Source organism: Hemitrygon akajei, chromosome 4, assembly GCF_048418815.1.
Source record: "Hemitrygon akajei chromosome 4, sHemAka1.3, whole genome shotgun sequence".
Lineage (NCBI taxonomy): Eukaryota > Metazoa > Chordata > Chondrichthyes > Myliobatiformes > Dasyatidae > Hemitrygon > Hemitrygon akajei.
Genome location: NC_133127.1, coordinates 34,632,466 through 35,149,726, shown reverse-complemented (window position 1 = coordinate 35,149,726; position 517,261 = coordinate 34,632,466). Strand labels below are relative to the sequence as shown.

The 517,261-nt window shown below is 42.4% G+C and overlaps 8 protein-coding genes across 12 annotated transcripts; 4 read left to right on the top strand and 4 right to left on the bottom strand.

Annotated features, from left to right (window-relative positions):
- Nucleotides 1–10,139: 10,139 nt before the first annotated feature.
- haus1 (HAUS augmin-like complex, subunit 1) lies at nt 10,140–53,425 on the bottom strand. Its single transcript, XM_073042294.1, has 9 exons — nt 53,313–53,425; nt 39,466–39,640; nt 38,677–38,812; nt 32,509–32,637; nt 25,766–25,889; nt 20,160–20,225; nt 19,499–19,570; nt 19,012–19,059; nt 10,140–10,569 (listed from the first exon to the last, which is right to left on the bottom strand). The coding sequence occupies exons 1-9, from the start codon at nt 53,331–53,333 to the stop codon at nt 10,492–10,494; spliced, it is 849 nt and encodes a 282-aa protein (XP_072898395.1). The 5' UTR covers nt 53,334–53,425; the 3' UTR covers nt 10,140–10,491.
- A 14,419-nt stretch (nt 53,426–67,844) lies between these two features.
- Nucleotides 67,845–90,154, bottom strand: LOC140726218 (tetraspanin-36-like). Its single transcript, XM_073042292.1, is given in 8 exon segments — nt 67,845–68,872; nt 69,392–69,475; nt 71,345–71,491; nt 74,055–74,150; nt 75,145–75,219; nt 82,156–82,278; nt 82,280–82,348; nt 89,895–90,154. Coding segments are annotated over 8 exon segments (744 nt in total). The 5' UTR covers nt 89,955–90,154; the 3' UTR covers nt 67,845–68,782.
- Nucleotides 90,155–100,761: 10,607 nt separating this feature from the next.
- Nucleotides 100,762–117,987, top strand: atp5fa1 (ATP synthase F1 subunit alpha). Its single transcript, XM_073042291.1, has 12 exons — nt 100,762–100,927; nt 102,105–102,183; nt 102,898–103,067; nt 106,018–106,191; nt 106,724–106,890; nt 107,683–107,831; nt 112,470–112,621; nt 114,836–115,060; nt 115,499–115,606; nt 116,360–116,504; nt 117,329–117,479; nt 117,762–117,987. Exons 1-12 carry the CDS (start codon nt 100,868–100,870, stop codon nt 117,841–117,843), a joined length of 1,662 nt encoding a protein of 553 aa, XP_072898392.1. The 5' UTR covers nt 100,762–100,867; the 3' UTR covers nt 117,844–117,987.
- Nucleotides 117,988–196,067: 78,080 nt separating this feature from the next.
- Nucleotides 196,068–340,185, top strand: pstpip2 (proline-serine-threonine phosphatase interacting protein 2). The gene is made up of 15 exons (XM_073042290.1): nt 196,068–196,335; nt 239,148–239,248; nt 256,864–256,938; nt 259,939–259,973; nt 262,960–263,066; nt 276,593–276,655; nt 279,434–279,532; nt 281,230–281,275; nt 298,083–298,162; nt 308,223–308,321; nt 309,178–309,274; nt 318,697–318,772; nt 329,617–329,651; nt 330,537–330,599; nt 337,848–340,185. The coding sequence occupies exons 1-14, from the start codon at nt 196,303–196,305 to the stop codon at nt 330,593–330,595; spliced, it is 1,005 nt and encodes a 334-aa protein (XP_072898391.1). The 5' UTR covers nt 196,068–196,302; the 3' UTR covers nt 330,596–330,599; nt 337,848–340,185.
- A 3,004-nt stretch (nt 340,186–343,189) lies between these two features.
- On the bottom strand, nt 343,190–361,201 carry nicol1 (NELL2 interacting cell ontogeny regulator 1). Of its 4 annotated transcripts, none has more exons than XM_073042287.1 (4): nt 360,982–361,201; nt 360,386–360,502; nt 346,670–346,758; nt 343,190–344,098 (listed from the first exon to the last, which is right to left on the bottom strand). In XM_073042287.1, the coding sequence occupies exons 1-4, from the start codon at nt 361,199–361,201 to the stop codon at nt 344,033–344,035; spliced, it is 492 nt and encodes a 163-aa protein (XP_072898388.1). In that variant the 3' UTR covers nt 343,190–344,032. The 4 variants fall into 4 exon arrangements, with proteins under 4 accessions (XP_072898388.1, XP_072898389.1, XP_072898390.1 ...); XM_073042288.1 differs by having other exon boundaries at nt 360,988–361,201; XM_073042289.1 differs by having other exon boundaries at nt 361,000–361,201.
- Nucleotides 361,202–361,220: 19 nt separating this feature from the next.
- On the top strand, nt 361,221–407,187 carry nelfa (negative elongation factor complex member A). Its single transcript, XM_073042284.1, has 11 exons — nt 361,221–361,430; nt 381,522–381,693; nt 382,202–382,363; nt 385,396–385,485; nt 386,007–386,134; nt 388,613–388,682; nt 396,307–396,395; nt 396,880–396,991; nt 397,772–398,073; nt 400,598–400,697; nt 406,229–407,187. Exons 1-11 carry the CDS (start codon nt 361,221–361,223, stop codon nt 406,411–406,413), a joined length of 1,620 nt encoding a protein of 539 aa, XP_072898385.1. The 3' UTR covers nt 406,414–407,187.
- Nucleotides 407,188–409,642: 2,455 nt separating this feature from the next.
- On the bottom strand, nt 409,643–420,143 carry ino80b (INO80 complex subunit B). Its single transcript, XM_073042285.1, has 5 exons — nt 420,035–420,143; nt 418,692–418,881; nt 416,490–416,596; nt 415,760–415,932; nt 409,643–411,406 (listed from the first exon to the last, which is right to left on the bottom strand). Exons 1-5 carry the CDS (start codon nt 420,066–420,068, stop codon nt 410,948–410,950), a joined length of 963 nt encoding a protein of 320 aa, XP_072898386.1. The 5' UTR covers nt 420,069–420,143; the 3' UTR covers nt 409,643–410,947.
- Nucleotides 420,144–433,826: 13,683 nt separating this feature from the next.
- LOC140726211 (uncharacterized) lies at nt 433,827–513,238 on the top strand. Of its 2 annotated transcripts, XM_073042282.1 has the most exons (9): nt 433,827–434,056; nt 475,938–476,162; nt 485,958–486,093; nt 491,111–491,199; nt 492,771–492,831; nt 500,007–500,095; nt 503,551–503,663; nt 509,958–510,114; nt 511,470–513,238. In XM_073042282.1, the coding sequence occupies exons 1-9, from the start codon at nt 434,014–434,016 to the stop codon at nt 511,634–511,636; spliced, it is 1,080 nt and encodes a 359-aa protein (XP_072898383.1). In that variant the 5' UTR covers nt 433,827–434,013; the 3' UTR covers nt 511,637–513,238. The 2 variants fall into 2 exon arrangements, with proteins under 2 accessions (XP_072898383.1, XP_072898384.1); XM_073042283.1 differs by lacking the exon at nt 509,958–510,114 and having other exon boundaries at nt 511,470–511,630.
- The last annotated feature ends 4,023 nt before the right edge of the window (nt 513,239–517,261 follow it).

Here is a 517,261-nt window from a genome sequence, read left to right as displayed (position 1 = left end):
CCACATCTGCAATGTAGTATCCTAATCCCTAAACTCAGTGCCTTGACTATTGAAGGCCAGCATATCAAGTACCTTTTCACTACCCTAGCCTCCTGTGACACTGCTTTTAGTGAACTATGTACTTGTCCTCCAAGTCCCTCCAGTCCACCACTCTCAGTGCCTAACCATTCACTGTACAAGACCTAATGAAAGGTCTCAACCCAAAACATCGACTGTTTATTCATTTCCATTGGTACTACCTGAACTGCCAAGTTTGCACGTGTTACTCTGGATTTCCAGCATCTGCAGAATTGCTCTGCACAAGTCCATCCCTGGTTTGAGTACCCAAAATGCAACACTTCGCACTTATCCAAATCGAAAGACATTTGCCAATCTCAGAATACCTGTTAAAATTTAGAATTTACTTACAATCTTACATGCATCCCACAACATGAGAGAGTAAAAATCTTTGCATTATGACTCTGTTGCAATGTGCAGACATGTGAATTTAGAAGTCTAATGGCTTGTAGTAAGAAGCTGTCCCGAAGCCAGTTGGTTGTTGCTTTAATGCTGCGGTGCTATTTGCCAGACGGAAGTGGCTGAAACAGTTTATGGTTGGGGTAACTGGTGTCCCCGATGATCTTCAGGCCTTCTTACCACACCTACTGCTATAAATGTCCTCAATGGAAGGCAGTTCACATCCACTGATATGCTGGGCTGTCTGTACCACTCTCTGAGGTGCCCAGTGATTAAGGCTGGTGCAGTTCCTGTACCAGGCAGTGATTCAGCCAGTCAGGATGCTTTCAGTGGTGCCCCTGAGGAAGGTCCTGAGGATCTGGGGGCCCAGGACAAACTTTTGCAGTCACCTGAGGTGGAAGAGATGCTATTGTGCTTCTTTTTTGTCACAAAGCCAGTGTGTACAGTCCAGGCAAGATCATCGGTGATGTGTATACCGAGGTACTTGAAACTACTCACCCTCTCAACTGCAGACCTATTGGTGTTAATCGGGTTGAGCTTGTCTCCGTTCCTCCTGTAATCCACAATCAGCTCTTTGGTTTTTGGACATTGAGGAAGGGGTTATCTTGGCACCACTGTGTCGGGGACTTAACCTCTCCTCTATAGGCTGTCTCGTCACTGCTAGAAATAAGGCCAATCAAAGTCATGTCATCTGCGAATTTCATCAGCAGATTGGAGCTGTGTGTGGCAGCACAGTTGTGGGTGTAAAGGGAGTAGAGGAGGGGACTCAACCCTGGGGGGGGGGCACCTGTGTTGAGAGTCAGTGAGGCAGAGGTGAGGGAGCCCATCCTTACCACCTATCGGTGATCTGACAGGAAGTCTAGGATCCAACTACACAAGGCAGGGTGCAAGCCAAAGTCTCTGAGCTTCCTGTCAAGTCTGGAGGGAATTATGGTGTTGAATGCTGAACTGCAGTCCAGGAACAGCATTTTAACATATGCATCTCTCTTCTCCAGGTGAGTGAGGACCATGTGTAGTGATATGGCTATGGCAACATCAGTAGGCCGGATCCATCAGCAGACAAATTGTAGGGGGTCCAGTGTGGGCGGTAGCATGCTGCAGATGTAGTCTTTAACCAGCCTCTCAAAACATCTGCTTATAATTGAGGTGAGTGCGACAGGACACCAATCGTTCAGGCATGCTACCTTGGTTTTCTTAGGTACAGCGACAATGATGGACGATTTGAAACAGAAGGGCACTACACACTGGGAGAGGGAGAGATTAAAAATGTTCAAGATCTTCTTGTAATTTTTGCTGCTGCCTGATCGACTATGCTCCTGGGATTGTTATTTCCTTTTGTTCAAGATTTATCTTATGTAAATTACAGAGATCTCATTCCAGGGATAACATTACACCACCAAAAGAGGACCATATTCATCATAAGGTTTCAAACTTATTAGCATCAATGCTCAGATTCATGATGGTGTTACAAAATACTGTACAGTGCTGTATTATTCATTTATGCATTAATCCTGCTGACACCTGCAGTTCCTATTTCACATTGGAAAGAAATATCATAGGTGGTGATCTGTGGATCACACCTCCTTTCTTTTTACTTCAAAATACCATAACTAACCCAAACAAATAGATAGATATGTATACACTTAATATTTTCCAGCTATTTGATAAGTTATAGCCATTAATTAGAAGCAACTAAGGGAAAACATTTCCAAAATTTATATCAACAGACAATCATATGTTTTAGGAGATTGATTCTTTAACCTACATTTGGGTCAGGTAAAGTAACAAATACTAAGAACACTAATATGTCTAAAATAATTACTCAATTACAACAGTAGTCTCCTTTGCCTAACAGAGCATAGAAACAGGTCACTCAGCCCAACGTGTCCACGGCAACCAGAATGCCCCATCCAAGCTAGTCCGATTTGCCAGCATTTGGGCCTTAACCTTCTAAACCTTTTCGATCCATGTACCAATCTAACTGATAATGTAGTAACTTAAAGTTCTCTCCACTCTACCATTTTACCATATTGTAATGTTTGTATTTTACCACTGTAGTTCATTGGGGAGAATATAATACAAAAACTTAATTATGAAAGAGAATGATTCATCTATTTATTACACTAGTTGATTAAGGACAGTCAAACTATCAAAATTATTACTTTGATTATAATGGAAGTGTAATACAAAGTTATTCAATTGATGCTATAAATTCTGACAAAGTTCAAAATAAGTATATTATCGAAGTACAAAAATGCCATCATATACAACCTAGAGATTCACTTTCTTACAGGCAATCACAGTAAATACAAGAAACACAATAGAATCAATGAAATATCACACTCAACAGGACAAACGACAACCAATGTGCAAAAAAATACAACAAACTGTGCAAATGCAAAAATGAAAGACATGAAAAAAATAACAAGAAATAATAAGCAATAAATATCGAGAACATGAGATGAAGGGACCTTGAAGGTGAGTCTGTTGGTTGTGAGAACAGTTCAGTGATTGGCTGGGTGAAGTTATCCCCTCTGGTTCAAGAGCCTGATGGTTGAGGGATAACAACTGTTCCCTAACCTGGTGATGCAGGTCCTGAGGCTCCTGTACCTCCTTCTGATGGCAGCAGCAAAAAGAGAGCATGGCCTGGATGGTCGGGGTCCTTGAAGATGGATGCTGCTTTCCTGCAAAATCACTCAGTGTAGATGTGCTCAATGGTGGGGAGGGCTTTACCCATGATGGACTGGGCCTCCAGTTGCACAAAGAGTTATTGAGGCCCAGAACTTGAAGCTTATTGATTAGTTTTGAGCGGAGGATAGTATTGAATACTGAGCCGTAGTCAATGGAAGAGCATCCTGATGTATGCATCCCTGCTGTCCACATGTTCCAAGATAGAGTGAAAAGCCAATGAAATGACATCTGTTGTGGACCTGTTGTGATGGTAGGCAAACTGGAGTGGATTCAAGTCACTTCTCAGGCAGGAGTTGATGTGTTTTGTCACCAAGCTCCCAAAGCACTCCATCACTGTGGATATAAGTGCCACTGAATGATAGTTATTGAGGCAGGTTACCATGTTCTTCTTAGGTACCAGCACAATTGAAGCCTGCTTGAAGCAGGTGGGTACCTCAGACTGCAAAGTGAGAGGTTAAACATCTCAGTGAGCACTCCAGCCAGTTGATCAGCACAGGTCTTTAGTACTCGGCCACATACCCTGTCTAGGCCGGATGCTTTCCATGGGTTCACCCTCCTGAAGGATGGTCACGCATCAGCCTCAGAGACTCAAATCACAGGGTCTTCAGGGGCTGTGGGAGTTCATAAAGGTGCCTCAATGTTTTGATGGTCAAGACAGGCATAAAATTCATCTGGGAGTGAAGCCTTGTTGTCACCAATTTTGCTCGGTTTCACTTTGTAGGAGGTAATAGCATTCAAGTCCTGCCACAGCTGTCGAGCATCCTTCAGTGACTCAAGTTTGATCAGGAATTGCCACTTCACACAAGATGGATTTCCGGAGATCGTACTGAGACTTCTTGTATTTAACGTGATCACCTGACCTAAAAGCTACTGATCTGGCTCTCAGCAGATTACAGATCTCATGATTCATCCAGGGCGTCTGATGAGGGAAGACTGAATGATTTTGTGGGGACAGACTCGTCTACGCCTATTTTCATAAAGTCCGTGACAAATCCTCTGATTAGTCCTTGAACATCGCCCAGTGTACCAACTCAAAGCAGTAACCATAATTGTTAGTTACTCTAAATTTAAAATCTTAAAAGTCATATCTAACATGCTAAGCCAGCTGACCTAAGCTAAGGCTAATTATAATAGTCTCTAGGGTAGAGGAATAATAGATATTTCCCCCCAATTTTTAGATAACAATTGTTGTTGGAGGATCATACATGAAATCAGCATCTGACTTGGTTGAGATCCTTTCTCCATTTTAAAGAAAAAATACTATAACCTCTAAGGTTAGAGACGGAATTGGATGCACGTCAGCTCCAGCAGGCCATTACTTCATACAAAGAGAAACCTAACATCATGAATGGCTGTTTGCTTAACTCCCAGATGAGCTCATTGCCTTTTATACACACTTTGAAAGGGAGGATAAAACTACACCTGTGTGAATCCCTGCAGCATCTGATGCTTCTGTGATCCCTGCCTCAGAACATCTTTCAAGAAGCTGAACCCTTGCGAGGAGTCAAGCCATGATGATGTACCTGATAGGGTATTGAGAATGTGCCAACCACCTAGCTGGAGTATTCAAGGACATCTTCAATTTCTCACTGCTGCTATTGGAGGTTCCCATCTGCTTCAAAAGGGCGACAATCATACCAGTGGCCAAGAAGAACAGGGTGAGCCTCCTCAATGACTATTGCCCAGTGGCACTCACAGCTACTGAGATGAAGTGCTTTGAGAAGTTGGCCATGGCTGGAATTAATCCCTGCCTAAGCAAGGACCTGGACTCACTGCAATTTGTGTACACCAGAATAGGTCTACAACAGATCTCACTGATCCTCCACTAAGCCTTGAATCACTGGACAATAGTAATACCTAAATCAGTCTGCTGTTTATAGATTGGTGCTCAGCATTCAACACAATCATGCCCTCAATACCAATCAACAAGCTCCAAAACGTGGACCTCTGTAACCTCTTCTGCAACTGCATCCTTGAATTCCTCTCCAGGAGACCACAATCTGTGCAGGTCAGAAATAACATCTCCTCCTCACTGACTATCAACACTGGAGCACCTCAAGGATGTGTGCTTAGCTCACTGTTCTACTCTCTCTACACCCACAATTGTGTGGGTAGGCACAGCTCAAACACCATCTATAGATTTTCCAACTACACAACTATTGCTGGCAGAATTTCAGATGGTGATGAAGAGGCGTACAGGAGTGAGATAGGTCAGCTGGTTAAGTGATGTTGCAACAATAACCTTGCACTCAACGCCAGTAAGACCAAGGAATTGATTGTGGACTTCAGGAAAAAGTTGTTGAGGAATCACACACCAGTCCTCATCAAGGGATCAGCAGTGGAAAGGGTGAGCAGTTTCAAGTTCCTAAGTGTCAATGTCTCTGAAGTCCTAACCTGGACACACCATATTGATGTGATTACAAGGCATGACAGTAGCTGTATTTCATTAGGAATCTGAGGAGAATTAGTATATTAGAATATAGAACATAGAACAGTACAGCACAGTACAGGCCCTTCGGCCCACAATGTTGTGCCGACCCTCAAACCCTGCCTCCCATATAACCCCCTACCTTAAATTCCTCCATATACCTGTCTAGTAGTCTCTTAAACTTCACTACTGTATCTGCTTCCACCACTGACTCAGGCAATGCATTCCACGCACCAACCACTCTGAGTGAAAAACCTTCCTCTAATATCTCCCTTGAACTTCCCTCCCCTTACCTTAAAGCCATGTCCTCTTGTACTGAGCAGTGGCGCCCTGGGGAAGAGGCGCTGGCTGTCCACTCTGTCTATTCCTCTTAATATCTTGTACACCTCTATCATGTCTCCTCTCGTCCTCCTCTCCAAAGAGTAAAGCCCTAGCTCCCTTAATGTCTGATCATAATCCATACTCTCTAAACCAGGCAGCATCCTGGTAAATCTCCTCTGTACCCTTTCCAATGCTTCCACATCCTTCCTATGCTGAGGCGACCAGAACTGGACACAGTACTCCAAATGTGGCCTAACTAGAGTTTTATAGAGCTAGATAGATAGATAAATACTTTATTCATCCCCATGGGGAAATTCAACATTTTTTTCCAATGTCCCATACACTTATTGTAGCAAAACTAATTACATACAATACTTAACTCAGTAAAAATATGATATGCATCTAAAATCACCCTCTCAAAAAGCATTAATAATAGCTTTTAAAAAGTTCTTAAGTAGTTTACTTAAATACATTGAGTCCTAACCCCGGCACTTTAACATATCTTACTCCTGGCGGTTGAATTGTAAAGCTGAATGGCATTGGGGAGTATTGACCTCTTCATCCTGTCTGAGGAGCATTGCATCGATAGCAACCTGCCGCTGATGCTGCTTCTCTGTCTCTGGATGGTGCTATGTAGAGGATGTTCAGGGTTTTCCATAATTGACCGTAGCCTACTCAGCGCCCTTCGCTCTGCTACCGATGTTATACTCTCCAGTACTTTGCCCACGACAGAGCCCGCCTTCCTTACCAGCTTATTAAGATGTGAGGCGTCCCTCTTCTTAATGCTGCCTCCCCAACACGCCACCACAAAGAAGAGGGCGCTCTCCACAACTGACCTATAGAACATCTTCAGCATCTCACTACAAACATTGAATGACGCCAACCTTCTAAGGAAGTACAGTTGACTCTGTGCCTTCCTGCACAAGGCATCTGTGTTGGCAGTCCAGTCTAGCTTCTCATCTAACTGTACTCCCAGATACTTGTAGGTCTTAACCTGCTCCACACATTCTCCATTAATGATCACTGGCTCCATATGAGGCCTAGATCTCCAAAAGTCCACCACCAACTCCTTGGTCTTGGTGATATTGAGACGCAGGTAGTTTGAGTTGCACCATATCACAAAGTCCTGTATCAGTTTCCTATACTCCTCCTCCTGTCCATTCCTGACACACCCCACTATGGCCGTGTCATCAGCGAACTTCTGCACATGGCAGGACTCCGAGTTATATTGGAAGTCTGATGTGTACAGGGTGAACAGGACCGGAGACAGCACGGTCCCCTGCGGCGCTCCTGTGCTGCTGACCACCGTGTCAGACCTACAGTCTCCCAACCGCACATACTGAGGTCTATCTGTCAAGTAGTCCACTATCCAATCCACCATGTGAGAGTCTACTCCCATCTCTGTTAGTTTGTGCCTTAAGATCTTGGGCTGGATGGTGTTAAAGGCACTAGAGAAGTCCAGGTATGTAATCCTCACAGCACCACTGACCCCATCCAGGTGAGAGAGGGAATTGTGCAGCAAATACGTGATAGCATCCTCCACTTCCACCTTCTCCTTATACGCAAACTGAAGAGGATCCTGGGCGTGCCTGGTTTGTGGCCTCAGATTCTGTATTATCAGCCGCTCCATGGTCTTCATCACGTGTGACGTCAAGGCAACAGGTCTGAAGTCATTCAACTCCTTTGGTTGTGGTTTCTTCGGTACCGGGACAATACAGGATGTTTTCCACTGTCTGGGTACTCTTCTCTGCTCTAGGCTCATGTTGAAGATGCGCTGTAGTGGTTCTCCCAGCTCAGTCGCACAGGCCCTCAGTAATCGTGGGGATACTCCATCCGGTCCAGCCGCCTTGCTGGTACAGCTGCATCATTACATCGCGTCTCTTAAACTCTATCCCTCGACTTATGAAAGCTAACACCCCATAAGCTTTCTTAACTACCCTATCTACCTGTGAGGCAACTTTCAGGGATCTGTGGACATGTACCCCCAGATCCCTCTGCTCCTCCACACTACCAAGTATCCTGCCATTTACTTTATACTCTGCCTTGGAGTTTGTCCTTCCAAAGTGTACCACCTCACACTTCTCCGGGTTGAACTCCATCTGCCACTTCTCAGCCCACTTCTGCATCCTATCAATGTCTCTCTGCAATCTTTGACAATCTTCTACACTATCTACAACACCACCAACCTTTGTGTCGTCTGCAAACTTGCCAACCCACTCTTCTAACCCCACATCCAGGTCGTTAATAAAAATCACAAAAAGTAGAGGTCCCAGAACAGATCCTTGTGGGACACCACTAGTCACAACCCTCCAATCTGAATGTACTCCCTCCACCACGACCCTCTGCCTTCTGCAGGCAAGCCAATTCTGAATCCACCTGGCCAAACTTCCCTGGATCCCATGCCTTCTGACTTTCTGAATACGCCTACCATGTGGAACCTTGTCAAGTGTCTTACTTAAATCCATGTAGATCACATCCACTGCACTACCCTCATCTATATGCCTGGTCACCTCCTCAAAGAACTCTATCAGGCTTGTTAGGCATGATCTTCCCTTCACAAAACCATGCTGACTGTCCCTGATCAGATCATGATTCTCTAAATGCCCATAGATCCTATCTCTAAGAATCTTTTCCAACAGCTTTCCCACCACAGATGTAAGGCTCACTGGTCTATAATTACCTGTACTATCCCTACTACCTTTTTTGAACAAGGGGACAACATTCGCCTCCCTCCAATCCTCCGGTACCATTCCCGTGGACAACGAGGACATAAAGATCCTAGCCAGAGGTTCAGCAGTCACTTCCCTCGCCTTGTGGAGCAGCTTGGGGAATATTCCATCAGGCCCCGGGGACTTATCCGTCCTAATGTATTTTAACAACTCCAACACCTCCTCTCCCTTAATATCAACATGCTCCAGAACATCAACCTCACTCATATTGTCCTCACCGTCATCAAGTTCCCTCTCATTGGTGAATACCAAAGAGAAGTATTCATTGAGGACCTTGCTCACTTCCACAGCCTCCAGGCACATCTGGCACTTTTATCTCTAATCGGTCCTACCTTCACTCCTGTCATCCTTTTGTTCTTCACATAATTGAAGAATGCCTTGGGGTTTTCCTTTACCCTACTCGCCAAGGTCTTCTCATGCCCCCTTCTTGCTCTTCTCAGCCCCTTCTTAAGCTCCTTTCTTGTTACTCTATATTCCTCAATAGACCCATCTGATCCTTGCTTCCTAAACCTCATGTATGCTGTCTTCTTCCACCTGACTAGATTTTCCACTTCACTTGTCACCCATGGTTCCTTCACCCTACCATTCTTTATCTTCCTCACCAGGACAAATTTATCCATAACATCCTGCAAGAGATCCTTAAACATCAACCTGATGTCCATAGTATATTTCCCCGCAAAAACATCATCCCAATTCACACCCGCAAGTTCTAGCCTTATAGCCTCATAATTTGCTCTTCCCCAATTAAAAATTTTCCTATCTTCTCTGATTCTATCCTTTTCCATGATAATGCTAAAGGTCAGGGAGTGGTGATCACTGTCCCCCAGATGCTCACCCACTGACAGATCTGTGACCTGACCCAGTTTGTTACTTAATACTAGATCTAGTATGGCATTCCCCCTAGTCGGTCTGTCAACATACTGTGACAAGAATCCATCCTGGACAAACTTAACAAACTCTGCCCCATCTAAACCCTTGGAACTAATCAAGTGCCAATCAATATTAGGGAAGTTAAAGTCACCCATGATAACAACCCTGTTATTTTTGCACCTTTCCAAAATCTGCCTCCCAATCTGCTCCTCGGTATGTCTCCAAAGACACTCGCACAATTTCTACAGATGTACCATGAAGAGCATAACGTTTGGTATTGGGGAGGGGCACAGCACAGGACCAGAAAAAGCTGCAGAGAGTTGTAAATTCAGCCATCTCCATCACAAGGACCCCCATCACCTAGGACAGGCTCTCTTCTCATTGCTACCATCAAGGAAGAGGTACAGGGGCCTGAAGACATACACTCAACATTTCAGGAACAGCTTCTTCCCCCTCTGCTATCAGCTTTCTATTATTATGTATCTGATTCTGAAGAAAAAACACTCAGTACTAATTCATAAATGATACATAGCGACCACAGCATTAAAGGAAAGCTAAGAGGAAAAAGGAGATAGGAATATGGGGAAGGAAAATATACTCTAATTAGAAACTCAGAAATGAGAAATACTCTTGACACAAAAATGTTCAGTTTTTGGAATTTTATTAGGTTCAGCAACATTTAACTACCGATTTAACATGGTACAAACTCATTACACAAACTTTATAACACTAACTACATAGACTATATTGCTGGTTGACATTTTTTTTCACAGAAGAAGCTTACCATACTTAAATGTCACCTTACATAACATCCACTCACAAAAAGCCTTGTTAACGTTCAAATAAACCTCATTAGTCTAAAATGACAAATTTGTCAGAACCTTCAGTCAACATTGTAGACCCCACAGTTCTCTTGTCAAAGGCGTAGGCACATAGAAAGTTTGTAGTCAAGGATACTTAATGTTTGAAGGATTTCATTTATTGCCAGTTGACAGTTCATTTGAGTAAATTGTTTTCAGGCACCAAGCTCCACATACCCTCCATCTTCTCAGAAAGAAGCTGTTCAAATTTTTTCTATAAGAGATTGCAACTTATTAAAATATATAAATTATTAACATGAATTTTAAAATGTTATTTTTTAACTATGAAGTTAGGACATACAGTTAAATAAGCACAGCTAGAGGAGGCATTCTGTAGCCACATTCATACAGCTACTAATGACAGGTTAACAACGAATTCCCTCCCATCTAAATATTGTATTATACTGCAAAAGTTAGAGTCATCAAGTAGTTTTCCCCAGCTTCCAACAAAGTTAGGTTTGTTTGTTATGCATTTTACAGAATGCCAGCTCAGTATTTATTATGCATTTTTAATTGTCCTCAAGGTGTTGGTGGTGAATTACCTTCTTAAACTACTGGAGTCAATCTGGTGAAGGTACTCCTAGTGTTCTAGGCTAGAGAGTTCTAGGATTTAAACCCAGCAACAATAAATAAACAGTAATGTTCTCCATGTCAAAATGGGTGTGTGATTAGGAGAGGAATCTCCTGTTTGTGGTGTTCCCATACACTTCCTGCCTTGTGTGAAGGTGTTGATGGTGTAGCCTAGATGAGTAACTACAGTGTATTTTGTGGAGGGCACAAACTGCAGCCACAGTACAATATTTGAGGAAAGCACAAATTAACGTTCCAATAGTAATAAGCAAATACTTTACTTGACAATTACAGAACAAATCTAATTGTACATACACAAAAACAGAAGCACATTAACAAGAATTTAGTCTCACTGGTGTTTGTTCCAGAAATTCTACTTACCAGCAGTCAATGACTATTACTATTTCCTTCTCAATCATGTTCTTAACTGGATCCCCTAAAAATAGCACTCATACCACTTGTCTTAACTACTCCACGTGGTAGGAATTTTAGGCTGACACTTGAATGGAGCAGTTAAAAGATGCTGCAAAAAGTGAGCAGCTTCAAATTCCTGGGTGTCAACATCTGTGAGAATCTGTCCTGGGATCAACATATGGAAGCAATCACGAAGAAGGCACACAGGTGGTTGTACGCCTTTAAGAGTTTGAAGAAAGTTGGTATTTCACCCAAGTCTCTTGGGCATTTCTATAGATGTATAGTGGAGGGCATTCTAACTTGTTGCATCACAGTCTAGTATGGAGGCTCCAATGCACAACATCGCAAACGGCTGTAGAGAGTTGTAGACCCAGCCTGCTCTACTACGGACACAACCCTCCCCATCATCAAGGTCATCTTCAAGAGACTGTATACCAAGGTGGCATCCATCATTAAGGAGCCTCACCATCCAGAACATGACCTATTCTTGTTCCTACCATTATGGAAGAGGGTACAGGAGCCTGATGACCCACATGCAATAGCTTAGTGAGCAGTTTTTTCCCCTCCATCATCAGACATCTGAACATCCCACAGACCATAAACAAAACCTCATTCTACCTTCACTTCTGCACTATTTATTTTGTAATTTATAGTAATTTTATGTTCACACTATACTGCTGCCGCAAAACAAATTTGACATCATAAAAGACAGTGATGAAAAGAAACACGATTCTGATTCTCTACAAGGTTGCAGTATTTTTATGGGTAGGGAGATTAATCTCTCTGTCCTAAGCAATATTCATCCTTTGCTTGATGTTACCAAATTCATCATGTTGCATTGTATGAGAGCCTGCAGTGTGCATATTTTCTATGTATCCTACATTACAACAGTGCCTACACTTCAAAAGCACTTGCTTAGCTGTAAAGCAGTTTGGGATGTCCTAGTAGGGACATAGAAGGCAACAAATAAAACTTTTCATTTAACCTAGTTGCATCTGCCTACACCTCTCACTGCCTCAGTAAAGCAGCTAACATAATCAAAGGCCCCACCCAACCCAGACATTCTCATTTCACCCCCTCCCATTAGGCAAAAGATCTGAAAACCTGAAAGCATCACCAGACTCAAGGACAGCTTTGATTCCACTACCGTAAGACTGGTGAAGAGTTTCCAATTATGATTACATGGACTCTTGACCGCACAATCTACTGTGTTACGATCTTACTTGTACACTGCACTGTCTTTGTCACCATAATACTTGTTCTTCATTCTGTTAGTGTTTTACTTTGTACTACTACCACAAAGCATTTTTGTCATGAATCAACCGTTTGAACAGTATGTAGAACAAGTTTTTCAATATTCTTCAGTACATGTTACAGTAACAGACCAATTTATTACTTTCTAGGAGGAAATCCTAGCAGATCTGCATGAAGATGCAATTTCTGACATTATCTTTGAACAGAATAGCTCTAAGTTTATTATTCTGGACTCGCCCAACCATGGGAAATATAGCCTCCTAATGTGTAACCTAAAAATATAACCTCAAATATATTCACAGAAGTACCAGTTTATATTTAAGCTCGTAAAATACAAGTTTTTGGTAACTTTTACGCTTTATTCTGCATTGTTATTGTTTTACCTTTTTCCATCTCAGTTCACTATGTAATGATTTGATCTGTAAAAACAGTGTGCAAGATAAGGTTTTCACTGTATCTTGGTATGTGTGACAATAATAAACCAATACATGTACATTTACAGTACTTCCTAAATTTAAACCCAGTTATCAACATTGTGAGCAAATAAGATACTTGCAGAGCTAAGACAAAGTGCTAGGTTTGGTCTGATCAGCACAAGCATAGTGTGCTAAATGACTTGCACCTTCATTGCAAACCTTCTGTGATAAGCAAAACTGAAGATTTTGCTTACATACACGGGTGGAGGCTGTGCTGAACTAAAACTGGCTAAGATGCAGAAAGTAGATGCTAATGGTAAGCTGTTGTTTTCAAACCAGAGCAAATTATTCACTCAAACACGAGGAAATCTGCAGATGCTGGAAATTCAAGCTACACACACAAAAATGCTGATGGAACGCAGCAGGCCAGGCAGCATCTATAGGAAGAAGCACTGTCGACTTTTCGGGCCAAGACCCTTCGTCAGGGCTAACTGAAAGAAAAGATAGTAAAAGATTTGAAAGTAGGAGGGGGAGGGGGAAATCTGAAATGATAGGAGAAGACGGGGGCGAGGGGTGAAGCTAAGAGCTGGAAAGGTGATTGGCAAAAGGGATACACAGCTGGAGAAGGGAAAAGATCATGGGACAGGAGTCCTAGGGTGAAAGAAAGGGGGAGGGGAGCACCAGAGAGAGATGGAGAATAGGCAACGAGTGATGGCCAGAGGGAGAGAAAAAAAGAGGGGGGGAATAAATAAATCAGGAATGGGGTAAGAAGCGGAGGAGGGGCATTAACAGAAGTTAGAGAAATCAATGTTCATGCCATCAGGTTGGCGGCTACCCAGAAGGAATATAAGGTGTTATTCCTCCAACCTGAGTATGGCTTCATCTTGACAGTAGAGGAGGCCATAGATAGACATATCAGAATGGGAATGGGACATCGAATTAAAATGTGTGGCCACTGGGAGATCCTGCTCTCTCTGGCGGACAGAGTGTAGGTGTTCAGTGAAATGCTCTCCCAGTCTGCGTCAGGTCTCACCAATATATAAAAGGCTGCACCGGACGCAGTACACCACACCAGCCGATTATTCACTGGTGATTTCCCAAGATCCAATAATAGACTACTGCATTTGAATATGGACATTAGCCCTCAGGATGTTGGAATTGCTCTGCAAAGAGCAGCATAAAGTTAAAGTTTATATTTCACGGAGATGTGTGAGGTCAGGAGAGTGTTGACAGAATAAACAAGTGTTGACTGTTTCTAGCAGTAAAATGGTTGATCATTAAGAGCACAGGTTTATAACTGGATCAAAGAACTAGAGGCATTATGACGGAGAACAAAAACAAATACAAATACACACAAGTTGTTGAGGTTTAAAATGCATCAAAGCTGAAAGCTAGATTTCTATTTATTAAATGCCTTTCACAGCTTCAGGATATCCCAAAGCACTTTACAGTCATTGAAGGACCTTTGAGGCTTAGTCCAACAAAGGAAAAATGACAGCAAATTTACATAGCTCCCAGAGACATCAAGATGAAATGCCAAGATAATCCATTTACATTGATTTAGTTGGGAGGGATAAAAGCTGTTCAATTACTAGGGTTAATGCTCCTACTCCTCTTCAAAAATTCCTTAGGATCTCTAATAAAGGGTGGTGAAAGCAAGTTCAACAGTAATGTTAAGAAAACAGGATAAATACTTACAGGGGAGAAAAACATCTATATATGGGGAAAAACGATATTGAAATAACCGAAGAGCTCTTTTAAATGGGCTGAATGCCTCATACACTTCACGATTCAATTAAATACCTGAGAATAGCTTAACTCCCTTTCTATTCCAAGCATGCATTCTCATTTTTTGTTATACATGGTTGTGAGCTTCAATCAAATGGCCATTACTTCTCTCTTTACCCCAGAGAGTAGACCTAACCATTAAATTTGATCTCTTCAAAATTTTTTGAATAGCATATTTGATTTTTCCTGCCCTAGGGCAAATTTAAAACCTCCCCTACAATAACAAAAACAACTTCCTTTGGTTTGCTGACACAGGCTCAGAAGCATTATAAATAGTTCAAGAGAATGCCTTGCAATTTAACATGTCAATATGCCATAGGCCATTGTCCTTTCTAATATCACAATCAAACTTAGAGCCATTCAATGTACTTTTGTAAATTTCTCACAAACATGACAATCAACACTGGTGCACCTCAGGGGTGTGTACTTAGCCCACTGCCCTACTCACGCTATACCCATGACTGCGTTAAGGCGTAGTTCAAGTACCATCTATAAATTTGCTGATGATGCAACATTGTTGTCAGAACCTCAGATGGAGATGAAAGTGAGTACAGGAAACACATATACCAACTAGTGGAGTGGTGTCGCAGCAACAACCTGACACTCAACGTACAACGAAAGAGCTGATTGTGGACTTCAGGAAGGGTAAGACAAAGGAACACATTCCAATCCTCATAGAGGGATCAGAAGTGGAGAGTGAGCAGCTTCAAGTTCCTGGGTGTCAGGATCTTTGAGGATCTAACCTGGTCCCAACATATCGATGCAGCAATAAAGAAGGCCAAGATAGCATCCTGGGTACTAGCCTACAAAGTACCCAGGACATCTTCAAGGAGCGGTCTCTCAGAATGCAGCGTCCATTATTAAGGACCCCCAGCACCCAGGGCATGCCCTTTTCTCTCTGTAGGAGGTACAGAAGTCTGAAGGCACACACTCAGCGATTCAGAAACAGCTTCTTCCCTTCTGCCATCCAATTCCTAAATGGACATTGAACCCATGAACACTACCTCACTTTTTTAACATATATGGTTTCTGCTTTTCAATGATTTTTAATCTATACTGTGCTAATATACTGTAATTGATTTACTTACTTATGTATTTGTCCTCTACATTATGTATTGCATTGAACTGCTAAGTTGACAATTTTCACGTCACATACCGGTGATAATAAACCTGATTTTTCACATCTCCAGATCAGGAATTCTGGGTGATGTTGCAATAGCTCTTCTTCAGAATCAGAATTCCCATAAAAGTCAGTTTTTTTAATCATAGTCAGAAAGGAAACTGAAATTGAGACACCTTGAGACGAAGAGTCCATATAAACTTCAGTGGAATCTAAATGAAAAGGAACCTATTGAAAGCAATTTGCTTTATAATATCAAGGAAGACGACAAGCAAAGGAACTAATACTAAAAGGCAATGTACAGCACAGGCTCACCAGAAATCAGCAGTGAGATCATTGTCTCAGCCCAGATCACCAGCAGGTTTGCTCGCCACAGCGTCTGATCAACAACTGAATGTCAATCTTGGAAAGCAATTGAAGTTCCCTGATCTCACTGCATCATCATCCCTGAGGCCTGACATTGTCGTTCTGTCAGAAACCTTGAATAATTAACAGTTGTAGAGAAGAGCAGATTGAGGAGGTGTTTGAATGTAAGAAAACCAAATACCAAGAGCTGGTAGAGCAGTGCCAGAGACAGGGATGGAGGGCAGGATGCGAGCCGGTAGAGGTGGGTTGTAGAGGTTTTGCTGGCAGCTCGCTCTGCAGAACCTACTCTCTCCTTGTCATTATGGAGACTGCAAAGAAAGGCACCATGAGACCCGTCACAGAGGCTGCAGAGTGAACCTCCAGATGGCTAAGGATCAAGAGATGTGACCTGTGCTGGGACACAAGACAGAGCCTGATCAACCATGGCTGGGTCACCCGAGCGAGAATGTCTGATGTTGAAAGACCCAAAACACCGGATGACCTTAGGATTACATCACTGATGATGTGAGCCCAGCACATCCTAGGATGTATCTCAGCACCATTTTCCGATTAACCTGCATGCTGAGTTTACCCATTTTAACAAAGAAGAGTGGGTCAGAAGTGTGCCCAGAATGATGGATATAGTCAATCATTTTTTTTTTTTAAATTGTAAAATAAAACTCACACTGTTCTGTATAGCTTTATGGAGATGAACTGGAAAATATCAGTTTCCATTTATTCAAGCTAGCAGGAGGTGGAAATGTGGCAAGTCCACCATTTAGTGCTTGTTTATAACCAGTCTTTAAAAACAGTTCAGGTTGCTATCTTGAACTACTACAGTTCTTTCAGTGAAGATGCTCCCATAGGACTGTTGAAAAGGGAGTTCTACAATTTACAAGAATGAAGAACTGGAGACAGACTTCCAATTCAGGATGGGAAATGACTTTAGAGGGGATTTGCAGGAAACAGCTTTCCCACAGCCTCCACTTTGATTCCTCCATGAGCCATCTTGTGGCTTTCAGGCTTTAGCCAGTTCAGTTCCTGAGCAATTCTTGGTTTGACTTGATCCTTTGAGGCTTCATGGAGTACACCCCCTTTTCTATGCCACTACGCCAACACAGTGCTCTCACAGTTGCTGGTTCAGGACATTACCAGTGACTTTAACAGGGGAGCCTACAAAATGGCTGAAAGGTATAGGAATTAAAGGCTGTCAATAGAGTCAAAGAGACACCCGTCCTAAATTGGACCTAATTGTAGACAGATGTGATAACCTTGCTGTGTGTAATTGGTTTACTCTCTCTTTATTGTCTAAATTCAGTGACTAGATCAGTGGTGGGTGGTCTGTCCAATTGTACTCTTAATATGTGTTGACATGGAGATTAAGTGTTTTGGCAGACACCAAGGTACAGAAGAGTTAACTATACTGATGAGTTTTGACATCCACCTTTTCACCAGATTTATTAAGAATGATAGGTTACCTTTCAAAAATGATACCATTGAATCAGATAGGCTTTTACAACCTGGTCATTATAGTCACAATAAAATTGTTGACAAGAAATTAATTTTCCAAAACTGACAAAAAAGAAACTGTTTTTGAATGGAAGGAAACAATTTTTTAAACGGTTTGTCAATAACGAATTACTGACATCCCCATTGTACATGTGATCACAAGCTCAAGTCAATCAAACATATTAACTGCCTTTTTCTCAGGAAATATGCTTGACGATTTTAGGATGCAGCAGATTTAAAAGCCTGGAGTGAGAAAAATAAGAAAGAGGACACAAGAAGGTGCAAGAAAGCAGAGCAGTTAGTAGAGCAACTTCAAAGAGATGCAGGTTCAACCTGCCCTCTGGTTCCTGGTTCCCTCCCTCCCATATCCCAAAGACATGGACTGGAAGATTAATGAGTAAATTGATCTGGTGTGTAGGAAAGTGGTAAATTCTGGGTTGTGGTGGGGGAGAAGATGAAATGTGGGAGAATAAGAAATGTTGATCAACGTAAGATTAGCATCAATGTGTGGTGCTGACCCAATGGGTCAAATACACCTTATCTCCATGCTTTATCTATCTACAACTCTAAGAGGGTGTGCACATAGCACTAAAATTCTTGTACTTCTGCAGCAAAGATTCTGGAATTCAGAATCTGCTCAATTGAGCGAAACAATTTCTAAATGAAAATACATTCAGTAAAAACATTGTCCAAAAGGTAAAATTTGCTGGAAATACGAAATTAAGAAGATAATATTTAGTGAATGCAGTATCTGTAACCCATGTATCTCTTGTCCTTACAAAGGAAGGGTATTGAAAGGGGACCACAGTATCACAGAAAAAGTCTTTTTGGAGTGCTGAGAGGATGGGAATGCCAGATTATCGTTTCATTGGGCATTCTCAATATCAAGACTTAACATTGAATTCAACATTTCTGGATCGTTAACAGTGGTCCAGACTTTTCAGATAGCAACTATTGGCAATGATTCTCATATATCACCTTTCTTTATTTGTCACAACACAACTTTACTTTGTCAAGAGTCAGCTTTTCTAATATTTAATCTCCTACTTGCTATTCTATAATAGACCTTGTTTGTTTCCTCCTTGCTTCTCTCTTAAATTATGTTACATTTATAACTTTTATTTCTGATGGAAGTTCAATACCCTGTGGTATTGTTTCCTGTCCATGAATGCTGCCTGAACTGCTGAATATTTTCCAGAATTCATTTTTAATTTAAGTTTTAGTTTTGTTGACCACTTACCAGCTCCAGTTTAGTTTCCTCAATTTTCACTTTGGCAGCATAAAGATTCTGAAAAATACAGATTCAACAAGCCCCCCCCCCCCCCAACCGAACAAAAAAAGGTTAGTAACAAGCATTAGAACTCAGATTTCAGTAAATAGTACAAAATATCAACTTTACTCCTCCTTCCCTTTCTTCAATTGTCCACTCTCCTCTCCTCCTTCTTTCTTCGCTTTCTCCCATTGTTCACTCTCCTCTCCTATCAGATTCTTTCTTCTCCAGCCCTCTACCTTTCCCACCCACCTGGCTTCACCTATCACCTTCTAGTGGGCCTCTTTCCCTTCCTCCCACCCTTTTTATTCTGGCATCTCCCCATTTCCCTACTAGTCCTGAAGAAGGGTCTTGGCCTAACTCTTTTCCATAGATGTTGCCTGACCTCTAGAATTAGTGTGTGTTGCTTTTTATTCCTAATCTTGCTTGTGAAAACAAATATAACCAAAGTACTTACAGGTGTCAAATCTTGGTAGGATTTCAGTTTTTCATTTAAAGATGCTACTTCCTGGTTGACATTTTTCAGCTTCTATAAAGTAAACACACTGAATAATCAGTCTCAAAGACTTCCACTCTATATCAGTTCTGTAAGCTTCTTCTACATTACAGACTTGCTTCCAATCAAAAACTGGGACAGAAGCTAATTTGATGCTTGCAGACTTGTACTTCATGGATATTCAGCACATTCAGTTCCACATTGGTCTCAATCATCTCATGTGTTACAGGCTTACAAAAAAAAGGTTAAACAACCACTCAGATTCTCAGTTCTTTATCATTTAGCTGGAATATAGGCCCCGATCACTGGCAGCCTTCATCCCAACTTAATGCTTAGGGCATTGGGTGACAAGACAGGCTCCTTAGTTCACTACACTGAAGAACTCTTTCCTAACATGCCATAATACAGTGGTGAAATTACGTTAAAAATAATTACATCTCACTTAGAGATTTCTTTCTGTGCCATTAAATACAAGACAAATTGAGTGCTAGAAAGTAGAATTAATTTAGACAGGTATTTGTCAGTTGATATGGTGAGCCAATGAGCCTTTTCTGGGCTGGATTACTTCACAACTTTAAAATCTACACAGGTCATATTGAATTATTGACATTCCTATACCCACCTCAGAGAGTTCCACCAGTGATCGATGATCTAAACTTGAGTCAAATCCAACCTTCTTCAGCTCGTTCTGTTAAAAGAAAAAAATAATTATCCAATGCTACATAAAGTAAGTTCGACACAAAATAAGTTCTATATCAAGAACAAAAACACAAAAATAACAGGAGTGGGAATAGGTGATGAGTTAAACAATACTCTAAAGTGAAATTTCATGATTGTTGACTGGAACATTTCAGTACTTACTTCTCCAAATGGAATACTCCATTTAATCTTACAATAACCTTGTGTTTCCTGTCAGTGAATACATTGTTAAGAACATAAATGATCTATTGCATAATAATATAATTATATTGAACAATTACCTATAGTACCTATTCCTATTTTTTGAAAAGCAATATAGCATTCATGGATGACTGTCCACTGACATTAATGAATCTACTGAGCTCACAATAACTTCCAGCTAGTCTGTAGTATCAGTGATTAATTTTCCATGCAGCTGACTGATTTCACTCTTTTTTAGAAGCATAGTATAGATTTACAGCAGAGCAAATCATTTTGACACTCAGAATCGTTGTTCAAACGAGTAGTCTCTTCTACTCCACCACCAGACTACACAACTAACCACTGTCTACAACTTCACCTATGGTATTAAAATGGTTGTACACAGCAGATGAAGTTCAGTATGGGAAAATGTAAAGTGATATGCATTGCCAAAAAGCCAACAGGTTATAATAACCAACTGTAAACTCCCCAAATCAGCCACAGGAACAACACTGCTGTTGAGAAAGGAATATAGTAAAAATTTAGTAAAATAGTTCCAAAGATGGCATTTACATGGATGGATTGAAAAAGCTCGAGTGACTCTCCTTAGGACAGAGGAAATTTGACCTGAGTTTTCTCCTAACTTCATTTACAGGATGTGTACATTAAAAATAGCAATTTAGTAAATGTACTGTTCACCCCCAATTTCTCAGGATCCTCTGGTGAACCACAGAAATTTGTATGGTAAGGTAAGCCCACTATGCTTTTCAGTTGGCTATTCCAAAAATTCCTGAAACTTGAAGGGCAGCAAGGTAGCATTGTGGTTAATATGAAGTTTTTTACTGAGCCAGTGATCATAAAATTGAAATTCCCACCAATATAAGGAGTTTGTACATTCTTCCCATGACCACATGTATTTCCTGTGCATGTTCGGGCTTTCTCCTACTTCCCAAAGATATACGAGTTAGGGTTAAAGTTAGAAAGTTGTGGGCATGCTATGTTGGCACTGGAAGCATGGTGATACTTTCACGCTGTCCCCAACCTCGCACTGCATCAGTCGTTGACGCAAACAACTCATTTCAATGTATGTTTCAATGTGCATGTGATAAATCAAGCAAATCTAATCTTAAAATTTAGACCCAGCATCAAAAGGAGTAATGATAATATATCCCAGTCAAAATGGTAACTGATTTGGAGGAAAATTGATCCCAAGCATCTACCGTCTCAGTCCTTCTTGGAGATGGACATCAGAATATGTGAGGTGCTGCTGAAGAAGTACAACGCACCTTGTGGATCGTAAACACAAAAGCTATGGCTCACTGGTAGATGCTAAAATGGCAGATCATGTTGCTTTGACTGCATTATGGCATATTTGGAGAATAGTGTGCGATTCTGGTTGCCCCAATATAGGATGGATGTGGAGACTTTAGAAAGGATGTGGAAGAGACTTACTAGGATGCTGTCTGAATGAGAAGGGTATAAGGAGAAGTTGGACAAATTTGGGTTGTTTGTAACATGAAGCATCAGAGGCCAAGGGGAGACCTGACAGAAATCTATAAAACTATGAGAGGCATAGATGGGATAGACAATCAGAATCTTTTTCCCAGTGTAGAAATATCAAGAACTCTATATGCAATTAAGTTAAGAAGGGGAAAGCTTAAGGAGATGTGCAGGGCAAGGCCTTTTAATGTAGAGAGTAGTAGGTGCTTGGAGTGGGCTGCTCAGGGTATTGGAAACAGAAGGATGGGTTCCAGAGGTTGTTAAATACATGAATGTGGAACAAGTGAAAAGATATGGATCATGTAAGACAAAAGAGATTTAGTTGAATTCAGCATGATGTGGACTGAATAGTCTGTCCCTGTGCTGTACTGTTCTATGACTGGAAAACATTGGGCTACTTGATGATGGTTGTACTTGAATTCATTCAGAGAAACTAGCAGCATTCCAACACTTTCCTGATTTATGCTTTTCAGGTAGTAATTTGACTTTAACAAATCAAGTCACTATTCACACCTTGCAGAACAGGCAGCCTCTGACCTTTAGTAGCTACAGTACTCCAGTCTCTAATGTAGCCAGTTGTTTCTTGTGACATCCAGGCTACTAAGAGTAGTGGTAAGGCCACCGAATGTCAAAGGGAAGTGAGCTGGTTCTCTCCTGTTGAGCATTTCTGTAGCAGTTACTTGCAATTTATCACCACAAGCCTGGATGTTGTCCAAGTTCCGATGGAAGCTGGAAAGGGAAAGCTTCATACGCAAAATGCTGGGGTTTCATTATCTGAGATGGTGTAAGTGGAACCAACAAAAGAGAAATCAACAAAATCATGATCTCATGAGAAGGTCCAGAAGGGGCAATGATAAAGCTGTGTTGGGAAGAAGACTCTTCAATACAATACGATACTGAGTAACAATGATTTCCTGAGCTTAAATGATTGGCTTCAAACATTAATTATCAGCATTTTTTCATCTTGATCAACAATCAACTTTGATCCTGATGTAGGGTTGCAACCTGAAACATTGACAAATTCTTTCCTCCCACAGAAGCTGCAAGACCCACTGAGATCTTCCACACATTGATTGTTGCTCCAGATTTCATCATCTGGCGTAGTCTCCTATGTCTCAGTTGTCTTTCTTCATGGAGAGTTTTCCTACTAATGTTTCCATCATCCCCTTATGAAGGATCATTAATCTAAAGCATTACTTCTCCTTCAAAACATGCTGTCTTGCCTCCTGTTTACTGCATTTTCCTTGATACACGAGGAATTCCATTACATTCTGAGGTATTTAGCTATACCAGTGTTTTTTTTAATTTTATTTTTATTTTTATTAGTTTTTCAAAACATTTTACAAAATTAAAAACCCCAAATCCCAATGAGGAGCATTAATACAGAGCAAGGTTAAGCATACAATATCAATATGCTACAGAGGAAGAGAATTTAACAAAAAAGCACCTAAATTAAAGACAAGTGAGCTTAGTGTCCTCCCCAAGCCCCACAACACAAGAAAAAAAAACAACTCCAGACCAACCACCACACAGTATAGAGAGTATAAGTCCGGACAGTCAAACTCCCAGACTGTGAATACGCTTAGCAACAGAGGATAATAATGCCTACTACCAGAAAAGAAAGGGAGCTGAAAGCAAGGGACCGAAAAGAAAAAAAAAACCCTAGTCAAGAGGAAGGTTATGAAAGTACTCGATAAAACGCCCCCAGATCTTATGGAACTTTAAATCCGAATTGAGAACTGAATAATGAACGAATATGAGTTTCTTGGAGGAAAGCAATGTCAGCTTTGAGTTGTTTAATATGTGAGAATACCTTCCTCCTTTTAACAGGGTGGTTCAGTCCCTTTACATTCCAGCTCACAAATTTAAGTGCACTAGCCATTATCAATTACTAATGCATAAAAGGCAGCAGGCATATAAAAAATCAAGCGGTACAATAGCAGTCTGGGAGCAGAGATGTAAACATAGATTCGTAAGGTCAAAATATAAACATGTCCTAACCAATAAAGAAATGTTGGAACTGGAAAATCCATCCCACCCACACAACCCAAAACTAGACAGCTACCAAAACAAGTAGCTAGCTCTACCAAAGAAATTAACCCAAATACAACTTCCAGATCTGTGTCATTGACAGCAGTTCCGTATAAATGCTATAACAAACAGTAACTAGTTTATGCACTAGGAAACATAACTACAGATTAGAACACCTTCTGCCGAGATATACAACTTAATACAGAGAAAATCAGAGGAAAACCAACTATACCAGTGTTTTACAGGCAATCAACATAACCTCTTTGCTTTTATGTGTGTGCTCTATTTGTGAAATCCAGAATCACATATTTACTTGCCTTGCCTGTAACAGTCTGGATGGAAGCCAATGATCTATTCCTAGTACAGGTTGAGCACCCCTTAACCAAAAATTCCAAAATCCAAAATAATCCGAAATTTGAAATGTTCTTGAGTGCTAACATGACATCACAAAGGGAAAATTCCTCAAGGCACTGGGAAAGCTCCTAGGCAATGCACAGGTCTCTGCACATCAAAGACAGTTCTGAGAAGTGACTTCATTTATGTAATGACAGAAGTTAATGAAAAATAGAAAAAACACTGCATAAAGCAAAAAATAAAAATCTCAATCATGTATCGTCAATGTCAGAATGAACATTTGCCACTTAACGGTATGCTGATCATGAAACATGCAAAGATCTATCACAACAGACTAAAAATTGATGGCATTTGTGAATATTCAGCAGGATGGTTGCACAAATTTAGGAAAAGGAACGGCTCTAAATATTTAAAAATAAAGTATCTGCTGATCACGAAGTAGGAGAAAAATTCACTGAGTTTGCAAAAACTGTCGCTGATGAAAATCTAACACCAGAACAAGTCTACAACGCTGATTGTTTTTACACCTTACGTAAAACCTAAAAAGTAGTAAAATACAAATACAGTGAACTGTAACTTTTTAATCAAAATGCAGCATCAAGGGTGGAGACCGAAGCCTGCCATTGTTTGCTGTTGTTCAACAGCTGACTTTGGAATTCTCCCGATGCTGCTTTTGTTACCCTGCACACATTATATTTTAATTATATTAATGGTTGGTAATAATTTTTACTGTTAAGTACATATGTGCAATAAACAAGCGCAAGACAAAGACTGCTTACTGGTAGCACTTGAATTCAGGTTCAGAAAAGATGGCGATCACAAGCTTTCTCATTATATATTCCAAAATTTTAAAAAATCTGAGATCTGAAACCCTTCCAGCCCCAAGCATTTCAGATAAGGGGTACTGGTGATTCTAATCTCAGCCAACTAATGGAAATACACAACAATTATATAACTCAAAACAGTTAGGATGCCAATATCTCTCACACCCTAGAGACTCGATAGAGCACCGCTGGCAGACGTAGAAATAGGTAACGACAGGCTTGGCAAAATCCCAGGTTACTTTAGAGACAGTTGGTTGTCCATTTGTCTATTGGAAAAGGCAACAGAACCTTGCTTCAAGCCCTGCTGCAGCACAACATCCACACAGTTACACCATCTCATGGTTCCATTTTCAGAAGTTAGGACTGAGAGCCCTGGATGAATTCTGCCCAACCTAATGCTAGCGCTTTCTGTGTACCACAAAGGTTTTTATTTCACTTGGAATGAAAATCAAACTCAAACTAAATTGATTCTGCATTTAGTTTAAGACAAATTCTTTGATCTTGGTAATGGAGCATGATTAACAACCTAATCCAAAGTTAAATTTTGGGCCTCCCAAGTTTCAGGAATTTTCTTAATGCATATAAAACCAATCCTGGTGATGCAGATTCAAGCAATCACCCTTAAACCTACGGCACTGACCTCTAAATTTTGGCTCAATTGGCTCCATTCTTTCATCTTTTTTATGAAGACGTCCATATTCTGTTTTCTATTCTCTGCTTTTGCCTTCGCTTCTATGACATCATCATCTGTCTTCAACAAATCCCTTAAAATGAGAAAATTCAAAGCCGTCAGGCAGGGTGGCATCAGTGAAAGTCAACTATTTACTCTAGGGTAATCATTGAGTACTTTGTTCAGCTATAGCCACAGGTGCTATCCAAAGAATGTGACCTAACCACAGAGTCCCTAAACCAATTCTGATCATTCAGCATGAAATATCCTTCTTCCTGTCATTATCATGGTCTCTTTCTGCAAGACAACAAGCAGAGGGAGTGACAGGATAGTGAGAGAAAGATTAGGTTCCCTTAGGGACCAAAGAGGTGATCTGTGTGTGGAGTCAGGGGTTGTGTCAGGTCCCAAATCAATACTCATCTGAATTGACCAAGGAGGACGACATGGGAGATGGGAGATAGTGAGTTCACGGAAAAGTATGTGGATAAACTAGAAAAGCATTAAGAAGTTGGAGGTATGAGATGTTAAAGGGTGCATGAAGGTTGAGAAATCCCCAGGACTGCTAAGATCTATTTCAGTTTGCTATGTGATGCATGAGAAGAGACAGTTTAGGCCCAGCAAAGACTTTGGCATCTTTGTTAGCTACAGATGAGATGTCAGAAATCTGGGCAACAGTTTATGTTGTTCCTTTATTTAAAAAGGCCAGCAGCAATAAACTGGGCAACTACAGGTTTGCCTCACATCAGTGGCAAGGAAATTATTGGAGAAAATCCCAAGTGACAGATTTATGTGCACTTGGGATCTGGTCAGTTTCTTATTTGAGGTGGTAACTAGGAAAATGACATTGGCAGTATAGAATTTACTAAGGCACATGGCAAGATTCTGTGTGGTAGGTTGTTCCAGAAGGTTAAGGCACATGAGATACAAAACGATTTGGCTAATGGGTTTGGTGAAAGGAAACATAGGGTGGTGGTGAAAATATGCTTTTACCGGCACTATGATCAGTGATGTACCACAGAGATCAGTGCTGGGACATTTTCCTTTTATGATACATATCAATAACTTGGATGTAGAGGATATGATAAGTTACTTGTCAAGTGGCAAAAGGAAGCTGGTCTAGAGGTATAGCAGGTGGAAAGTTGGAAGAGTGGTGATAGATGGAATCTAATCCTGACATGTACAAGGTGATGCATTTTGGGATGTCAGAGGGATAGTATATACACCAGAAATGGTAGGCCACTAAGGAATGTTAATGAACAGAGGGAACTTGGGCCTCGTGTCCCTAGTTCCCCAATAGGGTGGTGAAGGTGTCATATGGCATACTTGCCTTCATGGGGTAGCACATAAAAATACCATTTGGAATATTATGTCGCAACATTACAAAACAGTAATTACACTGCACTTGGAGTATTGTGGAAAGAGTGAGCAATTTCAAATTCCTGGGTGTCAATATCTCTGAGGATAAACCTGGACCCAGCATATTAATGCAGCTACAAAGAAAGCATGACAGCAGCTAGATTTCATTAGGAGTTTGAGGAGATTGTTGTTGCCACATTGGGGTGAACTGACAGAAGAATATAAAATTATAAGAGGCAAGGATAGGGTAGATAGTCAGAATCACTTCCCCACTCTTCAAAAAGCAGAGTGCATAGCTACGGTGAAAGGAAGAAGCTTTAAAGAAGATTTGACGGAAATATTCTGTTTTTAGCGCACACACACTGTTCCTCACTACCAGATGTGGAGTCAGATACAATCGAAAAGTTTAAGAGATATTTCAATAAGTATAGAAGGATATGGAACTTGTGAAGGAAAATGGGATTAGTGCAGTTGGGCAAAAAATACACTCTGTAACTCCATATGGTAAACTTGTGCAATTGTGTCCTTAACTTAATTACAAAGCTTACTTACACAGGATGTGCTTCACTTTATAAACCAGAAGCCAATGTCTTCAGAAAGCTGTAGTCTATTTGCTTAGATATCATCTGTGCTCTTTCTGCAGGTTCAGAGATGGAAGCTGAACTGCTTCCTGAGACAGAGTCTAGAGTTTCTAAGGGTTTCCAGCACAGTGCTTCAGGTGCCAGTTATATCTGGGAGTCAACAAGGTGACTTCATTGATCATCCTGCACAGCCTGTTTCAGTGGAATTCCATTCCTCACTATCCAATTAGCACCGAAGAACCTCCTGTGATCATTCCTCTTCCTTCCACTCATATGCCTTCAGGGATCTCACAAATCAAAAATCGGTCTTCTACATTCTCCCTCTCTGGCAAATATTGAAACCTTCACAAAGTGAACCTCACTGAGATTAATGTATCCAACTACAGCTCTCTCTAAACTGCTACCATTTTGGTACATCTATCTTTGGTGCTAGCCATTGCCTCATCTCAGCAACTGCATTAATCCACATCTGTTATCTCCACATCCAATTATATAACAGCTCCCCTCCTGAACCTTCTAATTCCTATAAAGTCAAGCACATCCAAAACTTTACCTCCTTAAGTACATCACCTATCAACCCATTAACTTGTAACCTGTTCTCTGACTTCCAGTTGAACGTCATTTCAATTTCAAAATTCACATCCTTTGTTTTCAACTGGCATGGTGGCCTCAATCTCCCTCATTCCCATCACCTTCTTTAGTTCAAGAGAGACCCTGATTGGCCACGAGTTCGGGAAATTCTTCCTCCTATATTTAAACCACCAGTGTTGGTAGGTAGGTGGGTAGGTGGATGAGTAGGTAGGTGGGTGGATGGATCGGTACGTGGATGGTTAAGTAGGTGGGTGAGTGGGTAAGGAGGCGGGTAGATAGGTAGGTAAGTAGGTGGATGAGTGGGTAGGTGGATGGTAGGTGAATAGGTAGGAAAGAAGGAAATGGAACATTCGCACACATAACACGGTTTGTTGTGATGTAACACTGCAATTGTTATGGATACAGTAACTCTGCGGATGGATGACTGTGATCTGATTGACACTGCCACAAGAGGCTATCGGTTCCTGGGAAAGAGGCACCACTCCTTCTAGTGGCAAGGCACTATCATCACAGAAATGCAATCTCAATCACTGAATCAGAATCAGCGGTAGTATTACTAACATACTGTATGACGTGAAATTTGGTCCTTTTTGGCACCAGTACAGAGCAATACATAAATATTACTATAAGTTTCAATAAGAATATTAAAAACAAATCAATAATGCTTCTAATTGAGTGCAAGTTTTTAGTTGCAAAAGCATTTAGCCAATCTATCCCACTCCTGGACGCCTCCTCATCACCATCTGAGATTCTGTCAACAGTTATGTCATCGGTGAATTTATAATTGACATTTGAGCTGTGCCTAGCCGCACAGTCATGAGTGTAGAAAGCTAAGGACACATCCTTGACGTGCGCCTGTGTTGATCGTTAGTGACGAGATGTTATTTCTGATTTTCACTGACACAATGAGGAAATCAAGGATCTATTTGCAGAGGGAGGTACAGGGACACAGGTTTGAAGCTTGTTAATTAGAACTGAGGAGATGATGCTGTTGAACGCTAAACTGTAATCAATAAACCGCAGCCTGACATAGGTATTACGGTTGTGCTGGTGGTCTGATGTCTCTTAATTCTAGACTCTTCATGCAGGAGGAAACAGACCTTCAGTATCTCTTTCATACAACCATGATTTTGATTTGATTAAATTTAACATTCCAGTTTCAACCTTAACCACATATGATCTTTTTGCCACAGTAGAAGCTTTACACTGATGATAGGCCATTTACCCAAAACATTAACTGTTGTCTTCAACTACAGTATAACTATTTGATTGTGAAGTGCTTTAGAGCTTAACAGCACTAGGGCAAGTGTACTCTGCAATACTCCAAAATTACTGTTGCTAAATCAGCAGCTAATGATCTAGTTTATTAGGAAATAAGTTTACAGTTACTAAATAAGTCATATTCAATGACTCTGAATCTCAAACCTCCACTGCCTGTATCTATACCTAGGGAGCGGTGTCTCAGAAAGGCAGCGTCCATTATTAAGGACCTCCAGCACCCAGGGCATGCTCCTTTTCTCACTGTTACCATCAGGTAGGAGATAAAAAGCCTGAAGGCAAACACTCAGCAATTCAGGAACAGCTTCTTCCCCTCTGCCATTTGATTCCTAAATTCCTAAATGGACATTGAATCTTTGGACTTTGTTTTAAAATATACAGTAATTCTGTTTTTGCACTTTTTATAAAATCTATTCAACATACGTAATTGATTTACTTGTTTATTTATTATTATTAATTTTTTTTCTCTCTGCTAGATTATGTATTGCATTGAACTGCTGCTGCTAAGTTAACAAATTTCACGTCACATGCCGGTGATAATAAACCTGATTCTGACTCTGATTCTGATTCATGGGGAAAGCTTTGGGAATAGATTCTGAGGGAAAAATCCGAAGCTGGAGTCCCTACATTGAGTTCAGTGCTGACTGGCAACTCCCATGGCGCTGCTGGTGCCAAACTGTATTGGTCTCTACCATTCCTTTGAGTTCATCTGATGCATAGAGAGGGGAGCTTGCTCTCCGTATCATACTGCCCAGGGCTGCGTATCTAAGACAGCTAGGAAGCAACATCCATTGTCAACTCTGACCAACAGTGCATTACTTGTATTTTTAGGACTATATTCTCCAATTTACAATGATCTCTCTCTCTTTTAATCTTTTTATTAGTATTAAAAATATTATGAACAAAATACAATTAAAATATTAATAATGGATTACAAACATATAAACTCCCATTACACATGAAGGAATACATAAACAATGAATACAGTATAAGTAAGCTTTCCCAAAACATAAACCATATAGTATATATATGAACAAGGTAAGTCTAGATATTCCATAATATATAATATAAAAAAAGAGAAAAAATAAATAAATCTATATATGAAAGTTAACTAATCTACTAATCTAATATCTAAGAAAAAAAAACAAAAAAGGAAGAAAAAACTAAAAAAAAACTAAAAAAAAAAGAGAAGAAAAAAAAAGGGCTGTTCATAATATCTCACAAGCATACATAAACATCAATGTCGTCAACTCCGATCCTCTCAACATACATACGATTAAAGCTGAAAAAACCAATAAGCCTGGCACAGGGCCATTACATCATATGAAAATATTGAATAAATGGTCTCTGTATCTTTTCAAATTTAATAGAAGTATCAAATACAGCACTTCTAATTTTTTCTAAATTTAGACATAACATAGTTTGAGAAAGCCAATGAAATACCGTGGGAGGATTAATTTCCTTCCAATTCAACAAAATAGATCTTCTAGCCATCAAAGTGAGAAAAGCAATCATTCGACAGGCGGAAGGAGATAAGTGAAGTGAGCCCATCATCGGTAAACCAAAAATTGCGGTAATAGGATGGGGTTGTAAATCAATGTTCAGTACCGCCGAAATAATATCAAAAATATCTTTCCAATATTTTTCCAAAATCGGACATGACCAAAACATATGAGTTAAAGACGCGATTTCTGATTGACATCTGTCACAAATAGGGTTTATATGAGAATAAAAATGAGCTAATTTATCCTTGGACATATGGGCCCTATGCACAACCTTAAATTGTATTAATGAATGTTTGGCACATATAGATGATGTGTTAACTAATTGAAGAATTCTATCCCAATTCTCAATAGGAATAATAAGATTAAGCTCTCTTTCCCAATCATTTTTGGTCTTATCAAAGGGCACTGAACGTATCTTCATAATTATATTATAAAGTTTTGATATAAGCCCTTTTTGAAAAGGGTTTAATTCAAACAAACTCTCCAAAATATCTGAAGACACAAAATTTGGGAATGAAGGAAGTACCGTACTTAAAAAATGCCTAACCTGTAAGTATCTAAAAAAATGAAATCTAGGCAAATTATATTTATTTGCTAATTGCTCAAAAGACATAAAACAGTTGTCCAAAAATAAGTCAGAAAATCTTAATAATCCCTTAGTTTTCCAAGCCAAAAAAGCTTGATCTATAATTGAGGGGTGGAAAAAACAATTAGATACAATAGGACTATTTAACACAAATTGAGTCAACCCGAAAAATTTCCGAAATTGAAACCATATACGTAAGGTATATTTAACTATCGGGTTGTCGATTCGATTCGGCAATTTAGAAAGAGCAAAAGGGAGAGATGTCCCTAAAATAGAACCCAGAGCATAAGCAGATACCGATTTAGTTTCCAAACTCACCCAATGAGGGCCAAAAGGACCATCCCATTCTTTCAACCAACATATCAAATATCTAATATTAACTGCCCAATAGTAAAATCTGAAATTGGGTAATGCCAACCCACCATCCTTCCTTGTCTTCTGTAAGTATATTTTACCTAACCTGGGATTTTTATTCTGCCATATATATGAGGAAATTTTTGAATCAACATTAGTAAAAAAGGATTTCGGAATAAAAATTGGTACCGCTTGAAAAATATATAAAAATTTAGGTAAAAACAATGTTCAATCAGGTCAAATCTATTTTTCGTGATGCAGAATTTGTGCAACAATTTTCCACTATTCAATCCATTCTTACATCTTTAAAAAAACAGTAGTTTTGCTTACAAATTTATACTGCAAAAGTATAGTTTTAACTGATATATCTTGCTAAATATCTAACTAGTTATAAAGGTGCTGCATAAAGCTAAAGGTGGGGAACGGCAACAGAAATAAACAAAGAAGCTACTTGACACTCACGTTTGTAAAGACTTTTCCAGCATGATGATTTCAGTCAGCTTTTTCGACAGTTCACTAATAAGATCTCTCTGGCGTCTGTTCTCAGCTTCTAAACGATCAGATGTCAAGTCGTTTATTGCAAGCACAAAGCTAAAAAAAAAGAAGAAAATGTCATACAACAGCAAAGCAATGCAAACAGAAAACTCTGAGTCAGATCAATGTTTGTCATGTGTACCCTGCTGGAACTGAGTACACACGTAGACGGAATCAGAGATGGGTCAGATCGATTAATTGCTAAAACTCAACATCAAACAGCTTGCCAGCATTCAATATTAAATGGATAACTTTTTCAAAAAGTAAACACAGGCTCAATGGGCTGAATGGTCTTTGTCTGAGCTGTACAATTCTCTGGTTCCAGTTTGCACAGCACTGGAATGCCAGTAGAACCATCTCTTTCCAATAGGTGGCATTTCAACTTACATTGAGGAAAAAATATCAGACTTGGTTTCACGTGTCTTTTCCTGCCTTCTATTCAACTAGAAATCTTTGAAGAACTTAAGAGTTAAGTTCCAATATACTGTTATATTTAATCTGTGCTTTACCCTGGGTATGTACAGCCACTAAGTTCTACATGCACATTTCTGACAAATTGACACACATTTCCTTCCTCCTGTTATAACTGTCAGTCTACCCCAGCACATTGAGTGTTTCTCAGAAAGCCAATATCTTTGCATCACCAGGTTTATTACAGCATCAGAGTGCAACGTGGCTAGGATGTCTCTGACTCCCTATCAGTACAAAGGTAAAAAAAAATACATACACTGAAAGATTACGTCTGAATGGCTTTATAATTAGAGGTTAAATAAGATCACAGATCAAAAAAGCTGACTATGTCTCTCTTTCCACCGATGCTGCCTGACCTGCTGGGTGCATTCAACTTTGTTTTGTTTTATTACGATTAGAGGCTAGGGTTATCAGATCTTTAAGTAAAGATATATATTTTAAAAAACAGGTTTAGACAGGAGAAACATTTAGGAATACTATTACTGAAAACCCAGTTATTAATTCTGTAAAAATGGTATGAGGGAACAAAAGTAAAAATATTAATTTTGATAGAATGATTACAAAGGAAATAACTTTAAAATGATGAACAACCAATACATGTCTGAAAACTGAGGTGACAGGGTTTACACATGTTTATTATATTCAAAGTGGAGATTGATGAACTTTTTTGATTAATGGAGATTTATTCACCAATGACCCTGCTATTGTTGAACAAATCACGTGGCATTAAGTCAGATCTGGATGAGTGGTGCCTCTACAACAACTTCCTACTCAAGGTCAGCAAAACTAAAGAGCTGATTGTTGACTTCAGGAAGGAGAAAGAGAGGGAACATGTGCCAGACCACATAAGGGGATTGGCAGTGGAGAGACTCAGCAGTTTCAAATCCCTAGGCGTTAATATACCAGATGCATTGCCTGGGCGGCACATAGATGAAATCAGTAGGAAAGTGCACCAGCGTCTTTACAATTTTCAGAGGTTAAAGAAGTTCGGCTTGTCACTGAACACTCTAACAAACTACTACAGATGTACAACAATGTATCCTGAATGGTTGCATCGTGGCAATTCAAATAGGCAGGAATGTAAAAAGTTGCAGAGTAGTAGACTTTGTCCAATACGCACTTACATCCCTCCCACTACAGAAGATGCTACCTCAAGAAGACAAAATCTATCAAAGATCCCCACCATCTGGGTCACCATCAGGCAGGACCTACAGAAGCCTGAAGTCTCACACCACCAAGTTCAAGAACAATTATTTTGCTTAGGAACACTATGACCACTCTGATCACTTTGCACTAAAATGGACATTGTAATTGTAATGTGAAGCCCCATCACAAGGTGGCACTTTAACTATCTTAAAGTGCATGGAATAAATTTAAACTATTTCTCCACTGCCACTGTAAGTCACTCAGCACATGACACTAGCACCACCAAGCATACAAGATCACGAGCATTCATTCAAGGGCGGTCTATTGCAGCTAACATTTTCTGGTGCTCTTACGCCATAATAATGTATGAAATTATTCACATTGTTCCTCCACAACATTTGCACAGGCCTCAGAATCAGAATCCGGTAACATCACTGGCATATGTCATGGAATTTGTTACCTTTGCAGCAGCAGTACAATGCAATACATAATAATAGAGAAAAAACATGAATTACAGTAAATACTTAAAATAACATGAAATAAATAAATAAAAACCGTGAACCAAATGGCCTGTAATACCGTATCATTCTATGAAAGGGGAACAAATTGTGAACAGGTGTGATATGGCACAGTAGCATTGTGGTTAGAATCGGAATTAGGTTTATTATCACCAGCATGTGATGTGAAATTTGTTAACTTAGCAGCAGCAGTTCAATGCAATACAAAATCTAGCAGAGAGAAAAAAAATTAATAATAATAAATAAACAAGTAAATCAATTGTGTATGTTGAATAGATTCAAAAAAACATGCAAAAACAGAAATACTGTATTTTTTTTTTAAGTGAGGTGGTGCCCAAAGATTCAATGTCCATTTAGGATTCGGATGATAGAGGGGAAGAAGCTGTTCCTGAATCGCTGAGTGTGTGCCTTCAGGCTTCTGTACCTCCTACCTGATGGTAACAGTGAGAAAAGGGCATGCCCTGGGTGCTGGAAGTCCTTAATCATGGACGCTGCCTTTCTGAGACACTGCTCCTTGAAGATGTCCTGGGTACTTTGTAGGCTAGTGCTCAAGATGGAGCTGAGTAGATTTACAACTTTCTGCAGCTTCTTTTGGTCCTGTGCAGTAGCCCCCCCATACCAGACAGTGATGCAGCCTATCAGAATGCTCTCCACAGTACACCTATAGAAGTTTTTGAGTGTATTTGTTGACATGTCAAATCCCTTCAATCTCCTAATCAAGTACAGCTGCTGTCTTGCCTTCTTTATAACTACATTGATATGTTGGGACCAGGTTAGGTTCTCAGACATCTTGACACCCAGGAACTTGAAGCTGCTCACTCTTTCCAGTTCTGATCCCTCTATGAGGATTGGTATGTGCTCCTTCACCTAATCCTTCCTGAAGTCCACAATCAGCTCTTTCGTCTTACGGACGTTGAGTGCCAGGTTGTTGCTGCGGCACCACTCCACTAGTTGGCATATCTCACTCTGTACGCCCTCTCATCACCACCTGAGATTCTACCAACAATGGTTGTATCGTCTGCACACTTATAGATGGTATTTGAGCTATGTATATACAGAGAGTAGAGCAGTGGGCTAAGCACACACTGCTGAGGTGCGCCAGTGTTGATAGTCATCGAGGAGGATATGTTATCACCAATCTGCACAGATTGTGGTCTTCCAGTTAGGAAGTCAAGGATCCAATTGCAGATGGAGATACAGAGGCCCAGCCTCTGCAACTTCTCAATCAGGATTGTGGGAATGATGGTATTAAATGCTGAGCTATAATCGATGAACAGCATCCTGACGTAGGTGTTTGTGTTGTCCAGATGGTCTAAAGCCGTGTGGAGAGCCATTGAGATTGCATCTGCCATTGACCTATTGTGGCAATAGGCAAATTGCAATGGGTCCAGATCCTTGCTGAGGCAGGAGTTCAGTCTAGTCACGACCAACCTCTCAAAGCTATTCATCACTGCCAACATTTCTACCAGGCAATAGTCATTAAGGCAGCTCACATTATTCTTCTCAGGCACAGGTATAATTGTTGCCTTTTTGAAGCAAATGAGAACTTCCGCCCATAGCATTGAGAGGTTGAAAATGTCCTTGAATACTCCTGCTAGTTGGTTGGCACAGGTTTTCAGAGCCTTACCAAGTACCCCATCAGGACCTTCCTCCTTGCAAGGGTTCACTCTCTTTAAAGTCAAGTCTAACATTGGCCTCTGAGACAGACATCACAGGGTCATCAGGTGCAGCAGGGATCTTCACAGCTGTAGTTGTGTTCTCCCTTTCAAAGCGTGCATAGAAGGCATTGAGTTCGTCTGGTAGTGAAGCCACGCTGCCATTCGTGCTATTGGGTTTCGCTCTGTAGGAAGTAATGTCTTGCAGACCCTGCCAGAGTCACGGTGCATCTGATGTCGCCTCCAACCTCGTTTGAAGTTTTCTCTTCACCCATGAAATAGTCCTCTGCAAATCATACCTAGTTTTCTGGTACAGGCCAATAGTGTTACAATAGCTTGTAACACTACGACAAACCCAGCGATCACCAATTGGGTTCAATTTCCGTCACTGCCTGTACATTCTCCCTGTGACCACGTGGGTTTCCTCCCACAGTATGTTTAGGATTAGTGAGTTGCGGGCATGCTTTGCTGGCACCAGATACACGGTTACTATTGAGGCTACACAGCACAATTTCCCTGATCTGATGCAAATGACGCATTTCACCGTATGTTTCAACGTATATGTGATAAATAGAGCTTATCTCTTGATATACACAAACTCAATTTTTAAATTTTCAATTCGCTTGGTGAGTTTTCAGAGTGCCACAGAGAAATATTCCAGGAAGGGCACAGCTTACTTTGTCTATATCATGAATGTTTATTTGTGGATTTTTTAAAAATTAATTTAATTATAATTTCTAAATCCTACTTAAGTATGTTTTCCTTCAGAAGGCACAGGACAGAAGATGATATAATTTTAGTTGAGATGCCAACAAACTATTGAAGGAGCTCAAAGATTCAAAGTACATTTATTATCAAAGTATGTACCGGTATATAGTATACAACCTTGAGATTAATCTTGCAGGCTGCTACAAAACAAAGAACCTGTTTAAAGAAATAAAATAACACAATGCACCTTCAAACACCCAATATGTAAGAAGGTACAGGCATACATTGGTGACTCTCTGCAGGCTACAGAAAATTATATCAGTTTTACTCTTAAATTGTACTTTAAAAAGAACAAATTGCGCCAACAAGACTTACAAATGACACACACAGAACATGAAACCGAAGAGTCACTGAAAGTGAGACCTCAGCCACAAAGCACGTTCAGCACAGAGCTGTGTGGAGCTGGTCCAGGAGCCCAACGGCTGCTTCCAAACCTTGCAACATGGGACCCAAGACTCCTGCACCTTTCTCCAGCAGCGGCAAGAGGGAGAACGGTCAAACGCAAGCAGACAGTGCTGAATACTGTTGGATCTTGTAAGTTTAACAGCATCACAGCAAGAGGTCAATGCTTCAGAGTAAGTGAAAGTCACGGCTGAGGGAAAAGGAAAAATTAAAAAGACTTTCAAAAGTAATGATGTAGGCAGCATTGAAGTGTGGAATGGAGAAAATCAGTACCTGTTACAGTCACAATTACCAGGCACTAATGAAGACAAAATGGGCTTGACATCACCTACTATTCGAACTCTGATAGAAGAGTGGTTATTAAGAAACAACACAAGGCAGCTTGCAAGAAAAGGAAGCCCGGGATTTTGTATTTAAAATTAATAATCAGATCAACCCATTCAAGCAACTGTATTAAGCTGTGGATATGACTAACAACTATTACAAAATGATGTGTAAATTCAGTGGCCACTTTATTAGGTACACCCTGTACCTAACTGAGTGGATGTTCATGGTCTTCTGCTGCTGTAGCCCATCAGCTTCACAGTTCAATGGGTTGTGCATTCAGAGATGCTCTTCTGCACATCACTGTCGTAACACATGATTATCTGAATTACTGTTGCCTTCTTGTCAGCCAGTCTTGCCCTTCTCCTCATTAACAAGGCATTTTTGCCCACTGAACTGCCACTCACTGGATGTTTTTTTGTTTTTCACACCAGGAGATCAGCAATTTCTGAGATACTCAAACCACCCTGTCTGGCACAAATGATCACTCCACAGTCAAAGTCATATACATCACATTTTCCCATTCTGATGTTTGGTTTGAACAATAACTGAACTCAATGCCGTTATGCATTGAGTTGCTGCCATATGATTGGCTGATTAGATATTTGCGTTAACAAGCTGGTGTACAGGTGTACCTAATAAATAGGCCACTGAGTGTGATTCTGAGTTCTTGGATAAAATAATAATAATAAATATAATAATAATAATAATAGCATGCATAGGGGCGGGAGACAAAGAGCACTTACTTTTAGTTTAATTTTAAATTAAGTTCAGTGAAACATTCTTACTGTTTATCTACATCAGATGATTACCTGGTTTGGGAAGTATCTTTCAAGTTCAAAGCAAGGCTGCTGTCCACCAGTGTTTTCAGGCAGCTAGACCCAGTACTGGACAGGCTAGAGGTGGACAGGCCAACACTGTCCATAATGAAATCCTGTACGTAGTCAGCTGAATAGATGGAGAAAAATAATTTACAAATATCATATTTTCAAGTCAAGTTAAAATTGGCATTAGCCTGGACCCAAACGCTGGCATTCCATTCTACATCCAAGGTTTGAATCACGAGTTACCCGCCTGTCACGGCTCCAAGCAAGAGCCTAAACTTTCTTTAAAATAACTCACGAGTTTTGCCCATCAGGATAGAGAATTAATTCTAATCAATCTAATTGTGGGCAGTATTGTTGGCAATGAGAAGTTTCTCTCCATTTCCACCATGCTAAAAAAATGCTACAGCAAAAATACAAAAGCTGCTACTTACCCACTACTTTAGACAACAGAGTATGATTAAAGAGTTAGGCTTCATCATTTTTCTTTGCGAATTCACTGAACAACTGACAATTTTATAGGAAGAGTGAAAGTGTTAGAGCAAAGGACTCTAAACTCATTCCAAAAAAATAACTTACAAGAATGCACATACTCTGTAGATTCTAAAGCTAAGGAAGATAAAATACAGAACAGAAAACCATTGTAATCTTACTGAGCACCCCACAGGATGGAATCTCCATGATATGATCATTAGGTGGTACTACTGCGAAACTCTATCACTCACAAATTCTGAATTTAACAATATACAGTTGAACAATACTTGGCAAATAACTCACCATCAGACTTGTATTCTTCAGTTTTTTGCTTCAGGTCCTCAATCAGTTGTGTAACATCACAATCTCGAGTTTCATTCCATTCCATAAGTTGGCAGAGAATATCCATGGTCCATGGATTTTCTTCAAAGGAAGGAACTTGCTGGTCTCCAAACATCTTGGATAACCACATGGAAACCTGCAATGAAACACAAACTGGATCAGAATATCCATTCATAATGATCCCTAATTTCTCCAATGAACACCAGCAATCAATGTCTTATACACTGCTACTGTCAGTGGAACAGTTTATAAAAGAACACAAAGCAACTAGTACTACAAAGCTTAACATGTCATTATTGTTGGCCAAATCAAGCAATTTAATTGATTCAGAGCTGTCTCATGCTCCTTTCTATCCAAAACAGATTCTCTCAGTCTGCCTCTTTGCATCAACCAAAATTAGGTTAATTGGATCTGCAGATTTGTACATAAGAAAATGTCAGTCAATAAAATGTCTACTCTATCAAACCTGATCCATATAGGCAACTTATAGACTGATAAACTTCATCAGCAGTGCACAATATATAGTCCAGAGCTACATGGCTTACCTGCACCACTGTGAGGTCTTTTGTCCTCTCAGTCTAGTCTCTATCCTAGCATTAACAAACAGTTGTCTAGCTGAAAGAAAAACTGAGGGGCTTCACTTGGCTGGTGGCATGAGGGGCCATCCCCATCAGAGCCTTCCCGGACAGATAACATATCACCCCTAATGTACGCTGCCTGCGCAAAAGGGCTGAGGTGGGGAAAAGGCCAGCCACCTCTTTGCACATAGTGGATTTGCTAAGAGGATGTGGGAAAAGATGCAAACGGCTGTGCCTGGTTCTTTCCCAGCATCTGAGTATCAGGGGACTCTTTGATCGATTGGCTGTTTCCAAGGCGACAAGCAAAGGAAGGCCCACCATTCCACAAAAAAAAAAGAAACAGTGATATAGGCACCTGAAAGCAGAGGTCCAGTTAGTTAGTTAATTGACTGCTGTAAACTTTTCCCTCTCTGTGTAGATGAGCGCTATTATATGGGGAAAATGGGGATAATATTTTTTAAAAAGGATAAGTGTAGGGTTAATGTGGGTAAACACGAGGAAATCTGCAGATGCTGGAAATTCAAACAACACACACAAAATGCTGGTGGAACACAGCAGGCCAGGCAGCATCTATAAGGAGAAGCGCTGTCGACATTTCGGGCCGAGACCCTTCGTCCTAACAAGAGAGGATAACTACACTCATTCTATTTCTGGTGTTCCCACAAACAATGGTTTTAATGACTCTTTATCTTGTTATTTCGTGTTGTTGTTATTTATTGCTATTTACTTATATTTGTATTTGCACAGTTTGTTGTTCGTTGATCCTGTTTACAGTTACTCTTGTATATATTTGCTAAGTATGCTTGCAGGAAACAGAATCTCCAGGTTGTACGTGGTATGTACTCTGACGATAAATTTTACTTTGAACTTTGCTGTGTTCTTTAAGTTTTGCTCTGGACGTCTTTGCTAACCACAAAGTTAACGCTCTGGAGGCTAAACACCAATCAGAACTAAGTGGCTGATTAGTTTTGCCATTAGCCTCTGCAAACATTCATTCCCTTCACTACCAGTGCAAGGGCTGCAGCCTGCATCCTCTACAAATGCACAGTCATTAATTAAAATGGGACGATTTGAAACATGAAAGAAAACTTACAACATCAATAACATTTAGTTTTTCGAGAAGAAGAGAAATTTACGAATGAAAAACAAGTGAGGATCTCTTACAGTCAAAATCTGGGACAGGAGTAGGAGCAGAGTTCAAAAAGCTGAAGGCGTCAGACTATGAAGAGAAAGCAGAAATGGATGCTCCTGGATAGGAGACCAAGGAGGGAATGTGAGTGGATGATAGGCAAACAGAACCAAGTGAGGAAGAGGAATAAAACTGGGTAATGGAAGGGGTGCTGGGGATTAGAAAAAGTAGGGGAGTGGATCAGAAAAAGAAAGAAGGAACATTGTTACCTGAATTCAGAAAATTCAACATTCATACCATTGGGTTTCAGACTACCCAGGAAAAATGTGATGTGTCCTTCTTCGGGCATCTAGCATCGGCCTAGCGGTGGAAATGGCTAAGGGTGGTATGGAGGTGAAATGCATGCAACCAGTTGATCAAAATGGCCATTGAGAATAAAGCCAGCTGCCCTGCAAAACAGTCGCTCCTACAGATTTCCAATTCAGTTAACCAACAGCCCGTCTGCTTCTTTGTCCCTCCGACCCATCCCAAATTCTCTCATCCAACTCAGCCAACCAACTGGCTGGAGTGTTCTAGGACATCTTCAACCTCTCATTGCTGCTATCGAAAGTTCCCATTTGCTTCAAAAGAACATCGATCACGCTGGTGCCAAATTACAGAAGGGTATGCTACCTCAACAACTATCACCCAGTACCACTCTCATCTACTGTGATGAAGTGCTTTGAGAGGTTAATATTGACTAAAAGTAACTGCTTGCTGTCTGAGCCAGTACCTAGACCCTCTGCAATTTGCCTATCGCCTCAATAGCTCTACAGAAGACACAATTCTCACTGGCTTTGGAGCACCTGAACAACAGCAATACATACATAATTCATCAATTACAGCTCAGTGTTCAACATCGTCATTTTGTCAGTTCTAATCAACAAGCTTCCAAACCTGGGCCTCTGTACTTCCCTCTACGACTGGATCCTTGACTTCCTCATTGGGAGACCACAGTAAGTGCAGATCAGAAATAACAAAACATCTTCACTGACAATCAGCACAGGCGCATGCAAAGGGTGCACACTTAGCCCACTGCTCTACTCTCTCTACAGAAATTGGCTAGGCACAGTGCAAATTCCATCTATAAATTTACTGATGACACCACCATTATTAGCAGAACCTTAGATGAGGAGCCATACAGGAGCAAGATGGGTTGGCTGGTTGAGTGGAGTCGCAACAACCTTGCACTCAACGCCAGTAAGACCAAGGATTGATTATAGACTTCAAGAAGGGGAAGTTGGGAGAACACACACCATTCTTCAATGAGGGGGCAGTGGTGGAAAGGGTAAGCAGCTTCAATTTCTGCACGTCAACATCTCAGAACGTCTATCCTGCAATGATGCAATCACAAAGTAGGCATGCCAGCAGCTCAACTTCATTAGAAGTTTGATATTTGATACTGTATGTCTCCAAAGACTCTAGCAAATTTCTACATGTTGAATGTTTGGTGGAGAGGTTCCTGAAGGTTGTCATAGCCAGAGATGGTAGTGGAGATAAGCTCACACTACTTATTAAGTGCTCCCAACAGTGTCTCAAATAGCCTCTGACAACCAAGTCCAGCTCCTGACCTTCATACGTGGCTTAGCTACGAAGTCCAGCTGAACCATTTCTACTGACAGGAGAAGGGGAAGGGGCAGGTTACTGGCACCTTAAAACCGGTCACTTCAGGCAGATGGGGCTCGTCAGCTGTGGTTGGCATCTCATCTAGAAGTGTTACGATACGGCAACAATGAATATAGAATTGAGACAGGTTTTTTTATAAACAAATAAAACATTTATTTTAACTCAGCTCAACAACAAATGAAAAGTAAACAAATAACTAACTTAACCGGAAGTTAACTGCTATACGGCAACTCGAACAGATCTTAAAGCGATAAATGCGAAAGTCCAAATGATTTATACAGTCAATTAGGAGAGACTTTCCTGAAGTAACAAATTGCTCAACGATGTGACGTTACTGCTGATCCCAGCCGAAATATGCCTTGCCCGAAGGATTTACAACGAAGGAAATAAAAACAGCTTAAAGAACTGAACTTTTCCTTGGCGAATAACGCTGCACCCAACCCCTTCTGCCTTTACACAAGACAGGGGTTATCTCGGATGCAGGTTGCTAATTCCTTGAACGAAGATTAAATAAGGCCGATCCTGTATTACTGCTGACAACACCAACTTTCCTCGATCCTTCAGGTTTCCTGTACTTCAGTAAGTTCTTCACTCTCTGACTGGACTAAACTGGCAGCGTTGTGGCGAAACTGCCAGCAATAACCTTTGAGACTTAAGATAGAAAGTAAAACTCCACTTTAAAACAAAACTGCGTCATGAGATGAATATGCAGCACAACGGAGTAACTGACGAATTAAACAATGAACTAACCTGTGTCACAGCAAGGCTTTCCCGTTTTATACCTGTTGGAACAGGCCATCACATGACCTCTCACTGGCGGGAAAATTACATCATGTGACCTCACACTGACAGGAAATTACATCACCTCACCATCACAAGACCATTACACCATGCTCACCAGATACTCAATTACATCATGGTCATAAGACAGTCACAAGATACCCACGTAACCCAAGATACCCATGTAACACCTCCCTCCAAAAGAAAAATTTTTTGATCTGACATGAGCAAAATTTTAACAATTAACTATTTACAAAAAAAATACAAATGTATAAAATTTACAACATTCACAGTATACAGAGTATTATCATATAGCACCTTACAAATTACTATACAGGAGGAATGTTACAAATGTTAAAATATCACTCCATAAAAAAATTACATTGTACATTCAACACCTAGATAGACAACCAGCAATCACATTATCTTTGCCTTTAATATGAGTTATCAAAATATTATACTCTTGTAACATTAAACTCCAGTTTAGTAACCTTCTATTTTTGTTTCTCATCTTACTCAGAAACACTAACAGATTATGATCGGTATAAACTGAGTGGCTTTTGAGTTGTACCAACATACACATCAAAATGTTGTAAAGCCAAAACAAGAGATAATAATTCCCTTTCTATAGTCGAATAGTTTCTTTGATGCTCATTAAATTCCTTAGAAAAGCAAGCTACTGGATGATCAACCTCGTCACCTTCATTCCTTTGCAGTAATACTGCTCCTGCGGCCTCATCGCTAGCATCTACAGCTAATGAAAAAGGTTTTTCAGGGTCTCTGCTCTGCTATCATCTCCTTCCAAGACAGAGAAAAATCTTCAGGGTCAGACTTACTCCAAAAATCTTGTTCAAACAATGAAAGTAAGAAAGTTTCTGACACCCACGGAGTATATAACAGAAGGAAAACTCTGATCTCAAACCTCTGCTGCCACTCATGGGGAAGGTTTTGACATAAACCTTGAGGAAAAATTCGGAACTGGAGTCCTTAAGGCAGTCCTACATTGAGTTCAACACTGACTGACAACTCCTGTGATGTCGCTGGTGCTAAACTATATCAGTCTCTGCCATTCCTTTGGATTCATCAGCTGTGTGGAGAGGGCGAGCTTGCACAGCTCGCTCTCCATATCGTACTGCCCTGGCTAGCACGCTGGGGCAACACAATAGTATAGTGGTTAGCACAACACTTTATAATACCAGTGGCCAGGATCAATTCCCGCTGCTACCTGTGAGAAGTTTGTATGTTCTCTCCGTGACCACATGGGTTTCCTCTGGGGACTATTGTTTCCTCCCACGGTCCAAAGACATACCGGTTGATAGGTTAATTGGTCACCGCAAATTGTCACATGATTAGGCTAGGATTAAATCAGGGTTTTGCTGGCTGGCGCAGTTCAAAGTGCCTGAAGGGCCTATTCCATGCTGCATCTCAATAAATAAATAAAGTGTCATGTAGACGGATAGATGCACCATCCATTGTCAAGAAAGGGCCTTGGGGGAGAGCATTCTGACAGTTTGCATCACTGCCTGGCCTGAAGGCTTTAATGCATAGGTTTGAAAGAGGCTACAGAGGGCTGTAGATTCAGCCAGATCCAATACAGGTTCGACCCTCCACCCTATTGGTGGCATCACCAAAAGGCGGTGCCTCAGGAAGGTATCATTCATCATTAAGGACCCTCACCATCCAGAAACTCTCTTCCTCTCATGAGAGAGGAGGTACAGGAGCCTGAAGACCAACACTTGATGTTTTAAGTAGCAGCTTCTTCTCCTCAGCCATCAGGTTTCTGAATGGCCCATGAACTATGAACACTACCTCACTGTTCCTCAATATTTATTTTTTATTTTTGTGATTTCCAGCAGTTTGTATGTCCTGCCCTGTACTGCTTTTACATTGAACAAACTTCACTACATGCAGCAGCAATAGTAAACATGACTCTGATCCCCCTCTCTCCCCCCTTTTTCCAACCACACACCCCAAACCCTCGACAAACACAAATGCCTTGCCAACAGCCTCTATCCCAGCAATGGCATTCAGTAGATCATACCACCAAAGCAAAAGACTACAAAGATATCCACATCCTCCATGCCAAAAAGAACACTGCTGGACTGACCACTGCCTAATAGAACATAGAAATTTACTGCACATTACAGGCCCTTCATCCCACAATGTTGTGCTGACCATGTAACCTACTCTAGAAACTGCTTAGAATTTCCCGACTGCATAGCCCTCTATTTTTCTAAACTCCATATACCTAAGAGGGTCTTAAAAGACCCTATTGTATCCACTTCCACCTCTGCTGCCAGCAGTGATTCCACGCACCTACCACTCTCTGTGTGAAAAACTTACCCCTGACATCTCCTCTGTCCCTATTTCCAAGCACCTTAAAACCATGCCCCTCATGTTAGCCATTTCTGCCCTGGGAAAAAGCCTCTGCCTATCCACATAATCGATGACCCTCATCACCTTATACACCTCTATCAGGTCATCTCTCATTCTCTGTCGCTCCAAAGAGAAAAGGCCTAGTACACTCAACCTATTCTCATAAGGTACGCCCTCCAATCCAGGCAACATCCTTGTAGATTTCCTCTGCACTCTCTCTGTAGTATCCACATCCTTCCTGTAGTGAGGTGATCAGAACTGAACACAGTACTCCAAGTGAGGTCTGACCAAGGTCTTATATAGCTGTAACATTACTTCATGGCTCTCGAACTCAATCCCATGGTTGATGAATGCCAACATACCATATGCCTTCTTAGCAGCTTTGAGTGTCTTATTGACATGGATCCCAAGATCTCTCAGATCCTCCACGCTGCCATGAGTCTTCCCATTTATATTATATTCTGTCTTCAAATTTGAGCTACTAAAATGAACCATTTCACACTTATCTGGGTCGAAGTCCATCTACCACTTCTCAGCCCAGTTCTGCATCCTATCAATGTCCCGCTGTAACCTCTGCCAACCATCCAGACTATCCACAACACCCCCAACCTTTGTGTCATCAGCAAACTTACTAACCCACCCTTCTACTTCTTCATCCAGGTCATTTATAAAGATCACAAAGAGGAGGGGTCCCAGAACAGATCTTGAGGAACAAATCTCTGCTCCATTATCTTCATCTCCTTCTCCCTAAAACCTGAGTGTTAACACAAGTCTTAGTGTAAGAGAATGAATGTTGAAGTCTGGATGAACCCAACAAAGGCTTCACCCTCATCTCCCTTTCTTATCAGATTCCTTAATCTACAACCCTTTGTCATCTACAATAATCATCTCCCAGCCTCTGGCACCATCTCCATCTGCCTCTATCTGTCAACCTCAAGTTCAAGTTTATTGTCAATCAACCACATAATCTATTATTAAAGATGAGGTTTCAGGGCACTTGGAGACTAATGATAAAATAAGTCAAAGTCGGCATGAAGGGAAATCTTGCCTGACAAATTTGTTAGAGTTCTTTGAGGAAGTAACAAGCAGGGTGGAGAAATGAGAGGCAGTGGATGTCACTTACTTTGACTGTTAGAAGGTATTTAATAAGGCTGCTTAACAAGACAAAATCCCATGGCATTACAGGAAAGAGGCAGGAGGAGGCAAGTAGGAATAAAAGGAGCCTTTTCTGGTTGGCTGCCAGTGACTAATGGTGTTCCTCAGGGGTCAGTAATGGGTCTGCTACTTTTCACATTGGTTGCTAATGATTTGGATAATTGATGGCTTTACGGCAAAGTTTGCAGATGATACAAAGGCTACATCCACACTAGACCGGATAAATCCGTAACCGAAGCTTTTTCTCTTCGTTTTTGACTCTCCGTCCACACTGAAACGGCATTTTCCTCCCCCAAAAATGGAGCTTTTCTAAAACGCTCTCCAGAATGCGTAAATCTGAAAACACAGGTTGGGCAGTGTAGTGTGTATGGGGTAACCGGAGCTTTTTAAAAATGCTGTCATGACATGCCAGAACAGATGCAGCAGATACCAACCCATTTGATCTTTCCCTGCTCCAGCAAAGCTCAAGGAACAGCATCGCATCTTCTACAGCCATCACTGAACTGAACAATTTTAGATAACTAGACATCGCAATTTGCATATAAAAACAATGTTCTTTTTTTTTCTTCTTTTCGGTCCCTTGCTTTCAGCTCCCTTTTTTTTCTGGTAGCAGGCATTATTATCCTCTGTTGCTAAGTGTAATCACAGTCTGGGAGTTTGACTGTCCGGTCTTATACTCTTTATACTGTGTGGTGGTTGGTCTGGAGTTGTTGTTGTTTTTTTCTTGTGTTGTGGGGCTTGGGGAGGACACTAAGCTCACTTGTCTTTAATTTAGGTGCTTTTTTGTTAAATTCTCTTCCTTTGTAGCATATTGTTATTGTATGCTTAATCTTGCACTGTATTAATGCTCCTCATTGGGATTTGGGGTTTTTAATTTTGTAAAATGTTTTGAAAAACTAATAAAAAATTTTAAAAAAAACAAAAAAAAACAATGTTGTCATCTTGAAATGTTAACTCAGTTTTCCTGCTCATAAATACTGCCCAACTTGATATGGTTTTTCACTACTCCCCTTTCTTTGTATTCCTCAAAGACATTGTTGAAAACTTCTGTTCGGTTGTAGGTACTCTAGTTTTTGACCACTGGAAATAGCACAACGCTGTCTCGGAAACGGAAATAGTATACCGCTTCTTCACTTGTTTTCTATAGCTGTGTCCTGCACATGCCCAGTAGGAGGAGATTCACCCAAATACCTATTTTAATGTGGACGGAGGTATTTTCAAAAACGCCTGGTGTGGACGCCTATCGTTTTTACGCAAAACCGGTGTTTTCAAATTAATCCGGTCTAGTGTGGACATAGCCAAAGATAGGTGGGGTGGTAGGTAGTGCTGAGGAAGCAATGTGATTGCAGCAGGACTTAGACAAATTGGAAGAATGGGCAAAAAAGTGGCAGATGGAATACAATGTATGATAATGCATTTTGGTAAAAGGAACAATAATGCAGACTATTATCTAAATGAGGAGAAGGTTCAAACATCAGAGGTGCAGAGAGACTTAGGAGCTCTTGTACAAGGCTCCCAGCAGATTAATTTACAGGTTGAGTCTGTGGTAAAGAAGGCAAATGCAATGTTGGCATTTATTTCAAGGGGAATAGAATATAAAAGCAAAGAGACAATGCTAAGACTTTATAAGACACTAGCCAGGCCGCACTTGGAGCATTGTCTAGTTCTAGGCCCCATATCTCAGAAAGGCTGTGTTGTTATTGGAGACAGTCCAGAGGAGGTTCACGAGGATGATTCCGGCAATGAAGGGGTTAACATGTGCGCAGCCTTTGGCAGCTTTAGGCCTGCACTCACTGGAATTCAGAAGAATGCAGGGGGGATCTCATTGAAACCTACCGGATGTTGTAAGGACTAGATAAGGTGGATGTGGAGAGGATGTTTCCTATGGTGGAGGTATCCAGAACTAGAAGGCACAACCTTAAAATTGAGGGGTCACGCTTTAGAACAGAAGTAAGGAGGAATTATTTTAGCCAGAGAATAGCAAGTCTGTGGAATGCTCTGCCATAGACTGCAGTGGAGGCCAAGTCTGTGTGCATATTTAAGGCAGAAGTTGATCATTTCCTGATCGGTCAGGACATCAAAGGACATGACGAGAAGGCGGAAGTATGGGGTTAAGTGAGATCTAGGATCAGTTATGATGGAATGGCAGAACAGATGTGAAGGGCTGAATGGCCTGATTCTGCTCCTGAGTCTTATGGTCTTATGCTACACATGTATACCACCAAATGAAACAATGTTCCTCTGGACCAAGGTGTACCACACAGTACATATAACTCACACACATAACACAAAGTAATGTTACCACAAATAAATTAACAATTAATAAGGTGTATGTACAATGCAAGTTAAAAAGTAAACAATATAACACTACTGGCGCTTCATATGTGATGCAACCTGGCTGGTGGCAGGGAGTTCTGTAGTCTCACAGCCTGGGGGAAGAAATGGTTTCCCATCCTATCGGTTCTTCACCTAATGCTATGGTATCTCCTAGATGACGGTAGGGGCTCAAAGAGATTGTTGGTGGGACAGGAGGGATCACTTCCAATGCAAAGGTCCCTGCATACGCAGTGCATCTGATAATTATCTCTAATGGGTGGAAGAGAGGGCCCAATATTCCACTCAAAATTCCTCACAATCCTCTGATGCCTTGCAATTCCCGTACCAGGTGGTGATGGAGCTGGTCAGGAAACTATCAAAGGTACTTCTGTAAAATATGGTTAAAATGGGGCCGGCAGGGTGGTTTCTCACTCACTTCAATTATGTCACCTTCTCAACTGCATCTTGCCAGCTCCTCTCCCACTCTCCCCCTCATCTTTTCCTTCTGGCAACCTCCAGGATCTCAACCTGAACTGTCTATTTTTCTCCTCAGATGATGCCTGATCCACGGGGTTCCTCCAGATTTTTTTTTGCTCCAGGTAGTAGTATGTAGTCTTTGGTGTTCCCAACAAAGGCTGATCTTCACAAACAGCACTTTCCAGGCAACCTCACTGCACATCCCAGGATGGCTGCCGTTCAGCAGGTACAGTGGCTAAGTTAACGGATGAGCAGTCAACATTCTGAACTAGTGATCATATGAATAATGTTTCTAATGGGGAAATAAATTACAAAGAATACATACAGTGTTTACCTACATAAAGACATAAATGAATTGATGAATGGAAGTTCCGATACAGTAAAGTTAACCTAAAAACAACCAGACTGATGTAAAAACTCATCTAGTTCATCTAAGTCTTTCAAGAAAATCTGCCATCCTTATCCAGTCTGGTCTAGTGCAATTGTGCAGATGAATCCTGGATTTGCAGACCCCAGTCAATTCTGATTGGCAACAACATCTCCTCCACAATCTCTATCAGCACAGGTGCACCAGGGGACTGTGTGCTTAGCCCCCTGTTCTACTTGCTTTAGAGCAATGACTGTGTGGCTAAGTACAGCTCCAACAGCAGGTTCAAGTTCTGGGCTCTGTCAAAAGTGGTGGTCGATCAGCATATAAGAGGGAGATTGAAAACTTGGCTGAGTGGTGTAATAACAACAACTTCTCACTCAATGTCAGCAAGACCAAGGATCAAGAGGTGGAGAGCGTCACTAACTTTAAATTCCTAGGTGTTACTATTTCACAGGCCTGTCCTGGACCTATCTTATCAATGTAATTGCAAATAAAGCATAACAGCACCTCTGCTTCCTCAGGAGTCTGCGGAGATTTATCACGTCGTCAAAAATCTTGACAAACTTCTATAGGTGTGTGGTTGAAAGTGTGCTGACTGGCTGCATATGGCCTGGTATGGAACACCAATGTCTTTGAGCAGAAAATCCTACAAAAAGTAGTGGATTTGGCCCAGTAATTCCGGCTAAAGCCCTCCCAACCATTGAGCACATCTACATGAAACACTGCCAGAGAAAACCAGCATCCATCATCAAAGATCCTCACCACCCAGGCCATGCTCTTTTCTCCCTGCTGCCATCAGGCAGAAGGTACAAGAGCCTCAGGACTCACACCACCATCTTCAAGAACAATTACTACCCATCAACCATCAGGTTCTTGAACAAAAGTGGACTGTGATGTTATCACGTGTCAGAACGTGATTGGACGGAGTTCATAGCATGCGCAGAAATGACAGAATGATCTAGAAGCGTGGCAGTGTTAAAACGTGGTTGCTTTTTGCTGTTAAATGAAAGTTCTAGTTATGTTCTTCCAGAATATGGTTTGTTCTTAGTAACCCACGGCACATATAAAGAACACAACATGGTGTCAGAAGTTGGTCTGGAAGAATAATTCGTTTCACTAACACGGGAGAAGCAAAGATAATCGGGGGGAAAAAGAGCGTGAACTGTTTCGTTGCTTGCTAACAGCTTTAAAAATGGAAGTTTTGCAACCCCCATTGATGCTTCAGCTGACTGGAAACGTAGCAGAAAACTGGAAAAGATTTAAACAGCGTTTTGAAATGTATCTATCGGAGATCAGAGGAGATGAAAAATTACCCAGAGTCTAGACTGACACCAACTTGTCTATTAGTGCCTGTTGTCTTGTTTATTATTTATTGTAACGCCTGCACTGTTTTGTGTACTTTATGCAGTCCTGGGTAGGTCTGTAGTCTAGTGTAGTTTTTTCCGGTATTGTTTTTATGTAGTTCAGTGTAGTTTTTGTACTGTTTCATGTAGCACCATGGTCCTGAAAAACGTTGTCTCGTTTTTACTGTTTACTGTACCAGCAGTTATGGTCGAAACGACAATAATAAGTGACTTGACTTAACTGCATCTCCCAATGTATGCAGCTAATCCTTAATCGTCTCATCGATTTAAGGATGTAAAACACACTCAGTGGCCTCTTTATTAGGTAACCTGCTTCTTAATACAAATATCTACTCAGCCAATCATGTGGCAGCAACTCAATGCATAAAATCATGCAGACATGGTCAAGAGGTTCAGTTGACCAAACATCAGAATGGAGAAGAAGTGTGATCTAAGTGACTGACCATGGAATGATTGTTCATGCCAGATGGGGTCATTTGAGGGTCTCAGAGAATGGTGCACAAGACAAACACATCCAGTGAGCAGCAATTCTGTGGGTGAAAACAACTTATTAATGGGAGAGGTTAGAGGGGAATGGCCAGACCGGTTCAAGTTGACAGCAAGCTAACAGTATTCAAATAGCCGTGATTACCTACAAAGGCGTGCAGAAGAGTATCTTTGAATGCACAATACCTCGAATTGTAGAGTAACGCAATTGGTGCAAACGCACATAATTCACATCCACCAACATTGAGCAGAAGAGGCTGGTCTGACGTAATTATGTGGAGTTCTGTAACCGCATTTCGAGTTCAGTGTTTGGAGTAAAATAAATGAGTTGTTATGGTTTCCCTTAAACATAAAAAGCCTCACGTCGCTTTACAGCAACTTGACGTGGATGGGCTACAGCAGCAGAAGACCATGAATGTATATTCAGTGGCCACTTTATTAGGTACAGGAGGTACTCAACAAAGCATCTACTGAGTGAATAGATGTACAGCATTGACCACATTCCATAAAAAAGGATTTCTGCTGATTCAATGCCCAGAATTTGTCAGCCACCTGAAAGAATGCTTCAGTAATCTTTCTCTTGTAATATAAAGTTCTCACTTTATAACTTTAGCCATATTTTACTATCAAGTCAATTTAAATCCTTAGGTCGAATGGCTACCATCTTCAAATTAATTCATTGCACTTAACAGTATTTTGAATTGTTAGAGCAGCGCAGGAATTTTGTATTCATTTACACTATTCATTGTCTATTCCTCAGTGTCCAAGACTGTTTTAAACTCAAGACTGACTTTTTAAAAGTTCTTCAGCTGGTGTAAAAATGTTTTTAAAATTGCTAGATACACAGAAGTATAATCGAGTTGAAATTCAGTTTCTCTTTCCCCACTGACACGGCCCTTCCGTTTCTCAGTTTGACGGTGACTGGAAAGTTGAGCAATCAATCAGGATACACTACAAATTTAAGCAATCATTATCAACTAAAAGCCAACCGCTAGGCCGGACTTCCGCTTCCTCGTTATTTAACGTTAAAAACGGCGCTGAAAATAGTTATATAAAATCGAATGTCAATTATACGGTCTGATTTTATAAATATCCAGATTCTGGAAAAGTACCTTGGCGCTTTTGGAATCCATCCCACTGTAAATGTATAAATTTAGGAGAAAAATCGCAGAGCTTTTCCCGCCATCGTTTTGAGGCTGGTTACCAAAGTTCCTTGTCTCCGCCCACTCTGTGACGTCAGTCAGCTCTATCTATTTCTGTTTTTCATGTGACGGGATGTAACGCAAAGTGTTAGAGGAAGAGCCGTTTTCCTTTCAAACTACTGCTACAGTGGTTTCCCAGCTCTTTCAAAGGTCCAATTTCACAGAGAATCCGATCAGAATTAATTATCAGCGATAATATTTTCTGCAAACGCGAACAAACTCGTGAAATGCCTGCTGTTAAAACTGGTGGTTAATATCAATGCAATCCCAGGCCTTGGTTAGATCACCAGTTTGTGTTTGATTGGACCTGTAAACATCAATTTCTAATGTCATCAATTGTAGGTCGTTATCCTTCGCACTTTTCCAAGTCGTCTTCATCTAGGTGAGGTAAAACTAGTCTTGGCTCAACTAACTCTGTATTTTAATTTTTTACTGACTGAGCAATCTCTATACTGCAGATGCCAGCATGTTACGATAAAGGTCATATGATGTATACTTGGTTTATACATTTTTACGAGAACAGACCACGAGGCCACTCTGTGGTTGGGCTTTACAGTATTAGCTTTGACTCCTTTTCTCTGCTAGTTCCTTATAGTTCTCAATTCTTTGGTCTTTCAAGTATTCATCAGTCTGCACATTAAGTATATGATATAATTTTCCTCCATCACTCGAAGGATGCCAGATACATTCTGAGAGAAGAAATTTCTACAAACCTTAGTCTTAAAACGACCAAGCCTTTATTTTGTAAATGTGTGCCTTTGTTCATGAATTGTTAATGTCACGTTCATCTTATTTCCTATGCTAAGCCACCATAGCAACTTGTATTTTGATTCTCCTAAGACTATATTCTGCATTCTGTTAACACTTTTTTCCTGCTTCCCCATTGTCCTGATGTGAGGAATTTTCTGTATGGATAGCATACAAAACAAAGTTTTTTCACTGTACCTCAGAACATGACAAATAATAAACCATTCTTGTAAACTCCAATGAATACAGAACCCAAATTATCCAGCTTCTCTTGAGAGGCCAACCCTCTCATCTCAGGAATTAATTTGCTGAGTCTTCCTCTGGACTGCTTCCAGTGCTGCTATGTTTATTTTTAAGGAGAGTAAAACTGCATAGCTGTGCTGCGCTGCACCATACCCTGCAGAACTGGAAAAAGATTTACACTCCAGACCTCTTCACAGTGAAGTTGGCCTTATGAACTACTTGTTACCTGCCAACATTTTGTGATACGTACTTGCACTAGAGCCCTTCTGAGCTTCATTCATTTGCCATCTTTCTCCTTTTTTATAATAATCACCCTTTTGATTCCACCTATCGAAGTGCATGACCTCACACTGAGCCCCATTTGCCAGGTTTATATCTAGCCATGCAATGCGGGCACCAGAAGCCACCGTGACACATGCAGACTTCCCCAGCACATCCTCACACTGCTGGTCTCGATGCAAAACGACACAGTTCATTGGATCTTTCAATGTACATGTGACAAATAAAGTTAATCTCCCCACCTATCAATTTCTATTGCAGAATCACAAGATCCTCGTCACAACATGACTTAATCCTAAACTCATTTTACCCATATATATTGATGAAAATAAAAATGACTCAAGATTGCTTAATGTCATTCCCAGTACCAAGTGTACAGGAAAACAAAATAATTGTTACTCTGGATCCAATGCAGCACAAAACAAAAATAGGATAAAGAACAGAATAATAAAAAACTATGAATTTTAAATACATAAGCAGCTTATGTACATAGATCGATTGTATCAAGTCAAGTCAAGTCACTTTTATTGTCATTTTGACCATAACTGCTGCTACAGTACATTGCAAGAATGAGACAACGTTTTTCAGGACCATGGTGTTACATGACACAGTACAAAAACTAGACTGAACTACGTAATTTTAAAAAACAACACAGAGAAAGCGACACTAGACTACAGACCTACACAGGACTACATAAAGTGCACAAAAACAGTGCAGGCATTACAATAAATAATAAACAGGACAATAGGGCAAGGTGTCAGTCCAGGCTTCGGGTATTGAGGAGTCTGATAGCTTGGGGGAAGAAACTGTTACATAAAGTGACGCTAGGCACAGGAGTGCCTGTACATACTGTAAGGTGACTCAATATGATAATTTCCTGTGACTCAGTATCACAGGAAATGATAAATTAGTACAGTAGTACAGTGGGAAGAGGTGTTGGTCAGCCTTACTTTTCAGGGAAAGTAACAGCTTTTGATTCTGGTGGTCCTGGCATGGATGCTACATAGCCTCCTTCCTGATGAGAGCGAGAGTCCATTAGTAGGGTGGATGGAATCCTTCACAATGACCTTTCTGTATACATTGTCCTTGATGGCTCTGCAGATGCAGGGAAACTGAAATAAAACATACAGTGGGAGGAACATTTATCACTCTTTGAAAGAGAATGTTACTGCTCTGTGACTCTTCATTAGAAATGGGAATGTGAGAAAGTGGCAGAATGTTAGAACAAAGGCAATTTCTCTGATAAGCAAAGTGGCAGATTAAACAGGCAATTAAAATCATATTAGGTTTATTTGTCTGTATAATGTGTTGTGAATGATGAATCTGCAAGACATGCCAGTGAGCCAAATTATTTGCAAAAAAAAGTAAGAAAAAAACTAAGTTAAAATGATACATAAAGACATAAGAAATAGGAGCAGTAGGCCTTCTGACCTGTTGAGCCTGCTCCACCATTCAATAAGATCATGGCTGATCTGGCCATGGACTCATCTCCATCTGCCTACCTTTTCCCCATAACCCTTAATTCCTCTGCTATGCAAAAATCAATCCAACCTTGTCTTAAATATATCTACTGAGGTAGCCTCTACTGTTTCATTGGGCAGAGAATTCCACAGATTCACCACTCTCCTCATTTCCATCCTAAATCTACTCTCCCCCCCCCCCGAGTCTTGAGGCTATGTCCCCTAGTTCTAATCTCACCTACCAGTGAAAACAACTTTCCTGCCTCTAACTTCTCTATCCCTTTCATAATTTGATATGTTTCTATAAAATCTCCTCTCATTCTTCTGAATTCCAGCAAGTACAGACCCAGGCAACTCAATCTCTCCTCGAAGTCTAACCCCCTCATCTCTGGAATCAACCTGGTCAACCTTCTTTGCACTGTCTTCAAAGCCAGTAGATCCTTCCTCAAGTAAGGAGACCAGAACTGGATGTAGTACTCCAGGTGCGGCCTCACCAGTACCCTGTACAGTTGCACCATAACCTTCCTGCTCTTAAATTCAGTCCCTTTAGTAATGAAGGCCAACATTCCATTTGCCTTCTTGATAGCCTACTGCACCTGCAAACCAACCTTTTGTGATTCATGCATAAGCACTCCCTAGTCCCTCTGCACAGCAGCATGCTGCAATTTTTTACCATTTAAATAATAATCTACTTTCATTTTTCTTTCCAAAATGGATGACTTTGCATTTACCAACATTACACTCCATCTGCCAGACCCTTGCCCCCTCACTTAACCTATCTATATCTCTGCAGACTCTCTATATCTTCTGCACAATTTATTTTCCCACTCAATTTAGTGTCATCAGCAAACTTAGATACACTACACTTGGTCCCCTCTTCCAGGTCGTTAATGTATATTGTGGACAGTTGTGGGCCCAGCACTGACCCCTGCGACACACTGCTCACCATGGATTGCCAACCAGAGTAACACCCATGTATCCCAACTCTCTGCTTTCTATTAGTTAACCAATCCTCTATCCATGCTAGTACATCACTCCCAACTCTATGCACCCTTATCTAACGGATAAGTCTTTTATGTGGCACCTTATCGAACGCCTTCTGGAAATCCAAGTAAATAATATCCTTCTGTTCACCTCTATCCACTGTGTTCATTATATCCTCAAAGAACTCCAGTAAGTTTGTCAAACAGGACCTGCCTTTGTCGAATTCATGCTGCATCTGCCTGATGGATCCATTTCTTTCCAGGTGTCTTGCTATTTCTTCTTTAATGATAACTGCAAGCATTTTCCCAACTACAGATGTTAAACTAACTGGCTTATAGTAACCTGCCTTTTGCCTACACTATTTTTTAAATTGTAGTGTGACATTCACCTTCTTCCAATCCGCTGGGACCTGCTCAGAGGCAAGAGAATCATCACCAAAGCTTCTACTATAACTTCTGCCATTTCTTTCAGTACCCTGAGTTGCATTCCATCAGGACCAGGGGACTTAGCTATCTTGAGGCCCACAAGTTTTCTCAGTACTACCTCTTTAGTGAAAGCTATTCTATCAAGGTCCTCACCTCCCATTGCATTCATTACATCTCGCTTTGGCATGTAAGATGTGTCCTCCACTGTGAAGACCGACACAAAATAGTCATTCAAAGCCTTGGCCATTTCCTCATTACCCAAAATTAAATTCCCCTTCTTGTCCTCCAAGGAACCTATGTTCACTTTAGCTACTCTTTTCTGCTTTATATAATTATAAAAACTTTTACTATCCAGTCTTATATTTTGCGCTAGTTTATTTTGTGCTCACTTGGTGGTACTTTGTTGCTTTTTAAAATTTCCATTTCTTCCAGTTTCCCATCACTTTTGGTGACTTTATTTGTACAAGCTTTTAGTTTGATGCCTTCTTTTATTTCCTTAGCTATCCAAGGTTGGCTCTCCACTATTCCTCAACTGTCCCATCATATGGCCCGTGTTGCCAGTCTACACTAGCCTAATCCTCCCTCAGACCATTGTAGTCTCCATTGTTTAGGCATAATACGCTGGTTATAGATTGAACTATTGCACCCTCCATTTGTACGGTATGAGAAACTCAATCATACTGTGATCACTCCTTCCAATAGCATCCCTAACTACAAGATCACTAATTTTACCTGTCTCATTGCGCAGGAACAGATCCAAGATAGCACATTCCCTTGTAGGTTCAGTAACGTGCTGTTCAAGAAAGCTATCATGGCTGCATTCTGCTAAGTCTTCCTCAAGACTGCCTCGACCAACTTGATTCACCCAGTCTACGTGAAAGTTAAAGACCCTGATAACTGCTGCTTCATTCTTACCTGCCTCAGATATTTCTCTGTTTGTTGCCTGTGCCACTGTCATGTTATTATTCAGTGGCTGATAGACAACTCCCACCAGTGATTTGTTCCCTTTACTATTCCTAATCTCTACCCAGATGGATTCAACATTCTGCTCCTTAGATCTCATATCATCTCTCACTATCGCCCTGATCTCATCCTTAATTAAAAGTGCTACCGCACCTCCCTTCCTGCCTATCCTTCTATATTACCCAATATCCTTGGATATTTAATTTAATTCCCAACCTTCTTCACCCTGTAATGGCCACTAAATCATATCTCTTTGTACTGATTTGTGCCACAAGTTCACTAACATTGTTTAAAATACTACAGGCATTCAAAATAAAGTACCTTTATACTCATTGTGCTTTTAAAATCTTGTAATCTTTTACTCTTCTGAACTTGACTTTTATTAACTCCACTCTTACTTTTCTCTTTTGCTTTTTCTTTATCCACACTTTTCTTTTTTACTTTATCCATACTTCTCCATCTGCTGAACGCAACTCCCTACTATTTAGTTTAAAACCCTATCCACAGCCCTAGTTATGTGATCTGCTAGGATCCAGGTCCCATCAACGGTTCAAGTCGAGCCTGTCCCATTGGTACAGCTCAGCCCTTCCCCAGTACTGGTGCCAATTTCCCATGAATTCAAACTCACTTCTCCCCCACCAATCCTTGAGCCAGGCATTTAACTCTCTAGTCTTCTTGACCCTATGGTAACTTGCACGTGGCTCATGTAGTAATCTAGAGATTATTACTTTTTGGTTCTGCTTTTTAATTTAGTCCTTAGCTGCTCAAATCCCCTCAGCAGAACCTCCTTCCTCATTCTACCTATGTTGTTAGTAGCGACATGGTCCACAACAAATGGATCTTTCCCCTCCCACTGCAAATTCCACTGCAGGTCAGATAAGATGTCCCAAACCAGACAGGCAACATAGCCTTTGGGGCACTCTATCCTTGCAACAGAGAACCCTGTCTATTCCTGTGACTATACTATCCCCAGTTACCACTAAATTTCTCTTCTTTCCCCCCTCTTGAATGGCTCCCTGATCTACAGTCCCACAATTAGGTTTTGAATTGCTGATGGAATGCAGCAGGCCAGGCAGCATTTATAGAAAGAAGCACTGTCAACCTTTCGGGCCGAGACCCTTTGTCAGGACTAACTGGGATCCCTTCAACTTTTCAATCATATTTTGACCCAGACCCACTATTATAGCCATATATCCTTCCTTGGAATGTGTCTTCATTGCCAACTGACTCCAGTTGGCTTCAGGATTCATTTTCGAGCTTCTCAATTTGGACCTTCTGAGGATCCCAATTAGTCCTGATGAAGGGTCTCGGCCCAAAACGTCGACAGTGCTTCTTCCTATAGATGCTGCCTGGCCTGCTGCGTTCCACCAGCAATTTGTGTGTGTTGCTTGAATTTCCAGCATCTGCAGATTTCCTCGTGTTAGGTTTTGAATGATGGTTTGCAAAACTCTTACGAACAGAAAGACTGAGTTATCTAAAGTTGGAGAATTTGATATTGAGTACTGCATTTTGCAACATTCTTGGGCAGAAAAGTTATTGGGAGGTATTCTAAGGGATCGGATATATAAGCATTTGGATAGACAGGGACTGATTAAGGATAGTCAACATGGTTTCATACATGGTAGGCGATGTCTAACCAATCTTATACAGTTTTGCAAGGAATTTACCAGAATAGCAGATGGAGGCAAGGCAATGGATGTTGTCTACATGGACCTTAATAAGGCATTTGACAAGGTCCCGCATGGGAGGCTGGGCAAGAAGGTTCAGTCGCTGGGCATCAGGATGAGGTAGTAAATTGGATTAAATATTGGCTTTGTGGAAGAAGGCAGAGAGTGGTAGTAGAGGGGTGCCTTTCTGACTGGAGGCCTGTGACTAGTGGTGTGCAGCAGGGATTGGTGCTGGGTCCTTTGTTTCTCATCTATATCAGTGATCTGGATGATAATGTGGTTAACTGGATCAGCAAATTTGCGGTTGTCACCAAGATTGGGTGTATGGCTATCATGGCTTGCTGAGGATCTGCATCAGCTGGGAAATGGGCTGAAAAATGGCAGATAGAATTTAATGCAGACAACTGTGAGGTTTAGCATTTCAGTAGGACCATCCAAGGTAAGTATTACACTGTGAGGGGTGTGGTAGAACTAAGGGATCTGGGAATACAGGTTCATAATTCATTGAAAGTGGTGTTACAGGTAGATAGGCTGTAAAGAAAGCTTTTAGCACATTGGTCTTCATAAATTAATGTATTGACTTCAGAAGATGAGATGTTATGTTGAAGTTGTATAAGACATTGGTGAGGCCTAATTTGGAGTATTGCATGCAGTTTTGTCATCTTCCTACAGGAAAGATGTAAACAAGGCTGAAAGAATGCAAAGAAAATTCACAAGGATGTTGCTGGGTCTGGAGACCTGAGTTATAAGGAAAGAAAGATTGAATATGTTTGGACTGTATTCTTTACAACGTAGAAGATTGAGAGGAGATTTGATAGTGGTATACAAGATTATGAGGGGTACAGATATGCAAGCAGGCTTTTTCCTCCACTGTGGTTAGGTGGGACTATAACTAGAGGTCATGGGCTAAGGGTGGAAGGTGAAATGTTTAAGGGGAACATGAGTGGAAACTTCTTCACTCAGAGGGTGGTGAGAGTGTGGAATGAGCTGCCAGCACAAGAGGTGGATGCGAGCTCGACTTCAACATTTAAGAGAAGTTGGGATAGGTACATGGGTAGTGGGGATATGGGGGGGCCATGGTCCCAGTGCAGGTCAATGGGTGTAGGCAGATTAAATGGTTTCAGAATGGACTAGATAGGCGGAAGGGCCTGTTTCTGTGCTGTACCTCTCTATGACTCTATGAGAAGATAAGTCAAGCCAAGTCAAGTCAAGTCAAGTCAAATCACTTTTATTGTCATTTTGACCATAACTGCTGGTACAGTGCATAGTAAAAATGAGACAACGTTTTTCGGGACCATGCTGTTACATGACACAGTACAAAAAACTAGACTGAACTACGTAATTAAAAAAACAACACAGAGAAAGCTACACTAGACTACAGACCTACACAGGACTGCATGAAGTGCACAAAAACAGTGCAGGCATTTACAATAAATAATAAATAGGACAGTAGGGCAAGGTGTCAGTCCAGGCTTCAGGTATTGAGGAGTCTGATAGCTTCGGGGAAGAAACTGTTACATAGTCTGGTCGTGAGAGCCCGAATGCTTCAGAGCCTTTTCCCAGACGGCAGGAGGGAGAAGAGATTGTATGAGGGGTTCATGGGGTCCTTCATAATGCTGTTTCCATTGCGGATGCAGCGTGTAGTGTAAATGTCTGTGATGGCAGGAAGAGAGACCCTGATGATCTTCTCAACTGACCTCACTATCCGCTGCAGGGCCTTGCGATCCGAGATGGTGCAATTTTCGAACCAGGCAGTGATGCAGCTGTTCAGGATACTGTCAATACAACCCCTGTAGAATGTGATGAGGATGGGGGGTGGGAGATGGACTTTCCTCAGCCTTCGCAAAAAGTAGAGACGCTGCTGGGCTTTCTTTGCTATGGAGCTGGTGTTGAAGGACCAGGTGAGATTCTCCGTCAGGTGAACACCAAGAAATTTGGTGCTCTTTACAATTTCTACCGAGGAGCCGTCTATGTTCAGCGGGGAGTGGTTGCTCCGTGCCCTCCTGAAGTCAACAACCATCTCTTTTGTTTTGTTCACATTAAGAGACAGGTTGTTGGCTCTGCACCTGTCCGTTAGCCACTGCACCTCCTCTCTGTAAGCTGACTCATCGTTCTTGTTGATGAGACCCACCACAGTCGTGTCATCGGCGAACTTGATGATATGGTTCGAGCTGTGTGTTGCAGCACAGTCGTGGGTCAGCAGAGTGAACAGCAGTGGACTGAGCACGCAACCCTGGGGAGTCCCCGTGCTCAGTGTGATGGTGTTGGAGATGCTGCTCCCGATCCGGACTGACTGAGGTCTCCCAGTCAGGAAGTCTAGGATCCAGTTGCAGAGGGAGGTGTTCAGGCCCGGTAGGCTCAGCTTTTTAATCAGTTTCTGAGGGATGATTGTGTTGAATGCTGAACTGAAGTCTATGAACAGCATCCAAACGTATGTGTCTTTTTTGTCCAGGTGGAGGGTGGTGGCAATGGTGTCATCTGTTGAGCAGTTGGGACGGTACACTAACTCTTGACTCGGAGAGATCAGTGTGGGAGTGGGATAGAGAACTAAGGTGGGAGGCAAAAGAAACCTCAGGTACTCTACAAAACAATTGCCCAGTCAGTGTAGGGGAAGCAAGTTTATTATCACTTACATATGCTGTGAAATTAGACACTTCGTGGCAGCAGTACAGTGCAATATATTAAAAAATACGATCAGTTACAATAAAAAATATAAACAGTATAAGTATTGTAAAAAGAGAACAAAATCGTGGGGTAATGCTCATGGGATCATTGTCCAGTCAGAAATTAGGTGTGGCAGAAACTGTACTTAAAACATTAAGTGTGTACTTCATTCCTGGTGGTAATAATGAGATGAGGGCATGTCCTGGGTGGTGGGGGTCTTTCCGAGGCATCACCTCTGGAAATGCTGGTGCCCATGAAGGAACTGGCTGAGTTTACAACCCACTGCTGCTTCATCCAATCCTGTGCATTGGTGCCTCCATACCAGATGGTGATGCAACCAGACAGAAAGCTCTCTATGAGACATCTGTAGACATTTGCTGGAGTCCGTGGTGACGTATTCTCAAACTGCTAATAAAATATAGCTGCTGGTATGCTTTCTTCATAATTACATCAATTGGGCCCAGGATAGGTCCTCAGAGAAGTTGACACCCAGGAACTTGAAACTGCTCACCCTTACCACTGCTGACCTCTCTATCTGGAGTGCGCTCTCCTGACTCCCTCTTCCTGAAGTCATTCTTGAAGACTATTTGCAGTATTCAAGACTGGAAGAAGTGCAATTGAATCGTTGCTTCGGCCGAAGTGATGGCACGGGTCCACGGATGGTGGTGGCGGGTGGAAGGTCAGGTGCTACAGTTCCTGCGGTTACATGGGGGAAGTGCCAGTGTGGGAGATGAAGATGGAAGAATAGGCCAGGAATGGCAAAGAGAGTGATCACTTCAGAATACTGGAAGTCGGGGGCGGGGGAGAAGACATATCTGGTGGAAGTCTTGCCGGCAGAAGTTGATTCATTGCAGGTCGCAGCTGGTGGGGTGGAAGGTGAAGATAGGGAAAAGATTTGTTGTTTTTCTCTGCAGGATAAAGGTGAGATCAGAGGGTAGCAAAACAGATGAAATGTGGTCACGGTTCTGACCACTATGGTAAAAGGGAAGCCGCAATTCAGGAAGAACAGTTTGTTTTCCTCGAATATAAGCCTCACCAGTTCCTCTCCAAAAATACACTCATTTGTATGGTTAGACCCAGCCTTTCATTGAACAATTTTCTGTTCTTCTCTACTCACCCCTGGTTGGAGTATTGTGTGTAGTTCCGACTGCTTCACTTTAGGAAGAAAGTGATTGCACTGAAGAGAGTTGAGAGGGGATTCACCAGGATATTGCCTGAATTGACTTTAGCTATGGGGAAAGATTGGAGACTCAGACTCAGAATCAGGTTTATGATTACAGATAAATGTTACGGCATTCGTTATTCTAAGGCAACAGTTTGGTGAAGGACATAAAAATAACTATAAGTCACAGAGTAAATAACTGTATATTGTAAAGGACAAATAAGAAGGCAGTGTTCATGGACCATTCAGAAATCCATGTTGATTGTCAGGGAGGAGGAGATTTTACTACCGATCTACACTAAAGAGTAGCCTGATAGCAGAATTTAAAACTATAAAAGGTAGTCAGAATCTTTAAAATTTTATTTAGTGATGCAGCACAGAGTAGGCCTTTCTGTCCCTTCCAGCTATGCCATCCCAGCAAGCCATTATAAACCCGATTAACCCTAACCTAATCATGGGACAATATACAATGACCAATTAACCTACCCTGTGGGAGGAAACCAGAGGAACCAGAGAAAACCTATTCCACAGGGAGGGGGTACAGAGATTCCTCACAGAACGGTGCTGGAATTGAACTCTGAACTCCAAACTCCAGAATGCCGAGGGTCACACTAACTGCTGTGCTATCGTGGCGCTCCTGGTGTGAAATATCAAAAACAAGAGGACATTGGTTTAAGATGAGGAGGAGGGAAATTTAAAGCTGATCTGAGGGGTAAGATTCCCCCTCCCACTCAGAGAGTGATTGATATCAGCAATGCATTGTCAGGGGGGTGGAATCAGATACAATTCCACTTTGTTCAGTACAGGAGTAGAAGCCAGTGTGATATTCTGCTGCTGCAGCCCATCCAATTCCAAGTTTTTACGTGTTGTGCACTCAGAGATGCTATTCTGCCCACCAGTGTTGTAATGCGTGGTTACTGGAGTTACTGTCACTTTCCTGTCAGCTTGAACCAGTCTGACCATTCTCCTCTGACCTCTCATGGCATTATAGTCCACAGAACTACCACTAATTGCATGGTTTTTTTAAAAAAACACCATTCCCTGTAAACTCTGGAGAATGTTGTGTATGAAAATCCCAAGATCAGCAGTTTCTGAGATACTCAAACCACAGTCTGGCATCAACAATCAATCCATGGTCAAAGTCACTTGGATCACATTTTGTCCACATTCTCGTTTGGTCTGAACAACAACTAAATCTCTTGACCATATCTGCAAGCTTTTATACATCGAGTAGCTGCCACATGATTGGCTAATTAGATACTTGCAGTAACAAGCAGGTGTACCTAATAAAGAGGTCACAGTGTAAGTTTAGAGGCATTTAGACACTTAATTAGGCAAAGCATAGAACAAAATGCTGGAGGAACTCTGTGTCCAGTAGCATCTATGAAGGAAATGGATAGTCAACATAGAGTTGAGTCCGAGGCCTGTCATGTGGACTGTCATAGAGGGAGATGACCAATAATAAAAAGGGGAAGGGAAGGGAGGGAGCAAGACCTGGCAGACAATATGTAGATTCATGTTAAGAGGGGTGAAGGCAGAGGGAGGAGAGAGTTGTAAAATAACAGAAGCAGGGAGATAAGAGCTTCTGATTTCAGCATCTTGTATCGGTCTCCAAGACACAGAAAAACTAGAGTCCTCATGAGTCAAATGGGTTTATTATAGACTGAAAAGTCAACATAGATGTGATAGGTCAAAGAGACTTCAAGTTTATACCCTTCATTTTGAAGTTTAAAATGTCATCCCTTTTCATGTTCATTTTCTAGGTAAAAACCCAAGTTCATCTTGTGATAATTATATTTACTCTTCAGAGATTGTGACAAAGCCAATTATTGCTGAAACTAATTTTGTTGCCTATTACACCTTGTAAATTCTGTTGAATTAACACAATGAGAGATCACAAATGAGACCACATCCTATTTGTAGGAATAGTTTCTCCAACACTTCTCAGTTCACAGGTCCCTGTGCTGGGATAGAAAGCCATTATTTTTTTCAATTTGAGGTACTTAATGAGTACTTTGCTTCAGTATTCACTACAGAAAAGGATCTTGGCAATTGTAGGGATAACTTACAGTGGACTGAAAAGCTTGAGCATGTAGATATTAAGGAAGAGGATGTGCTGGAGCTTTTGGAAAGCATCAAGTTGGACAAGTCACTGGGACCAGACAAGATGTACCCCAGGCTACTGTGGGAGGTGAGGGAGGAGATTGCTGAGCCTCTGGCAATGATCTTTGCATCATCAATGGGGACAGGAGAGGTTCCAAAGGATTGGAGAGTTATGGATATTGTTCCCTTATTCAAGGGAGGGTGTAGAGATAAACCCACAAAATTATAGACCAGCAAATCTTACTTCAGTGGTTGGTAAATTGATGAAAAATATCCTGAGAGGGAGGATTTATGAACATTTGGAGAGGCATAATATTAGGAATAGCCAGCATGGCTTTCTCAAAGGCAGCTCATGCCTTATGAGCCTGATTGAATTTTGAGGATGTGACCAAACACATTGATGAGGTAGAACAGTAGATGTATATGAATTTCAGCAAGGCATTTTATAAGGTACCCCATGCCAGGCTTACTGAGAAAGGAGGCATGGGATCCAAAGGGACATTGCTTTGTGGATCCAATTCATGTTTCATCTCAATTCGCAGCCAATTTAACCCTGTATCTGCAATGGGCATGTCATGTTAATCTAACAGCATTGAATGCATTATTTTGTACAGCAAATTTAACAAAATTGTCAAGCCAATCAAGTTTGCTCTTCTTAACAACAGCAATCCTTCATACATAGCTTGAAGGAATGGAACAAAGGCTAGAGTTCCACTTGGAGTCTTCTGTATCAATGTTGAGTTTGTAAAATTACCATTTCCTCTTTATTTGGAACACCATCTCTTACCCAGTGTAGAGTGGACCTCATCTGCTGATAATTCAGTCATACCTGATGCACTCAATTCATACAAAATTTGACCGACTCCAAACCTCCATCTAAAAGTGATTAATATCTGCAATTTATTGGTAATGACTATCTTAATGCAATCTGCAAAAAAAAGGGTAGATGTAACTTGCAACTATTGAAATGTAGTTCCTGTCTTGTTTAAATGAGGTGAAAGAATCATGGAAAAATCTGCACATTTCTAAATGTCTTGCACTTGGATTACAACTTTCCCCACTTTCAAGATACATTTTAATGCATTTAACACCCAAATTGTTGGGTGCATTTAAGGCAGAGATTGATAGGTTCTTGATTGAATTTGGCAAAGATTACAAGGCCAGGAACTGGGGTTGGGAAGGAGATATTAAAAAAGGATCAGCCATGATTGAATGGTGGAGCAGACTCGATGGGCCAGATGGCCTAATTCTGCTCCAAGGTCTATGGTCTTAATCACCAGCATCCAGAAATTAAGTTGCCAAGGAAGATAACTGGCAATTAATGGATACAATCATTTAAAGTTTCCAAATTCCATTACACTCTACAGGGCCATTTCCAGGACAAGCCAGTGATGCATGAGAAATTCCACCTTTTAAGTTCTGGAAATAACTACAAACTAACACTAGCCAAAACCAGTGAAAGCTTCAGACTGGACTAGAGGATTTTTATCTATGTAAACAACTTGAAAAATAACATTCCAAGTCAGATTCTTTTAAGGCTACTTATGAAATGGTGCATGGCAGACACTTCAGCCCACGTTATCAGCTCTGAACATGCCAAATCAAATCTCTCCTGGCTGTACATCATTGATATCTTGAAGTCAATTAAATGTCACTATCATATTTAACTTACCACGCACTTTTCCAGCAATGTTTTAGACAAGCTGAATGTTACCAAAAAAATTCCAAAGAAAAGTTCAACAAAATTAGATCTTATGCAAAGAATGCATTTATTTTTTTAATTAACAAGTTGCATTTTACATGTCCATGTGAGCATTAAAACCAGGCAGAAAGCCAAGTCTCCCAGCAACAGATTTACAGCCAGGACTGATAATTAAACACTAACTCCAGAAATTGAGATTAAAAATAAGACTAGAAAAAATTTAGTCACCAGGATCAATGCGGGAGGGGGAAGAAAGAAGAAATCAAAAATAATGATTCTCTGAAGATGAGAGAGATACACAAGTACTTTAATTAAGATTCCAAACCCAAATATACTTGTAGACAAATCAGATTGACCAATTTAGCTACAAAAATTAGAAACAGTTTTGTCTTTCATCAAGTGCAATGATTTACCCTTCACCCATCAGTAGTTAATTGCCCACATACTTGCTGATTAGTGCACAGTTTAATCACAGCAATGTGGATATATCTGGATATTTGACAAAAAAAAACAGAAGAATAGGCAAACAAGTGCAGGTGGTCACAGTAGTCTTAAAACAGTAAATACAAAAAACAAACAGAATTCCTTGGATTAGGGTCCTTTTTGAACCAAACACCATTCCCCCCCCAAAAAAAAAATTAGATAGAAGCAAAATGAAGAGTAAAAACATCTGGCCAGTGGTTAAATTCAGAGGTTTACCACCCCCCCCAGATGCCTTCCTTTTCTAATGCAATTTCTCCCCCACCGTTTCACTTTGCTTGCAATATTACTGCTTCCAACAGCAAACAAGCACAAAGATGAGACGTGAAATAAATCACATTCGGCACTGAATTTGGTGTCAAATTAGCTGCAAATAGTTTAAAGAAAATGCTTTGTACCAATTCTCATTTTACTTAAGGCCAGAACTAAACTGGTGCATCTAGACATTCTTCTGCTTGCTAGGTGCAGTACTTCACAAGTCTTTTTGGCTTGGTTTTTCCTTTATGCATATGTTCCACTGGATGGGATTGGCTGGTAGCCTGTATCGCGTCGTCTGCAGGCGAGCACGCAGATGCTGATCATGCCGAAAAACTGGAATGGGAAGAAAACGGTGATTTAATATACTTCTGTAAAAGTTGAATCTTGTTTACCAGTATGCACAGGCCAGGATTAGAACAACTCTCCAGCGAGTCCAGGAGTTGCAAATCGCATGCACATTGGAGCTACAGCTTTACTGCTCCAAAGAATGACACTTGTGTGGAGTTTGCAGGCACTCCTTGTAGCTACACAAGACTTCCTCCTGATCCTAAAGAGGCATTGGTTATGATCATCTATAGTATATGGCTAAGTGGTAGAATGTGGGAAGAGTTCAGGAACATAGAAAACAAGTTGAATAAACTGCAGGGAAAATTTAGAGTGTGAGAAATGCAATTGCATCAAATCAGCTGGACTCGTGGGGCAAAATGGCGAAAGTCTTTGAGAAGCATAATGAATATTCTGATTTGACCAATACTGGATCCTCAGGAATTATGCATTTGTGCTTACAAGTCCATTTTACAATTCTAGGTTTCTCTTTAGAATACCACTGTAGGTTAATTTTTAAAAAATCACCTGAATAATGGCGAAAATTAGGATGATCAGCACAGCATAGCCCAGAATAGCTTCCAAACCCTGCTCCAACTTGGACTCACATCCCTAGGGGAAAAATGAAGACTTTTAATAAACCCAAAGAAGGAAAGTGTGTTTTTTTTTAAAATATAAAAACATGCCACCTAACTGAAAAAAATGCCTTATTCCTGCTAGGTCACCTCCAACTTTAGAATGTCTCAAGCCTCAGTTATTTATTTGAACACATCCCATATTTCCTTCTGATGTCCTCAATGCCTGTCCTCCAATGGAACACCATTAATATTTGGCACAATGAACCACTTAATAGCACAAAGATCCCTCACAAAGAAGTTCCCCTATTCCTGTTAACCACCTGCCAGTCCATTCACTTTAAAAACATTTCCCGAATCTCACAATACCAACCTTAGTCTTCTGGAGAGGTTTCTATCTTTTAAATTTGTACACTGATAAAATAATGTTATTAGGCAGTCCTGTCAAATCAAAATAGCTAATGCATACTAAAGCTAACTTACTGAAAGACCTCAAAACATATCCACTTTTAAGTGTGCAGAACTTATCCCCCCCCCCCCCCCCCACCCAGAATTACCGAGAATAGTGTTGGGAATTTAGTTCCAATTTTAGATTTCTAGTATTTGTGGATTAATTTTACATTTAACTCTAGTAACAGATTGCTCTGGGCCTACCTAAAATCTTTGCATTAGATGATCCCTCCCATTCAAGGTTAAAGTGGTAGCAGTGGGCTGTGAAGAGTATGAAGGTTCTAGGGCCAGACACTTGGTCTCTGGATAAGGACAACGATCACCAAATGGGGAAACTTAGACTTTCTATAATTTTACATATATAAAAACACTACTAAAAATGGTATGTAATTGGTATAGTTTTAGTGTTCAGAGACACACAGGTGTCATCAAATCACTGATCATACAAGTACAGCATGCAACTGGAAAGGCAAATACCCTGTTACAAAATCTGAGTACAAAAGATATCTTGCTCCAGTTATCAAGACCTGGTAAGCCCACATCAGGTGGTGTGAACAGATCTGAGCTCCCCATTTTAAGCAAATTGTTCCTAAGTAGAGGAAATGAAGGAAAGGCTCATCAGATGAATTCACGGAGAGGCCGGGCATCCTACAAGATCAGGTATACTGGGCCTATGCTTGAGACAGAGGCAAACTTCAGTGAACACTTGACTGATCAGAGTAGACAAGGAATGTGGTTGCCTCAAAGGGTTAATCAGAACCAGTGATCAGTCATTTAAGACAGATAAGATTTTCCAGATAGGAGAAGTCAGTTCTATGGGGCAAGTATAGGAAGGCGTTGCTAAAATTAAAGACAAGCTGTGATATTATCAAATGCTGTAGCAAGCACGAGGATGAAAAGACACAGCTTACTGACTCCATTTCTCATTAATGTTCTGGTAGTTTACCCATAGGCACAAGGCATGGAAATAGACTTCCCACTGAGAGGGAGACAAGACCCTTCAATGATAAATGGGCACTCTGGTTCCAAAATAACTCAGCTAGTTAAGGTGGTTTTCCCCAATAGCACACTTTCACACCAATGTTACATCTGGCAATGACAGCAAGGCACCTCGTGATAATACTCAGATGTGTTACTTGCAACTAGAAAGGGTTGGGGAAGTCATTGATTGCAATACTATTGTTTGAAAATAAAATCAGGACAATGGACAGCAAAGGAAAAGCAGGATTTCATAAGGCAGTTGATTCTTCAAATTGGGCAGATTCAAATTACATGGCTTTTTTTTTTAAAAAGTCTTATCTGCTTTGATTGAAATCAGGTTTTAAACTGTTCTTAAACCCTCCAAAACCATTTCACTCATTCTATTTAAAGAGAAAACCATAAACACATTTGTATGCTCAAACTGTTGCTACCAGTCCTGCTGGGAGGAAGTTGATGCTAGAAGTTTGCAACCTACTGCAGTATTGAGTAGCTCGAGGTCACTCAGGCTGCCTGTGCAGTTAGAAAATCCGGACTTGCAGCAGCTGAGGGGTACAGAGTGGTTCTTTTTGAACCATGCAGTATGTTCCCAGTAGGTATAGTTCCAAATTCCACAGCAATGCATCTGAAGGACAAACACATTAAAACCATTAGGAACAATTTTATTCTTAGTGCATTCAGAGTCAGAGGGCAAATATTTCAAAATTTAAACAGCAGATTCCAGTTAATTGAGCCATCGGTTAATCTGAGGAGCTGCCTACTTGGGACAATTCTTAAAGAACGAAAACCAATTGTGAAAATAGCCATGATTCCCTTTGTTTATCTGAGGCACCATGCCACTTAACTGGGGCAGGAGACTGTTGCAAAACATTTTCTAACTCAGTTGCATCCATATCATGGGGCCAATAGATACCACACCATGCTGAGAGTGAACTGTTTTTAAAATAGCATCCATTTTTATTCAAAAAGGTGTGATTTGTGTCACTGAGCAGTTCAATTCAGAACTATCTTGTTCACTGTGGTTTCAAGCACTCAGACTTTGAGATGCCAGAAATGGCTGGAACTGAAAATTAAACTATCACTTCAAGCTAGGAATAAAGAATTAAGATATTGACAATCATCTTAAATTCCTTCAGTCCCCACCAGACATTCAGCTCTCACCTGTGGCTCCAAGTAGCTCTTTGCATGTGACAGAGGCCACACCCTGGAATACTGCCTTGATGGGCAGACTAAACCAGGTGAGGGCAACAGCAGGTCTCGTACCTCAGTGAGGTAGGGACATACCTGTCCTGGCAAAAGAGGTTGAGAATAGCAGTGGAGTGCTATGACAGGGGTGTTGGACAGGTGGCAGACGAGGACCAGGGTGGGGTTGGCAGATGCACCAAGCCCTGAGACACCAGGCAAGGTCACTTGATTCCAAAAATTTAGTGATCGTTACAGAATGTCCCTCTGGTGCTGCCCTCCCCCACCCCACTATGATTTACCCTCTCCCTGCCCCCTTCCAGTCCACTGTAGAGACCCATATCAGGATCAGCTTTGTCACTCACGATTGATTTTTTTCCTGCAGCAGTATAGTGCAACACAAAATTACTACAGAACCATGCAAAAGTCTAGGCTCCCTAGCTATATACATGTACCCAAGACTTTAGTACAAAAGGCACGACGAGGCACACAAGCAGTCAGGGTTATCCACTGCAACCAGAGAAGACCCAGCTGTGTCATCTATTTGTACCACTGGGCCCAGACTGAGGTGGAGAGTGGACCTGCCTGTGTAATGGCTTTTCTGCTTCCAACTCACCCACACGGGCTTCCTGTCATCGTTGGATACCACTGGTAGTGTTCCGAGTAGTTCTGCATTTCATTTAAATGCATCATTTGTTACTCAGTTAAATGGTAGTTCGTCTTTTTGCCTTTTTAACTAGTTCCATGCAACTTCAGCTAACTGGGGCAACCACTTAATTGGGCCAAAATGTCCTGATCCTAATTAACCAGAATTCAGTGTACCTGCACTCAATAGCAATGACTCTTGCATGTGAATACTTCAGCCAAGCCCAATTCCAATGGCCTGATCACACTGACAGTAGGCCAGGTGTTCAGACTGCTAGCTAGCTGCAGTGCCTATATTCCACATTTCTAGCATTGCTGATACAAAGTACCTGACACCCTGTGGATCAGATGATAATGCACACAGACTTTCCTGCTGATCAATTCCAGTCTGCCTCAAATTAATGTATCCATACCCTCAGCTTCATGGTCAGTTATCCATCAAAAAGGAGCCAATTGCCATCAAGAATATTATGTTTTAATTTGCATGTTAAATTGATCCTAAACAAATTGCATTTGGCTAGTTGATTTCAAACTAATTGTTTCTTCATGATCAGACATTTAGATATACAGTGCCAAACTATCAGAGGCCTTCAGTACAGTCCACAGGCAGGACCCCAGGCACTCTGGTTTCTACACCTTCTGAAAAGGCTGCAGTGGCAAGAACAAGCAGGAACACAAGGGCAATGTGACCACACATTTTGACGCGAACAGACAGAAAAGGACAAATAGAACTTGCCTCTGCCACATTTGCTCAAAACACTGGCTACATGATTGTAGAGGTTGTTGGAAAAAAAAGTTGCAAACCTCTCCCTCTTGCGCCCCACAAGCTTTATTCCACTCTTCAATCAAACTAAAGATACAGCAGACATCAGATTATATCCAAGTCAACATTTGTCAAGCGTCTTCAAGAAATGCTTAACTTGGTCATCCTAGTTACTGTGAGTAACCTGGAAGGCATCAGTTCACAGAGGGGAATCTTGAATGCTTAAACAAAACAAACCTTTTGTAGATCCCTGGCAATGTTAACTTCACAGATCAGCAAGTTATTGCTGTGCCTGCATCTGTCCCCAAAGCAGGATTAGAACTCACTAGAAAAACTCAATCTAATGCTGCACATTGTCCTTCGAAGGGTAATGTTTGAGTTTCCATTGTGCACATGTTTGAACTTCAAACATTTGCTGTGGATAACTCAGTCTTTGTAGCAGACAGGGGTAGATTGCACAAAATGAAAGGCATCAAACAAATGGCCAAGGTTACTTTTTTGGATTCAAGAGGGTTCAGGGCAAAATTACTGTAGTCAAAAAAACTTGTATTGTGAGTTGGGGGTCATCTATATTTTTAGTTGTAGAATTCCACATTACCTGCATCTGCAATGTGTCCACGGTCCTGCTTTCTACATTTTTCCCATCATACTTTCCAAAGGTGAGAGACATGGACTTCTGCACACCTTCATGGACCTGCAAGAAGAAAGTCAATTAATCTCCCATCTCCAGTGGGGGAGGAGGGGTGCAAGCTGAATCACCCCGTTCTTTCCATATACAAGTAACTGGAGCACAGGAAGTCTTTTACTGTGCTATTATTCCATGTGGACCTCCTTGGGAAATTAAAGTGACTGAATGGTTGACACAAGGCATTTTATATTCTTGGCAGAATACATTTTGTACTTATAAGTACAACAGTTGAATTACTTCAATTTTCTTCTGTGCCCATGACTACTCATTACACAAATCCTTTGTTACTATTGCAAGACTGCCCTTTAAATGCACAGAACATTAGCAGCTTGCATTTGACCATCAAACCCATTTCATTTCAGAGGCATCACCTGCCACCTTAGCATTATCCCCATAGTCATCCGCTAGTTTCATACTCTGGTTAGGGGAAAAACATCCTGCTAATCCCTACAACAGTTTTTAAAGCTCCTATTCTCCTAAATATTGAGAATACAGACCTACTCTGCTTAATTTTCACTTGTATAATAAACCCGCACTGCCCTTCTTCCAAGTATAACCTCGAGTGAAAACTATATACACCATACCCCAGGTGCAGAATCACCAAGGCCCTATAAAATTGCAATGCAAAAATCAGTCAAGACCAGTGTTCCATTTGCCAAATTATGTACTGCACTCACAGGTTGGCTGTGAGTTGTGTACAAAGGTGCATTTCTGTCATTTCTAATAAACCTGCTCATTCCTCCCAACTCCTGACCAAATCTGCCAGTTTCCCACCTACCTAGCTCATGTCTTCAATTTCAACTTGGTTTGCATTAAGTTTGAAAAACTAATTGACCCAAAAAAATTGATACAGAAATTGTCACCTCCACTCCTTACCCCTAACAAATCCCAGTGTTCACTGCAGTATTCCACCAGTTCTGGACATCAGGCAACATTTATGCTTCATAACCGAAGAGTTTTCATTTGACAGTGATTTGGTTACATTTGCTCTTAATTGTACCTGTCTCCTGTAGATCAATCCAAGGACAAAGACCGACAGCTCTGCAGCGAAGATGACCAGGAGGATGAACAGGAACTAAGAAGAATAACCACAGGTTAGTAGTCTTCATTACAGCTTTTGCTCAGCACTTCCAAACAAGTATCCGTGCTAAAGGTAGGGAGAAAGGCACCTCTCTGAAGTACATTTTGGCAAATTAATTGATAATCTAAAAAGCCTGAACCTCAGTTAGCTACCTCTTGAACGGCAAGGCATTACAACCCAACATTTGCAAGTGGCCACGAGCAACAGGCAATAGAACTGGAGTTACTATGGCAAAGTTTTATCTACTTTTTTGGCACTTCCACAGGGAATAGCTATAAAGAGGGTTGCAAACAGATTTTTTTTTTCTTTAAAAACCACATGGAATGAGCTGTCTGCTCAGTAATCATAGTGAACAAGCCTATTCGTTAAAAGTAAAACACAAGATCTTGACTCATGAAGTTCACAAGACAGATGCAAGACATTAAGGAATGCCATAACTTCTCTTTTTACAAGGATCAGCAAAACTGCTTCAGTTGGCAAAGTCCTGACTCTCAAGATATTCAGAAACAAATGAGACTAGTTAAGTGTAAATGCAAATTCCTCCCTATACATCTGTTAAGAACTAGTTATTTTAGAACTATGTGCCAAGATTTTTTAAAAAAACAGGCTTTCCTGATTATGCAATCAGTGAACAGTCAGCAATTATGTGAACAGTCAGCAAGCTCATTAGACTCCAGTCCTCGGACCAGAATAGTAATCTGTGCCAAGAACCAGTTCTCGTCCTCAATGTGCAGAAGAGCACGAGGCCTGCTAAGTCATCAGTTATTCTATATTGTTTTAGACCTTGTTTTGTTAATCCTTTAGAAGAGCGTGGGACTGTTCCATTGTTTTAGACTTGGTGCTGTGCACATTTTGGAATGTTCCTTCCCCCACATTGATCCGAATCTTCAACCGACATACAATTCCCTTACAACAGCAAAGCAAGCCCACCCTAAAGAGTGTTGTGGCTCCAACATAAAGTATTGGAAATTAAATTTTCCCACCAAGCCTATTGGAGTGAGTGATTGTTAAAACAAAAAAAAACAGCAGGGCCAGATGACCAGTAGCTCAAAGCAAGTTCAAAGTAAATTAAAATAATCATGTTTCACTATATACTGCTTTGAGATTCATTATCCTGCAGGCATTTAAACAGAAAATAAAAAATGGGATTTACAAAAAGACCTATACATGAACAGAGTGACAAACAACCAATATGCAAAAGGCAACAATTTGTGCAAATACAAAAAGTTGTAGAATCAGTTCAGGAAAGTGGTGAGTGAAGTTATCCTCGCTGGTTCAGGACCCTGTTTCTTGTAGGGTAATAACTATCCCTGAACCAGGGACCCCAAGGCTCTGTACCTCCTATGCAATGGCCTGGATGGTGGTGGGGGGTGGGGGGGAGGTCTTTAATGATGGAATGATGGATGCTGCTCTCTTATGGTAGCACTCCATGTAAATATGCTCAATGGTGGGGAGGGCTTTACCTGTGATGGGCTGTGTCCACCACTTTCTGTAGTCTTTTCTGTTCCTGGGCGTTGGTGTTTCCATACCAGGCTGTGATGCAACTAGTTAGGATGCTGTCTGCTGTGCATCTTTTGAAGTTTGTCAATGATTTTTGGTGAGATATCAAATCCACACAAACTAAGAAAGTAGAGGCATCTCCGCACCATTGCGATGGCATTTATGTACTGGTCCCAGGAAAGATTCTAATATGATAATGCCAAAGGAATTTAAAGCTACTGACTGTCTCTACCTCTAATCATTCCCCCCCACCCCCCCAATAAGATCTGGCTCATTGTCCTCCGGTTTCTTCCTCCTCTTGTTGATAATCAGATCTTCGGTTTTGCTGATGTTGTGGTCAATGAGCAAGTTCTCATTAGTATTAGATGGCAAGAATCTGAGAACTCCTTGCCCAAAAAACAAGCCATGAAATAAAATAATCCCCTACTATCTGCATGGTTAGATGTTTCTGAGGGGAGAAGGGCCAGGGAGGAAAAACTCTAGGAGTGACCCAAAAGCCATCAGGACCCCCACCAGCCAGGCCATACTCTTCACATCATGAAGACCCTGGAGAGACTTGTTCTAGAGCAGCTCCGGCCTATGGTTAGGCCACACTTAGACCCCCTCCAGTTCACCTACCAGCCCCGACTAGGAGTTGAGGATGCCATCGTCTACCTGCTGAACTGTGTCTATGTCCACCTGGACAAGCCGGCGAGCACTGTGAGGGTCATGTTTTTGACTTCTCCAGTGCGTTCAACATCATCCACCCTGCTCTGCTGGGTGAGAAGCTGACAGTGATGCAGGTGGATGCTTCCCTGGTGTCATGGATTATTGATTACCTGACTGGCAGACACAGTACATGCAACACTGTGTGTCAGACAAAGTGGTCAGCAGCACTGGGGCTCCACAGGGGACTGTCCTGTCTCCCTTTCTCTTCACCATCTGCACCTCGGACTTCAACTACTGCAGAGTCTTGCCATCTTCAGAAGATTTCTGATGACTCTGCCATAGTTGGATGCATCAGCAAGGGAGATGAGGCAGAGTACAGGGCTACGATGGGAAACTGTCACATTGTGTGAGGAGAATCATCTGCAGCTTAATGTGAAAAAGACGAAGGAGCTGGTAGTGGACCTGAGGAGGGCTAAGGCACCAGTGACCCCTGTTTCCATCCAAGGGGTCAGTGTGGACATGGTGGAGGATTACAAATACCTGGGGATACGAATGGACAATAAACTGGACTGATCAAAGAACACTGAGGCTGTCTACAGGAAGGGTCAGAGCTGTCTCTATTTCCTGAGGAGACTGAGGTCCTTTAACATCTGCCGGACGATGCTGAGGATGTTCTACGAGTCTGTGGTGGCCAGTGCTATCATGTTTGCTGTTGTGTGCTGGGGCAGCAGGCTGAGGGTAGCAGACACCAACAGAATCAACAAACTCATTTGTAAGGCCATTGATGTTGTGGGGGTGGAACTGGACTCTCTGACGGTGGTGTCTGAAAAGAGGATGCTGTCCAAGTTGCATGCCATCTTGGACAATGACTCCCATCCACTCCATAATGTACTGGTTAGGCACAGGAGTACATTCAGCAAAAGACTCATTCCACCGAGATGTAACACTGAGTGTCATAGGAAGTCATTCCTGCCTGTGGCCATCAAACTTTACAACTCCTCCCTCAGAGTGTCAGACACCCTGAGCCAATAGGCTGGTCCTGGACTTATTTCCACTTGGAATAATTTACTTATTATTTAGTTATTTATGGTTTTATATTGCTATATTTCTACACTATTCTTGGTTGGTGCGACTGTAATGAAACCCAATTTCCCCTCGGGATCAATAAAGTATGTCTGTCTGTCTCACTGGTGCCATTAGGAATAAGGTACAGCAGCCTTGGGACTCAGACCATCAGGTTCAGAATGTTATTATCCCCACATCCATCAGGCTCTTGAACCAAAGGGGATCATTCCACTTGCCCCTCAACCAATGTACTCACTTCCAAGGACATCATGCTCAGTATTTATTATGGCTATTTTCTTTTTGTATTTGCGCAGTTTGTCATTTTCCCCACACTGGTTGTACACACAAGTTGGTGCGGTCTTTCAAGGATTCTGTTACGGTTATTATTCCACTATGGATTTACTGCAAGGTGATAAAACTCACAGTTGTATATGTACTTTGATAAATTGTTTCAATCTTTAAAAGCCAGTTAGGGGAAGTCATCCTGTATGAATTCAATTCATCTTTAACATTTAAGTCTAGAATGCACTAATGTTTAGTCATGCCAAGTTTCCAAATCACCCATCTCCATATTTGGTACTTTGAGCTGTCCAGTCCAAGGGACAAATACTGAACATTTTCTTCACTTAAATGATGAATTTATCATAAATGAAACAGATTCAGTGTTAAGAAAGAAAAGCTTTCTTCATTTTCCACTATGTCACATTTAAGAAACTTAAACCACTTCTTCCCAGATAGTGACCATTTCTGCTTTAGATCAGGACACAAGAGACCACAGATACAAAATCTGGAGGTGGGGTGGGGGGGAAGAAAACGCCCAGTTCAGTTTCTCTACCCCAACCACACTCAGTCCCAAGTTGAGGCTTTCTGCTCTTGGACTTTTGAAAACTCCTGTCAGGATAAGTACCATCTTCTCTGCCATAGCTGATGATGCACACCCTCCCCCAGGACAGACAGTTCCCAGACCTCACTTCCGCATCCAAAATTTGCCACTTGTGCCATCTCCAATAGATTCCAGCACCTGCATCTTCCCTCAACCACCTTTCTGCAGGGTCCACTGTGAGTGCCTGGTCCACTCATTCCTCCTGACCTACATCCCTTAAAACAGGAGATCTAACACTCATCCTTACACCCTCCTCCCTCACCACTTGCAGCCTGGTCAATTGCATTCAGTGCCTTCTCTATACGGGCAAGAACAAGTGCAAAGGCAGCAACCATTTTGCAGAGCACCTGAACTCTTATCTAAACGTTCTGGTTGTACATTGTTGCAGCTAACATTGCAACCTGCCTTCTCTCCTGCTACAGTGGGGTCAAACACAAAACAAGAACATCTCATTCTTGCCTGGCTCAAGTTCATCCAGCATTGTGTATTCCTTAGATATGCAGCATCTACAGATTTTCTTGTGTTTGTAATCTCATATTCCATTCAGATAGCCTACATCCCAAGGTACAAATATAACATAATCTTTTCACACTACCAGTCCAAAGTTCACTTCTTTAATCCCTCCTGCCCTTTGCTATCAAGGCCCACTTTCCCATCGCCCACATATACCTGGCTTATTCTTTTCCACCACTTCCTCATGCACCGAAGAATCTGGTTGTACCTTTCATCTAATGTTTAAAATTTATAGGCCTCTTTTCCATCAGTGTCAAACACAAAAGAAATAGATTCAAGTTGATACAAGGAATGTTAGTACAAGATTTAATCATTTTTAAATGTGTCATTGTATTAACAATCTGAAGATGTGCTGGGGAAGCTCATAACTGCTGCCACACATTCTGCCGCCAACACAACATGTTGACAACATTCAGAACAAAACAGCCAACATTCAACAAAACAAACCACTTTCCAACACTGCCCAAACTCCAGGACAGGCCACTGATCTCCAGACAGCAGCTCCAGACTTTGGGCTACAAGTGTGGGGGGGGGGGGGGGGGAATTGCTGCTCCCTCACCTCTGGATCCTTCCCCCAATTCTACATTTACTGCCCCTGACCCCCCACTCCCTTTATCCTTGACTCTACTCCTAATCTGACCCCCAAGTTCCCATACTGTCCCTAAACACCATCCCCATGAACCAAACCCCCCTCCCCACCAAGTCTGAGGAACACAATGTTGGAGAAACCCAGGTTCAGGCAGCATCCGCAGAGATGAACAAACAATTGACGTTTCAGGCTGAGACACTTTCTCAGGACTGGAAAGGAGGAAAGACACCAGAATAGAGAAGTGGGGGGGGGGGGGGGGGGGGAGAGAAAGAAAATGATAGCTAGAAGGTGATTGAAACCAGACATGTGAGAAAGGTAAAGGACTGAGAGGTAGGAATCTGATGAGAGGAAAGTGGACCATAGGAGAAGGGGAAGGTGGAGGGGCATAGGGGGAGGGTGACAGACAATTGAGGAGAGATAAGAGGCCAGAGTGGAAAATGGTGGGGGGGGGGGGGGGGAAAGAGAGGGGAAAAGGGAATTATCATCATACTAGAAGGAGAAGTTGATATTCATGCCATGTTGGTGGCTACCCAGACACAATACAAGGCATTGTTTCTCCACCTTGAGGGTGGCCTCATCATGGCACAAGAGCTGGCCGTAGACTGACATATGGAAATGGGAATCAGAATTAAAATGTTAGGACACTTTTGGCAGATGGAGTGGAGGTGCTCAACAAAGCATCCCCCAATTTACAATGGGTCTCAATGTTGACTAGGCCTCAATGGGAGCACCAGACTCCATTGCCTCACCTGAAAGGATTATTTGGGGCCCTGAATGGAGGCGAGGGAGAAAATTTGAGGCATTTTGTTTTTAAAAGATGAGTGATATTAGAATACAGAGGTACTGGAATATGCTGGCAGGGAAGTGGAGGAGGCAGATACAACATTCAGAAGGCATTTAGTCAAACAAAGGAGGGATTACAGACCATGTACAGTTTAAATTGGCATCATGATTAGCACAGACATCGAGAGATGCTCCACAGCCAACACTCTTCCGCTGGACTGGAGTGTAAAATAGTTATTTTTCTTGGAGTTTAACTTTTCGTATGCTTGTATTTTTACATGATCTATGTACATGTAATTGTTCAGTGATGTTTCCAATACTTGTGGTATAGCTGATTCTGTGTTTTACTAGAAAATTCTTAAGTTTCTGCAGCAGGTATCATACTAGAGTACTTGAATCCAGCTATCCAATAGGTTAATCTATCCCTGGAATGTCTTGGTTTTGCCTAGCTCAAAATAGTTTAAGTATAGGACAACCACAACTTTTGTTCTTACTACACTTTAGTAAGTGATTAATTTTTATGCCTCATTTTTGACTTCTGAAGAACCTTTGGATCACAAAAATCAACACATCCCTCTCCTTTCTATCATACTGACCATCTTCCTCCCCACCCCACCCCCATACTGACGCAAGGTCTCAATTGAAAACATTGACTATTCCTTCCAGTTTTTTGTTTTTGTTTTTTTTAATACAAACTTGACTAATAATTTGGTACTTAGTGACAGATTCCCCCCCCCCCCCGCCCCCCCCCCCCGACATTACAACCGGAATCTTTTCCATCCCACCCTGGGAAGACTTGTTAAACATCTCAACCACACAGTGATCTGAGTATTATTTTGTCATTTTCCTGGTAACCAGTTTGCCAAATTTAGAAGTCAGTAGCTGACCACGCTCCAAGAAACTGTTAAAACCAGTTAAACCTCAGACTAGTTAGTAAACTCCTACTCACCAATCCCAGTCCACAGCGAGACTCCTTCAGGGTGGCACAACATCCGATGATTCCAATCAAAAACATCACAAGTGCTATGGCAATTATCACAATAGCTGGGAGCACAGTGTATTGATCCTTAAAAAAGTGGGGCATAGTCTTTGTAGGTTGATAACAAGGTGGCTCCTATGTAAGTGAGCACACCTCCGGCAGCCTGTAAGAGAAGAACACCCACAATCAAACCCAGTCATGAGAAGGTAGAATACTTTGGTTTATTGCTCAGGTACTGAGAGTGAATCCAATAGTGCTGCTAGAGCAGCATTCCCATAACTGCCAGTAAATTTAGGGATGGAATACAAGTGAAGCAATTAAAGTTAATAGTTTGATTAAAGTGGACTTTGAAATTGAATTGCAGCAGCAGAAGTTGAAAAGTTTAATGATAAAAAGGCAGCAGAGCAGTCAGCACAACACTTTTAGTGCTTGTGACCTGGGTTCAATTTTGCTGCAGTATGGAGTTTGTGATCACATAGGTTTCCTCAAACTGTCTAAAGACACGCGTGTTTGGAGGTTAATTGGGGTCACATGGGCTCGTTGGGCTAGAAGGGCCTGTAACTGTGCTGTACCACTAAACAAAAAAAGTCTGCTGCTACAAATGCAATCTGGTGCCGGATGATGAAAAGTAGGCTGGCAAGGCGACAAGCGAGCCTACAAATTGGTTTCTGAAGTGGCCAGTGATACCAGAGGCTAAATCTAATCAAAAGTTGAAGTAGCCTGAAGATCCACTAGGAGAAAATGAAGTCAAAATAATACACAACAGATTAAGGGTGTAGTAAATAGAACTGGAATTACAACAGAGCAAATGAAGCTAGTCTTTAAACTTTCTAAGCCCATCACCCTACTGGGGGCATAGGCTGCTGGAATCACCTCTGTTCTGGGCCAGTCCATCAAGTTGTCTCCAGGCATTCCCCAGCTTCAAAAGATCCTTCCTCTCCTAGGGCTCCAGTAGCTCCAAGCTTTTTTTTTAAGAGAGCAATCCACTTAACCAGCCCTCTCCTTCTGCAGCCAGGCTGGGCCCGTCCATGGCAGAGTTAAAGCTAGTTTGCTGTGATCATTAACTACAAACCAAAATTCCTCCTCCCAACCAACCCTGCCCCCCCTCAAAAGTAGTGAGGCTTTCAGATGCTTTTTGTAGCCTGAGTTGGAATGCTGATGACAGCCATTTTCACTTTCTACAAACAATACCACAACCATTCTCTTACCAAGTCCCAAATTGTGCAATAGCCAAAACATTTTACTCAGTATTGAATCCTTCATGCTCTGCTTCCAAATGGTCACAGATTTATGAACTGACCAGCTTTCTAGATTAGCATAGCAAATGTGTAGCTGCAGCAAGTGTGGCACGTGAAGACGCGTCATAGGTACAATATCAAGTGTACAAAAAAACATCAAGTTTTATATATCAAGAAAGATTCTTAGATGCTGGAAACCCAGAGCAACACACAAAATGCTGGCGGAACCCAGCTGGTGGTCAAGCAGCATCCACCATTAGGAATAAACAGGTGACATGTCGATTGTTTATTCATTTCCATAAATGCTCTCCAACCTGCTGAGCTCCTCCAGTGTTTGGTGTGTGTTTCAACTTTTCTTTTTAAAAGTATATGCAAGGCTAATATTAGGCAGCCAATTGATCCCTGGGGATCATGGGTTTCTGCATCCGGTGGACTTTCTTCTCTACAGAGGAAGCCTGGCAGGAAGAATTGAAGAACTGGCTGTTGCCCACGCAGTGGGTTCCCCCTCTCCATGTCATTGATGTGGTCCAAGGGAAGGGCAAGCACTGATACAGCTTGGCACCAGTGTCGTCGCAGGGGTTGCCAGAGTGAAGTCGTAAACATCAAACTGCCTGAGGGACCCTGGCTCCAGACGTCTTCCTCAGGTTTTTACTCCTGAAACCTTTCCCATGGGTGGGTACGGCTGCAAGGCAGCAGAGATTTAATATTAAAGTGTTCCTTCTCCCAGGCAGGCTGCCCCAGCTACCCGACTAAATATTGCACTATTTGTTATCTGAAGTTATACAATTTCAGCACTGGGTATCACAACTTGAAGGCTGCAGTCTTGGCCCACCTTGGGTGATGCGAGAGGCTCCCTGATGTTGTTAATGTAAGCTTGACGTATTATTGTAGTGCACCTTTTCGACTGCATGACCTGCATTAACTATATTAGTTCTGCTTACAGGAGTTTAGAAAACAACGTAATTGCATGGTGTGGTGTTGAAACATTATTGAAACACCCAATATGACAAGAATGATTGGCACAAGCTACTGCATTCACCGCACAACTAGTGGAAAGTTGGGTGAGGTGATGTGGTTTGGGGGGGGGGGGGGTAAAACAAAGACTAGGAAAAGAATAGATAACCAAGCTTAAGTTGACCAAAAAAATTCCATCACCGACGAGGATACCACAAGGTATTTTAAAAAAACAGTCCATATGGGGAATACCCACACCAATCCTCAAACACCACTGTTTGTAGGCCATACCAATTGGAAGAATGAGGGGGATCTCATTGAAGCCTTTCAAAAATTGAGGGTCCTAGATAGAGTAGGTGTGGTGTGAGTCTAGGGTAAGAGGGCACAGCCTCAGAATACAACAGAGCAGAAGAGGAGGAATTTCTTTAGCCAGAGGGTGGTGAATCAATGAAATTCATTGTGGAGACCAAGTCGTTGGGTATATTTAAAGTATAGGTTGATAGGTTCTGATTAGCAAGGGCACCAAAGGTTACAGGGGGAAGGCAGGAAAATGGGGTTGACAGGGATAACAAATCAGCTATGACAAAATGGTGGGGCAGACTTGATGGGCTAAATGGCCTAATTCTGCTCTAGGTCTTTATGGCCTTGGCAACCAAGTGTCAAGTTGTTTGGCAATTCCGGCCAACTTGTCTGGGAAATGCATAAAGGACTAAAGAATCAAATGTCCGACTGTTGAATTACAGACAGTTGCAGAGAGGTTTAGAACAAACAAGTGTCCCCAACAGATCAGTTGGCATCTGAAGGATAGAGTTACTACCACAGGCTGAAAGCTTTTCAATCAAAACTGATTTATTCTGAAAACTGAATTTAAACTGCTTCCAATAAAATATCCTCTGAAGTCCTGGGAGCTGTTCAATCATCATATGGGCTCTGAACACATGAAACTGCTGGAATTGGGCAAGAGTACAAAGCAACTGGAAGAACAACGTCACCCTTTCAGGCTGAGCTGAAGTATCTGCAAAGTAGTCACCTGATAACTGTACCCCCACTCCCCCTCAAACCAAGATGGACAAAAATCGTACCATGGGGTAGAGTACACCATCGGTACACTTAGTGGGTCAGACTCACCATGTTCTTGCAAATTACCAACCACTGGAATCGACTTGTCAGCTAATCCTGAAAAACACCCTAGTCTCATGTACAACTGCATAATTTGCTTTTACAAACCAATTTTGCTAATTATGGCACATTGAATAGCTCTGAATGAAGCACCACTTCCAATTTGCAGAGGCATCACAGTTCAGCTACGGTATGACTGCCTCCAAGGAAAAGCAAGATTACTCGTTTGACAGACTAAATGGTTTCTGGCCATAACTGTGTGATTACAACAATGTCTCTGTTGAAAGTATTTGTCAGCCATGAAGTTACAATTCTTCTTCCTTGGCTCAGTTATAACACCCAGTTAACTAATATTCTATAAAATTATTGAGTACCATTGTCCCTTTAGTTGGAACTGGTCTAGCATTGACTGCCTCATCTTTTCCTGTCACTCCCTTTTGGCCACTTCTATATCAGCCAATTCTATAGTAATTGCACAATCAACTCAATCCAATTGCATTTGGGCATTTATCATGTCATTTTCCTCCTGTCATTGTGACCATTACAAACAAAGATCAACAACCAAGCTGTAGTCAAGTGCATGCAATTTGCATAGTCAAACACATGCTAGAGAAGCTCAAGCAAGTATATCTCATTGGTCAGTGCCCCATCTGGAGAAGTGTTTGCTTTTGGTATTATTCATTTCCTCTTACAAGAAAAGCCTTGAATAATAAACCACAACACAAGTGCGAAACCCAACTGCTATAATGTTGTATTCTTCAACCCCTTGAGGTGCAGTCAAAATTCTTGAATTCCACACTAGTTTTAACAAGATTATGCTATCAAGACATCTTAATAAACTATTAGTTAAGCAAGTTCAGCTATTACAATCATGTGCCATTACCAAAATTCCTGGCTGAAAGAACAATGTTGATTCACCTTTTGAAAGCTAGTTCTGAAATACCTTTAGACTGGGCCTGCAGTAACTGTGACAGGTGTACTGTTATCTTTAAACTAACAGTCTAATCTTGTGTTAGTCACCTCCCTAACTTTGTTCTAGTATGAAGGAAAGTCATGAGCATCTCTGGATAGTTTAATACTTCAGAACCCTGCCAGGAATGTGGTCCAGTTTAAGCATTCTTAGACAAGTTCAAAGTGGCAATGCCAAGACAGTGAAGACATACAAAGCAAGCTTGCAATACGTTAGTGTATAGAATAAAATTTGAGATTTTTGTAACTTGACAAAACATTCATTAGAATGTACCAGTATTGTGTGCAGTTCTGGTCAAAATTATAGGAAGAATGCTATCTAATGATGGGATAGAAACAGAAAATCTACAGCACAATACAGGCCCGTCAGCCCACAAAGTTGTGCCAAACGTGTCCCTACCTCAGAAATTACTAGGCTTACCCATAGCCCTCTATTTTTCTAAATTCCATGTACCTGTCCAAAAGTCCCTTGAAAGACCCTATCATATCCGCCTCCACCACTGTTGCCAGCAGCCCATTCCACGCACTCACCACTCTCTGCATAAAAAACATACCCCTGACATGTCCCCTATACCTCCTCCCCAGCACCTTAAACCTGTGTTGTGGGATTTAATAGGATAGATTGGGCTTGTTTTCTCTGGTGTGACAATGGCAGCAGAGGGGTGATCCCAGAGGTGCATCAAATTGTACAGGATATAAAAGGTATGAATCAGCATCCTGTCCCAACCCCATGGTAATAGTATCTAAATCTAGGAATTTGAAGGGGAAGTTCTCTTAAGGGATGTGGTTGATAACTGGAATTCACTGCTAGTGGGGATGAAGTCAAACAATGTTAGCGTGATTTAAATTAGAGAAAGCACAGCTGGGTCCAGACATGCTGTAAGGAAATACAATTAGTGTAAATGAGGAAAAACAAGCACTGACACGAGCTGAAGAACCTGCCTCTTGTCCGTACAAGTCCAATGCACTAGAAGGTAGAGGCTTCAGAACAGCACTGTCAGGCCCCTGCAAGTTTCAAGTTGCTGCTGAGAGCCTGATCAATTCTAAATATGTACTGCTGTCATAAAAACCACTCCAGCAAATTGGACAGCACTCTAATAATTGAATTCTAGAGATTCCCATTTAACACTACCTGCAAACCAAAGGAAAAAAAAACACTTCAAATTCGTGTTAGGATAACTTTCCACAAATCTTTGAAGGACAAGGCAATCTGCAAACTAACTCAACCTCAGTATATGTAAACAACACACACAAAATGCTGGTGGAACACAGCAGGCTAGGCAGCATCTATAGGGAGAAGCGCTGTCGACGTTTCGGGCCGAGACCCTTTGTCAGGACTAACTGAAAGGAAAGATAGTAAGAGATTTGAAAGTAGGAGGGGGGAGGGGGAAATGCAAAATGATAGAAGACTAGAGGGGGTGGGGTGAAGCTGAGAGCCAGAAAGGTGTTTCTCTGAACACCTATGCTCCATCCGCCAGAGAAAGCAGGATCTCCCAGTGGCCACACATTTTAATTACACATCTCATTCCCATTCTGATATGTCTATCCTTGGCCTCCTCTACTGTCAAGATGAAGCCTCACTCAGGTTGGAGGAACAACACCTTATATACCGGCTGGGTAGCCTCCAACCTGATGGCATGAACATTGACTTCTCTAACTTCCGTTAATGCCCCTCCTCCCCTTCTTACCCCATCCCTGACATATTTAGTTTTTTCCCCCCTCTCTGCCCATCACGCTGCCTGTTCTCCATCTCCCTCTGGTGCTCCCCTCCCTAGGCCTCCCGTCCCATGATCCTTTCCCTTCTCCAGCTCCGTATCCCTTTTGCCAATCACCTTCCTGGCTCTCAGCTTCACCCCACCCCCTTCGGTCTTCTATCATTTTGCATTTCCCCCTCCCCCTCCTATTTTCAAATCTCTTACCATCTTTCCTTTAGGTTAGTCCTGACAAAGGGTCTCAGCCCAAAATGTCAACAGTGCTTCTCCCTATAGATGCTGCCTGGCCTGCTGTGTTCCACCAGCATTTTGTGTGTGTTGCTTGAATTTCCAACATCTGCAGATTTCCTCGAGTTTGCCTCAGTATATGTAATTTCTCCAAGTTAAAACTAGACCATTGTAGAAAGAAAGTTTGTTGGTCTGCATTATGCAGATTGCACACTGTAAGCCACCCATTTACTGGCGCTATACTAATTAAGGCAAGAGAATATGCATTGCTCTTGGAAGCAGGCTTCAGGGTGTTTTAACAGCTCTGGGTAAAGTCAGGGAGTTACATGGTCTGTTTGCTGATCCAAGTTCGCAGTCCTATGTTCCCACCACGTGTTGTTTCAGTCTCTTTCCTTTTCGTTACACACCGATCACTGGCAAGACCAGCATTTCTTAGTTCACCACCTAAGCGAAGGTACGCCCAGACTCATGCAGAGAGCTCCAAGATTCAGTGACAAAGAAACACATGGTGATTTTTTAAAAAATTCTACACAGGGTAAGTGGCTCCAACAAAAGAACGCCACTTTTCTTTGATAAACGATTAGTAAGTTTCAGGTGACAGTTCGACCCTGTTCTTTCACACCTTTGTCCTCCAGTCAATTCCAACAGGTTTAACATCAACCGCAAAGAAAGTCATTTCAATATATGGGGGGGGGGGGGGGGGGTCATCCAGTCACCACAACCACTAAAAACACTGCATTAAAATGCTTTGCATCTATACGACTCTTAGCAGCGTTACATTCTCCAATCTAGAGATCACAGCATGTTGCTTAACTGCAGAAGCAATTCCCTGTTCTCTCTCCTTAAACGGCAAGGAGAGATTTATCACATTCGAAACTAGAAGAACAATTCCGGAGAATAAAAGGTTCAAGACTGAGAACTGCTTTCAAGTAGTCGTGGAAAACGAGTTGTTTAAAGATCCCACCCCAAAGCCATACTACGCAGTTCGAGCAGAGCAAATCCAGAACAGCGGTGGGATTGGAATCTGCACTCCCCAGGAAGTGACCACGGTATTTTGTTTCAAAACTGATTTCAAATATCTTACATTACAAAACCATGGATTAACAAAATTTTACTTTAAGAACAGTGAGGCATGGCGTAGAAGTTTTTTTTAAGGGCGGGGGTGGGGAGGGGAGGATAGGGCGATTCCGAACCACTGTAGGCCTGAAGTCTACAGTAGGTTTTGCTTTGCAATTCAGTGTACAGTGTCGTTACAAAGTTACGCTGAAAATGCAATAAAAGTAGAAACAGGAGCAAATTTCGTGAGCCTTAAGCAGGCTGTAACGCCGTTTCGTGCGGAAGCAATGCCGTTAAAGAAAACAGAAACCATCTTATCAGCCAGTTGTTATAACCTCTTAAGCCTTACGAGCATTAATGCGAAATGGACCAGCAGCACCAGTAATGTTAACACAAAGACATTTTAAAGTTCAAGCTCACTGCAGACACTTACCCAAAAAATAAGGCTGATGAAAAGGAGAACGGATTTGGAGATTACCGCACCACAGTCCATGGTCTCTACAGATAACTCGGCGAAAGCAGTACCTAGTACTGAAACATTAACACAGCTCCTACTATCGCTATTACCCACCCTTTATTCCACTTCCTCTTTAGCTCACATCACATTTGATGACAGAAATTGCATCTGACTAATTATCCCGACTTGATCGAGAGCAAACTACATTCCGGGGTCCTAGCGCTCCCCTCTGGAAAGCTGACGTCAGAGCCAATGATTTTCATCGCTTTTCTTTCGCTCCCTCCGATTTAAAAAAAACTATCTTAAGCTTTGAGTTTTAGTTCGATAAACACGTTACTCAATGACAGACTACACAAATAGTTTCTCTTGAAGACCAAACCCTTCTTATTAAAACTCCCTGTCACACCGCGAGATATTGTCACTCCATTGGGGTGAGAAAAATGTCTTGTGTCCGAACTTATTTTGGCTTCGATAACTATCTTCTTGTTGGAACATTGAGTATCTCCAAATTAAATTATATGAGCAGATTCTTAGTTTACTTGTTATCCACTCGAGCCGTGCGCTCTTCTCGCTGCTGCCACCAGGTAGAAGGTACAGGAGCCTCAAGACTCCGGGTTCAAGAACAGTTACTACCCCTTAACCATCAAGCCCTTGAACAAAAGGGGATAACTATACACATTTAAGGACTCTTTTATCTTGCTATTTCACGCTCGATATTTATTGCTATTTATTTATATCTGCATTTTCATAGTTTGTTGTCCATATATCCTGTTTACAGTTATTGTTCTATAGATTCACTAGGCATGCACGCAGAAAAAGAATCTCAGGGTCGCACGTGTATGTAATATGTACTCTGATAATAAATTTTATTTTGAACTTTTGCACTTTGATTCAGTCACCATACTACTGACGGTCAATAAGAATGAAGAAATAAGCCACATTTATCTGTTTCAACCTGCAGCGGCTAAATTGAAATGTCCTAAAAGAATAAAAAAAAGTTGGACTTTCTGGGCTTATGTGATCAATTACTGTAGTAGGTGGTTTCTGGCAGACCATTGGAGGAGATTCAAAGTAATTTAACCATTTTATTCCAACAATATAAGCCATGGATTTATTTCACGACACAAGACACTACAGCTGCTGGAATTCTGAGCAAAGTGTCAGTGTTTTCAGACAAGACCTGCATTAGGACATTTTATTTCGATTTCGATTCGAATTTACCTAAGATGAGATACAATTACAAATGTTTTTTGCACAAAGCCAAGCTGTTTAAAGATGTTTTTTTTTAAACATGTCTGTTTGCTGACGGTAGACACAAAATAACAACCTCTCCTATGAGTTTTCTGAAGCTCTGCCTCTAAAGTTACACCCTTTGAGAGTTAAAGTCCAACTCCAGGAACAGGAACTCAAATGTATAAAGCAAATGTTCAGATTCAGGTTTATTGTCAGCAACGTACTATTTGCCGTAAAATTTGTTGTTTTGCAAAAACAGTACTGTACAACTCGGGCAGGTGGGGCTTGTCAGCCTTGGACAGCAGCCCACCTCGGAGAAGGAAAACTCTATTTAAAGCTCCGCTGCCTTGCGGCCGTGCACACCCATGGGAAAGGCTTCGGGAGTAAACCCCGAGGAAGAAATGTGGAGCCGGGATCTCTAAGGAAGTTTGATGTTGTTTACAACTTCACTCTAGCAACCTTTGTGACGACACGGGTGCCAAGCTGTATCGGAGTTTGCCCTTCCCCTGGACTACATCAGTGATGTGGAGAAGGGTGATCCAGCTGCAGGGGCAACAGCCGGTTCTTCACATCTTCCCCCCCAGGCTTGTGCTCTGGAGAAGACAGAGTCCACCAGAGGCTCAAACCCATGATCCCCTGGGATCCACAGCTGCCTACAGACATAAAGAATACAGTACTATAAATTATAATTAGAAATATTTATAAAGAATTAAATAAGTGGTGCAGAAAGAGAGCAAGAATAGCGAGGTGGTGTGCATGGGTTCATTTCTCCATTCAGAAATTTGATGGCAGAGACTAGTGCCCAGGATGGAGGTTTCTGAGTTTACAACCTTCTGAAACTTTTTCTGATCATAAGACCAACAGACCTTATGGGATAGGAGTAGAATTAGGCCATTTGGCTCATTGACTCTGCTCTGTCATTTCATCTTTGCTGTTCCATTTTCCCACTCAACCCCATTCTCCTTTTCTCCCTGTAATCTTTCACACCCTGACTAATCCAGAATTTATTAACCTCCGCCTTGAATACACCAAATGGTCTGGCCTCCACAGCCACTTGTGACAACAAATTCGACAGATTCACCACCCTCTGGCTGAAGAAATTCCTCCTCATCTCCATTCTAAATGGATGTTCCTTTATTCTGAGGCTGTGTCCTCTGCTCTTAGCCTCCCACACTAAAGGAAACATCCTCTCTGCATCCTTTCTAACTAGATCTTTCAACACATATGTTTCAATGAGATTGAAACTTCTAAATTCTTCTTTATCCTTCTAAATTCTTCATCCTTCTAAATTCGAGTGAGTAAAGGCCCACAGCCATCAAAACACTCCTCATACAATAACTCTTCTTCCATTTCTGGAATCATTCTGACGAACCTCCTCTGAACTCTCCCCAATGCTAACACGTTCTTATTTGGGTCAGGGGCCCAAAACTGCTCACAATACTCCAATTGACACCTCACCAGTGCCTTATAAGCCCTTAGCATTACATCCTTGCTTTTATATTCTAGTCCTCTCGAAATGAATGCTAACATTGCATTTGCTTTCCTCACCACCAACTGAACCTGCAAGATAACCTTTAGGGAATCCCTTTGCACCTTGGATTTTTGAATTTTCTGCCCGATTAGAAAATAGTCTATGCTTTTGTTCTTTCTACCAAAGTGCCTGATCGTACACTTCCCAACACGGTATTCCATCTCCCATTTCTTTGCCCATTCTCCTAATCTGTCTAAATCCATCTGCAGCCTCTCTGCTTCCTCAATGCTACCTGTCCCTCAACCTATCTTCATATCAATCACAAACTTGGCCAGAAAGCCATCAATTCTGTCATCCAAATCTTTGACATGTAACATTAAAAGAAGCAGTCCCAACACCAATCCCTTCGGAACATCACAAGTCACTGTTGGTATTTCACTGTTGCTTTATGCTTGCTAAGGACTTCATGTTATAAGGGAGCGTTGGGGGCGGACCCAAGTGCAGGACACAGGCATGGGGACTTGAGACGGAGGCAGACTTGGCCATGACTGCAACACGAAGCTTTGACTGGACTTGCAACTCGGAACCAGGAACCTGGACTTGCAACTCGGAACCAGGAACCTGGACTTGCAACTCGGAACCAGGACTTGGATTTGACTTGAAACTTGGACTGGACTTGGACATGGAAAGACAAAACAATGACAATCCATTCAAGTAACGGCAAACGGCTCGCCTACTGAGCTGGATATGAGACGACAAAACAACGACAGTCCATTGGAGTCTCGGCTCGGAGAAGCTCAACGGCAGAATTCGCACCTTTGCCTTGGAGCGGCAGCAAACGGCTGGCAACTCAGCTGGACACGAAGATGACCGAATCCACAAAGCAACCCCGGGCACCGGAGCCGCTTAGAGCCCACAATGAACGGGGACCCAAATCTGGCATAACTTCACCTGCTCAGGCGACGGTCCAGCACCGAGTAGCTGTAAACCGGAACAATTACACTGCAGGTTCCAATGAGGATCAGGTGCCTTAATCAAGGCACCTGCTGGAACACGGGGAAAAGGAAATAACTGGAATGAGGAGTCCACGGACCGGACCGTGACACTTCCAGCAACAATTAAACAGAATCAGCATCAGGTTTAATATCACAGGTGTAGGTCGTGAAATTTGTTGTTTTGCGGCAGCAGTATGTTGCAATAGATAACAATAAAAATTATGATTTACAGTAACTATGTATATATAATTACATTATATGTTAAAAAAGAGAGGGGAAAATCATTGAGATAGTGTTCATGGGTTCATAGTCCATTCAGAAATCTGATAGCAGAAGGGAAGAAGCTGTTCCTGAAATATTGAGTACATGTCTTCAGGCTCCTCCTTAATGGTAGCAATGAGAAAAGCACATTCACTGGGTGATGGGGTCCTTAGTGATGGTTGCCACTTTTTTAAGGCATCACCTTTTGAAGGTGTCCTGGATGCTGGGAGGCTAGTGCCATGATGGAGCTGACTGAGTTTGCAACTTCCTGCAGCTTCTTTCTGATCCTGTGCAGTGTCCCCTCCATACCAGACGATGATGCTGCCGGTTAGAATGCTCTCCATGGTACTACTGTAGAAATTTGCGAGAGTCTTTGATGTCATACCAAGTCCCCTCAAACTCCTAATGAAATATAGCTGCTGTTATGCACCAATATGTTAGACCCAGGATAGATTCTCACAGATGCTGACATCAAGGAACTTGAAATTGCTCACCATTTCCACTTCTGATCCCTTAGTGAAGATTGGTGTGTGTTCCCTCGAATTCCCCTTCCTGAAGTCCACAATCAATTCCTTGGTCTTGCTGACGTCCAAGCGGTGTTTCCATGTCAAGTCAAGTTTATTTGTCATTCAACCATACACATGAATACAGCCAAATGTAACAGCACTCCCCGGGCCAAGGTGCAAAACACAGTCATACACAGCATGTGGCACATATAATTACATTAACAGTAAAATACAGTCTCGAAAACATAGCACAGCCCAAGCCTCTAAGTGTCAGTGTCATGGCCTGTAGATTGATGGTGCATGGGATGTTGTCAGGGAGCCACATTTCTGTAAGAACTAGAATGCAAAAGTCCTCATTATGTGCTGGTGCAGCCACGGACAAACTGTGCTGGCTGCCCTAGATATTAAAGTTGGAGGCTTAAGAGTCAAAGTAGTTCAGGCTTATATTGCAATGTATATTGTAGACGATAGGCGCTGCAGCCATTGTGTTGCTATGGAACTTAATGAATGTTTAGAGTGGTGGATGGGATCCCAGATGTCATGGAAAAACATCATCGATGAAGGAAATGAACATGGTTGAGCAGGGATTATAGACTTCCATCAATCACAACCATTTTCCTTTGTGCTACAGATAACTCCAACCACTGACGTGTTTTCCCTTCCCAACAAAAAAGACCCATGGCATTAAATTGCAGTAGAAAAATAGACGGGTTATACCCAGGAGCCTGGACAATATTTAATCTTTAATTAGCATCTCAGAAACAGATTGTCTTGCTATACTTGTATTAGACTCAGAGTTGTCCAGCACAGAAACTGGCCCTTTGGCCTACCCCAGCCATACCAACATTTCTGCCCATGTACACTAATCCCATTTGCCCACATTAGGACCATATGCATTACCTGGTTTACTTAACTGTCCATCAAAATGTCTCTTGAACATAGTGATTATATCTGATTCCACCACCTCACTCCAGGACATTATAGATTCAACCAATCTTTGTAAAACAAAATGTGCTCCTCGGATCCCCTTTAAACCTCCTTCCTCTCATCTTACATCTCTGCCCTCTTGTTTCTGATACCCCTACCACAGGAAAAAAGATTTTGACTAACTATCCTATCTATGCCTCCCATAAACATATACACGTGCTACTATCCTGAGCTCATGTAAGCATGGTATGAATGCAGTGAATTTATTTTCAGGTCTGGGCATTTACACAATCCAACAACACACAAATGATCAGGATTCTGGAATCGAATTTCACATTCTCTCATGGCGGGTTTTGATGTCTGGGTTTTTAATTCAGTCCCGCAGCCATGACCTAATTTTGCAAAGACTCTTTTCTTTCCCTCAAAGTTCTTCTTTCTCTTTTCCCAGAAAGAAGTATTTCAATGTGCTTCAGTCATCTTTAGTCCCTTATGTTTATAACAATATAATGAATAATTTGATTCCTTAAGGTTGCTATAGCCGGGGGTGGGGGGTGGTAGTGGGGTTAAGCTCCCTTTATCTACTAAATGCTCCCAATAGAGTGTGTTTCAAATAACACCCAAGTCCGGCTCCTGGCCTTCATGTGTGGCTTAGCTAATAGCCTGGTGGAACCATTTCTGCCTACAAGGGACAAAAGCGAGTTAGTGGCGCCCTAAAACCAGTTGCTTTGGGCAGATGGGGCTCGTCAGCTAGGAGGAGGAAAACTCCAGTGACAAACCTCTGCTGCCTTGCAGCTGTACCCACTCGTGGGGGAGGCTGTGGGAGTAAACCCAGAGGAAAAATCTGGAGGTGAAGTCCCTAGGACAGTCCTATGTTGAGCTGAACTCTAACTGGCAACTCCTGCGACGCCGCTGGTACCTAGGCATTTAGTTTGGAGTGCTTACTAACATTTGCTGCCATGCTTGAAGTTAATAGCAGTTTCCATAGCAAGTCAACTTTCACTGCCACGTCTGGCATTACATATACTGGTTAGCAATTGATCCAAATTCCAGAGAATCACTACATGAGAATGTTATCTCTCCATCAACATTGAAAACACCACTGTGATTTTCATGCACCACCAGAACTATTTAGTTGGTATCAGGGAGCAACTGGACAGGGGAAATTTACACTATTGACCAGTATTATGATTTTTGTTCTGAGTCCAATTGACTCTGTCTGCAGATTATTGTGGAACCTACCTAAGAATCCCAAATACTATCAGCACAGTGTACCAGATACCCAGTAGAACGCTATCTGGAGTTTATAAACAATAGGTTATCAATAATAATTGTTGTTTTAAAGCTGTTACTCCTGGGCTGCAAGATAGAGAGACAATGCCAGAAGATATCTATGACAGGCCCTTCAATATACAATGAACAACCTGTTTGAGCATCTCACAGCTCAGGTGCCGTCAATCTGCGCACTTTGAAAAATTTGACAGCTGGAGGTTAAGGACCCACATTATAGGCAGGATGTTTGAGAACAGGTCTGGAAAGGTGAAACACTCCAAAGAAATCAATTAAGATTTATGACTGTTGGACACTTTTCTAGGAGGGAAATGTGGCCTGACGGATCTCATGATGTAAACGTCAGTGTTTTTTTCACTGTAAAATTTTTACATCTATTTTAGATACAATCATGCCTCTGTGAAGGTCCTTAGAGTCTATTGTAGCAAGTGGTGATGAGAATGGAAACAAACACACTGGAACACAAATATGGAATTAAAACAATTGCTGTCAGAAGGCATCAGACTCAATCAGATTATTGTGAAAAAAGTGTAAACAGACTCAAAATTTTAACAGGAACAGTTACAAGTGCAGTCAACTCTTAGATTTCTTAACATACCAATTTTTCTCAGCAGGATTACCTTGTTTTAAGGTAAGATTTGAGTGTCCATACAATTATCTGTTCGGAATGTTAGATTCTAATTTCTTATAAATCACTTCCTATGTAGTTCAAAAGTTTAAGATCAAGTTGACTTGTCAATCAACCACACACAAGTACACAGCTAAATGAAACAGTATTCCTTCAGGACCACAGTGCGAAACACAGAACGTAAAGTCACGCACAGCACATGTAGTTACCATAGCACAGACAGTCACATACAACACATATTATTACCATAGCACGTATAGTCACAACAGCACATATAATTATGATAGCACATACAGTAACAAAATAATATTGGCACAGGGAAATCAGTTAACACGAGAAGTTAGCAACTCAAGCACATGGAATCCCAAGGAGACACAAAAGAGTGTAGGTGCTGGAATCTGTAGCAACAAACAATCCGCTGGAAGACCTCAGGGGACTGAGCAGCATCTGTGGGGAGAAAGGACCTGTTGACATTTCAGGTTAAAACTGGAAATGTCGAGAATTCCTTTCTTCCCATGGATGCTGACTGCTGAGTTCCTCCTGCCGATTGCTTGTTGCTCCAGATTCCAGCATCTGTAATCACCTCTATTTCCATTACTTTAGCCGTGTGAAGTGCAGGTACTTCTTTGTCTCTTACAAAGCCAAGTAGAGGCTTCCAACAGAAGGCTGGACATGAGCCCCAATCTCCCTTCACATTCCCATTCCTCCAGTTGATATCCTCCTGTCACCAACCATTAAATTAATAGATGAAATTAAAACCTTTAAACCAAGTTGTTTACTGACTCCCACCACAAATGCGAAAGACTTTTTTTTACAATATTTATATTCAGAAGAAAAAACAAGATGTACAGAGTGCAACACATAGATACATCTCAACATAAATTGTGTACATTCATATATTGTAATAAAATTGATCAAAATGTTATAGCATATCACATAAAGGTATACCACTCTGTAATCAAAAATTTAAAGATAGGTCATACATCATAAAAGAAATTTTTTATATAAAAAAGTCAACCCCCTACCAACTACCAAAGAAAAAAGCTGATGGATGATAATGGATAATTAGAAAAAAAACATATTCCCTTAAGAAGAGAAGATAGAAATATACATAAAAGTCTGTGCACTGTTAAACTTTATAAATTTGTTAAAGTAATTTAGGAAAGGTCCCCAGATATCATAAAAAGATTGTTTCGAATTTAAGACTGAGGTGAAAGACTAATGAATATTTCAATGTCCACTTGTGTTTATCCTTTTATAAATATTCTGAAATATTCTTAAGTTTAATAGGCATATTGCACAATCAACATTTAATAGTGAACCACATATTAAAGCAAATGACAAACCTCGGGCAAACATGTAGATTCTAAGGACTGTTGCAAAGGAGAAGATGGGGATAGTAGAGCAGGGAAAGGGTTTCTGTTTGGTTCTTGGGTGAAAGGATGAGTGCCGACAATGGAGGCAGTAAATATGGGAATAATTAATATGGTCATCACCCTGGACATCTTCTCCTTTGGCTCCTCCCATTTTTTTCAGACTCAAGGAGTAGCCATGAGCCCCAGCTATGCCTGCCTATTCATCGACTATGTAGAACAATCCATGTTCTAAGCCTTCCCTGGTAATGTTCCCTAGCTCTTCTTGCGCTGCATTGACAACTGCATTGGTGCTGTTTTCTTCCCCCATGCTGACCTCATGAATTTCATCAACTTTGCTTCCAACTTCCACCCTGTCCTTAAATTCACTTGGTCTATTTCTGACACTTCTCTCTTTCTATCTCTGGAGAAGAACTGTCGATTGACATCTTTTATAAATCGATTGATTCCCACAGCTATTCTGACAATATCTTTTCCCACCCTGTCTCCTGTCAAAAATGTTATTCCCCTTTTCTCCACTGCATCTGTTCCCAATTGAGACTTTTCTTTCCAGGGCATCAGAGATGTCTTCCTTCTTCAAAGAACAGGCTATCTCTTCCTCTGTCAGTCCATGGCCTCTACTTGTGCCATGATGAAGCCACCCTCAGGGTGGAGGAGCAACACCTTATATTCCCTATGGGTAGCCTCCAACCTGATGGCGTGAACATAGATCTTTCCCTTTCTCCGATGGTCCACTTTCCTCTATCAGGCTACTTCATCTCCAGCCCTTTACCTTTTCCACCCACTTGGCTTCACTTTTCACCGGCTGGCTATCCTTCTTCCCCTCCCCCACCTTTTTATTCCGGCGTCTTCCCCCTTCCTTCTCAGTCCTATAGAAGTGTTTCAGCCTGAAACGTCGACTGTTTATTCATTTCCATTAGTTCCTCTGGCATTTTGTGCGTATTACATAGGAGTAATTAAGTTTCTGGAAGATTTCAGAAGTTCAAAGTAAATTTATTATCAAAGTACATATATGTCACTATTTGCTACCTTGAGATTCATTTTCTCACAGGCTGTCGTGGGTAAATAAAGAAATGCAGTAGATTTTACAAAAGGCTGACAACCAACCAATGTGCAAAAGACAAATTGTGCAAATAAATAGAGATCATGAGTCCTTGAAAGTGAATCTGTAGGTTGTAGAATTGGTTCAGTGTGGTGGTGAGTGAAGCTATCCATACAGGTGTCAGGAGTCTGGTGGTTGTAAGATAGATAGATAGATAGATAGATACTTTATTCATCCCCATGGGGAAATTCAACTTTTTTCCAATGTCCCATACACTTGTTGTAGCAAAACTGATTACATACAATACTTAACTCAGTAAAAAAAATATGATATGCATCTAAATCACTATCTCAAAAAGCATTAATAATAGCTTTTAAAAAGTTCTTAAGTCCTGGCGGTAGAATTGTAAAGCCTAATGGCATTGGGGAGTATTGACCTCTTCATCCTGTCTGAGGAGCATTGCAATTACTATTACTATTACTGAAAGGTAATTACTATTACTGAATCTGGTGGTCTGGGAGTCTCCTGCCCGATTATAGTAACCAGTTGAGAGCCTGTATGTTGGAGGTGTTTGGTGATGAATGTTGCTTTCTTGCGTCAGCGGATTGAACATCTGCGGGAGGAAATGAATGTCGAGGTTTTGGTTCGGGGCCATGCATCAGTCCCAAACATCGACAACTCTTCCCCCCGCCCTCAGATTCTGCTCAACCCAGTGAGTTGCCCCAACAGGTTGTTCGTTATTGTAAAAGAGACCTTTGTTTGGACACTGAATGTGATGGCAGAGATAATAGAAACCCTTGCGGGGACCTATTTACCTCTGGAGAGTCACGAATGGAAACAGTTTAACAGACCCAGCAGATTATCAACTAAAACACACTGCAGCCCGGCGGGGTGAGCTCTCACTATCACATGGGATGCCATAAGGAACGGAAACAACGGAATTGGCGCAAGAACGTTGTACTTTCTGGAACTCAGTAGCCATCGTTTTTCCTGCCCTTTGCAGCATCTGGAATCCTTGCCGGGAGGGTTACTGATTCGTGAGCCCTCTCTACCGGAAGTCCGCAGCGAGCGCCTTCTACTTCCGGGGCGGCAGGCGGAGCCTCGCTCTGCACCGCTGACCTCTTCCTTCAGCAGCCGGCAGGGCGGCCATTTGCAGAGCCACTCTGTGGAGGAGGCACGTCCAGGGCAGCACACCGTCTCACCGCTCCGACACCCGAATCCCGATCATGTTGTCGGCCCGCCTGACAGCCGCACTCGCGCGGTCCCTGGCCAGGCAGCGATCTCAGGTAAGTGTCCTGAGTGCCGAGTCGCAGGTGTGGGTAAGGGCGGGTGAAGTGAGCTACAGCTAGGCGGCCATTTTGCACGGGGCCTGCGGTGGCTTCGTGCACAAAGTGGGTTAGCGGTGGCAGTGGAGCCCGTCCTCGAGTCCTCCCTTCCACTGGGTTTGTACCCACTGCATGAGGACGTGGTCTTTGCAGTTGTGCGAATTAAATATGTTTAGATTTCTGATAGCCTGAGGGATGTTGATAGGCCTCGCCCTGCTGAAGGTCAGGTCCCCCTTTTCTCCTTTTCGGTCAAACCTTCATTGCTTTGCAATATGAATGTTCAGTCTACATATCTTTATATTTGGTAATTGCTTCTTCATGGTTTTTAAAATTAATATATGCACACCCATGAATTTTATTGCATTCACTGATTTTGTTGTGAACATTGAATTTGACCTACCTGGATAAAAATATTTCAATGATGAATTGATTTAGCAAAGTGCTATACGCTCTGTTGTTAATATCTATTTTTTGTACAAAACTACATTGGTTAATCAGCTATTGTTTGCACATTCAATTGAAGAAAATAAATTGTTGTGATGGGGTAATGATCTGATGTTTCATAGCTGTGTTAACCGTATGACAACTTCCCACAAACATCTAGTATATATTTTGAATAAAATGTGTAATTTCTCAATGATGGTTGCTTCTAAAGCTCCTGAAGGTCAGAGTAGGTTGTTATTAGCTGTCTGTCCTAATGGATCTGGAACTGGAATAATTTATTAATCTTTTGTATCTCGGTTTATAAAACAAATAACATTAATTGGGTTAAGTTATATTTGCCTTGTTATTGGATGTACAAGTCATATAAGAAACGCAGTCACTTCTCTTCTGATTAAGGGTGGATACTCAACCCAGTGATTCTGTCATAAATTTTAAAATAAGTTAGTTTATTTTAAGAAGCACGGAGTGACCTTGGTGTCTTTGGTACCAGTATAATCACCATTGATGCCAAAGTTCAAAGCTTACATTTACCAACAGTTATAAGTGTGAGACAATCTAAATTTTGAATATAACAGCAATGCATTAGAAATACTGCAGCTAAACCAGTTTGAGATTTGCATCTGCACTTTGCAGAATGTATTAATCTCTGAATGTTTGGACAAAATTGATTTATTTTAAGTCTTGTTCTTTTCAGGTGGCAAGACATGTCTTTCCAGCAGGATTTGTAGCCACTAAAAATCTTCACACTTCAAGGACGTGCCTTCAAAAGACTGGTCAGTCTTTGTTAAATATGTTTTCAATCAGGTGTTTGGAGGTGAATGTGAAAGAAGCCAGCTAGTGTCAGGAGCAAGCATTTTCTTTTTTGATATTTCCAGTTTGCTTTTTGGCTATTGTTCATATAATGGTTAACTTTCTATATCAAAACTATGATACCAAGCTATATTCCAATCTGAAATATATTTTTGGTTCAATAAAAATTGGCTGAGAAATTGCTTTCTGGTTTGGCTAGGCACAAAGTGAATTAATTCCAGGATTGGGCTGCAGTGAGCTATGCATTGGTGTACCAGTAGTTAATGTAATTTCTTAATGCTGTCTAATTATACTAATATAATTTTTTAAATTATCCTTGCTTTGGTTAGATTAGAGCTTATGGTGGGGTTTGTTTGTAAATGTTTACTTGCATTGGTTGTGGTTTGCACACCAGTCTTCTGTGTATCATGCACTAGAATGCCTAGATGCATCTGTATTTCAGAGCTCTGAGGTATCTTGCGTTTAGTTAATATGCTGCTTTTGTATGACTGAGTAACCCTGTGCATTAAAGAGCATTCCCCAGCCTTTCTCAGTCACCCCCTGCCTCAATTAAGCAACTGGTTCACTCTATCTTTCTTGCCTTAAAACTTTGACATTTTATGCAATAGAAACAGTTTCATAGTCTCTTATTCTCATTCCTCATAATTTTAATTTTACACCCTTTTTACTTGTCATAGGTACTGCAGAGGTTTCTTCCATCTTGGAGGAACGTATCTTAGGAGCTGATACCTCTGCTGACCTGGAAGAGACTGGTCGTGTGCTCTCAATTGGTGATGGCATCGCTCGTGTGTATGGTCTGCGAAATGTGCAGGCTGAAGAAATGGTGGAATTCTCCTCTGGTCTGAAGGTAACTGAATAATGAGATGGACTGGAGGAAAACCATATTTCCTTGCATCCTTGAATTCAGCTTTGCATTTATTTGGAAATTCTAAATTGTTGTGAATTTTATTCCATCACAAGGAAGTATAGAACCATAGAATACTACAGCACAGAAAGCAGGCGATTTGGCCCTTCTAGTCTCTGCCAAATCTTTATTCTGCTAGTCCCATTGACCTGCACCCAGTCCAAAACCCTCGAGACCTCTCCCAACCATGTATCCAGGATCATTAATCCTGAGATTAATATTCTTGCAGGCATACTCAATAAATGCATAGAAAAATAACCATAACAGATCATTGAAAGACTCACTGTCACGTACCCCGTGACTGGGTTACCAAACCAGCAGAAATGGAATAATATGTTGCAGTCTTGCGGTACTGTAACTAAAAGTGTTTATCAGTAAACTAAGTATACAGTACTATAAAATGCAAATATATATAAAACAGGTTAACAATGATATATACAGAAGTGTGGAAATAGGAATCAAAACCAAGCTCTATCGAAGTCTAGGGGTAAATGAATAGTCTTATGATGGTGCAGAGTTCAGTTCAGTTAGTTTAAGCCGAGGTAGTTGCTGTTGTACCGTTGGGGGGGGGGGGGAGAGGGAGAGAGAGCAAGAGGTGATGCAGTTGCAGGTAAACCTTCTGTTGTCTTCTTGTCCTGTTGTGGTCACTGACTGACCCCTCTGTACCAGACCAGACCGTTCTTCAGTGGTGAGCTTGTCACCCAGGCGAGGGTGGACACACACAAGCCCCCACTGGTCTGCCTTCACACAGTGAGAGCCTCTAGTCGATTCCCCTGAATCGATACTCCACACCCCCACCTTCACGTAGGTGCACAATGCTCCTTCAGTGTCCTGTGGCGTGTCTCAGCAAGAATCTTACAAGCAGGCAAAAGTGTCTTGGAGCAAACGTAAATAATCAGTCATGGAGCCATAACTTTAAATCTCTCTCTCTCTCTCTCTCTCTCTCTCTCTCTCTCTCCCTCTCCCTCTCCCCCTCTCTCTCCCCCTCCCCCTCTCTCTCCCTCTCCCCCTCTCTCTCCCTCTCCCCCTCTCTCTCCCTCTCCCCCTCTCTCTCCCTCTCCCCCTCTCTCTCCCTCTCCCCCTCTCTCTCCCTCTCCCCCTCTCTCTCCCTCTCCCCCTCTCTCTCCCTCTCCCCTCTCTCTCCCTCTCCCCCTCTCTCTCCCTCTCCCCCTCTCTCTCCCTCTCCCCCTCTCTCTCCCTCTCCCCCTCTCTCTCCCTCTCCCCCTCTCTCTCCCTCTCCCCCTCTCTCTCTCCCTCTCCCCCCTCTCTCTCCCTCTCCCCCTCTCTCTCCCTCTCCCCCTCTCTCTCCCTCTCCCCCTCTCTCTCCCTCTCCCCCTCTCTCTCCCTCTCCCCCTCTCTCTCCCTCTCCCCCTCTCTCTCCCTCTCCCCCTCTCTCTCCCTCTCCCCCTCTCTCTCCCTCTCCCCCTCTCTCTCCCTCTCCCCCTCTCTCTCCCTCTCCCCCTCTCTCTCCCTCTCCCCCTCTCTCTCCCTCTCCCCCTCTCTCTCCCTCTCCCCCTCTCTCTCCCTCTCCCCCTCTCTCTCCCTCTCCCCCTCTCTCTCCCTCTCCCCCTCTCTCTCCCTCTCCCCCTCTCTCTCCCTCTCCCCTCTCTCTCCCTCTCCCCTCTCTCTCCCTCTCCCCCTCTCTCTCCCTCTCCCCCTCTCCTCCCTCTCTCCCTCTCCCCCTCTCCTCCTCTCCCTCTCCCCCTCTCTCTCCCTCTCCCCCTCTCTCTCCCTCTCCCCCTCTCTCTCCCTCTCCCCCTCTCTCTCCCTCTCCCCCTCTCTCTCCCTCTCCCCCTCTCTCTCCCTCTCCCCCTCTCTCTCCCTCTCCCCCTCTCTCTCCCTCTCCCCCTCTCTCTCCCTCTCCCCCTCTCTCTCCCTCTCCCCCTCTCTCTCCCTCTCCCCCTCTCTCTCCCTCTCCCCCTCTCTCTCCCTCTCCCCCTCCCCCTCCCCCTCCCCCTCTCCCTCTCTCTCTCATATTAGCAGCACAACCAGTGTCCAAAAGCCAGTATTATTCTCCTGCCATTTTGAAGTGGTTGTCCACAGAAAATATGAACCCTAGGGGTACCATACAGCACCAACTTGAAAAATACAAAAAGAAATAAATAATAATAACAACAATTAAGCAATAAATATTAAGAACATGAGAAGATGAGTTCTTGAAAGCAAATCCATTGGTTATGAGAACTTTTCAATGATGGGGCCAGTGAAAATGAGTGGCTGTTCCCTGTGGTTCAAGAGTTTAATGTTTGAGGGGCAATAACTGCTCCTGAACCTAAAATTATCCCTCTAATAATTCTATAAAGAAGTGTATCACAAAATCAAACAAGTGTTTCATATTGAGTTCCTCTGGTTCACGAAAACAGGAATGGTCACTTTATCTGGTCTTCACTTAAATGACCTGATATTTTGGAGAAAAATATTAATCCTTTTCTGTAACTGATGTGGTCCCCTTCCATTTTGTAGATCCTTGTGCTATAAATTCATGTTTTATTCCCTGAAGATGCTGAATTAGATAACTAAAGTCAGGATTGTGCTAGTATCACCTGGCCAGTATAATTCAGCCAGGTTTTTGTTGCTGTGACAAGCATGTGAATGGGTGGTGAACAAAGGTGAGATTTGGCTTAGCTTCAGTAATCTCACTTTTGAACTAGGTTGAGAAATGGTACTTGATCTAGAAGTGCAGAGGGTATGTTGATCTACATCATCAAAAGAGGCTTTTTTGGGTGGGGAGGATCTGTGCTTATAGTTTGTGGTGTTCCTTGTGCATTTTGTCTTAAGCAGGTTGAGTGTCTCAAACTATTTCCAAGTGCATTTTGTATAGATTCCAAGCCATATGAACAAGTGAAGAGTTTGTACTGTTTTTTTCCCTGATTTTATGTTTTCATCACTTTAGGGAATGTCTTTGAATTTGGAACCTGACAATGTCGGTGTTGTAGTGTTTGGCAATGACAAGCTGATTAAGGAAGGTGACATTGTAAAGAGAACTGGTGCCATTGTGGATGTTCCAGTAGGAGAGGAACTACTTGGACGTGTTGTTGATGCCCTGGGAAATGTCATTGATGGAAAGGTAAAGAGCTTTGTAAAAATACCATGATATGATATCTATTAAGGTTACTTCTAGTTCCTTGCACTCATCTGTTAATAGTACTACCTTTATTGTAATTAAAGATTAAATGCTTTGTCTTCATTTTTGCTATTTAATTTTTTTGCTGAGTTATGTTACTTTCATGAGCATAGAAACAGGATATTCAGTCATCTGGTCAGTTCTGGCATTTGTGCTGTAAATGAGCTATTTGAGCTCCATTTTTCCAATGGCCTTGGAGCGGTTACTTCATTGTTAGGATACCTTTGCAAGTCTCTGACTTATGACTTGTGCTTACAACATTTTGATCTGGTACTATAAGCCTTTCTCGCTTGATGAACAAGCTGCCCTGTAGCAGCCTTGTGTGCATTCTGGTATTGAAATCTGTTTTTCAAAAGAATAAAAGCATCTCAGTTGGAAAAGCAGAACTTGTTGGAGTGTTCAAAACATCCTGTTTGATTTGTTTTGCTGTAGAAGCTTGAATGTTCAAATTTTGATATTTGTTTTTCTGAAACAGGGTGCACTTGGAGCTAAGCAACGTAGGCGTGTGGGATTGAAAGCTCCTGGTATTATCCCCAGGATCTCTGTGCGTGAGCCTATGCAGACTGGTATTAAGGCTGTGGATAGTCTGGTGCCCATTGGCCGTGGTCAGCGTGAGCTTATCATTGGTGATAGACAGACTGGGTAAGAACCAAATATTGTATTCAAATGCAAAGATCTGCATTGAAACTATCCCTATTGGCACTTCACCAAGGTGCTCTGTGGTCAAAGGTCATCTTGAAGTGTAGTCACTGTTGCAATATAAGAAACATGGCAGCCTGTAGGTTCTCCAAACAACAATATGATAATGACTTATTTACTCCATGTATCTACGTATCTTAGTCGTGTCACTATGTCTAGTTACTTATTAAAATTAGTGCTATGGGATCTATGAAATCCACTTGAAATGATGGATCTGGCTTGAATTTTAAGACTTTTGAAAAGACAGCAGCTCCAGCTGTGTAATAGTCTATTACTTCATTGGATTGTGAATAATCTTTGTGTGCAAGGGTCTGGACTAGGACTTGAGCTGCAGCTTTGTGATCAGTGGCTGACTTGTTAATTTTAAATTTATGGTTTTATAAATTACATCCAAAAACCGTGAGAGCTTGTTAGCTGTCTTAAACAGTATTTTAGTTGTTGCTCCAGTAGAGAGAACGCACACTTTTCATGCCTCCTGCTGTTACTGGTTCTGTTGGCAATCCGCCACCATGTTCTTGTGACCCAGTTTGGACAACGCTCATGTGAACTTACCACTTGTATCGAACTGGAGTAACCAGATGTTCATGAGTAGTCACCTGTCTTCTGGTTCCTCTTTTTAATTTTGTCTTTCTAGCTTGTGAATATAAAGGTCGCATGATAGTATTTCCTATTTTTCATTTTATGGCTCAGCTGTTCACAATTTTGTTGTGACTAATGTATTGATTTGCTTTTTAGCAAAACTGGTATTGCTATTGACACCATCATCAACCAAAAGAGATTCAATGATGGAACTGATGAGAAGAAGAAACTGTACTGCATCTATGTTGCTATTGGTCAGAAGAGATCCACTGTGGCTCAGCTCGTCAAGAGATTGACTGATGCTGGTAGGTTCCTTTGCCAAAATAACCTAAAGCAATTTAGCTGTGAATTATCTCATCCAACTTCTGTATTAAAGTCTTGGTGATTATGATAATATTTCTCCTTGGAGCTGGAATTGGTGCATTAGCCCTGATATTTACAAAATCAATATTTATCTGAAGTCTAAATGAGATGTATGCTCTGATCCCTACAGGTGTTTCTCTAAGGTTTACCACTTTTTTTGCTCACTATAACTGATGTCATACAGATTTCGTTCAGTGTTATAGAGTTAGACAGAAAAAGCAAATTAGCCGCCTGGGTGGGGACTCCATCTGAACGCTGTAATATCAGCATTGAATTTTTAAGACTTGCAGTCAATCCAAATTATGTTTGTGTATCTACTACTGCCTGTCTTAACCAGGATGCATGTTCCTGGGGTGACATGGTGGTGTGGTGGTTAGCATAATACTTAACAGTATCAACATCCCTGGTTCAATTCCCACTGCTGCCTGTAAGGAGTTTGTACACTCTCTCCGTGACTGTGTGGATTTCCTCTGGATGCTCCGGATTCCTCCCACAGAAGGAAAATGTATCAGTTGGTAGGTTAATTGGTTATAGCAAATTGTTAGGCTAGGGTTAAATCGGGTGTTGCTGGGCAGCACAACTCGAAGGGCCAGAAAGGCCTACACTGTGCTGTATCTCAATAAGTAAACAAAATTCCAACTATTAAGTCAAAAAATTCATTTATTTCTTTGATTCATGCTGTTTCCATTGACTCCAGGAATCCAGTGAGGTATTCAGACTAGAATATCAGCAGCTGCCTAGCCCAGCTTTGTGGTAGCAGTGTTTGCACTTACAAATAGAGAAAGCTTGGAGAGAGTGCTCGAGGTGATCGAGAAGGGATGCGCTTAGACCAGTGGTTTAATGCAAGGAGTATTATGAACAAAGCTTAGAGCATAGATCAGTACTTGGAGCCATGATGCGGCCATTACAGGGACTTGGATGGCTCAGGCAGAAATAGTTAATTCGAGTGCCAGGCTTTAGATGTTTCAGAAACAACAGGGAGGGAGGCCAAAGCTGGGGGCGTGGCACTGTTGATCAGAGATAGTGTCACGGCTGAAGAAAAGGAGGAAGACGTGGGTTGTCTATGGAGTCTCTGTGGGTAGAAGTTAGGAATAGGAAAGGGTCAATAACTACGGCATGTTTTTTATAGACCACCTAAGTGTAATAGGGACGTTGAGGACTAGCTAGGGAGACAGATTCTAGGGGAAAGGTGTAATAATAACAAGGTTGTCGTGGTGGGAGATTTTAATTTCCCATATATCGATTGGCATGTCCCTAGAGTGAGGGGTTTAGATGGGGTAGAGTTTGTTAGGTGTGTTCAGGAAGGGAGAGACTGTACTTGAACTGGATTGGGAAATGAACCTGGTCAGGTGTCAGGTCTCTCAGTGGGAGAGCATTTTAGAGACAGTGATCACAATTCTATCTCCTTCATAGCGTTGGAGAGGGATAGGAACTGACAAATTAGGAAAGCATTTAAATGGAGTAAAGGGCTATCGATATGCCTATCAGGCAGCAACTTGAAAGCATAAATTGGAAACAGACGTTCTCGGAAATGTACGGAAGAAATGTGGCAAATGTTCAGGGGATATTTGCGTGGAGTTCTGTAGAGGTATGTTCCAATGAGTCAAGGAAAGGATGGTAGGGTACAGGAACCGTGGTGTACAAAGGCTGCTGTAAATCTAGTCAAGGAAAGAAGAGCTTACGAAAGGTTCAAAAAATTAGGTAATGATAGAGAGCTAGAAGATTATAAGGCTAGCAGGAAGGAGCTCAAGAAAGAAATTAGGAGAGCCAAAAGGGTCCATTAGAAGTCCTTGGTGGACAGGATTAAAGAAAACCCCAAGGCATTCTACAGATATGTGAAGAGCAAGACGATAAGACGTGAGAGAATAGGACCAATGAAGTGTGACAGTGGAAAATTGTGTATGGAACCAGAGGAGATAGCAGAGGTACTTAATGAGTACTTTGCTTCAGTATTCATTATGGAAAAGGATCTTGGCAATTGTAGGGATGACTTACAGCGGACTGAAAAGCTTGAGAATGTAGATATTAAGAAAGAGGATGTACAAGAGCTTTTGGAAAGCATCAAGTTGGATAAGTCACTGGAACCAGATGAGATGTACCCCAGGCTAATGTGGGAGGCGAGGGAGGAGAATGCTGAGCCTCTGGCGATGATCTTTGCATCATCAATGGCGATGGGAGAGGTTCAGGAGAATTGGAGGGTTGTTGATGTGTTCCATTATTCAAGAAAGGGAGTAGAGATAGCCCAGGAAATTATAGACCAGTGAGTCTTACTTCAGTTGATGGAAAAGATCCTTTGAGAGGGAAGATTTATGAACATTTGAAGAGGCATAATATGATTAGGAATGGCCAGCATGGCTTTGTCAAAGGCAGGTGGTGCCTTATGAGCCTGATTGAATTTTTTTTGAGGATGTGACTAAACACATTGATGAAGGTGGAGCAACAGATGTAGTGTATAGGGATTTCAGCAAGTCATTTGACAAGGCACCCTGTGCAAGGCTTATTAAGAAAATAAGGAGGTATGGGATCCAAGGGGACCTTGCTTTGTGGATCCAGAATTGGCTTGCCCACAGAAGGCAAAAGAGTGGTTGTAGACCTGCATGGCGGTCGGTCACCAGTAGTGTGCCTCGGGGATCTGTTCAGGGACCCCTACTCTTTGAAATTTTTATAAATGACCTGGATGAAGAAGTGGAGGGATGGGTTAGTAAGTTTGCTGATGACACAAAGGTTGGAGGTGTTGTGGATAGTGCGCAGGGCTGTCAGAGGTTACAGCAGGACATTGATAGGATGGAAGACTGGGCTGAGAAATGGCAGATGGAGTTCAACCCAGGTAAGTGTAAAGTGGTTCATTTTGGTAGGTCAAATATGATGGCAGAATATACTATTAATGGTAAGACTCTTGGCAATGTGGAGGATCAGAGGGACCTTGGAGTCCGAGTCCATAGGACACTCAAAGCTGCTATTTAGGTTGACTCTGTGGTTAAGAAGGCATATGGTGCATTGGCCTTTGTTAACCGTGGGATTGAGTTCAAGAGCTAAGAGGTAATGTTGTGGCTATATGGGACTCTGGTCAGACCCCCTTTGGAGTACTGTGCTCAGTTCTGGTCGCCTCACTGTAGGAAGGATGTGGAAACCATAGAAAGGGTGCAGAGATGATTTACAAGAATGTTGCCTGGACTGGGGGAGCATGCCTTATGAGAATAGGTTGAGTGAACTTGGCCTTTTTTCCTTGGAGCAATGTGAGGATGAGAGATGACCTGACAGAGGTGTATAAGATGATGAGAGGCATTGATCATGTGGATAGTCAGAGGCTTTTTCCCAGGGCTGAAATGGCTAGCATGAGAGGGCACAGTTTTAAGGTGTTTGGAAGTAGGTACAGAGGAGATAAGTAGGGTTCAGTTTTTTTTAATGCAGAGTGGTAAGTGTGTGGAATGGATTGCACGTGATGGTGGTGGAGGTGTATACGATAGGGGCTTTTAAGAGACTCCTGGACAGGTATATGAAGCTCAGAAAAATAGAGGGCTATGGGTAACCCTAGGTAATTTCTCAGATAAGGACACATTTGGCACAGCTTTGTGGGTCAAAGGGCCTGTATTGTGCTGTAGTTTTCTGTTTTTTTACTTTTCTGGTGTAGGTAGTTGACCTTAATTACAGAGTAAGTAGGGTTCTATTTTTCAGGTTGCTGACAAGACCATACTTTAAATACCTTTAAGGGGGAGGGGATGCTATAGCGACTTTGGAAGCAATTTAGTTTTGCAAGCTTAAATCCTACAATGAAAAGTTTTTTTCAACAAGGCAAGAGTAAGAAGGTTGGGCATGTGCATTTTGGCATTCAAAAGAATGAAGGATGATCTTAATCAAATTCCAAGGGAATGTGATGCGGTGAGCATAAAATTAGGGTGCCATGGTAGTAGCATAGTGGTTAGTGCAATGCTATCACAGCTCATTGTGTTGGAGTTCAGAGTTCAGTTCTGACGCCATCTGTAAGGAGTTTTATGTTCTCTCTGTGACCCCATAGGTATTCTCCAGATGTTTTGATTTCCTCCCATAGTTCAAAGACTCTCTGATTACTAGGTTGGTAATTGTAAATTGTCCTGTGAAGGCTGGATGGCATGGCTCATTGGCAGGAAGGGCCTGTTCTGCTGTGTATCTCTAAATATATATAATGTTTTCCCTTGTGGGGAAACTTATAGCTAAGTGTAAGGTTCAAAATACAGGGTGACTAGTTTGGATGAGATAAGAAGGAATATCTTCTGGGAATCATAAATAGTGAGAGTTCTGTACCCCATAGAGCTGTAGGGGCTGAGTTATTGAATGTATACGAGGATGGCAGATGGGTAATGGTGAACCTGACAGTAACGCGAAGTTGAGGCCAAGCTCAAATAGGGCATGAATGAGTGGCAGAGCATTCTCAAAAGTGGTTTGACTCAATTTTAATTGGATAGTTGTCACTAGATATTCTCAAAATCCAATGGAAAGTGGTAGCAAATGATCATTCAAAAGCAGGCGGGGAAACAGCATAACATCTTTATTCACTATAGTTGAAGTTGCTGTGTACTCTACTTGTTTGACTTGTTTTCCAGATGCAATGAAGTATACCATCGTGGTCTCTGCCACAGCCTCTGATGCTGCTCCACTTCAGTATTTGGCTCCATATTCTGGCTGCTCAATGGGAGAGTACTTCAGAGACAATGGCAAGCATGCACTGATCATCTATGATGACTTGTCTAAACAGGTCAGTACTTTTTCCAATAGATTAGCTCCAGCCATTAGTTTAGGTTCCTGGTCTTAGGCCAACAGCTGTTAGTTTCTGTGGGTGTTATCATTTGTAACTATTTCATTGTAGTACCCTGGGAGAGAATGAAGTAACCTGGACAGAATTTTTCCTAAGACTCCTCACTCCAAGTTTGAGAGAACAGGCTGAGGTTAGCCGTTGCTACACTAGTTGGATGCACCTTTTGCTTTGCTTGGCTTCTGAATATTGATAACTGGAACCATTTTCTTGGAAGTTCTAATTTCAAAGTACATTTTATTATCAAAACATATATACAGTATACAACCTTAAGATTCATCTTCTTGGAAGGTAACAACAAAAAGAACCCACACAACAAAACCATCAAACGCCCAGTGTGTGAAAAGGAAGCAAACAAATAACATTAGCTGCAGAAAGTGAGTCCACAGCCACTGAGCTGTTCAGGCAAGTAAAGCTGGTGCAGGAGCCTGATGGTCGCAGGCCACAGCTGCAGAGACAGTTCAGTGCTGAAGCACCCAGATCAAACTGTGCAGAAATGTAAACAAAAACACAAGCCAAATGAACTGTAGTCACTGAAAGTGAATCCATGGCCGTGGAGCACATTCAGTGCTGAGGCAAGTGAAGCCTGTCCAGTAATCTGATGGCTGCAGGGCAGCAGTTGTTTCTAAACCGGGCTGCATGGGACCCAAGACTCTTGGATTTTCCACATTCCGGCAGCAGTGAGAAGAGGCTGGCTAAACATAGGCAAACAATACTTATAGTATTGGTCGACACTTTAATCCATGCAAAGTAATGGAGCTGATGACAGGTTTTTGTTCTGCCATTAGGAACTGATGCAGCTACGCCATAGCTGCACTCCAGTCTCATCCACACCAAATCCCCCAGGAGACTGCAGAAATGCCAGGTCATTTAGTTTGCTCATATGAGGAATTTACAGGCTGCAACTGATTGTAGATCAGAAGTATTTTTAGAAGAAGCAGAGTATCAAGTATCTAGTACTTTTGTGAGCAGTCTGTGGGATGTCACCATTGGTCAGTGGTGCCATCTTGCCAATTGGAGTTTTATAGGCTGAAGTGGAATGTTGCTCTGATTTTCAAGATTTTTGTTGGATCTTCAAACCAGACAAAATATAGTTTGCCCAAAGTCACTGAAGCAATATGTGGTATTCTTTTAGCACTGAACAGGAGAAAACTTTGATTACATAACTATTTCTTGAGATTTGACTTCTAAGATCTTTTTAAAATGGAATATCTTGAAAGTGAACACAGAATAACTCTATTTTGTTGAATGCATACTTAAAATGAGCAGATTCAGTTTTGTTTATCATATGTACAATGAAACATATAGTGAAATGAGTCATTTGTGTTAACTAACATACCTGAGCTTGTACTGTGGGCAAGCTGTGTGTCTACAATCCAGCATTAATATAGTATGCCGATGATGATTGGCAGTAACTTAGTTCTGAACACAATAGTCTGTGGGCTGAATTAAGGGTAGTTCATATGTTCAATAGGTACATTTAATGTCAGAGAAATGTATAGAATATACATCCTGAAAATCTTTTTCTTCACAAACATTCACGAAAATAGAGGAGTGCCCCCAAAAAATGAATGACAGTTAAACGTTAGAACCCCCAAAGGCCCCCCAACTCCCCCCCCCACACATAAGCAGCAGCAAAGCAACAAGCCCCTCCCCACCAGCAAAAAAGCATCTGCACCCCCTGACCGAGCACTCAAGCATGCAGCAAAGCATCAATAAAGACACAGACTTGCAGTACCCCAAAGATACTTATTCACCTGGTATTCGACATACCACAGGCTCCCTCTCTCTCCCTAATAAGGAAAAAGCTGTTTCACAGCTGATTTATGGTGTTAAATGTTTGTTGTGTCGCCTTTTCCGAGCTCTGTGCCCAAAGAACTTGGGTTGCTGCTTTCAATCTTCCATGTACTACACAGGCAGTAGCACCGGCCTTGGATCCACCCACCTCCAGCGCCATGCCTTCAGAGGAAGTTACTGAAGTTGAATGTAACTTCACTCCTTTCCTCCTGCAGTAGCCCGTGCTTTTTGTGAATAACTTGCAATGTAACATTTAATTAAGTATTTAAAACGAAAGGATCCATGGAATTTATTGCACACCATAAACAACTGAAACTTGTAACAACCATTGCCAGTGTCTCACTGTCAACCTTTTTGCAGGCTGTTGCCTACCGCCAGATGTCCTTGCTTCTGCGCCGTCCACCAGGGCGGGAGGCCTATCCCGGTGATGTATTCTATCTGCACTCCCGTTTGCTGGAGAGAGCAGCCAAGATGAATGATAACTTTGGTGGTGGCTCCCTTACAGCTCTTCCAGTAATTGAGACTCAGGCCGGTGATGTGTCTGCTTACATTCCAACCAATGTCATCTCCATCACAGACGGTCAGGTGGGTTGTAAAAGTGAAAATTGTCCTGCACTTGTTTTGAATATCAAATTGAAAAGTGAATTTTTGAAGTACTAATGTTTGCAGGAAGGGAAATGAATGTTAAGTGTATTTATGGCAATACCTGATTTACACCCCCCCCACAACCAATTTCAGGAATGAGGGCTGGTTGTTCTCATAAAGATAATCATTTATGGTCAATTGGTTATAAGATAAGCCTTCTGAATACATTTTTCTTAAAGACTAATGACTAGTATTGATTGATGGTCATTTTCATTGAATAATTAAGTGATGTATTCAGTATTTTTGCATTGGGTTTGTAAACTTAATGTCACTGCAACACTAGATTTCTTGTACAGCCTTATAAACATTCCTTATTTCTATGACTGGAATCACACTCGTAGTGTTAGATCTTGATTTATGTACTTGTATACTTTATAGATATTCTTGGAAACTGAACTGTTCTACAAGGGCATCCGCCCAGCCATTAATGTGGGTCTGTCTGTATCCCGTGTAGGATCTGCTGCCCAGACCAAAGCCATGAAACAGGTATTCATTGGGTTGTTCTTATCTACATCTTTTTGATTACTGCTTGATAATTAACTAAAAGAATTGACATGGGAATTTGATTCTTTATAATTTCAATTCAATTTATTGGGCATTTTTGCTATATGGGAGGATTGAGTCTTTTAAACTTTGGAACTAAATAACAACACAAAGTAATGAGGCAAACATTAATTCCAATGGAAAGTTCTTATGATATGTTCATCTTGCAGGTCTAAGCAGACCCTATCAAAAGCGTTCGGGTCAGACATTTGACAAACTTTATAAGTGGGCTACTAGATTTGGCAGGGGAGCTCATCTAATTTGATAGGGGAAGAAGAAGGACAATTAAATCTCTGTCTGGAGTCCCTACCAGAAGTTTACATATCATTCAGTATGATTTAGATCCATCTGGACTATTTTTTTTTATCCAGTAGGCCAATCTGATGCTAAAAACACATTTCTGGGGGAACTTGGTGCCTAAGCAGCAATGCCTTGCTTATTCCTCCTGCAGTTTGTGTTTTGCTTCAGGTTTGAGCATCTGTAGACTCGCATCTCCACCCTGCTGAGGTGATGGGCAGTGTTCCAAATAGAGCAGGATGTTGTGGAACCACTGTCAACATTAATCATTGTGACACCTAATCAGTGCTACCGCTTGTCCAGCTGCTGCTTAGCCCCAGATCTGCCTTCATTTTCAAATATCCCTGAATATTGAGGGAGTCTGCATTACCTTCTAACTCTTGATCTAACTGACCACAGGTGGCTGGTACCATGAAGCTGGAGTTGGCCCAATTCCGTGAAGTGGCAGCTTTTGCCCAGTTTGGTTCTGATTTAGACGCTGCTACTCAACAGCTGCTGAACCGCGGTGTTCGTTTGACAGAGTTGCTCAAACAAGGACAGTATGGTGAGTGAGTCTTATCCCTGGGTTGTTATTCAGAGAAGCTTGAAATTGCCTAACTGATCACTTTTTTCACCATATTGCTTAGTTGTTTTGCCATTTTTATTGATGCAAAGTGCACTGACCCAATTTATGCCAGCTATTCTCCCTCTGCACTCAGTCGTAAAACAGGGTCTGAAAAATCAAACATTAGTATGTCTCCACAAATACTGCCATCAATAAAAACTCAAGCACCAATGCTGTTTGTAGTAACGACGATTGTAATGATTCCAGGAATGAAAGAGTTACCATATGAGGAATGTCTGGCAGCTCTTGGACTGTATTCCCTGAAGTTCAGGAGCATGAGGGAGGATCTCATAAAAACAATCTGAATGTTAAAAGGCTTTAACAGATTAGATATGGCAAAGTTATTTCCCATGGTAGGAGATTCTAGGACAAGAGGGCATGACTTCAGGATTGGAGGAAGTCCATTTAAAACAGAGATGTGGAGAAATTACTTTAGTCAGAGGGTGGTAAATCTGTGGAATTTGTTGCCACAGGTGGCTGTGGAGGCCAAGTCATTGGGTGTATTTAAGGCAGAGATAGATAGGTTTTTGATTAGCCAGGGCATCAAAGGGTATGGGGAGAAGGCAGGGGTGTGGGGATGACTGGAAGAATTGGATCAGCCCATGGTTGAATGGCAGAGCAGACTCGATGGGCCGAATGGCCTACTCTATCTTATGGTCTAATAGTGCAGTCCTACTGCAGTTCATAAATGTTATGGAGATGTTGGGGGTTCAGTTGGAGCATGTGTGCCAGCTTATGCTGTAATTTTTGTGTTTTCCATCCAGTTCCCATGGCTATTGAGGAACAAGTTGCAGTTATTTATGCTGGAGTCAGGGGTCACCTGGATAAAATGGAACCCAGCAAGATCACAAAGTTTGAACCAGCTTTCTTAGCCCATGTGAAAAGTCAGCACCAAGATGTCTTGGGAACAATCAGGCAAGTGTATCATTGCAACAGATTTCTCAACAACCCTCTCCCCTTACAAAAAAAAACCAATCTTTTTTCATGTACTAGACTTAAATTTACAAATCTGTACTGCTTTTTATGTGTGAAATTTGCCTATTGGAACGAAGTTTTGTGAGTTGACTATTTTAACACACCCCTGGATAATTACAAATGATGATGATTTTTAATTGTGCTTTGTCGGTTCAGTTGTTCTTGGACTACTTTGCAGTTCTTTGAGGATAGTTTCTGAAGTACTGTTTTTTTTTATTAAAGGGCTGAAGGGCACATCAATAACGAAATAGAAGCCAAGCTGAAGAAAATAGTAGTAGATTTCTTGTCCACCTTTGAGGCATAAACTTTGTCTCCATCTGCTGATTTGTCATGTTAATGTGTTGCTGACTGCTCTGATTACTCCACGAACTAAAGGAAAGCGGTTCATGCTCTTGTGTAATATGTACAGATGGTTTTCTCTTCAGAGAATAAAATATTCCATTAACAATTTTGTTTAATCTTTTTACTTGCACATGAATACAAGTTGAAGAATGTTGATGTGCATAAGAACAATTTGGTCAGGAATAATAGCTGTTAACAATAAATTTTAAATGGGGAAATATTGATTCTGACGGGTTGAAACTATTGCATTTCACACTTTGCAGAGTTCATTTGTGAATATAAAATAAAATTCTGAGACAGCTACAATTTTAAGTGCATAATTTGTTATTACCTTGTTTGGCATCCCAGAAACAAAAGGCCCAATGAAACCACTAAAGTATTATCTCAACAATGAATATTGTGGATGATTTGTAACTTAACAGACAATAACATTGGCTGTAGGTTGGGGATTGTGATGTACAGAGACCTGAGTATCCTGAAAGCAAATAGTTAAAGGTTCAAGAATGAAACGATTGTTACTCTGGAACCATGCAACATTAAAAATAAGCAACAAGCATAACGCAATTTAAAAAGCATAATTATAAAAGTAATCCTATAAAATATACAAGCAACTGAATGTGGTTGTTATATTCATAGGACCTTGTAAAGATTGTACAGTACTAAAGTGAAGCTCGGTGTAGGAGTATCTACATATGGTGACCGATAGGAAATGATAATGACAAGGGGACTTGGCAAGAAAAACTCGGTAGCAGCAGAGTATATGAAAGCACTGTAGGAGTATGACTCAATGTGGCATGTAAGCATAAAGTTGCAGTGCATAAGAAGATGAAGGATGCTGTGCAGAGGTGTGCATGTGGTGGTGCTGACAACACGGAGAAGTAACTAGATTTGAGTCTGGTGCACCTGGTGTGGATGCCGCCTAGCTTTTTCCTGATGGAAGTGGGAAAAACAGTCTGAGCAGGGTGGGATCCTTCACAATATTGCTGATCTTTGTATATTTGTCCTTGATGGTGAGTAGGCCGATGTCTGATGTTTGTCAGATGTGTTACGAAAACCCCGTAACCAGGTAACTTACCAACAAAGATAGATGGATCAGCTGAGTCGGATGCTACTATTTTCAACCGTTTTATTCAACAAGGGCACAAACGTATGGTTAATACAAAACATTCAGATCATCAAAACTCAATCTAAAACACCGGTGTAATAATAATCATTCAAAACACAAGCTCGATCGTCGTCTAGGGGTAATGTAGATTTTATATCGTTCACTGGATGATCTAAAAGTCTTTTAGATCACGGCAGTTTCACTTAGTTGCCGGCGGAAGTGTCGCATTGGTGCACTTTTAGTTAGAAAGACAGAGAACATGAAGCATTTACCCGACAGGTTTTCCAACCTGTAGGAGGTAGTCGGAAGTCTCGTTGGGGGAATGGACTCTCATCTGTGGCTTCCCCTGTAGCTAGGCTGTCTTCCGTGGTGAAGTCGCCAATCCCAGGCAAGGGAAGGACGCACACGAACCCCACCACCGGCTGTAGCTATTAAAACGCTGTCGCAGGATTTCTAGCGTTTCTCCTTCGTGTGTTTCCTTGGTGCATCTGAGGGTCCTCCCCTCAGACCCGCCTTTATACTTCTTCACGGGATCGCAGGTGTCAATCAAGTTGCAGGTAATGCGATCTCTCTCTCAACCAGCCCACTTTGCCCGAGGGCTTTTCAGGTGGTCTCCATGAGACAATAGTCAAAGTCACTTTTATTCTGCTTCTTGGGAGAACGTGGTCTTTCGCACGTCTCTCTCTCTTGGGTCAGTTGACCCCCCTTAACTAGAGTTCTTGCGATTTTCACAAAGGAGGGGGCCAACGGCATAACAGATGTAACTACCACAAATGGTCCTTGTGGCAAGTACAAGAGGAATTATTTCTCATTACAATTATACAGGATCTTGATGAGGCCACTGGTGCAGTGTTGTGAGTTTTATCCTGTTAACCTAAAAAGCAATCTACAAGAGTGCAGCAAAAGCTTCATCAATCTGATTTCAGTGATGGCAACACTCATGAGGATAAATTGGGTTGACTTGAGTCTATATTAACTCAAGTTCAAAAGAATCAGTGGAGGATTTTATTAAAGTGTCCCAAGAACAAAATGTAAAGCCCAGCTGGATACACGGAATTATTTTCTGCAGCAAGGATGCCTTGAACAAAAGTCATGATCTCGGGACACAGTAAGATTTAGTACTGACACGGGACCTTTCTTCACTCTAATGATGGTGAACCTTTGAAACTACCAGCCTCCTAAAAGTGCTGAATCAGGTTTATTATTAACAAGCGGAGTGAAATTTGTTCTTTAGCAGTGGTACTGTGTAAAAGCATAGATCTATAATATTTCAAAAATAGTTCAAAATAAAAGGAATAATGAAGTGTTAATGGACTGTTTGTAAATTTGATGGTGAAATGGATGAAATTGTATTGGTCTTCAGGCTTCTATACTCCCTAATGGTAATAAATAAGGGCATGTCCTGGATGGTGAGTGCCAATGATGGATGCCACCTTGATGCACCATCTCTTGAAGATGTCCTCTAGTAGGGAGGATTGTGTCCCTGTTAAGCTGGCTGACTGTAACCTACAGCCTCTTGTGATCATGTGTATGGAGGCTTCATACTAAGCTGTGTGACAGAATCAGTCAGAGCGCTCTCCACATTACGTCTATGGAAATTGGTGATTTACAAAATCTGCTCCAACTCCTAATGAAGTAGAGTAGCTGGTGTGTCTTTGTGACCACATCAATATATTGGGCCCAGGATATATCCTGTTGGATATTGATGCTCAGGAATGTTCTTTCCATTGCTGAGGACTGGGGTGTTTTCTCCCAACTCCCCCTTCCTGAAGTCCACAATAATTTCCTTGATCTTGCTGATGCCAAGAGCAAAGTTGTTGTTATGATACTTGTTACGGATTCGGGCAACAATAAATATTTGAGTTAGGCAGGGGTTTTTATAACAAATAACACGTTTATTAAACACTGAAAACAAACCCCCCAAAAGTAAACAAATCACTAACGTAACCGGAAATCAGCTGCTGTGCGGCAGCCTAATCAGTTCTTAAAGCAATGAAGCTTAAAACAGTTCTTAACGCGATGTTGCAAAAACAGTTCTTCAAAGTAGTATTGCCAAGAGTTCAAAATGCTCACAGTCCATTTAAGGGAGAGACTTTTTAAGACGATTTAAATTCTCTTTCAAGTTGTGTTGCTTCGGTTCCCAAATCGAACTTTCCCCACGAAGAATTTACGTAACGAAACAAAACGGCTTAAAGGCACTGACCTTTCCTTTACAACACTGTTCTCAATCCTTTCTGATATTTCACAGGGATTAATACGAGAACAGTCAACAAATTCCTTCCGAATAAGGATCAAACAAGGTCGAACCTGTTTCACCGTTGAAATCGATTCTCCTTGATCTTTAACTCCCGAACTCCGATCTTCACTCTCCACTGATTCTCAACTAGCAGTATTGTAGAGAAACTGCTGGCAATGACCTTTTAAACTTTAGGCATTAGAAAAAACTTCATCTTTCAACTAAACTGCGTCATAACATTAAATCACGCAGTAGCATGAAGTCAACATGGCAAATCCAGCCACGAACTGCCCCTCCTCACAGGGAGGGGTCCTCCTTTTATACCCTGTAAAAAAAAAAACTGTCACATGACCTCTACTGGCAGGAAAATGGCGTCACTCCACCATCACAAGACCATTACCTCAAGTCCAGTATAGCTTCAACCCCAGTCACGTGACAAGGGTACCACTGTCACGTGTCACGAGTACGTAACACTTCCCTCCAAAAAAACATTTTTGGTCTGACAAGAACAAAAATTTCAAAAATTATTTACAAGAAAAACAAATGTATAAATTATACAACATACACAATATACAATACCATCATATAACATCTTACAACTCACAATACAGCAGGAGTGTTACAATTGTAAAAAAAAACACTCCAAAAAAAAATTACATTGTACATTCAACATCAAGGTAGACAATCAGCAACCACATTATCTTTACCTTTAATGTGAGTTATCACAATATTGTACTCTTGTAACATCAAACTCCAATTTAATAATCTTCTGTTTAACGGATTATGATCAGTGTAAACAATAAGTGGTTTTTGAGTTGTACCAACATATACCTCAAAATATTCCAAAGCTAAAACAAGAGATAACAATTCTTTCTCTATTGTCGAATAGTTTCTTTGATGCTTATCAAATTTCTTAGAAAAGTAAGCTACTGGATCTGGAGTTTTTATCACGTAATCCACATCATTGATTTTAGACACAATTTCATAGGGACAATGAAATCTAGCTTGTAAAGGATTCATTTGCACTGGGAAAAGAACCAACACCTTATCTCCAGGCTTAAACATCCTCATCCTAGCTTCTTTATCATACCAAGTTTTCATTTTCTCCTGAGCCAATTTTAAATTTTCCTTGGCTAAGCTACAAGCTTTATGTAACCTGTCCTTAAATTTCAAAACATAGTCCAACAAATTAGTGTGTATTTCCTTACTAATCCACTGTTCTTTTAATAAAGCTAAAGGTCCTCTAACTCTATGCCCAAACACAAGTTCAAATGGACTAAAACCTAAAGATTTCTGTACCGATTCCCTTACTGCAAATAAAAGTAAGTTTATATCCTCATCCCAGTCATTCTCATTTTCCACACAATATGTCCTAATCATATTCTTGAGGGTAGAATGAAACCTCTCTAAGGCACCTTGCGATTCCGGATGGTATGCAGATGAAGTGATTTGCTTAGCTCCCAATTTATAAACTATCTGTTGAAACAATCCAGACATAAAATTACTGCCTTGATCAGTTTGTATTTCCTTAGGTAATCCAAAATAAGTAAAGAATTTTATAAGAGCTTTTGTCACAGTTTTAGCTTTTATATTCCTAAGTGGTACTGCCTCTGGAAACCTAGACGAAGTACACATGATAGTCAACAAATACTGATAACCAGTTTTTGTCTTTGGTAATGGACCAACACAATCTACAATAACTTTAGAAAACGGTTCACCAAATGCTGGAATAGGCTGTAATGGAGCTACTGGTGTAACTTGATATGGTTTACCCACAATTTGACAAGTATGGCACGTTTTACAAAACATCGCCACATGTTTTCTTAGACCAGGCCAGTAAAAATGTTTTAAAATCTTGTCCACAGTTTTCCTTACCCCTTGATGTCCACCTAAAGGCACACTATGAGCTAAAGTCAAAATCTCATTTCGATAAACTTTAGGGACAACTACCTGATAAACAATATTCCATTCCTCACTTGCAGGAATTGTAGGTGACCTCCACTTCCTCATCAACACTCCTTTTTCCAAGTAATATCATACTGGCACCTTCTCAATTTCACTATCTAGTAAAGCTTGTTCTCTTAATTTTATAATCTCAGGGTCTCTATTCTGCTCTACTATCATCTCCTTCCAAGACAGAGATAAATCTTCATAGTCAGACTTACTCCAAGAATCTTGTTCAAACAACGAAGGTAAGAAAGTCTCTGACACATCCTCAAAACTCGAATCCTGAGTTGAACAGTCATGAGTAACAACCTCATTCTGCGCATCAATCTTTTTAGCTATTGCTCTAGTCACAACACAGGAAGAATCTGTGTTAGAATTCATCTCTGGTTCCTCTAACTCCATTGTCAAATGCACTTCAGGAAAAACTTGTCCACCTGCCAAGTCATTACCTAACAATAAAGAAATACCCTTCACAGGTAAGCTATGCTGTAATCCTACTTTAACAAATCCTGTAACTAACCCTGACTTTAAATTTACTTTATGTAAATGTACAGGCATAAAATCACTCCCAACACCTCTTATATAATTTACCTCACCAGTATCACTCTCTTCATTAAACTTCAATACACTGTCTAACATCAGTGATTGAGAAGCTCCAGTATCCCTAAGGATTTTTATTGGCACCAGAGTAGATTCTTCTTTCAAGGATACAAACCCTTCAGTTATAAAATGTTCATATCCCTTTTTAACTTGGTCAGACTCTAACAAAACCTCATTTGTGTTTACCAAACCCTGTAATTTTACAGGTGCTTCAGTATGTTGCACACAAGCATCTGGAACTGCTTCCTTCTCTTTTTCAATCTGAAACAGTTAGCTATTACATGGCCAGGTTTCTTACAATAGTTACAAATAAGACCAAACTGTCTTTCCTTCACAGGTTTACCTTCCTCCTTACCTTTCTCATTAACTTCTGATTTAATTTCTGATTTACCTTGAGTCTCCGTGTTATTTTTCCTCTTAAAAATTCTGCCCTGAGGAAATTTATTCTTATGGATTAAAACATACTCATCAGCTAATCTAGCATAGTCCTGCAATTTATCAGTATCCCTCTCATTTAAGTAGGTCCTTACTTCAACAGGAATGCTTCTTTAAAATTCCTCCATTAAAATCAGCTCTTTCAATGTACCGTAGTCCTCATTTACATTTTTAGAAGAAACCCATCTCTCAAAACACATAGCTTTATCATAGGCAAATTCCACATAAGTCTTTTCTACAGACTTCTTCAAACTTCTGAATCTTCCTCTATACGCTTCTGGGACTAATTTGTATGACTTTAAAATATGCATTTTCACAATATCATAATCAAGTGCTTGTGCGGCAGTTAAAGCTGTGTAAACTTGTTGTGCTTTGCCTTTAATTACACTCTGTAACAACACTGACCATTTATCTTTCGGCCACTCTGACATCCGAGCAATCGTTTCAAAATGTTGGAAATATCTTTCCACCTCTGTTTCACTAAATGGAGGGACCAATTTAATTTCTTGACTAGCAACAAATGGCTTTTTAGAACCAGAAGACTGATTCCCAGACCTTAATTCCGTCATTGCATATTCAAATTCCCTTTTTTTCTGATCAGCTTCTAACCTACAACGCTCCAATTCTGCTTTACTTTGTTCTAACTTCATTTGTTCGATTTGCAACTGCATCTCCAGATTACTTATTGGAAACGACTCTAAAGTTGATTCATCAAAAACACCCGAATCCACATAGTGTGATGCGATTTTTCTCTGTATTACAGCCTTTGATGTAGTCTTCAAAATACCTTTAAGTTGCAATCTACTAGCTATCTCAGACACCTCAGTTTTTTTTGCCTTCACTAGCAACTCCGCGCCTGGCGAAACCAGAAACTCATCAATATTCATTGTTGCCGAATACCACTCACAAGCCAATCAAACAAAAGAATCGAGTATTCCCTGTTTCCAAAACACCGACTCAAAATTTAACAAGCATTTAAACTCAAATGATCCAATCCCGGATGAGCCCCCATATTTATGTTACGGATTCAGGCAACAATAAATATTTGAGTTAGGCAGGGGTTTTTATAACAAATAACACGTTTATTAAACACTGAAAACAAACCCCCCAAAAGTAAATCTCTAACATAACCGGAAATCAGCTGCTGTGCGGCAGCTTAAACAGTTCTTAAAGCAATGTTGCAAAAACAGTTCTTCAAAGTAGTACTGCTAAAGTTCAAAATGCTCACAGTCCATTTAAGGGAGAGACTTTTTAAGACGATTTAAATTCTCTTTTCCGTTGTGTTGCTTCGGTTCCCAAGATCGAACTTTTTCCCACGAAGAATTTACGAAACAAAACGGCTTAAAGGCACTGATCTTTCCTTTACAGAACTATTCCCAATCCTTTCTGCTATTTCGCAGGGATTAACACGAGAACAGTCAACGAATTCCTTCCAAATAATGATTAAACAAGGTCGAACCTGTTTCACCGTCAAAATCGATTCTCCTCGATCTTTAACTCCTGAACTCCGATCTTCACTCTCCACTGATTCTCAACTAGCAGTATTGTAGAGAAACTGCTGGCAATGACCTTTTAAACTTTAGGCATTAGATAAAACTTCATCTTTCAACTAAACTGCGTCATAACATTAAATCACGCAGTGGCATGAAGTCAACATGGCAAATCCAGCCACGAACTGCCCCTCCTCACAGGGAGGGGTCCTCCTTTTATACCCTGTAAAAAAAAACCTGTCACATGACCTCTACTGGCGGGAAAATGGCGTCACTCCACCATCACAAGACCATTACCTCGTCCAGTATAGCTTCAACCCCAGTCACGTGACAAGGGTACCACTGTCACGTGTCACGAGCACGTAACACACTACTCAACTAGCCAATCTGTTGCACTGCTATTAGTCACCACGTTTCCACCTGAGCTATCAACAATAGCAGTCTCATTGGTGTTTGAGTTGTACTTAGCCATGTAGTTGTGAATGTTGAGAGAAGCCAAGTGCCATCCTTGAGGTCCATTGTGCTGGAGGCAAAGATTAGATGTTATTACTGATCTGCGCTGACTATATAGTCCTCCAATAAGGAAGTAGAGGATCCATTTGCAGGGGAGGTACGGAGGAGTCCTGGGGTTTGAAGCTTCACCAAAAATACTGAGGAATTGATAAAACAGCATCTTGCAAATAGGTGGTTCAAATCAGAGTGGAAACCAGTGAGATGGCATTGTGGTAGACCTGTTGTAGCTGGAGGACACATTCAAGGAGGTGGTAGGTTTTTTGAGATAGATACCACAAAATACATACATAGGGAGAGAGCAGTTACACGGTACTGAAGTACAGATTGGCTACAATGGTGTTGAATCATGGGACTAGTGCGAAAGGCTGAATGATCTGTTTTTTTCATAGAATTATAGCTGCTCTAGTTGTGGTAAGAAGCATTGCAGATTACAATATCAACTTCATTACAAAGGATGATCAAATTTCTTGAGGAAAGGCAGGTGTTTTACAGTAGTTTGCTAAGCATGGCATGTTTACAGCACCAGCGATCACTGACTGGGGTTTGATTTCTGTTGCTGTTAGTAAGGAGTCTGTACGCTTGCCCTGTGACTTTTTTTCTGGTGCTTCAGTTTTCTCCCATATTCCAAAGATGCACGGTTAGGGTTAAAGTTGCAGAAATACTATGCTGGCGCTGGAAGCGTGATGGCACCTGCGTGATCCTCAGACTGCACTGGTCGTTCACGCAAACAATGCATTTCACAGTGTGCTTCGGCATTGACAAATAGCTAAATCTCTCGTGGATGGGTGGTGTGGAAGATCTGGCTACTGGAAATTCCTTTTTTTTATTGGTTTTTTAATGCATTTTCTACAACACTACAGATAAGAAAAAACCCCAAACCAAAATAAAAAAATTAATACAGTGCAAAAATAAACATACAATAATAATATAATACAAAAAAGATTATTGAGAAAGCACCCAAATTGAAGTCATGTAAAGTTAGTATCCTCCCCAAGCCCCACAACAAAAAAACTCCAGACCAACCACAACACAATATAGAGAATATAAATCAGGACATTCAAACCCCCAAAACTGTAAATACACTTGAAAACAGAAGATAATAATGCCTACTACCAAAAAAAAGAGCTGAAAGTAAGGTACTGAAAAAAAACCTTAATTAAGAGGAAGGTTATGAAAGTACTCAATAAAAGGTCCCCAGACCTTATGAAACTTTATATCCAAATTAAGAATTGAATAATGAATTTTTTCAAGCCATTGAGCATGCGTGGGCGGGGCAACATCTCTCCATCTAAGGAGGATTAAACGTCTAGCCAGGAGAGAAGCAAAAGATAATATTCAACACTTAGTTGAACTCAAACGTATATCTGTCTCACCCAAAAAACCAAACAGAGCAATTAAAGGGTTAGGTTCTAAGTGGTGATTCAGAATACAGGATAAAGTTATAAAAACATCTTTCCAAAATTTCTCTAAGCCAGGACAGGACCAATACATATGAATAAGAGAAGCCTGGCCCCTTTTGCATTTATCACAAAGAGGACTAATATTAGGGCAAAATCGAGATAGTTTAGATTTAGACATATGGGCTCTATGAACAATCTTAAGCTGTAAAAGGCAATGGCAAGCACAAAGAGAGGTTGAATTAACCGATTTGAGAATCGAGTCCCAAATCTCATCAGATAAAGAGATATTTAAATCATGCTCCCAAGCCATTCTAATTTTATCCACAGGGGCACGCCGTAAGAATGCTAATTTATCATGAATAAATGATATTAAACCTTTACCCAGTGGATTAATAGAAAGAAAGAAATCCATAACATTTTTCTCGGGCATTTCAGGGAAGTTAGGAATTAAAGGATTAATAAAGTGTCTAATTTGGAGATATCTAAAAAAATGGGCATTAGGCAGATTGAACTTAGCAGAGAGCTGTTGAAAAGATGCGAAGCGATTATCAATAAAAAGATCTTCAAAATGTCTAATGCCCTTCCTATACCAATCATAGAATGTTGAATCATACATAGTAGGTAAAAAATGGTGATTATGTAAGATAGGACTAGAAAGGGAAAAACCATAAAAACCATAAAATTTCCTAAACTGAGCCCATATTCGCAAAGTGTGTCTAACAAGAGGATTAACAATTAGTCTAGACAAACTACTAGGGAGTACAGAGCCAAGAAGTGCAGAAATAGATAAATCTTTAGTGGAACTCAACTCCATTGCCACCTAATTAGGGCACTCGGGTTGGCTATGAAAAAAAGACCAAAAGGTAGTACAACGTATGTTAGCTGCCCAGTAATATAAACGAAAGTTAGGTAAGGCCATGCCACCCTCTTTTTTTAGATTTTTGAAGATAAACTTTATTAATTCTAGAACGCTTATTCTTCCACAGATATGACAAAATAATAGAGTCTAAGGAATCAAAAAAGGTTTTAGGAATAAAAATTGGGATTGATTGAAATAAATATAAAAATTTAGGGAGAACATACATTTTAACAACATTAATATGACCTACCAAGGACATAGATAGAGGTGACCATTGTGACAGACTCTGTTTTGTAGTATATAAAAGATTGGCAAAATTTTCACGAAAAAGATCTTTAAACTTCCTTGTAACTGTAATCCCAAGATAAGTAAATTGATTATGAACTACCTTAAAAGGGATGTCACGAAATGCTAATTCTTGTGCTTCTTGGAAATTCCTAAGGATGAGGTATGTACTGATTCTAGTTGGCTGAAAACATTAACACAACATTTTAAAGTAGAGCTTGTTAAATGGGAACTCCAGCAGAAAATAGGTTTCAGAATTGGGGTGCTTAGTGTACCAAACCAAGGGTTGGTCTTCCAGTTTGATGCTGCATGGTTAAAATGGTATTGGCAGGAGTGTTATGACCACAGAAATAGCTTGCTTTATTTGAATATCCTTTAGTTATGTATTCATACAGGTAGTCCCCAAGTTACAAATGTCGGACTTACAGACATTTTGCCATTTTAAGTCAGATCGTGACACTGTCCGCCATTTTAAGTTGTTGTCGTTGACACCGTTGAGTGTGTAACTTTGTATTTGGCTTAAATTTTTCTTGGCAAGATTCACCCTGACCTTGCACACCCCCCCGTTCTGGGTTGGCTGGTGGCACAGTGAGATCAGCATCGGGCTGGAGAATGGAGGTTCCCAAGTTCAATCCAGTGAGACTGCTTCTGTGCCGGGTTGATGTCGATCCAGTGACTCCCGTACCATCCGGGCTGGGTTGATGTCTAGCTTGACCTTGTAAAAAACACTGACACCTGGAGTCTAAATTTCCACGCGGAATATTGTGGAGGATCAAATACCCAAAAAGCACAGCCCCCATTTGTCCCAATTAACCTGTCTCAGTGTTTTGGAGTTTAGGACCCGGGGAATTCAGTGCAGTGGTCCTTAGGACCCAGTGGACCTTGGGAGCTGGCGCAGCTCGGGACCCACCGCCTGCAGAGTTTCTGTTCCATTGACGGGAAGCGATCGCAATTGAAAATAAAGTGGAAATAATAAAGCGTTTGGAAAGAGGTGAAACGCCATTGATCATTGGAAAAGTGTTAGGCTACAGTCGGTCAACAATCGGAACAATTTTAAAGGATAAAGTGAGAATAATAGAGCATGTGAAGGCCCTGCCCCGATGAAAGCTGCAATTATTACTAAGCAACGCAGTGGTTTAATTATTGAAATACATACGTTTCTTAAGTGTTTTTTATGCATAGAAAGGTAAAGTATATACTATATACTAAGACAAACGTTTGACTAACTGAAGCTAAATAATACCGGATGTACTTGTTCCGACTTGCGTACAAATCCAACTTATAGATGGACTCAGGAACAGCACTCGTTCGTAACCTGGGGACTGCCTGTACAACAAAAGTTTTACTTATTTGGGGAAGTTAACTTAAGAAACATTTCCCCTGTCATGTGAAAACATACTTGGCTCTAGAGTACTGTAGACTTGACGCATAAAGTTCCTCTTTGCTCTACAATCAGATAGTGCAATGTTCTGTACATTTGAAACAATCTAGCCCACTCTCACCAAGAAAGTGACAGGATGAAATATCTTGCTGAATATTTGTTTTCAGTTGAATGTCAGTTACTGCTTAATTTCTTTTTTTTTTCTTACCTCAAACAATATAAAATAGTGTCTTTATTTAGGAGCATGGGCTTTTAACTGCAATATCAGGTATGAAGTCAGAAGATCTGGCGTTGCTTGTTGGAATATTTATCCTTCCTATAATCCTTCCATGAAAGAATGAATTTGTAGCAGTGAGGAAAAGCAGGGCGAGTTTGAGCCGTTGCTTGTTCACTGTACTGAGTGTTGATAATTGTCTATTGAGCAAGATTTGAGGGTAAAGTAGCTGAAAATAATAAATCATTGTATTCTACTGTAGACAAATGACGACCTTCTATGTATGCTGGGCATAATAAGATATGGTTTCCTTTCCTGTAATGAAAACAAAATGCTGGAACCACGTGGCATGTTAGGTAAAAGATAATTAAAAATTCAGGTCAGTATCCTTGGAAGAGAGGAAGAGTGGTTCAGCAGGTATTGCTGTTGCAGGAATCTACATAGATGCAAGATTCAGTCGCCTCTGATCTGGGCGGACGTTTACGTGCCGGGCAGCACCTGATTAATTAGCTTGTTTATTTCGCTTTTTTCTTAAAGATGTGCTGGGTGCGTTCTGACTACCACTGCACCCCTGCATGCTCCGTGGCCTGGTATCGGTCCACGGCCTGGAGGTTGGGGACCACTGCCTTAAGAGGCAAACAAGGATTTGTAACTGAATTTTGTGGTATCCTGTGAAATACCAAAGAGAATAATTAATTAGAACATTGAGCAGTATAGTGCAGGAGCAGAAGCTTCAGCCCATGGTAGACATTTCAGCCCTGGGGAAAAGCCTCTGACTATTCACATGATCAATGCCTCTCATTATCTTGTACACCTCTATCAGGACTTATTCCCTTTGCTTTTACCATGAGCCTGCTCGTGGGACTAAACGTAATCAACACATGGTATACAATGCAGATAGAGAGCAGATGCATGGCTCCTGCAGACAGTGTTGGAACTGAACTCCAGACTCCGACCTCCTGAGCTGTAACGCGAACTGCTGTATTGTCATGGCACCCCTCAAATTTAACATCAGGAAATCGTTGAAAGGCGGTGGGGGGGGGGGGGGGGGGGTGGGGAGGTGGAAAAAAAAGATATTATTTATAAAAAAAAGGAAATCGTTGAATATTTAACAACTTTTTCACAGTTCCAAAAGAAATTATGTTCGAATTACAATTTCAGATCAAATGAGAGACCAGATCTGTATCAACCCTTTATGAGAAAGTGATTCACTGATTTTGCCTTTGTCTTAAGTGGATACTTCAGAGGTAACATATACAGTTTATAAAGAACTTAATAGACAAGAGGATGAGTGAATCTAATGTACTAAATGTAAAGACGTCTATGAACTGGGTCTATCATATGGCATAGAACATAGAATAGTACAGCACAGTACAGGCCCTTCAGCCCACAATGTTGTGCCAACTTTCATATATCTAACTGAAGGCCATTTTGTCCATAGAGCTTTTGCTAACTCTCAGGCCCTGCCTGTGAGTCCTATCCCTCACTGATTTACCTATAACCTATTTGTTTTTGAGAGAGGAAAAAGGTTAAAACAATAATATGATTAAGGTTGAACTTGAAATAACATAAAACTCTGACAGAATCTAAACGTAGTAAGTACACAAGGAAAGTTAATGGAATCAATACACATGGGTGAGCTGAGGGAAACACCACGAGCTGTTTGTTAACACCACCGTGTTTTGATATATTTTTTATATCAGATGCTGCAGTCAGTTGAGGGTCTTTTGCCATCAATAAAAGATCCCGTTGATAACCCTGTCTCTGATAATATGCCTAGATAAGCAGTAGCAATATAGATGGTATAAATACTGTGCAAGTCAGAGGCATTACTGCAATACTATTGTCTCTGGTATGTTGGTTTGAAAAAGTGGCAATAGTTTGGATTATTGATTTCATATAACAATGATTTGCAGGGTCATTTCAGAAGCAAAGAAGATAGAGACAGCAGATAAAGAAGCATTTGTGTTTTAATGACAATCTGACCAGTTCCTTTTACTGGTTATTGGATTATCAGTCTAGCGGTTAAGACAAATACAAACACATGCCATAACACTTGGTCACCAGCAGAGGGTGATGTTGTATTAACTTTAGTTTTCCCGACTCCCCACTTTATCAACCTGATTTGAATTTAAAATATTTAGGGCAGAGGGGAAAGGGAACAATATATTCCATTTAATAGGAAGTGAAGCACAAATTATTTATTTACCTGTAGTTATCAGCGATTATTGAGAAGGTTAAGATTAGATGAAATGTATACTCCTCTTTCCCTGATTCCCAGAGCTATATTGGAAATTAATCTATATATTATCAGAATTAAAGGAAGTTGAATGGAAAATATTATTGATGGTGTGCGAGGATTATAATTAGTCTTGACTGTTTTGTCCCAATTATCTTTAAAACACAGATTAGTTTTGTCTCACAATTGAAATCAATACAAAATGTGCCCATGTTTACTCAAATCTTGAAGTTTAATAGAATCCTGAAGTATACACTCAATGGCTACTTTATTAGGCAGGTCCTGTACCTTAATAAAGTGGCCAGTGAATGTAGGCTCATGGTCGTCTGTTGCTGTAGCCTATCCACTTCAAGGTTTGACATGTACGTTCAGAGATACTCTTCTGCACCCCACTGTTAATCATTAGAGTTAGTGTCACTTTCCTGTAGGGTTGAACCAGTCTGACCATTCTTTTCTGACCTCTCTCATTAACAAGGCATCTTCACCCACAGAACAGTCACTCAACGGACATTTTTTTGTTCTGCGTGAAAATCCCAGGAGGTCAGGAGTCCTGTACTCAGTTCTGGTCACCTCACTACAGGAAGGATGTGGAAGCCACGGAAAGCGTGCAGAGGAGATTTACAAGGATGTTGCCTGGATTGGGGAGCATGCCTTATGAAAACAGGTTGAGTGAACTCGGCCTTTTCCCCTTGGAGCGACGGAGGATGAGAGGTGACCTGATAGAGGTGTACAAGATAATGAGAGGCATTGATCGTGTGAATAGTCAGAGGCTTTTCCCCAGGGCTGAAATGGCTAACACGAGAGGGCACAGGTTTAAGGTGCTTGGAAGTTGGTACAGAGGAGATGACAAGATTTTGAAGCCACTCCATCTGGCACAAACAATCAATCCATGGTCAAAGTCAATTCAACCACATTTATTCCCCATTCTGATGTTTAGTCTGAACAACAACTGAACCTTTTGACCATGTCTGCATGCTTTTATGCATTGAGTGGCTGTCACATTATATATTTGCACTAACAAATAGGTGTATGTGTGTACCTAATAAAATGGCCATGAGTGTAATTTCTGAGACCTCTACTATTTTCTGTCAAATTCAGGATGCTAACATTTCTCTCATCAAAGTTTTAAGCATATTCTTCGTGAGGATCAGAGGGATCTTGGGGTCCGAGTCCATAGGACACTTAAAGCTGCTGCGCAGGTTGACTCTGTGGTTAAGAAAGCATTGGCCTTCAATCGTGGGATTGAGGAGCGGAGAGGTAATGTTGCAGCTATATAGGGCCCTGGTCAGACCCCACTTGGAGTACTGTGCTCAGTTCTGGTCGCCTCACTACAGGAAGGATGTGGAAACCATAGAAAGGGTGCAGAGGAGTTTACAAGGCTGTTGCCAGGATTGGGGAGCATGACTTATGAGAATAGGTTGAGTGAACTTTGTCTTTTGTCTTGTGTTCTTTCTCATTTAGCTTTGCATAATTTATGTTCAATTTATGATTTTTTTTGTGAATGTTGTGTACTTGTGACACTGCTGTAAGTTTTCCATTGCACTCTGCATACATGTACTTGTACATAGGGCAGTAAACGTGACTTTGACACCAACACTTCCTTCTCAGGTTCTGACAGTATTAGATGGCCCAAAGTGAGAATTCTTCATGCCTGTTTGGATTGAATTCAACCTGTCACTGTTCCACCAACTTTTCAACTGATTTCAGAATCAGAATCACATTTATTATCACTGGCACGTGTCATGAAATTTGTTAACGTAACAGTAGCAGTTCAATGCAATAAGTAACATAGGAAAAGAAGAAAAGAGAGAAATAAAGTAAGTAAATCATTACAGTATACAATCGGCCCTCCTTATCCGCGGATTCCGCATGCGCGAATTCAACCAACCGCGGATCGCGAAAACCCAGAAGTGCTCTTCCAGCACTTGTTGTTCGATCATGTACAGAATTTTTATTTCTTGTCATTATTCCCGAAACAATGCAGTATAACAACCATTTTACATAGCACTTACATTGTATTAGGTATTATAAGTAATCCAGAGATATTTTTTTTTTGTAATTTATTTTTATTGAAGTTCCTCATCAAACAAATATTTCCATACGATGTATTTCAGACATTGTACATATATATCATATAATCATATATATAATTGTTCCAGCTTATGATTAACAGATGCTGTTATCTTCTCCATTTTGTAAATGTCCATTGTAATTTCCATCCATGTATTTAAAGTTGGGCTCCCCTGTGATAACCATTTCCTAGTAAGAGTCTTTTTACCAGCCACCAACAGTATATTCATTAAACATTTATCTCTTTTCAACCATTCTTGAGGTGTATATCCAAAATATGTGGTCTTACTCTCTAAGGGTATTTCATATTTAAATATGTCTTGTAGGGCATTGTGTATCCCCCTCCAATAGTCTTTGATAACAGGGCAGTCCCAAAAAAAAATGATAATGATTTGCATTTTGATTTCCACAATTTCTCCAGCAAACAGGGAGGTTACTATCATAGTGGGATTTCTGAGAGGGTGTAATAAAATATCTTATCAAGTTTTTCCATCCAAACTCCCTCCATTTCTGTGAACTGGTACACTTCCATTGATATCTCCATATTATTGTCCATTCTTCCTCAGATATAATTATCCCTCCTTCCTTCTCCCATTTTGTTTTAATGTATGAAGTCGAATGTGTTTTAAGACTTGACAACCCCTTATACATGCTTGAAATGATTCTACTACCATTATCTGAATTATATGCTTTTCTAAAGAGCTCTATCAAGCATGTATTTGCCTTGGTTACATTTTTAAGCGTCTTATTAACATATTGTCACATCTGTAAATACCGATAAAAATCTTGTTTTTCTAATAAGTGTTTCTCTTTAAGCATTTCAAAACTGAACAGTGTTCCTTCTTTCATTATGTTGCAAAGAACTGTTATTCCTTTAGCTGTCCAGTCCTTAAAACTAACATCCAATTTATTTGGTGTAAAATCTGAGTCATATGCACACCATTTAAGAATTGCAATATCTCCCTCTAGATTATATTCTTTTATAGTAGTTTTCCATACTTTAAAAGTCAATTTCACCCATGGGTTATCATTAGTATTTATGCACCTTTGCAGGTTGTTATCAGCCAAAATTGCTTGTATGGGGATGGGAAGTACCTGCTCCTCAATGTTTTTCCATTGAGCGTCATATGATGGGTTGCACCAACATCACAGCTCTCAACTGTGCTGCAAAAAATCTAGAGATCATTTAAAGTATATGGGAGGATGTGCGTGGGTTATCGTGCATCGGGATGGAAAAAAATCGGAAGTTCTCTTACTAAGTAAGTCGGAACAGGTACATCTGGTATTATTTAACATCAGTCAAATGTTTGTCTTAGTACATAGTATATATTTTACTTTTCCATGCATATTAAACACTTAAGAGTGTATGTTTCAGTGCCGGGCTCGGGAACGGAAGTTCTCGGGACTCGGGACAGATCGCTCCCTAGTGCACTCTCCACCGTGCCGGGTTGATGTGGAGGATCAAAAACCCAATAATTAAACCACTGCGTTGCTTAGTAATAATTATAGCTTTCATCGGGGCAGAGCCTTTCTCACTTTATCCTTTAAAATTGTTCCGATCGTTGACCGACATAGCCTAACGCTTTTCCAATGACCGACGGCGTTTCACCTCTTTCCGATCGCTTTATTATTTCCACTTTCTTTTCAATCGTGATCGTGATTATTTTCAAGAACAGAAACACTGTGCATTCAGAGCTCTGGCGCTGGGTCCTAATGTCCACCGGATTGAGACAGGTTGAATAAGGGACTTAAGCATCCGCGAATTTTGGAATCCGCGAGGGGTCCCGGAACCAATCCCCTGCGGATAAGGAGGGCCAACTGTACTTATATTGAATAGATTAAAAATAGTGCAAAAAACAGAAATAATATATATTTAAAAAGTGAGGTAGTGTTCATGGGTTCAATGTCCATTTAGGAATCGGATGGCAGAGGGGAAGAAGCTGTTCCTGAATCCCTGAGGGTGTACTTTCAGACTTCTGTACCTCCTACCTGATGGTAACAGTGAGAAAAGGGCATGCCCTGGGTGTTGGAGGTCCTTAATAATGGACACCACCCCTTGAAGGTATCCTGTGTACTTTGTAGGCTATTACCCACGATGGAGCCAACTAAATTCACAACCCTCTGCAACTTCTTTTGGTCCTGTGCAGTAGTCCCTCCATACCAGACAGTGATGCAGCCTGTCAGAATGCTCTCCACGGTACATCTATAGAGGTTTTTGAGCGTATTTGCTGACATGCCAAATCTCTTCAAACTCCTAATGAAGTATAGCCGCTGTCTTGCCTTCTTTATAACTACATCGATATGTTGGGACCAGGTTAGATCCTCGGAGATCTTGACACCTGGGAACTTGAAACTATTCGCTCTCCACTTCTGATCCCTCTGTGAGGATTGGTATATGTTACTTTGTCTTACCCTTCCTGAAGTCCACAATCAGCTCTTTCGTCTTACTGACGTTGAGTGCCAGGTTGTTGCTGCGGCACCACTCCACTAGTTGGCATATCTCACTCTGTACGCCCTCTCGTCACCACCTGAGGTTCTACTAACAATGGTTTTATCATAAACAAATTTATAGATGGTATTTCAGCTATGCCTAGTCACTTTCTGTTTTCAGGTAATTATCCTTGCTATGTATAACTCAACTAATCTTTCTGTCATCAGCCAATTTATCAGATTACAGACGTTCTCATCCAAGTCACAGCACGAGACCCAGGACCAGCCTGCTCAGTACACCACACGTTATGGATTCCAGTCAGAAAGACAAAGCCCCACCTCTGCTCTCTGCCTCCTATCACCATGCTGTTTAATGAATCAGGTTGCTTCATGCCCTAACATTCTGTCCTGGCCTACCATGTTGAAAAAAACTGCTAAACTCCATGGGACTACATCTTCTGCCTTTTCTTCATCAGTTTGCTCCTCAGAAAACTCAGTCAGAATTTTGTGACAGGATTCCCCATCCACAAAACTGTGCTGACTGCCATAAATCAGTCCTTGCCTTTCCAGGTGACCATAATTCCAATCCCTAACGATTTTCCCCAGGAGTTTCTGTAGACCTAAGACTCACTGCCCTTCCTGAATATGGGAAGAACATTAGTGGACTTCCAGTCTTCCTGTAACTCGTGTGTAGCTAAATATTATGGGAAAATCTGTTTCTCAGCAACCTCCTCCCTTGTTATCCGTAACACCCTTCAACTTACTATTACAGCTCAGGGTGTCAGAGTTCAGAGTTCAATTCTAGTGTCATCTGTAAGGGGTCCTGCCTGTGGAAAGTGTGGGTTTTCTCCAAGTGCTCCAGTTTCCTCCCACGTACTGGCTAGTAGGTTAATTGATCATTGTGAGTTGTTCTGTGATTGGGGTGGGGTTAAATAGGGGATTACTTGGTGGTGTGGCTCAGAGGTCTGGAAGGGCCTATTTCCATTCTGTCTCTAAGTAAATAAATCACTTCCATCAGGCTCTGGGAATTTGTCCTCCTTAAGATTCATCAACATTCTTAACACTTCTTTCCTGATATACACACGTCCCAAACAATGTGAGTGTCACCTCTCCTAATCCTCTACCCTCGCCATCTTCTCCCTAGTGAATACCAACTGAAGTTTTCATTCGAGACTCCATACACGTGGGCTGGATCCCCACAGATTTCCCTTTTGGTCCCAGAAGGCACCTGTTCTTTCCTCTCACGTCCAATGTATTTGAAAAAGGTTTTGGAATTTGCTTTACTTGTGTAGGTCAGGGTCATTTCTAGTTCTCTCTGCCCTCCTGACTGCTTTACATCATACACCTTAACGGGCTCACCTGATAACAATTTCCTGTAACTGAATTACCACTTCCTTCTTATACCTCACCAGGCTCTCAATTTCTTTCGTTAACCAAGGTTCCCTAATTTTGCCATCTTTGCCTCTTACCCGTACAGGAACATGATCACTCTGAGCTCTTACTGTTCTGATTTTTTTTAAAGCTTCCCACGTTCAAATGTTGTTTTTCCCTGAAGTAGCATCTCCACATTTACGTTTGGCCAGGTCCCTCCCTTCTCATACTATTGAAGACCATAATTCAGGATCCATCTTTATCTTTGTCTGTGACTACCTTAAAGAATGCAAATCTCTGTTTGCAAAGGGTTCCTTCACTAACACCTCCACCGTTTGATTTCCTTAAAAAAAGGTCATTCATCTCCCTCCGTAATAGGACTCTCTACGTTAGGGATTCCCAGCCTGGGGTCTCCGGACCTCTTGCCTAATGGTATTGGTCCATGGCATAAAAAAGATTGGGAACCTCTGCTCTACATTCCACTTTAAAATCCCTCCTAGATAGATAGATAGATAGATAGATACTTTATTCATCCCCATGGGGAAATTCAACTTTTTTTTCCAATGTCCCATACACTTGCTGTAGCAAAACTAATTACATACAATACTTAACTCAGTAAAAAAAATATGATATGCATCTAAATCACCATCTCAAAAAGCATTAATAGCTTTAAAAAGTCCTTAAGTCCTGGAGGTAGAATTGTAAAGCCTAATGGCATTGGGGAGTATTGACCTCTTCATCCTGTCTGAGGAGCATTGCATCGATAGTAACCTGTCACTGAAACTGCTTCTCTGTCTCTGGATGGTGCTATGTAGAGGATGTTCAGAGTTATCCATAATTGACCATAGCCTACTCAGCGCCCTTCGTTCAGCTACCGATGTTAAACTCTCCAGTCCTTTGCCCACAACAGAGCCTGCCTTCCTTACCAGCTTATCAAGACGTGAGGCGTCTCTCTTCTTAATGCTTCCTCCCCAACACGCCACCACAAAGAAGAGGGCGCTCTCCACAACTGACCTATAGAACATCTTCAGCATCTCACTACAGACATTGAATGACGCCAGCCTTCTTAGGAAGTACATTCGACTCTGTGCCTTCCTGCACAAGGCATCTGTGTTGGCAGTCCAGTCAAGCTTCTCGTCTAACTGTACTCCCAGATACTTGTAGGTCTTAACCTGCTCCACACGTTCTCCATTAATGATCACTGGCTCCATATGGGGCCTAGATCTCCTAAAGTACACCACCATCTCCTTGGTCTTGGTGATATTGAGACGCAGGTAGTTTGAGTTGCACCATATCACAAAGTCCTGTATCAGTTTCCTATACTCCTCCTCCTGTCCATTCCTGACACACCCCACTATGGCTGTGTCATCAGCGAACTTCTGCACATGGCAGGACTCTGAGTTATATTGGAAGTCTGATGTGTACAGGGTGAACAGGACCGGAGAGAGTACGGTTCCCTGCGGCGCCCCTGTGCTGCTGACCACCGTGTCAGACCTACAGTCTCCCAACCGCACATACTGAGGTCTATCTGTCAAGTAGTCCACTATCCAATCCACCATGTAAGAGTCTACTCCCATCTCCGTTAGTTTGTGATTCATTCCCTGGATGCATTCAGGGTAAAACAGCAAAATACAGACCTTCCAGCCCAGTGAGTCCATGCCAACCACAGTGGCCACCAAGCTAGTTCCAACTTCCTGCATTCGGACTGCTCCACAGATCCATGTGACTCTACTGTACCTGCCTCAACCACTTCCAGATGGAGCTCATTCCACATACTCACATCCCTCTAGGTGAAAAAGTTGCCCCACAGGTCCCTTTGAGCTCGATCCTGTCTCACCTTAAATCTATGCTCCCTAGTCTTGATCTCCCCTACCTTGGGGAAAAGACTATTTCGGCCCTCCTTACCTATCCTCTCATAATTTCAAACATTTCTATAAGTTGTAGGCAGCCGTCGATCCCAGGGAATCATGGGTTTGTGCCTCTAGTGGACTCTGTCCTCTCTACAGAGTAAACCTGGGTGGGGAGATTTGGAGAACAGGCCGTTACCCATACAGCGGGTCTCCCCTCTCCACATCACTGATGTTGTCCAAGGGAAGGGCAAGTGCCGATACAGCTTGGCACCGGTGTCGTCACAGAGGTCGTAAACAAGATCAAACTGTCTTAGGGACCCCGATTCCAGATTTCTTCCTCAGGCTTTAATCCCGAAGCCTTTCCCATGGGTGGGTATGGCCACAAGGCAGCGGAGGTTTAAAATCAGAGTTTCCCTTCTCCTGGGCGGGCTGCCACCTGTGCCTGACGAGTCCCACCTGCCCGAAGCAACTGGTTTTGAGGTGCCAGTGGTCCGCCTTTGCCCCTTCCGTTGTCAGTAGAAACGTGAAGGCCAAGTGTTGGACTTGGTTGGCAGAAGCTGTTGGAGACGCTCACCATTTGGAGCACTTTATAGGTAGTGGGAGCTACCACCCTGGCTATGACAATCTTAGGAACCATTTCTATAAGGATGACCCTCATTGTCCCACAGGATAAAGACCGAAGCTGGCCAACCTCTCCCCATAACTCAGGCCCTCTACTACTGACAACATCCTCATCAATTTTTTCTGCACACTTTCCAGTTTAACTATACGTTTCCTATGACAGGCTGAACAAAACTGTACACAGTCATCCAAGCAATGCCTCACTGATCACATACATCTGCAACATAAGGTCCCACCTCCTGTACTCAGTGCTCTAAATGAAGGCCAGTGTACTGAATGTCACCACCCTTTCTACCTGTGACAATGCTTTAAAGCTGGGATGGCTGGCCTATGGTGCATGCACCAAAAGTGGCGTGTTGGATGATTAGAAGTGGCGCATTGCACCCCAGTGATAATAATAAAACAGTAAGCCTACTCATGCAAAAAGAATTAACCAAAAACCGATCTGTAGAAAAAAAATCTATAACAGGAATTCAAGTAGCTTAGAGCTAGAAGTGGGTTTTACTGAGAATAAACCTAAAACTTTGCAATTATTTTTAGCAATTTTATTATTTTGTGCACATCTTTTGGCAAATGTAATCATCTTTCACATTAATCTGTCATTTTTGTATTTTTTTTATTGAAGTTCATCATCAAACATTTCTATAAGATGTATTTCAGACATTGTACATATATATCATATAATCATATATATCACAAATCTCCACAAAGTATTTATCTGAGGTATACACTTATAGAAAAGAGTGAAAAGAAAAAACAAGCAAAAGGAAAGAACTATGTACAAGTAGGGAGTGATCTTTTTTTTTACAACAGATTCATTGATTTGTGAGAATAAAATCAGGGCTATGAGGCATTATGTAGTTAAACCATTTTTCCCAGTATGAATCAAATTGTTCCAGCTTATGGTTAACAGAAGCTGTTATCTTCCCCATTTTGTAAATCTCCATTGTAATTTCCATCCATGTATTTAAAGTTGGGCTCTCCTGTGATAACCATTTCCTAGTAAGAGTCTTTTTACCAGCCACCAACAGTATATTCATTAAATATTTATCTCTTTTCAACCATTCTGGAGGTATATATCCAAAATATATGGTCTTACTCTCTAAGGGTATTTCATATTTAAAGATGTCTTGTAGGGCATTGTGTATCCCCCTCCAATAGTTTTTGATAACAGGGCAGTCCCAAAAAAAATGATAATGATTTGCATTTTGATTTCCACAATTTCTCCAGCAAACAGGGAGGTTACTATCATAATGGGATTTCTGAGAGGGTGTAATAAAATATCTTATAAAATTTTTCCATCCAAGCTCCCTCCATTTCCATGAACTGGTACACTTCCATTGATACTTCCATATTACTGTTCATTCTTCCTCAGATATAATTATCCTTCCTTCTCCCATTTTGTTTTAATGTTTGAAGTCGAGTGTGTTTTAAGATTTGGCAAACCCTTATACACATTTGAAATTATTCTACTACTGTTATCTGAATTATATGCTTTTCTAAATAGCTCTATCAAGCACGTACTTGCCTTGGTTACATTTTTAACCCTCCTATTAACATACTGTCACATTTGCAAATACCAATAAAAGTCTTGTTTTTCTAGTAAGTGTTTCTCTTTAAGCATTTCAAAACTGAACAGTGTTCCTTCTTTCATTATATTGCAAAGAACTGTTACTCCTTTAGCTGTCCAGTCCTTAAATCTAGCATCCAGTTTATTCAGCGTAAAATCCGAGTCATATGCACACCATTTATGACTTGCAATATCTCCCTCTAATTTATATTCTTTTATAATAGTTTTCCATATTTTAAGAGTCCATTTCACCCATGGGTTATCAATAGTATTTATGTACCTTTGCAGGTTGTTATCAGCCAAAATTGCCTGTATGGGGATGGAAAGTATCCTCTCCAATATTTTTCCATTGAGCGTCATATGATGGGTTGCACCAACATATCACAGCTCTCAACTGTGCTGCAAAATAATAATCTCTTAGAGAAGGTAGGCCCCATCCTCCCTTTTCCTTGGCCAATTGCAAAGTTTTGAGACGAACTCTAGACCTTTTACCTTGCCAAATATATCTTGATAACATCTTGTTCCTTTCATTGAATTGATTTTGATTAATCTCTATTGGTAGGGTCTGAAAGAGATATAACAGTCTGGGTAGTATATTTATTTTAATAGACTCAATCCTTGAACTGAGACTGAAAAAAGGAATTAGGTTCCATCTTGTTATATCTTCCTTAATTTTTTTATATATAGGCGGATAATTACATTCTGATAATTTTGCCAAATGTTTTGGCATAATGATGCCCAAATATTTGAAAGACTCTGTTTGCTATGCCCAGGGATATCTACTTTCTACTTCTTTTGGTGGGCTATAGTAATATGAAAGTAATTGGGTTTTATCTATGTTGATGTTGTATCCTGATAATTGACCATATTGTTCAAAGGATTGCATCAATTTAGGTAAAGAGTATGTTGGTTGCCCTAGCTATATCAAAATGTCATCAGCGTAACAGGCCAATTTATGCTCTGTCCCTTTAATAGTAATTCCCCTGATATCTTCATTTTGTCTGATGTATTGAGCTAATGGTTCCAGATATAACGCGAAGAGTAGCGGTGACCATGCACAACCCTGTCTCGTGCCCCTTTCTAGGGTAAGACTATTTGATAAATATCCATTGATTTTAATCCTAGTGGTAGGATTGTCATATAGTGTCTGTATAGTTTTAATAATTGTGTCATGTAAACCAAATCTATGTAAAACTCTGTAAAGAAAATTCTAATTAACCGAATCAGATGCCTTTTCAGCATCCACGCTTATCACTATTGCTTCGATTTTTTTTGTATATGATCTATAATGTGAAGTGTTCACATTAATCTGTTTTCAATTTTAAAAAATGTTCAATGAGTCAAACTAGGAAAGAAGGACTTCTGTTCTGTAGTCGTTCCATAACTGTTCAATACACGTTTGATACTTGTTTGATCCTGAGGCGCCAGGCGTCTGCACCAGCGGTGCGTCGCAGATTTTTGCCAGTCAGTTTACAATTGACACTCATGCGCTACGGAGTTGTGCTTTGTTTGTCCTTTGCGAACATTTGCAGTTTTGTACTTTTTCGAAAATTAAGCCTTGTTTTTACATTCAGTAACCCATCACAGTGCAAAAGAAAAGCAGAAAGTGATGGTAAGCGTGAATTCAATGAACCGTGGGAAAATGAGTTCTTATTTGTCACGGGTCCATCAGGAAAACCATTGTGCATTGTTTGTGAAAACACTTTCTCACATAATAGAAGACATGATCTTAATAGACACTATAAAACACAACATTAGACTGAAATAGAAGGATAACTGAAGCTAGTGCTTGGGTCTGAATTATGGAAAGAATATGTGATTAAGAAAAAGGAAGAAATCAAAAGAAGACAAAATATGTTTGTTAAAAGTCTCATTAAGGTAAGTAATGTTTATCTTGTTCTTATATTAAATCAATATATCATGTAAAAATGCTAAATATGTCTATATTAACATATTTTTACAAGAATTGAATGGGGGTACAAGAGTTGTATGGCGCATCTGAACTCGTGTGTGAACAAGAATTGACGCATGGAATGTAAAAGGTTGTCCACCCCTGCTTTAAAGGAACTATACACTTGTATTTCTAAGTTCTCTGTTCCAGGAGACTCCCCAGTGCCCTGCTGATCATTTTACAAGTCCTACATTGGCTTGATATTCCAAAATGTATCACTTCCTACTGAATCCATCAGCCCACTTCCCTCACTGTAACTTACAACCTGCTTCACAATCAATAACACCTCCTAGTTACTGATGAGAGCCCTAATAGTGATGTATCTGACGCGAGGTTATAGACCACTGATAATGAAATACAAATACAAAATGCTGGAAATATTCAGCGGGACGGGTAGTATCACTGAAGAGAGAAACAGAATTAATAGAACTTCACAGTAACTGCTGGTTGAACATTTTTCATTTTTAAATACTGCGTCTGCAGTATTGCATAAGTTTCAACTTATGTTCAAAGTTCATAATTTAAACCTTCTATTTTGAAGACCACAAGATTGCTTTCAGTACTCACTCTGCAATGTTATTTCTTTGGAGAATAATGTCAAAGAAGATGCCTAAAGTTTTTTCAGATTTATAAAGAGAGGCGAGAGTGGATATTGGACGGCTGGAAAATGACACTGGAGAGGTCGTAATAAAGAAATGGCAGAGGAGCTTAATAAGTACGTATTTTGCATCAGCCTTCACTGTGGAAGACACCAGAAATTAGAGGGTCAGGGGGCACAGGTGAGTGTAGTTGCTATTTCTAAAGAACAGGTGCTTGGGAAACTGAAATATCTGAAGGTAGGTAAGTCAGTTGAACCAGATGGTGTACATCCCAGGGGTCTGAAAGAGGTGTCTGAAGAGATTGTGCAGGCATCAGTAATGATCTTTCAAGGAGCACTAGATTCTAGATGGTTCCGGAGGATTGGAAAATTGCAAATGTTACTCCACTGTTTAAAAAGGGAGGGGGCAAAAGAATTATAGGTCAGTTAGCCTGATTTCAGAAGTTGGGAAGATGTTGGAATCCATTATTAAGGATGAGGTTTCAAGGTGCTTGAAGGCATATGATAAAATAGACCAAAGTCATCAAGGTTTCCTTAAGGAGAAATCTTGCCTGACAAACCTATGGAATTCTTGAAGAAATATCAGGCAGAGGAAAGTCAGTGGATTTTAAGGAGACATTTGACAAGGTGCTGCACATGAGGCTGCTAAACAAGATAAAACCCCAAGATAAAACAGGAAAGATACCTGTATGGATAGAAGATCGTCTGACTAGCAGGAGGCAAAGAATAGGAATAAAGGGGGATTTCTCTGGTTAGCTGCCAGTGACTAGTGGCATTCTGCAGAGTTTAGTGTTAGGATTGCTTCTTTTCAGTGATTTGCATGATGGAATTGATGGCTTTATGGCCAAGTTTGTGGACAATAAGAAGATAGGTGGGCAGGTAGGTAGTTTTGAGGAAATAGAAAGGCTACAGAAGGACAGACAGATTAGGTGAATGGGCAGGTGGAATATCGTTTGGAAGTGAATACTCACGCACTTTCATAGAAGGAATAAAGGCTATTTTTCTAAATGGGGAGAAAATTCAGAAATCACAGGTGCAAAAGGACTTGGGAGCCTTTATGCAGGATTCCCTAAAGGTTAACTTGCAGGTTGAGTCGGTGGTGAGGAAAGCAAGTGCAATGTTTGCATACATTTCAGAAGAACTGGAATACAAAAGCAAGGTAATGCTGAGGCATTGGTCAGACCACACAAAGTATTGTGAGCAATTTTGGATCCCTCATCAATGAAAAGATGTGCTGGCATTGAAGAGGTTCCAGAGGAGATTCACAAGAATGATTCTAGAAATGAAAGATTTAATGTATGAAGAACGTTTGATGGCTCTGGGTCTGTACTCACTGAAGTTTAGAAGAATGAGCAGGAGATCTTATTGAAGCCTATCAAATATTGAAAGACTTAGGTAGAATGGATATGGAGAGGATGTTGCCTATAGCAGGGGAGTCCAGGACCAGAGGATACAACCTCAGAATAGAGAGTCGTCCCTGCAGAACAGAGGTGAGGAGGAATTTCTTTAGCCAGAGAGTGGTGTATCTGTAGACTTCATTGCCACAGATTGCTGTGGAGATCAAGTCATTGGGTATATTTCAGAATCAGAATCAGGTTTAATATCACTGGCATACGTCATGAAATTTGTTAACTTATTGGCAGCAGTACAGTGCAGTACATTATAGTATAGAAATAAATCAATCACAGCAAGTATGTATATGCGTATTAAATAGTTAAATTAAAAATAGTGCAAAAACAGAAATAATAAAAAGTGGGGTAGTGTTCATGGGTTCAATGTCCATTTAGGAATCGGATGGCAGAGGGGAAGAAGCTGTTCCTCAATCTCTGAGTGAGTGCTTTCAGGCTTCTGTATCTCCTACCTGACGGTAACAGTGTGAAGAGGACATGTCCTGGGTGCTGGGGGTCCTTAATGATTGACAATGCCTTTCTGAGACACTGCTCCTTGAAGATGTCTTGGATACTACAGAGATTAGTACCCAGGATGGAGATGACTAACTTTACAACTTTCTGTAGCTTCTTTTGATCCTGTGCAGTAACCAACCCCCCCCCACCCCCCATACCTGTCAGTAATGTAACCTGTCAGAAAGCTGTGCATGGTACATCAGTAGAAGTTTTCGAGTGTTTTAGGTGACAAACCAAACCTCCTCAAACTCCTGATGAAATATAGCTGCTGTCTTGCCTTCTTTATAGCTGCATCGATATGTTAGGATCAGGTTAGATCCTCAGAGATCTTGACACCCAGGAAACTGTAATTGCTTACTGTCTCCACTTCTGATCTCTCTATGAGGATTGGTTTGTGTTCCCTCATCTTATCCTTTCTGAAGTCCAAAAACAGCTCTTTAGTCTTACTGACACTGAGTGCCAGGTTGTCACTGCGACACCACTCCACTAGTTGGTATATTTCGCTCCTGTATGCCCTCTCGTTTCCATCTGAAATTATATCAATAATGGATCCAATTGCAGAGAGAGGAGCAGAAGCACAGGTTCCATTCCTTATTGATCAGGATTGTGGGAATGATGGTGTAAAACACTGAGCTACAGTCAACAAACTGCATCCTGACATAGGTGTTAATATTGTCCCGTTGATCTGAGGACATGTGAAAGGCCGTTGAGATTGCGTCTGCCATTGGCCTATTGTGGCGACAGGCAAATTGGGTCCAGATCTTTGCTGAGGCAGGAGTTGATTCTAGCCATGACCAACCTGTCAAAGCTTAAAGTGGAGGTTGATATGTTCTTGATTAGTTAGGGCATCAAAGGTTATGGGGTGAAGGCAGGAAAATGGTGTTGATAGGGGTAATAAATAAGCCATGATGGGATAGCAGAGTAGACTTGATGGACCAAATGGCCTAATACTTTCCTTTGTCTGATGGTCTTATAAGAGATGTAAGAGTACACTTAAGAAGGAAATTTGGAAGGCATAAAAGGGACATGAGGTATCTTTGTTGAATATCTTTGTCAGATACCTCATGACCCCTTTTCGGGACTCCAAATCAAAAACAGGATTATTATTAGCAACAGAAAATCTGCAGATGCTGGAAATCCAGACAACACACACAAAACCCTAGAGTTCCTCCAGCATTTTGTGTGTGTTGTCAGGATGATGAGAAGTCTGTTGCTTTGCAGCCCCAGTGCAGTGGAAAGACATAAAATAACCAAAAATTGCAAGAATAAATAATCAGTGCAGAAAGAGGGAATGACAAGGTAGTGAACAGAGGTAAATGGACCGTTCAGAAATCCAACCTGATGGTGGAGGAGAAGAAGCTGTTTCTAAGTTGTTGAGTGTGGGTCTTTGTGTTTCTGTGCCTCCTCCCTGATGGCAAGATGAGAAGAGGTCAGGCCCCAGATAGTGAGGGGTGCAACCTTCTTGAGGCACTGCCTCTTGAAGATGTCCTCGATGATGGGGAGGGTTGTGCTAGTGTTGGAGCTTGTTGAGTCTGCAACCCACTGCAGCTTGTTGTGATCCTGTGCATTGGCATCCCAATAGGAGGTATCGATGCCACGAGTCAGAATACGCTCCAGGGGCCATCTATAGAAATTTATAGAGTCTTTGATGACACACTGAATCTCCTCAATCTCTTAATGAAATAATTTACACAAAGTATATTAAGAGCAAAAGGGTAACCCAGGAGAGGAAAGGCCTTCTTAAGAAGTTGCAGATGTAGTTGTAGATGTGCGGGACGGTGGGAGCTGTGCAAAGTTTTAATTATTTGTCAGTTATATCTAGTCTGGAGAAGTCCATGGAAGCTGGAGATCACAGGGAAAAGAAAAGCGGTTGAAACCAATCACTATTTTGAAAGAGAAGGTACTGGTGGTCTTGAAGCACAAAAAGTGGATAAATCCTTGGGGTCTGACCAAGTGTATCCAAGGGTATTGTGGGGGTCAGTGAAATATATTGCTGTAGCCCTGGCAGAAATTTTGTATCTTTCTTACAGATAAACATTGAATCAAGTCACAGAGTCAAGAGCAATACTGCATGGTCCTAACATAGAGTCCATGGTGAAGACGGTGGACAGCCAGCTAGTCCTAATTTCCTGATTTTGGTCCGTATCCCTCTATGTCCCACTCATCTATGAACCTATCCAAATGCTTCTTAAACAACATTGTACCTGCCTCAAACTCTTCCTCCGGCAGCTCATTCCATATTGTCATCGCCCCGCATGAAAAGTTTGCCCCTTAGATTCTTTTCAGGTCTTTCCCTCTCATTATAAATCTTTCCCCTTCATGATTTTAAACATTTCTGTAAGGTGGACCTGCATTCTGCTACATTCCCCAAACAGTCCTTCCAGGTGAGGCCACACTTCACCTTATATTGCGTCTGGGTAGCCTCCAACCTAATGGTACGAACATTGTTTTCTCAAACTTCCGGTAATGCCCCCCCCCCTTCACCATTCCCCATCCCCTTTTCCCTCTCTAACCTTATCTCTTTGCCTGCTCATCACCTCCCTCTGGTGCTCCTCCCCCTTTTCTTTCTTCCACGGCCTTCTGTCCTCTCCTGTCAGATTCCCCCTTCTCCAGCCCTGTATCTCTTTCACCAATCAACTTCCCAGCTTCATCCCTCCCCCCCGTTCACCTATCACCTTGTGTTTCTCTCTCTCTCCTCCCACCACCTTTTAAATCTACTCCTGGTCTGTTTTTGTCCAGTCCTGCTGAAGGGTTTTGGCCCAAAATGTCAAATGTACTCTTTTCCATCAATGCTGCCTGGCCTCCAGCATTTTGTATGTTGCTTGAATTTGCAGCATCTGCAGATTTTCTGCTGTTTGTCCAGGCAATAAAGACCTAGTGTGGCCAAACCCTGCCTATAACTCAGGCCATCTGGTGGGGGGGACATTCTCCTGGATCTTTTCTGCACTCTTTCCAGCTTAGAGAGAAACAGAATTAATATTTGAGTTTGATAACCTCCATCATAACTTCACAGAATCTGCCTAACCTGTTGAACTTCCACCTTCGGATTCAAAATACTGCAAATGCTGAAAAATGGTTTTATGTCAATTATTTTCGTCCCTAATGTTCAAAGTCCATCATAGAAACCTTGTTGTTTGAAGACAGCAATATCGCTTTCACTACTCACTCTATGTCATTCTTTCGGACAATTCTTTTTCTGGCAAATTATCTTGGGATTGTGATAACTTTTGAGCTCACCGCAGAGTTGCAATTAAGACCAAAGAGACACTGGAGAAAACAGATGAAACGGCTGAACAGGTCTAAAGAAGCTGTGTCCGAACAATGGTCTTCAAGGAAGTATCTGAAAGTGTTAATTTGACACAGGTGCCAAAAACAAGTGACTGTAGAGCAGGGATGTCAAACTCATTTGAGGTCACGGGCCGTATTGGGCGAAATGCGACTTCATGCGGGCCCGATCAGCTGTGCACGCGCGTGTGCTCCCACAGCTTTCGTGGCCTTTGTTTTTTCAACCTGTCTCGGTCTCTGTTTCACTTTACGAGTTACGTTTCTTATGAAGAAGATTGCCTAGCAAGCATTATTTTTATGATTGGTATTAACTTACAGTTGTAGGCCACAAGAAAGCTGTGATGAGAGTGAGAGAAAAAAACAATGCTATTTTGGCTAAGGTTGTTTTGGGAGCCACACCCTTTCCATTAATAAACCATTTGAAATCGAACATTAGCAGACACAAATGTAGACCTGACGAAACAAATTGTAAATGTAGCCTACACAACTGCACCTAATTTTTATTAACCTGCTTCCAGCAATCAAACTCAGACAATGAACACAGTTAGCCTCTGATTTTTATTGAAATGATCACATTTACAATAATAGAATAGTCAGAAAATGAATGAATGACAATATTATGACACTCAATATTTCATAACGCATTTTGCTTACATGTCGCAGGGCATCGAACAGTGTCGCTGATTTTTCACTTGCTGCTTCCAGACACCTGACATCTCTTGGCGTTAACCAGCCTGTCGACATCAGGGACCAGTTTCTGGGCAGTTGTGATTTTCATAATGTCATTTAGATGTCTGTGTGTCAGCTGCGAGCGCAGTTTGGATTTGTCAGTGTTCATTATGGAGAACGCCTGCTCACAGAGATATCTTGTCCCGATCGTGCAAAGGATCTTTGAGGCAAAGTCTGTCATACTTGGGGTACATCGGCCGCAGGTATTGATAGAATGAGTCCAGAACCACAGACTCACATTTATATTTCAAAGCCGAGTTACACTGAATTTTAATTAGTTCCATTTGGAGTTCCTCCGGCACATCTCATGCTGCTTTGGGACAGCAAACGGCGAGCAAAATAGTGAGAATTCCTTCTCGAGCTGAGTGAAGACTTGGAAATGATTCAGAAACTCACTTTTCAGCTGTGATATTTTGTCCTTGTACCTGTCCATGTTGTCATTATTCCCATGAGTGACATGCACGGACTGCAAAGAGGGTAAATGAGCCGTGCTGATACATAATAAATGGTCGTGAATATACTTTCTTTCCCCCCAAATCATCCTACGGGCCGGACTGGACCCCTTCGCGGGCCAGATGAGACCCCCCTCGGCCCGAGAGTTTGACACCCCTGCTGCAGAACAAGTATACAATCATTCAGCCATTTGACAGACTACAGGAAGTAAAAGAAGCCCCAGGGAAGGCTGCCACACTTTATTGCGCAACATAAAACAGATGAGCTTCTGAATTACAGAAACTGTCTTTGGTTCCTTTACTCTACATAGTTCCATTCGTTTTAGTTCCAACTACATGCTTCTCTGTTTTGTAATTATAATTTGCAATTTCAGATTCCAACAGTTAACATTTCTATCAAGTGTCTACAACAGCTCACATGGTTACGGGTTTCAAATAAGAAAACGTCTAAGGGTTTATACAGTGAGCATTTCTTGCTTCTGTTACTTCCTTCTCATTGTTCAAGTAAATTCTCCACAACATTTGCAAGCAAAAGAAAATCTGCAGATGCTGGAAATCTGAGCAACACACACAAAATGCTAGAGGAACTCAGCAGGCCAGGCAGCATCTATGGGAAACAGTGCAGTCGACTTATCCTGTTGAAGGGTTTCGGCCTGGAACATCGACTGTACTCTTTTCCATAGATGCTGCCTGGCCTGCTGAGCTCCTCCAGCATTTTGTGTGTCTCTACAGCATTCGCTGGTGACATTTTATAAAATACAACCAGGACAAACTCTCATCGTATTAAAACCTCACATACCATCATAACTAAAGGGTACGACAGATCAGTTGATCCATCAAACGAAACAAAAAAGTGATGAAAAAAAATTGCCAAGTCATCGAATTTACAGAACGACAACAGGTTCTTTGGGCCACTGGCCCATACCGACCACAGCATCCTTCCTCTTCATCTCAATTACCCATCTTTGGCTCACAACATTCTAACTCTCTCCAACTGTCAGTGACAAATTCTGAAAAACAAGGAATGACTGAATATTGTCAAAAGTCTATGACATCACCATGCAAGGATGGCCAGCTCAGGTTAATCCTGTGCTTCCAGAGTTCTCAGTGAGATGTGACCAACTGTACGTATGTCAAAGAACCCTGATGTGTAGATCTCGTGTTGTGGTTCCCTCGGAACTGCAACCCGAGTTTTAGAGAATCTGCATGAAGGACACCTGCCAAGATGAAGAATCTCACCTGGAGTTACGTGAGATGGCTGGGGATAGATACACAGATTGAAGACTTGACCAAAAGCTGTTTGGGGTACCACAAAGTTCAAAATGCACCCCTACAGGCAGCTTCACACCTGTGGGAGTGGCCGTTGTCACCATGGCAAAGAGCGTGTATTGACTTTGCTGGGCCATTCGTGGACTCCATGTTTCTGATTGCTGTGGCTGCTCCTTCGAAGTGACCGGAGATCATAACAATGGAGTCAATCACCTCAGAAAAGACTGTTTCCGCTCTGAGGAATATCTTCTCCAGAAAAAGCTTACCTGAGCAAACTGTGACAATGGAGTACAATACACGTCAGAATAATTCATCTATTCATGAAGAAAAGTGGTAACTTACCCACGTGCATTGATTTGTTGCTCTCTGCAAAGTGAATATGTGTGAACTTCCCCTCCAAGGACGTGCCTTTATTTGATATGTAGTTGTACAGCCACAGCGATCATCAAGGGATTCACTCATTCCTGACCCCCTAAACCCAAAGTAAGCTTCTGTCTTTTTCATTAACAGGACATCAATATCTTTCATCAGCCAAGGTTCCATAAACTTGCTAGATTTAGTCTTCCCCCTAATAAAAACATACTGCTCCTGGACACCTGCTATCACACTCTTAAAAGCCTCCCACTCATTCCTTTCATTCATTTCCTTTCCCTTCAAGCCATTCATTCCTTTCCCTTTAACCAGGCTCACCCAATCAACCTCTCTTCGATCCTGTCTAGTTAGAACATAGAACATAGGAATCTACAGCACATTACAGGCCCTTCGGCCCACAATGTTGTGCCGACTACATAACCTACTCTAGAAACTGCCTAGAATTTCCCTCTATTTTTCTAAGCTCCATTACCTATCTAAGAGGCTCTTAAAACACCCTATTGTATCTGTTTCCGCCACCACTGCTGACAGTGCCTTCCACGCACCCACCACGCTCTGTGTGTGAAAAACTTACCCCTCACATCCCCTCGGCACCTATTTCCAAGCACCTTAAAACTACGCCCCCTCATCCTAGCCATTTCAGCCCTGGGAAAAAAACTCCAGTTATCCACACAATCAATGCCCCTCAGCATCTTATACACCTCTATCCTGTCATCTCTCATCGTCCGCCGCTCCAAGGAGAAAAGGCTGAGCTCACCTCTCGGCTCTTGAACTCAGTCCTGCGGTTGATGAAGGCCAACACACCATACTCCTCCTTAACAACACTGTCAACCTGCACAGCAGCTTTGAGTGTCCTATAGACACAGATCCCAAGATCTCTCAGATCCTTCACACTGCCAAGAGTCTTACCATTAATACCTCTGACAACCCTCCAGACTATCCACAATACCCCAACCTCTGTGTCATCAGCAAACGTGCTAACCCACCCTTCTACTTCTTCATCCAGGTCATTTATAAAAATCACAAAGAGGAGGGGTCCCAGAACAGATCTTGAGGAACACCACTGGCCTCCATGCAGAACACGAAACATCTAATGTTTTACTATGATTTCTATCAGCTGAATCTGAAATAAAAATGCCTAAAAATATTGAGAGAGGGAGGTAACTGCCTCAGCACAAATCACAGCATGAAGAAAGGAGTTACTGAGGTTCAAAGGAACGGTTGTCGTCGAAAAAGAGCAGGTTAGAAATCATCTGGTGGAGTAAGTAACCAGAACGAGGGGTGGGAAGGCCAGGCTGTCACTTGTGGGGACCCGGCTGATTTCACGGGGGGAGCAGTAAGTGAAGGTGTATTAACCTCACAATCCATGGGCTAACCTCATTATGGCCTGCACCTCATTGTCTGCATTACCTGTAACACTTTATTCTGAATTCCATTATTATTTCCCTTTACACTGTTGTAATGAATTGATCTGTTTGCAAAACAAGCTTCTCGCCGTATCCCAGCACACATGACAATAATAATGAACCAACTTATTAAAGCCTACCTACAGCAACTCTCCCAGCACTGAGGGTGGTGAGTTTGTGGAACAGGCTGTAGAGGCAGGTACAATTGCAATATTTAATGGACATTTAGACAGTTTACATGGATAGGAAAGATTTTGAAGGATTTGAGCAGGTAGGCAACTTGGTCAGCATTAATTGGATTGAGTGGCCTGTTTCTGTGCTGTGATTCTACAACTCCCTCTCTTACCCCACAAGTCTTAACAAATACTGAGACTCAAGATTTCAATTGTTCAAGTTAATATCAGAGAATGTATACAGGGTACAGCCTCGAGCCTGATTTCACTTCATGTTCCATTCACAATTGAGTGACCCATCTGAACACCCATCAGTGTAATCCTCCCTCTCGTTCCACTCTGATCTCTCTGCCTTTCATCCCCCGCACTGTCCCAACAAAGTAAATTTATTATCAAAGTACATATACATCACCATACACAGCCCTGAGATTCATTTTCTTGCAGGCATTCTCTGCAAGTACAAAGAATCACAACAGAATCAATGAAAGACCGCGCACAACAAGACGGACAAACACCGATGTGCAAATGACAACAAGACATGCAAATACAAAAAGAAAATAGTAATAATAATTAGTAAGCAGTAAATGTTGAGAATGTGAGATGAAGAGTCCTTGAAAGTGAGTCTATAGTTGTAGGAGCAGTTTAGTGATTGGCTGAATGAAGTTTGTTTATTTATTGAGATGCAGTGTGAAATACACCCCTCTGGCCCTTCGAGCCATGCCAGCCGGCAATCCCCCTATTTAATCCTGGCCTAATCACAGGATAATTTACAATGACAAATTAACCTACCAACTGGTATGTCTTTGGAATGTGGAAGGAAACCGGAGCACCTGGAGGAAACCCACGTGGTCACAGGGAGACAATAGGTGTGGGAGTAGGCCATTTGGCCCTTCGAGCCAACACCGCCATTCGATGTGATCATGGCTGATCATCCACAATCAGTACCCTGTTCCTGCCTTTTCCCCATATCCCTTGACTCCGATATCTTTAAGAGCTCTATCTAACTCTTTCTTGAAAGCATCCAGAGAATTGGCCTCCACTGCCCTCTGAGGCAGAGCATTCCATAGATCCACAACTCTCTGGGTGAAAAAGTTTTTCCTTAACTCTGTTCTAAATGGCCTACCACTTATTCTTAAACTGTGGTCTCTGGTCTGGACTCACCCAAAATCGGGAACATGTTTCCTGCCTCTAGCGTGTCCAATCACTTAATAATCTTATATGTTTCAATCAGATCCCCTCTCATCCTTCTAAAGTCCAGTGTATACAAGCCCAGTCGCTCCAATCTTTCAACATATGACAGTCCCGCCATCCCAGGAATCAACCTCAGGAACCTACGCTGCACTCCCTCAATAGCAAGAATGTCCTTTCTTAAATTTGGAGACCAAAACTGCACACAATACTCCAGGTGTGGTCTCACCAGGGCCCTGTACAACTGCAGAAGGACCTCTTTGCTCCTATACTCAACTCCCCTTGTTATGAAGTCCAACATGCCATAAGCTTTCTTCACTGCCTGCTGTACCTGCATGCTTACTTTCAGTGACTGATGAACAAGGACACCTAAATCTCGTTGTACTTCCCCTTTTCCTAACTTGACACCATTCAGATAGTAATCTGCCTTCCTGTTCTTGCCACCAAAGTGGATAACCTCACATTTATCCACATTAAGGTGCATCTGCCCACTCAGCCAACCTGTCCAAGTCACCCTGCATTCTCCTAACATTCTCCTCATATTTCACACTGCCACCCAGCTTTGTGTCATCTGCAAATTTGCTAATGTTGCTTTTAATCCCTTCATCTAAATCATACAAATGAGAGCATACAAACTCCGTACAGGCAGCGGCGAGTTATTCCCTCTGGTTCAAGAGTCTGATGGTTGAGGGTTCCTGAACCTGGCAGTGTGGGTGTTAAGGCTCCTGTACCCCATTCCCGATGGCAGTAGCAAGAAGAGAGCATGTCCTGGACGGTGGGTGTCCCTGATGATGGATGCTGCTTTCCTGCGACAGTGCTCCGTGTAGATGTGTGCAATGGTGCAAAGTGCCTTTCCTGTGATGGACTGGGTTGTACTTACTACTTTTGTAGATTTTTCTGTTCAAGGGCAGTGGTGTTTCCATACCAGGCCATGAAGCCACCTGTCAGTACACTATCCATAGTGCATTTGGAGAAGTTCATCAAAGTTCTAGATGATATGTTGTATCTTTGCAAACTTCCAAGAGTTCCTTTGTAATGACAGTTACATGGGAGACCCAGGACAGATTCTTGGAAATGATGACAATGAGGAATTTCAAGTTTTAGATCCTCTTTACCTCTGATTCAGTGATGAGAAATGACTCTTGGACCTCCAGTTTCCTTCTCCTGTAGTCAATAATCAGCTCTTTGGTCTTGCTGACATTGAGTGAGAGGTTGTTGCTGTGGAACCACTTAGTCAGATTTTCAGTCTCCCTCCTATATGCTGTTTTGTCACCACCTATGATTTGGCCAACAACAGAAGTGTCACCAGCAAACTTAAATATGGCAGTGGAGCTGTGCTTAGCCACACAGTCATAAATGTAAAGCAAGTAGAGCAGGGGCCTAAGCTCACAGCCCTGTGGTGCACGTGTGCTGATGGAGGTTCTGGAGAAGATGTTGTTGCCAATCCAAATTGACTGGAGTCTGCAAGTGAGGAAATCGAGTCTAATTACACGAGGAGGTATTGAGGTATAGAATCTATATGGTATGCTAACCTTTGTCAGTCAAGGTGTTGAGTTCAAAAGTCAGAAAGTTTAGTTGCAGCTTGACAAAACTTTGGTTAGGCCCATCTGTAGTACTACATTCAGTTCCAGTCATCCCATTACAGGAAGGACATGGAAGCTATGCAGAAGGTGTAAAAGAGGTTTACCAGGAACCTGCCTGGATTAGGATTATGTGCAATAATAACAGATTAGACAGATTAAGGTTGGGTTTTTTTTTCCGGAGTGGCTGGAACTGAGGGGAGACCAGACAGAAACTTAAAAATTTATGAGAGGCTTTAGACAGACCTCAGGGTCCAAATGTCTATCACTAGAAGGCATTCATTTAAGGTACGGGGGTTGGAGAATGTTAAGAGGAGATGTGTGGGGCAGTTGTTGTTTTTTTTACAGAGTATGTGGTGGGTGCCAATTTATAGATTTAAATGGATTTACTCATCTGAGTTTTAGTCCAGGGGTCTAAACTGGGAGCAAAGTTATCACGTGAGGTAAGGTAACTTCTGAAAAGATGCTTATGGACGTGCAGAGGCTGGAAACTTCAGGTAGGCAACTGCAGCCAGAACACATGGTGAAGGGCGAAGCATCAGGAAGAAACAGCAGGGACCATAAAAATCGCAGGCAGCAAGATGATCAGCTGGGAAAGGAAATGATCCACGTGTGGAAAAGAGCTTGTGTGACATGAGTTGCAATATCATTTCTACAGAGCGTGGTGAAGATGACATTAGAAGGTCATGGTGTGAATGAACTAAGCTATATAGTAACAGAGATGGAGACCATCAACTTGTTAGCCCATAACTCCAAATTCAATTCCTTATTTCATACTTCTGGACTCCTCCAAGAGTCTTCTCTTAACTTTCTCTGATTCAATCTGAATCACCCACTTTCTCCAGTCTCCCCAAGATAGGTTCTATCTTATTAAATCTGTTCTGTGTCCTCTAGTAGGATTTAGTGCCCTTCCTAAAAACACAATGGATCTGGCTAGCCTTTTCTAAGTGTAGAGCATAACTTGCTTGTGCTTATAAAACAAAGCAATTAGGTTATGCATTACATCTGGAAAAGATTGACTAGGCCCATTTCTGCCTCTTCTTATAAAGAAATGATCCCATATCCCATGGAGTCACAGAAACAGGCCTGTTCGCCCATCTAGACAATATTGTTTACATGGGGGGGACGTCACATGATGACGTAGGATCGAGACGCTGGAACCCAGCTCTCCCGTAAAAAGTTAATAAATTAATGTTTAAATGAAGAAAAGTTAGGCAATACTTTCTAAAAGTTACTTATAAACTACTCCGGATTGTTTCAAGCTATGCCTCAAAGACAGAAGATGAAGAAAACTAATACCGGGAAGACTACGCAAGTTGGAGCAGGAGCAAGGCCCACGTCTACCAAAGAACCGCGGTCTCAGGTACATTATACCACCGGCGATACGGAACAGGAAACTGCAGCAACATCGGCCATTTCTAAAGGAAAAGGCCAACGTGAACTGCGCAAACGCGAAGGAAGGAGCATGCGCAAACGGGAGCAACCAGAACTACAAAACCCAGCTACCACTGCAACTGAAAGTGATAGTGAATCGGAGGGAGAGTCAGATTCTCCGGAAAGATCAGACGAAGAGGGAGATAAAAGTTCTTCTGGAAATATAGAAAAGACTTTGAGGCAAATAATGCGTAAATTAGACGCATTAAAAGTAATTAAAAGTAATCAAAAAGTGCTCCAAAAAAATGACAAATATGGAGGTTATGCTTGATAAAATGACAAAGAGACAGGAAAAAATGGAAAAGAGAATTATGGACTTGGAAACTAAAACGGAAGACATGGTTGAAAGAATGGACAAAATGGAAAATGAAAATACTGCTTGGACATCAGAAAGAAAACAATTTATGGAAAAAATTGATAAGCTTGAAAATTTTAGTAGACGAAATAATATTAAAATTGTTGGACTTAAAGAAGATATAGAAGGAGAAGATCCAATAAATTTTTTTCAAAAATGGATCCCTGAAAAATTGGAAATGGAAAGAGAAATTCCAATTGAGATTGAAAGGGTTCATAGATCCTTAAGGTCAAGACCTCAAGCTGATCAAAATCCACGATCAATTTTGATAAAATGCTTAAGATACCAAGACAAAGAAAAGATCCTGAAGGCGGCTGTCCAAAGTGCCAAAAATAGAAACGGGCCATTGATGATAGAAGGGAAACCAGTTCTTTTTTATCCTGATATAAGTTACAACCTTTTGAAGAGAAAGAAGGAATTTAATCCAGCGAAAAAAGCCTTATGGGAAAAGGGTTATAAATTTACAATACGTCACCCAGCAACACTGATAATTTTTTTGGAGGAGGGAAAATTTTTTTTTTCCGATTATCGAAAAGCGGAGGAGTTCGTACAAAAACTTTCATCTATTGACTAATTACACATAGAGGCTTCCAAACGTAATGGAGTAAAGATGAAGATAGAGTCAACGAACAGAAGTGATGGACATTTATGGATATTATAGAGGAGAAAAGCAAAATTTTAGAAATACTAATTGAGAATAGTAATTTTTTTCTTCTTATACATACACTTTTTTATGTTTTGGGGGGGCTGGGGAGCTTTGGATCGGTTACTATGGGATTCACGTGTGTAATCATGGCGATTGCCATGACCCGTACAACAGAGGGGGGTAATGTTGTGTTTTTTTTTCACAACATTAGTAGGGGGGTATTTTGTTTTTTTCTTTATATTCTATTTTTCTTCTACCTTTTTGCCTGGATGATTGGTGGGGACACACATAGCAACATAGAGATTTTTATAAAGATTTCCCAGGATACCACGAAAGTTGAAAGATTAGGTATTATTATAGATTGGAGTAATATAATTTTTTTTAAAAATGACTAATCTACTGAATTTTTTAAAGTTTTAATGTTAATGGGCTTAATGGGCCGGTAAAAAGAAAAAGAACTTTAACATATATTAAAAAAATGAAAACAGATATAGCTTTTTTTTACAAGAAACTCATTTAACAGACATAGAACATCAGAAATTAAAAAGAGACTGGGTTGGAAATGTTATTGCAGCTTCATTTAATTCAAAGGCGAGAGGAGTTGCAATTTTGGTTAACAAAAATTTACCAATTAAAATACAAAACGTATTAATTGATTCGGCGGGGAGATATCTAATTATACATTGTCAAATTTTTTCAGAACTATGGACCCTTATGAACATTTATGCACCAAATGAAAATGATGTAAAATTCATACAGGAGGTCTTTTTGAATTTGGCTAACGCACATGATAAAATATTAATAGGTGGAGATTTTAACTTTTGTCTAGACCCAGTTTTAGATAGATCAACAAAGGTTGTTACAAAATCAAAAGCAGTAAAATTAACTCTATCATTGATGAAAGACTTAAATTTGATTGATATATGGAGAAGAATTAATCCAAAAGAAAGAGATTATTCATTTTATTCAAATAGACATAAAACATATTCAAGGATAGATTTTTTCCTATTATCAACGAATATTCAAGATAGAGTGAAAAATGTGGAATATAAAGCAAGAATATTGTCAGATCATTCTCCTTTAATAATGACAATGATAATGATAGATAAAGAGGAATCAATTTATAGGTGGAGATTTAATTCAATATTATTAAAACGTCAAGATTTTTGTGATTTTATGAAAAAACAGATTCAGTTCTTTTTAGATATAAATTCACATTCAGTTGATGATAAATTTATAGTGTGGGAAGCAATGAAGGCATATTTGAGAGGTCAGATAATAAGTTATACTTCTAAAATTAAGAAGGAATATATGATAGAAATAGATCAATTGGAAAAAGAGATTACAAAATTAGAAAAAGAATCCCAAAGAAATATGACAGAAGAAAAACGAAGACAACTTATTAACAAGAAGTTACAATATAATACACTCCAAACATATCGAACAGAAAAAGCAATTATGAGAACTAAACAAAGATATTATGAACTAGGTGAAAGATCACGTAAGGTTCTTGCATGGCAGTTAAAAACAGACCAGACTTATAAACCAATAAATGCAATTCGAACAAGAGTAAATAAAATTACTTATAAACCTTTAGAAATTAATAAAGCTTTTAAGAATTTTTATTCTGAGTTGTATAAATCAGAATCACAAAATGACAATGTCAAGATAGAAAGGTTTTTATCACAAATAACTCTTCCAAAATTAAATACGGAAGAACAGAACGGATTAGATATGCCTTTTACATTGAAAGAGGTCAAAGAAGCCCTAGGATCACTTCAAAGTAATAAATCTCCAGGAGAAGATGGTTTTCCGCCTGAATTCTATAAAAAGTTTAAAGATTTATTAATTCCTCCTTTTATGGAGTTAATACACCAAGCGGAAAGAACGCATAAACTTCCAGAATCTTTTTCGACAGCTATTTTAATAGTATTGCCAAAAAAAGATAGAGATCTTTTAAAGCCAATATCATATAGACCTATTTCTTTATTAAACACTGATTATAAAATAATAGCAAAAATCTTATCTAATAGATTATCTAAATGCTTACCAAAATTAGTACATATGGATCAAACAGGATTTATTAAAAATAGACAATCGGCAGATAATGTAACTTGCTTATTTAGTATAATTCATTTAGCGCAGAAGAGGGAGGAAATGAGTGTGGCAGTTGCTTTAGATGCAGAAAAAGCATTTGATAGATTGGAATGGGATTTTTTATTTAAGGTATTGGAAAAATATGGATTAGCAGTATCTTTTATAAAATGGATTAAAACCTTAAATACTAATCCCAAAGCTAAAGTAGTGACAAATGGTCAAATTTCAACACCATTTCAGTTAACAAGGTCAACTAGGCAAGGTTGTCCATTTTCACCTGCTTTATTTGTGTTGGCGATAGAGCCATTAGCTGAATTGATTACAATGGACCCAGATATTAAGGGTTTCAGAGTTAATCAGGAAGAGTACAAGATTAGCTTATTTGCTGATGATGTTCTGCTTTATCTAACAAACCCATTGCACTCGTTGCGTAAATTATCCTATAGATTAGAAGAATATGGGAAAATATCAGGTTATAAAATAAATTGGGATAAAAGTGAAATTTTACCTCTTACTAAAGGAGATTATAATCAATGTCGATTAATAACCCAATTTAGATGACCGGCAAATGGTATAAAATACTTAGGTATAAGAGTTGATAATGACATAAAGAACTTACACAAATTAAATTATTTACCACTATTGAAAAAAATTCAAGAAGATCTTGATAAATGGATGGTATTACCAATAACATTAGTAGGTAGAGTAAATACCATAAAAATGAATAGATTCCCTAGATTACAATACTTATTTCAATCATTACCAATACAATTACCCCAGAAGTTTTTTCAAGAGCTAAATAAATATGTGAGGAAGTTTCTTTGGAAAGGTAAGATGTCAAGAATATCGTTGGAAAAATTGACATGGAAATTTGAGCTAGGAGGGTTACAACTTCCAAATTTTAAGAATTATTATAAAGCAAATCAACTTAGATTTATTGCATCTTTTTTTGAGAAAGATAAACTGGCATGGATTAGAATAGAACTAGATAAAATAGGAGAAAACACACCAGAAGATTTTATATATAAATGGGAATCTAAATGGATACGGGAAAAGAAAGAATCTCCTATATTAAAACATTTGATTGACTTATGGAATAAGATAAATGTTGACGATGAGACAAAGAAATCCTTATTAGCAAAGAGATCTTTAATTCAAAATAGACTTATTCCTTTTACAATGGATAATCAACTTTTATATAACTGGTTTCAAAAAGGGATTAGATATATAGGAGATTGTTTTGAAGGAGGTATATTAGTGTCATTCGATCAATTGAAGAATAAATATAAAGTATCAAACAACACTCTTTTTTGTTACTTTCAACTAAAGGCTTATTTAAGAGAAAAATTAGGTCAAACAATGTTATTACTGAAATCCAATGAAATAGAAACTTTAATTCAAAAAGGAAAGATTAAAAAATTTATCTCTTGTATGTATAATTTGATTCAAAAACAGGCAATTAAACAAGGAGTCCATAAGTCAAGACAAAAATGGGAAAGTGATTTGAATATTAAAATTGAAGAAAAAAATTGGTCAAGACTATGTCTTGAGAGTATGACAAATACAATAAACGTCCGATTAAGATTAGTGCAATACAATTTTTTACATCAATTATATATTACACCACAAAAAATAAATTAATTAAACCCAAATTTATCTGATCAGTGTTTCCGATGTAACCAAGAAACCGGTACTTTTTTACATTCTACTTGGTCTTGTTCTAAAATTCAACCTTTTTGGACAAATTTAAGAGTTTTATTGGAACAAATTATTGGAATACAACTTCCACATAATCCAATATTACTTTTACTAGGTGATATTGAAGGGATAAAACCAATATCCAAATTGAATAAATATCAGAAAGAATTTATAAAAATTGCATTGGCAGTAGCCAAAAAAGCTATTGCAGTTACTTGGAAATCGGATACATATTTAAGTATAGATCGTTGGAAGAAAGAAATTTATGGCTGTATTCCACTTGAAAAAATTACTTATAATTTAAGAGATAAATATGAAACATTTTTGAAAATTTGGCGCCCTTAATTACAAAAGATAGGATTAAATATATAGGTGCTCTGAAGATGAAATAATTGGTTACTTGGGGAAAGAAATAAATATATATACTAAAGTTATTACGAACTCCATGGAGCATGTGGGGATCTTCCAATATCCAGGCATTCCTTTTTTTTTCTTTCTTTCTTTCTTTCTTTCTTTCTTTCTTTCTTTCTTTCTTTCTTCTTTTTTTCTATAGGGATGTTAGAGGGGAGGGGTTAAGGGGAGGGGGGATGGGTAAAACATATTTTCTTTTTCACACACTTTTATTCTGTAACTATTTGAAAACACAATAAAAAAGTTTTTTAAAAAAATATTGTTTACATGGACTCCTAGGTTTTCTACATTTGCACCCTTTAAACATTATACACTTTAAATGCTCCTTATCCATTGTGTGCTCTTTTTTAACCAGTTTTTTTCATGGAATGATAGAACAGTTACAGCACAGAAAGAGGCCATTTGGCCCAAGGAGTCCATGATAGCTCTCTACCACAGCAATTTGCTACTTCCAACTCCTTACCTCTTCTTCATTGCTGTTTTTCCTTGCCATATTTTTAATTAAATTTTCTCTTAAAGGCCATAATGGAACTTCCCTTCACCACATTTTCAGGCAGTGCATTCCAGATTCTTCAGTTGTGTGGAAAAGATTTTCTTCCTTGTGTTATGATACCAGCCCCCTCCTTTGCGAGAATCACAAGAGCCCTAGTGAAGGGGGGGGTCAATGACCCAAGAGAGAGAGAGAGAGACGTGCTGAATAGACACCGGAAATGGGAGAGAGAGGGAGACGTGCTGAATACCACGTCCGGGATGCAGAATAAAGCGACCCTGACCATTGTCTCATGAAGACCATGTGTAAAGCCCTTGGGCAAAGTGGGCTGGTTGAGAGAGAGATTGACACCTGCGATCCCGTGAGGAAGTATAAAGGAGGGTCTGGGGGGAACGACCCCTTCAGACGCACCAAGGAGATACGATAGCAATCCCGTCGTAACGGGAAGCCATTTTGAAGGAAGCCATGTGCGTTAGATTCCGAATCGGGAGTCTGTGGCTGGAATCACGGACAATCGCTTTTAACTAACAACAGGAAAGCCTGCTCTCCTGGTTCCACAGCTTTGCTTCGTAAGGACCTGGGCAAGTGTTCCTTTTCTCACCAATTTCTCTCCCTCTCTCCAACACGGGAAACCCAGCGGTTCCCAGAAGGCTGAAGCCTGCCGACTTTTGAATGACTGTTATATTTTTTCCAAATGGACAAGATATTATCCCCTAGACAACGATAGAGCTTATTTCTGATTGATCATTGCTATACCTGCGCTTTAGATTGAGTATTGACGACTTATGGTATCTGAATGTTTGTATTAACCTTCCTTTTTGTGCCCCTTTATAAATAAAAACATTTAAAAATGGTACCATCAGACTTCAGTGGACCTCTCTATCTTTGCTGGTAAGTGATCCAGTTACGGGATACGTAACAACGTGGGGACTCGTCCAGGATTTGAAACCTAATTGGGAGGGCAGTGAATCGGGTTTGTAAGTCAAAAAAAAATAAAATAAAATAAATTGGATCTGGTACGCGGGTAGCCAGACGGGAAACCAGCAAAGATGGACGTGGATGAATTTATGAAAAACCCGACGGTGGAGGCGCTAGAGGCGGCCACCAAATCAGACTTGTTAAATTTGGCGAAGAGATTGGACCTCGCAGAAGTGAGGTCATCCATGAAAAAGCAGGAGGTGCGAGGGGTCATAACTCGGTATTACATTGGGAAGAAAGTGTTCGAAGCTGGGGTCTTGGAAAATATCCCTGAAAAAGTACCAGCGAGTGGAATGGATCAGCCAGAGTTGGAGAAATTAAGGTTGGAACATGAATTCAAAATGAAGCAGCTGGAAGCGGCTGAGAGAGAGAAAGAACGGGCTGAGAGAGAGAAAGAACGGGCTGAGAGAGAGAAAGAACGGGCTGAGAAAGAAAGGGAGCAGGCGTTCCACATAAAGGAGTTAGAGGTGAAACGGGACCAGGAGCTCCAACTAAAGGCGTTAGAGGTGGGAAAAGAGCGGGACCAAGCTGAAAAGCAAAGACAGCATGAAATTCAGCTAAAAGAGCTAGAAGTAGCCGAGAATGAGAGGGAACGAGCCGAGAACGAGAGGGAACGAGCCGAAAAGCAAAGAGAGTATGAGGACAGACGAGAACAGAGGGAACATGACTTGGAGATGGAGAAGTTAAAGAAAGAGCGAAGAGATCTAGGGTTAGATCGAGAGGAGAGGTTTAATGTTAGTCAGGAGTTGAGGGTAGTACCTCCATTCGAAGAGTCGGATGTTGATAGTTATTTCTTGCTTTTTGAAAAGGTGGCAGTAAATCAAAAGTGGCCCAAAGAGCAGTGGGTGGCGTTGTTACAAAGTGTGTTAAAGGGGAAGGCACAACGAGCATATGCGGCCTTGGCCGTCGAGGAAGGGGAAGCGGAAAATTATGCCAAAGTAAAAGAGGCCATTCTCCGGAGTTACGAGCTAGTACCTGAAGCGTATAGACAAAGGTTCAGAAATTTACGGAAAGGGTGGAATCAAATGTATACCGAGCTAGCCTACGAAAAGGGTGTGCTCTTGGACCGTTGGTGCACCGCGGAACAGGTGGACGGGGATTATGGGCGTATCAGGGAGTTATTTCTGATTGAGGAACTAAAAGGGTGTGTTCCGGAGGAGATCCGGATGTATTTGAATGAGAAGGCGAATAAGTCCATCTCAGAAATTGCTAGGTTCGCAGATGAATATGCCCTAACCCACAGGCTAAAGATTTCCTCGCCAAAAGGTTACCCGAGAGACCGTCGGAACGGTAGGGAAAGTCCGCCGGCTGAGGCAGAGGTCCTGCAGGGAGCTAGTGGTAAGGTTGTGGGGGAAAGGCCAGGCAGCCCGAGATTTCCGGGCTTGACCTGTTTTAATTGTGGGAAGGGAGGACATATTGCCTGTAGGTGCTTTGCTCCGAGAAAGGAGCCAGAAACAGGGAGAGCAGCGGTCCCTATCGGGTGTGCCGTGGTAATCAGTGAATCAACGAGAGAGCCCCGGGTAGACAGAGTACGAGAAGGGTCAGAGACCTGGCTGTCACCCGGAACCGTGTCCGTGAAGGGGGGAGACCCACCCATTCCCGTCCGAATCTGGCGAGACACCGGGGCGGAGCTGTCGTTGATCCGCCGTGAGATACTAGATTTCGGTCGGGGAAGGGGAATGGTCGCCGTGAAGGGGATAGGTACAAGAATGGAAATGGTGCCCCTACATCAGGTAATTATGGATTGTGAGCTGGTATCTGGACCAGTCGAAATAGGGGTGCCAGCAGAATTCCCGAGAACTGACGCGGACGTCCTCCTCGGAAATGATTTAGCCGGGGGACAAGTTTGGACCCGGCTCAAACCGCCTGTGAGGATTGCAGCCCCACCCCTCGCATCTCCAGTCTGTACCACAGGCGCGAGCATTCGCAGCCTGTCGAGAAAGGCAGCTGAGAAAGCGAGCAGTTTAAATCTGGCCAGTATTGATTTGGCCGAGATGGTCCTACCGACCCTGTACCACGAGGGTTCTGAGGGGGGTAAACCGAAGAGTAGTAAAGTGAAAGGGGTTAAGGGAGAGGAGCTAGATCTGCCCTTAGCGAAGAGAAAGGTTCTAGAGGTAGGAAATAAAGATGAGAGATGGGAAAAGCTGTTAAAAGGTCCAGAGTTGGACATGGATGATCTGTCGGGGGTGGCAGCCCTGTTTGAAGAAGTTGAGAGTTATCAAGGTGTTCCCGATAATGAGATGAAGGCAGTCCTAGATGAAAAGGATGCCATTACCTTGGAGAGGTCCGCTGGGTTGGCAGACGAGGTTGTTTCAGCCCGCGGGGTTGAGTTTACTCCGGAAGGGAGTTGCCCAGAGAGTAACTGGGAGGATCAGGGGAATTTAGAATCTGAAAAGGGTACGGGTATTGAAAGCCTGGGAGAGGCAGATGTCCCGTTTGAGTGTATCCAAGATGTGGATGCACGTGGTACTGAACCTAGTAATGGAGCTCAGAACAAGTCTGAGGTATTTGATTCAGTTAAAAAGGAATGCAGTCCCTGTGGGTCAGATGGACTGGGTTTAGTGAAGACAGGGTTAACCCTGGTAATTGGGGGAAGGGAGGGTTCCCAGGTGTTGGTACATGAAAGGGTGGTGAACCTTAAAGTGGAACTCGACCATGGGGGAATAAACATCATTATTGAAGGGAACGGGAAGTTTGTAGTTTGTAGACCAAGGAGATGGTGGTGGACTTTAGGAGATCTAGGCCTCATATGGAGCCAGTGATCATTAATGGAGAATGTGTGGAGCAGGTTAAGACCTACAAGTATCTGGGAGTACAGTTGGACGAGAAGCTAGACTGGACTGCCAACACAGATGCCTTGTGCAGGAAGGCACAGAGTCGACTGTACTTCCTTAGAAGGTTGGCGTCATTCAATGTCTGCAGTGAGATGCTGATGATGTTCTATAGGTCAGTTGTTGAGAGCGCCCTCTTCTTTGTGGTGGCGTGTTGGGGAGGAAGCATTAAGAAGAAGGACGCCTCACGTCTTAATAAGCTGATAAGGAAGGCGGGCTCTGTCGTGGGCAAAGTACTGGAGAGTTTAACATCGGTAGCTGAGCGAAGGGCGCTGAGTAGGCTACGGTCAATTATGGAAAACCCTGAACATCCTCTACATAGCACCATCCAGAGACAGAGAAGCAGTTTCAGCGACAGGTTACTGTCGATGCAATGCTCCTCAGACAGGATGAAGAGGTCAATACTCCCCAATGCCATTAGGCTTTACAATTCAACTGCCAGGACTTAAGAACTTTTTTAAAGCTATTATTAATGCTTTTTGAGTTAGTGATTTAGATGCATATCATATTATTACTGAGTTAAGTATTGTATGTAATGAGTTTTTGCTACAACAAGTGTATGGGACATTGGAAAAAATGTTGAATTTCCCCATGGGGATGAATAAAGTATCTATCTATCTATCTATCTATCTAGTTCCCAAATCGAATGAAGAAAATTTAAAGTTTAGATTGGTGTCAGAAGAAGCAACCAAGCTACAGAAACGAGGGCTTGGGAACGCGGTGCCTGCGCATCGATTACAGGTTGATTTGGAATGTAAAGGTGCCCCACACGCTGTTGTTATTCAAGAGAGCACTGTGAAAAAGCCGGAATTTAAATGCGGCCTGAGGGAAAGGTTCGAACTGAAGCCCATCGGCCTGCATGGTCCTGACAAAAGGGCTAGCCGCCTGGGTAAAATTACAGAATTGGGTGGAAATGGTCTAAGTGGTGTTGATAAGATTACCCTGATGAACGAGACGGGTGGGAATTCACCACGCCAAATTACTCAAGTTCCCCACGGGGGGACTCACCGAGAAAGAGGCGACGGTTAATTGAAGTCTGATGCTACAAGATTTTCAGTACGGTACGCGATGTTAAGATATTAAAGAAAGGGACACTGTAATCGTTAACTGTTTAGATACTGACTTGAATGTATAACAGTAGTACTCTGTGAAAAGAAAAGCTTGTGTATTGTGGTAGATTCAAAAATCCTGTAAGACTCTATACCACTGTTTTTAACCGCTGGTAAAAAACGTTTAAGAGGGGAGGTGTTATGATACCAGCCCCCTCCTTTGTGAGAATCGCAAGAGCCCTAGTGAAGGGGGGGGGGGGTCAATGACCCAAGAGAGAGAGAGACGTGCTGAATAGACACCGGAAATGGGAGAGAGAGGGGGACGTGCTGAATACCACGTTCCACCGGGATGCAGAATAAAGCGACCCTGACCATTGTCTCATGAAGACCACGTGTAAAGCCCTCGGGCAAAGTGGGCTGGTTGAGAGAGAGATTGACACCTGCGATCCCGTGAGGAAGTATAAAGGAGGGTCTGGGGGGGACGACCCCTCCAGATGCACCAAGGAGACACGATAGCGATCCCGTCGTAGCGGGAAGCCATTTTGAAGGAAGCCACGTGCGTTAGATTCCGAATCGGGAGTCTGTGGCTGGAATCACGGACAATCGCTTTTAACTAACAACAGGAAAGCCTGCTCTCCTGGTTCCACAGCTTTGCTTCGTAAGGACCTGGGCAAGTGTTCCTTTTCTTACCAATCTCTCTCTCTCTCTCTCCAACACGGGAAACTCAGCGGTTCCCAGAAGGCTGAAGCCTGTCGACTTTTGAATGACTGTTATATTTTTTCCAAATGGACAAGATATTATCCCCTAGACAACGATAGAGCTTATTTCTGATTGATCATTACTATACCTGCGCTTTAGCTTGAGTATTGACGACTTATGGTATCTGAATGTTTGTATTAACCTTCCTTTTTGTGCCCCTTTATAAATAAAAACGTTTAAAAATGGTACCATCAGACTTCAGTGGACCTCTCTATCTTTGCTGGTAAGTGATCCAGTTACGGGATACCTAACACTTGTCACATATGATTCTCTTCCCTTTTAGTTTGCACCTGTGACCTCTCGTCTTCAACTTCTCCACCAACATTAACAACCTCCCATTTTCCATTCAGTCTGGGCCTCTCATGTACAGTTATCCGTTTCCAACCACTCGTCCTCCAGGTGACTATTAATCCCATCCCAGGTAAAGTTTCTAAAAGGCAGCATCTATGAAGCGGAATAAAGAGTTGACAATATTTTGTGTGTATTAGTCTGGGTTTCCAGCATCTGCAGAATCTCATGTGTTTAAACATTTTTTAAAACTTCCCCCCACAATAATGGCCTGTGCTTGCTAGTTTTATCCTAACTCCTTTTTTTTGTAATAACGTTTGCTGCTCTCCAGTCCTCTAGCACCATCCCTGTATCCAAAGGTCGTTGGCAGGTTGTGGTCAACGCCCCTATACCTTCCTTTCACTTTTAGAATACGTCATATCCATTCCTGCTGATTTATCTACTTTAAGTTCAGCCAACTTCCCTAATACCTCCAGCCTATCAATACCTCTGGTGCATTAATAACGACTAAGAGAACAGCCTCTTCCTGGGTAAAGCCAAATGCAGAGTACTCATTTTATACCTTAACACAGCTCTCAGCATCCATGTGCAATTCCTTATTAAGTCCCACTCCTCTAAAAGCACTGTTAAATTCCCACTTATCACAATGGTCTTCCTTATTTGCTTCCTTGGCCTTCCTTATTTTAGCTTTCACTTTCCCTCTGATTCTTTTTGTAACCAGTCAGCTTCTTACAATTTAACACTTGTCATGCCTGGCCTTTTTCAAAGTCTCATTCATCACCCCCCTCACTGCCCTGGCACGTTCTGCCCTGAATCCTTGCTTCTTGTTCCTGATTTTGCCGTCAGCTTGATATTTCTTGTAGCTGTTTTCTCACTCTCCACAGGAAGAACGAAATGGTGAAGTGGAATTTGAAAGCAGCAAAGAGAAGCAAGCTGTAGAGGAGAGAAGAGGGAATGACTGGGTGTAAGGGTTTGCTGTTTTTCTGAGATAGTGGGAAGCACAGATGGTAATCTTTTATCTTATCCCTCAGTCTCTTAATGCAGTGTCTTTGACCCGATCTTCTCTCAAGAAGGCACCTGCATACAGTGCTCCTTCAGTCGACATCTGGATAGATCATGAAACCATATATTTCACTTCTTTTATGTGCTTTAGGTTTGTTTTTCATCTTCAATGTGATTCAGGAACCGTTGGAGCCTGTGATTTGCAGTTTGGGGATCGTTTGGCTGTTTCAACGCTCTGCAGTCTCTGAGAGAATTCCGGAAGGAGAGGCAGCGTGCGTGAACCTTGTGGCGAGAAGGCTGCCGTATGGGATGTGAGCCAATGTTTGACATCGTTTCACCGATTAAAGCTTCTATTGTTCATCAATTAAAGCAACGAGGGAGATTGAAACATCAAGGAGATCGTGGAAGGTGAGCCTTGGCTGTCTGTATTTTGTTCGTTCTGCGGGGAGAGGGGAGAGCCTGCCGCTGTACCCGGAGAACGTTAGCCAGGTTTTCTGCGTTTGGACATGGACTTGGACTATAGAACTTTTTCAGTCTTATAGTTCTTTCTATTCTGTGCTTTTCGCCCAATCTTTCTCTTTTTTTTGTGCGGGGAGTTGGGGGGATTTCTGGGGGTTGATGTGTCCGTTCCCTTTTTGTTCATTGTTTTGTGCGGGGAGAGGGGATCGGTAGTTTGATGATTGTGCTGCCTTTCTTTTCTTGCTTTTTTTCATGGCTACCTGGAGAAGAAGAATTTCAGAGTTGTATACTTTGATAATAAATGAACCTATGAACTCGACTTCTGTCTCCACAGATGCTGCTTGACCCGGTGTTCTTTTTTATGGTCCATATTCCAGCATCTGCAGTCACCGCTGTCTTCTTGCTAATCGCTCTTCTCAGTTTTATACCAGCTTGTTCACTTTAGTTTAAAAATATAACACACCTTTCTTCTGAAAACAGACACGGCTCCATTTATGCAAAAGGAAAATACTGTACAGCAGATGCTGTAGTTCCTCAGCTGGCCAGGAAGCACCTATGGTGAGAAACAAGTCAACAAGCCAAGAGAACAAGATTCCCTCTGGATTGGCTGCTGCTACTTATCCTTTGCAAATTCAAATCAGCGGAAACCAGATTCGAAACTTTGCAGCAACCACAGTACTGTACAGGAAATTCTTAGAAATTAACAACATAACAGGCGCTAAGTTACTAGCTTACATGTAGCTGTGTCAAATAGGTATCTCTATGAGTTTTTGTCTGTGCCTTGACGAGCTCCTAGGCCAACATGAAACTTCTTAAAAGATAAATGTAATTGTTGTTTTACACATGAATGTGATGTTTAAACAATGAGTTTTAAAAAACCATTTAGCTCACAGACGTTCTCCACTTGCTTACATGCACCTTGTCATGTTAATATTGAACCAGGCATCGACTCATGGAGTCACCCTGACTGAGTCTGGTCTCTTGTTCGGTCTGGTCTCCTCCTTCCAAGAACTTCTGGCTCAGAATCAGAATCAGATGCAGAAGCAGGTTTATTATAGATAGATAGATAGATAGATAGATACTTTATTCATCCCCATGGGGAAATTCAACTTTTTTTCCAATGTCCCATACACTTGTTGTAGCAAAACTAATTACATACAATACTTAACTCAGTAAAAAATATGATATGCATCTAAATCACTATCTCAAAAAGCATTAATAATAGCTTTTAAAAAGTTCTTAAGTAGTTTACTTAAATACATTAAATACAATCAACCCCGGCACTTTAACATATCTTACTCCTGGCGGTTGAATTGTAAAGCCTAATGGCATTGGGGAGTATTGACCTCTTCATCCTGTCTGAGGAGCATTGCATCGATAGCAACCTGTCGCTGAAACTGCTTCTCTGTCTCTGGATATATCTCTGATATGTCTCTGATATATGTCAGGAAAATTGTTGTTTCGTGGCAACAGTACCGTGCAAGATGTGGAAGTTCATGGGCTGTTCAAATTTCAAGATTCAAGTTTATTTATCACCTGTATATTGAAACATACAGATAAATACATTGTTAGTGTTAACAACCAACACACCGCATGTGTTGCCATACACTCCGATGCCAACGTAACATTCCCATAATCCTCAGTAAAACAATATGGAACACAGCAAGCAATGAAACAACAGCAACTAAACAAGTCCTGTTCTTCCCTTCACCTACCCACGCACACATGAAGTCACCAAACCCCAATATAGTCCATCTTCTTTGTCCTCCAGCATCCAGCAAACACTGGAATCAGTGCGGACATTCAGTCTTTGATCAGCCCAGTGGACTCGCAGAAATTCGCAGAGCTGGTGCTCTGGCCAACGGGGCTTGACATCCGGACTTTCAAATCGATCCTCAGGCCTCAGTTCCTGGCATTGACCATGAGACCCTCCAATCACCGAACACCAGGTCTCAAACTCCACTCTCACCGATTTTGTGAACCCTGGGGTCTTTGGACTTTGTTCCGACTGCCTGCACAGAACTCTGACTCCAGAACCTGGTACAGCTTGCTGACCCTGGGGAAGCCATTAGCCTTCAACCTCACTGGTCTGCCAGTCTGGCATCTGGCCAGCCTGGCCCGCGGATGTCCCAGGTTTGTATCATTGTCTTTCAAATGTGGAGCAGAGACTTAAAACTCTGGCCTGTACCCTAATTCTGTTAATTCCACCATTTCCCTAACCCCCTTCCTGCCCCCAAACCAACCCCACAAACCCAGAAAGCACTAAAAAAACAACTAAAACCAAACCACAACCTCAACAGAGGTTATGGCTTGGCACCATCTTGGAAACAAAGATTCATAAACCTGATGGCAGAGGAGAGGTAACGAGAAGAGGGAATGACCTGGATGGTGATGGTCCTTAATGGTGGATGTTTCTATCTAGAGGCACCACCTCTCGAAGATCACTTCAATGGTGTGAAGAGTCATACCCGTGAAGGATCTGGCTCTGAAGGCCTCTTTCAATCCCTTGCATCAGAACCTCCATTCCAGGTGGAGATGCAACCTGCCAGAATGCTCTTCACCGTACATCTTTGGAAATTTGCTAGAATTGTTAGTGACATACCAAATCTTCTCAAACTCCTGAAGAAGTATAACCACAGAAGAACCTTCTTTCCGATTGTGTGGAGCCCGGGATAGATTCTCTGAGGTGTTGAGGCCCAGGATCTTGAAGCTGCTCACCCTTCCCACCAATGACTCCTCGATGAGGACTGATGTGTGTTCTCCTGATTTCCTCTTCCACATCAATTCCTCGGTCCTCCTGACAACGAGTGCAAGACTGTTGTTGTGAAACCACTCAACCAGCTGATTTACCTCACTCCTGTTTTCCCCCTTGTCGTCATCTGAGATTCTGCCAACAGCAGTGGTGTCATCAGCAAATTTGAACTGTGCGTAGGCACACAGTCATGAGTGTAGCGAGTAGGGCAGTGGGCTAAGCATGCATCCTTGAGGTTCTCCTGTGCTGGATTGCTGAAGGAAGAAACACAATTACTGACCTGCACTGACTGTGGTCTCCTGATGAGGATGTCAAAGATCCATTTGTAGAGGGAGTACAGAGGCCTAGGTTTTGAAGCCTTTTGATTAGTAGTGAGGGGATGATAGAGTCGAACACCAAGTTGTAACTGATAAACAGCAGCCTGATGTACATATGTACTGCTGTTATCCAGGTGGTCCAAGGTTGAGTGGAGAGACAATGAGATTGCAGATGATGTTGAAGGAGCAGAATCTCCTTAAAAAAGGAGTCTCTTTATTTAAATCCGGAAGAGAATAAATCTTCTTGCGTTTGCTTGTATGGACCCTGTCAGTAGGGTCCAAGCCTGGCAAACTGCCTGTAAGCAAGCCCGCAGGATCGAGGAAAGCAACACTCAGGTGAAAAACACAAAAGATTCTGCCGATGCTGGAAATACAGAGCAACACACACACAAAACCTGGAGGGGAATAATGATCTTGCCCTGAATGTCGACTGTTTATTCCCCTCCGTGGATGCTGCTGATCTGTTGAAACCTTGTTGCATTTTGCATGCACTGCCCTATAATGAGGACCCATCTGAATCATATCGAAACCGGCAACGTGAGAGGAACAGTGAACATCCTTTCACTGTCACACTCAACGCCCAGTGAAGTATTTCACAACTACTGTAACATGAGAACTTGCTGATGTGTCTTCTGCAGGCTGCTAAACTGTATATATAAACATGTAAACAGTGAGACAGAATGTAATTTAGATGCTGGGAGGAGCACTAATTGCCTGGAACACAAGGGTAACTTATTTAAAATATCGTCGGATGGAAACTCAGTTTGAAAGCACCTCCATCAGTGCAGTGGGCCCTACTCTCCCAGGCATGGTCAAGCTGTGCGAAAATCGTATACAGCTGGAAATCTGAATTAAGAATTATTCTGATGATGGGCTTTTGTGCTGACACTGCCACAGTACAAAGGAATTACATTGGGAAGAATATTTTAAGTGTAACCCAGAAGGGTTTTCATGAGAAAAATGGAGATAACATAACTAGAGAGGGGGGCAACATTTTGCATCCTGTTGGAAAACGAGTATGTGATTGAAGTGACACTTTGAGCCCAGAGACCGTAACTCTATTGGTTTTAAAATAGTTATGTAAAAAGTTAGACTGGTTCACAAGAAAAGCCCTAAATTGGGGCAAGCTAATTTTGATGTCATCAGACATAAACTTATAAAGGTTGATTTGTATGCCTGTTAGCAGGGAAAGGAACACTTGGCCAATGAGAAGCTTTAAGAATTGAGATGGCAAGCACACAAGGCCAGAAGATTCCCTATCAGAGTGAAGGGCAAGGCTCACAGGATCCAGGTACACTGGTTCATGAGCTATAACTGAGGCTATGGTCAGGATAATGTAGGAGGCAAATGTCAGGTATAGGCAGGTGGGATCAAGCAAATCTTTTGAGATGTACAGTATACAGGAACAGTATACATGGTGTAACAGGAAAGTTTCTAGCATGAATAAAGCAGTAACTGATTGGTTGGAGGCAAAATGGGAATAAAGGGATCTTTTTCTGGTTGGCTGCCAGTGACCAGTAGTGTTCCACAGGGATCTGTGTTGGGACTATTTCCTTTATGTTATATGTCAATGATTTGGATGATGGAATTGATGGCTTTGTTGCAAAGTTTGCAGATGATGTGAAGATAGGTGGAGGGGCAGTAGTTCTGAGGAAGTAGAGAGGCTAGAGAAGGATGTGGACTGATTGGGAGAATGAGCACAGAAATAGATGAAATACAATGGCAGGAGTGTATGGTCATGTAGAAGAAATAAAAGTGTTGACTATTTCCTAAATGGGGAGAAAATACAAAAGAACTGAAGTGCAAAGGGACTTTGGAATCTTCATGCAGGATTTTCTAAAGGTTAATTTGCAGATTGAGTCTGTGGTGAGGAAGGCAAATGCAATGTTAACATTTATTTCAAGAAGACTAGAATATAAAAGCAAGGATGTAATGTTGAGACTTTATAAAACACTGGTGATGCCTCACTTGGAGTATTGTGAGTGGTTTTGGGTCCCTTATCTTAAGAAAGGATGTGCTGAAACTGGAGAGGGTTCAAAGGAGGTTCACAAAAATGATTCCAGGATGAAATGGCTTATCCTATGAAGAGCTTTTGATGGCTCTGGGCCTGTATTCACTGGCATTCAGAAGAATGAGGTGTGACCTCATTGAAACCCATCAAACGGTGAGCGTCCTTGCTAGAGTAGATGTGGAGAGGATGTTTCCTGTGGTGGGAGAGCCTAACCCCAGAGGTCACAGCCTCAGAACAGAGAGACATCCTTTTAGAACAGAGATGAGGAGGAATTTCTTTAGCCAGAAAGTGGTGAATTGGGTGGAATTCTTTGCCACAGGCAGCTGTGGAGGCCAAATCTTTATGTATATTTAAGGCAGAGATTGATAGATTCTTGATTGGTCAGGGCATGAAGGGACAGCAGGAGTTTGGGACTGAGAGGAAAATTGGATAGGCCATGATGAAATGGTGGAACAGACTAGATGAGTTAAATGGCTTAATTATGCCTCTATATCTGATGTACTTGTAAGAGATGTAAGAGTACGCTTAAGGAAATTTGGGGGGCATAAAAGGGATATGAGGTATCTTCGTCGAATATCTTTGTCAAATACCTCATTCCAAATCAGAATCAAGATTAGAAACATAGAAAAACCTGCAGCACAATACAGGTCCTTCGGCCCACAAAGCTGTGCTGAACATGTCCTTGCATGAGAAATTACCTAGGGTTACCCATAGCCCACTATTTCTCTGAGCTCCATATACCTGTCCAGGAGTCTCTTAAAAGACCCTATTGTATCCACCTCCATTATTATTAGCAAGTGAAAAATCTGCAGTTGCTGGAAATCCAGACAACACACACAAAACCCTAGAGTTCCTCCAGCATTTTGTGTGTGTTGTCAGGATTATTATGGTGAGAAATTTGTTGTTTTGCAGCAGCAGTACAGTGGAAAGACATAAAATAGCCAAAAATGGCAAAAATAAATAATTAGTGCAAAAAGAGGGAATAACAAGTTAGTGAATGTAGGTTAATGGACCGTTCAGAAATCCAACCTGATGACATAAACACTGATTTCTCTAACTTTTGTTAATGCCCCCCTCCCCTTCTGACCCCATCCCTTATGTATTTATTTATTTATCTATCTATCTATCTATTTATTTATTTGTTTGTTTTGTGGCGACCCACTTCCTAGCGCACTCGAACCGGCTCACAAATAGCCAGCGCGCCGGCACAAAGGCCAGGTCTGCTTCACCAACAAAGGGAAAAGCCTGCGGGGGTTTGTGAGTACGTGCCCCTTACAGCATCCGCGCCCGGGGAGGGCGGGATCAGGGAGGCTTTAAAGCGAGGCTGTGAAGTTCGAATAAAATCTTTCTTTAACTGCAGTTTACCGACTCCGTGTCGTTATTTTAGCGCTGCGTGTAGCACACCACTACAATTGGTGACCCCAACGGTCCAAACGATTTTTGGACCGGAGATGACTGACGCCGCATCTGTTAATGCGGTTTCGTTGAAACTGCCAAGCTTCTGGACGCTGCGACCTCACCTATGGTTCCAGCAAGCAGAAGCCCAATTCCATGTTCGGCAAATTACCTCAGAGGACACCCGTTACTACTACATGGTGAGCTCCCTCGACCAGGACACAACGGCCCAAGTTGAGGAGTTCGTACAGTCTCCCCCAGTGGACGGCAAGTATATGGAATTCAAAGCTCTGCTCCTAAGGACTTTCGGACTCTCACGGCGCGAGCGAGCTGCCCGCTTACTGCACCTGGATGGCTTGGGAGACAGGCCCCCATCAGCTTTAATGAATGAGATGTTGTCTCTGGCCAGCGGACACAAGCCCTGCCTCATGTTTGAGCAGGCATTCCTGGAGCAGCTGCCCGAGGACATACGCCTGCTGCTGTCCGATGCGGATTTCAGCAACCCCCGGAAGGTGGCAGCCCGGGCGGACGCGCTGTGGAACGCCAAGAAGGTGAGTGGGGCATCATCGCACAGATCACCCGGCCACGCTCCCAGCAGCAGACCAGACCAGGCCCGGCCGCAGAGCCTGCTAACCCCAGAGGCAGGGGTGAGGAGACCAATGAACAATGGTGCTTCTACCACCAGCGGTGGGGCGCAGAAGCCCGCCACTGTAGCCCGCCCTGCAAGTTCCCGGGAAACGCCAGGGCCAGCCGTCGCTGATGATTACGGCGGCTGGCCATCGGGATAGCCTCCTGTATGTGTGGGACAAGAGGTCGGGACGCCGTTTTTTGGTCGACACCGGTGCCGAGATCAGCGTCTTACCTCCGACAAGTTACGACACCCGCAACAGGGCACCGGGTCCCCCCCTGAGGGCCGTGAACGGCAGCACGGTAAGGACCTATGGCACCCGTACGGTTCGGCTACAGTTCGACTCCAGCAGGTTCACGTGGGACTTCACACTGGCCGCCGTAGCCCAACCTCTCCTGGGCGCGGATTTTTTGCGAGCTCACAGCCTACTGGTCGACCTGCAAGGAAGAGACTGGTCCACGCCGAGACTTTTCAGACGTTCTCCCTGGGAGAAGCCCAGTTGCCAGCCCCACACCTCGACTCCATCACGCTGTCCGACAACGACTTCACCACAGTCCTGGCGGATTTCCCATCGGTTCTGGCACCGCAGTTCACGGCAGCCATGCCCCGACACGGCGTACAGCACGACATCCCGACCCAGGGACCACCCCTCCACGCTCGTGCTTGGCGGCTTCCCCCGGACAAGCTCCGACTGGCGAAGGAGGAGTTCAAGAGGATGGAGGAATTGGGGATCATACGGCGGTCCGACGGCCCATGGGCCTCCCCACTGCACATGGTGCCCAAAGCGACAGCGGGCTCAACACCATGCGGCGACTACCGCAGGCTGAACGAGGCTACCACACCGGACCGCTACCCTGTGCCGCACATTTAGGACTTTGCAGCAAACCTGCACGACGCACGGATCTTCTCCAAGGTAGACCTCGTCCGAGGATACCATCAAATCCCGATGCATCCAGACGACGTCCCCAAAACGGCTCTCATCACCCCATTCAGCCTTTTCGAGTTCCTCCGCATGCCGTTCGGCCTGAAGAATGCCGCACAGACGTTCCAGCGGTTAATGGACGCGGTGGGACGCGACCTGGACTTCGCGTTCATCTATTTGGATGACATCCTCATAGCCAGCAGCAGTCGTCAGGAGCATCTGTCCCACCTCCGTCAACTCTACGTCCGACTGAGTGAATACAGTTTAACAATCAACCCGGCCAAATGCCAGTTCGGGTTCGACACCATCGACTTCCTGGGCCACAGGATCACTAAAGACAGGGCAACCCCTCTGCCCGCTAAGGTAGATGCAGTCCGCCATTTCCCCCGACCCAACACAATCAAAGGCCTTCAGGAATTCGTGGGTATGGTGAATTTCTAACACCGCTTCCTCCCTTCAGCTGCCCGAATCATGCGCCCCCTGTTTGCCCTGATGTCGGGTAAGGGAAAGGACGTTACCTGGGATGAGGAGTCCGCCGCCGCTTTCATTAAAACGAAAGAAGCCTTGGCAAACACCGCGATGCTAGTGCACCCCAGAATGGACATCCCTACCGCCCTCACAGTGGACGCATCTAACACGGCAGTCGGTGGGGTACTGGAGCAACTCATCGCGGGTCGCTGGCAACCCCTGGCATTTTTCAGCAAACACCTGCGACCACCCAAGCTCAAATTTACAGTGCTTTCGACCGGGAACTGTTGGCGCTATACCTGGCAATCCGGCATTTCAGGTACTTCTTAGAAGGTAGGCCCTTCACCGTGTTCACGGACCACAAGCCGCTTACCTTTACGTTCACGAAGGTGTCCGATCCCTGGTCTTCCCACCAGCAGCGACATCTGTCCTACATCTCTGAATACACGACGGATGTCCGGCACGTCTCGGGAAAGGACAATGTCGTGGCGGATGCGCTCTCTCACCCTAACGTTCACGCCCTTTCCCAAGGGGTAGACTTTGAGGCGCTGGCAGAGGCGCAGCAGGCAGACGAGGAGATCCTGAGTTACAGAACCGCAGTCTCCGGTTTGCAGCTCCAGGACCTCCCTGTAGGCCCAGGTGAGAGGACCCTACTCTGTGACATCGCCATCGGCCAGCCCCGTCCCGTCGTCCCGGCACCTTGGCGACAACGTGTGTTCGACTCCATTCATAACTTGGCCCACCCCTCCATCCGCACTACCGTCCGGATGGTCTCCAGCAGGTTCGTTTGGCACGGACTCCGCAAGCAGATCAGTGAATGGGCCAGAACGTGCATGCACTGCCAGACGGCCAAGGTGCAGCGGCACACCAAGGCCCCGCCGCAGCAGTTCCACCCCACCCACCGGCGTTTCGACCACATTCATGTGGATATCGTGCACCCCCTGCCAGTGTCGTGTGGAGCGCGGCACCTCCTGACTATCGTGGACCGGTTCACAAGATGGCCAGAGGCGATCCCGCTCACCGACACCACCTCCGAATCTTGCGTCCGGGCACTGATCGCCACTTGGGTGTCCCGCTTTGGTGTACCAGCCCACATTACCTCCGACAGAGGCGCCCAGTTCACCTCCGGCCTGTGGTCAGCTATGGCCAGTCTTTTGGGGACACAGCTGCACCACACCACTGCCTACCACCCACAGTCAAACGGCCTGGTGGAGCGTTTCCACCGTCACCTAAAGTCGGCTCTCATGGCCCACCTGAGAGGAGCTAATTGGGTGGACGAGCTTCCCTGGGTCCTGCTTGGAATCCGCACGGTGCCCAAAGACGATCTGCATGCCTCGTCGGCCGAGTTGGTGTACGGCGCACCCCTGGTCGTTCCCGGGGAGTTCATACCAGCCCCGAGGGGGCAAGGGGAAGAACCCGCAGCAGTCCTGGGCAGACTACGCGAGAGGCTCGGTGCCCTGGCCCCCATACCCACTTCGCAGCATGGGCAGAACCCGACCTGCGTACCCAAAGACCTGCAGAACTGTAAGTTTGTGTTTGTACGAAGGGGCGGGCATCAGCCACTGCTGCAACGGCCCTACGAGGGGCCGTTTATGGTGCTCCGGAACACGGGTCCACGTTCGTGCTGGACGTTGGGGGGAGAAAGGAGGTTTTCACGGTGGACCGACTCAAACCGGCTCATGTGGACCTGGCGCAACCGGTCGAGTTTCCAGCACCGCGGCGCAGAGGCCGACCTCCCAAACAGGGTCCGGCCCAGACTGTGGACATTGGGGGGTGTACCGCCGGTTCTGGGGGGGGGGGGGTTATGTGGCGACCCACTTCCTAGCGCACTCGAACCGGCTCACAAATAGCCAGTGCGCCGGCACAAAGGCCAGTCAAAAAAGGGCACCAGGTCTGCTTCACCAACAAAGGGAAAAGCCCGCGGGACAGGACTGTGAGTACGTGTCCCCTACAGCTTCCGCGCGCGGGACAGGACTGTGAGTACGTGCCCCTTACAGCATCCGTGCCCGGGGAGGGCAGGATCAGGGAGGCTTTAAAGCAAGGCTGTGAAGTTCGAATAAAATCTTTCTTTAATTGCAGTTTACCGACTCCGTGTCGTTATTTTAGCGCTGCGTGTAGCACACCGCTACAGTTTGTTTGTTTATTCATTTATTATTTTTCCCCTTTTTTCTCTCTCTCTGTCCCTCTCACAATCACTCCTTGACTGTTCCCCATCTCTTCTGGTGCTCCCCTGCCCCTATCTTTCTCCCTAGGCCTCCCGTCCCATGATCCTTTCCCTCCTCCAGCTCTGTATCCCTTTTGACAATCAACTTTCCAGCTTTTAGCTACATCCCACCCCTTCCTGTCTTCTCCTATCATTTCGTATTTCCCCCTCCCCCTCCTACTTTCAAATCTCTTACTGTCTCTTCTTTCAGTTAGTCCTGATGAAGGGTCTCGGCCTGAAACGTTGACAGCACTTCTCCCTATAGATGCTGCCTGGCCTGCTGTATTCCACCAGCATTTTGTGTGTGTTACTTAAATATGAAGTGATGAATCTTGTGAAGTTAACCAGGGCAAGGACACGCACAGTAAATGGCAGGATGCTGGAAATTGTTGTAGGACAAAGAGGCCTAGGGGTGCAAGTACATATTTATTTTAAATTTAGGGATACAGCACGTCAACAGTCCCTACAGGCCCAACGAACCCGCACCACACAATTACATCCATGCAACCAATTAACCTACTAACCCACGCATCTTTGGAATGTGGGAGGAGACTGGATCACCCTGAGGAAACCCACACAAACACACGGAGAACCTACAAACAACTGACTGCAATTGTGCAAGATGTTGACTGGACCACAGCTGGGAATTGTATGCAGTTCTGGTCACTATCATGTGACAGGTGGAGAACAGGTTCACAGTGATGGTTTTTGGACTGGATGGTTTCAACTAGAAGGGGAGACAGTGTAGGCTGAGGCTGATTCCCCCTGAGGGGTGACCTTATAGAAGTTTATAAAATCATGAGGGGTGAAGGGAAGGTGGATGGTGAACGTCCTTTTGCCAGGGTAGGGGACTCTAAAACAGAACGAGATAGGCTTAAGTGAGAATAAAAAGATTTTAAATGGACCTGAGGGGTAAGAGAAGTGGGTATATGGAATGTGATGCCAGAGGAATTGATAGAGTCAGGTGCAATTGTAACATATTGATTTTGATAAGTATTTGGAAAGGGAAAGTTCAGAGGGCTATGGGCCAAACATGTGCAAATGGGTCTAGTTCAGTGAGGTTCCTAGTCCAGCATGGATGAGTTGGGATGAAGGTCTTGTTTCCATAGTATATAAATCTATGATATGAAATACATCTGGCTTTCTTTCCACACAGATGCAGCCTGATTTGTTGAACGTTTCCGAGATTTCCCGTTTTTATTTTGAATTGTATGCACATCTCTGGGGGGTGGGAACCTGCAGAGCTTGGAAGCTGCCCGGGCAGAGGCAGAAAGCTGTATCACGCTGTGGCCTGAGGGTACAGTGTCGGGCAGAGAAGTGGCTGTCGTTCGGGGGGTGTATGGTATGTCACTGAAGTGAATGTGACATAACGTTTTAATCCTTGCTGTTTCATAGCAATTTTTTAAGACAGCCATCCACAAAGTAATTTGTTCAATGTTTATAGGTCGTAGAGCCTGTTTAACGTTGAAGTGAGTGAAGTCATCCTCACTGGTTCAGCTGCCTGATGTCTGTAGAATAATTAAACTAATTCAAAGGAGACAAGAGAGTCAGCAGTTAAGTCATGTACTTTGATTTTATTTTAAGCGAGGTGACACGTACCACGTGGTGGTGTCATAACGTATGCAATTCGCGTATTTTACATATAAACATAATAAATCGTATGAACAGCAAAGAATGTTTAATCACACAATATAGTTACAAGATTACTCAAATATTACTGAAGTTTTAAATACAGAACACTCCTCCCTGTTTAGCTATAAACTCCAACTCAGTTGAGAATGCATACACTGTATACTATATAATACAACTACTATATACAGTATAGTAAATTTTTAAATTGCCACATTCAGGACAAAAGATTTAATAACTGTGGAAGCTTTCTTACTCTTGTGAAATAATGCCTTTTCTGACGAGGGGATCCCTTGGTATGGCAGGTGAGACTTGTGAAAGAAACTCATGCTCTGGTTGTAGCAGTTGACTCTGGGACTGTAGAAAGTGAATTTGACAGCTCTGGACAGATTTCATCTCTAAAACTTGACTCGGCTCTTCTCAGCTGACCGATGTGTCATTTCCAGATGATATCCACAATCTCCACTGTCCACTTCTGTCATGAATCTTTCCAAGTACCCACTTTTGATCACCTCTGTACTCCCCCACTAGGACTTCCTGTCCAGGAGTGAAACATCAAAACTCCTCTTGTCTCAGCTGTTTGTCTTCCATACTTCTTCTGAGATGGGAATTGAGGAGATTCAAGCATGAATGCAAAGGACGACCCAGGAACAGCAAAGCTAATGAGTTGTAGGTTGTGGAGTGTGATGCATTACGATATACAAAGAGGAAATTGGCGAGGTTCTGGTTCAGTGTCAGTGTAGTCTGTACTGCTGACATTGCTCTCAGGGCTTCCTTTAGACTCTGGACAAACATTTTCACCAAACCATTCATTGCTGGATGGTAGGGTGCAGATGTAATATGTCTTATTCCATTCATTTTCAGGAATAATGGAAACTATTCTGCAACAAGCTGTCTTCCGTTGTCACTAAGTGTTCTGGAACACCGGTCCGTGAGAAGAAATGTCAACAGTGTGCCAGGCTGTAGTGAAGGCTATTGGGAGCACTTCTGGCCACTTTGTAGTCGCATCTCTACTAGCAAGAAATCTGTGCCCATGAATGGTCTGGCAAAATCCACAGGAATCCTTTGCCAGGGCCGTGGAAGCCATTCCCAGGGATGGAGAGGCACTGCTCTTGGCATCTTCTGGACGTGTTGGCAGCCCACACGGTGCATGGCAAGCTGCTTGAGGTGTTGATCTAAACCAGGCCACCAGACAAAGCACGGAGCCAACGCGTTCATCCTGACCATGCCTGGCCAACACTTCAGCTCTCTGCTTGGATGGTTCAACAACTCTCAATTTCTACAGAGGGCAATCTCCATCAAGGGCAAGTTCATCTCAACACGGATAAGAATGGGGGAACTGGAATTTCTGCTGCACATTCCAGCCATTTTGGGGTGCTGTCTAGACCTGAGACAGAGTGGGGTCTTCTCTGGTTTCGCTGCGATGATCTCTGCTGTAACTTTCGACGCATTAGGGAGAATATATCAAGAGGAGTGTCCTCTTTTGTAAATGTTCCATGTATTTTCTTTTCCAATGGTAAACTGAACAATCCATCAGCATTTCCATGATTAGTTGTCCTCTTGAATTCGATCTTGTAATTGTGTCCTCCAAGAAACAGAGCCCAACTCCGCATTCGCACTGTCACAGTCAGTGGAAAACCCTTCTGAGGATTGAAAATGGACACCAGTGATTGATGATCAGTAATGAGGGTAAACCATAGAAAAATGTTTTACATCCCAATCCAGATTCAATGCCTCTCTGTCAATCTACGCGTAATTTTTCACAGCAGCGGTAATGACACGTGAAGCAAAGGCTACTGGGCATTCACTTCCATCACTCAGAACATGTGGCATGACTGCACCGAGACCATGTCACAGCATCAGAATCAGGTTTAGTAACACCGGCACATGTCATGAAATGTATTAAATTAGTGGCTGCAGTACAATGCAATACATAATAATATAGAATAAATCAACCTTATGTGTGTGTTAAATAGCTAATTTTTAAAATATGTGCAGAAACAGAAATAATATAAAAAAGCATGGTAATGCTCATGGGTTCAATGTCCATTTAGGAATCAGATGGCAGAGGGGAAGAAGCTGTTCCTGAATCGCTGAGTGTTTGCCTTCAGGCTTCTGTACCTCCTACCTGATGGTAACAGTGAGAAGAGGGTATGCCCTGGGTGATGGGGATTCCTTATCCCATATAATGGATGCCACCTTTCTGAAGCACTGCTCTTTGAAGATGTCAAGGATACTACAAGGCTAGTACCCAAGGTGGAGCTGACTAATTTTACAACTTTCTGTACTTCTTTCGATCCTGTGCAGTAACCAACCCCAACCCCCCCCCCCCCCCATACCAGTCAGTGATGTAAACTGTCAGAATGCTCTCCATGGTACATCTGTAGAAGTTTTTGAATGTTTTAGGTGACAAATCAAACCTCTTCAAACTCCTAATGAAATATAGCTGCTGTCTTATTGTCTATATAACTGTGTCGATATGTTAGGACCAGGTTAGATCCTTAGAGATCTTGACACCCAGGAACTGAAGTAGATCACTCTCTCTACATCTGATCCCTCTATGTGGATTGGTTCATGTTCCCTCGTCTTATCCTTCTTGAAGTCCACAATCAGCTCTTTGCTCTTACTGACATTGAGTGCAAGGTTGTTGCTGTGACACCACTCAACTAGTTGGTATATCTTCTCATCTTCATCTGAGATTATACCAATAATGGTTGTATCATCAGCAAATTTATAGATGGCATTTGAGTTATACCTAGCCACACAGTTGTGGATATAGAGAGAGTAAAGCAGTGGGCTAAGCACACACCCCTGAGGTGCACCAGTGTTGATTGTCAGCAAGGAGGAGATATTATCACCAATCCACACAGATTGTGGCCTTCTGGTTAGGAAGTAGAGGATCCAATTTCAAAGGGAGCTACAGAAGCCCAGGTTCTGTAGCTTATCGATCAGGTCTATGGGAATAACGGTATTAAATGCTGAGCTCTAGTAACGAACAGCATGTCCAAGTGATCTCGAGCCATGTGAAGAGCCATTGAGATTACATTTGCCATAGAACTATTGTGGCGATGGGCAAATTGCAATGGGCCCAGGTCCTTGCTGAGGCAGGAATTGATTCTAGTCATGACCAACCTCTCAAAGCACAAGCAAACTTTACTGGATGATGTGGCTCATAATGTGCGAGTACAGACGTCACCATTTCCTTTAACTTTTTCAAAGATACCTCGCACTGCTTCGTCCATTGCCATTTCTTCCTGATCTGCAGTAATGAGTTCAAAGGCTGGAGCACAGCAGCCAAGTTTGGGAGGAAACTTTTACCGTAATTGACAAATCCTAATAACAACCACATCTGTGGCACGTCCTTTGGCCTTGGGGCATCCAATACTGCTTGAGTTTTCTCAGCACACTTGTGTAATTCTTGTGCATCAATAATGTGACCGCAGTAAGTGATGCTTAGCTTAAGAATTTACAGTTGTCACATTGTGCTCCCATAATCTTCTGATCTTTTTAACACTGCCTTGAGGTTTTGCAGAAGTTCCTTGTCATCCTTACTGATGTTACGAACCCTGTAACTGGGTCACTTACCAGCAAAGATAGAGAGGTCCGTTGAAGTCTGATGATACTATTTTTAACAGTATTTATTAGTAAAAATACACAAAAATAATATCAATGCAAATATACAGATAATATACGTTGTCAATACTAAATCTAAAAGTGCGGGTATAATAATAATCAATAAGAAATAAGCTCTATCGTTGTCTAGGGGATAATGTATTGTCCGATGGAAATATAAAGTTCACTCAGTTCATGCAGGCTGCAGCCGTTGGGGACCGCTGGGTTGCAATTATTGGAGAGAGGGAGAGAGAGAGATTTGGAGAAAAACTTGCCGGCTTTCCTTTATGATTTCGATCTGTCAGGAGTCTCGTTGTCGTGGCCGTTCACTTGTGGCCTCTCCTTTAGCTAAACCGTTCTTCCGTGGTGAGCTCGCCACCCCAGGCAAGGGAGGACACACACGAGCCCCCACCGGCTTTCGCTATTAAACGCTGTCACGGGACTTCTAGCGTTTCTCCTGGTGCGTCTAAAGGGGTTGTTCCCCAGACCCTCTTTTATCCTTACTCACGGGGTTTCAGATGTCAATCAGGTTGGGATGATGCAATCCCTCGACCAGACCACTCTGGTCGTCCCCTGAGGGTTTTCAATGAATAGTACAGTACTCAATACACAATTCCGTCTCCAAGAGACAATGGCTGTTATCAGTGGTTCTGTTCCGCTGAGGCCAGGACACATTCCAAACCTTGTGTATTCTGAGTGTCTCTCTCTCATTTCCTGGGTCCCAGACCTGAATTAATAGCGATCTTGCGATTCTCAAAAAGGAGGGGGCGACTTTGTACCCTTCGGCCCCTCAGAGTTGCTTCACATTCATAGCACTGACAACAATGTGGTCATCCATACTGTAAAAACACAAAATGCTGGCAGAACTCAGCAGGCCAGACAGCATCTATGGGAGGAGGTAGTGACGACGTTTTGGGCCGAAACCCTTCATCAGGAGTGAAGTAGCATGGGATGGTCAAGGGGGGATAAGAAGTGGGGGGAGGGATAAAGCCAAGAGAGACACGCACCAAGGAAGGATATGTGTCCAAAAGTTTCAGGGCCGAAGAAATAGTAGGTTGTTCGTTATTGAGGGATAGTGCAGAGCACACCGGGACACCATCATGCAGGATACTCCACTGAACTTTATTGATAACCCTCTTTGTGAACATGTGGGAGTGGCATAAGAATAACACTATTAACTACCACCACTTCTCCCCTTCTTGAAAAGAATATAAATACTAGGTATGTACTTCCTCTCTATAGAACTGCATTGAAATTCTAGTTACTGAGATTGAGTGATTCAGTTCATCTTACCCATAGTATGTAACTTATGTTCCTTACACAAATATTTAAAAAGAATTGCCAACATTGTAACTGTCTTTCTCGTTTTTAACAGTTCTCTCTCTCTCTCTCTCTCTCTCTCTCTCTCTCTCTCTCTCTCTCTCTCTCTCTCTCTCTCTCTCTCTCTCTCTCTATTTTCCTCCTTTTTTCACCAATAACTTTTTTTTTAAGAACAGTCTCGTTTTGTGAAATGCTTTCTACGTTAGAATTCTTTTTAAAAATACTAAATCTAATGGAGGTCAAGGTAGACTACCTGAACTCTCCAGCAAAGTGAGAGGGTAATTCTGCCTCTTTAGTCACTTGTCTTAAGCTATTAGGCTTTGGAGAGTGTCTCTGTGGTGGGACAGATGAATATCTGGTTTGGGTTCCTGGAAATGTTGGAGTGGTTGGAGATTCTTGAACAGGTGTGCCCACCTCAGGTAGGTTGTCCTCATCATAAGGATCAGGCCACTCTATTTCTTTCTTTACCTTTCATGGACTTTGAAGGTGCACGTGCATACATCCGTTCTGCCCGATTTCGTCTTGTGATGTTCTGATCACAAACGATTGTGGTGCATGCTGCCAGGTTCTTGTTCCTTTGGTGGTTTGGTCTGAAACCCAGACAACTTCTCCACTCCTGAGCAACAACAACAATTTTGCTGCATGTCTGAGATCATGCACGCTCTTCGTTTTCCCACGGTGTTGTCTCAAAACTTCTCACTTAGTCTAAGTCCAGGAAGTGAGATTAGAGAAGGGAAGGAAGAACGGGCAGATTTGTTCTCAGTCTCTGGCCCATTGACAGCTCTGATGGACTGTAGCCATTCACAGGAGGTGTGGAGCGATAAGCTAGCAGTGCTTTGTAGGGGTCTTTTGCCTTCAGTAGGAGACTCAACAGTTTCAGCTGCTCTTTCCACTTCTCCATTTGCCTGTGGGTACTGTGGACTGCTTGCCTGGTGTTTGAACTCATGGTCCCCAGAAAAGGCTTTGAATTCTGAGCAGCTAAATTGTGGACAGCTGTCTGACACAAGTGTCTCTAGTATTCCGTGGCAAGCGAATACAGTTTTCAGGTACTTTGTAACTGCTGCTGAGGATGTAGAGGACAGCTTGGGCACCTCAACATTTGATGAGTAGTAATCCACAGTGAGAAGATATTAGTTCCTTTTCAGCTGAAATATGTCTATATTGTGGAGATGCGGACGTTGTGTTGATTGAGCACTCTGGTACACAGCCTCCCCAGAGCCTGGCTGGCCTTGCTGATCCCGGAGTCAATTTCTTTGTCCAAAGACCCATCACTCGAGATGATGCTTCCCAAGTATTTGAAGCTGTTTACACTTGTCAGCTGGGTGTCGTCAACAGTGATTTTTGGTTCTATGGTTGTTGTTGTGTTCATATTAATACATACTGTGGGTTTCTAATAAAGAACCATATTCTGGAACAATAGAACTTTTATTTAACAGCAACAACCACTCGTGTCTTACAGTGCCATGCTTCCAGATCTTTCTGTTATTTCTGCGCATGCTCAGAACTCTCTCCAATTACGTTTTTACACGTGATATCACCACAGTTATTTGGCATAGGCTGGTGAAGTACTTATAAAAACCACATTCAGCAAAAGCACTATTGCAAGTAAAATCTTATCACTTAGTTGGACTTTAAACTTAACAGTTGTGTTTGAATAGTCAAGATCATACAAACAAGGTGTGCCTGACAGACAGCCAGATTTGCAGGTCTGCCCCTGTGAATATTGTTGTGCTAATGGCAGAAAAAGCTTAAACTTACAGAAAGCCTGGGACTGATTGCAGCGTATTTTGGAATAGGCTGGTTAAAGGCCTGGACTGTGGTGCCAAGCAGTCGGAGAAGGAACAGGGCAAACAAGTGCAGGCATGATGACTGAAGTTTATAGGAATAAGGAGCTATAAAAATATGAATTGGAGAATGTTAAAGTCATTCAGTATGATTTTAACATACAGCAAGGGCTCCTGGCCATCTATTCCAAAATGATCATCAGGTACAAATTTGTACTAATCTTGCTTTCTATTACTTGACCTTTAGGCTTCTTTGTATTAGCAATGGATAGTGCTCGTCCAGGTATTTGAGAGTTCCTGCATCCACCACACCCTCTCAAAGTTACCATCTTTGTTGTCCTCAGTTAATCTGACACTTCACCTAAGGCCGGCAAAGGTTTAAAAAGGCTAGGTAGATTGGGGGACCGCTTTGACGAACACCTTCACTCCATCCTCAAAATGTAGGATGTCTGGGAGGCCAAACCTTTTAATTTCGATCCCCATCCCCATTCCAACACGTCAGTTCATTCTGCCACAATGAGGCCACTCTCAGGTTGGAGGAGCAACACCTCAGATTCTGTCTGGGTAGCGTACAACTGATGGCATGAACACCGATTTCTCTAATTTTGGGTAATTATTCCCTCTCCCCTTTCCCCTTCCCTCTTCTTTCATTCCGCGCTCTGGCTCTCCTCTTACCTCCTCTCTCCTCTCCTGTCAGATCCCTTTCTCTTCAGCCTTTTGCCTTTTCTACCTATCACCTCCCAGCTTCTCACTTTGCTTGCCCCCCCACCTTGCTTAACCTATCACCTTCTAGCTTGTACTCCTTCCCCTCCCCCCATCTTCCTACCTTACCTTCTCCCCCCACCCCCCACCCTTCCTTTCTAGTCCTGCTGAAGGGTCTCGGCCCAAAACGTTGGCATTTTATCCCTTTCCATAGATGCTGCCTGACATGCTGAGTTCCTCCAGCATTTTATATGTGCTACTCTAGAATCAGAATCATGTTTAATATCACTGTTGTGAAATCTGTTGTTTGGTGGCAGCTGTACAGTGCAATACGATACAACAAATTGTCCAGCGCCTACAGAATCTCTTGCGTTAAAGGTTTAAAAATCTTTCTCTGAAACCCAGAAATCTCCTCCCTTGCCTTCTACAGCAACCTACAATGCCTCTCATCACCTGGGGATTTAAGCCTACTCAGATATCTAAAACTTTCTTCTTTTTAATATGATATTCTTCTGTGCTAATCAACACTCAGTTCATCTGTTCTAGTAGTCAGAATTCATGCCATTAAAGTAATATTTTGCCTCCTTTTCTTCCCAGCAACCTCACCATGCCTTCATCTGTGCAGCATTCCTCATGCCTATACATGCTCAGCATACTGGACGATTTAATTTTCCTTCTATGTTTGACTTGCCTCCCTGCTCTGAAGTCATTTACTCTGTGTCCCATTGCCCTGCTAGATTAGGGTAAACCCTTCCCCATAGCACTAGCATACCTCCTGGCAAGGAATTTGAAGGATTAAGCATTGCAGCTTTTTATAGACCTGACCTTCTCTCCAAAGTTATTGTGTTAGTGTACTGAGTGAAGTCATTGACCTGGAGGTTTGAATCAAAACCACTAGTTTGTTTTGTTCCTTGTTGAACTCCAGTGAGGGAATTTAAAACAGAAGTAGTTCCCCACCGTTTTATGACTTAGTATCTGCTCCAGGCTGCTTAACAGCAAACAACAATGTCCCCCATCAAATGAAGCCTTTTCCTCCTGGCGTGCTTCAGCTGCTATGTTCCTCTCATGCTGCCAACTGTCAAAGGTTTTTTTCTCTGGATTGGGATTTAATTTGGCCATTCTCACATCTCATCGCTCTCACTGTGCATTTCCACCCTGGGAGGAACCCCATCATCAAGGCTTCACTGCCTTCTCACTACCACCGCTGAGCAGAGGGTACAGGAGCCATGGGTCCCACATCACCGGGTTCAACAACAGTTCTTACCTAACGGCTATCAGGCTCCTGAACCAGCTCAACCTCAACTCTCAAATGATTCCACAACTCACCATCAAGGGCACTACAGACATTGTACTGTTTATTTAAATTTTATTATTTGCATGATTTGACGACTTTTGTATATTGTTTGTCAGTCTTTGTTATTTAAAATTTTGCATAGTTTCTATTGTATCTCTTTATTTTCTTATAGATGCTTGCAAAAACACTAATCTCAGTGGCGACATATATGTTTAACTTTGGGAGAGAACAGATCAGCTCCAGGCTAGAAGTTCACAGTGTAGACCCTGTTCCAAACCTATTTGTTTTTCCAGTTTTGATTATACATATGTTGAGAGGATTGGAGTTGGCGACACTGATGATTTTGTATTTTTTTATAGATATTATAAACAGCCCATTTTTAAAATTATTATTATTTTCTCTCTTTTTTTTCTTCTTTTTTTCTCTTTATTAGTTATTAGGTTGTTAGATTAGTTTTTCTAGCATAATTTTTTTTTCTTTTTTGTTTTTTTTTATATATATTAAGATATAACCTAGTTTTGCTTTGTTTATATGTTATTTGTATCATTCATGATTTGGGAAGACTTAATTATATTGTAACTATTGCTTGTGTATCCTTTCATGTTCAGTATTAATTTGTAAGTTTGTAATCCCACTATGTATTAATCTTATTATGTTGATATTAATAATAATAATAAAAAGATTGAAAAAGAAAGAAAGAAGTTCTCAGTAGGGGAAACAAACTAAGGTGCAAACTGTGCTCAGAGGATGCCTACCATAGAGATTGCCCGTTGCTGACCATGAACTCTGAGTCAGCTGCTCTACTTCCCATCTACTTCACACAGGGGAATTACTACAAACTTTGTGAATGGCATGAACTGATTCAGATTCAAATTCCAGTTTTAGATTTATTTACCACAGGAACATCAAAGTATACGATGAAATGTATCGTTTACATTAGGCTAAGGATGTGCTGGGGGCAGCCTGCAAGCGTGACCACACGTTCTGAAGCCAGCGAAACCAGGCATTGGCCATCCAACTTCCGAGGCGGCCTTTCCTGGGGTTGGGGGCCTGTCTGTGTGGGTGGGGGGAGGAGGGGCTTTTTTTTTGCTGTTGTCTTGTTTTGATCTGTTGTTGTTGTTGCTGTGCTGAACATCGTGGGCGTGCTGTATTGGCGCCAGGATGCGTGGAGGCCTGTCTGTGTCAGAATGAATCGGACCCCACCCCCCAGCACATCCTGGGTGTGTTGGTTGTTAGCGCAGACTATGTGTTTCACTGTATGTTTTGAGGTACAGGCGATAAATAAATAAATCTGAATCTGACCAAGTTTGCCCCATTTGCCAGCATTTGACCTATAGCCTTCTAAACCTTTCCAATCCATGTACCTGCCCAACTATCTTTTAAAAATTGTTCTTGCATCTGCCCAAACCATTTCTCTTGGTAATTGATTCTACACCTTTCACATAAAAAAGTGTCCCTTAAGTTCCTCTTAAATCTTTCCCTCTTACCTGTATTTTTTCTCCACCAATGTTACACTGCCACTGAGTTTGTACTATCAACAGCACATATTGAAACCTACCGAACATTGATGGAGTGAACATGCAGAGGATGCTTCCAATAAAGGGAGAGTCTAGGACCAGAGAGCATCGTCTCAGAACAGAAGTATGTTTCTTCAGAATAAAGATGAGGAGGAATTTCTTCAGCCAGAGAGTGGTGAATCTGCGGAATTCATTGCCACAGGTGGTTGTGGAGGCCAAGTCATTGGATATATTTAAAGCAGAGGCTGATAGATTCTTGATTAGTAAGGTTATGGGGAGAAGGTAGGAGAGTGGGGTTGAGAGGGAGAATAAATCAGCCATGATTGAATACTTGGAGCAAAGTACTGGAGAGTTTAACATCGGTAGCTGAGCGAAGGGCGCTGAGTAGGCTACGGTCAATTATGGAAAACCCTGAACATCCTCTACATAGCACCATCCAGAGACAGAGAAGCAGTTTCAGCGACAGGTTACTGTCGATGCAATGCTCCTCAGACAGGATGAAGAGGTCAATACTCCCCAATGCCATTAGGCTTTACAATTCAACTGCCAGGACTTAAGAACTTTTTTTTTTTTTAAAGCTATTATTAATGCTTTCTGAGTTAGTGATTTAGATGCATATCATATTATTACTGAGTTAAGTATTGTATGTAATGAGTTTTTGCTACAACAAGTGTATGGGACATTGGAAAAAATGTTGAATTTCCCCATGGGGATGAATAAAGTATCTATCTATCTATCTATCTATCAATGGGCCAAATGGCCTAATTCTGCCCCTAAGTCTCATGGCTTTATGTCTTATAGTGAAGATAATTGACAATGCTTTTTCCACCGCAGTTCGCAGACCTGTGACCAAAATCACACAGAAGTACAGGAAGCAGGTTCATAGAAATAGTGACACTCAAACTGCCTGTTTGGATCCCTTCTCGACTTGTCTCAAGGCCAAACTTTCACCTATCACACAAACTACAGCTGCAGTTAAGGGACCATTACTTGCAAGAACACTAAGTAATGGGCTATTTAATGACAGTGCTTCTCCCTATAGATGCTGCCTGGTCTGCTGTGTTCCACCAGCATTTTATGTGTGCGGCTATTAATGTTGGTCTTTTCGGTGGGTGTGGTGTCCGTCCCAGGAATAAAGTTTAAAGAGGGCCGGTAACCAGAATCAGAATTCAACATATCACATCATATCACTGACATATGTTGTGAAATTCGTTTTACGGCAGCCGTAGAGTGCAATACATTATTAAAAAAAACACTATAAACAAAATAGGAAATATAAAAAAATAAACAGTACAAGCGAGAGGTACTTCGTGTAATATAATCTAGGGTGCCATGCCAAACAGTCCATTTGAAGCAGATTCACTAATAACTCTCAACGGGAGTTTTTATAAAGATTTAAATAAGGATATTTAAGAGATTTTAATGGATCAGTTGTGTGGTACTAGTTGGATAATAATGCAGGCACGATTGACTTGAATGGGTTGTAACGAAGTTATCTGAATAGTCAAGTCCGGACGTGATTTTTTTCTCCCAACTCCGTCAGAAAAAAACTGGACATGCGAGTATGCCCTCTCAGACGGAGTTTATGATATTGCTGCGTCTGTGCCGCGGCAGCTCTGCATGTGAACGCACGAACGCTGTCCACTGCCCCAAAAGAGAGAATCATTCCACCGCTGGACAGACACCCAACTCGGTGGAAATATCACGCCTACCTAGGGCGGAAGTGTGCGGGCGGGCGGGCGGGCGGTAGGACCCAGGGGAATCTCCTGTGTGCGGGTGTTCTTTCGGGAGCGCTAGAGCGGCGCACAGGGCAGCACAGCCGGCTAGAGTCTGCACCCAAAGGCGCGATGAAGGAGTCACGCTTCAGGGACAACTTCTGGGTGAGTGGCTGACGGAGCTGGAGGGTGCTGCTGCTGGTGGGAGTGACGTCGGGTTGTAGGGTTAGGGGGGTGAGGGTGTGATTTTCAGGTTGAGGATAGGATGAGAGTTGGGAGGCGCGAGGGTGAGATGCGGAGACTGAGGTGGGAGTTAGAGTTGGGTGGGGGGGGCGATGTGGAGAGTTGGAGGGAATTGAGGGTGAGAGGTTTGGAAGTTTGAAAAGTTGGGGTGGAAGTGAAGGTGAGAGGGAGAGTGAAGGACGGGCAGAGTGCCAGAGGGCAGCGGGAGAGGCCGAGCAAATCGATGAGGAGTGGGAACTGGACAGGAAGTGGGGGCTGGGCGTCAGGTAGAACAGCCGGGCAGTGAGGTGAGGAGTGAGGGTCGAGCAGGGAGGGGTTAGTGCAGTTGGGAAAATAGTAGGAGAACAGGGAGAAAAGTGTAGAAATTCCAGATCCGAGAGCTGGTTGGGGTTGGCGAGATGTTATGAGTCGGGGGGGAGATGATGAGGTAGGATCGGGCGGGGGGCTCTGGTCAGAGGCAGTAAACGTTGGCCTCTGTTGGGATTCACAATCGTTCCAGGTTGAATTCAGGGGCTTTAACATACTTTAGTCTTGCATTTTATGTGAGCTTGTGGGTGGGAGTGGGAAGATGAGGTATGTATCAGTATATTTTCCTAATCCCTCCCCCCATCTACTCACTTGCTGAATATTTGTAACATTTTTTGTTTTTAACATGATGGTAATTTTACGTTGAAAACAGATAACGTCAGCAGTGTATTAATTCAATAACTCTTAAATACATGAAACTGCTGGAATATAGGCAGTTCAAACGTGAGCTACTCTTTACAGTCAACTGGCAAGAGGTCCAGATGGGCAAAAGATAAAGTTTCTAGTTAGTGATTCATCATTGGCAGCATATGTATAGCCCTTGGAATCAGATGGGAGAATTTCTAATGGAATGAGGAAATAGAAGAGGAATTTACATAATTTCCTTGTATCTGTCTTCAAGGAAGAACATATAAGAATCCTGTCAGAAATATTAGAGAAGCATGTATCTAGAAAAATGAGGAACTAAGGGGAAATATACCTAAAACCAAAAACTAGTATTGGTGAGGTTGGTGAGATTAAAAACTGATGATCTGAGTAATAGAATTTTGTAAAAAACTTGACTGTAGAAGTAATTATCACTGGTTATTATCTTCCAAATGGTTAATGGTTCTGGAATTGTTCCTATGGATTGGTGGATAAATGTGATGTCTATATTTCAGAGAATGGAGGGAAAATATTTGGTGCTTGATCTCTTTCTGTGAAATCAAGAACTTTGCCATCTTCTATGCATTGCAGCCTGCCTTAGGAACGCCGAAGCATTTGAGCAGAAAGCCCTACAAAAGCCAGTGGATTTGCCCCAGTACGTCACGGGTAAAGCCCTCACAACCATTGAGCACTTCTGCATGAAGTATTATCATAGGGAAGCAGTGTCCATCAATAGAGATCTCCACTAGCTAGGACTTGCTGTTTTCAGGTAGAAGGTACAAGAACCTTGGGACTCACACCCCCAGGTTCAAGAACAGTTACTACCCCTCAACCATCAGGCTCTTGATCAAAAGAGGATAGCTACACTCATCTATTGAGATGTTCCCATAACCAAGAATCTCACTTTAAGGACTCTATCTTGTTATTTCATGGTCTTGTTATCTATTGCTATTTATTTATAGTTGCATTTGCACGGTTTGTTGGCTTCTGTGCTCTTGCTCTTTCATTGATCCCGTCCTATGGATTTTCGGTGTATGCCCGCAGGAAAATGAATCTCAGTGTTGAATGTGATGACATATATGTAATCTGATAATAAATTTACTTTGAACTTTGATTTGGTGAAGGGGAGCTACAATATGAGTAGTAAGAAAGGAGATGATTTTACAGGGAACAGAGACAAGCTGAGTGAGTAGGCAAGAGTATGATGATAATGTTTAAAAATAGTAAAATTCACTGAATAAAACAAAAACAATGTCCTTTTTTAATAGTTAATAATTTTGAAAGGTCAACACTCAAAGAAACCAGGGTCTGCCTGCACACAGGTCACTGAAGGCTATTGTATGGGTGCAGCAGGCTGTTTACAAGGCAAACAATATTTGGTCTTTACTACGAGATATATTGTAAAGATGTCTTACTGTAATTATACAGGATCTTTGTGTGACCATACCTGGAGTATCGTGTATAGTTTTGGTCTTTTTACCAAAAAAAAAATTACTGCCATGGAAACACAAGAAGTATTTGTCATAGGGATACCAGTCCTGGCAAGTTTGTAAGGGGAGATCAAGTAGGTTAGGCCTGAATTCTCTTGAGTTTAGAATGTTGAGCATTGCAAGTTTTAAACTTGTAAGGTTCTTACAGAACTTGACGGGTTGGATGCAGGGAGGAAGCCTAGAACCAGCGGATGAATAAATGGTTGGCCATTTAGGACTAAAATGGGGAGAAAATTCTTATCACGGAATGGTGAATTGTCTACTCACTGTGTTAATTGTATTATTAATTAAAGTAGGTGATCAGCCATGATCTTGATTAAGGTCAGGCCTGATTCACAAGCTGATTGGCCTACTCCCAGTTTTTTTCTTGATGTCTGTGTTGTAAAGGTTTTTTTTGAGAGATGCCTGAGTGTATTTTCAGCACATGACCTCCGAGTAGAGCACAGCAGAGGAAAACCACAGTATGAGAGTGTGGGACCATTCCTCAGATGAGTTAGCAAAAGTTAGCGCGTGTGAATTGTGATTCACTGTGCCTTGGCAATGTGAAAGTCTGCAATTCATGAGGAGCTCCCTGGAGTATGAAGTTGTTTCGAGAAAGTGTACATCTGAACAGAAACAGAGAGCAGCCTCTCAAAAGCAGTACATGCTTTATGGAACTACATTTTCTCTTCCTCTTACTTCTGCTGATGCTTCCAAATTGTTTCACATTCTTCTCTGGTCACTGCCTACCACAATAAAAATATTCTGCTGTGTGGCTTCTACCATCACACCAATCTTCTGTACTGTTTGTTACAGTAACATAGTTATAGAATTGCCCCTTCTTGTCATGAGTGGCCACTTGTGGCTACTTGGAGATTAAAGATTAGATTTCTCTGTCACACGTACATTGGAACATACACTGAAGTACATCATTTGCATCAAGTCCCTTCAACGAGGATTGTGCTGGGGGCAGCCTGCAAATGTCTCCATGCTTCTGGCGCCAACATAGCGTGCCCACAACTTACCATGCCTAACCCTAACCGTAGGTCTTGAGAGTGTGGGGGGGGGAAACGCACATGGTCACGGGGAGAATGTACAAACTCCTTACAGACAGCAGCGAGAGTCGAACTCCGATCAGTGATTGCACTAACCACTATGCTATCATAGCCCCCACTTGGGGAAAGGATGGGCCTTGGAACCCTTGTAGGGGGCAGTTAAGCCTCAGTAATTGGAAGTTGTTGTCAGATGACTGACTTGCCTCTGGGTGTGCGAGCCTTTTTATTTATATGGTGCACATTATTAATGAGCTTAGTTAGTTATGGGGAAAACATCATTGGAGCCATTAGGGACAGTGTGTAAAATATAAGTGGTTGGCAGATATATATGGGCAAAGTAAATTTGGCTTGAATGTGAGATCAGATAACACTAGCCAACCATAAAGGGCATTTGGTGAGCAGTTGTCACACATAGACATTGGGTGGTTAGGTTGAGTTGAAATGAAGTTCTGTTGTAAAAAAGATCAAGTTTACATTCTTGATCTGTTAATTCTTGTACTGCTGTTGCATACAGTGTTGTAAAATTTGTTTTGCTTTGGAGCCTATTCATAGCTTGCAGCAAGTAGATGTGCATTCTATGAGATCACTTTTTTTTAAAAAAAAAAGCATAATGTTCTGAATAACTTCCTTTTAAGATCAATGATTAATAAAGGGAAGTCCAGCATTAACAATGTTGGATTAGAGAATCCCAGGAGAGACTAAATGGACTATTGGACAAGGGCACAGTGGTGAAAAGTCAACTGCAGGTCAAATACTGGGAAGTTGTTTTTGTCAAAGATATGGGAAAGATGCTGAAATGATCCTGGATGCGCTGGTCTCACATCATCAGTGGTGTAACCTGTGGTCATCGGGTGTTTGGGGTCTTTCAACATCAGACACTCTCACCCAGGCGTCCCATCCAGGGGGTTGATGAGTCTCTGGCACTGCTCTACCAGCTCCTGGTATTTGGCTTTCTTCTACTCAAAACACCTCCTCAATCTGGTCTTCCCAAGGCACTGTCTGTTCTACATGACCAACGGCTTCAAGGTTTCCGACAGAACGACCATGTCAGGCCTCGGGGATGATGATACGATGAAGTCAGGGAAATTTAGTTTGTTCAAAATTCAGGGTGTCCCAAGAGGTTTTGTAGTCATTTAAGTATTTTATTTATGTGACTGCTGCAATCATTTTATTTTGTACAACAAAATTCTACAAGCAGCTGTGAGATATTCACCAATGATGAATTTTTATTCATGCTTTTTGTAGCAGGATTTCAGTTATAACCTTGGCTTGCTGTGAACAGGGCTATCGTATATTCTGTGTTTGTCTATTAAGATTTTGAATTAAAACCCTATCTGCTGTATGCTGGATGTAAAAGAGCATGTGGCACATGAAAACAAAATCTCCTCAATATTCTGGTCAATATTTACCTTGTAATCAACATCAATAAAGTTAAAATTGTGACCTTCATCACAAGTAAGAATTTTTTGTGTAAAAGTTCGGTACATTACGATGCAGACTATACCTTAAAATATTTCATTCGTTCTAAAGTGTGTGTTAGGATAGCCCAAGGGCTTGAAACTTCTATAGAACTAATTTTTAAAAATTCCTTAGTTGCCAGGCTGGACCTGTAGCATTATCTGGCCATTAATTCACATTCGTGATGAATTGAGATTGGGAAATAAACTCATAAGGGAAACAAGATGCAGGATAGCATAGTGGTTAGTGTAATCACTTCACAGTACCAGTGATCAGTTGAACAAGTTAGGTCTTTATTCTTTGGAGCGTAGAAGGTTGAGGGGGGACTTGATAGAGGTATTTAAAATTATGAGGGGGATAGATAGAGTTGATGTGGATAGGCTTTTTCCATTGAGAGTAGGGGAGATTCAAACAAGAGGACATGAGTTGAGGGTTAAGGGGCAAAAGTTTAGGGGTAACATGAGGGGGAGCTTCTTTTCTCAGAGAGTGGTAGCTGTGTGGAACGAGCTTCCAGTAGAAGTGGTAGAGACAGGTTCAATATTGTCATTTAAAGTAAAATTGGATAGGTATATGGACAGGAAAGGAATGGAGGGTTATGGGCTCAGTGCAGGTTGGTGGGACTAGGTGAGAGTAAGCGTTCAACATGGACTAGAAGGGCCGAGATGGCCTGTTTCCGTGCTGTAATTGTTATATGGTTATATCACCGATTGGGGTTCGATTCCAGAAATTTGTACATTCTCCCTGCGCGTGGGTTTCCCTGAGTGCTCTGGTTTCCTCTTGTGTTTTAAAGACCTATAGTTAGGGTCAGTGTGTTGTGGGTATGCTGGGTTGGCACTGGAAGTGTGGCGCTCGTGGGCTGGCACCGGCACAATCCTCCGACTGTCTTGGTTGTTGATGCAGAACGATGCATTTCACTAAAAAACTATATTATGATCAACATGTAACAAATAAAGTTAATCTTAAAACCTTTTAAAAATTGTGTAGTGCAGTGCCTGCCAGAAAGCAAGTCTGTTGATCACAGTGTGCCATGCGATGGTCCAAGGACTCATTGAGGTCTTATAAAAGTGTAACCAAATCGGGCTGTTTTTAAGGTTGGAAGTGAATATGTGGAAAAATTACAGTGGCTAACCCTCTGCCTGATAATGGAGTTACACAGAAATTGGCTTGGTGTGCATGAGGCAATCTGCTATCCTTTAGAAACCTCCCTTCTCTTCATTCACCCCACCACATTACATCTGATTAAACCGAATGCTGAAATATTTTAATCCAGTAATCTAATGCAAATCAGGATTTATTTTTTACGTCTGAGTTTGTTTATCTGTGGATTGAGCCGCTGCCTGTTCACTAAAGGAGTTTGTGTTCAACGAGAGGAAATAAAGGACACGGTCTTTGTTTGGATCTATCGGAACTGCAAATGTGAATTTGATTATGGATCAGAATGTGAAAGAGAGGCTGCAGTACTGTAATGAAGCTGTTATAAATAGGGAGATTCTGAGTGTTCAAAACAACTCCACGGTTTGCAGTTATTGCTTCTTGCATTGGAGGGAAAATAGTTCTATTGGTTCTCTCTAGGTGAGAGACCCCAATAACTGCAAGATGCAAAGCTGTATTCTTTAAGAATAAGCGAAAACATTTTTTCTGCATTTCATTCAATGCCCATTCCAAGTTGCTCTTGAAGGTGAGAGTGGCAAATGTGTGAACTAGCAAATTGGTTTATTGTCACATAAATCAAGGTACAGTGAAAATCTTGTTTGGTAAGCCATCCATACAGATCATCTCAATGTAACAGTGCATTCAGGCAGTACAAGGGAAAACTGTAGCAGAGCATAGTGGTTAGGGTGGCATGGTAGCGGAGTGGTTAGCACAACGCTTTTCAATACAGGTGACCCTGGTTCAGTTTCCGCAGCTGCCTGTAAGGAGTTTGTATGTTCTTCCTGTGACCGCGTGGGTTTCCTCCCGGTACTCCGGTTTCCTCCCAGAGTCCAACGATGTTCCAGTTGGTAGATTAATTGGTCATTGTAAATTGTCTTGTGATTAGGGTAGGATTAAATTCGATCGTTGCCGGGGTAGTGTGGCTCAAAGGGCCAGAAGGGCCCATTCCCCACTGTATCTCAATAAATTATCAGAGTACGGAGTAATCTTTTTCAGTTACAGAGAAAGTATGGAGCAGGCAGACAATGAGGTGCAAGGTTAACGAGGTGGATTGTGTGGAAACATATCTGTAACTTCGGTAAAATGTAATGTGACAAAATGGAACCTATGAAATCGCATGGTGCTTTGCTGGTTTGAATGGAAACTTACAAGTCTGTGTGTGTGTGTGTGTATATATATGCTTTATCAAGATTGTGTGTTTTATTACAGGAAAATGTATGTTTTATGGTGGGTGTGCTGATGTTTTGTCAATGGAGGTAAGCGGGACACAGCCTCTAAAGAACAAATGTCAGGAACCAGATAAAGATGCAGAAAATGGAGGAATGTTATGAAATGTAATTAGTTACTGTTCTCTTTAAAAAGTATAAAAGTACTTTGAGCTATGATTGAAGCTATTTCCAGACAATAATGTGTAGAATAGCTTCACTTCAAGTGAATAAATGTGTCTATAATTTGATCCTCTCTGAATTTGTTATAGTTTTTTTGTATATTAGAAGAACTTGCTGAAAGGTAAACGAATTGTAAAGTCAAGGGTTGAAAACAAGAGTCAGTCACATTGTTGTGGGTCCAGAATCTGTAGGTGGGCCAGATCTATACAGATTTAATGTAAAACCATTAATTAATTAGATTTTAATAGTCTCATCGAGAGAATGTTACTAATAGCCTCTCACATCCAAGTTATTTAAGACCATAATAAGATATAGCAGCAGAATTAGGCCATTTGCCCCATTGAATCTGCTCCACCATTTCATCATGTCTGATCCATTTCCCACTCAGTCCCAAAATCCTGCCTTCTCCCTGTATCCCTTCATGCCCTGACCAATCAAGAATCTATCAACCTCTGCCTAAAAATATACATAAAGACTGAGCCTCCAAGGCTGCCTGTGGCAAAGAATTCCACTGCTCTCAGGCTAAAGAAACTCCCCCTCATCTCCGTTCTGAAAGGACGCCCTTTTATTCTGAGGCTGTGTCCTCTGTTCTTAGACTCTCCCAGCAGAGGAAACATCCTCTCCACATCCACTCTATCAAGGCCTTTCACCATTCGATAGGTTTCAATAAGGTCACCCCTCATTCATCTGAATTCTAGTGAATACAGGCCCAGAGCCCTCAAACTCTTTTTCATCTGACAAGCCATTCAATCCTGGAATCATTTTCGTGAACCTCCTTTGAACCCTCTCCAGTTTCAGCACATCCTTCCTAAGATAAGGGGCCCAAAACTGCTCACAATACTCCCAAGTGAGGCCTCGTCAATGCTTTATAAAGTCTCAACATTACATCCTTGCTTTTATATTCTCTTGAAATGAATGCTAACATTGCAGTTGCCGACCTCACCACAGACTCAACTTTGCCTTCACATATACCTGAAGTTAGTTTCCCAGGGGCCAAGGCAAGATTTGTACTCTTTATCTGAACTCTGGTAATGGCTCTTGACTGCTAGTTCTGTAACTTAATCTCTGTATTCCCACTCCAAGTAAGAGTGCATATAATATCCCATACCGTCCATACTAAATTACATTAACTGCAAGTCAAAAACCGTGTTGCTGCGAATCAGAAATAAACCCAGACAATGGTAGAAACAATCAGCAGATCAGATTCCGCCCAGTCATTGTGAAACCTGCTGGAATGTGTTTTCAACACTGTTAGCAGTGTTTCATCCTCTGAATGAAGTCATTTGCTGACGTGAGCAAAAATTAAATCTTGAGACAAAGCGGGTTCAGTGGATATTGAATCTGCAGGGAAAATGTGAAAGTGGAGACCAGGTTTGAATACAGATATCACTAAGGTTCTGTCTGTTCTTCACTTGAAATTTCCTAACTGATACTTGGGTGAGGGGGGTATGGAGGGATATGGTCCAGGTGCAGGTCAGTGGGACTAGGCAGAAAAATGGTTCAGCACAGCCAAGAAGGGCCAAAAGGCATGTTTTTGTGCTGTAGTGTTCTATGGTTCTATGATGTCAATCAACCAGGGCAGCTCCCAGCAGGGGGATCTGCCCTGGGGCACTGACATAGCTTAGCAAATCCATTCTCTTCTATGAGGGAGGACTACTGTGAGGGGCTGAGATATATAGATCCTCCTTTCCATTTTAATGTAGTTCCAAACCATTATTTCCAACAAGGCATGCCTTGAAGCCATTAATGTTACAAGGTGCTCTTCTACCTTGGCCTCAACTGCCTCTACCGTGCTACAAAGAGAAATGATGCTGAGATGACAGAAGCGTATAAATTGTTGTTTGAGTACACATTTTGCGACACCTTTTAAGCAAGATTCGCATCAGAACATACAAAACGGTGGAGGAACTCAACAGGTCAGGCAGCATCTTACGGAGGGGCATAAACAGTTGACGCTTGGTGCCGAAATGTGATGAAGGGCCTTGGTCCAAAGCATCGATGGTTAATTCCTTTTCATAGACGCTGCCAGGACTGCTGAGTTCTTTCAGAACTTTCTGTGTAGGTCTGGATTTCCAGCACATGCAGAGGGTATTGATAGGAATTGATCAGCCATGATCTCAAAATGGCGGTGCAGGCTCGAAGGGCCGAATGGTCTACTTCTGCACCTATTGTCTATTGTCTCTTGTTTTTAAGATTCAAATTACTACCTTTGGTTGGAAAGATACTTGGATAGTGTCCCTTTTATTTAACAAACGTATCACATGAAATTTTCATATTTTTGTGACAGACTTGATAAGCATTCAAATAATTAGGTTACCTCCACTGGTGGGGAAGGGGCAGAATGACTCTTGCTTGCTTGTGCATGAAATTTGGATTACTTTGTTAGAACTTCTTTTGGAAATTGAGTTATTTTTGGCGAGACTGACACAATGTTTACCACTCTGAGTAACAGTTCACTGGATAGGATATTTCAACTGTCAATTCAGAAATCGCTTTTACCGGGATTACATCTATTTCAGGAAACCTTGCTGTTCCAGCACATTTCTGCTGCAATTTAACTTTGTACAAGCGTTGCAAAATGTCTGTTGACCAAGGATATACTTCTCTTTTGATACTATGCCCAGTGAAGCATGTGCCCAGTCGCAATTTACTCAACCAGATCTTGGTGATTGATTACTTGATGTGACGTGTTTAGAAATCTATTGCAGAAGTTCAGAATGTATGTAGTAAGTAGTCAGTGATGTGCTGGAGTTCATGGCTGAGGGTCCAGGAATCAACAAGGTAAAATATCTAGCTACCACCCCCTGATATTCAATGGCTTTACCATTACTGACCCCCCTATCAGTGTCCTGGGGGCTACCAGACTAGAGACTGAGCTGGAGCAGTAGCCATTTACACAAGAGCACGTCAGAGGCTAGAATCTTGCTGCAGACAGTCAGAAATCGGGTTTATTATCACTGGCATAGGTCATGAAATGTGTTACTTTGTGATAACAGTATAGTACAATCTATTAAAAAAAATTACTGTAAAGGACAAGAAACATCAAAAAATAAGTAGCACAGGTTGAGGAGTTAATGGATTCATGATCTGTTCAGAAATCTGATGGCGGAGAGGAAGAAGCTCTTTCTAAAACATTGAGTATGTGTCTTAAGGCTGCTGTGGATGGTGGTAGTAATGAGAAGAAGGCATGTTCTGGGTGGTGAGGGTCCTTAATGATGGATGCAGTGGAATGCAGGTCCATAATTCAGAAGGCTGTTTGTTAGATTAGTACAACGATTGTCTCCAGTATGTGTTTGGTAAAATAAATCTACTTATTAATGATGCCCCATGTCCTTTTTTCCTTCCACTTTGCTGATATTTAGGTTGATTAAGTCTAAATATCCTGCTTCAGCTTGTAATTTTGTACAGTTTCTTCAGAATCCAGAATTTTGTTTTGAGTCCCACTCTGGCAACTTTTCTTCTCAATCGTAGTGACGTCAAAATATAATTCACCCTGAGAACCAACGCGAGCCTCAAAGGAACTTCCTGATGGTTGGCAACGTGGCATTGCAGGCAGTGTAGCTGTCTCATGTTTCCATGGTCCTTTCTTCCATTCTGACCACAAGGGAACGCTGTCTGTGGGAGCTTTGTGTGTTCTCCCTGGGATCGGTTTCCTCCCAGTGATATGATAGTTGTGAGGTTAATTAGCTGCTGAAAATTATTCCTGGTGTAGAAGGCTGATGGAGAAACGAGGTGATGCAGAGAGATTTATTTAGGTGTAAGAGTTTAAGTTGTAGGGAAATTCAAAAATCTGAGGTGCAAAGGAGTCCTTGTGCAGGATTCTCTAAAGATTAATTTGTAAGTCGACTCAGTGGTGAGGAAGGCAGATGTGATGTTAGCATTCATTTCAAGAGGACTAGAATATAAAAGCAAGGATGTAATGTTGAGGCTTTATAAAGCACTGGTGAGGCCTCACAGAGTAGAAACATAGAAAATATACAGCACAATACAGGCCCTTCGGCCCACAAAGCTGTACCGAACGTGTCCCTACCTTAGAACTACCTAGGCTTTAAACATAGCCCTCTATTTCTCTATTTCCTATTTTCTCTATAGTCTCTATTTCCTGAGGAGACTGAGGTCCTTTAACATCTGCCGGACGATGCTGAGGATGTTCTACGAGTCTGTGGTGGCCAGTGCTATCATGTTTGGTGTTGTGTGCTGGGGCAGCAGGCTGAGGGTAGCAGACACCAACAGGATCAACAAACTCATTCATAAGGCCAGTGATGTTGTGGGGGTGGAACTGGACTCTCTGACGGTGGTGTCTGAAAAGAGGATGCTGTCCAAGTTGCATGCCATCTTGGACAATGACTCCCATCCACTCCATAATGTACTGGTTAGGCACAGGAGTACATTCAGCCAGAGACTCATTCCACTGAGATGTAACACTGAGTGTCATAGGAAGTCATTCCTGCCTGTGGCCATCAAACTTTACAACTCCTCCCTCGGGGTGTCAGACACCCTGAGCCAATAGGCTGGTCCTGGACTTATTTCCACTTGGCATAATTAACTTATTATTATTTAATTATTTATGGTTTTATATTGCTATTTTTCTTCACTATTCTTGATCGGTGCGGCTGTAATGAAACCCAATTACCCTCGGGATCAATGAAGTATGTCTGTTTGTATTCTTCTAAGCTCCATGTAGCCAACCTGGAGTCTCTTAAAAGACTCTATCATTTTTGCCTTCACCACCACCGCCAGCAGCCCATTCCACGCACTCTCCACTCTCTGTGTAAAAAAAAAAAAAAAAAACTTACCCCTGACATCTTCTCTGTACCTACTCCCCAGCACCTTAAACCCTCTCATGCTAGCCAGTTCAGCCCTGGGGAAAAGCCTCTGACTATCCACACGATCAATACCTCTCATTATCTTGTACATCTCTATCATGAGATGTACCTCTCATCCTCTGCTGCTCCAAGGAGAAAAGGCCGAGTTCACTCAACCTATTCTCATAAGGCATGCTCCCCAATCCAGGCAACGTCCTTGTAAATCTCTTCTGCACCCTTTCTATGGTTTCCACGTCCTTCCTATAGTGAGGTGACCAGAAATGAACATAGTACTCCAAGTGGGGTCTGACCAGGGTACTATATAGCTGCAACATTACCTCTCGGCTCTTAAACTCAATCCCACGGTTGATGAAGACCGATGTACCGTATGCCTTCTTAACCACAGAGTCAACCTGTGTAGCAGCTTTGAGTGTCCTAAGGACTCGGACCCCTAGATCCCTCTGATCCTCCACAGTGCCAAGAGTCTTACCATTAATACTATTTTCTGTCATCACGTTTGACATACCAAAATGAACTACCTCACACTTATCTGGGTTGAACTCCATATGCCACTTCTCAGCCCAGTTTTGCATCCTATCAGTGCCCCACTGTAACCTTGACAGCCCTCCACACTATCCACAACATCCCCAACCATTGTATCATCAGCAAATTTACTAACCAATCCTTCCACTTCCTCATCCAGGTCATTTATATAAATCACAAAGAGTAGGGGTCTCAACAGATCGCTGAAGCACACCACTGGTTGCTGGCCTCCGTGCAGAATATGACCTGTCTACAACCACTCTTTGCCTTCTGTGGGCAAGCCATTTCTGGATCCACAAAGCAAGGTCCCCTTGGATCCCATGCCTCCTTACTTTCTCAATAAACCTTGCATGGGGTACCTTATCAAATGCCTTGCTGAAATCCATGTACACTACATCTACGGCTCTACCTTTGTCAATGTAATTAGTCACATCCTCAAAAAATTCAGTCAGGCTGGTAAGACACGACCTTCCTTTGACAAAGCCATGCTGACTATTCCTAATCATATTATGCCTCTCCAAATGTTCATAAATCCTGCGTCTCAGGATCTCCTTCATCAACTTACCAACCATTGAGGTAAGACTCACTGGTCTTTAATTTCCAAGGCTATCTCTACTCCCTTTCTTGAATAAAGGAACTACATCCGCAACCCTCCAATCCTCCGGAATCTCTCCTGTCCTCATTGATGATGCAAAGATCATTGCCAGATGCTCAGCAATCTCCTCCCTCGCTTCCCACAGTAGCCTGGGGTACATCCTGTCCGGTCCCTGTGACTTATCCAACTTGATGCTTTCCAAAAGCTCCAGCACATCCTCTTTCTTAATATCTACATTCTCAAGCTTTTCAGTCCACTGCAAATCATCCCTACAATCACCATGATCCTTTTCCGTAGTGAATATTGAAGCAAAGTATTCATTAAGTACCTCCGCTATTTCCTCTGGTTCCATACACACTTTTCCATTGTCACATTTGATTGGTCTCACGTCTTATCCTCTTGTTCTTCACAAACTTGTAGAGTGCCTTGGGGTTTTCCTTAATCCTGCCCGCCAAAGCCTTCTCATGGCCCCTTCTGGCTCTTCTAATTTCCTTCTTAAGCTCCTTCCTGCAAGCCTTATAATCTTCTAGATTCATATCATTACCTAGTTTTTTGAACCTTTGTAAGCTCTTCTGAATATTGTGAGAAGCTGTGGGGCCCCTTTTTCTAAGAAAGGTTGTGCTGACATTGGAGAGAGTTCAACGAGTTTCACAGAAATGATTCTGGATTGAATGGCTTGTCATATGAAGAGTGTTTGGTGGCTCTGGGCTTATATTTACTGAAATGCAGAAAATGAGGGGTGTCCTCATTGAAACCTATCAAACTTTGAAAGGCCTCGATAGAGTGGATGTGAAGAAGATGATTCCTAGGGTGGATAAGTCAAAGACCAGAGGACACAGCCTCAATAGAGGGGCATCCTTAGAATGGATGTAATTTCTTTAGCCAAAAAGTGATGAGTCTGTGGAATTCGTTGCCATAGGCAGCTATGAAGGCAAGGCCATTGGGTATATTTAAGGCAAAGGTTGATAGATTCTTGTTTAGTCAGGGTATGAAGAGATATGAGGAGAAGGCAGGAGATTGGGGCCGAGAGGGAAAATGGATCAGCCGTGATGAAATGGAGTAGACTCAATGGGCCAAATGGCCTAATTCTACTCCTATGGTCTTATGGAAATGCTTGAGAGGGTGATATGCCTCGGATTGCTCTGAGAGTTGGCTTAGTTTCAGTGGACTGAATGACTGCTGTCTGTAGATTGTTGGATTTCCATCTTTATTCATTTATGGGATGTGGGTAAACCAGGCAGTCAGTATTTACTGCCCATCTAGTTGTCCTTGGGGAAGTGGTAAGTAGGTGGTCAGAGTTTACTTGTATTGTGACCGATGAGATTTCCTTGCTACCACCAGATTATTGAATTAATGCGAAGTGGAAGCAACAGCTAACCCCTTTCATTTTGAACTCCAGATATAAACTGGGTTTACTGTTGCATTTCCTGCTTTGCCCTCAGATCTCAGGTAGAGTTTTAACATTTCTCCAAGAATCACAGGCTACCCACAGGTCATTAATAGAATAGTTTTATAGGGTCATAAGGCAATTCTAGTCATTATAATTATTTTAAAATTAATTATACAAAAAATATACAACCAGCGTCACATGTCTGCTTGGTTATAGTACTACAGTGCATGGTGAAGTGTTAGATTTTTTGTACAGTGACCTTTTTTGACCCTCAGCTGAGCCAGGTGTGGTGTCAAGACAAGACCAGCCTGAAGGACTCATCTCAAAAAGTTGTCAATTACCTGCCAGTTTTTTCACCCTCTGAGACTGAGCTTAACAACCTCTTTTGAAGAATTGGCAAATGGTCTCTGCCAACTCCTTCCAAATGACCTAATCAATAAACGAGAATACCATAAGACATCTGAGCAGAGTTGGGCCATTTGGGCCACCCAATCTGATTTTATCATGGCTCATTCATTATCTCTCTTATCCCCGTATCCCTGCCTTCTCCCCGTAACCTTTGATAGGCTTACAGATTGGAACCTATAAACCTCTGCTATAAATATACCCAATGACTTGGCCATCTGTGGTAATGCATTCCATAGATTTTCACCCTGTGGCTAAAGCAGGGGTTTCCATCCTTGATGCCAGGGACCCCTTCCATTAACCAAGGTGTTCATGGACCGCAGGTTGGGATCCCCTGGGCTAAAGAAATTCCTCCTTGTATCTGCTTTAAATGGACATCCTTTTATTCTGAGGCTGTGCCCTCTGGTCATAATCACACCATGATATGAAACATCCTCTACATGTCCACTCTTTCTATGGCTCTCAATATTCAATAGGTTTCAATGAGATCCCCCTCCTTACTCTTCTAAACTCCAGGGAATACAGGCCCAGAGTCATTAAATGCTCCTCATGTGTTAACACTGTCTTTCCCAGGATCGTTCTTATGGAACTCCTCTGGACAAACCAAACCCCAACCAATTACCTCAGCACTGACTTTGTTCAAGTGATCACCATATGTTTTCAACGAACTTTCTGTTACCAGGACCATGCAACAGGGGCCATATAGTTGGCAGAGAGGAAGTGCAATGGGGATCCACTGGACTGATTCCGGGGACAGGAAGTGTTTGCCATAAGAAGACGTTGAGTCGATAAGCATTCTTTGCATTTTTAAGAAATGCCATCATTGAATTTTACCAAATTCTTGCAGGTCTCGACAGGGTCCTTGTGGGTGCAGGTACAATGTTTTAGCAGGAGTCTAGTAGCAGATGTGTCTCTATCAAATAGTAAGGCATGGGCCATTTGAGATTGTAAAGAGGACAAAGTTCTTCACTCAAGGCGAGGTGGGTTCTCTGCTCTGGAAGACTGTGGGGGCTCAGCTGTGTAATTCATTCAAAAGAGAAAGCAGCGGATTTCTGAATATTACAGGAATCACGGGATGTAGTCTGGATGATGTCAGCCTGCCAGATGGGCTGATGAATGAACCAGAAAGCATATTCTTAGTCCCATCATCCTGTTTTCTTTTCTAGTTACTGAGTGGTTCCATTTAAAATCAGACAATGTATACAATCTGAAATTCTTACTCTTTGCAGACATACATGAAACTGAAGAAAACCCCCAAAGAATGATAGAAAAGCATGAGAGTCCCAAAACCCCCTCCACACAGAAACAGCAGCATAATCATCAACCCTCATCCATCCTCCTCAGCAAAAAGCGTCAACCCTCGTCCATCCTCCTCAGCCAAAAGCGTCAACCCTCGCCCATCCTCCTCAGCCTCAGCCAAAAGCGTCAACCCTCGCCCATCCTCCTCAGCCAAAAGCGTCAACCCTCGCCCATCCTCCTCAGCCAAAAGCGTCAACCCTCGCCCATCCTCCTCAGTCAAAAGCGTCAACCCTCACCCATCCTCCTCAGCCTCAGCCAAAAGCGTCAACCCTCGTCCATCCTCCTCAGCCAAAAGCGTCAACCCTCGCCCATCCTCCTCAGCCAAAAGCGTCAACCCTTGCCCATCCTCCTCAGCCAAAAGCGTCAACCCTCGCCAATCCTCCTCAGTCAAAAGCGTCAACCCTCGCCCATCCTCCTCAGCCAAAAGCGTCAACCCTTGCCAATCCTCCTCAGCCAAAAGCGTCAACCATCGCCTATCCTCCTCAGCCAAAAGCGTCAACCCTCGCCAATCCTCCTCAGCCAAAAGCGTCAACCCTCGCCCATCCTCCTCAGCCAAAAGCGTCAACCCTCGCCCATCCTCCTCAGCCTCAGCCAAAAGCGTCAACCCTCGCCCATCCTCCTCAGCCAAAAGCGTCAACCCTCGCCCATCCTCCTCAGCCAAAAGCGTCAACCCTCGCCCATCCTCCTCAGCCAAAAGCGTCAACCCTCGCCCATCCTCCTCAGCCAAAAGCGTCAACCCTCGCCCATCCTCCTCAGCCAAAAGCGTCAGCCCCAACCGCTGGACATGTAAGCAATAGCAAAACGCAAAGCCCTGAAGGAGACCATCAGGACAAACCACTGTTTATCCTAACGCTCCAACATCCGCTTCCAAGCCCACCACCGTGAAGAACTCAAGTTTGGGTGCAGCTCTAGCTCATGGACTCCGACTGGACTCCAGCCACCTTGAAAAGGAAAGAAGAGACATAAGAGAGAAAAATTTAAACTGTTTCATAGATGAAAAGAAGTTGCCTTCTGGTGCTATCTTTAGCTCCTCCCCCTCAATAATTGGTAATATTTTTGTATGTTGAATACCTCAACCTTTATGACCAAACTCCTAAGTATAATTAAAAACCTAACTTCTGGCATTTAAATTGGCATTATCAATGAAATATTTTGTCCTGAGCTTTTTATAATTTGGTTCCTGTTTTTTTAGAGGGGGGTGGGAATCAAAATTTTCAATTAGATACTGCTTTACTGATACTAGAACCAGCGTTTAACAGGAGAAATAAAGTTTAAAGTCCATTAAATTTTAATGCACAACTCATTTATCCTCCTACGTTCAAGTGTCCATCAAACATAAAAAGATGCATATTCATAAATGTTCACACAGTTAACTAAGAATGGCTGTTTGAATGTGGACCAGATTGGTTTCTGTAGTTATCTTGGCCAGAGACCCTTTGGGGTATTCATAACTCCTAATGAAACATATTTGATCCTTTTAAAACTTTCCTGATGGGGAAAATAATAATTGGGATGTTCCAGAACATTGAGAAGTTTAGTTAGAGAACAAATGAATTTAGTTTTCTCTTTGAAAGATGAGAATCTAATCACCATCCCATTACTTTTCCCATTAAGACGTCTGTATTTTTTTGCCCATTAGGCCTACCAGAGGCCACAGAGGTAAAGCAGGGCCAGAGGTTAGTGTGTTAATAATGCAACCTACTCAATCTTTCAACCTTCAGTTGTCCAATGGGAGAAATAAAATAAAGTTTAAAGTCAGGAGAATGAAGAACAGCTGGAAAAACTACACCAGAGCAGAGAAGTAAATAGCAGCACGGATGATTGTATATCATTGCTTTCACTGCTATGTAAACCAAGATCCACAGAACAAGAATCTCATAAAAGCCTTGGATGCACTTCCTGGAGTAATAAGGAGTGAATTGATGCTGTTGGTTCAGGACCAGGAGTATGGATCATTATATATATTTGGCTAACAGTGATTCCAAACACAAATGTCTCTGTTTAACAGAGTTGTAACCCGAGTACATTTCGTTACAGCTGTAAAAGTTTGGTCATGCACTTAGCAGGTGGAGATAAAACAGCCCCCACCTTTGATGTTTTGGAAATAACCATTTGAGACTCCTGAGAGAACCAGCTACCGTTATTTGCAGACTACACTGGGCCCTTGAAGGCTGTGCTCCATCACCAGATCAAGAAAGGTCATGAAGCAGAGAGGGCTAAAGTTACGGTAATGATGTGAGAAATTCAGAAATCCCACTGATAACTGGATATTCCAATTATGGTTTTCAGCGTCAATAAACTGCATTACTGCAAGACCCTGAGGTGAGTCAGCTGGCAAGTAAAATGCCCAGCAATGTCTGTCTGAATAGCAGACTTGAGCCAGTATGCTCAGGCACCATTCCATCCTTTACTCCATTGGCAAGCACTGCTGACTAACTGACCATGTTATGTCTCCTTTTATCAGTCAAGCTGATGGGACATCCAGTGATGTCAGTGTGATCAGTTATGATCAAATGCTAACATTTGAATTGTGTTCCGTTTAAATGCATAATACACTGTCTTTGTGGTTGATTGGCAGGTGAGAATCCAGGTGCTGATTCACGAAGTTTTAAATCGTTAGAAACAAGGTTATTATTGTATTTTAGCATTCATTTTGAGGAGACTAGAATATAAAAACAAGGATGTAATGCTGAGGCTTTATAAGGCATTGGTCAGACCACAATTGGAATATTGAGAGCAGTTTTGGATGTGCTGGCATTGGAGAGGGTCCAGAGGAGATTCACGCGAATAATTCTAGGAATGAAAGGGTTATTATGAGAACTGTTGATGTCTCTGGACCTGTACTTGCTGAGAGTTTAGAAGAATGGTAGACAGACTCGATGGGCCAAAGAGCCTAATTCTGCTCCAATGTCTTAATGTCTTGTATTTCATTGAAAGTGGCATCACAGATAGGGAAGGTCGTAAAGAAAGATTTTGGTATATTGGCCTTTACAAATCAATGTTAAGGTGTCCCCCGCTTTACAAATGTTCGTTTTACGCCACTTAGCTTTTATAAAAGACCTACATTAGTAGCCTGTTTTCACATTACAAAGAGATTTTCGCTTTTATGAAAATTTTTCCCATATCAATGAATGGTTCTTCGCTTCATGCCATTTCGGCTTAAGAAAGGTTTTAGAGGAACACTCTACCTTTGTAAAGGGTGGGGGGAAACACCTGTATTGAGTACAGGAGATGGGATGTTATGTTGAAGTTGTATAAAACATTGAAGCCTAATTTGTACTATTGTGTGCAATTTTGGTCACCTACCTTCAGGAAAGATGTAAATAAAATTGAAAGAATTTTGCTGGGACTGGGGGACTTAAGTTATCAGGAGAGATTGAATAGGTTAAAACTTTATTCCTTGGAATGTAGAAGATTGAGAGGAGATTTGATAAGGGTATACAAAGTTATGAGGGGTATAGGTAGGTTAAATGCAAACAGGCTTTTTCCACTGATGTTAGTGAGACTAGAATTAGAGGTCATGGGTTAAGGGTGAAAGATGAAAAGTTTAAGGGGAACATGAGAATCATCTTCACTCGTAGGGGTGTGGAACGAGCTGCCAGCTCATGTGGTCCATGGGTGAGTTTGCAAACTTCTGCAGCATTTTCTGATATATCTTTAAAGATTTTTATCAAGTCTTGTGTGGGATTTCTTTCTCCACCCTTTTTGATTCTACCTGATAGTTATAATCTCTGATTCTGATGTCTCACTGTAAATCTTTTTTAGGCTGCCTTTGATGGTTCAAAGTCTTTTCTTAATACTATACAGTATACGGTAGAGTATTTATCGTGCAATATTCCAAGTGTAATTTCAACAGACTGTAATTCAAATTTAACATTTTAAATACTTTGAATTCCTGAGGTACAAATATAATAACATTTTCAGCGGCTTTACTGACCTGCAAAGCTGCTTTGAATAGGTTGACTGTCAATATTCCTGGATCACTTTACTCTTTGACTATATTCAGTTTTCTGGTTTATAAGATGCAGGTAATGTTTTTGTTTCTCTTGTTAAAGTTCCTCACTTGACAGTTTTCTGCATTAGAGCTCACATCCCACTGATGCTGTGTGTTAATTGTCAAATCTTCCACCTCCTAGCAAGTCTTATTCTGATTTGATAACTCTTACAAAGCTTGATACTATTCACCCCATCGAGTCTGATTTATTATCTCTCAACCCCATTCTCTTGCTTTCTCCCCGTAACCTTTCCCGACCTGACCTATCAACCTTCACTTTAACTGTACTCAATGACTTGGCCTCCACAGCCATCTGTGTCAATGAATTCCACAGAGTCACCAGCCTCTGACTAAAGAAATTCCTCCTCATCTCCTTTCTAAATGGACATCCCTCTACTCTGAGGCTGGGCCCTCAGGTCTTAGACACCCCCAATATAAGAAACATCCTCTCCACATCCACTCTGTCTGGGCCTTTCAATATATTCCCCCAAGCAGTTTCCAAATGGATATACTTACTGCTGGTGGGAATGGCCACAGGCAATCAAACAAATCAACATGATTTCATGAGAAGAAAATCATATTTTACCACTTCATTGAAGTTCTTTGAGGGGTGACCTTGCATTGAGGTCTTTAAAATTATGAGGGAGTATATAATCAGATTTTTTTTTGCCCAGGGTGGGGGAGCATAGAATTAGAGGGGCTGGTTTAAGGTTGGGGGAGTGATCTGAGGGGTAAGGGTGGCGAACATCTAGAACGTGCTGCCAGAAGGTGTGGTGGAAGTGGCAACAATTATAAAGTGAGCACGCACCTGGGTAGGAAAGGCCTGAAGTGGGCAAATGGGAGGCAGTGGTAGGCGGAAGTGTGTTGTACGTTTCTGTAATTCTAGGTAACATGCAGTGTCTCTGGCGCTGTATTTAGATATTCAGATGGTATTTGTGATGAGGTGCCACATCGAAGGCCATATCATGCAGAAAGTAATCGCTCACTGTGTACGAAGTAGTACATTGTTGTTGAAAGAATGGTTAGTTATTTAAAAAGAAACAGAGGAGGCATAAGAGAGTAGTGGCAAAGTGTAATGAGTGTTATGCCAAACGGATCAGTGTGGCCCTCAACTTCCTATTTTCATATCATTTGTATAAACTATAGGTTTATCCATCATCTGAGTCATTGATATGCAGCATAAAAATCAGTGGTCCCAACACCGACCCCTGTGGAACACCACTAGTTACTAGCAGCCAACCAGAAAAGGATCTTTTTATTTCCAATCTCTGCTTTCTACCAATCGGCCAATGCTCTAACCGTGCTAGTAACTCCTGGGTTCTTAACTTGATAAGCAGTCTTGGGTGTGGCACCTTGTCAAAGGCCTCCTGAAAGTTCAAATATACAACATCTTCTGCATCCCCTTTATCTATCCTACTTGTAATCGTAAAGAATTCCAACAGGTTCGTCAGGCAAGATTTTCCCTGAAAGAAACCATGCTGGCTTTGTCCTATCTTGTCCTGTGTCACCAAGTACTCCATAACTTCATCCTTAATGATTGACTCCAACATCTTCCCAACCACTGAGGTCAGGCTAACTGGTCTATAATTTCCTTTCAGCTGCCTTCCTCTCTTAAAAGTGGACTGACATTTGCGATTTCCCCCCCCCCCCCTCCCCCCCAGTCCTCTGGCACCATGCCAGAGTCCAATGATTTTTGAAAGATCATTACTAATGCCTCCACAACATCTGCCACTACCTCTTTCAGAACCCTAGGGTGCATTTCATCTGGTCTGGGTGACTTATGTACCTTTAGATAGATAGATAGATAGATAGATACTTTATTCATCCCCATGGGGAAATTCAACTTTTTTTTTCCAATGTCCCATACACTTGTTGTAGCAAAACTAATTACATACAATACTTAACTCAGTAAAAAATATGATATGCATCTAAATCACTATCTCAAAAAGCATTAATAATAGCTTTTAAAAAGTTCTTAAGTCCTGGCGGTTGAATTGTAAAGCCTAATGGCATTGGGGAGTATTGACCTCTTCATCCTGTCTGAGGAGCATTGCATCGATAGTAACCTGTCGCTGAAACTGCTTCTCTGTCTCTGGATGGTGCTATGTAGAGGATGTTCAGAGTTTTCCATAATTGACCGTAGCCTACTCAGCGCCCTTCGCTCAGCTACCGATGTTAAACTCTCGAGTACTTTGCCCACGACAGAGCCCGCCTTCCTTACCAGCTTATTAAGATGTGAGGCGTCCCTCTTCTTAATGCTTCCTCCCCAACACGCCACCACAAAGAAGAGGGCGCTCTCCACAACTGACCTATAGAACATCTTCAGCAACTCACTACAGACATTGAATGACGCCAACCTTCTAAGGAAGTACAGTCGACTCTGTGCCTTCCTGCACAAGGCATCTGTGTTGGCAGTCCAGTCTAGCTTCTCGTCTAACTGTACTCCCAGATACTTGTAGGTCTTAACCTGCTCCACACATTCTCCATTAATGATCACTGGCTCCATATGAGGCCTAGATCTCCTAAAGTCCACCACCATCTCCTTGGTCTTGGTGATATTGAGACGCAGGTAGTTTGAGTTGCACCATATCACAAAGTCCTGTATCAGTTTCCTATACTCCTCCTCTTTCAGCTTTTTGAGCATCTTCTCCGTTGTAGTAGAAACTGCACTCACTTCTCTTCCCTCGCACCCTTCAACACCTGGTACACTGCTAGTGTCTTCCACAGTGAAGACACTAAATACTCATTTAGTTCATCTAGCTTTGCTATCTTGCTTTCATATTTCATCTTTTTCCCCCAATGATTCTTTTAGTTCTTTCTGTAGACTTTAAAAGCTTCCCATTCCTCTATTTTCCTGCTAAGATTTGCTTTGTTGTATGCTCTCTCTATTGCTTTTACATTAGCTTTGACTTCCCTTGTCATCTGAGGCTGTACTATTTTACCATTTGACTATTTCTTTGTTTTTGGAATATGTCTATCCTGCACCTTCCTCATTTTTCCCAGAACCTCAAGCCATTGCTGCTAGCATCTCCTTCCAATTTACTTTGGCCAACTCCTCTCTCATACCACTAATTTACATTACTCTACTGAAATACTGCTATGTCAGACTACTTTCTACCTATCAAATTTCAAGTTGAACGCAATCACATTGCGAACACTGTCTCCTAAGGGTTCCTTTATCTTAAGCTCCCTAATTGCCTCTGGTTCATTACACATCACCCAGTCCAGTATAGCTGATTTCTATTTCCTGTTGTAATCTGTGGTCCACATCCCAGCTACTGTTTGGAGGTCTGTATATAACTGTCATCAGCATTCCTTTACCCTTGTAGTTTCTTAACTCAACCCATAAGGTTTCCAATCCTATGTTACATCTTTCTAATGATATAACATACCTTCCTATACCTTCCTATTGCTCTGATAAAGTGTGTAACCTTGGACATTCAGCTCCCAACTACAACCATCCTTCAGCCACGACTCAGTGATGGCCATAACATCATACCTGACAATCTGTAATAGTGCAACAAGATCATCCACTTTATTACTTATACTCTGTGCATTGAGATATAACACTTTTGAGTTCAGTCTTTGTTACCCTTTTTGATTCTGCATCCCTAATACACTGATACTTAACTTGCTGGCTGCAATTTTGTCCTGTCATCTGCCTGCTCTTCCTCGCAGTCTGACTTCAGACTGTCTTTGCTTTTTTACCATCCGTCCTGTCCTGAGTCCCTTCACTCCAGTTCCCATCCTCCTGCCAAATTACTTTAAACTCTCCCAACAGATTTAACAAAGCTGCCCATGAGAATATTGGACCCTCTTGGGTTCAAGTACAATCTGTCACTTTTGAACAGCTCATACCTCCCCCAGAAAAGATCACAATGATCCAAGAACCTGAAGCCCTTCCCCCGAACCAGCTTCTCAGCCATGCATTTATCTGCCAAATCATCCTGTTTATACCCTCACTGGCACGTGGCACAGGTAGCAATCCAGAAATTACTACCCTGGAGGTCCTGCTTCTCAATTTTCTGCCTAGCTCGCTAAATTCTCCCTTCAGGACCTCTTTGCTTTTTCTTTCCAGCCAAGACATCTGGCTGCTCTCCCTCCCCCTCTAAAATGCTATGGACACGATCCTAGACATCCCTGACCCTGGGACCTGGCAGGCAACATACTCTCTGGGTGTCCCATTCATGTCCACAAAATCTCCTGTTTGTTCCTCTGACTATTGAGTCCCCTATCACTACTGCTTCTCTTGTCTTCCTCTTTCCCTTCTGCACTACGGACCCATGCTCAGGGCCAGTAACCTGGTCTCTGTGGCATTCGCCTGGGAGGTCATCCCCCACAACAGTATCTGAAACAGTATGCTCATTATTGAGGGCAATGGCCACAGGGGTGGTCTGTGCTATCTGCCTATTCATCGTCCCATTCCTTCTCCTGACAGTCACCCAGCTATCCGCCTCCTGCAACCTAGGGGTGACTACTTCCCTGTAACTCCGATCGATGATCTCACTCTCCCGTACAAGCCGAAGGTCATCCAGCTGCTGCTCCAGATCCCTAACACAGTCCTCAAGGAGCTGCAGCCAGATGCACTTCACACAGATCTAATTCCCTGGGAGACTCTGGGTCTCCCAGGACTCCAACATCTGGCATGAAGAGCACACAATGCCCATTTAAACCACACTAAGTACCCCCGACACAGTAAGAAAAAAAGGGAAATTCAACAGAAACTTACCTGGACCATTTACCTAGAAGCAATGCTTCTTTCGAGCTGAAACCTCCTTTGAGCCAAAGCCTGACACTCCCACTCTCACCAGTGGCCCACTCCAACAATGGCCACTCCACTTGTCCCTTCAGTACTCTTAATTACTCTTCTCTGCGCCACTGATTGGGCCGCCAGAATAACACCGAATGCCCGCAAAGCTCTCCTTTTAAAAGAGCACCGCCAACCTGCGAGTAACTGCTTCACTGCGCGCTAATCCCGCTACTGATTGGGCCGCGAGAATGACCCCCGAAGCTCACCTGCTTTAGGATTGTTACGAACCCCGTAACTGGGTCACTTACCAGCAAAGATAAAGAGGTCCGTTGAAGTCTGATGGTACTATTTTTCACAGTATTTATTGGTAAAAATACACAAAAATAATATCAATGCAAACATACAGATAATATACGTTGTCAATACCAACTCTAAAAGTGCAGGTATAATAATAATCAATAAGAAATAAGCTCTATCGTTGTCTAGGGGATAATGTATTGTCCGATGGAAATATAAAAGTCATTCAGCTCATGCAGGCTGCAGCCTTTGGTTGGAGTCGAGAGAGATTTTTGAAACTTGCCAGCTTTTCCTTTTTATGATGTCGATCCTTCGAAATTTCGTTGGTGTCCTTTTCTTTTTAGCTAAGCCGTTCTTCCGTGGTCAGTCCCGCCAATCCCAGGCAACGGGAAAGGACGCACGCGGGCCCCACCGGCTGTCGCTATTAAACGCTGTCACGGGATTTCTAGCGTTTCTCCTGGTGTGTCTGAAGGGGTTGTTCCCCAGACCCTCTTTTATCCTTACTCACGGGGTCTCAGATATCAATCAGGTTGGGATGATGCAATCCCTCAACCAGCCCACTCTGGTCATTCCCTGAGGGCTTCAATGAATAGTACAGTACTCAATACACAATTCCGTCTCCAAGAGACAATGGCCGTTATCCGTGGCTTTGTATCGCTGAGGGGCCAGGACATTCCAAAACCTTGAGGATTCTCTCTCATTTCCTGGGTCCCCAGACCCAAATTAATAGCGATCTTGTGATTCTCAAAAAGGAGGGGGCTACTTTGTACCCTTCGGCCCCTCAGAGTTGTGGCACATTCGTAACAGGATGCTGACCAAAGTTATCAAGGTAAATTGCTGTAAAAACAGGAGCTGAGGATGGAAAAGTAAACAAGAAACAAATTAAGATAGAAGTTTGTCATTCTTCATGAGAAGAATTGAATATAAAGGTAGGGAGGCTATGCTTCCAGTTAGCTTGGGATGGCATCTACAGTTCTGTGTACAACATTCACCCAGGAAAGGGTTACTACTTATTCTGAGCAAAAACAAACTGCTGGAGGCACCATTTATGGAGACTTGACATTTAGTTGAGTCAATACATAAGGACGGATTCTGAGATAGTGACTTATTCTGAGATGGCATTCCCTGGTTCTTGACACTTCAGCCACCTATCTTCCCTGTAGCCAGCCTGTCGAACCCTGTAAAATAAAATGTTCCAAGTTTCAGTGAGATCTCGGCTTCATTTGTGAGGTTCAAGAAGAGTACATGCCTAGTTAACTCAGTATCTCCTCATTTGGTAAGCTAGCCATTCCTGGAGCCGAGCCAGCCCAGTGAATAATCATTGTACTCTCTCCATGGCTGGTACTCTTCCATAAGGAGACCAAAACCATACACATTACTCCAGGTGCAGTCTCGCCAAAGACCTTCTGAGCCTGGGAATTATGACGAAAGTTCCACTTTGCTGATCCCAGCGTTTTATTAAGTTTATTTTATTAAGTTATTTTATTAAGTATAGTGCTAATTTGAACAGTTTTGCCCATGAGCTGGGTTTCTTGCAGGCAAAGAGTATCCAAGCTCTTTGTGGACCAAAGACATACTGTTGAGGTTGACTACTGTCATCAAATGAGAAAGCATTGCCAGTACAAGAGTTCTGCATGTCTGCAATTTATCAAGTCTGTTAGTACTCAGTGCCAAATTAATACTTAGTACTCTGCATTTTTTTCTCTCTCTGTTTTGTTCTGTTTGATAGACCAGGCGAACTTTTATACCATTTAGCTATAATGTTCTAAAGAAGTGAAACTAAAGTTGATGAGATGAATGCAGATAAAAACCATCCAGATCGTTAGGCTTTCGTTGTGAAATATGACGAGAGTTAGCAAACACCGTTTCCACTGTAACCTTGCTTATCTGACATGTGTAACCGTCTGAGCTATGAAGACATTTAATAGAAATCTATTGTTGGGATCTGAAATTTCAAATTATAATTACAAAACAGAGAAGCATGTAGTTGGAACTAAAACAAATGGAACTATGTAGAGTAAAGGAACCAAAGACAGTTTCTGTAATTCAGAAGCTCATCTGTTTTATGTTGCACAATAAAGTGTGGCAGCCTTCCCTGGGGCTTCTTTTACTTCCTGTAGTCTGTCAAATGGCTGAATGATTGTATACTTGTTCTGCAGGCTCATGTTTTTGGCACGTGGATCTATAATGTGTCAGATTAACACTTTCAGATACTTCCTTGAAGACCATTGTTCAGACACAGCTTCTTTAGACCTGTTCAACTGTTGTTATCTGTTTTCCCCAGTGTCTCTTTGGTCTTAATTGCAACTCTGCGGTGAGCTGAAAAGTTATCACAATCCCAAGATAATTTGCTAGAGAAAGAATTGTCCGAAAGAAAGACAATGTAGAGTGAGTAGTGAAAGCGATATTGCTGCGATGGGTGGGCAAGGAGAGGAGGTGAGAGAGGGAAAAGGGGATGGGGAATGGTGAAGGAGAGAGCAGGGGGTGGGGTCATTACGGGAAGCTTGAGAAATCGATGTTCATGCCATCAGGTTGGAGGCTACCCAGACACAAAATAAAGGGTTGTTTCTCCAACATGAGTGTGGCCTCATCACAACAGTAGAGGAAGCCATGGATTGACATTTCGGAATGGGAATGGGAAGTGGAATTAAAATAAGTGGCCTCTGGGAGATCCTGCTTGTTCTGGCGGACGGAGCGTAGGTGCTCGGCAAAGCGGTCTTCCAATCTACTTCAAGTCTCAGCGATATATAGGAGGAGCACCGAACATAGTATGTGACCCCAACAGACTCACAAGTGTGGCCTCACCTGGAAGGACCGTTTGGGGAATGTGGGAGAACAAAGAAATGTTTAAAATCATGAAGGGCATAGATAAGGTGGTTTAGGGGGTATAGATTTAGAATGAGAGGGGAAAGACCTAAAAGGGACCCGAAGGGCAAATTATTTTCATGCAGGGGCGATGACAATATGGAATGAGCTGCCGGAGGAAAAGAGTTTGAGGCAGGTACAATGTTGTTTAAGAAGCATTTGGATAGGTTCATAGATGAGCGGGACATAGAGGAATACGGACCAACATCAGGAAATTAGGACTAGCAGACTGGCCATCGTCATCACCATGGACTCTATGCTAGGACCATGCAGTATTGCTCTTGACTTTGTGACTTGATTCAGTGTTGATTGATTATTAATGGATCACAACCAAAGAGCATAAGTAAAAGCAGCTATTTGGCGTCTTGTGTCCGCTCTGCCTTTCAGTAATATTATGGCCAATCTTTTAACTTGGTTTCCTTTTTGTACAGCTGTCCAGAACCCTTGGTTTCTTTGTGATCTGAAACCCTGTGTTGGATACACTGATCAACTGACCCTCCCCGTTGCTTTCAGAAAATTCCAAAAATTCACAACTTTTTGGGTAAAGAAGTTCACTCATCTCAGTCTAGTGGGGTCTCCTCTTATTTTGAGACATTCTGGATGCTCTGTGTGATAGCAGTAAAATGTTCTGGCCCTTAATTTCAGACTGTACCTTTTTGTCTTCCTAATTGTTTAACATACCTGCGAATTTCATTTGCCGCATCCTTGCCATTCACCCACTCAGTCTCTTTCCCCGATCCGTCTCTGCATCCTCGTAAACAGCCTACGTCACCCAGTTTATTTGGAGTCCTTTGCAAACTTGGGTACATTGGATTCTGGTTAATTAGGACCCATCGGGACCGGTACATTTTGCTGCCGTGTGTGGAGTGTTAGGGGAGGGCTAGCCCCTTGGTGAAGGGGCTTGTTGTGTCCATTCTGGAGCAACTTATTTACCTTTGGTCCTCACCAGACACTCAGCCCTCACCTGTGGTTCCATGTAGCCATTTGCATGCAACAGCAGCCACATGCCAGTACACCATTTCGACGGGTGGGCTAAACCAGGTTTGGGTAGCCGGCCGGCCACCCACACACTGGCTGGATGAGATCAACAGTGAGATCCAACGGCCAAGAGGGCGGTTTCTACGATGCTTCGGGGAGAGCGAAGGGCATGATAAGGCACTGAAGAAGATGTAGTTATCCACTGCAACAGAGAGAGACGACAGTTTGTGACGACTACTCATATTACTGGACCTGGACTTCCAAGGTCTAGAGAGTGGAACTGTCCCAATGCTATGGCTATTCCCTTTTTTAAAAAACTCTTCTGGAAAGGTTTCACTATCATTGTCTGATACAATGGACAGATAACATGTTGCCATGTTCTTTTGACTGACTGTCAGTGAACAAAATGAGCACAGACTCCTAGTGCAGATAAAGGACTGCCTTCATACAATGCTACTGACAATTGGATCCTCCAAATCTTCATTTTCAATGCTGCTTTCAAGATGATTGTTATCATCTTCAAATTCTTCATAGTTCCTAATTTGCTGAAGTAGTAAAATCGTTTCATTTTCACTCCCAGCCATTTCTGGCATCTCCCTGATTGCCTGATGGACTGGTTATCCGAATCCACTGATTACATTTGATATTCTTGTATAATTCATTGCTCAGGATTGTGAACAGCTGGGGTTGCAGCGCTATGTGGGACCCTACTGGTCCAGTCAGTAAATGAGCCATTTATTCTTAATCACTGCTTTCTATCTGATAATATACCAACATCGACTGAAGACTGATTATCTCCCAACACCACATGCTCTAATTCAGCATAATAGTCAACAGATGGCACCTTATCTAAAGGCATCTGGAAGTCCAAACACACCACATCATTTGTTCATCTTTACCAGCTCTGTTAATTACACCGTATTTTATTCAGTACCATTTCCCTTTCAGAAATCCTGTTTTACACTTCCTAGGCCTTATTGTTATTCTGTAAGGTGCTCCATTACTGATCTAATAACTGATTCCAGCATTTTCCCTCCTGATATTCCTGTTTTCTATCTCCCTCTGATTTTAATATGTAGCATTACATTTGCTCCCTTCCCAATCAATGAAATCTATATAATCTCTTTAGAAAATGTGCTTCCTCCATCCTTCAGCCCAATGATTCAGGTCACTGGATCCTGGGAATTTATTGCATTTGGTCTCCTTAATTTCTCCAATACTTTTTTAAACTATTGCTTTTATCTTTGAACTTTTTTATTCCAGACCAGCAGTTTTCCACTATTTGCCATTTGTCTCATATCTGTCAAAGTAGTTTCCCAATCTTCCTAAGCCAACTTGTGCCCCATGCCTTCATTGTTAACTTTATTTGGATTTAAAACCAAAGTTTCAGACCAGATTAAAATCACGCTAATGTTTACATAAAACACTGCATAATGATTACTTTTCCTAAAAAAATAACTATCAGACTGTCAGTTAATCCTTGGAAGGATCTGAAGATAGCTAGTTCTGTTGTTGGTTTATTAAGATACGGACTGACTTAGGAATTAGTCCCTTACGCATCCGGTGGGGTTTCCTTCCACAATGTTGTTTTCTGCTTCCTGCTGTTTGTTTGGTTTCCTATCCAGGTTAGCAATTTACTTTCAATTTCATGAGCTTCAACTTTACCTAATAGTATCCTTTTGAGAGATTTCATTGGATATCTTCTGGAAATTCATGTAACTAACATCCGTAGATATCTCTTTGTCCTTTAGACCTAAAGACCATAAGACCTAGGAGCAGAATTAAGCAATTTGGCTCATCATGTCTGCTCCACCATTCGATCATGGCTGATTTATTATCCCTCTCAACCCTATTCTCCTACCTGCTTGCTGTAATTTTTGACAGCCTTACTAATCGAGAAACTAACGATCTCTGCTTTAAATATACTCAACGGCTTGGTCCCCACAGCTGTCTGAGACAAAGAATTCAACAGATTCACCACCCTGTGGCTAAAGAAATTCCTCCTCATCTCTGTTCTAAAGCAGTGGTCCCCAACCCCCGGGCCGCGAAGTGTGCAGGGGAGCAGCAGTAGCCGACGTGCACTCAGCGCATTTTTAAGAAAAAAGCCGAAATAAACAAGCTAATTAATTAGGTGCCGCCCGGCACATAAATGTCAGCCACGTTTACGTGCCGGGCGACACCTAATTAATTAGTTTGTTTATTTTGGCTTTTTCTTAAAGATGTGCTGGGTGCATCCCGGCTACCGCTGCTCCCCTGCATGTTTTGTGGATCGGTAACAATCCACGGCCCGGAGGTTGGGGACCACTGTTCCAAAGGGACATACTTGTATTATTCTGAAGTGAGCCCTCTAGTCCTAGACTCCCCCACAATAGGAATTCATTTCCACACTATCTAGACCTTATTGGATAGCTTTCAATGAGATTTGCCCCCTTCATTCCTCTAAACTCCCTCACCAAAGTCATGAGCAGGCCTTTGTCCTTACTTACACTGTAGAAATAAGTTCCATTGGAAATCCAGTGATTTGACTTGAATGTTGTCCAACTGACTGTACTTAGCTCTAAATCGTTCTTTACACGGAATGTATTTTTAAAATGCTTCCAGTGGATTGAAGGACAACAGGGGCAAATGTCCAACTTGGGGCTGGGAATCTTGTCTTTGAACCCATCTGTGCTGGCATCTATGCCCCACACAAGTCTCCAGTTCCTATCCTATTTTGCATCATGTCTTTCTATTCCTCTTTCTGTCATGTAAGCACCAAACTTCCTTTGTTTAAATGAATAACAAGTTTTCTCAATCATATCCCATCCCAGCACATCCTGTGCTCTAATTTCCTTAGGTAATTTATTTAAAAATGTTTGTCTTGTGTCCTCTGTTCTGGACTCTCCCGAATCTGGATGTTTTCCTCCAATTCTTTGTAACCACTGATATTCAAAGTACATTTATTATCAAAGAATGTATAAGTTATACTCCTTGAGATTTGTCTGCTTACAGGCAGTCACAAATCAGGAAACACAAAGAACCCAATTTTAAAAAAAGGCCAAAACCACTGTGTAGAGAAAAGGGGAAAAGAGTGAAATCATGCAAACAGTAGAAATGAGTGACAACTTTCCGAAGCAGATTGAGTCCTTGGATCCACTCCCTGGAGCAGCCCAAGCCCTGGTTTCAGTACCACAGCAGCTAGAGCAGAGATCTTTGAATTCTTTGTAACCACTGATATTCATGGAATTTTAATTTTCCATCGTATGTTGGTCTTTTAAAATAAACATGCCTTTTCCATGCTGTAATTTCTTTACCCAGTGTGGTTGTTTGTTGCCTGATTTTAGATGCCCTGTTATTTATAATAAGTCAGGTGATTAAGTGTGTTGTTTGAAGTTTCTCTAGAACTTAAAAAATATAAAATGCATAACATCTGCTATGTTCCCCTTGTGTACCCATTTCACAATCACTTCTTGAAGAATGTATTTTCTGTTTAGTTTTATATCCTGTAATGCTGGTAAATGACTACTGTTTTTAGATTTTAAAAAAACATGTTAAGCAGGATTCAGCATTGGACAGACAAAGCAACACACACACACAAAATGCTGGAGGAACTCAGCAGGTCAGGTAACGTGTATGAGAATGAATAGACAGTCGACATATTGGGCCAAGACCCTTCTTCAGGACTGGAAAGGAAGGAGGGAGAAACCGGAATAAAAAGGAGGGAGGGGAAGGGACGAAGGATAGCAAGAAGATATTGGGAGAAGACAAGTGGGTAGGAAAGACTGGAGAGGAAGGAATCTGATGGGAGAGAAGAAAGGGAAAGAGGAGGAGACCCTGAGAGACGTGATAGGCAGGTGAGAATGGGTAAGAGGCTAGCGTGGGGAATCAAAAAAGAGCTGAGGGGGGGGGAAATGCTTTTTTTAAAAAAACCAGAAGCAGAAATTAATATTCATGCCATCAGGTTGGAGGCTACCCAGATGGAAAATAAGGTGTTGTTCCTCCACCCTGAGGGTGGCCTCACCATGGACTGGCATGTTGGAACAGGAATAGGAATCGTAATTGAAAGTTCTGCTTTTGGTGGGTGGGACGGAAGTGCTCGACGAAGCGATCCCCAGGTTTACGACGGGTCTCACCAATGCTGAGGAATTACATTGGGAGCACTGGGCACCATGGACCGCCCTAGCAGGTTTGCAGATGAAGAGTTGCCTCATCTGGAAGCTCTGTTTGAGGCCCTGACTGGAGGTGAGGAAGGAGGTGAATGGACAGGTGTATTACTGTGGCTGCACCTGCCCATTCCTCCGCCTCCCTCACTTCCGTGTTTTGATAAAATGTTGAACAGAACTTGTGTGTTTGTGAAACGCAGATGTACTGTAACAGTGTACCACTGTTTTCCCAATTGTCCTTCCTTTCATTTGATCATATTGGAGTGATTTTGCACCTGATCGCGAGCCACATGTTGGACTTGCCCTGAGTTAGGAAAGAATCTGAGAAGCAGGATCTCTGTAATTTCCAGTGGCAGGCAGAGAGGATGGAAAATGGTGTGGATGAACGTGTGGTGAGAATAAATGGTGCAGTGTTGCTGCATTGAGGTTTGTGGGGCAGCACTCCTGCGAGAGGGTGGGTTGTACCTCAGTGGACGAGATTAGCGGTGGCATGGTCGCGAAGGGGTGAGTGCAGTCACTTTACACCAACAGTGAGGCAGTTAGCTCAAGTGATCACCGATTAGGGTTCGGTTCCTGCCGCTCTCCGTAAGGAGTTTGTACTTTCACTCCGTGACCGTGTGGGATCGCTCCCACAGTCTAAAGCCACGTGGTTAGGATTAGGGTTAGTAAATATGGTGCCAGAAGCATGTCAACGCTTGTGGGCTGTCCCCAGCTGATTAGTTTTGAAGTGAACGATGCATGTGACGGATTCAGCTGATCTTTATCCTGGCAGGAGGCTTGGTGTGGCTGCAGAGTAAGTTTAAACCAATTCAGACAGCACAGCTGGTAGAGGTGCTCCCTCTCATCCCAGGCAACCTGATTCCAACCTCGAGTGACTCGTCTATGGGGCTTGCATCCTCTCCCTGTGGATGCAGGTTTACTCCAGTGGGTTGATAGGTTAATTGCCCCTAGTGTGTAGGTGAGTGGCAGTCTTTGGAGAGAGTTGATGGGTAAGTGGGAAAATAAGAGGGCTAGGGTAGGGTAAGATTAGCGTAAAAACGGGTGCTTGATGCCCTGACGAAGGGTCTCGGCCCGAAACGTCGACAGCGCTTCTCCCTATCGATGCTGCCTGGCCTGCTGTGTTCCACCACCATTTTGTGTGTGTTGTTGTTTGAATTTCCAGCATCTGCAGATTTCCTCGTGTTTGCTGCTTGATGGCCGGTGTCGATTCAACAGGCAGAAGGGTGTTCCTATACCGTTCGTCTCCATAATTCTAGTCAAAGTAAATTTTTATCAAAGTCACCATATACAACCTCGTGATTCATTTTCTTGCAGGCATTCACAAAGATAAAGAAATACAACAGAAAGATAAAGAAAAGCAACACATAAACAACCAATGCGCAAAAAAAAAAAATCAAATTGTGCAAATAGAAAAAATACTGAGAATGTGAGTTGTAGAGTCCTTGAAAGTGAATCCGGAGGTGTGGAATCAGTTCAGAGTTTTGGACAGTGAAGTTATCCGTGCCGCTTCAGGAGCCTGTTGGTTGTAGGGTAATAACTGCTTCTGAACCTGGTGGTGTCGGATCTAAGGCTCCTGTACTCCCTGTTGATGACAGCAGCGAGGAGGGAGCAAGGCCTGGATGGTGGGGGTCACTGATGTAAATGTGCTCAGTGGTGGGGAGGGCTTTGCCTGTGATGGACTGGGAGGTGTCTGCATCCACCACTTTCTGAAGACTTTGCTGTTTCTTGGCATTGGTGTTTCTATACCAATAACCCCAAATCAGCCAATCAATGGGCTTGGGAAGTAGTGCTGATGAGAGAAAAGGTAAACAAAGTAGAAATTAATATATCTGGCAACTTTAAGCAGAATTAGTCTAAAAGCAAGTGCGAAGAGGTTTCAGAGGTTTGCAAACTAAGTGGGAGAGCTGGAAGTGAAAATGGCTGTGTAAGGGTTAGGGTTTGGGTTTCGATACTGAGACAATGAAGATATAAAAAATAGCTGAGCTGTATACTCACTATTCCTGCATGCAGCTTACTTACTAATCATTATGCCGCTGGTGTTCAGGGCAGCAATGAAGCTCCTCCAACTCTGTTGGTGTTCAGGGCTTCTTTCATCATGTCAGTAGCTTCCTCTCGGTTTTCACTACTGTCAATCATACAAGTCCCAAGTGGAGACTCAGGAACACTCAGATGTGGAAGGATTCTTCATTGCTGTTTCCGTAACAAATTTGTTTTAGCAGTCAGGGTTGTTGGCACTGAGCTGAACCCCTGAAACTGGAGGACCGATGCTCCACTCTTGCTATGGCCTCTTACCCTTTGACCTGTTTGGCATGGGTGACCTTACCAAGAGCCCAAAGCATAAGGCCCTGACTCCAGCTGACATAGTTCTCTGGGTCATGGCAAGGTTGTGGTCCTCTTGGAGGGGATACAAGCTGTTCAGTAAATAAAGAGAAAGAAGGGGTGTCACTAGTTGTTAACCTAAAGGCTGTCAACTAGTGGGAAAAATATCCAGGAACAGACCTGTACAGAAACATGACCCTAATATAAAAAAGCAGAGTGGAGGGAATTTTCCCCCCCTAGAATATTTAAAACCCTACAAGGAAAGATGAATTGGTGAACTCAGTTCAGGCTAAATGAAGCAAGAATTAGTGAGGGCCATTTAGGGGACATTGATTGTGGTATTATAACTTTTAGAGTAGAAATGGGAGTGAAAATAGACCACTCCAAATAGTCAAATAGAGAAGGGCCATTTCCATTGGGGTAAGAAAATACCTTCTCTGGGCACACTGGAACCCAAACCTGGCAGAAAAATACTCTAACTGAACAGTGGAAGGCTTTAAAGGTTGAGATGGTTTGTGAATAGGTTAAATTTTAATAAGACTTATCACCGGCGTATGTCATGAAATCTGGTAACTTTTTGGCAGCGATACAATGCAATACATGATAAATAAATATAGAGGAAAAAATCCTGAATTACTGTAAGTATATTTAAGTCTATTAAATAGTTACCGTAAGTTAAAATAAGTAGTGCAGGATTACAGAAATAAAAAAGTAGTGAGGTAGTGTTCATGGGTTCAATGTCTGTTTAGAAATTGGACATTGGTTTAGATGCTCTATCACTAGCAAGAAAAGGAGATTTAATTAAAGTCAAAGTCGGTGGATGCTGTGCATGTGTAAAATAGAGAGAGAGAGAAGAGGGGAGGAAGAGAGATGAAATTGAGTGTAAGTGGCTGTCCCTGAAGTCATCGGCCAGTCCAGATGGAGTGCATCTTGGTGCCTGGTGGAAACTAGAGTGGAGTTACTGACCATAACCTTCTAAATATCTGTAGATCCAGTGTTAAGATATGTCTTAAAAATGGATGTAAGGATAAACCAAGCAACTGCTGGCTAATCAGTCTAATTTCAGCGGTGGGGAAACTTTTAGATAAAACGAGAAAATAGTTATCACCTAAGTTAGTATGGATACACTGAGAGAGCTGGCTAGTCAGAATTATACAACCCAGATAAAAGCTTCACTCATCCTTATTAACAATGGTGTCAAACAGGTATAGTCTCATTTGTCTGTGTGTGACCCAAGTCCTGACTCGTTAAAGGCAAATTCAGTTTAATTAGTTTCATAACTTTTTTTTTAAATGAGGGGGATGTGGTGGATATGATGCATGGACAGACTCCCAAAATGGCATTGTTAAAATGCTAACCAGTAGCCTGTTATCAAGATCGAATCTGATTGATAAAAAGAATGTTAAAAATGTTTAAGTGACAGGAATAGCGTCAGAGTGAACAGTTTTTGTTCAGACAAAAGCGAAGTCTCCAGTAGTCTCTCCCAGGGATTGGTTGCATTGTGTTTTTTAATTGTCAAGAAGGTAGTAATAGAATTCAAGTGGAAGTATTTAGAGTTGTGAAATGAACAAAAGTGTCAGATGAAATTCAACACAGAGGAATGTTGTGTTATGAATTGGGAAGAGGCAATTTAAACCAGAGTGCGCAATTCTAGCAGGGTAGAGAAACAGAGAGATCTGGGTTACATGTGCAAAATGATTAAGACAAAAAGCAATGGGTATATTTTTTTTTAAATGACTTCTAGTTTACTGCCGTAGTGCAAGACAGTTGATTTGCACTGTGTTTGACCAAAGACCTCAGACTGGTCTCCCTGCACACTTAACAGCTCAGCTTGCTGTTCAACACATATGTTCTAACCTCCTTCAGAGCTGTGTTTCTGGTTGGCCAGCTGCCCACCTTTAAACCTGTAGCAGCCAATCTGTCACCAGTAGAGTGAGTAGATCAGATAAACACAGAAAGCAGCTAAGACTATAAGATATAGGAGCAGAATTAGGCCATTTTGCCAATTGAGTCTGCTCCACCAATTCATCATGGCTGATCCATTTCCCTCTCAGCCCCAATCTCCTGCCTTCTCCCCATATCCCTTCATGTCCTGATTAATTGGAATCTATCAACCTTTGCCTTAAATATACCCAGTAATGGCCTCTGCAGCTGCCCGTGGCAACAAATTCCACAGATTCACAGTACAGGCCCAGAACCATTAAACACTGCTTGTATGACAAGCCTTTCAATCCCAGAATCATTTTTGTGAACCTCCTTTGAACTTTCTCCAATGTCAACACATCCTTTTTTAGATAAGGGGCCCAAAACTACTCTCAATACTTTAAGGTGAGGCCTCACCAATGCCTTATAAAGCCTCAGCATTATATCCTTACTTTTATATTCTCGTCCCCTCAAAATGAATGCTAACATCACATTATCCTTCCTCACCAGACTCAACCTGCAAATTCAGCTTTAGAGAATCCTGCAGGAGGACTCCCAAGTCCCTTAGCACCTCGGATTTTTGAGTTTTCTCTCCTTTTAGAAAATAATCTACCCTTTTATTTCTTCTACCAAGGTACATGACCATACACTTCCTGACACTGTAATCAGCCTGCCTCTTTGCCCATTCTCCTATTTTGTTAGAAACAAGAAAAAATCTGCAGATGCTGGAAATCCAAGCAACACTGTCAGAATGCTGGGCCGAAACATCGACTGTACAGCCATAGATGCTGCCTGGCCTGCTGAGTTCCTCCTTCATTTTGTGTGTGTTGCTCCTATTTTGTTTAAGTCTTTCTGTAGCCTCTGTGTGCTCAAAACTACCTGCCCCTCCACCTACAGTGGCATGCAAAAGTTTGGGCACCCCTGGTCAAAATTTCTGTTACTGTCATTAGTTAAGTGAGTAGAAGATGAACTGATCTCCAAAAGTCATCAAGTTAAAGATGAAAACATTCTTTTCAACATTTTAAGCAAGATTAGTGTATTATTTTTGTTTTGTACCATTCCAGAGTGAGAAGAAGGGAAAGGAGCACCATGCAAAAGTTTGGGCACCCCAAGAGATTTGAGCTCTCAGATAACTCTTACCAAGGTCTCAGACCTTAATTAGCTTGTTAGGGCTATGGCTTGTTCACAGTCATCGTTAGGAAAGGCCAGGTGATGCAAATTTCAAAGCTTTATAAATACCCTGACTCCTCAAACCTTGTCTCAACAATCAGCAGCCATGGGCTCCTCTAAGCAGCTGCCTAACACTCTGAAAATTAAAATAAATGATGCCCACAAAGCAGAAGGCTATAAGAAGATAGCAAAGCATTTTCAGGTAGCCATTTCCTCAGTTCGTAATGTAATTAAGAAATGGCATTTAACAGGAACGGTGGAGGTCAAGTTGAGGTCTGGAAGACCAAGAAAACTTTCCGAGAGAACTGCTCGTAGGATTGCTAGAAAGGCAAATCAAAACCCCCATTTGACTGCAAAAGACCTTCAGGAAGATTTAGCAGACTCTGGAGTGGTGGTGCACTGTTCTACTGTGCAGCGACACCTGCGCAAAATCAGAAGAAAACCTTTCCTGTGTCCTCACCACAAAATTCAGTGTCAGAAGTTTACAAAGGAAGATCTAAACAAGCCTGATGCATTTTGGAAACAAGTCCTGTGGACTGATGAAGTTAAAATAGAACTTTTTGGCCGCAATGAGGAAAGGTATGTTTGGAGAAAAAAGGGTGCAGAATTTCATAAAAAGAAAACCTCTCCAATTGTTAAGCACGGGGGTGGATCAATCATGCTTTGGGCTTGTGTTGCAGCCAGTTGCATGGGGAACATTTCACTGGTAAAGGGAAGAATGAATTCAATTAAATACCAGCAAATTCTAGAAGCAAACATCACACTGTCTGTAAAGAAGCTGAAGATGAAAAGAGGATGGCTTCTACAACAGGATAATGAACCTAAACACACCTCAAAATCCACAATGGACTACCTCAAGAGGCACAAGCTGTAGGTTTTGCCATGGCCCTCACAATCCCCCGACCTAAACATCCTGGAGAATCTATGGATAGATCTCAAAAGAGCAGTGTATGCAAAACGGCCCAAGAATCTCGCAGAACTAGAAACCTTTTGCGAGGAAGAATGGGCAAAAATCCCCCAAACAGGAACTGAAAGACTCTTAGCTGGCTACAAAAAGCGTTTACAAGCTGTGATACTTGCTAAAGGGGGTGTTACTAGGTACTGACTATACAGGGTGCCCAAACTTTTGCTTCGGGCCATTTTCCTTTTTTGTTATTTTGAAACTGTAAAAGATAGAAATAAAAAAGTAATCTTGCTTAAAATATTAAAGAAATGTGAGATCTTTAACTTTATGCCTTTTGGAAATCAAGTCATCTTTTACTTGCTTAGCTATTCAAAGTAACAGAAATTTTGACGAGGGGTGCCCAAACTTTTGCATGCCACTGTAACTCTGTATCATCCCGCAAACTTGGCCACAAAGCCATCAATTCCGCCATCCAAATCATTGACATATAACTTAAAAGGAAGTAGTCCCAGCACAAACCCCTGTGGAAAACCAGTAGTAACTGGCAGCCAGCCAGAAAAGGCTCCCTTTATTCCTACTCTTTGTCCTCAGCCAATGATCTATCCATGCTAGTATCTTTCCTGTAATACCATGGGCTGTAAACTTGTTAAGCAGCCTTATGTGGAGCACCTTGTCAAAGGCCTTCTGAAAATCCAAGTACACAACATCCACAGATTCTCTTTTGTTTAACCTGTTTGTTATCTCTTCAAAGAATTCCAACAGACGTGTCAGGCAAGATTTTCTTTTAAGGTAACCATGCTGCCTGTAGCCTGTGTTATCATGTGGCCCCAAGTACCTTGAAACCACATTGTTAGCAACGACTCCAACATCTTCCCAACCACTGAGGTCAGACTAACTGGCCAGTAGTTTCCTTTCTTCTGCCTTTCTCCCTTCTTGAAAAAGTGGTGAGACATTTGTAATTTTCCAGTCCTTTGGAACCATGCCTGAATCCATTGATACTTGAAAGATTATTTCTAATGCCTCCACAATCTCATCAGAACCCTGAGGTGTGGACTATCTGGTCCAGATGACCCGTCTACCTTCAGAACTTGCAGCTTCCCAAGCACCTTCTACCTTGTATGACAACTTCACACACTTCTGTCCCCTGACACACTGCTAGTGTCTTCCACAGTGAAGACTGATGCAAAATACGAGGGGTGATTGATAAGTTTGTGGCCTAAGGTAGGGGGAGTCGATTTTAGAAAACCTAGCACATTTATTTTTCAACATAGTCCCCTCCTACATTTACACACTTAGTCCAGCGGTCGTGGAGCATACGGATCTTGGTTCTCCAGAAAGTGTCCACAGCAGGGGTGATTGATAAGTTTGTGGCCTAAGGTAGAAGGAGATGAGTTATACAGCTCTCGTTACATGTACATGCAGTTCAACTCTTTGAGTGATTATGCAGAAAGTTTGAAGTTAATAACTCATCTCCTTCTACCTTCGGCCACAAACTTATAAATCACCCCTGCTGTGGACCACTTCTGGAGGTCCAAGAAGCCAATTTCTACAAAGAAGGGGTCTGTATGCTCCATGACCGCTGAACTAAGTGTGTAAATGTAGGAGGGGACTATGTTGAAAAATAAATGTGCTAGGTTTTCTAAAATTGACTCCTACCTTAGGCCACAAACTTATCAATCACCCCTCGTACTTAATCTGTTCGTCCACCATTTCCTTGACCTGCATTTCTACCTCTCCATAGTTTTCCAGTGGACCAATATTCACTTTTGCCTCTCTTATACACTTTTTGTATCTGAAGAAACTTTTGGTATCCTCTTTAATATTATTGGCTAGCTTGCCTTCATATTCCACCTTCTTCTTTATGACTTTTTAGTTGCTTTTTGTTGGTTTTTAAAAGCTTCCTAATTCTCTAATTTCCCAGTAATATTTGCTCTATTATATGCCCTTTCTTTTGGCTTTTATGTTGGCTTTGATTTCCCTTATCGCCAGGGTTGCATCATCTTGCCTTGAGAATAATACTCCTTCTTTGAGATGTATCTATGCTTTCAGAATTGCTCCCAGAAATTCCAGCCAGTGCTGCTCCATTGTCATCCCTGCTAGTGTTCCCTTCCAATTTATTTTGGCCAGCTGTTTTCTCATGCCTCTATTTCCCTTTACCCTACTGCAATACTGATACATCTGACTTCAGCTTCTCCTTCTCAAATTGCAGGGTGAATTGTACCGTAGTATGATCACTGGCTCCTAAGGGTTCCTATACCTTAGACCCGCTAATGAATTCTGGTAACACTCAATCCAGAATTGCCTCTCTCCTCCAGAGCTCAAACATAAGCTGTTCTAAGCAGCCATCTTGAGGGCATTCTATGTATTCCCCCTCTTGGTATCCAGCGCCAACCTGATTTTCCCAATCTACCTCCATATAGAAATCCCCCATAACTATTGTAGCATTGCCCTTTTGACATGCGTTTTTTATCTTCCATTGTGATTGTATCCCGTAGCTTGGCTACTGTTTGGAGGCCTGTTATATAAATCCCATCAGGGTCGTTTTACCCTTGCGGTTTCTTAGTTCTACTCACAACGATTCTACATCTTCCAAACCTATTTCACCTCTTTCTAATGATTTGATTTTTTTTTAAGAACAGAGGCACCCCACGGAAGAGATCCTGATGATCCAGAAATTTAATGCTCTGGTCCCTGCACCAGTTCCTCAGCCCACGTTTGTCTGCCGAGCCACCGTACTCTCACCCTCACTGACAGGCATCTGTTCAGAGATTGCTACTTTGGGGATCCTGCTTTTCAGCTTGCTACCTTGCTCCCTAAAATCTCTCTTCAGGACCTCCTCACCTTTCCCAACTACGTCTTTAGTGCCAATATGTACCATGATTTCTGGCTGCTCCCCCTCCCCCTTTAGAATGCCACGGGCCCTGGCACCGGGAAGGCAACATGTACCGTCTAGGTGTCTCTAAGCAACGTGTTTGATCACGACACTGGGATCACTGATGTGTGATGGCCGTACAGCTGTAACATAAAGGGAATGATAGTTTGGGGGAAGGATTACAATTTGATTGTTTCAGTAGCTTTGGAAATAAATTTATCTTTAAAATGCAATCCCTTGTAAAGAGCTTTCTCCCCGTTCCAATTGTGCATTTCTCTTCTGCTTCCAGAGTACGGACATAACCAGCACGGTTGGCTATGACAATCTGATCCAGCACATGAACGATGGGCGGAAAACCTGCAAGGAGTTGGAGGATTTCATCAAACAGAGGTGGGACTTGATTGAGACTTGTCTTCGTATATTTGTGTTGTGGGTTTGAGGACACTTAATAAAGGAGCAGGGAGTACGGAGGAGTGGGAAAAGGAAGAATGTAATAGTGAGTTGCCTGCTTGCTTGTGCCTGACTCTCACTAGCATTTATCTCAACAGGCACCTTCAGTGGTGGCTATGACTTGGTTGAGGCCCTTATTAATCAATGTCACACGATATTCATAAATTGCTAATGACTTTTCAGCAGTGGTAAAACCTGTTGAGAGGAAACTCTGCTGCAGTATGACACCAGTGTGTGTATGACTAGACATTATCATCGTGACTCTGGAGTGGAATTTGAAGATCTTGTCATGCCAGTCAGCAGTGTTCCTTACTTCTGAATGACACCAGCATCTTAAGATTTACATACAATGAAGGAAGAAAAGCTTAGAAACCTGAGAAACTCTGCAGATGCTGGCAATCCAAACACACACACACACACACACACACACACACACACACACACACACACACACACACACACACACACACACACACACACACACACACACACACACACACACACACACACACACACACACACACACACACACACACACACTCACTCTCACACTCTCACTCTCTCACTCTCTCACACACACAGTTTCTGCTGAGTTGGGTCTTTATTTCAGTGAACGATCTCTGGAGGAACTCAGCAGGCCAGAGAGCATCTATTTGGTGGGATGGGTGGGGGAAGGGGTCCTGGTACAGGGTTTCAACCCAAAATGTCGACAGTTCCTTTTCCATCCTTAGAATGTTGTCTGACCTGTTGAGTTCCCCCCATAGACTGTTACTCCAGATTCCAGAATTGGCAAGTCCCTCGTTTTTCAGTTCTTATTTTTTTAACATTTTTCAGGGGATCAACAATTACTGCTCGTCCCTTGTTGTCCTTGTTCTCAATGGCGTGAGTGGCCATTTCCAAGGGTGGGGTTGAAAAAGATAGAGAATGGCAACAGGCCTTTTGGCCCATTGAGTCTGTGCTGCCCAGTTACACACCTGTGACGAATTAATCTACTCATCCGTACGTCTTTGGACAGTGCGAGAAATATGGAGTACCTGAAGGAACCCCATGCGGTCACGGGGAGAACTCCTTACAGACAACAGCAGGAATTGAACACTGATCACTAACTGCTACACTACGATGCTAATCCCATCGTTGTTTGGAATTTCTTAAAGGCCCGGAATGGGTAAGATTGACAAATTCCCTTCCACGAAGGGCAATAGTAAACCATAGAATATTACAGCACAGAAACAGGCCTTTTGGCCCTTCTTGGCTGTGCCGAACCATTTTTCTGCCTCGTCCCACTGACCTGCACCTGGACCATATCCCTCCATACCCCTCTCATCCATGTACCTGTCCAAGTTTTTCTTAAATGTTAAAAGTGAGCCCGCATTTACCACTTCATCTGGCAGCTCATTCCACACTCCCACCACTCTCTGTGTGAAGAAGCCCATGTTCCTTTAAAAAATTTTCCCCCTTCACCCTTAACCCATGTCCTCTGGTTTTTTTCTCCCCTAGCCTCAGTGGAAAAAGCCTGCTTGCATTCACTCTATCTATACCCTCATAATTTTATATACCTCTATCAAATCTCCCCTCATTCTTCTACGCTCCAGGGAATAAAGTACCATTTAGCTTTTCATGACAACAATGAACAAGGAGCTCGGCGGGTCAGTGGGGGCTGTCATTTCATTTTCCTGACACAGAGGTGAAATGCTGTTGTTAAAATCTGTCCACTTAACTAGTTATGATTCACAATACCCACTGCTACATTATTTCAGTATCACTTGTTAAGATAAGGCCCACACCATTTCTGCCATGTTGTAATGTGGTCACCTATGGGACTTGTTTCAACATTTGATGAGTCTGGGTTTTCGCTAGCCATCTTTCTGAATAATCTTGCTGTCCCGGGGGTGGGAGGGCTAGCTAATGAAGCCATTCCATAATTGATGAGCATCAAATCAAAGTAAAGAGGTAATGCTAAACCTTAACACATCCTTGTCAAGGTTACCTCTGGAATGTTACTTCAACTGTATTATGGGGAGGGTGTTAGAGGATTGAGGAAGTTACAAACGATCTGTCAAAATAAAGCGAGAATGAAAGTTAATATAAGGGAGAGTTTCACTTTTTACTACAATAAATAATCTTGTGGGGATTTTGAAGAAATTTGTAAAATGAAAGAAAACATAGAAACTTAAAACAGGTGCAGGAGTAGGCCATTCGGCCCTTCAAGCCTGCACCGCCATTCAGTACGATCATGGCTGATCATCCAACTCAGAACCCTGTACCTGCTTTCTCTCCATACCCCCTGATCCCTTTAGCCAAAAGGGCCATATCTAATTTCCTCTTAAATATAGCCAATGAACCGGCCTCAACTGTTTCCTGTGGCAGAGAATTCCACAGATTCACCACTCTCTGTGTGAAGAAGTTTTTCCTCAACTCGCTCTTAAAAGGCTTCCCCTTTATCCTTAAACTGTGACCCCTCGTTCTGGACTTACGATCTGAATACGATTGTCATTTACAAGGAAACTAAATTAGGCTGGTGAGTGAGAAGCTTGTCAGATATGGTTTGCTTTTCTTTGTTATTTGTGTTTTGTTTCCATTGGGTTGTGGGTGTTACTGATATGAGCAGCAGTTCTTATCCCTTGAGAAGGTGGTGGTGATCTGCTCTTCTGAATCACTGCTGGTCTCCTCTGGTCAAGGTGCTGCCATAATGTTGGCTAGGGAATACCAGGACTTAGCCTAGTAAAGATGAAGGAGCAGAGACTCATTTCCAATTCAGAACATTATGCAGCATTCTGACTGTCTGCATCACCGGCTGGTATGGGGGAGGGGTGGGTGGGGTCTATTGTACAGGGTCAAAGTAAGCTACAGAGAGTTCTGAACTTAGTCAGCTCCATCATGGGTACTAGCTTCCATAATATCCAAGACATCTTCAAGGAGCAGTGCCTCAGGAAAGCAGCTTCCATCGTCAAGGACTCCCACCACCCAGGACATGCCCTCTTCTCATTGTTACCTGTCAGGAAGGAGGTACAGAAGCCTGAAATCCCACGTTCAACAATTCAGCAACAGCTTCTTCCCCTCTGCAATCCAATTTCTAAATGGACATTGAACACTAACCCACTACTTTCTTTTAAATTTCTGTTTTTGTACTACTTATCCTAATTCAATTATTTAATATGTGTGTATATCGATTTACTGAATTTCAGATTTTCTATATTTATCATGTATTGCATTGTACTGCTTCTGCAAAGTTAACAAATATCATGACATATGTCAATGATATTGAACCTGATTCTGATTATTGGGGAGAACAAGCAGGTGTATCATGAACCTGCTGCAGGTGCCCTTAGAGCAGAATTTCCAACCTGTGGTCCACGTGCCCCTTGCTTTACCGGTTTTGGTCCATGGCATATAAAAGATTGGGAACTGCTGGTTTAGAGGATGCAGACACTGGAGGTGCTGCTGAAGTTGCCAGGGCCTGTAACTGCACTGCATTTCGCTACTGTGCAACGTTGGCAGAGGAGAGGCAGGTTTAGACTAACACACTCAAAATGCTGGAGGGACTCAGCAGGTCAGGCTGCAACTATGAAGAAGAGTTCACAGTCGGCATTTCAGGCCGGGACCCTTCACCAGCACTGGAAAGGAAAGGGGGAGGGGAGAAAGGAGAACAAAATAAAAGATGATAGGTGAAACCAGGTGGGTGGAAAAAGTACCATCTTTGAGGGCTTTCTCAGCATGGAGGGGCAGTACCTTGTATTCCTTCTAGGTGGCCTCCAACCTGATGGCATGAACTTGTATTTCTCCTTCCAGTATTTTTTTTTTCCCTTTTCTCCTTCTCTTCCCTCTTCTTCTAGTCCCTATTCTGGCCTCTTACCTCTTTTTCCTCACCTTCCCATCACTTCCCCTGGTGCCCCTCCTCCTTCCCTTTCTCCTATGGTCCACTCTCCTCTCCTGTCAGAATCCCTCTCCTTCAGCCCTTTACCTTTCTCACCCAATTGGCTTCACCCATCACCTTCTAGCTTGGCCCCCTTCCCATCTCCCCACCTTTTCATTCTGGTGTCTTCCCCATTCCCTTCCAGTCCTGAAGTAGGGTCTTTGACCGAAACATCAACTCTTTACTCATTTCCCCACCTGCTGAGTTCCTCCAGCATTTCGTATGTGTTGATTTGGATTTCCAGCATCTGCGGAATCCCTTGTATTTGTGGAGTGTTTAGAGTTGTGGACGGGGTACTGAACAAGTAGGTTCTGTTACTCTGGCTGGTGCCAGAGTTGTTAGAGCTGCCCTTACTGAGGCAAATAAAGAATACTCCATTTGTGTCCTGTTGGTGGTGGATTTGACTCTTGTAAATGGTGGAAAGGATTTCGGGTGCCTGGAAGTAACACCCTCAGTGAAGTATGCCCGCCCCCCGACTTGCTTTTGTAATCACAGTCTCTTAAGCGGCTGATTTAATTGTTTCAGGTTGTGACTGGACCTCAGGATGTTGAAGGTGGGGGGCTTGTCATGGCAAAGCTCTTGAACATCAGAGTTGGTTAAACCATCTCTTTTTGAATGGTTTATCATGATGTGAGGCCAACTCTACTCGTCACTTATCTAACTCTACTTGTCACTTATCTAACTCTACTTGTCACTTATTGTCACAGACTGCTTCGTTTTCCGAGGAGTTGCAAATGGAATATCTCCACTCCTGACCATGTGATGGAAATGCTGCATAATAGCACATGTGAACAGTAATTTGTCACTTTGCTGACTAGGCAGTAATTAACCAGACTGGCTTTGTCCTGCTTTTTGTGAATAGGACATAACCTAAGCACTTCACGTTACTGGGTTGATGCAGTACTGAAATAGCATAGTCAGTGATACAGCTGGCTCTGGAATGCACGTGTTCAGTATTACAGCTAGGATGTCGTTAACTTCCAAAGATGTGCTCTCAGCTGTTTTTTTTCACAAAGAGTTGGTTAAAGACTGATGTCAGTGGTGGTAAATTCTTAGGCTAACATAGTTGGATCGTCCACTTTGCACCTTTACTTAAGCAAATGCTTCCACATTGCATGAGAAATGAAAATCCTAGGAGAAAGCTAACTGGTGTTTGGAACCCATTCATCCATTTACTGAGATCCAGTCCTGGCCTCAACGCTACTTTTCTGCACTCTCCGAATGCCATTGAATCTTTTGTATTTCAAATATCTGTTAATTCCATCTTGAGTATATTCAACCATTCACACACTCTCTGGAGTAGAGAATTCTAAAGATTCATTATCCTCAGAGAGAGGAAAAATCCTCCTCAACACCACCTCAACTGATGACATAGAACATAGAATAGTACAGCACATTACAGGCCCTTCGGCCCACAATGTTGTGCCGACCCTCAAGCCCTGCCTCCCATATAACCCCCCCCACCTCAAATTTTAGCTTGAGCTCGCAGTATCTCTTGTCAGTTCCTCTCAGAATCTTGTAAAGATTGATTAAGTTTCCCTCTCAGTTTTCTAAGCTCCAATGAATATTGGCCCAACCAGCTCAACTTTCTTCAAATGGTATCTCAGGAATCAACCTAGTGAACCTTCTCAACAGTGCCTCCAATGCAAGGATGTTCTTCCTTAAACATGGAATTCAAAGATGCAGTATTGCAGATATGATGCGTAAGAACTTCCCTGCTTTGATACTCCGTGTCTATTCCAGTAAAGGCCAAGGTTCAATTAGCCTTCCTAATTATTTGTCACAACTCATGATTACATTTTGCATTCCATGATCCTCAACTCCAGACTCCCTTTGCACCACAACATTTTTTGTCACACTTCAATTTAAATAATTTTCTTTCTCACTCTTTGTTCCAAAGTGGATGATCTTGTATTTTGCTACATTGTGCACCATCTACCATCTTCTTGCCTATTCACTACGCTTATGTCTTTGCAGATTCCTTGTTCTTCTTAAAACTTGCTAGCCCCCTCCCATCTTTGCAGCTTTGAAATATGCTGTCATGGACAAAGTGTGGTCTGTAAGAAATGGGAACAGCAAAACAGGGCCCCTGCCTCTGCTATGGGGGGGGGGGGGGGAATGGTCATCACAGAACTGGCCTTGGGTAAACCTCACTTTCAAGCCGATTTTTAAACCTACTAGAATCCAAAAGTCTTTCATCATGGGATTATAGTATTTGCAGTGACCCCAGAAGTGGTGAATTCTGAAAATTTGTGACCCTCATAAGATCTTTTAAGAGACTCTTAGATAGGTGCTTGGTGCTTAGAAAAGGGGAGGGCTATGCAGAAGGGAAATTCTAGGCAGTTTCTAGAGTAGGTTACATGGTCGGCACAACATTGAGGGCCGAAGGGCCTGTAATATGCTGTAGGTTTCTATGTTCTATGTTCATCCCTCCAGAGCTCTGTGTTAAATAGATTATCCTGAAAGAGGTGTCACCCTCTCAGCAACTGTCTCATTCCAGGAAGGTCACATCATTCTCTCTGACCTCCAGTGATTATAGATCCAATGTGCCCAGTTGATCATTTAAAAGCCACTCCCTCCACCTCAGGAAGCAAACTTGTGAGCCTTCTCTGAACTGCCTCCAGTGCAAATTCATTCCTGGTGCTCCAGGGCCAGTGCCCTTCTTCACATAGCTGCCCAGAGCACACAGTTTTGATGCATAGGAACAGGGTTTTGAAACCAGTAGCCTCAGCAATCTTCAAGTGGCTTCTGCAGTTGCTCAGAAGAAGGTAATTCCCCTTTCCTTACACTTAGTACATCGAAGGAGGAAGTGTCAGTTCTGCAGTGTTCAACAGCAAGTGCTGCCTTCACACTTCTCTCCAGGTCTCCCGTCACTCCAGCTTGCACAATCGGGTCTCGTATTCCATTGACGCTATGTTAAAGTTCTTCCTCTTACTGCTGCAGGACTTTTATTGCTGCTGAGACCAAGCAGGAGATGATTTTTTTTTGTGTGTGAGTGAGACATCTGTCTACCTGTCTTGGCACAAACAAGAATCAATGCTGCTAGTGAAGTGGGGAGGGACAGAGCACTTCAAAGTCCAGCTAGAGTGAAATTAAATGCAGAAGAGGAAGTTTTCTGTTTTGATTCCCTGCAAAGTTGTGAATATACTGCTATCATGGGGTTAAGTGTGATGGTGAAACACTTTTTGAGGGGTCATGAGTTGCTTTCTGACTGCTGAAGGGGAAATCTGCCGTCTGACTGAAATGAAAACCCAGTAAAAGCTGCAACTGAAAGTCACAAACAAGAGAAAATCTTCAGATGCTGGAAGTCCAAAGCAACACACACACACACACACACACAATGCTGGGGGAACTCAGCGGGCCAGGCAGCATCTGTGGAAGAGAGTAGAGTGGATGCTTCAGGCTGAGACCCTGCTGGGGTCTCTGCCCAAAACATCCACTGTACTCTTTTCCATAGATGCTGTATGGCGTGCTGAGTTCCCCCAGCACTGTGTGTGTGTGTGTGTGTGTTAACTGAAAGTCACAACAGCCTTGAGACTTGATAGACTTGATAACTCATTTGTTTTTGGGAAGTGAAAATGTTTCTTATAGTAACAAGACAGTGGCTATATTTCATTAGGAGTTTGAGGCGATTTGGTATGTCACCAAAGACGCTCTCCAAATTTCTACAGACGTACAGTGGAGAGCATTCTAACTGGCTACACCTCTGTCTGGTGCGTGTGAGGGGTGGGCAAGGGGCGCGGGGCTACTGCACAGGATCAAAGTGAGCTGCAGCGAATGGTAAAGTTAGTCAACTCCCTCATGGGCATTAGCCTCCGTAGTATCCAAGACATCTTCATCAAGCAGTAACCCAAAAAGGCAGCATCCATCACTAAGGACCCCATCACCCAGGACATGCCCTCTTGTTACTATCAGGAAGAAGGTACAGAAGCCTGAAGGCACAACTCAGCGATTCAGGAACAGCTTCTTCTCCTCTGCCATCCGATTTCTGAATGGACACTGAACCCATGAACACTACCTCAGTAGTTTTTGATTTTTTTGTTTTGCAGTATTTATTTAATTTAACAAAACACATATATATGTACTTTAATTCAGTTTTCTTTTTTCTCCTGCTACGTATTGCATCATACTGCTGCCACAAAGTTAACAAATTTCACGACATGTGTGAGTGGTATTAAACCTGATTCTGAGAAATTATAATAGATGATAGTAATCCAGTCATTACAATCCATTTCACTCTTATAACAATATCCCAAAATCAGGAGATTTCTTGTGTTATTTTATCCCAAGATTTATATGTTTATAAGTATTACATATAATAATGTTTTAAACGTCGTATTTTCACCTTTTAATGAACATTGATGCCTACTGCTTTTAGAACATGGACCAAAAATGCATAAGATAGCGTATATACATTGTACTGTATGTCCATAAAGTGACACTAGGCAGAGGAGTGTCTGTACATAAGGTGACTCTGACAGGAAATGATAAAGTAGTGGTGGTAGGGGGGAGGTGGAGGGGTGGGTTAGTGCTTGGAAGTGATGATCAGCCTACTTGGAGAAAGTAACTGTTTTTTGAGTCTGGTGGACCTGGCGTGGATGCTATGTAGCCTCCTCCCTGATGGGAGTGGGACGAACAGTCCATGAACGGTCCCACCTATCCTGCTTATGATGATGCTGGCCCTTTTCCGGCAACTTTCTGTATACATGTCCTCAATGGCGGGTAGGATGGTGCGGTGAAGCGTTGGGCAGTTCTGACAACCCGTTACAGAGCATCCTGCCCGTGATGCAGCACGTCAGGATGCTCTCTACCGCACATCTGTAGAAGGCTGTGAATATTATTTCTGCAAAGTCTGGCTCTCTTCAGCCTCCTTGGAAAGTAGAGGTGCTGGTGAGCTTTCCTGATTGTGTAGGACGTGTTCTGGGACCGTGAGAGTTTGTGTGAGATGAGGACTCCCAGGAGTGTGAAACTGTGTGCATGGATGTAAAGAGGGATGTGAGTGGTGCAGGCTGTCCTGAAGTTGATAATCATTTCCTTTGCCTTGTTGACGCTGAGGAAGATACAGTACATTCGGAGCATTTAAGGAGCTTAGAGAGGCACAGAGGCAATTGGTGATAGGGTTTTTATTTAGAGGTACAATTGGAACAGGCCCTTCCAGCCCAGCAAGCTGCACCATGCAGCAACCCACCTGTTTAACCCTAGCCCAATCACAGGACAACTTATAGTGGCTGAGGAACCTACTAGCAGGTGTGTCTTTGGAACGTGGGAGGAAACTGGAGCAGCCCAAAGGAAACTGACGCAAACACGGGGAGGACGTAGAAACTCCTTACGGACTGCGTCAGGTTTGAGCTTGAAACTCCAAAGCACTGAGCACTGTGCTAAGCTAACTCTGTGCTGCCATGGTTATGTGGGAGGGAAGGGTTAGATTGATTTTAGTGTAGGTTGAAAGGTCAGCACTACGTCGTGGGCTGAAGGGCCTGTACTGTGCTGTAATGTTCTCTGTTTTGAGTCAATGCCTGTTTGTCTACTAAGTATGCCCATCAAAATAATCAGTAATTTCATCTGTTGCCAAGAAAAAGACATTTTTTGCAACATATTTCCCAAAAAGTGCCATATTTGAGATTTGATACAACGCTCTGGATATTTGCTAAACTCAAGCAGACTTTTGAAGTTTGGACCTTCAGGATCTAGCCATATTTTTGCTATTCATTGACCTGCAGCCTTTCACAAAATCTTGGCGAAGGGAAGGCCAGACTGTCTTGGCAATCAGCGAAGTAATTTTGTATCCTGCTTCTGTGAAGCTTTCAAATTCTGCAGCTTAATGGGAGTTAATTTGCTGAGCTGAGAGCTGTTCTTTAAGGTCTGACTGGCTTTTTAAGTCATGATGCCTATTCCAGTTGATTTCATTTTCTCTTGCAAATTAAATCTATTCAATCCACTATCTTCAGTAGATCATTGTGTGCTTGCTATCAACTGTGACTCCTTCAACACTGGTGCTTGTGTCCTCTCAGAATTTGATGTGATTCATACATTCCGTGAAGCGCTCAAACCTACTCCAATAGAGAGGTTTTGAATGCTCCCCAGGCCCATGAGGAGATGTCACTAGGACCTTGTGGAATCACTGTGCTGCATAGTTTACTGCATTAGAGCCACCTGCTGTTTTTATTGAAATACAGTTCCTTTCTCCTGTCAAGTTCACAAAGAAAGGTTAAGAACGAGGACTCTCTGGACTCCTTGAGGAAGATGGACTGAAATAAAGCGACTGTGGTAATTTGCTAAACCAGATCTAAAAACGGGGTCTGTTGCAACCAGATTATTTTCTTAGCAAACTGTTTTTGATGACATTCTTTCATAAATCTAAACGTTACTATCCTTAATAAATTCAACGTGCGCCCTAAACTAGAATGATTATTCAACTTACTTACCTAATTCTTTTTATGTTGGATGTGAGCATTCCTCGTAGCACTTATTGTCCAATTGCCCTTAAAGGAGGTAGTGAGCCACTTTCTTTTTTTAAAATTTTTTAAAATTAGTTTTTTAATACATTTTCTACATCGCTACAGATTAAAAAAAACCCAGATCGAAATGAAGAACATTAATACAGTGCAAAAATAAACATACAGTAATAATATAATACAAAGGAAGATAATTGAGAAAGCACCCAAATTGAAGATATGTAAAATTAGTATCCTCCCCAAACCCCGCAACAAAAAAGAACTCCAGACCAACCACAACACAATCTAGAGAGTATACATCAGGACATTCAAACCCCCAAAACTGTAAATACACTTAGCAACAGAAGATATTAATGCCTACTACCAACAAAAAAAGGAGCTGAAAGCAAGGGACCGAAAAAAAAACCTTAGTTAAGAGGAAGGTTATGAAAGTACTCAATAAAAGGTCCCCAGACCCTATGGAACTTTGTATCCGAATTAAGAACTGAATAATGAATTTTTTCAAGGTCTAAGCAGGACATAATATCATTAAGCCATTGGGCATGCGTGGGCGGGGCAACATCCCTCCATCTAAGGAGGATTAAATGTCTAGCCAGGAGAGAAGCAAAAGATAATATTCGACACTTAGTCGAACTCAGACGTAAATCTGTGTCACCCAAAAAACCGAACAAAGCAATTAAAGGGTTAGGTTCTGTGAGCCAGTTTCTTGTACCCTTGTGGTGAAGGTAATTCTCACTGTGTTGGGGTGCAGAGGTCCAGGATTTAGACCCTGCAATGATTTGGTGTTCCTATATGCCTGCTGCTCTGTTCTTCCTGGAGGTAGAAGTGCAGACTTGGGGGCGGGGAGGTGGTGTATCTTGCTATAAACTTCAAAGTCCAAAGTAAATAAATTAACAAAGTGCATATGCAGTGTGTCACCACATACTATGCTGAGATTCATTTTCTTGCCGACATTTACAGGAAATGCAATAGAGTTTATGAAAAGCTATACCTAGCGAAGTCTGACAAACATCCATTGTGCAAAGCAGGTCAAATCATAATTTAAAAAAATTAAATCATACCGAGAACATCATTTAGGAAGTCAGTTCAGTATTGAAATGAGTGAAGTTATCCACAGTGGTTTAGGAGCCTGATGGTTGAAGGGTAGTACCTGTTCCTGAACCTGGTGGTGTGGGACCTCCTGATTCTGAACCTCCTTCCCAATAGTAATAGTAAGAAGAGAGCTTTGCCTGGATGGTGGGCATCCTTGATGATGGAACTTGGTGAGTAACTGCAGCGTACTTTTTGGGGTTTTGGGTAGATGGAGCTCGTCAGCTTGGGAAGGCAGTCCATCTAAGAGAGGGAAAACACTGATTTCAAACCTCCGCCGCCTTGTGGCCATACCCACTCATGGGAAAGGCTTCGGGAGTAAACCCTGAAGACAAATCCGAAGCTGGAGTCACTAAGGCAGTCCGATGTTGTCTTCAACCTCGTTCTGGCAACTCCTGCGACGTCACTGGTGCCAAGATGTATCGGCCCTTACCCTTCCCTTGGACAACATTGGTGTCATGGAGAGGGGAGACTTGCTGTGTGGGCAACAGCTGCTGTTCCATACAACCTTGCCCAGGCCTGCACCCTGAAGAAGACTTTCCAGGCTCAGATCCATGGTCTCGCAAGACTAACAGATGCCGTATTTTTGGGGTGCTACAAACTATTGCAACCAAGTACCTTCTAGTGGAGGGCATGAGTACTTAGGGTGGGGTGTCTTTGTCATAGGTGACAATGAATTTCTTGTGTATTATTAAAGTTGCAGTCATCCAGGCAAGCTGATACTATGCTATCGCACTCCTAGTCTTTCCTGTGTGGAGGAAAGATTCTAAAACTCCTAATCATGGTAAAAAGGCAAAAGAATGTCAGGGAGTGAATCAGTTGCTTTTAGATAGTCAGCCTGGATACACTGTAGCTGCCCTTTCATTTAGTGCCCTTTCTGCTTCGAGAGCCTCCATCAGTTGTTGTTCAACATGGAGGAGTACTGATCCATCAGCTCACTGAGCACTGTAGATGGTAATTTGACTGGGCACCATGGGATTCAATGTCAAGGACCCACAGCCTTGCATTTCTCTGTACTGCTACTTCTGGTGGTTTGCTTGGGCAGGATATAAAGAGGAGTCTGGCATATTGACTGTACAGTATGATTCTGTGAGGATGTCCAGAACATGCTGTCGCTTGAAAAGATTGTGGACTGATCTCCCAGTTTAGACACCAATCACTAGGTGTCAGGGAGTTGTAACCATGTCTAAATTTGGTCAATGCCAAGTGGTCCTTTATTTTGTTTGGATGTGAGGATTGGGATACAGCTGAGTGGCTTGCTAAGCTCTTCCAGGGGTTGGCTGAAAGTAAACAACATTACAGCATTTTATAATGTTAATATTTCAGCAACAAGTCCGTAATTCAATGTTATGGTTCCAACCTAGAAAGTTGCAGCCTAGAATATTCTAACAGCCTAAGTAGACTTGGTCAATTTGTGTGTTTGACCTTGTGGTTTTTCATCTCAGTTATGTTAAAAGTGTGGAGTTACAGACCTTGACATCAATAATGCTCCTCTCTAATGCTTCCTTGGTTCCAGAGCCAAATCTTCAACACTGCAAATTTAACTCTACTGACAATCGGAAAGCTAAATGGAGTTCACAAGAGGTATAATTAAACCTCTTGTGACAGATTCAAGGCAGAAGCCTTTTGGCTTATGGTTATTTGTTGCCTCTGGATAAATGTTCCATGCCTCCAAAACCTAAATCAGTAACTTAAGCAATGTTCTGCAGCATCTGACCTGTGTCCTGTGGTGGGACCATAAATGGAGTACTATGTACAGTATTAATCTGCATATTAAGGGATGGATATAAATGTGCTGGAAGCAATTCAGAGAAGAGCTACTAGTACTAGCTGCCAGCGGCAGTGTTGGAGGTGGAAATGATAGCCTCTTTTAAGAGACACATGGATGGATACATGGAGCTTAGAAAAATAGAGGGCTATGGGCAAGCCTAGGTAGTTCTAAGGTAAGGACATGTTCAGCACAGCTTTGTGGGCCAAAGGGCCTCCTGTATTGTGCTATAGGTTTTCTATGTTTCTATGTTTAACCCAACCCTAACTTCAGTGCATGGGCAGGGTATGTTATAAGGAAAGTTTTGGTAAGCTTAGGCATGGATCTGTTGAACTTGGAAAAGAGAAAGGAGGACCTGACAGGATTGGCATGGAATGGACGTTTCCTCTTGTGGGAGAAACTAGAACTAGAGGCCTCAATTTTAACATAAGAGGTTACTCATTTAAGGTGGAAATGAAGTGACTTATTTTTCACTGAAACTCTTCTGGAACATTCTTAAAAAGTATCATGAAAGTAGAGTCTTGGAGTATTTTTAAGATATATACTTGATTAACAAAGAGTGAAAGGTTACAGAAGTAGGCAGGAATGCAGAGTCAAGGTTAGGATTAGATCGTCATGGCCTTGTGAAGGGGCAGGGCAGGTTGCGGTGGCAAGCAGCCTAGTTCTGCTCCAAGTTAGTTTGCTGGTGATAACAATATTAGAGTTGGTAGGAAAAGACTGCCTCCATGGAAACACAGAGAGCCACCAGAATCAGGTTTATTCTCATCACTGCCTATGTCATGAAATTTGTTGTTGTGAATTAGCAGGGTAAAATATAAATAAATAATGTAAAAAGAGTAAAATAGTGAGGTAGTGTTCATGAATTCGTGGACCATTCTGAAATCTGATGCAGAGGGATGAAGAGCTTCCTAAAATGTTGAGTGTGTATTTTCAGGCTCCTGTACCTCCTGCCTAGTGATAATATGAAAAGAGGGCATGTTCTGGATGGTGAGGGATCTTCAAGATGATGCCACCTTCTTGAAGTATTTATTGCTTTTTGAAGATGTCTTCAGTGGTGGGAGGCTAGTGGCTACGATGGAGCTGGCGGAGTTTTCTGCAGCTTTTTCTGGTCCTGTGCATTGTTGCTTCCGTACTTGACGGTGATGCTAGTCTTTCAGAATGCTCTCCAGGGTACATCTGTAGAAATTTTCCGGAGTCTTTGGATCCCTTCAAACTCCTAATGAAATGTAGGTGCTGGCATGCCTTCTTTGTAATTACATCAATCTGTTGCGCCAAGGATAGATCTTCAGAGATGTTGAAACCAAAGAACTTGAAACTGCTCACCCTTCGCTGAGAACTGTTGTGTGTTCTCCCAGTTTCCACCTTCATGAAGTCCACAGTCAGTTCCTTGGTCTAACTGATGTGTGCAAGTTGGTTGTTGCAACAAGTTGATCTATCACATTCCTGTATGCCTGAAATTTTTACACTTGACTGGAGTTGGCAGACCTGCTTTGTATACACATGATAATATTGCTCCCAGAGCCAATCCTACTAAAGATGATTATTTATTACTTTTGCAATTTCTGTTCCAAAGAAAATTTGTTCTCCATTAGCTTCTGCACTGAGGGTGACCAAGCTTTTAGATAATGGGCTACATGGCGGGGCAGAGGAAAATGGAAATGTACAGGAGGGTGGAATTGGAAACTCACAGATCAGAGTTTTGCAAGGTTAGAGGAGGCAGCAGGGAGTGAGGAGAATAACTCCAGGCAAGCATTTTGTTGTGAGGATGGGAAGTTGCAGTTAAAAGGGCAAGGTGTTTTTCATTGGCTGATTCAATGATACTGTATTTATTTTTGTTCATCAATACATTTGAAAAATTAATTAATCTTTTTTTTCAAAATCTCGGTTGATGACCCTTTTTTTTTTAGCCCCCTACTGTCAGGAGTCTGCATCCATGAAGGAGACTTGTAGCAAGAAAGTGCTCATCAGAGCCACTTGAGATTTTCACCTCTTGCTGCATGGTTGCAATTCCCAGTTGTAAGTGCAAGCAGTCCTGGTGGAATCCAAGAATGGAATTAGTTTTTTTTTGTATTTCTTTGCAATATATTTGTAATTTTGGAACAGTGGTCGTCAGGTTCTGTTTATTTTTAGCATTCTCTGCATTCTTGACTCCTGAATTAATATATCTGTAAATCTTTACTCTTGCACACATTTCTTCATAAGATTTTTGTGATAATGTATTTGTGCCCAGGGGTCTGTGTCAGGTTGGTGACGCCATCATATTAACCTTAATTTTTGGCAATTCCAATTTGCACTGAATTCATTTGTTTTTGAAGTTACTTTTTGCTGCATCAAACCCATTTTCTAACATCTGTACTCCCAAAAAGAATAGTAACTGCACAGTACTGTATTTGTCAATGTGGAGTGGAGGGCAAGTTTGTAAAACTGGTGGGAGCAAAGTACCGTAGATGTCGGATTATAAGCCGCTACTTTTTTCCCACATTTTGAACAGCTTTGAACACTGCGGCCTTTAAAACGGAGCGGCTAATGCATGGTTTTTTTTCATGCCGCCAAAAACATTTTGCCTCGTAACAGTAGACCAATAAAATTGATAAGTAGTTCACAGAGGTCCAATGAAATTGTACGATAAATCAAGCGCACTTTCACAATTAAATTATTGTAAATCAGTCATTTGTACTCACCCTCATCAACATGGAAAACACTCGAAGAAAAGCATTGTGCTGCCTTTATGGCAGTTATTTAGTTTATAATATTTTCGCTTAGTAATTCATTTGCTAGTTAAAGTTAGAACTGTTTTAACTATATTTGTTTTCTGTACTACATCCCGGGATGCTATGACGTCACACCCGGTTTCGCCGCGTCTTGTGGGAAAATGCCGGTTTGCGATAAACGGGACGGCGGGGGTCGAGCGGCGGAGCGAAAACGCTGCTTTTAAGTTAAAGGCGATCAATAACTTTTCCTGGTAGGCTGCAGTATATATATTTTTTACCAGTCGTTAGGAGATATTGGAATGTTGTTCAGTAAAAAAGTATACGCAACGTATATTTAAAAGTAGCCGCGTTACAGGCACGGTTCGAAAAAAAGCATTTGCAATATGTATTTGTTTATGTTACCATATGGATTTAATTAAAAGTTAAAAAATCCTCACGTGTAATATCTTTCTGTGTAAATATCTCATATTACAACGTGGGACACCTGCGGCCGAAAATCCGGTGCGGCTTGTACAAGTACAAAATTGATTTTATTTCTAAAATTAGAGCCAGCGGCTTTTAATCAGGTGCGCTCTGTAGTGCGAAATCTACGGTATATTGTGAATAGTGAGGGTGGAGTGCCACGGGTAGGGTTTGGGACAGGTGGCAGAGGAGTGCTAGGATTTGGGGGGAGGGGCATGGTGCAGACACACTTGGCCCTGGCTCACCAGGCAAGGTAATTTGATTCCAAGCAATTGGTTTATTGATCATTACAGAATGTCTCTCTGGTGCTTCCCACTCCCTCCCCTCTCACTTCCCCTTTCCAAACTGTGATTCCCTTCTCCCTGTCCCCTTCCCACTCTAGTCTACAATAGACACCCATTTCAGAATATATAGCTACATACAGTATATGTGCTTAAGACTTTTGCACAGTGCTGTGTAGAAGAGGTTCTGCAGATGCTGGAAATCCAGAGTAACATACACAAAAAAGAGTTAACATTATGGGACGGGACCCTTCATCAGAACTGGCTAATGAAGGGTCTCCCAGTCCTAATGGAGGATCTTGGCTTTAAATGTCAACTCTATTCCTCTCCAGAGATGCTGCCTGACCTGCTGAGTTCCTCTGGGATTCTGTGTGTAGTAGCTGCACCAAAAGGTTTTGGTTACATTGAGAGTTCAGTGATACTGCCGGTAAGAGATCTGGTCAAAATTAAGAAAGAGTTCAAGGATCAACTCTTACCCAACAGGAGATTTGTGACCAGAGATGGATTTTAAGGTAACTGACAAGGGAGTTAATGATGTGATGGTTCTATTTTAGGAGCATTTATTTGTAATGACTGCTGCGAGCGCATTGGAAGAGGATTTGACTGTAATTTTAAAACAGCAACACGATTTGGGCTAATTGGAAAGCTCTTTCAAAACTTTGGCTTACTGCCCTATTCATGCAAAGAAATAAAAGAAGTTTTCTCTCTGCACTCACTGAACAGGTCTTTTCACTGGCTATGCTCTGAAATCTCTCTTGTCATTCCCAGTTTAGCAACGTGCCTGTTATTAATGACTGGTTATTACTACTGCCTATTATAGACATGTGCCACCTCTCCTGCAGAGAGCAATAATGCTGTTACATTTCTATGAACCAGGGCTTCCATCGAGGAGCGATATGGGAAGGATCTGGTTTCGTTGTCAAAGAAAGTATGTGGACAGAATGAGCTGAAGTAAGTTTCACAAGCATTCCTGAGGTGAATTTTCTTCAAAGCTTTGGAATATTCAAGTCTCGAATTTTAAATAAATTTGATCATAAAGTAAATAATGAGTATTTATCGTAGAGTGTTCGTTGCTTCATGTTGCTGGGGAACTTTGGTTAGGAAAGGAAAAGCTCTCTACTTTAGACTTGACAGCAGGTACTACCTCATTACTTCTGTACTTCAAAGCAGATTTACTATCAAAGGAAGTATAAATTATACAACCTTGAGATTTGTCTGCTTACAGGCAGCCACAAAGCAAGAGAACCAAATAACCCAATTTTCCTTTTTTTAAAAAAAAAACGGAGAGGCCAAAAATCACAGAGCAGAGGGAAAGAATAAAAATCACAAATCATGCAAGCAATGGAAGCAAGCCAACAGCATTCTGATCCAGACTGAGTCCCCAGACCCACTCCCAAAGCAGCCGGGGTAGGCCTGAGCTTTGGTTCCAGTTCATCATACTGCAGGGCAGAAACACACAGCAGCTGGATCCGTTCACAGCCTCGGTGCCGCAGAGGAGGAATGAACGTTTGTGGGAGAACGAGTGAAATCAGCCTGACCCTCGCCCCCAGTCTCGACACTCAGGCTTCCAGTCTATCTGGTCCGGTGTTTACATTGCTCAAATACGGGGCAGTGCCTCAGTCTAGGTCCCAGACCCTTGCACCATGATACACTTGGGCAGCCCAGCCCAGCCCAGCCCAGAGCCATTCTCGATGTCACCAAATTGGCTCGGCACTTGGTGCAGTTCAGCCTCACACCTGGGTTTGGTGGACTTGTACCAAAACTCCAGAATTCAAACGTTCACTGAACTTCGTAACTCTCTTGGCCTGGGAGTGAACGCATTGATCATTACTGTTGACCAAGGGTTGCTTTGAAATGATAAGTTGGTTGCCACTGGTTTCTCAGGCCCTTCAGGAGGTGTAAGCATTTACCCATATCATCCGAGTTGGGATTCCGATCACTACGTTGGAAGTGGGTGCCAGATTGCCTTTCTCTTTCGGTGTAGTGACTCAGTTTGTTGGAAATCTTCCTAGGGAATAATGGTTATTGTAGCTTGTACTATGCCCCCAGAGCAGGGGTTCCCAACCATTTTTATGCCATGGACCAATACCATTAAGCATTGGGAAGCCCTGCTAGAGTATTCACTTAGATATCATGAATGCCATTATGGCTGGATGTGAAACTAAATACTATAAATCTCGTGGTTTGTGAACTAAGACCATGATAGTAATTTAAAAAATAATTCCTTCCTTTCTCCCCCTTGGTCTATGCTATTCAGGACCCTTTTCAAAAGTATAATAGTCTTAAGCCTCACACATAAAAATGCTGGAGGAACTCAGGGCAGGCAGCATTTATGGAAAAGAGTACAATTGATGTTTCAGGCTGAGACCCTTCATCGGAACTGGAAAAGCAGATGAGAAGTCAGAATCTCCAACAGGATCCCACCACGAAGCATATTTTTCCCTCACACCCCCCCCCCCCCATACACTTTTTGCTTTCTGCAGGGGTTGCCTCCTATGCAACTCCCTTGTCCATTTGTCCCTCCCCACTGATCTCCCTCTTGGCATTTATCCTTGCAAGCGTAACAAGTGCTACACCTGCCCCTACACTACCTCCCTCACTACCATTCAGGGCCCCAAACAGTCCTTCTAGGTGAGGCAGCGATTCACCTGTGAGCCTGTTGGGGTCATATACTATATCTGGTGCACCGAGTGTGGCCTCCTGTATATCAGTGAGACCAGAAGTAGACTGAGAGACCACTTCACCGAGCACCTATGCTCCATCACCAGAACAAGCGGGATCTCACAGTGGCCATCCATGTTAATTCCACTTCCCATTCCCATTCTAATATGTCTATCCGTGGCCTTATCCACTGACATGATGAGGCCACAGTTAGGTTGAACAACACCTTATATTCCGTTTGGGTAGCGTCCAAACTGACGGCATGAACACTGACTTCTCGAACTTCCAGTAATTCCTTCTTCCCCCCCCCACTTCACCATTCTCCATCCCCTTTTCCCTCTCTCACCTTGTCTCCTTGCCCACCCATTGCCTCCCTCTAGTGCTCTTCCTCCTTTTCTTTCTTCCATGGCCTTCTGTCCACTTCTGTCAGATTCCCCACTTCCCCAGTCCCGTACTTCCTTCACCAATCAATTTGCCAGCTGTTTATTTCACCCCCCCCCCACCCCTGTTTCAAATGTAGGTCATTTAGGACAGAGTTAAGGAAAAACTTCTTCTCCCAGAGAGTTGTGGGGGTCTGGAATGCACTGCCTCGGAAGGCAGTGGAGGCCAATTCTCTGGATGCTTTCAAGAAGGAGCTAGATAGGTATCTTATGGATAGGGGAATCAAGGGATATGGGGACAAGGCAGGAACCGGGTATTGATAGTAGATGATCAGCCATGATCTCAGAATGGCGGTGCAGGCTTGAAGGGCCGAATGGTCTACTTCTGCACCTATTGTCTATTGTTTTCACCTATCACAATGTGTTTCTTCCTCCCCTTCCCCACCCCCCCACTGTCTTACACTGGCTCCTCCTTTTTACTCCAGTCCTGCCAAAGGGTCGCAGCTTGAAATGTATATTGTTCTCTTTTCCACAGATGCTGCCTGACCTGCTGAGTTCCTCCAGCATTTTGTGTGTGTTGCTCGGATTCCCAGCATCTGCAGATTTTCTCTTGTTTGTGATTGTCTTAAGTTTCTTTGGAACAGTCAATGTCCAGACAGTAATTTCTCAAAATAAGATCTTCCCCAGACATGTATGTTCCATGTGCATTTGAAATGCTTTCAATCAACTTCCTACCTGATAAAACCCTCATTCCTAGAGATAGTTAACTATTTGGATGCCTGTATCGTTCAGTTGGGGTGCAAGAGGGGCAGTGGAAACAAGATTCGTAAAAAAAAATGCTGATGTATATGTTTAGCACTTCAAGGTATTTACTTCAATCTCTGTTTCTTCCCCCTTCCCCCACCTTTAGTACACTGAAGAGGGCGTTCGATGTCTTTAAACAACGTAAGTGTTTAAAGCTGTGATTGAGCTGTGAGCATACTTCTGGTGTTACTAGGATATAAGAACTGTACAAATGGAGATCCATTACTGTGGTCTAACATAGAGTTTGTGGTACGTGGGGTTGTTGCTCCTCAAAGAATCTGAGTTGAGCGGCCAAGAATCTGATTTTAGTATGTGCTGCCAGTGACTGTAAATCGGAGTGCTTTAGAAAAGGAGACCAAAGGAACGAGCTCTGAATGGCACAGGCTAGATTTGAGATTCTATTAGCTCATTTTAGTCTAATGGAAGCGCAACTGAATATGGGATTCGTTTTCACAGGACATGAGAAGCAGCATTTAAAATGGGCATTACCATAAAACATTCAAAATAAACTAAGAATTTTGATCGTCTTCTATCTGTCGATTTGGCATTTTGCTTACCAGCCGGTGTTTTCCATTTTCCTGTTAAAACCTTGTTTCCAGAAATGAACAGGGGCCTCTTCTGTTTATAAACTTATTGGGACCCTGTTCCACACTCCCTTTTTAAACTCACAGGGATTCTGTTTCTCACACTCCTTTTAAACCCACCAGCACCCTAAGTTGTTCTCACTCTTTATAGCCGCACTGGAGCTCCATTCCCATGCCGTTTATAACCTTAGCAGGGTGCCGTTTAGATAAGCCCTGAATTCCTTTTAAATCTGGGTTCCATTTCCTGTGCTCTCTTTTAAACATGAAGGCTTTTGTTTCCCCAGATTTCTTTAAGCTCGCCTGGTTAACTGAGAAATTTATTATATCTTTAAACAAATGAATTGGGAATTTAATAAGTGTAACATCTCATTGTCCAGACAATCTGCCATTGCAGCAACACTGAAGTCATGAGCATGCTGGATGATGTGGCAAGGGAAAATGGTGTGGCAGGAGTTGGTTGGCAATAGGTGGAACAAGGTGTGGAGGAGGTTGATGGGATAGGTGTTGGGAGGGTGGAGCTGGAGTCAGAAGCTGAAAGGTGATAGGTGGAGCCCGGTGTGGAGGAGGTTGATGGATAGGTGTTGGGAGGGTGGAGCTGGAGTCAGAAGCTGAAAGGTGATAGGTGGAGCCAGGTGTGGAGGAGGTTGATGGATAGGTGTTGGGAGGGTGGAGCTGGAGTCAGAAGCTGAAAGGTGATAGGTGGAACAAGGTGTGGAAGAGGTTGATGGATAGGTGTTGGGAGGGTGGAGCTGGAGTCAGAAGCTGAAAGGTGATAGGTGGAGCCAGGTGTGGAGGAGGTTGATGGATAGGTGTTGGGAGGGTGGAGCTGGAGTCAGAAGCTGAAAGGTGATAGGTGGAGCCAGGTGTGGAGGAGGTTGATGGATAGGTGTTGGGAGGGTGGAGCTGGAGTCAGAAGCTGAAAGGTGATAGGTGGAGCCAGGTGTGGAGGAGGTTGATGGATAGGTGGTGGGAGGGTGGAGATGGAGTCAGAAGCTGAAAGGTGATAGGTGAAGCCAGGTGTGGATGGAGTTGATGGGTAGGTGGCCCCTGGTGAGGGGAGGGTGGAGCTAGAGTCAGTGGTTAGAAGGTGATAGGTGGAGGCAGCAACAGGCTGGAAAAGAAGGTGATAAGTGGAACCTGATAAGGGAGGGTTGATAGGCAGATGGGAAGAGTGGGGTAGAGGGTAGGGGCCATAATCAGGGTCAGAATCCTGTGAGTTGATTGTATAGGTGATGGGCAGAGAAAACAAGATGGGGGAGGGAAGGAAACTCGGTAATCGGAATGGGGGGGGAGGGTAAAGTTGAGAGAAACTGGGTAGATCAGAAGAGGGTTTGCATGGAACTGAAAATGTCAGTGTTTAGAAGAGGGCATGTCCCAGATGATGAGGGTCTCTGAGGGTTGGAGACTGTGCAGCAGAATATGATGCGCTTTTCATCCTGTTTGCATCAGGCCATATCCTGGCAGAGGAGAAGACCGAGGGCCGGCAGGTGGGGGTGGGGATGGGAAGGGAAGTTGAGATGACATGCTTCCAGGAGCTCAAGACCTTAGTCCTCACCTTTCAACCTACCTGCACCAGACTAGCACACATTTCTGCCAGTTGCCATGCAATCCCATTAGTAGTCCTATAATGCCCTCTGCACCCCTTTCTGATTTATCCAGGAACCATGTTCTCCATGACTCCTTTCTTTGTTCATCTCTCCCCATCTACTGCTCTGTCCCCTGGCATTTTTCTTTGCAACTGGAGGAGGTCCTTACACTTCCTCCTCCACACGATCCATGGACCTATCAGCCCTTCCAGGTTAGGTGGAAGTTCACTTGCGCCTCTTCCAACTTTCTCGGTTGCATTTGATGCTCTCAGTATGACCTCCTCTATATTGGTAAGGCCAGGCAGCCACTTTACTGAGCTCCTGCAGTGGCCAACTTGAGCTGCCCGTTGCGAACGTTTCAAGTCCCTTCCCATTTCCACAGTGACCTCTCTATTCTCTGCTACTTGGGTGAGGCCAAGTGCAAAATGAATTCCACCTTGAATTCCACTTGCATGGTCTCCAACCCAATGGTATGCACTGAATTGTTTCAATTTTTGCTAACCTGTACTACCTGTGTTCCCTTCTCACCTGATCCTCCCCGGTTCTCTTGCTTCCCCAACTTTACAAACACCTAGATCCCTGTTACCCACTCTTTCACTCCCCTCCCCACATGGTTCCATCTACCCACCATCCCTACCTTACCTGATACCAGTTTTAACCTTATTTATCAATTTCCAGCTTCTAACTCCATCTCCAACCTCCTCTCTACCTACCTGGCTTCATCTCCCCGTGGTTCCAATATTCCCTGACAGCTCCTGCCTCACCCTTCTTTTGTCTCTTTATAGGGGTACTCTCTCCTCTTCACCCTGTCCTGATGCGGGGCCTCGACCTAAAGCATCGCCATCCACAACTCCTGCTCGATCCACTGAGTTCCTTCAGCAGCTAGTTTGTTTTTCCAGGTTCCTATTCGTGCAGCCTCTTGTGAATCAGCAGCTGTTTGTGGTTCATTTCTTGCAGAGATGGAGAATGTAGGGTTATCACACATACAGCTCGCAAGCAGCTTACGGGAAGAAATCCGGAGACTGGAGGAGTTCCGGGAAAAACAAAAAGATCAAAGGAAAAAAGTGAGTTGGCCACACTTTCTGTTGAAGTATTGCACTCATTTCTGTGGTAATCTTTTTCTCTCATTTCCCCATTCCCCACACTCTTTGGAAACAGCCGCTTTACTATTTTTATGCCCTTTTAATCTGGTTATTCTGATCTCCTTAGCTATCTCCCCCCCCAAGTTAGTCAGGTCTGACACTATGGCTTAAATTTCTAACAAGAGAAAATCTGCAGATGCTGGAAATCTGAGCAACACACACAGAATGCTGGAGGAACTCAGCAGGTCAGGTGGCATCTATGGAAAAGAGTACAGTCGATGTTTTGGGCTGAAACCCTTCCTGTCAAAGGGGCTTGCAGCATTGTGTGTGTGTGTGTGTGTGTGTGTGTGTGTGTGTGTGTGTGTGTGTGTGTGTGTGTGTGTGTGTGTGTGTGTGTGTGTGTGTGTGTGTGTGTGTGTGTGTGTGTGTGTGTGTGTGTGTGTGTGTGTGTGTGTGTGTGTGTGTGTGTGTGTGTGTGTGTGTGTGTGTGTGTGTGTGTGTGTGTGTGTGTGTGTGTGTGTGTGTCTTAAATTTCTCTTCAGTCTCTGATATCTTGTTAAGCTATTGTTGGTGTTTGATACTCTCATCTTGGGCTGCTTTTCTTACCTGGTGCAGTCTGTGTACATGATGTTGAGACCCAGTTACACAAACTACGGGGTCTCGTTGTTGGGGGGTAGGGGTGGAAAAGACATTTTTATAAACTGTAGCATTGCACTACTCCTATGGATGTCCCAGAACAGTTCATGGATAGGAAGGGGTAAAAACACATACAAATGGGAATAGTTTAGGTGCAAGGTGGGAAGCAACAATAACTTCCATGTATTAAACTCCTGCACAAAGCAAATTATAATGACTTAGTGAGGGATGAATATTACCAAGAGATCAGACGAACATGGTAGTTCTGATTTCTTGGTGATATCAGAGCTGCCATGATAGAGGGCAGCGTGGTAGGGCAGGGGTTAACATAGTGCGGGTCAATTCCTGACACTACCTGCGAGGAGTTTGTAGGTTTTCCATGTGCCCCAGTTTCCTCCCACATTCCAAAAGAAGGTTAGCATTAGTGAGTTTTGGGCATGTTATGTTTGCACCAGAAGCGTGGCCCAGCACAATACATATTGACTCGATTTGCTGCAAACAGCGCATTTCTCTGCTTGTTTTGATAGTTAATTATTTAGTTGTGCATGGATTGTATTTCTTGTAACCTCAAGGGCTGCAGGAAGCAGTCTGTGTATAAGACATTGTGACCACAGTAACACAGATTAGGGGCAGGGAGAGAGGACATTTTAACACGGCGTTGCATTACCATTAATGGATGTCTCCGAACACTTCATTAATGGGGGAAAGGGTTAGACTAGTGGTCACCAACCTTTTTAAGCCCAAGATCCTCTATGTCGGCCTTAGTGAAAGGCGAGATTGACCCCAAATCGATTAGTTACACGCATGCGCACCGGGGCAGAAAAGACCGGAAGTAAAACCCCCGCAACCCGGAAGTAGAAATAATGTATAAACACCAGGGGTACCCGCCCTTTTTTTGCACCGCGGACTGGTTTAATATTGACAATATTCTTGCAGACCGGCTGATGCACCATCAATAACTCTCGGAGACAGGAAGTGAACAATAGGCTTTTATTAGCAGCAAACTCAGAGACTGAGGGAGGAGCAGTGCCCCAATCGCCTTTATACAGGGGTCTGTGGGAGGAACCACAGGAGCAGTCAGCAGAGGGGTGTGTCCAGACAGGTATACATAATTTACCACACTGGCTGTGTGTGGGGGGGGGGGGGGGGGGTGTTAAACATGACCGGAATACAGCGATACTTGAAAGGGGTTCCTTATGTCCAGTCTATTCTGCGTTAGTTTTTGCGGCTCTTAGCACTTAGCTTCTGTCCTGCTTGCTCATGTCTTTTCCGTTGAAAAATCTCAGCAGGTTTGTCTTTAAGTACGGGGTACTTGGACTCAGGGTACCGAAGCAGTTTTGAGGGCTTCATTGCCTCATTAGAAAGCCTCCAGGCCCGAACTGCTGCCCCCCTTGTCCTCTCACCTGACCCACGACCCGCTGCCAGATGCCTTGGCTAGGTGCGGCTGGTCGTGGGTGGGGTGAGAGGACAAGGTCAGGGCCAGAGGTCCCCGTGCCAGGACCGTGGCAGTTGCCGTCCGGAGAGAGCGACTGACCGAGTGAGGAGTGCAACAGGGCGCCTGCCTGCCCGCACCCCTTGTAGGATCTATCGGCCGACAAAAGTTTGTTTCAGTATTACGCAGCGTGGTAGCTGCTCTGCTAATTACGAAACCCTGAGCCTGGATTAGGTCGTCTGCGAATATTTTAGCACCGAGTTCCCCCCGAACATTCGGTGTGCTAAACAGGTTCAGAGGCGGCGCCCATCTGTCCGCGCTCCAGGCCAGTAGCAACGGCACTTCCCGCGGGCCGCACAAAGGTGTCACTGCGTTTAGGTGACTGATGACCTCGCGTGGGTTCAAGTTCAACAGTGGGCTGACAGAGAATGAGGAAAGGTACAGCTGACTCACATCGTTTCCTCGCGGCCGGTGGTTGGGGACCATTTAAGTACACTGAGTAGTCAAATGTGTGGCGGGGGAGCTACACGCATGCGCACTGGGCAGAAAGAACGGAACTAAAACCCCGCAACCCAGAAACAATCTCTCAACAGTATTTGTGTATTTATTTTTCATTTTTTTTCTGGATCTACTGGGAAAGTCTCAGAGATCGACCAGTTGATCGTGATCAACGGGTTGGCGACCACTAGGTAATTGGGATTAGCTTTGATGGCTACCTAGTTGTCATGGATAAGTTGGGCGGAGAGGTCAGTTTCCATGCTATGTAAATCTATCAGACTGAAAGTTGGCTGGTCATTTTGTATGGATAGTCAAACTGATCTGAACTTCATGTTGGGTTTGGGTCAACATTATTCTTTTTTAAAGAATTCCCGCTGTTTGACTTCCTTGCGTGGTGGTGTTATGATTTATGATAATAGTTAATAGTTAATAATAATAGTTAACCGGCAAGGAGCACAAAGGAATAGAGGCTGGGAGGCATCTCTAAGCAGGGCCAGCTGCACCCTTAGAGCAGAGTTCCAAAGATAGTGCCAGTAGTGACATCCACTGAAAGGTGTTAACCTGAGAGAGCCATGAGCTAAGGCAACAGCCCTTCCCTCTGGAGTGTGTTCTCCACTCAGACCCAAGAGCATTGAATGCATGTGGGTGAAATGGTAGAACAGCAGTTAGTGTAACATTATTCCTGTGCCAGTACTCAGAGTTCAGTTCTGTAAAGAGTTTTTACGTTCTCCCTGTTTGGGTTTTCTCAGGGAGCTCCAGTTTCCTCCTGCAGTCCAAAGACATGCGGGTAATTAGCTTAATGTGTTACATGAGTGTAATTGGGTGGTGCGGGCTCATTGGGCCAGAAGGACCTGTTACTGTGCTGTATTTCTAGATAAAAATTCTAAATGTGTCTGCTTGGGTTTGGGATCAAGAATGTCCTTGGTTTGGGCTAGGCTTGACTTGACACTGGTCAGGTCAGATTTTAATTTTATATCCTAGCAGACGTCTACTTTGCATCTCCTATTAGATGAATGTAATATTATCTTAATTAAAAAACAGGAAAACTTTTGTAAGAACTTGGATTTGAATATTCCAACAAAATCTGAAATACATAATTAAACACATAGAGCATAACACAGCTAGTTAGGTTTTGAACTGCGTAGTTTGGTAACAGTTGTCCTGGCATTTGTATTGATTCAAGCTTGGGAGGATTCTAGGTGGAAGTAGGTTTTGAACCTTGAGTATATATGACAAATTTTAAGAAATTGCTCCCAATTTTAAAATGAAATGAAAAAGTCTTTCTTTGGTCAATGGATTCCTTGTTTTAAGAAAAATAGTTATCTGGATCTGCTTTTGTAATTTCACACAAAACTGTGCTGAAACGGGGCTCAGTCGTGCAAGCTGGTCTCCTGCTGCCCATTTCACCCATTCGCTGTAGGCAAGTAGTGGTGAGAGCTAAGCTTCTTGCTGCAAGGTGCAGATGTCCACCCTGATTCAACCTGCCTTCTCGGTGCACTCGGTGAAGCCCCCGGGATAGTGGAGAAAAGCTGTCGGTGTTGGACAGTTTCTAGAAGAGTTTCAGCTCAGCACTTCCTCGGTGCTGTCCTTTCAGTTTTACTCCTCGACAAAATGGGTTGGGCTACTGCAAGATCTGACAGCACTGTGAAAGCCCTGACCCAGTGTCACCCACCTAGACGCGAGGGACTACGTCTGTGATGGAACCAGTGGATGAAACAGCATAAAAGGAAGCCATCAGCCTGTAATGCTGATATTTTGAAACCATACTCAAGTAGAGCTCCAATTAAAACTCCTGGACCTGTCAGTGACTCGCAGCACCACAACATCTCCTGAGTTCCAATACTTTTTAATATTTGCCACTATCTTACCTTGTAAACAAGAGAAAATCTGCAGATACTGGAAATCTAAAAGAGCACACACAAAATGCTGGAGGAACTCAGCAGGCTAGGCAACATCTATGGAAGAGAGTACACTGAAGGGCCGAGACCCTTCACAGGGACTTACTTGTATGTGTCCTGTTCGTTCGCACGAGTAGGCAGCAGCGCCCCCTCAAATCTGTTCTGCCATTTGGTAATTCATGATTAATCTGTGTGCTAACTCTAGCATCCTCTCTTTTTCTGAAATTGCTTAAAATTTCTCATTATTGATCATCTAACAACACTAGCTGTAAAATTCATTACCTTTACATCAATTGTCGTTTGAAGAAGAGTTCTAAATTTGGAATCATTGAATCAAAGAAAATGGGCCCGTTGCTCATGGTGACCGTGAAGCTAATACCATTTGTCTGCATTGGGTCCATGTCTTTCTACACCTTTCCTATCCAAGTCTCTTTCCAAACGCCTTTTAAACATGTACAATTTTAATTGATGCGACCACTGACACCAGGCAGACAGTCTCTGGAGATAATGGCTGAGGTCACCCATCTTGTAAAGACACTGCCCAGAAGAAGATGATGGCAAGCCACTTCCGTAGGAAAAGTTGCCAAGAGCAATCAAGGTCATGACAGATGGAAGACCATGATTGCCCACATCATCTGACACGGCACTTGATGGTAATGAGGAATTTAGATTTTAAACACCACCTTTACTGCCTCGTATGGCAGCTCATTCCAGACAAGCACCATCATCTTGTGTGGAAAATCTTGTCCCCCAGACTGCCTTTGAATTTCTCCTCTCTTATCTAAAACTGTGGCCTCTAGTTCCGGACTATCTGCCCTGGTAAAAAGACTCTGACTATCCTCCTTAAGTCCCTCATAATTTTAGAAATTGCTAGAAGGTCACGTCTCAGCCTTCTATGTTCCAGTGAGAATAAACTGCCCTTTCCAATCTCTCTGCATCCCTCCATTCCCAATGAATCTCTTCTGCCCTCGTTTATGGTCAGAAGAATTTGGCAGCCCACTTCTAATGAGGGCATTTGTCAAAGTTGAGTTTATTTTCATACGTACAAGTAAGTATATGCATATGGACTTGTGTACATGATGGTGAATGCTGGTAGATGCACAAAGATATCTCTTCATTCATCACGTATGTTAGGGTCTGACATATGCCTAATGGGACAAGTGACTTTGGCATCTTTCTGTATGATGAGCTTTAAATGTGGTCCACGTTTTGCTTTTGGGACAACCTACAATCAAACTCTGATCAGGCACCACTGGGAATTTTATGGATCTAACAGATTTCCAAACTGTTGGAACATTATGCCAGCAAATTTTCTTAACTATGTTTCTGTTTTGATGCCACACTGTATTATAATAAATTTCCCAGTCAAGTTTAAAGGGAGGATACGAAGCAGGACCACGGTCAGTGTGCGAACTGGGCCTCTGGGGCTCGATCATTCAGATCATATGTATACCAAGTGCCTAACCTTTGTGACTTCTGAATGCTCAGATAGCAGAGGATCAGAATTTTATAGTACAGAGCATTTTGTCACGTGGGTGCTCGAATTTTTAAATTTAGTAATATTTTGTTTTGAAAACGGAAGCTTTAAACTCATCAAAGCAGTGGAGGGCACATAGAGTTAGAAGGTGATATTAAGAAGTGGCTGATTGTACTGAACATAGCAAAGGTTTTGTGGTGATCTTGGCTGTGGTGCTAAACATCCTGCACCAAGCTAGGTGTAGTTTAGTTAAACTAAGATGCACGTTCCTCAGCAGTATGGAATAATATAACAATGAACAGGCCAAATCTAACCCTGTCAGTTTCTACCTTAATATCTTCTTTCAAAGCAAAAAGAAAGTAAGACTGCCCCAGACATTTCCTTTTCTCTTCTCCCCCCTACCACCTTAAATGAGTGAGCTTTGATATTAGAAATTTCGACCATGTCTATTTAATATTAGGCAGCTAATTTTGCACCTTACTAATACACCATGAGCTTTTATTTTCACCAATAATCAAAGATGTGTCATCTTCACAATGCTTAAAGGAAAGCTAAGTATAGTACATCCTGTGGTCCCTCTTTATCTTAACCCATCTTACTTCTTCAAAGGGCACCAGTAACTTGAAGAAATGTTTTCCTTTTCTCAAAACTGTAATGATTTTTTCTGATTATCCTTTTAAAGTGCCCTTCTGAAGTATCTTTAATAAAGCTTCCAACATCTTCCCAATGACAATATTTTAACATAAATGGGCTTTAGTTTCCTGTTTTGACTCCTTTCCCTCAGTGGTAAAAGGAATTATACTTGCTAACAAACCCTCCCTAAATCTTGGGAATTTTGGGAAGTTAAAACCAATGCATCAACTATTTCACTGGCCTCTTCAAATACTAGACTGAAGTCCCATGATACTGGAAACTTGTCAGCCAGGGTCCTGATGCAGGGTTTTGACCTGAAACATCGACAGTTTCTTCCACAGATGCTGTATGTCTCGCTGAATTCTTCCAGCACGTTGTTTGTTGATGCTGAATCTATAACCTTGACCCTTCATTAATTTGTAGCAGTTCTCTCTATCTGTACCTTCTTTCATAATATTAAAAAGATTATCATATTAGCCCAGAAAGATAAAGGATTCAATATTCCAAATCTTTATTCATTTTTATTTTCTCTTATAAATAGCAACATTCGAGTGAATATGAATTTTGTCAAGGCCTTAATTTACATCAAGTACAATGTAGACCTCAGTGTTTAGGAGTAAAGTCTTAGTAACCAAACTCTGATTAGGGTTTATAAAGGTTCATCATTGTTGCTTTGTAGTTTAAGCCTTGTGATAAAGCTGGAATGTTTGTAGATAGAGCGACTGATTTAGATTCCATGCCTAATAAGGAAGTTGACAAATGTTGCGAAGTTATAATATCAAAGGGGAAGCATAGTCTTCTCAAATAATGTGAGCCATGGTTACTCAATTAGTTCCTTGTGTGCGTGCGTGTGGATTTATAATGGGGAACATCCTTTTGCACTTCATTGTTTTAGCTGTTGAGAACCAGCATGAAATTAATACTCTGCTACTCTACTGAGTACAGTACTTGGTGTTCCCAATGATGACAGCACCAATGAAATTGCAACTGTAAGTGTCATTACAGCTCTGTGACTACAGAGATTCACGATCGACAGGAGTGCGGTGCTGGGAATGGCCCAAGCACTGCTGCCTGCTTTGCTGGAGACCAGGTACGAACAGTTGCCCACTGCTGGTGCAGCCACAGCAATGGAATAGCTCAGTCTGGGTGAACACCTGAGGTAGAACGCAGAGCCATAGAGCTCAGGGTCCCGTCAGCCCAACCTGCCCCTGCTGATGGTGTTCTAGGCCTATCTGTCTGTGCATGGTCCACAGACACCAAACCTCTCCTATCCATGTACTTATCTCTTTGACTTTTAAATGTTACCTGTCGCAACCGCTGTTTCTAGCATCTTATTCCAGATTTGTGTGTACAAGCTGTCTCTGATGTCCTTTTTAAATCTCTTGCCTCTGATCTTAAACCTATGCCCTCTTGAAGTTAGTACCCCTCCCTGGGAAAAAGATTGTGTTTCCCCCCTGCCTTTGCTGCTCATGATCTTGTATAATTAGAAAACAAGAAAACTTACAGCACAATACAGGCCCTTCAGCCCACAAAGCTGTGCCAAACATGTCCTTACATGAGAAATTACCTAGGGTTACCCATAGCCCTCTATCTTTCTGAGCTCCATGTACCTGTCCAGAAGTCTCTTAAAAGACCCTATCGTATCTGCCTCCACCATCGTCACTGGCAGCCCATTCCACGCACTCACCACTCTCTGCGTAAAAAGCTTACCCCTGACATCTCCTCTGTACCTACTCCCCAGCACCTTAAAACTGTGCTCTCTCATGCTAGCCATTTCAGCCCTGGGGAAAAGCCTCTGACTATCCACACCATCAATGCCTCTCATCATCTTATACACCTCTATCAGGTCATCTCTCATCCTCCGTTGCTCCAAGGAAAAAAGGCCGAGTTCACTCAACCTATTCTCATAAGGCATGCTTCCCAATCCAGGCAACATCCTTCTAATTCTCCTCTGCACCCTTTCTATGGTTTCCACATCCTTCCTATAGTGAGGTGACCAGAACTGAGCACAGTACTCCAAGTGGGGTCTGACCAGGGTCCTATATAGCTGCAACATTACCTCTCAGCTCCTAAACTCAATCCCACTATTGACGAAGGCCAATGCACCATATGCTTTATTAACCACAGAGTCAACCTGTGTAGCAGCCTTGAGTGTCTTATGGACTCGGACCCCTAGATCTCTGTGATCCTCCACACTGCCAAGAGTCTTACCATTAGTACTATATTCTGTCATTATGTTTGACCTACCAAAATGAACCACCTCACACTTATCTGGGTGAACTCCATCTGCCATTTCTCAGCCTGGTTTTCCATCCTATTGATGTCCCACTGTAACCTCTGACAGCCCTCCATACTATGCACAATACCTCCAACCTTTGTGTCATCAGCAAACTTACTAACTAATCCTTCCACTTCTTCATCCAGGTCATTTATAAAAATCACGAAGAGTAGCGGTCCCAAATCAGATCTCTGAGGCACACCACTAGTGACCAATCTCCATGTAGGTCTACAACCACTCTTTGCCTTCTGTGGGCAAGCCAGTTCTGGATCCACAAAGCAATGTCCCCTTGGATCCCATGCCTCCTTACTTTCTCAATAAGCCTGGCATGGTGTACCTTGTCAAATGCCTTGCTGAAATCCATATACACTACATCTACTGCTCTACCATCATCAATGTGTTTAGTCACATCCTCAAAAAATTCAATCAGGCTTGTAAGGCACGACCTGCCTTTCACAAAGCCATACTGACTATTCCTAATCATACTATGCCTCTCCAAATATTCATAAATCCTGCCTCTCAGGATCTTCTCCATTAACTTACCAACCACTGAAGTAAGACTCACTGGTCTATAATTTCCTGCGCTATCTCTACTCCCTTTCTTGAATAATGGAACAATATCCACAACCCTCCAATCCTCTAAAACCTCTCCCATCCCCATTGATGATGCAAAGATCATCGCCAGAGGCTCAGCACTTTCCTCCCTCGCCTCCCACAGTAGCCTGGGGTACATCTCATCTGGTCCCAGCGACTTATCCAACTTGATGCTTTCCAAAAGCTCCTGCACATCCACTTTCTTAATATCTACATGCTCAAGCTTTTCAGTCCGCTGTAAGTCATCCCGAAAGTCGCCAAGATCCTTTTCTGTAATGAATACTGAAGCAAAGCACCTCTGCTATCTCCTTTGGTTCTCTACACAATTTTCCACTGTCACACTTGATTGGTCCTATTCTCTCATGTCTTATCCTCTTGCTCTTCACATACTTGTAGAATGCCTTTGGGTTTTCCTTAATCCTGTCCACCAAGGCCTACTCCTGGCCCCTTCTGGCTCTCCTAATTATTTACTTGAGCTCCTTCCTGCTAGCCTTATAATCTTCTAGATCTCTGTCATTACCTAGCCTTTTGAACCTTTTGTAAGCTCTTGTTTTCTTCTTGACTGGACTTACAACAGCCTTTGTATACCACTGTTCCTGTACCCTACTGTTTTTCTCTGCCTCTTTGTAACGTACCTAAGCAGAACTCCACAGAAATATCCCCTGAACGTTTGCCACATTTCTTCTGTACGTTTCCCTGAGAACATCTGTTTCCAATTTATGCTTCCAAGTTCCTGCCTGATGGCCTCATATTTCCCCTTACTCCAGTTAAACGTTTCCCTAACTTGTCTGTTCCTATCCCTCTCCAATGCTTTTGTAAAGGAGATAGAGTTGTGATCACTATCTCCAAAATGCTCCCCCATTGAGAGGTCTGACACCTGACCAGGTCTATTTCCCAATACCAGATCAATACCAGATCTACCTAAATGACTACCGTCCCGTTGCACTTACATCCATCATCATGAAGTGTTTCGAGAGGCTTGTCATGAGGCATATCAAGACCCTGCTGCCCCCCTAACTGGACCCCCTGCAGTTTGCGTACCGTCCCAACCGCTCAACAGATGACGCCATTGCCACCACCCTCCACCTGGCCCTAACCCACCTGGACAAAAAAGACACATACGTTCGGATGCTGTTCATAGACTTCAGTTCAGCATTCAACACAATCATCCCTTAGAAACTGATTGGAAAGCTGAGCCTACTGGGCCTGAACACCTCCCTCTGCAACTGGATCCTAGACTTCCTGACAGGGAGACCTCAGTCAGTCCGGATCGGAAGCAGCATCTCCAACACCATCACACTGAGCACGGGGGGCTCCCCAGGGTTGCGTACTCAGTCCACTGCTGTTCACTCTGCTGACCCACGACTGTGCTGCAACACACAGCTCAAACCATATCATCAAGTTTGCCGATGACACGACTGTGGTGGGTCTCATCAGCAAGAACGATGAGTCAGCTTACAGAGAGGAGGTGCAGCAGCTAATGGACTGCTGCAGAGCCAACAACCTGTCTCTGAATGTGAACAAAATAAAAGAGATGGTTGTTGACTTCAGGAGGGCACGGACCGACCACTCCCCGCTGAACATCGACGGCTCTTCAGTAGAGATCGTAAACAGTACCAAATTTCTTGGTGTTCACCTGACGGAGAATCTCTCCTGGTCCCTCAACACCAGCTCCATAGCAAAGAAAGCCCAGCAGCGTCTCTACTTTTTGTGAAGGCTGAGGAAAGTCCATCTCCCACCCCCACCCCCCATCCTCATCACATTCTACAGGCATTGTATTGAGAGCATCCTGAGCAGCTGCATCACTGCCTGGTTCGGAAATTGCACCATCTCGGATCGCAAGACCCTGCAGCGGATAGTGAGGTCAGCTGAGAAGATCATCGCGGTCTCTCTCCCTGCCATCACGGACATTTACACTACACGCTGCATCTGCAAAGGAAGCAGCATTGTGAAGGACCCCATGCGCCCCTCATACAATCTCTTCTCCCTCCTGCCGTCTGGGAAAAGGCTCCGAAGCATTCGGGCTCTCACAACCAGACTATGTAACAGTTTCTTCCCCCAAACTATCAGACTCCTCAATACCTGAAGCCTGGACTGAAACCTTGCCCTACTGTCCTGTTTATGATTTATTGTAATGCCTGCACTGTTTTTGTGCACTTTATGCAGTCCAGTGTAGGTCTGTAGTCTAGTGTAGCTTTCTCTGTGTTTTTTTTTATTACGTAGTTCAGTCTAGTTTTTTGTACTGTGTCATGTAACACCATGGTCCTGAAAAATGTTGTCTCATTTTTACTATGTACTGTACCAGCAGTTATGGTCGAAATGACAATAAAAGTTGACTTGACTTGACTTGAAGTACAGCCTCTCCTCTTGTAGGCTTATCTACATCTGTCAATAAACTTTCCTGAACACATCTAATAAGCTCTACCCCATCGAAAACCCTCGCACTAGGGACATGCCAATCAATATTTGCGAAATTAAAATCTCCCAGCACGAGAACCCTGCTGTTTTTACACCTTTCCATCTTGTGTATTTCCATCAGGTCATTCTTCAATCCCCCTGCGTTCTGGGGAATGCAGATTGAAAAAAGCTGCAGAAAGTTGTAAGCTCTGTCTGTTCCATCATGGCCACTAGCCTCCCTAGCATCAAGTACATCTTCAAAAGGCGGTATCCATCATTAAAGATCCCCATCACCCACAACGTGCCCTCTTCTCATTGCTACGATCAAGGTATAGGAAGCTGAAGCTTAGTGTTTCAGGAGCAATGTCTTCCCTCTACCATCAGATTTCTGAACGGACATGTACACTATTTTATTTTCCTCTTCTTGGCTCTCTTTTGCACTACTTATTTAATAGTTTTAAATGTATTTCTTATTGTAATTTATAGTATTTTAACTATGATATATTGCGATGTATTGCTGCCATAAATGTCGTGACACATGCGAGTGATATTAAATCTGATTCTGGGCATCCAAGTGTAAACATTTCAGATTTCAAACCTGACAAACTGTAGGGAAGTTTACAAATTTCAGAAGCCTGTCTTTCAGTAGCATCAAATAAACTGCTGAATGAGTGAGAAGAGGCCAGACTTGGGGTAGTGAAGTGAATGACTTGACTACTATTATTTCCGGTTTACGTAATGATTGATTGCTTTGGATTTAGAAATAGGAAGTATGATTTCAAAGAAGATAGTTCTTACAGTTTATAATGAAGACACTTGACTAAAAATTTTTAAAACAGATTTATCAGAGATTTGACAGTGATGTTTCTGTGCTGTCTGACTCCACGATCTTGATAGGCATAGATGATTTTATGTCAGACTATGAAGGACAGAAAAGGTTTCAGAAGAATATAAGTGGGGTCACCACCCCTAGCCCATTTCAGGCAGGTAATCGGTTCTCCAGTTGATGGTGCAGGCAATCACTAGTGACATCCTTGCAGTTTGGTGAACTTGACAGCTGGACCTGTGTTGATTCCACAAGTCTGGCAGCATTAGTGCTGGAAGGCACTGTTTAATGGGACAGGATAAGATGTCAAAGGGTATTCACTAAAACTTCCCAACCAGGGGTCAATCCTGGCACCCAGATACTTTTCAAATGAGCTGACAGCAATAAAGTCCAACTCCACTTTATTAATTTTCTACTATTATAGATGATGTCTTAATTTTAGCAGATGTATAAAAACTAGCAGAATTCTTGACTTTCATTTCTAGACCAGTATTTAAATAGAATGCCTCTACAATGTTGAGGTGGTGGCTCGCACCTTAAAAGAATGGCTGCCAACTCCAAACATCATCAACAAGGATGAAAGCAGCAAAAGATATATTCATAAACACACGAGATTCTGCAGATGCTGGAAATCCTGAACAACACACACAAAGTGCTGAATAAGTAGTCACCATTTCGGGCCAAGACCCTTCATCATCTGTCTTGAAGAAGGGTCTCACCCCAAACTTAATTTCCATAGATGTTGTCTGACCTGCTGAGTTCCTCCAGTATTTTGTGTATATTGCACAGAATGTATTAAACTCATTTCCTTCTAGTTATGCTTTTTTTTGTCCTTTCAGATTGAACATTGCATGGAAAACTTGCACAAACAGAAGACAATTTTTTACAAGAAAACTATGGATGTAAGAGCTTTCTTTTGAGTTTTTAATTGACTTTCCTAAAATAAGTTGAGTTTATTGTCCTGTTGTTGGAAAGTTTGTATCTGTGATCGTTCATTAATACCCGATTAATTAGTAACTAGTATAAATACTGAACAGGTCTGGCATCAGTGAGAAGCAGAATTCGTGTTTCTGGTTGATGACTTCTCATGAATGTGGAATAATGACTTGTATGGATATTAAGGTGCACAGAGGGCAAGAAATAGAATCAGAGTTATTATCATCTATGAAGGTATTTCTGTGCAAAGACATAAAATTTACTATAAATCACAAAAATAAATAGGAATTAATAGTAAGGGAACAAAAGCAGTAGAAACAGAAAATGCTAGAAATGTTCTGGAGGTCAGGCAGCATCTGTGGAAAGAGCAACACATACAAAATTCTGGAAGAACTCAGCAAGACTATAGAAAGGAATAAACAGTCTGCATTTCTGGCTGAGACCATTCATCATCTGTGGAAAGACATATTTCATCGATCTTTCTGCAGTAGATTGGAGGGCAGATAGCATAAATGAAAGGAAGGTTATATTGCAATGTAGCAAAAGTCTAAAGGAGTCGAAGTTACAGAAAATCGGAATGAAAGCTGAACATCTAAAATTAAAAATTCTAGGCTTGTTATGTGGAATTTTATTAAATATCTTTTGCAAATCCATGTCATAACCACAGCTTGCATTTGTATAGCATCTTTGATAGTACACCTTATGCCATAGTTAAATGATCCAAAGCACTTCACAGATGTGTTTTCAAACATAGCTGAGCAAGATGAGAATATCTTAGTGCCAGTTCCCAAAAGGATGATCAAAGGTGTTTTAGAAAACAAAACAAACTTGAGTTGTTGGAAGAGGGGCAAGATTAAAATGAAGCCATGAATGGATTGAAATTAATATTCAGCCAGGAGCCAATGAGCAGATGAACATGTGCCCATTTGTTGGCAGTGTTACTTCATCAAAGAACAGAATTTGTTTAGTTAGACACAAATTGATTTTAAAAAATCTATGTCGGTGTCTCTTACTAAACCCGAGTTTTCCAATTGCAAATTATTTTTACCTTGACCGTCTTCTCCACAGTTTTCCCATCACTGCCTGGAGGACCTGGTGTATTTCTTTCAGGAACTGGTCTCTAATCCTCCAGTACCAGTCTCTTAGTCAAGTAATGCTGAAAATTTTTGACCGGAATTTCTGCTAACTCTAAACTAGCTTCACTCAATAATTCCGGCTGCATCCCATCAAGAACAGATGACTAAGTAGCTTTGAATAATGCCAGTCTGTTTTACACTGCCTTTCTATCTTGTTTAACTAATCCACTATCTATGCTCTCTTCCTAATGTCCCTATGGTCACGTCATTCATACCCTTTCGCTTCACTATTGTTGTGTCTCATTGGCTAATACACTTTAATTGCTTTAATGTTCAGTATGTCTTAGAAATTATTGGGTTCCCTCGTACATCCTCCATTAATGTTTTCCCATGTTCTGTCTTTGCCCTTAAAATTTTATTTTACATTTCCCCTGCCTTCACTGTATTTTGTACATTTATCATGGACTTCTTTGTTGTGTTTTATCTGGATTATATGTGTCTTCTGTTACCTAGGGAGCTCTGCATTTACACCAGAGGCGTCTCTCCCCTAGATCTTGTTCTGGACAGACACGATGTTTCATTATCGTCAAACTGCGCCTCACTCCCTATCCTCAGTGGCTGGAATTATCTGCCTAACTGAAGTGCCCGTTGTAAAAGGATTCTCTTTCGTTGATGAGTTTTGTGTGCCAAGATGCCTTGGCATCTCGTATATGTTAAAGTGATAATACATAAAACATAGAACACTATGCACAGTACAGGCCCTTCGTCCCACAATGTTCAGCCAACCTTTTAACCTCCTCTAAGACAAGTCTAACCCTTCCCTCCTACATAGTCCTCCATTTTTATACCATCTATGTGCCTATTTAAGAGTTTCTTAAATGTCCCTAATGTATCTGCTTCTACCAGTTCCATGCACTCACCACTCTCTATTTAAAAGAAAACTACTTGACTTCCCCCTATACTTACCTCTAATGATCTTAAAATTATGCCCCCTGGTATTAGCCATTTCTGCCTTGGGATGAAGTAACTGGCTATTCACTTGATCTATGCCTCTTATCATTTTGTACACATCTATCAAGTCACCTCTCATCCTGCTTTGCTCCAAAGAGAAAATTCAGGCAGCATCCTGGTCAATCTCCTCTGCACCCCTGCAACCTCCATAAAGGTTCCATATTCTTCCTATAATGAGGCGACAAGAGCCGAACACAATATTCCAATGTGAATACAGAAGGTCATTCTCAAATAGCCTAACATTAAATCATCCGTACTGATGGAGCTCATAGGGTGATGCAACACGGAAACCGGCCCTTCAGCCCATCGAGTTCACATTGACCTACTAGCTCCCATTTGCACTAATCCTGGTTTATTCTACTCAGCTAGTCATTGGAAGCAATTTATAGCAGGAGGTTATTTTACTAACCTGACTGTCTTTGGGATATTAGAGAAAGCTCGAGCACCAGGTGAAAGCATCCATGAAAGAGGGCTTGCAAACTCCACATAGACAGCACCAGGGGTCAGAATGTAACCTTGATCACTGGAACTGTAAAGTGTGGCTCTACCAGCTGTAGCACTGAGGAAATGGTCAGTGGAATCTTAGGAAGTAAATGGCAGCTGGTTTATAAAGTTCTGTTAATTACGCTTTTCTTCATTCATTTTTATTTACTGCAGTCCAAGAAGACCTACGAGCAAAAATGTAAAGAAAAGGATGAAGTTGAACAGATGTTAAATCGAAGTGTTGGTGTTAGCAACGCCAAGCAGCAGGAGAAGGTAAGATTCTGCAACATCTTGTTCTGCCGTGCTTCTGCTAAATGATCAGCTGCATTCCAAGTGCAGTGGTTCTTTTTTTTTCACCGATTATTTTGCTAGGCTCAATGTGCAGTTATACTCAGGCCATGTGTGATGAGCTTTGCAATTAGCCCACAAGACCACAGGAATCTGGTGGTGAGGAAGCAACCAGCTCCGACTGCAGTCACATGTTTGTGCTGTAACAAACATTCGTAGAGACTTGCATACCCAGAGTAGTTTCAAAGGAATGGTGCCAAGCGAAGACAATTACTATTTGTCACATTACATCAAGCATCGAAACATACTACGATTCTTTCAATGACCAGGACAGTCCGAGGATGTGTGGGGGGGGCTTCATGTCTCTGGCACCAATATGGTTAACCCACACCCTACCCGGTACTACTTTGGAGTGTGGGAGGAAACCAGGGCACCCGAAGAAAGCCCATGGGGAGGGGCGTGCGAACTCCTTACAGACAGCGAGGGGAGTTGAACGCAGGTTGCTGGCACTGTAAAGAGTTACGCTAACTACTTTGCGTTCTGTGCCAAAGGGGTGTCAGAGGCGCCGTGTGGGGAGTGTGGCTTATTCCCCAGGCGAAAGTCACTTCCGTCCTGGTCGGTCATTTAAAAAACTGCAGCCGCTCTCCATGTGGTTGGCTTGCACGCCATGGCACCTAGTGTCCGGTTTCCAACGTCCTGAGTATACAGAGCAGCACATCCGGGGGGGGAGGAGTGCTTTCTCTTTCTCTTTGTTCCCAAGCACACTGCACAGAACCATAGGGAAGGTACGCTCTGCATGCACTTATCTGTTCAATATTTAGTTCTGCAGTTTGTGTAACTTGGGGGAACTTAAATGTTCGGTCGAGTTTCTTTACTGTTTGTAAATATATGCTTATTCGCAGTCGGTGTTTTCTGTCTCAGTCGCCAAGCCCATAAACCTTCTTCCACATTACAAGAGCCACTGTGAATCAGATGCACTCAGCTTGGTTGCCTTACCGAGAAAGTGAAGCAGTGTGTGTGTCGGATGCTGACTGACCCGCTGAATTCCTCCCCCCTTTGTGTTTACTATTCACTCATTGACAGAGAGGGTCGCCATGGTAGCAAAGCGCAACGCTATTACAGCTCGGGATGTCGGAGTTCAGAGTTCAATTGTGGTGCCGTCTGTAAGGAGTCTGTGAATGCTTCCCAGGTTTTATCCGGGTGCTCCGGTTTTCTCTCGCAGTCCAAAGGCGTTACCAGTTGGTGGATTAACCATTGACGGTAAATCGTCCTGTCATTAGGCAATAGGTGGGGCTGCAGAGGCCTGTCCCATGCTGTATCTCTAAATAAGTCTGTTTTTCACACAAGATGGAATCATCCTGCTCTGTGAAGTGTAATGTCGTCTTCCTTTTGCAACTTTGTATTCAAATGCTGTCACTGCCTCAGTCACGCGCGTTCACCTCCATTGAACTGCATCGTGTGGAACTATGGCCCAGCAAGGAGCCCATGATCTCATTACCAGGGAACAGCAGGCTTGAATAAGGGCAATTGAAAGCAGAGCACTGCAGATGCTGGAAAGCTAAAATGGAAGACTTGTAGGCTGGGCAGCATTCTGCAGAGAGAGAGGAAAGTGTGCAGTTAACTTCGGATCTGTTCTGGTTGGACTGTTCTTTTTAACGACCGGTGTTTTATTTTTGTTCCAGTTGCAGACGAAGGCAAACCAGAGTAAGCAGAGTGCAGAAGATGCCGGTGAGTGTGAACTGGTGAAGGGCGGGGAGGGGGGGCCCAGGGCAACGTTCTGGCACTTGTATCCAAACATACATTTGCATTAACAACTAGCACACCCAAGGATGCGCTCAACAATAGAACATCTGGTGTTCTTTGTATCACGCTCCCTTGAAGTGTATCTGTTTCAACGATAAAAGGTCTTTTAAGATGAGCTTTACTTGTCCCACGTACATCGAAGCCTGCAGTGAAATGAGTTGTTTGCATCAAAGCAAGTCAGCGAGGATTGTGCTGGGGTCAGCCCGTAAGTGTTGCTGTGCTTCCAGAGCCCACAGCTTGCGACCCCTAAGCCGTTCACCTTTGGGATGTGGGTGGAAACCGGAGTACGCAGAGGAAGCCCGGGCGGTGGCGGGAATCGAACCCTGATCAGTGATCGCTGGTGGTGTGAAACAATTACGCTAACCACTGCACTACCGCCCGGCTCCTCATGTCATGCATTTTAGGAGGAATCAAAGGTTCAAAGGTCCAATTTAATGTCAGAGAAATGTATACAATATACATCCTGAAATGCTTTTTCTTCGCAAAACATCCATGAGAACAGGGAAGTGCCCCAAAGAATGTGAGAATCCCAAAGTTCCCCCCACCCCACCGTGCGTAAGTGGCGGCGAGCAACAACCCCCCCCCCTCCCCCCACTGGCAAAGCAAAAAGCAGACCCACTACCGAGCACAAGTGTGTGTTAAGCAATAACAAAACAGACTTTGCAGTTACCCCAAAGACTATCGCATTTCATCCGGCATTTGACAAACCACAGGTTCTCTCTCTCCCTGATAAGGTGTCCCCCATTTTCACAGCGAGCAGGAGACATAACAACAACCCGCTGGTTTACGATGTTAAAAAGTCCGTTCTGTTGCTGTTTGCGAGCTCTGTGCCTGAAGATCGCAAAGAGCTCAGGTCTTTGGGCTCACAGAGAGAGAATTTCCGGCCTCTCCAACGTCACACCAGTCTCCTGCCGTGACACCGACCCTCGGTCCACCTGTCTCCAGAGCCCTGAGGTTTTAGGCTTCTGAATCCGAGCCGGACTCTCGGGCCGAACCCTTGGCATGCCGAACAACGGCCGGTCCTGAAACCCCGAGAATGGGTCCCATTCAGAGACAGAGAAGCAGTTTCAGTGACAGGTTACTATCGATGCAATGCTCCTCAGACAGGAGGAAGAGATCATTACTCCCCAATGCCATTCGACTTTACAATTCAACAGCCAGGAGTAAGATAGGTTAAAGTGCCGGGGTTAGGACTCAATGTATTTAAGTAAACTACTTAAGAACTTTTTAAAAGCTATTTATTAATGCTTTTTGAGAGGGTGACTTTAGATGCATGTCATATTTTTACTGAGTTAAGTATTGTATGTAATTAGTTTTGCTACAATAAGTGTATGGGACATTGGAAAAAATGTTGAATTTCCCCATGGGGATGAATAAAGTATCTATCTATCTATCTATCATTCCCGCAAAGAACCGAAGTCAGTGTGTAATTCCAGGTCAGGGTCTTCAAAAGAACCCTGAAAGGGAAAAATAAAGATATTAAAGCTGGAAATAGAGCTATTTCCAAAGATGCAAGCAAAGGGGTCACTGCTTAGTGCCATCATAACTCCACCTAGGTTAGTAGAGCTCATTACAATTAAACTAGCTTACGCTCAGTGGCACTTGTTGTCTCTGCAGATTTGATCAGGACATTAGGGCTTCTAATATTTCTCTGTCTTTCATTCGTTGGGGTTTTCTTCTGTTTTGTGGATGTCTGTGAAGAGTAAGAATTCCAGGTTGTATACAGACCGTTGAGGAAGTTTGGTGTGGGCCCCCAAATCCTAAGAACTTTCTACATCCCGAGCCATCCCAACCACAATCTATTCCAGCTGCTAATTTGAATCTATTCAAGAGAGAGTTAGATAGAGCTCTTATAGATAGCGGGGTCAAGGGATATGGGGAGAGGGCAGGAACGGGGTACTGATTGTGTATGATCAGCCATGATCACAGTGATTGGCGGTGCTGGCTAGAAGGGCCGAATGGCGTACTCCTGCACCTACTGTCTATTGTCTATTGCTACCATTCGGGAAGTGGTACCACAGCATAAGAGCAAGGACCAACAGGCTCCGGGACAGCTGCTTCCACCAGGCCATCAGACTGATGAACTCTATATTTGAGTGCACTTTATATTACATTGACTGTTCTATTTATTATAAATGACCGTGACTGCACATTGCACATTTAGACGGAGGCGTAAGGAAAAGACTTTTACTCGTATGTGAAGGATTTAAGTAATAAGTGAATTCAATTAATTGTGTGATATTAAGTGGAGCCATTGAGCATTGTAAGGTTTGCTGCAATTCAGATGCTGAAAATCTGAAATAAACACTCAACATTCAGAGGAGAGAGATGGAATGTGTTTCTTAGGGCTGAAGAGGGAGGGAGGCTGGGGGTGAGAAGTTGCGGTGTGTGTAGGGCAGTGGGATGAGAGGAGGAGGGTGGGGGTGCCCGTTGCAGGGAAGAAAGGATTGGGCCTCATGGTGAGAAGGAATTTGAAGCTGCAAGTTTGTGGAGGTAAGTGATAGGAGAGTGAGTGACAGTACTTCTCCCTATAGATGCTGCCTGGCCTGCTGCGATCCACCAGCATTTTGTGTGTGTGTGTTGCTTGAATTTCCAGCATCTGCAGATTTCCTCGTGGAGAGTGAGAGGAGTTTAGGGGTCAGTGGGAGTCTGGAGGACAGGTTAGGGAACGGTGAAGAGCACAGGTGAGAAGGGTTAGGGGGAGCTTGGGAGGCAGAGAGCAAAGAGGAGCCATCGATGCCTGAGCCCGCTCTTGTGTGCGTGTCCAGGTGGCTGTGATATGCACGGTACGGCCGCTTGTGTGGGTTAAAGTCAGTGCAGTAAGAGAATAGCTTCTACCCCAGAGCTGTGGCCTCCATCACACCACTCCCACAGAACAATGACTGAAACTGTGAGCGCAGACGTGCACACACAAGGACTCAAATACTTGCACTAACGGACTTTGTGCATTACTGTGATATTTTGGTGCTGCTGCAACTTATTTTCTGCTACTTAGCTATTTAATTCTGTTTTTCTATTAATATCTTGCTTCTGGTTTTTCTTCCACCGCTTTGTTTGATTGCCTGAGAGGAAGCCAAACAGAGTTTCATTGTACCGATGTATAATGACAATAAAGATCATTCAATTCAATTTAATCCTAGTGGTTTGGTGCTCACACCTCTAGGTTGAAATCTCACCGTGACGCTGCTGTGCAATGAGGTACTGCACGTGGGCAACTTTCACTCGTCAGTAAGAATCAGGAGTATCTGGACCCTCGTGGACAGCAGAGGCCCGAAGCCTCGGATTTCAGGCTCTCTCACAGTGACGTTACTGATCTGAATGATCTGTGGATGGCCAAAGACAGCAGCTCAAAGCCCCTGTTGAAGGATGCAGCTTCCTCTGGAAGTGCACACCAGAGAAGGAAACCGTTTCTGTGGGATTAATTTTGCCTTCATGACTGGAAAACCTGTACCTGTGCAGCATTGTTCTTGGCATGTTGAAATATTCAACCAATTTAGTCTTAACATAGAGCTGAGTAAGTGTGACAGAGCTACCGGTTCATTCTAAACTGAAATTAGTGGACTAGATTAATCGGCTTTTATGCCCCACCTTGGGAGCTTCAGGTATGACTAATGAAGACCCAGCAAAAATTCCCTGGTCTACATCACAGACTGATAATCCTGGTAACCTCAATACCTGGATCTGAAAATTGATTATTCTTTGAAAAGGTATGATTGACAAGGAGAACCAGTTCCAGTGTAGTTGACCTCCTGACAAAATGCTTTAAGGACGTTCTATCGGAGGGTCAAGAACAGGAACTTGGGACAACATCCCTGCACATTGACACCTGCTCAAGCAAGAGGCAAAACTATCCACATCACCTGTGCAAAGTTCTTCTAAGAATTCCTTTGAATGCTATAAATGACTGTTAGACGTGATTTCCACTGAGTGTCAGATTTGCTTGTTTGTCAATCTTTGCTTGTGTATAGTTTTTCATAAATTCTATTTTCCTGTAAATTAATCTCAAGGTCATATATGGTAACGTGTATGTAGTTTGACAATAACCTTACTATGAATTTTGTCTTGGCCAGCTCTGTTCCATTGTTCTGTGCACGCCACTTGTTTGATAAGAAACACGTATCCATTTCTCATTGGGCACAACTTTCCTCAAGGGTAACACGGGCTTTATTTAGACCAGGGCTGAACAGTTAGTTCTCCTTTCTTTCCATAGGATTTGAGCAATCTTCTTCACTTCCATTTTTCAAATAAATCAGTTCACTTCCTCTTGCTGTGCTGTGAAGTGGGCAGACACATCAGGGACTTTTAAGAAACTCCTAGACAGGCACATAGATGATTGAAAAAATGGAGAGCTATGTGAGAGGGAAGAGTTAGATTGAGCTTAGATAGGTTAAAAAGTCAGTACAACATTGTGGGCCAAAGGGTCTGTACACTACTGATACGTTCTATGACACACATAGAGTCAGAGAAAGCTACAGCTCAGACTGTGCTAAACTATTCATCTGCCTACTGTCATTGAGCCCGCACCTGGCCCATATCCCTCCCTGTCCACTTCCCTATCCAAATTTCTCTAAAGAGCTGAAATTGAACCTGTATCCACCACTTCTGCTGGCAGCTCATTCCACACTCCCACTGTCCTCTGAGTGAAGAAGTCTCCCCTCGCGTTCCCCTTAAACATTTCACCTTTCATCCTTAACCCATGATCTCTAGTCACATACCCAACCTTAGTGGAAAGAGCCTGTTTGTATCTTGTCTTGACCAGCTCTATTCCATTGTTTGTACATGTCATGTATTTGGTAAGTCCACTTATCAGGACCAGGGCTGAACAGTTAGTTCTCCTTTCTGTCCATAATTTTGTATACCTTTATTAAATTTGGACACTTTCAAGTCCACTATTGAATTGAAACCTAATCTTCCAACTTTGGTAAGGCCTTTGACAAGGTTCCACACGGCAGGTTAGTTAGGAAGGTTCAATCATTAGGTATTAATATTGAAGTAGTAAAATGGATTCAACAGTGGCTGGATGGGAGATGCCAGAGAGTAGTGGTGGATAACTGTTTGTCAGGTTGGAGGCCGGTGACTAGTGGTGTGCCTCAGGGATCTGTACTGGGTCCAATGTTGTTTGTCATATACTTTAATGATCTGGATGATGGGGTGGTAAATTGGATTAGTAAGTATGCAGATGATACTAAGATAGGTGGCGTTGTGGATAATGAAGTAGGTTTTCAAAGCTTACAGAGAGATTTAGGCCAATTAGAAGAGTGGGCTGAACGATGGCAGATGGAGTTTAATGCTGATAAGTGTGAGGTGCTCCATTTTAGTAGGAATAATCAAAATAGGACATACATGGTAAATGGTAGGGCATTGAAGAATGCAGTAGAACAGAGTGATCTAGGAATAATGGTGCATAGCTCCCTGAAGGTGGAATCTCATGTGGATAGAGTGGTGAAGAAAGCTTTTGGTATGCTGGCCTTTATAAATCAGAGCATTGAGTGTAGGAGTTGGGATGTTATGTTAAAATTGTACAAGGCATTGGTGAGGCCAAATTTGGAGTATTGTGTATAGTTCTGGTCACCGAATTATAGGAAAGATGTCAACAAAATGGAGAGAGTACAGAGATTTACTAGAATGTTACCTGGGTTTCAACACCTAAGTTACAGAGAAAGGTTGAACAAGTTAGGTCTTTATTCTTTGGAGCGTAGAAGGTTGAGGGGGGACTTGATAGAGGTATTTAAAATTATGAGGGGGATAGATAGAGTTGACATGGATAGGCTTTTTCCATTGAGAGTAGGGGAGATTCAAACAAGAGGACATGAGTTAAGAGTTAGGGGGCAAAAGTTTAGGTAACACGAGGGGGAATTTCTTTACTCAGAGTGTGGTAGCTGGATTTCCCTGGTAACTTCCTCGAAAAGCTCTATAAGATTGGTTAGACGTGACCTACCATGCACAAAGACATGCTGACTATCCTTAATCAGTCCATGTCTATCTGAATACTTGTATATCCAGTCACCTAGAGTACATTCCAATAACTTTTTCAGGTTAGTTGGTCATTGTGAATTGTCCTGTGATTAGGCTAGCGTTAAATAGGTAGTCTGATGGCCTGTTCCATTCAGTATCTCTAAGTAAATAAATATTTTGGACGTGAATGTACACAACACAATTGGCAAGCTTGATGGTGATACTAAATCAGGGAGTTTTGTTGGTAGTGAAGTAGGTTATAATAAATTGCAAAGATGTGTTGATCAGTTGTGAAGATTGAGGAATGGCAAATAGATTTTAACTTCGATAAATGTGACGTGATGTATTTTAGACGGTTGAACCAGGGCAGGGCTTGTACAGTGAATACCGGGGCACTGTCAAGTGTTGTGGAACAGGGGGATCTGGGAGTACAAGTGCAGGGTTCGCTGAAAGCAACCGCACAAGTAGGCTGAGTGGTGAAGAAGATGTTTCACATGGTTATACTGGTGAGACTGCACTTGGTGTATTGTGTGCAGTTCTGGTCACCCTGTAGAAGGAAAGACATTGTCGAGCTGGAGAGGGTGCAGAAGAGATGTACGAGAATACTGCCTGGAATGGAGGGCCCGAGTTGTAAGGAAAGGTTGGCCATGCTGGATTTTGATTCCTGGAAGCGCAGGAGAATGAGGGTTATGGATAAAGTGGACAGTCATATCATTTTTTCCCAGGTTAGGGAGTCCAGAACTGGAGGGCACAAGTTGATAGGGGAGAGATTTAAAAGAGACCTGACTGGTAACTCATTTACACGGAGAGTAGTGAGCACCTAGAAAGAGCAGGCTGAGGAGGTGGTTGAGGCAGGCACAAATGCAACATGGACAAGGCAATTGGAAAGGTATGTGGAGGGTACTGGGCCGAAAGCCAGCCACTGAGACTAGCAAAGGTGCTGTGGTTGGCATGGACCAGAGTGACGATTACTTGGGCTTATGAGCAGAGTGCCAGAAAGGTGGCTACTTTGTCCAGAATGGTAGGTACTGTGTTTCTTGATTGATGGATCTGTATTCATGCAGACCAAAAGAAGAATATCATCACAGATGGAAATGCCTTGGGAGTTGGGAGGTGAGTCACTCGCTACAGGATACACAACCGTACACCTTCTATTGAGCTAACAATCGTGTGGTGGATGTCCAGTTGGCTTTCTGGTGATTGGTGACCTCAGGATGTTGGTGATAGGATATTCAGTGCCACCGAATACCAAATGTAAGTAGTCAGACTCTTAGATATTGGCTGTCACCTATCTGGAGCAAATCTTATGTGCCACTTATCAGCACTTGCCTCGATGATGTCCAGCTAGCAAAGTGATGCACCATCAATAACTCTCGGAGATGGGAGGCAAAAGATAGGCTTTTATTAGCTGCAAACGTGACCACAACATCTTGGAGACTGAGGGAGGAGCAGTGCCTCCAATCGCCTTTATATGGGGGTCTGTGGGAGGAGCCACAAGAGCAGTCAGCGGGGGGGGGCGTGTCCAGACAGGTATACACGTAATTTACCACACAAAGGCTGCGTAATATTTGAGGTGTTGCAAGACTGTTTTGTGCTCTGTGTTCCTGAGCATCATTATCACTGAGGACCTAACCTGGTCACAACATATCGATGCAGGTATAGAGAAAGCAAGAGGAAAATTGGATCAGCCATGATGAAATGGCGGATCAGCCTAGATGGGCCAAATGGCCTAATTCTGCTCCTATATCTTGTGGTCTGAGACAGCATCTATATTTCATCAGGAGATTTGGTGTGTTACCTAAAACACTTCAAAACTTCTACAGATGTACCATGGAGAGCATTCTGACTACTGCACAAGATCAAAGTAAGCTGCAGGAAGTTATAAAATTAGTCAGCTCCATCATGGGTACTCCTCCAGAATATCCAAGACATTTTAAAGGAGCAGTGCCTCAGAAATGTGGCATCCATCATTAAGGACCTCCATCACCCAGGCCATGCCCTCTTCTTCTTGTCACCATCAGGAAGGAGGTACAGGAGCCTGAAGGCGCACACTCAGCGGGTCAGGAACAGCTTCTTCCCCTCTACAATCTGACTCTAAATGGGCATTGAACCCATGAACACTATGTCACTACTTTTTTATTTCTGTTTCTGCCCTACTGATTTTAATCGAACTATTTAATGTACATGTACTTACTGTAATTCAGTTTTTATTTCTATATCTATCATGTATTTCATTGGACTGCTGCTGCAAAGTTAACAAATTTCACGACACATGCCAATGATATTAAACCTGACTCTGATTTAGTTCTCCACTTCCTGCAAAGTACCAAAGGTAGATTTATTGGCGTTGTAAAAGGGGGTGTGACTTTTATTTTATATAGAGGAGCAGATAATAACCTGATTGTGCCAGAACAGTAAATCAGAAAGTAGAGACTTGAAGTTCAAACCCAGAGCTGTTGACTTATGAAAATGAACATTACTTTGTTTGGAGTTTTTATTATAGGAAACCTACCACACAATACAGGCCCTTCGGCCCACAAAGCTGTGCCGAACATGTCCTTACCTTAGAAATTACCTAGGGTTACCCATAGCCCTCTGTTTTTCTGAGCTCCATAAATCAGATTAGACATTAATAATGTATGTTAAAACCTTGAGCTCACGTTGTCTGTTCTGTGGTTTTGGGTGGGTGTAAACCAGGCAACGGACAAATGTGGGTTGTGTGTACAAGCTAATCCTCTTTGACAAAATATGCTAGCTATGTTTTGCTGGATTGACCTTAAAAGATAGGAAGGTTTACAGGAATAAATAACTATAAAGAGGATGGAAGAGAAATTTTAAAGTATCCTAATACATGACAGTTGTTTAGATGCAAACAATGTGACAGTCAAAACCGTATGAGGAAGGACTATGAAACTTTCCAATTAGCAGCAAAAATAAATGATTAGTTGGGAGAAAAAGATATTGTTAGAGAAGCAAGGTCAAATAAATATATCGATTATGATACTCCAGCAATTTATAACTGAAGAGCGGAAATGTAGGCTCCTTCCTCTTTGTACATATGCTCAGCTTTGTTAGTAACGTGTTTGTGTGTTTCCTTTTGACTGGTGTTAATTCACAAGTTTAGTTGTTCATTCGGCATCAGAATTGAGTATTGAATCTTTTTTCAAAAACAGAAGAGATGTATCAATAGGAATAGAGAACAAATCCTCTTTTATCCGGATGTACTTGGGCTGGTTTGGACACTTCAGATAACTTTGATTACATATTGATCATCGAACTTTGCTGATTTGCTTGGCTCCACGTCCAATTTTCCTTTGAATAGTTTTTACGTTCTCCCCATGACTGCATGGGTTTCCTCTGGGTTCCTCCCACATTACAAAGACCAAGTTGTGGGCATGCTATGTTGACACTGGAAGTGTGGCAATATTTGCACTACCCTCGGACTGTGTTGGTAGCTGATGCAAATGATATATTTTTCCATATGTTTCAATGTACATGTGAGAAATAAAGCTGATCTAAAAAGGATAACAATATCCAAACTTAGGAGTTATATCTTGTTTTCCTTAATGGATTCCTGAATCCGTTTTGTCTTAAGTGTACTGTTACGAACCCCGTAACTGGGTCACTTACCAGCAAAGATTGAGACGTCCGTTGAAGTCTGATGATACTATTTTAACAGTATTTATTAGTAAAAATACACAAAAATAATATCAATGCAAATATACAGATAATATACGTTGTCAATACTAAATCTAAAAGTGCGGGTATAATAATAATCAATAAGAAATAAGCTCTATCGTTGTCTAGGGGGTAATGTATTGTCCGATGGAAATATAAAGTTCACTCAGTTCATGCAGGCTGCAGCCGTTGGGGACCGCTGTGTTGCAATTATTGGAGAGAGGGAGAGATTTGGAGAAAAACTTGCCGGCTTTCCTTTATGATTTCGATCCGTCAGGAGTCTCGTTTTCGTGGCTGTTCACTTGTGGCCTCTCCTTTAGCTAAACCGTTCTTCTGTGGTGAGCTCGCCACCCCAGGCAAGGGAGGACGCACACGAGCCCCCACCGGCTTTCGCTATTAAACGCTGTCACGGGATTTCTAGCGTTTCTCCTGGTGCGTCTGAAAGGGTGTTCCCCAGACCCCTCTTTTATCCTTACTCACGGGGTCTCAGATGTCAATCAGGTTGGGATGATGCAATCCCTCAACCAGACCACTCTGATTGTCCCCTGAGGGGTTTCAATGAATAGTACAGTACTCAATACACAATTCCGTCTCCAAGAGACAATGGTCGTTATCAGTGGTTCCGTTCCACTGAGGTCAGGACACATTCCAAACCTTGTGTATTCTGAGTGTCTCTCTCTCTCTCATTTCCTGGGTCCCAGACCCGAATTAATAGCGATCTTGCGATTCTCAAAAAGGAGGGGGCGACTTTGTACCCTTCGGCCCCTCAGAGTTGCGTCACATTTGTAACACCCCCTTCCTTCTAGGATTTTTGCCACAGGTAAAAATTAATTAATATAGAGTCTTACAGGACTTCAGAATCTAACACAATACCAAAGAGTTTTTTTTTTCACTACAGAGTAATACAGTTATACATTCAATTCAGCATCTAAACAGTTAGTGATTACATTGTCACTTCCTTTAATATCTTAATATCTTGTACCTTAATAAAATTCTTGTAGCATCAGACTCCAATTTAATAACCACCTATTTTTATTACTTTTCTTCAGCAAACAAAAACTAAAGAGTTGTGATCTTAGCTTACGTGTATATTACAAAAGGTCATGCAAATACTAATCTTTATTTTACTTTCAAACTTAACAGTCAATCTTCCATGGGGTTGTCTTTATTAGTTACATGCTTTGTCGAAATCCCTTAAAACCGGATCCTGTTATTTAAAGTGGCATCCCGTCAACCCTCGCCCTTTTTCCAGTTAACTCCCACGTGGTTAGCTTGCGCACCAGTGTGGAATAGTCTTTTGCATCCTCCTTTCATAGGAGTTATTTTATCAACAATGTTTTCCAAACTTAGCCCATTTGCTGAATTTCCACACAATTCTTTATTTTTAAGCAAGTCGTTAGTTTTATCTTCAGGACCCTTCATTCTATTGGTTTTCAGTTTAAGATCTGCAAGCGATCCCTCTTTGTCCAAACAGCATTTCAAATTCTGCCTCTTCACAGCACACTCTTGAATAACAATAGCGCGTGGGGCACCCTTACATTCCAAATCAATCTGTAATTGATTCGCAGGCACCGTGTTACCAAGCCATTGTCCCTTCAGCTTGGTTACTGCTTCTGACACCAATCCAGACTTTAAATTTTCTTCATTCAATTTAGGAACTACACTTTTCCCTTTCCTTTCAATAATAATATTCACCTCACCACCTTTTATCTCCTCACTAACTTTTAACACACCTTCGAACACAAACAACTGGGAATTCTCACTTCCCACTAGTACCAAGGTTAACCCTTTCTTCACTGAACCAAGTCCATCTGACCCACAAGGACTGCATTCCTTTTTAACTGAATCAAATACCTCAGACTTTTCCTGAGTTTCATTACTAGGTTCAGTACCACGTGCATCCACATCTTGAACACACTCAAATGGGACATCTGCCTCTTCCAGACTTTCAATACCCATCCACTTTTCAAATTCTAAGTTCCCCTGATCCTCCCAGTTACTCTCTGGGCAACTCCCTTCCGGAGTAAACTCAACCCTGCGGGCTGAAACAACCTCATCTGCCAACCCAGCAGACTCCTTCAAGGTAATGGCATCCTTTTCATCTAGGACTGCCCTCATTTCATTATCGGGAACACCTTTAAAATTTTCAACTTCTTCAAACAGTTCTGCCAAGCCAGACAGATCATCCATGTCCAACCCTGGACCTTCTAACAGCCTTATCTGTTTCTCATTTTTACTCCGTGCCTCTATGAATTTCCTCCTGGCTAAGGGTAGGTCTACCTCCTCTCCCTTACTCTCTTTCACCTCCCTATTCTCCGTTTTACCACCCTCTAACCCCTCTTGGTACAGGGTCGGTAAAAACGTCTCGGCCAAATCGATACTGGCCTGATTTAAACTGGTCTCTGTCTCAGCTGCCTTTCTCGACATGCTGCGAGTGGTCACGCATGCGGGAGGGATCTTGGAATCTAGGGGCGGGTCCTCAACACTTACAGGCTGGCTCGTTAGCTCCATGGCCGACCAAACGTCACCACCAGCTAAATCGTTACCCAAAAGGATGTCTACGTCAGTTCTCGGGAATTCTGATCGCACCCCTATTTCAACTGGTCCAGATACCAGCTCACAATTTATAATGATCCTATGCAAAGGCTCAGCTTCTGTCCCTTTTCCTATGCCTCTCAAAGCTACCTCTCCAGTCTCGGGACCAAAATCTAGTACCTTACTGCGAATCAATGACAGCTCAGCTCCAGTGTCTCTCCAGATCCGCACTGGAACTGGTATGTCTCCCTCTTTCACAGACACGGTTCCTTCTGAAATAAATTTCTCAGGCCCCTCTCGTATTCTATCTACCTGGGGCTTTCTCGTCGATTTACTGATCACCACAATACATCCTGTAGGGACTGCTGCTTTCCCTTTTCCTGTCTCCTTCCTCGGAGCAAGGCACTTAGATGCAATATGACCCACCTTTCTACAATTAAAACAGGTCAAGCCAGGACCCCTCCTGCCGTCTTGCCTTTCCTCCTCCTTATTTTTACCACTAGCTCCCGGCTGAATCTCTGCCTCAGCTGGTGGGCTTTCTCTACCGTTCCCACGGTCTTTCTGGTAACTCTTATTCGAGGAAAACTTTGTCTTGTGGGTTAGGGCATATTCATCTGCGAACCTAGCAAAGTCGGATATGGACTTATTCAACTTCTCGTTCAAATACATCCGGATATCATCCGAAACACAACCTTTAAATTCCTCAATCAGAATTAACTCCCTGAGATGCCGAAAATCTTCTTCCACCATTTCTGCTGCACACCAGCGATCCAAGAGCACACCCTTCTCATAGGCAAACTCTGCATACGTCTGATTCCACACTTTATTTAAATTTCTGAACTTTTGTCTACAGGCCTCCGGTACCAATTCATAGGCCTGAAGAATGGCCTCTTTTACTTTCTCATAATTCTCAGACTCCTCCTCCTCCATAGACAACGCCGCATATGCCCGTTGTGCCTTCCCTTTTAACACACTTTGTAATAACACCACCCACTGATCTCTGGGCCACTTCTTTTTTTTTCACATGGATTTGTAGAGAATTTATTCAGGAATTGAAATAAGTAATCATTTTTTGTATTTATTCCACATTAACATCAATACAGCAGAAAACATTACCCCACCACCCAAAAGGTAAAAAACCTCATTTGGAGAGATTTCTGGAGTTTTATCAATGTCATGATATTTTCCATATTGGTTTTTTTTATTAAACTTTTTTTATTGTGTTTTCAAGTAATTACAGAATAAAAGTGTATGAAAAAGAAAATGTATGTTATCTGGGCCACTTCTGACTCACTGCCACCTTTTCAAAATGCAAGAAATAACTCAACATCTGTCTCCTCGAACGGAGGTACTAACCTAAACTCCCTACTAACATTAAATCTCTCCTCTTGGTCTGGCCCTTGAGCTCTTCACTCTTGCCTGAACTTCTCCATGTCCAGCTCATGTTGCCTCTGTTTCTCCTTCTCCTCATACTCCCTCTCCTTTTCGGCTCTCTCCTTCTCTTTTTTGGCCCTTTCCTTCTCTTTTTCAGCTGCTTCCAGCTGTTTTAACTTAATTTCATTATCCCTCTGCTTCTCAGCTCTTTCATGCTCCCTCTTCACCTCTAACTCCTTTAGCTGGAGCTCATGCTCCCTTTGCTTTTCGGCTCTTTCTTTTTCCTTTTCGGCTCTTTCCTTCTCCTTTTCAGCTGCTTCCAGCTGTTTTAACTTAATTTCATGTTCCAACCTTAATTTTTCCTACTCTAACTGAGCCATCCCACTAGCTGATACCTTTTCAGGGATATTTTCCAATACCTCAGCCGAAAACACATTCTTCACAATATAATACTGAGTTATGGCCCTCCGCACCTCCCGCTTTTTCATGGACAACCTCACCTCTGCGAGATTTAGTCCTTTCGCAATATTTATCAAGTCCAACTTTGTGGCAGCCTCTAGCGCCTCCAGAGTCGGGTTTTCTATAAATTCGTCTACATCCATCTTTGCTGGTTTCCCGTCTGGTTACCCGCACAACCAGATCCAAGTTTGGACTTAAAAGCCCAATTTACTGGCCTCCCAATTTGGTATCAAATCTCGAGACGAGGCCCCACGTTGTTACGAACCCCGTAATTGGGTCACTTACCAGCAAAGATTGAGACGTCCGTTGAAGTCTGATGATACTATTTTGACAGTATTTATTAGTAAAAATACATAAAAATAATATCAATGCAAATATACAGATAATATACGTCGTCATTACTAAATCTAAAAGTGCGGGTATAATAATAATCAATAAGAAATAAGCTCTAACGTTGTCTAGGGGATAATGTATTGTCCGATGGAAATATAAAAGTCACTCAGTTCATTCAGGCTGCAGCCATTGGGGACCGCTGTGTTGCAATTATTGGAGAGAGAGAGAGAGAGAGAGAGAGAGAGAGAGAGATTTGGAGAAAAACTTGCCGGCTTTCCTTTATGATTTCGATCTGTCAGGAGTCTCGTTGTCGTGGCCGTTCACTTGTGGCCTCTCCTTTAGCTAAACTGTTCTTCCGTGGTGAGCTCGCCACCCCAGGCAAGGGAGGACGCACACGAGCCCCCACCGGCTTTCGCTATTAAACGCTGTCACGAGATTTCTAGCGTTTCTCCTGGTGCGTCTGAAGGGGTTGTTCCCCAGACCCCTCCTTTATCGTTACTCACGGGGTCTCAGATGTCAGTCAGGTTGGGATGATGCAATCCCTCAACCAGACCACTCTGGTTGTCCCCTGAGAGGTTTCAATGAATAGTACAGTACTCAATACACAATTCCGTCTCCAAGAGACAATGGCCGTTATCAGTGGTTCCGTTCCGCTGAGGCCAGGACACATTCCAAACCTTGTGTATTCTGAGTGTCTCTCTCTCTCTCATTTCCTGGGTCCCAGACCTGAATTAATAGCGATCTTGCGATTCTCAAAAAGGAGGGGGCGACTTTGTACCCTTCGGCCCCTCAGAGTTGCGTCACATTCGTAACAGTACTCACTAGGATTGCATCTCTCCTCACTGATCTGCACCGTTCATGTATCACTGGAGCAAAATAATTCAAAATTATTGTGCAAGGGGAAAGGATAACATAATAGCTAAACATATTTTACATATGGTTTATGTGTAGGCTGAATTCTTCACTTGCAAGCAAACATTAATTCATGCAGTGATTATGGTGGGTGAATTGGGTTGCAGAAAGTTAAGAGTTAGTGCTGGCAAACATTGGCCAACTGGTGGTGTCATGGCATCAGCTCCGGACGTCGAATCTGGCTGGCCCCTTGCATGCTTTCCATCCGTGTTGGGTTGAGTATCAGGCGAGCAACTTGGCCTCATTAAAAAAAAAACAGTCAAAACTGCTAAAGAAACAGCAAGGTTGTCTCCTGATGCACCAGAAGACACAGAAAGGAACAGCAACTGGCGGCAAACATTACTGATCATGAGGCGTATTGAACGGTGCATAAACCAGCCTTTTGAGTGTTTGCAGTGGAGCTAGTTTTATTTACATGTAACGCAGTGATTAAGATGTTTACTGTGATGCTGTAGGTATTTCATTTTAGCAGTTCTGTAAAAATAGTGTGTTCTGCTTTTAGGATGTTTTGGTTTCAGCTGAAAGACAAGGGGCTATGATGTTGAACTTAGGAACATTGTGTCAGCCAGCCAGGATGGCGGAATTGGGAGAAGGGAGCGGGGCGGAGAGAGGTTTGTGACAGACAGTGTGATCTGCGGGTGTTTTCTTGTGGGAACGGCGGAGAGGACAGGAGGGAAGATGGCTGAGGATGGAGAGGGGCATCCCCTGTTGCACAAGGTGCTTTGTGCAGACGGATTGCTCAAAGGAGGAAGGGCCAATACTTCCGAGAGAGAACCCGTTTGTTTGTGATGGATTTTGAGCGATGTTCGGAGTGTGGTGTGTGCTTTCACGCAAACCATGGGTTCAAAGCGTGAGTAAAAGACAACTTCAAGTTGGCCTCCAATGATGTGTGTGCTTAGACTGATATAACTGTAATGGGCCCTTTTATTTTTATCCCTTTTCTTTGTCCTGCTAACTCTTTGATAAAGCTGAAACTTGTAAATATACTTCCTTTATAATCTAATGCGATGTACAATTTGCTATTTCTTGATGACCGACAATTAGTATTTACAGTGCATTCACTCAAATGGAGGTTTTTTAAAATTGGAACATCAAGACATTCCTGTTTGGTTGAATCATTCCAGCCCTAGATGTCTGTGGTTTATGGAAGGTGGCTGTCTCGCTGCTGAGTCGCATGGTTGTTAGCAGGGCCAGCAACGAGCCAAGTTTCCATACAAGCCTAGTGAGGGGGGGATCATACATGTACTAAAGCCAGCCTTCAGCAAAGGTTCTGTATTCTGGAATTCCCTCTGTAAACTTCCCTGCCTCCCTCTCTCTGAAGTCCACTTCTTTGTCTAATGCCCCTGCAGCTCCTGGTCGTTACTTTTTTTATGATTGTGTGGAGCATTGTGGAGTTGAAGGGGGTGACAGGAAAATGTAATTGTTTTCCTGCGCCTCCACTCTTCACTTTGACTGAGGTTGAATATCTTGCTTTCTCTCTTCACAGATCGACTGTACCAGCAGAATATCTCCACTCTGGAGAAGATTCAGGAGGAGTGGCAGATGGAACACATCAAGACCTGCGAGGTAGGTTTGGTTGCACACGTTGGACGCCACTGAAAAGCCTACGATAGATCCTCCGCATGTCTTCAACTATTGCCAACCTTTTGTGATGTAGCTTTGTGTTGGTCTGAATCCTGGATCTTGAACCTCTCAGTCAGTATACAAGCACCTCCCTTAAGAATAGAGATGAGGAATTTTTTTAGCAAGAGGGTGGTGAATCTGTCCAATTCATCGCCACAGACTAGTGGTCGTCAACCACTGGGCCGCGGACTGGCACCGGGCTGCGAGGAAATGCTATGATTTGTTGGTATGAAACGATATGAGACAGCTGCACCTTTCCTCATTCCCTGTCACGCCCACTTTTGAACTTGAACGCATACGAGGTCATCATTCGCCTAAAAGCAGTGATACCCTCGCGCCAGGGATCACTGGTTGGCCTTGGGTAATCAGCTGCCTCGTGCGGCCGGCAGGAAGTGCCGATACTACTGGCCTGGAGCGCGGACAGATGGGTGCCGCCTCTGAACCGGTTTTGCACACCGAATGTTTGTGGGGAACCTGGTGCTAAAATATTCGCAGACAACCTAATTCGGGCTCAGGGTTTTGTAAGTAGCAGAGCAGCTACCTCGCTATGATCTACTGAAAGTCACCCCTCAAGCCAGACTTTTGTCAGCCGATGGATCCTACCTACCTATGGGGGGGATGGGCACTCGTCCTGTCACACTCCTCGCTCAGTCGGTCTGTCGTTCTCTCCGGACTGCGACCGGTGCGGCCCTGGTATGGGGACCTCCGGCCCTTACCTTGTCCTCTAACTGGTGTGTTGCAATGATTTTATATGTTCATACAAGGAAAATATGCACTGTGTGTTTAATATCCAAAAGTTACTTAAAATGCTATGATGTTATTGACTCATAAGTGAGTTATAATTGACTTATCACTATATTCATGCGAGGAAAATATGTGCTGTGTGTTTAATATTAAATTTGTTAGATAAACCCTATTAGAAATGAAATTGAGTGTGTTAGCCATTTATAAGTGACTTACGACCTATATTGCGGTCGTGATTAACAACTCCCCCCCCCCACCCCCCCACCCCCCGTCGGCTGGTCTGCAAGAATATTGTCAATATTAAACTGGTCTGCAGTGCAAAAAAGGTTGGTGACCTCTGCCACAGACAGCTGTGGAGGCCAAGTCATTGTGTATATTTAAAGACAGTGCTTCTCCTTATAGGTGCTACCTCGTCTGCTGTGTTCCACCAACATTTTGTGTGTGTTGTTTAAAGAGGATCTTGACAGGTTGCTGATTAGTAAGGGTGTCAATAAATCAGCCTTTTTGCAATTGTGGAGTAGACACAATAGACCAAATGGCCTAATTCTGCTCCTATTTTGTATGGTCTTATGGATCTGGATTGGTGTATACCGCCTTTCAGGATTATAATGCTTGGCAACGTGAGGGTTTAACTTGCCATTATTTCAAACAGGAAGCTGACTTCTGTTCGTTTCTCTGAATGTGGCTTGCTATTAAACATCACATTTGTTTCTATTTTTAAAAGTGTGTATTACTGGAAGCTTTCTTCCTGACAGTTGCATTTGCTCATGGGGGAAGTGGAGAGCAAGGAGGAAGTATGCTGCTGACTTTACAGATTCAATCAATTGTATCACTTGGCCTGCTTCATTCCCTGCTCCCTCCTTGTCCTACAGTCCTTGATCTATTTACTCCCCTCTGTTATTGCCTTCCCTTCTGACTCCCCTGCCTCAGCATCCTCTGACTCCCTCCATTTCATTTTATATTCCATTCCTGGTTCTTCCCCCCCCACCGTACTGCTCCTTCACCCCTTTCTGTTCTCCCTCCCTACCTGCTCCCTTTTGCTCTCATTCCCTCCTTTTATCCAATATCTCCCATTCATTCCCTTCCTTCACCCCCAATGTCTTCCTCTTATTTCCACTCACTATACCTTTGACTCCAAACCGATCCCTGCCAGTACAACCTGTGCTCAGGATGTACAGTAGTTGCCTCAGGATCTGTGGTGGTGGTGGTTGTTTCTAGCTCAGCAGTGACATCAGGAGGTCTTCTGAGGAATTACACCAGTTTGAAATCCACCGGAAGAAAAAGACATTAAAATGACAGATTACAACACACACAAAATGCTGGTGGAACACAGCCAGCCAGGCAACATCTATAGAGAAAAGCGCTGTCGACGTTTCGGGCCGAGACCCTTCGTCAGGACTAACCGAAAGGAAAGATGGTAAGAGATAGTAAAAGATAAAATGACAGATTTCCAGCTTTTACAACCAGTAAAAACTGGATTCACATACAGTGCTTGAAAAACTATTCTGCACCCACAGCCATTTGCACATTTTACTGTCTCATTTTCTAAATTTAAAATAAATTGAAGTAGGACTTTTGAGCTAAACTACAACACATCACGTCAAGTCAAAAGAAAAATTCCAAAACCTGTCAACAACTTGCTAGAAATTAAAAACCAAAATTGTGAGGCTGAAGAAGTATTTGTCCCCTTTGTATTTGCTGCACTAACTTTACCTTGCTAACTCACCCAATTTTTTGGTGTAGAAAATTAGAGGATCCCCTGTTTCCAATGAATTTGGAAGAATAAACACTTCCGTTCTCTGTGAGGTCCAATGGTATGGTAGATTTTCAACAGACCAAACCAAGATCAAGACAAAAGAGCATTCAAGACAAATCAGGGAAATGATAATAGAGAAACAACAGACTATCTCAAAGGCACTGAACATACCTCAGAGCTCAATGCAGTCCATTGTGGAAAAAGTGGAAACATTATGAGCACAGCAACACTGCCGGGGTCAGAGCACCCCACTGCGGAAATCAGTAACTGCAACTGGAGTTGAAATTCGTGGCTCCACAATCTCTTAAGATCTTGCATAAAAAGGGTAGTTATCAAAGAATGGCAAGGAAGGAAGCCCTGACTTTAAAAATAAAAGCACATCCTTGCCTGCAAAGGACTTTGCAAAGCGCCTCTTAAAAGATGCTGAAAAGATGTGGAAGAAGGACTTGTGGTCGGATGAGAGTAAAGTGGAACTTCTTGGCCTCAACATAGCAGTATGTGTGGGGTAAATCTAATACTGTGCCTCAGCCAGGTAACGTCATCCCTGCTGTAAAGTGTGGTGGAGGTAGCATCTTGCTGTGGGGATGCTTTTCAGCAGCAGAGACGGGAAATCTGGCCAGGATTGATGGGAAGGTGAATGCTGCTAAATATAGAGGGATCCTGGATAAAAACCTGCTCGCCTCTGCCAGAAAGTTTAAACTGGGGAGAAATTTGGTCTTTCAGCAGGACAATGACCCAAAGCACACTGTCAGAGCAACCAAGGAGTGGCTTCAAATGAAGAAAACTGATGTTTTCTCCCTATAATAGCCACAAGAGGTGGTTCAGCTAAATAGTGAACAAAGGGGGATGAATACATTTGAACTGCTGACATTTCAGTTTTTGAATTTTTAGTTGTTCATGCTTTACAATTTTCCCTGTTTTTTGGGCTCTACTGTGGGGGGGGGGGGGGGAGGAGAAAGGAGCATGTGATTCACAAATAAAAATTCTCTGTTAACTTGATCATAATTCCTGGTTGTAATACTCATTTACGTGAACAAAGGGGGCTGAATACTTTTACAAGGCACGCAGATTAGCATCTGAATTTATATACCCAAATATCCGGTTATAATGTTCTTTTCTCCAGAATATCAGTTCTGATAAAGGAGAGAGGCAGGCTAAGTAATTGCACAAGCAAAACACTGCAGATCAGTGAAAATCACTGTTTTCAAAAGAAAGTGGTATTACAGGTGCAGAGGAAATCAGTTGCTGATAATGTGCTCACAGGGAGTTAACTTGTTTATAATTATCAGTACTTATAATGGGAGTTCTGTAGAATTTTTCAGTCCTTTTTTAAGTTTCTCCTCCTGTTTTATTATGATTCCCAGCCTGAAACCTTTTATCACTCACAAGCAGGTGTTAGCCAGATGTTTAATTGCAGAGACGTTGCACCTGTCCTTGGTCTGTTCTGTGCTCAGTGTTTGCATGTCTCCACAGCCCAGTGAGGGTCACTTGAAGAAAGCTGGGAGCAGGATATTGCATTTTCTTTAGCATATTTTAGTGAATCTAACTACAGCAATCAGTACATTATCCTTGTGTTGCACAAATGCCATCACATAGTGCGAAGATTACAATACACTCCTGTCTTGTGTACGATGCAGTGAAGCTGGGAATTAGTTTTCAGATATCATAAATTACCCTGTGTCTAACATGCTATCTATATATTGTCCATTGATGAATATATAGATAGCGTGTTAGACACAGGGTAATTAATGATATCTGAAAACTGATTCCAAATTTTTCAAATCATCAATATGTAAAGGATTTATAAAGATTCTGGATTATTTCTTGAAATCATAATACGGAGAATTATGCACTGGAGAAGTTTTTTCCCTACTGCGGTCACTTTGCTGAACAGTTAACTGCCGGTTAACTGTCAGCTAACTATTACTTGGATTGCACTACCTGTATGTACAATTTATATTTTCATTTATATTTATCATTATTATTGTTATGAGCAGAGAGACAACATCTGCCGGAAGTAAATTCCTTGCATGTGCATAGGTACTTGGCGATTAAAGTCTGATTCTGATTCTGATTCTGAGATGTACTGTAAAGATTTTACTCATGTATGTGAAAGACGTAAGGATGGGGGGGGGGGGGGGGGGAGGGGAACCAGAGTGTAGGAACAGATGTATGGGAGAAGGAAGAAAAAGACAGTAAAGTTCTTTGTACTGTTAGAGATAAACAGAGAGGGAGAGGTGGAGAATTTCTTAAATGCATTTATTTTAATGCTAGGAGCATTGTAAGAAAGGTGGATGAGCTTAGAGCATGGATTGATACCTGGAAATATGATGTTGTAGCTATTAGTGAAACATGGTTGCAGGAGGGGTGTGATTGGCAACTAAATATTCCTGGATTTCGTTGCTTCAGGTGTGATAGAATCGGAGGGACAAGAGGGGGAGGTGTTGTGTTGCTTGTCAGAGAAAATGTTACAGCGGTGCTCTGGCAGGATAGATTAGAGGGCTCGTCTAGGGAGACTAGACGTGGAATTTGGGTGGAATTGAGGAATGAGAAAGGTGTAGTAACACTTATAGGGGTGTATTATAGACCACCTAAGGGGAGCGAGAATTGGAGGAGCAAATTTGCAAGGAGATAGCAGATATTTGTAGTAAGCACAGGGTTGTGATTGTGGGAAATTTAAATTTTCGACACATAGACTGGGAAGCCCATTCTGTAAAAGGGCTGGATGGTTTGGAGTTTGTAAAATGTGTGCAGGATAGTTTTTTGCAGCAATACATAGAGGTACCGACTAGAGAAGGGGCAGTGTTGGATCTTCTGTTAGGGAATGAAATAGGTCAAGTGATGGAGGTATGTGTTGGGGAGCTCTTTGGGTCCAGTGATCACAATGCCATTAGTTTCAATCTAATTATGGAGAAGGATAGGACTGGAGCCAGGGTTGAGATTTTTGATTGGAGAAAGGATAACTTTGAGGAGATGCAAAAGGATTTAGAAGGAGTGGATTGGGACAATTTGTTTTATGGGAAGGATGTAATAGAGAAATGGAGGTCATTTAAAGGTGAAATTTTGAGGGTACAGAATCTTTATGTTCCTGTTAGGTTGAAAGGAAAGGTTAAAAGTTTGAGAGAGCCATGGTTTTGAAGGGATGTTGGAAAATTGGTTAGGAAAAAGAGAGATATCTACAATAACTATAGGCAGCATGGAGTAATTGAGGTGCTTGAGGAATATAAAGAATGTAAAAAGAATCTTAAGAAAGAAATTAGAAAAGCTAAAAGAAGATACGAGGTTGCTTTGGCAAGTAAGGTGAAAATAAATCAAGGGTTTCTACAGTTATATTAATAGGAAAAAGATAGTGAGGGATAAAATTGGTCCCTTAGAGAATCAGAGTGGACAGCTATGTGTGGAGCCGAAAGAGATGGGGGAGATTTTGAACAGTTTCTTTTCTTCAGTATTCACTAAGGAGAAGGATATTGAATTATGTAAGGTAAGGGAAACAAGTAGGGAAGTTATAGACAATAGACAGTAGGTGCAGGAGTAGGCCATTCGGCCCTTCTAGCCAGCACCGCCATTCACTGTGATCATGGCTGATCATACACAATCAGTACCCCGTTCCTGCCCTCTCCCCATATCCCTTGACCCCACTATCTATAGGAGCTTGCTCTAACTCTCTCTTGAAAGCATCCAGAGACTTGGCCTCCACTGCCTTCTGGGGCAGAGCATTCCACATATCCACCACTCTCTGGGTGAAAAAGTTTTTCATCAACTCTGTTCTAAATGGCCTACCCCTTATTCTTAAACTGTGGCTCTAGTTCTGGACTCACCCATCAGTGGGAACATGCTTCCTGCCTCCAGCATGTCCAATTCCTTAATAATCTTATATATTTCAATCAAATCCCCTCTCATCCTTCTAAATTCCAGTGTATACAAGCCCAGTTGCTCCAATCTTTCAACATATGACAGTCCCGCCATTCCGGGAATTAACCTTGTGAACCTACGCTGCACCCCCTCAATAGCAAGAATGTCCTTCCTCAAATTTGGAGACCAAAACTGCACACAATACTCCAGGTGGGGTCTCACCAGGGCCCTGTACAGCTGCAGAAGGACCTCTTTACTCCTATACTCAATTCCTCTTGTTATAAAGGCCAGTATGCCATTAGCTTTCTTCACTGCCTGCTGTACCTGCATGCTTGCTTTCATTGACTGATGTACAAGAAAACCTAGATCTTGTTGTACTTCCCCTTTTCTTAACTTGACTCCATTTAGATAGTAATCTGCCTTCCTGTTCTTGCCACCAAAATGGATAACCTCACATTTATCCACATTAAACTGCATCTGCCATACATTCCTAACCTGTCCAAGTCACCCTGCATTCTCATAACATCCTCCTGACATTTCACACTGCCACCCAGCTTTGTGTCATCAGCAAATTTGCCAATATTACTTTTAATCCCTTCATCTAAATCATTAATGTATATTGTAAACAACTGCGATCCTAGCACTGAAACTTGCGGTACCCCACTGGTCACAGCCTGCCATTCCGAAAGGGACCCATTAATCGCTACTCTTTGTTTCCTTATAGCCAGCCAATTTTCAATCCATGTCAGTACTCTGCCCCCAATACCATGTGCCCTAATTTTGCCCACTAATCTCCTATGTGGGACTTTATCAAAAGCTTTCTGAAAGTCCAGGTACACTACATCTACTGGCTCTCCCTTGTCCATTTTCATAGTTACATCCTCAAAAAACTCCAGAAGATTAGTCAAGCATGATTTTCCCTTCATAAATCCATGCTGACTCGGACTGATCCTTCTACTGCTATCCAAATGTGTCGTAATTTCCTCTTTTATAATTGACTCCAGCATCTTTCCCACTACTGACGTCAGGCTAACCGGTCTATAATTCCCTGTTTTCTCTCCCTTTCTTGAAAAGTGGGACAACATTAGGCACCCTCCAATCAGCAGGAACTGTTCCTGAATCTATAGAACATTGGAAAATGATTAACAATGCGTCCACGATTTCTAGAGCCATCTCCTTAAGTACCCTGGGATGCAGACCATCAGGTCCCAGGGATTTATCAGCCTTCAGACCCAACAGTCTATCCAACACCGTTTCTTGCCTAATATAAATTTCCTTCAGTTCATCCATTACCTTAGTTCCTTTGGCCACTATTACATCTGGGAGATTGTTTGTGTCTTCCCTAGTGAAGACAGATCCAAAGTACCTGTTCAACTCATCTGCCATTTCCTTGTTCCCCATAATAAATTCACCCATTTCTGTCTTCAATGGCCCAATTTTGGTCTTAACTATTTTTTTGCTTTCACATACCTAATGTACCTAATACCTTATGGAAACTATGAGGTATTAAAGAGGAGGAAGTACTGGTGCTTTTAAGGAATATAAAAGTGGATAAATCTCTGGGTCCTGACAGAAATATTTCAAATGTCATTGGACACGGGGATGGTGCTGAAGGATTGGCGTAATGCTCATGTGGTTCCATTGTTTAAAAAGGGTTCTAAGGGTAAACCTAACAATTATAGGCCTGTCAGTTTGACGTCAGTGGTGGGTAAATTAATGGAAAGTATTCTTAGAAATAGTATGTACATTTATCTGGATAGACAGGGTCTGATTAGGAACAGTCAACATGGATTTGTGTGTGGAAGGTCATGTTTGACAAATCTTATTGAATTTTTTGAAGAGGTTACTAGGAAAGTTGACGAGGGTAAAGCAGTGGATGTTGTCTATATGGACTTCAGTAAGGCCTTTGACAAGGTTCCACACGGAAAGTTAGTTAGGAAGGTTCAATCGTTAGGTATTAATATTGAAGTAGTAAAATGGATTCAACAGTGGCTGGATGGGAGATGCCAGAGAGTAGTGGTGGATAACTGTATGTCAGGTTTGAGGCCGGTGACTAGTGGTGTGCCTCAGGGATCTGTACTGGGTCCAATGTTGTTTGTCATATACATTAATGATCTGGATGATGGGGTGGTAAATTGGATTAGTAAGTATGCAGATGATACTAAGGTAGGTGGCGTTGTGGATAATGAAGTAGGTTTTCAAAGCTTGCAGAGAGATTTAGGCCAGTTAGAAGAGTGGGCTGAACGATGGCAGATGGAGTTTAATGCTGATAAGTGTGAGGTGCTACATTTTGGTAGGAATAATCCAAATAGGACATACATGGTAAGTGGTAGGGCATTGAGGAATGCAGTGGAGCAGAGTGATCTAGCAATAATGGTGCATAGTTCCCTGAAGGTGGAATCTCATGTGGATAGGGTAGTGAAGAAAGCTTTTGGTATGTTGGCCTTTATAAATCAGAGCATTGAGTATAGGAGTTGGGATGTAATGTTAAAATTGTACAAGGCATTGGTAAGGCTGAATTTGGAGTATTGTGTACAGTTCTGGTCACTGAATTATAGGAAAGATGTCAACAAAATAGAGAGAGTACAGAGAAGATTTACCAGAATGTTACCTGGGTTTCAGCACCTAAGTTACAGGGAAATGTTGAACAAGTTAGGTCTTTATTCTTTGGAGCGTAGAAGGTTTAGGGGGGGACTTGATAGAGGTATTTAAAATTATGAGGGGGATAGATAGAGTTGACGTGGATAGGCTTTTTCCATTGAGAGTAGGGGAGATTCAAACAAGAGGACATGAGTTGAGAGTTAGGGGGCAAAAGTTTAAGGGTAACATGAGGGGGAATTTCTTTACTCAGAGAGTGGTAGCTGTGTGGAACGAGCTTCCAGTAGAAGTGGTGGAGGCAGGTTCGGTATTGTCATTTAAAGTAAAATTGGATAGGTATATGGACAGGAAAGGAATGGAGGGTTATGGGCTGAGTGCAGGTCAGTGGGACTAGGTGAATGTAAGCATTCGGCACAGACTAGAATGGCCTGTTTCCGTGCTGTAATTGTTATATGGTTATATGGTAAGAAATAAAGTCAATTCAATAATTGACCATAATAGATGTGACAAAGAGCTAAATGAAATCACAAAAAGTCATTTCGTTTAAGTGAAGTTGCATCCAAGAAATAAGAGCCTGGTGGTGGAATCTTAACTTTTTAACCTGGTACTGTATAGATTAACCCAGTGAAAATCATCTCACCTTCCACAGGCTGAGCATGAACTGACATTGAGCAATCCCAGTCCAGGCTGGTTTTCATGGAACCTTGAGTTGTAGCCAGAGGGACAGACCCTTCGGCCCACACGGTCTGTGCTGACCGTGGTTTCAAATTAAATTAGTTCCATCTTGCACGTGGTCTGTGTCTCTCCATTCCCTTTATGTGTCTGGGTAAAACCCTCTTAAATTTTGCTGTTGTATCTGTGTTTCTACCAGCTCCCCTATCAACATGCTTCAGGTGCCTTTCACTCTCTGTTTAAAAGGAACAGTGGTTCCACACATCCCCATTAAACTTTCTCCTTCTCACCTTAAACCTGAGCCCTCTGCTGCTGATATTTCTATTTTGGAAAGGAAAGACTGACTTTTGTAATTACAAGATTTATTTATTATATTTGCAGTTCCTTGAGAAACAGGACTGTGAGAGGATACACAGCATTCGTAATGCAATGTGGGTACATGCCAATCAGCTATCCCAAGAGTGTGTGACCAGTGATGAGGTAAAAACTTATTACTTTTACACCTGCCTTTATGTTTAGTTTTGAAAACGTATTCGTCATGTGTTACCTTTCCTTGCCCATCTTCACTTGCGGTACTCATTCAAAAGCAAGCCTCCTCACGAGCTTTACTTCTGAAATGTTTGTACGGGCTGAGAGGCCTGTGGACTTTAGAACGGTTGAGGATTATGCCATTGAGACAGGAAAGCAGGGCTGAGGCAAAGTTCAGATTAGCCATGACTTTGCTAAATAACAGAGCAAGCCTGAGGAGCCATTGGAACTACTTCTGCTCCTGCTCCCCGAGTTCTTACAATAGATTTGGACCTGCTGTCAAATTATACTTTTAGAAATAGAAACAGAAAATGCTGGAAATACTCAGACGAGAGAGCACCTGTGGAGACAGAAACAGAGTTTAAGGACCACCAGCATAACAAGGTCCTTCCTGGACTATCATTTTGCCACCTATCGATCTTTCTCATGTTGTCCTATCTTACAGCCAAGTGACTTCTGAAAGGATTTCCTGCATTGTAGCTATGGCAGAGCCTTGAATTTGGAATGAATATGTAGTCAAATAGGGAAGAGCAGCAAGCTCTGTGTGACAAGTGGTCTTGCGGGAGATCTTTTGGATCATTGACCTGTAACATTAACATGGTTTATGTCTCCACTGACACTGGTTGACTAGCAATTTCTGTGTTCCAGCACCTACAGTATTTTTCATTTTATAAGTGGCTGCACAGCTGAGTAATTTAAAAAAAGATCAAGAGTTGATAAAAGATAAACTGAGAAGCTTGTTAATTGGAAATTCAGACTTTTTTCTGTTTTTTTGTTGCCTTTATCTTTCTTCCTGCTTTATCTTTAGATGTATGAGGAAATACGGAAGGTGTTGGAACAGTGCAACATTCAGAAGGACCTTGAATTCTTCATTGACTTGAAAAGAACTGGAGACATGCCACCAGGTAGATGGGTCTATTTGAGCAGGCGCCTGTGGACTATCTCTGGATAGATACTGTGATGTTCCCGTAGACTAAGGCTACATCCACACTACACTGGATAAATCCATAACCAAAGCTTTTTCTCTTCGTTTTTACCCTTTGTCCACACTAAAACGGTATTTTTATCCCCCGAAACCGGAGTTTTTCAGAAACGCTCTCCAGAGTGTGTAATTTTGAAAACGCCAGATTGGTCAGACCAGTGTGGATGGGGTAACCGGAGAAATCTGAAAATGCTGTCATGACGTCAGATTGTGACGACAGCGCGCCATTTCACTGTTTTCTTGAACGCAACCTAACAATTTCAGAACAGACAACAACGAGACTGAAGCCAGAAGAGTTAGAAATGTAGTCACCAAATACTTTGACCCATAACTTACTGAATAAATAAGTATACTCACTTTGCCCTGTTTTCTGTCCTTGCTCGTATGAAGGTGGTTTACCTATTTCTGCAAGTACTTCTCTGACAATAGATGTGTAACAGCCTAATGTAACAATGTATGGAAATACAAGATAACACTGATGCAGACGTGTTTTATACATTTAACAAGGGGGCTTTATTAATGCAACAGAGTTTGTCAGTTTTTCAATCTTTGTCGTCAGCCGGGTCATACTGTCCGAGAACTCCCTGTCGGTTGCCTCCGTACACTCCAGTATTTGGGTTTTTTTACTTATAAGTCCTCCTGCGCAAGAGCCAACAGCTGTCCGTCTTTTTTAAGTTTTTCTAGTCTGTAACTGAACAAACGCGTCTTTCACGGCGAGATTCAGCACCAAACATGTTGCTTGTTTTTGGTAGATGTGTCCTGTGCATGCGCAGTAGGAGGAGATTCGCCGAAATATCTGTTTTAATGTGGACAGAGATATTTTTAAAAACGCATAGCGTGGATGCCTGTCGTTTTTACGTGAAACCGGCGTTTTCAAAAGTATCCGGTCTAGTGTGGACGTAGCCTCAGTGAGATGTCTGAGTATACTCAGAATACTGAACTGTAAATGCAATTACCCACTTTAAGACAAAGATGAAAGGGTCTCTGTCATACTTAACACTGCCTAGGCTGCTCTGAAATGAACAGCTGGATTTGTAATGAATAGTGCTTTCTGTCAGTGCTTTAGAAAGTCAAAGTCGAGTCTATTTACTGTATCGTGGTCAGGTACATGCATGCACAGGTGCAGTAAAGAACTTCCTTGCAGCAGCATCATTATCATATAGCTTAATATAAACAGCATTCGCAAGAAAAACAAATTGCACACAATTTTTACAAGAGAGTACGCAATTGGAACAAAAAGGTCTATTTTAGTGCAAAGTGGTCACAGTGTGGGTAAACTGTGGTGATTAGGGTTGTTGTAAGTGATTCAAGAACCAAATGGTTGAAGAGAAGTAGCTCTTCTTGAACCTGGTGCTGTAGGACTTCAGCCTTCCAGATCTTCTGTACAGTGATAGAAGTATGAACTTTAGAAGCTTTGGGTTAAGGGAGAAGGCAGTAATGAGCTACAGTTTTTAAGTGGCTGATCAGTATTCATAATTTCACACCTGCACACTACTAGAAGGCAGGGTTAGGCTCCAGTGGTTAGGTGAGCTGCAGGGTTCCTGTGGAATCATCGCACACTGAGATGAAGCACTCTTAGACGAAAGGAACAACAAACAATCTGCTGGAAGAACCCAGCAGGGTGAGCAGCACCTGTGGGAGGAAAGGAATTGCTGATGCTTGGTTTGCATCAGGAATGTGTTTGGAGAGGCGTTACATACTCTGCCAGAAATTCATCAACGTCCATTTCTGCTGTTAATCCACTCACACAAATCAAAAGGAAATTTCCCCAATCAAATCAACTAGTCAATCAAGCCCCCAACAAATTTTAGAATGGCTCCAAATAGTTCATATCCCAGATGGGCCCCCAATTAATACCGTAACGGGTTAAAAAGAACCAGCAGAAGTGGGCACACCTGGAACCTGAGTCTTCCATTATAAACTATTTTATTAGTAACTACTTGAATAAAGTAATATAAAACAAGATAAAGTAAACAGATTAGCAAAGTATATGCATATATATAAGTGAGTAACTAAGGTTCCCAAGCTTCCCTGGCTCAGGCAGTTAGGTGATACAGTCTTACGGTGGGATGGTAAGTTATCAGTTCAGTTCTGGAATTTGATTTGAGTAGAGTTAGAGAGATAGAGAGTTGGTTTGTTTTGCCGATGCCGATCTGCCACGTCATCCTCCTGCTCCCAAAACTTATCAAAAGTCACCAACTGTGACCACAGAAAGAGGGTGCCATCTTCTGTGGTGGAGTTATCAACCCAGGCCAGGGTTAAACATACCGATAGCTCCCCACTGGTCACCCCTTTGTCCACACTGTGAGCAAAACCCCACCCTTGTCGTGGGTACACAAAGCTCGCCAGTGTCCTTCTTGCCTCTGGCGTTGTGTGTCTCTGGTGTGTCTTGTGATCTGTCTGATTAAAAAGTCGACTGACCTTGTAGGTATCTCCAAGTGCTGAACACGAGCTGTCCATCATATGGTTCCACCCTTCAGTTTCCAAGGCAACTCACAGACTCGCTCTCTCTGGGGCTGAAATAGCACACAAGCTGTTTGCTCCCTCTCTCTCTGTTTAAAGGAACAGTCCACTTTAGATTAATCCTTCAGATCTCATCACACCTCTCTCCTTTTAAGAAAAATTGTAATGAAACAGCAAAATTTTTGTCTTAACTATCGATTATACAGCTTAAAGCAATATATGTGTAATTATCAGGAAACATAGCAAAGCAATACAAACTCAAACTTAACATCTAGACAAACAGTCTGCTATAATATTGTCAGTAACTTTCACGTCTTTTATTTCCATGTCATACTGTTGCATGATCCGACTCCAGTTAAGTAACCTTCTATTCTTATCCTTCATTTTACTCAGAAACACTAATGAATTGTGGTCCGTGTAAACCACAAGTGGTTTCTGTGCAGGACATATGTAGACATTGAAATGTTGCGATGCTAAAATGAGTACTAGCAACTCTTTCAACAGTGGAGTAATTTTTCTGATGCACATTAAATTTCTTTGAGAAATAAGCCACTGGATGTTCAATTTCATCATCGTCCTTTTGCAACAATACTGCCCCAGCAGCTTCATTACTAGCGTCTACCGCGATCGAAAATGGTTTATTGAAATCAGGTGTTTTGAGCACAGGATGATAACACAGAATGGTCTTCAGGCGGTCAAATGCCTCTTGGCAAGGGTCAGTCCACACAAATCTTTTACTCTTCCCTAGGAGTTTCGTAAGGGGGAGAGCAATATCTGCGAAGTTCTTACAAAACTTACTGTAATACCCAACCAGTCCCAAAAACCTCCGTAACGCTTTCTTGCCCGTCGGAATGGGAACCTCAGCAATAGCCTGAACCTTGGCCTGCACAGGTGCCAGCTGGCCCTGGCCTACTACATAGCCAAGATACGTGACAGTGCCGTGGCCAAATTCACTTTTAGCAAGGTTTACAGTGAGATTTGCCTTGGATAGCCTTTCAAACAGTTTCTCTACGGCTGAAATATGCTCCTGCCAGGTGACATTCCATACAACCAAGTCATAAATATAAGCCCCTGTATTTTCTAAACTTTGAATCACTGAATTCATCATCCTTTGGAACATCCCTGGAGCATTTTTCATCCCAAAGGATAAAACATTGTACTCATACAATCCAGATGGTGTCACAAATGCAGATATTTCTTTAGCCCTTTCTGATAAAGGAACACACCAGTAACCTTTCAACAGGTCAATCTTTGCAAGGTATTTAGCCTTCCCCTCTCTGTCAATACAGTCATCCACTCTTGGGATGGGATAGGCATCTGTCTTAGTTACTGCATTGACTTTCCTGTAATCAGTACAGAATCTCATACTCCCATCCGGCTTAGGGACAATCACGCACGGCGACGCCCAATCTGAAGTGGATGGCCTAATTATGCTGGCTGTTAGCATGTATTCAATTTCTTGTTCAACCATTTTATTTTTGCCTTGGCTCATTCAGTAAGGGTGCTGCTTAATGGGATCAACTTCATCTACAATTATGTCATGCACCGCAGCCGTGCACGATCTTGGATAATGTCAGGGAATAAATCTTTATACTTAAGCTCTTCAGTTGTTTTTCAGGTATCCCAGTACCAGACACCACAATCTCCTCCGTTGTCACAACGGTACTCACAGATGCAGGGTCAGGGTCATGATAACACTGATCATATTTATGTGAACGAGCTGCGTAGCCTTTCTCCGGTCAGGAGTTCTAATAACATAATTCAAAGAATCAGTTTTCTTAATTACTTCATATGGGTCACTAAATCGTGCTTGAAGGGGGTTGGTAAGGAGGGGGAAACAGCTTTATCTTTATCTGAGAGTGCTGTAAATTCTGCTTCGCAAGGTCACAAGCCTTGTTAAGTCTGTCTCGGAATTCCAAAACATAACTTATCACGCTCATACACACATTCTGAACTGACTATTGCTCTGAATGAGGTCAAAGGTGACACAATGTGCTTAGCTCTCAACTCTTTAACTATCCCCTGGAATTTTTTCGAAGTGAAGTTACTACCCTGGTCAGATTGGATTTCTTTAGGTAGACCTACCAGTGTGAAAAAGTTTATAAGGGCTTTTACCACAGTCTTGCAAAAGTTCACAACATCCTTTCTTAAATTAGGCCAGTAGAATTCCTTTATAATTCTGTTTACTGTCTTTCTCGCTCCAAAGTATCCACCTAAAGGCATACTATGAACCATGTTTAAAATCTCAGCCCTGTAAACTTTCGGGACCACAACTTGATGTTCAGTGGCTCAATCCTCACTTGCAGGCATAGTAGGTGATCTCCACTTCCTCATTAACACCCCATCCTACTGACTCTTTCTGAACCTCCTCTTCTGTGAGAGCTGTCTCCTTTAATGCAGCAATTTCAGAATCTTGACTTTGTTCTGCTAAAAATTCATCCCTGGACAAGGACAAACCTTTCTCATCCTCCTTACTACCCAAATCCTGATGTAACATGGAAGGTAGAAAAGTCTCTGACAAATTCTCATAAGTTAAACCCGTCTTTGCTATCTGCATCAGCAGCCTTTTTGGACATGCTTCGGGTCAATGCGCATGCGGTGTACGCATCAGTATTTCTGTGTGTGTCATCAGCCACAAGCTTGCTTGTTAGCTGTACTGCTGAATAACCTTCACCCTGGATAGGTGCTAGCCTATCACCTATGTTTACCAAACTCAGTACCATCACTAAGCTTACGAAGACCATGTTTACATTATGAAGATTTCCAAACAATCCATCTATTCTGTTCCTACAACTTTAGTTCAACTTGTCTCCATAGTAATGCAGACAGGTGGCTTCTCAAAACCAAAACAATCCTTTTCCCCCATATTACAATCGTGAAAAACAACCCCACAACCTTGAAGTTGTTTACTTCTTACTGCGAAAACAGAACTCAGAGTTTCACGTACTTCTACAGGCCGTTTTCCTGAAAGCAGGGTCAAAGGTCACGAAACTAGTTCAAACTTCACAAGTTCTTTATTTAACAATCCAGAAACAGCACCTTTGTCAATACTTTCAATAAAATTTACCTCACCAGTTCTTAACTCTTCACCAACTTTTAGAACACCGTCTAACACAAGTGACTGAGAATCCTCAATTTCCACTGGCACCAAGGTTAACCCTTTATTCACTGAACCAAGTCCATCTGACTCAAAAAGACTGCATTCCTTTTCAACCGAGTCAGACACCTCAGACCTTAACTGAGTTTCAACACAAGGTTCAACACCCTGGAAATTCACAGGTGCTTCAACAACCTGAACACAGGCAATCAGGACAGCTGTCTCTTCTAGGCTTTCAATACCAGTCCCAGTTTCAAATTCCAGGTTCCCCTGATCCTCCTAGCTACTGTCTGGGAAACTCCCATCCGGAGTAAACTCAACCGTGTGGGTTAAAACAACCTCGTCTGCTAACCTAGCAGACTCCCGCAAGGTAGTGGCATCCTTTTCATCTTGTATGCCCTTACATCATCGGGAACACACTTCTTAAATTCTTCAATCACAACCAGCTCTTTCAAGCTGTCCAAACCCTCAGTTACCCCTTCGAGGTATACAAGTGATTGAAGTACACCCATTTTTCATGGGCAAACTCCACATAAGTTTGGCTCCTGGACTTCCTTAAATTTCTGAACTTTTGTCTATACGCCTCTGGAACCAACTCATGGACTTTAAGCACTGCATCCTTAACTGTGGCATAATTCCTTGACTGTTCAAGGGTCAGGGCAAAAAACGCTTGCTGAGCCTTCTCCTTCAACACACTTTGCAACATGACAGCCCACTCATCCCTTGGCCATTTCCGAGTCTAGGCCACCTTTTTGAAGTGTAGGAAATACCGGTCGACTTCAGCTTCATCAATTGGCAGTACTAACTTAATTTCTTGGCTGATATTAAACGGTACCACCAGCTCATTACCCCTCTCTGACGCTTGATCCTGTCGCTGCCATTTCTCTCTCTCGAACTGTCTGTCTTTCTGTTTCTGCTGTCTGTTTTTCTGCTTCTTCGGTCTCTAATTTAATTCTCTCTAACTTCATTTGTTCCAGTCACAACTGGATCTCCTCTGTATCTAGAGGGAACATTTAACTCCTCCTCACTAAAGTACTTCATAGAAATATAGTGCTCAACTATTACCCTTTGGAGTTCCCCCTTCATCATACCCTTGTTAGAGAGGCTAAGTTTCAATGCATTAACAACTTCCCACAAATCAGACTTTTTAGCTCTCTGCAAAGTCACAGGGTCTGGCCCTGCCAGAAACTCCTCAACATCCATTTCTGCTGTTAATACACTCACACAAATTGAAAGGGAATTTCCCCAATCAAATCAACTAGTCAATCAAGCCCCCAACAAATTTTAGAATGGCTCTAATTTGTTCATATCCTGGACGAGCCCCCGATTTTGTTACATACCCTGTAACGGGTTAAAAAGAACCAGCAGAAATGGGCACACCTGGAGTCTGAGTCTAATGTTATAAACTTTATTTTATTAGTAGCCACGTGAATATAGTAATATAAAACTAGATAAAGTAAACAGATTAGCAAAGTATATGCATATATATAAGTGAGTAACTAAGGTTCCCAAGCTTCCCCGGCTCAGGCGGTTAGGTGATACAGTCTTACGGTGGTATAGTAAGTAATCAGTTCAGTTCTGGAATTTGATTTGAGTAGAGTTGGAGAGAGAGAGAGAGTTGGTTTGTTTTGCCGATGTCGATCCTCCACGTTGTCCTCCTGCCCCCAAAACTTATCAAAAGTCACCAACTGTGACCACAGAAAGAGGATGTTGTCTTCTGTGGTGGAGCTATCAATCCAGGCCAGGGTTAAACACCCCAATAGTTTCCCACTGCTCACCCCTTTGTCCACACTGTGAGCAAAACTCCACCCTTGTCGTGGGTACACAAAGCTCACCAGTGTCCTTCTTGTCTCTGGAGTCGTGTGTCTCTGGTGTGTCGTGTGTCTCTGGTGTCGTGTGTCTCTGGCGTCGTGTGTCTCTGGCGTCGTGTGTCTCTGGCGTCGTGTGTCTCTGGTGTGTCGTGTGTCTCTGGTGTGTCGTGTGTCTCTGGTGTGTCGTGTGTCTCTGGTGTGTCGTGTGTCTCTGGTGTCTTGTGGTCTGTCTGATTTAAAAAGTCGACTGACCTTGCATATATCTCCAAGTGCTGAACATGAGCTGTCCATCTATATAGCTCCGCCCTTCAGTTTCCAAGGCAACTCAGACTTTCTCTCCCTGCTGCTGAAATAGCACACAAGCTGTTCACTCCCTCTCTCTCTTGTTTGAAGGAACAGTCCACTTTAGAATAATCCTTCAGATCTCGTCTCAAGAGGTGAGATACCCAGCATAAAGAGGAGAAGGGAAGGGGTGAGGAAGGATTCCAGGGTGGCTGGTGGACTGAGGAGGTGTGCAAGATGATAGGCAGGTAGTGCTAGGTAGGATAGGGGCAGGGAGGGGGCAGGCACGTGGAGTTAGAAGACTGTGGCAGGTGAATGATTGATGGAGGAAGAGAAGAAAAAGGAGGGGGGAAAAGCATATGACAAATGCAAGAGATTCTGCAAAGTCAGCCTGAAATATTGACTGTTTATTCCCCAACAACGATGCTGCCTGACTTGCTGAGTTCCTTCAGCATTTTGTGTGTGTGTGTGTGTGTGTTGCTAAAAAAAAACCAGATGGAGCAAAGTGGGGGGAGGTGAGAGCGAAGGTTGGAGACAGCAGCTGCAGGGAGTTGAGAAGGAACACAAAGCATTACCGGTGCTGGACTTGGATCAGTAAAGGAGCCTAGAATGATAACCATTAAGCGTAAAGTATTTGGAACCAGAACATTGGGGGGGGGGGGGGGGGAAATGCCTGTGTGTGAATTAGGTGGAAGGAAAGAAGAGGGGGAAAGGGACAAAGATGGATGAAGAGGAGCTGGGGGATGTTGGGAAAGGGAACAAAAATGGAAAGACCAGAAATGGATCAGAAACAAAGGTGGCTGGGGGAATGTTGCCTAAAATTGGGAAACTTAATATTCATGCTATTGGGTTGTCAACCAACCTGACAAAAGATAAACTGTTCCTCATCCTGACAGGAGGGAAGGTGAAAGATGGATGGGTCATTATGGGAACAGGAAGCTGAAATGGTCTGCAACTGTTAGCTCAGGATGGCCATTGGGGACCAAGTGTAAGATTTGGCACAGACTAGAAGGGCCAAATGGCCTGTTTTCTGTGCTGTAGTGTTCTATGGTTCTAAGTGCTCCGTGAAATGGCTGCCCAGTCTGCACTTGGTCTCTGATGTAGAGGAGGCCACATTGGGAGCATTGATCGCAGTGGACAAGGTCGGAGGAGATGGTGAGGCAAAGCAGTATGTGTGAGTTTGTTTGATATTGGTTTCAAACTATGTGAACCTTCCAAAAATGAGCTACTACGCCATGATATATTGATAATGGCATCCAGCCTCTACCCTGAGCAGACTTTCCTTCATAAATGGGAATGGGAAAATCCAGATGCACTTTGAGTTCTGTTGTAGATTAACATGGGCAGAGTTCTGGGTGCAGACCTCCATGTGAGACCGGGTGAAATAGAGTTTGTGGTATGGTACAGTATCTATAAAAAAAAGTATTCACCCCTCCCCCCGGAAATTTTCATGTTTTATTGTTTTATAACAGTGAATCACAATGGATTTAATTTGGCCTTTTTGACACCTATCAAAAAATACTCTTTCGTGCCAAATTAAACCCACTTTTGTAAAACCCAATTTACAACCCAATGTTGTAAAACAATAAAACATGAAAACTTCCAAGGGGGTTGAATACTATTTGTAAGCACTGTAAATGCCCATTAATACTGATTAATGATAACTATGATAATTGTGTTTCTCTTCTACAGCCTTCATCTTATATGAGAATTATTACAGCGGACAGAGAGGAGGGCCTCCCCAAAGCCGAACTCTTGCAAACCCAAGGTGAGAGCTGGTCATAGCAGGTTAAAAGAAGGGCTTTTAGACAACTTTGATCACGCTTCTATCTTTACCTCCAAGTGTAGGGTAGAAAAATCTCAACACATAGAAAATCTTTCCACTCCATTCACAAATCTGAGAATTCATACATTAGGATAACCTGAATATGCCATCCAATCACCTGGACATTGAGCAGGAGTTTTTCGTGCATCGGCGTGGAGGGGGATAGTGGGGACAGGATGTGTAGAGATGAGGGTGAGTCCAGCAAACCTGAGTTGAGCTTGAGTCCAGGTGGATTAACGTTTAATAGCAAAGACAGAGATAACAGGAGCACTGTGAAAGGATCGTCATCCAGGTACTTGGGATGTAAAATAGATACTTATGCAGCTAATGGGAATAGAAACCATTCATAATTTGCAACATTATAATAGGTACCCAGCAAAACAGAGATCTTTATAAATATTATGAGCTGAAACTGTAATGGGCAACTGGCTCCTCAAGCCATTCCATGAGATCACAATTGACCCAATCTTGGCCTCGGCTCCATTTTCCTTCTGTACCCATTGTCCCCGACTCCCAGTAAACCCAGAACCTTATTCTATTCAATGCTTTGGGTTCTGCAGCTCTGAGGTAGAAAATTCCAAAGATTCTGAGGAAAGAAATTCTCTCTGTCCTGTGGACAGCTGTTGTGATGGAAATAACTGGTTCTTTGAGTCTCAACAGTAAAGGCCTGGACACACACAGTTTTAATAATAAGGAATTTATTTACAAGGGGAAGTCGGGTCAACACAAGCAACTACAATATACAGGAAGCGGTGTGGGGACAGGGTACGGTTACACAAACAAAGAACAAGGGAAAAGCACTACGACAGCTATCCCCCTTGACCTTGGATAGCTGCGGCTCCCTTACCAGGACAAACAATAGACATTCCCAAACATAAATCAATGCACTTACCTTCAATGAGGTGGTCTGTAAGAGAGACCGAGCCAGGCACATGTCTCACCTTTTATAGCATGGGGCTGGGTGAGATAATCCAATTAAGGTGACCAATAATTTAGGTGTGCATTGATTAGTTGGGAGGGACCAAATGTTGATTGGCGTGTGGTGTGTCCTCCGACCAGCCAGGTGGCAGTGCATCTGTCACGTGGCCGGTATCTCTGGATACACTCCACTCCTCAGACAGCTGTCAGTTCTGCCGCCGTTCGGGTGAGGGCATCCTCCGTGTGTCGCAGTGCCACTGCCGTCTCGTTGGCCAGAGTCTTGAGCACACCGGTCATCTGGATCACCTCCCGGGACAGCCATAACTGGGAAAGGCTATCATCCAGAACCTCTCTGCCTCTGTAATGGCCCTCTTGTCCCGGTGGCCGCTGTACGCCGGATGCTCCCCAAGGTCATTCAGGGGGTGGATGAAGGGGACCACATATGCTGGAAAGCAGCAGCCGTACCAGCTCGTGGGGAGCAACGGGTAGGCGCAGTGGCCGCAGATCCAGTGGGTCCCGTTTAGGGTCCAGGGAGCTCCCAGCTTAGCGGCATCGTCGGCAGTGGTCACTGGGGCACCCGGGTACCAGTTTCGCTGACAGTTGCTGTGACCGACGGAAAAGTTAGAAGTGTGCGCATTGCGGAGTCTGCACCAGCATTCGTTACGTCTACTCAGTGGCTGTGGAATAACTGAGGGTGGGGACTCAGGTGGAGGTCAAATTGTAGGGAGGGAAATACCAGTTCCTGAAGCACCCACCCCATCGGGGGCCAAGGGAAGAGACGTTGTGGAGTGGGGAGGAGAGTGGTGGGGGACTGCCAGCAGGGCCCCCCCAAACAGATATACCAAAACCAGCAGGAGCGAACAGTCTGTGTAAACAGTTCATCTCAATGTCATCCAGCGGGATCGGCGTGAGTGGCAGCGCATCATCAGCGTGTGCTGGCGCCCGCAAGCAGATCCAGCAGTCCGATCTGTTGGTGTTGCTGACAAACTCGTAAGCGACCCTGAGGAAGGTGTTGGCAGCTGACACCGAGCCGAGCATCGCAGCGACCAGGAGGGGTGACTGGAGTCGCACCATTGTCCTGTAAAGGGAGACGGGGGGGGGGGGGGCGGTAGGTGTAGGAGGAAACTCATTCCCATCTGGTTAAATGCCGGGTATGTATACAGGACAAATCAGATTTACCCAGAATGGCAACCCAGTGGGTGTCCCCTGGACTGCGCACAACAATTTCTCCCTTTCTGGGGAGGCTCTGCGGCTGTTGGATCCATACTCTGTCCGAGTCCTCGATCTCGGGGGGTTTGGTGGTTTCCCAGTCGGGAGACGGGGACTGTGCCAGGTGGCGGGCCAGTGGGGATCCCCCTTGGCTAGTGGGCCGTGTGTTTAACTGGTCGACGGCCTGCTGAAGGACACTTAGCCACCCCTGCAGCCTGCGAGAGGGTGTCAGAGTGCGGATTTTCATTCTTCCAAATAAGCCCGATGCCTGGGGGTGGTGGGGTATATGGAACAGCCACGAGATCCCCGCCTCAGCCGCTCAGGTCTGGGCTTTGGTCCCAGCAAAGTGTGAGCCCTGATCGGATTGTACCTCCCATGGGACCCCATAGAGAGGAGAGGTGCTGTAATCCTCTGATGATGCCGTTCCGGTCGGCCCTCTCACAGGGCACCGCCATCAGGACACCCGAGTATGTGTCCACCATCGTGAGGACATACTGCTTCTTATTCTGTCGTGGGAGTGGTCCAATATAGTCGATTTGCCATACCTGACCTGCCCCCATGCCGCGACGAATGTGACCCGGTGGCCCTATCGGCCGGTCCCGTGGCTTGACTAGCTGGCAGATGGGGCAGTTATCTACAGAGGTTTTACATTGATCGAGTGTCAAGGCGGCACCGAATTGTTCAGCCCAGCGCCGCGTGCCATCGGCCCCTAAGTGGCCACCTTTGCGGTGTGCCCACGCAGCTCGTGCACTGGGGTCGGTGTGCCCACGCAGCTCGTGCACTGGGGTCGGTGTGCCCACGCAGCTCGTGCACTGGGGTCGGTGTGCCCACGCAGCTCGTGCACTGGGGTCGGTGTGCCCACGCAGCTAGTGCACTGGGGTCGGTGTGCCCACGCAGCTATTGCACTGGGGTCGGTGTCAGGGGTGGAAGTGGTGGCAGATGATATTTGGGCAGCCTGGTCCACAGCAGCGTTAAACGTTGCCTCTTCATTATCTTTCCGGGTATGGGCATCCACATGGTGGGCAGCCTGGTCCCAAATGAAATGCCAGTGATGCTGTCCCCAGAGGGGACGTCCGTGTATTTCCCACCCCATGCCTTGCCACCGGGCCATCCACACCTCAATGCCGTTAGCTACTGCCCAGGAGTCAGTATAGATGTGGACTGGTCTGGTAGTGTTTTGGAGGGTGAGGGCTACTGCCGCCAGCTTGGCAAGTTGACTGGAACCCCCCCCCCCCCTCCCTCGGTGGTTAAAATTCTACCCGCGGCGGGATGAAGTGATGCCACTTTCCAAAATTGTTTACCCCCTTTCCAGCGGCTGGAGCCGTCTGTGAACCAGGCGCGCAGTTTGCTGTTGGGGTCGAGGGAATCAAAGGGTTGACCCCAACATGCTGGGGAGGGTTGTACCTCGGGGATGTCCGGGGCAGGGTCCTGGGACTGGGGGAAAGCCATGACTTGTTCATGGAGGCAGCTGACCCCTTCAGGACCGGGCTCAGCCCGGTCCACAATGTACCACTTCCACTTGACAATGGAGGACCTCTGGGCACAGCCCTCCTTGTGGGTAGAATCGGGGGACTTGACCCATCGCATTATGGGGAGATGGGGGCGAAGGACGACAGGGTCGGTGCCTGTTTGGTGTTCTGTGGCGAGAAGCGCCAGGTAGCAGGCTAGTAGCTGGCGCTCGAAGGGGCTGTAGCGCACTGCCGCTTCAGGTAGGGACTTGGTCCAGAAACCGAGGGGGACTCAACGCCCTGAGGTCTTCTGCCAGAGGCTCCACTCGGCGACCGTCTCGCTCGCTGAGACCTGTAACTCAAAAGGCAGACCCGCCTGGTGGGAAGAAAGTGGCATGGCTTGTTCCACCGCTAGTTTCGCCGTATCAAAGGCAGCCTGTTCCGCTGGCCCCCAGAGAAATGTGGATTTTTTCCTGGAGATCCTATAGAGCGGCTGGAGAAGCATGGTCAAGTGGGGTATATGCTGCCGCCAATAGCCCAGGAGCCCCACGAATCTCTGTGTGTCAGTTTTATTCGAGGGGACGGCAAAATTTAAAATTTTATTTGTAGCGGCATCGGGTATGCTTCTGTGCCCGGAGTTCCACTGTACTCCGAGGAAAATGACACCCTGGCTGGGGCCCTGTATCTTTTCCATATTAATGGCCCAGCACCGTCCCCTGAGGGATTCGATTAGCATGTGAAGGGCCTTTGACACAATGGTCTCAGAAGGGCCTTGGAGAAGAATATCGTCTATATAATGAGCAATCGAAATCTCCGGTGGGAATTGGATGTTGTGTAAATCGCGGGAGACAAGGCCAAGGCAGATAGTGAGGCTGTGAATGTAGCCTTGGGGCAGGCGATTAAATGTGTATTGTCTGCTATCCCAAGCAAAGGCAAACTGGTCTTGGCTATCTGAGTGCAGGGGAATCGAGAAAAATGCATTCACTAAATCGACAACAGCTTACCAGGGTTTATGGGGACGGCCTGCGATGTCTTCAATAAGGGTGACACTGTCAGGTACAGCGGCGGCGAGGGGGGGTACAGCCTTGTTCAATTGCCTATAATCAACGGTCATCCACCAGGAGCCGTTCCTCTTTCGGATGGGCCAAATGGGGTTATTGAAAGGCGAGGTAGCGGTTCTAATTCCCTCCTGTAACAGGGCTTGAATGGAGTCTGGGATTTCTTGGCGCCCCCCACCCCCACCCCGGCACTCTGTACTGACTGTTACAGATGATCTGGGGGGGGGGGGAGATAACAATTGGCTCCCACTTAGCCGCCCCAACAACAATAGTGGCTCGTGCGATGCCGAAGGTGAACTTGCCCGTTTGTTTCAAGTGATTGTCCCTTTAAAACATCGATACCGAGGATACATTCCGGGGAGGAGGCAATAAGGACTTGTACACATCTGGGGGAATGGTTGCCTATGGCTAGGCGAAGGGTGACCTCCCTAGCTGGTAACAGGGAGCCCCCCAATCCCTCTATCTGCATGTCCGTACCCCTCCATAAGGCAGGATTGCCTGGGATAATCGTGTGCTGGGCACCTGTGTCGACAAGCACCATCCACCTCTGTGTGTTTCCCTTTCCCCAATGTACTGTGACGGGTATATGTGGCCTCAGGTCCCCCGGGCGGGAAAGGGCGAGAGAGCAAATGCGCCAGGGGCCCTGGCCTTCATCCTATGGGAGGGGGGAAGAGGGCTGCCACGCCAGGGGTGAGGCACTTTGCTGGTGGAGGTGGGACATTTCCTGCCTGACGAGCTGTCTGAGTTCTGCTTCGAGGGCCTTCGAGACAGTTTCAGGTAAGGGAGGCGCGGAGGGTGGCTCGGTGTGGGTGGTCTTTTTGTAAGTAGTCTTCCCCCTGCAATGCTCCTTCCACAGGGCATATAGGTTGGGGGTGGGGATGCCATCTATAATGTTACGATCCACCCCTGCACGCAGCAGGTCTGTGTACAGCTGCCAGCGTGTATATCTGAGAGGGATAGTGTCTAGGGCCCTTGTCTCGGTCTTCCGGACCTGTGCAGGTGCCCCTCTGCATATATTCTAACCCCTCCAGGAGGGTGATGGCATCCCGTACGGTCCTACCGCTGGCTGGTGCCATGAGGGGCAGGATTACAGACTTCAGAACGGGGCGCACGGTAGTGACCAAGTATCCCGCTAGGGCACCGGTCACTCGTGTGTTTTCAAGGAAATTACGGTCGCAGGCACCTTGATAGATGCCGTTGACCAGTGCCCATTCCCTGATTACCCGGGTGCCCTCACTGACCGTACCCCATTGCGGGCGCCCGTGTAGATCCACTCCAGAAGTGTGGGATAGCGAGCTCGTACCGCGGTCACTACCCGATCCCACAAGGTTGTGCCGTCGTGGATTTCTGCTTGTGGCGCCCGCAGCACATTGTTTATGCTCTGCTGGTCAGAGAGGCTTCCCAGGGCGCTTGCCTCCTGATGGGAGAGGCTGAGGTTGGGCCCCCCTTTCGTCCCACAGCCGGAGCAGCCAGGCCGCGAGGTGCTCGCCTGGTCATTGGCGGTACCGATCCGCCAGTTGGGTCAGCTCCTTGGGGGAGAAGTCCCGGGTCTCTGTGGTCTCGGAGTGACTAGGGGAAGGTCCGGCCGTCTACCCCTCGTTCCCTTCCTCCCTGCGGTGAACCTGGGACCGCGTGGTGACGGGTCGGGCATGTCGGTGCTCAGGTGAGAAGGGGGAAGGGTGGTTGTGGGACCTTGGCTCCTCGGGCACCCCCTCGTCGTCACTATCCAGCCAGATGTCCCCATCCCCCAGCCATGCGTCCAGCTTGTCGCCACACTGGACTAAGGCTCGACTCTTTAATGGGTCCGGCTGCCAGCCAGACCGACGGGCTGCCCTGGCCTGCTGAAGTTTTATGAGGCGACAGGCAAGTTCAGTTCCCCTAACTTCAAGGTCGTTGGCTCGGGCCTGGGCAGCCTGTGCTGCTTCCTTCAGCGTGCAACGACGCTGACTGAGGTCTTCAATTTCCCTGTCCTTCTGACCACACAAGTGCTGCAAGTGATCAGTAGTTCTAACCTGGCGTCTCAGCAGGGACGCAAACAACCAGAAGGCGCCCCTTTGACTCCCCTTGGCTTTGGGGAACCCTGATTCCTTCAGGAGGGAGACCACATGATGGCCCAGCTTCTCTCCACGGGGCTCTAACTGCTCAGACCAGTCCACTGGTTTTCCGTGGTCTGCCAGCATGCTGGCCAGACTCTCAAATCCCTCCCTTTCATCAGCCCACCTGGGGATCTTATCCTGGGTGCCTGCACTGGCTTTCTTCCCCTTATTCCAGAACATTATCCCCTGTGCTTGTGTCCAGCCAAAACCTATGAGACCCTGCTCTGCAGCGCCAAATGTTGTGATGGAAATAACTGGTTCTTTGAGTCTCAACAGTAGAGGCCTGGACACACACAGTTTTAATAATAAGGAATTTATTTACAAGGGGAAGTCGGGTCAACACAAGCAACTACAATATACAGGAAGCGGTGTGGGGACAGGGTACGGTTACACAAACAAAGAACAAGGGAAAAGCACTACGACAGCTATCCCCCTTGACCTTGGATAGCCACGGCTCCCTTACCAGGACAAACGATAGACCTTCCCAAACATAAATCAATGCACTTACCTTCAATGAGGTGGTCTGTAAGAGAGACCGAGCCAGGCACATGTCTCACCTTTTATAGCATGGGGCTGGGTGAGATAATCCAATTAAGGTGACCAATAATTTAGGTGTGCATTGATTAGTTGGGAGGGACCAAATGTTGATTGGCGTGTGGTGTGTCCTCCGACCAGCCAGGTGGCAGTGCGTCTGTCACGTGGCCGGTATCTCTGGATACAACAGCCATTTATTCTAAAGCCATGCCTCTTCATTCTACGTTCCTAATGAGAGCAGACATCTCTGTATATGCCCATTCTCGATCCCCTTTCGTATGTCTTATCCTCAAATAAGGTTGCTTCCAATTCTTCCAATCCTAAATGTAGGCCACCCCTTCGTCCCAGGAATCTTAATAAGGAGGCACAAGAGACTGCAGATAACCATATAACAATTACAGCAAGGAAACGGGCCATCTCAGCCCTTCTAGTCCGTGCCGAACGCTTACTCTCACCTAGTCCCACTGACCCACGCTCAGCCCATAACCCTCCATTCCTTTCCTGTCCATGTACCTATCCAATTTTACTTTAAATGACAATACTGAACCTGCCTCTACCACTTCTTCTGGAAGCTAGTTCCACACAGCTACCACTCTCTGAGTAAAGAATTCCCCCTCGTGTTACCCTTAAACTTTTGCCCCCTAACTCTCAACTCATGTCCTTTGTTTGAATCTACCCTACTCTCAATGGAAAAAGCCTATCCACGTCAACTCTATCTATCCCCCTCATAATTTTAAATACCTCTATCAAGTCCCCCCTCAACCTTCTATGCTCCAAAGAATAAAGACCTAACTTGTTCAAACTTTTCCTGTAACTTAGGTGCTGAAACCCAGGTAACATTCTAGTAAATCTTCTCTGTACTCTCTCTATTTTGTTGACATCTTTCGTATAATTCAGTGACCAGAACTGTACACAATACTCCAAATTCAGCCTTACCAATGCCTTGTACAATTTTGACATTACATCTCAATTCCTATACTCAATGCTCTGATTTATAAAGGCCAACATACCAAAAGCTTTCTTCACTACCCTATCCACATGAGATTCCACCTTCAGGGAACTATGCACCATTATTCCTAGATCACTCTGCTCTACTGCATTCCTCAATGCCCTACCACTTACCATGTATGTCCTATTTGGATTATTCCTACCAAAATGTAGCACCTCACACTTATCAGCATTAAACTCCATCTGCCATTGTTCAGCCCACTCTTCTAACTGGCCTAAATCTCTCTGCAAGCTTTGAAAACCTACTTCATTATCCACAACGCCACCTATCTTAGTATCATCTGCATACTTACTAATCCAATTTACCACCCCATCATCCAGATCATTAATGTATATGACAAACAACATTGGACCCAGTACAGATCCCTGAGGCACACCACTAGTCACCAGCCTCGAACCTGACAAACAGTTATCCACCACTACTCTCAGGCATCTCCCATCCAGCCACTGTTGAATCCATTTTACTACTTCAATATTAATACCTAACGATTGAAACTTCCTAACTAACCTTCCGTGTGGAACTTTGTCAAAGGCCTTACTGAAGTCCATGTAGACAACATCCGCTGCTTTACCCTCGTCAACTTTCCTCGTAACCTCTTCAAAAAAATTCAATAAGATTTGTCAAACATAACCTTCCACGCACAAATCCATGCTGACTGTTCCTAATCAGACCCTGTCTATCCAGATAATTATATATACCATCTCTAAGAATACTTTCCATTAATTTACCCACCACAGACGTCAAACTGACAGGCCTATAATTGCTAGGTTTACTCTTAGATGATGGAATCCAGAGCAAAAAATAAAGGAAATTGTGGGAGGAACTTAGAGAGTCAAGCAGCATCTGTGGAGGCAGTTTAAGAGCTTGCATCAGAACTTTGGACAGTGCATCAGGAACCCAAGTCTAATATGTTGGTTTTGAGATTCCATTCAGTTCCTGTTGTATTACAGCTTCACTATATTTTAGATTCATTCATTGATTACATGTACATCGAAGCATAGAGTAAACTGCATCGTTTGCACGAACAACCACAATATGAGGATGTGCTGGGGGCAGCCCCCAAACATTGCCACATATTCTGGCGCCAATGTGGTGTATAACATGCCAAGGGGGCAATGATCAGTTTTGGGTCAGCCTGGTCTGTTTCCTGGAAAAGCCCTTCTACACTCATTGAGCCAGGCTTAATAGTACTAGTTCTCTGAGGAATGTGGTTACAGACTGCGTTAGTCTACGTTTCTGCACTGCAGGTAGTCCACAGTGCTTCATAGATGCCCAGTATTGAGCTGCAGATCTGTTCCTAGTCTCTTCCTTGCAGCATATCTGCACTGCACAGCTGTTGGTCTCTTTGCGGAAATGGGTGTTTAAAGATCAACACCTCAGAGTTGGCACAAAGCTCTGGTCTACCAGGCGGCAGTGATCCCTGCCCTCCTGTGTGCCTCTGAAACCTGAGCCGCCCACAGAAGGCACCTTAAGGTGCTGGAAAGATGCCACTGAAGCTGCCTTTCCCCCAAATCCTCCAGATTCATTCCAAGTCTAAGTGTGTATGCGCTCCCGGGCTGCTACACCCAGCAGTGAGGCTCTACGCACAGTTGCATACACAGGGTGTGCCACCTCATTCTTCTGGCCAATGCCAGGGTTCTGAGCTCTGCCGCAGGAGGAGCTTACCAAGTGAACAGGGGCTCTTTGCAGGGAGAAATACAGCATCCAAGTTGATTCCTGGGAATCTTGAGCTATGATCGCTCAGGGTGTTGCAGGGACACGGGATGCCTCAGGATCTCACAGAGGTTTTGCATCACCTCAGAAACTACCCAGCCACCCTGGCAGTTGCTTTGTACCCCACCTGTGGTTTCCTCACTAGCCTCATGAAGCACAAAACTGGGGTGGGAGAAGGTCCTCCTCCCTGCCGGTATTGGACCTCTGAGAAAGTACCTGCCTCACAGCACAACTCTGTTTCAATATTTATTTAAAATTTGGCATTACATTTCCTTTGGAATCTTCAGAGGTATTATTAAATATGTATGTGGAATGGAGCATAGTTTACATTTAATTCCCAGCCCCAAAATGAACATAGAACTGTACTGCGATATGCTCTTCTGTGTTCATTTAGGGGTCGGAAATTGAATTGCAAACTATGTTCATTCCATGTACGTACTTGATTAATACTCTGAAGACGATGTAATGAAAATGTAGGGGGATATACACCAGTTAATTAGTCATAAAGTGGTACTAACCCATCCATGCCTATCTTGCCTGCATTAGGCCTGATTTCTTTTATTTATTTCCTACCCAGATACCTGTCCAAATGCTTTTTAAACATTATTGTATCTGCCTCTTTCTCTAGTAGCTTGTTCCAAAGTCTCTATGTGGAGAATCTTGCCCCTCAGATCTCCTTTAACTTCCCTTTGTCCTTGTACCATGTCCTCTAGTCTTATCCTCCCCCAGCCTAGGAAAAAGACTTCCCTCGTTTGGTCTTGTGAGAGAGCAGTAACATATAATCTTCCTTTTGTTTCCTCAGACGTCTGCCTCTACCGAACCCTGAGAATTCAGCGTGTAAGTAGGCTTACTTAATGAACTTGAACCTTCCCTTCATTCTTTATGGATTGGTTTCAGGCCTTTTGTTCTTGCCTTATTATTTTAGTAGTTCACTTTATTTTGAAGAGGAAATGTGGGTCAGGTGGCAGAGTATTTCCTCACAGAGATTAGATCCTGAGGAAGTGCAGTCTGAACCACAGAAGTCTGTAGTGTGATGAGCAGATTCCATACTGTCTGCTTGGATCACGCTATAGCAATTGTGCAAAGTAATTTTTTTTTTTTAAATCTGGTTTTGATCTCACTGTTTGAATGTGAACCTCCTTCACATTGGGAGCACAGTCTTAATGGTTTAGAAAGCAATTAGAATTGACTTTATTTAACTTACAGAAATAAAAATGGAAAATATTTTGAACTGTTAGGACTGACAGCATCTGTGGCAAAAGAACAGTTGACATTTCACTGATAATCTGAAATGTTGGTATTTTCTGTCTTTAGTTCTGTAGTTTCTTAATTAATATAAATTTAATTTTCCCTATAATTCTTCGAAAAGTAGTGATAAAAACACAAGTAAATGTTTCCATCTGATGCCATGAAGCACCTATGAACACTGAGGTCAAAGTAAGGATTGTATAGAATTATTTTGGAAAAATAAAATGCTCAACACTCAGTGTGTGGTACATAAGAGTCAAACCATTCCTCCTGGATATTTTTTGTATCTTATCCCTGTGGACGGATTGCTCGATCACTCGATCTCTCAAATTGCTACTGCCTGTGTCTACCTGCGTTTGCTGCTAATCCATGCATGTTGTCAAATATTAACCCCCAAGGCCAAACAACATTGACAAAAGCCGTAGAATTCATTGTCCTTAACTTTTTCTCTCTTTGTTTAATCTTTTAATGTAGCTGAACCGCAATATGCTACTGTTGGAGAAGAGGGTTATAGTTTCATTCGATACCATTAACAGTGTAAGTACTATTTGCTGTCCTTTCCCCTTATCCCCCACCCCTCACAAATCCCCAACTCTGCTGGCAGAATTCATTCTCTGTGGCTGCTGTTTGGTAATTCATCATATGACTCAATATTTCCAAACTTCCTCAGAAACTGGAATGAGGCCATTTTACTCTATGCTGATTGACGGCTGTCTAATCTCTAATATTCCCAGTAATCTATCACCTCCACAGGTTCTGTCACCTACCTGCTGTAGGGGTGACTTTTTACTGCTCAATATTAGTGCACTTCTGCTTGGCACCTCTCATTCTTCTCTCGTCACTGAACTGGAGTTGATCTCATTTGATTACAGTGGTGGAGTGAGAGACGTGAGGTTTCAGTTGTGGTGGTGTATATTGCAGCTTGGCTGTGCCTCAGAGGTACTTGGTTTTGAGCCACCGTTCTGAGTCAATCCCATTTGACACCATTGTAGTGCCACACACACGATACTTGTGAGGAAACACTGACAGGCTGGGGCACTCCAATTTCACGAATGATCGATGGTCCAAGAGGGACTTCAAATTGTGAAAGTGCTTTAGTTGGATGCATAAGTACAATGTAGGGAGTAAACAAATACACAGTTATTGCTAGTGAACCTGGGAAGGAATAAAGAAGGAAGCTCTTTATTTGTATGTGGTTAAATTATGGAACTCACTACCACATAGTTGGTTGATTATAAATTTAGAAATTTAGGTTGTACACAAGGGGAAAGCCTGAGGAAGGAATACGTGGTCAAAGGTCAAAGTAGATTTTTTATCGAAGTACATACAGTATATATCACCATATACATCCCTGAGATTCATTTTCTTGTGGGCATACTCAATAAACCTAGAATTATAACCATAACAGGATCAAAGAAAGACTGCCCAACTTGGGCATTCAGCTAGAATGGAGAAGAAAAGGAACTCTGTAAATATAAAAAGAATGAATAATAATAATAAACGCATAAGCAATAAATATTGATAAGGTGGGATGAAGAGTCCTTGAAAGTGAGTCCATTGATTGTGGGAACAGTTCAATGATGAGCAAGTGAAATTGAGTGAAGTTATTCCTTTTGGTTCAAGAACCTGATGGTTGAGGGGTAATAACTGTTCCTGAATCTGGTGGTGCAAGTCCTGTAGCTAATGTATCTTCTTTCTGATGGCAGCAGCGAGAAGAGAGCCTGTCCTGGTTGTTGGAGGACCCTGATGATGGATGCTGCTTTTTGTGACTGTGTTTCAAGTAGCTGTCCTCGGTGGTGGGGAGGGCTTTACCTATGATAGACCGTATCTACTATTTTTGTAGGATTTTCCATTCATGGGCATTGGGTTTCCATACCAGGCTGTGATGCAGCCAGTCAATATACTCTGCACTACACATCTATAGCCATTTGTTGAAGTTTTAGATGTCACGCAAAATCTCCTAAGGAAGTAGAGGCGCTGCCATGCTTTCTTTGTAATTGCACTTGTGTGATGGGCCCAGGACAAGTCCTCTGAAATAATGACACCGAGAAATTTTAAGTTGCTGACCCTCTCCAGCTCTGATCCTTCAATGAGGACTGGATCATGGACCTCCAGTTTCGTTCGCCTGAAGTCACTAATCAGCTCCTTGGGCTTGTTGACTCTGAGTGAGAGGTTGTTGTTACGGCACGGCTAAGGCAGGTTTTCAACCTCCCTCCTTAAAGGCACGGGTGAAGTCTTGATTGGAGTGTGACATCATGGTGGGCTCTCATGCAGCAAATACATTGCGATACTAGTTATGCTTTTAACTAACTTGCCTGCCTTCCTCCTTTATTGTCCACCTGCAGGCAGGGGGTTGGGGGGGGGGGGGGGGGTTCTCTTTGTAAACACATTTTCCACTATGCAGTTTATCATCTGACACTGCAGATGTGGCAAATCATCTGTGCACTATAGAATGTTGTGTAAATTAATTGTGTTGAAAGTGAAGCTCCCCTTTAACATCCTTCTCTCGATCACTCTTATTTCCAAAAGATCACGGTGTGTTTTAAATCATCATAGTACAGACAAGCTCTCATCCACCTTTGTGTAAAGATCAGCTTTATTTGTGATGTGTACATCGAAACATAGTGAAATTTGTGGTTTGTGTCAATTCAAATCAGCGACGGTTGTGCTGGGCAGCCCAGAAGTATTGCCAATATATTGTGCCTGCAACTCACTAATGCTAACGATACATCTTTGAAATGTGGGAGAAACCCACGCGATCATTGAGAGAATGTAGAAACTCCTCACAAACAGCAGTGCCATCAAACCCCAATCGTTGATCCCTGGTACTGTAAAACAATTGTGCTAACCCTCCCAACATTGGGAGGCTTTAAACTAATCTGGTGGGGAATGGGAACTGGAGACATAGGGTTTCGGGTGGGGCTGCCCACCACAAGTAGATGCAGTCCGTAGTGAGACTGAAGGACAGGCAGATGACAGGGCAAAATTGTAGTCAGTGGGATGAGTTGAAATGTAACATGGGGGCAAAATCAAAAGTGTAATTATTACAGGACTGAAGGTGCTGTATTTGACTGCAGTATACGGAGTAAGGTAGATGAACTTGTAGTATAGTTAAATGTGTGACATTGTGAGCATCTCTGAGTCATGGCTTAAAGAAGATCATAGTTGGGAGCTTAACATCCAAGGATACACATTGTATCGCAAGGACAGGTAGGTGGGGGAGGGAGGAGTGCCCCAGATTGTAAGAAATAAAATAAAATCCTCAGAAAGAGGTGACCTAGGATCGGAAGATGTAGAATCCTTGTGGACAGAGTTAAGAAATTGCAAAGGTAATACCCTGATGGGAGTTGTATACAGGCCTTCAAATAGTAGCCAAACTATGGGATACAAATTACGACGGGAGATAGAAAAGACATGTAAAAAGGACAATGTTATAATAGTCATGAGAGATTTCAAACTGCAGGTAGATTGGGAAAAGTCAGGTTTGTCCTGGATCGCAAGAGAAGGAATTCGTAGAATGCCTACAAGGTGCCTTTTTTGAGGAGCTTGTGGTTAAGCCCACTAGGGAAAGGGCAATTCTGGATTGGGTGTTGTGCAATGAACCAGATTTGATTACTGAGGGGGTAGTGATGGAATTCACCCTGCAGTTCGAGAGGGAGAAGATAAAGTCAGACGTATCAATATTACCATGGAGTAAAGGGAATTACAAAAGTTACAGAGGCACAAGAGAGGGACTGGCCAAAGTTAATTGGAGGAGTAATTCTAGCAGATCAGCAAAGGCTGGAGTTTCTGCGAACAGTTCAGTAGGCACAAGATGGATAGGTCCCTGAGATGAAGAAATATTCTAAATTGAAGATGACACAACTTTGACTGACAAGGGAAGTTAGAAGCAACATAAAAGCAAACGAAAAGGCACTTAATATAGCAAAAATTAGTGGGAAGTTAGAGGATGAAGAAGCTTTTTTTCCCTAATATTTTTTATTAGTTTCTACATAGAAGAATACAGAGTACAAGAAAGTGTATATAAAAGGTCAGAAAAGATTTTAAAAAGACTATCAATTACATTATATCTGTTCATAATAACAATCTCATTACCCTGTATTCATGAAAGTTAATCAATAGTTATATTGAAATATACTAATTTATTACAAAAAAAAGAATCTAACCCCTACAAAGACCAAAGCTGTTTATTAAGGAGAAAAGGTAAATTACCTTCTCAAATAATAAAAATTAATAATAGCCAACATCTGAGTTTAAACAATGAATTAAAGGTTTTGAAAATAATTCAGAAAAAGTCCCCACAATGTTTGAAAATCATGACGAGATTCAGAAATTGAACAATGAATCTCTCTAAATCTAAACATGACATAGCGTCGCATAACCATTGAGCATGAGCAGGAGGAAAAACATCTTTCCATTTAAATAAAAGCGTCCTCCAAGCTATAAGAGAGCAAAAGGCCAAAATATGTAACTCAGATGCCTTCAGCTTAATATCTTGTCCTGCAATGATACCAAATTGGGCCATCAGAGGGTTAGGCTTAAAATTGACTTTAAAAAGTAAGGAAAAAGTTTGAAAAACTTCCTTCCAATATTTTTCAAGATTCAGACAAGTCCAAAACATATGAATTAATGAAGCTTCTCCATTATTACATCTGTCACAGTAGGGAGATATATCCGAATAAAAACGAGATAGCTTATCCTTAGTCATATGAGCTCTATGCACCACCTTAAATTGTACGAGGAAATGACGAGCACTAGCGATGAAGTATTAACCAGTTTAAAAATTTCATTCCACGTTTCCTCAGATATTGATGTCTGTAAATCTTGTTCCCAGAGATTCTTAAATTTGTCTAAAGGAACATTCCTCATCTCCAGTAACATACCATAAATATTAGATATTGAACCATTATGAAAATGTGTCAAACTAAAAATTATGTCTAGTAAGTTCTTAACCGAACTTATAGGAAATGTGCATAATTGAGATCTTAAAAAGTCTCTGATTGTAAATATCTAAAAAAGTGAGTTTTGGGTAAGCTATATTTAGCTGACAATTGCTCAAATGAAAAGAGGTTTCCTCCAACAAACAGATCCCAAAAACATTTAATACCCAACCTGCAAACACGAGGAAATCTGCAGATGCTGGAAATTCAAGCAACACACACAAAATGCTGCCTGGCCTGCTGTGTTCCACCAGCATTTTGTGTGTGTTGCTTAATACCCAACCTGTCCCAATCAGTCATGGAGGGTTTTTTAAAAAAATTAGAATAAATGGGACTTGAAGGGAAAATCTCAATAAACCAAAGTGTTTTCTAAATTGTATCCAGATCCTCAGAGTATGTTTAACTATTAAATTATCAGTTAGTTTATTTTCAAATAAATGAAGTGAGGATCCAAGGAGAGAAATAATAGATAATTTATTAACAGAGTTAGCTTCTAAAGAGACCCATACTGGACAGTCTACACGATTAATATAGCTAAAATGTAAGATATCATATATTAACTACCCAGCAATAAAACCTAAAATTAAATAAGGCAAAACCTCCAGACTTTTTAAATTTTTGAAGATGAACTTTATTTAAACGAGGATGTTTATTTTTCCATATATAAGAGGATAAAATAGAATCAAGAGAGTCAAAAGAGTGGAATAAAAACGGGTAAAGCCTGAAAAAGATATATAAATTTAGGTAGAATATTCATTTTAATAGAATTAATTCGTCCAATCAATGATAGTGAAAGAGGTGACCAATTTAATGATAATCCTTTTTACCTGATTCAGTAAAGTAAGAAAGTTTTCCTTAAACAGGTGTTTGTAATTCTTTGTGACTATTACAACCAAGTACGTAAATTGATTCCTTACAACTTTAAAAGGGAGATTAGTATTAATTGATACAAAATTAGTTAAAGGAAATAATTCACTCTTGCGTAGGTTCAGTTTATATCCTGAAAGCTGGCTAAAACAGGAGAGTAAAGAAAGTACGCAAGGTAACGAGGTCTCAACATTAGAGATAAACAGCAATATATCATCAGCGTAAAGCGAAATTTTGTGAGTAATACCTCTCCTTAAAATACCACAGATATCATTAGATTCTCGAAAAGCAATGGCAAGGGGTTCTAAACCTAGATCAAAGAGCTCAACGGACAGCCTTGTCTAGTATCACGATGAAGCTTAAATGGTTTGGAATTTTGAAAATTAGTAAGAACCTGAGCAGGAAATAGATAAAGTAATTTAATCCATTGAATAAAATCTGGTCCAAAATTAAATTTTTCTAAGGTTTTAAATAAATAATTCCATTCAACCCGATCGAAAGCCTTCTCAGCATCTAAGGATATCACACATTCTGATATCTCCCGGGAGGGAAAGTAAAGGAAGCTTTTAAAAACCATCACAAGGCAACTAAAAAAGCCATAAAGAGAGAAAAAATGAAATATGAAGATAAGCTAGCCAATAATATATAAAAGGAGACCAAATATTTTTTTCAGATATATAAAGAGTAAAAGAGAGGTGAGAGTGGATATTGGACCACTGGAAAATTACACTGAAAAGGTAGTAATGGGGGACAAAGAAATGGCGGACAAACTTAGTAAGTATTTTGCATGGTCTTCACTCAGGAATATACCAGCAGTGTGCCAGAAATTCGAGAGTGTTGGGACAAACGTGAGTGTGGTTATTGTTACTAAGGAGAAGGTGAAGCTGAAAGGTCTGAAGGTTGATAAGTCACCTGGATCAGATGGTGCACACCCCAGGGTTCTGAAAGAGGTGGCTGAAGAGATTGAGGAGACATTAGTAATGATCTTTCAAGAATCACCAGATTCTGGAATGGTTCTGGAGGAATAGAAATTTGCAAATGTCACTCCACTCTTCAAGAAATTTAGACCAGCTAGCCTGACCTTGGTGGTTAGGAAGATGTTGGAGTCCATTATTAAGGATGAAGTTTTGGGGTATTTGGAGACGTGTGATAAAATAGACCAAAGTCAGCATGGTTTCCTTCTGATGGAATTCTTTGAGGAAATAACAGGCAGAGAGTCAGCGGATGTTATCTTGGATTTTCAGGTGGCCTTTGACAAGGTGCTGCACATGAGGCTGCTGAATAAGATATTACAGGAAAGGTACCAGGTTGACTAACTGACAGGAAGCAAAGAGTGAGAATAACAGGGACCTTTTCTGGTTGGCTACCTGTGACTAGCAGTTCTTTTCACTTTATGTCATTGATTTGGATGATGGAGTTGATGGCTGTGTGGCTAAGTTTGCAGATGATATGAAGATAGGTGGAGAGGCAGGTAATTTGCAGAAGTAGGGAGTTTGCAGGACCTAAACATTTTGGGAGAATGGGCAAATACATGGCAGATGGAATATAGTGGAGGGAAGTATGTGGTCATGCGCTTTGGCTGGAGTGAAAACACAAGTTTTGTACACCAGATTCCAGTTTCCTGTCGAGTAGCTGACTGCTTCGGAACCAGGATCCCTAAGCTTATACTGTACATTCTTGGATTCTTTCAGCATTCCTAGGGAGATCTGAGATGTTAACACATGAATTGGATGTATTACAGCCTGTATCTGTAAAGGTCTGTTTTGTTTACTGTATTATTTGACTGTACTGTGACATGTGACTTGCAATTGGTATATTTAAAACAGTCACATGCCACGGATAATTTAAAATTAGTACCAAGCCAAATAAGCAAATATTGGATTGAATTTTCTACATATAGATTATCTATATAAAACACTTTGGTGATATGTGGATCATCTCAGTTAATGTTTTCAGTGCTAACTGCTTATGTCCACAGATTACAACAGCACAAATGCCAACAGGTGCTCTGTGATGTTGGAACATCAACATACTGGCCACCAAGAGATGCAAGATCATTTGAAGATGGCGATTTGGGTTACTACCACAGAATGCAGCCTTTGCTGCCAGAATTTATACATACACACATGTTTCTACATCACAACAATTTGCCAATAATACCAAATGCTTTGAGTGCCAATATCAATTAGGAAGGAATTGTGAATTCATTGTTGGCCTCTTTCCTCCCTCCACCCCATGTCAAACTAAAAGACTAATTCCACAATGGCGTGTCTTTTATGGCTCAAGTAACAGAGAAATTCTATATGGGGAAACTATTGGATCTCTACACTAGTGCTGATGGATCAAGGGTGGAGTGGTGGTAAGGGTTAAACAGAGATAAATAGTACATTATCCAGGGATGCTGAAATAAATTATTAGCCTCAACCTATAAATCTACACAAAGCTGTTGAAGAAAAATAAGGTGAAGGCTCCTCTTCAATCAAATCGTGAACTGAGTTCTCACCTAAATGCTCATTATGCACTATTTTTTTGGACGTAGGAAATGTGTAGATAGGTAGATACTAAAATGGAAGTACTTTTTCCAACCAAAAATAACATTGGTTTCTTAATGGAGCCCTGAGTATGCTTCAATAGCAATTGTTGTAATAGAGGCTGTACAGTTTAGGTGGAGGGAAGGTGGTTGGACTCAAAATAACATGGGTGTTAATTAATTTTATTTGGGAGAAGAGATTGGGTAAAAATCCTTGAAATATGTATTTGCTATGTTTGATAAACTCCATATAACAGTGTGAACAAAATGTAAAATTAACCCACTTCTCTGCCTTCATAATCTTGACAATCTGCAATGAAGCATGGGAGTGTGCTCATTAAATCAAGGAGGTAAATATTCGCTAAACAAAAATGGGTACCGAGAATATTAGAGAAAGTCATAGACCCTTGTCTTCTGCTTTTAGGCTTTTAGCTACGTCCCTTGTCTGATTCAAGGTGGTACCTTATTTCCATTTTGCCTTTGCACCAGCATGCTGGTAAACTATCAATTTCAGTGAGCAAGGATAGACCAGGTGAAAAGGAACCATTCATTTACCTGTCGCTATACTGTAGTCTATAAGTCCAAGTACATTTGCAAGCCAAATGAAGTTTTAACATTGTTATGTACCCTGAGCTTCTGTAGAGTTTATTTCAAGTCTAATTTGTATTAATAATGTAATTGATTTGAAGGGCTGCTATCTTTTTTTTTGTAAGACCAGCTCAATCCTTGGATCAACTTCTGTGTTTTATTTTCTTGCAGTACGTGACCCATCGACTAGTTAAAAAGATCTGTCATTACCTCCCTGTGATGCTTCCTCTGTTCACTTTTCCATGCAATTCTCATTCTTCAGTCTATTTTAAATAAAAATGAATTCTATTCAAAGCACAGAGGCAGAGCCTTTGAGTATTTGCAGAGTGGATTCACTTTATATTCAACAGCTGTAGTCAGGGATTTAGATAGATGGGGCCTACTTTAACTTGCAAAACAACAGTCTTTTGAAAACTATAAAATCTATATTTTTAAGCAGCATTTTATAAGGAGTAACTAGAAGCCAACTATAGTAAATACAGTTGTACAAATGTGTTTGTAATATTTTTGTAACTAAGTTACTGATGATTAGAATAAAAACACAAAATGCTGGAAATACTCAGTGGATCAGACCACATCTGTGGGAAAGTAGAGTTAACATTTTTGGGTCAAAGCTCAGCAGCAGACTGTTGTAGCAGGTATGGTATCAATTAACACTTGAATACAAGATCCACACCCTTAGAAGGGAAGAGGAAAAGCAGCAGCATTAGTGGTTGGCCATCTCGGGTAGAGTTTAGTTTAAAGATGTGAGGAAAAAGCACCATAGGTACTGCTGAATATTACTAACTCACATTGAAATGTTCATTCATTTCAATGGTGTGTTAAGTTACTTGCTAGCTAAACATTATTTATTTTGATGCTTGAGTTTTACAGTAAAGACATGGGTGTTTTTTTGTGGAAAATCAATTGTAGTCTTTACACCAAATAATTTATGCTTGATGTGGATACTGGATAATGCTTCAAAATTGTTTTTAAATTCTTTTAATATTATTTGTGTAGAAAAAATGCATATACTTCAACTGTGTTCTTGAAATAATTTAAAATGGGCAGTTCCTAACTGGCAGTCGATTGTCTTTCCCAGGTTTAACTGGAAAGATGAAAAACAAAGGTAACTATCGTCCTTTGTATTAAAGGAAAGGTCTACCATTTAATGAGATTTAAAATGTACTGCTTCCATTAAACATTGTCAAATTAGAAACATTGTGTACATATTTCATTGACTCAACTCATTCGTCCCTGATAGCCACACACAGGTTTGTTAACTTACTGATGGTATACAATTGGATGTGTGAAAGAGGTTTTTTTTTTGGGGGGGGGGGGGGGCAGTAGGGGGAACCTGAACGGTGTTGGCAAGCTTGAATAGGTTATTCTGGTAAAGCTGTTTTAATCCAAGTGTTCTTTAAAAATGATTTTGAACATGCAGAACACATTTCCAAACACTTATTTGAGGGTTCTATCGGAATCCTGGAGAACAGACTATCTCACAAATGGCGGTAGGGGAAGGGCTTAAAATTTTGATTCGGAACACTGGAAAACTCAGTGGGTTAAGCAGCAACTGGGGAGGGAAAATATGTAAGTAGGCTTTTTGGGTTGAGTTCCTGCAACAGGACTTGGAGGGAAGAGGAGTGATGGCTGGTATGTAGCAGTAGAGGCTGATGGAACTACACAAGAAGGGGATTATGGGCGGACAGAGCCAGTGGAGAAGATAGAAAAGGTGAACAGAAGGGGAAGAAAACTATATTGACACGTGAGTGTGTCAGGGACAAGAACAACGGGGGTGTAAGTTAACTCAAACTGGAAAATTCTATGTTTGTACTGTTGGGATGTAAGCTACCTGTAGAACATGAGATGTTCTTCCAATTTGCATTTTGCCTCTGTGGCTTTGGGGAAGGCTGAGGACAGACATGTCAGTGAAGCAATGTGTAGAGTTGGCAAAAATGGTAGTGGCTGGTTGGATGAAAGACATGGACCACCAAGGGCACTCTTCTGTTGTTCTCACCCTTATCCTACTTTATACCTTAAATCTTTCCTTTCCTGTTCAGTCCTGACCTGAAGTATTAACTTGCACTTTTGGCCTCTATAGCTGCAGCTTGACCTGCTGACTCCATCCATGTAACTTGCCTTGCGCCCTCAGCTCCTGGTGGAGTTGTCGGGACGCTGTCCTGACAAATATTGCACCAGTCTGTTCCATCTGTCGCGGTTGTGTGCCAGAGCCTGGGTCACTGTAAATATTTTCCCTGTCCATTCTTTAATGTTGTCCATCCATCTTCTTCTGTCTGCCTCTCCTTTTCCCCTCTACAGTTCCTTGTAGAACGGTCTTTGCAAGGCCACTGGATCTTGTTACGTGGCTGTACCATCTCAGCTTTCTTTTCTTCACCGTTATGAGAAGGTCTTCATGAGGGCCAATGTGGTGCTGGATGGTCTTGCAGACCTGCTCGTTTGTGATGTGGTCCAAGTATGAGATGCCCAAGATGTTGCGTTAGCATCTCACTTCCAATGCTTGTATCTTCCTCTGTAGCTCTGCTGTGAGGGTCCACGTCTCGCATGTGTACAGGAAGATGGAGAATACCAATGCACGCAGGAGTCTGATCTTGTACTTCATGGTGATGTTGCTGTCCTTCCATATTGTCTTGAGTTTGGATAGTGCAGTCATTGTCTGTGCAGTTCTTGCCAGGACTTCTGGTCTTGATCCTTCATCACTGATGATTGCCCCCACTGTCTCAAGTTTCTGGCCATTGACTGAGATGTCTGTTGTGATGGCACCATAGGCATTTGCCATGAGCTTGGTTTTCTCAGCACTTATTTCCATTCCAAACTTTGTGGAGGCTCTGTCAAGATGGCTGACTAGGTTGGCCAGTTCGTCCTCTTTTCCTGCAAGTCCATCAATGTCGTCAGCAAATCTTAGGTTTGTGATGTTCCTCTCTCCGATGCTGACTGTGCCCACATGATCTTCAAGGGCATCACTCATAATCCAGTCCAGGAATATGTTGAAGAGAGTGGGAGAGAGGAGGCAGCCCTAATGGACTCCTACAGAGGTATGGAACCACTCCCCAATGGTGCCGAGTGAGTACTGCACTGATTGCCTTGGCATAAAGCTGATGGATTGTATCTTCATGGTGGCCCATAAGGCATCATGCCAGATTCTGTCAAACACCTTCTTGAAGTCTATGAAGACATGGTAGAACTCTCTGCTGCTGAAGGTGTTTTTCACAGAGGGTGCAGAGGTGGAAAATCTGCTCAGTGGTGCTTCTGACCTTATGGAAACCTGCTTGTTCCTCGGCAATGATGTCTTCTGCCGGAGGTCTCAGTCTGTTCAAGATGATTTTATGTGTAAGTTGGGATATTTCCCCTCAGTAAAGCATCAGGCAGAGATCAACGTTACTTCGAAAGAAAATCCCGATAAGTGATCATATCAATTTAATGATACAACTGGAGCTGAGGCTTAAATAAATACGATTATTTTCTCATTTCAGTGCAAGTCAAAGTTGAGTTTAATGTACAAGTACATAGATGCATGGCTAGAATGAAAAACTTATTTGCAACACCACAGGCATACAGTGTAAATAAATTATGAATAATCTTGCAGCTTTTGACATGACAGCATTTTAAATATCATCACTGCAATGGAATTTTCTTAGTAAAACTATTTATTTTGTGTATTCTGGCCCAGTCTACCTCCACCTTTTGAATTTTTTTTTAACCAATGATAAAAGAAAGATAGTTGGAATTTTAAAGATTTCTTGAATTTTCCAAATTTGGAAAGTAGATTAGCAACCACACATGAAAAAACTTTACATAAATATATTGTCCATTTCAAACTTTTACTAACAGCTTATTCCCACAAGTTGTAGAGAACAGAAGAAAGGACTGGTAAAGATGTTAGAAGTGACAATCCAGGGCTCAACTTTTACTAGTTTCCTATCACCTCAAAGACTAAAAACCGTCTAGCACAGAACAGGATTCCTTGGTCAGAAAACTGCAGGAGGCATGCACATGGGAGAGGGAAACTACTCATTTTGTTACTCTTTCTAAAAAAAAAATGTACACTGAATGGAAGATGGTGAAATGGAAGAAGAGTGTTTCATTCACAGTTCCTGCCTGATGCTCACAATAACATTAAAGGGTGGGGGGGGGGGGGGTGAGATATGAAATGGAACTGAAGCACAAATGCACACAAGCAATAAAATGTTTAAAATCAAAAGTTTCCTGTTGAATGGAATTTTACTTTGGAAAAGTTACAATGGCAACTGTACCATGCAATTTTACAGTTAAGTAATATTTTCAGATCAATACAAGTTAATAAAACTACTTGTCAATCTCATACAACACATTACCACAGCTAAATATTCAAAACTTGCAAAGAACATTCTACTCACCAAATGGAATATTACTGTATGTTATATCAGCATAGCAGGAAAAGTCAGCAATATGCATTCCCTCCTCTACCAACCCCCTCACCACAACATGCTGTGCTGTTCCATCATACCACCCTCCTGCCTCAACTCCATTTTCCTCCTTAATTGCCAGTAAGAACGTAACAGTGAACTCCCATTATATAGTATTTCATGCTTACTAATTAAGTACAATATAAATAAAAGTGCAAACAAATTACCTGCAAAAAACCTACAAGTTGTTAAGTCAAGATACAACTCTTCACATTAGAAATTTCTGTTTGATAGGGAAAGGTGAACTAGACAGATTGGAAAGGAATCCAGTTTGGAGGAGTGGGAAGGGAGGGAAGAATACAATGGAAACATCAGTGAGATGGGATGGTTAAATGGCTATGGTTATGGAAGGCCCTCTGGAATTTTGTGAAAACGGGGCACAGAAGAATTCCAAAGAACAGCAGCTTCATCAATTGAATATTCCGTTCTTTTGAAAAGGCTCACAATATATTAACTACTTGTAGTGATGTTAAGCTTCACATATCCCAGTTAAAGCGACCTTCAAACACATTCTCATCAAACACAGTTCACTTGTTTGTGTCTCATGAATCATTGGACTTTTCTGAACTTAGTCTCAATGCACTATTCTGATTCATCAGTCTATAGGTTTGAAGGCAAGCAATCACATAAAGCCCGCTTTTCAACTCTCAGGAGCAGATCATCGGTCTGTAAATATAAAAATGACATTGTTACCCTTAATCTAATATATGGTTATATAGTAGACAGTTTAATCAACCTATAAATGTTCTATTTACAATTAAAATAGAAAATACTGAAAATATGAAGGGTCTTCAACCTAAAATGTTAGTCTATCCTACTGAGTATTTTCAGCATATTCTTTTTTTTGATTTTAGAACAGTTGTTTGGAAAGATTATCACTGGAAATGCTATCAGCCCTTTAAAATAACCTTGTTACAGCTTGACTGGTTTTGATAATCTTGAATTATATCCTCTGCTGTTTTCTCTTCATACAAAATGTTAATCTATAGATTTAAGTATCAAAAATTGTAAATCATAAATATTCAAAGGGAATTTCTCTGTATCAACAGATCTCAAGTGTTTCCAACACAGGAAGGCATTCAACCAATCATATCCAGAGAGGTGTAAAGCACACAGCACAGAAACAGGCCCTTCAGCCCATGCCAGCCTGGTCTTCTGCTAGCCCCATCTACCTACACCCCCACCATAGTCACCCATACCTCTCTCACCCATTATCTATCCAAGCTTCTCCCAAATATTACACCTGAACTCGCATTTACCACATCTGATGGCAGCTTGTTCCATGTTCACATCCTTCAGATTTCCCCTTTCACCCTAAACCTATGACCTAACGTTCTATCTCACCTAACCTGAGGGGGGAAACCTGCAAGCGTTCACTCTTATCAATACCCATCATAATTTTGTATGCCTCAGTAAGATCCCCCTCATTCTCCTGTGTACCAGTGAATAAAGTCCAAGCCTATACAACCTTTCCTTATAACTCAGGCCCTGATGTCCCAGCAATATCCTTGTAATTATTTTTCCGCACTTTTTCCAAATTCATTGATATCTGCCCTGTGGGTAGATGATCAGAACTCCACACAATACTTAAAATTCAGCCTCACCAATGTCTTACACAACTTCAGCATAACATCCCAAGTCCTGTGCTCAATGCCTACTTTATGAAGGCCAAAATGTCACGAGCTCTCTGTATAACCCCATCTACCTGCAATGGAACTTAGATTCATCCTCTTTTCCAGTTCTTGGACCACTGTTTTGCAAGTCGTGACTCTTCAAGTAAGTATCCAGGCAGTTTGACTAAAACAGTTAAATCTATGTTGCCTGGTTACTGATCTCAAATAAGTTGGTTCTTTTACTCCTCTTCAATTCTTCCGTAATTTAATAAATCTCAAATATCCTTTGTTCCAAATAAAAATCAAGGCTAGGCAGTCACACCCTGACTAATTCTCCACTCCTCAAATCTCCTCTGCTAGCACATTCTTCTTGCATCTGGGAATGCAAAATTTAAAAACCTATTACCCCAGTTTACAAGTAAGAAATCAGGAATGTGATTAATTTCTCAAACATACATTTAATTCTGCTGAATCTGAACACATTATTAGTCTATAAATAGAAATGGCAATAGGCTCCTCACAACTGCTCCAACTTTCAATAAGTTCGGAGCTGATTCTACTATTGTGAAGTCCATTATCCCCCTACCCCTATCACCCTTAATTCCACTATTGAGTAGAAGAACGTTTCAGCTGATTTGAGGACACAGAAGGCTATGGACAAAGTGTGTGTGGGTAAGGACAAATTCAATTGTTGGCATGGGCACGGTAGAACAAAAGACTCAATTTTGTGCTGTAGGATTCTAGGGACCATCTTGAAACACAGGTTCCAGTAAGGCACCACTAAAATATAGTGCAAAAGTGAAAACAGCTATATAAGATCTTAATGAATTTGTTATTGGAAAAATAATTGACAAAACTAATTTCAATGCAAGTTTAAGGTATTAAACTCTACTAAAGACGACAAAAGGGTCAAATAGAAATGCAAATAGACCATATCTGAATGCAGTCCTGATTGCCATGACATAAACAGGAAAAAGACTTTGGAGATGGGGGAAAAGCTAATACAAGAACATGTTACCAGAACTGGGAGGTCAGATCTATCACAAGGGATGAATAGTAGACATATCTCTTGAAAAGGGAAAGCTATTGAAAGACACTATAAATGTATTTGGTAGAGAAGATGCAGGAGGTTTCCGTGGAAAGAAGAAAAACCAGAGGCTTCAATTAGCAATAATCAACAACAAAAAAATCAAAAGGAACACTGAAAACAAGCACTGTACAGCAAACAGTATTGACACAATTATTGAGGAAAGCTTACAAAGGAGAAGAGATGAAGGAGGGTGGATGGGAGCAAATTCTTGGAAAGGAAATTTCACATATTCTGGGCAAGATGAAATAATTTGTTTCTATGTTGCATGTTCTCTGTATGGGAGACACCCTCTATTACATAATAAAATTTGTCCTCATTAATGTGGGAAGCAAATAGGCAATTTAAAAAATCTCTACAGATGCTGTGGCTTTGCATCGTGGACATTGTGTTACATGCTTTTAGGAACACAACATCCTCCCCTGAGTAATGCAGAGAGAGCTTTTGATTCTTATCATGTAATCACTAAAGTCTGTTTTAATGTGCTACATTTAGATTTTTTTATTAAGTTGCTAATGGCAAGTAATCCATATTTACCCTTGTATTCAAGTTATTTGCAGTTCTTTTCAAGTCCTGCAGCGCTCTCTGCATGAATTCAAAAGCATGACAATCAACACAGGGACGACCTGTGAAAGAAACATCAAAACCTTTAAAGTAAGCGAGCTTTAACTTACCATGAACATTGCTCTCGTGGTTGAAACAGCTAGCAGACAATCTAACAACTACAATCATCACAGATACTTTGGCACTGGACATTTTTAATGATATTTCAAATCAGAGTACAATACTTCATCCCTACCTGACTGTTTTATAGATTCCACTAACCAAGGACAATGATCCTAGTATTTGAAATTATAATTGTCAGTGTCAACCCATGTAAAGGAATCAAGTGCAAATTGAATTTATGGGTTAGTTTATGGGTCATTTATTTTAAATCCTCCAACATTTTGTATGGGCCACCACAAAAGGGTTCTGTGGTCTTTCCCCAAAGTTAAGACCCTTCTGTCACAGTATTTTGAGGAGCTGGTCCCTGAATTGTAATGTCTCAAACGTTTCACTGTTGGAATGTTTAGGATAAAACATTACAGTGAGACACCAACTTCTTGTCAATATTGTAAGCAGGTGTAATTTATGGTTCATACAGTGAAAGAAGACAATGCCTTACTGTTTGTGTAACAGTATATTATGTTCTTGTGAACTGTTCATAACACAATACATCACAAGTCTGTAAGATATAGGAGCAGAATTAGGCCATCTCGCCCATCGAGTCTGCTCCACTATTCAATCATGGCTGATTTTTTTTTAAAAATCTCCTCCTCAACCCCAGTTCCCAGCCTTCTCCCCATAACCTTTGATGCAATGTCCAATCAAGAACTTATCAATCTCTGCCTTGAATACACACAATGACCTGGCCTCCACAGCTGCACATGGCAACAAATTCCACAAATTCACCACCCTCTGGCTAAAGAAATTTCTCCACATCTCTATTTTGAAAGGGCACCCCTCTAACCTCTGGCTGTGCCCTCTTGTCCTAGACTCTCCCACCATGGGAAACATCCATTCCACATCTACTCTGTCTAGGCCTTTCAACATTCGAAAGGTTGGATCCCCTCCCCCTCATCCTTCTGAAATGTAGCGAGTACAGACCCAGAACTATCAGATGTTCCTTGTATGATAACCCTTTCATTCCTGGAATCATCCTTGTGAACCTCCTCTGGACCTTTTCCAATGCCAGCAAATCTTTTCTAAGATGAGGGGCCCAAAACTGTTCACAATACTCAAAGTGAGGCCTCATCAGTGCCTTATAAATCCTCAGCATCACATCCTTGCTCTTGTATTCTAGACCTCTTGAAATGAATACTAACATGGTATGTGCCTTCCTCACCACCAACTCAACCTGCAAGTTAACCTTCAGGGTGTTCTGTACAAGGACTCCTAAGTCCCTCTGCATCTAAGATTCCTGGATTTTCTCCACATTTAGAGAATAGTCCGCACATTTATTTCTACTACCAAAGTGCATGACCATGCATTTTCCAACACTGTATTTCATTTATCACTTTCTTGCCCATTCTCCTAATCTGTCTAAGTCCTTCTGCATCCTACCTGTTTCCTCAACACTACCTGCCCCTCCACCAATCTTCGTATCATCTGCAAACTTGGCAACAAAGCTATCTATTCCATCATCTAAATCACTGACATACAGCATAAAAAGAAGCGGGTCCCAACACCGACCCCTGCGGAACACCACTAGTCACTGGCAGCCAACCAGAAAAGGATACTTCTATTCCCACACACTGCCTCTTACCAATCAGCCAATGCTCTAACCATGTTAGTAACTCTCCTGTAATACCATGGGATCTTAACTTGGTAAGCAGCCTTATATGTGGCATCTTGTCAAAGGCCTTCTGAAAGTCCAAATATACAACATCCACTGCATCCCTTTTATCTATCCTACTTGTAATCTCCTCAAAGAATTCCAACAGGTTTGTCAGGCAGGATTTTCTCAGAAGGAAAACATGCTGACTTTGTACTATCTTGTCCTGTGTCACCAAGTACTCCATCCCCTTATCCTTAACAACTGACTCTAACATCTTCCCAACCATGGAGGTCAGGCTAACTGGTCTATAATTTCCTTTCTGCTGCCTTCCTCCCTTCTTAAAGAGTGGAGTAACATTTGCAATTTTCCAGTCATTTGGCACCATGCCAGAGTCCAATGGTTTTTGAAAGATCATTTCTAATGCCACCACAATCTCTAATGCTACTTCTTTCAGAACCCTAGGGTGTAGTTCCTCTGGTTCGGGTGATTTGTACACCTTTTGGTCTTTCAACTTTTTGACCACCTTCTCGCTTGTAACAGTTACTGCATCCACTTCTCTTCCTTCACACAGTACAACATCAGGCATACTGCTAGTGTCGTCCACAGTGAAATCTGATGCAAAATACTCATTTAGTTCATCAGCCATCTCCTTGTCCCCATTGTTATTTCTCTTGCCTCATTTTCTACCGATCCTATATCCACTCCCATTTCTCTTCTATTTTTAAACATACTGAAAAAAATCAACCAAATGTGGCAAGAAAGATGGGACAGGGAGGGGAAACGGAGGCATTTATATCAAATACAAAAAAGTGTTGCAGGTACTACGGTAGGTAGTAGATACAGAAGAGAGGAAATTGTGTGGACTAGGTTAAGGCTGGGGCACTGTGCACTAAACCAAACACTGAAATTGATAGGGAAACACCAGACAGGACTGTGTGAGGAATGTCAGGAAGAGGAGTCAGTAGAACATGTAGTTCTGAGTTGCAGGAAATATGGGATACAGAGAGAGATGATGAGAATTAATCTAAGGGAATTGGGGGTGCAGGAATCCACATTAAAAGGGTTGCTGGGCATGGGTGAGAGAACACAGGTTAGGGTATTTTTAGCTTTCTTGAGTACAGGGGTTTTTTATAGGATATGATGGATAAACAGGAATAGGGTACTAGGATGGCCAAAGATGGGAGGATAAAGTGTAGGTTAGGGTATGTGTGTATGTGCGATTGGGTGAAGGGATTTAGAATGTGAGTCTATCGCATACTCCGGAGCAGAAGGTAGCGGTAATGCACCATTAAGCTGGGTGCCAACCGCTGTAAAACAAGACGGAGAGAGAGAGATGTAAAAGGCAAAGGGTTGGAGAAGGAGGGGGACAAGGAGGAGGTGAGGAGAAGAGGTAAGAGGCCGGAGTAAAGAATAGAAGAGGAAAAGGAAATGGTGAAAAAAATACCAGAAGGAGAAATCGATGTTCAGGCTATCAGGTTGGAGGTACCTAGATGGAATAAAAGGTGTTGCTTTTCCACCGAGAATGGCTCCCCCATGGCAAAAGAGGAGGCAATGGACTAACATGTCAGAACAGAAACAGGAATTAAAATCACAAACAAGAAAAAAATCTGCAGATGCCGGAAATCCAAGCAACACACACAAAATACTGGAGGATCTCAGCAGGTCAGGCAGCATCTATAGAGAAGAGTACAGCTGATGTTTCGGACCAAAATCCTTCAGCAGGACTTGAGAAAAAAAAGATGAGTAGATGTAAAAAGTGGGGGGGGGGGGGGGGGGGGGGAGGGAGAAACAGAAGGTGAAGAGTTAAACTGGGAGGGAGAAGAGTGAAGTAAACCAATCCTAGTTCTCATCCATGCCAGGTCTTCATTATTCCCTCTGACCTTCCCCTCTCTGAGGCAGAACGTTCTGTCCTCAGTAGGGGCCTCACCTTTGTCCCCCTGCACACACACCTCAGTGAGTTCTGTACCTGCCATGACATTGAACTTTTCTCTACTGCCTCCACCACTTCTTTGGCTAGGATTCTCCACCCCGCACCAATGACCCCTTCTCCAACCCTCCTCCTCTTCCTGGACACCCCAACCTGGTCTTCTGTCTGCTCTGGATCTTTTCTTTGTGAACTGCCAACGGGATATCAACCCCCTGGACTTCACCACTGCTGTCTCCAAATCCAACCTCACTTCTTGTGAACGCTCTGCTCTCCACTCCATCTGCACTAACCCTAACTTCACCATCAAACCCGTACATAAGTGGGGTGCTGTACTAGTCTGGTGTACTGACCTCTACCTTGCTGAAGCCCAGCGATAACTCTCAGACACCTCCTTTCACCCCAAAGGAGCACCAGACCATTGTCTCCCACACCATGACTGACCTTATTAGCTCTAGGGATCTCCCATCCACCACCACCAACCTCACAGTGCCTGCAACCTGCACCTCCCGTTTCTATCTCCTACCCAAGCACCACAGACCTGCTTGTCCAGGTAGACCCATTGTTTCTGCTCATTCCTGCCTCATTGAACTCAGTTCTGCATACTTTGACTCTTGTTTTGTCTCCCCTAATTCAGACCCTTCCTACCTACATCCATGACACTTCACACGTTCTGGATCTTTTCAATGATTTCAAATCTACTCCGTATACACCTCCATCCCCCACCAGGACGGCCTCAAAGCCCTCCATTTCTTTGTGGCACCAAATCCACCCAGCTCCCCTCCACCATCATTCTCCTTCGTCTAACAGAACTTGTCCTCACGCTTGATAACTTCTCCTTTGGCTCCTCCCACTTCCTTCAAACAAAAGGTGTAGCCACGGGCATTTACATGGATCACAGCTATGCCTGCCTTTTTGTCGGCTATGTGTTACAGTCTATGTTCCAAGCCTACACTGGTGCCCAACCCCACTTCTCCAACGCTACATCAACAACTGCATTGGTGCTGCTTCCTGCACCCATGCGGAACTCATCCACTTTGCCTCTGACGTCCACCCTGCCCTCAAATTTACCTGGTCCATTCTCAACACCTCCCTTCCCTTTCTCAATCTCACTATCTCTATCTCTGGAGACAGCTTATCCACCGATGTCCATTTCAAATGCACAGACTCTCAGTTACCCAGACTGTACCTTTTCCCACACTATTATTTGTAAAAGTGCCATACCCTTCTCTCAATTCCTCCATCCCTGCCGCATCTGCTCTCAGGATGAGGCTTTTCATTCTAGAACGAAGGAGATGTCCTCCTTTATCAAAGAAAGGGGCTTCCCTTCCTCCAGCATCAACGCTGCACTCACTTCCATTTCATGCAAGTCTGCCCTCACCTCATCAGGGATAGGGTTCCTCCTGTCCTCACCTACCACCCAGCAGCCTCCATGCCCAGCACATAATTCTCCATAACTTCTACCATCTCCAATGGGATCCCACCACCAAGCACATCTCCCTTCTGCTTTCCGCAGGGATCACTCCCTACACGACTCCCTTGTCCCTTCATCCCTCCTGGAACTTAACCTTGCAAGCAGAACAAGTGCTACACCTGCCCCTACACTTCCTCCCTCACTACCATTCAGGGTCCCAAACATCCCTTCCAGATGAGGCGACATTTATCTGTGAGTCTGTTGGGGTCATCTACTGTGTCTGGTACTCCTGGTGTGGCCTCCTGTATATCGGTGAGATCTGGTGCAGACTGAGAGATCGCTTCGCCGTGTACCTATGTCTGTCCGCCAGAAAAAGCGGGATCTCCCAGTGGCCACCTATTTTAATTCCACTTCTCTCTCCCATTCCAATATGTCTATCCATGGCCTCCTCTACTGTTGCGATGAATCCACACTCAGGTTGGAGGAACAACACCTTATATTCCATTTGGGTAGCCTCCAACCTGATGGTGTGAACATCGATTTTTCGAACTTCCGGTAATACTGCACCCATCCCCTTCACCATTCCCCTCTCCCACCTTATCTCCTCGCCCACCCATCACCTCGCTCTGGTGCTCCTTTTCCCCCTTTTCTTTCTTCCACGGCCTTTTGTCTTTTATTACACTCCCCCTTCTCCAGCCCTGTATCTCTTTCACCAATCAGCTTCCCAGCTCTTCACTCCTCCCCTCCCAGTTTCACCTATCACCTTGTGTCTCTCCCCTCCCCCACCTTTTTAAATCTAATCGTCAATTTTTCTCCTCCAGTCCTGCTGAAGGGTCTTAGCCTGAAACATCAACTGTACTCTTTTCCATAGATGCTGCCTGGCCTGCTGAGTTCCTCCAGCATTTTGTGTGTGTGTTGCTAGGAATTAAAATGAGTGGCCGCCCAGAAATTCCACTTTGTGCAGATGGAGCAGAGGTGCTGGAAAAAAACTGGTCTCGCACCCCCTCCCCCCCCAAATTTACATCAGGTCTCACCAGTGTGGAGGAGACTGCATTGGGAGCGCCAGCTACGACAGACAACCCCATCAGATTTGCAGGTAAAGTGCTGCCTCACCTGGAAAGACTGTATGGGGCCCCTGAATGGAGGAGAGGAAGGAGGTGAGTGGACAGGTGTAGCATTTCTTTCACTTGCAGGATATCTGCCAGGATGTTGATCGGTGGGAAGAGGACAAATGTACCTTCTAGTTTCTCCCCATCTTTTTATCCTGGCATTCTTCCCCTTCCTTTCCAGTCTTGATGAAGGGTCTCAGCCCAAACTGTTGACTGGTTATTCATTTCCGTAGATGCTGCCTGACCTGCTGCTGAGTTTTACCAGCATTTTGTGTTTGTATTTCTAGAACGTAAGCACTCTTGAGAATTAGCTGTTTTCCTCATTTTGAATGCATGCACTTAAATTGCATGACCATCATCTCCGATTCTCCATCTTTGCAGCATATGGAGTAGGTCGCGTTTCTAGCGGCTCTCTCTCTTTTAATATATTTTATATCCCACTAACAGATCCCTTTTAGTTCTAATGACTTACTACTTCTACTGAAGGATTTTATGACTTAATTACAATGGCCGAAATAAGTTGTTCTGGTATTGAATTAAGAAGCAGCAAGACTTTCCCTGAAATGGAGCAAACGGGACAAACCAAAAAAATGGAGGAATCTGTTACACTAGCGGGAATATTTTCTTCAATACAAGACATGAAGTCGGAATTCGGATCGCTTAATATTAAAATCGATAAGCTGACCGGTTCAAACGGAAAGCTCAAAAAAACTATTTCTACGATTCAAGACTTGCTGGAAAACTTGGATTCTCAACTTAAAACACTTCAGCAGACTACAACCTAAATCGAGAGCGAGCATGATTTATTCAAGCAAACTATTAAAGATCAAGGAATAAAGATATCTTCAATGGAAAAGAAAATCAATGAAATTACCTCGGAACTATCTAAAATGAAGAAAAGAATGGTTGATTTAGATAGTAGAGGGCGTCGGAGGAATCTGCGTATTCTGGGACTGCCTGAAAATACTGAAGCTGGCGATCTGTTAAAATTCTTTTCAGATATGCTGTATTCACTTTTCAATGGGACCCTCGAAGCTAGCCCCTTAATCGACAGAGTTCACAGAATTCCATTCTCTCGGCATTCAGCCGAATTAAATCCTCGAGCAGTTGTACTTTCTTTGCATTATTATACGACTAAAGAAGCTATTCTTCGAGAAGCCAGAAAGAAACTGAAATTACTCTTTAATTCAACACACATTCGTATAGTTGAAGATTATCCCCCCGAAATCTTTGCCGAAAGAAAGAAATATCGAGAAGTTATGAGTGAAATGTATAAATTAGATTTAAATCCCTCCCTTCGCTTTCCAGTAAAGCTGATAATTTTTCTTGAAAAATCTCAACCATTGAGAATCTACTCTCCTCAGGAGGGATGGGAGTATATTAAAAACTTTAAAGTTAAGCCTACTGAATAAAATATTAAAGTTACATCAATTATTCAATAGCCAATTTTAAAGTATCTGCTGTATGAGTTGTTTATGGAGCTTTTGAGTTAAGTACATGTTATACCTTTTCACTCTCTGGTATGGGACGTGGTCGATTTAATTTTTTTACCTTATTAATAATTAATACATATATAACTGTTTTGTAGGGAACCTTTATAGTATTGTACTTTAGTGGTCCGTGTAGGACCCGTTGTGTATTAATCTTTTTATTTTTTTTTATTTGTTTCAATACTTATAGTTTTAGGTCTGTTATATACATATATTCATTTCTTTTTCTTTTTTGAGAGAAAGAATATTCTTTGTAACATTATTTGCTCGGATTTATTCTTTCTTTTGAATATGTGTTTAAGCTACTTTAGCTGATTCTAAGATGGCCGTTTTGATTATGTTTTTATTAATGTTAGACACAACATTATAGTAGTTGAATTCTGTTTGTGCCTTTTATTATGGCTATTTTCCGTGGGATTTTTGCTTTTTTTTATATATATGGAGCTGCAAGTTGGAGAACAGGGTCAAAGGTGATTAGTCAGCATGGGACCTGCCCATTGGTTCCTTCCTTTCTATCTATTGGGCGGGGGGAGTGGGGAGGGGTCTATTAGAGTAGGTTTTTTTCTTGATTGGACAGTTCTTTTGATGGATTTCTCTTTCGTAAATGCGTCACTCCTTCTGGTTGTACCCGCACCTTTTGGTTTAATCTGTACTTGCGTAACATTTCTTTTATATAATATTAAACTCAATTTTAAACATGGATGTTAATAAAATTAATATAATATCTTGGAATTGGAATGCTGTCAATCATCCCATTAAGCATAAAAAGATTTTTAAGAAATTAAAAACACTTAATGCTGATATTATTTTTGCGCAAGAAAATCATATACAAAAACAGGATGGGGATAGATTTTTTCGCTTTTGGAAAAGGCCTCTTTTTCACTCACTGTCGGATAGTAAAACAAGAGGTGTTTCTATATTTCTTAGTCCCAAAACCCCTTTTGTACACCTTAATACTACTACTGATTTGATTGGAAGATATTTAATTGTTACTGGTTTATTATGCGAGCAAAAGGTAGCTCTGGTGTGTGTATACGCACCTAATGTAGATAATTCTGATTTTTTTTAAGAAACTTTTTTCAGAGTTACCGAATCTCAATGAATATAAGCTGATCATGGGTGGTGACTTTAACTGTTGCTTCAATCCAGCGATTGACAGGTCATCAACCAATCCATCGCTTCCTAATAAAGCGGCAGCTTGTATTAACTCTTTTTTATTAGAATATGGCCTTGTCGATATTTGGAGATATAAACACCCCAATGATAAAGATTTCCCCTTTTTTTCCACACGTCCATCACAAATATTCCCAAATTGATTACTTTTTTTTTTAGATACACGTCTGTTAAACTCCATTGTTGAATGTGCATATGACATCATTGCGCTTTCAGATCACGCGCCTTTAAAGTTAACCCTTAAGCTCCCGGATAGATTTTTGAAAATCTCACAGTGGAGATTGAACCCCATTTTGTTACAGGATCCAGCTTTTGTTAATTTTATTAAGGAGCAAATTTCTATATTTTTTGAATTTAATACAACTGAAGGAATGTCAAATCTGGTTATATGGGACACCTTGAAATCTTTTCTTAGGGGACAGATAATCTCATATTCAGCAGCCTTGAGAAAGAAAACTAAAGCGGAATTGTCAGTGCTTATTAATAAAATTAAACAGATCGATAAAGCGTATTCAGTTAAACCTACTGAAGACCTATATAAAGAAAGGGTCGAACTTCAATCACACTATGATTTACTTCTGACTGTTCCCATTGAACAGCAAATTTTTAAATCTAAAAGTTTATTTTATATACATGGGGAAAAATCTGCTGAACTTTTAGTGGGTCAGTTAAAGGCTGGGATGGTCAGAAGACAGATTTTAAAAATTCACCGACCAGATAGAACAGAAACTTTAGATCCTTATGAAATTAATAAGATATTTATGGACTTTTATTCTAATCTTTATAAATCTGAATTCTCTGATAGTAATATCACTATGAATAGATTTTTGCAAAGGTTAAACATACCTCAATTTTTGATTCAGGATGTTGATATGTTAAATACACCTATTAAACAAGAGGAGATAGCCAAGGCTATATCCTCTATGCAATTAAGTAAAGCTCCGGGACCTGATGGTTATACGGTAGAATTTTATAAGATCTTTCACGAAACGCTTATACCACATCTTCAACAAACGTTCACTGATTCTACATCTTCTGGGAACTTTCCTAAAACTTTTTATTGTTATGAATGTACCATAGCTCTGAGGGGCCGAAGGGTGCGGGGGTAGCCCCCTCCTTTGTGAGAATCGCAAGATCACTATTGAGTCAATTCAGGAGACACAGGAAATGAGAGAAAGACATGCAGAATCCACAAAAGGGTTAGAATGTGTCCTGGCCTCCGAAAGGCGGACCCATTGATACCGGCTATTGTCTCTTGGAGACGGACTTGTGTATTGCATCTTGGATGATGCAATCAAAGCCCCAGGCAATGAACCAAGGAGGAGGTTGGTGGAGGGATTGCATCATCCCCAACCTGATGACACCTGAGACCCTGTGAGTCAGGATAAGAGGGTCTATGGGAACAGCCCCTCAGACGCACCAGAAGAAACGCTAGCGATCCCGTAATAGCAAAAGCCGGTGGAAGGCCACGTGCATCCGCTTCCATTTGCCCGGAATCGGTGACCTTTGCCACGGAAAAACGGTTTTTAGCTAACAACGGGGAACTCAACTCTCAATGACTCTCGAAGGATTGACATCATAAACAGAATGGGCAAGTTTTAACCCGTCTCTCTCTCTCTCCAACAATTGCCACACAGGGTCCCCAACGGCTGCAGCCTGTATGAACTGAACGAACTATATATTTCCATCGGACAATTCATTATCCCCTAGACAACGATACAGCTTATTTCTTATTGATTATTATTATACCCGCACTTTTAGATTTAGTATTGACGACGTATATTATCTGTGTGTTTGCATTGATATTATTTTTGTGTATTTCTATCAATAAATACTGTTAAAAATAGTACCATCAGACTTCAACGGACCTCTATCTTTGCTGGTAAGTGACCCAGTTACGGGGTACATAACATTATGAAGCACTAATTTCATTGATTCCAAAAAAAGGGAAAGACCCACTGGAATGTGTATCCTATAGACCTATTTCTTTACTGAATGTAGATTTTAAAATCCTCTCTAAGATTCTAGCAAATAGGCTTGAGAGTATCTTGCCTAATGTTATCTCAAACGATCAAACAGGATTTATTAAAAATAGGTACTCACATTTTAATATTTGAAGATTATTAAATATCATTTATTCCCCCTCAACCAAAGAATCTGAATGTATTGTATCTTTGGATGCAGAGAAAGCCTTTGATAGGGTGGAGTGGCCTTATCTATTTCAGGTTTTGAAGAGGTTCAATTTTGGTCCAGGATTTATCTCCTGGATTAAATTGATTTATCATGCCCCGGTAGCTGTGGTTCTCACTAATAACCAAAAGTCTCCTTATTTTAGATTATATAGAGGTACCCATCAGGGCTGTCCCCTTAGCCCTTTATTATTTAATTTGGCTTTAGAACCACTTGCTATTGCTCTTAGGGATTCTAATTCTGTGCAGGGTATTAGGAGAGGGGATAAATTACATAAAGTTTTGTTATACGCAAATGATTTATTAGTTTACATTTGAAATCCCAAGAAATCTATTCCTTCTATGTTATCTATATTTATGGAATTTGGTACTTTTTCTGGATACAAATTTAATTTACATAAAAGTGAATTATTTCCTATTAATAATTATTTTGATTATTATGATCAAATACCTTTTTAATATTGCCAAAAACCATTTTACTTATCTTGGTATCAAAATTACAAAAAATTTTAAAGACCCATATAGGTATAATTTCTTCCCTTTAGTTGAATATACTCAACAGGCGCTTTCCAAATGGTCACCTATGTCAATGTCATTGATAGGTCGAATAAATGCTATAAAAATGGTTATTCTACTGAAATTTTTATATATATTTCAAGCAGTTCCCTCTTTTGTTCCAAAATCATTTTTTGATAAAATAGACTCTCTGATTTTGTCTTATGTTTGGAATAATAAAAGCTCTAGAGTGAATAAACTCTTATTGCAAAAATCAAAAAAAAAAGATGGAGGACTGGCTTTACCAAACTTTAGATTTTATTATTGGGCAATTAATATTCACTATATTACTTTTTGGATTTATGATATAGACGATCAAGATCGCCCTTGATGGTTACAGCTGGAGGAAAATTCAGTAGTGGGGTTTTCGTTAGCTTCTTTATTAGGAGCTCCTCTTCCTTTTTTGTTCTCCAGAATAGGTAAACAAGCTCTTAACCCTATTGTTAAACATATTTTAAAAATTTGGTTTCAATTTTGTAGATTTTTTGAATTAAATGATTTTTTACTTTCTAGTAATATTTATTCTAATTTCTTTTTTAAACCATCAACTTTGGATAAGGCTTTTCTAACATGGAAAATTAAAGGAATAAAAATTTTTAGATTTGTTTTTACAAGCCTGTTTAATGTCTTTTTCACAGTTAATGGATAAATATGATATCTCCAATACACATTTTTTCAGGTATTTACAGGTTAGGAATTTCTTATGCGATTTTTTACCAAATTACCCCTTGATCTGCTCTTCAAATTTGGCTTATGTTATTTTTCAGTTTAAACCTTTTCAAAAACGATTAATAGCTATCATTTATAAACAGTTAATGAATGCTCGCACATCGCCTAATGATAGGGTTCAACGCTCCTGGGAAGTAGAACTTCAACATTCACTCTCAGATAACCAATGGAGTAAAATTTATTATTTAGTTAATAATTCATCTATCTGTGCACGCCATATTTTAATTCATTTTAAGATAGTACATAGGGTCCATATGTCCAAAGATAAATTGGCGCATATTTTTCCTAATATATGCCCTATTTGTGATAGATGTAATGCAGAAGTGGCTACTCTAACCCATATGTTTTGGTCATGTGTAAGTTTGAATAATTTTTGGGAGGGATGTGTTTGGAATATTATCTAAAGTTATAGATATGGATGTTCAACCTAATTGACTTACAGCAATTTTTGGGATTTTCCCAGAGGAAGCAAGCAAAGTGTCTGCCTCCGCCCAACATGTGATAGCTTTTTCAACTTTACTGACTAGGAGAGCTATTTTGCTACACTGGAAAGAATCTAACTCACCTGCTGTTTTCTATTGGCTCTCCTCCATCATGTCATGATGGAGAAAATTAGAAGCCGGACATTTGATACATCTTTTGATTTTGAACAAGTCTGGCGACCCTTTATTCAATATTTTCACATGATTTAATTTATCTTTATTTATTTATTTTTCTTTATTCTCTTTGGAGAATGTCCATGAAGGTTTGGAGATGACCGGAAGGATGTGTTTTTCTCTCTTTCTTTTTTAAGTTTATCCTCATTTGGATGGCCCAACCTTTCTTTTTCTTTTCTTTCTCTCTTTTTTGTTTTAGTTTAGTTAGTGGGGTTTTTCTTTCTCTATCAATAAAAATTCCAATTTTGTTTACGATTGCTATGAGTTGTAATTTCTTTCTGACCATTGTATATATAACAGCATAATATATTACCTATTTGAGTTTGATATTATATGCTTTTTGTCTTTAATATTGTTGTTTATATCTTTTATATCATCTACTTGTTAAACTCCTTTTTCGATTTGTATTCTTTATTTGAAAATCAATAAAAAAGATTGAAAAATGACCATCTCCAAAAACATGCCATCCACTCAACTCTTTAACCTCGTAGTCCCTGCTGAGTTCCCCCAGCATTTTGTCTGATGTCTCCTACCAAACGATTCCCGAAAATTAGTCAACCTCATTCCCATGATGAATAGCCCCGTAATTAAGAAAATTGTAGTTTTCTTCTCCAGTTACCTGCAGAATCCACCTTAATGGCAGATGGTTAATCAGCTGTCCAGGACAACAGAATGCGCAGAGAAGCGGGGGACTTACTTTCAGCCGGGATCACGGTGCCGGACTCGGCATCAGCTTCTGCCAGGAAGCCGGCGGCGGCGACAAGGACGATGAGCCCGAGGAAGCGAGCAGTTAACATGGCGATACCCGAGCGGTCTGTGATGGACGAAGAAACAGAAAAAAAATCACCGTTACTGCAGCAATTGTAAGAATATCGGCAGTGGCAAAAGAACAAGCGACGTCCTTTGAAACAGTCTAACCTAAAGCACCAAACAAAAATTAACGATGCTTTAAGCCACTCCGCGGTCCTCCCTTTCAACTCGGCTTCAAAGGCAAAGCCGCCAAGTGATTGACGTGGGGCCCCACCAATTCGCGAAGAGGATTGGCCCGGGGAGGCGGGACGTGACCTGGCGTCAATCATGATGGGGAGGGAGGCGCGGCTCGTTAATTTAAACAGAAGAGATGCTGGAAATCTTCAGCAACGCGCAGTGTGTTGGCGGAGCTAATCAGGCCAGGCGGTATTTATGGAGGTGGATAAGCAGCAGACGGGGCTTCGAGCCGAAAACCTCCTGCATGAAGGGGCTGGGCCCCGCAAACGTCGGCCGTTTATGCCCCTCCATAGATGTGACACGAACATTCACCCTGATCCTGACCCCGGCTTGCCGAGCTCCTGCGGCGCTTTGTGTGGTGTGGTATTGCGGCGGTAAAAATGCCAGCCGAGCCGGGCACTCCGGCAGCCGCGCGCCGAGGGAGGGGGCGGGGCTGGGGCTGCCGCGCGCCGGTGGGCGGGGCCGCCGCGGGAGGGGGCGGGGCCTGCAGCACAGGCTTTCGTCGCCCCGTGTAATGCCCGTCCATTCAAATCTCCTTCTTCAAGATGGCGTCCATGAGGGAGAGCGACACAGGTTTGTGGCTTCACAACAAGCTGGGGTCGGCGGACGAGCTCTGGGCGCCTCCCAGCATCGCCTCGTTGCTCACTAAGGACGTCGTGGACAACATCCGAGTGTGTTTTCACGGCCTCTCGTCGGCGGTGAAGCTGAAACTGCTGCTGGGGATCCTGCACCTTCCCAAGCGGACGGTGGACGAGGTGAGGCGCCTTCCCTTGTCCCTCCCTCCCTTGCTCGCTGTGAGGTTGTCAGTCAGCGAATCTGGAAGGGAAATTGGAAAGAACGCGGCAGGAAGTACATCAAGCACTCGGGTCACTTCACTAAGTCATACCGCCCCTTCTGCGAGCGGCGCAAAAGGTTTTAATTCTCTTTACAAAAGGCGGGATTGGAGCAGCAGCCACATTGTTGAGTAGATGCATATTTGATAGAGCCGCCGTTGAAGCTTTTTATTCTAACTGCTTTTTGCTGGAAGCTTGCTACTTTTTGTAACGGATTCCATTTTTACATGGGATAAAAAGCTTTTCTCAAATAACCTACCGATTGTAACAAATGGGATGTAACATGGTTGGGAAAGCAATAGTGTTGCTAAAATAAGCTCTCGTGACCAGATCGAGCTAATATTCTTGTTACGGTTGAGTATTTTAACTTCAGTCTGCCGAAACATTTTTTTTTGCATTCATTGGGATTCTGATCTCGCTTTGGACGTGAGTGAGACTGTACTTGTTGAGGCAAGGTAAATAAGACAAAAACCCTTAGTGGCAACGTAGGGAACTTCAAAATTGACACGGGGGACTTCATTTGTGGCTTTAATTTAAAACAATTATCGCAATGATCAAATAATTTTATGGATTCGTAATTGACGTAATGCTACAAAAATCTTTGGCTAATTATTTGAAAAATGTTTTGTTATAACTTGGTGCTAGAACATAATTTTGCCCATTATAGCACAAGCATCAGAAATAGTGTTATGGTCTTTCATATACTCTGAATAGCAAAAAAACACTTTTTGGCCTAAAAATAAAATGCTGGGAACAACACTCAACAAGTTAGGCAACATCTGTGAAAAGAAAGTTAATGTTTGAGGTACAGAAGTCCTTGATCTAACCTTTACTTTCAACTGATATGCATAACAAAATATTGGATTCTGGCTGTTCAGAGAAAAGTTCACAAGTAAATTTATTAAAGTACATATGTCACTGTATATACCTTGAGATTTACTTTCAGGCATACATGGGAAAATAGAACTTCTGGGGGAAAACAACTGTACATAATAGACTGACCACTAATGTGTAAAAGAAGATGCATCATGCAAAAATTTAAAAAGTGAACTTGTACTGAGAGCATGAGTTGCAGAGTCCTTGAAATTGAGTCTACAGTGCCTATAAAAAGTATTCACTTGGGGGAAAAACATGAAATCTTGGCTAGAGTTTGCCAGTGGGAGACACTGAAGTCATCTGGAAGAAGCTTCTATGGTCTGATGAAAACAGATTTGAGCTTTTTGACCATCAGACTAAACACTGTTTGGCATAAGCCAAACACTGCATATCATTAAAAATACATCATCCCTACTGTGAAGCATGGTGGTAGCTGCATCATGCTGTGGGGTTGCTTCACTGCAGTAGGCCCTGGAAGGATTTTGAAGATAGTGGGTAACTGAATGCAGCAAAATTCTGGAGGAAAACCTGGTGCAGTCTGTAAGAGAACTATGACTTGGGAGATTTGTTTTCCAGCAAGACAATGACCCCAAGCATAAAGCCATAAGCTACATGGGAATGACTTAAAAATATCAGTTAATATCCTAGTGTGGCCAAGTCAGTCCAGCCCTCAATCCAATTGAGAACTTGTGGCTGGACTTGAAAAGGGCTGTTCACTCATAATTCCCATACAGTCTGACAGAGCTTGAGTAGTTTTGTAAAGAAGAATGGGGAAAAAATTGCAGTGTCCAGATGTGCAAAGCTGACGGACTCAATGTAATAATTGCTTTCAAATATGCATCTGCTAAATACTGACTAGAAAGAGGTGAATACACAAAATCAATTATTTTATTTGTAATTAATTTAGATCACATTTTAGAGATTTGTTTTGGCTTTGACATGAAGGAGTCTTTTTCTGTTGGTCAGGGTAAGAAAAAAAGCCAAATTAAATCCACTGTGATACACTGTTATAAAATAATAAAACATAAAAACTTCAAGGGGGTGAATACTTTTTATAGACATTATCTGTTGTGGAGCTAGTTCAACATTGAGGTGATCGTGTTCCTCAGCCAATTGCCCAGGAAAATCCAGTGGCATTAGTTGAGAAATGAATTATCAGCTCATTCTTAAATTTCATCTGCTAACAATTACTTAAAAGCTGCTTCAGATTGGCAGTATCTTGCAAGAACTTTATAATACAGCATCCACTGAACTGAAGTTGCCATTTGGTTATAATACAGATGATTGGCTACTAAGTTAATATGGGATGTGAGGGAAAAGATTGCTGCACTTTTAGCGATTATCTTTGCTTCCTCACAAGTTAATGAAGAAGATTCTTAGCGACAGGATTTATGAGCATTTATTTATTTAGAGATACAGTGCAGAATAATCGAGCTGCACTGCCCAGCAACCCACTGATCTGACTTGAGCGTAATCACAGGGCAATTTACAATGACTTATTAACCAGTACGTCTTTGGACTTGGCTGTTTAAGTTCTGAATTGTATTGCCCGTAGAAAGTAGAGGTGGTTGTAGAAGAAGTGTATTCCCTGCAGGGATTTGTTCAGAGATCCTTGCACTTTGTGATTTATTTTATATACAAATGACTTGGATAAAGAAGTGGAAGGGTGGTTTTGTAAGTTTGCAAGTGATAGAAAGGGTGGTGGAATTGTTGATAGTGTGATGGGTTGTCGTAGGTTGCAATGGGAGGTTGTCGGGGGGCAGAGCTGGGCTGAGAAGTGGCAGGTGGAGCTCAACCCAGGAAAGTGTTAAGTGATTCACTTTGCAAGATTGAATTTGAAGGCAGCATACAGGGTTAATGGCAGGATTCTTAACAATGTGGAGGAACAGAGGACTTTGGGGTCCACATTCATAGATCCCTCAAAGTTTCCACGCAAATTGATAGGGTGGTTAAGAAGACGCATGGTGTCTTCTTAGCCGGGGGATTGAGTTCAAGAACCACGAGGTATATTTACAGCTTTATAAAACCCTGGTTAGATCATACTCAGAATATTGTGTTCAGTTCTGGTTGCTTCATTATAGAAAGGATGTAAAAGATTTAGACAGGGTGCAGAGGAGATTTACCAGGAGGTTGCTTGGAAGAAAGAGCATGTCTTATGATTGATCTTAAAGTAGGTTAAAAGGTCGGTACAATATCATGGGTGGAAGGGCCTAAAGTACTGTTCTGTTAGGTTCTATGAACAGACATGCCTTCGGTCCTCCCTTTACACTGAGCAGTAGTGCATTCTTTTTACTCAGTGCAGGAAAATTATTGCACCCATTTTTACCTGGTATGTCAAAAAATATTTTTGTCATGTACTAGTCTCAACTTTCAGGTACTCCTTGTTCTCACTTGAGCATAGAGCAATGTAGCACAGTACAGGCCCACAATGTTGTACCAACCTTTTAACCTGCTTTAGCATCACAAACCTTTCCTCAAAAATAGCCCTCTATTTTTCTTTCATCCACGTGCCTATCTAAGAGACTCTTAAATATTCGTAATATGTCAGCCTTTACCACCACCCCTGATGGTTATTCCATGCACCCACCACTCTGCAAAGGAAAAAAAAATACTACCTCTAACATCCCACTATACCTACCTCCAATCATCTTAAAAGTTCTGTCCCCTCATTTTAACCATTTCCACCCTGGGGAAAAAGTGCCTGGTTGTCTACTCTATTTATGACATTTATCTTGAACATCTCTATCAAATCACCTCCTATTCTCATTTGCTCCAAAGAGAAAAATCCAATTTCACTCAGCCTATCCTTCTAAGCCATGTTCTTTAACCAACATCCTGGTAAATCTCTGCACCCTCTCTAAAGCTTCCACGTCCTATCATGAGGCAACGAGAACTTAACACAATACTCCAAGTGTGGTTTAAGATGTGGACCCCAAGATTCCTCTGTTCCTCCACACTGCTAGAAATCCTGCCATTAACCCTGTACTTTGACTTCACACTTTTCTGGGCTGAATTCCATCTCCCCCTTCTCACCTGAGTTCTGCATTCCATCAATGTCTGTTGTAACTTACAACAACCTTCTGTGCTATTCACAACACCACCAACCTTTGTGTCATCTGCAAACTTACTAACCAACCCTTCCACTTCCTCATCCAAGTCATTTATAAACATCTCTATTCACTTGGATGAAAGTATTGTCCACTGAGCAGAATGGAGCATCATGGCCCTCTAATCTCAAGCTTGGATGCATGAGAGGCTGTAGTCATCCACCATAGCAAATCCACCATACAACACCGTTAAGTATCTGTGCATTAATCCCATGCTCCCAAGCTTTATCCAAGACTTGGTCCAAGTCTTGGTCCAAGCTTTCTATGAGTTGCATCCAAAAATATAGAAATATAGAAAATCTACAGCACAATACAGGCCCTTTGGCCCACAATGCTGTGCTGAACATAAACTTACTTTAGAAATTACCTAGGGTTATTCATTGCCCTCTATTTTTCTAAGCTCCATGTACCTGTCCAGGAGTCTCTTAAAAGACCCTATCATATCCACCTCCATCACCGTCACCGGCAGCTCATTCCACACACTCACCACTCTGTGCGTTTAAAAAAAAATAATAATAATAATAATAATAAATGTACCCTTGACATCTCCTCTATACCTATTTCCAAGCTCCTTAAACTGTGCCCTCTCATGCTAGCCATTTCAGCCCTGGGGAAAAGCCTCTGACTATCTACACGATCAATGCCTCTCATCATCTTGTACACCTCTGTCAGGTCACCTCTCATCCTCTGCTGCTGCAAGGAGAAAAGATAGATAGATAGATACTTTATTCATCCCCATGGGGAAATTCAACTTTTTTTCCAATGTCCCATACACTTGTTGTAGCAAAACTAATAACATACAATACTTAACTCAGTAAAAAATATGATATGCATCTAAATCACTATCTCAAAAAGCATTAATAATAGCTTTTAAAAAGTTCTTAAGTCCTGGCGGTTGAATTGTAAAGCCTAATGGCATTGGGGAGTATTGACCTCTTCATCCTGTCTGAGGAGCATTGCATCGATAGTAACCTGTCGCTGAAACTGCTTCTCTGTCTCTGGATGGTGCTATGTAGAGGATGTTCAGAGTTTTCCATAATTGACCGTAGCCTACTCAGCGCCCTTCGCTCAGCTACCGATGTTAAACTCTCCAGTACTTTGCCCACGACAGAGCCCGCCTTCCTTACCAGCTTATTAAGACGTGAGGCGTCCCTCTTCTTAATGCTTCCTCCCCAACACGCCACCACAAAGAAGAGGGCGCTCTCCACAACTGACCTATAGAACATCTTCAGCATCTCACTACAGACATTGAATGACGCCAACCTTCTAAGGAAGTACAGTCGACTCTGTGCCTTCCTGCACAAGGCATCTGTGTTGGCAGTCCAGTCTAGCTTCTCGTCTAACTGTACTCCCAGATACTTGTAGGTCTTAACCTGCTCCACACATTCTCCATTAATGATCACTGGCTCCATATGAGGCCTAGATCTCCTAAAGTCCACCACCATCTCCTTGGTCTTGGTGATATTGAGACGCAGGTAGTTTGAGTTGCACCATATCACAAAGTCCTGTATCAGTTTCCTATACTCCTCCTCCTGTCCATTCCCGAGTTCACTCAACATACTCTCATAAGGCATGCTCCTCAATCCAGGCAACATCCTTGTAAGTCTCCTCTGCACCCTTTCTATAGTTTCCACTCCTTCCTGTAGTGAGGTGACCAGAACTGAGCACAGTACTCCAAGTGGGGTCTGACCAGGATCCTATGTAGCTGTAAGATTATCCACATCCATCACTTCACAGATAGTATGTTCCAATTTGCAGCAATGCTATAGGTGCTAAAGTTTTGCCTTGGATCACCAATGCCCCCCCCCCCCCCCCCCATTTGCTACTCTCCTTAAACCTTTGGTTTTAATGTCTCCATTATGTGGAAAAATGTTGAACTGTCTACCTATAGGCTGCTCACCATCTTCAATGGCTTTGTTCATCTTACTAACTGACCCATATTGTTCTGAAGTCTAAGACCATTTTTACTATTAACAATACAACTAGCTTCTTGCAGTCTCTTGCTTTCATGTTATCTGCAAGCTTACCTAATCATCTTTTCTACTAAAGTGATCTCAAAGTATATATATTTTAAAGCAGGAGGAGACCGGTTGGATCAAGCCTGCTCTGACAATAAAATCATGAGGGATCCAATCTTGGCTTCAGTACCACTTTTTTCCCACCCCTTTCCCTCTTCTATTCCCCATTCTGGCCTCTTACCTCTTCTCACTTGTCTGTCACCTCCCCATTGTGCGATTCCTTCTTCACTAGCCCTTTTCCCACCTACCTGGCTTTGCCAACTGTCTAGTTATCCTCCTTCCCTTCCGCACACCTATTTATTCTGATGTCTTTTCCTCTTTCCGGTCCTGAAGAAAGGTTTCAGCCTAAAATATCAACAGTTTTTTTTTTCATTTCCATAGATGCTCTTGAGTTCCTCCAGCATGTTGTGTGTGTATGTGTTGCTTTGGATTTCCAGCATCACAACATCACACACCACAAAGACCAGACTTCCCTTGCTGTCCTCCTTTGTAGTTCAACGTGGTTGTTAGACATTATCTTGAATGTAGACCATAAGACCTGGGAGCAGCATTAGGCCATTGGGTCCATTGAGTCTGCTCCACCTTTACATCATGACTGATTTATTTCCCTTTCAACCCCATTCTCCCTCTTTCTCCCTGTAATCTTTAATGCCCTGACTAATTAAGAACCTGTCAACCTCCACTTCTAATATACCAAATTACTTGGCCTCCACAGCCATCCATAGCAATGAATTCCACAGATCAACTATCCTCTAGCTAAAGTAATTCCATTCTAAGTGGATGCCCCTCTATTCTGAGGCTGGGCCCTCTGGTCCTAGACTGCCCCAATATATCAATAGGTTTCATTGAGATCCTCTCCTCATTCTTCTAAACTCCAGCGAGTACTGGCTCAAAATCATCAAATGCTCCTCGTGTTGGCCCTTTCATTCTCAGAATCATCTTTGTGAACCTCCTATGGACTCTTTCCAATGCCAGCACATCTTTTCGATGAGGGGCCTAAAGCTGCTCACAATATTATAGATATGGTCTGATCAATGCCTTAGAAAGCCTCAGCATTACATCCTTGCTTTTATATTCCAGTCCTCTTGAAACGAATGCTAACATTGCATCTTCTTTACTGTTGACTCAACCTGCAAGCTAACCTTTAGGGAATCCTACACGTGGACACACAGTTCCTTTTGCACTAATGATTTCTGAATTTCTGCCTGTTTAGAAAATAGTCTTTCCCTTTATTCCTTCTACCAAAGTGCATGACCATATACCGTAGATTCCGGACTACAGAGCGCACCTGATTAAAAGCCGCTGGCTCTAATTTTAGAAAGAAAATCAATTTTTTACTTGTACAGGCTGCACCGGATTTTAGGCCGCACCGGATTTTCGGCCACAGGTGTCCCGCGTTGTAATATGAGATATTTACACAGAAAGATATTACACGTGAGGATTTTTTAACTTTTAATTAAATCCATATGGTAACATAAACAAATACATATTGCAAATGCTTTTTTTCGAACCGTGCCTGTAACGCGGCTACTTTTAAATATACGTTGCGTATACTTTTTTACTGAACAACATTCCAATATCTCCTAACGACTGGTAAAAAATATATATACTGCAGCCTACCAGGAAAAGTTATTGATCGCCTTTAACTTAAAAGCAGCGTTTTGGCTCCGCCGCTCCCCCCTGCCGTCCCGTTTATCGCAAACGGCATTTTTCCCACAAGACGCGGCGAAACCGGGTGTGATGTCATAGCATCCCGCGATGTAGTACAGAAAACAAATATAGTTAAAACACTTCTAACTTTAACTAACAAATGAATTACTAAGCGAAAATATTATAAACTAAATAACTGCCATAAAGGCAGCACAATGCTTTTCTTCGAGTGTTTTCCATGTTGATGAGGGTGAGTACAAATGACTGATTTACAATAATTTAATTGTGAAAGTGCGCTTGATTTATCGTACAATTTCATTGGACCTCTGTGAACTACTCATCAATTTTATTGGTCTACTGTTACGAGGCAAAATGTTTTTGGCAGCATGAAAAAAAATAATGCATTAGCCGCACCATATTAAAGGCCGCAGAGTTCAAAGCTGTTCAAAATGTGGGAAAAAAGTAGCGGCTTAAAATCCGGAATCTACGGTACTTCCCTACACTATTTTCCATCTTTCAATTCTTTGCCCATTCTCCTAATCTCTCTGAGCCCTTAGAATCATAGAACATTACAGCACAGAAACAGCCCTTCTTGGCTGTGCTGAACCATTTTTCTGCCTAATCCCACTGACCTGCACCTGGGCCATATTTCTCCAAACCCCCCTCATCCATGTACCTTCTGCAGACTCCCTGCTTCCTCAATACTTCCTACCCCTCCACCTATCTTCGTATCACCTGAAGTCTAGGCCATGAAGCCACCGATTCCATCATCCAAATTATTGACATTAAGCATGAAATAAAGTGGTCCCAACACCGTCCCCATGTGTAACACCATTAGACACCTGCAGCCAACCAGAAAATGCCCCTTTTATTCCTACTCTTTGCCTCCTCAGCTTCCTGGTGGAGAATTTACCCTGCAACCCTCACCCCAGGAAGAAATTCCTTTATCTCCATCAAAGTTGTCAATTTGTAGATGCTCCCATTTTACCAGTCCTCTTCAGAATCCTATGTGTTTCAACTAGATCCCTTCCTTGTTCTAAACTCCAGTTAATGTCAACTAGATCCTGTACTGTTCTGTTCTTTGTGCCCATTGAATTAAACTTTATCTTCAGTCATTTTGTGTTCTCAAAATTTGTAATCCACCTTTCTATTTGTCATCAACAAATATAGCTACTGTTCAGTGAGTTCCTACATTTGTTATTTATACCAACTGATCGCTGACACCCAAATATTACTGCTTTCCGGCCATATTGAAGATGACTATTTGGCCAATCATATCAGTACTGGCTCTTAATGCATTCACATCATCCTCATTTGTCTGCTTATCTCCCAGTAAACAATTTGACCTCGAGCGCCCATGAGCTCCTCTTCAATTATGCCACCACCCATGACTTAAGAGTAGCCAATTAACCACCTGCATATCTTAGTGATGCACTTGGAAGAAATCCATGCACTCATTAAGAATGGGCAAATTGCAGTGTATCCAGGTTCTTGCTTAGGCAGGAGTTAATTCTAACCATTATAGAATTTCCAATCATTCTCAAACTACATTATCATAGTAGTGCTACCAGATGATAGTCATGGAGGCAGCTCACCCTGCTCTTCTTGGGTACTGGCATTGTTGTGTCCTTTTGAAGCATGTGGGAACTGCAGCAGTGAGAGGATAAAGTAACCTACAGGTTCATTGCAGGCGGCGGAGGGAGAATCCCAAAGTTGTGGAAGTGACTGGGAAAGGGTCCCCAGGTACTTCCTCATGGCGGAAAGAGTGGTGCATAGAACACGGTGGGAGAAGCAATCAATTGAATGTTCAGTCATTTTATTAAATTGTTTAGTTATTTTATTACTTTTGTTGCAGGAGAAAATTTCAGATCACATTTGAATGATTCTATCTTTTGAGTTTTAAATTTATTATAGCCCTCTTTCTATGACTGTTTTATTCTTGCCTAGCACAGGGAGCACAAAGTAAACCTAGTTAACCAGCAATTTTCTTGATTAGTTTTTGTTCTTTAAGAGTTTCCCAAATAAGTGGCTAACATGATTAACCAATAGCTCAATTAACCAGAATCCACTGAAGGCCAAACAAAGATGCCTCTTCTTTGTCAAATCCTTTTTTTTCTCCTTCCATTACAATGTTGTGCTCCAGTATCCTATAATCCTATGTATCCTACAATGCTGTGCTCATCAGTTGTGTTCACTTGATTTAACTTGGACTGACAACACCTATATTAATGCAGATGTTCACTGATATTCACTGCAGATATTTCACCTAAATAGAACAAGCATATTATTCAAGGTCAAGATAATAATTATAATGCAGAAAAGATTGCTCAAGCATGGTGTAGATAGATAGATACTTTATCTATCTGGCAAGCTACTGAAAACCTTCGCCAACCAAAATATTCAAATACGTAACATGAATTAGGCCATTTGGCCCATCAAATCTGCTCCATTGTGACTCATTAATTACCCTACTCAACTCCATTCTCTCGCCTTCACCCTGTAACCTTTGACATTCTTAGTAATCAAAAACTATCAGCCTCTGCTCTAAATATACTCAGCAACTTGGCTTTCATAGCACTCTGTGGCAATGAATTTCACAAGTTCACCCCTTCTGACCAAAGAACTTTCTCCTCATCTCTGTTTTAAAGGGACATTCTTTTATTCTGAGGCTGTAGCCTCTAGTCCTAGATACCCCCATTACAGGAACCATCCTCTCCAAGGATGATCATTTTAAAGTTGAAACGTTAACCAGAAGCAACTATAGTTCTGTGAACAAATGGATGCATACGAATAATTCTTGAATTAGAACAAGGATGACAGAGTATTAAATGGCTTTGATTTACACATGATAGAAAAGGGACATGGCCATAAATGGACTGCAATGGGCAAGATCAAAGTTTACTCAAGTATAAAGGAGGGATTAAGCCATGGTGAAGCGATGTGCTGCTGTGAGCTGGAAATAACAATTATAACAATGGCACAGATGAAACTCACAAGAGTGGAGAATGACACCAAACTGGCGGCAGGCTGCTTCAGTGCGAAGAAGCAAGGTGATGCTGTTGGTTGAGGAGTCTAGTTTGCTACGCTGGACAGTTGAGCACAGCACCACATTTGGTCATTTCCAGTGGGGGAAAATATGGTTGATTCAGTTAAAAGGTACACTGGAGAAGTTAAATATATTCATTTGCTAACTTTCCACACATTCGAAGTTTTATAGAGCAAGTAAAAATGAGCTGTAGTTATAAATAAATGAAAGTTAAAAGCCAAGGAATCACTGGACATTACCACATCTGATTATCATTGGATAAACTTGCTGTATGACCTCTCCCCTTGGCAATCAAATCTTCTTTTAGCACTCTTTGTCCTTAATCTTGGATATGCTCCCCCAGACCCCACCCAAGCCTCACTTGTATAATGAGTCATAATTTTATATTCTATGCTCTTGTATATTCTCCTCTGAGCAACTTGCTTTTGTTACAAGAATCACCCCTCGTAATAATGATCAGTGAGGCACAGAAAATCTGTAGTTACCAACAAGTAACTTTTATTGTTTCAACTAAAAGCACATGGGTTCACAAACTGTCTCTGTGCACCCTACTGAAGTTCCCTGACGGTCCATGAACAGTCAATGAAGAGAAAAGGATATTACCCGGGAAAGGAGTCTACGCTGGCCAGGCTTTCCTCGTGGTCCCGATCTCCACATGTCCGTGGGGTCCTCCTTATCCGCGAGGGTTGGTCTCTGGCTGCTGGAGAGTTATCGCCCCTATTTGGAGCTCATATACTGTTCCTCATCAATTGAACCATTGGATCTCCATCCCATTGGCTCAAGGTCACCTGACCTACCTGGGTCACCTTCTTACTAGTCATTGTACAGGGCTACAGCCAACATTGTTTCATGGCTCTGCCCACCACAGCCTTGTGTATTTGTGTCTTTACCCTCTGACTGGTCCAAACCAGTTAAATGAGGCAACCCAGACAGAGTCTAATGAGATTACTGATTGCAGGTCTGGCATTTTACATAACAAGTAGCTACTCCTCTGAGAATGGTCTCAGGCTACATCCACAGTAGACCAGATATGTTCACGAAAACAATGAAATGGCACGCTGTTGTCACCATCTGTTCCGGCACGTCATGACAGTATTTTTAGATTTCTCCGGTTACCTCGTCCACATTGCTCTGACCAATCCAGCGTTTTCAAAATTATGCACTCTGGAGAGCGTTTCTGAAATTCTCCTTTTTTGGAGTTTTAGTGTGGACGGAGGGTAAAAACGAAGAGAAAAGGCTTCAGTTATGGATTTATCAGGTGTAGTGTGGACATAGCCTGAGGCTACATCCACACTACACTGGATAAATCCGTAACTGAAGCCTTTTCTCTTCGTTTTTACCCTCCGTCCACACTAAAACGGCGTTTTCGTCTCCAAAAACTGGAGCTTTTCAGAAGCGCTTTCCAGGGTGGGTATTTTTGAAAACGCTGCTCGGGCAGATCAGTGTGGACGGAATAGCCGGAGACTTTTGAAAATGCTGTCAGATGGCAGCGCGCTATTTCATTGTTTTCTTGAACGCAACCTAACAATTTCAGAACAGATGGCAACAAGACTGAAGCCAGAAGAGTTGGAAATGTACTCACCAAATACTTTGACCCATAACTTACTGAATAAATAAGTATACTGTACTCACTTTGCTGTTTTCTGTCCTTGCTGGTATGAAGGTGGTTTACCTATTTATGCAAGTACTTCTCTGACAATAGATGTGTAGCAGCCTAATGTAACATTGTATGGAAATACAAGATAACACTGATGTAGACATGTTTTATACATTTAACAAGGTGCTTTATTAATGCAACAGAGTTAGTCAGTTTTTCAATGTTCGTCGTCAGCCGGGTCATACAGTCTATGAACTCCCTGTCGGTTGCCTCCGTACACTCCAATATTTGTTGTTTTTTTTTACTTTTAAGTTCTCCTGCACGAAAGCCAACAGCTGTCCATCGTTTTAAGTTTTTCTAGTCCGTAACTACAAACGCGCACTTTTACAGTGAGATTCGACACCAAATATGTCGCTTGTTTTCAGTGGATGTGTCCTGCGCATGTGCAGGAGGAGGAGATTCGCTGAAATCTCTGTTTCAATGTGGATAGAGATATTTTTAAAAACACATAGTGTGGACGCCTATCGTTTTTACACAAAACCTGCATTTTCAAAATTATCCGGTCTAGCGTGGAAGTAGCCTCAGTTGCTCTGATTAGATTATCCAAGAACAAGAAATTGTTCAGAGTTCACAAAATGGGGGAAACAAAGTAACTTGTCTGCTTCCCCTGTCCTTGATCAGACTGAGTTTCTTCTGGCCAACACTTTGTTCCTACTCAGTGTTCAGAGTAAAGTATTCTGAGATTCATGTGCTGCATCTTTTCTGGGGTGGCATCACTTATTCCTGCCAAATTACTCAGTTTAAACTTTACAGTAACAACATCTGCAAGTTATCTGTGTCACTGAAGGGTGGAAGTGAGACTAATAGTTGAAGCCTCTTGTCTTTGGCCACAATTTGACATTTGGTTCAGTACAGTCAGTGGCATCAGACATTAGCCTTGGGTATCTTTTAAGCCTGGATATGGAAATGGATTCCTAATTAATACTGAAATACTTCCATAAAATAAGTTCACCAACAGCAAAGAACGTTGCAGCAACTGAAACAAATGCAAACCAATTGTCACTATAACCTTTTAGCCAGAATTGGCCTCTGTTTCTATGTGGCGTTAACATTCACAGGGTGAGCAGCCTGAACAGCTTTTGCCTGGTGGCACTCACATCCCCCATTATGAAGTGCTTTGAGAGGTTGATCATGGCTAGAATTAGCTCCTGCCTAAGCAACAACCTAGACCTTCTGCAGTTCACCTCCCACCACAACATATCTATAGTGGACGCAATCTTACTGGCTCTCCACTCAGCCTTGAGCCACCTGGACAACCACAAATATTTACATCAGGCTGCTGTTTATCGATTATAGCTTGATGCTCAATGCCCTGAGAGTGGCCTCCATCGTGGCAGAAGAGGAGGCCATGGACCAACATGGCAGAACAGAAATGGGGATAGGAATTATAAGATGGTTGGCCACTGGGAAATATCGCTTAATGCATATGGAGCAGAGATGTTTGACAAAGCAGTCCCCCAATTTAGGTCGTCTCATCAATGTAGAGGAGGCCACATCGGGAACACTAGATACAAATAGACAATCCCAACAGATTAGCAGGTGAAGTGTTGCCTCACCTGATAGGACTGCTTGGGGCCCTGTATGGAAGTGAATGGGCAGATGTCGTACTTCCACTTACAGGGATGTTAGTTGGGAGGGACGTATGGACAAGAGAATCACAGAAAGTGCAATCCTTGCAGAAAATCGGGGAGGTAGGATCCTGTTGATGATGGTGGAAGCTCCAGAGAATGATGTGCTGGATGTGGATGCTCATGGGGTGGGAGGTAAGGACAAAAGGAACTCTATCCCTGTTAAGACAGGAAGATAGAATAAGGGTGGATGTCCAGGAAATGGAGGGGATGTGGGTGAGGGCAGCATCAATGGTGGAGGAAGGGAAACACCATTCTATGAAGAAGGAGGTTATCTCTGACGTCAGGAAAGGAAAGCCCCATCCTGGGAAGAGATGTGGTGGATGTGGCTCTCAATATTAAACACAAAGTACACTGCAGATGCTGTGGTCAAATCAAGATGTACAAAAAAGCTGGATGAGTTCAGCAGGTCGGGCAGCATCCGTTGAAAGAAGCAGTCAACGTTTCGGGTCGAGACCCTTCGTCAGGACTAAAGAAGGAGGCGGCAGGGGCCCTACAAAGAAGGTGGGGGGAGGGTGGAAAACCAATCAGAGAAAAGATCAAGGGGTGGGGGAGAGGAAGCAGGGAGGGGATAGGCAGGAGAGGTGAAGAAGGAATCTAAAGGGAAAGCACTATAGGTAGTAGAAGAAGGCAGAGTCATGAGAGGTGATAGGCAGCTAGAAGAGGAGACAGAGTGAAGGTGGGATGGGAGAAGGGAGAGGGAGGGAATTACTGGAAGTTGGAGAATTCAATGTTCATACCAAGGGGCTGGAGACTCTCAATATTGTGAGCTCTTACTTTCATAGTCTCTTGTGTGGCACATTTAAAGACTTCTGAAAATTCAAATACACAACCTCAACTGGTTTATCCTAATCTATTCTCAGAAAACTCTATAAACAATTTGTCATGTGATCTCTGTTCAGTCCTAGTTATTATTTCTAATATTTGCCCTTAATAACAATGTCTTCCCTACTACTGACATCGTGTAATAATTACAAACTTTAAATACCTTTATATTCTAGGCATTGAAAATGCTTAAAATTTTGTTTTGACAGAAGTTTATCTTTATTAATGTTAAGATATTGGTAGTTCCTTGTTACTTTGGTTACTACAGATTAAAGTTTGACTTAATTCAAGTATTGTTATCTCCTGAGCCCACTCCTTAAACCTTCCAGAAGCTTAGGGATGGAGTAAAGTCGCTCAAACAAAAATTGGTGGAGTTTTCTGCACTTAAGGGTAATTCTAAAGAAGCAGTATTATTTAACTGAGGAAAATGTAGTTAAGTCTACCTTTATAGCTGTAGTTGCATAAATTTTCATTGACCTTGTGGCCCTCAAACTTGAGGGACAAAGATGAAATGGACTTCAATGAGCTAAAGGACTGTGGAGTGGTGGGTAATGCAAGGACAAGGCCAATGGAAATGCATTTGGGAGCAATGGATGGCAAATAGTGGCAGAGGTGGCATATTGGGGGAAGAGACACAGAAAAATTTTGTGAATTTGTTTTTTATATTGGGGAATGTCTGGATTTTGGAGAGATACCTGGCATAGTTTACGGTAATCCATGTTAAATTTCCACTGCTGCGTGTAAGGAGTTTGTTCATTCTCCATGTGACTCTGTGAATTTCTTCTGGGTAATCTGCTTCCTCCCACGTTCCAAACATGTATGGGTTAGGGTTAGTAAGCTGTGGGCATGCTACTTCGGCACTGGTAACATGGCAACACTGGCAGGCTGCCTGCAGTATTTCCCCAGTCTGTGCTGATCATTTATTTTTTGTATTTGTATTTTTTGATGTTTCAAAGTACATGTAACAAATAGAACTGAGCTTATCTAAATCTGAATGGCCGGGGTGACTAACCTATTCTTACTTAGGGGGGCGTGGAAGTGCAGCGGTTAGCACATCGCTTTACAGCACCAGCAACTGGGGTTCAATTTGTCTGCAACAAGTTTGTACATTCTCCTTGTGACCACATGGCTATCCTCTGGGTGCTCCAGTTTCCTTCTACGTTCCAAAGACTTAAGGGTTGGTAAGTTAATTGGTCACATGGGGTGTAGTTGGATGGCATGGATTCACTGGGCTGGAAGGACCTGTTACCATGTTGTACCTATAAACTAAATTAATATAAAGTAGCATTATCCAGTTTACTACATTTGGCCCTTGCACATACAGAATTGCCAGCAGAGGTCACTAAGTTACCTATTATAGACGTCAGCCTATCAAGTAGAAAAGATACATAGCTCATTTGAACAGCAAAGCTGGCAGTTAGCAAAATGTTTTACGGCACCAACACTGGGTTCTGTAAATAGTTTGTAAATGGTTGGTATGTTCTCCCTGTGATTGCATGGGTTTCGTCTGAGTGCTCCAGCTTCCTGCACATTCCAAAGATGTATGAGTTAGGGTTAGTAAGTTGTAGGCATGTTATGCTGAAACTGGAAGCATGGCAAAACTTGTGGGCTGCCCCCAGCACACCCTTGGACTGAATTGATCATTAACAGAAACTACACATTTCATTGTATGTTTCAAAGTTCAAACCAGAGTTCAAAGTAAAGTATTTTGGGATTCATTTTCTTGTGGGCATTCACAGTAAATACAAAGAAACACGATAGAAGCAATGAAAAACTACACACAAGACAAACAACCAGTGTGCAAATGACAACAGACTGTGCCAATACAAAATAATACAAAAAACAAATGAAATAATTATAAATAAATAAGCAATAAATTTTGAGTACATGAAATATTCCTTGAAAGTGAGTCCATAGGTTGTAGGAACAGTTCAGTGTCTGGGGTGAATGAAGATGAGTGAAATTACCTCCTTTGGTTCAAGAGCCTGATGGCTAAGGAATAATAACTGTTCCTGAACCTGGCGGTGTGAGTTCTGAGGCTCCTGTATCTCCTTCCTGATGGCAGCAGCAAGAAGAGAGTATGTCCTGGATGGTGGAGGTCCTTGATGATAGATGCTGCTTTCCTGTGATGGACTGGGCTTTGTAGGTTTTTCCCAGGCAAGGGCATTAGTGATTCCATAGCAGGCCTGGACGCAGCCAGTCAGTATACTCTTCACTGCATGTTTTAGTGTAAATGTGGCAAATAAAGCTAATCTTTCATGTTTAACAGCAAACTCAACTAATACAAGAGTTTGTATTAAAGCAGAAAATATTGGAAACACTTAGCAGATCTGATTCATTTTAACTCTATGCCATGGCCATTAATTTCCCTTTGAATTCTGAAAGATGACAGTTATTTCTTCTTGTCATGTGCACCATATGCAATTCAGAACTCATAGGTGATTTATCATTGGATAAAACTTGCTGTAAAACTTTTCCCCTTGACATTCAAGACTCCTTGCTGTACTCTTTGCTCTTAAATCCTAAGTATGCTTTCCCAGACCCCATCCAAACCGCGCTCGTATAATGAGACATACTTTGATATTTGGTGCTTTTGTATGTTCTCCTTGAGCAACTCTGTTCTTACTCAATTTTCAAAGAATAATTGGGTTCTGCATCCACCACCACCACCTCTTCCCTCAAGCTCTAAATTGATTTCATCTGTTACTTGCTTTCTAAGTTACTGTATTACGTTTCTTCATTCGGGTAATTTTTCTATCTCTGCATACCTGAAGCCTCTTGTGTTGCTTTAACCTCTTCTATAATAAATGGGTTGGAGACCATATTCATGATTACTGCATCAACTCTACATCGACAGTATTTTTATATTCATGGTGAACCTAAGATTATAGCAATACCATAAGATATTGGTGCCAAATTAGGCCTTTCGGTCTATAGGTCTGCTCCTCCATTCAATCATAGATGATTTATTTTCCCCCTTAAGCCCATTCTCCTGTCTTTCCCCATAATCTTTGATGCTCTTACTAATCAACAATTTATCAACTTCTGCTTTAAATATACCCAATGACTTGACCTGCACAACCATCTGTGGCAATGAATTCCTTAGATTCCCCACCCTGGCTAAAGAGATCTCTCCTCATCTCCATTCTGAAGGCTGTGCCCTCTGGTCCTAGACTATCCAACTATTAGAAACATCCTCTCTACATCCACTGTATCTAAGCCTTTCTAGACCATCCATGGTTACTTTTCTAATTCTGAACTAAATCTTTGACTCTCACATTACTTGTTACAATAAATCTGAGCCACTCGCTACTTTCAGCATCTCTGTCCCTATTCCTGTTACAGTCGGCCCTCCTTATCCGCGGATTCCGCATGCGTGAATTCAACCAACCGCGAATCGCGAAAACCCGGAAGTGCTCTTCCAGCGAGCATGTACAGACTTTTTTTTCTTGTCATTATTCCCTAAACAATGCAGTATAACAACCATTTTACATAGCATTTACATTGTATTAAGTATTATAAGTAATCTAGAGATGATTTAAAGTATACGGGAGGACGTGCGTGGGTTATCGTGCATCGGAATCGAAAAAAATCAGAAGTTCTCTTACTAAGTAAGTCGGAACAGGTACATCCAGTATTTAGCGTCAGTTAGTCAAACGTTTGTCTTAGTATATAGTATATATTTTACCTTTCTATGCATATAAAACACTTAAGAGTGTATGTTTCAGTGCTGGGCTCGGGAACGGAAGTTCTCGGGACTCGGGACAGATCGCTCCCGAGTGTGCTCTCCACCGTGCCGGGTTGATGTGGAGGATCAAAAACTCAAAACCCCAAAACCTAATAATTAAACCACTGCGTTGCTTAGTAATAATTGTAGCTTTCGTCGGGGCAGAGCCTTTCTCACTTTATCCTTTAAAATTATTCCGATCGTTGACCGATCTAGCCTAATGCTTTTCCAATTACCGATGGTGTTTCACCTCTTTCCAATCGCTTTATTATTTCCACTTTATTTTCAATCGTGATCGTGATTATTTCGTGAACAGAAACACTGCGCATTCAGAGCTCTGGCGCCGGGTCCTAATTGAGACAAGTTGAATAAGGGACTTGAACATCCACGAATTTTGGTATCTGCGAGGGGTCCCGGAACCAATCCCCCATGGATAAGGAGGGCTGACTGTATAACATTTACTGTCTATGGCCAGTTTCCTGATTTTGCTGCCACAGTTCTTGAAGGATGCAGATAAGAATATCTACTGCACCTGTTCATTAGCAGATCCTTCTGAATAGCATCAGTTCCTATTAAGCCTGCTTCTGTGTCTCAGGTCTATCTACCCAGGACAATCTGTTTTTTATTTAAGAACCAGTGACTAATTTAAAACTCACACATTGCCTCTTTTGTTGTCATATCTATTATTTAAGGGATTAGTGAACAATTTTATAATCAGAATTGGGAATATCCTCAGCAGCTCCTGCTGTTTCACCCCACCTTGTGCTAATCTTTTCTTTCCCTGGATCTGAACACTGATCACATGGCTCTGCTTGTAGCAAAATATAAGCTCTCCATGAATTTAACAGCAAGTTGGCAGGCATCTGGATTAGGGATATATTTTTCAATCTGCTTTCTTTTGTTGTCTTATTTTGATATACAAACTTAAATTTCTTTGTGGTTGCTGAGAGCACATTGCTACCTCCTGTATATAGGTATGTACACAGCTGAAGGTTGTACAGGGATAGAGCAGAGTGACTGCTGCTCATGTGCTCTGCAGAATCATACATAATTAAAACACACCCTTTGGGCCACATTCATCCAGCCATCTATACAAATCTCATTTACCATCCCTTGCTCCATAGCCTTCTGTGTTTTGTCGATTTATTTGGCTAAAGTGTTCAGGAACCTGCCGCCTCCAGACCCTCAGTCAGTTAGTTCTAGATTTCAATCACCCATTGAAAAATACAAAGTCTGCCTTGGATCATTTCCAAACCTCCTTGCCCCTTTTCCTGATCACATGCCTTCCAGTTTTAAAATCTTTGCTCTGGGGGGGTAAATGTCCTGTTATCTAGCATATCTGTTCACTTGTTCGATATTTGGGGGGCATAGTGCAGAGTGAAACCCAGAATAAAATTGCTACAAGGTATAATATTACAGATTTCCAATTTGGTCTGTTTTCTGTGTTTTATTTAATGCAAATGTTTGCTTATTTTACAGATGAAAAATTCTTTGACTGAAATTGTGCATCTTGCTGCAATGGATTCTGACTCCTGGGTTCAGATGGTAGCAGATATTCTAAAAACTTTTCCTGACACTGGCTCACTCAACCTTGAACTAGAGGAACACAATCAGAATTTACAAGAAATTCTTGGTGAACTCCGAGAAAAAGGTATTTTAGTAAGGTTGAAATCCAACACACACATTCTCACAAATGTAATCTTAGAAGCAGTTTTCCTATACCTGCAGTAACAATGACTTCTAAAGGTGTAGTGCAATGCTCTTAAGTTTCAGGTGTTAATTGTGGGATTGAGAAAATTTAGCTAATAGATATTTTAATAAGAAAACAACAATCAAATCACTTCTTAAGTGCTTATGATTCACATTCCAAATGGCAATTTTTCACAAAATTCCACTTCCTCCACCCTTCTTCACCCCATCACCATTTTTATTTGCTATTTTTTTTTGTTATCGGTCTCGTGGAACTAATTTGTCTTCTGTGTCAACATCCCTCCCGTATGGGTTTAAACACACTGCCTAATTGAATAGGCAGTGTGGCAAATCAATAATTACAGTGGGTGATTTGATCAATCTTATTATTGGCTTTTTTTTTTAGAATGTTTTGAACATTTTTGGTAGGCACAGGAGACTGACCTTTTAGTTTTTTTTAATCTAACTAGTTAATGAATGTGAAGCCTCTGCTATGTTGCCTTTGGAGTGCCAGTACTTGAACAAAAACGCCCTGACAACCCTCGTGGGACCCCTCACGCCACCAGTGAAGCATTTTCAACTTAAGCGAAAACCCAAAAGTGCCACGCTCAGAGCAGAACTGTTACAAAAGTGTGAGTAACTGTTTAGTAAACTATCACTGAACCTTGTATTCCTCTTTGGTGTGTGTGTGTGTATATATATTCCACAAGAGACCCTTCTAATCAAATTAAAGAGGGGAGTACAGCTGAAAAATAGAATGCCGTGATGCAAAATTCAAGGTTATATAGTCTCATTCCACCATTGTACATGTAAATGATGTAGGCCAGAAAATCCAAGATTGTTTCATGTCTGAGCTCACTGTAAGGTAAAATCGGGCAGAATTCCTGTTGCTAATTATATTACAACATTCTCTACTGAAAGATGATGACTGGATGTTGATTGAAAAAGGTAGTGCCACTTTATGATGTGTGAAGAATTTGGAAATTGCCTAAAGCCCTATGGTATAATATACTGAGAAAATCTGCAAAGATGTTGCAGGGTCACAGTCAAGCTCATCTAAAGTATTAGCCACACTGGTTGCTTTCCTATGGACAGAGGAGTCTGAGCAAAGGTTTAAATGAGATGTATTCAAATTGACAGTTGGAGGTAATGTAGCCTACCAGGAAGACAGATATAAGGTAAGAAAGGAACTGGTAAACATATACACCCAAAGAATGAGAGGTTTGAATCCCAATTTATGAAAGGTTTGTAGAGGTAGAGGTAGAGATCCCCTTAAAAACCTAGATAAGTATTTGATGTGCTATTTATTGCAGGTCTGTATGCTGGGAAAATGGGTTGACCTAAATGGCTTATTTCCAGCTGGAAGACCCATCTTCCTTCTGTGCAGAGAATATCTATAACTCGGGTAATTACAGTACTGCACTAGAAAATTAAGATACAGTCGGCCCTCCTTGTCTGCGGGGGATTGGTTCCAGGACCCCCCGCGGATGCTCAAGTCCCTTATTTAACCTGTCTGAATGTGGTGGTCTTTAGGACCCAGCGGAACCCCGGAGTTTATTTAACCTGTCCCAGTGCAGTGGACATTAGGACCTGGCGCAGCTTTGAATCGGCAATGTTTCTGTTTACGAAAATAATCACGATCACGATTGAAAATAAGGTGGAAGTAATAAAGCGATCAGAAAGAGGTGAAACACTAACTGTCATTGGAAAAGCGTTAGGCTACAGTCAGTCAACAATCGGAACAATTTTAATGGAGCATGTGAAAGGCCCTGCCCCGATGAAAGCTACAAGTATTACTAAGCAACGCAGTGGTTTGATTATTGAAATGCATATGTTTCTTAAGTGTTTTATATGCAGAGAAAGGTAAAATATATACTAAGAAAAGCGTTTGACTAACTGACGCTAAATAATACCGGATGTACCTGTTCTGACTTCGAATCGACTTAAAGACAGACACACGAACGGAACTCCTTCATAACCCGGGAACTGTCTGTACTTTTAAATCATCTCTAGATTACTTATAGTACCTAATACAATGCAAATTCTATGCAAATAGTTGTTATACTGTATTGTTTAGGGAATAATGACAAGAAAAAATAGTCTGTATATGCTCAAACAATGAGTGCTGGAGAGAGAGCTTCCGGGTTTTCCTGCTCCGCGGTTGTTGGAATCCGCGGATAAGGAGGGTCGACAGTATATACCTTGTCTGTTGTGAGGTGAATATACCTCATTTGCAGGCCAACAAGAAAAAAAGGCTATACAGAGCACTAGAGTTTTTTTAACAGTGGGAATGGCTAACTTCCTTCACCCCTCCCTCCAGTAAAAGAACCCCTTATATTTCTCATAACTCAAGTACAGTGCATTCCAGTTTACTATGACACATTGGAACTAGTGCATTTTGGCTCAATTAAGTGGCTGCCCCAGTTGGCTGAATTTTCAAGGTAATAGTTAGGAAGGTATAAAAAAGACAAACTACTGTTTAACTTAGTAACAAACTATGTATTTAAATGAAGTACAGAAAAAAATTAGAACTCTACCAATAGTACTGCAGTACTATAAAACTGTGCATTAGTTTCTAATACTTATTGGCGGAGGAGTTCATGCAATGTACGCAGTTGTGTTCTTTTGATTGACCGCAAATGAACAAAATCAGCACAGGCACCTAGTTCACATAATGGACTGCCTTCATACAATGTTTTTGATGATTACCTCCTCCAAATCTTCATTTTCACTGTAACATTCAAGATGATTGTTGACATCTTCAAATTCTTCATAGTTTCTAACTTGCTGAAGTAGTGAAATTGTTTTATTTTCACTCCCGGCATTTCTAGCATCTCCAAAACTGAATACTTGAAACTGCAGTGAGCAAAACAATCGTCGTACTGCCTATTTATTGCCACCTATCAAGACAAAATTCACTGATGCTATTTAAAAACTCTTCATTCTAAGCATCGTGTAATGCCTAATGGCCAAACAATTGCACGTGACTGATGCTTGGTAGAAACTGTTCAGCAGCAGTATCCTGCCCCAATTAAGTGGCAGAGGATCCTAAATAAACAAAGGGAATCACAGCTATTTTCTTTTTGTTCTTTAAGAGTTGTCCTAAATAAGCGGCACACCGATTAACCAGAATCCACTGTAATGCCTCTAGTAAACAGGAAAATGGCAACAAATGTAGCCTTGCAAGCATTGGCATGTTCCAACATATAACCAAAACTGAATAGCAGGCCTAAAAGGCTGTTTACATTATGGTACTTCACCCCAGTAAGATTTGAACATCATGAGTTCCAGGAAGAAAAATGAATAGAATTTGGGAAAGTATTTGTGTGTGTTTTTTTTTTAGAGAGAGTAATTGCATGAAAATGCTATTTCATTAGTCTTAAAAATTGTATTCCATTTGGGTTGAGGGACAGAATGGCTCATTGTTTTCAGAAGTATTTTAGATTTTTTTTTACTCAGTCTAGAATTGTAACTTCAGTTTAGTGAGATTTTTATTTGTCAATGCTTCAAGTATCTTAAATGATAAATACAAATGCTTTTGAAATTAGATTATCTTCTCAGGATTTTCTTTGTCTCCACATAGCTTGGTTATAATGCAACTCTTGTCTCTGGTGTGTACCTTTTTTTTAAGATTATTTCCAAAATTTGTTTTATTATCTTACAGCAACAGAAACTGCACAGCAGCTCAAAAAGACCTCTGGAGTGCCTTTTCTAGCCAAAGGGAGAGGTTTGGTTAAGAAAATCGATACCACTAGTACGTATTATTAGTTACTAATATATAATCCATATTCTAAGTAGATCAATATTTTTTCTTTGAATTTGCAGTGGGCTTTTATTCTGATTCCGATTTCTGTATCACATGTATATCGAAACATACAGTGAAATGTATTGTCTATGTTAACTACCAACATATCCAAGGATGTGCAGGAGCAACCTACAAGTGTTGCTAGACATTTTAGTGTTAACATAGCATGCCACAATGTTCAGCAGAACAACACATGCAGTAACAGTAACAACAGCAAAACAAGCCCCTTTCCTTCCCTCCTTCCTCCTACCATCCATCTACCTAACTCCTCACACACAGAAATACAAACACACCTCCAACCCCAGGGCAAGCTGTGGAAAATGTAACATCTGCAGATGACCTTAAGTGAAGTTTTTAAACATTTGGAAATTCTGCTTAACGATGTAACATGATTAAACATAAAGGTACAGTTGTTTTCTAAAGCCAAACTTGTGGCTTTATGCATTTATTACATTTATTTGACTCTACAGCACCCCTCAAAGGTATCCCAAAGCAAGCTCCATTCCGGAGCCCCACTACTCCCAGTGTCTTCAGTCCATCAACAAACAGAACACCAATGGCTGTTCGGACACCAGTGCGAAAAGAGAGAGGAGTGAAGGTTAGTTTATTCAGTGGCAGAGTTTAAAGTCTCTGTTAATGTGTTTACTGTGAATATTTTGTTGATTCAAACCAAGTCGGGTCTAATTATGACACAACATGGATCACCAAGTGCTACAGTGCACCCTGTAGTCTACTGCCAAGAAACCATTTTGCAGTTTTCTGTATGTGAGTCCTTGCCAAAAATTGATTACATTTGTTTCTTTCACATTTTGTCTTTAATTAAGATATTCTTACTAAGTTCCATAAATGAATTTTTATTCTATATCACAGATTTTTTATTATGTATTTCATAAGGTTGAATTTCATTACCCAAACGGCATAATACAGTGGTACACCTTAATTTCCCTTCAGTTAATATTGTTGTATATGCAAGGTTAAAATCACACTTTTCTAAACACCAACCAAAAACATTGTTTCCTTCCTTGAAATGAGTAAGTAATTGAAGATTTTCGTAATTTTAAAAGGAACGGTATTTCACAAGTTATTTTTCTTGATCAATCTGATAAATGTGCCTTTACATACATTAGTACAGCATAGGAAGAGCCCCTTCATCCCACAATGTTGTGCTGAACTAAATAAATTGGTAATCAAATGCCCGACTAATCTAATCCCCTCTTCCTACAGTATCTATATCTTAATCCCTGTGCATTCATCTGCATATCTATAACATATTCTGCAGATCCTGATGAAGGGTCTCGGTCTGAAACATCATCTATTTATACATTTCCAAAGATGTTTCCTGACCTGCTGGGTTCCTCCGGCATTTTGCAGCTGCATATCTAAGAGCCTCTTTAATGCCTCTTGTTTTTCCCTCCACTACCACCCCTGGCAGCACATTCCAGTCACCCAGCACTCTCTGTAGTTAAAAGAACTTGTCTTGCACATCTCCTTTGAACTTAACCTATCTGACCTTATATGCATGCCCTCTGGTATTAGGCATTTTAACCTTGAGGAAAAATATACCAGCTATTTACTCTCTTTACTTCTCGTTTTCCGAACCTCTTATCAAATTTCCAGACCGTTTCCGCCACACCAGAGAAAACAGCGTAAGTCTGTCCAAATTTCCTTATAGCAGATACTCTGTAATCCAGGTGACATCCTGATATAACTCATCTGCATTCTCTCCAAAGCCTCAACAAGCCATGGATAATGGGGTGACCAGAATTGAATGCAGTACTCCAGGTGCAATATAACTAAAGTTTTATAAAGCTGCGACATAACCTCCTGACTCTTGAACTCATTTCCTTCACTAACGAAGTCAAGCATGGCAAATACCCTCTTACCGCCCTATTAACATGGGCAACCATTTTCGGGAAGCCATGGACTAGGACCCCAAGATTCCTCTGCTATTCAACACTGTTCAGTGTCTTGCTGTTAACAGTACACTGTTCCTTTACATTTGATCAGGAGAATTTGATTTACATTTGATTGGAAAAAGTGCAACACCTTAAATTTGCTGGGTTAGTCACCATCTACCATTTCTGTATGCCACTGTATCCTTTGCCAGTCTTCTATACAATCCACAACACCACCAATTGTCATATTCTCTGCAAATTTACTAACCCACCCATCTATGTTTTCATCCAGATAATCATCTATTTTATATATTATTATTTTGACGAACAGCAAAGGTTCCAGTATGTGAGAGGGAAAATGGATCAGCTAGGATGAAATGGCGGAGCAGACCCAATGAGCTGCATGGCATAAATATACATATATCTTTTATGGATTTTTTTGATCCCTGTGGAATCATTGCCCTCCTCCAAAAGTTTTCATCAATAGCAAAAATGTTCCCTTTGCTTTTGTTACCTAGCTCCATTTAGATTGAGGCCGAAGCTATGCATTTTATTTGTTGTTGTTTCATATGGCAGGTCTTCTCTTTACATTTCTAATTGATTTTTGTCAAATGATGAAGTGTGGCCCAGGAAAGGCAGACACGAGTCTGTCCGTTCAGGGGCCGGGGTTGAATCGATCTTTGTCTGGCATCTTGTTTACAGTCATTCCAACATGGGTGGCCCTGAGTTGACACTGCCCAATGGAGTCCTTGAAGCACGCAAGCCTCCACATGCGTCAACATTGTGCATTTTATGAAGGCTTTGGAATATGGATAAATTGATTGTTTTTCTGTGTATTTGCTACATAATACAGCATTCACTTTAATCTGCTTTGTATCAATCTTGACTTGATGGGCTTAAATCTGTGTGAATGAATGTGGGTTGAAAATTCTATAAAAGATCATGTTACATTATTCCTCTCAGCACCTTGTGGCGCATCATGCGGCAACTTTGTCATTCCTTTAGCATTTTGTCTGTTTTCTGCGAGGCCGAGTTGCTAGCTCGACATATAAAAGATCATAGCTATTGGGAATTACAATCTTCATTTGATGCATTTGTGAGTACAATTTATAGTGATTCAATCAAGAAGAAAACACTTATAAGAATAAATACATCAGTAATAATCATTTGTTCTTTTCTAGTTGCTGGACATATCAGAGCTTGATATGGTAGGTGCTGGCCGGGAAGCTAAAAGGAGAAGGAAGACACTAGGTTAGTGAGATCCAATCTTCACTGCAAAATCATTTGTGTCAAGTGACTGTTGAGAGAGTCTGGAATGGGAGGTTGATCCATTTCTCAGTGCCATAGAAACAGTAATTAGGAGTAGGAGGGAGTTCATTTAGAATACACAGAACACTACTGCACAGAAACAAGTTTGGCCCATCTGATATATGCCAAACCATTAATTAATGTACAGTGCAGAATAGGCTCTTCGATCCCTTCGAGTCACGCCACCCAACAACCCCGGATTTAACCCTAGCCTAATCACGGGACAATTTACAATGACCAATTAATCTACCAACCATTACGTCTTTGGACTGGGAGAGGAAACTGGAACACCCATAGGAAACCTACATGGTCATGGGGAGAACATACAAACTCCTTACAAACAGTGGCCTAATCCCATCAATCTGCACCTGGATAATGGCCCTTCATACCCTTCCCATCCTTGTAGCTATCCAAATTTCTCTTAAGTGTTGAAATAGAACCTGCATCGACTACTTGCACTGGCAATTCGTTTCTCACTCTTCATGTTCCCCTTAAACATTTCACCTTTCACTCTTAACCCATGACCTCTAGTTGTAAACCTACCCAACCTCGGAGGAAAAAACCTGCTTGCATTTTATCCTATCTATACCCCTCAAATTCTTGTATAACTCTATCAAGTCTCCCCTCAATCTTCTACATTCTAGGGAATAAAGTCCTAACCTATTTAAGCTTTTCCTGTACCTCAGCTCAAGTCCCAGCAACATCCTTGTAAATTTTCTCTGCACTCTTTCAATATTATTGACATCTTTCCTGTTGGTTGGTGACCAAAACAAAACTGCGCACAGTACTCCAAATTAGGCCTCACCAATAGAACTATAGAACATTACAGCACAGTATAGGCCCTTCAGTCCTCCATGTTGTGCCAACCCAAATAATCCTTTAAAAAAAAGTACTAAACCCACACTACCCCATAACTCTCCATTTTTCTTTCATCCATGTGCCTGTCCAAGAGGTTCTTAAATACCCCTAATGTTTTAGCCTCCACCACCATCCCTAGCAAGTCATTCCAGGCACTCACAACCTTCTGTGTAAAAAAAAAAAAAACCAAAAAAAAACCAAACAAAAAAAAACAACAACTTAACCCTGATGTCTCCCCTAAACTTCTGTCCCTTAATTTTGTACATATGCCCTCTGGTGTTTGCTTTTGGTGCCCTGGGAAACAGGTACTGACTATCCAACCTATCTATGCCTCTCATAATCTTGTAGGCCTCTATCAAGTCCGCTCTCATTCTTCTACGCTCCAAAGAGAAAAGTCCCAGCTCTGCTAACCTTGCTTCATATGACTTGTTCTCCAAACCAGGCAACATCCTGGTAAATCTCCTCTGCACCCTCTCCATAGCTTCCACATCCTTCCTATAATGAGGTGACCAGAACTGAACATAGTACTCCAAGTGTGGTCTCACCAGCGATTTGTAGAGTTGCAACGTGACCTCTCTACTCTTGAACTCAATCCCCTTGTTAATGAAGCCTAACATCCCATAGGCCTTCTTAACTACCCTATCAACCTGTGCAGCGACCTTCAGGGATGTATGGATTTGAACCCCAAGGTCCCTTTGTTCATCCATACTCTTAAGTAACTGACCATTAATCCTGTACTCAGTCTTCTGGTTTGTCCTTCCAAAATGCATCACCTCACACTTGTCTGGATTGAACTCCCATCTGCCATTTTTCTGCCCAACTCTGCAGCCTGTCTATATCCTCTTGTAACCTTCGTCAACCTGCAGCTCCATCCACAACTCCTCCAATCTTCGTGTCATCCGCAAACTTACCCATCCTTCCGCCTCTACATCTAGGTAATGTATAAAATTCACAAATAGCAGGGGTCCCAGGACAGATCCCTGCGGCACTCCACTGGTCACCGACCTCCAGGCAGAATACTTTCCTTCCACAACTACCCTCTGCTTTCTATCTTTAAGCCAATTTTTTATCCAAACAGCCAAGGTTCCTCTTATCCCATGCCTCATGACTTTCTGGATGAGTCTCTCATGAGGGACCTTGTCAAATGCTTTGCTAAAGTCCATATAGACCACATCCACTGTCCTACCCTCATCAATTTCTTTTGTTACCTCTTCAAAAAACTCAGTCAGGCTCGTGAGGCACGATCTTCCCTTCACAAAGCCATGTTGACTATCCATGAGTAGACTGTACTTCTCCAAATGCTCGTAGATCCTGTCCTTAAGAATCCTTTCCAGTGGTTTGCATACCACCGACGTAAGATTCACCGGTCTATAGTACCCAGGATTCTCCCTATTACCTTTTTTAAACAAGGGAACTACATTTTCCATTCTCCAGTCCTCCGGCACTTCCCCTGCAGCCAAAGAGGATTCAAAGATCATAGCTAATGCTCCTGCGATCTCTTCTGTCAATTCCCACAACAACTTGGGATGTATCATATCCGGCCCTGGGGATTTATCAATCTTAATGTTTCTCAGAAGATCCAGCACTACTTCTTTAATCTCCACATTGTCCCACACACAGACCTGCTCTACTTCGACCTCATCCTGATCAAGATCCTTTTCACTTGTGAATACTGAAGCAAAGTATTCATTTAGGACCCCCCAACCTCCTCCGCTTCCCCACATGTTGCCCTCTTTATCCTTTAGCGGTCCCACCTTCGTTCTCGTCATCCTCCTATTCTTCACATACGCATAGAAAACCTTGGGGTTCTCCTTAATCCTACATGCCAAGGCCTTCTCCTGTCCCTTCGAGCTCTTCTAAGTCCTTTCTTTAGCTCCTACCTAGCTACCCTATATTTCTCATAAGCCCCTCCTACTTCCTGCTTCTTATATCTAACATATGCTTCCTTTTTCCTCTTGACGTGTTGCCTCACGTGTTTCATCAGCCACGGTTCCCTTTTCCTACCATTTTCTCCTTGCTTCAGTGGGACAAACCTATCATGAACCCAGCTCAAGTGGTCCCAAAACTTCTCCCAAATTACTTCTGTGCTTTCCCCTTTGAACATCTGTTTCCAATTTACTCTCGCTAGTTCCTGCCTCATCCCTTCAAAGTTAGCCCTTCCCCAGTTAAGCATTTTACCATTTCGTCTGATTTTATCCCTTTCCATAGCTATGCTAAAGCTAAGGGAGTTGTGGTCACTCTCACCAAAATGCTCCCCCACCAAGAGGTCTGTCACCTGACCAGATTCATTACCCAGAACTAGATCCAGTATAGCCTCTCCTCTCATCGGCCGGTCCACATACTGTGTCAGGAATCCTTCTTGAACACACCTGACAAATTCAGCCCCATCTATCCCCCTTGCACTCAGGAGGTGCCAGTCAATATGAGGGAAGTTGAAATCACCCATAACTACTACCCTGTATTTCCTGCACCATTCTAAAATCTGCCTGCTTAACTGCTCCTCGGTGTCCCGAGGGCTATTTGGGGGCCTATAGACTACTCGCAGCACAGTGATTGATCCCTTCCTATTTCTGACTTCCACCCAGGCTGACTCTGTGGACATGCCTTCTGCAGCATCCTCCCTTTCTATAGCCATGATACTATCCCTGACCAGCAATGCCACTCCCACCCCCTTTCCTACCTCCCATCCTATTCCTTTTAAAGCACTTGAACCCCAGGACCTGCATCATCCAATTCTGCCCTTCCTCCAACCAAGTTTCAGTAACGGCCACAGCACCATAGTTCCATGTACTAATCCATGTAAGTTCATCCTCCTTGTTCCTAATACTCCTAGCATTGAAATAGACACATTTCAACCCCTTTAACTGGCTACAATGATGTTTTGTCCCCTGCCTGTCCTTCCTCATCAACTCAGAACTCTTAGCATCATGCCCTTGTCTGTCTACCTTAATTCCTGCACTCACATTCTGATTCCCACCCCCCTGCCAAACTAGTTTAAATCCTCCCCAACAGCTCTATCCAACCTGCCCGCCAGGATATTGGTCCCCCTGGGATTGAAGTGCAACCCGTCATTTTTGTACAGGTCACACCTGCCCCAAAAGAAGTCCCAATGATCCAGAAATCTGAATCCCTGTCCCCTGCTCCAATCCCTTAGCTACACATTTATCCTCCACCTCATTCTATTCCTATTCTCACTGTCATGTGGCACAGGCAGTAATCCCGAGATTACTACCTTTGAGGTCCTGCTTTTCAACTTCCTTCCTAACTCCCTGTAGTCTTCTTTCAGGACCTGTTCCCTTTTCCTACCTATGTCATTGGTACCAATATGTACCATGACCTCTGGCTGTTCTCCCTCTCACCGCAGGATATCTTGGATGCGATCAGAAACATCCCGGACCCTGGCACCTGGGAGGCAAACTACCATCTGAGTTTCTTTCCTGCGTCCACAGAATCACCTGTCTGAACCCCTGACTATAGAGTCCCCTATCACTACTGCTTTCCTCTTCCTTTCCCTACCCTTCTGAGCCACAGGGTCAGACTCTGTGCCAGAGGCACGGCCACTGTCATTTCCCCCAGGTAGGCTGTCTTCCCCCCCCCCCCCCCCCGCAACAGTACTCAAACAGGAGTACTTATTGTCAAGGGGTACAGCCACAGGGGTACTCTCTAGTACCTGACTCTTCCCCTTCCCTCTCCTGACTGTGACCCATTTCTCTTTCTCTAGTACCTGACTCTTCCCCTTCCCTCTCCTGACTGTGACCCATTTCTCTGTCCCCCGTGACCACCTGTCTGTAACTCCTCTATCACCTCCTCACTATCCCTGACCAGACGAAGGTCATCAAGCTGCAGCTCCAGTTCCCTAACACGGTCCCTTAGGAGTTGCATCTCGATGCACCGGGTGCAGATGTGGCCGTCCGGGATGCCGGGAGACTCTAGGACTTCCCACATCTGATACTAACCACAGAAAACTGGCCTCACACACATACTACCTCCTTTTGCAATCAACAACTGCCTCGCCTCGTCCCGTTACCGCCAAAGCCCTTTCACTCTGCTGCCTGCTCCCAATGTCTTATAGAATTTCAACATAACATCCCAACTCCTGTACTCAATACACTGATTTATGAAGGCCAATGTTCCAAAAGCTTTCTTTACGACCCTGTCTGCCTGTGATGGGATCTGTATTCCCAGATCCATCTGTTCTACCGCAATCCTCAGTGCAATTATGCTCACTGAGTAAAACCTACCCTGGTTGGTCCTCCCGTAGTGCAACACTTCACACTTTACTGTATTAAATTCCATCTGACATTTATCAGCCCAATTTTCCATCTGGTCCAGAACTCGCTGCAAGCTTTGATAGTCCACTACCCCCCAATTTTGGTGTCATCCACAAATGTGTTAATCTGGTTTACCACATAATCATCCAGACCCAATCCAATGACTCCTCGGGAACTGTGACACGCATAATGTGCCAACTTCCCCGCTCACTTTTTTTAAACTCTACCTCTTCGCAAACCAATGTCTTCTTGGGAACTGGCATGTAAATTGTGATTTAGCCCTTTAAGATTTGAATGCATTTGGCCCTGCAAGATTTTTAATTGTTCAATATAATCATACCTTATCATCGAAATGCAGTACCCAATTCCTGTTTTATCCTAGTATCTTATGATCTCTTTAGCTATTAGCACTTTATTTAACTCCTCTGGAATATAATGATTTGGTCTCAACTAACCAAAAGCCCAATCCTGAAGCTTAAAAAGCAATTAAAAAGTGTTTTTTTAAATATATTTCTATCCTGTTTTTCAACTCTCTTTAGCCTGCTCTGCAAATCTATCTCAGCTTCTCTAATCTATCCCAGCCTCTCCATTGAATCCATGAAGCCAAACAATGGAACCAGTCTAGGAAATCTGTATGCTCTCTAAAACCTTTAAATCTTTAAAAAGAATTGGATAATACTGCAGTTCTGGTCATAGACACATTGGATCATTTGTTTTGCCAGATTTAAAGAGATTATAGAAATGGAAATTATTGCAGTAAGGCTCATTGTGGAGGCACTGTTAAGTAAAATTGAGTTGTATATTAGTGTAGATGATCAAAAGAGTAAATCAGGAAAGGTACAGAAGTTTTAGGAGGGAGCTAATGTGTTACCTTGGACTTCTCTGTCAAATTATCATCATTCTACCAGGATAAATGGTCCTTCTGGCAATCTAGCATAATTTTTGTCATCAATAAGAACATTGAAGTTTGGCATCATATGCAGATTTTGAAATTATGCCCAGACCCCGGTCCTTCATTGTGTACTAAAAATGGCAGTGATCACAGTACTGAAATTTTGGACTAGAGTTGTGTTTATCCTTAGAAGTCTGAAGAACTGATGGTTATAATTTTTTTCCTTTCTTATTCACCAGTTTTATATCCAAGTTGCAAATGCCTGGTTATTGTATGGCCTTTAATTTTACTTAGCCACATTTTTTTAACTCTGTCCTGCAAATTAGCTGGGCCCTTGCTGGTGAAAGGTAAAAGGATCAGGCTACTTAAGAATAATTTCTTTTTTTTAAATCAGTATCCTGTACTTATATACAGCCTGATTGTTCCTTTTGGAATTTAAAGCTGATACTTGTAATCCACTACTTCACCAACATCTAACCTTCTTCCACATTGTATGATTTGTCTCCAATCCTTCCTTTCATTTTATTGTAAGGTTAGTATGTTCCATTTTGAAATGGTCACAGAATTACTAATTTTGTCCTGTAATTAAGCAAACAGTTCATTCTGTACAGCTTTCTGCAAACTGTTGTGTTTTTTAAATTTTAGGCCAAATGTTTGGTTTTGTTAATAATTCTTCCAAAAAAAAATCCATGCTGGGTAATGGACCTCCCCTCTCAGTACATACACTGATTTGCTTTGTAAATTAATGATAAATTAGCTTTAATCTTCAATGACATGGTGAAAATTTCTTCTTAAGTTTCATCTGATCCTTGAGATTTTGGGATGATTCAAGCTTTGTAATTGGAGCAAATTGAGATGTCCTTAGTAACATGATAAGGTACTATTAACCACAAGTTATCATTGTAGGTTTATACTTCCTTAAATGTAGCAGTAGTAGTGTTGTTGTAATGGTTTAGCAATCAAATCTTGCATTTAAAGTATGGCTTACAATGCAGTGCAACTCCTTTCTGTTTTCTGAAATTAGCCTGAGCACTTCATTCACAGTCTTTATTGTTACAGTTTTATAGCTGTAACACAAGTTTATTATGAAATATCAAATATTGGGCTGAGAAATGTCGTCATTGGCATTGAAACATCCATGTGAGAAGTTGGTGCTCCATAAAACAGTAGTTATAATTGCTGTGATCTATGAGAGGCTTTACTCCACCTTCTGCTAGACCTGATGAGGACCAGGATGATAATTTTATTCATTAATGTAGATGGTCACATCAATAAGCTGAAATTTCATTTCCTGTTCCACCTAATCACTGCACAAAATAAATCTTTCACATGTTGAAACACAGTAGAAGAACCTGCCTGTGCTGAGCTGAAATGCGTACATTAATCTTCTTCACTGTCCTGTGACTGAAGATAACTTTTACACTTGTCTGATTCTAGAGAGCAAGATGTAAATAATTTCTGAAATTTGTCATTTATTTTATCATGGTTTATTAACAGATAAATTAAAACACTTGGTGACATTTCTAACTTTTTTTCTTAAATTCAGATACAGAAGTTGCAGAAAAACCTGCCAAAGAAGAAATGGTTGTTGACAGCGTCACACCAGATTATGCTGTTGGTCTGGTCTCCACACAGGTAAATTGCAGATGAGGTATCAGTGAAGGTGACATGAATTAACCCTGTGATTTAACAATTTATTACAATAAATTAAGAGGTTACTATTTGAAATTCTGATTTCTTTGCTCTGTATTTAAGCAGACTCCTGCTGCAATCATGGATGTTATGACTATTTCCTCTAATGCTCAAAACTCAAATTCTTATTTTACTGTATATTGAAGTGAATTACTTTAAAAAGCCCTGTACAGGCCTAAGCACTTTTGTGAGAGATGATCCAGCTTGTTCTAAAAGTGTATTTTCTGTCCTGTGGATAAATGCTAGTTGCTGAATTAAATCGTTTTGGAAAATTTTTACAGTTATCATTGGTAATTTATCGTCATTTTAAGCTTAACCCTGCAGGGCACATAATAAGTTTAATTTTATTCTGAAACATCTAATTGTCTTCATAAATGTTTTTTTAAAGGTTAGTAATATTTTATGATTCCTTGTATATTTTTTGCAGAAACTTGGTGCTTTGAGTAATGATAATGCACTACCATCTACTAGTTACTTACCTGCTACACCAAGTATGGTGCCATCATCGTCGTACATTTCCAGCTCTGAAACTCCACAAGGTGAATGTCAGCAGACTAGAAGGGGGTGGTAATGATTAATCTCGTGTTTAATTAAAGGGATGGAGCATAAACTTTAAAGTAGTCTTGTTCTGCAACTAAGAAATGTCACAGTGGGCTATGAGGCAGCAGCCTCTAATCACTTGTTCTCTGGCAGACATTTAGTGAATGCCTAATTGATTGCAATGGAAATTGATATTAATGGTGGAATTTTCCTCTGAGCAATCATTTCTCCCGAGTGTTTTGCTGTACACATCTTGTACACAAAATACAGTAATACACAAAAACAAGCTATTGTGCTGAAACAAGGCGTGAGGGCAGATTTTCATTTGTAGTGGAATTCAAAACTAATAGTTAGAGACATCAGATTTACTAGTTTGGTAGAAATATCTTCCCCAATAATGTGATGAGAAAGAGCAATTTGTTATCATATCAATTTGAGATGCATTTTAAGGTTATAAGGAATAACATGATAGAATGTGTTGATGTAAGGAGGTAAAAATGGTGCTAAAATATTAAAAGAACCCATTTGAGCTGAATGCATTTTTCTTTGTCATTAACATCCAACCCCAAGTGCAAGGCTTTGAGAGAAATAAAATGATAGATGATTAGTGTATTTATGCTTTAACAATGTCTATCTGTAGTTTGTGTGGGTACAACCAGTGATTACATCTTAAATTATTTAATAAGTAACAATATAGAAGAAGCAATTCCGTGGCACATAATTGAGATGGTTGGAAATGGTAGTCATGAGTTACAGAGTCTTTCCTCTTCCCTGAACAGCTAACACAGTCGGATCAGTCCGAGATGCTCTCCAGACAAACAGACTATCGGAAGAGTCCACAGCTCCTACCTCTGGTCTACCTGGCCAGTTCAAACAAAGAACCCCAATTTATAACAGCAGCTCAACAACATCTACCTCAACTACCACTGCCCCAACTACCGTGCCTGTCACAGTGACGGCTCCAACAACACCTGTACAGCAGCAAGCGCCACCTCCACAGCAGACACAACAACAGCAGCAGGCACCGCAGCCGCCACAGACACAGCCGTTGCAGCAGCCTCGCAAGAGTCTTTCACTCACAGTAAGTAGGAAATATAGGACCGGATCTCTGAAAGCAATGAATAAAAAGTTTGCTCTCCACATGTTGCCTTTGCTCCAGTGGGAAAATGTTCCATCTGAAAATTCTGCATTGCTGTGACATTTAGTCTGGATTTGATAGAGATTTGTGTGGCCTTCACTGTACTGAATTGTGATTATATCACAGGGGAAACTTACTTTGAGGAATATTGGGAAGCGCTGTTCATTTGGCAAATGGATTTCATTTTCCACCACTTCTGCAGAAGTGACTCCACCTTCACCTCAAATACGTATACCAACGTTAGATGGAACTCGTCTTTTTGTTCATGCTGCTTAAGGAAGTTGTGCAGTTTTTTGCTTCATTAAGGATTTTAGACAGCGAATGAGAAGCAGTTTTCCTTGATTGAAGGTGAAGGACCAGAGGTTACAGTGATTAGGAAAACTTTAATGAAGTGTAGAAGGGAAAGCTTCCTAAATGCAGCAAATGCTACCGACAGTACAATCCCACTGAAACTGAGAATGCATCTTATTTATTATGTTTAACTAGTTCCAGCATATCTAAAGCACTTATTGTATAGCAAGAGTACAGTTTGTAGTGTACAACTGGGGTAATTACAAAGCTTGATGAGTTGCATCTCATTGTGCTCTACACAATAATCCCCCGTCTAATCCCCTGTCTTTTGTCTGAGCGTATTGCAGTCCTAAGGAGATAACTTTAAATCTAAAATATTTTGGATAACCTGTTGCCTCAAAGCCTCCACCCTGTTTTCCTCTTCAAGGCTTTTCAATTTGTTTCTGCAGGTTTAAAAAAAAATATTTACCATTGCACTTTAATCTGCACCCTATCACAAGCATTCCCCTGTTCTCTGCAAATTTAACATGCTTAATCGCTGTTTTTCCCATTTTAGTTAAGGGTCCCTAACAAAACAACATCCACTATTTCACTCCCCACGGATCTGCATTCACTTACAACATTGCAGTTTTGTTTTGCTTCATTATGTGTTATGGAGAGATTTGATTATAGTGAGCAGTTTATAAAATCAACATATTTGTGAAGGAAAGGAGGCTGAGAAGTCAGTCACAAACACGAGAAAATCTGCTGGTGCTCAAACTCCAAAGCAGCACACACAAAATGCTGGAGTAGCTCAGCAGGTCAAGCAGCATCTATGGAAAAGAACAAACAGTTGACCTTTTGGGCCAAGACCCTTCTTCAGGTTGAGAGGTGATGGAATTGTTGCTGTTGGGGTGCTGTACAGATTAAATCAGACTCTAGCGTGTGTCCCCTGTGGGCACAAGCGTCTCTGGAGAGTTCATGAAGTAAGTTACTGTGGCAGATTTTTAAAGCCTGTGGGGTTGTGGCTGCACTCAATTGACAATTTCTCAGCAGGTTATCTGTCACAGTAAAATTCCGATTGACTGGCATATTGATTTTATTAATGCTCCGACATACTTTTAATTGACCATTTCCAGATGTTGCACAGTATTATAATCTCTTCTGTGAACCAGGCAAATGAAGACTGCAGGAAGTGGGTCCCGGTGGGTGGGAGGGGAGAGCGGCAAACATTACCTGGTAATCCAAATACCAAATCTCCAGCTAGTGGATTGTTGGAGTTATACTATTGCAAAATAGCTAGATGATGCTAGGTGGTAATTTAGACAACCAATTGTCTGCAAAAAAGAAGTCCTATGAAAAACCAAGAAGTTAGAGTTTTCTTGGGAGATATTTAAAATTAATATTACGGCTTAAATTTTAAACATCTACTGCTAGGATACCCAAGCAGTTGGAGAAGCCAATGAAGTGAACATATAAAAATGTTGCGTTCTCTATGTCTAGACAGAAAAAAAACTAAAGAAATAGCCTGCAGTGGAAAAGAAGTGTGGGTTAATTCAGAACTATCTCTAGAATTAAGGTTGATGCTCCCCAAAAGAAGAGAATGTTAAAAAATATCAGGGAAGGCAATTTCAACTTGCCATTCCTACACCTGCTGCCATATACAAGACAGAAATTAGTTTTGTGTCCGCTGTATTAGAAGGACAGGTCACTTCATTTATATATTTAAATCATGTTCCATTGGGATCCTGGTTTAAATTTAATAAACACGTTTATACAGGGAAATCTGAACTGAAATGGAGAGAAGTCAGTTCCTAGAGATGAGTGTATTTTAGAAAACCTTTTTGTAGATCTGGAGGAGCAGAAGTGCCCTTAACTTCACAGTCCTTTCTCTTTTGAATAATGTGACTTCTAGATTACCAGAGGATAAACATGAATCTTATTTTTAATCTTAGTCCTGATGAAGGGTCTCAGCCCGAAACGTCAACAGTGCTTCTCCTTATAGATACTGTCTGACCTGCTGTGTTCCACCAGCATTTTGTGTGTGTTGCTTGAATTTCCAGCATCTGCAGATTTCCTCGTGTTTGCTCTTATTTTTAAATTAGCATTTCTGTGTTCTCGACAATTAATTATTTTGTTTAATCAGGATTTTCATTGTTACATTTATTCTCACCCATGTTTCATTCATATCTTGCAGAGAGACCAAATGTATGCAGCCCAGGAAATGTTCAAGACTGCAAACAAAGTCACACGCCCAGAAAAGGCTCTTATACTTGGGTTTATGGCAGGTTCAAGAGGTATGATGGAAAGCTTTTTCATATCCTTACCTCCACTTGCATTGTCAGTGCTGAATCCACCTTACTTAAATTACTTTTCAGGTGTGGTCGGTTTCTTAATTAATGTAAATATGAACAATTGGATAATTTAAATATGAATAATTTCTACTGCTTAACTAATAAATGATTAAGCAGCTTGAAAATCACTGAAGATTTCCCACCTTGAACTAAACTGTTCACAGCCAATCGGCCAAACCAAACTTGGCCCGTGGCCTTCTATGCCCTAATGATTGAAGTGTTCTTCCGTGGCTATCTCTGTATGATCCACTTAATGAGCACCAGCAAGCATTTACCCTCTAAATTATTTGCATTGCCCCACGTTTAATGGAGAGATCAGATCAGATTCAGTTTATTGTCATTTATAAACCACAAATACAATGCAGTTAAAAAATGAGACAACGTTCTCCGGAATGATATCACGAAAAAGCACAAAACAGACCACACAAGAAAAACCACATAATGTTTGGTAATCCCCAATCCAGAGTCCGGAGAGGCTGCTGCGTATCGATATCACGCTACCGTCTTAGCACGTTCCCCGGAAAGGAACTACAAACCCGTCAGACAAACCTAAAGCTAACAAGACATACACAAAACCACATAGTTACATGTAGTTATAGTTAACATAGTTTCAACAGTGCAGACAATACCATAATTGATAAAAGACTAACTGACAAAGACCACATAATTATAACACATAGTTTCAACAGTGCAAAGCAATACCGTAATCTGATAAAGAGCAGTCCATGGCACGGTTTAAAAGAAAGTCTCAAAGTCCCGACAGCCCATCCATGTATTTATCCAAACTTAAATGTTGCGATCAAGCCTGCATCTACCACTTCCACTGGCAGCTTGTTCCACCCTCTAAATGAAGAAGATCCCCCTCGTGTTCCTCTTCACCTTTCGCCCTTAGCCCATGACCTCTAGCCTTACCAACTTTAGTGGAAAATCGTAGTGAATCCTTATTATCAGAAGGCTAGATTGTGGAGTGGAAATGTGTAGGTTAAGGACCTTTGCTCTGAGAACATTGAGTGTAAGGTATATGCTCTTGCGTGTTAGTGAACAGGATGATTTAGAATTCAGCCACTTGTACGAGGGTTGCCTGCGTACTGCAGCTCAGCTACTGAAGTTGGAGTGACTTTGGACCTGGGTGGCATTTAACAGCTTGCTGGTTTAGGAATTAGTTCAGGAATCATTACTGTCATTACGGGAATGTTATCGTCTTGAAGTATGTCTGTACTGCCGTTGTTAGGATCCCAGCCTCCATGCCATGGTGTACTAAAAAAGTGAAGTAAATTTCTGTTGCTAGGTAAACTTACAATACATCACAGTCTCTCCTGCCTGAGTGAAAAATTTTAGGGAGGTTGGCAGAGGCTATGTATAGTAGCTCGTGCTGTTCCTTGTAAGACCATACGGCAGGAACAGAATTAGGCCATTCAGCCCATCGAGTCTACTCCACCATTCCATCATGGCTGATCCCAAGTCCCATTCAACGCTATACACCTGCCTTCTTGCCATATCCTTTGATGCCCTGACCGATCAGGAAGCTGTCAACTTCCGTCTTAAATATAGGCACAGACTTGGCCTCCACCGCGGTCTGTGTCAGAACATTTCACAGATTCACTACTCTCTGGCTAAAGAAATTCCTCCTTACCTCTGTTCTAAAGATTGCCCCCTCAATTTTGAGGCTGTGGCCTCTAGTTCTGGATACCTCCACCATAGGAAACATCCTCTTCACATCCACTTTAGTGTGAAGTCTTTTCAATGTTCAGTAGGTTCCAATGAGATCCCTCCTCATTCTTCTAAATTCCAGTGAGTACAAGCCCAAAGCTGCCAAATGCTTCTTGTATATTAACCCTTTCATTCCTGGATCATCCTCATGAACCTCCTCTGGATTGTCTCCAATGACAACACATCCTTTCTGAGATGTGGGGCCCTAAAACTGTTGACAAGACTCCAAGTGTGGCCTGGCGTGTGTCTTATAAAGTCTTGGCATTATCTCCTTGCTTTTATATTCTATTCACCTTGAAATAAATGCAAACATTGCATTTGCTTTCTTTACCACAGACTCAATCTGTAAATTAACCTTCTGGGAGTCTTGCATGAGAACTCCTAAGTCCCTCTGCACCTCTAATGTTTTAATTTTCTCCCCATTTAGATAATAGTCTGCACAACTGTTCTTTTTACCAAAATGCATTATTATAAATTTCCTGGCACTGTATTCCATCTGCCACTTTTTTGCCCATTCTTCCAATTTGCTTAAGTACTGCTGCAATCACATTGCTTCCTCAGCACCACCTACCCCACCACCTCTCTATGTATCATCTGTGAACTTTGTCACAAAACCATCAATTCCATTATCCAAATCTTTGACAAAGAAGTGTGAAAAGTAGCGATCCCAATACTGACCCCTGAGGAACACTACTAGTCACTGGCAGCCAACCAGAAAAGGCCCCTTTATTCCCTCTTGCTGCCTCCTGCCTGTCAGCCACTCCTCTATCCATGCTAATATATTTCTTGTAATGCCATAGGATTTTATCTTGTTAAGCAGTGTCATGTGTGACACCTTATCAAATGCCTTCAGAAAATCCAAGTAAATGACATCCACCGCCTCTCCTTTGTCCACCTTGCTTGTGGACAAAGAGTGGAGTGACATTTGCGATCTTCCTTTCCTCGGGGTCCATGCCAGATATCAAATGATTCTTGAACGATCATGACCAATGCATCTGTTATCTCTTCAGCAACCTGTCTCAGGGATGTAGCCCATCTGGTCCAGGAGACTTATCCACCTTAAGACCTTGGAGTTTGCCTAGCACTTTTTCCTTTGTAATAGCAATGGCACTCACTCCTGTTCCCTGACACTCACGGACCTCTGGCACAGTGCTAGTGTCTTCCACAGTGAAGACTGATGCAAAGTACCCATTAAGTTCATCAGCCATTTCTTTGCCCCCATTATTACCTCACCATCATCATTTTCCTGTAGTCCAATATCAACTCTCACCTCCCTTTTATTCTTTATATAACTGGGAAAAAAAGTATCCTGCTTTATATTATTGGCTAGTTTGCCCTCATATTTCATCTTTTCCCTTAAAGCTTTTTTAGTTGTCTTTTGGATTTTAGTTGGATTTTAAAAGCTTCCCAATCATCCAACTTCCCACTCATTTGTGCTACCTTATATGCCCTTTCCTTGGCTTTTACGCAATCCTTAACTTCCTTTGTCAGCTACAGTTGTCTAGCCCTGCCATTTGAGAACAATTTCTTCAGTGGGACATGTCTAACCTGCACCTTGTGAACTATTCCCAGAAACTTCAGCTATCTCTGTTCTGCTGTCATCACTGCCAGCATCCCCCTCCAATCCACCTGGGCAAGCTCCTCTCTCATGCCTCTATAATTCCCTTTATTCCATTGTGATATTGATACATGTAACTTCTCCTTCTCCCTCTCAAATTGCAGTATGAATTCAATCATATTGTGATCACTGCCTCCAAGGGTCCTTTACATTAAGCTCCCTTAATGGATGTTATTGCACAACACCCAATCTAAGATAACCTTTCCCCAAGTAGGCTCAAGCACAAGCTGCTCTAAAAAGCCATCTCATACGCATTCAACAACATGCCTTTCTTGCAACCTGACACCAACCTGATTTTCCCAAACCCCTTGCATATTGAAGTCTTCCATTACAATTATCTGATTATCCTTATTACATGCCTTTTCCAGCTCCCTTTGCAATCTCAACCCCACATCTTGGCTGCTATTTGAAGGCCTATACATGATTCCCATAATGCTTTTTTTACCCTTGCAGTTTCTTAACTCCACCCATAAAGATTCTTTTTGTCACCTCTTTCTGAAGATGTAATTCCATCTCTTACCAACAGAGCCACACCACTGCCTATGCCTTCCTGCCTGTCCTTTCGTACAAAATATATCCTTTGATGTTAAGCTCCCAACTATGGCCTTCTTTCAGCCACAATTCAGTGATGCCCACAATGTAAGACCAACCAATCCCTAATTGCATCACAAGTTTGTCCACCTTTTTCCGAATGCTGTGCACATTTAAATACTGCACCTTCTGTCCTGCATTTGTACCCAATCATTGTCCTGTCCTTTCTTACATTCATATTACACCCATCATCTACTCATAAATCTGCTGGTTCCCATCCCCCTCCCATATGTGTTTAAACCACTCCCAACAGTTTTAGTAAACCTGCCTGCAAGAATATTGGACCCCTTGTATTCAAGTGCAAGCCGTCCCTTTTGTATAGGTCACACCTGCTCCAGAAGAGGTCCCAATTATCCAGAAATCTGAATTCCTGCCCCCTGCTCCAATTCTTCAGGCAGTGACCCTGCTTCTCAGCTTCCTTCCCAACTCCCTGTATTTTTTCAGAACCTCCTCCCTTGTTCTACCAACGTCGATGTAATGCTGTAGTAGGAGTCGTGCATCTGAACTCTACCTGCACTGTATTCTGTGGTTGTATTTATTATCGTAACTAGTCATGTGGGTGAAGACATGGTAAAAGCATAGGGTTTAGTTATGTATTTGTGCTTTGTTCTCAACTGTTTCAATTAGTACTGGGGCTGGCGGCTGTCGTATCTTTTGCTTACGGCTCAATTATGCTTAGCTTACACTTGGGTATGCATAAATTCCATCGCTTCAAGATTGTATGTTTGCTAATTGCTAATAAAGGTCTGAATGCTTATCAATCATTCTTGACTTTTGGAGCAATCGTTACAGGAGTGAGGGCACATTACGCGAGTATAACAAATCCGTAGTGCCGCTACAGCTGTTGAAGTTGTTGTTTGGTGAAGATCATGCCCATTATATCAGAACAGCTCTCGGGCCACTGGTAGGAAGCAGCTTAGAAGGGCCTGGTGTTGATTTTCTGTGTGGAAGATTGGAAAGGATCTCTGCATTTAGAAACAATGCTAGAATCTAGTATATCAGCTTTTTGACTGAAAAGTTCATAAATTACTAGAGTTTGGACATTAAGCTATGTGGTTGATTTTATCTACTAGTTTAACAAACGATCATTTCCTATCTTCAATAAAAACCCACATCCCATTGTCTTCCCCTTCCTCGTGTTATCTTTAGCTACAACTTTGATGTGCTGAGTAACCACCTGGAGGTCTGAATTTGTGTCCAGGATTTGTTTTGCACAATTTTCCCCTTGAAAGTAAACCTACTGTAACTTAAGACAAGCCAGGTGAATGAACTACATTTGACCAAGTTGTACAACACTTTCACATTTGGTATGCCTTATAAATGCTGGTAGCGAACAGGCTTGGACCATCTGATCAAAATGACAGAAGGAAGTTTTAAATTTTGAGAAATAGATGCTTTCACATTATTACACATGAATATTTTCCTTACAGCATTTAAGCAAGATGGATGAAAGGTGGCTATAAAACAAAGTGAAAGTTGAATGGGGCTAATTTTGTTTAATTGCATTGTCTGCTTTTAATTTCCTGTGTGCTTAACTGACATTTTATTCTTACAGAAAACCCATGTCCAGAGCAGGGTGATATCATTCAGATCAAACTGAGTGAACATACAGAAGTTCTACCGAAGGCGGATGGTACAGGCAGCACCACAATGTTGGTGGACACTGTCTTTGAAATGAACTATGCCACAGGGCAATGGACCAGACTGAAGAAGTACAAGCCTATCACAAATGTGTCCTGAGGATTCTACAGAACCAAGAACTTGTGGACCAAATCCAATGTTGTTATCCTGACTACCACTGACCTGAGCTTTGATGATTGTATTTTCAGAAGGTTCAAAACACTTGCAGAAAACACTTGCATTGTGATGCAGAATTTAGAGCCACCCAAGAATGATACGAGACGATAGAAAAGTGCTTTCCTGCATTCAGTGTTTTTTATATCCTGTGGTATAAATGTCTTTTCTCAAAAAAAAAGGTCCAAACTTTCAACAACAGCAGCAGCTCCAGCATGAAACTCCTTGCTTTATGAATAGCGTGTGGAACCTTGTGTTACAGCTGAAAGGAGAACCATGTGGTCCCAACCTTGAGTTGTTTGTCTTGTCATTTTTGGAAATTCCATGGGACAATCATTTAGCAGCCTTGATTTGGTTCACTTTTAGCAGAGGGGTTTGAACTGGAGAGCATTGGAAAGCCAGGCTTCCTGGTATCTGGTGCCTTTGCGAACTCTCATTGTCAGTTTTGTAAATTATTTTGTTGTAAAAGCAGCATGATTTAACAATTTTCTATTTTTTGTACAGTTGTAAAGATTCTAGGTTTCTTGCTCATGTGCTGTCATACAGTGTAAGATGTAAATTAATTTTTTATGGAAACGTAAGTGCAGTCGAAAAAATGCACAGCCATAATAGTTGGTTTTCCTGTGTTTAGGCAGCTGGTTGAACTGTCAGTGCTTAAGGGATGACTGTGCTTTTACTGAGCATACAGTAGTAAGCACAATAAAATTACATTGTAACTGGTGCCTGGATATCATTATTGGCTCTTCATATTTTTTAGCATTTGGTAGTAAATTCAGAATTACATAGCTAACTTGAAGAGTTACTTTCATTGATTGGTATTACATATTGTCAGATAGCCAAAACAATGCAGTTGCTACCCAGGGTGGTGGGGTAGGAAAGTAGAAAGCGCAAGGCAGGTTCAACTGGCTACGCAATGGCAGTAAAGGATTTTTTAAAGCTGCCTCAAGTTGGTCACCTTTTGTATTTGAACCTTAATAGGCAAAAAATTTGCAGTCCAGTAATGTTAGTTCTGTGGGTTTGAGTTTTCCCCATTTTTGGCTGTTATTTAATTTAAAACTGACTGTGAGTTTTTTTTTGCTCCTTCGGCAAATTGACATTTTCCACTATAGCAAGCATAACCTAATCAAATCTGTCTGCACCTCAATGGTCATTAGTATCATGTAGCCAGCACAGTATTTCACATCTTCTATTTGCCTAGATCCACTGTTTATGCTGAGATCCAAATGGATTCTTAGGATTCTATTATGACTTTTAATTCCAAACAAATTTGATGCGGTTTGACAACAGACTTCCTTAAAATGTTTAGAGGGAAAAAAGTATATAAAGGAGGGAGGATAGGAGAGCCATTTGTGACAAGTTGGTGTCACTCTGGTTCTTAGAAAATGGCAAATCAATCTCCACATAAATCTGTATGTGTCATTATACCCTAACGATAAACATTTAAAGAGCAGTTGAAATAAGTGTAAATTCAGGATGTTTTATTTTTAAAAAGTTCTCTGCTTGATTTCAAATAGATCAGAAGACTTTTGTATTCTATCAATCTAGGTGAGGAATATTTTTTAAGACTAGACCAGAGCATCTGCAGGATAATTTGCCATAATTATGAGTATTTGTAACCATTGGCACTTCCTAGCCATTAGCCTATTGTGTTGTAACTACTCATTTTAAATAGATTCAAAACTGATCGTTAGTGGGTGGTTTAATGTTACGTAGGCCTTCTGCCAAACATCACTTTTTTAAAGAAAAGACTGTAGAAAATTGTGCGTTTTGCAATGGAGATGGTCTTGAAATAATTTGGATAAGCTTTTTAAATGTGGTTCATGAATGTGGTTTTATACTTATAGACAGTTCAAGTGGTAATTTTTTTTTAGATAAAATTTCAAATTCCTGACTTGTTTGAATATGAAGTGAGATGTCCCTGCTGGCCTAGGAATTGGAAATAAAATCAAGATTTATAATTGAAGGAAAAATGTTTAAGAATACTGTCAAGTTCAATTTTGCAGGAATTTGAAATTAACATTTCAATATTATCAGTTGCTTTTAATAGCTGTATCACCAAAAGGTCAAAGAGTTTGGCAAGTATAATACTAAAAGATTGTCAATGTTATCTAGCAGAATGTATTTAAGATAAAATTGGTTTTAATAAAGATTGTGAAGGTGGACTATAGTAAAAATTAGATTGTCTACTCCTTAGACTTGGGAGTCCAAATATGGCATATGCCTAAGGAAACAGTAAACAGCAAGATATTAAAACCTTAAACTGAGGATGCTTTAAACCTGAAAATGTTGTTAGAAATTATCAGACCGCGCACCTGTCTAGAGAAAGGTAACATTTTAGGTTGAAGTTTCCAGCTGGGGTTTTGTTTGAAATAACATACCCTCTAAAATCTTTTAACTTAGTGGTATGGGGTACAAGATGATGTATGGGGCACAATTCCACATTGAGGACAGTTACTCTGATCTTAGCAACCCTGGTTCAATATCATCTCTGGAGTTTGCACATTGTGATTGTGCATTTGTCCAGGTTCCCATTTATGGGTTAAAGACCCTTTTATTGGTAGTTTAATTGGCCAATAAATTGCCCTAGTTAGGAGAATTAGGTCGATGATGGGTATTAGATGAACAGCAAAATGCTATTGCCTAGACTTGGACTCGTTAGGTCAAATAGCTATCCGTCATAAAAAAACATACCAGAACAGTGGAGTATAACAGTCAGGATTAGTTTTGTCTACAAAAGACACAACTTGATAAAGGTTTATCAACAGGAATTCAATGCAAAGGCTTGTTATGGATCTCTTTACAGGCAAGGGAAGTGAAGTTTAAAACAAGAGTACAGAAATTAGTAAGGAATTCAGAAATCATTTAATGTGCAAGTTACTACAAGGGAGTTTGAGATTTGATTTGACAAGTGCTTTTGCTCAGCAGGTCTGGTCTGGAAAGTTAAATCATACATGATTGCAGGTTAGCTAGCCAAATGGCTTTGTAGAAGGTAGCAGAGACTTGTTTATCAGATTTGCCAGGATTGGTGCTGGGTCCACCTTTATTATTAACAACTTGGATGAGAAATGTGGTTGGCAAGATTGTGAATGGCAGCAGTGTTAGTGGTTAGCAGACAGTATAAAGTTAACCAAGATTGCTACAGGATCCAGATCAACTGAGGGAAAATGAGCCAAGGAACAGCATATAGAATTTAATTACAACAAGCTTGATGTTGTATTTTGAAGAGTTAACTCAGGTCAGGATTTGCAAAGTAAATGTTCTGTTGAGTTTTGTAGAAGAGACATGGGGATCCAAGTTTCCTTAAGTGGTGGCAGAGGTAGGCATTTGGTATGTTTGTCTTCATTGATCAGGGTATTGAGTACAGGAGTTGGAACATTACAACTGTACAGTATGTTATCAATACCACTCCTAGAATACTGTGCAGTTTTCATAACCATACTAAAGAAGAATGTATTAATCTATTAGGGGTACAGGAAATATTCACAAGAATGACACCAGGACAAGGGGGCTTGAGTCGTAAAGAGGCTGTATAGGCTGGGGCTTTTCCCCTTACCTCCCAGGAACACAGGAGGGGTGAATCATCTTTCACAGGGCAAGGAAATCAAGACTAGAGAGCATAGATTTAAGGTGAAAGGGGAAACTTCCTAAAGGGTGGTGGACATATAAAACAAGCTGCCAACCGAAGTGGTAAAGGCAGGTACAATTTACATTTTAAAGATATTCTGATAAATCTAACTCAGAAAAGTGCCAAATAGGATTTGCTCAGGTAGTCCAACCGGTTGGCATGGATGAGTTGTACTGAAGGGCACAATGGAGTAGTAGACCAACTGGAAAGCTGATTTTAGCAAAAGCTGCATGTCCATAAGCCACAGGGTCTCAACATGAAGTTAAGACCCTAATAAAGGGAACATTGTGTCACATGAAATGGAGCATGGCAGCCATGAGACCACAACTGAAATTAATGCTGAGTGCCAATCTGTCCATTTTGGTCAGCCTAAATCAACTGGTACAAGTGCTGCCCCTCAAGGTTAGATAATTATTTTAATTCAGAATATTCAGAGGAACAACAAATGCTAGTGACAGGTACAAAAAGAAATGGTTGAGGCAAGGGAAAAAGGACTGGATCTGACTCATTTCAAGTCAGAATTCTTGCATTGGGACCCAACATGGGAAATATTTTTCTCAATCAATGCCACTCACTCAGTAACTAGCAGTCAAATGCCTTTGATGCATCAATCCCACCGCTAAGGTGATAAACATCTTTTGACAAAAACCATTATGATCCAAATTGTAATCACAAGAGTTATCAACCAAGGCACCTCACATCTTTCCACCACAGAACCACCTTTTAACTTCCTCCGTTAGCATTCCACTGCTAACTAGCATCATTTTGCTTAAATCAACCAGTCCACAGGTAGCAGCTTTCTGGGGTACGTCCGCCAGTATTACTTTGGAACCAACTCTGGTAGCTCCACTCTCATCAAGCCAAACCTTGAATCATCAAGTTTTTTTTGTAGCACTCAAGGCTACAGAGGGGTAATCCAGTTTTCGAACAACAGTATTTCTTGAAGTTTGGGCAACCCTCAACCCCACAGGTAACTGGTGTTGGTACAGGCATCAAGGGTGCTGGGAGTGGGGCAGGACATCCATGTGGAAAGGACACAGTAATTCCCATGGCACTATTGGAATATCTTATCATTGGAGAATGCATTCCCTTGGTCCTTCTGTCCCGTAACGTTTTCACTTTCGCCTTATTGGTTTTCGTTAGCCGCTCAATTGTTTGGTTCTTGCTGTCCTCTGCTTTCTTGGCAGCCTGCAGACGCCTCTTCCGAGCACGCTCAGCCCGCTTCACCATCATTTCCTCAGTCATCTCCTTCGCCTTGTAGCCCATGGGCAACTCCAGGAGCGGCTGGATTTGCTGCTTGTGTAGCAAGGCGCGCTGCATAAATAAAGAAAATTTATTATACAACTGGAGTTGTTTCTTGCCATTGTTTCAAATCACATCCTCTATCTCAAATTCTTCAAAAACAAGACATGAAACTACACAATTGCAGAAGTACTTTACTTTCAATGTCCCATACAGACGTAGCAAGTGTTAGGGTTAATGTTAGGGTTAATTCGAGACTGCCATTACAGGTCAGGAGTGGCTCACGTAATATTAGGGGACCGGAATGCGAGGGAGGGGGGGAAGCGAAACTGGGGATTCCGCTACACCGAAACTACTAGTGTCACGCGATTCAGTAAACAAAAGAAATGGGTAACTCGTGAGTGTATGGCATTGGGCCAATAAGATGGACACAAGTGCCCGATATTACCTAATATATAGCGGGGAGTTGTGCTGGGGGGAAAAGGGATATAAATAAAAGCAGATTGTAAGGGGAAGTCGGAACGCGCCTTCTCCAGCGACTCCATGGATTCGCTGTGCCAGTTACGCATTCTGCAATAAACCCAAGTTTTGTAATATTCCGGTGTTGGTTGTCTCTCTTCCTAAACGAACACAGGGCAGAATTTCAAGCCCAACATTTGGTGACCCCGACGTGGGGAGGGAGAGACAACACAGGCTGGCGGGTCCGACAGCAGACAACTTGCGGCCACAAGCTCGACTAAGGTCAGGAAGTGCCTGTTATATCGAAGACTTCCACTAGATAGTTAAATTACTGAGTTAGATCTTGTCTGCTGACGGATCCTCACAAACCCCAAATTACCCTGGGAGAGATCATTCCCGGTGCAGAATCGTGACTGGTAAGTACTAACTCTTATCTGTTTTTAGGAAGATCCTCCGCCCGTGGAAAAGTCTTCTGAGTGAGGGTACCCGCCGCCCACGATGGGCATAAAAGTCTCAGGAGTGAGGAGAAAAGTGTCGCGGTACACTGTAGTACACAGGGATACTGACAGCGCCTACCTTAGACTGGTTGTTAAGAGGAGAAATCTCCCACGCGAAGGTCAGGTTTTGAAAGGCGACCGTCCCACATTTGATCCTCTCTGTGTACTAGGGAGCCATGGAGCACTTCAATTTCGAGTTACCAAAACTCAGACATTTGTGTGTTGAGTAACAGAGTATATGAGAGTTTTTAGAAATATGGTAAAATTGATAACTGCGAGTTCAATAATCTAACAGTGAGCAGCCGCAGGGGTCGGACACCATCAAGGTAGGAGTGGAAGTGTTCCTCCGAGGCCCGGGGAAGCTCACCTGGAACGAAAAACGGTGGCATGGTCCATACCCTGTCACCGAGGTCTCCAACAGGGCATTAAAAGGTAAGAAGGGAGGGGGACAATAACTGGCATCATTTTCTCACTGCTCCAGATCCGCAAAAGGAAGCCAAATTAATCTAATTGAAACGATTGACGAAGAGGGCACGGGGAAGGAAACGGGCAAGGATGAGTGGCTGGATGTTGGGGTGGATAAGTATCACCGCTCTCCTGGGACATCTCGTTCAGGGAGCGCCGGACCCCTGTGGGGCCAGAGTGATATTAGACGCCGACCCAAAAAGAGGGATAAAGTTTTTCAATTTGACCTTTGTGATGTGATTGACTGCTGGGGAGGTTCAGAGGCCGGATGGAAAGGATACGAAGTCTACATGTGTCCCTTTGTGGCACTCAGACTAGGGTATCCACCCATCTTTCCCAATAAACGAACGGCGGGAGGGCAGTGGTGTGCCTCCTGGGATGATGTTTGGTGGGGAACGGGGCAGACCAGACAGAAAGCTGACTAAGAGCCTGATAGAACTCCGGGCGTTGGCCAACGAGCTGAAAGAGCAATCTGGGGTAAACAACCCAGTGGTAGATTGGCTGAATAAGACCTTTGGTAAGTGGGGAGCGTTTCTGGGACAGTCGGCTCTAGGACTGTCTATTTCAATTGCTATCTTTATCACATGTGGTTTTTGTTGCATACCCTGTATAAGGTCCCTAGTCATCCGGACTATAGATCGAGCCTTGACTGGAAAGAATGGACCTCCACCGGCGTACCAGGCACCCTTGTTCCCGGTGGAAGGGGAGGACACGGCCCTCCCGAAAGCGGACGCGCTATGGGAGGACATGGACTGAAATGGACCATGGCAAGGGGGGGATTGTGAATTTGTTCTTGAATAAGTTTTCTGAAATGTTGCATGCTACTTGTAAAAATTGCGGATGTTTAGGGAACCCCTACCCATATTTTGTGACCCTAGGTCGGACAAATCAGGATAAGCAAATAGGGAGGACACGCCAAAGAGTGCCGGGGGACGCTCACCTCCCTGCCTGATCCCGGCAGCCGCAGAAAAGCTTGTAAGGGATGTGGCCTCTGGGAGGCCAAGGGAGGGAGTGTTAGGGTTAATGTTAGGGTTAATTCGAGACTGCCATTACAGGTCAGGAGTGGCTCACGTAATATTAGGGGACTGGAATGCGAGGGAGGGGGGGAAGCGAAACTGGGGATTCCGCTACACCGAAACTACTAGTGTCACGCGATTCAGTAAACAAAAGAAACAGGTAACTCGTGAGTGTATGGCATCGGGCCAATAAGATGGACACAAGTGCCCGATATTACCTAATATGTAGCGGGGGGTTGTGCTGGGGGGAAAAGGGATATAAATAAGAGCAGATTGTAAGGGGAAGTCGGAACGCGCCTTCTCCAGCAACTCCGTGGATTCGCTGTGCCAGTTACGAATTCTGCAATAAACCCAAGTTTTGTAATATTCCGGTGTTGGTTGTCTCTCTTCCTAAACGAACACAGGGCAGAATTTCAAGCCCAACACAAGGCTTCAGTTGTTTTTGAAGTATTTAAAATTACTCCATTCTAATTGCTTCCCAATTATTTACTATACATAAATCTGCGCTGCTATGTATGAGAACACCCAGATACCTCTGCACAGATGGTCTCTCCCTTCCACCTACCAAACTGGATAACCTCGCACCTTCACATTTAACTTCATTGGAGAAGGTTAAGTGATTGGACAACATTTTGCAAATTGTATTCCTGTTATAACTTTATTTTCCACTTACCTCTGATGTCCCCTATACCAGGGGTTCATGACCTTTTTTTTAAATGCCATGGACCAACCGATAGCATTAAGCAAGGAGTCCAGATTGGGAACTTCTGCGCTATACTTTCTTCCAAGCACCTTAAAATCATACCCTCTCCTTTCAGCCATATAATGCTTTTAAAAAGCACTTAACATACTCTTCTCTGAACCACAAAGACCTTGACATGCTCCAAATGCAAGTCATTTTGTATTTCTTCCTGGTTCGTTTTACTTTTGATCATTTATTTTTTTTAAAAAATTTGCATTTACTTCTGCAGCCTCTTCAATTTGCAAAGATTTATGCATACAAACTCCAGGCGTCAGTTCCTGCACCTAGGTTCAAATTTTTCTTCAGCCTCACTGAACCTTTCAGATTACATTTTACACTTCATTGCATTATATTTACTCTGCCATGTACCTGAATCTTTCTTATTATCTTCAGTATTTGCTATATTTCTAAGTTAATGCCATCTTCAGATTTGTATTAGGACAACACACAGGCATGATTTCCAACTCTGGAATATCCACTTTGCACTGTGCTGAAAAATGTTCAGCTATTAATTAGTTTTGCTACAACAAGTGTATGGGACATTGGAAAAAAGTTGAATTTCCCCATGGGGATGAATAAAGTATCTATCTATCTATCTACTCTACCATTCATCAATCTTGCATTCAAGCTATCAATACCCCTTTAAGTGAATGGATTTAAATTATTCTCTCATTATGTATTAGCCACCCGATGGTGTAGTGGCACCTGCACCGGACTTTAAGGTGAATTATCCCAGGTTTGAATTGGGCGGGCTCCTTGCACATTTTCCACCTGTGCTGGGTTGAACATCAAGCTAGCAACTCAGCCTGTAAAACAGACCAACACTAAAGGAACAGCAAGGTTGCCGCTCGATATGCCAGTGAGGCAGGAAAGGATGTTATTATATCATTGTGTATTACTTGAAAGTGTACAAACAACCATATTACTTCCAGGCATTATTTGTCTTTATGAAATCCGTGTTGTCATCTATTAGGCCATATTGAAGGTTTTTGATTGCTTACAAACAACAATAAAAAAAATTATGGTTTTAATCAAATGTAACTTGTTGAATGTTCACTGTGCAATTAATGCAGAAATCTCAAACTTTTCCAATATTACAGGTTGAGAATTAAAAATTGATGTGGTGTAAATCTACCAGCAAGTGTTGGAGACCAGAAGCTCACACTGCATCCCTCAATCCACTGAACATGCTGGCCAATCTGCACAATAAAAGGATTTGTTATGAATTATTATTCAGGCCACTCACCTGCCTGGCTGTCAGCAGGGATTCATCAATCTCCTTCTTTAGCTCCCCATTATCATCCAACTCCCCTTTCTCTAATGCATCCAGCCAGCGTTGCTCTTCATCCTGTTCCGGTTCCCGAAGACTTTCTGAATCCATATCTGGAAGAGGAGATGGATCCAAGTTGCTCTCCTCATCTGCAAAGATATTTATAGGGGTCACTTAGTCAACTTCGTTAGTGTAACGTCTTGCAATTCCCGTCCATTTCATATTTGCAAATTAATGGCACATACATTGTTAGTTTAAAAGAAAGGGGTTTGTGGCAAAGGCAATTGTGACTTATCATAAATTAATGGATATTGTCAGAATTGTACAGCAGAGAAATGGTTCCTTTAGCCCACCTTGTCTATGCTAACTGTTTTGCCCACCTACATGAAATTCTCTAATTATAGGCTCGTATTGAGCAAACTATCACTGTGAATACAAGCCTACAGCAACAACTCTACAATGCATGGGGAATACCAACAAAAGGGTCATTTCCACTAAATAATCTTGAATTGAACAATATCAATTTCGATAGATGGTTTTAGACTGCTGACAAAATCAGCACTTAAAAAAAAGAGCAGAAAATACAATCGACAATTATACAAATCCATTAGCAACTCACCATACAGAGCACCTCAGAAGCCTGGCAAAGATTGAAATAGAGAAACAAAATGATTCTTGAGAGATAATTAGGAGGAAGAACACTTACCCAGCCAGGCCCGATACTGGTCCAATGGCACTTCATCTGGTTCATCGTCAACCATCAGAGGAGATGGAGACTGCTTTAGCTCAGAGGCCAAGGAGAAGTGTGGCACACTAACAACAAATCAAAAACAAAAAAATCACAACACGTTACAGACAGGGTTAATCATCTATTATTTAAATCAATAATCATGGACACAAAGAGAGAAAGGAAAAAATGGAGGCAGGTGAGGTAAGCTGTGGGAAGGGTTGAAGACATTTGTTAGAGGGAGATGAGCATGAATGCAAAAGGCTGTCAGTGAATGAGGGGAGAATGGGAACCATTGGGGGAGGTGAATGGTGGAAAAGATGAGTAGACCAGGGAGGCAACGAATTAAATAGGTACTAAGACTTTTTTGCTGCCGTTTTCCTTTTCCCTTCCTTTAGATACAACATGTGACCAGCTTCCAGGCTGTTGCTTCAAGATATCCAACAGCAAAGTCGTTCTTCCATGGGCCAGCTCCAGCCCAAGCTGTCTGCTTCAAGTGCACAAGAGGAGAAAGCTACACACTTGCAGAAATCCAGCACAGCTGACTGACAGAGTCAGGTACAATCCTGGCCCAAGTGAGCGATCTTGCCACAGGGTGCTGTCTCCCCTCCCATAACCCCCACTTTCCTCAGAATGAGCATTTAAATGTGCTGAAGGAACTCAGCAGGACAGGCAGCATCAGTGGAAAGTTGACATTTCGGTAGTGAGTCTTGATGAAGGGTCTCGGCCCAAAACTTAAGACAGTTTACTCTTTTCCGTAGATGCTGCCTGGCCTATTGAGTTCCTCCAGAATTGTGTGTGTTGCTCACATTTCCGGCATCTGTGGATTTTCTCTTGTTTGATTTACATTTATTATCCATTCTGACTGCTTGAATTAGGCACTGCATTGGTGGGCTTTCTGTCTTAAAGTCCACTTGAAATCACTTCACCACAAACAGCGGGTATTCAAAATCAACTGGAGAAATTACGTCACAGATGTTATTAGGGAACCTCAATTTTAGGGCCGTTGTGGTGCCAGCGCACAACCAGATTTAACTTCATAATTCCATTATCCTCACTCACCCCTTCACTGAACTGTTCCCACAACCTATGGACTCACTTTCAAGGACTCTTCAGCCCACGCTCTCAATATCTGTTGGTTTTTAATGTATCTATGCATTTGCACAGTTTGTCTTTTGCACATTTGTTGTTTGTTGGGGTGTGGTCATTCATCAATTCTACTGTATTTACTGTGAATGCCTGTAAGAAAATGAATCCTAGAGTTGTATATAGTGATATATATGTACTTTGATAATAAATTTAGATTTTGAATTAACAAAGAACAGTCCAGGTCCACAATGTAGTGCCAACCTTTTAACCTACTCCACGATCAACGTGCCCGTCTCTCCTACACAGCTCCATTTTCCTGTCGCCCATGTCTCTGAAATGTTCCTAAGGTGTCAGCCTTTACAACTAACACCAGTAGTATGTTCCAGACACCTACCACTCTGTAAAAACCTACCTCTACATCTCCTCCTAAACCTTCCTCCACTCATCTGAAAAGGATGTATTAGCCTTTTTTTTCTGATTTATTTCAGGAAAAGGAATTGACTGTCCATTCTATCTACACCTCTTATCGTCACATGTAACCCCTCATCTCCAAGAGAAAAGCCATAGCTCACTCACATGACGTGTATTAAGAATTAACTGACTAGACCCCTTCCACTGCTTGACTGGCAGAATTTTACATCAACCACCCAGAAGCAGCAAAATGACATTATAGCAGACCCAAGCAATAAAGTACACATTGTAGTTCAGAATATAGTTTGAATAATGAAGGGCAAGCGTATTTTCCTCTGTTACAAGAGCAATACAGAACTATTCCATAACCAACATGAAAATTCAAGGTTCAGATTTATCACATGCACATTGAAACACAAATGTTGTTTACATTAAAACCAAGGATGTGCTGGGGGCAGCTCACAAGTGTTGCCACACATTCCAGCACCAACACCGCATGCTCACCATAACAACACAGAGCACAAGAAGTGACAATATAACCGCAGCAAGATAACACGTCTCTCCTTCCCGCCCACCCACCCACATATACAGTCCTCTGACCCCAGGCTTGGCCATCTTCAGCCTCCAGAGCTGAAAGCTAATCTTTTCAAGACATGTCACTCAAGGCAGAAGCTATGTTACCTCTTTGTGCCCATGGTCTGCCCACCAAGTTTTATTTTGAGCTTCAGCTGGGGTTTCCCGGTGCCAGAGTCAGATTCCAGAGTCTCAGAGGAGAAGCCCAGACCCACATCAGCTTGATGATGCTTCTTTTTGTGTTTCTTGTGCTTCTTGTGTTTTTTCTTGTGAGACCCATGACCACCAGCTTCACCTTCTGTGAAATACCAAAGAAAACATGTTGTCAGGGCCACTGACCACAGAACCCTCAGCCAGAGGCAAGGTCACAGCCAATAATGAAAAATATATACAGAACAACTAAGCTGAGTTAATTTCAAAATGTTTAATTTTATGACTACAAACTGTCTTTGAGTTTTTACAGTTAATTAACTGGTAGCTTGTTGCAATTTGAGATGTGTGTCAAGTGCTCATAGATCCTGCTTCCATCTGTACTGGATATTGGGGGGGGGGGGAATATATATATACACACACACAAATCACTTGTCACTTTTAACAACACTCTCTGACATATGGCAAGTGTCCATACTTCCACAATACTTGCTACAAAGTTTAAGGCTCTAAAGTTAAAATACAATAGTATATTGTTCAAAGCACTATATGAAGCATGCCTTTTTATTAACTTTTCTAAACTTTTTTAAAAAAAAGATGCTGACACTTTTTGAGAGAGCTTTTTTTTTAAGAATGAAGCGTAAGGAGTTGAAATAATAATTAACTGTGACAGTGGAAAAGTGTGGAGAGGATGAGTGGTCCAAAAACAATCGTGTAAAGGCAGAAGAGATTTAGTTTGATTTGGCATCATGTTTGGTACAGACATCGTGGACCAAAGGGCCTGTTCCTGTGCTTTAGATAGATAGATAGATAGATAGATAGATAGATACTTTATTCATCCCCATGGGGAAATTCAACTTTTTTCCTGCTCTAAGTTGTTCCCAAGGCAAACAGTTTCAGTGCATCCAACACCACGAACACTGCATTGATTCCTGAGTGGGGCACTTTCCAAGAGGGATTCTCAGCGTCGGATTATCAGGGACTAAATGCCTTAAACTGAGACGATGAGAAGGAACTGTTCCCACTCTCACCCTTGTATCCTTGCCCAGCAACTGCGGACCCAGGATGGAAACGGCAGCTTGGACTCATTAGCCCCAGAATTGCAGCCCCCGGCCTCGGGAGTGGGGGAAGTGATCCCGCGCCTGAATTCCGGGAGAAACAACAAACGGTCCTGACCCAAGCCGCAGGCTTCGCTCCTCATCCAGCAGACAGGTAACCGGGAGCCACGGCCCACACTACCCTCCCTGGAGAAGTAACCCTGAGCCCGACCCAGGCCCTCCATCCGAGCCCCTCTCCCTGACCTCTCTCCACCATCACTTCTTTCTTCTTCCCCATCTTCACCAGTCGCTCAATTGCTGAAAACGTAAACGGGCCAGCTAAGAGAAGCAGGTCCCTTCCGGAGTCACGGAAAACAACATCCGGCATGCAGCCGGAGCTGTGACGAAAGTTCCTACTCTTCCTCCTCTACCGTCTGCGGGATAGAGTTCTGCACGAAGGGAACCCAGCATCAGGGGATAATTATAAAACACATAATAATATGCAAGATTATTATACGAATTCAAACCAATAAGAATAAACGCGTGGAAAAACTACAAATGTAAATTTAAAACAAACAGAAAACGCTGGAAATATTCAGTAGGTCAGGCAGCATTTGTGAGGAAGTGAGAACCTTGTTCGGAATTAACGGGTAATTAGTGAGGTACTGCAGGATCGGCGTTTGGGTCCAATGCTGTTCACAAAACTTTCACTTATCTGGCTCTCCGTGCACTGGCTTTAAACTATAGAACTAGAACTCTGATTAAAACACATCTAATAATGTTTTTCCATAATTGCAGGTAAAAATATATCTTACTTCTGCACCAGAAGGCAACAAGTTAGTCCTGACTAACATTCAGTACAATGCTAAAGATTCTCCCTCTTGGGGCGTAAATAACAATTGAAACAAGCGAACATTTTTTGACTTTGAGCATCTGATTCCAATGACACTGTTGTTGGATCCTAGTTCCGAGTGCCCAACACAAGCAAAGCCTAACATGAACATTTTTCAGTGGCTTATTTTCACCAGGAGCTAAATTACAATATCCTAGCAAGTGTTACCATCTTTGATAATGTGTCATAGAAAATGACACTAGTTATTCCTTAGCTACCAGTTGAAATCCCTTCAGACTCATTACAGCAATTTGCTGATTTGAGTTTATTTCAAAGCTGGGCATTGAGACGGCTGCCTTGATATATTAAGAGCTACATTGCAACAGGTAGCAAAGTAATATCAGCAGCATTATTTCCCTTGGTACAACTTGCTGCTTGTGCACCTGACTTCTTTAAACAGCTCTTATTAAAACTTAAATGATTGCACACTACATAGTCAAAAATGGTTCTGTCAACAAATTCACTTCTATTTAAATTCATCAAGTATTTGGAAACCCATCATCGTGTTTAACGTTAGCACTCTCAAAATTTTGGAGGAAATCAGCAGGTCAGGCAGGAAAGTGAACAGTTGACATTTCAAATCAAGGCCCTTCGTTGGGACTGGAAAGATAAAAGCTCAAGACAGAATAAAAGGCTGAGGGGGTGCGAGGACCTCGAGCTGGTGGGCGATGGGTGAATCCAGGTGAGAGGAGAAGGTGGGAAGGAGGCAATAAATACTTTATTGATCCTAAGTGGGAGATTTTGTTACAGCGGACACATTTAAAAACACACTTAGCAGTGTGCAAACTTAATTAATAATAAAGTACAGAATAATAATATATGGAAAGAAGGAGTCCGATAGTAAAGGACAATAGACCATGGAATAAAGGGAAAGTGTTGGAGAACCAGGGGGACATGAAGGTGAGGGCAGGTCTTGGGGAGGGAACAGAGCAGGGGTAAAAGGACAGAAGGAGAAGGGGAAATGGAACAGAGAAGACTGCCTTACAGAAATTAGATACATCAATGTTGATGCAATCAGCTTGGAGACTACTTAAGACAGAATATGAGGTGTTGCTCCTCCAATCTAGATCTGGCCTCATTGTGGCTGTCTTCCCACCTGCTTATTTTTTTCTCATGGTTTACTGTCCTCTCCTGGCAGATTCTTTCTTCTTGAGCCCTTTGCCTCTTCCACCAATCACCTCACAGCTTCCTACAACCCCTCACCGGGATTCACCTATCAGCTTGTGCTTCTTTCCTCCCTTCCTCCCACACATTTACTCTGGTTTCTATCCACTAGCTTTCCAGTCCCAATGAAGGCTTTTGTCCTCAAAACATCAAACGTTGGCTAAGCATGACCCCAGAAAAAAAATCTCAGGGTTGTACGTGGTGACATGTACGTACTCTAATAATAAGGTTTACTTTGAACTTTGAACTTTTAAACTTTATTTATTTCCCTCCATTGGTACTACCCGTCCTGCTGAGTTACTCCAGCGTTTTGGTTAGTTTGGTTATGAAATTATTCCCCAGGTTACCTTTTGACCTTCAGATATTTGGATACCTAGTGGAGATGGGAAGAAGAAGACTCTGCTATGACCTTGGGATGATCTGGAAAATTATATCGAGATTCATCCATGACCTCAGCAATGCAATAAACAAATAAACAAAAATAGCAAAAGGATTTGAGTACAGGAGCAGGGAGGTTCTACTGCAGTTGTACAAGGCCTTGGTGAGACTGCACCTAGAGTATTGTGTGCAGTTTTGGTCCCCTAATCTGAGGAAAGACATTCTTGCCATAGAGGGAGTACAAAGAAGGTTCACCAGATTGATTCCTAGGATGGCAGGACTTTCATATGAAGGAAGACTGGATCGACTAGGCTTATACTCACTGGAATTTAGAAGATTGAGGGGGGATCTTATTGAAACGTATAAAATTCTAAAGGGATTGGACAGGCTAGATGCAGGAAGATTGTTTCCGATGTTGGGGAAGTCCAGAACGAGGGGTCACAGTTTAAGGATAAAAGGGAAGCCTTTTAGGACCGAGATGAGGAAAAACTTCTTCACACAGAGAGTGGTGAATCTGTGGAATTCTCTGGCACAGGGAACAGTTGAGGCCGGTTCATTGGCTATATTTAAGAGGAAGTTAGATATGGCCCTTGTGGCTAAAGGGATCAGGGGGTATGGAGAGAAAGCAGGTACAGGGTTCTGAGTTGGATGATCAGCCATGATCATACTGAATGGTGGTGCAGGTTCGAAGGGCCGAATGGCCTACTCCTGCACCTATTTTCTATGTTTCTGTGTTTTGTGTGTGTCACTCCAGATTTACAGCATCTGCAGAATCTCTTGTGTCATCATGTTTAAATGAAAACAGGATACTGGAAAAAGATCAGCAGAAATGGATTATCTCCCTGTGCCAGTAATCAGTAGTCTCCCTGTAGAAGTAATCATGATATTGCCAGAAAAAGACCAACATTATCATGAAGGATCCCACCCATTCTGCTCATGGACTGTTTGTCCCACTGCCGTCAGGGAGAAGCATCCACGCCAGGACCACCAGACTCAAAAACAGAGAACTTCCCCATGCTGTATGGCCTCCAACCCAATAACCCACCAGCACTACTTTATCATTTCCTGTCAGTCACCTTATGTACAGACACTCCTGTGACTAGTGTCACTTTATGTATGGACGTACAATTAATCTATGCACGTAAGCTATCTTATGTATTTATATTCGATATTTTTTATTATATGTTCTTTACCTTTGATTTTTTTTGTGCTGCACTGAATCCAGAAAATCAGTTATTTCATTCTCCTTGGCACTTGTGCACTGGAAATGGCATTAAACAAATTTGAATCTTGACTAACTTGCTGATTAAAACGTCGAACAATATTGAAATCAACAAAGGCAAGCATGGAAGGCGAGCGTGTGTTCAGCACTGTCTACTTTCGTTTGACCATTCTCCCTCTCCCTCTCGCTGTCTGCTGCCAGAGGAAGGTGCAGGAGTCTTGGGTATTGGACAAGGCTTGACCAGTGTGGTTTGTGGATAGGACTTGTTTTTAGAGGGCTCCGCAGTCATGTTATATGTGCTTCTGGTTTCTAGTCGCCCCTTTTTTATTGCTATTTTACGAGGTTTTGATCGGGGTGGACTGGCTCTGCAGCCTGCAGTCAATGAACATCACAGCGCTAAATTGAACTGAACTGAGCATTCCTAGACTGTTTCAAGCACCCTGTGGTTTGACGCTTAATATTCTGTGTGTGCTTGTTTTCGCCATTTGCGCGATTTGTTCATTTAGTTTGCGCATTGGGTGCTTGGTGTTTTCTCTGAACGGGTTCCAAGGTGTTTCTTTGTTTCACGGTTGTCGGTGGAAAGACGAATCTCAGAGTTGTATACAATCTTTGATAATAAATGTTCTTTGAAACTTTAAATGCTCTGTTCTATAAAAGAACAAACAAAATTTATTTAAAATTCATTGCTGCCTCTTTGGAGATTGTGCCAAGGAAGATACTAGTTTGGAGTAGGGGAATCCAAACCAAGAGGCCATAGGTTTAGGATGTGAGGGGAAAGATTTAAATGAGACTGGAAGGGCAACTTAATCACATTGGGTGGTGAGTATATGGAACAAACAGCCAGAGGAAGTGGTGGAGGAAGGTACAATAGTATCCTTTAAGAAGCACTTGGACAGGTACACGGAGGGATGTGGGCTGAACACTGGAAATTGGGACTAGCTGGGAGGGCACCATGGTCAACATGGGGTGTTTGGGCTGAACAGCCTGTACCTGTACGGTATCTCTCTATGTATCTATGACGCAATAAAACTAATTCAAACACGCCTTTTTGATGAAAAGTCCGTTTCTGAAACACTCAGTGTATTTCAAACTTCAAAGTAGATATATGTCACCATATACAACCCTGAGATTCATTTTCTTGCAGGCATACACAGTAAATCCAAGAAAAGCGATAGAATCAATGAAAGACTGCACTCAACAGGATGGAAAATAGCCAGTGTGCAAAAGACAACAAACTATGCACATACAAAAGAAAAAAATGCAACAATAAGCAATAAATATCAAGAACATGAAATGATGAATTGTTGAAAGTGAGTCCACAGGTTGTGGAAACAGTTCAGTGGCAGGGCGAGTGAAGTTATCCCCTCTGATTCAAGAGCCTGATGGTTGAGTGTAATAACTCTTCCTGACATGGGTCCTCTGTGTAGAGGTGTTCAATGGTGGAGAGGGCTTTACCCATAGTCGTATCCACTACCTTTTGTTCAAGAGAATTGGTGTTTCCATGCCAGGCTGTGATGCAGTCAGTCAATATACCCTCCACCACACATCTATAGAAGTTTGTCAAAGTTTTAGATATCATGGCAAATCTTTGCAAACTGTTATTAACCTCTGTTTATCAGAATTCTGTTTAGGTCTGTTTACCACACCCAGCTATCACGGACACCCTGTGCAATACAGTGCAATACTGCCATCACTTCTTATCTGGACGGTGTGAATGTGCACCCATTACTGTATACTATTATGGTAATTATTGCACTATCATCTTATCAGTGGGAACTTGTAAACCTTTAAATCTTGTAATCTTTGACTTGTAAATCTTGTACATCTTATCTTTAAGGTACTTATTTTTTGTTCTTCTTACTTCTAATATTTGTATATCTGTGTGCTTGTAATGCTACTTTGACACTGTAATTTCCTTTGGGATCAATAAGGTTTCTATCTATCCAAGGAACAGGTCCTCGGAACTGATAACACTGAGGAATTTAAAGTTGCTGGCCATCTCCACCTCTTATCCCAGATGAGGACTGACTCTTGGACCTCTACTTTCCTCCTTCTGAAGTCAATAATCATCTCCTTGGTCTTGCTGACATTGTTGGAGAGGTTGTTGTTGTACTTCTCTCTCCACAAGTGCTGCCTGACCTGCTGAGCATTTCCAGCATTTTCTGTTTTGATTTCAGATTTCTAGCATCTGTTTTTATCAAATCAATTTACTGTTTCAACTGTCTGAGATACAAAAATCCCCCAAACCCCAAGATAAACATCAAGTACTTGGGCAAAGGCAGAAACTAGTTTATATTACAAAAGAGTGAGATCAGTGGGGAATTTCTGGAGGACAACTATATTTTTTTCTTATTTATTCTATTTTGCAAATGACCAACATTTACTGCTCAGCCCATTCCACTTTTGGGAAAGTGTTATTGAGCTGACTTGAAGTGCAGTAGTCCTTCTAGTGAGGGGTTACAGTGTTATTGGGGAGGGAATTCCAGCACCGGGATCTGGCACAAAGGATCAGCGATATTTGGCTTGGGCGGCTGGTAGCATGACAGTTAGCTTAATGGTTTGCAGCACAAGTCCTGATGAAGAGTCACAGCCCAAATCATCAACAGTTTATTTCTCTCCATAGATGCAACCTGACCTGCTGATTTCCTCCAGCATTCTGTGCGTCATGAAAGATCTCGATGAAAGGCAAAGCAGATTCAAAGGGATCTATTCCTTCTCCTAATCTTTTTGTTTTTAATGGCACTATTTCAATGGCCATAAATCACATGTGTGAAATCTATAAAATCTTCTTTTAAAATTACACTCCATGGCCACTTTATTAGGTACACTTGTACATCTTATGCAAATATCTAACCAGCCAATCATGTGGCAGCATCTCAATGCATAAAAGCACGCAGGCATGGTCAAGAGGTTCCATGGTTGTTCAGACTAAACACGAAAATGGGGAAGAAAGTGATCTAAGCGACTTTGACCGTGGAATGATTGTTGGTGCAGACGGGATGGTTTGGGTATCTCAGAATCTGCTGAGACCCTTCAACAGGACCCTGGAAATAAACATGTCTGATGTGCCAAACTCTTGGTCCCAGATATTGGTGAAATCACATTTCCAACACAAGGAACTGCGGCTGTTGATGAAGTTGCAGAGCAGGGGATGTAGTGTATATGGATTTCAGTAAGGCATTTGATAAGGTTCCCCATGCAAGGCTCTTTCAGAAAGTAAAAGAGACATGGGATCCAAGGAGACCTTGCTTTGTGGATCCAGAATTGGGTTGCCCACAGAGGGCAAAGGGTGGTTGTAGATGGTATTCAGCATGGAGGTTGGTGACCAGTGGTTTTATGCAGGGATCTGTTCTGGGACCCCTCCTCTTTGTGATTTTTATAAATTACCTGGATAAGGAAGTAGAAGGGTGGGTTAGTAGGTTTGCTGATGACACAAAGGTTGGGGGTGTTGTCGATAGTCTGGAGGGTTGTCAGAGGTTACAGCGGGACATTGATAGAATACAGAACTGGGCTGAGAAGTGGCAGATAGACTTCAACCCAGATAAGTGTGAAGTAGTTCATTTTGGGAGGTCAAATTTGAACACAGAATATAGTATTAATGGGAAGACTCTTGGCAGTGTGGAGGATCTGAGAGATCTTAGAGTCCATGTCCATAGGACACTCAAAGCTGTTGTGCAGGCTGACAGTGTTGTTAAGAAGGCGTCTGGTGTGTTGGCATTCATCAACCATGGGATTGAGTTCAAGAGCCGAGAGGTAATGTTACAGCTATATAAGATCTTGGTCAGACCCCACTTGGAGTACTGTGTTCATTTCTGGTCACCTCACTACAGGAAGGATATGGATACTATAGAGAGAGTGCAGAGGAGATTTACAAGGATGTTGCCTCAATTGGAGGGCGTACCTTATGAAAATAGGTTGAGTGAACTTGGCCTTTTCTCCTTGGAATGACAGAGGATGAGAAGTGACCTGATAGAGGTGTATAAGATGAGGAGAGGTATTGATCATGTGGTTAGTCAGAGACTTTTTCCCAGGGCTGAAATGGCTAACAGGAGGGGACACATTTTTAAGGCGCTTGGAAATAGGTACCGAAGATGTCAGAGGTACGTTTTCCACACAGAGAGTGGTGGGTGCGTGGAATGCACTGCTGGCGGTGGTGGTGGAAACGGATACAATAGGGTCTTTTAAGAGCCTCTTAGATAGGTACATTGAGCTTAGGAAAATAGAGGGCTGTATGCTAGGGAATTTTTTGGCAGTCTCTAGAGTAAGTTACATGGTTGGCATGACAGTGTGGCCGAAGGGCCTGTAATGTGCAGTTATTTTTTATGTTCTATGTTCTATTTTCTATGAAGGGTTTCAGCCTGAAGCTTCAACTGTTTATACCTTTCCATAGATGATCCCTGACTTACTGCATCCCTCCAGCATTTTGTACATGTTGCTGAAGTTGTTAGGACCTGGAGCAACAAAAAATCTGCTGGAGGAACCCAATAGTCGAACAAAATCTGTTGGAAGAAATTGTCAACGGTCCAGGTTGATAGGACTAGGCAGATTTTCACTCAGTGGGCCGGGATGAAGCAGTGAGGTCTGAGTATGAAGAGTAGAGGGGGAGTGGAGACACACCCAGGATGACGGGCAGTTTGCACTGGGTAGGGGGGAGCAGAAGGGGTGGTGTTGGAGACCACCTGTTGGCAGGTGAATGATAGATGAAAGGCAGACAAAGAGAGAAAGAACAGGCAGCAAGAGCAAGGTGGGTTGAAGGGGAGACAGCTGCTGGAGGGAGGGAGACAAACATGGCTGCTGATGCAAAACTCGGATAAGTAAATGGCAACCATTAGGGGAGAGGTGAATGGCTGACGGAGCCAGAGGCAGATAGGGGAACTTGTGCGTGCCTTCAACCAGATGGCATGAACATCAATTCCTCTAACTTCTGGTAATTTCTTCCCTTTTGCCCTTCTCTCTTTTTCCATTCCACACTCTGGCTCCCCTCTTACCTCTTCTCTTCTCACCTTCCAATCATCTCCCTCTAGTGCCCCTCCTCCTTCCCTTTCTCTCATGGTCCACTCTCCTCTCCTACCAGATTCCTTCTTCTTCAGCCCTTTTCCACCTATCACCTGCCAGCTACTTACTTCATTCCTCCCCCACCCACCCACCTACTTCCACCCTCATCTGGCTTCAACTATCACCTTCTAGCTTGCAATCCTTCCCCTCCCCCACCTTTTTATTCCACCTTCTTTCCCCTTCCTATCAAGTACTGATAAATGATCTCAGCTTGAAACATCGACTCTTCATTCCTCTCCATAGTTACTGTCTTACCTGCTGAGGTCTTCCAGCATTTTGCGTGTGTTACTCTGGATTTCCAGCATCTGCAGAATCTTGTGTTTGTGGGTGAACTGCATGTGTTTTGGAACCAGGTGGGGGCAGGGGGATGAAGATGGGAGGGGAGGGTTGAGGAAAGGAGACAAAAAATGGAGGACCAGATGAGAATTGAAGGGAGATAAGGTGATTGGAGCAGCTTTATTTGTCACATGTACATCGAAACATTGAAACCCACAGTGTAACGTGCTGTTTGTGTCAACATCGACACTGTCTGAGACATGCTGGGGGGCAGCCCACAAGGGTCACCGTGGCTCCAGCGCAACACAGCTCGCCCACAGCTTATTAACCTTGGGAGTACCTTAATACTTTTATTTTAGTTGTCGCACTTCTTTTGATTTTCACCTGATGGCACACCTTGCTACCAGCGATGTTTCCTCACCTTTGAAACATTGTCATCGGATCTTTCACCCCTACCTGAGAGAGCAGACGTATCTTTGTCTGAACATCTCATTCAGAAGATGGCTCCTCTGATATGGCAGTGCTCTCCGTATTTCCTGCCCTGGGAGAACAGGAGCTGCCTTCATTTTTGTGTTCACGGTTCAGTTTCTGACACAGCAGCTCGGCAACTTGACGACGGGTTGTGAAAGGAGTCTTCCAGACTGAGTTCCCCATCAAACAATTGTACCACCAGGCTTGAAAACTTCTACATATGTACCATGGAGAGAATTCTGGCAGGCTGCTTCAATGTCTGGTATGGGAGGGGGACTATTGCATAGATTCGAAAGGAGCTACAGGAAGTTGTAAATTTAGTCAGCTCCATCATGGGTACTGGCCGCCATAGTATCCAAGACATCTTTAACGTGCGGTGCCTCAGAAAGACGTCACCCATCATTAAGAACCCCCACCACCCAGGACATGCCCTCTTCTCGTTGTTACCATCAGGAAGGAGGTACAGAAGCCTGAAGGCACACACTCAATGATTCAGAAACTGCTCACTCCTCTCCACCATCCGATTCCTAAATGGATATTGAACCCATGAACACTACCTCACCACTTTTTAATATTACTTCTATTTTGCACTATTTTTAAGGCTAAGGTAAGAGAACCCTAAGGGGAAAGTGATGCTAATATGATCAAATTCATCATGAAATTTGAGAAGGAGAAGTTAAAGTCAGATGTATCAGTATTACAGTGGAGTAAAGGGAATTACAGAGGCATGAGAGAGGAGTTGGTCAGAATTGATTGGAAAAGAACACTGGCAGGGATGATGGCAGAGCAGCAATGGCTGGAATTTCTGGAAGTAATTCAGAAGACACAGAATATATACATCCCAATGATGAAGAAGTATTCTAAAGGAAAGATGACACAACAGTCCACAGCTATTGACAAGAGAAGTCAAAGCCAACATAAAAGTCAAACAGAGGGCATATAATAGAGCAAAAATTAGTGGGAAGGCAACTAAAAATGTCATTTAGAAGGTAAAGATGGAACACAAATGTAAGCTGGCCAATAATACTAAAAAGGACACCAAAAGTTTCTTCAGGTGCATAAAATCTACAAAAGAGGCGAGAATGGATATTGGACTGCTGGAAAGCGATGTTGGAGAGGTAGAAGTGGGGGACAACGAAATAGAGGATGAACTGAATAAGTATTTTGTATCAGTCTTTACTATGAAAGACACGAGCAGTATGTTGGTAGTTCCAGGTGTCAGTGAGCGTGAAGTGTGTGAAGTTATCCTTACTAGGGAGAGGATCTTGGGAAACTGAAAGGTCTGAAGGTAGCTAAGTCACTTGGACCAGATGGAATACATCCCAGAGTTCTGAAAGAATCTATCGACCTCTGCCTTAAATATACATAAAGATTTGGCCTCTGCAGCTGCCTCCTGGCAAATAATTCCACAGATTCACCATTCTCTGGCTCAAGAAATCCCTCCTCATCTCCGTTCTAAAAGGACATCCCTCCACTCTGAGGCTGTGTCCTCTGGTCTTAGACTCTCCCACCATAGGAAACATCCTCTCCACGTCCACTCTATCAAGGCCTTCCACTTTTCAATAGTCTTCAAAGAGGCCACCAGATTGTGGAGGCATTAGTAATGATCTTTCAAGAATCTCTAGGTTGTGGAACACTGGAAAATTGCAAGTGTCACTCCACTCTTCAAGAAGGGAGAGAGGAAGAAGAAAGGAAACTATAGGCCAGTTAGTCTGACTTCAGTGGTTAGGAAGATGTTGGAGTCCATTATTAAGAATGAGGTCTCAGGGTACTTGGAGGCACATGATAAAATAGGCCATGGTTTCCTCAAGGGAAAATCTTTCATGGCAAATCTGTTTGAATTCTTTGAAGAAGTAACAAACAGGATAGACAAAGGAGAATCAGTTGATGTTGTGTACTTGGATCTTCAGAAGGCCTTTGACAAGATGCCATACAAGAGGCTGCTTAACAAGCTACGAGCCCATGGTATTACAGGGAAGATTCTAGCATGGATAATTCAGTGGCTGATTGTCAGGCGGCGAAGAGTGGGAATAAAGGGTGCCTTTTCTAACTGGCTGCCGGTGACTAGTAGTGTTCCACAAGGGTCTGTGTTGGGACTGATGATTCTTTTTACGTCATATGTCAATGATGGAATTGATGACTTTGTTGCAAAGTTTGCTGACGATATGAAGATAGGTGGAGGGGCAGGTAATTCTGAGGAAATAGAGAAGCTACAGGACTTGGACAATTTGGGAGAATGGGCAAAGAAATGGCCAATGGAATGCAATGTTGGAAGTGTACGGTCATGCACTTTGGTAGAAGAAATGAAAGGGTTGATTATTTTCTAAACGGAGAGAAAAGACAAAAAGCTGAGATGCAACAGGGTCGAATGAGTCCTTGTGCAGGATTCCCTACAGTTTAATTTGCAGGTTGAGTCTGTGGTGAGAAAGGCAGATGCAATGTTAGCATTCATTTCAAGAGGACTGGAATATAAAAGCAAGGATGTAATGCTGATACTTTATAAAGCACTGAGGATGCCTCACTGGGCGTATTGTGAGCAGGTTTGGGCCCCTCATCGTATAAAGGGTGTACTGAAACTGGAGAGGGTAGAAAGGAGGTTCACAAAAATGATTCCAGAACTGAATGGCTTGTCATATGAAGAGAGTTTGATGGCTGTGAGTCTCTATTCACTAGAATTCAGAAGAGTGAGGCGTGCCCTCTTTGAAGACTATTGAAAAGTGGAAGGCCTTGATAGAGTGGACGTGGAGAGGATGTTTCCTATGGTGGGAGAGTCTAAAACCAGAGGACACAGCCTCAGAATGGAGGGACGTCCTTTTAGAACGGAGATGAGGAGGGATTTCTTGAGCCAGAGAGTGGTGAATCTGTGGAATCATTTGCCAGAGGCAACTGTGGAGGCCGAGTCTTTATGTATATTTAAAGCAGAGGTTAATAGATTCATAATTGGACAGGGCATGAAGGGATATGGGGAGAAGGCAGAAGATTGGGGCTGAGAGGAAAATTGGACCAGCCATGATGAGACGGTGGAACAGACTTGATGAACTTCTGAGCTCAGTCTATCGTGTTATGACCTTGCACTTTATTATTCGCCTGCACAGCACTTCCTCTGCAGTGGCTACATTTTATTCTGCTTTTGGTTCATCTTGTATGACTCAATGCACTGTGCAATGAATTGCTCTGTATGAACAGTATGCAAGACAAACTTTTCACTCAAAAAAACTCTGGTTAGGCCACACTTGGAGTACTGTGTCCAGTTCTGGTCGCCTCACTATAGGAAGGATGTGGAAGCATTGGAAAGGGTACAGAGGAGATTTACCAGGATGCTGCCTGGTTTAGAGAGTATGGATTATGATCAGACATTAAGGGAGCTGGAGCTTTACTTTTTGGAGAGAAGGAGGATGAGAGGAGACATGATAGAGGTGTACAACATATTAAGAGGAATAGATCGAGTGAACAGCCAGCGCCTCTTCCCCAGGGCACCACTGCTCAGTACAAGAGGGCATGCCTCTAAGTTAAGGGGAGGGAAGTTCAAGGGGAATATTAAAGGAAGGTTTTCCACTCAGAGAGTGGTTGGTGCGTGGAATGCACTACCTGAGTCAGTGGGTGGAGGCAGATACACTAGAGAAGCTTAAGAGACTACTAGACAGGTATATGGAGGAATTTAAGGTGGGGGGTTATATGGGAGGCAGGGTTTGAGGGTCGGCACAACATTGTGGGCTGAAGGGCCTGTAATGTGCTGTACTATTCTATGTTCACTGTACACGAGACAATAAAAATCAACTCCACTACCATTGATCTGCCATGTTTAAAATTTAAATTGAGGTCAGCTCACTTGCCTGCATGCCTCCGTTTAGAAGCAGCCTGGCTCTAGGCCTGTACTTGCTCGACTTTAGATGAACAGGGTCGGGAATCCCCCCAGTGAACCCTGTCGAATATTGAAAGACCTGGAAAGAGTGGACATGGAAAGGATTTGTCCTGTTGTGGGGGAGTCTAGGACGAGAGGGCGCAGCTTCGGAATAGAAGGATGTACCTTTGGAACAGAGATGAGGAGTTTCTTTAGCCAGAGGGTGGTGAGTCTGTGGAATTTATTGCCACGGGTGGCTGTGGAGGTCAAGTCATTGGGTGTATTTAAAGTTGATATTTGATTAGTCAGGGTGTCAAAGATTGCGGGGAGAAGGCATGAGAATGAGTTGAGAGGGATAATAAATCAGCCGTGATTGAACGGCAGACCAGACTCGATGGGCCAAATGGCTTTATTATGTTCCTGCGTCTTATGGTTTATGGTCAGACGAACCCATTCCACACACGCATATGCAGGACAGGGTTTCTCAGCCTTTTTTCATGGAATGGACCCTCACCATTAACCCAGGGGCCCGTAGATCCCGGGCTGGGAACCCCTGATGCAGGAGAATGTTCTACCAACAGATTTTTCTGAGGGATATTAGGAATTAAAACCAAAATATTTCTTAAAGTTCATATGCAGATTCCTGTAAACAACATGTTTTAAAGTAATACTGTTTGCACAGAAGATTTTTCTTGTTCGTAAAGTTTTGCTCTTATTACATCTGCAATAATCAAACTCCGCCTCCGTTGAGCGAGAAGTGAAATCTGGTTGACATAGAGACTTATCACATGATAAGGAATCATATGATATATGCTGTAAAACGATTGTCGGCGCAGTTATAGTGTAGATGCCAACATAAAGAATTGTCCGTAGTGTGGCAAGGAGACATTTCGTTCACCAGCGAAACCGACATCAGGCAAGCGGGACGCCAGCTTTCACAGAATATGAAGCTCCCCGGACAAAGACTTCTTATCGTCTTTTCAGTCGGTAAGCAGTTTGTAAAGTGGCAGTTTATCGCCTCAATGAAAACCCGGTCTGGGAATTTCTCTTAGTGCACTTTTTAAAAATGTTGCAACTTCTCTAGAAACAAGTCATGTTGAAATGATTCATAAAACAATTACGTTATCATAAACACAGAATGTGGAATCGGCTCTCTTTTATGAACAACAGGAAGTGCTTTTTAAAAAAGAAAGTGTAATTTTAGATTTTTCTTAACCGAAACTTTGCAGAGTGAACCTACCCTTTCTAACTTGCTGCTGTTTGATGTTACCGACCTGGGAGCATCTGCACGTAAACTTGTACACGGGGAGTATTCAGTAAGTTCACATTGTCTTGAAGAGTTCTACACACGTTTCCCAATTTATTGCTTAGGTTCTTTCTGGTGTGTGAGGGAAAACCCGAGTATCCTGGCCAACAGGATATAAAGCCAACAGGCTGAAATCGGGTCCAGTTGTTTAATATGCTTGCATTCTGGTAGAGTAACAAAGGAGAAAGTTTATTTAAGACAGGACAGGTGAAAAAACATCCGAAGAGTGTATTCACTAACGATCATATTCCGGCTGGGTAGCCTCCAACTTGGCATGAACATCGATTTCTCCTTCCGGTTAAAAAATCCCTCCCCCTTCCCTCTTCCATTCCACCACTGACCTCTTACCTCTTCTCACCTGCTTATCACCTCCCCCTGGTGCCCACCCTTCCTGCCCACCTGGCTTCACCTATCACCTTCCAGCTATCCTCTTTCCCCTCCCCCCCTCACCTTTTTATTCTCCCTTCCTTTCCAGTCCTGAAGAAGGGTGGTGGCGGAAATGCTGACTCTTTATTCATTTGCATCCATGCTGCCGGAGCTGTTCAGTTAGTCCAGCATTGTGTGTGTGTGTGTTGCTCTGGATTTCTAGCATCCGCAGAATTACTTGCGGTTACTATCAACAACTTTTTCGTTAAACTGGATTTCCCCAGAGTCGTGGGGTTGAAAGCTGGGGGGTTTACACTCACACCGCTCTCCCATGTGATTTACTGCACTTCAGGCCAAAAGTAACTGGTGGGTTTTGAATTCCTGCCGTAACCACATAAAGAAGATTTTTGCCAATTTTCTGTCCAATCTATTTCTCTATATGGAATCACGATTTTTTAAAAAATCCTGTGGGTCCTGACCTGACCTGACAGCTTCTTTCAAACTTGGTTCTTGGTGCCAAAAAGTTTAAGTTTACTGAATAGAATCAGAATCAGGTTTAATATCACCAACATGTGTTGCAAAATCTGTTGTTTTGTGGCAGCAGTACATTGCAATACATAACAAAAATAAATTACAATAGGAAATATATATTAAATAAATCAATTAAATAAGTAATGCAAAAAGACAAAAAAAGATAAATGGTGAGGTAGTGTTTATGGGTTCATTGTCTATTCAGAAATCTGATGCGGTGGGGGGGGGGGGGGAGAAGCTGTTCATAAAATGTTGAGTGTGTGTCTTCAGGCTCCTTGATGGTAGCAATGAGAAGAGGACGTGTCCTGGGTGATGGGGGTCCTTAATGATGGATGCTGCCTTTTTGAAGGTGTCCTCGATGCTGGGGAGGCTAGTGCCCATGATGGAGCTGACTGAGTTTGTAACTTTCTGCAGCTCTTTCTGATCCTGTGCAGTGCCCCCCCATACAGATGGTGATACAACCTGTTAGAATGTTCTCCACAATACCCTCCTCTTGTGACCTTCTGCTGACTTTTCATTGTAACCTGTAAACTCATTAACATTTGGGTTTAAGATGGTGCTGCTGAAGTTCAATGACTATTTGTTGGTTGCTAATGAAACAAAGAAAACAACTAGATACTTTAACCAACAACACACACAAAATGCTGGTAGAACACAGCAGGCTAGGCAGCATCTATAGGGAGAAGCACTGTCGACGTTTGGGGCGGAGACCCTTCGTTAGGACTAACCGAAAGGGAAGATAGTAAGAGATTTGAAAGTAGTGGGGGGAGGGGGAAATGCGAAATGATAGGAGAAGACCGGAGGGGGAGGGATGAAGCTAAGAGCTGGAAAGGTGATTGGCGAAAGTGATACAGTGCTGGAGGAGGGAAAGGATCATGGGACGGGAGGCCTCAGGAGAAAGGAAGGGGGGGGGAGCACCAGAGGGAGATGGAGAACAAGCAAACAACTAAATATGTCAGGGATGGGGTAAGAAGTGGAGGAGGGGCATTAACAGAAGTTAGAGAAGTCAATGTTCATGCCATCAGGTTGGAGGCTACCCAGCCGGTATATAAGGTGTTTTTCCTCCAACCTGAGTTTGGATTCATTTTGACAATAGAGGAGGCCATGGATAGACATATCAGAATGGGAATGGGACGTGGAATTAAAATGTGTGGCCACTGGGATATCCTGCTTTTTCTGGCGGACCGAGCGTAGATGTTCAGCGAAATGGTCTCCCAGTCTGCATCTGGTCTCACCAATATATAAAAGACCACACCGGGAGCACCGGACGCAGTATACCACACCAGCTGACTCACAGGTGAAGTGTCGCCTCACCTGGAAGGACTGTCTGGGGCCCTGAATGGTGGTGAGGGAGGAAGTGTAAGGGCAGGTGTAGCACTTGTTCCACTTACAAGGGTAAGTGCCAGGAGGGAGATCGGTGGGAAGGGATGGGGGGGGGGGACAAGTGGACAAGGGAGTCGCGTAGGGAGCGATCCCTGCAAAAAGCAGAAAGGGGGGGGGAGGGAAAAATGTGTTTGGTAGTGGGATCCCATTGGAGGTGGCGGAAGTTATGGAGAATTATATGTTGGACCTGGAGGCTGGTGGGGTGGTAGGTAAGGACAAGGGAAACCCTATCCCGAGTGGGGTGGTGGGCGGATGGGGTGAGGGCAGATGTGCAGGAAATGGGAGAGATGCGTTTGAGAGCAGAGTTGATGGACGAAGGAAAGCCTCTTTGTTTAAAAAAGGAAGACATCTCCTTCGTCCTGGAATGAAAAACCTCATCCTGAGAGCAGATGCGGCGGAGACGGAGGAATTGTGAGAAGGGGATGGCATTTTTGCAAGAGACGGGGTGGGAAGAGGAATAGTCCAGGTAGCTGTGTGAATCTGTAGGCTTATAGTAGCTATCAGTAGATAGAACTTCTTTGATACTTTGAAACTAGATACTTTGTCGTTCTGATAAGCGATCACTGCAAAGTGGCCCGTGGCTTCCCTGTTGGAGTCAAATTGCCCAACGGCCTGGCATTTTTGTAGTATGGGCTGGGGTCTTGGAGGAACAGGATGGTTGTGGCAAGTCCAGGCTGGAGTCATATTTCCTCTTTCCTTTTGTAAATTGGAGACATTTTAGTGTGGCGGAGCTGAGGTGAGGCAAAGATGAGGATTTTGACCCCCCACCCACCCCAGATCACCCCAAACCCCAACCTGGTAGGTGGCTTCTATTGCAGTAACTATTTGGAAAAAGCTTGTGCACACAAACTTGTGACCTATACAATGCCTACATTTTATGAACAAAGTTGTACTGGACTTGGGTTTGTGCTGCAGTGGTGTCCTCATCAATAAAATGTGTACCTCAAGTCCAATTTTATTATCACCTGGCTGTACATATATACAACCAAACGGAACAGTGTTACTCCGGACCACGGTGCACCCACAAAACATAAATCACAAACGACACGTAAAACAAAATATTGCCACAAGTAAGTTATTAAAATATAATTCAAAGTACATGTAATGCCCAGCATGGGAAAACAGTAAACAGCTCGCTGTCCTGGTGATGAGACCTCGGTGGTGGCAAGGTATTCATTAGTCTCTCAGCCTGAGGGAAGAAGATTCAGGAACAGCTTCTTCCCCTCTGCCATCCAATTTGTAAATGGACATTGAGCTCATGGAAATTGACTCCAATTTACAATAGGAAAGAGGAAATTTGACTCCAGCCCAGACTTGCTGCAACTATCTTGTCCCTCCAAGACTCCAGCCCACCCTGCAAAGCAGCCAGGCCATCAGGCAATCCAGTTCAACTCCAACAGGGGAGCCTTCGGTCGGGGGGCATTTACAGGATTCCTGGTGAATGCGGAGCCAGATTGTGGAAACCCACATCAAGGAGCATAGGAGGTTACCTGAAGAAATCGGAGGTAGCAGAACATTGCACTTGCAATGGCTGTAGGATTGACTTCAATGGCACAAACTACTGTGCTGTACCAATGGGTTTTGGGACCACGTGGTGAAGGAAGCCATTGAATTGATAGTAGTTGATCAGCCATGATCTCAAAATGGCGGTGCAGGCTCGAAGGGCCGAATGGTCTACTTCTGCACCTATTGTCTATTGAATTGAAACTAGGGGAAAAGAATTTTAACAAAGACGAAGGAATTCCATTGTAAACAAATTGGGAGAGTGGGAACCTTATTGGATGAGGACTAATCAATTGGGAGGGATGGACAACAGGGGTATAAATACCACCAGACTAGACAAGCCCAGGCATCATTCCTAAAGAAGATGGCAGAGTTCGTCATTGAAATGTCGGTTATAATTGATAACTGTACCTACTGGAAGCCCGAGAAGAGTTTCTTCATCATGTACGCCAAGAAAGCACTAGATCCTTTTACACTTTTAAAAATTATTTCTGTATTTGCACTATTTTTAATTTAACTTATGTACACTGTAAATGATTTGCTTATTTATATTTTCTATATTATCATGTATTTCATTGTACTGCAAAAGCTGTTGCCTAGTCTGGCGGTCCTGGTCTGTTCAGGACCTAAAGCTGACTGAGCAGCAATTGGATGGGCCGAAGGGCCTGTGCTTTGCTGTAATGTTCTGTGTTCTATGCGCTTGCACATTTATTGATTGTATTTCTCTAGCTTCTTTATTAGGAAGTCATTCATAGTGTAAAATGGATGAAAATGGCTTGAACTAAAATGCGGCCGATACTACATTCAGGTTAAAACTGTTTCTGTGTAAAACCTAGTGGCTTGATTCGTAAGCATTTTGAGTTGAACTCTTAAAGTCCTTTAACTGTAGATCACTTCAGGCTGTTAACAGAGCTGTGGGCTTGCTAGTGAAGCCAGGAACCTGGAAGAATATGGTACTGGCCTGTATTGGGTTTCATAACGGTGTGGCTAATACTGGCTGGCAGTTCCGATGACCCGGACTCGGACTGACCCTGCGGTTCCGATGACCGGGGCTCGGTCTGACCCTGCGGTTCCGATGACCCGGACTCGGACTGAGCCTGCGGTTCCGATGACCCGGACTCGGTCTGACCCTGCGATTCCGATGACCGGGGCTCGGTCTGACCCTGCGATTCCGATGACCCGGACTCAGACTGACCCTGCGGTTCCGATGACCCGGGCTCGGTCTGACCCTGCGATTCCGATGACCCGGACTCGGACTGACCCTGCGGTTCCGATGACCCGGGCTCGGTCTGACCCTGCGATTCCGATGACCCGGACTCGGTCTGACCCTGCGGTTCCGATGACCCGGGCTCGGTCTGACCCTGCGATTCCGATGACCCAGACTCAGACTGACCCTGCGGTTCCGATGACCTGGGCTCGGTCTGACCCTGCGGTTCCGATGACCCGGACTCGGACTGAGCTTGCGGTTCTGATGACCAGGGCTCGGTCTGACCCTGCGGTTCCGATGACCCGGACTCGGACTGACCCTGCGATTCCGATGACCGGGGCTCAGTCTGACCCTGCGATTCCGATGACCCGGACTCGGTCTGACCCTGCGGTTCCGATGACCCGGACTCGGACTGACCCTGCGATTCCGATGACCGGGGCTCAGTCTGACCCTGCGGTTCCGATGACCCGGACTCGGTCTGACCCTGCGGTTCCGATGACCCGGACTCGGACTGACCCTGCGGTTCCGATGACCCGGGCTCGGTATGAACCTGTAGTTCTGTTTTTTTTTGTAACCTTTATTTTTTTATTGAAGTTCATCGTCAAACAAACATTTCCATAAGATGTATTTCAGACATTGTACATATATATCATATAATCATATATATCACAAATCTCCACAAAGTATTTATCTGAGGTATACACATAGAAAAGGTTGGAAAGAAAAAACAAGCAAAAGGAAAGAACTATGTACAAGTAGGGAGTGATCTTTTTTTTTACAACAGATTCATTGATTTGTGAGAATAAAATCAGGCCTATGAGGAGTTATGTAGTTAAACCATTTTTCCCAGTATGAATCAAATTGTTCCAGCTTATGAATAACAGAAGTTGTTATCTTCTCCATTTTGTAAATGTCCATTGTAATTTCCATCCATGTATTTAAAGTTGGGCTCTCCTGTGATAACCATTTCCTAGCCACCAACAGTATATTCATTAAATATTTATCTCTTTTCAACCATTCTTGAGGTATATATCCAAAATATATGGTCTTACTCTCTAAGGGTATTTCACATTTAAAGATGTCTTGTAGGGCATTGTGTATCCCCTCCAATAGTCTTTGATAACAGGGCAGTCCCAAAAAATATGATAATGATTTGCATTTTGATTTCCACAATTTCTCCAGCAAACAGGGAGGTTACTATCATAATGGGATTTCTGAGAGGGTGTAATAAAATATCTTATCAAGTTTTCCCATCCAAACTCCCTCCATTTCTGTGAACTGGTACACTTCCATTGATATCTCCATATTATTGTCCATTCTTCCTCAGATATAATTATCCCTCCTTCCGTCTCCCATTTTGTTTTAATGTATGAAGTCAAATGTGTTTTAAGATTTTACAACCCCTTATACATGCTTGAAATGATTCTACTACCATTATCTGAATTATATGCTTTTCTAAATAGCTCTATCAAGCATGTACTTGCCTTGGTTACATTTTTAAGCATCTTATTAACATATTGTCGCATCTGTAAATACCGATAAAAATCTTGTTTTTCTAATAAGTGTTTCTCTTTAAGCATTTCAAAACTGAACAGTGTTCCTTCTTTCATTATGTTGCAAAGAACTGCTATTCCTTTAGCTGTCCAGTTCTTAAATCTAGCATCCAATTTATTTGGTGTAAAATCCAAGTCATATGCACACCATTGAACCTGCAGTTCCCATGACCTGGACTCGGTCCGACCTGCGGTTCCGATGACCCGGACTCGGTCTGAACTTGCATTTTTCTGTGGAGTTTGCATATCCTCCCTGAGACCCTGGGTGCATGTCTGTACGTTTCCTGGATGTAAATTGACACTGGTGAATGGGTGAGTTATGGAATCTGGGTGAGATACTGAGGGGATAGTGGAGAGAATAAGTGGGAGGGGGTTAGTGCAAGTGGATGCTTGATAAACCTGTTCAAAGTAAATTTTATTACCTAAATTTTTACTGTATATGTCACCATATATTACCTTGAGATTCATTTCTTGCATCCATTTACAGATAAAGAAAGAAATACGATTAAATTTCTGGTGGGGGGACTATACACGTAGCCAATGTATAGAAGAAGACATTGTGCAAATAAAAAATCATACTGAGAACTTGAGTTGTAAAGTGTCTTTGAAAGTGAGCCTGGAGGTCACAGAGTCAGCTCAGTGAGTGACGTTATCCACCCCAGCCCAGCTCAAGAGCCTGATGCTTGTGAGGTAATAACTGTTCCTGAACCGGGAGGTGTGGTTCCTAAGGCCAAATGCTCTGTTCCCATACTTCGCGTCTTTAGAAATTGCTGGAAATCTTCAGCAAGTTTGGTTATATTTATAGAGAATGAAATGGTTAACATTACTTTGGTGTTGATATCTCCTAACCCCACCCCAAAACACTCGGAGACCAGATCTGTTGACATGCAGAGGAGGGAGGGAGGGCTGTCAAGCAAGGCAATGTCTGTGGTAGGGCGGTGGCTAAGGAATGACTCAGACTGGTGCTGATTAGAACAGGGTACTGAGGCTTGTTGATCCGTCTCAAAGAGAGAAGCTTCTGGATTTGTGAGCAATGGAACGATACAGTTGATGAAATCTGATTTAATGGAGAATTAAGTCCCTTCATTGAGAATTAATTGACCCTTCCTGCTGAAGGGTCTCTGCCTGAAATGTCGACTATACTCTTTTTCAGTAGATGCTGCCTGGCCTGCTGAGTTCCTCCAGCATTTTGTGCGTGTTGCTTTGGATTTCCGGCGTCTGCAGATTTTCTCCTGTTTATTAATGGAGAATGCTGGGAAAGTTATGTCAGGTCAGCTGGTATCTGCGGAGAGTTGGGGGGGAAATGGAAGCTGTAGCAGAATCGGCCAGGAAGTGAGAAGCAAAAGCTAACCGCAGAAGCTGGAAATCTGAAACAAAAGCACAAAATGTTACTGGAAACACTTAGCAGACCAGGGGAAAGCCAGCCACCAACATGCCAAGCTGATGCATTCTCTCCCCAATCCGCCCCTGCCTCCTCAAGAATCCCAAAGTGATTCTGCCAACAACATTGGCAAATTCGTAGGCGGCATTTGAGCTGTGCTTAGCCATGCAGTCTGGAGTTTCCAAACTTTATCATGCCATGGACCTCTATCATTAATCAAGGGGCCCATGGACCCCAGGTTGGGAACCCCTGGTGTAGAGAGTAGAATGTGCAGTAGGTAGCCAGGCAATGTTTGGCATCACTAATCGTGAGTTTTACGTTGAGAAACCTCTCGAATCTTGCGTGTAAAGAATGGTGGTGGTGGGGGGTGTGCAATGCAGGGTCACCTTTTTCCCTTCTCCCTGTGGGTCCAGTGCACGTTGTCAGAGTACTTGCTGCTAGACCCTGGAACATTCTGGTCAGGAATGTAACACCCTTCTAGAAGAGCACAAATTTGGATAGAACAATGGTCTCTGGCGTTCTGAGCCTGTGGTATTCCAACTGCGACTGATGTTTCTGTGTGATCCAGATCCCCCCGGTAACACACAGAACGTCGGAGGAACTCAGCATGTCGGGCAGCATGTATGGAAAGGAATATACAGTCGATGTTTCAGGCAGAGACCCTTCATTAGGACTGGAAAGGAAGTGGGGGGAGGAGAGGAACAAATTAGCAAGTGATCGGTTAAACTACGTGAAGGGAAGATGGGTGGGGGAGGAGGGATGGGAAATGGCTGGGAAGTTTAGCTGGAAAAGGTAAAGTGTTGAAGAAGGAATCTGATAGGAGAAGAAAGTAGATCATGGGAGAATGGGAGGGAGAAGGGGCAACAGAGGGAAGGTGAGGAGAAGAGAAGGGGTAAGAAGGGAGCTGAAATGGAAGAGGGAAGGAGAAATTAAGAAAATACAGGAAGTTAGAGAAATTGAGGTTCATGACTTTAGGTTGGAGGCGGCCTAGACGGAATATGAGATGTTGCTTCTCTGACCTGAGGGCGGCCTCATCGTGGTAGTAGAGGAGGTCGTAGGCCGACATGTGAGAATGGGAAGTAGAATTAAAATGAATGGGCACAGGTAAGTTCCATCTGTTGTGGTAAAACAGAGTCCTTTCATGTTGAATTGTTGGTGATGAACTAGTAGAAACCAGCACTGCTCTTCCCATCCCTCTTTGAGGGAAGGACTATTCCAACAAGTGAAGAACAACAAACTTGTCATAAACTTGGCACAACCTTGAGCAGTTGGTAACGTCCTTGAGCTCCCAAATTTCCTGGAAGAGGGGAACAGTAACTTTTTTTCACAGGACTTCATTTGTGATTTGTGTAGACTACGCAAACAATGGCATTGTTTCCCGAGTTTGGAGCTCAGTTCTGACGTCATCCGTAAGGATTCTGTACATCCTCCCTGTGGAATGCGCGGGTTTTCCCTGGGTGCTCTGGTTTTCTCCCGTAGACCAAAGATGTACTGGTTAGCAGCTGAATTGGTCATTGTAAGTTGTCCCAGGATTAGACAGGGTTAAATCAGAGATTACTGAGCAAGCAGCTCAAAGGGCTGGAAGAGTTTATTCCACACCCTGTATCAATAAGTTAGCCTGTTGGCCATTCTTGACCTCTCCTGCTAAACCACTCTTGAAGCCTGTCGCTTGCCAAGGTGGATAACCTTACAACATAGCCTATCCCATCCCTGATGCTTAGTTTTGCAAAAATAAACTTAATTCATAATAAAAAATATTCACCAGAATAAACCATTCAATGCTTTTTCATTCTTGACATTATAGCCGATGCTTTCTGTACTGCCGTGGTGCATACACGGAGATCAATAACATGCTGTGTTTTGCAGAGATATTTCAAAGATGTCTGTAGAAATGTGTGTATGTACGGTTCATACAGTGTTTCTAATTTGAATAATACACCTTTAGGTTGTAACGATCCGTTTTTTATTCGGGAAAACACCTCCGAGGTCATGGCCCCTTGTGTACTGTGAAAAAGGACGAGCAGCCAAGGACCTTTTTGGGTTCCTACGTTGTTTTATCTGACATAGCCATGAGGAACCACTCCTCACCCAGGCTGATGCACGATGCCTGTTAAAAGATTCCTGGGAAAGTATACGGATGTAAGAAAAGTGGATGGTCACGGGCTGTGTAGGAAGGACGGGTTAGATTGATCGTGGAGTAGGTCTATATAGGAAGACAGCACGTCATGGGCCAAAGGGCCTGTACTGGGCTTTACTTTATTTACCCCGTGCTCTGTCTGTAAGGAGTTTGTACATTCTCCCTGTGACTGCGTGGGTTTCCTCTAGGTGCTCTGGTTTCCTCCCACAGTCCAAAGAGATACAGGTTTGTATGTTAATTGGTCACAAGGGTGTAATAGGATGATGCGAGTTCATTGGGCTGGAAGTAAACTAAGCAGTAACTGGACATCAGTAGCATAGAAGCTGAGGGCAAGTCCATCATGGGTAAAGCCCTCCCCAGCACTGAGCACACCCACATGGGGCGTTTTCGCAGGAAAGCAGCCTCCATCACCAGAGACCTCCAGCACCCAGGCCATGTTCTCCTCTCGCTGCTGCCATCACGGAGGAGGTTCAAATCCACACCACCAGTTTCATTGACAGTCACTACCCCTCGACCGTCAGGCTCTTGAACCAAAGGGAGTAACTTCACTGAACTGTTCCTGCAACCTAAGGACTCACTTTCAAGGAATTTTCATCACATGTTCTCGATATTTATTGCTTATTATTATTTCATATTTTTCACTTATATTTGCAGTTTGTTGCTTTTTTGCATATTGGTTGTTTGTCCGTCCTGTTGGGAGTGGGTTTTCATTGATTCTATCGTGTTTTAGTAGTTACTGTGAATGCCTGCAAAAAATTAATCTGCATGGTTGTTTACTTTGAACTCTGATTTGAACTTTGAAACATACAGCGAAGTGCATAGTTTTTTTGCTTCTTTGTACTTACTGTGAATGCCTGCAAGAAAATGAATCTCAGGGTCGTTCGTAAACGATGACTTTGATAATAAATTTACTTTGAAGTGATCATCCTCTTGACCTGCACCTTGTCAAAAACGGCTGCCTTAGTGATACAAACTTTGGGGGTTTGAATAATCCTATTTAGCATTGCTGTAAAAGATCAACAATAGAGTGAATAATTGTCACATGTGGGGAGGCTCCTGAACGTAATCTGTGATCAAACAGTCATGGGGGTAAATTAAAACTGCTGTTACAAAATAGATAAATATTTCTTTTGGAATTAGTTAAAGTTAAAACTAAGAACAATGCTGGACCTTGTCCCCTGTAGTCAGGATCTGTTGTAATGTGATCTGGGGTACACAATGAGATGCAGATCTCACAAGTATTCTCTGTAAATTTGCTGCTACTTTTCACAAAATAATGAGGAAATAATGCTGCAAGGAACAAAGAGCAGATGTGTAGAAAGAGCGTAATGACTGGAGTGGTGGGATATTGTCATGATTGCCAAATGGTTCCCTATTTATTTCAAAAACTTTATGTATGCAAGAACAGGACGTGAATGTTTTGCATTGTTAGTGTCATATAATCAATGCATTCAGTGGTGTTAACACTTTTTAAACCATAGCACCATTGCCACTTGTGTGGTCCCCTGGGGCGATGCAATATTTCAATGTTTGTGGCATGTCAGTCCCTCCTTGCCCTGTAGTGGGGTGACCTTAGGGTGATGGATATTCACTTTCCAGGGCCCCGAGAGGCTTTCTAGCTCAGCAGCATGACCCATCCAAAGGTCAGAGATGTTAGAGACAGATAAACTTCTAAGCAATATTCCTTCCTCAGCTTTTTATTGTGAACAGTATAGTCTTGTAGGGCCCCCTGATGAAGGGTTTCGGCCCAAAACGTCGTCACTACCTCCTCCCATAGATGCTGTCTGGCCTGCTGAGTTCTGCCAGCATTTTGTGTTTTTTATTTATTTCCAGCATCTGCGGATTCACTCGTGTAGTCTTGTAGGCCTGTGTTTAATCAGCATAAGACAATGGGTTTACGTTAATTGCCTTGTATCAAACCAAATGACAGTGGCTAGGTTATTTTGCTCATGGAAGTTTGCAGAGCAGACTGATGTTGTTCACATAGCACATCAAACAGAGTTCACAGCTGTAGCTCCAGTCGATAGTTGAGATGCTTGTGTACTTGGAGTCCACCGTCACGGCATTAATTTTGAGTGTCTGGCAAAATATTGCATGCAGATAATATACTGTTTTGCTACTAGTTGACAAATATTAGAAAGCTTTGGGGATTGTTAGGAATGACGGGAAGCCAGGGTGACAGAAAGAAGAGCTAGAATTCATTTCTCAAACTTCAGTTTCTGTGATGGAGGACTCAATTGTCTGTAACAATTTTAGTTTCTAAGAATTGTACCTGTGTTTGAAAATCTTTTGTGTTTGTCAATCTTTTGTAATTCAGAAATCTTACATAAGTTAGAAATCTGTGAGTTTTAAATGTGTGTTAAGAACTATTTATCTAAATTTAAACATGTGTCATGAATATTAAAGTCTATTTAAAGTACTTCGTTAGCTGGAAGTGTCCGGTCCTTGGTGGGGGTGGGGGCAACAAGTGAATGTAAAACAATTGTTTTATTTTGGGATTACTAGGAAGAATGTATTTTCTCTTCTGGTCTTTGCCTCTGCCGGACATTGAAGTGCCGTACTGACATCAGCTCGGAAGGGTGCCCACACTGCAGGTCACGATGCCGCTGACCCTTGTATCGATTGTAACGCAAACTGACATCAGCCCACGAAGGTTAATGACTCTGCTGACAGGAGTACCTTTCATCTGCACTCCCCTTTATCCTGCTGCAAACAACTGCTTGTTACTGCATTTCCATTGGTCATCTTCCTCTGTGTTTCTTTTTAAAGTTTCTTTTTCAGGTTTTTTTTCTACAGGAGCAATGCCTCACCATCCTGCCCACAACTGAACCACATTCCCATCACCCTATTGCCAGTGTTCAATAATCTAACGTAATTTCCCCTGTGCAGATCTACCTTATTGGAGAGAAATTGAACACATTTCAGTGTTCCTAGACTGAGAGAAAACTGGAGTTGAATTTACATCTTTTATTGCAAGCTTAACAACATAAAATGTAAAACAGAGCCGGCCCTTCAGCCCATGATGTTGTGCTAGCCCTTTAACTTACTCTTAGATCAATTTAGTATTTCCTGCCTACATAGCTCTTCGCTTTTCTTCCATATATATCCTTATGAAAGAGCCTCTTAAATGTCATAGTTATAGGGTCTTGGCACAGAAACACTTCAGCCATCTAGTCCGTGGTGAACCATTAATCTGCCTAGTCCTATTGACCTGCACCTGGACCTTCGCCCTCCATACCCCTCTCATCCATAACCTATCCAAATTTCTCTTGACTGTTGAAATTGAACCCGCATCCACCTCTTTGTGCTGGCAGCTCATTCCACACTCTCATCACCCTCTGAGTCAAGAAGTTCTCTCTCTCATGTTCCCCTTAAAAATTTCACCTTTCACCCTTAACCTATGACCTCTAGTTCTAGTCTCCCCCAACCATAGGGGAAAAAGCCTGCTTGTGTTTATCCTATCTCTACCCCTCATAATTTTGTATACCTCTACCAAATCTCCCCATAATCTTAAATGTTCTAGGGAATAAAGTCCTAACCTTTTCAACCTTTTCCTACAACTCAGGTCCTCAAGATCCAGCAACATCCTTATAAATTTTCTTTGAACTCTTTCAATCTTATTTACATGTTTTCTGTAGGTAGGTGACTAAAACTGCAAACAGTTTTCCAAATTAGGCTTCACCAACATCTTGTACCATTTCAACATAGCATCCCAACTCCTGAACTCAATACTTATTTATGAAGGGCAACATGCCAAAAGCTTTCTTTATGACTCTATCTACCTGTGACACCACTTTGAAGGAATTATGATCTGTGTTTCCAGATCCCTCTGTTCTACCACACTCCTCAGTGCCCTACCACTCACCGTGTAAGACCTTCCCTGGTTGTTTCTCCCAAAGTGCAACACCTCACACTTGTCTGCATTAAATTCCATCTGCCATTTTTCAGTCCATTTCACCAGCTGGTCCAGATCCTTCTGCAGGCTCTGATAGTTTCCCTCACTGTCCACTACACACCCAATCTTAGTGATATCCGCAAATTTGCTGATCCATTTAACCACATTATCATCCAGATCATTGATATAGATGAGAAACAACAACAGGCCCACCAGTTACAGGCCTCCAGTCAGAGGGGCAACTATCTACTACCACTCTTTGGCTCTGTGGGAGACGCCAATGTCTAATCCAATTTACTACCTCATCTTGAACGCCAACCGACTGAATATTCTTTGCCAACCACCCATGAGGGATCTTGTCAGAGGCCTCGCTAAAGTCCATGTGGACAATATCCATTTCCTTGCCTTCATCAACTTTACTGGTAACTTCCTCAAAAAACTGTAAGATTGGTTAAACACAACCTGCTATGTACAAAACCTTATTAATCCTAATTGGTCTGTCTTTCTGAATGCTCAGATATCCAGTTCCTTAGGATACCTTCCAATAACTTTCCCAATATTGGTGTCGGGCTCACCAACCTGTAATTCCCTGGCTTGTACTTGGAGCCTTTCTTAAACAACGGAATGACACTAGCTATCCTCTAGTCCTCTGGTACCTCACCTGTGGCTGAGGGTGCTTAAATCTCTGCTAAGACCCCTGCAATTTCTGCACCAGCTTCCCACAGGGTCCGAGGGAACACCTTATCAGGCCCTGGGGATATATCCACCCTAATTTACCTCAAGACAGCAAACACCTCCTCCTCGAATCGGTATAGGGTCTGTGACCTTGTGACCTCACATCTTTAGACTGTGTCCATCTCATGAGTAAATATAAGAAAAAATCCATTTAAGATCTCCACCATCTCCTTTGGCTCCACACGTAGATTACCATTCTGATCAATTTTGTCCTTTGCTATCCTTTTGCTCTTAATATATCCGTAGAAGCCCTTGGGATTCTCTTTCACCTTGTCTGCTAGAGCAACTTCATGTGCCTCCTGGTTTTCCAAGTGTTTCTTGGATTTCTTGTACTCAAGAACTCATTTGTTCTTGTCTGCCTATACCTGCTCTACATCTCCTTTCTCTTAACCAGGGCTTCAATATCTCTCGGAAACCAAAATTCCCTACACCTATTTTTCTTGCCTTTTATTCTGACATGAACACACAGACTTTGTACTCTCAAAATTTCTCTTTTGAAGGCCTCTGACTTACCAAGAACAACTTTGCCACATCCTTTCTAATACCAAAAAAATCGACTGTTCTCCAATTTAAAATCTCAACCCGAGGACTGGTCCTATCCTTTTCCATTGTTACCTTGAAAATAATGGCATTATGATCACAAGATACCAAGAGTTTCCCTGCACAAACTTGCATCACCTTCCCTGTCTCATTCTTTAACAGGAGATCTAGTATCGTACACTCTCTTGTTGGGACTTCTGTGGACTGATTATGGAAACTTTTCATGAACTCAACTGACATTCTCTTTCCCATCCAGCCCTTTTACAGTAAGGGAGACCCAGTCAATATTTGAAAAGTTAAAATTACCTACTAACACAGCCTTATGTTTCTTGCAGCGAAGGATTCTGATCAATATAGATAGATACTTTATCGATTGATCCCAAAGGAAATTACAGTGTCACAGTAGCATTACAAGTGCACAAATATACAAATATACCAATATTAGAAGAAAAGTAAGAGAGAAAAAAAGTAAGCTACTTCAAACAGTCTAACAGGAGGAGGTCATCACTTCCCCGGCTATAGGTTGACTCATTATAGACCCTAATAGCCAAGGGTAAGAATGACCTTACATAGCGCTCTTTGAAGCAGCACAGTTGTCTTGGTCTATTACTAAAAGTGCTCCTCTGTTTAGCCAAGTTGGCATGCAGGGGGTAAGAACCATTGTCCAGAATTGCCAGGATTTTCCATAGGGTCCTTTGTTTTACCACAGCCTCCAATGTGTCTAGTCTGACTCATATATCAGAGCCGTGTTAATGCCATTGCCCCAGCACACCACCACATTGAAGATCGTACTGGTGACAACAGACTGGTAGAACGTGTGAAGGAGAGGCTTGCGTACTCCAAAGGACTTCAGTCTCCTTAGGAAGTAGAAGCAACTCAGGCCCTTCTTGTCCACAGCCTCCACAGTCTACAGACTTGTTCCACTCAAGTCTGTCATCCAGGTGCACCCCCAAGTACTTGTAAGGTCTCCACCACATCCACGTCCTCACCATCAGTGGTAACAGGGAGACGTACAGGTTAGTCTTCCTAAAGTCCATCACCACCTCCTTTGTCATACTGAAGTCGAGCTGCAGATGATTCAGCTTGCACCATTTGACAAAGTCCTCCACCAGGGCCCTGTATTCATCCTCCCATCCTCCCCTTATACACCCAACTATTGCTGGGTTATCAGAGAATTTCTGCAGATGGTGTGACTCTGTTGTACCTAAAGTCTGAGGTATACAGAGTAAACAGGAAGGGAGCCAACACAGTCCCCTGTGGAGCCCCAGTGCTGCTGATAGGTATGTCTGACACACGGCTCTGAAGTCACACAAACTGTGGTCTGCCAGTCAGGTAGTCCATTATCCAGGATGCGATAAAGTGTCAAGCTGCATTGAAGAGAGCACTTCCCCCAACAGTGAGTGCTGTACAATATTGAAGGCACTTGAGAAATCAAACAACATGATCCTCACAGTGCTGCCCTGCTTATCCAAATGGGAATGGGCTCTGTTCACATTGCCAACTCCAATGTGTTCCAGGTAGGCAAACTGCAGAAGATCGAGAGCTGATCGAACTAGGACCAGCCTCGCTAGGGTCTTCATGATGTGTGGGGTCAAGGCCACTGGACAGTAGTCATTCAAGACTTTTGGCCAGCCCTTCTTGGGTACTGGGACCACACACGATGTTTTCCACACAGTTGGGACCTTTTCCAGGCTGAGATACAGATTGAAAATGCGCTGGAGAACACAGCTGCTCAGCACATTCCTTCAGGACCCTGGGGTTCACTCTAACCGGTCCCAATGATTTGCCGTGTCTGAGTTTCCCCAGAGTCATTCTCACCTGCTCAGTAGTGAAGTGGGGAGTTGGTGGAAGGAGGGAGCTGGGGGAGGTGAAGATTGGGATGATAGCAGTTAGTAACATTCTACACTGTCCAAAATGCCACCAACCTTTGTGTTTCTGTAATGAAACTACTAGAAATGTGATGTTTATCTGCTAAACTGTATAATGTTTCACTTCCTCATTGTGGCAGAAGTACTTCAATTTATCAGATCTACTGAGTTAGGTTTTAAATGTTTTCCTTGTTTCTTTGCTAATATTCAGTCCAATATTCACCTGTGCTCCTCAATATGAAGTATTGAAAGTGCTTCAGCTGATCTCTAAGCATAACTCAGTCTTTCTTTAGTTGGTGTAAATTAATGCCATCTCTTAGGTTTTTCTTGGTGTCTATCGTCCTCATTTTAATTTGGCATCAGATGCTGTGTTTAGTTCTTTTCCTATCTGCAGCAAATGAGAGTAGAGATTGAAAGTTTGGTTTTTGGGTGTGCAAAGTGTCTAGATTTTTAGCTTTGAATAACTCTGGAATTTTCTTTGTGATCTGTCCCTTGCTGCTGGTTTGAATGAAACTGGGGCTTGGAACACAATTGCACTTTAACTGACGATGTGCCAGAAGCAACTGCTTCAGACTCTTGGGAGTGCTCACTTCGCACAATCTCTCATGGTGCCAGAACACACCCACCATGGTCAAGAAAGTTTACTTTCTGAGGAGGCTGAAGGGAGCTGGACTTTGCATATCTATACTCACATCATTCTACAGATGTAGAGTGGAGAGCTTTCTAACAAACTGCATCACTGCATGGTGCGGAAATGACCCAATACATCACCATTTCATGCTGCATTGGATCCGGGGTAACAATCATTTCATTCTCTGGTGACAAACAAGAGAAAATCTGCAGATGCTGGAAATCCGAGCAACACCCACAAAACTCTGGAGGAACTCAGCAGGCCAGGCAGCATCTATGGAAAAGAGTACAGTTGACATTTCAGGCCGAAACCCTTTGGCAGGACTAGAGAGAAAAGCTAGGGAGTAGATTTAAAAGGTGGGGGGGATGTGAGAGAGAAACACAAGGTGATAGGCGAAACCTGGAGAGGGAAGGATGAAATAAAGAGCTGGGAAGTTGATTGGTGAAAGGGACAGAAGGCCTAGGAAGGAAGAAAAGGGGGTGAGGAGCACCAGAGGGAGGTGATGGGTGGGCAAGGAGATGAGGTGAGAGAGGGAAAAGGGATTGGGAAATGGAGAAGGAGGGGGGTGAGGGGCATTACTGGAAGTTTGTGAAATCGATGTTCATGCCATCAGGTTGGAGGCTACCCAAACTGAATATAAGGTGATGTTCCTCCAACATAACTGTGGCCTCATCATGACAGTGGAGGAGGCCATGGATTGACATATCGGAATGGGAATGGGAAGTGGAATTAAAATGGGTGGTCACTGGGAGATCCCGCTTGTTCTGACAGATGGAGTGTAGATGCTCGGTGAAGCAATGTCCCAATCTATGTTGGGTATCACCGGTATGCAGGAGGCCACACTGGGAGCACTGAATGCAGTAAGTGACCCCAAAAGACTCACAGGTGAAGTGTTTCCTCACCTGGAAGGACAGTTTGGGACCCTGAATGGTAGTGAGGGAGGAGGTGTAGGGGCAGGTGTAGCACTTGTTCCGCTTGCAAGGATAAGTACCAGGAGGGAGATCAGTGGGGAAGACAAATGGACAAGGAGTCGCGTAGGGAGCGAACCCTGCAGAAAGCAGAAAGTGGGGGGAGGGGGAGGGAAAGATGTGTTTGGTGTTGGGATCCCATTGGTGGTAATGGAAGTTTTGGAGGAGTATATGCTGGAAACAGAGGCTGGTGGGTGGTAGGTGCCCCTGTTTATTGTCATTCTTCAGTACACAATATTGAATCTTACCATCTGCATTAGGATTAGAATGATGAATTGTATAAGCTTCTATTTTGCATTAACTTCTGGTAAAGAAGTAGGCAAGTTCTATTTTAAAAGACTGATTTTATTTTATAAGTCTATGTTCACATTCCTTTTGCACCTTTTTATATGAATAACTTTCTCCACCCCCAACTTTATTGGAGTGGTGGCAAACAAAATCTGACATGGGACGACATGTGGACTGATTTGGACAGATGACCAGAGCTTAGTCTTAAAAGGATTTGAGGATTATCATGAAGACTGAAAGGAGGGACTTGGGGAGGGTGGGGGTTGTGCCTTGGCAGCTGAGGTCACAGCTACCTATAGTGAACACTGAATTCAAGGCTGATCAAACAGGAGAAGCAGGGATAACTCAAAAAAATAATGCGGTTGAAGCAGATGGCTAGGATTAACGACTTAAAGTGAAATGAGAAGTGGTGTCTAGAGCAGGATTCTGAGCATTGGCATGAGAGTTTTAAAATCCATGTTTAGTTTAATGGGGAGCTCTGCTCTGAAAGTTAGCAATACAATCTGAAGTTCTGCTTCCTTCCTCGTTGGCCAAAGTAATAAATATATCTGGCACAAAGAGTAGTTGCTATTTTGGGATCAAGGAAAAAAAATCAAAGAATAAAGAAAATTGCAATAATACTCACATCGCTTTTTTCCTCCCTCGTACGTGAACAGCATTGAACAGCTTCACCAACTTTGTGGAAGTTTCGATTGCTGCATGGGATTGTTATGTTTGTCCTCCCTGTTATATCCTAAATACCTGAGCAGAATATTGAAATTTCTCATCCTTTCCCAGTTAATCAGAAACGGAATCAGATTTATTATCACTGGCTTGTGTCATGAAATTTGTTTTCCTACACTGCTGAGATGCAGTTGATAACTCTCAACTGTGTCCATGTACTCTTTCACCTGAGGTATAGTACCAAAAATTCGTCTACGCTTGCCCCATTATTGAAATGCTCCCACAACCAATCATTTCATATTCTCGTTAGTTTTTCCTATATATTTATATTTGCATTTGCACAGTTTGTTGTCTTCTGCACTCTGGTTGATCTTTCATTGATCCTGTTAGTTATTCCTCCGTAGATTTGCTGAGTATGCCCAATGGAAAATGAATCTCAGGGTTGTATATAGTGACATGTATGAACACTCGTAATAAAATCTACTTTGAAATGAGTCACTGTTTGGGGAGCTGTAGCTTAAATACTGTGCAGTGCAGGAATATTAAATTAAATTCTGTTTCATTACTGGAATCAGAAACTCATATTATCGGTGGCATTCCCTTGCAGTGTTTTGTTTTTTTTTTGTTGGGGAGAATTTTTCCAGTCACCAAAATAGAAATGTATATTGGCTGCTTTTAGCTCTGTAGTAAGATGTGTCAGGAGACGGAGATTGCAGAGTAACAAACCCAGAATGATGCCAGGAGACGAAGCTTTTGAAGCTTTTGCCTAAGGGTGGTTTGTTCATAATGGCTGCCTTATTGTTCAGGCCCATGTTAGAAATGATAATTTGACAGACGAAGGGAGAAAAGGAGTTGGCCCATCAAATATGCCCCCCATGTTGACTTAAATATTCCTTGTCTTGAATCTCCAGCCCCAAGGTTGCCTGGGAGGGGCAAGATAAACCAAAAGCTGTTGTTGGAGGACAAATTCTTTTGAAATTCTCTGGGGAAAACCACATGGACTTTTTAACTTTTCAAAGATACAAATAATGCAGTATTTGTTATTGGTGATAAAGATCCAACTACCATTTTGTGGTCACAAGTTGGCACTAACTACATCAACTTATTGCAGAACTATTTATTCTTGGGGAAAGTACAGCATTGTCCAATGTTTTCGACTGACCCCCACCCTGCTACAGCTCGATTACCAACAGAACAGAAATGCTCAGTTACAATTGTGTTGTTTTGGATTGTCTAAGAACTCCTAGGTGAAGCTAAATATTTTTCCCTCCTGGTTTAATCTATTTTTAACTGGCATTTGGCTGAATTTCTTTGTCAGTGGGTATATTCAAAGTCATTGTGTATATTCAAGGCAGAGGTTGATAGGTTGTTGATTAGTAAGGATGTCAAAGGTTACAAGGAGAAGGCAGGAGAATGGGGTTGATAGGGATTATAAATCAGCCAAGATGGAATTATGGACCAAACTAAATGGTCCAAATGGCTGAATTCTGCTCCTATGTCTTAGTCATAGAAGACATAGAACACTACTGCACAGAAACAGGCCCTTTGGCCCATCCAAGCCAGGCCGAATTATCAATCTGCCTAGTCCCACTGACCTGCACCTGGACCATATCCCTCTATACCCCACCCATTCATGTACATATCCAATTTTTCCTTAAAGGTTGAAATCGAACCCGAATTCACCAGTTCCACTGGCAGATTGTTCCACACTCTCACCACCCTGAGTAAAGACATTCCCCTTAAATGGTTCACCTTTCACCCTTAACCCATGACCTCTAGTTCTAGTCTCACCCAACCTCAGTGGAAGAGGCCTACCTGAATTTATCCTATCCATCCCCTTCATGATTTTGTATATCTCGATCAAATCTGCCCTCATTCTTCTATGCTCTAGGCAATAAAGTGCTAACTTGTTCAACCTTTCCGTATAGCTCGGGTCCTCAAGTCCTAGCAACAACTTTGTAAATTTTCCTCGCACTCTTTCAATTGTATTTACAACTTTCCCGTAGGTAACCGTACTGCACACAGTACTCCAAACCAGGCTTTACGATTGTCTGATTCAATTTCAACCAAGCATCTTAACTCCTGTACTCAGTACTTTGATTTATGAAGGCTAACGTGCCAAAAGCTCTCTTTACAACCCTATCTATCCAAATACTTATATATCCGGTTCCTTAGAATTAACCCACTACTAATTTCAGGCTCACCAACCTATAATTTCCCCGTTTGAAATATCTCCTTTTTAAGGACGTTTTAAGTATCTCTGCTAGAGCCCCTCTGATTTCTACACTAGCCTCTCACAAGGCCTGAGAGGATACCTGGTCAGGCCTTGGGAATTTATCCACCCTAATTTGCATGAAGACAGGAAATACTTCCTCCTTTGTAATCTGTATCAGGTCCATGACCTCACTGCTGCTTTGCCTCACTTCGATAGACTTTGGATCTGTCTCTTCATTGGACATGTGATTAGGAAAGAGGAGTTAGAATGCACGGTAATTAGGGGAAAGATTGAAGGGAAGAAAGCAAGAGGAAGGCAAAGACAAATGATGATGGAGACAGCGGCCAGAGAACTGGAAATGAATACCAATGAATTGATCCACTCGACCCGAAACAGGAGTGTGGGGGCCATGGCAGTCAAAGCTCAGACTGGGCATGGCACCTGATGATGATGATCTGTCTCTGGAGCAAACTCCAGTTAAGATCTCCCCCATGTCTTTTGGCTCCATGCATAGATGACCATTCTGACCAATTTTATCCCTTGCAATCCTTTTGCTCTTAACATATCTGTTGAAGCTCTTTCACCTGGTCTACTAATGTGACCTCGGGCCTTTTTGCCCTCCTGATTTTCTTCTGAAGAGTTCTCTTGAATTTCATATACACGTCAAGTAACTAATTTATTCCTTCCTGCCTATACCTGCTACGTACCTCCTTTTTCTTGCCAGGGCTTCAATATCTCTCGTACCTTGTGGTCTATGTATATAATAACTTACTGAAGTTTCTATTGGATCTGTTCTCTCGGGACACAGGCCCTTTTACAAATCGAAGCAGCTCTTCCTTTGAACGCCCAGTTAAATCCTTCACACCTTATCAAATCTACTCTTTGCCTTTGGTGTGAAAAGAATAACTTGAGTCTCTGCATTATGTTAAATCTCTTGTCCTCTAAGGCTTCATTATGTCTGATTTTTTAGAAAAAAAGTATTTCCAGAAATAGCTCTAAGTTGTGTATTTAAAACTGGTGGTGAGGTTCACAGTACTGTTTTAATATCTTGGAGTGGTCGCAGCTCCTGCCCTTGTGAAGATCAGGAAGGAGTATCTGACTTGCCTACATCAGAGCTGAGATATCCCGCTGATAGACCTTTGACTGAAGAAAATGGAATGGCAGGAAATTGCTTAAATGAAGTAAAATCAATTTATATACAGCAGAAAAATAGGCTTTGTTGATTCTGTTGCAGAGAAATTTTTTAACGTTGTAACCCTTTAATCACTGCCAAATGGCTACTTGAATTAACAATTAAATTTTATCCTTTATAAACTGGTTTCATTCAGACATAGTTTATAAGATTTTCAAAATTGTATATTTTACTAACTTCAATTATCTCTTGTAAAATAGACTTTTAAATCACACTGCAGTCAGCAGCTATGTCACTCAGAAGGGGTCTCTGATCCCCACATTCAGTAATTTGCAGTTTCTTTCATTGCTTTGACAGAAGTTAGGTGACTGTATTGAAACTGTATTCCACTAAATATGTTGGAAAGCCAATAAAGAACATCTTGACCTTTTTCAACAGTTCAGGATAGTGTTCAGAGATTTACTTCTGCAACCAAAGTCTTGATAAGATTTTCTGAATTTTAGCTTCAGCTCGAAAGTCATTCTGTAGTGAGATCAGTTCTTCCTCCGTCCTTCCTTTTAATTTCTCACCACTCAATGTCAGCAAGACCAGGGAGCTGATTATTGACTACAGGAGGAGGAAACCAGAGGTCCCTGAGCCAATTCTCGTCAGGGGATCAGAGGTGGAGGGGTCAGCAACTTTAAGTTCCTCACTGTTATCATTTCAGAGGACCAGTCCTGGGTTCAGCACGTAAATGCAATTACACAGAAAGCACAGCCGCGCTCCTACTTCCTTAGGAGTTTGCAAAGATTTGGTATGATATCTAAAACTTTGACAAACTTCTATAGATGTGTGGTGGAGAGTATATTGACTGGCTACTTCACAGCCTGGGTTGGAAACACTCAAGACCTTGAATGGAGAATTCTACAAAATGTACAATGCCCAGTACATCACAGGAAAACCCTCCCCACCATTGAGCACATCTACATGAAACATTGCCGTAGCATCTTTCATCAGGGACCCCCAGCACCCAGGACATACTCTCTTCTCACTGCTGCCATCAGGAAGAAGGTACAGGTCTCACATGACCAGGTTCAGGAACAGATATTACCTTTCAACCATCAGACAATTGAACCAGAGGGGATAACTTCACTCAACCCATCACTGAACTGAGGACGCACAACCTATGGACTCATTTTCAAGGACTCTTCATCTCTTGTTCTCGACTATTGTTGTTTCTTCTATTGTACTTGCACAGTTTGGTGTCTTTTTCACACTGGTTGTCTGTCCTATTGGGTGTCGTCTTTCATTGATTCTGTTATGGTTATCAGATTTATTGAAAATGCCCGCAAAAAAAATAAATCTCAGGGCCGTATATATGGTGACATAAATGCACTTTGATAATAAGGAATGGATTTATTACCCAATCGGAATTTGGATCGAGAGAAGATCCTGAAATCTCTCTGACTTGTCTTCATGCAGCTCGTACACTTGAAGATCATCATCTGGTATTCTTTCTTTCTCTTCCAACTCTGAGAGGATCAGAAATTGGAAAAGGTCTCAATGGCCAATGTTGCACTTAAATATGGTTAACTTGGACAGAAATGTGGAGACGAATGATTTGATTGTGATAAGATTCACATCATTTCCTTGTAATTGAAGAATGATTTCATTAAACTTTGCAAATAATTCTGACAAATAAACAACGTCATGCCTGATATTTGAGCTGATTACTGAATGAAGCATTTGAGCCCACAAAGAGTTGTATTGGAGTTTCAAAAAGGGCATAAAACTATCTTGGGCAGCTTCCTTTTGAGAGACATCTGACTTTTGTATGAACAGCAAGTGTTCAAACTGTTCATCATTCTCAACACAAAGCTCCCAAAATAATCAAGAACTGAGAACACGGGACCTGATTTTATTTATGGCTGTGATAGCAGCAATTAATGATTTGTGCAGCCAGTCACTTAAGTATTTTGTGACATTACATATTGAATGGTAAATATGTTAGGTACAGGCTTTTCAAGTAAGTAATAACCCCACGATGGCATCCTGCCATTGCTGGTGCTCCATTTGATGGATAAGCATGAATGTTGGTGAGTGGAATGTCCTTCTCTCAAGAAGAATTGCTCAACAACCCAAAATACTGACTTTCCCCTTTGTATCAGTTTCTAGTCTTCTTGCAAATAACAACTCTTGGACTATGCTTTCATCTTTTCTGAAGTGAACGTGACCTAGAGGCAAAGCCTGGCAATATTGAATCATCCAACTGCAGAGCAAATTCAGTTGTCCTAAGTATGTTGCACAATGTGTCTTCCACATTCTCGGACATCTCATCTATTTGTCTCTGAATAGAGTTGTCACTGAGCAGAATTGCTCAATTATTTGTTGTGGTGACTTGTGCAAAACCGTACTCAGAACCTCCCTTACTACTGGCAGAATCAGTTCTTCTCCAATTGTGTGGGGCTTTCCAGATTTGCCAGTGAGCAATGAAATGTTGTATGAAGCATGCAAACCATCACTATTTTTGTTGTGTTGACAAACATGTTTAAGTGTTTTACCTTTTCCAAGAGTTTTCTAGGAGTGACTCAAAATAAGCTAGGGTCTTGTCTGCGTTCTCATCAAATGTTCAGTGAGCCTGTGTCAGGAACGGGGCCGGATGGACCCAAATGCAGGACGCAGATACTGAAGTACTAGGGGGAGGACAGGATGGGGATGCCATGGCATTTAAGGGTAGAGCTGGGGTTCAGGTAGATAGAGTGTCGGGCAGGCAGAGTGGAGCGGGCTCCCGGAGTTCAGGCAGGCAGAGCGGAGCGGGCTCCCGGAGTTCGAGTTCAGGTAGACAGGCTCCCAGGGTTCAGGCAGGCAGACAGGTCTAGGTGGCTAGATAAGCTGGCGGAGAGCCCTCCCTGGGCGGGCCGCATATATCCCAGGTAGGGACACCTCCCAGGCGGAAACACCAGAGGCCTGGGCACGACGTGGACCCCTAGGCTGGTGCGGGGCACAATCCCAGGGTTCGGGCGGAAGAGGAGGACAGGGCAGAACCCCTGCCGGGCAGTGACAGACCGACCGGACCTGCCCGATGGAGGCAAGGGGTAGGAATGGACATAGGTTCAGGGTGACCAACACAACAGCCATGATAACAGGAAAATCAGGAAAGGCCGGCAGACAGCGCGACCGCGTGAACAACACAAACGAGCAGAGAAGCGGGACCAGTGCATGGAAAGAAAGGTGGGGGAGAGGACCAACCTGGCAGTACTGGTACGGGGCAGAGAAGCATGATGAGGAGTAGATCTGAGCCCGGGCAGGATAACAGAATGTAGCGAAGAGTTTGGAGCCGGCGGAGAAACAGGAAACAGAACAAAACGACCACCCGCCTGGTCCCAGTCCCAAGGCCCCTTATAAACACCTGCAGCTCAATGAGTCACAGGTGTGCCTCCTTGAGCCAGGAGGGTCCTAACTATTTCACGGGTGACAGGAGGGGCAACTGCAGGACCCGGAGTCCAGAGCCCTTGGACCGGATCAAGACCCGGAACGCGGATTCCGGACTGGACCCGACCCTGACAGCCTGGATGGTTTTATTGCCTCATTTTCACAGAACAGACACATTAGCTGCTGTTGGTATAAATCCATATTTCCAATACTCCACACTATGAACTTTTTGGTTCAGTCTGCTTCTGTCATTTTCAATATTGATTAATGACCACAGTTAATCACCTTTCATTTAAGTCCAACCTCCATCAATAAAGGGGTAAGTTATGACATTATCATAGCTTGAGCAAAACCTGAGTCTCTGCATTAAGAGGGGCAGCAGTATCTCAGTTGGGCTGTTGGCTCGAGAAATGTGGTCAAGAAGATTCGAAAGGACAGAGTCCAGACTTCACCCATTGAACGCCATACCCTAATTCACAGGAACTGTGTCGCTGCGAGATTAGAATATGTGAATCATACTAGAGTAGTGAATGGCAGTAATGTGTGGGCTGGACTGGGAAAGAACATGATTTCTTCAGCCTAGATTTCTAATGATTGCTTTTCAACAATAGTGAGTTAGCAAGAGTTGACATGATTATGTGATCATTGTAATCAATTATGAGGCACTGAGAATCAAATGCTTATAATAAATAATTTATTTCTTAAATTAAGTTTATATTCTGCATCACAGTAAATACAAAATGGTCATCCCAAATAGTGTTGAATTTAAGGAGAAATGTTCAAGAGCGATCTTAGACTAAGTGCCTTTCCCAGTTCTTTTAAGACCATAAGACCACAAGATACTGGAGCAGAACACACAAAATACTGGAGGAAATCAGCAGGCTAGGCAGCATCTGTGGAAAAGAGAACAGTCAAAGTTTCAGGCCGAAACCCTTCAGCAGGACAGGAGAAAAAAGTCCATTTGGCCTATCAAGTCTGCTCCACCATTTTATCATGGCTGACCCAATTTTCCTCTCAGCCCCGATGCCATGGCTTCTCCACGTAACCCTTCATGCCCTAACCCATCAAATCTATCAACCTCTGCCTTAAATTTAAATAAAGACTTGGCCTCCACAGCTGCCTGTGGTGAAGAATTCCACAGATTCACCACTCTCTGGTTAAAGAAATTCCTTTTTATTTCCATTCCAAAAGGAAGCTGCTCTATTCTGAGGCACTCTGTCAAAGTCTTTCACCATTTGATAGGTTTTTAGCTTAGTTAGGAACTTGACCAGTTTAAAGTAAACTGGAACTCTATTTAGACAGTATTTCGTCATTTAAGGAGTTAACAATGTAGATGTCATGCAAAATTAATCAGCAAAGCTGGGAACATGAAACAAATAGATCAGTGGCTGTGGCAACTACAGATAGGTTTGGGGTGTAAGAATTAAATATATTAGCTGATTAAAACCGGACAAGCCTCTTTGCAAACTTCATGTACTTGGTTTGAAGTGAGCTTGTCCATCATCACACAAACTGCTCATTTTTACCGAAGTCACATTGCCCCCTGCCTCAATCATGCCTTTGTTGCCCATTGACTTGATTATTTCCATGTGTTGCAGATACCTACTGTTAACTTGAGGTCATCTACACTCTACTATTTATGTCCAAGTTCACCAAGCCCCATTCCATTTATTTTGTCTCCTGACTAAGCCAAAAACCTTAATTTTAAAATGAACACTTCCAGTTTAAGATGGAGCTACTAAACACATGTGGCAGCCCACTGGTAGTTCATAAGGCAAGGTACTCAACTGAAGACATTCCTAATAACACCTTTTTTGAAGTAAATTGTGGTAAATTTTCACTGCAAACAATGAAGAGGCGAGTGAAGGTGAAGCAAATTTGAGGTATGAACTGTGCTGGTATGTTGCAGAATCTATTGAGATGGAGTGAGCCAATTAGAGAGGTCGAGGCAGAGGAGTTTTGATGCCCGTACAGCTGGCCAGGCTGTGAGGTTGGATAGCTCTGGGCACTGAGCAATTTGGAGAAATTGAGAGCAGCTTTGGGCTGGACAGTGTTCTAGGACCAGAGCCTTTTGCTGCGGTGGTGCCTGGGTCCTAATGCAAGGTACAATATGCTGTTTGGACAATTTAAACAATTAACTGGAAAGCCAGGGCGAAAGGACCAGAGGCGAAAGCTGATTTTGTTTGCTCATCTGCAATGTTCACTCCCTCCCCTGTGATGTTATCTGCTCTCTCTCCATGGTGCTGAAGCTATGAAGCTATGCCATGCTCCATTCCTGCTAACATGATAGACTGATACAGACGCTTGGGCTCACTCCAGGCTGCTCCGGGGCTCGGATCTAAGGACTCATTTTGGTTTGGAATGTTGCTGTTTGCTTCTATCGTTTGCATGATTTGTGTTTTATTTCATTTCTCTCTGCATCAGGTCTTTATTTTATTTTTTTTTTTAAATTGGGTTCTTTTGGGTTTCTTGCTTTGTGGCTGCCAGTAAGCAAACAAAACTCAAAGTTGTATAATTTGTACATTCTTTTATAATAAATGTACTTTGAAATCTTTGAAATACTTTCAATCCGTTCATGGTCTTATTACATTGAAAAATACAGCACTGTGTTGTACCAAACTCATTAAGTTAGTAATCACTAATACTCAAATAATCCCCTCTGCCTATATAATGTCCATATCCTACCATCTCCTGCACTTTCATGTTCCTATCAAAGAGCCTCTTGAGCACCTCTATCATATTTGCTTCTACCACCCACCAAGGCAGTGCATTCCAGCACTAGTCTCTGTGTAAAAACTTTGTCCTTTACATCTCCAACTTACCCCCTTTCAGCTTAAGATGCATGTCCTCTGACGTTAGATATTTAAACCTTGAGAAAATGACACTGGCTGTCTATTTCATCTACCGCTCTCTTCTCTTCCCTCCTCCCCTTCCTAGTCGAGGGTCCAGCCTCAGTGCCAGAGACAGGACCACCGCAACTTGTATCCCCACCAACAGTATCCAAAACGGTATACTTATTGTTGATGGGAACGGCCACAGGGGTGCTCTGCTCTTCTCTGTCTGCTCCCCCTGCCTCTCTTGACTGTCACCTCCTTTTCGGTGTGACTGCCTCCCGATAACTCTTATCTATCTCTGGCTCTGCCTCCCGAATGATCCGTAGTTCATCCAGCTCCTGCTCCAATTCCCTAACTCGGTCTGATAGGAGCTGCAGCTGGATGCACCTTTTGCAGGTGTGGTCATCAGGGACATACTGCATACGGAGCACACCACTGCTCTAACTGTCTCCCCCATTACCTGATCCCAGATTAGTCAGAATAAGTACAATAGTCAAAAAAGTACCTACCGACCTTACCTTTTTTACCTCAGCAAGCACGTACTCAGGCTCACTGATTTCCTCTCACCGAAGTCCCCCTGTCCGCTGCCCGCTCCTAAGAGTGGGCCTCTTTTTAAACTCCGCGCTCGCCGCTGACGTCACCCGCGCCTGCGCAGTTTTACCTTCCTCCAGGTAAAACTTCCTCCTACCTACTGTCCAGGTAGGTCCGACGTCTCGGCCTCCGATCCTCCGATCTCCAGTCATCTGTCCTCCTTGCTCCTGCTCAGCTGCCCGCTCCTAAGAGTGGGCCTCTTTTTAAACTCCGCGCTCGCTGCTGACGTCACCCGCGCCTGCGCAGTTTTACCTTCCTCCTTAGGTCCGACGGTCTCGGCCTACCTACAACGGCTGATCCTCCGATCTCTAGTCGTCTGTCGACCTCGAGCACTCCTTGCTCCGCTGCCCGCACCGACGATAGACGACGACGGACGATGGACCGCGACAGACGATAGACGGCGACAGACGATAGACGGCGACAGACGATAGACGGCGACAGACGATAGACCGCGATAGACGATAGACCGCGACAGACGATAGACGGCGATAGACGATAGACGGCGACAGACGATAGACGACGATAGACGATAGACCGCGATAGACGATAGACGGCGACAGACGATAGACGGCGACAGACGATAGACGGCGATAGACGATAGACCGCGACAGACGATAGACGGCGATAGACGATAGACCGCGATAGACGATAGACGGCGATAGACGATAGACCGCGACAGACGATAGACGGCGACAGACGATAGACCGCGACAGACGATAGACCGCGACAGACGATAGACGGCGACAGACGATAGACCGCGATAGGCGATAGACGATAGACCGCGATAGACGATAGACCGCGACAGACGATAGACGGCGACAGACGATAGACGATAGACCGCGATAGACGATAGACGGCGATAGACGATAGACCGCGACAGACGATAGACGGCGACAGACGATAGACCGCGATAGACGATAGACGGCGATAGACGATAGACCGCGATAGACGGCGATAGACGATAGACCGCGACAGACGATAGACGGCGATAGACGATAGACCGCGACAGACGATAGACCGCGATAGACGATAGACGGCGATAGACGATAGACCACGATAGACGGCGACAGACGATAGACGGCGATAGACGATAGACGACGATAGACGATAGACCGCGATAGACGATAGACGGCGATAGACGATAGACCGCGACAGACGATAGACGGCGATAGACGATAGACGACGATAGACGATAGACCGCGATAGACGATAGACGGCGATAGACGATAGACGACGATAGACGATAGACCGCGATAGACGATAGACGGCGATAGACGATAGACCGCGACAGACGATAGACGGCGACAGACGATAGACGATAGACCGCGATAGACGATAGACGGCGATAGACGATAGACCGCGATAGACGATAGACGGCGATAGACGATAGACCGCGACAGACGATAGACGGCGATAGACGATAGACCGCGACAGACGATAGACCGCGATAGACGATAGACGGCGATAGACGATAGACCACGATAGACGGCGACAGACGATAGACGGCGATAGACGATAGACGACGATAGACGATAGACCGCGATAGACGATAGACGGCGATAGACGATAGACCGCGACAGACGATAGACGGCGATAGACGATAGACGACGATAGACGATAGACCGCGATAGACGATAGACGGCGATAGACGATAGACGACGATAGACGATAGACCGCGATAGACGATAGACCGCGACAGACGATAGACGGCGACAGACGATAGACGATAGACCGCGATAGACGATAGACGGCGATAGACGATAGACCGCGACAGACGATAGACGGCGACAGACGATAGACCGCGATAGACGATAGACGACGATAGACCGCGATAGACGGCGATAGACGATAGACCGCGACAGACGATAGACGGCGACAGACGATAGACCGCGATAGACGATAGACGACGATAGACCGCGATAGACGGCGATAGACGATAGACCGCGACAGACGATAGACGGCGATAGACGATAGACGGCGATAGACGATAGACCGCGACAGACGATAGACCGCGATAGACGATAGACGGCGATAGACGATAGACCGCGACAGACGATAGACGGCGACAGACGATAGACCGCGATAGACGATAGACGGCGATAGACGATAGACCGCGACAGACGATAGACGGCGATAGACGATAGACGGCGACAGACGATAGACCGCGATAGACGATAGACGGCGATAGACGATAGACGACGATAGACGATAGACCGCGATAGACGATAGACGGCGATAGACGATAGACCGCGACAGACGATAGACGGCGATAGACGATAGACCGCGACAGACGATAGACGGCGACAGACGATAGACGGCGATAGACGATAAACTGCTGCTCATTGTAATTTTTTTGCATAATTCTCCGTAAACTGTAGAGATGGTTGCATGTGAAAAGTTCAGGAGGTCAACTTTTTCTGAGATACTCAAAGCACCCGATCTGGCATTTGAATAATTTGAATCACATTTCTTCCCCATTTTGATGTATGGTCTGAATTACAACTGAACCATGTCTGCATGCAGTGACTTGTTGCGACATGATTGGCTGATTATATATTTGCATTAACGGGCAGGTGTTAATTGATTGGCCAGTACATTCAATGTGATGTTTCTAGAGTAAGTATCTTTTTACAAAGGCCTGTCATTCAACACTTTGACAATTAGAACTAATTTTAACAATTATCTCTGGAGATTTCAGTCAATTTTTTATAAACATAGTGAAACTACATTATAATTGGTACCCAATTTAGTCAAAAGACATTGTAAAGAAAACGAGGTAATGTTTCTCCAAGATGCAGAGGGCTTTTCTTGTCCATCTGAGGGAAAACCTTCCCCACAATTGAGCACATCTACAAGGAACTCCCTCATAAGAAAGCAGCACCATCATCAAGGTCCACCCAAGCCAATCTCGCTTCTCACTGCTACCAACAAAAAAGAGGCACAAGGACCTCTGGTCCCACACTACCAGATTCTGGAGCTATCAGGCTTCTGAACCACAGTAGAACTTCACTCTCTTCCACACTAAACTCATTTCACAAACTATTGATTCACTTTAAAGTACTCAGTAACTCGTTTTCAATGTTATTTATTTTGATTAATTATTCAGTATAACTAATATTTTTTTAATATTTGTACAGTTTGTCTTCTTTTGCCTATTGGTTATTTGTCTGTCTTTGCTTGTGTGTAGTACTTCATTGATTCTATTATATTTTTTTGTTCTACTGTAAATACCTGCTGGAAAATGCATCTCAGGGTAGCATTTTGATAATAGGTACTACTTTGATAATAAATTCACTTTGAACTTTGATCTATAGGCATCAAATAGTTTTGTTTGGTCACGGTTTTCATAGCAAGGTATGAAAGTACAAGGCTTGCAGGGCCCGATGGGAGTTCGGGGAGCTGGGTTAAGCACAATAGGCAGCGATTTAAACAGAGAGAGGACAAATGGGCTAAAAATTCTATATCTGAAGTGTCACGAAGTGTCAGGAATAAGGCGGATGAGCTTAAAGTTCAGGTAACTATGGGTAACTATGATGTTGTTGGGATAACGGAGACATGGCTGCAGGGGGATCAGACCTGGGAAATGAATGTACAAGGGTATACGTGCTATCGTAGCTTGTACGAGAGCCGACCAGGGACAAGGCTATTCTGGATTTAGTGTTGTGTAATGAACAGGATTTGATAAGCGATCTTGAAGTAAAGGAGCCATTAGGAGGTAGTGACCATAATATGATAAGTTTTTATCTGCAATTTGAGAAGGATAAGGGCAGATCAGAGGTGTCAGTGTTGCAGTTGAACAAAGGAGACTATGGAGCCATGAGGGAGGAGCTGGCCAAAGTTAAATGGACGGATATCCTAGCAGAAAAGACAGTGGAACAGCAATGGCAGGTATTCTTGGGAATAATGCACAAGGTGCAAAATCAGTTCATCCCCCGGAGAAGGAAGGATTCAAAGGGGGGAAAGGGACCACAGTGGTTGACAAAGGAAGTCAGAGATTGCATAGCATTAAAAAAAAAGGAAATATGACAGAGCTAAGGTGAGTGGGAGGACAGATGATTGGGAAAGTTTTAAGGAACAACAGAACTTAACTAAAAAGGCAATACAGGGAGAAAAAATGAGGTACGAACGCAAGCTAGCCAGGAATATAAAGGAGGATAGCGAAAGCTTTTTTAGGTATGTGAAGAGAAAGAAGATAATTAAGAACAATGTTGGGCCCTTGAAGAAAGAATTGGGTGAAATTTTTATGGGAAACAGAGAAATGGCAGAAGAATTTAATAAGTACTTTAGATCTGTCTTCACTAGGGAAGACACAAGCAATCTCCCAGGTGTATGGATGGGCCAAGGACGTAGGGTAACAGAGGAAATGAAACAGATTGACATTAGGAAATAAACGGTGATGAGTAGACTGATGGGACTGAAGGCTAACAAATCCCCAGGTCCAGATGGTCTGCATCCTAGGGTACTAAAGGAGGTGGCTCTGGAAATTGCGGATGCAATGGTAATCATTTTTTAATGTTCCTCAGATTCAGGATCAGTTCCTGAGGATTGGAGAATGGCTAATGTTATCCCACTTTTTAAGAAAAGAGGGAGGGAGAAAACAGAGAACTATCGTCCTGTTAGCTTAACATCAGTAGTGGGGAAGATGCTAGAGTCCATTATTAAAGATGAAATCGTGGCATATCTAGATAGCAGTGATAGGATTGGGCCAAGCCAGCATGGATTTACCAAGGGGAAATCATGCTTGACTAATCTATTGGAGTTTTTCGAGGATGTAACCAGGAAGTTAGACAAGGGAGATCCAGTGGATGTAGTGTACCTCGATTTTCAGAAGGCATTTGATAAGGTCCCACATAGGAGATTGGTGGGTAAAATCAGAGCTCATGGCATTGGGGGGAAGATATTGACATGGATAGAAAACTGGTTGGCTGATAGAAAGCAAAGTAGCAACCCAACGCCCACTTTATCTTTTTTGCCTCCCTTAGAAACTCCCTTTGCCCCTGGGTGGGGGTGCAATATCGCCCAGTTTGTAAACCACTGGGTAGAAGGTGGTCACATATCTGATTGAAATGCTTTGCTTTGAAACGTCTATTGGTTAATGGCCACCTGCCCCTGTGGCTTTACACAGTTGTACATTGCTCTCATGCCTGCCTTGTCTCCTTCAAAACTGTATCAAGCCGCTGAACCAAAAAGGCCTTTCCATTGCTGAGAAGTGTCTTTTATCCAGACACTGCTGATCTCGAAGAATAAGAGGTATGGGATCCACGGTGACTTGGCAGGTTGGATTCAGAAATGGAGGTTAATGGTGGAAGGGTTGGGGATTCTTGTTGTTTGCCAGTGGTTGGTACTGAGGCCCCTGCATGTGATTATATAACATGGACCAGGGCCCAAACATGGTCATGAGAGGGCATGCAGGAGTGGTGTTGCAGCAACAACCTTGCACTCAGTTTCAGTAAGACCAAAAAATTGACTGTGGACTTCAGAAAGTCTAAGTCAAGGAAACACACACCAGTCCTCGTAGAGGGATCAGAAGTGGAAAGAGTCAGCAATTTCAAGTTCCTGAGTGTCATTATCTCTGAGGATCTATCCTAGGCTCAGCATATTAATACAGGACAGCGGCTATATTTCATTAGGAATTTGAAGAGATTTAGTATGTCACCAAATACACTCGCAAATTTCTATACATGTACCATGGAGAGCATTCTAACTGGTTGCATCACCATCTGGTATGAGTGGGAGGGGGCAGTGGGTGCCACTGCACAGGATCAAAATAAGGTGCAGAGAGTTGCGAACTCAGTTAGCTCCATCATGGGCACTGGCCTCCGCAGTATCCAGGACATCTCCAAGGAGCAGTGCCTCAAAAAGGTGGAATGCATCATTAAGGACCCAATCAATAAGGACATGCCCTGTTCACATTGCTACCATCAGGAAGGAGGTGCAGAAACCTGAAGACACACACTCAATGATTCAGGAACAGCTTCTTCCCCTCTGCCATCCGATTTCTGAATGGATATTGAACCCATGAACACTACCTCACTACTTTATTTGTGCCCTACTTATTTAATTTACCTATTTAATATATACAGTGCCTATAAAATGTATTCAACCCCCCGCCCTTTGAAGTTTTTGTGTTTTATTGTTTTACAACATTGAATCACAGTGGATTTATTTTGGCTTTTTTGACACTGATCAATAGAAAAGACTCTTTTGTGTCAAAGTGAAAGCAAATTTCTACAAATTGGTTTAAATTTAATACAATTATTAAACACAAAATAATTGATTGCATAGTTGATCACTCCCTTCAAGCCAGTATTTAGTAGATGCACCTTTGGCAGCAATTACACCCTTGAGTCTGTGTGGACGGGTCTCTATCAGCTTTGCACATCTGGACACTGCAATTTTTCCCCATTCTTCTTTACAAAACTAGTCAAGCTTTGTCAGTTTGGATGGAGATTGTGAATGAACAGCCCTTTTCAAGTCCAGCCACAAATTCTCAATTGGATTGAGATCTGACTCTGACTTGGCCACTCCAGGACATTAACTTTGTTGTTCTTAAGCTATTCCTGTGTGGTTTTGGTTTTATACTTATGCCAAACATAGTGTTTAGTCCGCTGGCTAAAAAGCTCAATTTTGGTTTCATCAGACCATAGAACCTTCTTCCAGCTGACTTCAGTCTCCCACATGCCTTCTGGCAAACTAGCCAAGATTTCATGTGAGATTTTTTTCTACGGTGGCTTTCTCTTTGCCACTTGCCCATAAAGCTGTGACTGGTGAAACACTCGGGTAACAGTTGTTGTATGTGCAGTCTCTCCCATCTCAGCCACTGACGCTTGTGACTCCTCCAGAGTTGTCATGGTGGTCTCCCTCACTAGTCCCCTTCTTGCACGGTCACTCAGTTTTTGAGGACGGCCTGCTCTAAGCAGATTGACAGCTGTGCATATTCTTTCCATTTCTTGATGATTGACTTAACTGTACTCCAGGGGATATTCAGTGACTGGGAAATTTTCTTGTATCCATCTCCTGACTTGTGCTTTTCGCAGAGTGGCTTGGAGTGTTCTTTTACATTCATGGTGTAGCTTTTGCCAGGATGCTGACTCACCAGCAGTTGGACCTTCCGGATACAGGTGTATTGTTACTGCAATCAATTGAAACACCTTGACTGTAACACAGGTGATCATTTAACTAATTATGCAACTTCTAAAGCCAATGGCTACACCAGTGATAATTTGGTGTGGCATATTAAAGGCAGGTGAATATTTATGCAATAAATTATTTTGTATTTTATATTTGTAATTAATTTAGATTGCTTTGTAGAGATCTGTTTTTACTTTGACATGAAGGAGTCTTATCCTGTTGATCAGTGTCAAAAAAGCCAATGAAATGCACTGTGATTCAATGTCGTAAAACAATAAAACATGAAAATTCCAAAGGGGGTGAATACTTTTTATAGGTATGGTATATACTTACTGTAATTCACATTTTTCCTCTGTTATTATTCATTACATTGCACTACTGCTACAAAGACAACACATTTCATATTTTCCAAAGATATTAAATCTGATTCTGACTCGCTGTCAGTAGCAACTGCTTCTAATCCCTCTGCCCCCTCTTTGGGCATAACACTGATGTCAAATTCAAATGAGGTCTAGCTCCTCCCAGTTCTGAGGACTGGAAAAGTTCATGTTGTTTCTGGGTGTGGTGTACTTTCAGGTGGCAATCCAGGTTTGACATCTGAAACTGGTGTGAAAACAGTTCCTCAATCTGATGAAGGTGAAATGCATGGGGTAACTAATGACTGGTTTCTGATTTTCTATTTTTGAATTTGAGAATAGCCAGACATGGTTCACATCAGCCCTCCATTTTAGAAGCAGGTGGTGTCTTAACAGTCGCAGATAGTTTTACAGTTTCCAACCACATTTCCACAGAACCCAGTGGCCCTGGGCACCAGCTGACCAGCTGGAAGGTCATCAAGTCAATGAACCTTATGAATGTTATAGTCAAGCTAAACTCCTCAGTTTGGAAGAGAAAATCAAGTGTGACTGTGTGTGTGTGTGTGTGTGTGTGTGTGTGTGTGTGTGTGTGTGTGTGTGTGTGTGTGTGTGTGTGTGTGTGTGTGTGTGTGTGTGTGTGTGTGTGTGTGTGTGTGTGTGTGTGTGTGTGTGTGTGTGTGTGTGTGTGTGTGTGCTGTTGATGCATTTATTTAGGGATACAGTACGGTAACAGGCCATTGTGGCCCAATGAGCTGGTCTCGTTCAATTATAGCCATGTGACCAATGACCTTACTGACCCATAGCCTGTATGTCTTTGGAATGTGGAAGGAAACTGGAGCACCGGAGGAAACCTGTGCAGTTATGTGGAGAACGTACAGTACACACTCCTTTCAGACAGCAGCAGAATTGACCCAGGGTTGCTGGCACTGCAGCAGTGTTACACTAACTGCTGCCACATTACTGTTATGTTGCTGTTGAATCAATAGTGCCTTCCTTTCATTGAGATAATTTTTTTTATTATCTAAGAATCTGTACTCCTTACCAAGTATTTGGTATCCCTTTTTTAGTTTTGATTACAAGAGTTCTCCCAGCAACACTTCCTCTTCATTCCCAGCTGTTCCTGTGGCATGTTCCCACTGAGATTGAGTACCAACTGGTGGAATTTCTTTGTCCCCGCTGTGCTGTTCAAAAGCTTGCAATGGTTCCTTGCTTACCACTAATTAGTACATCCTGTTAAAGGATGTTCTAATTGGAAGCATTTTATTTATTTTCCACGGTAACTTAAATAACAATAAAATTTTAGAAGGACTACATTGTTGTCATTTGAGTCTTGTGATTTTTTTTCCTGTTCTGGGTCAGCATTTTGTTGGAAAGATAAATGAGTGTAGTATTGTTTTCTGTTTCTGCCTTCTGTTAAATTGGACCCATGCTCTGCACTTCCTGAGCATCTGATAGCAATGAGAATCTTCAACACTTTCTTCAGGCTTATAAACCTAAAAAATAAAACCGCAGGGCTGGATCTGCTGGGTTTTGACCTGCAATGTTGATGATCCCTTTCAGCCACAGATGCTGTTTGAGTGAGAGTTCCTCCAGAAGATTGTGAGGATTGTACTTGAACTTGCAGCTGAGTTTCAGTTAACTTAATGGAGTCACAGAGTGCGGAAATAGACCATTTGGCCCATCTAGTCTGTGTCCACCTATTATTCTGCCTCATCCCATTGACCCGCACCTGGACCATAGCCCACCATACTCCTCCTATCTGTGTCCTTATCCAAGCACCTTGTAAATGTTGCAATTGACTGTTGCAATTAAGCTCACATGTTAATAGATTTGGGCAACTGTACGGCAAAGGCAGTTTCATGAGCTTTTCCCAAATGTTGATGCTTCAATATCCACATGCCATGAGGGAACAGGCATGTTCCAGGCAGGACTTTTCAAATGGACTGGCACTTGGGATACGTGAGATGCTGGGGGATGTACTCAGGAGCAAATAGGACGGACTTCACTCTAAACCTAGAGGAGTAAGACGCTACACTGACAATTGTTGAAATCACGCCTGTTTCTGCATTACCTGCACCCTGTGTTATGCCTCTCCACAGGGCATCTTCTAAAGGCATTGCCTCTAGAATGCTGCATCCATCATAAAGGACCCTCATCATCCAGGATGTGCCATCTTCTCATTACTACCATCAGGGAGGAGGTACACACACTCAACATTTTAGGAGCAGTTTCTTCCCCTCTGTCATCAGGTTTCTGAATGGTCCATGAACACCACTTCACCATTTTGCTCTCTTTTTGCACTTTTAAAAAATATTTACTGCAACTAATAATGATTTTTTTTTACTGTACTTTTTTTTTTACAAATTTCACAACTCGTGTATGTCTGTGATAATAAATCAGATTTCTGAATCTGGGGATTTAAATCCTTGAAGTAACACCCTTTGTCTCACCAAGTCTGGATGCATCATTGAAGTCAGTGGAAACATCCTTGTCCATGGTGAGAATGGAGTGAAACCCATTTGTCAGCCTCTCAAAACACTGACTTGGAGCCATTAACACTGTGCCCAGAGGGAGCAGTGGATTCATTCACCGAGGCAGGAGTGGGAAGAAACGACTTCATTCTTGCAAATGGTAGTTACAGAAATCAAATCACCACAAGTATAGTTTTCTTTGCTATTATTCGGGCTGATGGCATTCATCAGACATGGTTGCAGCTCATCTAGGAGGAGGAAAACTTTGATGTCAAACCTCTGCTGCCTTGTGGTTATACCCACTCATGGGGAAGGTTTTGGGAGTAAACCTCGAGGAGGAAAAATCCTGACATGGAGTCCCTAAGGCAGTCCTACATTGAACTCAATGCTGACTGGCATCTCCCGTGACGCTGCTGGTGCCAGACTGTATCGGCATCTGCCGTTCTCTTGGATTCATCAGCTGCCTGGAGAGGGGGAGCTAGCTGCATGGGCAACGGCTTGCTCTCCATATTGTACTGCCCTGGCTTGGGTATCAGGTAGAGAGCCAGGGTGCAATATCCATGGTCGATCCTGACCAACAGAGGGCCTCAATAAAGGGGAGGGGGAAGGTGCTCACAGTAAAACTTAACAACTTGCAAGGGAGCTAGAGAATGGATTGATTTTTGGAAGATCAGAGGAAAGTGGTATTTGAAATTGCACCAACTTGATACAAATAATATTTAAATAAAAGGGAATAGTTTATTGTGCTTACAAATATTCATTTGTTATTTTTAAAAAAGCATTGTTGTACTGTTTTTGTGAGCCCTGATCAGTTTTACCCCACCTGGGAAAAGTTCGAGGTATCAGAGGGGAGCCTGGGTTCACCTGCCTCCCAGGGCCTGTATCACAAACAAAGTAGCTAACTATTCATGGTTAGTTGCCATGAATATCTCATTTACTATTTGAAATCATCACAAGGATTCCATCACCGCAGGCCCTTCCTTTTCTATTATTTATGTATTTTATTTAGTAATACAGCACGGAGAGGGCCCTTTTGCCCCTTTGAGTCACACTGCCCAACAACCCCTGACAAACCCGATTGACCCCATCCTAGTTTCTGGACAATTTTACAATGACCAGTCAACCTACCTGGTATGTTTTTGGACTTTGGGAGGGAACTGGAGGACCCGGAGAAATCCCACGCGTTCCACAGGGAGGACGTACAGAGACTCATTACGGAACGGCATTGGAATTGAACTCTGTACTCCGGAATGCCCCGAACTGTAATAGCATCGTGCTAACCACTACTCTAACTGTGGCATCATCTTCTTCTGCAATCCATTACATTGGTCAAAACTGCCCAATGCATGACTGGCACATCAAGGACGTGTACACAGAAAGGTGTCGGAAAACCAGTAAAACCATGAAGGATCTCCTCCCCCTGCTAACCTGCTCACTGACTGTTTGTCCCACTCCCATTAGGGAGGAGGCTATGTAGCGTCCACACCAGGACCAGCATCCTCAAAAACAGTTACCTTCCCCAAGCAGTAAGGCTGATCAACACCTCCACCCAATAACTCCTCTGTTATTTCCTATCAATCACCTTATGTACAGCCAAGCATTTCTTTATGGGGATACAATCAACGTATTTATCCTTTACTCCTGTGTGCAGAAAAATGATAATTAACAGTCTTGAAGCTTTTAAAGCCGGTGTGATGCAAAATACCTTGCCGTGGGTTATGAACACACAATGCTTTGTTTACCTAGTGGTGTAACTTTTGTTTCCCTTTCAGGTCTGGTCCTTGGTCAGATCAGCACACTGACCGTTGCTCTTTCACTTCCATTCGGTCCTACCCTGTTCACTTCAACTGGTGTCGATGTCCGTATCACCAGTGCTCCGGAGGGAAGTAGCATCGCAACTCATTCTCCTGTGACCACCGTTTCCTCACCTTCGAACTGCACGGGCTTGAACACCTCCAGCTGTGTCATGTGTTCTCCTGGTCACTTTCCCAATAATGGTAAGTGGCCTCATTTCCAGAAATTGAAAATTTTAAGTACAGGAGTGTCTTAAAATTCTTTTTGACTTGTGTTTTTTTTCTCTGTCCTGTTCCATCCAATCCCATTCTCTTGTAAACACATACTGTAAACATCTTGTAAACGTCAACTGTTTATTCCTCTCCATAGATGCTAATTGACCCACTGAGTTCCTCCAGACTTTTGTGTGTGTGTGTGAATGTTGTTCTGGATTTCCAGCATCCGCAGAGAGATCCAGAACACACACACAAGTCCAGAGGAAATCAGCAGGTCAGGCAGCATCTATGGAGAGGAATAAACAGTTGATGTTTCACGCCAAGGCCCTTCACTCAATGTGTTGTAGCTATTAATGCATCTACTGGTGCTAGGTGGAAGTCCAGGATCCCACAGCTGTTATTTGTCAGATACTCAACTGGAGAAACAACAGGAAGCTTGTACTTAAGCATTTAATATCCTTTAGGGGCATTCCAAAGTAATTCATGGCCATGACAAAGTGTTGAGGGTTATTGTTGCTTAAAGTTGCATTTTACACAATGAGTTCCAAACAAACAGCAATGTATTAACACTAAGTAACAATTAGAAATACTGATCTAAAGGATGAGCATTAATCAGATTAACTCTGCACCAGAGGATTATTGCACGTCCTTTGCAGGAGGTAGCTCTAGTCTTTTAAGATCCCCAAAGTGATTACTAGGTTGATTCCTGGTATGAAGAGATTGTTTCTTAAAAAGTTGGGACACATGCACACTGGAGTTTCCAAGAATGGGAGATGATTGCATTGTGAAATGCAACATTCTTGGTAGGTTTGATGCAGTAGGTGCTCAGAGGATATTTTTAACATGAGGGAATCTTGAGTTAGGGGGATATACAAATAAGGATCGGCTAATTAAGATGGATCGCCCAAAATGCTTTTGCTGGATCCATGAGTTATTCAAGGCCGAGAGAGATGGACTTTTTCACTGCAGATTTTGAGGGTAATTGAGTTGAGCAGGAAAATGGAGTTGAGGCTATTTGAAAGACAGAGATTGTCATGTTAAGAAAAAAGGCAGAAAATGGAAGAATTCACAAGTATATAACAATGAGTACTGGATGATAAAGAAAGCAGAAATGGCTGGCTGCATTGGAAAGATTGACACATTTGATTACACACCGGATAACTGGAATGCGTTTTGAGCTAATTGAGCCAATACTTTGAAGCAAATGGAATAGCCAGTGAGAAACGAGTGCCAGTTTTGCTGAGCGCATTGGATGGAAAAGCACACCGTTTGCTTAGGAGTTTGACTACAAACCAGCCAAAATTAGCTTTCCTGATATCGTGAAAGTAATGCAAGGACATTAAAAACGGAGGCTACTGTTCATTGCAGAATGCTTGAGGTTCCGTAAGCAGAATCAAATGGAAGGGGAAACCTTTATGTGTACCTGGCTGAATTGAAGAGATTGTCTGAGCATTGTCTGTTGAATGATGGGCTTAAGATGCACAGAGAGATTGTTTAGTTTGTGGAATCTTACAAGAGATCATTCAAAAACAGCTTCTAGCTGAAGCACAACTCACATTTAAAAGAGCAGTAGAGATCGCTGTTTCTATAGAAACCGCAGACAGAGAAGCAGTTGAGTTGCAGTCAGGAATTAATGTCAGCGTGAATAAAATTGCAGCATCTAAACAGAAACTGACCCGGCTGAACAAATTGTGTTACCATTGTGACAGGGGCTCACATACACCGCACCAGTGCAGATTTAAAGGTGAAACTTGCAGAAAATGGAACAAAGTAGGACCCATATAAAGAGCATGTCAGGTAGACTAAAATAAATGGACTGCACAGGGAAGAGAAAAAGATGAAAAGTCAAGTTACAGTTCAAAAAGAGCACTAATCTGTTTGCTGTTGATGAAAAATCTGACGATGAGAGTGACGCAGGACTGAGTAGCCTTGAGATTTACAATGTGAAAGCTAACAATAGACAAGTACTTTTGACTTACACCAGACATAAACAGCAAATAGAATTGGACACTGGCTCAGCTGATTTAGTCATTCCACAATGAATTTGAATGGATTTTTGAGGAAACTGAACTGAAGCCTGCAGATAGAACTTATACTGGAGAAAATATTCAAGTTTCAAGATTCAAAAACTTTATTGTCATTCCAACCATACATCAGCTCTGCAGGGCAGAATGAGACAGCATTTCCCAGGGGCAAGTGCAATCATAACAATAGACAATAGGTGTAGAAGTAGACCATTCGGCCCTTCAAGCCTGCACCACCATTTTGAGATCATGGCTGATCAATTACTATCAATACCCGGTTCCTGCCTTGTCCCCATATCCCTTGATTCCCCTATCCATAAGATACCTATCTAGCTCCTTCTTGAAAGCATCCAGAGAATTGGCCTCCACTGCCTTCCGAGGCAGTGCATTCCAGACCCCCACAACTCTCTGGGAGAAGTAGTTTTTCCTTAACTCTGTCCTAAATGACCTACCCCTTATTCTCAAACCATGCCCTCTGGTACTGGACTCTCCCAGCATCTGGAACATATTTCCTGCCTCTATCTTGTCCAATCCCTTAATAATCTTATATGTTTCAATCAGATCCCCTCTCAATCTCCTTAATTCCAGCATGTACAAGCCCAGTCTCTCTAACCTCTCTGCGTAAGACAGTCCAGACATCCCAGGAATTAACCTCGTGAATCTACGCTGCACTTCCTCTACAGTCAGGATGTCCTTCCTTAACCCTGGAGACCAAAACTGTACACAATACTCCAGGTGTGGTCTCACCAGGGCCCTGTACAAATACAAAAGGATTTCCTTGCTCTTGTACTCAATTCCCTTTGTAATAAAGGCCAACATTCCATTAGCCTTCTAATAAAGAGCCTGTTGCACTTGCTCATTCATCTTCAGTGACTGATGAACAAGGACTCCGAGATCTCTTTGTATTTCTCCCTTACCCAACTCTACACCATTCAGATAATAATCTGTCTTCCTGTTCTTACTCCCAAAGTGGATAACATAACAAACGCAACAGTAAATAGTAAACACAACAATAAATAGTAAAACACAACAGCCACATGTCAGTTAAAGTCAAGTTCTAAGTGTCCAGTGCAAGTTAAGAGTGACCAAAGCAGAGTTGGGTAGAGCACCTATTCAGCAGTCTGACTGCCTGTGGGAGGAAGCTGTTTAGTAGCCTTGTGGTTTTTGTTTTGATGCTCCTGTAACGTTTGCCTGATTGGAGAAGAACAAGCAGTTCATGGAGAGGGTGTGAGGGGTCTTTAATGATGTACCGTGTCTTCTGGAGGCATCGACTCTGAAAGAGGTCTTGGACAGAAGGTAGGGAGACCCCAATAACCTTCTCTGCTCCCCTAACCACCCTCTGCAAGGCTTTTTTGTCGGCAACACTGCAGCTGGAGTACCAGGTTGTGATGCAAAAGGTCAGCACACTCTCAACCACACCTCTGAAGAATGTAGTTAAGATGTTAGTGGGGAGTGATGCTTGTTTAAGCTTCCTCAGAAAGTGCAATCTCTGCTGGGCTCGTTTCACAATCCCAGTGGTGTTCCTGGACTAGGTGAGATTGTCTGAGATCTGCACCCCAAGAAACTTGATGTTTTCCACTCTCTCCACTGTGGAGCCGCTGATGCTGAGGGGTGTGTGCTCAGGCTCAGACCGTCTGAAATCGATGATCATCTCCTTGGTTTTGGTGATGTTAAGCATCAAGTTGTTGTCACTGCACCAGCTCACTAGGCGTTTGACCTCCTCCCTGTACATTGTTTCATCATTTTTGCTGAAATTTAATGATCAGGTTCCCCTTGAGTCTGGCTGCACAGTCATGTGTTAGCAGTGTAAACAGCAATGGGTTGAGCACACAGCCTTGTGGGGATCCAGTGCTCAGTGTGATGGAGTCAGAGATGTTCCTGCCAACACGGACTGACTGTGGTCTTTCTGTCAAGAAATCCAGAATCCAGTGACACATGGCAGTGTTAAGGCCAAGCAGTGACAGTTTCTCCACTAGTCTCTGTGGGATGATGGTATTGAATGCTGAACTGAAATCAATGTACAGGATTCTGGCATAAGTGTCTTTATTGTCCAATTGAGAGAGAACTGTGTGCAGTGTGGTGGATATTGCGTCCTCCGTAGAGAGGTTGGGACGATAAGCAAACTACAGAGGATGCAGCGATGAGGGGAGGCTGGCTGTGATATGAGGCTTGACAAGCCGTACAAAAGGTAACTCTCATGGGAATGACATTCATAACAGTGAGATACAGCAACCAACAAGCCACATTGGTGCTGCAAGGTTGTCCAGGCACTCAGTGTTAGCAGGACAACAAGGAAAATCTCCAAAATTTCAAGACAGTGTTAAAAAGATTAGAAGATTATGGGCTTGGAGCATGATGCAACAAGTGTGAATTCTTTAAACCAAGCATCACTTGCTGTGGTCACACCTTTTCACACAATGGTTACACAAGTATGCAGTTAAAATGCAAGCAGTGGTGGATGCCACAAGACCAAAGGATGTGTCACGGTTGCAGTAATTTTAGGATCTTTCAATTACTGTAACAGTTTCCTGCCAAGCCTGGCGACTGTGTTCCAGCTTTGAACTCATTACTGCAGACAGGAAGAAATGGCAATGGATGGAGTAGTCATAGAGTTATAGAAAAATACAGCACAGAAATGGGCCCTTTGGCCCATCTAGTCCATGCCAAAACCATTTAAGTTGCCTACTCCCATCAACCTGCATCAAGACCATAGTCCTCCATACCCCTACTATCCATGTACCTATCCAAACTTCTCTTATATGTTGAAATTGAGCTTGCATGCACCACTTGCCTTGGAAGCTCGTTCCACACTCTCCTGACCCTCATGTTCCCCTTAAACATTTTACCTTTCATCCTTAACCCATGACCTCTTCTTGTAGTCCCACCCAACCTCAGGAAAATGTCTGCTTGCATTTACCCTATCTCTACCCCACATAATTTTGTAAACCTCTATCAAATCTCCCCTCAATCTTCTACGTTCCAAGGAATAAAGTCCTAACCTATTCAATCTTTGCTTATAACTCAGGTCCTCCAGACCCGGCAACATCCTTGTAAATTTTCTCTGTACCCTTTCAACCTTATTTACACCTTTCCTGTAGGTAGGTGACCAAAACTGCACACCATATTCTCACCAAAGTCTTATATAATTTATATAATTTCAGTATAACATCGTAACTCCTGTACTCAGACATTGGCCAAAAGCTTTCTTTATGACCCTATCTACCTGTGATACCACGTTCAAAGAATTATGGACTTGTACTCCCAGATCCCTTTGTTCTACCACACTTCTCAATGCCCTTCCATTCACCTGGTAAGACCTACCCTGGTTGGTCCTACCAAAGTGCACCACCTTGCACTTGTCTGCATTAAATTCCAGCTACCATTTTTCAGCCCATTTTTCTCCAGCTGGTCCAGATCCCGCTGCAAGCTCTGATAGTTTTCCTCGCGGTCCGCTACACCCCCAATCTTGGTGTCACCTGCAGATTTACTGAACCAGTTAAACACGTTATTATCCAGATCATTGATATAGATGAGAACCAACAATGGACCCAACACCAATCCGTGCTGCACTCTACTAGTCACAGAGTCAGAGAGGCAACCCTCTACTACCACTCTCTGACTTCTCCCATGAAGCCAATGTCTCATCCAGTTTACTACCTCATCCTGAATGCCAAGAGACTGAACCTCCTTGACCAACCTCCCATGTCAAAAGCCTCGCTAAAGTCCATGTAGACAAAATCCACTACCTTACCTTCATCAACTTTCCTGGTAACTTCCTTAAAAAACTCTATAGGATTGGTTAGACACGACTTATCGCACATAAAGCAATGGTAACTATCCCTAATCAATCCCTGTCTATCCAAAATACTCCTATATCCAGTCCCTTAGAATAACTTCCAGTAACTTTCCCACTGCTGGCCTATAATTTCCCGGTTTATTTTTGGAGCCTTTCTCAAAGAGCTGAACAACATTAGTTATTGTCCAATCCTTGGGTACCTCACTAGTTGCCAAGTATGATTTTACGCATCTCTGCTAGGCTCCTGAAATTTCTGCACTTGTCTTTCACAGGATCTGAGGGAACACATTAGGCTCTGGGGATTTATCAGCCCTAATTTGCCCAAGACAGCAAACATCTCCTCCTCTGTAATCTGTATAGGGTCCATGACTTCACTGCTACTTTGCCTCACTTCGATAGATTCTGTGTCAGTCTTCTGGATGCAAAAAAAGTCCACTTAAGATCTCCTCCCTCTTTTTGGCTCCACGTATAGATTCCCATTCTGATCTTCCAGAGGACCAGTTGTGTCTCTTGCTATCCTTTTGCTCTTAACATATCTGTAGAATCCCCTAGGATTTTCCTTCACCTTGTCTGCTAGAGTAACCTCATGCCTTCTTTTAGCCCTCCTGATTTCTATGTGTTCACTTGCATTTTTTATACTCCAAAAGCACCTAATTTGTTCCTACCTGCTAAACACCTTTTTTTTCTCATCCAGGTCTTTAATATCTCTTGAAAACCAAAGTTTCCTAAACCTGTTATCTTTACCTTTTTATTCTGACAGGCACATACAAGTTTTCTACTCTTAAAAATTTCATTTTTGAAGGCCTCCCACTGACCAAGTATACATTTGCCAGAAAACAGCCTGTTCCCAATCCATATTTGTTAGATCCTTTCTGATGCCATCAAAATTGGCCTTCCTCCAATATAGAATCTCAACCTGTGGACCAGACCTATATTTACTTTTAAACTAATGGCATTGTGATCACTGGATGTAAAGTGTTCCCCTACACAAGCTCCTGTTACCTGCCCTGCCTCGTTCCCTAATAAGAAACCTAGTGTCACACTCACTCTAGATGGGACTTCTATATAGAGATTAAGGCAACTTTCCTGAACCCATTTGACAAACTCTATCCCATCTAGTCCTTTTATAGTGTGAGAGTTCCTGTACTGAGCACTGCTGTGACATTTTCCCTGATTTGTAATGCCACTCCTCCCCCTTTAATCCCTCCCACTCTGTCACATCTAAAACAATGCAATCCCAGAATATCAGAATCAGGTTTATTATCTGTGACGTGAAATTTGTTAACTTAGCAGCAGCCATTCAATGCAATACATAATCTAGCAGAGAGAGAAAAAAAATAAATTAAATAAAACATAATAATAAATAAAAAAGGAAATCAGCTACATATATTGAGTAGATTATTAAAAATTGTGCTGAAACAGAAATACTGTACATTTAAAAAAAGTGAGGTAGTGTCCAAAGCTTCAGTGTCCATTTAGGAACGAATGGCAGAGGGGAGGAAGCTGTTCCTGAATCGCTGAGTGTGTGCCTTCAGGCTTCTGTATCTTCTACCTGATGGTAACAGTGAGAAAAGGATATGCCCTAGGTGCTGGAGGTCCTTAATAATGGACGTTGCCTTTCTGAGACACCGCTCCCTAAAGATGTCCTGGGTACTTTGTAGGCTAGTGCCCAAGTTGGTGCTGACTAGATTTACAACCTTCTGCAGCTTCTTTCAGTCCTGTGCAGTAGCACCTCCATACCGGACAGTGATGCAGTCTGTCAGAATGCTCTCCACGGTACAACTATAGAAGTTTTTGAGTGTATTTGTTGTCATGCCAAATAGCTTCAAACCCCTAATAAAGTCTAGCTGCTGTCTTGCCTTCTTTATGACTACATTAATATGTTGGGATCAGGTTAGATCCTCAGAGACCTTGACACCCAGGAACTTGAAGCTGCTCACTATCTCCACTTCTGATCCCTCTACGAGGATTGGTATGTGTTCCTTTGTCTTACCCTTCCTGAAGTCCACAATCAGCTCTTTCGTCTTACTGATGTTGAGTGCCAGGTTGTTGCTGCGGCACCATTCCACTAGTTGGCATATCTCACTCCTGTACACCCTCTTGTCACCAGCTGAGATTCTACCAACAATGGTTGGATCGTCAGCAAATTTATAGATGGTATTTGAGCTATGCCTAGCCACACAGTCATGTGTATAGAGAGAGTAGAGCAGTGGGCTAAGCACACACCGCTGAGGTGCGCCAGTGTTGATCGTCAGCGAGGATATGTTATCACCAATCCGCACAGACTGTGGTCTTCCAGTTAGGAGGTCGAGGATCCAATTACAGAGGGAGGTACAGAAGCCCATGTTCTGCAACTTCTCAATCAGAATTGTGGGAATGATGAACTGATAGTCCTGCCCCAAGTCTCACTAATGGCTACAATACCATAACTCCATGTGTTGATCCATGCCCTGACCTCACCTGCCTTTCCTTCAATACTTCTTGCATTGAAATATATGCAGCTCGGAACATTAGTCACATTATGCTCACCCTTTTGATTCCTGACTTTGTCTGAGGTCTTAAGAACATCTTTCTCCACAACCTCTTCACTTTCTGTTCCGTCACTCTAGTTCCATTCCCTCTGCAACTCTAGTTTAAATCCCCCTCCAACCCCACCCATGCAGCACTAACACTGGGATATTAATCCCCCTCCAGTTTGGGTGCAAACTGTCCCTTCTGTATAGACCCACCTTCCCTGGAAGAGAGCTTGATCATCCAAAAATTTGATGTCCTCCCTCCAACACCAACTCCCTAGCCACGTGTTAAACTGTTATCATCTTCTCGGTTCTATTCTCACTAGCATGTGGTGCAGGTAGCAATTCTGAGATCACAACCTTGGAGGTCCTGTACCTGAATTCAGCATCCAACTCCCTGAATTAAATTTGCAGAAGCTCGTCATTATTTCTACCTCTGTCATTGGTACCTACATGGACCACGGCCTCTGGCAGCTCATTAAGAATGCTGAGGATCTGATTTGAAATGCCCCGGACTCTGATACCTGGGAGGCAACATACCATCCTGGGAATCTCATTCTCATCCACTAAACTTCCTTTCTCTTCCCCTAACTAAAGAATCCCCTACTACCACAGTTCACCTCTTCTCCCTCCTTCCCTTCTGAGTCACAAAGCCAGACTCAATACCAGAGGTCTGACTACTGTGACTTTCGTCTGCTAGGTCATTTCAACCTCCCCCACCCTGACCAAACAGTATTCAACGTCAGAAGTGGCTTTCGAAAAGGTACAGGAAATGGTCAGACACTGTACTCACACATTGTGATCCACATCATCCAGTGAAGCTTGTCCTGCACTGTTCAGGATGCCAACACATCCAGGAAAAAAGGGGTGTCCAAAGCTGTCAGAACCACTTCCTGCAGCCTCAGTCAACTCCAACAACCACCCTAGAGGAGGCCCCCAAACTCGGATTGTTTCACAGGAATAAGCCTCACCTACCAAGCAGAGTGACCTCCCTGGTCAAAAAAGACATTATCCCACAGGAGTAAGAAATCCTCTACAGTGATTAAATCTTCAGGCCTGAGTGGGACAACTTAAAACTTGCTATGTTGTGAGAGTCTACATAATAGTAACATTATACTTTATACTGTGTATATCGTTGAGATGCATCCTATATTGAGTTGGTGTTTATGGTTAAGCAGAAATGAGTGTTGTGTATTTAATATTTCAGTAATATTTGAGTAATATTGTAAATCTATTTGATTCATATTTGTTTAAATCATTACAGGTTATATGTAAAAGTATGTAAATGGCATACATCATCACGCCACCATGTTATATGTGTATGTCTTGCTTAAAGTAAAAACCAACATGCCTGAGTTATCTCCCAGCTTCCTTGTTTTCCTTTCAATTAGTTTTTATGTTTTGGAATTACAAAACGTAACATTGTTTTTACTTCTCCTCCTATTTCAAGCAATCTTAAACTGCTCCTGCTGCCCAGGTGGATCCTGTCTTGCTCCAGAGAATTGTCTGATGTGCCCTCAAGGTTACTACCAGCCTCAAGCTGGACATGACGCATGCCTGCCTTGCTCAAAAGGTACCTACACAAAGTAAGTACAGGGAAGTGGGAAATACCAACAGTTAAACAAAGTGGGCTCCCTTGGATTCAGCAATAAAACTCTGCTTCATGTGTGCTTGGTTACTTAGCTCTGGCCATACTCTGTTCCCCTTGGGCCAAAACATGACATGTTGAGTAAAATATTTGAGACTTGGAGGTTCCACCTTTATGAGTCAAAGTCTGACGAAATTGAAAGAAGGGGTTAAATTTCCAGATAGCAGTTGAGGCTAACTAAGTGTATTTTTGTGTCAGAGTAAGTTGAACTGTCAGGAGTCAGTAAGGTTAAGTGAAGAATTTTTGTTATTTGTAATAGGTCACGAGCACATCTGCTGTTGGTAACTAGGGATGTGCATAGAAAATCAGGGGATGCTCAGGAGGAAAGGTGATGGTGCTCGCTCAGTGCAAGTATTAGTAAAGGCCCCATCAAAGCTTTGTCCTGTGCTGTCCGCCCATTGAGATTGAAGAGCAGGGTCTGGACCAGACACTGACTGAACACACTGGTAGCTTTGCTAGCCTAACTTTAAAATTCGGGCTTTCTTTCTCCTGATATAACCATTCTAATTCTCCCATGTTCAGCCGCCTCCTGTCTTCCACCTTCTCTAAGTCTGAGTTAAGGGGGAATCTCATTGAAACATGTCAAATATTGAAAGGCTTAGATAGAGAAAAAGAATCTCCAGGTTGTGTGTGATGACGTGTATGTACTCTGATAATAAATCTTACTTTGAACTTTTTGAGTGTTGTGGAGAGGATGTTTCCAATAGTGGGAGGGTCTAGAACAAGAGGGCAATACAAGGGCGTCCTTTTGGAATGGAGATGGAGAGGAACTCCTTTAACCAGTGGGTGGTGAATCTATGGAATTCATTGCCGTGAATAGTTGTGGAGGCTGGGTTTATTAAAGTGGAGGTTGATAGGTTCTCGATTAGTTAAGTGTGTCAGAGGTTGTGGGGAGAAGGTGTTAAGAGGGAAAGTAAATCAGCCATAATGGAATGGCAGTGCAGACTCAATGGGCCGAATGGTCAAATTCTACTTCTATATCTTGTGTTGTCAGTGCTGTGATTGGGACCAGTACATTGTCCATCATCCTAGTACGAGCATATCTATAACAGCTCCTGGTTATGTTACATAGAAAACCTACAGCACAATACAGGCCCTTCGGCCCACAAAGCTGTACCGAACATGTGCTTACTTTAGAAATTACCTAAGGTTACCCATAGCCCTCTATTTTTCTAAGCTCCATGTACCTATCCAGGAGTCTCTTAAAAGACCCTATCGTATGCGCCTCCACTACCGTTGCCAGTAGTGCATTCCACGCGCTCACCACTCTCTGTGTAAAAATAATTTAACCCTGACATCTCCTCTGTACCTACTTCCAAGAACATTAAAACTGTGCCCTCTCATGTTAGCCATTTCAGCCCTGGGAAAAAGCCTCTGACTATCCACACAATCAATGCCTCTCATCATCTTATACACCTCTATCAGGTCACCTCTCATCCTCCAATGCTCCAAGGAGAAAAGGCCAAGTTCACTCAACCTAATCTCTCCAAATAATATCCCCAAGGCATACTCCCCAATCCAGGCAACATCCTTGTAAATCTCCTCTGCACCCTTTTCATGGTTTCCACATCCTTCCTGTAGTGAGGTGACTAGAACTAAGCATAGTACCAAGTAGGGTCTAACCAGGGTCCTATATAGCTGTAACATTACCTCTCGGCTCTTAAACTCAAATGCACGGTTAATGAAGGCAAATGCACCATATGCCTTCTTAACCACAGAGTCAACCTGTGCAGCATCTTTGAGCATCCTATGGACTTGGACCCCAAGATACCTCTGATCCTCCGCAGTGCCAAGAATCTTACCATTAATGCTGTATTCTGCCATCATATTTAACCTACCAAAATGAACCACCTCACGCCTATCTGGGTTGAACTCCATCTGCCACTTCTCAGCCCAGTTTTGCATCCTATCGATGTCCCGCTGTAACCTCTGACAGCCCTCCACACTATCCACAACACCTCCAAGCTTTGTGTCATCAGCAAATTTACTAACCCCTCCCTCCACTTCCTCATCCAAGTCATTCATAAAAATCATGAAGAGAAGGGGTCCCAGAACAAATCCCTGAGGCACACCACTGGTCACTGGCCTCCATGTAGAATATGACCATCTACAACCACTCCTTGCCTTCTGTGGGCAAGCCAGTTCTCGATCCACAAAGCAATGTCCCCTTGGATCCCATGCCTCCTTACTTTCTTAATAAACCTTGCATGGGGTACCTTATCAAATGCCTTGCTGAAATCCATATACACTACATCTACTGCTCTACCTTCATCAATGTGTTTAGTCACATCCTCAAAAAATTTAGTCAGGCTCATAAGGCATGACCTCCCTTTAACAAAGCCATGCTGACTTTTCCTAATCATATTATGCCTCTCCAAATGTATATAAATCCTGCCTCTCAGGATCATTTCCATCAGCTTACCTACCACTGAAGTAAGACTCACTGGTCTATAATTTCCTGGGCTATCTCAACTCCCTTTCTTGAATAAGGGAACAACATCCACAACCCTCCAATTCTCTGGAACCTCTCCTGTCCCCATTGATGATGCAAAGATCATCGCCAGAGGCTCAGCAATCTCCTCCCTCACCTCCCACAGTAGCCTGGGGTACTTCTGATCTGATCCCAGTGACTTATCCAACTTGATGCTTTCCAAAAGTTCCAGCACATCCTCTTTCTTAATGTCTATATGCTCAAGCTTTTCAGTCTGTGATTCTTTCCGCTTACCACCCCCTGAAATTTCTCATTGTTTCTTAAATTTCCTGACTTGGTTAATTTCCTCCAGCTCTGAAATCCACTTACACTTTCTGACCCTCCAGTTTTGGCCTTGGGTTCTTGGTTCTCTTTTGCTCCATGTTTTTGGCTGTCCTGTTCATCACATTTCCTATCCTCTTGTTGGCCAGCACTTTACTCACCTGTTCTTGTACTTGATGTGGCTTTAGCATGCTTTACTCCATTAACATCAGCTTCATAATGTTCCTCTCTTGTGGTTTGAAGGATTGCTCCCACAAGAACTAAAGTGGGGAAAAACACTTCATAAGACAAAAGTGTAGACTGTTCTGCCACACAGTACAATTCAGCCCAATCCATATTAACCAAAAAAATTGCTTTTGTATTGAATTCTGTATACTGGGGCCAAATGGCTTCTAAATAGAAGTGAGATGGATTGTTAACTTAATCGATGAGCATGGAAGTGCAAAGGAAAAATGTGCCTAATTATAAGATGGAAAGTATTAAATTCTTTTTTTTATGTAGAAAGAGGCTGTTTCGCCCATCGTGAATGGGTAGGCAGATGCTGGACACACTCAGCAGATTAGCCAGTGTCTCTGATAAGAGTTACTATGATGTTATCTTTGAGTTATCTCTGAATTACTGAGTTACTATGATGGATTGAAGACTAGCACATTATCATCTCTTTTATAACAGTTGACATAAATTAATAAACTCTTCTCGGGCTTCCAGCCAGGTACAGGCATCAATTATAACCTACGTTTCAATGACAAATGCTGCCATCTTCATCAGGGATGATGCCTGGGCATGTCTCATCTGGTGGTATTTATACCCCTGTTATCCGTCCCTTCTGAGTCCTCATCCAATCAGGTTTCCGCTCTCCCACCATGTTTACAATTGAACTCCAGTTCTTACTTGGAACGAGAGCTTCATCTTTGTAAAATAAATAATTCAACGATAAAGGTCTCACTCTAAATAAGAACTGGAATTCAACTGTAAACAAGGTGGGAGAGTGGAAACCTGATTGGTTAGCCCTCATCCAATCAGGAGGATGTATTATGGGGGTATAAGTACCACCAGACTAGACATGCCATTGCATCATTCCTGATGAAGATGGCAAAGTTGGTCGTTGAAATGCTGGTTATGATCGATACTCGTACCCAGCTGGAAGCCTGATAAGAGTTTATTTGTCATATAGGCCAGGACAGCACTAGATCCTTTTTCACTTGAAGTAAATATTTGCAGCTCTTAAGTACTCCATGTTCGGGGAATTATTGGCAATTTACTTGCAGACTTTGCATGTTAACATTAGGTGATATCTCATTTCCTGGTGTTGGATCTGGTGATATTGATCCAGGCGTTCTTCAAGGTCAAAAATCAAATGCAATTCTTATAATTATAGCCTTTTTTTGGGTGTTCATAACAATAAAAATAAACAGTAACCAAATTTGAAGGAGGAGAACCAAAAAGAAAAATAACAAAGGACTTTTGGTCATTTTATGCTAAAAGCGAACTCACTAGAGAGATAAAGGACATCCCAGAGAGACGTCCTAGTGATGTGAAATGGGTTCAGTGGTATGTGCAGGCTGCAGAGAAACTTCAAGAAAAAATACAATTACTGAAAATTCCATTAACTATTTCACTCATATAGATGATTATAAGCAAACATATGAAAGTTAAATTATAAGCTGCAGACATTGTTCTGGTTCAGTGAACAAGAAGCCTATTGTAAGAAGAGCTATACACTTCTATGTGTGGTGCGTGGCCAAGTGATCTGAAGGTTGCTAGTTTGAGCCTTATCTGAGGCAGCGTGTTGTGTCCTTGAGCAAGGCACTTAACCACACATTGCTCTGCGATGACACCGGTGCCAAGTTGTATGGGTCCTAATGCCCTTCCCTTGGACAACCGGTGGCGTGGAGAGGGGAGACTTGTAGCTTGGGCAACTGCAGGTCTTCCATACAACCTTGCCCAGGCCTCAGTCATCATCAAAAATTGATGGACAGCCAAAGAAGAAGATATTACCTCTATGGATGGCTGAAGCATCAACCACTAAACGTAGTAAAAATACCTTCAAAGCAGGTTTTGGGTTGTGTGATTAGACAGTTCCACCTGTAGGATGTGAATTATACCTCAGCAGTGCACAATTTCCTATTGCACATCCATTTAACATGTTTTGCAAAGAAACCTGTTGTGTCCCGGTACAGTAATTTGGCATTTTCTTTTTTAGTTCTACAGGGAGCATGGAATGCCAATCCTGTGAACCTGGACTCTATGCCAATGAAACTGGTTCAAAAATCTGCCAAGACTGCCTCCCAGGTAGACCTGTCTGACAACCTTGCGCAAGACTCTAAGAGATGGGGGTGGTTGGGTGGGGGCCAGGGGCGGAAGACAGGTGTGGAAGAAAGCTGCACACCAGGGTAACCATGGTTTTACTGTTTTATTCCTTTTCTTGCTCCTTCCACTGACAAACTAATGTGAAGTGAATAGTTGGGAAGAGGATCTTTAGGAAGATATAGGGTCTTTGCTACAAGAGAATTACGTACAGGAGGACTGATGTCTTGCTACAAGGGCTCACGCGAGTGCATCTGGAATACTGTGTGTAGTTTTGGTCTCTATCTAAAGGCTTTGCTTGCCATTTGGAGTGCCAAGCAGATTCACCAGAGGCTGACTGGTCTGTCATATAAGAGATCTGACCAGCTTGCCCACCTTCTTTAGAAGATTGAGAGGTGACCACAGTACCTTTCCTTTGTCATTGAGCCAATTAAACAGTAACTTAGTCCTCCTACCTGATACTTGTATACATTTTTTTTCTGTTAAATGAAATTCCAAAGAGATTAAGAAAACTCTCTTGGTTGAAAGATTTATTTCAAAGCTTTGAGTATTTATAGTGTGGCATTTTCCATTGTTTCTGTAGTGATGGCGTTTCGAGATACTTAAGGACGTAAGCTGTCTGGAGTGTCTGGTCTGGTGATCATGAAAGGAAATAAATGGTTCTTCGTGTACTATCTGTCAGCCCGTTATTAATTACTGTTTGCAGTTAAGCCATTCCTTTCAATGTGTTTGCTATAGATGTGCAATATATTTGCAATCTAAAATAGGGCCATGTGGCTCTGAAGGAATCTGTTTTCCCCAGTAGCTCTATCAAAGGCATGATTCTCAATTCCCTGTTCTAAGTCAACAGCTCTTCAGCTTTTTCCCATTTTCCATTTTGGAAGTTGATCTAGAAGCATAATCTATAGTTTATTTTTCCCCAAAGCATTCCTCTGTTTGTATTTTCTTTGTTATGTTTTCTTTAAAACTGTGTGTCTTTTGGTTTCTGACTGTCCTTCCAGAGTAATGATTTCACTCCAGTTTCAAGAACCCTCCTACTAACCATTCCATGATGTTCTTATCTGAAGGTGTGTCCAGATGGTCTGGTGTCTCTCTATATAATTAAAATGACACATCCCTACTAGTAGTTTATTAAGTCTCCTCTAAACCCTTGACATTCTTGTGTGAAGTGGCCAAATTGGACACATTCTTCAGTTGATTCCTAACCAGTGATTTGTTAGAACATAGAACAGTGCAGCATAGGAACAGATCCTCTGGTCCATGATGTTCTGGCAAAATAATTAACTTCCTCACCTTGTGTACAACTTAAAGCAAAGTATCTCCCTTTTATTGCAAAACACCTTTCTCAACTTCTGATATATTGAAAGACTTGTGTGTAGTAATTGAGCTGCCTTGGGATTTGGTGGTGGGTCAAAACTATTGGACGTTGTTCCAATACATTTTCCACCTGGTGAGTTAAAGACAGTATGGAAAACAGGTCCCCAGTGAATTTCTGGGTGAAAAATAACACTCAACGTTTAACAGCAACACGCACTAAAATTGCATTTTATTCCTAGGTTACTTCTCCGAGGTGAATGCAAGTGTCTGCCAGTCTTGCGCTCGAGGGTTGTTTTGCAAGTGAGTAGTGACAGTGTGGACCTCTACAGAACTGATCCACAAAGTTGTCAAACTGAACCAGCTCTGTAAACTGAAATCTGTTCATTTGGGAAAAAGCATAAATATTCAGCCATTCCACAGTGTGTATTTTGTTAATGATCACCTGTAGCTGAGAATACAAGGGTTAAACGAATCTCAGAGTACTCTATGGTGACATATACGTACTTTGATAATAAATTTAGCTTAAGCTTTGATATAATGCTGCTGGATCTCTGGTGTAGCATCTGTTTGTTGGGCAAAAGTTGGACAGTTACTAAGCCAAAGCACAAGGAAATTTGAACTAATCAAACTTTGGAGAAGCAAAACTAGGCAAGAAATTTGCTGTGCACTTTGCTTTTTGTGTTTAAACTTGTTTTTGTTTCTATCCAACTCTCCTGTTCCCTCTTCCTTCCAGAGAGCTGATCTCTCCAGTGCTCAAAAACTGTTATCCCAGCCCTAATTCTGCAATGCTTGGTTATGCCAGAACCTGTGAGCTCTCATAAAACAGAACACCTCCCTGCCACTGGCCCTAGTTCCAGTCACCAGTGCCTTGTGTTTGCTTTCAGATCTCACGCTGTTAGCTGTCCTGCGGACATTTGTTCAGCCACTGTTTCCCACCCTGCTTGAGCATTTGGCCTTTCTTTACATCAGAATCCAATATCTCCTGAAAACCTTTCTCACTGGATTTTTTGACTCGAATTGAAACTTGCTTTTCGATCCCCTTTACTTGCTGTGAGGGAAGCTAATGTAATAAAAACTACAGCAATGAGGTCTTACCCTTGACATTAAAATGGGGCCATTTCTCCACAAGTCATACTTCCCCATTATTTCATTGTAGCTGGATTATGTCTAATGATCATGTGGTCAACTGGATCAGCAAATTTGTGGATGACCCCAAGATTGGAGGTGTAGTAGACAGTCAGGAAGGCTATCATGGCTTGCAGTGGGATCAAGTCAAGTCAAGTCATTTCGACCATAAACTGCTGGTACAGTACACAGTAAAAATGAAACAACGTTCCTCCAGGACCATGGTGCTACATGAAACAACACAAAACTACACTAGACTATGTGAGACAACTCAAGGCTATGCTAGACTACGTAAAAATACACTAGACTACAGACCTACACAGGACTACATAAAGTGCACAAAACAGTGCAGGGCAGTACAATAATTAATAAATAAATAAATAATAAACGAGACAATAGGCACAGTAGAGTACAAAATTTCAATATAATAAATGATGTAGATGTCAGTCTAGACTCTGGGTATTGAGGAGTCTGATGGCTTGGGGATCTGCATCAGCTGGAAAAAAACAGGATGAAATAGGGTAGATGGGATTTAAGGCAGGCAAGTGCGAGGTGTTACACTTCAGAAGGACCATGAAGGGTAGGTCTTACACAGCAAACGGTAGGGCACTGAGGAGTGTGGTAGAACAAAGGGATCTGGGGATACAGATCCATCATTTGCTGAAGGTGGCCTCACAGATAGGTAGGGGAGTAAAGAAAGCATTTTGTACATTGGCCTTTATAAATCAAAGTATTGAGTACAGGAGTTGGGATGTTATGTTTGTTATGAACCCCGTAACTGGGTCACTTACCAGAAAAGATAGAGAGGTCCGTTGAAGTCTGATGATACTATTTTTAACAGTATTTATTAGTAAAAATACACAAAAATAATGTCAATGCAAATATACAGATAATATACGTCGTCAATACTAAATCTAAAAGTGCGGGTATAATAATAATCAATAAGAAATAAGCTCTATCGTTGTCTAGGGGATAATGTATTGTCCGATGAAAATATAAAAGTCACTCAGTTTATGCAGGCTGCAGCCTTTGGGGACCGCTGGGTTTGCAATGGTTGCAGAGAGAGAGAGATTTGGAGAAAAACTTGCCGATTCCTTTTATGATTTCGATCCGTCAAAGTCTCGTTAGTGTGGCCGTTCACTTGTGGCCTCTCCTTTAACTAAGCCGTTCTTCCGTGATGAGCCTGCCACCCTGGCAAGGGAGGACGCACACACAAGCCCTCACCGGCGTTCGCTATAAAACGCTGTCACTGGATTTCCAGCGTTTCTCCTGGTGCGTCTAAAGGGGTTGTTCCCCAGACCCTCTTTTATCCTTACTCATGGGGTCTCAGATGTCAATCAGATTGGGTTGATGCAATCCCTCAACCAGCCCACTCTGGTTGTCCCCGAGGGGCTTCAATGAATAGTACAGTACTCAATACACAATTCCGTCTCCAAGAGACAATAGCCGTTATCAATGGTTTTGTTTCATGGAGGCCAGGACACATTCCAAACCTTGTGGATTCTCTCTCATTTCCTGGGTCCCAGACCCGAATTAATAGCGATCTTGCGATTCTCAAAAAGGAGGGGGCGACTTTGTACCCTTCGGCCCCTCAGAGTTGTGGCACATTCGTAACACCTCCTTCCTTCTAAGATTTTTACCACCGGTAAAAATGAATTAATACAGAGTCTTACAGGATTTCAGAATCTAACACAATACAGAAGAGTTTTTTTTTCACTACAGAGTAATACAGTTATTACTCTGTAATACAGTAATACAGTCAATTCAGCATCTAAACAGTTAGCGATTACATTGTCACTTCCTTTAATATCTTAACATCTTGTTCCTTAATAAATTCTTGTAGCATCAGACTCCAATTTAATAACCACCTATTTTTATTCCTTTTCTTCAGCAAACAAAAACTAAAGAGTTGTGATCTTAGCTTACGTGTATATTACAAAAGTTCATGCAAATACTAATCTTTATTTTACTTTCAAACTTAACAGTCAATCTTCCATGGGGGTTGTCTTTATTATTCACATGCTTTGTCGAAATCCCTTAAAACATGATCCTGTTATTTAAAATGGCATCCCGTCAACCCTCACCCCTTTTCCAGTTAACTCCCACGTGGTTAACTTGTATACTAGTGTGGAATAGGCTTTTGCATGCTCCTTTCATAGGAGTTATTTTATCCACAATGTGTTCCAAACTTAGACCATTTTCCGAATTTCCACACAATTCTTTAATTTTAAGCAAGTTGTTAGTTTTATCTTCAGGACCCTTCTGCCTCTTCACAACACTCTCTTGAATAACAATAGCGTGTGGGGCACCTTTACATTCCAAATCAACCTGTAATTGATTCGCAGGCACCGTGTTACCAAGCCATTGTCTCTGTAGCCTGGTTGCTGCTTCTGACATCAATCCAGACTTTAAATTTTCTTCATTCAATTTAGGAACTACACTTTTCCCTTTTCCTTCAATAATAAGATTCACATCACCACCTTTTATCTCCTCACTAACTTTTAACACACCTTCGAGCACAAACAACTGGGAATTCTCACTTCCCACTATTACCAAGGTTAACCCTTTCTTCACTGAACCAAGTCCATCTGACCCACAAGGACTGCATTCCTTTTCAACTGAATCAAATACCTCAGACTTTTTCTGAGCTCCATTACTAGGTTCAGTACCACGTGCATCCACATCTTGAACACACTCAAACAGGACATCTGCCTCTTCTAGGCTTTCAACACTCGTCCCCTTTTCAAATTCTAAATTCCCCTGATCCTCCCAGTTACTCTCTGGGCAACTCCCTTCCGGAGTAAACTCAACCCCACGGGCTGAAACGACCTCATCTGCCAACCCAGCAGACTTCTTCAAGGTAATGGCATCCTTTTCATCTAGGACTGCCCTCATTTCATTATCGGGAACACATTTAAAATTTTCAACTTCTTCAAACCGTTCTGCCAAACCAGACAGATCCTCCATGTCCAACCCTGGACCTTTTAACAGCCTTATCTGTTTCTCATCTTTACTCCATGTCTCTATAAATTTCCTCCTGGCTAAGGGCAGGACTACCTCCTCTCCCTTACTCTCTTTCACTTTCCTATTCTCCGTTTTACCACCCTCTAACTCCTCTTGGTACAGGGTTGGTAAAAACGTCTCGGCCAAATCAATACTGGCCGGATTTAAACTGGTCTCGTTCTCAGCTGCCTTTCTCGACATGCTGCGAATCTAGGGGCGGGTCCTCAACACTTACAGGCTGGCTCGTCAGCTCCATGGCCGACCAAACGTCACCACCAGCTAAATTGTTACCCAGAAGGAGGTCTATGTCAGTTCTCGGAAATTCTGATCGCACCCCTATTTCAACTGGTCCAGATACCAGCTCACAATTTATAATGATCCTATGCAAGGGCACCGCTTCTGTCCCTTTTCCTATGCCTCTCAAAGCTACCTCTCCAGTCTTGCGACCAAAACCTAGTATCTTACTGCGAATCAATGACAGTTCAGCTCCCATGTCTCTCCAGATCCGCACTGGAACTGATGTGTCTCCCTCTTTCACAGACACGGTTCCTTCTGAAATACATTTCTCAGACCCTTCTCGTATTCTGTCTACCTGGGGCTTTCTCATCGATTTACTGATCACCACAACACATCCTATAGGGATTGCTGCTCTCCCTTTTCCTACCTCCTTCCTCGGAGCAAGGCACTTAGATGCAATATGACCCACCTTTCCACAATTAAAACAGGTCAAGCCAGGACCTCTCCTGCCGTCTTGCCTTTCCTCCTCCTCAATTTTACCCCAAGCTCCTGGCGGGATCTCTGCCTCAGCCGGCGGGCTTTCTCTACCATTCCCACGGTCACTCTGGTAACTTTTATTCGAGGAAAACTTTGTCTTGTGGGTTAGGGCATATTCATCTGCGAACCTAGCAAATTCGGAGATGGACTTATTCGGCTTCTCATTCAAATACATCCGGATATCATCCGAAACACAACCTTTAAATTCCTCAATCAGAATTAACTCCCTGAGATGCCAAAAATCTTCTTCCACCATTTCTGCTGCACACCAGCGATCCAAGAGCACACCATTCTCATAGGCAAACTCTGCATACGTCTGATTCCACCCTTTCTTTAAATTTCTGAACTTTTGTCTATACACTTCAGGTACCAATTCATAGGTCCGAAGAATGGCCTCCTTTACTTTCTTATAATTCTCAGACTCCTTCTCCTCCATGGACAACGCCGCATATGCCCGTTGTGCCTTCCCTTTTAACACACTTTGTAACAACGCCACCCATTACTCTTTGGGCCACTTCTGGCTCACTGCCACCTTTTCAAAATGCAAGAAATAACTATCAACATCCATCTCCTCAAATGGAAGTACTAACCTAAACTCCCTACTAACATTAAACCGCTCCTCTCGGTCTGGCCCTTGAGCTCTTCACTCTTGCCTTAACTTCTCCATGTCCAAGTCATGTTGCCTCTGTTTCTCCTTCTCCTCATACTCCCTCTCCTTCTCGGCTGCTTCCAGCTGTTTTAACTGAATTTCATGCTCCCTTTGCTTTTCGGCTCTTTCCTGCTCTTTTTCAGCTGCTTTAACTTAATTTCATGTTCCAACCTTAATTTCTCCAACTCTAACTGAGCCGTCCCACTAGCTGGTGCCTTTTCAGGGATATTTTCCAATACCTCAGCCGAAAACACATTCTTCGCAATATAATACTGAGTTATGGCCCTCCGCACCTCCTGCTTTTTCATCGACAACCTCACCTCTGCGAGATTTAGTCCTTTCGCAATATCTATCAAGTCCGACTTTGTGGCCGCCTCTAGCGCCTCCAGAGTTGGGTTTTCTATAAATTTGTCAACGTCCATCTTTGCTGGTTTCCCGTCTGGTTACCCGCGCAACCAGACCCACGTTTGGACTTAAAAGCCCGATTCACTGGCCCTCCAATTTGGTATCAAATCCCGGACGAGCCCCCACTTTGTTACGAACCCCGTAACTGGGTCACTTACCAGCAAAGATAGAGAGGTCCGTTGAAGTCTGATGATACTATTTTTAACAGTATTTATTAGTAAAAATACACAAAAATAATGTCAATGCAAATATACAGATAATATACGTCGTCAATACTAAATCTAAAAGTGCGGGTATAATAATAATCAATAAGAAATAAGCTCTATCGTTGTCTGGAGGATAATGTATTGTCCAATGGAAATATAAAAGTCACTCAGTTCATGCAGGCTGCAGCCTTTGGGGACTGCTGGGTTTGCAATGGTTGCAGAGAGAGAGAGATTTGAAGAAAAACTTGCCGATTCCTTTTATGATTTCAATCCGTCGGAGTCTCGTTAGTGTGGCCGTTCACTTGTGGCCTCTCCTTTAGCTAAGCCGTTCTTCCGTGATGAGCCTGCCACCCTGGCAAGGGAGGACGCACACACAAGCCCTCACCGGCGTTCGCTATAAAACGCTGTCACTGGATTTCCAGCGTTTCTCCTGGTGCGTCTAAAGGGGTTGTTCCCCAGACCCTCTTTTATCCTTGCTCACGGGGTCTCAGATGTCAATCAGGTTGGGATGATGCAATCCCTCAACCAGCCCACTCTGGTCGTCCCGAGGGCCTTCAATGAATAGTACAGTACTCAATACACAATTCCGTCTCCAAGAGACAATAGCCATTATCAATGGTTTTGTTTTGTGGAGGCCAGGACACATTCCAAACCTTGTGGATTCTCTCTCATTTCCTGGGTCCCAGACCCGAAGTAATAGCGATCTTGCGATTCTCAAAAAGGCGGGGGCGACTTTGAACCCTTCGGCCCCTCAGAGTTGTGGCACATTCGTAACATGTTGAAATTGTAGAAGACATTGGTGAGGCCTAACATGGAGTGATGTGAGCAGTTTTGGTCACCTACCTACAGGAAAGATGTAAATAGGGTTGAAAGAGTACAGTGAAAATTTTCAAGGATGTTGCCGGGTCTGAAGGACTTGAGTTACAAGGAAAGATTCAATTGGTTAGGACTGTATTCCTTAGAATGTAGAAGATTGAGAGGAGATGTGATAGAGATATACAAAATTGAGGGGCATAGATAGGGTAAATGGAAGCAGGCTTTTTTCCACTGAGTTTGGGTGGGATTACAACCAGAGGTCATGGGTTAAGGGTGAAAGGTGAGAAATTTAAGGGGAACATGAGAGGAAATTTCTTTACTCCGAAGGTCGTGAGAGTGTGGAATGAACTGCCTGCACAATTGAGCTCGATTTCAGTGTTTAAGAGAAGTTTGGACAGGTACATGGATAGTAGGGGTATGGAGGGCTCTGGTCCTGATGCAGTTTGAATGGTGCTCCTGTATTATTCTAAAAAGCAAATTTTCTTTTTGCTTTTCAGCACAACTCGCTGCACTGAGTGCACGATGTGCCCAGGTGGGAAGGAAACCCTGACAACAGCAGCTACCGAATGTACAGGCTGCCAACCAGGTACTGCCATCGAGGCATGGGGGGAGCACGGTGGGGGGGGGGGGTATACGTTTCCTCAAAATGCTGTAAAGGAATTTCTGAGACTTTCCCAGAAAATTTAAGTTTGTTCATTCAGCATAGAAATGATGTCCATCAACTCTGACCCTCATGTGCCACAATCAGGTTTATTATCACTGACACTGATATTTGTTGCTTTGTATCAGCGGTACAGTGCAAGACAGAAAAAATAATATAAGTTATATTAGTGTTCATGGACCATTTGAAAATCTGATAGTAGAGAAGAACTCTTTGCTGGAATGCTGAGTATGGATCTTCAGACTGCTGTGCCACCTCCTTGATGGTAGTAATGAGAAGAGGGTATGTCCCAGAGAGCGAGGGCTGCCACCTTTTCTTGAAGAACCAGCTTTTGAAAATGTCACTGACGGTGGGGAGACTTCTGCCTGTGGTGGAGCTGGCTGAGTCTACAGCCATCTGTAGTCTCTTCTGACCCTGTGCACTGGAACCTGTATACCAGACTGTGATGCAACTCACCAGTTCTCATCGAGGGATCAGCAGTGCAAAGGGTGAGCAGTTTCAAGTTCCTGGGTGTCAACGTATTGACGCAATTACAAGCATTACAATTATAGTGGCTATATTTCATCAGGAGTTTGAGGAGTCTTTTTTTCTCTCCGGTCCTGCTGAAGGGTTTCGGCCCGAAACGTCGACTGTACTCTTTTCCACAGATGCTGCCTGGCCTGCTGAGTTCCTCCAGCATTTTGTGTGTGTTGCTCGGATTTCCAGCATCTGCAGATTTTCTCTTGTTTGTTCCAAAGGTGATGCCATGAACCCTAGTGGGTTCAACAATGAGCTGTTCTAAAAAGCCATCTCGTAGACATTCTACAAATTCTCTCTCGAGATCCAGAGCCGACCTGATTTTCCCAATCCACTCGCATATTAAAATCCCCCACAATTATCATAACAGTGCCCTTCTGGCAATGTTCTGGATTATGAAGGTGGCATGCTAGTGGCTATATTTCATTATGAGTTTCAGGAGATTTGGTATTTCACCACTGATTCTAGCAAGTTTCTACTGATGCACAGTGCAGAGCATGGTCAGAATCAGAATCAGGTTTAATATCACTGGCATATAGTATGTAAGTATTTTTTAATTAATTAAGTAGGACAAAAAGAGAGGGAAAAAAGCAGTGACGTAGTATATAAGGCTGTGAGTAAAGCCTAGGTAGCTCTAAGGTAGGAACATGTTCAGCACAGCTTTGTGGGCCAAAGGGTCTGTATTGTGCTGTATGTTTTCTATGTTTCTATGTTTACGGGGGTTCATTGTTCATTCAGAAATCTCATGGCAGAGGGGAAGAAGCTATTCCGGAAATGTTGAGTGTGTGTCTTCAGGCTCCTGTACCTCCCCTTTGATGGTAGCAATGAGAAGAGGGCATGTCCTGTGTGATGGGGGTCCTAAATAATGGATGCTGCTTTTCTGAGGAGAGGGCATGACTTAAGGATTGAGGGGCGCCCATTCAGAACAGATGCGAAGAAATTTTTTTAGCCAGAGGGTGGTGAATCTGTGGAATTTGTTGCCACGGGTGGCAGTGGAGGCCAAGACATTGGGTGTATTTAAGGCAGAGACTGATAGGTATCTGAGTAGCCAGGGCATCGAAGGTTATGGTGAGAAGGCGGGGGAATGGGACTAAGGGGGAGATTGGATCAGCTCATGATGAAATGGCGGAGCAGACTCGATGGGCCGAATGGCCAACTTCTGCTCCTTTGTCTTATGGTCTTATAATCACATCAATATGTTGGGCCCAGGATAGATCCTCTGAGATGTTGATGCCCAGGAACTTGAAGCTGCTCACTACTTCCACCACTGATCTCTTGATGAGGACCGAGATGTATTCTCCCAACTTCCCCATCCTGAAGTGCACAATCAATTCCTTGGTCTTGCTGACACTGAATGCAATTAATCACATACCTGTAACTATCCCAGATTCAATCATTCACTTGCACATGAGCAATGTGTCCCTGCCAGTTAACATACGAAACTGTTGCCGTCACTGACTTTGAGATGGGGGGTGGTGGGAGAACGTGCAATCACTGCACAGATGGCTGCAGAGGTTACAATTGAACCCTGGTGACTGGAACTGATCAGTGGCTCTGTTAGCTGTGACACTGTGTTACCCTTGATTTCTTTACCTTCTTAAAGGTGCCCAATTGGCAGGCCAAGGGAGCAACTTGATATCTATAGCCACCATCTCACTGGTCTGCTCTCTGAAGGCCTATTGTGAAACAGACAGAGCTCTACCCTAGAAGCGGCAATGAACCTTCAGAAGATGATATGACTATTGGTTTAATTTGTGAATGGAGATTTTTGGAGTACCTTTGCATAAATCAATGGAAGCAAGGCAGATTGAGGAAGTGTAAGTGAATCTAGGCTCTCTAAATGGAAGCAGAGAGAACCAGTACAATAGTCATGAACTTTATGAAATGCCTAGTTTAGACATAGCCGGAGGATTAAAAGTAAGGTAACTGTCAGAAATTAGTCCTCAAGAGCATTCATAGAGTGAATGCAAGCAGGTTTTTTCCACTGAGGCTAGGGGAGAAAAAAAAACCAGAGGACATGGGTTAAGGGTGAAGGGGGAAAAGTTTAAAGGGAACATTGGGGGGGTTTCTTCACACAGAGAGTGGTAGGAGTGTGGAATGAGCTGCCAGATGAAGTGGTAAATGCGGGCTCACTTTTAACATTTAAGAAAAACTTGGACAGGTACATGGATGAGAGGTGTTTGGAGGGATATGGTCCAGGTGCAGGTCAGTGGGACTAGGAAGAAAAATGGTTCGGCACAGCCAAGAAGGGCCAAAAGGCCTTTTTCTGTGCTGTAATGTTCTATGGTTCTATGAGTACATTCAGTTCTGTATGTCACACACAGGGAGAATGAAAGTTCTAGAGGACTTAGAGATTAACTAGAACAATTCGAGGGACAAGGGACTTAGTGCATAACCTGGAGAAGCTAGGGTTAGAAGGATGTGATGGGCCTGCTGGAGGTATTTAACAACATGAAAGGTGTAGACAAAGAAGTTGATCCCAATGGACGACTGGCCAAGAACTAAGGGAGACAGAATAGACTTGGTTGGCAAAAGTATTAATGGTAATAGATGCTATTTTAGATCATGCTTAGAACCTGAGGTAGAAGTCGCAGCAGATTAAGCAGTGGAATTCAAAACAGCTGAGTAATTAAGTGAAAGGAAAAGGATTTGAGGGAGTATGTCTAGCTGGATTACTCCTTTTGGAGCTGAGATGGTCTTAATAGACCTCAGTGCTGGTACCTATGTGGATGCATAGCAGGCTTCTGAGCAAGGGAGTGTTTTTGTATGGTATTAAAATAAAAACTAATGGTGTGTGTGTGAGAGCAAAGATCTGATCTTGGTTGTATGTATTCCTGTACATGACTGGTTTCTGTGTTTTGCAGGAATGTACAAGCCTCCAAATGAGCTGCTCTGTAGAATGTGTCAAGATGGATATTACCAGATAAAGATGGGTCAGGAGAGCTGTAACCTGTGTCCTGAACAGCACTATTGCCCGGTGAGTAGCTCTGCTCTGGAGAAATAGCAGTGGGAGGGATGATACATTTTCGCTGCTGGGGTGGAAGTATGGGAACTCGGTAGACCATAGGAGCATAATTAGGCCATTCAGCCCATTGAGTCTGCTCTGCCATTCCATCATGGCTGATCCCACTCAACCCCATACACCTGCCGTCCATCATATCCACTGATGCCCTGACAATCAGCAAACAATCAACTTCCGCCTTAAATATACCCATGGACTTGGCCTCCACCGCAATCTGTGCCAGAGCATTCCACAGGTTCACTACTCTCTGCATTCTTCTAAATTCCAATGAGTACAGGTCCAAAGCTGCCAAATGCTCCTCATATGTTAACCCCTTCGTTCCCAGAATCATCCTTGTGAACCTCCTCTGGAGTCTCTTCAGTACAACACACCCTTTCTGAGATATGGGGCCCAAAATTGTTGACAATACTCGAAGTGAGGCCTGACTAGTGTCTTATAAAGCTTCAGCACTATCTCCTTGTTTTTATACTCTATTCCCCTTGAAATAAATGGTAACATTGCATTTGCTTTCTTTACCAGAGAATCAACCTGTAAATTAACCCACTGGGAGTCTTGCACGAGGACTCCCAAGTCCCTCTGCACTTCTGATGTTTGAACCTTCTCCCCATTTAGATAATAGTCTGCACTATTTTCTTTTTATTAAAATGCATTATCATACATTTCCCAACACTGTATTCCATCTGCCACTTTTTTGCCCATTCTGCCAATTTGTCTAAGTCCTGCTGCAATCGTATTGCTTCCTCAGCACTACCTAATTGTCCACCTATCCTTGAATCATCCGCAAACTTTGCCACAAAGCCATCAATTCTATTATCCAAATCATTGACAAACAACATGAAAAGTAGTGGACCTGATACAGACCCCTGAGGAACACCACTAGTCACTGGCAGCCAAGCAGAAAAGGCCCCTTTTATTCCCACTCCCTGCCTCCTGCCTGTCAGCCATTCCTCTATCCATGCTAGTATCTTCCATAGGATTTCACCTTGTTAAGCAGCCTCATGTATGGCACCCTATCAAGTGCCTTCTGACAATCCAAGTAAATGACATCCACTGCCTCTCCTTTGTCCACCCTGCTTCTTACTTTCTCGAAGAACTCTTAACAGAATTATCAGGCAAGATTTCCCTTCACAGAAACCATGTTGATTTTGACTTAGTTTACCATTAGTCTCCGAGTACCCTGAAACCTCATCCTTGATAACAGTCTCCAACACTTTCCCAACCCCTGAGGTTAAGCCTGTAATTTCCTTTCTTTTGCTCTCCTCCCTTAAGGAGTGAAGTGACATTTGCAATCTTCCAGTCATCTGGGACCATGCCAGAATCAAGTCATTCTTGAAAGATCATGATCACTGCATCCATTACCTCTTCAGTAATCTCTCTCAGGACTGGTCCAGGTGACTTAACCACCTGAAGACTTTTGAGTTTGCCTAGCACTTTTTCCTTTGTAACAGTAATAATACTCACAGACCTCTGGCACACTGCTAGTGTCTTCCACAGTCAAGACAGATGCAAAGTACTCATTAAAGTTCATCTGCCATTTCTTTGTTCCCCAATATTACCTCACTAGCATCATTTTCCAGTGGTCCAAGATCCACACTCGCCTCCCTTTTACTCTTTATATAACTGAAAAAACTTTGGTATCCTGCTTTATAATATTGGCTAGTTTGCCCTCATATTTCATCTTTTCCCTTCTTACAGCTTTTTTAGTTGTCTTTTGTTGGATTTTAAAAGCTTCCCAATCATCCAACTTCCCACTCACTTTTGCTACCTTACATGCCCTTTCCTTGGTTTTTATGTAGTCCTTAACTTCTTTTGTCAGCCACAGTTACCTACCCCGACCATTTGAGAACTTGTTCCTCTGTGGGACATATCTATCATGAGCCTTGTGAACTATTCCCAGAAACATCAGTCGTCCCAGCTCTGCTATCATCACTGCCAGGTATCATCCTCCAGTCCAGCTGGGCAAGCTCCTCTCTCATGCCTCTGTAACTCCCTTTATTCCATTGTGATACTGATACATGTGAGTTATGCTTCTCCCTCTCAAACTGCAGTATGAATTCAATCGAATTATGATCACTGCCTCCTAAGCTTTCCTTATATTAAGCTCCCTCACAAGATCTGGGTTATTACACAACACCTAATCTAAAATAGCCTTTCTCTGAGTAGGTTCAAGCACTATAAAGCTATCTCGTAGGCATTCAACAAAGTCCCTCTCTTGTGATCTGGCACCAACCTGATTTTACCCAATCCCCTTGCATATTGAAGTACCCCATTACAAATGTGTCATTACCCTTATTACATGCCTTTTCCAGCTCCCGTTGCAATCTCAACCCTACATCTTGGCTACTATTTGGAGGGCTATATATGATTTCCATAATGGTTTTTTACCCTTGCAGTTTCTAAACTCCACCCACAAAGATTAAACATTCTCTGATCCTCTTTTTAAAGATGTCACTCTATGCCTTTCTGCCTGTCCTTTCGATACGAAGTATATCCTTTGATGTTAAGCTCCCAACTATGGCCTTCTTTCAGCCATGACTCAATGATGCCCACAATGTCATACTGACCAATCTCTAATTACGCTATGAGTTTGTCCACCTTATTCCAAATGCTTTGCATATTTAAATACAGCACCTTCAGTCCTGCGTTCTTCCCCCCTTTGACCTGCGTGGGAACGCAGTAGTGAAGAAACTGCTACTCAGAGGCAGGATCTGCTATAATTGTATTCTAGAATTGTGGTGAACTACATATACCCGTCTGGACACGCCCCCCGCTGACTGCTCCTGTGGCTCCTCCCACAGACCCCGGTATAAAGGCGATTGGGGCCTGAGCCCTGCCCTCAGTCTCCAGGATGTAGTATGGTGGTCAATTGCTGCTTGTTCTTTCTTCCAGTCAATAAAAGCCTATATCTCGCCTCACGTCTCAGAGAGTTATTGATGGTGCATCAAGAATAACCAAGGCTGTTACAACATCCTCTCAATTGTGCCTTCCTGAGTGTCCTCATTAGCAATTTGTTATCTACTGTTATGGTTACAGAGTCCAGCTTAAGAGTGAAAGCTAGGAGTAGGTTGATAATAAATGCACTGTAACAAACAAGAGAAAATCTGCAGATGCTGGTTATCCAAGTAATGCTCAAAATGCTGGAGGAACTCAGCAGGCCAGGCAGCATCTATGGAAAAGAGTACAGTCGACCTTTTGGGCCGAGACCCTTCAGCAGGACTGGAGAAAAAAAAAGCACTATAATTTGGGTTTATAATTTAAAATTGATTTAAAAAAAAACAAGACACCCAATAGTCCCCATTTGGTCTTGATCTTATAGAATTTCTGAATCAGAATCAGGTTTATGATCACTGACGTATGTTATGAAATTTGTTTTGCACAGTAATACATAAAAGTTACTATAAGTTACAATAAAAATGTATGACAAACAAGTGGTGCAAAAAGAGGACAAATAGTGACGTAAAGTTCATGGGCCGGTTGGAAATGTGATGGCAGAAGGGAAGAAGCTGCTCCTTAAGTTACTGAGTGGGGGGGGGGGGGGTCTTCAGGCTCCTGTACCTCCTCTCTCCTCTACATGGACATTTGACAAGATCGCACATGGGAGGTTCAGTCGCTTGGCATTGTTGTAAAATGGATTAGACATTGGCTTTGTGGGAGAAGCCAGAGAGTGGTAGTAGAGGGTTGCCTCTCTGACTGGAGGCCTGTGACTATGGAGTGCCACAGGGATTGGCGCTGGGTCCTCTATATCAACTGGTTCAGCAAATTTGTGGATGACACCAAGATTGGAGTGTAGTTGACAGGCTATCATGGCTTGCATAGGGATCTGGATCAGCTGGAAAAACGGGCTGAGAAATGGCAGATGGAATTCAATACAGACTGGTGTGAGGTTTTGCACTTCGGTAGGACCAACCAGGGTAAGTCTTACACAGTGAACGGTAGGGCACTGATGAATGTGGTAGAACAAAGGGATCTGGGAATACAGGTACATAATTCATCGAAAGTGGCTTCACAGGTAGATAGGGTCATAACAATAGCTTCAAATTGGCCTTCATAAATCAAAGTATTGAGTACAGGAAATGGGATGTTATGTTGAAGTTGCATAAGGCATTGGTGAGGCCTAATTTGTGTGCAGTTTTGGTCAGCTACCTACAGGAAAGAAGTAAACAAGGTTGAAAGAGTGCACAGCAAATTTACAAGGATGTTCCCAGGTCTGGAGGCCCTGAGTTATAAGGAAAAATTGAATATGTTAGGACTGTGTTCTGTAAAACATAGAAGATTGAGAGGAGATTTCATGGTGGTGTACAAAATTATGAAGGGTATAGGTGGGGTAAATGCAAGCAGGCTTTTTCCACTGAGGTTGGGCGGAACTACATCCAGAGATCATGCTTAAAGGTGAAAAGTGAGAAGTTTAAGGGGAAGATGAGGGGAATCTTCTTCACTCAGAGGGTCATGAGAGTGTGGAATGAGCTCCCAGTGCTAGTGATACATGCCAGCTTATGTTCAATGTTTAAGAGATGTGTGGACAGTAGGGATATAGAGGGCTCTGATGTCCCAGTATAGGACAATGGAAGTAGGCAGTTTAAATGGTTTTGGCATGGACTAGATGGGCCAAAGGGCCAGTTTCTATGCTGTACCTCTCTATGACTCTGATGGTGAGGGTCCCCAAAGATGGATGCTGTGTTCTTGAAGCACCACCTTTTGAAGATGCCCTCGATCAGGGGTTCTCAACCTTGGGTCCATGGAGTGCTCAGTTAATGGTAGAGGTCCAAAGCTTAAAAAAAGGTTGGGAACCTTTGCTGTAGATGCTGGGGAGGCGTGTCCATGAAGGAGCTTGCTGAATCTATAATCCTCTGCAGTGTTTTCCAATCCTGATGATAAAACCAGTCGGATGCTTTCCATTGTACACTTGTAGACATTTGCTAGAGTCTTTGGTGACATGCCAATTCTCAAGATCAGACTGCAAATCTTAATACAGTAACAATAGAATTCAGTTAGTAATTTGGAAATTTTAAATTGCCACAAAAATATTACTCTTTTGAAAACCCATCTGGTTTGCACCACCCTACACCTCCTCACTCACCATTCAGGGCCCCAAACAGTCCTTCCAGTTGAGGCAACATTTCATCTGCGAGCCTGTTGCGGTCTTCACAGAGTGGCCTCCAGTATGTCGGGGAGACTGGACGCAGATTGAGGGACTGCTTCCTTGAGCACCTACGCTCCAACTACCAGAAAAAAGCAGGCCACCCATTTTAATTCCACCTTTCATTCCCATTCCAACCTGTCTGTCCATGGCCTCCTCTACTGTCATGATGAGGCCACACTCAGGTGGAGGAGCAATGCCTTATATTCTGTCTGGGTAGCCTCCAACCTGATGGCATGAGCATCGACTTCTCAAACTTCTGGTAATGCCCCCCACCCCCTTCACCATTTCCCATTCCCATTAACTTCTTATCTCCTTACCTGCCTTTCACCTCACTCTGGTGTTCCTCTTCCATATCCTTCTCTCCTCTCCTATCAGATTTCCCCTTCTCCAGCCCTGTATCTCTTTCACTAATCAACTTTCCATCTCTGTTCTTCACCCCTCCCCGCCCGCCCTTATCCAAGTTTCGCTTATCACCTTGTGGTTCTTCCTACCATTCCTCCAGTTTCTTACTCTGAGTCCTGGTGAAGGGGTCTCGTACTGAAATGCTGACTGTGCTATTTTCCATAAATGCTGCCTAGCCTGCTGAGTTACCCCAGCACTTTGTGTGTGTTGCTTGGTTTGCCATCCTTTGCTGGTGTGGACTATGTATGACAAAAGACACAGCATTGCAGTTGGTTCTTGAATGTTATCTGAAATGGTCCATCCAGCCCCATTGTCCTGGGGCAGTCAGAGCTGTATAATAAACCTTGGTCTAATTAGCAGTGTCAACATCCCCAAACATTGTTTGTCAACATTTCTGAGAAGAGTTGTGTCAGAGTTCATGGTTGAAAGAGCACAAGGAAATCAAGCAAGAGTTGACCATCTGCCCTGCCGTTTACTATGATCACAGCTAATCTATCCCATTCTTGGTGACTCTAGTGCACCTATTCCCCATAGCTCTCAAACCCCAATCATTACAAATAATTATTCATCCCTCTAAATGCTTCTCGATGATCTCCCTTGGGCAGTGAAGTTTTGCAGTCTTTTGATGTTCTCATTTCAATATCAACTGCATACAACTTTGTCAGCAGAACCATAAGTTACGTACTTTATTTTGTTCTCCCCTGTAGAGTCCTGATGTGTTTCCAGTTCTCTGCCCAAAAGATGCATTTTGTCCACCTGGAAGCATTGCCCCACAGTACTGCATGGAAACGTTCTTCTTCAAGTCGGGAGATCACTGTGTGCTCACACCACTGACCATATTCCTGCTTGTGATCTTTGCTATCTGTGAGTAAACAGAGCTTCATTTTTTGGAGAGGTAGCGATGGAGCAGATATTCTGTGGATTTGTTGTACGTGGACAGTAGTGGGAATGAACGGTGATCTATCAGTTGAGATTTAAGACACTGAGAGGCTGATGGTTGGGCTGCTTGGAGGTGGTTCACTCCAGATGGAGGGTATGGAACGAGTCTCAGTAAGGTGACAACCAGCTGGTTGGTCTAGTGATGCAGCAGTGACTATTAGTGCCATGTATCTCCAGGGACCTGGGTCGATTCTGACACCAGTGCCTACTGCATACATTTTTCCATCGTCTCCCAGTGACTGATATATTGGAGGAAATCCATGAAAAAAAAGGCGTCAGCTTGATTAATTGCCAAATTGCCCATCACCGTAGGTCAGTAGCAAAATAAAAAGGAGCTGGAATTTGGAATCTGGCAGGTAAATAAGACAAGGGATAATGGAGTTGCTCTGGTGGGAGTTCCTATAGAATCTGGGATGAAAGGTGGCACTACATGAAGGCAGCCTTAAATCTTGGGAATTTTCCACCTTTGGGCTAGAGCAGCAACATCTTATTTTCCATCTGGGTAGCCTCCAACCTACTGGCATCAGCATATTTCTCGAACTTCTGGTAATGCCTCCCCCCTTCACCAGTCCCCATTCCCCATTTCCCTCTCACCTTATCTCCTAACCTGCCCATTACCTCCTTCTGGTGCTCCTCCCCCTTTCTTTCTTCCATGGCCTTTTGTCCTATCAGATAACCCCTTCTCCAGCCCTGCATCTGATTCATCAATGAACTTCTCAGCTCTTTCTCACCCCTCCCCCTCCCAGTTTTACCTATCACCTTGTGTTTCTTCCTCCCTCCTCCACCTTCTTACTCTGACTCCTCATCTTTTTATCTCCAGTCCCAATGAAGGGTTTTGGCCCGAAACATCCACTGTATTCTTTTCCATAGAGAGAGAAAGAGAGTGTTTTTTTCCCAGCATCTGCAGATTTTCTCTTGTTTGTGACCTTTGGCCTATGACTGCTTAGTCCTTGAAGTCATTCAATGGCACAATCCATTCATGGATGCCAGTTGAAGATACTGGGATTGAGTGAGAAAGCATGGAGGCATTTAATCAGCCAGAATCTTATAGATTGTTAAAATTGTCCAGCTATTTGGGCTGCACCTCTATTTCTTGTATTTCTGTATAAATGATAAATAGGCTCATTCAATCTTGAAATGGTGCAGGAAACATATGCTTTAATTGGTATTATGTCCATTTTTTGTCTCAGCTATTTGCCCCTCCTGAACCGGATGAAAGTTGTTGCTTTTGTATATCGCTTGTTTTAATTCCATCTTTAATTATTTTGCATTCCTTTCAGTCATTTTGCTGGTGATTATTGTACTAATTGTACGTCGCAGAAAGCAAGTCAGACGGAGGGACCCAGTCCGATCTCCATTACTGAGCAATGAGCCTATCCCTGGCCAAGATGCTCGGCTGTCTTATGGGAGCTCCTGGGATTCAGAACCAGTGTATGCAGGATGGTAACTGTGGCTCCATCATTCCTTTCCATACTAAGGATTTGGGGTCCTGGGCCTGTAAAACACTTTGCGCAATTCTAAGCAACAAAAAAAAATTGTACATCTGAATGCCATCTGTATCATCTCGCTTGGAAGCCAATTTGTGAAACCACACTTGCCCATTTCAGGGTTGTGGTGAATTGTAGATCACAACCAGCCTTTTAATGTCTTATCTATCAGGCCTTGTTTTCTCCTAGAGAGAGAATGGAATTTATTGGTGTGGAGGTGTGATCAAATGGTCTAGTTTGTTGTATCCTTTTTGAGATGATGCTACTTTGACAAATTGATGAAATGCATCTGGTTTTGTTTGTCCTGGAAATTTGCTTTTAACCAGAAATTCTTTCTTTGCATCACTGGATTGCCTCAAATTCACTCAGTCACTATTACATTTACTCAAGGAATTGCACTTGCACTAAACAAGCTGAGATACAAAGATCAAGATGGACAGTATTGAGGATTAATTTTTGCACTTTTTATGTATTGTATTGCCTTTTTGGCAGTAGAATTACTTTCATTTATGAAATAATCTGACGATTGCACCTTAACCACACTTTATAAGCCTGGCCTTTTGAAAGATGCTATTTTATTTTGGAGAGTGCGTTGGAAACTGCTCATTATCTTTGTGTGCCACCATGCATCCTAAGGCAGTGAAGTCTGGAAATTTCATCTCTTATTACCGAGTACAGAGTTAACTCTCTAAATTTGCTGTTTTTTAAAAAATCTTGTGATTTTTTTTGTGTATGAATATTGTTTTGGAGTGTTTAGACGTAGGTACTTTTGCAGTAAGACAGGCCAATATTGAGCAGAAAATTTGTGAATTTACCTTCTGCAAAGTTAATTTAAAATGCCATCACTTACCTGCACTTAGAAACGTCCAAGGTACCTTGTTTCAGCTGCTGTGGTTCCCAACTGGTTTGTTGATCTGGGTGTAGAAAGGTTAGAATGGACCAAAAATAAATTGGCACCAGTTGTTATTTGGAGAGCTTTGTTAATAAACAAAGCATTAAGTAGAATTCGATTGAACAACGAGAGGGAACTACTTTAAAATTATCTCCTAATTGAATTAATGTTCACGGAATAAACGTGTTTTTGCTGGGTAAAATTTAAGTTTAAGCATTTTAATACACAACATTCAACCATCATACCCTGAACACCTGGATTGTCACTTTAAAATTTGTATGTGTAATGTTATTCTCCATAAGTCGTTGCATTCTACACATGGGCAATGCTAATCTAAGACACTATATTCTTACAGATATAGATATATTTTATGTAGAGATATGACTTCTGGATTATTTTTAACAATATGAAATAGTACATGGAAAGCAAACATGATATTTTGGGGGAACATTTGTATGTTTAAAAGCACAACCAAACCTTCAGCATCCTAAATGACCTCACTTGCTGCTTAAAGAAAAAAATAGCATTGAAATAAAGTGGTATGCTGAACTGTGATTATTTTTTAAATGTTGGACTCTTTTTTCTAAGGTGTTCTGTAGTATTCTGTGATAAAATGTGGTTGTTTTGAACTGTAATAACTTTTTAAAATAAATAAAACAAATTAACAAGATATTTTAAAAAGCCCAGACTTGTTTTTTTTTGCAGAGTAGTACAGAGTTGTAACTTTTTAAAATGGAAACTGATCTACAAAAGTGCTAATTTTAATGTGATATTCTCTGTAAGTAAAAATTTTCCCCACTCTGATAATTCCTTCTCTATTGACTGCCATCTTTCAGCTTTTATGAGTGTAAACTTAACAATGTCAGAGACATCTCACTTAACTAATACTCCAAACAATTTCGTTTCTCGTTAACTTTTTTGGTAGTGCCCTTTGCCCGTTCCATCTCTCTTGTTGTACACCATGCATGTTAATAGTCTACCTGCACTGCACCGTCTCTGTACTTGTACTTCTGCATTTCTGTTGTTGCTTCCCTTTGTACTACCTCAATACATTTGTGTTTTGGAATTATTTGTGCATGCATAGTTTTTCACCATCTCAAAAATTCAATAATAGACCGTAAGCATGTGTCTCATTATCTCCTCAATTTAAAAGAAACCTTGTACCCTTTTAAGTCCTTGCAAAGCCAATGGACAGTTGCTCATCTCAAGGCATCTACCTGGTTGAGTACTTAAATGTGTGGTCTCTTGCCAAATCCAAGTCCATTTTACCAACAGCATTTAAATTCTATTGACACTCTTAACTGTCAAACAGTGAATGGGCCCCTATCATAGTTAAAACAAGCATCCTTTGTTTTAACATCGTCTTTTTGTACATCATCTCCCTGTAACTTCTGGCGACACTGGTCAACATCAACTTTTTATCCGATTCCATAGGACTTCTTGCCCTGAAGCCTCCCTAATCTCCCACTCCTATATAGCTCACTTCTACCATCTCCCCAAGATCCACTAACATGACTCCTGCTAGACGTGACGTTTCAGGCTGATCTTGTCCCATGAACTTGCTGCTTCCTATCTTTCCTCATCTATTTTCTATTTCTACCTGTGACACCTTGACACTCTGGTATTTTTCTAGTTGTCTGGTCCCCATTGGCTTGTCTGGTTGCAGTGGATGATGAACTGTTCTTGTGAATAACTCTAGTCTCCTTATCTTTGTTGCCAACTTCTGCCTACTCTCTTTCACCTGGTCCACCTGACTTCTTTTCTCATTTCTCATCTCCATCAGAGATGTGCCAATGATGTAAGTTCCCTGACTCCTGCAGCTTTGGTCACACACATCCCTCTGCGCTTCCTGTTAGCACTCTATTCCATTTTCTCAGTTTCTTGTTCTGATGATTATGCATTCCATACAGTACTTCTGAGATGTCTTCCACTTTGATCCTTATCGTTCAGGCCATGCCGTCTTCTTGCTGCTACCATTAGAAACCTTGTATCTCACACCACCAGGTTTGGGAACAGCTACTTTCCTGCAACAATTATTCTTCAAGTACCTTAACTTACCTCAGCAAAGGAACAGTATGGACCACCTCTTGTAATACCATGTACTTGCCCTCTATTTGTATTTTTGTTTGCCCTAATTTCTTGCTTTTGTACATATTTTTCACTGGTTTTTTATTGTCTCTACCTACACACTGTAGGTGTGTCTGCTGCTGCAGGTAAGATTTTCATTGTATTACACTCTTGCACATGACAATAAACCTAGACTTCTCCAGCATGGTTGAGAGGACAATCAACCTAATCTGATCCATTTCTTGTCTGACTGCTCTCACCCCTTCACATCTCACCCAGAGATGTGTATTTCCATGCCCTCCTGTCCCAGTGGTTTCCATTTCCTAGGATGAATCCTTGCCCTGCACCTACCATCACACCTCCACATACCAACTGCTATTATCCTGATTTTCAGCACTCCACCCTGCCTCCCCATCATGGACTCACCTTCACTTCTGAGAAGGGCTCTGGGGAAACTCAGACATGACAAAGCATTGGGACCGGATGGTGTGTATTTGGATTTTCAAAAAGCCTTTGATAAGGTGCCGCATAAGAGGCTGCTTAATAAGATGAGAGCACATGGAATTACAGGAAAGATATTGGAATGGGTGGAGCATTGGCTGATAGGCAGAAAGCAAAGGGTGGGAACAAAGAGATCTTATTCTGGTTGGCTGCCGGTTACTAGTGGAATTCCGCAGGGGTTGGTTTTGGGGCCACTTCTTTTTACACTGTATATCGATGATTTAGATTATGAATTAAAAGGTTTTGTGGCTAAGTTTGCGGATGACACCAAGATAGGTGGAGGAGCAGGAAGTGTTGAAGAAACGGAAAAGTTGCAGAGAGACTTGGTCAGTTTAGGAGAGTGGGCAAAGAAATGGCAGATGAGATACAATGTTGAGAAATGTACGGTTGTACATCTTGGAAGAAGAAATAATCGGGCAGATTATTATTTAGATGGGGAGAAAATTCAAAAATCAGAAGTGCAAAGGGACTTGGGGGTCCTCGTGCAGGATACCCTAAAGGTTAACCACCGGGTTGGATCGGCAGTAAGGAAAGCGAATGCTATGTTGGCATTCATTTCAAGAGGAATAGTGTATAAGAGTAAGGAGGTATTGATGAGGCTCTATGGAGCACTGGTGAGACCTCATTTGGTATACTGTGTGCAATTTTAGGCCCCCTATCTTAGAAGGGATGTATTGATGTTGAGAGTTCAGAGAAGATTTGAGGATGATTCCTGGAATGCAGGGGCCAACATATGAGGAGTGTTTGTCGGCTCTTGGACTGTATTCATTAGAGTATAGAAGAATGAGAGGGGATCTCATAGAAACATTTGGAATGTTGAAAGGGTTGGACAGAGTAGATGTGGAAAGGCTGTTTCCCTTGGTGGGAGAGTCCAGGACAAGGGGCCACAGTCTTAGAATTAGAGGGTACCCATTTAAAACAGAGATGAGGAGAAATTTTTTTAGCCAGAGGGTCAAAGATTTATGGAATTCGTTGTCACATACAGCTATGGAGGCCCAATCATTGTGGGTGTTTAAGGAGGAGATTGATAGGTATCTAATTAGTCAGGGTATCAAAGGATATGGGGAAAAAGCCAGAAATTGGAACTAAATGGGAGAATAGTTTAGCTCATGGTGGAGTGGCAGAGCTGACTCGATGGGCCAAATGGCCTACTTCTGCTCCTTTGTCTTGTGATCTTGTGTGAACCCCAAGGTCCTGAAGGAGTGTGCTGAGCAGCCGTATGAAGTTCCCCAGCACATTTCGATCAGAGTCCCAGTCTGGAAAGGGTCCCAACTGTGTGGGAAAACATCATGTGTGGTCCCAGTACCCAAGAAGGGTCAACTGAAAGTCTTGAATAATGACCATCCAGTGGCCGTGACCTCACATATCATGAAGACCCTAGAGAGGCTGGTCCTGGCTCTCTTCTGACCCCTGATCATATCAGCCCTCGATCTCCTGCAGTTTGCCTACCAGGAGCACATTGGAGTTGACAATGCTGTCATCTACCTGCTGCACAGAGCTCATTCCCATTTGGATAAGCAGGGCAGCACTGTGAGGATCATGTTTTTTGATTTCTCAAGTGCCTTCAATACCATACAGCTCTCATTTTTGGGGGAGAAGCTCCATTCAATGCACATTGGCACTCCCATTGTATCCTGGGAAATCTACCTGACTGGCAGACCACAGTTTGTCAGCTTCAGATCTGTGTGTCAGACATACCTATCAGAAGCAGTGGGGCTCCACAGGGGACTGTGTTGGGTCCCTTCCTGTTTATTCTGTATACCTCAGATCTTAGAAACAATACTGAGTCCTGTCATTTGCAGAAATTCTCTGATGACTCGCCAGTATTTGGGTGTATAAAGGGAGGACTGAAGTATGAGGACTTTGTCAAATGGTACAAGCTGAATCATCTGCAGCTCAACATCAGTAAGACAAAGAAGATGGTGATGGCATTTAGGAAGACTAAGTCTGCATTGGTCCATGTTACTATTGATGGTGAGGACGTGGATGTCATGAGGTCCTGCAAATACCTGGAGGTACACCTGGATGACAGACTTGAGTGGAGCACCAACACAAAGGTTGTATACAAGAAGGGCCAGTGTCACCTCAACTTCCCGAGCAAACTGAGGTCCTTTGGAGCATGCAG

What these genes read in the sequence shown, in the direction of transcription:
- haus1 (XM_073042294.1), bottom strand. Translation starts at nt 53,333, where the DNA reads ATGGATTCCAAAAGCGCCAAG. An exon ending in CCTACCAAGATTTGACACCT is followed by an intron (nt 19,060 to 19,498) that starts GTAAGTACTTTG and finishes TGTATTTTTCAG; the next exon opens with AATCTTTATGCTGCCAAAGT. An exon ending in AGGAAACTAAACTGGAGCTG is followed by an intron (nt 10,570 to 19,011) that starts GTAAGTGGTCAA and finishes AATCTCTTATAG; the next exon opens with AAAAAATTTGAACAGCTTCT.
- atp5fa1 (XM_073042291.1), top strand. Translation starts at nt 100,868, where the DNA reads ATGTTGTCGGCCCGCCTGACAGCCGCACTCGCGCGGTCCCTGGCCAGG. An exon ending in AGACCAAAGCCATGAAACAG is followed by an intron (nt 115,607 to 116,359) that starts GTATTCATTGGG and finishes AACTGACCACAG; the next exon opens with GTGGCTGGTACCATGAAGCT. An exon ending in GCTCAAACAAGGACAGTATG is followed by an intron (nt 116,505 to 117,328) that starts GTGAGTGAGTCT and finishes TTTTCCATCCAG; the next exon opens with TTCCCATGGCTATTGAGGAA.
- pstpip2 (XM_073042290.1), top strand. Translation starts at nt 196,303, where the DNA reads ATGAAGGAGTCACGCTTCAGGGACAACTTCTGG. An exon ending in ACGCCAAGCAGCAGGAGAAG is followed by an intron (nt 279,533 to 281,229) that starts GTAAGATTCTGC and finishes TTTTTGTTCCAG; the next exon opens with TTGCAGACGAAGGCAAACCA. An exon ending in CGAACTCTTGCAAACCCAAG is followed by an intron (nt 318,773 to 329,616) that starts GTGAGAGCTGGT and finishes TTGTTTCCTCAG; the next exon opens with ACGTCTGCCTCTACCGAACC.
- nicol1 (XM_073042286.1), bottom strand. Translation starts at nt 360,767, where the DNA reads ATGATTGACGCCAGGTCACGTCCCGCCTCCCCGGGCCAATCCTCTTCG. An exon ending in CACCGTGATCCCGGCTGAAA is followed by an intron (nt 346,759 to 360,385) that starts GTAAGTCCCCCG and finishes TTTCTTTCACAG; the next exon opens with GTCGTCCCTGTGTTGATTGT. An exon ending in CAAATAACTTGAATACAAGG is followed by an intron (nt 344,099 to 346,669) that starts GTAAATATGGAT and finishes TTATATTTACAG; the next exon opens with ACCGATGATCTGCTCCTGAG.
- nelfa (XM_073042284.1), top strand. Translation starts at nt 361,221, where the DNA reads ATGGCGTCCATGAGGGAGAGCGACACAGGTTTGTGGCTTCACAACAAG. An exon ending in CCAAGCGGACGGTGGACGAG is followed by an intron (nt 361,431 to 381,521) that starts GTGAGGCGCCTT and finishes CTTATTTTACAG; the next exon opens with ATGAAAAATTCTTTGACTGA. An exon ending in AAGGAGAAGGAAGACACTAG is followed by an intron (nt 388,683 to 396,306) that starts GTTAGTGAGATC and finishes TCTTAAATTCAG; the next exon opens with ATACAGAAGTTGCAGAAAAA.
- ino80b (XM_073042285.1), bottom strand. Translation starts at nt 420,068, where the DNA reads ATGGGGAAGAAGAAAGAAGTGATGGTGGAGAGAG. An exon ending in AGAAGTGATGGTGGAGAGAG is followed by an intron (nt 418,882 to 420,034) that starts GTCAGGGAGAGG and finishes GGTATTTCACAG; the next exon opens with AAGGTGAAGCTGGTGGTCAT. An exon ending in CCAGTATCGGGCCTGGCTGG is followed by an intron (nt 415,933 to 416,489) that starts GTAAGTGTTCTT and finishes ATATCTTTGCAG; the next exon opens with ATGAGGAGAGCAACTTGGAT.
- LOC140726211 (XM_073042282.1), top strand. Translation starts at nt 434,014, where the DNA reads ATGAAGCTCCCCGGACAAAGACTTCTTATCGTCTTTTCAGTCG. An exon ending in GCTCGAGGGTTGTTTTGCAA is followed by an intron (nt 492,832 to 500,006) that starts GTGAGTAGTGAC and finishes TTTGCTTTTCAG; the next exon opens with CACAACTCGCTGCACTGAGT. An exon ending in CTGAACAGCACTATTGCCCG is followed by an intron (nt 503,664 to 509,957) that starts GTGAGTAGCTCT and finishes TCTCCCCTGTAG; the next exon opens with AGTCCTGATGTGTTTCCAGT.